General features: G+C 42.4%; 1 protein-coding gene and 6 long non-coding RNA genes across 18 annotated transcripts; 2 read left to right on the top strand and 5 right to left on the bottom strand.

The window, feature by feature from the left end:
• Positions 1 to 9,700: 9,700 nt before the first annotated feature.
• LOC120102344 (uncharacterized) lies at positions 9,701 to 56,420 on the top strand. Its single transcript, XR_010065878.1, has 5 exons — positions 9,701 to 9,836; positions 12,756 to 34,888; positions 53,595 to 53,723; positions 55,250 to 55,447; positions 56,297 to 56,420. It is a non-coding gene; the product is annotated as an uncharacterized LOC120102344 (long non-coding RNA).
• LOC102555978 (uncharacterized) lies at positions 24,362 to 254,851 on the bottom strand. 3 transcript variants are annotated; one of them, XR_005503755.2, is made up of 6 exons: positions 254,351 to 254,851; positions 146,072 to 146,136; positions 82,140 to 82,247; positions 59,064 to 59,179; positions 38,411 to 44,514; positions 24,362 to 27,436 (listed from the first exon to the last, which is right to left on the bottom strand). It is a non-coding gene; the product is annotated as an uncharacterized LOC102555978 (long non-coding RNA). The 3 variants fall into 3 exon arrangements; XR_005503757.2 differs by having other exon boundaries at positions 44,360 to 44,514; positions 254,351 to 254,846; XR_005503749.2 differs by having other exon boundaries at positions 24,362 to 44,514; positions 254,351 to 254,843.
• Positions 122,165 to 146,061, bottom strand: LOC134486615 (uncharacterized). Its single transcript, XR_010065879.1, has 2 exons — positions 125,096 to 146,061; positions 122,165 to 122,305 (listed from the first exon to the last, which is right to left on the bottom strand). It is a non-coding gene; the product is annotated as an uncharacterized LOC134486615 (long non-coding RNA).
• Adamts9 (ADAM metallopeptidase with thrombospondin type 1 motif, 9) lies at positions 251,646 to 423,844 on the top strand. 6 transcript variants are annotated; one of them, XM_063286077.1, is made up of 40 exons: positions 251,646 to 252,145; positions 252,729 to 253,132; positions 257,992 to 258,154; positions 283,120 to 283,409; positions 286,064 to 286,147; positions 286,251 to 286,366; positions 287,404 to 287,444; positions 287,628 to 287,733; positions 290,848 to 290,994; positions 292,421 to 292,562; positions 294,620 to 294,724; positions 302,828 to 302,973; positions 306,617 to 306,798; positions 306,890 to 307,026; positions 309,369 to 309,486; positions 309,731 to 309,826; positions 315,599 to 315,765; positions 315,852 to 315,981; positions 316,630 to 316,756; positions 323,948 to 324,158; positions 324,619 to 324,783; positions 326,932 to 327,096; positions 333,464 to 333,583; positions 336,653 to 336,757; positions 336,924 to 337,091; positions 338,757 to 339,014; positions 343,045 to 343,206; positions 349,349 to 349,525; positions 373,714 to 373,881; positions 380,513 to 380,686; positions 389,583 to 389,753; positions 398,218 to 398,412; positions 399,364 to 399,496; positions 400,115 to 400,209; positions 400,311 to 400,405; positions 400,498 to 400,631; positions 402,771 to 402,862; positions 408,805 to 408,909; positions 418,742 to 418,836; positions 421,995 to 423,844. In XM_063286077.1, exons 1-39 carry the CDS (start codon positions 252,031 to 252,033, stop codon positions 418,829 to 418,831), a joined length of 5,799 nt encoding a protein of 1,932 aa, XP_063142147.1. In that variant the 5' UTR covers positions 251,646 to 252,030; the 3' UTR covers positions 418,832 to 418,836; positions 421,995 to 423,844. The 6 variants fall into 6 exon arrangements, 5 of the variants coding, with proteins under 5 accessions (XP_063142147.1, XP_063142151.1, XP_063142148.1 ...); XM_063286081.1 differs by lacking the exon at positions 380,513 to 380,686; XM_063286078.1 differs by lacking the exons at positions 418,742 to 418,836; positions 421,995 to 423,844 and adding an exon at positions 413,912 to 418,727.
• Positions 294,885 to 327,745, bottom strand: LOC120102343 (uncharacterized). 2 transcript variants are annotated; one of them, XR_005503764.2, is made up of 5 exons: positions 327,521 to 327,745; positions 316,679 to 316,816; positions 313,222 to 313,277; positions 309,338 to 309,500; positions 294,885 to 296,115 (listed from the first exon to the last, which is right to left on the bottom strand). It is a non-coding gene; the product is annotated as an uncharacterized LOC120102343 (long non-coding RNA). The 2 variants fall into 2 exon arrangements; XR_005503763.2 differs by lacking the exons at positions 294,885 to 296,115; positions 309,338 to 309,500 and having other exon boundaries at positions 312,153 to 313,277.
• LOC102554570 (uncharacterized) lies at positions 355,256 to 380,630 on the bottom strand. Of its 4 annotated transcripts, XR_010065876.1 has the most exons (5): positions 380,496 to 380,630; positions 369,456 to 369,816; positions 369,049 to 369,164; positions 365,724 to 365,843; positions 355,256 to 360,158 (listed from the first exon to the last, which is right to left on the bottom strand). It is a non-coding gene; the product is annotated as an uncharacterized LOC102554570 (long non-coding RNA). The 4 variants fall into 4 exon arrangements; XR_005503761.2 differs by lacking the exon at positions 380,496 to 380,630 and having other exon boundaries at positions 364,081 to 365,843; positions 369,456 to 373,719; XR_005503762.2 differs by lacking the exon at positions 380,496 to 380,630 and having other exon boundaries at positions 369,456 to 373,719.
• Positions 423,845 to 437,333: 13,489 nt separating the features above from the next.
• On the bottom strand, positions 437,334 to 439,231 carry LOC134486616 (uncharacterized). Its single transcript, XR_010065880.1, has 2 exons — positions 438,982 to 439,231; positions 437,334 to 437,850 (listed from the first exon to the last, which is right to left on the bottom strand). It is a non-coding gene; the product is annotated as an uncharacterized LOC134486616 (long non-coding RNA).
• Between the last annotated feature and the right edge of the window lie 25,769 nt (positions 439,232 to 465,000).

Here is a 465,000-nt window from a genome sequence, read left to right as displayed (position 1 = left end):
GGTAGTATTAATCTAGGCGTACTATGAAATTGCAAGTATATTTTATGAATCTTTTTCCTTTGCTTTTCTATTTATTTATTAATATCATTCATATTTTCTATTTATTCATTATTAGGAGCAGGGACACATACATGTGAAGGTCAGGGAAAAACTTCGGACTACATTTTTTTCCTTTTGGGAGGAAGATTGCTTGGCTTCAAGGCTCTTTTTACAAAAGCTCGCTCTTTTGGAAAGAGAGTGAATTTTCTTGCCAGCTTCTTACATGCATTTTTATGAACAACCATTGTAGTGGTTCAAAGTTTAGTTTCATGGGTCAGAATAGTTGGGTTGGGTCCTGTGACCTTGTCCACATAATTTGTGCTGCCCCCAAGTTTCAACATCATCACTATAAATTGGGGATATCTTTTATCTCATGAAACTTAGTATTTTGGCTAAATCACAGTAAGCAAACTGCCTAGCTTAGCACATGGCACAGAGATAGCTCTCAATGAATATTGCCTATTTTTATTATCAAGAAACAGTCTGTGTTTCATTTGGGATTTAAATGAAAATACATAGTTTTGTTCAATTCAACAAAACTTCTCACTGGTGCTCATTGTGTTGGTGTCTTAGGGTTTTAACACTGTGAACAGACACTATGACCAAGACAACTCTTATAAAGGACAACATTTAATTAGGACTTACTTACAGGTTCAGAGGTTCAGTCCAGTATCGTCAAGGTAGGAGGCATGGCAGTGTCTAGGCAGACATAGTGCAGGAGGAGCTGAGAGTTCTACATCTTCATCTAAAGGTAGACAGAGACAAGAAATGAGTAGCTTCCAGGCAGGAAGGAAGAGGGTCTCCAAGACCACCCCTACAGTGATACAATAAGACCAAACCTACTCCACCAAGACCACACCTCCTAATAGTGCCACTCTCTGGGCCAAGCATATTCAAACCACCACAGTTGTGTAGTGTGCCTTGCACAGGATGCTCAACTTATGTTGATACATGGTCTTCTCATTAAAGTCTCAAAATTTATCATGAAAACCAAAGCAGAGACAAGTAATTAAAACATGGTATCCATGCCCTCTTTGTAAGGCCATAAACAAGGTATTGCAACAGACATGTCAAACATATCTTGTTAATTATGTTGAGACTGGCTGCTTTGACATGCTGTTGTGAAGAAAGCTATGATCATTTAATAATTTCTGTTGGATATAAAAGTCAGGAAACTTAAGGGGTCTGGTATCATACATAGATCAGTTAAGAAAGGGAAAACAGGAAAGACATCTGAGAGGGATGGGCATTTCCACTCTATGCTAGTTTATACTCTTGGGGTGAATCAAAGAATGGTAAAGAGATAATTAAGGCACAATGAAGTTAATTGGAGCAGTGATTCTTGAATTGGACAGCTCCAAACCAGAAGTGGCTCAGGAGTTCCTAGAAGGGAATAGCAAGTGAGTCTTCAGTAGGACAAACACAGAAGAAAAACAGAGAAAATCTTTGGTTACAGTCATATAGCTGTTGTCATTGGTCTACCTCATTGGGAAGTCCCCACTTATATAATTTTGAGTTTGGTTGTCACTTCAGATTGGTTGAGCCTAAACTTTGTTTCTGTTTTTCTTATAAGCGTTTGTAAGAAATAGATCATGTTAAGTTTTACTTCTTCTTGCACAAGTAAGCAAGTTCGTTGCCGGGAGTGTAACTCCATGGTAGAGCTCATGCTTAGAATGTTCAAAGCTCTAGGATCACTCCAACAAAAACAGCAATAGAGCCAACACCAAAGTTAAGCAAGTTTGAACCTAACGTGCTTTGTCTGCCCAAAACAGTCTTCAGGCCTTGTTTACATTTGAATTTACTTTAACAGGGATCAGATTAAAAACTATTCAAGGTTTGATTGCTTGTTTGTTTTCTTGATTGAGCCAGCTAAGTAGAGCTAGGTAGGTAGGCCCTGCTATGTTATCTGTACATATTTTAAACTCATGGGACTCAAGAAAATTCCCCTGCATCAGCCTTCTGATTAACTGGAGATATAGGAGTGTGTTATTATGCTCATTTGTGGGTTCAAATTGGTCCTTGCTGCCTTTGCTTTGTACAAGTTACTAAGTATTTCTGAACCTCATTGGTCACCAAGGTAAGTATTTCTGAACCTCATTGGTCACCAAGGTAACACAGATGATTATTGTGTGGATTACATGCAAATACTTGGCAATGGCCTTGGCACTCAAAAGGTGCTTAAGAAACTATTAATCATTGTTACGGTGATCTACGACTTCCTAAACCACTTTGGAATCATGATGTCGCCCCTTAATTTTCTGCTTGCTTGAGTCAAAGACTCAACCCTATTTGAAATTCAAAAAAGGGCTCAATTTTTGTCTCATCAAAACCACAGCTCCCTCTTTTGTCATGGTCCTCAGTTGCCTCCCAGAAATTGAAAACATTATTGCTGAAGACACCACACGCATTGGAAGGAGAACTTGAAGACGGAACTGATGGTTGTTCCACTGGGGATTAGCAGAAGGAGCTGTATAAGCTGCCAAGGGAGAAAAGTCTTACTCCGCTGTGACTTCCACGAAACCTAATGATCAGAATGACAAGATACCACCAAGATGTGATAGTGCCACTTACATCCTCAGGTAACATCATCTAATGCCTGTTCAGTAGGATGGAATCCCTATCTAGCACTATAAATCTAGCCACTACCCTTGGCTGGTGAGGATATGAACCCTGGAGGAGAACCACTACTACCACTTTCTAAGAAACTATAATTTATAACTCTATTCTAAATACTTATATCCAGAGAGTAGTGCAGCATCAAAGAGATGTAGCAGACAGAAACCATTACAGAAAGACACAACTGGTTAAAATACAAGAGAAGAACTGACTACAGTAAGAGTGTTACAATTATTTCTTTGAGGTTACAAGAGACATGAGAAGTCAAACTTCAAATAGCTAGCACTGCCTTGTTCCTCACAAGCTTTCTGTCACATGGCTATTCCTTCTAAACATGGTAGGTAAGAGAACCAACTCATGCATTTGGCATACCTGTCAATCAGTTAGAAATAATTCATTTTCTGTGTCAAGCGAGAACCTTATGTTATATAGCTGCACAAATAGCTCCCAACTTAGGATGATCTGAGTAACTCCTTTTTTCAGCTTTATGTTGGTGTCCAAGCTTTGCACGCTCAGTAAAATCCTTACTTTGATGTACTCTTTTTGATCACATATAGGACTGTTGTCTTTTTCTTTGAGTCTGGACAGTGACAGCGAGTCGTGACTCCCAGGCAGTCCCATGATACAACTGAGATTTTGGACATTGTGTTTGATGTTTTTGTGTCCCATAATTTCTGAAAGATGCTGACGTGCATGAAAGTGAACTGTTTATTATTAAGTAGGTTTTGGGTTAAGTGGTGTTGGCAAGTGTGCAAGACACAGCTTATTTAAGACATAGCGGACTAACCATTGACAGTCAGTAATTTAGAAGTATCAAATTAGTTTTCCCTTTATGGAATGTGCAGCTTCTGATGGGCTTACTGTAGGGTGCAGTCCTTTTGAAAATCAAGAGTATTTGTCTGTCAAGAAAAATCAAGAGTGTAGATCCTGCTCCCTTACCGCATGCTTAATTCTAGGAAGGTTTGAGATGATTAAATCTTACACACTTGGATACAATTCCTCAACACACTTTTGTTGTCTTCTAAAAGTTAAATATGACAGCTATAGAGATGGCTCAGCCTATGAAGTACTTGCACTCAACCCTCAGGACATGAGTCCAATCTTTACCCAGGTATGGTGACACGTGGTACTTGTAATCCAGGCACCAAGGAAGTAAAAAAACAAGCAAATTCTTGACAAACAGCCTATCTTACTCAGTGAGCTCTAAGTTAACTAGAAATCATATCTCGACAAAACGGGCTGTGACTCTGGAAGAGCACCTGAGGTTGTCCTCTGCCCTTTACATGCATAGGCATACACATATGCACCCATACCCCAAACACACCACACACACACACACACACACACACACACACACACACACACACACACACACACACACGACACCCATGCTCCGTGGATGCTCCACAAGGTGCATGTGTAGTTTTAACATTTCGAAAATCCAAACATTCTCAAAGTTTTGTCATTTTAAGGGCTCAACAGTGTGTTTGTGCAGCTCTCACTATATTTGCTAAGTACATTCAGATTTTCATAACTGAAATTTCATAACTGAAATTGATTGGTTCAGAGCATACCTAAGATGACGTCCATATTCTGAACATGTGAGTATCTAGCAAAATTCTGATAAGTAGTCACCTTGTCAGTCATGGCTATAAAAGCAAACAATCAGCTGACTGAAATCATTCAGGGCAGCACATCCCACTAGGCAAATGTCTACTTTACCAGTGCCAGTAAGTCTTACATTTAGATTTTTTTTTTAGCTGTTAAATTATTGTGCAACTGTTTGGGGAATTTACTCTATCCTTATCAGGACATTATCAGCTCTCTGTCTGTGAACATACTATTTCCTAAATCATGACTGGCACTATGATTTAGATGTGTATATCATTTCCTTTTTGGTAAAATGGACAATAGGAACTTAATTAGGAAATTAGTTTACCCACTGGGAATAGACATACTTCTCTGTAATACACTCTTCGTCCCTTAAAAGCTTTTGTCTGTCATAAAAGGAAGCTTGGGACATTGTATGATCATTAGAGTTTCTATGCAAATATAAACCTCAGATGCCTTGTCGTGTTCTTTATAGAACAAAAAATGAAACTAAAATAAAATAAAAGTCTGAAAATAGATCTATACCATTAATATATCCATCCAAGAGCTGTCTATACCATTCTTGGGTATATACCCCAACACAAAGAACTTATATCTTACTGCACGATATCTTGTCATCTATGTTCATTGCTTATATATCTGTAATAGGCAGAAATTGGAAACAGACTAGATTTCCATTAACTGATGAATGAAAAATGGAAATGTGGTACATTTACACAATAGAATATTGTTTAACTGTTAAGAAAAATGAAATTTTCAGGTAAATGGATGGATCTGGAAACAATCATCCTGAGTGAGGACCCAGACCCAGGAAGACAAATGTTGCGTGTTTTCTTTCATATGTGGATGGTAGCTTTTGTGCTTTTTATGTTTTACTGAGAACACCCACAGTATTTAGCTAGTAAAGGACCAAGGGAGAGGAGGGATCTTCCAAGGAGGAGGAAATAAAATCTAGTGTTATAAAGAGAGAAGAGAGAAGTTAGAGTAGGAGAATGGAATGGGGGGGAGGAAAAATGAAACTCTAAAAACCTTCTTAAAAAGGCACAGGAAAAACTACTATTGTAGGAACTTCCTAAAATCCATACATATACAAAAAGAGTTTAAATGGAATAATCATATAACAAGAAGTCAATACCCCAACTAAATACTATTTGCTACCAATTAAATTCCTCAGTTCCAGGAATGGCCATTTTTTTAACATATTGGCCAATGGGTTTCCAAAGGCATCCTGCCACCAAGTATCACAGGCTGTGGCCAGTGCTATTGGTTGCCTTCCCAAACTTGACACTAAGATCTTATTGCTAAAGACACCATGTGCTTATGGCAGAGAACATGAAGAAATATAATTGGTGCTCAACTGGGAGGTTCATTCTTATTGGTTCATAGTGCTTGAAGATACGCATGCTTCCAAAGGAGAAAGGTAAACAGCTATGAACCCTGTGCACTACAACACAACCTGCCTGCATGATAAGCCTGCTAGGGCTAGAGCGGCATTCATGTGTGAGAGCAACCAATCACTTTTTGAAAATCAGATTTAAGGCCCATTCCATGAGAGAGGAGCCCGTGTTGACACTATCAGTGAAGTCAATAGATAAATAGGTCAGAGGTCATAAGGGAAAATCTACTACTAGGTATTCTGGTATATGAACATAGACTAAAAAGACTCCTAAGGACATATTGCTCATCCTACGGATCAGTGTATCAAACAGCCCTCATCAGAAACTTCTTGCAGTAAACAGTAATTAACACAGACAAACTCACAGCTGTTCGATATGCAGAAAGTAAGAGATTTTGGAATGCTCAACCCTAAATGGGGTATCCATGTCATACTCCTCTATTCAAGGCTCAGGCAGAAAAATTGTGAGCCTGAGGTGGCAGATTTCCAAGGAAAGAGCATTTCATATACACAGAGCAGATGAACTCAGAACACTTGTGACAGCATACACAAGACCTGTGTATGCGAGCCAGACAAAACCCCAGCCTGGAAGAGAGGAAGTGAGCAGGAACTCCTACCCCTAATAAAGGAGCTATTGGACATTGATAGCTGCCAGGAGAGGGAAAGTAAGTTTTCTTCAATGGAGTAACATTGTATCAACTATACTCCAGATCAAAGCTCAGGAAATACAGACCACGGGAGAGGAGACTGTGGCTCAAAATGGACTCAATGGTTTTATCTTTTCAGAGAGAGAGAGAGAGAGAGAGAGAGAGAGAGAGAGAGAGAGAGAGAGAGAGAGAGAGAGAGAGAAATGTTAGGTAAGTAGAAAAGTAGTAGAGATTCATGGAGAAATTGGGGGAGAGGAATGAATATAATAAAAATTATTTGCATGAAATTCTCAAAGACTAAGTGAAAACATTAAAATAAAAAATAATCTTAGTTTTTTAAATTTCTTATTACTCTGTATGCATCTGGTGTGTGTGTGTATGTGGTGTGTGTGTGTGTGTGTGTGTGTGTGTGTGTGTGTCTGTGTGTGTGATGTGTGAATGACACATGTGTGGGAGTTATGGGACAATTTTCAACAATCAGTTCTCTCTTTCCACTATATGGGCTTTGGGGATAGAACATGGCCATGAAATTTCATGGCAACTTTTTCTGGCTGAGCTACCTCTTTGGTCCTTAAAATTTGTTCATTTAAGAACTCAATAATGTGTCTCTGATAGAGTTCACTTTATCTATTCGGTTCTTTCATATAATTGGAAAACACAGAGACAATGTACACTACCTAATTAAACACATGTACAACCAAGTCTGTGATGTGGATTAATAGGTATTTAAACTTCTTTCTCTCTCTTTCTCACTTACACACACACACACACACACACACACACACACACACACACACACACACCACAAGTAAGATCTGTTTTTTTCCACTGAGTGTAACTGAAAAACCCCGAACAGAAGACAGGTAGCATGCAGAAGAAGGCAGTATGCCATGTATCATCTAGACATGGAGTTTCCATGGCTCCACTCATCTGGACCCAGCAGCAACACGAGTCCTAACGAGTGCATGGAGCACAGAGGCAGTGAACCCAGCAGATGCTTCTCCAGTCTGAGCTATGGGAAGGAGGGAGCTCTACGAGACAGAGACAACAGTGGGATGTGATGTGAGTTCTTTTTCTTCTATTCCCATTGTGGTCCAGAAACTATAATCCCAGAGAGTGGTGAGCACGATGGAGTTCAGTCAGGCATCCAGAACTGCAGAAGGAAGAGTATGTGTTCTCTAAGCAGAGCAAGTGGGCTCTGGAGAGAGGAGAAAGGGAAGGTTCCTGGGGATCTTCTTTTTATCCCTCTCTGTATTTGCTTGTCACCCTGGTAGCAGCTCCAGCTGTGAGTAGAGGGAACACTGAAGCCTTTGTTTTCTAGTAAAAGAACCAGGACAACAGTCCCTGTCCATCAAAGAACATCTAGTAGGGTTAATATACTTCATGTAGTCCATTGGACCTAAAATATTCCAATAACAAAATATTACTTTGATGTATCCAATTTATACATAAACTATATTTATATATAATCTCTTGTGTACATCCCTATACATACATATGTGTACATATATGTATGTCTAAGTCTGTGTGTGTCTATGTGTGTGTGTCTGTCTGTCTGTCTGTGTGTATACTAAGGCCACTGATACTCTATCTCTGTGACCTTTGAACTTATACAATGTGGCAAGTCAAAATTGAGATGTGCTCTAAAGATAATTAGATGTCAAAACGCCTGTTGAAATAAATTTTTCAAAGTCAGAGTCACTAATTACTTTTCCTTTCTTTAGTCACACCACTCAGAGATGTACAATGAGTTCTAATCACTTCTAATCACACGACATTACTGAACTGCTACAGAAGTATTTCACTGTAAGACCTTTAGGGAGAAGTCGATGCAGGGCCTGGAGGTCAATGCCACTGAGTGCCAGAGATCCTGGAGAACAGAGTACAGCTGGGATTATTAGTGGTCTGCAGGGAGCTGCTTTCCCATGGAGCAGGTTGGAGCTGACACGGGAAACCCTAAAGCTGGGGTTCTCAACTTCCTGATGCTGCGATCCTTTAATACAGTTCCTAATGTCCTGGTCACCCGCAACCATAACATTATTTCATTGCTACCTAGTAACTATATGTTTGCTACTGTTATCAATAGTAATGTAAATATTTGGTATTCGACCCACAGGTTGATAAACAGATGCCTTAGAAAGAGGAAAGGTGTGTGAATTCCTAAGGCCTCTGCTGCCAACGGTTTGTGGCTAAGGATAAATAAAAAGGAGACAGGCTGGAAGGTTCCCGTGGAGTTGACAGCTGATCTTGCTCTTCAGAGCCAGGAGCCAGCTTACAAGGTTTGCAGAGCTAGGAGGCGACCCCCACGGCTAAGGAGTGTCTGTCTAAACATTAGCGTAACACAAAGCCAGGAGGATAAAAATCAGACAAAGCCAGGAGGATAAAAATCAGAGACTGGTCTAGAAGTTGTCAGGCCCCAATTTTCTAACTTCTTTTTCCCTCTAGGAACTGGGTCTTCAGCTTGTTGGAGAAAAAGCTGTTTTAGGTATCTGCCTCCTCACCCCAACTCCCAACTATGCGAATTGAATGTCAAAAATAATAACCTTGGCTCATATTTATCTAACAGCTTATAATGTTCCCGGGACTGTACTGGGTGTTCTTTCATTCATATTGTCAGGGAGTCCTGGTCTGTAGGAATTAATAATTTCCTTTTGTAGTATCAGAAGAAAAGCTCAGAGCAATGAAGAGACAACATTCATAGTCAATCAGCCGCTACACAGCTACATACAGTCTAATCAGAGTATGACAGTGTGGCTCTAACAAGCTGCCCCACTGTGACATCACCTGTGGGCTGGCTTCTCAGCTATTGCAGTCCTCAGTACTCTGGGGAACCCCAAACAGCCTAGCAGAAACAGGATAGATGTCTGCTGTTTTGAGCCTGCAAGAATTCAGTACCTGCCTCTCTCCACTGGTACTTGGATACATGTCATAGGCCAGAGTGTACTTTGAGTCAGGTATGCTACTTCAGAGAGGTGAGTGAGGGGATCTGCTCCTGCCTACCTTTGGGCAAATAGTCTCATTCTATCACTAAGAAAGTTTCTTTTGATGAGGACAAAGGCTGGGCCCTGTTAAGTCAAAATTCAGAGGCATGGAGCCTCCACACCGAGGAATGGGTGCAACGCCCACACACTCTGAGTTTCTGCTCAGCCTCCATGTCTGAACGTGGTCTCTTTACCTCAAGCTTTGTGGAGTACAAGGCACAAAGCAGCCACCCAACCAACACCGATTAATTTAGAGAGATGCTAATGTTCATCTCCACCTGTCTCTACCCTCGTGCTATATCAAATATAAAAGCATATCTGCTTCTTAAATCAAGTCCCTGGGAAGCAAAACAATAAATGAGGCTCGGAAGCTGAGAAGGAAGAAGACATCTGAGTCTGAGGAGGAAAGGGGAGGGGTGAGGCAGGGCCTGAAGCCATCAGGAGCCAAGGAAACTGAAGTGTGGGAACGGCCTCCAGACGTGAGGGTGCTGCCCGGCTTCCCCAAGGACTTGCATGAGAACTGTTGAACCTTGTGTTTTTCAAACGGTAGGTTATGATCCTGAGGTGAGGAAATCCTTTCCATGAACCATGGCCAGAAATATGTTTTAGCATAGTAGAATGTGAAATAAGATTTATATTACTGCTTCACAGCATAAAGTTGATCTCTCTACGATGCTGTAATGCAAGATTCCTGGGAGGTTGTTGCTACTCCTTCGTCTAAACTCACCACACCCTCCTGAAAATGATCTTTTCGACTGCTGGTAACAGGAATTACGGTGCAATATTCTCATCCTGAAGCACCTTTCACCTTCCTCCTGTCTCTTCCTACAGAGACCAAACCGCTGCAGAGTATTTTATTAATGAAGAGTTGGTACATGCATCCCCTTAACTCTTGGCAACTTATAGACGTGACTCTCATTTAATCTTCCCCCCATTGTATTCTAAACTGACAGCTACCTCCACAAGTCAATTCAGCTTCCCTCTACACCCGTGTAAAGACTTTGGGTCAGCCTTGATGTCATTATTGATGTCACTTTCTGAGAAGATGGTTAGAACAAGATTTGAACCCTCTCTTCTTCTTGTGTACTTGTGTGTAATGTGTGCATCTATGTATATTCCTGTGTGTGGTGTGCAGGTGTTTAGATGGTATGTGTGATATGGTGGGGGTTACATATATGTGTGTTTTACATGTATATATACTCGAATGTGGAGACCTGAAGTTGGCAAGAGCTGTTTTCCTTGGTCGCTTTCACTTGGTTTATTGAGGCATGGTCTCTTGGTGTTCCCAAACTCTGAGACTCTAGCTAGATTAGCTCCAGCTTGCCCCAGGGGGCCTTGTCTCTGTTTCCTTAGCTCTGGTATTACAGTGGCCACTGCCTCCCTTTTGCTCTTGATGTTAGTGAAAAGTGCCAAGTGCCATCACAAATCCTTGCTGAGCAAAGTTCAAAACATGACAACACAGATAAGTAAACGTTATTAGTGTTGTCCAGTCAGCCTGCGCAGCCTGACTTCTCTTTGGAGCTCGGTCAACTCCTATTTCAGAAGAATGGAGTCTTGCATTTCCTAGTTCCAGATCAAGCGTTTGCTCTCTTGTCTGGGATCTACAAGGGATCCTCAGCAGGGTGTGGTCACTTTCACAGCTTATCACACTGGAACATCCCAGCTCCACATCTTGCCAGACCACCTACACTGTCTTTTCACATTCTCTCTACTGTCTGGTCTCTTCTGGTCTTTCTCAAATGCAAGCTGCATCACCACCGTGTTCCTGTGTATCTCTTTGCTAATACATAAAGACAGTCAGTGACATCCGGCAGCTTCATGTCACCAGGGTCTAACAACCTTCCTCCTCTCCCCTCTTATCTCTTTCATACATAACCATGTCTTTATTCTGTCACTTTGGGCATCATTGTAGCAAAAATTACTAATGAGTACCATAAAGGTTTTTAGGACTTTTACAGTTTAAAATCAAACTTTTTGGTTGGCAAAGAAATGAGTTTCATTATGTTAATGAAACTTTTTCTCTCTTGTTTTTATTTGATCTTTGATAATTTCATACAATGCATTTTGATCTTAGTGATCCGCTTTATCCAACCCTTCCCATATCTACCCCCTCTCTACCCACCTTTGTCCTCTCTCTCTCTCTCTCTCTCTCTCTCTCTCTCTCTCTCTCTCTCTCTCTCTCTCTCTCTCTCTCTAGACCCATGCAATGCTATTTGGTCATCCATATATTCTTGGATGTGTGGCCTTCCACCAGAGTGTGGGCCCCTTACCACGGCCTACACTGTAAACACTGACATCCTTCTCCCCATAGCTGCCAATTCTCAATTCTCACTGTGGGGGCTGGACTTGTATTATACTATTCCCTCAGGACGTCTTTCCTGTGATGTTCCTTGTTCCTTCTTGCCACACGATCATAAACTAGGCTGTGCTTTCTCCTACAATCATTAGCTTTATTGACTCCACTAGAAGTGACCCCTGTCTTTCTAGGCAGGTGACTTACAATGCTATCTCAGAACACCCTGGGGCTTTTCTTCATAGTATTGTACTGCTTAATTTTACACATCATTTAGTTCTTTGACTCATGTCAGTCTCTCTCATTGGACTATGAGCTCTACTAGGATAAGTATACTGTGTGTGTGTGTGTGTGTGTGTGTGTGTGTGTGTGTGTGTGTGTGTGTGTGTGTGTGTACTTTTGTCCCAGGGCCTAGAACTGTGCTCAGTTCAGAGTATAGATCAGGACATTTTACCTTCAACTTCTTGGGCCTCTTTTAAAGCAGGCATGTGAACCAGGTGCTCATATTTGGCCTGGACTCTCAAAGCAGTGGAGAATACCCAAAGGCAAGTCTCCAAGGGATTAAAGAGCCAGGTTTAGGGGCAGGAAGAACCTTTTCAGTATCAGTGTTGATGTCTCGAAGCCTTGGTATTTATGGTTTCTCCTTTGTTTGGTTTGGACGCAGGCATTCCTCTATCTCCTTTGGAGTCTGCCCTTTCCTTGTTTAGAGATTTAATTAAGTCTGCTCCCAACATGCTACAAAGTGAGAGAGAGAGAGAGAGAGAGAGAGAGAGAGAGAGAGAGAGAGAGAGAGAGAGAGGTGTGAGCTGTCTACACTGGGGAGATACGTTAGTTGTGCACAGTTCGGTGAAGCTGAGGGTTTTACTGTGAGCCTAACTCCATGGTGGATCTGCATGTGTTCTTAGTCTAATCCCAAATTTTGAGCTGTTCCCTTGGCTTTCTGTTTCCTAAGGGATCTAAGGGTAAGTAGTAGTAGGAAAAACAGAAATCAAACTTCTCCGTAAACGAAGAGAAGTATTTTCTTCAGGCCCCCTTTCCCAGCAATGGACAGACCACGCTGTGAGAATACTAACAATTAGCAGTGGTGGTGAAATAGCCTTGATAGAACTTCTTTTTTAAAGTGTCAAGTGCTTTGCCTACAGCATCTTCTTTAATATCTGCAACCATCCTAGGAGGGGCTCCATATGACCAGAGAGAAAACTGCAGCAGAAAGGAGGAAGCCGGCTCTTTCCTGGAGACCACACAGGAAGTAACAGGTGGTAAAAGAATTCAGAGAGAGAGATGCAGATGATCTTTCTGTCTCATTGCCCTTGACCACTGTTTTATCTCCCCACTTTGGTCTTTCATTATTCCTTCCATAAATCTTTTATTTTCAGGACTTTATTGTATAATGGTCACCAGGGAAATCAAAGGATGATAACTTCCAAGCCTCTTTCTCTGGAAAAGTTGACCACCCCGTGGGTTATAGAGTCACTAATTTCCTTGCTGATATCTTTTCTCTTTCCTCTCCCTTTGGCCCCTTTTAATTAATTAATTTTAATTTGTTTAAGCAGAATCTTATTCATACCCCAAGCTGGCCTGGAATTTACTATGTATCCCAAATTGGCCTTGAACTAGAAGGCAATTTTCTTTTCTCAGCCTCCCAGGTGCTGGGATTACAGGCATGTGCCGCCATATCGGTTCCTTACTAACCTGACCGAGCACTTCTGGGACCCAGGTTTTCAATGTCTTATATGTGATAATTTATTATGCCTAAGTTGATGCTCTTACCACTTTCCGTAGACGAAAAAATGCAAGCCTGAGGTGAAATAACTTCCCCTAAGTATTCAGGGAGTCACCTAAAAGTTCATTACTTAGGAAGGATAATTTACTCAGGCTGGATGAAAGAGAGCCTCAGACTTACCTGACTTAGTGAAATGTCTATACATAGCACTAAACTATATCAACATGAAGAATGCACAGATAAAGGGACCTCCAAGGCACTTTAAGAGCTTTGGGTTAGATGCTTGTAACTTTTCCCAGAGAGGGCTTCTTGAAGAATTCTAGGACTAAGAAAACTTAAACGTGTCAAGTTTTTGTGGTAACTTAGTCCTTTGCGTTACACTAACTGGACCCATAACTGGGCAGGTGCTTCTGCCAAACACAAGCTCCTTGGCTATTCCACTGAATATCCTAATGGTCCTAAGAATCAAGTCACAGGCCTTGCACATCCTAGAGATGTACTCTACCACTGAACTACCCCCAGCCCTTCCAATGGCCATCCTGATTCAACAGATCAGAAACAGGTTTCAGACACATTTGCATGTGTGACAAACTCTAAATGTAGTTCTCGAGTTCCTGACATCACAGAATCTCAAGTGCATCGATAAGCTCTAAATTTTTTTCCAACATGGAGGTTCTGCAAGCTAATGTTTCCTAGTGGATACGCCATAAACCACTCAACCAGAAATAGGATCAGCCGTCTTGATCTTTGGAAAACTAAACAGTGGAGAATTTACATTTTCAAGATTGTCTTGTCTCTACCCCAATGACTCAACTTAAAGCCATAGCTGGTGCATAAATGGGTGAGCTGGTGGTGTTTCAATAACATTTTGTTTGCAGAGTGGGTGGTAAACCAGATCTGGCCTGTAGATTATAGCTTGCTGACCTTAAACTGTAAAAACCCAGGTTACAAAAATAAGATTATGAAAGCTGCAAACCATATGACTTCATAAATATTGATGATATATTAGCATTGTGAGGATTCTAAGGCATGAGAAGTAAAAAAAAAAAAGAAAAAGAGGAAAAAAAGAAAAGTAATTGGTTTAATTTTGAACAAACTTAATTTCTCAAATTTACTTAACCATACAACTCTATTAGGAAATATTAACATTCTCTAGAACTGTAATTACACTCTTTACATTCCAGAGAACATACTTTAGAAACCATCTTTCATGTCTTATACGTAGGCAGTTTTTAAGAACAATTTGTATTTGGTGCTTCAACTTTGCCCACTGGAGGCATGACCTCAGATTAAAATGAAAACACCCTTGGTATAAATTCCTTTGTCTAGTTTTCTCATCAGAGGTACTACTGGCTTTGTTTTAATGCTTTTTTGTTTTTGTTTGTTTGTTTGTGATGATTCTTGTTCTGTTTCTAGAGAAGGTCTCTGATTCCTGGGCTCACATGATTGTTCTGCCTCAGTCTGCCAAGGGTCTTGTGTTACAGGTACAGGTATGCATCTGACCAGGAATGTTTTTCAAAATGATGAAACAGAGGAAACTGGATTATTTTGAAAGGGACAAAAGACGTATGAAAAGGAAAACTAGAAAATGGGCTAAACAATAATAGACTTATTAAGCACTTGCTGTGCTCACTGCCATAGTAAAAGCTTTGATCTAGATTTGCAGTTCCCAACTAGAAGAGTTTTACTACCTGAGGGACATTCATCAAGGAGTCATTTCAAATTGCTGTGACTGGGCATGGCACAGAGCATGAAGACCTAGTGGCAGAAGCCAGCGATGCTGCTGGTACCTACAGGACAGTGTCAACTGTCCCTAGTGCCAGTGACAAGAAGTTTCTCTGATTTCTGCCATGCTGTGAAGCTGTAAGGTGAAACATATTTGTACGTTTGAGACATTTAAATGGCAAAACAGAAACAGGTGGGCAGCCAGACTTAATCCTGTTGCCTTAAGGCATCTCATAGAGAGTAACAGTGTGAGCATAATTCGTAAGAATGCAAGTGCAAAGGCAAACGACCTCAGTGGCTGTGCACTGCCTAGGACTCCATAAGTTCCTGCCTTGTTCTTTCACATTACTCCTCCCTCCTGCCACTTCCTCTCTTTGCTCTTCACCCCCATTTTTTCTACTGCTGATGCATCAGGCAACTGTCCTAGAATGCTGACCAGCACACAGTGTGTCTACAATGACCACTGAAACACTCCTTATTAGAACCCTGCATTCCATCTGATGACAGCCCGACCACTTACAGTGAATTACCTTTGTGACATTAGGCCAGTGATTTTAATCTACAGGTCTTGGTTTCACCTTCTGGAATGGGAACAATGCTTAATTCAGTCAGCTCCACTCAGACATAAGCCTTAGGCTCAATACTGTGCCTGGAGAGTTGGGGAGATCCCAGGAATGCAAAACCTCCCAGGGATACTATGTCCCTGGTGACAGGATCTTGTGGGAGGAGACTTTTTTTTTATAGGCCAGCCCAGCTCCAGTTTCTCCAGCAGCTAGAAGAATGCTGCAGAGTGTGGGCTTAAGGGGGTCTGGACAGCATCACCAAATGACAGTCATTAGCTCTGATGCATGGCCAGGGGATAAAACGAGCCAAAAGTACAGGAATGGCAGCACATTAGGAAGTGAAAAGGTCCTAGATTCACCTCCGGGAAGACACTGAGGAAGACTATGATCAAGATGCCTTAGAGGTATCATCAGGGCCTTGGCTCTCAGAACAACTAGTCACTCTCCTGTCTGTTAATGAGGAAACGTGAAGCCCTCATGCTTCATTTTTATCATGTCTAAGTTGAGCGATCCATTTGAGACAGTTTGTGAATAAAAAGGCTGTTTCTGGAAACACGATGCCTCATGGATTCTCACAAAACTCTGAAAGCAGTACTCAGAAAATAAAAGCAACAGAATAGCAGGAGTCTTTCAAATGGCACTTCCTGGCTGCAGCGTCTGGGGTATGGCTGGGAGTCTTGAAGCTCCCAGCCACAAGAGGTTAGGCGGTCCTCTCTGCCTTTCATCTTTTGCTCCTTTTGGTGACATCAGCTCCTTTGTTCTCTTTCCATCTATACCGCTCTGGCAGTTCAATTATTTCACAGAGAGAGGAGAGATGCTCCAGGAATTGGAAATGACAAAAGAGAAGCTACAATCATGGTGAAACTTTCTTTTCAGAATCTCCGAGTCTCTCGGAAATGAGCAATTGCTGAGTACTGCGCGCTTGCTACTCACAAACACCAGGAACTGAAGAGTAAAGAAAAAATCATGGAAGAAAGACTCTGAAGTCACTGGTTCCTATTCCTAACATTAACAAAGGAACAAGAAATAGTGCGATGTGAGTGTGGGTAAAAGCTGGAAGACACTAGGTAGGGTGCTAAGTAGGGAACTTTAGGCACATCCCCAGGGAGATGCATAGTGATTGCCCAACTCATGAATGGCTGAACCACATGAGTTCGTTCAGTTATTTCATAGCGAGAGCTATGTCCCATGTGATGGATATTTGTGGCAAGTCCTAAGTTATTTGTGCCAGATTCTCCCTTTGCTTTCTACTGTGTTTCCAGAAGGAGAATAGAGTGAAAAGGCATACTTGGAATAGAGAGAAAACCTGATGTTCTTGGCTCCACCCGTGATTAACTGGATGCTTGTGGACCCATGGTCTCACCTCTCTAGGATTTAGTTGTCTTAATCTTCCAGTGAGGAGATTTTATTTATCTTACAGGCTTCTTGGGAGAAATGAAGGAAATGGTGCATGCGAGGTATTTAGATTATATCGGGCACTTAAAAGTAGCAACTTTGTTCTCCAGTCAAATGAAAATGAAATTATTTCGATACCCCAGTAAACTATGTTTACTGGAGATACCTGAACTGGGGAAATGGTTCATGATTAAGGCACTTCCTGTATGAGTAGAAAGCGCATCGGAGGGAAAGGGAATAACACTCGAAATGTATATAAGAAATACTCAAGTTAATAAAAAATAAAAAAAAAAAAGAAAGCGCATCGGGCAGTCTCCACAGAACATATCTACTTGTGGGATAGATGTGGTGGCCTGTTTACAATCCAGCCTCTAAAGGCAAAGACAAGATTCCTAGAGTAAGATGTCTAGCAAGACTAACCTTTCAGCTAGCTGTGGGTTTGACCTAGAAACCTGCCTGTAATAGAATACTGTGTTTAAGTTCATGACCAAGGCAGGTTACAGACGGAAGAGTTTGAGTTTGTGGTTTTAGAGGAATAAGAGCTCATGATGGTGGGACACAGGCATGGCAGCAAGTTTAGAGGCTGAGAGCTCACCTCTTGAACCCCCAGCACAAAATAGAGAACGAAGACTGAAAATGCCATGGAGTTTTTAAACTCCCAAAGCTCTTTCCAAAGAGTCACCAAACGAGGACCAAGTATTCAAATATTTGAGCCTATGGGGGACATTCTCATTCAAATCACCACTACATTAATAAATAAGATGAGAGAGAAATTAAATAAGAATCATATATCGCTCTGGTTTTTCACGAGTACAGACCCAAGAAGGAGAAACAGAAAGATACATGACTTGCCTCCTAAAGACAGTGAGCTTATCTTTGGTGGACCTGGTCATCAGTGGGAAACCAGATTGATCATCGTTTTCACTTGCTGCTTGACTCAGGTGGGTGTTCAAAGTAGGAAGTCACAGTGCAAAGCAAGCAGCTGGAGTGAGCAGTGCACTTACAGGAATCCAGATTTGATTGCAGATGAATGACTTTTAAGAAATTCTTGTAAACACAGGGTTAATCTCCCATAGGAGCACAGTCTGATCTGGTTCATGTTATCATTTCTGGGTTTCCTAAAACCAGTGACTCAAAACCAGGCTGCCCTTTTAGCCTGGGAACTCTGTAAAGCGGAAACTGGTGGGGGAAAGAGGTCCTTTGTGATTCGTCTCCAAATGAATCACTAGCGATTAGAGCCAAATTCAATTTTGGATTCATTCAGCTAAGTTACCTTGAACAGTGGAAGGACCCTGCCTTTCCCTTTTCCTCTCTTTGTTCCCCTCCCAGCCAGGGCTCCCTCCCTCCACAACACCCTTCACCTTTCACACAAAGACCTTCAGAATTCTGAAATTTCAGTGGCTCCCCCGGGACAATGCAGGTGGACGCCCACTCCAGCACTACCCGCTACTCTTTCCTCACAGGTGCTTGTTGACTAAGTTTCCCCTCTGCACAGCTGTGATACTCTGTTTTTCCTCTCTTTCAGTAACCTCCATGAGTCAGGTACTCACCATTGTCGAGGAGAGTTAGCAAACACTTGGGGACTAGTTAGTCCTCATTGGTTAGTCCTCATTAGTCATTGAGAGTTGCTGGTTAACAGTGTTAAGGGCATGGAAAGCCCTGCACATCACCAAGCAGGCATTCCTAATGCCTAGAAAACCTAGGCAGAAGATGTAACCAACAGAGGTATCTGACAATTACCTGAGGACAGGCTCCTCTGGGACTCTATGTGACCTCTTGGGGATGTGCTGGGCAATTCTTTCCTATCTTCCTGCTTTCCTTTTGTCCTAAGACAAGACACTTAGTGCTTTGAGAATGGCAAGGGTAATTCTGAGGCAGGCTTCTATGGTTTGTTCTCTATTCCAATTCAGTCAACTGTCCCTGAATATGGGACAGTTCTGAGACCTACGGGGCTTATTTTGGCCCCATCCTTGCCCTCTGAGAACTGCCATCCATGGGGGAATGGATTTGAGGATATCTGCATTAAATCATATCTGCCTTCTTCAATGCTGGCTGGCTGATTGCACCCTACCTTCGCATGCTTTGCCGTAAAATCAATAGACAGACTAGCATTTTCCCACCAGTTTTCTTCAGCTATCCCCTCTTTATTAAGTATAGTTTAATCCTAACCAGTATGCACTGGGAAATTATAGGTAGCTGCATGTCTGCACTATTATATGTACACATTAAAAGATATATACAGTAAAACACATACAAATAAATATAAAGACCTATTCATCTGTGTACCTTATACCTAGAATACTTCCATCTCCCCCATGGTGTGTGTTGCCCATAGGAGAACTTGGTCATACTGTGTGCCTTGTGAAGTTATGTGTTAGATGTCTTACAGAGGCTGAGGCAGTAGGTCCAGGGAGGAGGGAGAGGAGAAGAGGTGTAGCAGACTTCCCTAAGAGCCTTAAACTGAGAGTCACAACATGAACAGGAGATTGCTAGAGATTCCCAGTTGGAAAGTTGCTCCAAATGAAAGGAACACAGACTTTTAGCTTTAAAATACTAGAGGAGGGAGTATGGACGGTATATTTAAGCAGTCAACATTTTTTGAGTGCTTAGTTTAAAGTCACATGTCTATCAGTTTTCTCTGTGAGGCTGAGATCATGTACTAGGAAATTCGATAAGTCCCTGTCACGTAGTTTACACTTTGGTTAAATAGTCACCACACACACACACACACACACACACACACACACACACACACACACACACACACGGATACAGTGCTCACTATTTGTGGGCTCATAGCCTTAGATTCAGCCAATCAAAAAAGAAAGTTACATCTGTACTGAACACAAGGGGACTTTGTTATTATTGGGTTGTCATTTCTTCTAACTGAAACAGTGTAACTCTGTCCGTTTATATTATACTGGGTATGAGAAGTAATCTGGAGATGTTGGAAGTGGACGGGTAGATGTGCACAGGTTATAAGCTTGAGTATCTGCAAACTGTCATATCCGTGGGGGTTGCGAGAGTAAATTCCCTGCAGACACAGAAGGAAAAGTGTACAGGCATCAGAGATAAGCAATTCAAAGAGAGGCCACACTTAAGGACCAGAATAGCACTACTGATAAGAGTTAGTGTGAGCTCAGACGGGGAGCTCCCATAGAAGCCCCAGACTGTGAAAGGCATCCTGGAAGCTGGAGACCATGAGGAGTGGGGTGGAATTTGGAGAGCAGAGTAAACAATACTTCAGGCTGGAGGAACGGATGAGAAGAAACAGAGGACAGACAGCAGAACTGAGATGACAGAACTATAGACCCTGCCTCCATCCCTCACAGCCAGTCAGATGCAGATGGTGGGAACAGTTTCTATCCTAAGCACTTAACCCTGGGTTCTGGCTTGCTGTTAGGGTATCTGTGAATTTTGTGAATTCTTATGTTCATTGTGGGAGGGGGACAGTGAGCCTCTCTACTTTTTTGTCATGGCCTCCAAAATTCTCAAGAGTTTTTCGGTGTCTTTGGTTTCATTATCCCAGCCTCCTATTTTGTTTCTTTCGATATCTGATTTCTTTTTCTTTCCTTTCATTACAAAAAGAATTCAATTTTCACAATCTGGAAAGAAAACAAAATTTCTCAGAATGATTAGATTAACTTGCCCAAGGATGCTCGGTAAAATCAGGCCTCTGAGGTCAAGGTTTAACGCCCACCCGAGCTCTTTGCCAAACTCTGTGCTTCCTCACATGGTTTCCATGTCCTCCTTGGCTCAGAGTGTTGTGTCCCCCACCAGGACTTTATCATCTCAGTTCAGTAAAACACTAGTTGGGTATTTCTCCCGGTCACTGACCATGACTTGTATGCACATTTTTTCCCTTTGACACTTGGCCCCGTTACCCGTGTGCTGTCCTCAAGAGTCACTGGAACTTGTGGAAAGTGAGATGGCTTTCCAGGCCTTCAGTGCAACCCTTGCTTATAGCAGAGTATTTCCTTGCACTAGTAAGGTATAAAGCGATGTTCAAAAGCAGCACCACCCTTTAAAAACTGAGCCTACTGGCGAGTCCTCTGCTGCTTCACAATTATTTACCGACCACCTTTCCTTCTTTCTTCATTGTGCAACGGCATGATGAAGACGATAAGCAAAGCTTATCTCCTCCCCTCCTCCTGTCATTGAACAACTCATGGCTAGCCTGGCTTCCTCTTAGCCCCTTTCTTCCACAGCCCCTACTCAGATTGTTTTGTAACCAATGGTATACATCATACAATTTTGCCTTTAAACATTTCAGCATTGTTCAGGGTTTTAAATAGGCTTTGATATATATAAATAGCCCGGGGCACTTGCCAGGTCACAGAAAAGTTTGATGTTCTAGAATACCACATGGGGCAGTTGGATCGGAGCAGCCCGGAGGTTTTCCTCTGAAACATGTCTTTGTTCCGTTGCGTTCGTTAAAGTCTCTTGGATTGTGTGAACTACCGTTTGAGTCAGCTCTGTGGAATTAACTGTACAAGCTCAGTTCTGTTATCCAGCTTGTTCTGTAAGTAAGTCCGTGTGGGCTCCAGCACTGACAGCATGGTAAGGAATCCTTTGAACATAAACTGAATTTCACGTTCACTTACTCACAATTTCACCCCTGAGAGGCTCAGATGGACGCAGAAAGTAGTGCCCAAAGACTTGAACTTCGTGGGAACATGCCCAACACACACTGGGACACCCACCATCCATCTCAGCTCCACAGGTAGAGTAGACCACACCCACACACATCTGTACTACAGCTAGGGTTTGGAGAAGCCCCTTCCACCACTTTCCAGTAACTAACAGGCAGCTCCTTGCCCACACTCACGTCCACAGGCAAATGCCAGGTCATTTGCAGAGCTGACTACAGTGTGTGTTAATGTACTCACATATCTACAAAACATTTAACGTGAGCTACATTGTACTAGTATTTAATCAGATTTTTATCATCTTGCTTTCCTTTCTGTAATGTAACTCTAACACATTTTTGAGTGTTGTTCATAAATCCTGGGTTTCTCAGCCTTAGCCCTACTGAGTTGCCGGCGGGGTAAATCTTTGCTAGGGATCAGTGGAGAGCCTGTGTATCACAGGACATTTAGTAGCAGTCTGTCTTGGCCTTTATCCACCACGAATGCTAAATTCTGATCTCCCCTACCACACCTTAGCAACCAAAAAAAATTATTATAGATATTGTAAATATCCCCTAGGAATATGGGTAAAAACCACAGATTTTTCTGAGTACCTGGAAATGGTTGCCTTAATTCTGATTCCTATAATCTTTGTGGTGTTTATCACATTGCTCTGCATAGTATGATGAGTTTTAGGACTATGTGTGCACTGTAGAAGAGCTGATTCAAAGCTTTGCACAAGTATCTTTGCATAGGTCCTCAAGCTAACACAACTTATGGCTTGCTATAGTAGTCATCTACAAGCTGTACATCAAGCTTGAAATGCAGACTCTCAACTTAAGATCATTGATTGATCCTTATTTTCAAAGTCTGTAGACCTTGAACCATACCAATGTTGGCATTTAGACTAGGCTGTGCCTCACAGTTACCTGACAACAGCCAGGTACGCCTGACTCACTATAAAAGGGGCTGCTTGCCCCTCCCTCTCTTGCTCTCTTGTTCTTGCTCTGTCCTCTCCACTACTGATCTCCCTCCCCCTCCCGCTCACTCTCTATGTGCTCGTGGCTCCTCTCTCTCTCTCTCTCTCTCTCTCTCTCTCTCTCTCTCTCTCTGCTTTTCTCTCAACTCCCCTCCCCATGCCCTGAATAAACTTTATACTATACTGTCTTATGGCTGGTCCCTCAGTTGGGGGAAGGGATGCCTCACCATAGGCCTCATACGCATCCCCTTCCCCCACACCTTACCTCACCTCCACCAAACATATTCCTTCTCTATTTTTATAAAACAAACACCAAGTTTCTGACAGCAATAGCTTCCTACCATTTACTGAGACAACTCACTATGCTCTACCCCTCACAACCTATGTCACATTTAACCCTCCCAAGAGCTGCTTCTGGGAGTCATTGTCCATCACTCCTAATCCCCAGGTCTTTAATAGACAAAAACTCTAAGGAAGAATACGAGACCCTGAAAATGGAGCTATCTGCTTGATGTCCACCCTCGACCTAAAAAAAACAGAGGCATCAAGCCAGGGTCCTAAACTATCTTTTCTGTCCTAGGAACCTCTTCCCTTAAGGATACAAGCAGCTACTTCTTAAGTACCTGTGAACATTTCCAAGGTAGCACATATTCAGAAGAGTCAGAAGTTCTTACCCAAAGCAGCTAAGTGAGACAAAAATCATCTCATAGGGTTATATAGAAACTGTATGCTACTGCTACAAATAAGACAACAGTAAGGGGACGAATTATATAGAAATGTGCTCATATGTTAAGGGTTTTTTATGTTTATTATTATTGTATCTGTGTGTGCTGACCGTGTCAGTGAGGTTGTATGCATATCACAGCATTCACATGGAGGTCAGAGGGCAACTGTCAAGGGCTGGCTCTCTTTCCACATCCAGGTAACCAGGTTCGCATGGCAAGAACTTTAAGACATTGAGCCAGCTTGCCGCTATTATTATTATTATTATTATTATTATTATTATTATTATTACAAACAAACCCAACAAAAAACAAACCAAACCGACAACAGAAACCTTGTTTGTTGACATAGGATTACACACGTCCCAGGTTGGACTTGAACTTACCATGTGTGACATCACCAGGTGTTCTCATGCTTCCTTCATCCATCGGCACACGTACCTGCCTCCACATTAAAAAAGAAACACACACACACACACACACACACACACACACACACAAAGGCTATCTCAAATGAAGAAGCAAGAAGAACAGGTTTTTAAAACAACTTTATTTGATCTAACTATAGCTTTTGTATAAGTCCAGCCATCATACATTACATATATGTTGGTGGATTTTTTTTGGTTAAGAAGCATTTTAGAGAGGAGGTTTATAGACAAAAAATTTGCACAAGAGATAATAGCAGAGGAACTGGATACTTAATGAGTTCAAGTTGGATTAAATTCTAGAATACAGAAAAGACTTGCAGATGTGATTACAAAACCACTGTCAGTGTGCTTAAAGAAATCAGAGACTGGGATGGAAGCCAGGCTATTGGAGACAAGAATATGCTACTCCAGTTTTCAAAAATGAGAAAAATGTGGATTCTAAAGACTAGGGGGAGATGATCGTAGGATACGGCATCCAATTACCCACTCGTATTTTAGGAGACTGTAGGAAGGGGGTTTGGCAGGGATGGCCAGGAGCCTGCAGGGCTCCAGTCGCTCCTCTGCCCTAAGCTGCTTCCTCTTTCAGTGGTTTACTTTTGATAGATCAATAAAATATTCCAGACAGTATGCACTTTTATTTTAGCAAGCTCATTTGATACACAGATGTGTGTTTTTTCCTTATGAGAGCAAGGCTGAAATGGTGACTCAGTGAAGGGATCCACAGCTCACTGAACAATGAAGAATCACTCAAAGGCTCCAAACTGCCTCTCCTGGTCACTCTTCTATGCTAAATACCTGGGACACACAACCCAAACAGATGTCCACCCACTCCGGTTAGTCTTACCTCCAAAAGGAGAGCTCTGTGGGCTTCCGGAGGAAGAGTCATATTCTTGAAGACACACAGCATCTCAGTGGCTGAGTTGGGGTTTGTCTATTTGACCCCCTGGGCTCTCTATTGCCTTCTTAATAAACAATGGGATTGAATTGAAAATTTTAATTAAGGCTGTGGTTTTCCGTCCCAGGCAGTATGTGGATAAAGTCTCCTCAGAATTAGCCACCCTGTGCTGGGCTCCAATTCCTCTCCTTTGCTTGGAAATGGGCGGACTTTACAACTGGTGTAGCTGGGTCAGACTCCCTGAGGAACCCCAATCCTTTCTTTCCAAAAACAGCATCTCTAAGACCAGTGTGAGGTTCATGTTTTGCCCGAATGAGAAAGATTAATCCCATTTATTTTACTAACAGATCTTTGGGGATAAAAATTCTCCCGGCTCTAAAAATAAAGGACTTCTGTCTGTCTTAAGCATCCTCCCATAGCACTTTGTTTTGGAAGTAAAGAAAAGAGGGGAAAGTTGAAAAAGGAAGAGCAGAGGGGTAATAAAGAGACAGGGGGAGGAAAATTTTAAGACAGGAAAGGGGGGAAAGGAAGAGACACACAAAGTGAGGAATGAGCTGAGGAAGCCTCTCCCTTGTGTGGTGTAACCAAATTCCTTCTCAAGTCAGCAGGGCAGAATTAAATGGTTGCCGTCCCCCAGCTGTTTGGTCTGAGATGCTGTGTAAACAAGCCCGCCCCTCATCTGGCCCCCAGGAGGCTGGAACCTCGGGAGGGAATCCTGCTCTGCCAAAACCACCATGAACTCTGCAGTGGGGTCCCTCGCCTGCTTAGTCAGCAGGAGCCGCCAGAGGAATTCAACTGTTTCCAATTTTGTTTCTTCTCCATGTCAAGAGCAGAGTGCTCAGGTGAGGGTGACGTCCTGGGACAATCAAGGTCAGCTCCGGCTTGGAAATCAATCGGGACGAGGTTCTTAGATCCTTCCTGACATTGTAGAGTCCAAGTTTGTGGCAAGATTATTCCACACTGGTGTCGTCCAACGCGCACAGGGAGGATTTGACTGGGCAGAAGCCCGAGGCTTTGTGTTCTACAGTGCCTTCTGTGATTTTCTTTTCTTTCACAAGAGAATCCTGGCATATTTGTATCAGTGGAACTTTCTGTGGTCATTAGCATATTTGACATACTTTTGAGCAATATACATTTTTTGTCAGGAGAAGGTACCTGCCATCTATTGGTTACAGAAACACAAATGTGTCCTTACAATTAACATGTTATCTCTAGAAGGTAGGTTTGAAGGTTTTATTTTTCTTTAGCTAGGCTTTTATATATAATATGTACAGAGAATTTCCTGTGCATGAAGGGCCACATGGACCACCCAAAGGCATCCTTTCAAAAGACCCATGAATTAGCTATTGCTCTTATTTGATGACGCGGCCTTATAAAATCACTGGCCTAGGCTTACGTCCCCAAAACAATGACCGAAGTCAGACTTCAAACCCACACTAGAGTCCATGCTCTAAGCACCTGGGATAATACTTTTTCCACAATTAATTAATTAATTAATTAGAAAAACAAGAGAATTAAACATAAAAGTAGTCTGACAACTTTGTTATTGTATTTTGCTTTTTGTTGCCATTGTTTTGCTTTGTTGCTTTTGTTTTGTTTTGTTTCGATATGGAGTTTCTCAGTGCAACCAACCCTGGCTGTCCTGGACTCACTTTGTAGACCAGGCTGGCCTTGAACTCACAGAGATCCACCTGCCTTTGCCTTCTGAGTGCTGGGATTAAAGGGTTATGCCACCCCCATGCCCAGCTCTGACAACTTTTTAAATCTGTTTCCAAACCAAATGCAGGTACTTGAAGTGAACTGGCAAGCAATCTCCCACTAACACGTAAGATGTTTCTAGAGCTTAATTATGTGGCTAGGCTGGTCTCAAAGATCATTCGTGAGCATGCGTGCATGCACGAGTGTGTGGGTGTGTGCTTTCTTTATCCCCCAAAACACAAAACCTTAGGTCTGATATGCTAACGGTTACTCTTTTAATGACAGGAGGGGATAATTTTAGACTCTTCTTCTGACGCATGGTATTTTCAAATTCTCTGTCATGGCAAGTACAACTTTGGTAGGAGGCAGAGGCAAAGGACGGGGGTTACTTTACCCTGCTTTTTAGCTTCTTAGGGTGCCACCCCAGTACAGTTTCCTAAGGTGCTTCTCGAACAATTGCTTATCTTCTCCTTCTTTCTCTCCTGGGACGACCTAAGGCCGCATGAATTTGAGCTTCCTTTAGGGAAAACCTATGTTGGTGCCTCCAGGCAAGGGACACAATCCAGGACCTCCACAGAGTTGGCAAAATACCAAGAGATAAGGCTGACTTAAAAGTTTTACTTCTCTGGCCTGTCTACACTTTGGCAGCTCAGAGGCCAAAGACTGCTTATCGGGTGGGGCTCATTAGTGGTAAAGTCCCTTGACTCCTGGGGACTTCGGCTGATCATTAAAAACTCATGTTAAGGTTCCCAAAAAGACCTCCATGAAGGCAACTTCATAATTTTTCTTGCTCCCAAAGGAGAGGGGTTGTACCACAGAGGGACTAAAGAAGAACAGGCTTCCTGCCCTCATGCATGCTATGCTCTTGTTTTATAATGCAGTGATGATACATTCAGTGAATGCCTGCTGGAGTCAAGAGAATGTTCTAGTTGATGGGAAGGTTCTATGGTTTGAATCTGAAATGTCCCCATCAGGTTAAACTTACCAAGTGTGGGAGAAATCCTCCAGGTGCTTTTCAAAACAGGTCTTTGTGGACATTTTAACGCCCAGCCATCTAGCAGCTAGAATTAAAGGTACGATTCTCAGTATATGATATTCTGAAAAAGGCAGCATATAAGAGAGAGCAAAGTTACAAAGGTTGAAATGAATGGAGGTCAAAGTTTACTACAAATAAGCAGAAGGGAAACTTGGAAACGACAGCCTGTCCCTCGTTTGATCGCTGTGTCATCACACAATGGTACACAGTGGCCCAAACTTGTAGGACTATATTCTCCATCACCATGTTTGGGGGTGAAGAAAAAAGCAAACGAGATGTACCACACAAAGCATCTTAGGCGCAGTGCCTGTGGACATTTTACAATTAGAAAACGGGAATCGGTGGTAAAAATCCTCTCCAATACTTTTCCTGGCATCTCAAAGGCCGATACACAAGAACTGCTCACATCAATACCAAGAGTCGGCCCCACCCACTCAATCACATAACCAATCTCTCTTGCCCCTTTTCCAGCCACACTTACTTTTACTTACTTCTGCCTCTTGGTGTTAAGTCCATAACAAAACAACATCAAAGGTTGCTTTGAAAGGACTTAGAAAGAAGACATGAGGTATGTCTCTGTAGTAGGCTTGTCAATAGAAATGGGGGCTAATACACGTCCTCGCCTGGTAGCACGTTCTTCCCCAAACTTCTTTCCCCGCTCATTTGAGCTAAACCAAAACTGTAAACTAGACTAGAGTGGGCTGACAAGAGGCCTTGAGGATGTATGTGAACATGCTGACCCACCTCCAAACTGCAAAAGGAAACACAAAACCCACAGAGATGAATCCAGTCATCCAAAAAGATGGAGGAACGTGCTATGGAAGGACTTTGCTTAGTAGCAATGACAGAAATCTGGACATTGGAATGTAGCTTAGTTCATGGAGGGCTCACCTAGCACAAGGGTCACTCTACATTTGACCCCCAGCACTACATCAATTAGGAGTGGTGGGAGTCCCTGTAATCCCTGCACCGAGAGGACAGTGTCAAGTCCAGAGGCATCGTTAGTTAAGTATTGAGTTCAAGGCTATGCAGAGAGATATGAAAGCCTGTCTCATAACAAAAACAAAAGATACTGAGATCATCCCATATGGAAAGCTACTAAATTTTAAGGTCTTTTTGTTAAAGCAATATAATTCTTAATCCTGTATTTTATCGCTAAATTTACAACAACCTTAAGGGTACTTGACCCGGAATAAAGGACTAAAATTCTTTTTAATTAATTATTTTATTTATTTACATCCCAAATGTTGCTCCCTCCTGATGCCCCCTTACAGAGTTCTTCCATGCATCCCCTCATTTGCCTCTGAGACTGTGTCCCTGACCCTGGGCATCCCCTTTCCTTGGGGTATCAAGTCTCTACTGGATTAGGTGCATCCTCTCCCACTGAGGCAGACAAGGCAGTCCTCTACTACACATGAGCCCAGGCCTCGAACAAGTTCATGTATGCTCTTTGGTTGGCAGCTTAATCTCTGGGAGTTCCCAGGGGTTCAGGTTAGTTGACACTGCTGGTCTTCCTATGGGGTTGCTATCCCCATCAGTTAAAGAACTAAAATGAACTCTCTTGGGTAGACAAATTCTAGGAAAATGTTGCACTCAGTTTTGTAATTACATGATCTTGAGTGGGAGGAAAGATAGAAAGTTTTACTAACTTAAAAGCAGGAGATAAGACAAGAGCTGTTGACTGGAAAGTTGCTGGGTTTTGGACATACAGAGCATGTGGGAGCTAGAGAGGTAGAGGCTGATCTTGCCATGGAGAGACTTTGTAGGACTAGACAAGCCTGAAAGGACTTCTACAGTATTTGAGAAAAATCTAATAGGTAAGAAGGGGATAGGAACTGCACTGGGTTGGGAGGGGTTTCTGATGGATCCTATTTGCTTGATAGTTACACTTCAGTATTTTTATTTACTGAGGGTGGAGCCTGTGTGTGAATATCTGGAGGCTCAGAAATTGTGTCTATTATGTTTCATCTTACTCTTTGAGAAAGGGTCTCTCAGTGAATCTGGAGCTCACAAATTGGCTTAGCCGGGAGCCGCTCCCCCCACACCATGCAAGGGAATGATAGACGCTTAGCTTTTTAGGTAAGTTCTGCGGATCCCAAATCAGGTCACCATACTCTCACATGCTAAGCACTTTATCGCTAGTCTTGAAGGTAGATCTTAAAAGAGCTTTGCCAAGAATTTGGTAAGAGGTAGATGACCACTTTGTCTCCCTTCTCAGAGCTGAAGCATGTAAACTGTGTGCACGTGAGCATGTGAGTGTGTGTGTGTGTGTGTGTGCATGTGAGAGACTGTGTGTGTGTTTATGCATGTGTATGTGCACTTGTATGCTTAGGGGTGCATTTGGAGGCTAAGTATTCCTTCATATGTCTTCCCTCAAAAGCCATCCACCTTCACTTTCTATATTTTTGAGTCAAGGTCTCTCACTGTCCTGGAACTCACCATGAAGGTTAGGATGACTGAACGGTGAATTGCATGGATCTGTCTACCTGCTTCTGCCTGCACTAGTCATGGTATTACTGGCACAGGCTTCTCTACCAAGCTTTTTCATGTTGCTTCAGGTATGTGTGCATGGTGGCAGGGGCTGGGGGTTGTCACGCTCAAGTTCTCATGCTTACAAAGCACTTTTCTGACCGAGCTATTTCTAAACTCCTTTTCAGACAAAGTCCAACTAGAGGAGGCAGCCACAGAGTGCTGAGCTGGAGCCCAGGCAACATGGTCTTCTCTGAGATTGGAAGAGTATGGTTTCTAATAGCTGCTGGCAACCACATTTCTCCACTTATTCCTCCTCTCTCCTTGACCTCAGGGTAGCCTATGATCAACAGGGATGGCTTAGGGAATGAAATCACTACAGAAAATCAGGTCATGAGGTGGATCTAAAAATACATTGTTCCTCTGAGATGAATTTAATAACTTAAACACACACACACACATACACACACACACACACACACACACACACACACACACACACACACCTTGTTTCTTTCCCTGCAAACCATTGGCTCCAAATAAGGAATGGAATTGTACGTCACTGTACGAAAACTCACACCCATCGCCCCCACCCCCAGTCCACCACTCTTTTGTTCTCTCTCAAACTCTCTTCCATTCCTATTGTCTCATCTCATCATTACATGATGTGATATAGCATTGTGTGAGACAAGCCCTGCTCAGGTTAAATTTTAGTCATGTGAGAAGCCCCAGCCAGTACTGTCTATAAGGCTGTGTGATTAGTTACAAAGCAGTTAGCTGGAGAAAGGAAGTGTCAGCATTCAGATGCACAAAAAATTCAGATGCATGAAAAGAGTCAGAATCTGCCAAACAAAATGCTTTCCTTAGAGCCGAGTCAATATTCTCTCAGGGACAGACCTGAGGAACCAGGCAGCTGCATCTGTTTAGAGTTTCCCATGTATCTCTCACCTCTTCCTTCATCAGCCAGCTCTAACCCAAAAGCTGAAGCTCTCTTCACCCAGCCTCCCTCTTCTCAGCATGGGACACAAGTAGGGAAAGAGAGAGAGCCAGCTGTCACTGAACAGTTATATCATCTGCCCTTTCCTTATCTTTCCCTCCTTTGCACACATTCAGATGCTCTTTCCTGTTTATCTGTCTGCAAGAAGTTCGAGTTGTCCTTACCATCCTCATGCTCCACTTACTGAATACCTACTACATCTGAAGCACCATGTTTGTAGGTATAAATATATGTATGTGTGTGTATGGAGTAACTGCTGTAGGTAAAACACAGCAAAGTTAATGGAATAGTAAGGCTCATTTGACCTGATGCTACAACTGAGGATGAGCATTGCCAAAAGCCGCACAGCTTCAGTGGCGTTTCTAGGAATTTAAACTTGTCTCCTCCAAAAGAAGCTTTAGGCTATACTGATAATCCTTTAGAAAATCAAGTGTGTTTGAATAGTTTTGTCACCCTTCCTTCCTTCCCTCCTTCCTTCCTTCTTTCCTTCCTTTCTTCCTTTCTTTTCCTTTCTTTCTCTCTCCCTTCCTTCCTCCCTCCCTCCCTCCCTCCCTCCCTCTCTCTCTCTCTTTCTTTCTTTCCTTTCTATTTACTTTACATCCCTCTCACTTCCTCCTAGGCATCTCCTCCCATAATCCATCCCCTGTTCTCCCTTCCCTTCTCCTATGAGAGGGTGGAGGACCCCCTTGGGTCCCTGCCCCCCCAAGGCACAGTCCAGCTAGAAGAACGTATCCTATGCACAGGTAACAGCTTTTGGGACAGTTCCCACTCCAGTTGTTCGGGACCCACGTGAAGACCAAGTTGCACATCTGCTACATATGTTGGCACCCTTCCAACAATGGCGTTTTAAAGTTTTTTAAACTACTTTTAGTAAGTGCATGAAGTATGAGTTTCTTGATGGCATTCCCTTGTGGGTGTTTCAGTGCATTTCGCTCTGTTTAGTGCACTTTGCTCTTGTTTGTCTCCAGAACAATCCTTTCTACCTCTCCGCTTCTGCCTAGTCCCTTTCCTCCACTCGAATAGTATCCCCATTGCTTTCATGTCATGTACACACATAAACACACACATATAGAAATATGCATTGTAACTCAGGGTTCTGCATATGAGAGATCACGTAATATTGTTTTCCTTTCTGTTATCAGTGCTCTCTCTTCATTTCCCTCCCGTATCCCCAAAGTCTTCTTTCTACCACTGTGTGCATCACCTTTTTTTTTTTTTTTAAAAAATCTACTCATATGCTGATAGGCATCTAGACTGATTCTACATCTTGGCTGTTATGACTAGGGCTTCCCTAAACATTTCTGTGTGAGCATCTTTGTGATGCTTTATTAGATTTCATTGTATATATGCCCTTGAACAAAAGAGCTGGATCATATGGTAGCTGTATTTTTAGTTTTTTTGTTTTTTTGTTTTTTGTTTTTTGTTTTTTGGTTTTTTTTGGTGGAACCACTGTACTGATTCACATAGTGTTCGAAACAGCTTACAATATGCTCTTTTCAAGCTATAGAAATGCCCTTGCAACTTCTACTGTCTCGTGAACTTCTAAGGGTTTTAAGAATTCTAAGATTATCTTTTCTCAAAGACATGTATACTTGATAGCTAAGTCTTAGAGAACAAAGGAGCTTAGGGACCTCATGGACCTGTGGCTGAGTCTCAGAGCTTGGGAACCAGGCAGGGAAGAGCTGTCCTGCTCAGCTTTAGTGAAGGAGTCTTCCCAAGGACTTGAGACTACTCAATGTCTTAGCAGAACCCCACCCTCTCAAAACAGCTACACAGAAATCCTCCAATTTATTCACACCAAAAAGACAATGCTTCAAGGCCACTGCTCTAAATCCACAGAGCCTGAGGAAGTGTGAGGACAGTTTTATAAATATAGCAATTCAAATCCCTGGTGTGGCTTGTATCAGATGGCCCAGGTGGTGGTTTTCTAGCAAATAAAAACATGCTCTTTGGACATTCATCCCCTTGGGTCCCCAGGATATGTCTTTCTCTCTCTGCTCTTTACAATCCAAAACATTCCAGTTGGCAAAACAATAGACTTTACCCCTGGTAGACCACTGTGAGTTGACTTTAGACAATGATTGTTCTATTTCCAGAAAGTTACTGGGGATGGAAGAAGGAGGCCTCAGAAAGCCAGTCCCAGTTAGATACCACCTCAGGGGCTCCTGCTCCACAGACCTTCCAACCCAGACCATTTCCAGTGTTTGCACTTCCTTAAAGAGCTAGAGGATGTTTTTTGTTCTGCTCTAGAATGGTGTATATGAATTTCTGGTCCCGCAGCCCTCATGTGTGCTGACCTGTAAGCTAGGAGATACAGTTCAACAATAGAGCGGTTGCTTTCTTTTCTTCCCACAGTGTTCTGCTGTGTACAGGAAGAAAGGTTGAGTAAGCGCTGCTCTGGGCATTCGATTGGCCCTTTGCTGTAGGTTTGTGGAAACAAATGTTTCCCTGGGGGTTTTCTATGGTAGCTACATTTTTCTTCTTCACTAAATGAGTCATTAATATTTTAATATGGAGCTGGGCCTCATGTCGACAATTTATATGCAGGAAAACACCCTCCTTTTTCCTCAAAGCAATGAGATCCCCCACTCCCCACCCCTAAAACCCACTAGGAGGACAACTTAAAAATAAGTAAACATTTGGGTGGTCTGTTGATATTCACAAAGCACATTTGAAATTAACTAATTTGCCTTCTATGAGAAACAGATTTTAACGCTGTTCAAAGAGTTGCTTCTTTGAAATTAAGTAGCACAAGTTGTCTCTGCATGTCCTCTAACTTGTTTAGACTGTAGTCCTAAGGGCAGCATTTGCTATTGAGGGGAAACAGGTCGCCAAATCTAGGGACAGAAGGCTACAAGGATTTCAACCATCAACAGCAAAGAGGCAAAAGAAGTCTTAGTATTTATGATTTTGTATTTTAAAAATTTGTTTCTTTCTTATCCTCTTCCTCTGGAAAACTCTCTCTGCCCTAGGGGAACCACCCTTGTAAACTGCATTCTTGATGCTCTGGGATTAACTAACTTCAAGTTGGGTTTAAAGAGCTAGACATTAGCCAGAAAGCCATAGGGAAGGGAGAGGTTGCAGGCTTTTCTGGTCCCACAAGTCCTGTAATCCTTTACCAATACACCCTTCTGTGGATCTTCAGCCCAAGGGGCCGTCAGGAATTCTGAGCTTGTTAGTCTCTGGGCATCTTCCTAATTCTCCTGTTTCCTAAACCACTCCCACACCTCCCTTAATGAACAACTTTCAATATAATCACTTAACTGCCAGGATTCCAAAAAGTGAGTCTGCTGGCTTTTCCCGAGAGAGCCTTAAGAGTAGTAGGAATGGTGTCTTCATGATGACTCAAGAGCAAATGGATCGATTACAATCCCTGTGTGCTTTTTCCTAAGTTTTCTGATATCCTATACTAAGCCTTGCAAGGTACAATCTCAGAACTGGAGGCTGGAAAAGTCCACTAAAGTCATGAACCGTGAGGCAGGAACCACTGACAGAGTACTTAGAGCCAAAGCTTGGGAATCTCCAAAGGAAAGAATTCTTAAATAGAAATATTAAACTTTCTTTTTGTAGATATTTTTAATAGTGTATATTAGCTATCCAAAACGGTGGGCTTCTGTACGATAATTTCATATGGGCCTATTCACCTTGCTCATTACTCTACCTTTATAAAATATTTTCTATGAATGGCCCTGGGTAAATGTGGACACTTTCTTTGTTTACTAATAGCTATGAACTTGTCATTAACTACTGCTGTTTCTAGTGGCAGTGACAGCCAAGTAGCATTTGGCCTTGCAAACATGTCAGTATTGAAGTGATGATGAGCTTTCCTTTTACAGACATATAGCATGGCATAAGCTTCACCCCTTTTCGTTACAGATTCTGCACATTTTTGGGATGTTTGAAATTAGCAAGCATTGCCACTATGGGATTCCAGATTGCTGTCATCGCTCCCAATTGAAAGCCCATGACTGCTAGAGCCCTCCCCTCTCATCCCCTGGGAACTACTAACATCTGGGCCCTATGGCTTTGCCTACTGTAGAATTTCATGTAAGTGGGGTTATGCAAACTTTCACAACTGGCTTCTTTCACATAGCATGTTATCTTTAGGATGTATTTGTGTTATAAATATAGTCTTTCACTCTTTCTGGGCAAACAGCCTCTTGTAGTGTGATTTCAGTCTGCTTACTTTTTCATTGGGTGATAGATTCAGAATTTTGGGCACCTTTGAGATACGGTGCTTAATATTACTGTCAACATTTGGGTCCAAGATTTTACGTGGGCATGCATATCGATTACCTTGGGAACTATGTGCATTTGCCTCCCTACCTAGTACCTTCTTCATTCTTGCAATTAGTCCTTGTGTTTCATATGTGTTTGATTAATTCCAAGGATGGCCACTTGATCAAAATTAACCATCAAAAGAATTTTGTACTCCTGGCATGGTTAGCAGTTCATTCATTAAGGATCATTCAAGGTAAGTCAGTGTCCTTTGATAGACTAATATGATCACCCAGACATACATGGAAGAAGTGATTTCCCAGGAGAATACCTTATCATATAGATATTAGAGTCCCCCCTCACACACACACCCATAGGGAGAAATTACTCAAATGATGGAGAGAAACACAACTAGATTTATTTGAGTGCCTGTATCCTCTTGGCTTTCATTAGGCTACTGAGTTCATACTTGTTTCAAAAGAGTCACAGTATCCTTCTCCTCTCCTAATTCTTTGCTTAGAGTCCAGAGACATATACATAACAATATTCTCATATAGCCTCCTGCTATGTGCTGCTCATCAGAAAGATGTTGGTTTCTGGGGGCCAGTGTCCCGGGGGACTAGTTCCTGGCTCCTAGAGGCACTCTCCAGGCTGCTTCAGGTTTTGACACTCTTGTTTATGTGGAAGTGATAGAGCTCGGGAAAGAAAAGAACTCCTCCTCACACCTGCCCCCAACATCTTGCATTTTCTCTTGAAATTTGTGTTTTTCTCTGACCTTTACCCAAGCTTAGGGGGATAGTAATTTGAGTATGTTTGCAGTCCTGGTGCTGGGACAGTGGCTTGCATATGCTTCCTGTGTCACATGGATTTTATCTGATCTACTTCTGTCCTATGCCAAGCTAGTTTGAAAAGCTTTTGATGTTCTGTTAGTTTTCAGGGACACCGAACTCATGCTGTGACACCTGTCACAGACAATGAGCATTTCTGATGACACACTGAGCTTATCAAGAACAAACAAAGTCAGGATGAAGATGGCACTTCTCTGTAAGGAGAATTCAAAGGAAAAGGTGTTCAAATCAGAATGAGATAAACAAACATGAAAAAAGTCATGGCTTGCAAGATCAGATTGGAGGCAATAAATATCACCTTCTTCCATGGTCTTGGTGGCTCTCTAATGTGACAAGTGACACAGTTAGCATTCACTGCCATGATCTAATTTCATCACTGTAACATCCCTACATATAACTGTTCTCACTATCATTACATAGATGGGAAATCTGATGTTCAAGGATATTGGATAGATGGCCTAAGACTGCACAGCTTGTATGTGGTAGAATATTGACTTTAACCTCCGCCCATATGCTACCAAAGTCTTCAAAACAATGACATAAAAATTCCTATGGATATATGCAGCTTTGGTTTTAGTTTCAGTTGTGTAGGTCTTTATGTCTTAAAAAAATCAAGCTGCAAATATGCAAATGAAATGAGAAAACTTCCCATCACTCTCACTTTTTTATGTGTCATCTCTAACTTCTTGCATTGTCCGGCTATAGCTTTATGGACTCTGACCCAGTCTTCAAGGTTTATTGCTAATGCTGACTTGGTAGGAAAGCTGAGTATTTGGCTGGTAGAGTAATCTGCCCAGAGTTTCAATGCTAACTCTGTTTAAATCTTGTCCCTACTGAGTATAACTATTTAATTTCTTTGTCAGAGTATACTTTGACACACACAATACCCTCCATAGATAGTAAACACACATCTAATATTAACTCCATAGCAAGGAACACAGGAGGATGATCAACACGGTTTAAAGGTGAATTATACATAGTTCATTAAAATGCTAGACATGGTAAAGGGGTGGGCTCACAAAGCCCCATCCCTGGTTGAGGAACTATTAGCCATTGATACCTTTTACAGGAAGGAGAATCCTTTTTCTTCACTGATTTTATCTACAGGTTAGCTGTCCATTTCCTAGTAACGCTATAACCATGCACATCCATACACAATACACAACCCTAATCAAACCTAATAGGTTATTTAAAAATAAAAAGGGGCACCTATTGGGAAAAAAGAGATGTATATGAAAAAGATATGTGTGTATGTACATATATATATATATGTGTATATATATGAAATTATCACAGAGTGAATAAATGAAATTTTCCTAAAATTTCAGAACAAAATTGTGAATTTTGATCCAAAGTTGATTGATTTCAGGACAATTAACTGGCATCTTAAAGACTTGTCCTTTTCCTGAATAAAAATTATTTTCAAGGTAAGATCAGACAACCATCCAACTTTATGGTCTGGGCTCTGGGTAGCAGTCAAGTTTAGGGCAACTTTACTTCCCCTTAGAGAAACCGTCTGAACACATTTTATGCAATGAAGGAAATATTCAGTCTCATCTGGCTATTAGGATAGCCACTGACCAGCTTCATACAGCCCCTGAGCTTTGTGTGTGAGTGACCAGGGGACTAAAGTTTTAATTTCATTTAATTCTGTTTGATTAGTATTTAATTTTGAAGAGCCATGTGGGATTAGTGACCACTCTACTGTATGGTCAAATCCTCGACTGAACATCAAATGACCTTTGTGTGAACTAGCCAGAACACTTCGTGTGACTTTGAAAGGGCTCAGGGTAATATGTTTGCTTTATTTCCCAGCTTGGGGATTGTCATAATTAGTTTTGTCAACTTGACACAAACCTAAACACATCTGGGTAGAGGGAACCTAGATGAGGAACTGCCTCCCCAGGACTGGCCTGAGGGCATGTCTGTGGGGGGGTTTCTTGATTGCTAATTGACGTAGGGGGGGCCCAGCCCAGTGTGGGCCCTTGCCACCCGTGGGCAAATAGGCCGGGATTGTATAAGAATGTCGGCTGAGCATGAGCCAAGGAAAGCAAGCCAGAAAGCAACATTTGTCTATGGTCTCTGCTTCTATTCCTACTTCCGGGTTCCTTCCACGGCTTCCTCAGATCATAGACTCTAAGCTGTAAGCCAAACAAGCCCTTTCCTCCCCAAATCAGTTCTAGTCAGTCATTCATAACCACAGCAGAGAAACAGAGTTGGTCAGGGGTATTTTTTTTAAATAGGCTTATTTTTTTTCTCCTATATTTCCTTCTATCAATCTACATTTTTTTTGATGAAAAAAATTGGGAAGAGACTGGTCTATTTATAGATGGCTGCTAGTGGGGCTCGTGCCCAGCGTTCAGATCACACTGAGGCCTCTCTGGGGAAAGAGTATGCAGTGCTGGGGCACCACTGCAGGCAGGGTGGGTGCAGGCCCGGCTGGGGACAGAGGGAACTAACATGCTGTCCTTAGGAGGTGAGGAGTAAATGTCACAGGAAAGACCTTGAATATGGTGGTACTCATCCCGTTCCTCCATCAAGGACATTAGGAGATGAACTGTTCTTCAAGGCTGGACTTGTAGTGTTATTCACCCTCCGAGTAAGTTTCAGCTAAGGTGATCCCAGGATAGGAAGGTTCTTGGATTTAATTGTTTACCAGCGAAATTCCTAAAAGTCTCTTCATACAGAGAATAAGCTCATCTAATAAGAAAAAGAGGGAAGGAAAAAAGAAAAATGTATATTCTTTGTGGTAAAGGGGCTGTGGGTGGTACAGCACTATTTGTCTAGTGGGGTTGTTTCAGAAAGAGAAGAGGGGAGAGAGTGGGGTCATGGAAAGAACACCCCTTTAGAGGCCCTGGCATACCTCATTTAGAGTAGACCTGTCCCTGGTCTGTGTTCCCAGTTCTTACAGGGGCTTTGCCCTTATTGAATGCAGGGCTCCTCCTTGCTGACTCCTCGGCCTCCGCACTCTTCCCTGCACAGAGCTGTCCCTGTCTCTTTTCAATGCGTCTTCAGCATGGACTCCCAACGATTATGTTTGCCCTGGCTTGCCTCAACGTTTATCTGCTTGTTGTTCTGCCCCAGATTTGCTGTCTCTGGATGGGACCTAAAGCTTAAGGATTCCAAGTTTGAAATCCATTTTCCAGGCCTGGCAACCTGTGATGCTGGTTTCTTTAATCCTCCTCTTTCACATGGCTCTAATATGTCGAGGACTTTCCTGAAAGGTTAAGTAAACTTTGGTGGAAGTCACAAGAAGTCCCAGAGAAGGAAAGAAAGTTAAAGCAGGAATCGTGACTGCATTCAAACAGCCTTGAAATTTTTTCTCTTCAATATTTTTAAGCCCCACTCACTTTAAATGGAAGACTCCTGGAGATATGTATCAACGATACCATAAAACCACAATGGCTGTCATTCCCCCCAACCAAGACAATGGAACTAAATGATTCGTTTATTGCTCTTGTTCAGGAACATGGCTCTTGGGTTATAATGAACAGTTTATTGAGTAATTACTATGACCCAGCCAACATGTTAGAACTGTCAACAAAAGCACGCTTTAATGCTCATCACACAGAGTTAGTCCTGTGTTCGTTCCCCTGAGAAAAGTTTAGATGCTTCACCCAAGATCACTCATCTAGCAAGAACAAGATCGACCCATAGATTAAACTCTAGGTGTGTTAATCCCATTGTTCAAATCAACAGTCTTGAGTTCCAGTGTAAGCTTTGAGTTTTAGAGAGTAAAGAAATTATTTGTAAAATGAAGATGACAATATTCTGTCTTTAAGGTTAAGGAGTTGAGACGAGTGAGAGTTCATTTCTAGACTTTAAAATGATGGGCATATGTACCGTGTTATTATTTTATGCATCCATTAGTTAGTGGGATACCATGCTAATAGGATTCTAATTAATTGGCAAAGAATGCTCAGACTGTAGCTGAGAAGCCTCACTATCCATAAAAGGAAGACATTGGCTTTGGACTTGCTCCAGCTTGACTTAGTTACTGAGCGACATTGAGCAGCTCAATTAAAGCTGGCCTGGCTAATGAAGTAGCCAGCTCGAAGCTCCCTGGTTCTGCCCTGGGTTTTGACACTCTCATTTGTTTTACACAGTATGCAAATATACAGGAGTCCAAATACGAGACTATTACACTGTTGGTTTTTTACGTGTTTGAGGTCTAGGTTAGAAAACTTGACATGAATTTGAAGAGCCTCATGGTATTCTCTTTGCCTTATTCGAAGTTTCGGGTGATTTTTCTACTTTTCTGGTCCTACCTTCTTATTTCTATTCTAATGACTCAGATGGTCTTCCTAATTCTGAACGAGTCTTCTCATGACTTAAGAGTCTTTTTCTCTGCCCCAGGCAAAGAAAAGCAAACTGGACTTAATTGAGATACCTCTTTAATATCCAAGTCCAGTGCTTCTCCAGAAAGGTTAATGTCACATGCCAATGATCAGAGACACGCCCTTCCAAAACCAGCCCTGTCGAGAATGGCATGTTTGTGAAGGGACATAAAACTCAGCATGTTGTAGAATTCTCTCACATAGTATTGAAACTTGACTTTTAATTTTTTCAACTTTAGGAGAAAAATGCTATCTCAGTTTAAACAATGCTTCCTTAAGGGACACTGCAGAGAAATGACCGAGTCCCTGGAAACTGACTGGGCAATACTGTTGGTATTCAGGAACTTCAAGTCGTAAATTAATCTCAAGTCAAATTTTTGTGAAATGTCAGATTTTAGCAACCAAAAAACAAATCAGTCAAACATATCCACAGATATTATCACAGAATATGATCTGTACTTCATGCCTTTCCGAGTGAGCCACTTCTGAAGACATTGTGAGAGAATCTACATTTTCCCATAATTTGCAATTAGCAAGGTGGTGCTGAAATGTTTGTTAAGGCAAGATGGTGATGATGATGATGATGATGGTGGTGATGATGATGGTGGTGATGATGATGATGGTGGTGGTGGTGGTGGTGGTGGTGGTGGTGGTGGTGGTGGTGGTGGTGGTGATGATGATGACAAATAAAAGAAAAAATGCTTAGCCCTGGTTTGGATTGAGTGAGACCATGGCAAGCAATGTTACATTCTTTTCTTTCTCAATAGCTTTGACTCTTCTTTTCTTTGAGTATTGGTAATGCTCAGAAGACATTTTCAAATATCTGACTTCCAACTCTAAGGCCAACTAAGAAAAAATGACCTGGAATAGGGATTTAGCAGAAAGACAAACAAAAAACAAAACAACTTCAGAACATTTAGCTTGGGCTTCACATCAGAGAGAGGTTAAATAATATATATGGCCAAAGAAATATTTATCCAATAAATTCTACCTGTCAACATTGTAAACGTGGTATTAAAAGCCCCAGTCCTGTTTTTAGGAAGCAACGACAGAGGCAAGGGACTATGAACAAGCTCTGCCATCCGCTCCTACTTGAAAAAGACACCCAGCCTTCCACAGTAGATCCTCCAGGTCTGCTTAGAATGATTGACAAGGGCTCTTTAGGAAAGAAAAGACAGGGGAGAAAACTCAAACCCTTTGAGTTGGTGCACATCATGCAAAGAAGATAAAGCATTAGAAATTTGGTAAGTTGACCCTTGGTTTTCTCTTCTGAATGAAAAAGACTATCTCCATTGTTCTTGCTGACTAGCATCGAGGCAGGCCCACCTCTAATCATGTTTCTTACTGAGGAAGCCTCAGAAGGTATGGGAAAAGATCAATCTTAGCATGATATGGCTTCCTTTTTTAATTTGATTGATGCCAAAAAACCTGCTTTGAGTGGAAGGCTTCAAAAAGCCTTCAAAATGCAGTAAATCCATTTCCTTGGCCTCTGCAGGGCTCCTGAGTCATGGCCCTTAGGTTTTGCTTCTTTTTTTTCTTTTTCTTTTTCTTTCGTTTTTTTTTAAATCCTCCCTCTCTGGATTCTGCATATGAATCAGAACACTTTGTACCATGGAGAAACAATATAAATAAATCATGTGATAAAATGACCTTTTTGAAATCACGTTTTGGCTGGACGATGCTTTTCACAGCTGTCTCTCTGCTCTGACTGCAGATGCCAGGGCGAATGCAGCTTTTACAAGTCCCTCACTGAAGTCTGACATCCAGTTGAATCCAATTCTGAGGAAGCTAAATTCAACACACTTCCTTTTCACATTTTTTTTGGCGGTTTGAAAACACAAACTGCCAGTGATCTGGCATGTGTGCAAGTAATATCCTTATCTTTGGCCTTCAACATTGCTTCTGGAGGGAAGACAGTGGTTCTACGAGAAGGGGCCTGATAACAAGATCTGGAGACAGGATTGCTTGCTTATTTATTGTTTTTGTTTACTGGAATCATTACAGAAGCTCACTGTCCTGGGAATTGTTTACTGCAGTGTCATGTAAAGAAGGAAGTGGCCTGAGAAGTGACATGGGAGTCCTCTCTTTCTGTTGTCCTTTTACTAAAAAGTGTGACAGGTCTACATATGCCAGGAGCTGAGACACAGATACAGGGGTGAGACCAGGGGCAGGATGTGAGATGACTGGGGGTGGGGGGCATTTCTCCAGGTGGCCCAGTTTTGAGGAAGTATCTGACAGACTGCTCTAGTTGTCAACATTGCCTAATCCACATGTCAAACAACATTTCCAGGAAATGTCCTGTTTGTGTTCCTTTCCAGAAGGATTAGAATTAACAGATGCACGAGTCCCCAGAATGACTGGAGAAGCTGTGAGGGAGAAAAACATGGCTAGCTGGCCTCCCTTCCTCCCTTCCTTCCTTGCTTCCTGCCTGCCTGCCTTTCTGCTTTCCTCCCCTCCTTCCATTTTGTTTTCAAATTAAAATTTATCTGAGTTGTTATGTATCACTGGGGGCAGAATAAAAAGTAGAAATTAAACATTTTCTCTGAAAGCAGTTCTGGAATGTTCCTGCCCCTTTCTTTCCTAGTCGCGCTAAGTTCTTCTGGAGGGATAGAAAGAATAAATCATAATTTAAAAACAAGAAGCATCTACTCTCCTCCTATCCAAGTGACCTGTGTGTGACTCTTGCCTGGAAGCTAGGCCCTCCCTTCTCCCTTACTCTCCTTGTGACTTCTCTCTGGTGCCCTCCTTTGGATGGCTCAGCTCTTCACTTCTCAGAGTTTATCTTCTTTCACTTCCATCCACTCCTCCTCCTTTACACTCCCATCCCCCTGCCTCTCTCTCTCTCATCAAGACAGCTTCTGTACCTACTTTACTCACTTTCTAACGATAGAAATTGGGTTTGTAGTTTTCCTTGGAATCCTAGCCCAGATACATTGCCCTGAGGTGGACATAGAAGAGGGAAAGAGCCCACTCCTCCCACTCCTGCCCCTGTGCCCTTTTTTGATCATTAAGACAGATACTTAGCTTCTCATGGGCCAGCTCCACCAGGGATGGTTGTAAACTCTACAGGGAAATTAAAAAGGTAAAATAAAGCGATATTTTAAAAACTGTGTTAGCCACATCTCAGCGCTCAAACTTTGCTTTGAAAAACCCGAACAAGAAAATATTGTTGTGTTTTTGAGGACTTCATACAAAATAAATGTTCATCATTTTGTTTATAGTTTAAAATTTGTTTAAGGTTCAGATGGCAAAAAAGATGGTGAAAAATCATTAATGCCAATCATTTAATGCATGTAATAAATAAAGATACTTCCTTTCCATTAAAGGCAGCTGACATGCTAGCTAAGCATTAGTATGGATCCTATAATGGTGCCACCAGTCAACCATTTTGACCTACAAAAATCAGACTTTCATGTGGTTCCATGTAACAGACTGACTTTATGTTGTTTTGCTTTGGACTAAGTATGTCTATAGTTTCTAGTCCTGGAGAACACACAGGGGCTTCATCCCTCACTCCCACTGCCAATCCTTTAGGAGCTAAAGAGGTTGGGTCTTCTTTCCTGACAATCTGATGGTACAACTCACCTAGAGGTGCCAATCACAGGTCAACAGCTTAACTCTTACCAATCTAGTGGAGATTAGAAATACATCAGGAGCCCTGATCAAAACTATGCATTTCTTACAGGTGTAGTGATGTACTTGATGAAGACGTGATTGGTGGATTAGAGATGGTATGCTATACATTGTTTTGGATGAGCTCAGCCTAAAGTATTCATTTGTTTTTCTTTTTCTTTCTTTTTTTTTTTTTTTACCAATCCTTTATTTTGAAAATGGGAAAACGAGGGCTAGGGCTATAACTCAGTTGGTAGAATGCTAGCCTAACATGCACAAAACCCTGAGTTCAGTTCCAAGTAATGAGTAAGTTAGGCTGATGACGAATGCCTGGAATCCTAGCATTCTGAAGTCGGGGGTGGGGGGGGTTGGAAGTCACTCTCAGCTTTGTACTGAGTTAGAAAGTAGCTTGAGCTAAAGGAGAACCAGACTCTAAAGATTAAAATAAAATAATAAATCAAAATAAGCAAAAAGGAAACCAAAACAAACTGTAAATGCCTTACTTTGGGTTTTATTGCTGTGAAGAGACACCATGACCACGGTAACTCTTATAAGGGAAAACATTTCATTGGGGCTGGCTTACAGGTTGAGAGGGTTGGTTCATTGTCATGGTGGTAGCATGTAGCCAGACATGATGCTGGAGCCAAGAGTTCTACATCTGGATTGAGAGCAACAGGAAGACAGACAGAGAGAGAGAGAGAGAGAGAGAGAGAGAGAGAGAGAGAGAGAGAGAGAGAGAGAGAGAGATTGTCACCAGTGACATATTTTTCCAACAAGGCTACACTTCCTCAAACAAGGAGACACCTCCTAATAGTGCCCCTCCCTATGAGCCATTTTCATTCAAACCATCTAATTAAGCATCACAACCATCCCCCTCACATGGCACCTTAGAGTGCAAGTGTCAGTGCTTCTGTGCTTAGTTTTACCTGCTGCATACACCTCCCATTGATTTTCTGGTTCTTTGTCTTCTTCTCAGGCTGTACCTCTTTTTCAAAGGGAGTAGGAAGGACCTGTGTCTACATGAACACTTTTCACTTCCAAATGGTAACATAAACTTCAGCCTCCCCCAAGCAGCTACAAATAAATGAGAGCGCTTCAAATAAATGGATTTAAAATGAATATGCAAAACCAGGAAGGAGCTTTCCATGAGCCAATTACTTGTGAGAAGACTCCAGAAAGTAGAAAAGAAAGTAAAAACTAGCATTAGACAAAGGTAAAACTCCAGCCCTGCATGTGTTGAGAAGATTAATTTGCAGTTACCAATTTCCATGCTTCCTCCCCATCCCAGGCTGAGTGACAGTCTTTGCCCCTCCCTTGACCAAACATTCCTTCATCGTTTGATCCTACATTAGTTTTTATCAATTCACAAGGAACTTGTGAAGCCATTCTTCCCTACTAGATTCACCCCAGTGAGATTTTAATACTATGATATACATCTGTGTATACAATGTAGTCTGTGCCTTGTATGTAAAACGAGTAAGAGAATTTGCAATAAAGAATAGCTATCTGATACATTTGAATTTCTAAGGCACTTTTCCTTTCTACAAGATTATTTACAGTTTATTTAAGCTTTTGCTTGACAGATGTTATTTTGGCTGATCTAGAAACATATTGGACACAGCACTAAGTGCTTTACTAAACCCAAAATAAGTAAATGCCACATTTCACATTATAATTATTTTAGGTCCCATATTTTGAAGTCTGAGTTTGAAGTGAGACATAAATGAGTCTAAACAAATGTGATTTGCTTGCATAGAAGTAGCCATACTCAGCTGACCTCCCTTTAGTCACTGCTCGATTCTGACTACTGCATTAGTCCATTTATGCTGCACCAATACACGATCCCGACTATTTCCCAAGGAAGGAGATTCATTTTGCTCACAGTTTTGTGAGTTGACAATCCAAGATTAGGTGGCCCCACATGTTCAACTTCTAAAAGGGAGTCCACTGGAGTCCATGGCTGAAGCCAGACATGCAGCTGCTTTGTAACAGCCCACACTGTTGAGAACTAACTCTTCAAAAGTAGCATCCAGCCTTCCCAAGGGTAGAGCCCCTAGTAATCCACCTCACACTGTGCCTTGCATTCAGGATTTCATTACCTCAGTACTGACACACTGAGGACAAGTTCCCTTACGCATCTAAGCTATAGCAACTATCTAATATGACTTCAGGCCTTCTATTCCCAGTAATTCAGTAGCTGTAAGCAGTAAAGTGTTCATTATCTCTGTGCAATTTATAAAGACTTAGCCCCAAATATATGGCAACAAGAGATTGACAAGGAGTGTTCAGCAGTTCATAGTAACAGTTCCTTTCCAAAGCACAGTAACACCCTGACCCACATGTCAATGGATAATTAATGGCCTTGTCTATTTGCTGGAATAGAGCCAATGGCTCTACTATGTGGTTCTATTTTTGCCCAGTTCAAGTCATTATATCCTCCGCATGTTGGAGTTTGATTAATCAATGCATCAAATATCAAAAAAGATAATGACTTTCTCTTTTTAACTCATATTTTAATTAAGGTATTTTATTAATTCCCAGTTGTCTTTCCCCCCGTCCCCCGGCACTAATTTAGTGAGCTCTTCCTTTGAGACATTTTTAACATCATTATTAGCTTGGGTTTGTGGGTTTTAAAATGGTTTGATTGATTCAGACAGCAGCCTCCCTTTTCAAAATAATCAAGATTTTCTTTGATGAACAATAAACCTAGAAAAATGATGTTTGTCTAAAAGTTTTTGATTAATTAAATTGCCTTCTACCAAAAACCTATGTAGATTAGTGTAAAGAATGACGCAGTCATGGCTGAGCTGATGAATAGAAGAGAGGAGGTTCTGAGGTAGCAGCTGAGGGTCCCACACTGTGCTCATATAGTAAGTAAGCAGGCCCTGGACCTGGAGTGGCAGAAAGGTAGTTCCAGATTTGCAGGTCAGGTGTGTGTGTGTGTGTGTGTGTGTGTGTGTGTGTGTGTGTGTGTGTGTGTACGTGTGTGTGTATACATATATATAATATATATGCATATATATGTATATGTGTGTGTATGAATGTTGTATGTTTTTATGTATGTATGCATGCATGCATATGTAAGTATATTTTTAGGAAGCTTCTCTAGCACTGGGTTTCCATGTGACTTTTTTATGTAGAATCTTCTAAGGATTCCAAATCCCCAGAGTTTGATATCTAAACAACTAAGCAACTTGTCATTTTCTCAGCCCTTGAGTTGTTTAAACATGGAGGCCTAAAGTCACAGAGAAGGTGAGGAGACAACAGAGCTTGTTGCCTCAAAGTTTCCTCTTGCATATCATCCAATCCAGAATTCTTCAGTTGGTGACAAGGTCTGGATTCACACCTCCCTGCTGCTGGGGAGTAGACTCAGTCTTTCAACCTCACGGGGTCTGTGTGTCAGAGAAAGGAGTCCGTCGATGAAAAGCCTTGCAGAACCAATATTGGAATAAGACCAGCTAGATTCCTTTTGTATTTATGTTCTCATGAGTTGAGTTCCCATTGGAACAGTGTCTCAACTCAAAAGAAAAGAGCACAGGACTGACGAAGGAGGTCTTCCTTCCCCCTTTTGCTTCTGCATTTCATATCCCTTGTCAACTATATAGTAAAGCCCATTTCAACCAGCATGTATGTAACATTCCAACCAGCATGTATGTAACATTCAACTACCATGTATGTAAACCAGGCTTCTCTTAACACTGGTCTGCCTTATTTTTTTCCCCAGTAATTTTCTTCATAAACTCCAGGAATCATTATGATGTGTGTGTATAGTTACTGTTTAGTGTCTCTATGTCTAACCCTTGCCATAACATACCCGAAGCGGAAGACAGTGCTAACTTCTTCATTGGGTCATCTTCATAAGCCAGCACGGTACATGATGCATTTATACAACATTACTTGATGAAGGAATAAATGTAAACCAAATTGACTTTCACTGAAACACTTCCTGTTCCATTTCTTGCTGTTGTTAAGTTATGAACCAAGAGACAACTTTCCACATTCTAGGAATGAATATTCCTAACTTCTATTTCTCCCTAGATCTGAGATAAGTTTGATCTAGAAGCAGTTGTTTGGAATCATAATTGTCTCTAACTTCAAGATCCAGGGATAGGTCCCCTAAGGATGAGTCCCTTCAAGGGAAAGTTATTCAAGCAGTTATGTGAAGCATGCAAATGTCATGTCTAAAGCCCACTTAGACATAAGTTTGGGGTATTCTACTTCTGGAAAGAGGGTGCATCAGTTTCATGTTGTTCAACAAAGCCCCTCTTTGGGACCTTTGGATATATAGCTGCTGAGATAGCATTTTGAGAAGCATTTAGCACTTATAAGGATTTCACTGTTTCTATTGGACCAGAGGGCAGGGCTAAGTTACAAAGAATACCAAGGTGATGTGGCTTCAGTTTAAGGCTACAAATCTTACAAACTTGATTTTACTTCCCAGCTTGGTCACTTCTTGGTGGTCTTGGACAAGTTACATATCCTTCATAAACCTTTCGTTCCTCATCTAATTGTGATAACAGACTACACACTGTACTGTTGCAAAACAATTTAAACATTTTCCCTTAAAAATTACAGGGCCCAGCACATAGGAAGCATTTTATGAATGCCAACCATATAGGAAAATTTAAAACTGGGCTACAAATTCTTAGGTACTTTTCCATAGAAAGCAAAGGTATGTCCCTGTTTTTAGAATGCAGAGGAATTTGTGGTGACTCTAATGGTAAACTTTGGTAGCACTGGCATTTGGTTCCCTTCCAAGCAAGAAGTAGTAAGCAGACAGTATCCCCAATCTTTTGTATTGGCATACTGATTGACTCATGGAGTCCCACTTCCATGAGGCCACTATGCTGCAGAAGACATGATACTCTATGCTAGTTGGTAGGTGAGCTTCTGGGATTCTCCTGTCTGCACCTTCCAGCTTCCTGTAGGCATGCTGAATTTTTAGACACACTGTGTGTCCAGCTCTTAGGTGTGTTCTGTAGATGCAAACTCAGTTCCTCGGGATCTGTGCCACAAGTATTTTACCCACTGAATCATCATCCTGGCCTCACTATGAAGCTCCGTGGAGGCAGCCTCTGTAGCTGGCCTATGCCAGCATCTTCTTATCTAGTTTTCTAGGGGGAGAGGGGTGTCCCATACATACAATTTTTCCTTCAGACAACAAACTGAAATCTGTTTAAAACCAACATCTAAGGGCCATCTCAGCTGTTTCTTTTGTCCCCTTCAGGAGTATAGACCTGGTCTACTGATGGAATAACACTATCTTGTCAGTGGGTAGAGAAATGACTTTTCCCCCCAGTAAGTATGCAAGTAAAGATGTTAAAGCCAGCTGCTGAGGTAGTTCTTGCCTTTGAAACATTCTGTGTCCACCCCTCTGAGGAGGGAGCTACTGAGGCTTATTCATAAGGAAATGAATGGCCGGTCAGAGTCACCCAGAGACAGATCCTCCTTGGCAGCTGCAGAATGCTTTTTCCTGTTTCATGTCTGTTTGTAAGCACCCTCATGAATATATCCCTATGACACTTGGCAGAGAAAGTCTTTAATTGTGAAATAATTATAAGACCTAGTTGCCTTACATCAGCATAAATTTTAGAAAGAAGGAAAATGGAAACATCTTTGGAACATACCCATGAGTCTGTCTGACCAGGGCTCTGTGACTGATTGACCCTCTCGCTATCTCTTTCTCTTGGTGATGTGCTCACGGCTCAACTGGCATCGGCACAGCTGTTCACAGCTGCACACAAGATGTGAGCAAGCGATGACTCAGCCATTTCTCCTCATGTGGTGCAGCTTCATTCAGAGAATGGACTGTGTTCTAGCTGGGATCTAGTCAGGAAATCTGAAAGGCATTCAGATTTCCTGAAATGAGGTGTGTTCTCTGTATGACTCTTCTCTGAGTACCCCTCTGAACACAGGGAGTCCTCAGTACTCACCCCCACCCTCATAATACAGTGAGAAGGAGTCTCTCCACAGTGAGTGTGTTTTTAATAGACCCTGAGCAGGAAGTGAACTGAGGTGGAACAATTGTCCTCATTATCTGAGGGAGAACCACAGCTGCCCTAAACTGCTTGGCCATATTAACTGACACCAGAATGCTCGTCACCAAATAGTTCCATATAATATGACAGTGTGTGTGTGTGTGTGTGTGTGTGTGTGTGTACATATATATGTATGTGTTTCATATATTCATAAATATAAAATATGTAATTTAAATATATAAATATATAATATAAATTGAGCATTTACTATGTACAGGGCCAAAAGGAACCATTTTATTAGAGTGCAACGTTCATGTGTTGCTCCTGAATGACTTCAACATGGTCAGCACAGTTTCATGCTTAATAAATGATAAATGAGTGAATAATAATAATAGGGACAGAAATGAGTCAACGTTGATAGAGTGTTAGCAGCCCCCCCAGTGAGCTGTACCCAAAAAGATCAGAAAGCCATATCTAGGTACGGTGGGAACTGTGATCTTCGAGGCAGTGTCTCTCAGGGGAGGGAAAAGGTAAGATCCAGTGTGCTGTACACCTACCTGCCTTCATGTGCTAAGCATAACCAGCACAGCTCTTCCAACACCCCTCTCACCTGTTAGTTTGGGTTTTGAGTTTGATTTTTAACCCTTTGCTCTCAGTTTCTGAAAAGAGTGGCTGTCCGGGTCCAATCACAGTAAAACTCTCTGCCTTCATAGCTCTTGCCCCTCTCAATCCATTCACTTCTGCTTTTATACCCAAAAGCTTTGTGGTTTTGTCTGTTTTTCTAAGTTTCACAGTGTATGCTGTTCAATAGAAAAACATTAAACACATACTTTTGATCAGGTGTTGGGGTCCACGCCTACTCTCCTAGCATAGAAGATGGTGGCAGGAGCATTAGGAGTTCAAGGTTGGGCTGAGCTATATGAATCTCTGTTTCAAAAATAGTGGAGATAACATGGCAGAGGGAGATGGCCTGAGAATCAAAGCATTTATCACACAAGTCTGGAGACCAGAGTTCAGATCCCAATACCCAAGTAAGTGCCAGCTGCAATCCCAACACATAGAATGCAGGAGACCCCCCCCCCACCAGAGCAAGATGGCTAGCTAGATTAGACAAATCCAAGGGCCCTAGGTTCAAGTGAGAGATCCTGTCTCAATACACAAGGTAAAGAGGCCAAAAAGACAGCTGACATCCAACTCTGGCCTTGAACGTGTCCACACTATGTGAAATGCACACCCGAAAATACATATGTCCACACAAGTAAGCATGTGTGCACATACCCCATACATAATAAATCTACACACATAAAACACAAATATTTAAATCTCATACTCAATTAACAAAACCACCTTCTTACATTTAACTCTTTTAGAGCCAAAAGAATAAGTATTACTTATGAGAAGAAACTGTGAAACAATGATATTTTCTGACTATTAACTAGAGTTTCTCTCTAAGTGTTTAAGGAAACTCACCCAAAAGCTCTTGGAGAACAACCGTTGTGCCAGTAATTGAGGCCAAAACCCACCAACCATAGCTTCTGGTTGCAGAAGCCAATCTAATTGATCTCTGAACAATTAGGTCCAAAAGTTTCCCAACAAGGCATAGTCAACATTTCCCTTCACTCATTTAATAAGTGAGTATTAATTCATAAATTGGAGAAAAGCAATTATGTGAATATAAGTAAAAATAAGTGTGAATATATAATCAGAAGCTCTTGTTTCTAACAGTACCCTTTTGATAGTAAAAAAAAAAAATGAACTAAAAGATTCACAACTAAGACCTAATGTGAGGAGAAAGTTGAACTTGAAATACTGAAGGAGAGTGAAGAATAGATTTCACATCCAAATTGTATAGTGAGTTATCCCTATAAAGCAAACATGGCACTATCTGACTTTGTACAATTTCTCATTTCCTAATATTTTCTTGGAAATGTTTTTGAGAAGTAAATAAGGATATATCTTTAATTTAAAACATATCTTCTTAAAATTAAAAAGATTTGTGTGTGTGTGTGTGTGTGTGTGTTGTACATGCATTTGTGTGTGTCTGAGTGTTTTGTATGTATACTGTGTGTCTTAGTCAGGGTTCCTCTTTCTCACAAACATCATGACCAAGAAGCAAGTTGGGGAGGAAATGGTTTATTCAGCTGATTTCCATGCTGTTCATCACCAAAGGAAGACAGGACTGGAACTCAAGCAGGACAGGAAGCAGGAGCTGATGCAGAGGCCATGGAGGGATGTTACTTACTGGCTTGCTTCCCCTGGCTTGCTCAGCTTGCTTTCTTATGGAACCCAAGACTACCAGACCAGGGACAGCACCACCCACAATGGGCTGGGTCCTTCCCCTTGATCACTAGTTGAGAAAATGCCTCATAGCTGGGTCTCATAGAGGCATTTCTTCAAGGGAGGCTCCTTTCTCTGTGATAACTCCAGCGTGTGTCAAGTTGACACACAAAACCAGCCAGTACACTGTGTGTGCAGCGGCCTCTGGAGGTCAGAAGGGGGCATCAAATCTCATCTAGAACCGGAGTCATAGGCTGTTATGAGTTGCCATGCGGGTGCTGGGAACTAAACCCAGGTCCTTGGCAAGAGTTTCAAGTGTCTTAACTGCTGAGCCATCTCTTCTGCTCCCTGGGATTTTTCATTCTGATACAAAGGTTTAAATTCATGGACCATACTGATAGCCAAGAACATGAATGATAATCAATCCATCTTGACCCCTGAGCATAACCACTTTGATAACTCCACAGTCAAATAAAAATGCACGGTAAAATAAATACAGAGTTAAGTCACTAAACACGAGTGGCAGGATTCATTAACTAGTGTGGTGGGTGTTAGAGGACATATCATAATTTCTTCAAGTTGCCTGCATCAGTACTTACAGTTTAAAGCAGCATGGTGCTGCTAAGACAGCAAGAGAATCCCTTAGCCAAGGAAACAGATGATCACAATGAAGCCTACAGAAATATGGCAGATAGGAATACGCACAAGCATCCATCTCAAGTCTAATTAATGTTGGAGCATTTATTGAAATGCTCCACGATTTAATTCCATGCTAACGGCATCAGAATTAATTTGTAAATGTGCTTCCTAACGCCAAAGAAAACAAAACTTATGACACGAAAGGCTTCCTGATCCATCCATGGAGATAAGGAAGAAATAATCCTAAACCATGAACAGAATTTGAAAGACACCAAAAGAAAAAAAATCTGAGATTAGGTGATGGATAACTACTTAATATGCAAACAACTACCGTGCTAAGGGACTGAGAGTAGGTCAAGAGCATTGGCCTGTGTTTTAGTTATTTTTTGATTGCTGTAGCAAAGTATCTGACAAAGCGAACTAAATGGGGAAGGGTTTGTTTCGTGTAGTCTTCCCGGAGTTACTGTCTATTGTTGGCTAGAAAATGGAGCTTCAGCCACCAGGTCACATTGTGCCCTCAGTCAGGAGGAGCAGAGACGGCTGCTGCTGCTCGGCTCACTGCGTTCGTCCATCCTCGCCTCGTCTAAGACCCAGGTCATGTAATGGTGGCACCCACATTAAGGGTGGGTCTCCCAACCTCTGTTAATCCAATCCAAAAGCATTCCCCAGGGAGCTGTCTAGAAGCCTCTCTCCTGGTTGACTAAAGATCCTGTCAAGAGGACAAGCCATGTTATTAACCACAGACCAGCTCTAGGCTTATGGCTATGGATGGCTGTCATTGGCTCATGCGTTGAGATCTGGCTCTGGACTCCTTGACCCACCTTTGTTTTCTTTTTCTTTATAGGATTGTGCTTCAGGAAAGGAAGAGAGATTCAACCAGGACACCGTCAGCTTCTGCTGTCTCAAGTCTGCCTAGGGGGCAGCCCTCTATAACTGAACACTGGTGAACCTGATCTTACGAGGACTGTGACAGGTACCCACTGAGCAGACTTGATTTTAGAGGCGAGGTAGTATCTTCTCTCCCTGACCCAGGGCTGGAGTGTGCTGCTTACTGAATTTAGAAGTTGAGACACTATCCTAGAGACCGTATAAATACTTCTGAAATGTTAATGTTTGTAAGAGTAGCCTGGGCCTGGAGAGATGGCTCAGTGGTTAGGAGCACTGACTGCTCTTCTAGAGATCCAGAGTTCAATTCCCAGTAACCACACGGTGACTCACAACCATCTGTAATGGGATCCGATGCCTTTCTCTGGTGTGTCCGAAGACAGCTATAATGTACTCATATACATAAATAACTAAATCTTAAAAAAAAGATAGCCTAAAGGTCTTTTTGAAATATGCTGGCCCTTACCTCAGAATCCATAGTACCCTGAGTCTGGAGCCCAAATAATTATTTTTTTGAGCAAGTTCCTAGGTAACACTGGTGTCTAGGAACAAACTTCTGAGACTCATCTTTTGAGAAATTAAATTAAAATGAGATTATATTTTATTTTGTCTTAAAACTCCTTTGTCCTGAACTGTTTCTATCAAGTACAATGAAATAAGCTGCCAGAAAAGAGAAACAACAGAGACTTATGCCTGCAAACTCCACTGACAATCTGGATCCCACAAGCAACATTTACTGTTCAAATTTCTATAAATATTTCCAAAGAGTATCTCATCTCTTCTTGGTGTTGGGCCTTGGCTGTGGGTCTGCCGTGGCTCCTTGCCTGATGGGTGAGCACTGTTTAGACATCCTCGAAATGATTAATTGCCTCAGCAATTTCTGGAGTAATATCCAAATTCCCCAAACCTAAACCATAATTCCTCCAGGCTGGCAGCAAAAAACCAGCAGCATTCTTTTAAAAACCATTCTGATAGTTTCATAACACACAATGTGTGTGACTGTATTCGACACCCCCTACCCCTTTCCTCCTTCTTCTCAACTAGGCCCCCAGTGGCTATACCATCCAAGAAGATGCCACTCCCTTCTGTAGCAACCATCAACATGTAATAGTCAATAGCTCCTCAGGGAGGGGTGAGTCCTTTGGGTGACCCTCTGTGTAAGAGGCAGTGCAGAGGGCCCACTCTTGTGTCTGTGTCCACAAGTGTTTGGGGTTGCAATGGCCATGCCACAGGTGGATGGTTGAATTCCATGCACACCTCTCCACCCCCCTCTTCTTAGTCTTTCTACCTTTCTTCCTTGTGGGCCTTGGAGGGATGATGTACCATTTATGGTTGAATGCCCATCAGTCACTTGCCCTCAGCACTGTGACCAGGTCTGTCTTCATAGTTTCCTTATTAAAGAGGAATGTGGTGACTTACTTTCAGGCTGAAGTCATATTAACAAAAGAAACTACATAGTACTGCTCATTGTACAGCATTCTCAAGATGGTTCTGTTGACAACGTAAACATTAACACATACATATTTATGAAATATCAAGATGTTTGATTCAGGTGTACCTTACATGATGCTTCAGTCATTCCTCGATTGAAAGCATCATGGCTCACACTTTCAGATCCTTTTCTGGCGGGTAGCTCGTGCTGTGTGAAACGAGCCATTATCTGCGGTCACCTCACCGCGCAGCAGCAGCAGAACTTCATGCTACTGCCGAGAAGTGGCTCAGTACTGCATCACCAGTCCACATCCCCTTCAGTCTCTCGCAGCTACCCTTCTGCTCTGCACTGCTATGAGATCAACGCTATCTGGATTCCAAGTGAGTGAGGCAGTCACATGCTCTTTGTCTCTCTGTGCCTGGAGTGTTTCATTTACTACATACGGTCATCTCCAGTTACAGCTATGGAACAAATATCACTATTTCTTCCTTTTTTACGGATGAATGGCATCTCTCTGTGTGCGTGCATGGTATTTTTGTATCCATTGGGGTTGGCGAGAGCAGTTGAGTTTCTCTGCCTTTCTCGGCTTCTGTGTCTAGTGCTCACTGTGAATGGAAGTGTAGCCGTCTCACTACACCGCCTTCATTTTCTTTGACTGCATCTGCAGAGTAGGGCTACTGGGTTCCCAAACAGTTCTGTTTTTGTTTTGTTTTGAAGAAGCTCCATATACTTTCCCACCACCACTAGTGTACTAATTTACATTCTCACTGGCATTGGATGGGGTCCCATTTTCCCCATATCTCACAGCACTTGTTATAGCTGATAATAACCATCCTTTGTGAGCCTGAGTTGCCATTCTGAGTTTGATTTGCATTACCCTGTTGATTTTTTTTAAAGGAGCCTCTTTTCCTATACTGTTGGCTATTTAATGTCTTTTGAAAAGTATGTTAGGGTTTATTGCCCCATTCCTGACAGGTTTTTTTTGGGGGGGTTGGGGTGTTGTTTTGTTTGTTTTTATTTTGTTTGTTAAAGAAAAAATTTTAAAGTCCTTAAAGATGAAAGTCCTAGCAAACAAGCAGCTGTCGCATGATCTCCTTTATTATCTATAACATCTGCTACCCCTTGAAACACTGACAATGACTGGTGGTGTTTTCTGAACCCTTGCTGTTGCTGATAATGCTGTTATTGATAACTAATGCATGTTCCTTTCCTACATTCTTCACTTACAGTCTGAGCAGCTCACAAGGCAAGTACAACCATCCTCGGCATAGAGGAGGAAGGTGAGCCTCTCGAAGTGAGACCCCGTGGTTCCCAGGCATCTTGCATCCTGAATACATGACACCATTCAGAGAAGACAAGTGCCCTGGTGGGTTTGTACACCTGTGTCCTCACACATCCGTGTGTTACTCCAGGTCTTTTCCTTCAGAAACCCAGGCCCGGGGAAAGTTGTGGGCTTTATGCAAAGCCTCCTGAGAAGGCACTGGGACAGTCAGACCACAGCTAGGGCTCTGGCCTGACTAATTAATAGGCTTATAAAGCCCCACTTTCCTCCTTGAACATCCTCAAGTGAGTCCTCAGCCAGGTTTAAAGAACCAGCATTCCTGAGAGATTAGGAGACATCCTACCACAGATGGGTCCTGTAGTCAGATCACTTGGAAGTGTTTGATGTCTGGGATCACCACCAAATTGTGAGCTGCTATCACGAGCTAGGAACAATGACAAATCATTTATAGATTGTTAGAGTTTTTATGTTTTCATCTCTGACCCGAATACCTGAAAACAACAGTTTAAGGGGAGAAAGTTTTAGTTTGGCACGAAATGTCAATGTATAATCCACCGTGGTGAAGGCATGGCTCGGCTCTGTGGTGGTGGGAGCCTGCGGGTGAGCCTTGTTCACGTTCTGGCTATGGACCAGGAAGCAGAAGAGAAGTCTAGAGCCAGAAGAGAGTGTGACCTTTCTATCCACCCTACATACCCTGCCATTCAGGCCTTGATTACTATAGTATTCATGGCTTTCAACATGTTGCCCAGGGATCAAGGTTTAAGCCAGGGAGAGAGACCCTGTCTCAAAAAACAAAACAAAATAACAACCAAAACCCAAACCAAACCAAACCAAAAATAAGAACATGTGGGGAAGGGTTCAGATCCAAGCATCACAGAGAGACTGACTAGAATATTCCCCCTTTGAGATGGGTGCAGCCAGGTGCCACCTTAAAAGGTTGATTTTATTTAGCTTAACATTTCTCCAAATTTAGAGGTAAAGGAATCCCTTTCTTATATAACAAATATCTTGGGGTTTTTTGGTTTGTTTTTGGTTTTGGTTTTGGGGGTGTGTGTTGTGTTTTGTTTTGTTTTGTTTTGTTTTGTTTGCTTGTCTGTTTTTGGTTTTGTTTCTTTGAGACAGGGTTTCACTGTCCTGGCTGTCCTAGAGCCCATTCTGTAGATGGGGCTGACCTTGAATTCAGAGATCACCATGCCTCTGTCTCCAGAGATTAAAAGTATGCACCACCACAGTGGGGCACAACCAAGATCTTAAACAATGCAGACACACACAGCAACAGACTGAAAACAATTTCCCAGCTTCCACAGTCTATGGCCATATGAGTGTTTTCTTGTTCAACAGAGTAGAAAAGCCAAAAAATAATCACAAAAATAATAATAGCTACACCTTATAGTAAGAGCTGTCATTAACCCTCCACTAGACCAGACACCCAAATGCTGCTGGGATTGCTTCATCCTGACTGACTCACTTAACACCTAAAACCACTGCACTATGACAAGTAGAGTAGCTAATGTCTATAATTGGCATAGAAACTACTATCCCATTTTACAGCTGGGGGAAGCTGAGGACTTAAAGAACAGCTGTTCTCTGAAAGTGAACCCTCTCTGAGATGGAGGTTTTCATGATGCCCCAAAGGCAGGGTTAAGCAACACTCAAAGCACAAGCCCATCCTACTTGTATTTGATTGTCCTGGGGCTCGTTAGCATATCAAAGCCCCTACTGTGGCTGTAATCTGTCCTGTTGAACATTTCTGACTTTCTCTACTGTCCCTCTGCTTAAAAACCTGACTCACATTCATTACCCTCTTGATCAAGTTACAGACAAAAGCAGCCTTCAAATTAGGTCTATTAAGATTTATTTTTAATGAGGAGATAATTCCTCTAACAACACAAGCCAGACTCGTGTGGGTACGATTACACAAGCAGGCTGTCTTCAAAAAAGGGTAAAGAAAAACAGGTTTGTGCCTCCCTCTACTTGCAAGGGGTTCGGCCTGCCTTGATTAACTCCATGCTACTTAAAAGCACAAAGTACATGGGAGGGCTTTGGGAGCCATCACACACACACACACACACACACACACACACACACACACACACACACACACACGCAAACACACACTCCCATGATTAAACCATCACTATGACGGAGGGGAGTTCCTGATGCAGGAATGTGGACATCATAAGAGGGCAAGTGTCTTGAGCTGTGGTGCTGGACATTACAGAAGAAAAGTTGTTCAGAAATTGGGCAGTCTGCTTGTTCTCCCATGTGCACAGTCCTGTATCCCCTGAGCTCCCCTGCCAACCTTCTGTTGGGTTTTCCTGAGTCCCTCCAGAGAATTTGATAGTTAACCCCAACATTTTCGAGTTCCTCTGAATGACTTTTATGTTTTAGTAGTAGAAAATAATACAAAAACTTCTTCATACTCACTTTCTAAAATATCTCCCCCCAGGTCATCTTTAGACATCTATATCCTATGGCCATTCCTCCTTTTTAACCCCAGCTAAACAAATTATTTTATTTTAATGAATAATTTATCCAGTAATCTTTTTGTGTTTAATAACTACCACAAAGAGTCACTGATATAAAATGATCTTTTCATACAGTTCATAACAAGCAGAATTCAGGCCATCATAGGCTTTGTGGTCCCCAACGTTAGTCCCTGGTCCTTTTGCTCTCTCTCTGCAGCACCGCTGGGAGGGAGTGGATCAGCTTACCCAAAGAGTAGAAGAGACTGAGCAACAGCACGTTGTTGAAGAGGTTTGTGTAGAATTAGCAGGAACAGCAAGGCACAACTCCTAAGCACAGGCAGGACAGACAGATAAAGGAAGCCCTAGGGGAAAACAAGAGGTATCAGCAAACGTATGATACTACCACATGTAATCCTAGACTCTGCCAAATGATTCTCCTGTTTGTGTAAACGTGGCAGGAAGTGCTGCGCAGCACTGGGGATAAGGGATGGATATCATGGGCAGTGGGCTGCTCCGAACCAGAACAATGAGTCTAACTAACCCTAGGGTACTGTGGCCCCTGTTCCCGCCAGATGTACATACACATTTGCACACTCACATGTGACTCATTGTGGATTTCTGCACACTTCTTCTGTGCAGTAGATCTGTCCTCCTCCTCGTCTGACAGCACCCAATCCACAAACCCTGTTGTGATCTTTTTTACATACTCATTCAAACATTACATGGACTCTCTCTCTCTCTCTCTCTCTCACACACACACACACACACACACACACACACACACACACACACAGTTAGCTCAAGTAAATCATAAACAGCCACTCTAGGCACTATTTCTAAAGCCATCTTTTCCAACATTGATCCCATTGGTTATCCTTAGATGTGATATTATAACAGTGAGTTATTGGAGACATTTTTCCATTCTTTTCAGGCTTCTTCTTATAATGCTTCTTATTATAACACTCTTTAATGGCAAAGAATATATCCATCCTGCCCTTTCCTGTCTCTTACCCACAAGGAGTACGACAAAATAGGTGTCTTATGTTTAGCTTGCAGGGCAAAAGATACCCACTTGACCAAATTTCAGCAGCCATTTTGGTCTTCATTTCCTGGCATTAATTCCCGTCACTGGAGGCAAAAGTTGAGTTTTTAATGTGGATCCCAGCCTGTTTTTAAGAAATGCCTCTCACCTTCATTCATGTGTTTCCAAGTGTGGTTTAATCCACTATCACTCAGTGAGTGTTATAGGTAAAAATGCTGGAGAACTCCATCCTTTGAAACTTTACTTAATATTTCTCCCAGATGAATGAATTACCTTATAAAAGGACTCTTTGTCTCTCACAGTTAACAGGCTCTTTGTCTAGGCTGGTACCCAGCATCCCAGAGTAAAATGTCAGATCTCTGTTTCATCAGTGTTTGAGTCTTGGCTTGTATTTCAATAAGGGGGACAAAATGGTAATTCAAATGTCATAGAAGATACGTTTTTGCGCCTTTTCCTGGTATATGTATATGAATCCCAACAACACAGAATTTACTTTCAGCCCATACTAATCTCTTGGAGAAATGTGCTATTTATTTGCCAAAGGACTAAACAGCTGCACTGACCTGTCAGACACCTGGCATATGCCATACCTCTCCCCACCAACAAGAGGTCATTTGATTGTACTCAGCTTCTCTTCCTCCTCTTCCTCCTCCTCCTCCTCCTTCTCCTCCTCCTCCTCCTCCTCCTCCTCCTCCTCCTCCTCCTCCTCCTCCTCCTTTTCCTAATTCAAAAATAGCAGTCTACTATTTAAAGACTATTGGTTCCCATAGTTCATTTTTTGGAAAACTTATCTATAAGAAAACTTTTCTAAAGTATGGTTTGTGTCAATTAAAGAGCTTGAATATCCAATTACATTAGCATTAATAATTAATTAGTTACACATTAACAATAACATTAGCATCTTCAAGATGGAGAAAATATATCAGAAAATCATCCTGCTTCATTTAACTGACTAGTTCCTCAATGTTTTTGGCTGTAGCAGTGGCTCACAAACTGAGGGTCCCAGGCCACCAGATAACTTGTTAGAAATGCAAAGTATTGGGTCCCAAGATGAAATTACAGAATCCAAAACCTTAGTGGGGAGGAGAAGCCTTGCAGTCTCTATTTCATCAGCTCTCCTGGAGATTTAGGGATGTGTTTAGTTTTAAGCGCGATGCAGGAGCTGGAGAAATGGCTCAGCGGTTAAGAGCAGTTGTTCTTGCAGTGAACCCAGGTTCAGTTCCTCACATTACATCGTGGTTCACAGCTATCTGTAATTGTATCCCCAGTTCCAGGGGGAAGCCAATGCTCTTTTCTGACTTCTGTGGGCACCAGACATATGTGTACTATGTAGGCATACATGAAGGGAAAATGCTCATAAACTACAAATAAATAAATTTAAAAAGATTAGTAGAAAAAAGCCACTGGAATATGAAATTCTTAGGTGAGGACCCACTTCCAATGTCTTGGGGTTCATCATGTTTTAATCATCTGGGAAAGCACCTAGTAGATATGGCCCAAGATTCATTATGTGATACTAGTTCCTAATACTGATACTTAGAGTATGCATTGACTAGTGGGACCTTTAAACATTTACAGCCTAGAAAGACATGGCTGCTGTGGATAAGGAAGACTCTTTAGACAGGTTCTTCTAATAAAAAATTGCAGGCAGAGTGTTTCCAGTGGTCCATTGGGCCAGCCATCCTCCAGTTTTCCACACATATTCGTTGAAAGATGAGTGGAAATGGTAACCAGATGTTCCCTTATCAGACCACACCAGGCAGCAAATGAGGAGGTGGGGCCAGGAATTCTTGAACAGAGGGATTTTTCTTGCCATTGCAAATAGGAAAGTATCACCTGTATGATGTTGACAACTTACATAACTCCCTAGAGACTCAATTTCTCTCAACTAGTCAAGCAGTACCTATTGTCTTATCTGTAGTGAGAGCAAATGTCACATTCTCATAGGATGCTGACACCATGGCACAAAAGTGATGACGATGTCATTAAAATAAAGTAGCTAGAAGTCACCTCATGAGTCAATAGGAAAAGCGGATGTGAAAGCCTTAGGTCATGTTGTTTCCTTTATCCCTGGGAAATTAAAGTTTGCCTTTTCACCCTGAATCTCTGCACAGTACCTGGTGCATGAGAATCTACCTAAATTTTTACAAACATTCTAATTGGCCTTTGCTCCTTTGTAAAACACAATGTGCATGCACTCGTGCACACACACAGGTACTCATGCACACACACACTTGCAAATACAATAACTGAACAAAAGAATAGTCTCTCCTAAGGGTTGATATCTTCTCTCATCTTTAAACATTTCAAGATTTCCTATTTACTTGGGCTTCGTGCCTGTTGCTGTGTGGGCTAGGTGATGGGCAAGCTTTCTCAATGGGAAGAAGCTGGATACAAACTAGAAAGACAAGAGAGCCACATGGGAAAGAACCAAGTCTGTGGATACTAAGGTTTGGTCAAGGAGAGGAGGCTGGGAAGTCAGTAGAGGTCAGTGGCTGGGGTCAAGTTTAGAGTTGAAGGCAGAATGATGTATGAGGAACTGCTTTGAGGAGAGACTCTAATGGAGGGACGGAGAGCTCATCCTGTTTCCTATACCTACCTCTCCTAGGGAAGACTTCTAGAAGAATGCAAAGTTTATTTTTAGTGATTTGAGGATGTCGGAACTCTGCTTTTGTTTACTGAAACAACATTCAGACACTAACTGGGAGGTGATATTGTATTACCTAGGTAGCATGTTCCCATATTTTGTCAATAAAAGATTGACTAGCATGTACTTCATGCTTTAATAAAGGAAATTTCTCCTTAAAATTTAAACATACAGATTTGTCCAAATTAGTGTTTGTCAGTTGGGGCCTGCTTCACCACCCTCACCAAAAGATCTATGGCAAAAGCTAGCTATCATTTAGCTGTTGTTATTTTTAATGATGTATTTATTCATTTTATGTATATGTGTGTGCCTAAGTGTATATGTGTGTATCATGTACATGCAGACATCTGCAGAGGCCAGAAGAAGGTGTTGGGTCCCCTGGAATTGGGGTTACAGGGGCTCATGAGTCTCCTAACTTGAATGCTGAGAACTTAGCCTGAGTCCTCTGCAGGAGTGGCCAGTGCTCGCAATCTCTAAGCCATCTCTCCAGCTTCTTTTCTTGCTATGTTTGAGACAGGATCTCATATACGTCAGCATGGCCTTGAATTGCTGATCTTCCTGTCACCACTTCCTGAGAGCTAGGATTACAGGTGTATTCTTTATGCTTGACTTCTGTGTACTGGAGATAGAAACGGAAACTTTATACATGCAGTACGAACAGTATGCGGGTATAGTACAGACTGATCTATAGTCAAAGTTCCAACATATTGCCCAGGTTAACCTTGAATTCTCTGTTGTTTTTGCTGTTGTTGTTGTTGTTTGAGATATGGTTTCTCTGAGTGGACCTGGCTGTCCTGGAACTCACTCTATGGACCAGGCTGGCCTTGAACTCAGATATATGCCTGCCTCTGCCTCCCAAGTACTGGAATCACAGGCACGGGCCACCATGCCCAATTTGTTCAGTCTTTATAATTGAGCCCAGAGCTTTATGCTATAAGAAATATACTACCAGCCAACTGACCTATATTTAAAGCTCTAGGCACCATTTTGGTTATCACACTTGGGGGTAGTTGTGGCAAATGGTAGGGAGAAGTCAAGGAAGCTAAAAATGTAAATCATAATTAATCCATTCAGACAATTCCAAACAGGCAATTGTCTGGTTCAAAATTTCAGTGGTGCTGTAGATTCGAACTGGAGTGTGCTTATTTTGGAAAAAAAAAAAAAAACCTCTCGATATAATTTACATACTTTCAGTAATTAAAACTGTAAGGGAAGTTTTCTACATGTATCAGATTAGGAGATGTTCTCTCCCTTTTACTATAGTCATGTCGAAGTCCTAATAATGACCAGTTTTGGGGGGCCATCCTTGTTATAATATACTCAATTAACAAAGAAATTGTCTAATTCTATGCTATCATATTTTAAAGTTTTCTTGCAAGTAACAAAATGTAGGCTGCCGGACGTGACTGCTGTGGTCAGTGCAGTCACTGAGGGAGCTGCCATCTTGGCAGCATTACTGCCAAACAGTAGAGGGGTGGTATTGCCTAATGGTAAGAGCATCACGGAGTTCATGTGCAGGCTCAGTCCCGCCACCCTTAAGTTCTGTTCCTTTTGGTCTGCTCTGAGGCTCCCTCTGAACTCTGAACTCTGGCTGAGAGCCTTCTCCACGAGGAATGATGCCTTTCAGTTCATCTCTGAAAGAACATTAAATAAAGATCAGGTCAGCCTCAAGTTCAAGAAAGTATTTGTGCTGCTCCTGAAAAATGGAAAGAAAAGAAAAAAGGAGCTGCCAATGTTAAATTATGTCTAAATGGAAAGGCAGTGTTTTCCCTAGTATGAGAAATTTGTATCCAAATAGAATTCGAAAAATAACAAAGTGTAGATTCTTCCCACAACACAACCGTGAATCAACACTAACATCTGTTGGATGTTTTTTCATCAGCCAAGCCAACATCATATTAGGAGTCACAGCCAGTCCTCACCCACCCTCCTTACTATCCCCCTCTGAAACGAAGCTAAATAGTTTTAAACACACACGAAACAATTTGCATTGACTTCATTGTAACAGAATGTAAAGACAAACACATCTTTGAAGTTCCCCACACAGATGGCTTGTCCCAACTCTCCCATGGTAAATGCTAAGCATAAAATGTGACTGAACCACAGGAAGCTGAGGAGACCACAAATACCTCACATCACAGCGAGGGCCCCAGAATGCCACTGACCAACATTGAACCCAAGCATAGTTCTGAAGCAGTCTGTCACTGCATCTTTTGGAGCTCTCCTTCACTTAATGTGCACTGCTGGTAGGTTTTTACATCGGAGCCATGGGGTCTGCTCACTTGAGTCTTATTTCTTAGAAGGAGAAAGGGACCTATGTGCTTCCTTGGTGAGGTCTACTACTTGGTTCCCATGGTAACACGCAGCTGGTATTTGTCAGGCTTCCTCAGATTTGGAGTCATATTGGACAAGTGATTTTTTTACTTCAGCACTTAGAAATATATGTCACAGTGCTATCCAGTAGACGAAGCTGCACAGACTCTCAAGTTTACATTTGCTTCATGACTCTTTATCTGCATATGTGTAGTATATGTTAAAGTTCTTATTCTCTTCTGTTTCTGGCTTCCCTTTTGCTTACATGCTGATCTTGAACCCTTATGTTGACTTCATGGTCCAGTCCAAGAAAAAAATATATATATATAATCTTGACAACTTTTAGTCCTAGCAGCCCCTCACTGGCATAAGCCATAATCTCACACAGTCATAATCTTTGCTCAGCAGTCCAGCCATTCTATTCTCTCCCTCTGGAGTGATATTTTCTCGGTGCAGAATGGATCTTGTTCTTAACTACTTCATAGTCTTCCATGGGGACAAGGAGGATTTGATCACTCAGTAGAGCGCTTGCTACAGAAGCAGGAGGATCTACGTTTGGATTCCAAGTCCTCATTCAAATAGCTGGGTGCTGTGTTACATGCCTGTAGCTCCAGCACTGGGCAGACAGAGGCAGACAGCTCCCTGGGCCAAATCACTGAACTCCAGCTTCAGTGAGAGATCCTCTCTCAAAAAAATGAAGGAGCAAGCAATAGATAAAGATACCCAGCATAAACTTTTGGTCTCCTGACCTATACATGTGTGAATACTTGCATAATCTCACATAATCATGAACACACACACACACACACACACACACACACACACACACACACACACACATATATATATATATATATATATATATATATATATATATACACACACACGCATGCACGCATAAGCACATGCATTCACATTTTCCAACATTTATCCTTTGGATAAATGCCTTCAAACAAAGCTTGTTGATATATGATTACCATTCAACTCTCCTATCTTTAGCTCTCGATAAGAAGTCCTGTCTCTACCATCTAATTCTCTGTACCTGTGTGCACAGAGCTGCCAGTGTCATAAGCACTTGTTGATTTCTCCTACTAGGTCTAGTGTAACCAGCATCTTCTGACAGATCCCAATTCCCAAAACATGCACTACGCACATCAAAGAAAAGCATACAGTTTTTATTTTATTTTTTTAAAAGAAGTCAATCCGACAACGTTCTATAATCTAAGTCTTGAGGAGTAACAATCCTACGTCTGGAGACTCTAAACATTTTTATGGTGGTAATTTTTTACACATATTTTGTTTTTCATTGAGACAGGCTATTCTAGGCTTTCTATGAATAAAGATGCCACTGTGTTCCTGATCCCCGTGCCAACACCTGCCAAGTGCTAGGTTTGCAAGCAACGCCATACCCCGTGTGCATGGTGCTGAGGATCAACCTGGGCCTTGTGCTGAGCTCTGTGACAGGACTGTGGTAGGGATGGTTAGCTACAGAGAGGACCCCAGGGAACTCATCTGACCACACTCTTTAAAAAAGAATCTTAAGAAGGACACAAGAAGAGAGGGGGCAAGAAGTTCAGGGAGACCCCAAAGCTTTCATCAGTGGGGATAACAGGAAGCTCAGTCTCAAAAGAGGAAACTCAATGAAATCCCATTCCATGGTTGTGGTAAGAATCTTGGTGAGAAGTAATGGTGACCACAACACGATTCTCAAAATGGAAATGGTTATTCTAAAATCAATGTGTGCTATACAAAATTATACCTGTAAGACAATTGAAGAATACGAGGCAGACATTAGTTTTTTTTAAATGTAACTATATAAAATCTGATGCTATCCTATTACTATGGTTAGTGATTTTTTTGCATGTGTGTGTGTGTGTGTGTGTGTGTGTGTGTGTATGTGTGTGTGTTTGCATGCATGTGTGCAGGTTCACATATGGCTAAGTGCATGCATGCAAATGCATGAAAGACCAGAAGATGTCTTCCTTGGTCACTTTCTACTTTATATATTGTACTGGCTGGTTTTGTGTGTCAGCTTGACACAAGCTGGAGTTATCACAGAGAAAGGAGCCTCAGTTAAAGAAATGCCTCCATGAGACCCAGTTATAAGGTATTCATTCTCTCAACTAGTGATCAAGAGGGGAGGAACCAGCCCATTGTGGGTGGTGCTGTCCCTGGGATTGTAGTTTTGGGCTCCATAAGAGAGCAAGCTGAGCAAGCCAGAGGAAGCAAGTAACATTTCTCCATGGCCTCTGCATCAGCTCCTGCTTCCTGACCGGCTTGAGTTCCAGTCCTGACTTCCTTTGGTGATGAACAGCAATGTGGAAGTGTAAGCTGAATAAACTCTTTCCTCCCCAGCTTGTTTCTTGGTCATGAAGTTTTTGCAGGAGTATAAACGCCAACTAAGACATTTACTAATGCAGTGTCTCAGTTGAATCCAGAGATCACCAATTTAGCTATTCTAGCTAGTGGGCTTATTTTAGAAATGCTCTGTGTCTGACTTCTGATTTACTTAACTGGTTGGAATCCAGCCTCCAGTCCTCGTGTATTCAGGGCAACAACTTGACCTCCAGATCTTTGCTAGATAAACTGCAATATTTACTCCTGAAATTGCATTAAAAGAACATACTTTAGGAAATCGATAAAAATTAAAATGCCAACATGCCAATAAGTCTAAGGAGTTCTTTTCTTGGCTTTTGTATGGCTTGTGCATAACTATTATGAAAAAAAAGTCAAAGGTAAAAGAGTTGTGAGGTAAAGTAAGAAGGAAGACGCTTGACATCTTAGATTGGATGTCTCAGGAAATGGAGGTAGAGATGTGCATAGGAGCTGCTTCAGTATTCTCTTGAGGCAGTTACAAGAAGTAGAAACAGGCAGAAAGTGATGTTAAACTGTGATACAGTTACAGGAAGGACCACAGCTCCTTCCAATGGGAGCTTTGGAGCTGCCTTGGGGGCGGGGGGAACCAGGTTCTTGTGCACCTCTTCTCCTCACCCCCACTCATACACGTATGCTGGCCAAACTCCCATGGGATATGGCCTAGGATAAGGACATCTGGCTGAGAAGAAGTACACAGAGTGACTCTTCTAACCAGGAGTCTAAAGTTTCAGTATCAGGGCTCATGGGAACAGGAAGAAATCCCCGAAGAGGACTCTGGGCAAAATACCATGGCATGCAGTTTACTCATCATTTCCTCACTCTTTCTTTCTCTTTGATGTGTGTGTGTGTGTGTGTGTGTCTGTCTGTCTGTCTGTCTGTCTGGGTTATATTTACATGTATCTGTGCTTGTGTGCACACAGAGGCCAGAGGGAAAACATTGAATGTCTTCCTATATTACTCTCTGTTTCTTTTCCATAAGAGAGGGGGGGGTCTCTAAGAATCTGGAGCTCCTGTTTTTGGCCAGCCTGGAGCCAGTGAGCGCCAGAAATATTGTCTCTGTCCCACTACCTGCAAGCAGTTGGATTAGAGGCACAAACGGCCATGCCTGGCCTTATTATGTTAGTACTGGGATGGTAACTCAGATCCTTACGCTTGCGGAGTATGTGTTCTTACCCACTGGATCATCTTCCCGTGTCTTCATCCTTATTCTGTTAGCATGATGATGGTCTTCCCATTTCACATGGAGTCAATGGTTATATTTGTGCATCCTTGGCTATTATAAGGAGGGGTGTATTTGCATAAAGAGGGCATGTTTTGACAAGACAGAGATCTACTGCTTTAAATTCTTCTTGCAAGTGGTTTTCATTGAAATAGCAGGAAACTAATGTTCTTTTAAAACTTTATTAAAATCATCTGGCTATACTCAGCCTAATAAAAGCACAGTGCAAGGCTGCTGTACTTCCTGTAGCTGTAGATATGGAGAAAAGGGGCTTAAACAGCAACCTACATTTGCAGTCATGTAGACAGATATGTTGTAGGCATGAGGAAATATGTCTTTAATGAAGTGGACACACAAATAGCATCCTGCTCCATTTCTGGGGCAGAACATTTGGTGTCTTTTGGTATTCTAGCTCTCCTGGTCATTTTGTTGCTTGTGTGCTTATGAACATCAGCGCGGTCTTATTGGGGCTGTCATCTCATCTTCTTCAGTCCAAGATCTTTCACCTCTCTACTCGGGAAAGGCTGGTTACCAAGTGCATCTTTACACAGAGCTGTACAATAACCCTCGGCTTCAGGACCAAGTTTGTTTTTTCAATCCAAGAGGCCAGTCCCATCATCATAACTCAAGGCTACCTAACCTAGCCATGTTAATTAGTTAAAACTATTAATCAGAAAGATGAGGCGGCCATATTTAAGGAACTCATTCACACGGATATAGCCAGGCTTTCTTCTCTCCCTCCCCTACCCCTGAACTTCTCCTTTATCCCCTGTCTCATACTTGTTCTCTCTCTCTCTCTCTCTCTCTCTCCTCTTCTTTTTCCTTCTATTTCTTTTAAATCAATTTCAGGCAAAAGAAGAAGGAAGAGGAGGGGGGAAGGAAAAGAAGGAGGAGGAGGAAGAGGAGGAGGAGGAAGAAGAGGAAGAGGAGGAGGAAGAAGAGGAAGAAGAGGAGGAGGAAGAAGAGGAAGAGGAGGAGGAGGAAGAGGAAGAGGAGGAAGAGGAGGAGGAGGAAGAGGAGGAGGAGGAGGAGGAGGAGGAGCACTTCTTTGGGCTGTTTTAGAAAAATGGCACCACTAGTCATTAAGGATACAAATGTAAATCACAAACATGTCCTCCAACTCCAACGAGATACCTTAATTGCATTTGATTCCGGAACTTTGAAATGCAAAGAGAAATATGGAACACAGTAGGGGGAAAAGTCCTTTGCAGCCAAGACCTAGGAGGAAGTCTTGAATAACATTGCTGTAGCCAATGTACACAAGCTGAACACTGCTTTTTAACCTATGGCCATGTGCATTAAAGATGAATATCTTGCCTGTGAAAAATTAATATCCCAGACCTCTTACAACTATTGTTTGTGTAGCGAAGTATCCAAGATGTCTTTGAAAAACACAGCCTTCTAGGGGATTAGATTGTTTCTTTCCCCTGGCCTGCACCACGAGTTGGGAGGTGACGTGGAGCAAGTGAGCAGATAGCAGGTAGAGATTATCCAACGGCTTCACAACAGCATGGAGGCAGTGGATCTGGTGAGTGAGATATTTCACCTCCATGTAAAACAAATAAAACATCTCTTCTGTTTTCTTTTGATCTTGTAAAAGCATACAGGCTTCCTTGCTCTTTGCTTGGCTAATAGACTGAGTTTTCAAACAAAGAAATCTCATTTGGAAAGTTAGCGTCAGAAGAGCTCTGCTGAGGAGAACAGGGCTGGCCTGGAGACTGTACGAGTTATCAGATTTATGCTGTGTCTGGCGTAGAGACTTTGATAACCAAGTCTCCCGGGGCCTTATACAATTTAATTTTGATGAACGACCAGTTTGGTAAATATTATTTACATTACTGCAGTTTGCTGCCTGCTGTTTCATTCATGTGCGAGCAACCCATGTTGTCGTCGAAATAAGTTTCTCAAGTTAATTTGCACAGGCCGCCTCTCTCCACTGTTAGTTCACAATTAAGAAGATGATTGGTAATGAATGAGCTGTGCTTTGAACTAAAAATGAAAACATGAGCTCATCACTCAGTAATCTAGAATTGTACCTTTTTTTTTTGCCTCAAAAACTTCAGAAGTATATTTTTGAGGATGTACAGAAATGGAACTATTGTTTTTAATTTGTTTCTGCTTTTAAAATATAATGTGTACATGCATATGTGTATACATGTGTGCACATGTGTGTGTATGTGTGTCATGCACATGTGAAGCATGTGAGGTGTATGTTTGATCATGGGTACACTTGTCCCTGCATGGGTGTATGGAGGCCAGAGTTCAGCCTCTGGCATTTTTTTCTGTCACTCTCCACATTATTTTTCAAGAAATGGTCTCACACTGAACCTGATGATCCCCTGTTTGGCTAGGTTGGAAACCCCTGGAATCTTCTTGTCTCTGATTCACCAGTACTGGGGTCATAAACACTTTCACATCTGGCTTTCACTTAGGTGGTGGTGATTTGAATTCAGGTTCTCACAGGCCCACAAGCACTTTACCCACTGAGCCAGATCCCTAGTCCTAAAATCAATGTTAGGAAAAAATGTCAGGGTTTAGGCAAGATATTCCAAGTACAGTCTCATCCTCTTAATACATTATGTCCTCCACTCTTTATCCTTGTGTGTTCATGCATCTATTCTCTTTGTAAAGCATTCCATGTGTGTCAGCCCATCATGGGCCAAGTGGTATTAGGTTTTGAGGGCCCCATGGTGTCTGATCAGGTAACACAGAAGCAAAGGGCCTGGCAATGTTCTAATAAAACTTTATTCATAAAAACAATGGGTCAGAATTAGCCTAGTGCTTCCACAGACTATAAGCCTATACACACACACACACACACACACACACACACACACACACACACCCCAGTGGGTACTTCAAATGGAGGAAGTAGATAACCAATTAAAAAGAGATTGGGCAGCATATGGAATTAAACACATTTCTCATATTAAATACATTCAGTTAAAGTTCAGTGTGATGCTTTACTCAGGTATTTTGTGTGTGTTTTCTCTATATCTATCCATCCGTCATTTTCCCTGCTTCCTAAGAGCCTGCCTATAGGAGATGCTATACCAGATCTCATTCAGTACCTAATACATCTACTTAAACCTAATTTATGGAACTATCAATGAGAGAACAAGGGGATCAGCATGTTCATCTTATCATCAATTCATTCTCTCTATTCTTCCATTCTGCTTTGGACAAAGAAACCCAGAAATTCTGATTCAAAAAAAAGAAAGAAAAAAAGAAAAAGAAAGAAAGAAAGGAAGAAAGAAAGAAAGAGAGAGAGAGAGAGAGAAAGAAAGAAAGAAAGAAAGAAAGAAAGAAAGAAAGAAAGAAAGAGTGCATGTGGAAGGGGTTGACTGTTGACTGGGGAGTTAGTTAGTGTTACTTTCTGCTGCTTTCCTGCAGCTTTGGGGGACCCTGAAAACCAGATCCCAAGAGCTAGAAGATCAGAAAAACATAAGAAAAAGATACATGTGACCTCCTGCTTCCCAGTCAGAGTTTGGATACTGCTGCCACACACCAGCCCCTGCCATCCATTTAGCTAGGAGCGATATCTCTTAAAAAACAAGAGTTCTTAAAACTCAGAAGATTCGTTGACTGCCAACTGGATGTAGAATACAGTGAGCAGACTCCTGTCAGGAAAGGGTATCTGATAGTATGACCCATTCCCTCTGTCTAGGATTTAGAGACTGAGGGTAGGGACAGAGCTGAGGTAGACGGCAGATGACAACAGGACATGTGGGGCAAGCTTCCTTCCCCTCTGCTTGCATTTGGTGCAAACTCTATCCCAGGCAGTGTAAAGCATCAGAGAGCTGCTCTATCCATCCCTCATGCTCGCTTTGGGGAGAAGCTTTACTGGAACACTCTAATAGGGCGACAGGATTTTCCAAATAATGGCCAACCTCTCTGAGTCTATGCACCAGTCACGAATGTTACCATTTACCCAATCCTCATATCCAACCTAATAAGTAGTGCCATTATCATCCCTACATGGGATTTTATACATGGGAAGACCGAGTCACAGCAGTACAGGGAGACTTGTCCAGCATACCTTCTCACACACCTAGCCTTGGGATTTGTGCTCTCCATGTCACTACTCCATAACTCCCATGAGGAATGAGAATATTCTACTAAATTCTTCCATACCCAACTCAATTCCAGTACACAGGCCCTGCTCAAAGCTTCACTGTCTCTGACAACGGCATTGGAAAAAATTACATCTGGAGATACCCAAGGTTGCTGTGCTATGAGCACGAAAACTAAACCGTGTCAATAAATTCAGCCATTTTGGTAAGAGAAGTAGAAATTTTCATCTCTATTGCTTTGGATCGTGGGTCTATTTTCTGAAATTATGGTACCCAATATTGAGGAACAAGGATGTAATTAATTCTCACTCTATGACCCCAACATAATAGAAGTACGGCTAGTAGCAAGAGTAAAAAGTAGCTAAAATCACTATGTCCTAGCAGGCATTGTCCAGGGTGGATCACATGCAGTGTTATTATCCCATTAAGGGAGGCACTGCACGTTATAGAAGGCAAATGAGGAATTAAATTTGAGGTTGTCAAGTGGGCTTTTGGTATATAAAAGGGCAATGACTATTTTATTGGCTATACTGTGTCTTAATAAGCAAGTCTAAGATTTGACTACAATAGCCTTTGATGTTAACATCAAATAGTTTTGCCTTTCATGGGGCCACTCACAATAGATGGCAATTAGTATTGTCTGAGAGCATTCAAAGGTAGAAATAGCTCAGAGGTGCTGACTGCAAAGTAGCAATGTGAGATTAGGTTAGGCCATTGCACTTGAAGACCACTTTGATCTGTTCAGCTCTTCGGCATGTGGACATGCCCGATAGCAAGTCATTAATGCCTGTCACTTACACACAGCCCACACAGCTCACACAGCCCCTACACTCTCAGCCTCATATACTGTAGTCTATTCATAAGCTGCTTTCACAATACAAATTGTGGGACCTTGCTAAAAAGTCATGCTCTCCTAGATAAGACATCCAATGTCAGCCTTTGTTTTAGGGTAAGAAACAAATCTGCGGTGTGCACTGGAAAGTCTGAGCCCCGCTATCTTTGTATCCCTATGCCTCCAGGTTTCCTTCATTTTTGTACCATGCTTTTTTTTTTTTTTTTTTTTGGTTCTTTTTTTTTCAGAGCTGGGGACCGAACCCAGGGCCTTGCGCTTCCTAGGTAAGCGCTCTACCACTGAGCTAAATCCCCAGCCCCTGTACCATGCTTTCTTACTCGGGCCTTGTGTTCCTTCATGACTTGGATTGCGTTCTCCTGAACAGTCCTCTCCTATGCTGGATGTCTCATTTATGAACATACTTATTCTTCAGGCTACAGCCTGAATGCTCCCTGTCTTCCTTCCCTGTCTGCTTAGCACCACAGTTCCACACCCAGTTCTTTTCCAGCCTTTCTCAGCATGTTTCTCCGTCTGTAGTTATTCGTTTTTCTGTGGCTACTGATTCTTCTGTCTGACTTCAAGAGAGACATCATGCCTGGAACATGCTTGGTACTGCCTGTGGATATCAAATCTTGTCGATGCTGTGAGCCTCGGTGAGTTTTGCCAGTGACCTTCTGTTTCTGACTCTAGGCTTCTGTGCACAACCTTGAAGTGTGGTCAGTACTGACACCATTGGTGAATACATTTAAATGGTATTGATTTAGGTCTAGTGGATATGGTTGCATGGTCTGTGCACTCTCCAGCTGCAGGGGTACCGGGCACTTAGTCAGTACTGTTAATGGTGTTGATTAGAAACATAAAGCACAATGGCTCTTCATTGGGTAAATAAATGAATAAATGAGTGGAGGAATAAAAGAAACCATTGATTGATGGGTCATTGACACAAAGGTATCTAGTATGGTAAGTCATATTTGACAGATAGTATTTCTTAAAACCTGCAAAATTCCATATGGATATAAATGCCTTCATATGTCAGAGCCCCAATTATTTTGATACTACATGTATTACAATTGAAAACCTTTTCCCCCTTCATTTGCATTCCCAGAAATCCTTTTCAGAATCTTGAACTTCACCCTCAAGGTGACAAGATGACATTCCATTTTGACTTTTTCAGCGTACAGAGACCTCACTTTTGATTTGCAGGGAGGGGCTAAAAGCTGCACTTCTTTGGGAAACAGAATGCACTTTCAATATAGCATCTTCTCCGGTGGGACCTCTTGAATGACAGCTGAAGTATTACAGTATGATAGTGAATTAAATGCAATCACCAGGGGAGGGGAAATGTGACAACCAGAGGAAAGGTCTAACTTGTGGGGTTGAGAGCTGGATTAGCAACGTGAGATAACTCCCTGTCCATTTGGCTATGGTGACATTCTCTAGGTCCTCCCACATGAGAACTCTGTTTCTGACCACAGACTTCAGCCCATCAGAAATTGATCCATGCTTGTTAGAAAAGCTGTTTATTGAAAAGGGAAATGACTCAAGAATAAAACAAGGGCTTAAAAATAAGATGATATAGCTCAGAGGTGAAGAATTTGCCTGCCATGAATGGGGCTATGGTTTTGATTACCAGCAGGGCAAAACCCAATCCTGCCTCCTACTCTCAGCCTTGTTTCTATTTATCTGGGCAGGGCAGGATTGTTTTGAGTCTCAGGTTTCACATACTGAAGATGATGTTGAACTTCTGACCCTCCAAACTCTATTTCCTGCGTGCTGAGACTATGAGTACGAATATCATGACTTCTTTCTGCACTGATAGAGAAGGATACCTGATTGTTCTCTAACCTTTTGACATGTACACACACACACACACACACACACACACACACACGCGCGTACACACATGAACACGTATAAACACATGTAGCACACTATTGATGACACTAATGTAAAGGCATTTAATAATATTTTAGCAATAGTATATGGAAAGAATCTCCTGTGTATTGTATGGTTGCATCACTTGTCAATAAAAAACCTATGGCCTATAGGAAAGGGTAGAATAGAAGGTGGGACATCCGGTATGCAGAAAGGATTCTGGGATAGACACCAGAATTTGGAGGCGGTCAGAAGGATGGGAGCTGAACAAAGGTAACCAGCCACAAGGCAGAACTTAGCATAGAATAACAGGATGGTTAATACATGAGCTAGTCGGAGAACAGCCTAAGCTTACAGCCAATGTATCTGTAAATATAATCTGAATCATTATTTCAGGGGGCTGGAGGTGGAAGGGGAAAAAGTCCTCTATTACAGTAGTGCTCTTTTAGTAGGAATCAGCAAACTAGAGGTACAAGAAGAAAAGGAGGCCACCAACAGGAGAACCAGGTTAGACCTCCATGATTACTCACTGTTGGTAGTTGATGTCATGGTACCATGAAAGAATGACTCAGAACAAACTAGTTATAACAGACATTACACAGCCTGCAAAGTCTAATGTGCAGTTTGTCCCATCACAAAAGAAGTTTGCTGAGCCCAGTCTACAATGACAACAGGCCATACTAAGACAATGTTCAGTGGGGTGAGCACACCCGGGAGGCAAGCAACTCTCTCTGTGTAGGGAGCAAAGAAAGTGCTCATCGATGGCTGTTGAAGATAGAGACATAATTTGTATTTCACTTTTTGTTCTGTAGTCTCTACAAGAACATGAATAATTGCTGTGGGATGTTTTTAAAATCACTCTTTTGAAATTTTACCCTGTTTCTCTAGTATATTTCACCATTAAGGATTTTGTGATGAGCTGGCTGTGGTGAAAGCTGCTGGGAGTGGAAGGGGGGTGAGAACCAAGGAATTTGTTTCCTAACACTCCTCCTCCCCCACTCTGAGTCAAAGGAAAATATGTAAACAATGCAGTGTAGATAGTGAAGCCTTACTAGCTTTGGGAGTGAGTGGCCAACTGGCCATGAGAAGGCCTTTTGGTGGTTATCCTGTGTCTCATCTCTTTTTGTTTTCCCTCAAACAACAGGAATCCTGATGATGTTTCCACAATAGCTTGCTGTATACGGTTATACCATCTATGCTGAGAAGAACTGGTTTTATTTAGCTTGTGGGTGTCGGTGCTTTTTAAATTCCCAAGTGAATGTAGAATGCCAGCCCATTCTGCCTATAAAAATAACATAGCCATCCCTACAATAATATAACTAACAATTGTGGAAGAATTCTCCCAAGAAATACCATGCTTACAATCAGTGCATTTTATACACTTAGTAAATTTTCAAGAATGATCTTGCCTGCCAATTCTTACCTGAGGCAGTAATGTGCTAGAAAGGTGGCCAGGTGGCCAGGTGGCCAAGGAATGCCCCCAACACACATAAACACACAGATACACACGCATACATACACACATACAGAGAAGTTTGTTCTTACCAATTGAAAGCTTTGTTTTTCTTTCGCTGTTTAAGTTAAAGTGAGTATTATTAGATTTCTGACCAAGTCTGCTGAAATGTCTGTGTCGATAATTGATCACTTCATAGTACTACGCAGAAACAGAATTATCTTTAGCATTTTGAAATTCTTATTACTTAGTCATGCCAAACAAACACCTAGTTCTAGTAAATGCTTCTATTTCATCGGTAGAACTGAAAGTCACTACCATCTACAAATACAGTAAAAGAAAAAAATTAACATGGGCTTTGAAACCAAAATATAAATGCTTGGGACATCTTATTCTTGCTAGTGTGACACTTAAGAAATGCTGTTAAGAATCTGGACAAAGGGGATGTTTGTGCACTGTTGTTGGAAATGTAGGTTAGTTTAGCCAATGTGTGAAATGGTACAGAGGCTCCTCAAAGAATTAAGGTCAGAACAACCATACACTCAGCTTGCACACCAATGTGCTCAGCATACCCCTGACATATCTGCACTTGTGATATCCACAATAACCAAGACATATCTACCAGGGCGTCCACTGACAGATGAATAAAGAGAATTCCCTGCCTCCCTTCTCCTCCCACACATGTCCACGCACACCACAATGAGGTAATAGTCACAGATAGGAATGAATTTTTGTCATCTGTGTCAAAGTGCATAAAATTACAAGAGACTTTCTTCAATGAACTCTCCAGGCACAGAAAGATAAATATGGCATGTTATCCATTATCATGGAGGTCTAAAACAATTGACTTCATAAAATAGAGGAGACTACAGCTCATTAAGGACTTAGGGGGAGGAGTTAGGAAATAGCCAGCATACATAGAAATTTATCAATAGTCAATAAACAGGAAGATTTTTTTACTATGTTTCATGCAGAAATGGCCTAATTGTTGCCTACAGTAAGTAATGATATACTTTGAAATAACTAAAAGACTTTGATGCTCCCCAGAGCAGAGAATGATAAATGAAGAAATGGAAAAACTAAATCCTCCAAACCGATCACTCACTATCATATGTTAACTTGCGACTGAGCTCTATAAACATGGACACGTTAAGCTGACAGTTTGCCCTCAAATCTTGGAAACTTCTCCTTGAAACACAGTAGGAAATAAATAAAAATAGAACATACATTTAAACGTTTACAACTTCCTTGATTAAACATTAATGAAATTAGGTATCTTACTGTTATCTTCATTTTGTAGAAATAAAACTTGAAATTCAGAGGATCAAGAAGCATGCCAAGAACTCTGGGTGTGTTCAATCCTAGTGCTAAGGAGGCAGAGATAGGCGCACTGGAGACCACTGGCCGGCTAGCCTAGCCTGCTTGCTAGCCTAGCCTGCTTGCTGTGTTCTATGCCAAGGAGAGGCTGAGAGGCTGAGAGGCTGTCCCTCAAAAAAAAATAATAACAACAAAACCCTAAATAGCACTTGACTCCCCATCCCTTGGCTTCTGCATTCATATGTGCTTAAGCACCCAAACATGTATACATACAAAGAAATAAACATACCATGGCTGTACAACCACAAAGAGGCATTATAAAACACAACTTCTGGTATGGAGAGATGAACGGCTCAGTGGTTAAGAGCACTGATTATTCTTCCAGAGGCCCTGAGTTCAATTCCCAGAAACTGCATGGTGGCTCACAACCATCTGTAATGAGATCCGATGCCTTCTTCTGGTGTGTCTGAAGAGAGCCCTACTGTACTTGTATACAATAAACAAACAAACAAACAAACAAATAAATAACCAACACACACACACACACACACACACACACACACACACACACTCACTCACAAACTCTCTAGACTGCAGGGCTGGATTTCTCAGTTTGGGACCTATTGACATGGAGTCATGGTGGTCCTTTGTATCTTGGGAGGTGATGTGTTCTTCCCCAAGCTCTAACAATCAAATGTCTCTGAACAACTCGTTCCCAGGGGTCAGATGTGCCCGGTTTAGAACCCCTGCTTTGAGTCCCTATCTTACACACTGTGTTTTTTGCCTTTTCAAGAAAGGTCATGGTCACTGCTGTTCAGTGTCCGCCAGAAAACTGTTCTCCACCTGTGCAGATCTGGACCACAGCAAGTTCAATTTTCTCTCATTTACCTTAAAAGGAAATGCCAGGCGTCCCCAATCTGAGGTGACTTGGGGTATGGATCCAAAGCTAAATTAATAAAAATTAATGAATTGCCCTGCTCTCATTACAGAAATCTGAACTAGAACTGCATCCATGTGCAACACAGGGACTTCTAAAGGGAAGGCTGGGTGGGAAGACTTCAAGTTCAGAGCACTCACCATTGCTCTTAGAGTTAATTTGATGAAGAAATAGAATAAGAATTGCAAAGTCATCAAAAATGATGGGTTTTCCTTTATGACCCTTGGCACCAGAACAGAGAGTCTATTTTTGTGGGTTTTTGAATTTCCAGAATAAAGGGAATAAGAATGTTTAGGTAATGTTTGGATGGCTTGGAGACTGTTCTTCCATTAGTGATAGGTCAATTAATATCAGAACAGTTCAAAGAAGCAATTATTTTAATTTATAAATCACATCAGAGGTAGGAAGCTGCCATCCATTAATGTGGTTTTTACAAATCAGAGAGCTCATGGTTGTGTGTGTTCCTGTGTGTGCTTTCCCTCCATGTCATCCTATCTGGCCCGAGTTTCAGACCAGATTACATACCTTCATGATTATGTATTTGTCTCTAGGGCCATGCCAAAAGCATAAAGCACTGAATCTTGCAATTTGAGCCCTGCCTGAGACCTCCTTCCTTTTTGAGATTTTGCTCTGCTGAGAGGTACTACCACAGACGATGTGGCTTCTAAAAGTCAGCTTCTAACTTTACACTGTACATGGCAGGGTCTCTGAGTGGAGACCCCTCAGCAGGTTATGCTGTTTATTGGTGATTAGGGGACACAGAAAGCCAAAGTAACTGATGGGTAGAGGGAACACAGTAGACAATTAGCTGGTGAGTTACCTCCAAATATTTTTGAAAGCCATGCAAATCAAGATTTCCTTTCTTAAAAAAAGTCCTTTTATGGATATTTAAAATCACTAATTACTGAAGCTGGAGATGGCTCAGTAGTTGAGAGCACTTGCGCTTTGCTGAGGACCAGGGTTCAGTTCCCAGCACTCACGTCAGGTGGTTCACAACCACCAGGAACTCCCGTTCCAAAGATCCAAAACATCCTTCGGACTTCTGGGGCATGCACATACACATTAAAATGGATACTCTGAGTGACAACCAAGCACCAAGCACCACAGCCAATAGTAGAGCTATGAGAGTACTTAAAACAAATGCAAACTTAATGGAGAAGCAAACTAAGAAGCTGGACATTGTGGGAACCCTGCTGGCTGTCAGAGGCACCATACCTCTTCTGGAAGCTTTCAGAAGGAAAGCATTACCACTTCAAAGCTGAAATAAATGTATGTTAATCCAGTGACTTGGAGAATAGGGGGGAGCTAGAGAGGAATGGGGGGTCATCATAAGGAACAGGTGCCAAGATCCAGAAACAAAAATTTCTGACAATCCCAGAGGGCAGAGTTCAAGAGAAGGAAGTTTAAGAAAACGGAGGGGGAAAGGATGGAGCTAGCAATGTGGGTAGGCACAAAGACATTAAATAGTTCCTAAATTGTGGTAGAGTTGCAGTGAGAACATTGGTGCATGATCTCAGGATATGGCATATTAGCACCTCCTTTGTGCTGAGGACTACTAGGGCAAGATTAGTGAAAAACATTGGGAACCAAAAAAAAGCTGTTGGGAAAGGGGTGCAGGAGTGGGGGTGGGGGGAGGTGGTACTACACCCATGCCTGTTAAGTGTGAGACCAGAAAGAGGATCTTCTGATGGTTAATGGAAATTTCAGAATTTGGTTGTGACTCAATCCAGTCAATAATAAATCCCCCAGTAAACCTTTCCATTACTTGTTTTTCACCCTTATAAATTTAGGCTATAATTATGTTGCCAGAGACCCACATAAACAGAGTGGTGGGAGCAGGGAAAAGAGAGGGAGCTTTCACTGATTGACTGCACTAATAAAAATGTTCAGGCATTCATTGAGTTTGTTGAGTCCCCAGCCCATGCCTGGCACTGTTCTAGAGTTGGCCATTGACTGTCTTACTTTCCGAGAGCACCCCTTTTAGTGATGGGGCTGGTTCCAGGAGAGACAAGCAGGTATTCACCCAACAATCAGTTCTAAAGATGAGAAACCGCAAGGTTACATAGCAGATCATTCTTTACAGAGAGGAAGTTTCCTCAAAGGTGACACTTTAGCTGTGACAGTAGCAATAAAGACCCCACCAAGGTAATTCCTACACACAACCAAGGCCTTGGGACGGGTTGACGGTGATGTTTCAGGGGGCTGAAGACCCAGAGAAGCACTTTATGGGGGTCTTCTGAACCACAGCAAGGCAGCTAGAGACCACCCTTAAGTCATTTCCTTAATGATTAGACATTGGCAGACTCATTCCAAAGGCTGAAATAAACCACCTGCTTTGAGCTATGACATATCTGTATTATTGCAGAAAATTGTTTATTATGAGATTCCTACTTCCTAGCACCAGCTGATGAAGCCTTGGCTGCAATACATTTCAGTGGGGAAACAAAGCCGATGGCCTGAGTCAGGAGCCTTAATTAGAGCAATGATTATTCACACCCCAAGTCTAGGCGGCTAGGTGTGTCAACAGTCCAGACCCTTTCTGGTAAGAAGAACAAAATGGGTCAGCTGAGCCCACTCAACCATCCACTTAGCCAGAGGGACACGTCCAACACAAGTAGGATCTGTGTGAACTCTGGGCCAGGTGCCTCGTTAGTAATTAACTCAATTCTCTAATTATGAAAAGTGTCTAGGAAACTGAAGTAATGAGTAGAAGATCAGCCTTGGGGTTGTGTATGCTCTAAGGACCATTCTGCCACTGCCAAGTCTCCTGTGCCAGCTGGGAAGGAATTTATGGGAAGAAGCTGGGGAGACGGTTTGGTGTGTAAATCACTTGCCACACAGGTGTGTGGACCTCCGTTTATATCTTCAGACACCACACAAAAGCTAAACACAGTCATACATGTGTGTGTAATCCATGTGCTCTCATGGGAATGGGAGAGATGGGAAATTTGAAGTGTGGCATACTGTAAGCAGCAGTGAAACCTGTTGCAAATAAAGTACAAATGGAAGACCAAAACCCAACATTATCCTCTTACTCCCAGGTCTCACACCCATATCCCCCCACCCACAGGAATTTACAAGCAGAGAGTTGTGGGTGTGAGACTGGGTTCTGCTTCCTGCTATGGCTTCAGGGACAAAACACTGCAACGTCAGTTTCAAGTATAGAAACTTTGATTGTGCTCGGCTTAAGTGACTGATGATAGAAACGTGGGCACACTGGGTGGACAAAGTCACTTACATTTTCTTGGCTTCCCATCTCCATGAGCCTCTCCTTTTCAGTAGAATCTCAAGTTTCACAGACTCCAAATAAAAAACCGGTTACTTCTTCAGCAGCCATCACCTTCCCCTGGAAGACAGAGCAGACTGCTGTGTTAACTTGGTTTCATTTTATCACCACCAAAGGATAGCAGTTAATCAAGGCATGGCATAAAGAAAGTCGTGATGTTCTCTCCATGATGAAAGATTTACCTAAAGGCTATTGTTTGTTATTGAAGTACTGTCGGTGTCTAGTGAAATTTAAAAACACAAAACAAGATGTGGGCTAAGTACGTGGTTACAGATAGGAGAATTCTTAGAGAAGTTAATTTATGTGCGGCTCAGCCAACACATTACATCACACTGTTTTGAAAACATTATCATAGTACCATTAAATTTAATCTTGTGGTCCCACGACATTATCACATTCAAGTCAAGAATACTTGTTACCATGAAAGGTATACTAATAACTAGAAACTTAAATAATCATTTTATTTGGATAAATTTCAACCTTAATACTCTCTACGTTGTCCACGTTTCATGGCATCTTAATATCCAAAGACAGCAGGAAGCTGAGTGATCTTGAAAGAAATGTAGGTATGGACCCCCTTTGTGATTAACCTACTAACCTGCTAACCTATTAACCTGCTGACCCTACACATGTCGAGGACCCAGTTTGTAACCTTGGAATGGTGAAGACTGGCATTTGAGTCCCAAATCTACCTCTCACCAGATGTTTGATCTTAGCACAAATTGTGTTGTCTTAAAACCTCAGTTTCCTTCTCTGCAAAGTGGGAAACAACAACAACATTTGCCTTATAAACTGTCATTAGACTTGAGCCTCATGACAGTACTTGGGATAAAGCCTATTGCGTAGTAAGAGGTCAGAGAAAAAAGCCATCATTCGCTGTTAGCTGTGCTGCCTTTAGCTGATCACTTTAAGCAACTTGGACACTAAATACTTAATTTGTAAAATGCAGGTCTTCCTCCTGCTTCTCATGTACCCCCCATCTGCTTTCTTGGAGTTTTGTGTTAAAGCCTGGGATAGCTTTGAACTCACAATCCTTCTGCCTCAGCCTCTATGATACCAGCAAAACACAGGTTCCGGATTACAATCAGTTTCCTAAATGTAATTATTCTTCTATGACCTTCAAGTCATTTGTCGTTTTTGTGGAAACTATAACAGAGTTCTGAAAAAGTATGAAATCACCCTCAATATATCCATGTAAATCTATGAATTGAAAATCGATATTTCACTCTGTGTAGGTGAAGTGACCATTTGATGTAGGGATCAGAAGCCCTGAGTGACTGAAGTCTGTAATGACAATGTCCTGTTGACATAACCATGTCAAGGATCTCAAAGCCTCAGTCCCAAGGGAAATGGCAAAGCTTTCAATGGGCTAGGCTCCAGAAAATGACAAAGCCTAACTTCCTGGTTCAGATGTGGGTGTTAATAATGTGTGGAGAAAATGTCCAACATAGCTTTATTTCTGCAACAGATATTTATGTCCTAAAGACTGCTTCCCTACAAAGACTGCTCCTACAGTGTTAGCTATTGAACCTGCCTCATTGGTTGAGATGTATGTCATAGCCCTGACTCCTTAAATCATCTCATGCAGTAACCCCCTTCCCTGTCCAGATATATATAATAAACACACTGTGCAGTGTCTCTCTCAGAGAGCCCAGTCCACCCAATCCCCAATCCGAGTGTGTGGCTGTCCTTTATTTCCTCACTATAGCAATAAGCTCAAGTCCCTGGATACCTGCAAGGAGGTGGGCATTTGGTTTTTTTTTCATTTTGTTATTTTAAGGCAAGTTCTTCCTATATTTCTAAGCCAAGCTCTCCCCAAACTCACCATGCAACCTACGACGGCCTTGATCTGTTGCAGTTTTTCTTTCCATCTACAGCGTTGGAATCGCAGGTGAGTACTGTCATACCCGACTAATGGAGCTGACTGTGAGAGCACAGAAGATCGCTCCACATACCTCTCCAATGTGTGGTTGTGGAAGACTCCATCACTGGGAGATAGGCCCAACCATAGACTTCATGTTTGTAACAAATGAGTTACCAAAACTCTGCACTCCTGAGGTACCTCTGAAGCCACTGTGTCTAGTTATCTTTTTTTTTTCATAATGAAAAGTCTTTCATTTATTTGGTTGCACTTTGCATAATGTTATCAGTGTAAATAATAGATGGGTCATACATGTTATAAAAGCCAGGCAATAGTGATGCATGCTTTGGCTCCAGCACTCAGGAGGTCCATGACACATATTTTAAATTTTTCATATCAATTCTAAAACAAACAAACAAATCCAAAGGAACAAAAAAAGAGGCCATAAATTTGAAGGGAACAAAAAGTGATGAACAGGGGTATTTGGAAATAGGAAAGGGAAGCTAGAAATGTAATTAAAATTATTTCAAACACATCCCAATAAAACACATATGAAAGTAATGTTTTCTATAGAAGGGTAGAAGACAGACTTCAAGCTAGACAGCTTGCTACCAAGTGACACTTTTGGTTTCATGACAAAGTGAGTGTTTAACAACTGTGTGCCTTCATCTCCCTATCTACAAAATCAGGATGAGAAAGCAATAAGTATGGTTTTGAGATCTTTAGATGAGTTAACAGACAAAGCAGTGAGAATACTCGACACAAGCAACAATATCAGTTGTTCTCAACTGTGGGTCTCGACCCTCGGAGGATTGAATGATCCTTTCACAGCTGTTCCCTAAAACCATTGAAAAAATCTACATTACAATTCATACCAGTAGCAAAATTACAGTTATGAGGCAGCAATGGAAATAATTTTATGGTTGGGGGTCACTGTATTAAAGGTTTGTAGCATTAAGGAGGTTGACAACCACTGAACTATACCATACTTTATCAAACAGGGGAGTGTATCATCTCAGAATTCGATTTTGTCCCTGAAATCTCTAACCAGTTAGTTGAGGATATGTGGGTCCCAAATCTGTAACAGACAGGTGATGTACCTTGTTGAGATTTTTTCTTCCTATAAAATTGTAGAATATTGTCTCCTAAGTACAGTAAAAAGCTACAATTGGCAAAGGCCTGTATTTGAGCAGCTATAAGCATCCCATCGCTCCACAAACGTTCCTGCTGTAGCCGTGCATCTAGTGAGCCTAAGCAGGGCATTGATGTGAGGACCAAATGTTGATTGGTAATTCTCCCCTGCGTAAGCAAAACCATAAGGGAATAGAAAAATCATTTCTCTTGCTACAGTTTTCCCACCAAGAATACTGAAGAAAACTAGACATAATGTGAATCCCATATGTCCAAATATATCACTAATTCATTTGGTTATAAAAAGTAAGTCTCTCTGGCCTATCATATTTGAATCCATTTTTATCTCATATTCAGACTCTGCCTCTAAATCTCCACACACCTGCATCACGTTGACATCCAAAGCAAGCATGATTCCTTGAAGCCTGGGGTATTTCTGCCCCAGAAGAAGCTCCACAAGAAGAGAAACACTGGACTGAGATTGGAAATGGAATACACAGATGAGTCTGTGTGGCTAACTCGCACAGCCTTCATACTGGGAGAAGCTCAGGGGGACAAATCAACTGTTCCGGCTACTCAAGCAGAATTACCAGATGCTTAATTGCTATGCCTCACTTGAGAAGGTTTTTGAAAATTACAATGAACTCAAAGTCATGCTTTAAGACTTACTATGGCAAATTTTTATGGCTTTTAACTTGAATGGGATCGGGTTTTGCTCTGTAGTTAAGTTCTTGTGTCAAAGCTAGGTGGACGGACAAATCCTAACTAAAGTAACACTGTGGGGTGATGAGGGCAAAGCCAAGTGCACTGTGCTTTGTTCTGTTTGAGAAGAAGGCTTTGAAGCTGCCTGTGTGTTTTGGTTTCTGCCTACTATCAGGGGACTACCCGTAAGGTAACAATTTTCTTTTTCTTTTTCTTTTTTTTTTTTTCTCGGAGCTGGGGACCGAACCCAGGGCCTTGCGCTTGCTAGGCAAGCGCTCTACCACTGAGCTAAATCCCCAACCAAGGTAACAATTTTCTACTGAGATTACCTACTGTCTTAGAGTCTACTTACATGTTTCTCATAGAGATTTTTACCATTTTTATGTGTGCCTTTCAAACAAATTAGTAATTTGTTAGAGAAAGCACAATGGAGACAAGAATTATTTGCTAACGGACAAATTCTGAGAGATGCGTGCATAGGCAATGGTGCTGTGTGACCACCGTTGAATGTGCTCACACAGCTCTGTGTGGTACGGTTCATGACACAGCCTCTAAACAGTGTGCACCCTGTGTTTGTGATCCATCTCTTGCAAACACCATGTGTGGTTCCGAGTTGTGTATATGAGATGTTAATTCAGAATCCACTCAGTCAACCCTGTCATTCTACTGGGTTATGGCTGGCCATGGAGATCTGTAACAACCTTTCTCTAATGACTTCTTCCTAAACCAAATCCATCCTGCTGACCTAGCTCAGATTATTAATTCGGATGCATTGCTCTTTCCACCCTTTGCATTATCTTACCATTTTTTTTCTTTCTGAAGTTTTATTCCTCCCACCCTGCCTAGACCTGGGTAGATAAGACTAGGGGTGAGAGTGTTCTTGACTGAATATGATTCTTCAAAGAGCACTCTGCTGAATCCTATGTTGCCCAAGTCGAGCAAAGCCTATCTGCATCTATTATACCCAAACAACCCCACTGAATACAAGGGACTAAGACAAATGTCATATGTATTGTAACTTTGTATTATATACATTATTTATGAAAAATATCAAGGAAGGCCCCATTCTAAGATCTTAGCATGTAGAAAGCACCCATGCTTATACATTTATGGAAACACCTGACTTGGCATATGCTGCTATTTTTTTAATGAAACAATATCTTATTCTTTGACATTTGCATAGACATATACAACCAATCTTGGTCACATCTGCCCTCTCTATCCCCCTCCGTCTGGTCTTCTCTTCAGTTAATCACCCTTCCTGACTTAAATACTTTTAAAAAAATCTATTTATCTATGTATCTATCTATGTATCTATCTATCTATCTATCTATATCTATTTTTACACACATATAACATACGGAATCCATTATTCATTCCCAATCCAATGTTTCCATTTTTAGTGAATTTTTTGATATCCACAAAACCCTTCAACTATCTTACTATATATTCTTCCCTTTACTCACTGGAATATAAATTGACAGATATGTCTCTAACAACTGGGATAGTCTTTGATACATAAAAGGGCTTTAATAAATAAGCATTTAATTATAAAATTGTTTAATGACTGAGACCGAAGAGATGTGTCAGAGGTTTGAAGCTCTGGCTATTCTTTCAGAGGATTCAGGTTCAATTCCCAGCACCCACACCACAGCTAACCGTCAATTCCAGTTCCAGGGTTCTGATGCCCTCTGCTGGCTTCAGTAAGTGCCAGGCATGCACAGACAAACATGAAGTCAAGACACCCACATTAAAAAAAATCTTTAAAGACTGATTAATGAATTATATTGCAGTGTTTTACTGAATGTCCCTTGAATCCCACAAGGTCTTCTAGTCCATCTTGCAAGACGGATTGGTGCCTCCGTAAAATGTTTGCTTCTCACTCTAAGGCCTTTAAAACGAAAGCTTGATTTTCACATCTGTGCTCTTACCCAGCAACAGAAGACTAGATCATCTGACCTCCTGAGAGCTCTCTGGCCCTTGACATCCTAATTCAATTCCACTTAAAAGTCCTCAAAGTAATTTGTGGAGAAATTCTTTTCCTCCTCATCTCTGGATTGGAGTTTGCATTTATCTAATTATTTCCTTGGTACATTGACCCAGCTTGAAAGGAGCACCATGTCATCTCCCCTGGAAATGCTCTAAGCCCTCACTTTATAAAAAAAAAAAAAACCAAACCAAACCAAAAAAAAAAAAAAAAAAAAAAAAAAAAAGGAGAGGGCTAAAGACTCAGATCTCTAGGGAATTAAATTGCATTCAAATACAATTAAGGCTTTTTGACTCACAAAAGCAAGGACAATCAGAGGCTAACTGAGCCAAAGCAATTGTTCAGCAAACTAATCCCCGGACCTGTTATTCACAAAAGGACTCTCACAACTGAAAAGAGGGAAAAAATACCCAGAAAGGAATGCTGAACTGGACTGAGTTAGGGGAGAGTTCTTGAAACCTTGCCCCTCCCCTCCTAGGTACTAAATGGGTCCTTCCTCAGTTCTGTTGACTCTGGTTCAATACCTCCCAATGACCTCAATGAGAATCTTTAATGCGGATGGAGGAGGTTCATCCTCTGCAGACATGTTGAATAAGTGCAGAGAGCGAAGGTGCAAGACAATGTCACCGGGAATCAAAGGATGAATGCATGTCATTCCTCGATTTGAAGGGTGATATTTTGATCTCTTAAAGGATATAGATTCCTTCTTTAATAAAAAATAGTATTTTGGTATAATAAAACAAGGAGCACAAAATTGCTAAGAAAACCAATTACATTAAAATCCATGTTAGCAAAAAATATTTTCTCCTCCAAACAGGTGAGTAGCGCATGCATTTCATTAATACATTCAGCTGAGGACCAGCATTAGTCTGATAATTACAGTAATTTTATAGTGGTGACACATTTAAATGACAGTTTGAAGTGTTTCAGCAAACAGTGCTATGCTATAAATATCTATAATTTATAAATTTTGTATGAAAAGGACAGATGTCACAGGTAAAGCTAATGCTGCTGCAGCTTATCCTCTGCATTCATAATGGAAAGACGTGTAATTTCGGGTAAATATGAGTATAAGTAATGATGGATGTAATCATCCCATTCGAGTTCATGGATGTCCCTCACACTCTATCCCAGGTTGGAAAACCTGATGTAGACATTACAGAGTTCTCTGAAGAGTTCCGGAACTAATATACACTATCCGCACCTTCCCTTGTACTTAATTGTGTTCACTCTGACCGTTCGTGGCCAACAAGTATAATTGTTGGCCAGGTCAGTAAGAAGGCTTGAAAAACTGGAAGGTGACCAGCCCTGTCATGTGTGCTTTTTGCTTAGAGAATAGACCTCTTCAGACTGATGGGGGAAGGGTTCCCAGTTGCCATAGAATTCTGGCTCTGGGTGCTCAACTTGCCCCTAATGTGGCTTGAAAAATACAAGCCCTGTACCCTAGAAACAGCTCAGTTCTTGACAAAGCTGGATGATTAGTGGGTGCTTTAGAGTTGGAACCCTGTGCTCTCCATCAGTGCATTAGTGCTCAGAAGCTGGGCGTTTTAATTTCAATATGGGGAGAGCAACATCATCAAGGCTGTAATAAGAATGAAGCAAGGACGTATGCGGAACGCAGTGCCTGTCACACCCTACACCCTTAAGAAGCCCTGGCATCCGTGATCATTGCTGCTGCTGTTGGGACAGCTCCTTCTTTCTACTGATCTCACCTTCCTGTGTGCCAATGCAGAGTTCAAGACCGTCCACAGAGTCTGTCTTTTCATGAAGACTTCAATACTTTCAGATATGCTAATAAAATAGCATGCTACGCTAAACCCAGAAGAGTGACAGTTTTGTAGCACAACGGTTCACAATTGATATTGTTGCACAGTCCAGCGTAGCACATGACATTGATAGCAGGGACTGGTGTATAGGAGACTGTCTCTCTAAAGAGTCTTCCTTCCTTCCTTCCTTCCTTCCTTCCTTCCTTCCTTCCTTCCTTCCTTCTTTCCTTCCTTCCTTCCTTCCTTCCTTCCTTCTTTCCTTCTTTCCTTCCTTCCTTTCTTCCTTCTTTCCTTCTTTCCTTCCTTCCTTCGTGATTCTGCCCATCCTTCCACAGTCACCCCTGAGGTTCACTGAGGTTTCTGGTGTTCTGTTAGAAAACTCTTTTCTATTAAGCAATTACTTGGACGCTTAATAAAATTCTTTTAACATGATATAAGCTACATGAAAATAAAACATAATAAATCAAACTGAATTTGGAGGTGCATGCCTGTCACCCTGGCACTCAGGAGGCTGAGGCAGGATACTTAGTAAAACTCGGTTGTCAAGAAGGAGGAGGAGGAGGAGGTGGGGGAAGGAAGGAAGACAGAGGGGGGGGGGAGGGAGACAGAGACAGACAGACAGACAGACAGACAGACAGAAAGAAAGAAAGAAAGAAAGAAAGAAAGAAAGAAAGAAAGAGAGAGAGAGAGAAAACAACAAAAGAGAGATTACTTGGAATTGGGTGTCAGCTCTCTACAGCAGCCACTAAGCCATCTTCACTCGGAGCTGAGGAGAGGGTAGCACCTTGTATCATCCCTTGTCTCTTTTATAATTGTGATTAAGTAACACCTTCCTAATAGTCTTTGTTCAAAGAAGCTCGGTAATTGTGAATGATTGAAAAGGAGGATTTAAATACCATTTGAAGTAAATGGAAAAGTTATATAGCTAAGGTTGGGAACTCAAAATAACATCATGAAGGCAAGATCATTTATTTAACTCTTATAGGGAACAGCATTCTCCTGTGTGGAATGCCCAGCCTCCTGTGCCTGCGAATTCCCTGAAAGGCAGTTAGGCAGAAGTGAAATGTGGCCATGCACTAAAATGCTTCAGGAATGAAATACACACTGGATTTTAAAGACTAGGTAGTAAATAAAAGATATGAAATGCATCATTAATCATCTGTATTGTGATCACATAGCGAGAGCACAGCAATTTGGACATATCAGGTTAAACATGTCTCGTATTATCATAAATCCAAAGTTTAGCCAATAGCTCAAAGACAGTAGTAAAACGAACTTCTCTCTTTCAACTGGCTTTTTCCAATGTGTCCACTGACACACTTAGCACTCCGTCCCTGACACAGCCAAATGTTCCTTGACAGATGGGTTAGTAACTGAAATGAAGACGCGTGCAGCAGAACACAAGCCTTAAGGCGGAATGAATTCCCTCTGCTACAACGTGGATGACCTTTGAAAACACACCACGGGGAAGAGAGCAAGTCAAATACAACCGAGTAAATACCGTTGGATTCGGCTTGTGTGCAGCACCGACCGCAGGTAAACCCACGCAGAGAGAAAATGGTAACTGAGGGGAAAGGGCAAATGGAAGCCTACTGTTGAATGACGACAGAAATGAATGGTCTCTGGAAATGTTGGGTGGCAAGGGCTACCTGACAAGAACATACTGAATGACCGGTATCAGATTGGGCCAAAATGGATACAGTGGTAAATTTTTGTTATATGTATTATATGTATTGTTATGTGTACAATTAAAAACTTCCATAAATGGCTCTCTCATGTGGCTCACATTTCCGTGGGTGACACTGCTCTAGAGTTTGAAATGGGGGCTAAGAAGCAAGTGCCACGCTACTGTGGTCACTGAGGCTTTGCTATGGAAAACTCAGGCCTTGAGTGCTGACTAGCTAGCTTCTCCATCTGAGAAATAGGCAAAGTGTGGCCCATTGGGTTATTTTAGGTCTAAAAGAGTTCGTCTATTTAGTGAGTAGCACAAGCTAAGTGGTGCCAAATAAAGGTCCTCGCTGCCCATGCAAGGAAAACCGGGCATCTTGCTGCTGCTGAGACATCACTAATGCGGAAATGACTAAGAAATACCTCAAAGGTTCTGTCAGCATCACCCAGTTTTGTTGTGGGTTTGGTCTAATGCTTCTTATATTATGTTAATTTGGTCCCCAAAATTACATGAGAATCTGCACGTCTGCACATAAGATGCTGAAGGACTCTGCCCCCTTAGTTTTGATTGGTAAATAAAGTTGCCAGTGGCCAAATGGCTGGGCAGGGAGACAGAGGTGGGACTTTAGGATTCCCAGGCAAGGATCTGAGAAAGGAAGAGAAAGGATATAGCTGTCATGCCGGGAAAGAAAAGGAGTAGAAGTGTGTGTGTGTGTGTGTGTGTGTGTGTGTGTGTGTGTGTGTGTCTGAGTGTGTGCCTGACAGAGAACATAGCCGTCTTGTAGGTACTGGGGAACTCAGCTGGAGAGGCCTGCAGGTCTGGGTCTGAGGCAGTAAAGATGAAATATAGGTTGTAGTAAGCGATTATCAGACAGTACATTTGCCACATGGAGGTTAGGAAGTATCCCAACCATCGAGCTGTTTAAAGCATATTAAAATATAAAGGCTGGGGCTGGAGAGATGGCTCTGCTCTTCCAGAGGTCCTGAGTTCAATTCCCAGCAGCCACATGGTAGCTTACAACCATCTGTAATAGGAGCTGATGCCCTCTTCTGGTGTGTCTAAAGAGAGTGACAATGTACTCACATATATAAATATTAATGTATTTATTAACATATTTATGCTTAGCCAATAATTATAAAAATATTTAAAGGCTGTGTGGGTGTGTCTTTCATTCAGGAACCCAGAACATTGCAATGGGTAGTGAGGAGTGCTGCCATCACTCCATCAGGGTCCATTTGAGTAGGATGAATTGGGAACTGCTATGTGGTTTTCCTGGGCAAAGCTTATTCTGTAAGTGTAACTTACTGGGGACTGGGAGGGAAGGGTTGGGCTCTATTTTATAGGAAATAGGCACTCTGGGGCTGTGGAGATAGTTCAGTATATCAAGTGTTTGCTCACAAGCACTTGAACCTGAGTCAGGTCCCCTGAAACCAGGCGCTATGGCATGTGCTGATAATTCTTCTCCTGAGGAGAACACAGAATGATTCCTGCGATCTTTGAGGAGTCCTGGCTAGCCAGCCTAACTGAATTGGCAAGGCCCAGGCCAGTAAGCTACCCCATCTCAAAACATAAGGTGAGATGTTTCTGGAAATATCCCTGGAGGTTGTCCTTTAGCCTCCCCATTCATATATCCATATGTGTGCATGTGCCCTCACATATATGTGTACACCATTGACAGCTGTGCTCTCCTTAACTCCCTCGTCCACTGTGCTCAGGTGTAGCAGCTCATACTGTGACATAGACTTCCCTAAACCAATTCCCTCCTGTCCCCAAATATACACTAACGACAGTCAAGCTGCAGAGGTGCCCATCCCTCCAGCAGTCCTACTTCTCACTAACAAAAGCCACTCAGCATGGCTAAAATCTGCTCTGGTGGGTTTTGAAAAAGTAAGCCCACACATACGCAGACAGTGGCAAGCGTGGGTAAGCTAGGCAGTTCAGCAGCCTCACCAGGGCAGGCCTGAAGAAGGCTGAGAGAACAGAAGCAGAAGCAGAGCTCTGAGCTATAGGACCGCCATGGAGCTGGACACCCACAGGCAGTCAACCTACCAGAAGCTAAGAACCAAGCTGATCTCTGGGTGCCTGTTTCTGAAGATGCCCTAGTTGTGGATACTTGTACTAGTGTATTCTTTTAACACAATTTAACTGTCTCCCAATGTCAATATCACTGCAAGCCAAGCTGAAGCTATTCCTTTAGGATTCTCACTGCCCCAGTGCACCTCATCTGTGGAAAAGAAGCATCACCAATGAGATCCTTCTGCACACACTGCACAGTCAGCATTCTTCTTATACAGAAGGTTGACCGATTTGGAGCCCAGAACCATGAGTTCTGTATTTGCTTCATTCTAACGAGCATGCCATATGGCCGAATCATCCTACTTGAGATTTACAAAACTTGTACAGAAATGACATCATCATGTGCAGTTTATTGTTGAATACTTTGCTCAACAGCCCCAAAGTAATCAAGTTGCTTTAGGATTCACATCCAGTCAGCTAAGCTCTGAAACAGTTCTCTTAGGCACCATCCTGCACCGTGCTCATTTTAGGCTATTAGAGTTATAAGACATGTGACCAGAACTTTGTGTTTGCTCACTCCACAGCCTTTTCTGAATTTCCTGTTAACTACAGTACTGATGAAAATAATTTAAATGACCCATGCCTTGTTCATTTATGTTGCTAATGTTGTTTGAGACAAAGGATCTCACAGAGGCGCTGCTGGCCTCTAACTCATAGCAATACACCTGGCTCGGCTTTGCAATTGCTGGGATTAAAAGCTGTTCTATGTAGCTGTTCATGGACTGATCTAAAATGAACAGTGGAAGCAGAAAGCAAGATATCTCATCATCACCTTTGTAGGTCTCCATTTCTGGGGCTATTTTTGTTCGTTTATCACCTGTCAAGTAAGCAGGAGAGGATCCCTGGCCAATTGCAAATGGCCAGAAGCTTGTGTAAGCAGGATGGTCCCTATCTAGCCCCACAGCAGTTACTGAGGAGCAGGAGTTACTGAGGAGCTCCATAGCAAGCAATCGAATCTTCAAAGCTAGAAGAAAGTCTAAGGAAGAAAGTACTTGGTTGAAATTTAAAACGTGCTGCTCTTTCCAGGGCGTTCAGTTAATGGAGCTATGCTAGCCATTAAGACACTAAATAGTTTGAATGCAGTAGACAAGTACCCATCTCTTGAGCTTTCCAAATGCTCCTTTTATGACAGTAGTTCTCAACCTGTAGGTCAAGACCCCTCTGGCAAACCTTGATCTCCAAAACTATTTACGCTACTACACATTAACAGTAGAAAATTATAGTTAGGAAGTAGCAACAAAAATAATTTTATGGTTAGGGGTCACCATAGCGTGAGTATTAAAAGGTTCAGCATTAGGAAGGTTGAGAACTACTGCTCTAGCTAAACTCTTGAGATTACAGTAGCCCATTTGTATTCATGGCGCAAGGGGTAGAGAGGGAAAGGGCACATTGGAAAACAACCTGATTCTGCTACTTAAATGTTTAACTACTGTGTGTGTGTGTGTGTGTGTGTGTGTGTGTGTGTGTGTGTGTGTGTGTGTGTGTGTGTGTATACAGGTAGTCATGAAAAATTCTCAGTGCTTGAGGTCCTGTGGAGTGGTTAAATTTGATTTGGAGATGTGTTTTTTAATATTCAAGAGTATATATAAATATTAATTCAGAGCTGGAGTGTACCTCACTTGTAAGCATGCATGAAGCTCTGAGTTTGATTTTTAGCATCTCGAACCTTTTTTCAGCTCAATGATTGAGCCAAAGAAATAAGGGAAGAAGGGAAAAAAGGAGGAAGGAAGAAAGTTTGTTGATTGTGGCTCCCCTCCATCCCTGTATCTTCATCTACAGCTCTCCCTCAGAATCCTAGATTATCCACCAAAGGTGATTAGCATTCTCTCTATTCTATGCCCACGTGATACTCTCTTTCTCCTAGTAGTACCTTCACATCAGTTGGGCCGACCCCAGCAAATTGTTCACACTGAGCTATGTTGGTTCTACTTGGTATTGAGAAATGGGTATGAAAATCTCGTGAGCCTATTTGTGTTGAGCAATGCCTTTGAGAATCACTCTGGGGAGGTAGCCAATTCAACTTAATTTAACTGTTTTATAGGACTTGGGCAGGTCTATTTAGATTTGATTCATCACTAATTTAGCACTAAGGAACATATTTTCATGATTCCAGAAGTCTTCTGAGCTTTGCAGCAGACACGCACTCATCTCATTTCCTTGGGCTCTTTTCCTCCCTGTCTTAAAGGATGGTATGGCGGGTCATTATAAAGTCTGTGTTCTCCCTGTCTTCCCAAGAGCTGAGGATGGGATCTGGGGCACTGGGGTAGCTTCTGGCTGTGGGCCACCTCCCTAGATTATTCATGTGGAGCCAAGATTGGTGTGTGTCCAGCCACAAAGAACCAGGACCAAGGCCCAGGGGGAGACTCTGGTCAGAAATAATTGCAGACAGCTCTACTGGCGCCTTTGACTTGGAAGCTTCAAGGAGAACCACATGACTTCAGCTCAAGTCCAAGTAGCCTTTGACCCTCTACCCAACTCTTATGCTCTCCAGAAGAGGTGCTCCAAGGAGCCAAGGTGTCTCTCTGGCCTGGCTTAAGCTTGAGTTTTGATTCATCATGTTTTATTTTTAAGCCACCCTGCAAGAGGTTTTAGAAGGTCCTGAGAATTTAGAATAAACACTAATCTCTAGTCTCTAATTTTCTCCTTCTGAACTCTTGTAATTATCTGATTGGTGTGAAGCTGATTGTATGGTGTTAGTGTAACCACTGAGTGCCTATCACACACACAGTGCTGTGAGAGTTACGATGGGGCCATAGAGGTGGAGAAGACACATTAATGGTAACTTTACATTGGAGCCACGTTGATAGCTGACGTTAAGGGCAATGTCTTGAGGTAAAGCCTTTAGAAGAATTCTGCAGTGCCACAAAGCATCATGGGATAGAATAGTGGGATCTAGTCTTACTCCCTGTGGCAGAAACTCCTTTCTGACTAGCAGTCTAATAAGAGAGAAGATGTGCCTCCAGTCAGCCACACAACTTTAATAACATATTGGCCAGAGAAAACTAGTTGTTACTATTTTCTGGGTACCAGATCTATTCATGATGTTAGGTAGGCATTTAATAAACAGTTCCTCTTGCATTTTAAGAATACTGAGCATTGTCCCAAAAGGGTCACTAGTAAATGTTATTGTGCCTGAAGTTTGATCTGTGGAGTCTTCATTCACGCTCTAGTTGCAGACTCACAGTTGTATATTTATCCAGTGTGTGATAAAAGAAGTAGCCGACGTTCTCGGAAGCCATCCCATATTCTAGCCCATTCTCAGAGTGTAAACTGTCAGTCACACCTTGATGTCTTAAGTCCATCCCAACTCCACAAGCCACAGCTCATTTCTCTCATGAGTAGATGGGTTGACCCATAGTAACTGACAGAGAGTGATTAAAACCATGTATGGGTCCTGTCTGGAAATAGCTCAGGGGCTTACTGGCTGTCATCCTGAAAAAAGAAAGATATGCTACTAAAGTGCCCACACGCAGCCCATCTGAGTGGATTTTGGACTCTCCTAGGTTTGAGGAAGACATAGTCAGGGAAGTTGCCCAGAGTGCAGTAACTTAAGTACACAGGGTGATATATGAGATTTGTTAATCTCTCATAGTCATGACCAGGTCACTGAAGACATGTGGAGAGAATATGCTCTGATAAAGAATACAAAATGAACTCTTTTAATTATGTCCGAGACACACGGCATTGTGGCTGAGCTGTGTGGACATTATTGAAAACCTTGTCAGCTGCCATTCAGTTGCGCAGCCAGCCAAGGGAGCCCTTGGGAATCTTGGCTCTGTCCTTTATCCAGGCTGTTTGTCTATCTGTGTAACTTTAGGAATGCTCTTTTGAATAGGCCAGCTGGACAGCTGCTGACCCTAACACACAGTAGCCTTTTAATCCTAAAGTATCCTTTATCACATCACGGGAAGAGCAAAAGAAAGAAAGGAATCTCCTGCTCTATTTTTCCTGGAGGAACACAGAACCAGTTAATAAATGAGAATGAAGACAGATTCTCTCTCTCTGTCTCTCTGTCTCTCTCTCTCTGTCTCTCTCTCTCTCTCTCTCTCTCTCTCTCTCTCTCTCTCTCTCTCTCTCAGCATTCTAGATATGTTTCTTAACTTACATTGGAAAACACATCGGAACTTAAAAAGCCGGAAGAAGCTGGTCGTTATTTTATTTTATTTTTTTGCCATGCATTCATACTTGAGTTGAAGCAATGTTTTTTGCATTTTTTTTACAAAGGGCTGGCTGTGATGGTAGTCCCCCATATTTGGGGAGGCTGAGTAAAGTGCCTCATGTGGAGCAGGCTAGCCTAGGCCATGTAACAAGCCTATATAAAAACAAACAAAAGGAGGAAAAGCCAGATAAGACAGAAATGTGAACCACTGCAAAGATCATATTAAAATTTGAAATCCAGCTGGGTGGTGATGGCACATGCCTTTAATCCCAGCGTCCAGGAGGCAGAGGCAGCTGGATCTCTGCTTTTAAGGCCAGCCTGGTCTATAGACAATGAATTCCAAGACAGCCAGGATACACAGAGAAACAAAAACAAAACAAACAAAAAAATCCGAACAAATGAAAATTGAACTCCAGAGGAAAGGATTTGCATCGCATAAGGAAAACTGTTTACATTTGTGCTCCAGCTGGAATGGGTACCCTGAAACTTGGGGCAAAAAGTCACTCTTTGATGTTTGTTCTGGGACAGCAGTTAGTGTTACACCCCGTATAAGGAGGGCTGCCTGTGATAGCATTTAAGGGTGTACCCCAAAGACCTGGAGGCTCTCTTTCCTAGCAATCCTTTTGGTGTCAAGTGAGTGAACCGAAAAAAGATTTGATCCCTCAAACAGTCTCTGGAGGAAAAGAGGAAATGGGTTCTATTTCCAGACTTTTTCATATTTTTCTCAGCACCTCACTCAGTCCAGTATAAACTCCCAAAGAAGAGCTAAGCAGTGTCTAGAAAGAACAAAGTGAGGCAGAAGACACTCTGTGTCTCTCAGACTGTATCACTACTTCCTCTCTCCATCCATGTCTTTAAACCTCAGTGGGAGGGAGCAACTACAGGAACATTACCTGGGCACCCAGGAGTCTCTGGATTTGCCTTCTTTCTCATTAGACTTTTGATTGCTGCTGTATCTAATGCTTTGAGCACCTGCTTTAAGGCATCATTCTCGTGTTGGGTCAGCTGGGTGGCTCTTCTGTAGATGTCATGTAACATTGTGGCGCTACAGAGCCAGGTGCTAGCCTGATGATCTCTCTAGAAAGATGTTCTGGGTCTTTACCTGGGTAATGCCATATTGAGAGGCAATAGCGATTCATGATCTGTGGATAGAGTCTACATAACTCTAACAGCCTGACCCAGTTGGCAGGAATGGGTAGCAGCAAAGACGAAATTGACTTTTAGTGTTGGTCAAAGACCAGAGGACAAGGCTCCAGTACTTGGAATTCCCGCCTTCAAGCTGAGGCAAGGAAGGATGACAAAGACATTTTGTTCACATTCAGGGAAGTCCTCATTTCTGCTTTGAAAAGTGGCCAGCTGAAAATGAATTGGATACTTCAAAAAAATATTTTCCCTCCATTGGTCTAATGTCAGAATGAGTACTAGCTTTATATATTCCCCAATTATTTATTTCCATAGTCTGAGTCTGAATTAGTACCCAGCTTTTCTCACGAGTACCTGTTACACATAATATATAATATAAATAATGCATAAATTATATATATATATATTACTGAGATATGGAATGCTAGCTGTGTGAGCAGAAAGTTAGACATTAGAGATTTAGATTTTCAGAAGCACCAGTCAGCCAGCCACTCTTGGGTCTTCACCATTGAGAAACAGCCTTAGCACAGCCAACCTGAGCACAACAGCTAGAGAAATGGACATGCTCACACACAATTACGTTTGAGCTATTTGCCCGGAGGACTATGTGTAAGATCAGAGACTCTCCAAGTGGGAAGGAATCTCAGCTCTTTCCTCTTCTCTACTCTACTGTGGTCTAAATTATTCAAGACAGATGGACTCAGCTTAACTGATGCTCCCCTCATGCCAAGTTCCTCCCCACCATCGCGTAGTCATTTTCCCCCTGCCTTATGGTATAAAAGGAGTTAACCTCTTGATTACAACTACAAATATAATTACAAATATATAAGATAAATGGGACCTGGAAGTGTTTAGAACTGACAAATGAGGTAGAGGGAAAGGAGAGAGAGGGAGAGAGAGAGGTGACATGTTGAAAGACTACAAAGGGACAGATAGAAAACAGTATGCACGGTTTGGGCAGTCTTCCAAAGAAAGCCTTACTTTACTTTCCCCATGTTCCAGGTAACTTCAGGCACTTAAGCATTGTTGCAGTGTGAGAACACTGTCTTCCAGATGCATTTGAATTCCTCCATGAGGCATATGAACAGGAAAAGATATCAATAAACATGACAGCATTGACCCCTATGTCACGTAAGTCTTTGCTTAAATTTAGGCCACACTAATTCACACCTTGATTTTCCCATCATTTTGAAATAGTGGTGCCTTATCCTTTCACCAAGAAGTTGGGTGCCTCTCCTGCACCCATGAAGTTTTGAAACCAGGAGAACCAGAAGCCCAGCACCCATTTGGGGACATATTTATGAATGTGGTCACTTCATAAAAAGATGTCTCCTGTGTTTCCTTTCTGGGGCCAGAGGAAGCGAAAATGCAAAACATGCAGACAGTGAAGAGACCTCAATCAGTAGAGCCTTGCAAGCATGAGGAGTGGACTTCTCTCTCCAAGACACATGCAAAAAAGCTGGGGGTAAGAAAGTGTACGTGTAAGCCCTGATGTTGGGGATGATGAGAAAGAAACAGATCCCTTACGCTCCCTGCCCTTCACTCCAGCCGAAGTGGTGAGTTCGGGGTCAATGAGAGGCCCCGCCTCAACATAAATGTGTGCAGTGCCTGAAGAATGACACCTGAGATTGGCCCTCAAATATCACTCTCATGCTCATGTGCAGGCATGTGCATCCCCCACACAAGAACACACACACACACACACACACACACACACACACACACACACACAGGGACTGAACTTTCCCAGCAGAGCCCATTAAAAATAGTCATCCTGGAGAGGATTTACAATGGATGGCTTTCAGCTTCTAGGGAAATATTCAAAGTGTATACATTTGTTTCCCTAATTGCCACAAATACTCAAATTGTTATCAGTGACTTGTAGCATATATTTATTTAAGACTATCATTATAGTCCTTCCCCTAAATTGGAAAAAAAGCAGCTGTTTTGCCCTTCAAAGAACAAGACTTGTCCCTTTGACTGATCACTTAAAGAGGACAGGGATTACAAGTATTTACTTAGGATTTTTAAAAATAGGGCTGGGGTCAGTTCGTTGCAAAATGGAAATAATTCCTTGGGAATCTTCCATTGTGACTGATTACTGCAGTAAATGGATAAACAGGAATTTGAGATCAAACGGCATTCCTCTGGTACAAATACTATGTAGATGTCGTTGCCACCTGAATGTGCCACTTACTGGGTCATGGTCTTTGCTGTCAGTGGCCGATAGTGAGCACATGAATCCATGATGTTGCTGATTTGTTAACTAGTCTGCTAGCTAGCCACATGAGAAAATGTTCTCTGAGATGGACTGCTCATTCAAAAAAGGAAAAAAATAAATATGTCTTTTACAATTTTGCCATTAATTCAAACAATAAAAATGTAAAAAATTAAATGTCTAGATTTTTAATGGATGATTTGCATTATGTTGCACTGCATACAACGAGAAAAGGACTTAAAGTCAAGCTTTGTTTTTAAAATTTAAAATGGATGGAAAGCCAACATTCTCGCTTGTGTTTATGTACAGGAACTATAAAATGTATGATGAATTTGGCTTTTCCCACATAAAACATATTGTTTATATATGAAAAACTGCTGTACTTTTAGGGGAAGAACTTAAAAGTAAGTTCACTCTCAGTGTAACTATATTAACGTAAGAGGAAATAGCTGTGTTTACTAATGCCATAGTTAACAGTGTGTGAAGTTTAATTTAAAAATCATATACAAGTAGTTTATTGTTTACAAATTGCCCAGTTGAAAAAAAATTAGAAGCAGAGATTTAAATAGATTTCTATCAGCACAGCATTCCAGTACACTTTTACCATCCAATTATTTCAGACTATCTTCAAGGGAAATGGTTTCTTATCCAGTAAGAAGCACAGTACAGCAGTCTACTTTTGAGGGAGGAAGAGTGTTAGGAATGAGCATGGACATTGCTGTACTTTGGTTCATGACTGTAGACGTTTTTGAATGTAGCTAAAGGTTCTTGCCTATTTCAGAAAGTTACTGAGTTCAGAAGTGGGCCTGGAATAAAACTCTTAATGCAATAGAGTGACAAGTCTGTGTCCTAGACTCCAGGAATGGCCTGAGGTCTCTTTACAGAATTCCCACACGGTGGAAACACCCAAAGAGACAGTAAAACTAAACATTAGACCCAAATAGACATGGTACAAAAATAAGCCCTTGAAGATTGTCGTCTGAAAAGACAGGCATGGGAAGCTTGAATAGTGATGGTGAAAGCAGATCTGGAGGTTGGCCTCTTTATGGTCACCAGCTGGTCTTCAATGTCAACTGTCCCTGATCAAAGCCAGATGCCAGGTTTTACATCATCTGTGTTCTGGGACTCCTCTTGTACTTTCTCTTCAGGTGATTTTTCTTTCTTGTCTTTGCAACAACTATAACAGTATCATGCCCTCCCTTGGGTAGGGTAAATTTAATATAATTCTCTTTTTCCTTCCCTTTCCTTCCCTTTCCTTTCCTTTCCTTTCCTTTCCTTTCCTTTCCTCTCCTCTTCTTTTCCTTCCTTCCTTCCTTCCTTCCTTCCTTCCTTCCTTCCTTTCTTTCTTTCTTTCCTTCTTTCTGCAGATGCTCATGTAGTTGGGAATGGACTTAATGTTTCATTTTTCTGCCTCCAGCTTTCAAGTGTAGGTATTATAGGTATAGCCACACCCAGTGTAGGCGGCGCTAAGGGACTGAACTACATGTGGACAGTACCAAGTGAGCTGATATCATTCTGACCGACTGATTGCTCAATGTAAGGCTCTTCTTTGAGTCAATCTTTGAATCCTCAGCGCAATCACATACCTGATACTAAACAGACATTCAGTGAAGAAATATTAAATATGGAGTCGTTTCAAGGGTTAGAGAAGTAGCTCAGTGATAGAGCACTTGCCTAGAGTGTGCAATTGGTTGGTTTTTGGGTGTGTGTGTGTGTGTGTGTGTGTGTGTGTGTGTGTGTGTGTGTGTGTGAAAAGAGTAAAGTATACAGTTAATCTTGTGTCTTTGCAGAGCATATATTCAATATATAAGACATATCATTCTTTTTTTTTTTTTGGTTCTTTTTTTCGGAGCTAGGGACCGAACCCAGGGCCTTGCGCTTCCTAGGTAAGCGCTCTACCACTGAGCTAAATCCCCAGCCCCAAGACATATCATTCTTATTATTAGCCTTAGATCAGTATCTGCCACATAGATTCATAAATGCTGACTCTTCAGACTCCCTTATGGCAAAGTTTACCAAGCAATTCAAGCTTGGAGACCTGAAGAACTATATACTCTAGTTATTTTGTGGTGGTCAGGACTGAGGAAACCACAGACTTCTCAGTCAGAATGGCCATCTGTCAATGTACAACAGAAGATATAATTCTCTTAGATTCAAGGCTCATGGAACCAAGTCCTGAATTTGTAGAATTTGCAGTCAAAAGGTTTCTGTGTGTCTCTGACTCAGAAAAAAGAACATTATTGTCTTAGCTAGGGTTTTATTGCTGTGAAGAGACACCAAGGCAATTCTTAAAAAGGAAAGTATTTGATTGGGGCTGACTTATAGTTTCAGAGGTTCAGTCCATTGTTATCATGGCTGGAAGCATATCAGGATACAGACAGACGTGGTGTTCTAGGTGGGGCTGAGAGTCTACATCTTGATCTGAAAGCAACCCAGAGAAAACTATCTTCTGCACTGGATGTAGTGTGAGCTTATGTATGAGACCTCAAAGCTCACCTCCACAGCAGCACACTTTCTCCAATAAGGCCACACCTACTCCAACAAGGTCACACCTACTTCAACAAGGCCATACCCCCTAATAGTGGTATAATGGTACACCACTCCATATGGGCCAAGCATTATATGGGGGCCAAAGCTATTCAAACCACCACAATTACCTAGATGGTCATAGGTTGCAAGTCAAAGGCCATTCTGTTTGTTTCATTACATGTCATTTTCTGGGTGTTGTAAAGTTCATATCCAGAACCCTTCTCTACTGTTAAGAGAAGGAGAAATAAGTTGATTTGCCCCAACTATGCCTTTGTAATTTCCAAAATGGAAGGAAACTTAGGGATCTACTTCCTTAGACAATAACACTTTTGCTATAGATGTGAGGATGAGGCTAAAGCTTGTTTTCTCTGAGAGAGCTGGATAGACAGTGGCACAGCAAAGACTTGACTCTGTTCTCTCCATTTGAGTCCTTCAGGTTCATTCTTCTCTGTCAATCAACAGTCCCCACAATAGAAAAGTCCCAGCAGCATTACCAGTCTAATTCCTGGGATCAATAAACATACCTTGAATGAGAAAAGTATTTTGAAGACATGAAGAAACGAAGTAACCTGATGTTCAGAGGTCAAGACTGGGTCAGAAATGATTGATCAGGAGCACATGGGAGAAAAGATAGGTTTGCTGGTACAAGCCTTGGAGTCTGGCATGATGTGGCCCCATATCCAAGAATAGCAGCCTAGAGAAGCAGAGGGGCAAAGAAATAAGTATTCTCTGTAAAGCAGCAGAGAAGGCAGGTCCCTACTAGCACCTTGATTTTGGCTGGGGACACTGATTCGAGGCTTTTTGACTCCAACACTGTGAATGAATCAGTTTCTAGTGCTATGAGCCACAGGGTGACAGTGCTTTGTTACAATACTCACAGGGAACTACCCCTATGGAATGGAGAAACTGTATTTTTTTTATCTTAAAAAAATGGGCACATAATATAACTACTATGCAAAATATTTAATAGACAAACTACCCCGGGAACTTCATATAACTTTTCATCCAAACTCAGCTTTTCTAGCACAAGTGTTTCAAGGTTGACCAGAGTATATTTATTTTATATTTGTATGTATTTAGAAAGGATTCTTCAAGAATACCCTTGTGAGGGAATAGGGAGGCAAAGTTTAGAACAGAGGCTGAAGGAACACCCATTCAGAGCCTGCCCCACATGTGGCCCATACATATACAGCCACCAAACTAGATAAGATGGATGAAACAAAGAAGTGCAGGCTGACAGGAACCGGATGTAGATCTCTCCTGAGAGACACAGCCAGAATACAGCAAATACATAGGCGAATGCCAGCAGCAAACCACTGAACTGAGAACAGGACCCCCATTGAAGGAATCAGAGAAAGGACTAAAAGAGCTTGAAGGGGCTCAAGACCCCATATGAACAACAATGCTAAGCAACCAGAGCTTCCAGGGACTAAGCCACTACCCAAAGACTATACATGGACTGACCCTGGACTCTGACCTCATAGGTAGCAATGAATAGCCTAGTAAGGGCACCAGTGGAAGGGGAAGCAATCGGTCCTGCCAAGACTGAACTCTCAGTAAACGGGATTGTTGCGGAGAGGGCAGTAATGGGAGGAGGATGGAGGACAGGGAGGGAAACACCCTTATAAAAGCGGAGGGGAAGCGGTTAGGGGAATGTTTGCCTGGAAACCGGGAAAGGTAATAACAATTTAAATGTAAATAAGAAATACCCAATTTAATAAAGATGGAGAAAAGGAAGAAAGAAAGAAAGGGTTCTTACTCAAAAAAAATTGTAGATGTTTTTAGAAACTCCCTTATCTTGTAAGCAATGTGTGTAAGGAGTATCGTTTGTTATATATCTTTTTGCAAAGAAATTTATATGATAGATGGCACTGTTACTAGCTTTTTTTCCAGAGGATGGTTTGTTTGTTTGTTTGTTTATAATTCATTATGAACTATAATTATACCATTTCCTCTTCCCCTTCTCACACCAATCCCTCACAAGTTCCCAGCTTCCTTTAAAATTCATGGTTTCTTTTTCCTTATTATTGTTACATGTGCGTGTGTGTGTGTGTGTGTGTGTGTGTGTGTGTGTATGAATAAATATATAAATGTAACCTGCTGGGTCTGTTTAGTGTACTTGTATGTATATGTTTAAAGGGATTAGATAACCCTTTGGGGATTCATCTCTAGGGAAGACTAATTCTCCCTCTTCTAGCAGTTTTTAACTCTTCAATACAAGTAGGTCCCCATGTGATTTTCTGCTCCAAGCTAAGATACACTCCCTCTGGAGGAGTTATGGTATAGATAGTTCATATAGCGGTAGACTTCCATCATTCCTCCCAAGGGTGGATTCAGATCCACTGCATCATCTTGGCTTGGCTGTATCAGCTGTTTCTTTAATCTTTCACAAAACACATCTATATACATTTAATCTTAAACATGTATGCACCAGTAGTGCAAAGGAGGTGGCCATACATGTTGCTAAGACAAAAGAATAATTATTACTGAATGTTTATCTAAATAAATTATGACTAAGAGTAGAACTCTTAGCGCACATTGACCTTTGCGGTCACTTAGGGTACCACATTAGGCATTAGATTTCAGTAGCAGTGGAGTTCTGTCGCCTGAGAGTGACCTGACTTTAATGTTTTATCAGCAGTTCTCATATGGCGAACACAGAAAACAAACTTTCTAAAACTTACCCAATTAACTTATTTATTAATTTATTTATTTTCAGTAAATAATTACTGAAAAGTACAGGTTATGAGGAACTTTCTGTACTCATCTGCTAGCTATCTCCAGCACAGAATGGAAAAGACAACATGGCATCTAGCACTGAGGTAAGAAGACATCCCAAAGGGATAGAGACACAATGAAGATCACATTCTCCTTGAGAACCAGAGTCACATTGTTTATTGCTGATGATTATTAAGAGTGCTAGAGAACCCACATCAAATAAGAGAAATATGGGTGCCACCATTCCATCAGTTGGGACCCCAGAAGCCTTGTTAAAAAATAATTATTAGAGGAGAGATTAAGGAAAGCGTGATTAACAGAGGTGTGGGCCAGGTAAAAAGAGGCCACACAGGACAACATCCTTTGCAGGGCTGGTAACAATCACGAAACTTCTCAATCCGAAGGAATAAGAGGAAGGCATGGTTATTAGGATGGAGAGAAAGCAAGAGAAGGATAAGCCAGGAGGGGCTGGAGCAATATCTCTGACAGGAAGTGTGACAACTCTGCAGAGAAGGATCTTTAGGCTAAAACTCCAAAGTCTCTTTTCTTGGGATCATTTCTCTTAGGCAAAGGACATGAGCGTCAAGCATTGCCACCCATACAATTTAGCCTTCTGAATCCCCAGCACTGGAAAAGGATGGAAAATGGATCTAGGGAACTAAGAAAGACATTCAGGACACCAGCTACTCGGAGCTAGCTTTGAATGTCAGAGCAACAGTGTAACGCCTGCATTACAACAAATACATCTCATGCTCTTTTGTCAGGAACAGAGGAGGAGACGGAAGCGGAAGTAGTGAGATAATGATGGAGTGCCTCCTACATCCTAGATGATGTAACCACACTCCAGGTGACTGGAACATGTAATCTAAATGCAACACCTTCTAGCTAGATCACCATAAAGTCACGGAGGCTAGAAAGCTCCATTTAAATGACTAAGATCATAAAGTGGCTGACCTGTGATTCACTCCTGAGACAGAGTTGCACATAATATGTTCCCACACATATAATAAACCTATTACATATTAATTAGAGAGTTGGGGGCTCATGTATGTGGATATTCAGAAGACCACAGCAGGGAAACAGCTCAAGGAAATGTCATTCTACATGTCAATCTACATGTCTTTAGTGCATGATGGCCCAACAGCTTCCAAAATGTAATCATTTAGACCCTTTCCTTCCTTGGCCTATCATGTCATACTTCAATCTCCTTCCTTCCATATTTATCATTTAAAATATTCATGTCCATCAAGATACAATACACAGCTTTTTCTAAAAACATAAAAAAAAGAAAACCCCACTTGTTGATTCCTAAATATCTCCAAACCAATGACTTTTCTTTTTTCTCAAATGGCTCGTATGGAACAGCTATGATGCTCAGGCTTTTGTGATAGCAAGTGTTGAGTGTGCCCTTCTTTTTCAGCATATGATACCTGAAGAATTTACCTTCCATGAAGTTGATTGTCAGCTTGGAAGGATCTAAAATCATGAGAAATAGTTCTGCCAGAGAAAGTTAAAGGCCAAGGTACCTACATTAAAAACTGAGAGAAAGCACAAATAGATAATTTAATAATACGATTCAGAGATTTGGAGAAACAAGAACAAGTTAAACTCAAATTCATTACCAGTAAGAAATAATAAGAATCAGAGCCAAAATTAATGAAATAAAAACAAAGAAAGCAACACAAAGAATCAAAAAGTCTAAGAGCTGGTTCTTTGAGAAGAAAAACAAGATCAACAGACCTCAGCTTCAACTAATTAAAAGAAAGAAAGCAAGGACCCAAATTCACAGAATCAGAAATGAATTGAGAAACATTACAACAAGTCCCGAAGAAATTCAGAATACTAAGACGGAGTAATTTTAAAACCTGCACTCTGTTATTCTGGAAAACTTAGAAGAAATGCACAAATTTCTAGATTCAGCCAAACAACCAAAATTAAACCAAGAAAAAAACCAACAACCTGAACAGACTCATAAGGAATGAGGGTATTGGATCAATAACAAAAAAGGCTTCCAAATAAAAAACTCCAGTCCTACACAAATTCACAGAGGAATTCTATCAGACTTAAGGAGTATTTATAACCAATTCTTCTTGAACTGCAAAACAAACAAACCAAAACAGAAGGTGCACTCCCAAACCCAAAACCCTTCTTTGAAACCAGGATTATGTTAATACCCAAACAGCAGGGTATAGACACAACAACAACAACAGAAAAGTGCAGACCAATATCACCATTGAATATACACTCAAATGTGCTCAATAAAATTCTTGTGAACTAATTACAGACACACATCAAAATGACTGTCCACCATGACCAAGTTTCGTTTATCTCAGTGATGCAAGTATGCTTCAGCATACATGGACTTACAGACAAAAATCACATGATTATCTCAAAAGACTCAGGAAAGGCCTTTGACAGATTCCAATATGCCTTGATGATAAAAAGTCCTAGAGAACTAGAGGGAACATACCTCCACATAATAAAAGCTATATCTGAGGAATCTATTCCCATCATGATCATAAATGGAAAAAATTAGACCAATCTCACTGAAGTCAAGAAATAAATGAAGCTAGTCACTATCCCAGGAGCAGAAGTAATTAAAAATTCTACTCAGCTATGAACCATAATGACCAGCATGACATAATAATCATAAGTGTGCAATACTGCCTTAGTGATAACCAATACCTCTCTAATTGGTCTTATGGCCTATTCAACAACAAGGAGACAATGCCTAGTATTGGAAACCTAACAACCAACTGTGGTTAATGAAGTCATGGATCTTGGAGAAGCTACAACTACCACTTTGCCAAACTAACATACCCTAACTGTATAATGAATATTTATCGTTATGCCTACAGATAAGTATAGCTCTCATCCCTCATCAAAGCGGTTTCACTTTGTAACAGATAAGGAGGCCATTACAAAAAACCACAATGGATCAAAGTGCAGAGAACAAATCGATGCCCAGTCTCAACTGATATATCAAAAAATGATTCCTGTACCTAATCAGGAATCATTATGGAAGAGGGGGCAGAAAGATTTTAAGAGGCAGGCCAACAGGAAGCTTGCCTTGAGATTGTGTCTACTAGAAATGTCAGAAAGGCTACAACCCTGAAGTCTACCATATGTACCACATGCATGGTTGCATAATCAAGACCTGAATAACAATGGGCATGCTAACATGGAAGGGGGAATGGTTTTAATCATAGAAATATATCTAGAGGCAACTATATTTTCAGTGGTATTGATGACTGTACAGTTGAGAAAAGGGACACAGAAGGCTTCTGTGACAACCTTACCCTCACCATCCCCCAAAAAAGTAAGAGCCTAGACAGAAAGACATCACAGAAAAGTCTTTAAAATTGTGATAAACATGATAAAGTGTATCTCTCAACAACTGATGACTTCTGGCAGGAATATGGGTGGGAAAGCATTCAGTTTTCTTTAAGGAGCTCGCCACTGGGAGTTTCACCACACTCCAGTGAGTTTATGGGCAAATTGGAAAACTGAACCTGTTTCTTCCCCTTCCTCTTCCTCTTCCTCTTTTCTTCTTCTTCTTCTTCTTCTTCTTCTTCTTCTTCTTCTTCTTCTTCTTCTTCTTCTTCTTCTTCTTCTTCTTCCTCTTCTCCTTCTCCCTTCCTCCACCCCTCCTCCTCCTTCTTCACACTGTCCTCCTCCTCCTCCTTCTTTTTTTGGGGGAAGGTCAAAGGGTGGAGAACAGACCTGGGGGGGACTGGGAAGTGATTGTGACCAGAGTCCATGATGTAAAAATAACCAAGTAATCAATAAAAGTATTATACATACAGACTGAGAATGTTGTATTTATGTATTTAAGAATACACAAATATACATGTACGTATGTAACAAGAACTAAAGAAAAAGGGGTCATAAGTATGAGAAAGGGCAAGGAGGATGGATAGGAGTGAGGAAACAAAAGGGGAATGATGCAATTTCAGAGAATAAAAAATATTATAAATAAAGCCATAGAAGACAAATCTCCTGGTAAATCTTTGACAGACATTCAAGACTAGGTTAAGTAAGGTAAGAAAATTGACCCTAAATGTGGTAACACCATTCTAAGGGACTGGAGTCCTAGACTGCATGAAAAGGAAAATGCTAGTTAACACTAACTAAGCATTATCTGTGGACTTTTGCTGGAATGTGCAATAGAAATAGTTGAGGCAGAGTCAACTAACCTGGAACCTGGGGACTGCCAGAAACTGAACCACCAACCGAAGAGTGAGCATGGGCTGGATATAGTCCTCTCTCACATGCGCAGCTTGGTCTTCATGGAGGACCCCCAACAACTGCAGGGGGGCCGTCCCTGAATCTGTTTGCTGCCTGTGGATCCTGTTCCCCTTCCTGGGCTGGCTTGTCTGGCCTCAGCAGTAAGAAAGGATGTACCTAGTCCTACAGTGACTTGATGTGCTGGAGGGAGGACACACAGGGGAGCAACCCCTTCTCAGAGGAGAAGGTGAGAGGTGAGGAGGAGGATCTAGAAGAAGGGACTGGGAGGGGGCTGATATTGGGATGTAAAATGAAAAATAAATAAATAAAGGAGTGAGCGAGTGAGTGTGTGAATGAATGAATGAATGAATGAATGAATGAATGAATGTAGTTGGGGCATGAAAGTCTGTTTTTTCACATGCTGTAAACTGTACAATATAAAGTCTGGAGCCACTCCCTAGCTAAAGGCTTTACAGAAGTGAAGCAGATGCAGAAAGAATTGAAGTGAAAAGATCTGAAAAGACCAAATCCTGGTGACAGCTCACTTGAATCTCTCATGTTAGCCAGTGGGACCTCTACTTCTTCAAGCCCATGAGCCAGCGCATCTCAGTTTTCAGATACTTCCAAGAAAACATTTCTAACTCCAGCTACCCAGAAGAGCACCTGACTATTGCAAATCCTTAGAAAGCATTCCTGTAGCGAACGGAATGGCATCCTTTCACACTCACCTGCCCGCACAAGAAGGTCCGAAAACCAAAGTCAAGTCGTAACTGTATCTTCCCAGGGTCCAAGTAGCACTTAACATGTGTCTATTGAAGCCTCACAGAACTCTATGTTCTCCCTTAGTGCGTGACACAATTGCAGGGAGACACAGTGTGGTTAAAGAAATGCATGTGGCAGCCAGAACCACGCCTGGTGTTTTTGAGGCGTTGAAAGCTGGTGATAAACCTACTGATGGTGTCCAAACCATCTGCTAAGTGGCTCCCATGGACAGTTTGTCGTGTGTGTGGGATAAAGATGGTTGAGATGCTAATTGCGTAGGAATAATACAATTGGGATTCTCCCTTCTACTGTCGTGTCATTGACTCTTACATACATATTTTTGTTCTTAGACTACTCTTCTGATTAGAGTATGTGACACATTTAGATTTATATGGACAGTCTACAGTGAAATATTTGCTAGTTCTCACCCAATCCATAGCAGAAGACCAACAGAGGCGAAGCATTTGGATTTTACAACCTATTAGAATTGGGATGAGTGTCTGAAGTGGGCCAGGTCACGGTTTCCTAGATAAAGACCATTTCTGACTCCGTCATTCCCTGTGAGTGGAACCCCCACATGTGGCCTTGGGAGCGGCGGGAGGGCATCTCTTCTCACCATGTGAAATAAGCAGAGAAAAGCAGCCGATGAATAATAGTAGAGTTAGACTCCGTGGCTTCAAACCTGGCCATCTCTTTCCAGGCCAATTCTAGTCTTGCTTGAACACTCACTGCTCTCTTCACACCATTACAGAGCGGAATCCTTATGCCTTTATACTACATAATGATTTTATGTTGACGTTGCCCAGGCTGATCTCAAACTGCCTTGGACCACCCTGAATTAATCACCCCAGTTACCAGGACAATGTGTGCACACCTGGGTAGCTTTCTCATCTAGTGATTGAGTTAACCCAAAGTAATATCTGGCTCATTCCCTCTCTCTCCCTCCACCTACGCAAAACCTCCTACAGTAGTCAAAACTTTCTTAAGATGGGAAATTACCCAGGTGAGAAGGTCAATAGTCAATTCCCAAACCACCAAAGACATTCCCCTCAGTACCAAGAAGAGAAAAATAAAGCTGGCCGGTGCAGAGCTGAGATAAGGTGCGTGGACTGCTCCATGGTTCGCAGAGCTCCAGAACATGAATTCCTTCTCTCTCTTCAGCCTGCTGCTGAGCTGGGCGTTTTATTCTTAAGTACCATCCCATGACTTCATAACAGCGTTTACACACCATAAAGACTGCCAAGTCAGATAGCATGTTTGCCGCATCCCTGACACAGAGATAAGTGTTCAGATGATCAATAAAGCCAGTGTCCGGTACAAGGTACGAGCACAGCAGGCGGTTTGACAAGCCTGTGTCTTCATGGCCTCCGTGGAGTTGGAATTCCCCAGCTTGGCTCAGTAAGAAGAAACAGGCATGGTGGTTGTGTCAAAACACACTTGCAGATTTTTCTTCTTCCGTTACTGTTGCTCATTGGCATTTGTGGAAGATAACAGATTTTAGGTTATGAAATCTACATTTCCTGCCTGTTGTTTCAAAATTATGCATGGTGCAAGGGAATATCATCACCTCTAACACACAAATGAATTGACATCGCCATAAAAAAAAATCTATCTTTGGTCCTCTGCAGCTGAGCAGATAAACCATATAAAACAATAGGAATTGTTTTTTTGTCCTTAAAAAAAAAATGACCTTTCACTCGCTTGAATTGTAAGATGATCCACATATTATTCAATGTCCTTTTTTTAAGGGCCTAGATAAAGTTACAGATGTCATGTTAACGACATCTGCAGGTGACACTAAATTGGGAAGGGTTGCCTTTATTCTGAAGGATAATGGCGTGTAAGACAACAGCATCACCGAGAGAGAAGGATCAAATAGAGAGAGTTATGTTCTAAAGGAAGAGAGCAGGAGCTATGGAAGATGAAAATAAATCCGTGGTGTGAGAGCAGAGTGAGCTTAGACAGATGAGCTCTAAGAACTTCTCACATCTACACGGACACACAGTGGACAGCAATTAGAAGTTTGAATACCTTGGGGAATGAGAACTGAGCTATTTTTAGTTCCACAAGCCCAGGCATTGTGTCTTAGAACAGATAGTCTTTTCTTCTGAAACTTTAATAAGGCAGCACCTGGCATGGGGCGTTCAGTTCTGGAACGGTACCAGAATGACATTAAAAAAAAAAATTCTGAAATGGAAATGTTCAGGTTTTTTTGTTCTTCTAAGAATGCAGCCATCTTTATTTTTCCCCCCGCTCTCTCTGACAACGTATTACCTGCATTTGTCGATTGGCTCCTTACTGAGTGTATCCAAAAGAAATGTGAATGCCTAGTAAGTAGATTATCCCCAAATTATCATTTCCAAGCCTAAGGCTGGCCCGCTTCCCGTGTGCCTGTTGAAGCCTGCCCACCCCTCACTGTTCCCGTCTCAATTTCTGAACTCAACGCCTCCACTTAGTCCAACTGCAGAGCATTCTGCAACTCCACTCTTTAAACAACACATCATATTCACAACCAATCACTATTAGCTTTACCTGCAAATAGACCCAGAATATAACCGCACGCCATGCCCTCCGGTGCTACTCCACTGATGCAGATCACTTGAGCTGCCTTCTCAGAAAAGCCCACTGAGCCAATAAGACCCTAGATGGTCCGCTATCGTGTGCTTCATTGCTTACATTTTCCACTCCCACTTCGCGTTCTTTGCCACACTCTGGCCTCCTCCCTGTTCCCAAAACACCAAAGTCAATCTCTACTTGTATCTTTGCCTTTGAGATTCCCCGTGCCTGGAATTGCCTTGTCTGAACGCTCACATGTCTTTCTTCCCTCAGACTTTACTTCAAAATTGCCTTTCTCTTGGAGGTATGGGGTGGATGAATTTCACAGCCATCCTAGGATTCATACAACATATTCTCTCCTCTTCTCTGTACATTACCTTTCCCAATCAATCCTTCCTTTGTCTACAGTGTAAGTGACCAGTGTAAGAGGATAAGTAGCACTTTCTAGCCTGGTCTTGTCTAGGTAGAATGCTGCTCTGTGAAATTTTTAATTCCCCGGAAGATATTTACAGAAGTGGGCAATGGCTACAGTAAAAGTCCACTTTAAAGTCTCAGAAATAAATTCCTGAGAGTGAATCTAGGGAAAAGAATGTTCATTGAAGAATTGGACAAGAGCCCACGTGGTATTCACAAGCACCATTGGGATAGAAGTACTATTGCTATTCCCTCCACACAGAAAGACAGCCAAGCCAGAGAATGTGGGAACACTACTCAGTGTCCAAAAATCTCTTAACAGATAATTGTGTAGGTCTCCCAGGAAGAAGTGGTTCCAGACTCCACGTTCTCACATAAAGATTTTCACATGATTGGGCTCAGGACCCCCTAAGAACCAATGCAGACCCAAAATCATTTCGATTCTGTATATGATTCTTATTTGTTGAATTCAAAATTAGAGCTTTTATAGAATGTCTTTATTAAATTATTTTAAATAATAAAAGCTCACTAACATATTTTGAAAAGAAATAATATTTTCCAAAAAATCAAAAACTTGGTGTGATAGATGATAAACCTGGTTATCAACTTGAAAACATCTGGATCAATCAAAACCCAAGCAGCTGGGCACACCCGTGAGTGTTTTTCTTGATGGGATCGTTTGAGGTTGGAAGATCCGCCTTAAATTGGGATCACTTGGAGTCAAAAGAGCCATCTAAATCTGAACCATACCTCTTGGTGGCGGCCCACCTAAGGTGATATGAAACAGGGAAGCTTTGGCGTTTTGCCTGTTGCTCTCACTCTGCCAGGTTCTCCTATCCTGCTGCTGAGACATTCCTTCAGTATTAGAACCCACTTCTCCAGGATGCCAATGGAGACCGAAGACCAGCAGCTGTCTAGGCATTCCCCAGAACACCAGAAGTAGATCAGGACTGATGAGACAGCCAGTCTCATGGACTAACCCACTACCAGATCAGTTATCAGAAAGCCAAAGGGCTTTTCTGATGGGAGACAGCCATTGCAGGATACCCAGACCACAGCCTGTCAGCCACTCTAATAGATTACATGTATTCTTCCTATCAGTTCTGTTCCTTTATAGCACCCTGACTAACGTGCTTGGTAAAGCGAGTAGTGTCCATTCGCCTGCAATGTCTGCTTTAATAGAAAGCAGCTGGATGGTCCATCCCACCGGTTTCTGCTTTCAATCTGCTGTGATGGCTTGTTTTGACTGAAGTCTATGAAGAAAATCCAACTCTGTAGATGCATAATTGGAAAGGGCCATTAGTTTAATAGCTTTCGAAGTCATCATAGCCGTACTTTTTAACAGCACGCAGTACCTGGCGAGTGATATTTCCATAAAGGTTAGTTGCAATGTGGAATCTGAAACTGGAGCAGTGAACTTTTCATGGTCTGTTACAAGAGAAGCTATGTATTTCCTGCATGTTCACCCGCTCTTCTGGGGAGGGAGGCTCCTTTAATGTTAGGTCGCGGACATTTGGAAGACACTGGTTCACTGAGTCTCACCAGTCTCCTCAAAATTGTTTTTGGAAGTCACTCTCTTAATGTCACCATAGCTCTTGCTTTTGCCTTGAGAGGTAAAAAGCAGACGAGATCATTCCTGGAGTCACAGACTTTCTAAAATCTGATTTTTTTATGTAAGAATTCAATCACATTACTGATGGCCGCATGCCGTTGTCCCAAAGGCCTTTACCTTGTTGGTATTATTTCTAGACATTAGCTTCCAGGTGCAGTCTTGTTTTCATCTCCTGACACTTTTTTTTGATGACTGTGTTTATACAAAGTCCACGTCTATCTAGGGAAAAACCTAATTCTTGTCTATGATTAAGATTGCTAATAAAAAAGTTAAACATGTTGCTGAGGTACAGACAGCTTTATTCACCCTTGCTCCTGACTCATGGCTGCAAATGCCAACGCCATAAAAAAGATAAATAACGTCTCGGCGCTACTTCGACAGTTGTTGGAGTTGTTGACCACTTGCCCCTTGCAAAGGCCTCAGGCATCACAGAGCATGCACCAGGGAGAGACTAACTGTGCTAAAGAAGCTTAGAAGCTCGCACTTACCTTACACAAATTGCACCACTTACTGTCTCTAGGCTGCAGTCCTCCATCATAAAACAAAGATGTGTGTGTGTGTGTGTGTGTGTGTGTGTGTGTGTGTGTGTGTGTGTGCATATGATACATATCACTTCTGGTTTTGCAAACCATGTCAACTTGATACATGTTACATTCTTGGGAAAGCATGTGTCACACAGAATGTTCTAGAAAAGTGGTACCTATCACTCATGATAATGTCTAAGCCGTTTGCTCTGCTGCACCATACCAAGTGAGTATAGCAGACCTCGGTGTGGCAACAATGGCTGCAAGGAGCAAAGCGGCTGATTATTTTAGTTGATCAAGGATCTCACTGGTGAATATACTGGGTGATTATGGCCACAGTCAAGTGAAGCTGTGAAGACTGTGTATGCTCTGTTCTTGGATTCTAAAGGTGCCGTGTACCAGCCATACGGCTTTGTACAAATTCTCTGAGCTGCCGATATGTAATTTCACACTTGGATAATAATAGCATCCTGGGAGGATGCTATGAGAATTAAATGAGATAATACACAGGTATAGACTTAGGAATATATGTGCCCCAAATAAGTGTTCAACTAATGGTTAGCTACCTGTTCTTATAGTGATAGAACTTAGTGGGTAAAGGTATTGACTGCCAAGCTGACCTCAGTTCAATCTCAGGGACCCACACACGGAAGTAGAACACCAGTTCCTGAAAGTTGTCATCTAACTTCCACATGGGAACCTTGACGTGAGTGCCTCTAAACACACACACACACACACACACACACACACACACACAATCAATCAATCAATCAATATGACAAAAAATAACAAAGAAGACCTTTTGTTAGGCTCCTACCTCAGCTCAATATCTCTTCTTCTCCAGGGACACTTTTATGGCCATCCAGTGAAGTTGGCCCATTTTCAGACCTCATTAATCCCTATACCCATCATCAGACATACAGTAGCAGCAGTGCCGCATCTTGTTATACATGTGATAAGTTTGCCATGCACACGAGGCCACGCTCAATGAAGACAGACATAGAGTCTCTTTTGCTCTCTATTAAATGCCCACTCCTGGCTCTGGGCCCAGCACAAAGCAGGTTTCAATAAGTACTTATTGAAAGAATGAATGAAATAACCAATTTACTGGCTTGGCAAACCATCGCCTCACTCCATTATAATTTTATCTGAACTTCCTCTAGCACTTGTGACTCAAGTGTGGTCTTTGTGTGGATGGGGACTAGCAACCCACCAGGGCAGGTTGAAATACAGATTTCGGCCAGGACTTCAGACCTACAGAGTTGAAAGCTTTTGTTTTAACAAAATCCAGAGGTAATTTTTATGTTTGAAGAGCTGACGCCTGCCTCTCTTCTTCCTCACCAATTTGGTAGAGAGAGAAAAGAAGACTCCAGGGAGAAGAGAGGGAAAAAGATGGACAATAGATGTGAGGAAGAAAATAGAAGAAGAGAGCAGAAGGTGACTCCCTGATCCCCTCATGCAGTAGCCCTCCCTCCTGCAATTCCAGGTCCATCCCACACCAAATACTAACATTACCACCAACATGGCCAATTCCCACATTACCCAGTCCCAGCCAATTCTATGTACTGTTTCCACTCTTCTCTCTTCACGTGTGTGTGTCTGTGTGTGTGTGTATACAAATATATATATATACATACATATACATACATATATATATATATGTCATTTGTTCCAGAAGACTTGGTCCAAAATATTTTCTGGAGACTGAAGTCATACCATAAGTTCCCACTCCTGAATAAACATCACCAAACCATGCTCTCCTGTTGCCAAATCTGAATGTCTGCTTGTCTATTGCAACTTCAGAGAGAAGAGAGAAAACACAGCAAAACCTCTTCCTTACTACCACCAAAGCAGACCTTGAGCAACACAAAGAAATATTTAAACAAACAAACAAGCAAACAACTTCCTGCTGCCTGTGTGGCTCCCGAGGACACCTAGGTCTCTCTGTAATAAGAAGGTCATTGGCTTTAGAACTTAGCCTCACACATACACGCTAAAGCTCAGTCAGAGACTTTATAAAGACTCCATTTTCCCATGCTCAACCTCCCCACATTGTGGGGTCCTGGCTTCGGCACTCTCCTTGCTGCAGTGCTCCCTGCTCCCCCAGGAAGGCACAGGCCTAGTCAGTTGTCAAGCTGTATTTCAGCCCTGGGGTCCTCTCAAAGTACATTGGCCTGGCTGAAGCCAATGCGCCAGGACTGACTGGCAACCCAACAGGACTGTTGGCTCTTCAAGAGCTGTTATTTGCTGGGTCCCCCTCCCCCTCCCCTCCCCCTCCCCTTCCCCTTCCCCCGCCCTCTCTCCCTCTCTCCCTCTCTCCCTCTCTCCCTCTCTCTCCCTCTCTCAATCTGGCTTTCTCCTTCTTCCCTCCTACAGACACATATGAGAGTTGCCAGCTCTAAGAGCTGCTGGGATTTTGGAATCAGCCTTTACGTGGTTCATAGTCTCATCACCAAGTCTTCTAACTCTTCATTTAGGTTCCCCTGGCATCTCGGGTATGAACAGAGTGAGAAGAAAATGCCCGGGTTACACTAAAAGATGGAGATCCTAAGTGAAATCCAAGCTATTCTGACGGTGTTTTCTAACCAGATGAGCCGAGGGATTTCTCCTTTATTGCTATACACACCAAACAGCACAATTTCAAACCTTAATCTTGGCTTTAATATTACTAGCTCTGGTTGCAAGATTGTATTTTATTATCAGTACTTGGTTTCTGTGTCATAAAAATACATGTACTATATCCCTTCATTATATTTTGAAAGATTAAAGGGTGTGCGAGACAGAAGGAAATCTTGAGATGTGTTGATTGGCAGCTCTCTCTTTTCTGGTTTTATTGCATTCTCTTTGAACCTAGAATGATGACTGGCAGTAAGGCAGAGACGATTCAGATATATCTTATATCTTACATAGTTATGTATGTATATTTAGTTAAGCATATTCACACTATACGCTTATGCTATGTAAGTATAATGACTAAGGACTTGGGGCCAACTCATAAACCCCACATACAGAACTGAGAATGTCAGGGCACACTTTTAATAACAGAAGACAGATCCCTAGAGCTTGCTGGCCAGGCAGTGGAGCTAAATCAGTGAGCTCCAAGTTAAGTGAGAGACGCCCCCCCACCTCCAAAAGAAAAAAAAACCCATGAAACGAGAGAGATTGAGGAGGACAGCCATTGTTGACTTGTGTCCACATGATGTCACACCCTGGCAGACTTATACACCCAGAAAGACAGATCAGTGCTGATGCAAAGTGGAAGGAAGTGAGAGTGCATCAGGGAGCGAAAAGGCAGAGACTCTGAGCTGGAACTTACCTGCAAAGGTGACTTACAGGGATCCTGGTCATCCATCTCAGCGCATTCCCAAGGTTGTAAGGTTAAACTGGGGTATTCTTTAAATCATAAAACCTGTATCGGGTTTGTCTGTTTTTCCGATCTTAAGCTATTTAAGGCTTCCTCTACTGAAATATGTTTCCTACCACCCCAATGCTTCATCTTAGTCCTCAGGACTTCAACAAGAAGACGACTCTGACTCATTGTTGAAGTGTTGATCCTGACAGCACAGTGAACACTGCTAACTGTGTGCTAGCGAGGAAGAATAACATTACCGGTAGCGACCAACTTCCACATGTCTGCACTGGTCAGCTACTGTGCTCGATTGGGCAGCGCTCTTTCAGTCATCCAGGGACACTGGGGTAAACAGGACTAACCTGTCCTCATTACACAGGACAATTAAAGTGCTCAAACCCCTACCTAAGGCCGCACAGGGCCAACACATGTCAGAGGTGAGGTTGTAAGCCTGGGGTATGATCTCAAAATCTTAGTCTGCCATCACCAGAAATAAAATGACAGTCCCACAATAGTCTACCCAAAGCATTTGCTGATGTAAGCATGTTCTTATTTCTGAGCCTGGAACAGAAGAGAGGAACTGGATAGTTTTAATAAAATATATTAGTAAGATGCCCCAAATGTCACACATTAGAGAACATTTTATTCCCTTAGGTTGGGAGGATGATGGAGACTTACATAGAGAGGGTATTTTCAGAAGGACTTAAAGACTGACTAGGAGCCTGCCAGACAGAAACTAAAGGAAGTACGCCAAAGACCACACAGACAACAATAAAAGTCTGCAGTATTCTGACAAAATAAATGCCTAGCCTAGATCGCTAATCCTCATGATTTAGTTCAACTGAACTCACAGGATTTTTTTTTTCTTCAACAAACTAAGGAGGCAGCCAAGTCCTTGGGGCTTCTGATGAACTAAAAATTTGCATTTCTAGTGAATTTTCATGTGCAGCTTTTGACTACTCTGCTGAGAGAGCCTGTGCCCCAAACCAAAGACCTATCTGGAACCCCCACCACTTGTGTGTGTACAGGAGAGAGATGCCAGGGTCAGCAAGCCCTGTTCTGAAATTCTCAGAAGACCTGAGGGTTTCTCTGCCTGCAAGGAGCAGTAGTGAAATTTTACTGTTGGTTTGGGGAGCAATTAATACTGAAGCTGTCCAGTGGGAGGAAATAGGAAACCACAGCTTGAGGCTGAGCTAGGGAACCTAGGATTTTATGGCGTTTCTGTCCCCTCAGTGCCCCTATTCACAGGCGGGTGAGGGCCTGAGGCAAGAGTATTTTGAAACACAAGTTCTTTTGTTGTGGGAGTGAGGAGGGAAACGATGTTTTCACAATTCCTCCTCCAATTTTGAGGCTGGGTCTGCTGACTACAGCTTAGTTTGTGTGCTTGTCTCAAGGTACTTCTGCTGACCTCAGCACCCAGCCAGGAGTGAGGAGGGACAGGCAGGAATCCTAGCTGAGAATGACAGGAGTAAGGCCACGGCCAGCTCTGTGGATGCAGCTGGGACAGATGAGAGCCTTGGGAAATCCTTCCACTTCTAATTCAATTTCTATGCTTAGCTCTTGTTTTCCAGGATGGAAAAAATCTAGACTCTGAAAGGTCAGCTTCCAATTGTAGACTCCCTCTCAGACCACACCCACCGGCTCCCACAAGCCCCTGCAGCTCTGAAGGTCACAGCTGCCCAAGAATTGAGGAACAGGAAGCCGCGGAGTCCCTGTCTTCTTTTCACCAGATTGCTTTGCTAGCTGACAGCCATCAGCTGTGCTAGCATTCCCGGCCTGTCCCCTCTGCACCCGCCATACTTGGCATGGAGGATAGGGAAAGAAGGGCAAGCGGTGGCTCCTAGAGATCAGGAAAGGAGATGAAAGCAAGAAGTTCAGGTTCTGCATTTCATTTCGGTGTTCGTTTGTGACGTAGCTGTCTTGCGGCTCTGCAGGAGTCTTGTGGGAATTTCTAGCCATCTAGTTGGCAGTCCTAGGTTACTACACCATTATGTCCCAGAGCCACTTAGTTCAGGACAATCATTAGCCTACTGTTGACCAATAAGGAAGAGACTGACGATTATCTACATGAGAAATACTACCAGAGGCAGCGCGGTCTTGGCTCATCTTCCCCTGGCACCCAGACTGTTATTCCCCAGGTTATGTGATCCACACTTTCTTTGTAGAGATGGAGTATTTTTGTCATTGTGTCTGTTTCACGCAACAACACAATTAGGGGAGGTTGCCTCAACAGAAGAAGCTGATTAAGGTCACAGAGTTATTGTGAAACCATTTGGGAGTTGTGGAAAATGAGTCTCACTGCTAAGCTTTCTTGCTTTAAGAAAAAGAAAAGCCAAGCTGCACCTTGAGTTATCCATCTATAACAGATCATAAAATACCCATAACCTCCCATGTAATTTACTCATCTCAAGAGAGATACTAAATGCTTCTTCCAGGCTCTCAGTACCTTCCCAAGAGTTCGGCGATTTTACGGGATGGGAGGGGGTAGGACTCTGATTCTGCAGCGGGGTAGGGCAGACAGTGGCGAACTGCCAGGATACGTGTCACAATAGAAGACTGTACTTTGCACAGCTCGCAAGCCAGTGGGCGGGAGAGCCTTGTTTTATTTGAGTCCCAGGAAAGCTGCTGTAAATAGGACTGATGGAAACTAAATCCATTTTCAGTAGCAACGAAGACCGCGTTGATGATGCACCTTTGACCCGGATGCCCAATGTCCTGGAGACAGAATCACAAGCCATACTTCAAAAACCGTGCTTTCATGGAGGTATCAACACACAGCTTCGGCTTTCACTTACCTAACACATATCTAATGCAGGTTTCTGCAGAATATGGGTTTCTGCAGAATTATGTGATAAAGGTCAATGGTGTTCCACTCCCTTCATTCAGAATCCGTAACAATTGGATAGAAGACCATTCGTAAAACTCCTCTTGAATTGGCCAAGGTTTGTTTATTTTATCAAATCAATATTTCAAGAATATCAAAATGAGCATTATCTCCTTTGCTACACAGTCTGCTGAGGGTTGGATTGGTTTGTTGAAATGGACAGTTTAAAGGGCCAAGTCAGCTTTAAATCCACTCTTCTTCTTGTGTCTATGATCTTAACCACTGAGCTTATCTCCTTCCTGACACTCTATCACATGACTGCTAATGTACCTTAATTCACCATTGCTTTTTTTTTTTTTAATACAATTGAGTCTATTTCCAGTCCTCAAAGTTGGTCACCTGTTGCCTGTATCTATACTTTTTTAGTCATAGAGCCTGCCTGGTGTCACATTATATGATATGTCCCCCACACATCAGATTGTTGTTTTCCCATCTTCCTGGCCCTCTCCTCCCATAATCATTTCAAGCATGCGTTCTAGGAGCCCCACCCATATTTTTGGTGGGTACACAAAGATGTAAGGGAACTGGCTGTTTCTAGGTTTGTAGTCTACTTTGGGCAAAGGAAATTTATTCTGCAAAATTAAAGCCCATGAAGATCCTGATAAAATGGTGTTGAAAGTATCCTGAGTTTTATGAGATTTAGATTTCCTCTTCCCCCATTTTTTTAAAGTGCAAAACTATAATCCAGAAATACGAGTAGTGCTCTAACACAAGAGCAGAGAGTAATGAGTCTAGCTGCCTCCGGAGCATCCCTCTGTATGAGCTGCCAAGGTCAGCCCAGCACCGAGGCAGAGGCAGAGAGCGGTAACACAAGGAGCACGATCTACAGCTGAAACCCAAAGCATCGAAAGCTCGCTGACAAACACACAGACTCAGCAACTCCTGATGCACTTTCCATAGTACAGAATCTGAGACTTGGATTTCTTCTATCATCACTATCTTATGGCAAAATCATGTAAGAGGAGAAAGAGGCATAGGAGGAGGCTAGGAGTTATCCTAAATCCTTCTTCTGTACCTCAAGTTAACTGTTGATAAAACTGGGTATCATCACACTCACACACATACACACACACATACACACACATACATACACATACACACACATACACACATACATATACACACAGACACACATATACACACACACACATACACACATTCACACACATACACATACACACATACACACATACATATACACACAGACACACACATATACACACACACACATACACACATTCACACACATACACATACACACACATACACACATATATAAATACATACACACAACACACACATACACACAACACAAACAGCTACTTGGGAATCATGTTGTCTACTGATGACCTCTTCAGTGCAGATAGCTCGGGAAATGGAACTTTTGAGGCAGGCAGAGTAGTGATTGAAACTTATTATCACTGACCCTGTCATAGCAGAGGTAGAGCCAAAATAAAGGGGGGTAGTGTGCTCAGTTCTGTAACATTTCACCTGAACCCTGGCCTCTCCAGTTCCCTTCACCTCAGTGAAGCTGGCTTCTTGGACAGACTTAGCTGTGGCTAGGAATACATCTGTGACAGGATTAACCCTGCTTTGGCACCCATGGACAGACTAATTTAATGAGCACCTAAATGAACTCAGCCCTTCCTTTCTCCACGGGCCAAAGGCGCTGGATGGCTTAGCGCTGTTTGCAAGGAGTTTTTGTTGTTGCTCGGCTCCATAGTTGATGCGCTCAGTGGGTTTTCCTCCTTTGTTCTCCAGAACAGTCTTAGAAGGTGGAACTGTCATTAGTTGTGGTTTATGGATGGCTACACTGAGTCTTGGGGAGAAACGGATGTTTAAGAAGGCATCTCTCTCCAGGTCGTGCAAGGGCATTCAGCTCAGACCCTGGCGTTCTATGGCCTATTCTCTCCACAGTGAACTCCCATCCCAGCCTTCATGTTATAGGATAGCTGAGTGGGAGCATCTCTTACATATTACTTTCCTGGACAGATTAGGTATGTTCTGTTCCAGAATGTAAGTAAAGAGAAAAATGTTTGATCTATGTATTGATAGTGAATTTGTGACTGTTATGAGGAACTGTAAGTAGGACCTCCAATGTTGCTGGGGGTGGGGGCAGGAGATCATTTATTTCAATAGAAACACTAATTATAAGGCTATAAATTTGTTGGATACAATTGTCATGAATACCAAAGCTGCCTGCAGCCCACACCAACTTAATCTAGTCGGATCACAGTTGACATATTACAGTTTGTTCTCTGTTTCTCTACCTTACAAAAGAATCACTTAAAATTTGCCTCTAGTTATTTTAGTTTTTGAAATAACACACACAATAAAACCTTTCTAAAATTTAGGTTATCTCACAGGAAATAATGGAAAAGGGGTCGGGGGAGTGGGAACAGGGCCAAGAATCTTACTTGTTACATGAAGAGCTTTTAAAGTAAGGTAGAAGCTATTTGACAATAAGGTCTGGATATTGTTTCATGGTGTAGCACTTGGCCATTGTAAGAAAGCCGCTGTGTTCAATCCCCAGCACCTCAAGAAACTATCGAGTAGTAAAAAAGGAAATGAGATATCGAGGCACCCAAACAGGAAAAAAATTTATCCCAACTCAGACTTACCCCAAAGCTCCGTGAAAGATGCTTGTCTGAATGACTGTAGGGATGCTGTCAACCCTACGGCATTCTAGAGAGGGTGAAAGTGTGAGAGCTTGCCCAGGAGAGTGGGGAATAGGAGTGAGGTGTGAGCTGTTAGAACACACACGAACTTTAGGGTAGTGAAAGTCCTTTATTGTACACTAGACAGTGGTAGGTACGTGTCACAATGCTGACCAAGCCCACAACATGAACAATGCAGAATGGACCAATGTAAGCTGTGCGCTTGTGATATGACCTAACATAATTATTGTAATAAAACAAAGCATCAGCACCTGGCTCATCACTGGCTTTACAAACATACCATCAATGCAGATGGCATCACCAGGGAAAACTGGAAGAAGCTGTTGGGGAAAAGAACACAGCTCTTTGTACTTGCTTTTTATCTTTCATGTAAATATGAATTTGCTCAAGACAGCACTTTCCTACTTTTAAAAACTAAAAGCAAAGACCAAAGAGAAGCGCACCACTCCTCAGCCCCACAGCATCTCTATAGATGGTGTGCCCCTTGTGGGAAGAAAGGAGAATATTCTTAAGGACCCCCAACACTTTGGCACTTGGATTGTGACAATCACAGAGTATATGAAAGGTCAACTTACTTGTCTCAGTGGGTTGGAAAAGACAAAGCAGACTTTGTCCTCAGTAGAATTCACCCCTTGAAACCCTAGCGATGGCAAGAGATAAAACAATACTCTTTATCAAGGCAGATTAACCAGCAAAGACACGTTCCTTCTCCATTTATCCTATGGGCTTCTAAGGACAATGGGCCTTTTGTCCTTACACCTGTTGGGGGGGTGGGTGGCAAGAGCCCAGGACGCAGGCTGATGAGGGTTAGATGAGGTCATTTGCTTCAGATTTCTTACCTGCATCTCCAATGATACATCTCATTTCATAACATGCCTTCCAATGGAGAGCCTGCTCTCAGAATGCAGAGGGATACCAACAGGTCCCAGGCTTCTTGGAGGAGAACGATAAAATGAAAATCCCAATTGGAGGGAACTAGAACATGGCTATGTCACCACAGTTCAGCTTTTTGAGTGACTTCAGGCCCAGGTAGGTACCTTGAAGGTCTTGCTGCTGCCTTGAGCTCAGCTTCTAGTGTCACACCAGGCAGAGAGGGCAGGACACTCACTAGAGGCTGAGCAGGTAAATGAATTCTGAGGTCTTGGCTGTAAGAAAACACACACACACACACACACACACACACACACACACACACAGGGAGAGAGAGAGAGAGAGAGAGAGAGAGAGAGAGAGAGAGAGAGAGAGAGAGATCTTCCACATCAACATCAGGTTTACCCAGCTGCTGCATTAACATTTCTTGGCTCACAATTTTACAGGCATGTGTGTGCTAATGTCCTTCTTTCTGAACCCTTGCTTGGAATGGGATCTGTCAGCTTTGACTTTTTTCCTTTGTCTTCTTTGGGGAACAATGCTCCAATTTTACTTTGAAGCCACCAACCTTTCCCCTCCTCTTAAAATGTGAAGGTTGAATTTAATACTTCTATTTCACCTAAGGGGATTATGTTTGGCCAACCAATCAGGATGCTGTTCCCATTCTTCAGAGAACAACACATAATTCATGCTGGACCCATGAAAATCCCCTCCTGGAAACTCGCTGCATAGTTTGTAGTGTCCTTTCTGCCAGTGGCATGGTAAGGCTAATGTAGTGGCTAGGAGATGGCTCCATGGGTAAAGCGCTCAAAAAGGAGGCTAGGAGTCCAGATCTCCAGCATCCACTTAAATACTAGGTAGGTGTGGCAGCCAGCCTGTAATCCTACTGCTTGGGAGACACAGACAAGAAATCCCAGGGTCCACAGGCTAGCTGGACTAGCTGAAACAGCAAGCTCTGGGTACAATGGAGAGGATCTCCCTCAATGAATAAAATAGAGACTGATTAGGGTTGGGGATTTAGCTCAGTGGTAGAGCGCTTGCCTAGCAAGCGAAAGGCCCTGGGTTCGGTCCCCAGCTCCAAAAAAAAAAGAAAGAAAGAAAGAAAGAAAGAAAGAAAGAAAGAAAGAAGGAAAGAAAGAAAGAAAGAAAGAAAGAAATAGAGACTGATTAAGCACACACACACACACACACACACACACACACACACACACACACACGTACAAGTAGACTTACTTTCCATTGCAGCTGGGGTATGGAGACGGAGTAACTCTTTCAAAATAAAAACCAAAAACAGAAGAAAAGTGAGATAGAATTTGAAAGAATAGCTTTTGTGGAAATGGTTGAACAATAGGAAGCAATCAAGTCAGAAGTCAACATATTCACTGGATCTTCTATGAAAAAGACCATTAAGTTTCCAGAAATTCCGTAGCCCATTATAATAAGAACGTCTACTCTTCTCCCTTATATTTAAGTCTACATCATTATTCCATATAACCCTGTCATTCTGGTTAGAAATCAACAGAAAAATCTGGAATTAGACTGGTTCAATCCAAAGCCTCATTCACTTTCCTTGGTCCCTGTCGCCCCTCTAGATAAACAAAGAACATATGAAACGGAGCACTGGCGTAGTGCTACCAAGTTCCAACAGAAGGCACATACCACACCTCCATCACCGAACACTCAACTGCAGACACCATGAATGTGAAATGTCTGTGACTGAGAAGAAGCTTGCATTCAACATAGCCCTGGGAAGTACCTGGCTCACTTCACGAGGACATGGCCCAGTGCCACTGCCCCTTCTAACCTTCCATGCTCGATTTAAGAATAGGAGTGAAACTCGAGAGTGAGGAAAACTTGGATTCAGAAATAACCTTAATTTGTGGGTGAGTGAAATAAAGGGAGAAACACAGGCCTTACTACACATTCATCACTTAACCTTAGAGAAAGTAGCACATACCAAATACTGCTGCTCTCCTGGGACTTTTTTTTAACCGTCCTTCACAATGTTTTGTGGTAGGCCCTGCTATCATCTGGTTCTACAGTACAAGGAATACACCTAGAAAATTTAGAAAATCCGATCCCTGATTCCTGAGCAAGACTCCAACCAAGTAGCATGAGCCAGGCTTTCGACTGAAACATAGCCTTGTCCTTTTGGTAGCAACATCTGAAACTGTGCATCTATCATTAGCTTAAAAATTGTGACAATTCAGGTTGTACCTGAGCGTTAGTCTCAACAGCATCATGTTAACCTGACGAAAGAACTGGGATGGAGGGAGAGAGATGATTTCCACCACATTAGAGAATTATGCTCTGAGTATCTTTTCCGGTTCACACCTCTTGCCTTGGGGTCTACACATCTTGCTCCACACACCCACCATTTCATTGAGCATCCTCAGTATAGATCCAACAGGAATTGTATCTTTAAAGCAGTTCCCTGATCACTTAGCATACCTCCACTGTCCTCAAAGTGCCTCCCTCTCTCAAGGGTCACAGATGATCCCACCATTCAGAAATCAGAAAGCAAGTATGCAGGCTTGCAGGACCTCTCTGCATCCCAAAAGCCAACATCCACTTTCATGAGTCAAGCTCTGCACTTTGACCTAAGTATTTTAATGGGAACTCTTCATTAACATGATGCCCAGCACGGATATTGAGGACATTCGGGTGGATTAGTAGGTCCTATCTTGGTTTTTAAACTGGTTATCCCAAAGTAAGAAGTATGCTGTGCCCAGGATGATGTGGGAGATGCCAGGTGGGAGGAAAACCAGTTTTAGTGTTCAGAGTCCAAGGACTTATCTAAGAAGGCAGTTTTATCTCCTTCCAAAAGATACCCTCAGCACAGAGAGAAAGGTGTCTGGCCATCTGATTGTAGGGGGATGCCAGGGTGTTGAGGTGGGAGTAGGTGGGGGGGAGCATCTTCATGGAAGCAGGGGGAGGGGGAGGAGCATGGGAGAGAGGGAAAAGGGGATAACATATTAAATGTAAATACATAAAATATCCAATAAAAATAAATAAAATAAATAAAATTTTTAAAACGAAGGCGAATTGAAGATAAATAGAGAAAATTTCAATAAACTAACTCCAGATGTACAAATCCCAACACATAAATAAAAACATTATTAAAAGAAATAAATGACATCTCCAAAAAATATCATCCTATAGTCATGAGCAATAATAAAAATAACATGGGAAATTTTACAGAAAAAATAATTCAAAAGAGTAATTATAAATATGGCCAAAAAATGTGAATGGTTTGAATGGAAAACATCACCCATAGTATCAGGTATTTAAATCTTGGTCCCCAGGTATTGGGGATGTTTAAGACTGTTCAGAAGGTGTCCTGAAGGAAGTATGTCGCTAGGGGTAAGCTTTGAGCCTTTGAAGACCCAAGTTATTCTCAGGTTGCTCTTCCTGGACGGTGCTTGTGATTCAGGATATGAACTCTAGCTTCCTATTCCCGCTGTCATGGCTGAGGCCTCCCCTCCAGGATTGAATCTGGCTTGTCTGAAACCATTAAGTCCAAATAAACTTCTCTGTATATAAGTTGCTCTTACCATGGTGTTCTATCATAGCAACAGAAAAGTAACAAGTACACAACTCAAAAGAGACAAAGTCACACAGACAAATGGTTGAAATAACAATCTGCATTCAGTCTTTGAAGGGATAAAGATGAATAGCAAAAGCAATAGAAATGGCAGAAAATACACAAACTCATGGGAAGTAAACAACACACTACTGGGTCATTGGAGAAATCAAAAAAGAAATTAAAATCTATAGGACACAATGAGGACAATTCTAAGATGACCATTTATAGCTCTAAGGAGCCTACATTACTTCCACTTAAATAAATAAATTATACATATGTATATATATTTGTATATATGTTATATATGTGTATATATGTATATGTGTATGTGTGTATGTATATATATATATACACACATATATATATGTATGTGTATATATATATTCTCATCTTAATTTCCAGAGAGGTTGTACCAGCTTGCAAACCCACCAACAATGGAGAAGTATTCCTCTTTCTCCACATCCTTGCCAGCATCTGCTGTTACCTGAGTTTTTTATCTTAGCCATTCTGACTGCTATGAGGTGGAATCTCAGGGTTATTTTTATTTGCATTTCCCTGATGACTAAGGATGTTGAGCATTTCTTAAGGTACTTCTCAGCCATTCGATATTCCTCAGCTGTGAATCTTTGTTTGGTTCTGTACTGTATTTTTTAATAGGATTACTTGGTTTTCTGGAGTCTAACTTCTTGAATTCTTTGTATATACTGGATATTAGCCCTCTATTTGATATAGGATTGGTAAAGATCTTTTCCCAATCTGTTGGTTGCAGTTTTGTCCTAACAACAGTGTCCTTTGCCTTACAAAAACTTTGCAATTTTATGAGGTCTCATTTGTCGATTCTTGATCTTAGAACAAAAGCTATTGGTGTCCCTGTTCAGGAAAATTTCCCCTGTGCCTATGTGTTCGAGGCTATTCACCATTTTCTCTTCAGTTAGTTTCAATGTATCTGGTTTTATGTGGAGGTCTTTGATCTACTTGGACTTGAACTTTGTACAAGGAGATAAGAATGGATTGATTTGCATTCTTCTACATGCTGACCACCAGTTGAACCAGCACCATTTGTTGAAAATGCTATCTTTTTTCCACTGGATGTTTTTAGCTCCTTTGTCAAAGATCAAGAGACCATGGGTGTGTGGGTTCATTTCTGGGTCTTTAATTCTATGCCACTGATCTATCTGCCTGTCTCTGTACCAATACCATTCAGTTTTAAATCACAATTACTCTGTAATACTGCTTTAGGTCAGGGATTGTGATTCCCCCAGAAGTTCTTTTATTGTTGAGAATAGTTTTTGCTATCCTGGGTTTTTTGTTATTCCAAATGAATTTGCAAATTGTTCTTTCTGACTCTAGGAAGAATTGAGTTGGAATTTTGATGGGGATTGCGTTGAATCTGTAGGTTGCTTTTGGCAAGATGATCATTTTTACAATATTAATCCTTTCTATCCATGAGCATGGGAGATCTTTCCATTTTCTGAGATCCTCTTTCTTTAACTTCTTCAGAGACTTGAAGTTCTTATACAGATCTTTCACTTGTTTGGTTAGAGTCACACCAAGGTATTTTATATTATTTGTGATTATTGTGAAGGGTGTTGTTTCTGTAATTTCTTTCGAGGCCTGTTTATCCTTTGAGTAGAGAAAGGCTACTGATTTGTTTGATTTAATTTTATATCCAGCCACTTTGCTGAAGTTGTTTATCAGGTTTTAGGAGTTCTCTGGTGGAATTTTTCGTGTCATTAAAGTATACTATCACATCATTTGCCAGTAGTGATATTTTGACTTCTTCCTTTCCAATTTATATCCCGTTAACATCTTTTTGTCATCTAATTGCTCTGGCTAGGACTTTGAGTACTATATTGAATAAGTAGGAAGATAGTGGGCAGCCTTTGTCTAGTCCCTGATTTTAGTGGGATTACTTCAAGTTTATCTCCATTTAGTTTGATGTTGGCTACTGGTTTGCTGTATATTGCTTTTACTGTGTTTAGGTATAGGCCATGAATTCCTGATCTTTCCAAGACTTTTAACATGAAGAAGTGTTAAACTTTGTCAAATGTTTTCTCAGCATCTAATGAGGTGATCATATGGTTGTGGGTTTTTTTTTTTGAGTTTGTTTATATAGTGGATTTCGTTGATGGATTTCTGTATATTGAACCATCCCTGCATCCCTGGGAAGAAGCCTACTTGATCATGGTGAATGATCATTTTGATGTGTTCTTGGATTTAATTTGCAAGAATTTTATTGAATCTTTTGCATCAATATTCATGAGGCAAATTGGTCTGAAGTTCTCTTTCTTTGTAACATCTTTTCATGGTTTAGGTATAAGCATAATTGTGGCTTCATAGACGGAATTGGGTAGTGTTCCTTCTGTTTCTACTTTGTGGAATAGTTTGAAGAGTATTGGTATTAGGTCTTCTTTGAAGGTCTGATAGAATTCTGCACTAAACCCATCTGGACCTGTGCTGTTTTTGATTGGGAGACTTTTAATGACTGCTTTTATTTCTTTAGGGGTTATGGGACTGTTTAGATGGTTTATCTGATCCTGATTTAACTTTGGTACCTGGTATCTGTCTAGAAAATTGTCTATTTTATGAAGATTTTCCAGTTTTATTTAATATAGACTTTTGCAGTAGGATCTGATTTTTGTTTTAATTTCATTAGAATCTGTTGTTATGTCTCCCTTTTCATTTCTGATTTTGTTAATTTGGATACTGTCTCTCTGCCCTCTAATTAGTCTGGCTAAGGGTTTATGTATCTTGTTGATTTTCTCAAAGAATCAGCTTCTGGTTCTGCTGAGTCTTTCCATAGTTCTTTTTGTTTCTAGTTGATTGATTTCAGCTCTGAGTTTGGTTATTTCCTGCCATCTACTCCTCTTGGGTGTGTTTGCTTTCTTTTGTCCTAGAGCTTTCAGGTGTGCTCTCAAGCTGTTAGAGTATGCTGTATTCAGTTTCCTTTTGGAGGCACTCAGAGCTATGAGTTTTCCTCTTAGCACTGCTTTCATTGTATCCCATAAGTTTTGGTATGTTGTGCCTTCATTTTCATTAAATTCTATCTTAATCATCTAGTGATATACTTGAAAGCTTTAGAAAAGCATGACTCTCTGATAGAAAGTTACTATCTAGAATATATAAAGAGATAAAGCAACTGAACATCATGAAAATGAAACAATTAAAAATGAGGCAAGGAACTAAGCAGAAAGTTCTCAAAAGATGAAATGCACAAAGACATAAAACAAATTTAAAGAAAAGTTTAAGGTCATAGGGAATTTAAATTTAAACTACTTTGTGATTTATTTTATTCCAGTCAGAAAAGCCAACATCAATAAAACAAATGACAGTATATGCTTAAGTTGGTTAAGTATTCAGAGAAAAAGAAACATTTGTTCTTGCTGGTGGGAGTGCAACCTGGCACAACGACTGCGGAAATCAGTGTGGCAGTCTCTTCAGGAAGTTGGTAATGGATCTATCGCAAGATCTAGCTATACCACTCTTGGGCAAAGAACTCTACATCTTACTATAGAAACTCTTGCTCAACCATGTTCACACTCAATTCATAACAGCCAGAAATTGAAAAAGGCTTAAATGTCCACTAACTGAATAGATAATGAAAATTTGACATATTTACAAAATAGAATATTATTGAATGTTAAGAAAAGTGAAGGTATGAAATTAGAAGGTAAATGAATGGAGTTAGAATCAATCATTCTGAGATAACCCTGAAAGACAAGTATCATGTTTATTTCTCACTTGGGATGTTAGCCTTAACTCTTCAGATATGTTCTTCATTTGTAATACCCTTAGAGTTCAGGAAATTAGGAAAAGGATATGGATTGTTTCAAGGGAGGAGAGATAAAACAAAGAGGTAGAAAGGATACTAATGGAACATGGGTAGTTAAATGGAGAGTGGAATGAGAGGGCAAGTAGAGTACAGACTCTAGGGAGGGGTAAGGAACACTGAAGACATTTTGAGGAAGTTATATGGGAACTTACTCCTGAAAAAACTCCTTAAAATATATACTTACACATTTATAAAAAGAATTTTAATGGAGTTTCCCTATAATGGATCAGCTAACAGCCCTAGTAGACAGAATAACAAATAAAAGTCCAGTGTCAGAGGCACAAAAAAACTTTTGTAGCTGTGGGCAAGTGAGCTCACATGGGCCTCCAAAGTTTACAAGATACTGTCGGTGCTCTTGGTTGCCCTCCAGAATTTGAGAGTAAGACTTCACATACTGAGTCATAGAACAAGAGGAAACAATCTGGTATTCACCTGAAAGCTTTATTCCTACTGACAATCTTTTACAGTGTTATAAGGTGTCATGCATGTAACCAGTAGAGAAAAGTAATAATCTCATCCAGCTGTGATTCCTAAATGCTCAAAATGACCAGTGGATCAAGACAGCCCTACTGGTGCAATGGTAGCACAAATGTTACTGGAGCAACCAACCACTTTCTGATTGCATTTAAGGCCCACTTACACAAAGTGGAACCTATAGCTGGCATAGTAATTGGGACCAAGAATATGTGGTGACATAGGTCAAAGGCTCTAAGGGAAAACCTACTACTATCACTTTACTAAGTAGACATAGTGTTACATTGACTTGTAATGACTTGTTAGCCACATAGAGTAGTGTATCTGTTAACCTTCATCAGAGAAGCTTCTTTTTTCAGTGTGTGGTACTCATTAACTCAAATTAACTCAAATGCCCACAAATGGTCAGGGTGCAGAGAATAAGAGACTTAAGCATTATTAACCCTAAATGAGATGTCTATTTTACTCCTCCTTTCACCAAGGTTCAGAAATCATTGAGAAAGAGGAGGCTGAATGATTATAAGAACAAGAGGTGCTGAATAACTACAAAGAAACAGTGTTTTCCTGACACAGCAGTATATTTGCACAATGAGAACTCACGGTAGTTGTAACATCATGTACAAAATCTGCATAAGGTTAAACCAGACAAAAATCTCAGCATGGTGTTAGGAGAGGTGGTAATGAAGTCTCCTTGGCTAAGAAGCTGTTGACAATTATAATTGTTGGGAAAGAGTCAGTATTTTTAAAGATCCAGCTCCTGGTGGACTGACAAAGGGAGAGAAGGCCACATATACAAGAGTAAATGAGCAGTAAAAATTGTATTTGATGATGATGATGATGGTGGTGGTGGTGGTGATGATGATGTGTGTGTATGTTTTGTTTTGTTTAGATACAAGGCTGGATATGTAAAGAAGAGACATAGATGTGGTAGAAGTGTGGGAGTGGTGAATATCATCAAATGCATTGTATGAAATTCTTAAATAACTATTTTAAAAAGAGGGAGGGAAAATAAATTTACCGTATTAATTTGACAATTTAATTGAAGGTCACAATTAAAGTATACTTTATTAATATAAAAATAAATTTAGTTATGTTTTATGCTAGGATTTATGATATAAAATACGAAAGACATTTAGATTGAAATGGTTCTTTGTGTGTGTATGTAAATAGTCATTATGAAGATAGTGTAAGTCTTATCATTGAGTACTCGGGACTATTCTAAACCACTGTAATTCACAGAACGAACTTTGTATTAAACACCTAGAAAATATTGTGTTCTTTCTTGAACACATTTATAAAGCATACTCTGAATTCTTTGATTAAAAACACGATCATATTACAAAAAAGTAAATTGAAATTAGCTTAAAATCAGCAGTTTTGGCTACAAGATGGTCTATGTAAGCATTAGGATAACTCTGCAGCAGATACCCAAAGGAAGACACGGGAATCTAAGACAAATGGCTGGCTGTGTTGCTCACTATTAGCAAGTGGAAAAAACTTACTGATACTAGCCCTTAAGTGTTCTTCCCTGACTCCCCTGCATATAAGGCCATCTGCTGTGTGTCATTGAGCTAGTCTAATTGCTTCGAAGCCTTATGCTTCTTGTTATGTTTGTAAAATTGTTGGTGAGAGTGGTGTCTTCTGTGATTGTTAGTACTGTAGTCTAATTTCCTTGATCCATCATTCATTGATTCACTGTTTATAAAGTTGTGCTAGAAGATACCCATTTGCTTTATCAGTTCCCCAGGCTTTACACTATATATTTCTAAATGGGGCACTTAGGTTATCCTTAAGTCAGACCACTATCAAATCAGTGACTATTAGTATTTTTATATTTCAAATCAACAATATACATCCTTGATCTATGTCTTAGGTACTTTATGTACATGTTTTTAATTGAAAATAAGTTTTAAAATTTTAATCAAAGTAAACTCTATCATTTCCTCCCTACCTTTTTCTCCCTCCAAGCCCTCTCATAAGTCACACTCAAATTCATAGCCTTTTACCTTTTAATTATTAATATTAAACAAACATACATATGTAAATACATAAATGTATAAATACAATCTGCTCAATCCAAGAAACACACCTTAATATCAAGAATAGACAGCAACTCAGAATAAAAGAATGGAAAAAGATATTACAAGTAAATGAATCAAAAATCCAGCCAATATGGCCTTTTTTTCTTGAGACCTGATTTCTCTGGGTAGCCCTGACTATCCAGAATTCATTTTGTAGACCAGGGTGGACTTGAACTCAGAGATTCGCCTGTTCCTGCCTCCTAAGTGCTAGGATTAGAGGTGTGTGCTGCTATCCCCCAGTAGCATACTTAAATGTAATCATTTAAATATCTGACAAAATGGATTTCAAACCAAAACTAAGGAAAGTCACTTCATACTATCAAATGGAAAAAAATCTACCAAGATGATATTGAAATTCTTAACATCTGTTTACCAAATGTAAGGGCACCCAGGTTCACAAAAGAAACAATACTGTTGCTTAAGCCACATATTGACTCCTACCCACTAATCGTGGATGACTTCCACACCTTACTCTTACCAACAAAAAACTAAACAGAGACATCCTGAAGCTAACTTATAAGACAAATAGTCCTAACAGATATTTACAGTCCATTTTACCCAAATATGATAGAATATACCCAATTTTGAATTGTACTACAAAACTATAGTAAAAAAAAAAAACCCCAGCATGATATTGGCACAAAACCAGAAACATTGATTGAACTGAAGACCCATGAAAAAGTTTACAAACCTATGGACACCTGTTTTTTTTTAAAGTAGCCAGAAAGGTGCACTGGAGAAAAGATGGATCTGCAACAAATGGTGCAAGCTAAATTGGATGGCTGCAGGTAGAAGGATCCAAATTGATCTATACTCATCACCCTGCACAAAACTCTGCTCCAGATAGGTCAAAGACCTCAACATAAGTCCAGATACACTGACTCAGATAGAGTAGAAAGTGAGCAATGTTCTTGAATTCATTGGCACAGAAAAAGACTTTCTGACCGGAACACTGATAATACAGACACTACAAACAATTAATAAATAGGGCCTTACAAAACTGAAAACCTTCTTCGTGGCAAAGGACACCATCACTTAAAGAAAGCAGCAGCCTATAGAATGGAAAAAGGTTTTTACAGACTACATTTTTCAGCAAAGGGTTACATATCTAAAAGATATAAAGACCTCAAAAGGAAACTGGACATCAAGAAAACAGTCCCATTAAAACATGGGGCACAGATCTAAACAGAGAATTCTCAAAAGGGAAACTCAAATGGCTGCGACGCATTTAAAGAATTGTTCAACATTCTCATTTATCAGGGAGCTGCAAATCAAAACTACTTTGAGATTTCATTTTATATCAATTATAATGGCCAAGATCAATAAAATAAAAGACAGATCATTCTGGTTAGAATGTGGAGTAAGGGGTACACTCATCCATTTCTGGTGGAAATACAAACTTGTACAGCCACTGTGGAAATCAGCATGACTCTTCCTCAGGAAGACTGAAATTAATCTACTTCAAGATCAAGCTGTATCACTTCTGTGCATATACCCAAAGGACACTCCAACCTACTACAGAGATGTTTGCTGAACATATGCTCAGTGCTGTTCTATTCATAATAGCTAGAAATTGGAAACATCCCAAATGTCTGTGAACAGATAAATGGATAAAGAAATGGTGGAACATTTATATAAGAGAATATTATTCAGCTATTGAAACAATGAACTTTGTAGGTAGTTCCAGAACTAGGAAAAATCACACTGAATGAGGTAACTCAGGCCCAGAAGGACAAATATCACATGTATTCATTTATAAGTGCCAGCTGTCAAGCCATTGATAACCAAGCTACAACCCATATAACCATAGAGGTTAGGTAAAGAGCAAAAACTAGTGGGAAGAATGAATCTTCCTAGGCCAAGGAAATCAAGCTGAATAGATTCCAGGGGGACTGGGATGGGAGGGTCAAACCAGAAATGAGTAGGGAAAAGGAACTCCAGGGAGGGAATATGGTGAGGACAGCTAAAACCAAAAGCCTTTTGAGGTATAGTGTGAAAATCTAACAGTGGCAGCTTCCTTTATAATATACATATATGAAGGCCATCTAAATAAAATCTCAAATAATGAGGGTGACCCAACTTTTGTCACCAAATGAAGCTTCCAGTACTGGAAATTGGTTACATCTAATTGAATTGTTAGCCAAAGGCCACCTATGGGAAACTCCAAACAACACAAGCTATTGCCAAAACTCTTGGTGGCTCCCCATAAACTGACAGTAAGGTCCTATTGCATACACCCTCATAACTCATTAAATGCAGAGAAGTCTAAATAATGCCTAACTAGAACCTTCACCACTACAGACTAATATTCATGGTACTAGAAGGCACTCTATGTGCTACTAAAGGGAAAATATAAACACTATGCCAGGTACAAATCCTTCAGTCTTCAATGGTGTCCTACTTGGAAGATATACTGGTGCAGTAGTGGGACAGAGTTTATGGGAGTAACTAAACAATATCTGATTAGAGTTATTTATTGCCCAGGCCATGAGATGAAACTCATGCTCAGTGTTGCTTGGAGTCTGAGACTAGAAAGGCCAAGGACCTAAGGGAAAAGCAAATATTTCTGTTCTGTTAAAGGAACATAGCAATAATATGAGACCTAATGGCATTCTGCTATAGTCATATTATCTGTGTCCTGCTCAGTCATCATCAGAGAAGCTTCCCCCGGTAGCAGATGGGAACAAATACAGAAACCCACAGCTAGACAATAGGTAGAGAGTGAGAGATCTTGGAATATGCAGCCCTCAAAAGGATGTCTCCATCAAATCCCTCCCATTAGGGTTCAAGGAACTCTGAGGAAGACTCAGGGAATGGAGGACACCAAGAATCAAGGTCTTCTAGATACAACAGTGCTGGTGCACATATGAACTCACAGAGACTGAGGCAGCATGCACAGGACCTGCATGGGTTTGTACCACATAGGGTCCTAGAGACCTAGAGAGACACAGGTCCACATCCCTAAGGATAGCTTCTTGCAAATGAAAACTCAGTTTTCTCCAAGAGAGTCTCACTAGGGAAACGCCACTGTTAAGAGTAGTTTCTGTGTCCAGCGGTAGATGGCCAAGTAACTCAACAGCATCTTTGTAAGTGCTTTTCCTCCTTATCTTAAGTCAGTGGTATTTTTGTATTGTTTTGTTCTTCCTACCTGTTGGGTCCTTTGCATATATATACTACAGCTTCCAGTTCGGGGTTCATACGGGATTTCCTGAGCATGTGCAAGTGTGAGTCTCTGTGTCTGTACATTTCTTCTACTTTTTCTTTGGCTCTTTTTCTTGTTTGTTCTTTCATGTCCTGACGTTATTTTATTTTAATTCCTTAGATACCCATTTATTTTCTAATGAGAGCCAACACACACACACACACATGTATGTGTAAAACAACAATAATTAATGAGAAGTTCTTGGAGGAGCACAGGAGGAATGGAGGGGAGAAAGGGAAGGGTGGAAATTATATAAATATAGTATTTGTGTATGTGCTTCACAAAAAAATAGATAAACTAAGTAAAAATACAGTTAGAATTGGTAAAATACATGGTATTATGCCATTTCTTATAAGATATGTTAAGAACCAATAAATGAAAGAAGTTACAATGTTTGGTAATATCGGGCACTCAGACCTAATATCAAACTTAAGACGGTACCTGCTCTCCTTTATTGATACTACATTTCCTTGCTGACTGCTTATGATAACAGATTTACACTGCTTAAAGGAGTTGAGGTTTTCAGTGTTTAGAAAAGTTTTCAATGTCACTTTGATTCTGAAGTAGCAAAGCCAAGATCTGACTTTAATATTTCTAATAGGAAACTGCATTCTGCTGTCTTTTGTGTGACACTACCATCCACACGAACACACTCATGAGACTCAGCAAATATTATTAACGCTCCTTAGCATGTGCTGTGTAATAAAACACTCAGGAAGTAATAAAACACTTCCGGTAGCCTGCCCCCTCCCCCTGCAAGTCTGTAAAGTGCCACCAACATGGGCTTTCACTCCTCTCCCCAAGACCAAGTATTAATAACAATGCTAGACCCTAATATGAAGGTGAGGGGTCAGTATGCCTTGCAGCTTGGCACAGATCATTCAGACGGCCATTCTGATTTTTACATTTCTGGGAGATATTCTATAAAGTGGCCATAAGAAGTGTTGTCTTAGACAACATATAAAGGGTAGATTCATACATTCTTTCTTTCTGGTTTATTTTTTGTCTTGTTTTTGTTTTGTTGTTGTTGTATTTTCTTATGTGTTTTGTTTTGTCCAACAATCAGAACATTGTCTCTTGGCAGTCTGCAGGAAATTAACGTTACTCCCTTCACACGCTTATGACTCACAGTGTGAAAGAAAAGAGTATATGCATTATGCATTTTCCTATTTTATCAAATGCAAAAGATTGCATTATTCAGCTGCTGCCCTATGAAGCCATGCTCGAGTAATTACTTTGCTTTAAGAATAAGAAACCATAGACATCTCTCAATATTTTACAGGAATTAGTTTCACCTGTATGAATACCGAAATCCTAGGGTGTTTGAGTTCATTAGGTAAAATGGGATGATGTTTGTATAACCTACACAAACCTTTCTGTACACTTTCAGAACAACACTTTATACAATTCAAACACTAGAATTTTTTTAACTTATTATTTGTGGAATGAAGACAGCATGGGCGGAAGTCAGCACATAGTGCAGTAACAATTCGATTTTTAGGATTTTTTTTGTTATTTTATTTATTTACATTCCAAATGTTGTCCTCCTTCCTGGTCCCTCCTCCACGAGTTCTTCATCCTGTTCCCATGTCAGTTTATTGAATTTGATATGGAGAGCCAACTGAAATTGCTGGGGAACTGTGAACTTACTTTCTAATCAGGAGGCCCCATAGCAAAATGCTTGTAATGTTAGCAGTGCTGCTTGTAAACTTTATGCCATATGGGTAAGGAATCTGAAAGGTTTTTATAACATAAAGCTAGGTAGCAGCATGTATGTGTATCCATGTGTGCGTGAGCTTATGCACGCATACACACATGCATGCACACATGAATGCAATAGACATTGTTTTATCTGGCCGGAAATACCCCAGGGATGAGATAAAAAATGCACACCACCTTACCTAGGTTGTTGATGTGAGCTCTGGGGATTGGCAAGCACTTTCCCAACTCAGGTGTCTGTCTCTTCAGCCCTGAAAGGATCTTTTATTGTTGGGATGTAGGTTTGGAACTTTAAATACATCTCACACATGAAGTGGGTATTTTGTCTCATTTAACAATTTGTAAACAAGAAGGGGACCTATGGCATTTTCCAAGCTCAAGAGCCTTGACTTAGCTGAAAAAAAAAATAGTCTAAGATTGCAAACCACTGTCTAAGCAAATGGGTTACACTAATAAGAATATACATCTGGATACATCTGAAAAACAGCTTCCACTCCTAAGGCTCAGGGAACATTGGCAGAGGGGATGGACAGATTGTAAAAGTCAGAGGATCCGTGGCTTGGAAGTGAGACTGTGTCTCCCAGAAATGACAGGATTTACACCCATGAAGTCTCACCAACATGACTGCCTAAACATGAGTTGAACAAGGACATCACCAATAGACATTCCCACGTGGATTTGGACTGGGAAAGCCCAGGAGTTCTCAATCCTACACAAAAAACTGTAGTCAACTAAGAAACACTGAGAGTGAGAGACATAGGTTTCTCCTGGGAAGAGAAAACATTTGGTTAATCCAATACCAAATGCTCATCTCTGAAAATATGCACACAAGGAACATCATACAGACTGAGCAGGTTGTATTTAGGAATACACATGCATGTGTATATACATATATGTATATGTATATAGCAATTAATGAAAAATGAGGCCATGAATTTGGAAGAGAGCACAAAGGAATATATGGGAGGATCTTGATGGAGGAAAGGAGTAATTGATGTAATTACATTATAATTCCAATAATAAAAGGGAGGGGGGAAAGAATATTCATCTGCACTTTGTCCCATCAACCCAAGTCTTGGTGTCTGACACCACCCTCTCCACCCCCTACACAGGAAATCCTGCTGCATTTGTGTTCCTTCAGTCCTTCTACCCAATTAACCTTCAAGTGTTACTAATTCTACTTGATTGCCAGCTCTGCAATCTGTCTGCCGTCGCACCCCAACTGCCTGCACTTCCAGTCAGCACCATGGCCCACCTAAACAATTGCCTGGGTCTCTACGTGAGCTACCTGATCCTTTCTGCCTTTAGCCCCGCCGCTTGTTAAGTGAAAAGTCTAATCATATCACTCTCTGGCTTAATCTCTTCAATGGTTTCCTGTAGCTCTTCAGATAAAGCCCCAAGTCCATTGTACAGCTAACTGGCCCTGCAGGAGGGGCCTCGTTAATTGTCTGAGCCCCCATGTCCCTTTCCCCTTCTTCAGTCAAGTAAAACTAATTTCAACAATTCCACCGGCCCACTCTCCGACTCGTATACATGTGTAAAATACCCTCCCTTTTCAAGTTCATAACTAGGTTTTGCATCCTGATGATGGCTTGCTCTTGCTAGTTTCCTGTCTCCTACCCCAGGACGGCTTTCTTCTTTAGGATTATCCGATACAGACATCCATTTCTCAAGAGCAAGAACAGGCTCTTAGTCTCTGTTGTAGACCAGGGAAGGCGTTTCCACACTAGACACAGCCTCCATGTCTGAAAGGCTGACAGGAAGCGGGGCACAGACATTCACTGTAATACTTTTAGAATGGTAATACATGTTTAATGAAAAATATGTTCATTTCCTTTTAGTAGAATCCCAGATAAGTAGAATTAATTAGATGGATAGTCTTTGTTCCCAAGTAGGGTTGGGGTTGCTTTTTGAGTGGGCTATTTTGAATCATTTTTACTATAGTCGGTATCCTCAAATCGTCTGTGCTAAATGAAAGCTAGGATCTCACAGCAATGGCTGGGATGCAGCTCAGTGGTAGAGAACACTTGAATACTCAGTGTGCTGGGCAAATTCCCGGCGCCACAAAGCCAAACCAAACATAAAACAGACAACGTCTTCTGAAGAGCTAGCCATGCATATAATCTATCTGATCTGGTTTTTGTTTTTTTGTTTTCTTTTGTTTTTTTATGCACAAAGTACATTCCTACTATAACCAGCATTCTCTTCCTTTTTGTATGTGTTAATTATCTTTTTGTTTCTAAAATTTTATTCATACTATGGTTGTTTCATGATGTTATAAAATAGCATTGTGCTGGTGTGATATAGTGGAGACATTCTCATGTAACTTCTTGTTGAGAGTCAGTCATATTGCTGGATGTTGCTGTTGGTTATCTGGTCTGACTATATCTTCTCTCTTTGTTTGTTTGTTTGTTTGTTTGTTTGTTTGTTTTGTTTTGTTTTCAAGACAAGCTTTCTCTGTATAATTGTCCTGGTTGTCCTGGATCTCAGTTTGTTGTCCAGGCTGTCTTTGAACTCAGAGATTCACTATGTTTTTCACTGTGAAAGTTCAAAGGTGAGCTTTAAACCTTTAAATGTCCTATATTCTGTAATCCATTAGACTATAATATTTCATATACACAGTGTAAAGGAAGGCATTACACACACCATGTGTGCAATCATGACTGGTAACTGAACAACAGCAATCCTACTGCAACTATCTATGTCAACCCCCTTCTCCTTTCGCTTAATTTGCTCAAATATTTTGGAGATTTACCAGGTGTTGGTCACTGTCTGCGACAGTTATGTTGGAATAGTGAACAGAAAAACAATTGATGTATGGATCTTCTCATGGTACAGAACTGCTTGTGAGCTCAGGATAGAAGTCTGTTACAGAACACTCCCTTTGTTATGCTGTACCCTAGCTCTAATCGCTAGCATGGGAAGACAGACTGTATTTTAAAGTTACTCTTCTGAATTTAGGTCCATCCTTCTCCTTAACCTTACAGTTTTATTATGTAACTATGACTCTCCAAACTGTTTATTGGTGAGCTTATGCTAACACCACATGTGTTCTTGTAAGCTTCTTTAGCACTTAATGTTCTTATACTGGAAATAGTAGTCTATTTATCTTTAGTCCCTGAGGTTTTCTACTGTGTGTCTATGTCAGAGTTTATCCATCTCCTTGCTTCTGAAGGTTTCAGTGTCTTTAGATTTTCACTCTTGCGAACAACGCTTCTATAAAATGTGCTGCATAAATATATTCAATTTTTACTGTGTGCAATTTATCCTTGGATTTATCTCAGCATACCTTTCATGCAATGTTTTTGATCTGACACACAAATATGGACGGCACACTTGTGTTGGATAAAGCTGGGCCTTAAGTAGGGATATATGCCTGTTTTAATAGCTGCTGTTGGAAGATTGTCAGAAGTGCTTATGTGCTTTGTGCTTCTACCACAGTGCTTTTGCAGAAGATGTTCTAGTCCGGTCAGCCTGAAGATGAATGCTAGTGGTGATAATGACTTAAGCAGACATGCACAGATTATTTGATGGTGTCTTTCATGATACAAAGTTCAACACTTTTGCCTGCTTTGTTAATTGCTACATATTATGTACTCATTTCTTGTTGATATAGGTCTTCTGCACTGACTATTCTAATGCTTACTGAGGAGAGATAGCACAGTGATTTAGATTTGTGTTGTCCTGATGTTTCATAACATTGGACATCACTCCATGTGCATTTGGGCCATCTGCATCTCTTCTTAGAGGTGAAGTGTCCAGTTCAGTTCTTTGCCCACTTTTATGTTTACTTAGTTTGCCACTGTGCTAGAGTGCGTGCCGCAGTTATGGGGTATACATGAAGGTCATAGAACGACTTATGAGAGTTGGTTCTCTCCTTTGACCATGTTAGGCTTGGAGATTGAACAACTGGCTTGGAAGCATGTGTCTCTACCTGTTGAGCTATCTTGCCAACCCCAATTTCACAAGTTTTGAATAAGGACTTCTGTTGTTGCTGTGGCATTTTGGGAATACTCTTTTCAGAATACCCTTTCCAAATATATGATGTAAAACATATAAATATTTTCTCACATGCTGTGGGTGGTACTTCTTATTCGGTGGATAATACCTTTGATGCACAAAATTTTTAATGTAGTCCAGTTTCTCAAACTTCTATACCATTGACTGTATATTTTGTACCTAGAAACCAAATTCAACCACATGAAGCTTTAGTTTTCTTCTCAGAGTTGCATTGATTCTATATTTAGAAATTCGATCCATTTTCAGTTCAGTTTTTGTACAGAAAAATATCAAATTTCATATGGACAACCAGTTTTTCTCTATCTTTTTTTAAAGGACAGTCTTAGTGCATTTGTCAAAATCATTTATAAAAGGTCTTTTGTGTGTGTGTGTGTGTGTGTGTGTGTATGTGTGTGTGTGTGTGTGTGTGTGTGTGTGTGTGTGTGTGTAAACATATTAAGGCCAGAGGATAACCTTATGTGTACTTACACAGGTACAATCCACCTCTTTCTATTTTTTTAGACAGTGTCTCTCACTGGCCTTGAGATTACCAAGTAGCTAGCTGACTAGCTAGTGAACCTGGGAGATATTCCTGTCTCTACCCTCTCAGTACTAGGATTGCAAACATGGCCATTACTTCTCATCTTTGTTCAGAGAGTTTGGGGTAACTGAACTCAGTTCTTTATGCTTCCAAGGCAAATGATTACAAACTGAGCAGTCTCTCTAGTTCCTGCACAGGTTATTTCTGAATACTCTGAATCTATTTGGTCTATGTTATATTGATAATTTTATGCCTATATTGGTTAATTTACATTGGTCATAAGTTTTGACATCAGAAGATGGACTTCCTCCAGATTTGTTCTTTTTTCGAGATCATGTTGAGCATTCAGTAATGGTCAACATTTCAAGGGTCCATAAATGTTTTAAGGTTGCTTTTCTATTCTTAAGGGAAATTTCAAGGGGATTTTGATAAGAGTTGTAGAGACTGTTAATAAACATTGGTTAGTGTGGACATTCTAACAATATTAAGTTTTCTAATCCAGGAATATGGATACACTTCAATTTTCAATCTTCATTTATTGGTTTCAGTAATTTTCATTATTAGTCCTTCATTATTAGTCCTTGTGGTTGAGTTATTATTAAATATTTTACTTACAAAATGGCAGCTTACAGAATTGGAAAAGCTCTTCACCAACCCTACATCCAACAGAGGCTTGATATCTAAAATATATAAAATACATAAAAGCGTCAAGAAATTAAACACCAACAAACCAAATAACCCAATTTAAAAATGGGATACAGAGAATTCTCAACAAAGGAGTTTCTAATGGGTGAGAAGCAATTAAAGAAATGCTCGATGTCCTTAGTAAAAAGGGAGATGCAAACCAACACTACTCTGGTATTCCATCTCACGTCTACCAGAATGGCTGTGATTAAATACTCAAGCGATAGCACATGCTGGCAAGGATGTGGAGCAAGGAGAAGACTCCGCTATTGCTGGCAAGAATGCAAACTTGGACAACCACTTTGGAAGTCAATCTGGCTGTTTCTCATAAAACTGGAAGTAGCTCCACCTCAAGACCCAGGTAAGCCACTCCTGAGCGTATGTACAAAACATGCTCCACCGTACCAGAAGGACACCTGCTCAGCTATCTTCAAAACAGCGTTATTTGTAATTGTCAGAAACTGGAAACAATCCAGATGTCCCTCAACTGAAGAATGGATAAAGAATATGTGATACATTTACACAATGGAATAGTACACCTAATGACTCTTTGCCAAACTCCTTTGAACTAATCTACTAGTTCTAATAAATGTGTTGTTTTTATTTTTCATAGATCCCTTAAGAGTGTCTAGAAAATCATGTCATCTACAAACAGGTATAAGCTTACTTCTCCCTCCTTACTCGGGATATGTGTTTTTCCCTTAAGTTGTAAGGCATTGGCCACTAGACATTATGTTGCCCATAAAGTTTTCATGCATAGCATCCATTATGGGAACATGCATTCCCTGTATCCTCACAGCTGAGTGGTATCATGACATGGTGCCAAGTTTAAAGGATTCAAATGCCTTTCTCCATCAACTGAGATGACCATGGTGTATTTTCCTTCCCTCTGCCAATGTGATGATTCATATATTAACACACCTTTGCATTCTAGAAATTAACCCCACTCGGCCATAGTCTGTAGACATTTAATATGTTGCTGACCTCACTTAGCTAGTATTTTCCTAGGAATTTCTGAATTCAAGTCTTAAAGGAATATTGAACTATACTTTTATCTTGGGGCATCTTTCTCTGGCTTTGATGTCAAGGTAACGGCCTCATAGGGCATATCTAGACATACTGCTCCTTTTCAGTTTTGTTTGTCTTATAAAGTTTAGGAAGGACTTGTATAAGTTCTTCCTTCACAGTTTTGTGTCATCCACAAAGACAGCCTTTTGATCTAGTTTCTTTGGGGGGGGGGGTTGTAGTACTCATTCAATCTCCTATCTAGTAAAAAGATCTGTTCAGTTTTAGATTCTGTTCTTTATATTTCCCCACGATTTGGTAGGTCTTCTATTTCTAAGAATTTTTCCTTTTGATGTGGGTTATCTGGTTTATGGGTAGCCCTTTGTTTCCCCCATGGAATGACCAGCAGTGTCCTCGGTTTCTAACTAGTGTAATTTGAGTCTTCTCTTACTCCATGGAGCTAAATGCTTACCAGGCTTCTTGATCTTCTCAAATAATCACCTTCAGCTTTGACGATTTTTTTTCTGTTGTTCTTTTAGTTCTCTGTTTTCTCTTTGCTCTAATCTTTATTATTTCCTTCCTTCTGATAGCTTTGAGTCTGTTATTTTCCTAGTTCCTAAAGTTGGTAAATTAGATCATTGATTTGAGGTCTTCTTTATCTGTTAATAGCACACATTCACAGGCAGTATATCCATAGCAGCATACTAACCAGGACTGACCCTACTTAGCTTGCAAAATCCAGGCAAGATTGCACACCTTCAGAGTGATGTGGCCATCCATGTTCGTTAATTTCTAAGTGTTTTTTTTTCTTGTGGTTCTTCCTTTAGTCCTTGGTCATTTAAGAGTGTATAGTTTAATTGCCACATATTGTTTAATGTTTCTGCTGTTTCTTCCATAAGTAGTTTCTAATATTGTTCTGTCATAGTTAGAGAAAATACTTTGTGTTCTATCTATTTTCAAAACTCTATTAAAGAGTGATGCACATCCAAAACCCCACCTCTTGATAGCCTGAAGAAGGAGTCTGCAGTAAGCATGAACTGAATAAATATAAAGATCTTATTGCTGAAAAAAATGTTAACATTCAATTTGGAGCATAGCATACAGTCTGTCTTGTGAAAGGATCATGTGCATTTAAAGTAGTTAACCAATGAGGGGAGAGACTTCTCTCATTTTGCTGTCATGTGCCTCATAGATTTTTGCCTGCCTTTTTTCTGCCTTTCAGGCTTTAGTTGATTTCTCATAGTGAATGTTGGGATTTCTTTCTCATTTTCTTAATTCCTTCCACCACTGGGTCTGTTTCCTGGCTTTGTTCTACCTTCCAATACACTGATGAAGTCTTCCATCTGACCAAATCTTCTCCTGAAACTCTATAATGGATTTTTCATTTCAGCCATACTTAACTTTTAGATTTTTATCTTAATGTGCTCTGTTTACTGATTTCTATTTTTCTTGACTTCTTCCACATCTCTGAGCTCTTAAAGACATTTTAAGCATCTCTAGCTAGATGCTGAATTCTTAAGTCTTCTTCATGGTCAATTTTTAAATTTTTTGTGCGCATGTTTTGGTTTTTTTGTTTTGTTTGTTCATATATTTTTTGATTTATGGCTGAAAACTGGACTTTTGAGCCTAAAAAACCAGTGATGGTAGAAATCAGATTCTCTTCCTCCTTGAGGCCTGATAGCTTTTATTACTAAATTTGATGTAGTTTTAATTTACTATGGGTTCACTATATGCCTAGGACCAGCTGAGGACTAACCTTAAGGTCTCCTCTCATCCTTTATTACTCTGCACTTCCTGCAAGCATGCAAGCCACTTTCCAATGTTGCCCATGGATTTCGATACTGTAGGTTTTTTCTTTTTAGTATGTATCTCAATTTTATTATCATTATTAGTTTGTAGTTGATATTCAGTCTAATGAGTTTCAGTAAGACATTTTCACGTGTATGTAACACTGTAATTCACTCATTTTCTCCTCCACTTTATTTGTTCTATCCTACCTCCTTCTCCCATTAATTCCCTTTCTCATCCTGTGCTTGTTAGTTTTTGTCAACATGATACAAACTGGAGTGACCCAAGAAGACAGAACCTCAACTGAGGAGTTGCCTCCGTCAGATTGGCTTGTAGGCAAGTCTGTGGTGTATTGATTAGGGTGATCCATGGGGGAAGGCCCAGACCTCTTTGGGCAGTGCTGCCCTTTGAGATGGTGGTTCTGGGAGGTATAAGAAAACAGGCTGAACTGGGAAGGTTGGCACATTCCTTTACACTCAGACACTTGGGAGGCTGAGGCAGTCAGATCTCAGAGTTCAAGACCAGCCTGGTATACATAACAAGTTTCCAGATAGCCAGGGCTTCATTGACCTTGTAGAAGAGAAGGAGAAGAAGGAGGAGGAGGAGGAGGAGGAGGGAGAGGAAGAGAAGGAAAGGAAGGAGAAGAAGAAGGAGAAGGAAAAGAAGGAAAAGAGGAGGAGGAGAAGAAATGGAGGAGGAGGAGGAAGGAGAAGAAGGAGGAGGAGGAGAAAGAGTCGGAGGAGAAGAAAAGAAGGAGAAGAGGAGCAGAAGGAGAAGGAAAAGGGGGAGAAGGGAAAGGAGAGGAAAAGAAGGAGAAGGAGAAGAAGAAGGAATAAACTGTATGAAGTAAGCTAACAAGAGGCATCCCTCCATGGCTTCTGCTCAGGTTTTGCATTCAGGGTTTTGTTGTGAGTCCCTGCCCTAACTTACCTTGATAATTGACTTTAACCTATAAGATACAATAAATCCTTTCCTCCCCAAGTTGGTTTTGGTCTTTGTTTGATCACAGCAACAGAGAAGCAAAGTAGAATACATTCTAATGTTCATCAGAGTCACAAGGTCTTCCCTCTTAGCTCCTTTGTATTGTTTGCTCTTGAAAACATCCCCTTCTAATTATATATCATAAGTATAAACAATTAAATCTAAGATATCTGTATGAGAGAAAACACATGTGTCTTTTAGAGTATAATTTATTTCTCTTAACATCATTGTGTCTTATTTAATATACTTTCTATATATCTTTTGATTCCATTCATTTTAAAGATTAAATAAAATCCCACTGTGGATACCTATCACTTGTTTTGTCCATTCATGTAGTGATGGACAACTAGACTGATTCCATATCTTCGCTATTCTGAGTAATGTAGCAGTGTTCTTTTAGACATCATTCATGTGTAGAGATGTGTCATATGGCATTCTACTTTACATTTTAAATGTTCCTTATTCTTTATTGTTTTGTGTAGTTATACAATGAAATGTGATCATATCTACTCTTTCCCAGTTTCCTCTCAACTTCCCAGATATACTTTAGCATGTCCCCCTCCCAACATCATATTTCTATCTTTTTGCTTCCTGGCCTGTTTTTGAATAGTACACTAAGTCCAGTTAATGTTAGCCATAAGTACATGAGTATGGAGCCAGTCACTAGAATCTAGGAGGTCTACACATGTCCACATCATCAAAAAGAATGATTTTGCCTCCCGCAACATCTATCCACTGCCAGTAGCCCCTCAGTAATGGGTAGGACTTGGAAATCATCTACCCCATCTAGGTTGGGATTTTGTCCGCTTAATCTTGTCCAGATCATTTGCAGGCAATCCCTGCTGCTTGAGTACAATACCCATGTCAGGTCGAGGAGACAGAATCCTACAGTACTCCTCCCCCACATCTTCGAACTTGTATGTTTCCCATCTTCTGTTTCAGAGTGTTCCCCAAACCTAGGTTATGGGTGGGTGATAAGAGTACTTGGCCTCTGATTCTTAGCACTTTGGCCAGTTAGGCATCTCTACATTGACTTCTTCCCACTTTAACCAAGAAAAAGGAGAAGGAGAAGGAGAAAAAGGAGAAGGAGAAGCTTCTCTGGGCCATGATTAGAAGCAGCTAGATCTCTGAGTATAAATACAAATATTTAGTAGAGATTTTAACAAAATGAGTATTTGGCAAATTTCTACCATGGGGCTCTTGTCCATGTAACTAAGATTACAAAGTATGAAATTCCCCACTGTGGAGCTGGCCTCAAATCCAATCAGAAAGTAGTTAGCTACCCCATACCCCAGAACAGCGATGCCATTATAGACCATGCCACTATTGCATCAGTGGACATATCTGAATAGTCTGTCACTATTTTAGGACACAGAGTCTAGTGCTAATGCCTTTTCTCCACTAGCAATCTACATACCACTTTCCAAAACTATGAAAACTAGCCAGCAAGGAGGAAGATTCTTAGTGGATTTGAGATTAATTTCTCAATGTTTTACCATGCAGCTATGGTGGATAATCAAGGGCAATGGCAGTAGCCAGTATAATTTTGGAGACCTCCAGAGCCTCCTTGACTTGTAATTTATAAGGAGATAGCTCATGCTTTGTGTGCAACTTTCACTTAATGACCCATGTCTTCTAAGAGGGACACTATCCACCATGAAGGGTAATGCTACTTTAACTTTTTTTAATGCATTGCACTTGGAAATTAGCTAAATAACTAATGGGTATCGTAGGACGTTTTCCTAGATACTTACTTTTGGTCAAGCCACCAACTCCTCCTTTCTCATATATTCCTCTCCCTATCCCTGCTTAATCCTTTTAACCTCAGAAACTCCTCCTCTTATTTTATTTTATTGTCCACCCAATTATTACTTTAATTGGAATGTGAAACAAATGCATCCGTAGAGCTTTTCACAACTTCTCCTTGGCTCTGCCCTCCACCCCCAACTTGTACACTCCTCCCTGCTTAAGCCTTTCTAGCCTAGTACTCTGCTCTCAACTTTTATTTTACCCACACAACCCCCTCCCATTGCTTGCCTTTCTCTGAAAAGTATACTTTCTATTTCCCTGGCTTCCACTTATGCTTTAAGTTAAACACAGAACAAAAGATTTGAAGTTGGGCCTGCTTATGAAAGAGCGTGTGGTATGTGTGGTTTGTCTTTCTGGATCTGAGGGTTACTTCACTTGGCATAATCTTTTTACCAGTTTCATCCATTTGCCTGCAAACTTCATTGTTACGATTTTTTTATTCCTGAGTAATGCTCCTTTGTGCATGTGTACAACATTTTTCTTATTCATTTATCTACTGATGGATATTTAGGTTGATCCTGTTTTCTAGATATTGTGAGTAGAGCAGATATGAACATGGATGTGCAAGTGTCCCTTTGTAGTATAGAAAGTCTGTTGGGTACATGCCCTTGAGTGGTGTAGTTGGATCACATAGGAGTTCCATTTCTATTTTGTTAAGAATCCTCCAGATTGATTCCCAAAATGGCTCTACTGGTTTTCCATACAGCAAGCAGTGCTCAAGTTTGCCACATTCAACCTAGCATTTACCATGACGTGTATTCTTGATCTTGTCCATTCTGACTGGTGTGAGGTAGATTCTTAAAGTAATTTTAATTTTAATTTCCCTGATGGCCAAGGATATTGCCTTAGTTTTCTTTCCATTGCTGTTATTAAAAACACGGATCAAAACAAACTTCGGACAAACAGGGTCTACTTTTTGTTACACATGCAGGGTCACATTCCATTGAGGGAAACCGTGACAGTAACTCAAAACAGGAACCTGGAGATAGCAACTGAAGCAGAGACCATGGAGGAAAGTTTCTCCCGGCTTTCTCAGTTACTTTCTTATACACTCCAGGAAAATTTCCCCAGGGATGGTCCCACATACAGTGGATTGGATCCTTCCACATCCATCATCAACCAAGGAAATGCCCCTGCAGATCTGCCTACAGGCCAAACTGATGAAGAAATTTTCTCAACTGAGGTTCATTCTTCTCAGATGACTCTATCTTGCATCAACTTGACAAATAATTAACCAACATAGATGTTAAGCACTTAAAAAAATTGTTCCCTGGTTATATTTATTTCTTCTTTTGAAAGTTTTCCTTTTAGTTCTATAGTCCATTTTTAAATTATGGTATTTAACAGAGGTGAATGCCAGCAGCAAACCACTGAACTGAGAACAGGACCCCCGTTGAAGGAATCAGAGAAAGAACTGGAAGAACTTGAAGGGGCTCGAGACCCCATATGAACAACAATGCCAAGCAACCAGAGCTTCCAGGGACTAAGCCACTACCTAAGGACTATACATGGACTGACCCTGGACTCTGACCTCATAGGTAGCAATGAATATCCTAGTAAGAGCACCAGTGGAAGGGGAAGCCCTGGGTCCTGCTAAGACTGAACCCCCAGTGAACTAGACTGTTGGGGGGAGGGCGGCAATGGGGGGAGGATGGGGAGGGGAACAACCATAAAGAAGGGGAGGGGGAGGGGTTAGGGGGATGTTGGCCCAGAAACCGGGAAAGGGAATAACACTCGAAATGTGTATAAGAAATACTCAAGTTAAAAAATAAATAAATAAATAAATAAATAAATAAATAAATAAATAAACAAACAATTCAAAGGAAAAAAATTATGGTATTTGTTTTCTTAATGTTTAGTTGCTTTAGTTCTTTGTATAATCTGAACTCAAATCCCCTGTTAGATAAACTCTGGCAAAGGTGTTTCCTCATTCTGGGGCCGCCTCTTCACTCAATTGACAGTTTCCTTTGCAATCCAGAAGACTTCAAGTTTCACGAGACCCTGTTTGTCAGTTGCTGGTCTTGTTTTATGTGCTTTTCTATCAGAGCCTGATTTAGAAAGCATTTACCCATGCCTATAAGTTGAAATATACTCTCCCACGTTTTCCTTCTATGTTAGGGTCTTTAATCCATTTGGAGTTGGGTTCTGTACAGGGTGAGGCGTAAGATCTAGTTTCATTTTTCTGCATTTTGAAATCCAGAATTTCCAGTATCATTTGTTGAAGATGGTGTTTTTTCTCCAATGCAAATTTCTAGCATCAAAATGAGGTAACTGTAGTTGCATGGACTTATATCTGAGTAGTCAATTCTATTCCATTTATCTGTGTCTGGTTTTGCACTAGTGCCATGCTGTTTTTCTTATGATGGCTCTGTAGTACAATCTAAAATCAGGTTGGTAATATCGTCTACCTTCTTTTTGTTAAGGATTTCTTTGACTCTCCTTGGTCTTTGTGCTTTCATATAAAATTTTGGATTGTGTTTTCTATGTCTGTGAAGGATGGAATTGAAATTCTGATTGGGATTGCATTTAATCTATATAGATTGCTTTTGGTAGGATGCTTGTTTCACAGTACTCTATCTTCCAATCCATGAAATACCTTTCATCTTCCTTGGTTTCTTTTTTTGATGTCTCAAAAATCTCAATTTAGAGGTATTTGATTTTCTTCATTTCCTAGTTATATTTATTCCCATATGCATGTGTATGAGTGTGTGTGTGTGTGTGTGTGTGTGTGTGTGTGTGTGTGTGTGTGTTATAAATGGGATTGTTTCCCTAATTTTTTTTCTCAGTTGAAGGCATACAATTTTTGCAACCTACTTTTAATAAATGTCCAACTGCTCCTCTTGCCCACCACCCACCAGAGGTAGTGAAAGAGACAAGTTATTAAAATATAGGGGAAGTAGACATGTTTAGCATTGCATTGTAAAAGTCAACTTGTGGTAACTCTGCCATAAGAGAGAAACACCAAAGAACTGCTAATGAGGTTCCTGTAGTGGCGGCTTTCCATTTCAGTAAGGTTTCTTCAGAATTGAACTACAGCTTCTAGTTCATGTATGTCTGTATGCCTACAGGACTAGACTGAAGCTGCTGGTTCAGGTGTGGTATCTGTCTGCCTAGAGAACTGGTTTGCAGCTGCTGAGTCATATTTGGTGTTTGCTACAGGACTGAACTGCTGCCCCAAAAGAACTATTGCTAAACAGATTTCAATCACTGTATAAAAAAGAAGTACAGAGAGTGGTTACAGTTGTCTTTTCCTTATTTCCGTGGAAATCCTTTGAAGGTTTTCTCCATTTATTACTATGTTGGTTATAGTTTTGTCATAAATAGCTTTTGTTATATTGAGGTATATTCCCTTTTCTCCTAGACTATGACTTTTATCATGGAAGAACGTTTGATTTTGTCAAAGACTTTTTCTCTGTCTATTGAGATGACTGTAACATTTATTGATTTATAAGTTTTGTACCATCAAGTTGATAAAGTAAATTTGAACATGGTGAATGAGCTATGTAATGTGATTGTTAAGTGTTTTATTAAGAACTTTTGTGGGACTGGAGAGATGGCTCAGTGGTTAAGAGCACCCGACTGCTCTTCCAGAGGTCCTGAGTTCAATTCCCAGCAACCACATGGTGGCTCACAACCATCTGTAAAGAGATCTGATGCCCTCTTCCGGTGTATCTGAAAACAGCTACAGTGTACTTATATATAATAAATGAATAAATAAATCTTTTTTAAAAAAGAATTTTTGTACCTTTTTTCATCAGAATGATTATTCTGTAATTTTCCCTATTTTGTAATATCTTAGGGTAATATTGGCTCCAGAAAAGAAAAATATGAAAGGTTTCCCTGGTTTTTTTTATTTTACAGATTAATTTGGTGTTCATTATTCTTCAAAGGACTGGTAGAATTCTTCGATGACTCTATTTGGTCTTGGGCATATTTTTAGTCATGAGATTTTTGCTACTGCCTCAATCTCATTGCTGGTTGTAGATCTGTTTAAATTATTTCATCTTGATTTAATTTTGGTATATCATGTATATTTAAAAAAGTTCAACCATTTCTTTTAAATTTTTCAGTTTAATGGCGTATATATACATTTTTAAGGTACATAGTCATGATTTTTTTAAAATGTCATGGTGTCTGTTGTAATATCTCCCTTTCATCTCTAATTTTATTGATCTGGGCCTTCTCTTTCTTACTTTCAGTTGATTGACTAAACATTTGGTAATCTTGTTTGTGTTTTCAAAGACAGGCACATTATTTCATTACTTGTTTGCATTGTTTTGTTGGTTTGTTTCTGTTTCATTAATTTCTGTGCTAATTTTGCTTATTTCTTCTCATCCACTGTTTTTAGGTTGTGTTTGGTCTTGTTTATCTAAGGCTCTAAGCCTTAGGCTTTATCATTGTTTTATTTATCTGTGACCTTTAAAGTTTTTTGATGTAGGCCTTTAGTCAAATAAACTTTCCTCTTAGGATTGCCTTCATTAGGTCCCACAGAGTTTGTGGTAAGTTGTGTTTCCATTGTCATTTAACTCTGTGAGGTTTGTAATTTCCTACCTGATTTCTTCTGTGATCCACACACTGTTCAGTAAAGTGTAGTTTAATCTATGTGAGTTTGTATACTTTTTACAGTTTCTATTATTATTGCTATCTACCTTTATTTTAGTGGTCAGACAGAATACAGTATTTTACTTTTATTCTCCTATATTTGTTAAGACTCACTTTGTATCCTAATGTGCCATTAATTTTGGAGAAAATTTGGTGATCAGCTGAAAATGGAATGTAGTCATAGTGTTTGGGTAGAATGTTCCGTAGATGTGTGAAGTCAATTCAGTTTATTGTGTCTTTTAGCTCCAGTGTTTTTCTGATTCTTTTCAGAGTAGACTATGTAATCACCCACTGTCACTGCACTGGGATTATTCTGTAGGTTTCTATATAGTAGTATTCATTTGGTCAAACTGAATGTGCCTATACTTAGTATGTACGTTTAGAGTTGTAAGTCCTCTTGATGAATTATTACATTGACAACTACGAAGTGACTGTCTTACCTACTTCTTTATGATGTTGTTTCTTCACAGCAATAGAAAAGTACCTAATACAGTGGTCTTTTTATTTCTCCTATTTTGGGTTTAGAGTATACTTTTCAGGTTATCAAAATGCCTGGGCCTACTTGTTTCTTAGTTTTATTATTTAGAATCAATTTCTTCTGTCCTTTTACTCTAAGATGGTGTCTACTTTTGGTCATGAGGAGTGTTTCTTGAATATATGATAGATCCTATTTTCTAATCCTATCTTGAAGGCATGATGAATCCTGTTTTTATTTGAGTAATTAAAACCACCAACATTCAGAATTATTCTTGAGAGATATTCACTGATTCCTGTGGTTTCATTGATTTAGTAGCATTTTCTTAAACATCTTTGAGTAGTTGTGCTATCATTGTTATTTACGCCTAGGCACCTAATATCCAGTTCTTTATCCACTGAATGAGGAATACACAAAGAGAGAAAAGAATGTTGGCCACTGATTTTTAAAAGGTGTTGTAAATGACTTCTGCTGGAGGAGAAAAAAATACAATGCTGGGGGTAGGGACAACTCAACACGAATTAATTTCTCATGGTTCTGAACTCTAGGAAGTCCAAAATCAAGGGCTGATTTAATGCTCAGTTAAGCATGTTCCTGTTTTGCATGTGGTTTCCTTCTCAATATGCCTTCATATGTCAGGAATTAGAAATATAGGCAAGCTCTTAATGTCCCTTCCTTCAAGGGCACTGCTCCCATGGTGATGTCTTACCTTTATAACCTCATCCAAACCTAATTTTTTTCCAAGGATGAATCTTAACACCATCACATTGGGGATTAATCCATCAACAAACACTTTTTGAAAATGTTGTGATATACTGTAGTACACGAATCCCAGCTGCAGCACAAGACATTAGGAACATATGGATTTACTTTGACAAACGTTACACTAACAAAATACAGAGCAAGTAGTTATTCAAAATGCATGGAGTCAAATAAAATTGGAATCTTATTTAATCAATTAAATTAATCAATTAAATAAGTAATCAAGCAATTTGGTGCTGCTGGGAGTCAAACCAGGGGCTCCTTAGAATGCTAAGTGAGCCACCTACCGCTGAGCTGCAGCCCTAGCCTTCTCCCCTTTTTCTCCCCTTAAAGCATCTATGATCTAGCATGTACTCACTTTTAATATATAACTTATTCATTCCTATATTTCTTCTTTGAAATGAGTAAACTAAGGTAGGTAATCTGGGGTCACACAGGAAAAGGCGAAGCAAAATTTGACTTTAGATTCTCTCTCTTTTTTTTTTTTTTTTTGTTCTTTTTTTCGGAGCTGGGGACCGAACCCAGGGCCTTGCACTTCCTAGGCAAGCGCTCAACCCCTTGACTTTAGATTCTTAACCCAAGTGTTAATATATCCCATTTTTGTGTGGTTTTTCACAAAGTAGAGTTCACAAGAGTTAGCGTTGTTTTTCTACTTTCGGAACCTCAATCTGAATGAAAGACTTCATGTCAACCCTTAGGTGAGGGTCTGATTGGACTAGCACTAGTCACATGCCAACAGGCCAAAGGTCAGAATGCTGTGACTGGATACTGTTATTTTCCAAAACAGAAAATATATTTTGAAAATCAAATCTCTTAAATGAAAGCTTTACACAATCCCATGTAAGATTAATGCCATAGTTTAAAGTATACATGGAAGGTGATACAGTCCAGTCAAAAGATAATAAGCAAAAGGAACAAATTGCTTTCTTAGTCAATCCAGCCTGTTGGTCAGCCCCACTTGATTGGCATACAGCGTGCAGAGCAGAAAGAAAGCCAAGGCATGCCCACTGAGCCACAGTGTTTGTTCGTATCCTGTGCTATGCCCCATTTGAGATTAAATGGTCTACTCATAAATGTAGCAGTTGTCGTAAGTAGTTCCCAATGCCCTCCCAGCCTGCAGGTAGCTCTAATTTTCTATATTTAGTCATAAATTTTGGATACAGATTCCTAGATAGCCAAATATGGGGATAAAAGAGAAGCATTTTATTCTGACTCAGTCTAAGTGCCTCTTTTTAAATTGGTGCTTGGTCTTGCAGTGCTTGTAGGACCATAGACATTTTAGTTTCCCATAGGCATCACAGAGAGTGCACAGATTCTGAATCAGAATCTCATATGAAGAAAATGTAAACAACAACGAACCCCGTCAAGTCATTGTTCAATGAATATAATCTACATAAAGGAAACTAAAGTAAAAGTCCAATCTGTAGCTTTTACTGGCCCAATGTATCTTTAAAGCAGCAAATTGCACTGTTACCAGCTCATTCATTAAGAGTAGATACAGAGTTTTCTAGCCTTTTGCAATCCACGTCTTTTGATAAACTTACACGCATTACCCCAACTCTCAGAATTTTTGAAATTTTCTATCTCTGTGATCGAAAAGCCAACTTCTCTACTTTCTCCATTAATAGTCAATAAAGCAGCCAATCTTCACATACAGCGCCTTGGCAAGAGTCATTAAATTTTGCTTGTCCCAAGTATACAATTTTAAATGTTTTTTTATTTCACCAATTAAATCAAAACATTAACTATGCATTTATAACTCCCTATAAAGGAGGGGAAGTGTGCCTCCATGAGACTCCTACGAATGGTCCTCATTTACTACAGACCTTCCTTTTCTCTCGACATTTGTTGAACATTAACTAACTTCTCCATGATGGTTTCTGAACCCGAGTCCTTCACGCATAGGCAACACACAGTAAGGTTTCATAAAAATGGTCATGAAATTCCTGGGGTCATTATTTGTGGACTATAATACAAGGTCAGTGAATGTTAGATTCTGATGATCCATGTTGCTACGAACGGGCTGCTCACTGCGCAGCTCCGAGGGCTGCAAACCCAACTGCAGTGTGAAAGCTGGCTCCAGTGGTGCATAAGCAGTAATACATATGTGGACAGACGAATGAATGGCGATGTGGGGAGAAGATAGATGCGAAGCAATATTATTTTACATTCTTAATGAATTATGAAAATTGCCCAAGACCAGGATGACTGAATTACCCAGCTTCACTTTCTGCTCCTGCTGCATGGTATCACCAGAAGAGCAGGAAGTCCAAGCCAGCCAAGTATGCAGTATCAGGCCATCGGGATCCTATCCAAGTGATTTCCCAGGCCAGCTTTTGAAAAGGAATAGCATTTCTGACCCACAACGAATGGGAGTGAAGAACTAGAAACATCCAGAAGGGGCCATGTGAGGTCTTCTGAAACTTCCAGGCTCCGGAGGAAAGGGTTTGTACCATTTTAAATGTTGGCTGTTTTTATAGGGATCGCCCCAGAGCAGTTGCTGGACTGTTCTGAGTGTGCACAGATGAGGGGAGCTCTCTGTGTTTGGACCAGCAGCAAATGTCTGCCCTGCAGCCTGTGGGATGGAAGTGTTTCATAACTGAGGGATGCTTCAGTTCGTGCTAGAGATGTGTGACCACAGAACAACTGGAGAGGAGAGGATAGTCAGAGCAAAGGGAGACTGGAGGACATTCAATTCACCACAAGCTCCTGGACCATGTGTCTTATGGCATGAAACACTCCAAGAAGAATGTGACATTAAAGGAAATAGAGGGATCTGTGACCAAATAATATTAGTGTGGGGAATTCTAATTGGGCTTTCTACTCAGAGAAGTTCAAATACTTCCAAGTAGTGGGAGGTTTATCTCCCAGACACGTAAAATGGTACTGCTAACTTCTCTCCCTTTCCATTGATTTCTATTTAACCCCAACACTGCCAAAGCTGGACTTTCATAGCAGGAAATGTGTAAGCATTTGGTTCAATCCAAAGGCATTCTTTGCCTACCTACTATATGCTGGGTAAAAGGGTGCAGGGTAGGATTAGAATAAAAAAGATGTACACTCTCTACTGAAAGGCAGATAGAGTGGCCAGGGAGCTGAACAGAAAGGGAAATGCCTGCAGAGGGGTAAGCGTGCAATCACCCAGTGACATGCACAGTCCTTTGAGAATGATGGACAACCAGAGAAAACAAGACACAGATTGCCAATTTATTCTCACAGGAAATTTACAAAGAACCTGATGACACAAAGAAATGTTGAATTTAGAACAGAATCCAATTTGCTGAGGGAAAGGCACCCACAGCCTCTCCAGGGAGAGGCTCGTCTGTAGCTTTTCAAAGTTGTGTTTTCACCTGCTACACTGCTGTTTTCTGTTTGCTTTCACCTCAGACATTGAATCCATGATTAATTAATTGATGTGGGAAATTTTTCATGATTAGTTGGACCTAATTTATTTGCTGAACTCAATGTATCTGGGAGCGAATGTGGTGACAGAGCCTTTCAAAAGGCTGTCCTCAATCTCAGTTCCTAACCATGCAGACCCTTCATCCTGCAGGAGGAAGAAGCACTTCCAAGTCTGAAGAGCAAAATCTGCCTAAATGTGGACTTGGACAAATGAAAGTTCATTTATGCACATTTAGTATTTTGATATTTTTAAAAAATGGCGCATGGCTTCACTCTTGAATTTGGCAGGCCTTTCAGTACCAGCCATAATCCCCCTCCTGTTCAGTAACCTTAAGTCCAATTAGAGAGCTGCTGGCTAGCAGCAATGTCTGAGGGCCACTATTACCCCTTTGGAGTTACCATTCTATGCAAGTCATAGGTATCAGAGATGAGAGGAGGCTCTGGGTCAGATACAGCTCTATTTTTTGGAGTTCTATGTGTGAAGCCAGTGGTGTCTTTATCAATAAGAACTTAACTTCAGTCTTTGGAGGCAAACTAAGGACAACAAAAATAGCCTATAATGTTTGGTGGTGGTTTCTTCAGTTGGAATTTTTAAAATAAATCTACAAATTCTAGGTTGAAAATAGAAATCAAAATGTAGCTCTTGTAGGTCTCCAGGTTTTTACTGATTTAGGTCATTTCTTGAGTTAGTTGTCTGTTGTATTCAATAATGGGTCCCCAATCATTTAAGAGGTCTGCATATAATCTGAGTCAGTCTTCTGTTCATCTGAACAGAACAATAGAACACAGTTCTTTCCCTGTAAACTAAATGTCCTACTAAATGTCACTTCAAGAAATCACAGTGAACCAAAAAAATCAAACCATCACTTTAAACAAAATGATGACAAGTCCTCAAATATCTCTTCTAGATGAGGTGGGGGATTTGGATCTACTTAAGCTCTTGTTAGTGCTTTAAGTGAGATGGTAGTTTTAATTGGCCATTTTAGAACAAAGACAATGCCTTATCCAAAGCCACGTGACCAATATAAGCCACAGAGGGGATGGAAACAGTCTTCACAGAAACCCAGGGAAAGCAGTAGATTTTGATCTCCATGTTTTTACTGCAATACTGCTCACAAAGTAAAAAAAAAAAGTCTCAACTACACTTAGTTCTTCTGTCACAGAATAGCGAAAAATTCTACTAATATCTACACACCTCCATTATCCATGAGGTAATGAATTAGACATTACATTGAGAAATAGCAAGAACAGAGATGGAGGTGCCAAGGCCATTAATCTCATCACATAATGAAAGCAATATCAGTAGTATCTTCTGCTCTTCATGTAGGGGCTCAGTCATTCATTCAGCAAACACTCTTTGAATGCTACTGCCTGTACAGACTTTTCTTAGTGTTTTCTTCGTTTCTAGAAGCTGCATATAAGGATCCTGTTAAATGGTGTAGTATGTATAAATTGTTTGAACCACTCCAAATTTCCCCAATGCTCTGTCTCACTACTGTAAGGTTAACAATACAGTATCTGCATGTATGTGTTTACATGTGTGTGTATACATGGGGTCTTCACACATGTGGATACACTGGGTATGTACATTTTATGCATGTACATATGTGTATGTGAATAAAAAGTATGTAGAGGCCAGAGGTCTTAAATTTATTTTCCACACAGTATCTCTAACTAAGCCTGAGTTTGTCAGTTTGACCTGGCTGAGTGGCCAGATGTTTCTAGGGACTGATCTCTTTCCGTGCTGCCCCAAAACAGAATCACAGTTGAGAATTGCCACACCTAGTTTTTCAAGTGGGTCCAAAAAGTCTGGACTCCTTCTCTCAAGCTCACAAGTCAAGTACTTTCCAAAGTGAGCCATCTCCCCATCCCTACGACTTCAGATATAGTTTGAATACCCTCCTGGTAGACTTCGTGGCGGTATGTATTTCTCCTGTAAACCCTCATTGCCTAAGGTCTCGTGCAGATGAATGACACTTGGCGAACACTCTGTCATGTGTTGGTTCCAGACATAAATACAGTGTTAAGATATCCCTCCCATGATGAAACAGCCACAAAGATACACAGAGTCACAGATTTGGAAACAGAGTCAACTATATTCTTGCTTGAAAACTATGGCCTCTGCTTTAGCAGCCTATATGGTTTGGTTTGGTTTGGTTTGGTTTCCTGCAAAATGGGAATATTCACACCAGTCTCATAGAAGGGTGGAGATACAGAATTAACTATACGGATGTATTCTCTAGAAAGGAAAGCCACTTAACAAGGAGTGTTCATGCTATATTGGGTAGGCAGGGCTCCTTTTCTCACTATTTGTACAAATGTATGTGCATGAAGAAAATTTGCAGACAACCAGGGGACATGGATACAGCACACTGCCTTCCCCACTGCTCATCCTCATCCTTCATCCCTATGTTTAGTGCTCCACCACCAGCCTTGTGGTAGACCAGGGTTAGTGAATGTCTTCTCTCAGCTCCAAATTATAAGAATTGCAGGTTTTGTGAGTCACTCGGTGTCCACCATAGCTTGTATGCTCTGCCTCTGTAGATCTGGAATAGGCACAGAGGACGCATGCACACTGTGGTCAGTAATATTGAAGAGAAGGACACTGTAGCTACAATCCAAGTACTTTTTGCATATTATAAAATATATTTTTGGTTCCCCGTGTCCCTGTCTGAACTACTTAAAAATAGTCAAACTGTTTTGATCTCACAGTAAAAAACAATCGGTCAGCTAGAGTTCAACTGAATTGGTTGGAACTTGCTAACCCTAAGTGAGAAGGGAGAGCCTACCCCTTTCCCTCCAGTAGCATCCGTTTCTATATCTATTTGCCAATCTGGCCATATAATCCCACTCTCCCTCTCTGTAATTTCCCCACTTTTGATCCTCTCAAATTATGGTTTGAGGGTGGGAGTAGGGATGCTAGGCAATCTGCCAAGAACAATGCTGGTTAGCAGTAATGAGAGGGAAGGACAGGAGGATTAGGAGCCTAAGGTCAGCCTGGATTACATTGTGATACAAAATAAAAGATTAATGGATCAGTTTATTCCTAACTTTATCTGAAACATCTCTGAATATTAATCCCTTGGTATTCAAGGTTTCAGGGCAGCAACAGAGAACAAACTCTTATGAATATCACATTTCTTACACAAAATGCTATAGCGTCTGCATATGCCATATGCACATATTTTTCTATACATCTCCTCATCAGTACATTACTTACAATAGTGAGTGCAATACAAATTTTATACAAAGGTATTGCAGAGGGAATAATGGCAAATGCCTTAACATGTTGACAACAGGTACAACTATTTCTTGGGACTCTTTTTGATCTGCAGTCAGTTGGATATGAAGATGAGGAAACCAGGCTTATGGAGGGCTGATTACCATACAAGTTTATCCTACCCTACCCCAACCCAGTGCTGTGCTCTCACTGCTGCTACACGAACTATTACTATTATTATACCCAACTATTCTTTCTGCTGTTTTGTTAACATCATATGTAAGAGTTGGGGGAGGCAGAGAACAACTTAGTGTAGTTGGTTCTCTACCCTGCTTTTACGTCAGATGTGAGGATTGAACTCAGGTCTCCAGGCTTGCACAGCAAGCTGCTTTACCACTAAGCCATTCACTAGCCTCCTCTTATTTAATCTGTCATACCCCTGAGTATGTTAGCTACAGGACAGTTCCCGTGTGTGGATGGAGTCGCTGTTTCTATTAGTAAGTGCATTAATGTTCCAAACTTGTGAAACAGTGAGCGGGACTTCTCAGATAAAAATTCAGATCTCCATATTTAAAGAGACTTTAGCCATCATAAAATTTTTCTTATTTATTTAATGTTGGGGAAAAAATAGGGACTGTTCTCAAGGTGTCTAGCTCATAGGCGGCAGAGAAATCTAGTCACCTCAAACTAAGAGACCTTTCTACTTGGATTGTTTTGGCACACTCTGTATTCCCTTTCAGCAGTGGACATCAGTATTCAACCCTGCTGTTCTTCCTCGTCTAGACCAGTCAGTCTTAACTGACAGCCATTGTCGACACTCCAGCTATAACCCATTACTGACTTGTCACTGGGAATATAAAACCCATTTTGCCACGTGTGAGCATAAAACATTTAATATGATTTGGAAGCTATTGCTTAGTGATGGGTACCTAGTACACAGCAGCGGGCAGAGGACAGGCAGTGCTCAGTGGTAACATCACAGCAGCCCTACGAGCTTGACTGTTACCAGTGCAGAAACTGAAGTTAATAGACGTCATATACTTTAGCCAAGGCCACACAGCCAGACGGTATAGACTGAAGATTTGAGTCTAGGCCTTAAAAAAAAAAATGTGTCCATACATACATGCATGTGTACTTACATGTACGTGTATATATGTGCTTGTGTTTCACCTCAGCTTTCTCAGTTTCAATACAGTTCTAAAACCATCTTGATCAGGTTCTGTTTTTCTTTCATTTATCCTGATTCTGGAAAGGCGTCTTTCTTTTTCCTTTCCAAATTCAGCAGTGAGATCAGATGTTCCAGGTTCCCTGGCTTTGAAACGCAAAGCACGTCTCTATCTTTGCCATCTCACCTCTGTTGTAACTTGCAGGTCAGAAGAGATCTTTCCCTGAAAGTCATATTTGGCAAAATATAGACTGCCTTTTGTTCATGCTGTGTTGGGGCTATGCTTACTGTACCCCCTGTCTTATGCACACCCCCTCCCACTCCTGGCTTCACACAGCTTCCTGACCATCTTTGTCCTGGGACAAAAATGAACCAATTCAGCCCTGCCCAGACTAGCATCTTCCATAAAGCTAGAGCTGGGCCGGAATCAAACACTCTAGCATTTTCTAGCAGTTTGCCAGCGAGAAAAATCCAACAGATCTATGGCAGTTTCAGTGACGAGTAGATGCCACCCATAGATAATGAGGCCTGATATATTCTAGAACCTCAATTCTGATCAATCAAAAGAGGAAAAAGAAAAAGAAAAACTGAGGAGTGGTTCACTAGGCATAACTTTGTTAGTGGCTTGCCCCAGTCTGGAGGACAAAGGTCAAGGAAGAACACCACAGGCTGTCCCTTTCTGAACATGCAAAGGATCCATGGGATAGACCATTCCTCAACCAGTATTCCCAGCTGTGGATGACCCAGCTTTGTTCCTACACTACAAACTGGAATTCTAACTCACACCTTCAGTATTAGAGTGGCCCACGGGGCCTGCTTCCAAGCCATGGATCCCACTTTATAACACCAACCCTTCTCTAAGCTTCTACTTGATACAGAAGTTATATATCAGTCATACCGAATGATCATCTGGAAACAGCAAATTTCATTTATCTACCTACTAAAGAAGTTGGAAAAAAATAACATTGGTGTTTGAATACTGGGAACAAAGAATCAAACTTCTCTACAGGAAGCCGTACCCTCAGCTTGTTTCTGCACCAGATTCTAATGAAATTCTGATGCTCATGTCCCCTTAGAAAGATGAACAGGTCACAGATCCCAGACATGTTGGCTGGGATTGCTTGCCCTGCTGGCATACAACATGAGTCGCCAAAAAGTGGTTATCCTATCTGCAGACTCAGGCGTCATCGGTAAACAGTTTATTCTGTACTTTGTTAATACTCAGAGGTACTTAATGTAAACTCTGAATTATTCAAGTGCTGTGCAGCACTTGGAAACACAGCTGCACCTCCTGGCGTTTTGTTGAAATCCCTCTGTTTGGTCTCCATCAAAATCGTGTAGCGGTCATGTGCTGGGAAGCAGAGGTAAATAGCTGTTGATTTCATCCTTTCTCTACATCTGTGTTTGTAAGCACAGGGCTGCTTGGTGCCGTATGCAAATGCCATTTGAGGTTCTTTGGTTGAGTCGTGAGCTAAAGAAGTGCAGTGTCCACACACACTGCAAGCGAAATCAAATCAGCACACGTGTCCAAACTAAACAATGAAAGCAGTTTCTAGCATGTATAGACAATACTGCAATTCTTAAGAAAGAATGATTCAGAGGCCCAGGAAAAGATGGCTGACTTGGTGGGTGAATTGCTTGCTGTACACATGTGAGGACTTAAGTTCAAGCATCCAGAACCCACTTAAAGCTGGCCGCTTCTGTAATACCAGCACTCTCACAGGAGAATCCCTGGAAGCTGCTAGTTTAGTTAGCTAGCTTGGCAAACTCAACAGCGAATGAAAAGCCCCTGTCTCATACCAGGAGGAAGGCAAGGACTCACACCCACTGTTGCGCTTCACTGACCTCACACAGTGGCGTGCATGCCTCCTCCCACATCCATTTCCTCCTCCTCCTCCTCCTCCTCTTCCTCCTCCTCCTCCTCCTTCTCTCTCTCTCTCTCTCTCTCTCTCTCTCTCTCTCTCTCTCACACACACACACACTCACACACACACACACAGAGTGAAGGTTAAAAAGAGAGTGTGCACTCATCTCGTGCATACTCAGTGATGGCAAAGACTTTAGTGTCAGCCACAGACACCGATTAGTGTTTAACTAGACATGGACATGCCCAATGCACATACACACCCACAATACAACTTTGAAAGCAAAGGCTTGAATGACAATTTGTACGTCACTTATATGCCTATGCGTCTCCGTGCAACTTCCTAGCTTTATTTTTCTTACACTTTAACACTTACAATTTTCCTCATTCTCCTTCCTAAGAGTTTTGTTCTTATAAGTACTACACATATGTATCTTCCACTGGCCCCTACCATTGTGCCTGTGGTATGTGGTTGACATTTAGCAAACATTTATTCAATGAAAATCTCATCCACAATCTACTTCTCAGTTTCTTTTCCAATCTCATCCTATGAATTATTTGATTTTTGTCCCTTTCTGCTCTGTGTGCCTCTTACTTACCTCAATTGTAAGATTAAGTGTTATTGTTACCATGGGCAAGATATACAGTTTGCAGGATACAATTCTAATACTGAAGCATCGTGAGGCCAGACTCATTCTGGAGGTGATCTGACTGATTCCAGTGAACAGCACTCTGAAGCTAGGAACATTCACTCTCATGATATTGCAGATGACAGAAGTAGAACGGAAAAGGAAAATCATTGGTTCAAGGTTCACCCAGAACAGTGCTTCCTAATACCCATATAATAATAATACGTTGTGGTGACCCCAGCCACAGTTGCTACTTCAGAACTGTAATTTTGATAATGTTATGAATTATAATGAAGATATCTGATGTGAGGGATGTCTGATATGCAACTCCTGTGAAAGTGTCATTCAACCTCCCGAAAGGGGTCATAAACTTTATAGGTTGAGAGACACTGAACTAGATGGTATGTGGGGGATATAGCTCAGTCCTGCCCACTTCACCTCAGCTCTCAGATCTGGAGTCTGTTCAACAATTAAGCCATTATTTCAAGATTCCATACAACAGGGTAAGGCTTTGACACCTCCTTCAAGACACCTCTGACCTCTATGTGGTATAGAAAAATACCAAAAGAAAAAAGGCTGGACTAGTGTAACAAAAATATCACAAACCAGGTAACTCATAAATGCCAGAAAGCTATCATTTACAGCTGTGGACACTGAGAAATCAGAATCAAAGGGTCAGCAGATTTGGTGTGTGAAAACACTAGTCCCTCACAAGCAGTCCTTACACTAGTCCTTTCTCTGTGTCCTTGCATAGCAGAAGGATTAGAGGATCCTGGCTTCCTAAGAGGCCCCAATTCTTATACTATCACATTGGAGATTAGCTTTCAAGAAAGGAATTTTGAAAGGATGTAGACAGTCTATAACAAAATCAGAAGAGGCAGGAAGGGTGGGGTTTGGGCTTCGATCCACCACTAAAGCCAGCTCACGTGTGCATATGGTTTCTCAGGCAGGTTTGCTATACTCCTTGAATTTTTTACTATTACTTCCAGCTACTGAGTGAGAAAACAGTTCATGAAGCACAGTTTTGTCACATAAAGTCTACACGGGGAGGCAAGAGGTCCTGGGGATGTGTTACCTCTGAAGGGCTTTACTGTGGGCATAATTGTCCTTTCACTTGCTTGCAGATGTCAGAGAGAGCATCACTGGGCATTGTTCAGGAATTCCTTACTTCTCTCCACTTTCCAAGCTACTGTCTCCCACCAGAGCTTCGAATATAGGTTTAGTGCCTACCAGAGTTTGACGTCGACTGTCCACCAGTTTGTAGCTATGGAAAGACTTGACTAGTGGAGAAAAATCTTTGCTTCCCTCACAATTCTGAATGTCCATTTTCTTGGGATTCAAACTGTCTTCTGTCTTTGGGACAGGGTTCAAATCCATTTTGTCCAACAGTTCAATTATTACTGAACATTTCCCAGGGCTTATCAGAAGCACATAGTTAGGTAGAAGGCTTTCCTACAAGAAGCAGGAGGGAGCGAACCGTGGAAAGAGGGTTCTGCCTACCTATGTGCACAGAGTGGGGCTTCACTGCTATGGCCCATGTGGACTTATCCCGAGTATAAGACTTCTCTTCAGGAAGCTGAGAAAATTGAAAGACTCCAAGAATCAATTTTCATGAATTTTAAGTTTGGAAGTAGTTTTAGCAATTTTTCAAGCCAGTAATTTTATGAGTAAAGAAACCAAAAATATCCCTGGAACAAGATTGTTTTGTTCCTTTAAGACTAGGTGACAATCCCCAAATACATTTAAGAATTTTCTAAGCCTAAATTGAAGATATGGGAGAGCTATTAAACAGTGTGGCAAAGCATACCTCACCCTCAAATAAATACAAGGTACTCAGTTTCTTCTCATTGTCTTTCCCGTGATGCCCTCTTCCCCAGATTTGATATCTCTATACTTTTCCATGTGCCTTTCATAACATGATTATTAAAATTTCTTCTGACAGCCTGACCCTCTTTCCAGGCAAAATCAATCCTTTCTATTCTGCTGCATCCCCAGTGGCCTTGCTATATCAGAATGCATAGAAAGGAAAGTCACTTTGAGAAAAGGGCAATACGATTCTGTGTGCTAGACTCAGTTCTTCTGTTACCAATAAATTAAACTGTTTATCCAATTACTGCCACTCAAATTCCTGTCTGGAGGATGAGGGGGCTGTAAGTGCCAAGTGGAGAGATCACCTCCTGAGCCTTCTCCTTCCCAGCTCCCACACTAGGCTCTAGGAGCAGGTAGGAGACATTCCTGCCTCAGGAAGTCAGACAGCCTACACGTCAGTATCAGGACAGTTGAGTGCAGGAGGTCACAGGTAATGACATGGAAGAGAATCTGTCACTCAGTGCGTCAGTCTCCTATGAGTGACTTCCCTCTTCCACAGCCAGGCCAACGCTGCATAGAGGAACCATGAGGTCACATGGGTGACCCCAGGCCACCAGGGCCATGCTCCATCACTGGATGTTTATGTTGGCCTGCTTCCAAGAGACTAAATATTTTCAGAAGTGGAAGAGGAGAGAGCTAAAGGAAAAGAAAGTGCTTCTAGTTAGAGCTGTCTAGCACTTTACTACAGAGCGAACTTGCAAAGAAACAAAAACTGGAACAGCCTCAGCCTATATGGAATGCTGAAGCATCCTCGAGACTTGTGGGCATGCTGAAGTGACTCTGGCCTCTTTGTAGCATGTCCTACAGTCTTCCCAACTCTTCATGTTACCAACTCGTTCCCTGTTTGGGCACAAGGAGACCTTCTGCCTTGGTTTCTCCCACTCTATGCCTTACTTAGCTAATGCCTATGAATCCCTTGTGTTTTGGCCTTAATTTTGCCTCCTTTGGGGATGTGTTCCCCACTATCATCAGCATCTGTGTGTTCTGGAGTGGATGCTAGGGCCAGCATCAGGCATTGGGAATCTTTCATGAAAGGTTTAGATATGGTGAGGTTTGCCTTGAAAGAAAGGGAGAAGGAGGGCTTTGCCTTGCAGCACCTCAGTGGTGACTGGAGGCAGAGTGATCTATGGTTCAGTGAAATTTTACTAACAGATATAAGTGATAAGCTGGATTTTGCCAACAAAAACTTATGTTTCCCTAGTCCCTTTACCTGTCTGTCAACACCCTAATAAGACCCAATAAACATAAGTCTTTAATATTGATACTCTCAAGAAGCTCACATCATGCATGTTGTCAGCTATATAGCTGACAATGATCGTGAATTCCTGATCCTCCTGCCTCCACTTCCTTATACTGGGATTATAGGCATGTACCAAGTCTGCTGTAAGATGTTTTGTAAAACACTACAGTTGTATTTGGATTGGGATGGCAGATGGAGTTAGCAAAAACTTTACCCTAGTCAGCTCTCTGAGAGATTAAAAAAAGGATGGAAAATTTCTTCCTTTTTAAAAAAATATATACACATATATACATATATATACATATATATATATATGCATGAATGTTCTGTCTGCGTGTTTGCATGTGGTCTGTGTCAGAAGAGATACCTGATGCCCTGGATGTAGGCTTGAGCATGGTTGTCAGCTATGATGTGGGTGCTGGCAACACACCTCAGGTCTTCTGCAATAACAGGGAGTGTTCTTGGCCACAGAGCCACCTCTTCATACCCCCAAAATTTGTCCTTTACAAAGTTTCAGGCCCCAAGTCTCCATTTGTTCTTACTAGCTATTCCTCCTTCTATCCCCAAGTGCTTAGTGTATCTGGTCAAAGCAAATCATTCCTTGAGCTTCTACACTGGGGCAGACAACAGTCTGCACACTCTAGGAGATGTCTATGTGCTGCCTTCTACTCAGCACTCAGCTAGCCTGGCTGTTCCTATGTAAGCCTCCCTGACTGTCTCTCCAAAGCCATGACAGCTAGCTACAATGCCTGAGCAGACCTGCATATCCCTCTGGACCCTTCATGGACTGAGGACATTCTCTCCTGTTCCCTCTGTAGTTTAAAACCAAGTGTACTTTAGGATGTCCTAATTCACCATAACACCTTCAAAACAAAACAAACGAAAATCTATATCCTGCCACTGTTCAGGGAGGCAGAAGGAAGGGAAAGTGAGGTTGGCAAAGACACAGGTAACTGTTGTTCTTTCTTTCTTCCTTCCTTTTTTTTTTTTAATTGTTACTCAGTTTCCATCTCCTTTGAACTTTTGTAAAATTACCCCCTCCTTCAGGCCATGCGTTCTACATGAGCTATGTCCCAGAGGAGAATGCATGATCAGTATCCACCTCCCTGGCCGGAGAGACTGCCTTAGAGCACTGCCAACTTAACTCACTCGTCTCTGGGGAAATTGTGTGGCAGTGGGAAGATAGCATGTGCAATCGTGTGTAAGAATCAACAGGCAGTCGCCCAGTCAATGGATACAGGGCGAGAGCTGGTCACGGTGGTGGTTGTTGCTTTCCTTTGTTTTGCGTGTTTGTTTTTGCCTTTTGGAGACAAGGATCCACATAGCTCAGGCTTTCTTGAAGCCAAGTCGGCCTTGAACTCATTCTGTAGCCAGAGATGATCATGAATTTGCGATCCTCCTCCTCCAGCGCTAGGATTAAAGGCAGGTGTGTGGCAAAGCCAGGGTTCTAATGGAATTGTTTGGGCCTCTGAGATTCCTGACATGACACAGCATCCTCTCTGAAACTTCCTGGGTTTAAGGGGTCAATAAACAATGATTTTTTTACTTAAGTTTGAGTCTGCTTTTGGACATTGTGACTCAAGGAATTCAGGATAACACAATGCATAAACACTTCCCCCAACTACTGGAGAAAGCTGGGGAATGTGGGGTTCCCCATTCTGGTAAATGCACATGGGGCTAACAACCAATTTTCTCGTAGTTACCACTTTCAAATCAGTCGCACACGACAGACTCTCCATATTGTCTTCTAACCACACAAGTTCCCTGGCATACATATGCATCCACGTATCCACCACACAGAGAGAGGGGAGAGAGGAGAAGGGGGACGGGAGATGGAGACCAGAGACAGACAGGACAGTATAGGTTTTAACTTGTTTGAGACAGGTTCTTTTGTTGTCTGCATTATCCTGGTTAGTTTTTCTCAGATTAGAGTCACTTGGGAAGAGAGAGCCTTAACTGGGGAACTGCATCTACCAGACTGGCCTGTCAGTATATCAGCTGGGCACTTTCTTGCTGCATGATTGATGTGGGAGGGGCCAGAACGCTGAGAGCAGTATCATTCCTGGGTAGGTGGTCCAACGTTGAATGTATAAGAAAGCTAGCTTTGAGCCAGTGAGCAGCTTCCTCCATGGGTCCTGCCTCTGCTCCTGCTTGAGTTCCTGTCCTGAGTTCTCTCAGTGATGTGGAAGTGTAAGCCAAATACATCCTTTCCTACCCTAACCCCAAGCGACTTTTGGTCAGTGTTTTATCATAGCAGCAGGGAAACAAACTAGGACACATGGATAGAAGCCTGGCTGGCTAGCAAGGTTCCAAGGATTCTTCGGCTCTGTCTCCGACCTCAGTGCAGAAGCTCTGGGACTCCAGATGTGCATTACCGTGTAGGTAAAGCACCATTGTGGGGATCCAAGCTAAGGTCTTCATGATTGTGCAGTCAACGCTTTACCAACTGAACCATCTTCTCAGCCCTGCCATACGCTTTCTTCAGAAAAGAATTTTGCTGTAAATCACTTATGACCTTCTACTCTGAATTTGTATTTCTGGGTTCTTGTGGTAAGGAAATGCTACAATTAGAATGCATGTGTGGACTTGGCTTTTTAAAATCTCCCCTTATTTCAGCACTATTTGTACCAGTTCAATGTTGGCAACATTCTAAACATTCGTCTCCTGGAAGTGGCGACTGTGTATGGAATTTCAGGAATGGTTTGGTTAGGGCTCGCTTGGCTCAGAAACCCATTCTTAGGAAGTCAGAAACCACTGTTCAGTAAGGCTTGGTGCTGTGAGGTCCCTAACCACTAGGGAGGGTGCATCAAAGCATGTGCACTTGAAATAGATGCCTTTTTGTTTGTAAAGCTTATTTTACTAAAGATGGGTAGGCTTCATTTACTCTGTGCATTTATGGTTAGTAAAATTTATCAAACAAAGTAAATTAATGAAAGTGTGCTTATTTGTGTGAGATTCTTTTTGTTTGAAAAATAGTCATGAAATGATGATTATATAGCATTGTATATTATGTGACATATAAAGTAAAAAACAAAAAAAATCTAGAAGGTTATACTCCAAAATGGTCTTTAAATAGTCTAAGAAGTGGGGACAGAGATCATTTTTGTTTGATCTTTTGTCGTTGTCTACATGTTTCTGTGAGTGCTCTGTTTATTTGTGTTATGCAAGCATCTCCCCACGTTGCCTTAGCTGTCCACAAGTCACTATGTACGGCAGGTTTGACTTAACCTTGTGATGACTCTCTTGCCTCTGGCTCTAAACTGCTGCCGTTTCATTTATTGTTCTTTAAAAGTAATTTTACTAGACAAATTAAAATGTGCTCCCCATTTGAAAAAAAATCACAGTGCAAATAAAACACAAGATAAAGACATCTCCAGGTCCTTCTGATAATTGCCTTTTTGTGACTTCTTGACGAGCTTTCTAAAGCACACATAAGCATATAGGAGAATAGCTGAGATTTTTGAGGTATAAATAAGTCTTCTGAATACAGAAATAAAAGCAAGTCAACTGTACTACCTGGAGTTGTCTCTCCTTCACGGTTTATCTTGAGGAGATTTGAGGACCAGTGTGTGTAAATAAATCCATGCTGTTATCATCTTGTTGTAGATTATTCCACTATCAGGATGCCAAACCACTTGTAATGCATTTGCCAATCTCAAATCCTATTACTATTTTTCTTCAATAGATTTGCAAATATTCTAGACAAATGACTGAAAAGTGGATTTGGAAGGACAAAGGATATAAGTGTGATTATCTTTGTTTTGTATGCCTGTATGTAATATTATCTGATTCTATGGTGCATGCTTTAAAATTAAACAAATAAATAAAGTAAAATTAAAAACAAAAGATGAGTTACATTTAAATGGCATTGGTGAGCCACGGTTCCTTAGAGGTCCTTGTTACATTCAACTGTTGCTCATTTGACCTGGGTATTAAGCTGACTGCGGTGCCATGCCCAAAGGGCACAGTCTCAATGAGAGGATGGCTAGAATCCAAAGGAACATGCTTAATATACAGTCCGTGTTATTGTCCAGAAGCATCTCAGGCCTATTTCCCAACACTGTAAACCTGTTTAACAAAGAACCAGCCAAGAAAAGTGTTGGCTGGAGGAACTGGGACTCTACTACTGATGCCTTTGGCATCAAAATGCCACGGAGACGAGCTTGAGATATGGCTCAGAGGTTAAAAAGCACATATTCCTGTCCCAGGGGGCATAGCTTCAGTTCCCAGTACCTACAGGATGTCTATAACTCCAAGGTCAGGGAATCTAACATCTTCTGACCCCTGTGGGAACAAGGTACGCCATGATGCACATGTCTGCACATACATGCAGACAAAATATTCACGTATATAAAATAAAAATCATTTTTGAATGATATTGCGAGGGTAAATGGTGAAAACCCTCTAAGACTCCCATAGTTATTACAAGTATCATGGCAGGCTCTATAGAAACTAGGAGCAAAATGGTTTCATTTTCATAAAATGGGAAAAAATAGAATCAGTGTTCAGACAAAACAGCTCTAAGTTATTGTAGAATATTATTAAGAATATTATTAAGGAGCAATGTTAGTGAGCTAGGACTGGGACAACACTCAAGTGACAGACAATAATTTTCTTCGCAACTGGGATCATAGCAGAAATCTGTTAACCGTGAGTTTGGAGATTAGATCAGGAAAGAGCATTAGAGCAACTGTCTACATGGGATGATACAAACATATATTGCCATGGTTCCTCAAAGGGGAGGAAGGGTAACGTTGCCAGCATTCCTCAAACGGCAGAAAATGTGTTTGCTTGGATCACCCAGACACGGGATTAAAACAACATCATCCAATGAATTACCTCCCACCCCTTAGGCTTCCTGCTAACCTTACTCAGCTTGCTTTAAAATTCTTTACAGAGACAGAGAGATGGTCCAGTGCTTAGGATCACACATTGCTCTTGCAGAGGGCCAGAGTGTGGATCCCAACACCCACAGCAGGGGGATCACCACTGTCCATCTCCAGGAAATCCAACACCATCTTCTGATCTCTACAGACACTTATACCTACGCTTGCACAAAGCCACACATGTACGCATAATCAAAAATAAAAATATAAACATTATATAGGCATATTTGTTTGTGGTTCTTGTATTTCTATACAATAATAAATTTTATGTAGTTTTGCTTTTTGCATCTACCTCTAAAAACTCTTTGGCTTGCATTATCTTAATGTTGATGCTAGAAATTAATCAGAGAGAATTAAGTTACATGAGAAGGTGATTCAGATGTTAGATTTAAACACCTTTCGAAGCTGAAGAACAGAAGATCATGGAGGAATTAAAAGTAACCAACAGAATGAACAATGGGAAGGCTGGAGGGGGGTGGATGGCCCAGTCAGCTGAGAGCCTGCTATGCAAACTTTCAGATCTGAATTCAATCCCCAGAACCTACTTAAATAAGCCAGGTAGGGCAGTGCCTCTCTATAACCCCTTTCCTGGGGAGATGGCAGAGACACTGGAGTCTTCTGACAGCCAGATCAGCCAAACTGGTGAGCTCAAGGCTCAGCAATCAAAAACCAAGATGGAGAATGAATGATGCATGTAATTGACATGGACCTGCCCCCCCCATTCCCATGCACATGTAAACACACATGCAGGAACACATACACACACATTGAAAAAAATGAATGAATGGTTCCAGAGTATGTATTTTCTGAGCTGTATAATACAGGGGTTGCACGTAGCAGTTAATATTTAAAATTAAAATTAAGTAAAATGTAATCCAATCTGCCTCCCACTGGTCAGTCCCATTCAATAGCTACACGTGGGCCTGGCTTCTCGATTGGACAGTGTGGATTTACACATGTCCTCATAGAACATTCTAGTGGAAACACCTGGGGAATGAAAGTCTCTCCTTTGGCCACAGCTACCACTGAGGTTTCTGAATGTCACCGCTAGTCATTCCCACCTCATTTTCGGTCCTCCTTTTAAGTCATCTGGTGAAAGGACAGGAGTATCTACAGCTAGAGGCTCTCAGAGGACAGATATGATGTTTTATACCTAATTCAGGGCCTGGAGTAAAACTGACTCTTACTAAACGTTTATGGACTTAGTGATTTGTTAAAGGAGGAACAAATCTGCCAGAACTATGCCGATCTTTCCAGACAAACAGCAGTCTTCTTAAAGGACAGCAAACAATACACTGAGGTTGACGTGAGAATGGTTGGACAGAGGAAACGGGCCCTTCTCAATCTGCAACACAGCCTCTTCAGTTAGGCTTCTGGATGCCATTTTGTCTGGATACCCGTCAAGCCTGCAAGGCTTCCTGTAACAGATGATGCCATGTGTGGTCTGCAGGCTTGCCCGCCAAGAAAGCGCACAAGGCTACGGAAAGAGTACTGCTCACGCACCGGCTTAAATCTTGTCTCTGCCCCTCCCGTCTTCTCAAATCCACCCATCTTCTACAAACAGAGGAGCTGCTCAGGCCAGCTGATTGTTTAACCATTGTTTCCCTTTAAGCCGAGGAGCAGGGTACAAGAAGCAAATTCGAAGATGGCCCCTTCGGCTTTGCCTTCCGGCGTTACTTCCAAGGATCTGTGGTATATCAGACTGTGTAGGTGAAATTAAGGTCACTGATTTGTAGACTTCACGGCAGACTATCTGGAGGCCCAGCTCAGTCACAGGCACTGGAGGTGGTGCGGGACGAGGAAATACGTGAGACTACAGTGTGAGGTAGAGGCCGCACGCTGGTGGGCCCACCTACATGGCTGAAGCAGGAGGATGCTACAATTGAGACCAATCTCAAACCGGAGAGTGAGACAGACCCCTGCAACACCACAAAAATACAAAGCGGTTCAGTGCAAAGGGACGGACACTCCATCGCTGGCTTTGAAATGACATTGCAGGGACTCCCATGGGACGCGCATAAGCAGCAATCTTTTCTAGGGACAAATAGATGAAGACAAGATGGCTTGGTGAGGAAAGGCATCAAAAACATATCGGAAAAAAATCCACCAAGTACAAGGAAGCTCCATTCCAGACTTGCAAGAACGGAAATTTGTCAGCAACCAGAGTGGACTCAAAGCAGACTTGTCCAGAATGCCCAGGCAGGCTGAAACCTTGTTTCAGTCACTAAAGCCCTAAGTAGAGAAGCTTACTGAGGCTGCCCAGACTTTTGACTTCTAGAACTCTAAGGTATTGGATGGTACTCTAAAAGTCTGTTTCTGGGCTGGGGAGATGACTCCTGAGTAAAAATGTTTGTTGTGCAAGTATGGAGTATTGTCCAGAATACTCCAGAATTTTAAGGTACTTTGGTATACAAGTTGTGTGTGTTGTGTTGTGTGTGTGTGTTGAGGGGTGTGTGTGTGTGCATGTTGTGGGGTGTGTGTGTGAGTGTATGTGTGTTGTGGGGTATGTTTTTGTGTATTATGGGGTGTGTATATATGAGTGTGTGTGTTGTGGTGTGTATGTTGTGTTGTTTGTGTGTGTGTTGTGCTGTGTGTGTGTGAGTCTGTGTGTGTGGTGTAGTGTGTGTGTTTGTGTGTGTGTGTTGTGGTGTATGTGTGTGTATTATGGGTGTGTGTGTTGTGGTGTGTATGTTGTGTTGTTTGTGTGTGTGGTGTAGTGTGTGTGTTTTTGTGTGTGTGTGGTGTGGTGTGTGTGTGTTTGTGTATATGTGTGTGTGTGTTGAGGTGTGTCCTTCTGTGAATGTCATGCAGAGGCCAGAGGGGCAGCACATCCAGTGTCTTCCCTGTTGCTCTCTGCTTGTAACAAGATCCCTAAAATCAATGGAAGCTCATCTTTGTGCTAGGCTGGCAAGTCGGGGCACACTGCCAGAGTAACAGGCGCGCACATCCAATTTTAGCTTATGTGGATGCTGGGGTTTCCAACCCAGGCACTGCTCCATGCTCTTATCCACAACACAGCATTTCGTTTTTGATGTTTTATCTAGGTGTGCTGGAACCATTTGTATAAGCAACGTCTCTGGGAATCGCTTTGAAAACTCCGCTCATGAAAAGAAGCGCTATGAGCAACATGTGTCATGGAAGCAATTGAAGCTTTGCCGTCTGAATCAGAGTTTAATGGGGGGTTTGCCGGGTGGATAAAGTAACTGTTGGAAAAGCTCAAGATCAGATTTAGAGCTGAAAGGGCTTGACTCTGCCTTACTGATGTCTAATGGCTGCTGAACAGAAGACAAGGGATCTGTGCCTTGCTTACAGACTTGGAAGTAAATTGGCCCCATTAAAAAGAGTTTGGAGAATCATATTGATGATGATAATGCTAATGCGACGACAACAGCATCCCACTCTGACCTTGACTGGGCTTTGGTTCTGGGCCAGCTTCCTTGGAGCCCAGCTACTTAGCTCACACTGGCTTTCACTGCTGATTATCATAAACCTCTGGGACAAAGGGCAGTCTCCTACCTCCGAAGTAAGCAAGCAAATAAACATGACAGTCATGACCTTCTGTGGATGCCCTCCCATGTGAGGCCTTGGCCACTCTGAACTAAGACTGCAGACAGGTTTAAGGGCTTTTGCCATTTACTGGAAATCTATGTAACAGGAAGACTTACTGAGGCCAGTGATTCTAAAACAATAAATATAAAAGACATGGACTCAAATCCAAAGCCACACAAAACTGCCAGGCAAGCTGTAGAAATAAAAATCTTAACGCTGAAAGAGAAACCAGATTACAAACCTGTGGGTTCCTGTCAGCCCGTCCCTGCTTTTCATAAACACTTCAGCCAAACTACAGTTTTAGCTCATTTTCAAGCAAAGCTCTTCCCCCTAGTTATCTGGAAATAAACACAAAATTTACCTCTTATCAAGGTAAGCAGAAAAATGGGGGTGGGGAGTCTTTCACCGCCTAAGAACAATCCTGGGGTCAGAAGATTGGGCATGACTCCCAGGGCCATCAGCACAGGAACCGGAAATGGGATGAGACGGTGAATTTCTCGGACGTAAGGACGAGCGCAACACTCATCTTTCATTATCTCTTCTCTCATTCCTGGTTTTCCTCCTTCTCTCCCCTTTGTAAGGTTCTATTTGGAGTTACACTTTTAAACAGATAGCTGCTTAGTCCACAAATGCCATTATCCTTAGTGGGGCTAAAAAAGAGCACAGCACACACCCCCACTGTGGCCCTTGCCAACAAACTGCATGTGTTTGGAGCTGATCTCAGCCTTAACCTCCCTCTAGGACCCATCAGAATAATGGATAGTGTAACTTCTCCCTGATAATGCGTGTATGGAGTTGGGATTTTTTTCTTCTCTGATTAATAGGTACTCAGACCTTGCAATCCTTTCGGTGTTTTCTTTAGATTAGAAGTAAGCTCGGTTTAGAGTCCAAAGGGCAGAAAAAAGTGCTTTTCAAATCCCGGCAGAAGGGATTGCTGTCATTTCCTTTCTGTTTTGCTTTTCACCTAGTGGTACAACTAGCCGTTGGGAGCCTGGAGGAGGGCCACATTGGACAGACCGAGTTATTGCCCCTTCAGGACTTCTCAGCACCCCGCCTCTCTAGGGTAAAGGAATAAGTTTCCATCTCTCAGGGCTTGTGGGAGTCGACTATCATAAAAGATGGAAAGGCCATTTGCAATGTGTGTGTGTGTGTGTGTGTGTGTGTGTGTGTGTATACAGATGTGTGCACATGAGCATACCTACATGTGAAAGCTAAAGATCAGATTCAGATAGTGTTCCTCGGGTACTATCCACTTGTGTTTTGAGATGCCCTCTCTCGTTGGCCAATGACTCACATGGTAGGGGATATTGAAAATCCAGTGAACTCTGGGAACTCTTGTGTCTACCGCTCCACCACTGCAATGGCCAGTGAGAGCTGCTCTGCTAGACATTACACAGCTTCCTGAGCTCACACTGGGGTCTTTATGCTAATAAAGCAAACATTTTACCAATTAAGCTATCTTCCTAATCCCATTAGAAATTATCTTGCCAGAAGGCGATCTAATGTTGCCAGAACGTTTCTTAAATTCTCCAGAGATTCTGATCAGGCCTCAAAAAGATCTTTGACATTGGATAACTGGTTAACTATCCAAGAAAGGATGAGGCCTTATCAGATACTAATGCCCATGTGACCAGGGACATCGGTGTTCCCAGAGTAGAATTCTTAGTTACATTGATTTAAAAAAAAATTTAAGAACAGATTTGAAAGGAAGCTGGAGGGAATTTTATTCTAATTCAAAAGAAAAATCTCTAAGCAGGCAAACTATAAATCTAGGCAGCTGCTCAGAGGGATGAGATTGACCGGAGGACAAGAAAAAGCCATGCCGTTTACATTAGGTCTGTGGTTAACCATGCGGTGGACAAGCAGATGACTGGTAATAAAGCTGGGGGTGGGAAGGTAGAGAAAATGCCAGAAAAATCATACTTACACCCTGGCCAGCACCCAAAAGACAGAAGAGGAGGGTGGTTAGGACGCAGGGTTAGAAAGGAGCAATCTCATGGTTATTGTACTGACTGCACTGTGGGGTGGGGATTCTGAGAAAGAAAGTACATTATCTCATAAAACAGGTAATTGTTCCTCCTATCTCTTAAGCATGACTTAAGGTGGATTTGCCTTGTTGAGGGGTGGTGCCTTAGCTAACTGATTATCCACCTTAACTGGATTCTTAGGTCTCCACCCAGGCCAGAGATACCATTGTCTTGACCAAAATGAAATATGATAGTTTTTCCTCAATAGGCCTTTACTGATACTTAATACCAGTACACATAAGGGAAGGACCTCTTCGGGTCGTAGACAGCAAATATAGTGTGAAAAAACAAACCCTGTGTTGAATTGATACTGGCTGTTTACAAACTTACAGAAAGGATCGTCCATTGTGGGCAAAGAAGACATTGGTCAGACGAGCTCCTACTCACGGCAGTGGACATATGTCACATAATAACACAAAAGACTTGGGCAGGAAGTAGGGTCAGGTTTTAGCTTTAAGGCATGTCCTCCTGACCCACTAATGGCCTACTTCCTCTAACTAAATTCTACTTCCTAAAAGTTCACAACCTCCCCCAAATCACTCCATCAGTTGAGGATCAAGTGTTTACACATTGAGCCCGTGGAGGACATCTCACTGGTAAACCATAACAAACTGATCTTGTTACCACATCAAGGCCATGACAGCTCAGAGCCTAGGGACTTCTCAGAAATGCAAATTCCTAGACCCACTTTCTGACCCACTATTTAAAAATGATGAGGTGACTCTCCCAATATGTACATATTAAGTAGTCACCCAGGTAAATGTGATTGATGCACGTTAGAGAGAAACATCCAGGGCCTCGCTTTGCTAATCTGTCCAGGGTGTGGGATGAAATTGGCTGACTCTGGAGGGAAGTGTCAGAGGAAGCAAACTAATGTCCAGGTCTCCATGATGGAAATGGCTTGGTCCCTTGAAAAGCACATGAAGCTAAACAGTCAGTCATCCTGATATGATAGTCCTTCTAGATATGGGTGCTAAGCCCAGTTCAACCAAACAGCTGAACGCTACTTGTATTCACTCTGTGGAATCAGGGACAGGCACTAGGAATTAGTCCAGTGAGGGCCTTTTTGCCCTGTGTGCACTGAAGCTAAGGAGGAAGTAAAAGGCACTAATGTGTTTACTCGAAGAACAATATTTCAAAGCTAGGCAGAGTGCGGAGCAAACATAGCTGTTAGGTTTAATTGCATGAAAATGTGACTGTGTTGGGCATGGTTCTTTTGTTCTTAATGGAATCAGATTGGCTCCATGTTGATTTCACAGATAGACTGAAGCTGAACTTCATGTGGGCCAGAGTTCTTTTTCTTACCATGATGACTGGTCAGGAAACCCAGGCTGGCCAGTGAGAATAGGTGCTTCCCTACTGAAGAGATCACAATGGTCAAAGCTGGAGATCTTCATTGGTCTGAATGAAGCTCCTGGAGATCAGAGATGGCTTACTTCCATGAATGACGCTTACTTTGGACAAGGCTAACACACAGCACCATAAATATCAGGTGCTAGCGTTATCAGCTTCATTCTTAAGCATGTTGTCTCAAGTCTTAGACAGTATGCTATTTACAAGAACATCTGAACAAGGCTAAAGGGAGGAAGGAAGGAAAGAAGGGAGGAGGAAGGAACTTGCTGAAGAGACCAGAGATAAAGGCATACTGAAGAATTTTCCAAACAAAACAAGAAATAAATCAAGAAAGGAACATGGCAGGAATCACTGCGTTCTGGTCTAGTGGTAGAATACTCAACAGTGGAGACCTTAGTGTGTTAAAAGTCACTCTCGCCACTTGGGCCAGAACTCAGAAAGCTGTGACACTTGTGATGTAGAACAGAACTAAGGCAAAGAGTGGGAGTAACGATCCTTTAAGGCACGACAGAGAACTCAAACAGCAAACAGAAGTATAGCACATCTAATAAGTGGATGAAAAGGCCAGCGGTTGGAACATAAAGAGCAAGAAGCTTGGTTCACAGGTATTCAAATAGCAGCAGGTGTGCCCCGCTGGCTTGAGGAGCTGGTTGTTCTTCAATGGTGACTGGCTCACACGGACATGTTTGGCTATGGTGGGCTTTCTTCTGTGGGCCACAAGAGCTACAAACTGAACTGGAGCGGCATGACTCATTTTAGAGAAAGACAAATACATGCCTTGCTCTCCTCACTGGTCTCTGCCCATGCAAAGGCATTTGGGGGTCACACCATTTCCATCACCTCAGCAGAATCCAGAGGGTTTCCTCAATGACCATGACAACTCTGCACACTGACAGGAGCTTTGGGAAAGGTGAAAGAGGAGCCCATACAATCCTTTGCATGGAAAGGAAGCCCCCAAAAAGAGCCCCAAGCTAAAACTCTGACACTCCTCATCTTCCCTCTGGTACTCAGTCACCTGCTGCAGCTGGTTTCAGTGCTGTCACCTGCCAAGAACCGAGAGTTTTGCTTCCTGTGTTGACCATTCCTCTCAGTTGGAAGACGCTTCCAGTGTTCTTTACACACATGCATTTCTGACACTAAAATAGGAATTAAAATACACATTTAATGTAAGATTTCTTTTCTCTTTACCCTCCAAGATTATACTAATTTAAAGGTATGTCTTATAATTCATGTGTTCAGGAACTATCACAGACATGATACTCTTGATAACTATCTCCTTCCATTGATCTCTCTCTCTCTCTCTCTCTCTCTCTCTCTCTCTGTCCCTGTCTTTGTCTCTAAACCGCCCCCCACCGTGTGTGTGTGTGTGTGTGTGTGTGTGTGTGTGTGTGTGTGTGTGTGTCTGCATGGATAGCACATATGTGTGTATTCGTGACACATGTACACTGCTGTGTGCCAGTAAGTATACATGGGTCTGCCATGTGAAGGCCAGAAGTAGATGTTTATTGTCTCCTCAATTGCTCTCCACTTAAGACAGGGTCTCTCCCTGAGGCTTGAACTTACTGATGCTGATAATTTGGCTGGCCAGTGTACACCAGATACCCTCCTGTCTCCTCCCACAGTGCTGGGATTACAGGTGTTCACCACCCCAACCAGATTTCTACATGCTGGGGATCTAAACTTAGCCCTTCATGTTTTTGTGAAAAGCACTTCAGTGTCAGAGCCATGACCCCAAGCCCACCCCAACTCCTCTTAGGTTAATAAAACATCATATTTTGCATTATTTTTCTCTCTGGCATACAATTGCCTGTTCAAGTCTTTTCCCGTGTGCAGTAAACTCCCCTAGGTCAGTGGGTACTTTCCTGTCTCCTCCTCAACTACCACTAAAAAGGCCCATGCACATGCTAGGTGTGAAACACTTCTTGAATCAATGGAAAACTAATAGGCTGTTATATAAGTGATGACCCCTAAGCAGGGTTCAAGAATATCTTTTAAAGCACTTTAAACTATATGGTAAATGACATAGAGTTCTTTTTTCTTCTATAATCTGAGCAGAATCTATAATCTCAATCATTCTAAAGGAGCCACGATTGGACCAAACTCTGTGCTAAAAGCTTTACATGGTACAGCTCATTAAGCTGCAAATAAGCCTCAGTCACTATAGCGTCATCCTCTCCACTTTCTACGATAGACTGATGTGAGAGAGTCTGTGTCCTGAAGTCGCTAGCTCAAAAGTAGCAATGACATAACTGTGTCCCAGCTTGACCCGCAGATTGCCCTCCTATGGCCACAGTGAAAATGGGAAGCATCCCAACTCCAGATTTCAGTAAAGAAATTAAGGACCAGGCTCTTTGAACCTGTGGTCTCTGCATCCCTTTCCACCCCTTCCGTAGTAATAATAGAACCTGGCTGCTGAGTCGGGAACACTATGCAATGAAATGGGCCTCACCCCACCCCCAATTCCTTTGTTATATGAAAGCCCAGCTCAGGAGAGATGCACATATTAATAGAACTATTTGAAGATTTCTCTCTATGTAGGAAATTTTCTCTTACCCCATTTCAACTGGGTGAGGTTTATCTGCTTGTATTCAACTTTGAATGTAAAAAATCATTCTCACTAAATCAGACATCTCTTATTAAAAAAAAAGAAAGAAAGAAGTGGAAAGAATTACAAGACATCATGATAGGATGATGGTACAGATGAGTCAGCTGAGATAAAATGGAGTGGGAGGTATTATCCCATTTAGAAGAGTGTCAAATCATGTTCCCTTGACCTGAATATATTAGGAACTGTGTGTGATTCTACTGCGCCCCCCCCCCATAGGAAGAAAGATCCTGTTTTAAGTGGTTACCAGGACAACAGAAACAAAGACTGTACCCTCAGAGTTGGGAGGAAACAGATAGTAGGGGCTGTGTGTGTAAATTCTTCCCAACAACCTATAAGTGAAAGGTTCACATGGTGACCTACAAACATGGCTTGAATGTCTGATGCCTCAGCTCCTTTGTGCTGTGTTTTTTATCTCTTCTTTTCTGATGCTTGAAATTTCCAAGGAGTGGCTGAAGTCACCTTCTTGGGCCATGGTGATTTGGGAAATGAAAATCTGTGCACTGAAAGGAGACACAACAAGTTCACAAGGTCCCTGCAGCTCTAAACTGACCACATCTAGATGTTGTTGTTAATGATGATAATGTGTATCTGTGTGTGTGTGTGTGTGTGTGTGTGTGTGTGCGTTTGTGTGTGTGTGAGAGAGGGGGGGGAAGGAGAGAGAGGGAGGGAGGGAGGGAGGGAGAGAGAGAGAGAGAGAGAGAGAGAGAGAGAGAGAGAGAGAGACCTTTGCTATGACACAAAGCTGGAGGTCAGAGAATGACTTTTAGAAGTTGCTTCTGTCCTTCCACCATGGGTTCCAGGGATCAACCTCAAATCACCGGGCCTGAGTTGAAAGCACATTCACTTGTTTAGATATCTTGTCATTCCCTAATTTGGCATGAGGGAAAAATAAAGCTATATATTTTTATAAGCCATTGTCAGCAGTTTGATAAATAGTTCAATCAGATATTCTTATAACAGAGGAACATGCCAATAGCATTCAGTGAGCTCTGACAGTACTGCCTAGGCCACAGATATGAATGTCAAATTTATACCAGCCTTACAATGGGATCAAATAGATTCCCTTTAAGATACAGGTCATTCATGCATATGCTATCTGGAAATAATATACAAATAGTGATTATTTCTTGACAGTTAAGGAGTCCTATAATAATTAGAAAAATAGTAAGTAGAACACATACACATAACTCTACCTCCCTCGGCCCCCACACAAAATATAATACAATAGACAGTTCAGCTGCAAAATGTAAGGAAGTTATCCACCTAGGAACTAGAAAAGTAAGGGTAGGAAAGAGGAGGGGTGGGGGATAACTAACACCAAGGATCTTTGAAAAAGCTGTACAGAAACCTATTCTTTTATAAGCTTCATATAAAAGACTTGGAGTTTTGCTACACGTGGGGATTTTGTTCATCCCAGAAGCCATGGTTGTCAAATAAAAATCCCATTGCTAGAAGTAGGAATGTTCCTCTCAAGTTGTTGGTCAGAGGTGTCCTAGAGAACGTGCTCCAAACAATACAGACTATTGACACTGCTTATGATTGCCCACAAGAACTTGATGGTAAGATTCTATTGCTGAAGACACCATACACAGTAGTCTCAACTCATAGAGAAATCAAATTGATCCTGACCCGAAAGTATCTCTCTTTTTCTCTGATGCATAGCTCTCATAGTACCAGAAGGTGCTATGTTTCTGGGAACAGGGGGCATCATCAATATCTTACCCAGATACGAATCCTGTTACTTACAATAATTACTGACATGACAAGATATGTCCATGGTGCAAAGTTATAGGTGACAACCAATGCTTTCTAATTGAATTTGAGGCCTCCTCCACAGGAAGAAACATGTGTCTGATATTACAAATCATGGTTGGGTGCCTACAGGCTGTAGGAGTGAACTTACTACTGCTAAATAAGCATAGTATCAAACTGCCCTCTAAATTAACATCTCTGTACCCATTGATACAGCACAGATATCAGATATCATGAGAGAAGTGTCTTTGTATAATAGACAATGACAACACAAAAAAAATCATAACTGTTCTGTGCTATACTTATATCAACTTGACACACAAACTAGAGGCATCTGAAAGGAGGGAAACTTAATTGAGAAAATGCCTCCATATGATCTGGCTGTAGCACATTTTCTTAATTAGTTATTGATGGAGGAAGGCCTGGTCCATTGTGGGTGGTGCCATACCTAGGCTGGTGGTTCAGGGTTCTATAAGAAAGCAAGCTGAGCAAGCCACGGGGAGCAAGCCAGTAAGTAGCACTCCTTTGTGGCCTCTGCATCAGCTCCTGCCTCCAGGCTCCTGGCCTGTTTGAGTTCCTGTCCTGACTTCCTTCAGTGATGAGCAGTGCAAGTGTAAACCAGATAAACTCTTTCCTCATTAACTTGCCTTTTGATCCTGGTGATTTATCCCAACAATAGCAACCTCAACTAAGACATGGTCGAAGTTCAAATAACCGAGTGTAGAGTGTTAAACCAAATGGGATGTCGAGGTCACATCTACTCCCCAAGGCTCACAGACTGGAAAGAATGGAGATTGAAAGATTGTAAGGGTTAGAGGTCAGGAGGACAAGAGTGTCTACTGGACATGACAAAATCACTGCACTCTGAACTCAAGCTGTGGTCACCCACAAAAGATCAATCCAGTTACATTCTAGTGTGGAGTGGAAAGAGGTTCATGATGCCCCAGCCCTAACTGAGGAGCTACGAACAATTGATAGATTCCCGGGAAGGGAGAGTCCATTTTTTACTTTTTGTTTTTGTTTTTGTTTTTAAAATCTGATTTCTGATACTCAACTCCACTCCAGGGCATTGCCCCAAACCCAGAAATACACAGCACAAATGGGAGTCATTGGGTTATTAAATAAAAATAAGTATAAAATGAAGAATTGCATTAAATAATCCAGTGAGAAGTAGGATATGGAAACAAATTTGAGTTGGCCCTGTAAAATCTGCTAGTCCGATTCACTACCTACCCCCATGAAGAGCGAGAGTGGGGAACTTATCTCGTGAGCCTCTATCTCACCTTAACACATCTACTCTATTAAAACGGCTCTCGACCTGGCCACACTGAAAAGGCAGATACTGCTTCAGGTAGCCTGGGAAGACCTCCAAACAGTCTTTTAAAGCCATTCATTGACACTTTAATACTTGTGTATGCCTACAAGGGAGAGGGTAAAAATTCAGTATACATACAAAATAGGTAATGAGCCAACTTCCAATTTTGTCATTTCCACTTCCTTAAGCATTTGTTTCTTTCTTTTTGCAGCCTAGGAAATCTTTCCTCAGTCTTTGGAAATTATGTGGTAAGTTATAGGCAATATTCACCATGTTGTATATAGAAACATCTCATTTATTTCTCTCTCATTGAATTTTAGTAGTCACTCTCTAACCTTCCTTAATCCACCTCTTCTTCCTCCTCACCCCTCTTAAATCTCCTAGTGACATCTCTCTTCTTTGATATCAACTTTCTTTGCTTCTTTGTACGGTTGAGAACACGCAGAATTTGGTGTCACTGCCTATAATAGTCTACAGTTCTGTCACTTTTGCCACCAATAATGGGGCTTCACTCTGTTTTAGTGACTAAATGATAATCCATGGTACATCTACACCAGGTTTTCCGCATTCTTTTGCTGATTGTGTTTATTAGATTTTAGGAGTGTTGCAATAAATACTGGATGCATACATCTCGTTGGTATCCCCGTTTCCTCTCCCCTAAATGTCCACCAAGAAGTGAGAGAGCTGGATTGCTTGTGTCTTCTTCTTTTTTTTTTTTTTTTTTGTTCTTTTTTTTCGGAGCTAGGGACCGAACCCAGGGCCTTGTGCTTCCTAGGCAAGCGCTCAAACCACTGAGCTAAATCCCCAACCCCTATTGTGTCTTCTTTAATGGGTACACGGATGTACATTTTCATCAGCAGGCTTCTTGACTTCCATTTGAGCTCAGCGACGGTGGTATGTTGCCAGTTCACATGCAGGCCATGTTCAAGGACAAAGTATCCACAGAGTGCCAACCAGATCTCTGAATTCCCAACCAGAACACATCTATCCTTGACTTAAAGCTCCCCAATAGCTTCTTGTGAGACCCACCATAACCTGGCCCTGGCCACATAGCTGTCCCAACACTCCTCTTCATACCCTTGTCAACACTGCTGCTTCCACAAGAAGATTTATTTCTTCCTCTAAACCCACTGTGCTCATCCCCTTGCCATTGTTCGAATTTGTTTCTATGATTCTTGCTAGCATGAGTGTAAGTGTCTGAAGCAAAAATATTCTCAACATCTAGAATGGTGCCCTACAAAATAAGAATTCAGTACAAATGAGTAGTAAAATCCAAAAGTTTGGAATCTGAGGAGATAGTTCAGTCAATAAAATACTTGCTATGAAAGCATGCACAAAGACCTGAGTTCAATCCCACCCTCCAGGTGGATCCCTAGAGCTCAATGACCAGACAGTGACTAGGTAATCAGCAAGCCCTACTGAGAGACCTTGTTACACAAAAACAACACATCAAAAAATAAAAATAAAAACAGAGCAGATGGCTCCTGAGACAAAATAACCTCTGGCCTTCACATATGTGCATGCACATGCATGTGTACACACACACACACACAAACACACACAGTCAACAAAAGTAAAAGGTAGACTACAAAAGTAAAACTAGTAAAAACAACACATTCTTAGGAACACAAATCTGATGAACAAGAGGAACTTAAAGACAGAGTAACAATGCCATTATCTACAACACACACACACACACACACACACACACACACACACACACACACCCTACTCTCCTGGAGGAACCGACTCTAATGTACAACCATCACCACAGCAAACAGTTTTTGATCTGTACTCTCAGTTTAACAGGAGATGGTGCATCTTCAGCAATGTCAGAGATAGCAAAAACACAAGACAACACATGCACTCAGGCACAGGCTTGGTATTTGGTGTAAAATCCAGCCTTAGGTTTCCTTTGGTGAGACTGATCATTTTGGTAACAAAGAAGCCTGGAGGCAGGGCCTCACCGATTGAGAGTCCCTTTCCTACTGCTGAGCTCCTGAAGAGAGTGCACCTCACCCATTTTATCCTCTTGCCCCTTTACTTATGACGCTATAAACTACAAACATGCATAGTTCAGAAGGCTGGCCAGTTCATGCCATTGGAAACTGGCCTTCATGTGTTTTCTTTCAGCTCACCCCTGATTCCCTCCACAAGGATGGAAATAAAACATTTTGAAGGTCTGAGAACATTCAAAGCAAGCCATCATTTAGAAGTAACTGCTGCTTGTGCTATGCACATAAATAAAAATCCATTCTAAGCTTAAACACATTTACAAGGTCTATGTAAAGACTTTGCCTTTTCTCTATAAATGTCTGAAAAGATTAATGAAGAGAAGGATGACTCATCCATCTAGATTGATTTAATGTATACTTAAGGGTCAGACTGGAAACAATGCTTAGACACATTACCATACAATTTGCCCACAGTCATTAGTCTATTTATTTTTACTTGCTGACAATATTTCTAGAATTAAGTCATTGTTAATCTATGTCTGAAAGGAGAGACAGGACCACCCAACTCCTCATCCAAGAAGACACATCTTCTCTCACTTCCCAATATGAGCATACACATTCCAGTCTTCTGGGTTTGTGACAGGATCAAGTTATCACAATACACTGGAGATGTTACTAAAGGCACCATCTTACTCTCAGACCTCTGCCTCCCACCAGCCTTCTGAACAATACTTCTGAACTTCTTTCTTTCTTCCTTTCTGTAAGAGTGTCCACTTGCACTGAGATAAAACTGTTTTGGGAACTCTTCTGTTGCTTTGATAACACACCATGGCTGAAATCAACTAGTGAAAAGAAGAGTTTATTCTGTCTTATGGTTCTAGATGGAGAGTCCATCGCAGCAGGTGGCCAGAGCAAGAAGCTGAGTGATCATATTCTCAACCACAAGCACAAAGCAAGAAGATCAAGCTGGAAATGCGTCCAGGCTATGAACTCTCCAAGGCCACCCTCCGTGATATTACTTTTTCCAGCAAGACTGAACCATGGGCCACAACAATGGCACTAAACGAGGGCTAAGTGTTCAAGTACCCACATCTATGGGGGATAATTTTTACTCAACTAACCATAGAAACTTATGCCCTCTTCCCAGAAAAGTGACTAAAGAATAATGTCTAACTATTTGTAACTTATTTTTACATGTCTTATGCCCCCTTTATTTTAATTAATATGCATAAGTCTGTAAAAAGTCCAAAATGTATTCATAGATGAGGGAAACTTTTGACTTTCATGTAACTTTAAGAGCTGTAATTAAACATCTATATACAGGTAGTTTGGTGTATCACACCTATACTCCATGATTTGGGGGTTGGTTTTGATCAGTTTTGCTTCTTTAAAGTAAACCCATCACTGTTCATATACCTAATGGCAAAGCAGAGTCAGCCTCAGCCCCCGAAAACATTTGCCCGGGTTGTTGGAATGCATGGTATGTTGTTAATTTTTATTTGACTGTTATTTGGTTATGGTGGCCAATTCTCAATGCCATGTTTATTGATATAACTCCTAGGAGGATTTTTTTTAAAGCTTGTCATACTTCTAGGCTGACCACACAGTTCTAAAATGAGACTACCAACACAGGTCTAAAGAAAGCAAAGTCAATGAACAACAATGCCAAGCAACCAGAGCTTCCAGGGACTAAGCCACTACCCAAAGACTATACATGGACTGACCCTGGACTCCAACCTCATAGGTAGCAATGAATAGCCTAGTAAGAGCATCAGTGGAAGGGGAAGCCCTTGGTCTTGCCAAGACTGAACCCCCAGTGAACATGATTGTTGGGGGGAGGGCGGTAATAGGGGAGGATGGGGAGGGGAACATCCATATAGAAGGGGAGGGGGAGGGGCTGGGGGATGTTGGCCCAGAAACCGGGAAAGGGAATAACAATCTAAATGTAAATAAGAAATACTCAAGTTAATAAAGATGAAGAAGAAGAAGAAGAAGAAGAAGAAGAAGAAGAAGAAGAAGAAGAAGAAGAAGAAGAAGAAGAAGAAGAAGAAGAAGAAGAAGAAAGCAAAGTCAAAGGGACCAGAGCGCAGTTCTGCTCGTGTGTAGGGTTGGGGATAAGAAAACTCAGGGTTTGCATCTGCTTACCACCATCATTATTGGACAGGAGAGTTACGTCACTTGAATGTCAGACTCTGGGTTAGTTGACCTGTAGGCAGTTGAAAGTATTAAATGAGGTGCTGAAGGTAAAGTACATTGTGTCTGTCACATACCAGCATCTCAAGCACTCAAAGTCTTAGGATCCCTACCACTGCACTTGAGAAATATTTAGATATCTCAGCACCTGTGCACTAAAGGGAACCTTTGACAACCTCAAAGCACAATGCTTCCTCTGAGGTTCAGAACCAGGGAGTAAAATCCCTAAAGATCAAGGTTTTTATTATCCTAAAAAGAGACAGACAGTTGTAAGAAAGTAGCAGCCAATCTGGTTCCTCGGGTTGTCACAACAATAGAGTAAAACATGAAAAATATTTAGTAGTCCTTGTTTCCCCTCAAAGATCACAAATCCTCCTTTATACAATTTTATATAGCTTCTTGTTAAGAAAACACTCAGGGGTTTGATGGTAATTACAGCATTTTTCTTTAGTTTTGTCACTTTAGATTTAATAATCCCGCCTTCTTTGGCTTTCCCTCTCATGTTTATTAATAATTTTTATTGCTTTATCATTTCTCTGTATCATTTATATCTTAAATCTTATGTTAAGTCTCAACAAGGAAATAACTCTTAAAAACAAATTTGAAATATTCTATCCTTTGGCCACTGAAGGCTTAAAGACAAAAGAAAAACAAAACAGAGACCCAAAACTTCATCTGTTAGATCTCCAAAAGAAAATAAGAATTTAGTTTATGATGATTTGGTCGCATGACACTCTGTCTCTCTGTCTCTGTCTCTCTCTGTCTCTTTCTGTCTGTCTGTCTGTCTGTCTGTCTGTCTCTCTCTCTCTCTCTCTCTCTCTCTCTCTCTCATCTTTTAGACTCGTGCATGGGCTAGGGAGGAGGTTTCAGTGGGACAGATCTGCTCCATAGGAACAAGAGAAGGAAAACAAAAAGGATGAAGGACAATGAAGTATCCTTTAAAATGCCCAAATTTCCACAGAACTGTTTACGAGAGAAATCATATGAAGTCCATGGCTTAGTATAAACATATATGTAAGGATATTAGAAATAACTCTATTTTCCAAATGGTCTGTGCACTGTAGTTAAGGATGTGGAAGTGTTGATTTGGGGCTGCTGTTGTTGTTGTTGTTGTTGTTGTTGTTGTTGTTGTTGTTGTTGTTGTTCACAAACTAGTAGGAAGCAGTAGTTGCTTAGCAATTATATGGCTTTGACACAGGAAGCAGAGGGATTTCTACTTAGCTGGGGACCAAGTACAAGCATAAAATGAACCATCCTTTTTGGAGACTACATTGGTAGTATTAAAGAATGTTGGAGAATTATGAATGCATGAGTCCTAGCCCCGGTTCCCTAAGCAGAATAACAACTGTAACCGATTGGCTGAGCCAAGCCTCCTCTGGGCCTCCTACCTTCTGGAAAATTCCTGAAATTGGCTATTTACTTACTTTAAAGTACCCTGTGAAGTATAAGGTAGGTGATGTGCAAACTGGTGGGTCTTACTGTTTTTTTTTAAACCGTTACCTCCAGACAAGAAGGCTTCGGGAGTGCTGAATTTTCCCAGTGCTCTGAAGAATGGGAAGAATGAGGAGACTTGGCTGGAGAAGGTCAGATGTTGTAAACTTAATGGTGTCCTATGAAACCTTAATGTGACCATATTGGGACAGACCTTTAAGGAATTAGATATAATTAGAGGAGGTAGTAAGGATGAAGCCCTAACCCAATGGGAGCAGTAACCTTGCAAGAAGGGTCAAAGATACAAGAGTAAACATACAGAGAGGGAAAAGAAGGCCACCCACAAGGCAAGCAGAGGGAACTCAGGAGAAGACAAACATAACTGTTGAAGCCAGCCCTCAATAGGATTGGATTAGAGCCGTTCTAGCATGGCCACATGGGGTATATCAAGGCCTCAGTGAGGGATGTTAATCTTCAATGAGTGAGGAATAGTTCATCAGCAAAAAGCATAGGGAAAAGAAGGCACTTTTGGTGTTCATGCATCCAATTAAGTTGTTACCTCCAGAAATAATATGTGTCTCAGATGCCTTTTAAATGTCTTACCGGTTTATAAGTTATCAGATTTCAGAATGGGTTGTCTTTCAGCAAGAGGAACTCAGGGAGCGTCTGACTTGTCTCTACTTATAAGTGTGCAAAGCACAGCGCTCCCAGCTTAACTTTTAAGGATTCAGGGATTCAGTGCAGCCTAGTATTTTAACAACCAGGCGTTCCCCCCCCTCTCTTCCTCCCGCCCCCTTCTTCTCTCCCTCTCTCCCTCTCCTCCCTCTCCCCCCTCTCTCCCCACTTCTTTGCCTCCCTCCTTCTCACTCTCTCTCCCTCCCTTTGTACCTTCTTGAAGGTTGTTTTGAAGCTCTTGTAAAAGCTTTATCCAAGCTATGAAAAATTCAACACACTCTCCCACCCATCCACTCTTAGCTAGTGCCTGGCAGAAAGTGGCATGAAAATGCATTGCACATAGTAGTAGTGAGAACTCTGAGATCTATGTCCCCTACTGTTCTTCAGTTCCCCTACAGGCTGTCAGTTCTCCCACGGGCTTGCAATCACACCCTTGCTGGAATCCTGGTCTTGAAATCTGCTTTAAGGAAGAATATAAACCAAAATGTTGGAAATCTTAGGTAGATTTTTCCCATCTTTCTGTTTCTAGTTTCCTTATCAGTAAAACAGAGCCTATGTGACCACTTATAGGAAGTCAAATACGAGGACATATTTGAGGTGATGCTAATCTAATACGCAGTGCTGCTCTTGGCAATGATGATCCTTTGAACTGACCCACTTCCTCTGTACAAAATCTCTGATGGTTGAACAATCGCACATAGTGTTCATGTGACAGGTCAAGCTCTTCCTGAAGACACAGGTTACCATCCAATAAAAGGCAGCAATACCATTAAACTCAGAGCCACAGTGCGGATGGATTTATTGTGTCCACTCTCTCCCCTACCGTCACGTCCCAAATCAGAAGACTCCATCCTGAGCCACAAGTCCCGTCTGAAGGACGCCATGGCTCCTGAGTTCCTGGTTAACACACTGGACTGGAGCCTGCTGCGTGCCTGACCCCAGGAAACTGCCCCTGATCTAAAGGAGGAAAAGTGTCAAGGAAGTGAGGCAGACAATTAGAAAAGCATCACTTCCCCGCAGCGCAGCGGTGTAGAGCGAGCATGACTTCATATGGGGAGGAGGCTTGCCTTTTCGCCTGTCATAGAGAAATCTGTTCGCTCTGAGCCCTGCCCTCCCTGTGACAATCAATGAATACAACATACAGCATGGTTAGAAAGAAAACCTTAAAAACAAGCTTCCTCCTCGGGGCGTACGTTCTGTTCTTATTTAAAGGTTCTCCATAGTTCTCCTTTAGTCATCATGACTTACCCTCGAAACATTCAGGGGTCTCTGCGGGAAAAACTGGATACCACAAAGTACTCCAGGAACTCAACAACCTCCCCGTGTCCGCGCAGAAGGACACCCTCAGCCCCAAAGAGAAGCAGCCTAAGATGTTAAGGGCTGTACTCTGGATCGGGGCCAGGCCAGGAATAACAACAAAGCTGAAATGAACTCAGAGGACTGTGAGTGGATGTGACTATTTTAGAAGCCAGGAACATCTCTACAGCTACATGAGACACTATTGGGGAAACCCCCTTTTTACTAGTGTCGTCTTCTTGTCCTGCAGTAGGATGTCAGTGTCGGGGACATTTCCTATTCGAAAATCACAGTACTCCATGTGGCACTTGGAGAAGCTTGAAAGACTGCCCTGGTTAAAATGCTAGCATTTCTCTTTCCAGGGGAAAATAGTTTCATTCTCATGTTTTATTGGGTCAACACAATTAAAACAGTTTGTGCCACAGTCTTTCTGGTCATGAAGCATAAATTCTTAGCAATTTATCCTTGCATGCGAGGGTTTCTAGAGATTCTGAAAATGTGTATGGTAGGAATAGAATGAGCTGGTTTTAGGTCCTCCGATCTCGCTTTCTCACAGCCTCGGTTTCTCCTATATTCCCATGCAAGCTCCCTCCACCTTCTGGCAATGTTAGACATGTCTGAGGAACAAGCACTCACATTCCTATCACAGAGCATGCAATCAAGCCAGGGGGGTTCTGGGATTAAAAGGAGTCTCGTGGCTCTTCCGTTTCTATGAAAAAGAACATAAGGAACAGTACTGGAGGCAGGTACAGTCTACATGCCATGGAATCAAAAGGGAAAAGACAGTGACCTTTGCCTTACAGAAGCTTTGCAGTTTTATGAGGACACATTTGTTAATTCTTGATCTTAGAGCATGAGCCATTGGTATTTTGTTCAGAAAAATTTCCCCAGTGCCCATGTGATCGAGACTCTTCCCCACTTTTTCTTCTATTAGTTTGAGTGTATCTGGTTTGATGTGGAGGTCCTTGATCCACTTGGACTTAAGCTTTATACAGGATGATAACAATGTATTGATCTGCATTCTTCTACATGCCAACCTCCAGTTGAACCAGCACCATTTGTTGAAAATGCTATCTTTTTTCCATTGGATAGTTTTAGCTCCTTTGTCAAAGATCAAGCGACCACGGGTGTGTGAGTTCATTTCTGAGTCTTCAATTCTGTTCCACTGGTCTATCTGCCTGTCTCTGTACCAATACCATACAGTTTTTATCACTATTGCTCTAATACTGCTTGAAGTCAGGGATGGTGATTCCCCCAGAATTTCTTTTATTGTTGAGTATAGTTTTTGCTATCCTGGTCTTTTTGTTATTCCAAATGAATTTGCAAATTGATCTTTCTAACTTTGTGAAGAATTGGATTGCAATTTTGATGGGGATTGCATTGAATCTGTAGATTGCTTTTGGCAAAATGGCCATTTCTACTATATTAATCCTGCCAATCCATGAGCATAGAAAATCTTTCCATCTTCTGAGATCTTCTTCAATTTCTTTCTTCAGAGACTTGAAGTTCTTTTCATACAGATCTTTCACTTGCTTGGTTAGAGTCACACAAAGGTATTTTATATTATTTGGGACTATTATGAAGGGTGTTATTTCCCTAATTTCTTTCTCAGCCTGTTTATCCTTTGAGTAGAGGAAGGTTACTAATTTGTTTGAGTTAATTTTATATCCAGGCACTTTGCTGAAGTTGTTTATCAGGCTTAGTATTTCTCTGGTAGAACTTTGGGGTCTCTTAAGTATACTATCATATCATCTGTAAATAGTGATATTTTGACTTCTTCCTTTCCAATTTGTATCCCTTTGACCTCCTTTCATTATCTGATTGCTTGAGCTAGGACTTTGAGTACTATATTGAATAAGTAAGGAGAGAGTGGGCAACCTTGTCTAGTCTCTGATATTAGTGGGATTGCTTCAAGTTTCAGGACACTGTTATTAGGACAAAATGGCAACCAACAGATTGGGAAAAGATCTTTACCAATCCTACATCTGATAGAGGGTTAATATCCAAAATATACAAAGAACTCAAGAAGTTAGACTCCAGAAAGTCAAATAACCCTATTAAAAATAGGGTACAGAACTAAAACAAAGAATTCTCAGCTGAGGAATATCGAATGGCTGAGAAGTACCTAAAGAAATGCTCAACATCCTTAGTCATCAGGGAAATGCAAATAAAAACGATCCTGAGATTCCACCTCACACCAGTCAGAATGGCCAAGATCAAAAACTCAGGTGACAACAGATGCTGGTGAGGATGTGGAGAATAAGGAACACTCCTCCATTGTTGGTAGGATTGCAATCTTCTACAACCACTCTGGAAATCAGTCTGGAGGTTCCTCAGAAAATTGGACATTGCATCACCTGAGGACCCAGCTATACCTCTCCTGGGCATATTCCCAAAAGATGCTCCAACATACAACAAAGACACATCCTCCACCATGTTCATAGCAGCCTTATTTATAATAGCCAGAAGCTGGGAAGAACACAGATGCCCTTCAACAGAGTTATGGATACAGAAAATGTGGTACATCTACACAATGGAGTACTACTCAGCTGTCAAAAACAATGACTTCATGAAATTCATAGGCAAATGGATGGAACTAGAAAATATCATCCTGAGTAAGGTAATCCAATCACAGAAAAACACACATAGTATGCACTCACTGATAAATGGATATTAGCCCAAAAGCTCAAATTACCCAAGATGCAATCCATGGACCACATGAAGCTCAAGAAGAAGGATGACCACAGTATGGATGTTTCAGTCCTTCTTAAAGGCGGGAACAAAAATATTCATAAGAATGGGTATGGAGGCAAAGTTTGGAGCAGAGACTGAAGGAATGGCCATTCAGAGCCTGACCCACATTTAGCCCATATATATACAGCCACCAAACTAGATAAGATTGATGAAGCTAAAAAGTATATGCTGACAGGAACTGGATATAGATGTCTGCTGAGAGACACAACCAGAGTATGTCAAATACAGAGGCAAATACTAGCAGCAAAACATTGAATTGAGAACAGGACCCCCATTGGTGGAATTAGAGAAAGGATTGAAAGAGTTGAAGGGGCTTGTAACCCCATAAGAACAACAATGCCAACCAACCAGAGCTCTCAGGGACTAAACCATGGATTGACCCATGACTCCAGCTGCATATGTTGGACACTAGTGGCCTCTTTGGACACCAATGGAAGGAGAAGCCCTTGGTCCTGCCAAGGTTGGACCCCAGTGTAGGGGAATGTCAGGGGGTGGGAAGGAGGAGGTAGATGGGGAGGGGAACACCCTTATAGAAAAAGGGGAGAGGGATGGTATAGGGGGCTTATGTCCGGGAAATCAGGAAAGGGAATGACATTTGAAATGTAAATTAAAAATATTCAATAAAAGAAAAAATGCAAAAAAAGAGAGAAAAGAATGGGCTTCAGATATAAGGCTTGCCACATCCTAAAGGCATGACTATGAATGGTGCTCTTCTCACATCAAGCAGTTCAAGGATCCACTCTATAAGACTCCTAAGGATTGAGTGATAGAATTCACACAAATACGACCCAAAGTCTGGGACCTGGTCACTCTTAAAGTGGATATTTGCTTTCATTAGTACCATAATACATATTTTAAATCAATAAAAATTTTATTTCTTTGGTTTTTTTGTTTTGTTTTGTTTTTTTGTTTTGTTGTTTGTTTGTTTTTCATGCCTGAAGTCTCAAGCTGTAACACCAGGCACAGGTTTCTTTTTTTTAAAAAACTCTCTCTCTCTCTCTCTCCCTCTCTCTCTCTCTCTCTCTCTCTCTCTCTCTCTCTCTCTCTGTGTGTGTGTGTGTGTGTGTGTGTGTGTGTGTGTGTGTGTGTGACATGTTCATAAGTAGGTGAATATGTATGAGTATTAGTGTGGGTATTACTGTGTCTATGTATGTGTGCCAATTCCAGGGACAATCACAAGTCTTTCTCCTCACCTTTCACCTTGTTTGAGACAGACTATATTGTTTGTCACTGTATTGTATTGTTGACCAGGCAAGCTAGCCTTCAAGCTTCTCTGCCTCCCAGCTTGCCATGGGAGCTCTGGGATTACTGGTATGCACTATTTCAGTTGGGATTCTATGGGTGTAGGAGAATCATAAGAGAATCTGAACCCAGATCTTCACACTTCCACCACAAGTACTTTATCCCTGGAGCCATCCCTCCAGTTCTGGCTGCTGACTGGGAGAAGCCCATTATGTGGCCACCTCTGAGCTGATAGTTCTGGATTCTATAAGAGAGTGGGCTAAACAAGTCACAGGGAACAAGCCAGTAAGCAGCATCCCACCATGGCCTCTGCATCAGCTCCTGCCTCCTGATTCCTGGCCTGTTTGAGTTCCTGCCCTGACTTCCTTCAGTGATGAACTGCTATGTGGAAACCAAATAAATCCTCCCATTCCCAACTTGTTTTAATCATGGTGTTTCATCCCAGCAGTTGTAACCCTAAGACAGCCATTCAGAAGGACGCAAAGTTCTTGACAGCATTATCATGATTGGTGGAGGGTATTTTTCCAGACTGCAGATTCCACCCAAGATAAAGCTAGCCACTCCTCTTATCACAGAATGAGTTCAGATCCTCAGATGTTACAAAATACACCTGTCTATCCATCTGTACTAGGCCAACACAGTCTGGATGGGTCTCCAGCATGACAGCTTGCGTGAGGCTTGATAAAAGAAAGCTGTTATGAATTTTATTTATAGCATTTGTGTCTGTGAACATTTCTGTTCCAAATAACAAACTGGGCAGAAATAAGGTTCCCCAGATCAAGCACACTTCTATTTCCTTGCAATGTTAGCTTTGTTATTGTTAAGTGAGAGACCATGGAAAAGATTTGCAGTTTGCTACTCTGAAAATGTTTGAACCTATACTGATTATAGTGAATGTTCCCTGTCAACCTATACCTTATGTATCCCAGCCACTTAGACATTTGCTTTTCCATTTGGTGTTTATTGACTTCTTCTATTTAACTCACTTGGCACAACAGAGAATTATTATTATTATTGTTATTATTGTTGTTGTTGTTGTTAATTTAGTTACTTTGTTTTTTGAGACAGGGTTTCTCTATGTTGTCCTGGCCATCCTGGAACTCACTCTGTAGACCAGGCTAGCCTCGAACTCAGAGATTCCCCTGCCTCTGCCTCCTGAGCACTGGGATTAAAGGCATGCACCACTACTGCCCAGTGAAGTTTAATCATTTTATTTTCATTTTACATAAGCTATGTCTAAAGCTCACTGACAATTAAACAGCATGATCTTTGTCAGTTGATATGTGATATCCGGGAATTTCTCACTATCCTAGATATGAGTCTCCAGTTCTATATATATTCATACCTATAGTTAGAGCAATCGCTGACTAGCGGGGCTAGAGATAGACTTGTGGAGAATAGACCTCATTCATGGTTTCCTTTTTGTCACAAGAAAATTTTAAAGAATCTGAGAAGTGCTAAGAAGCCAATAGGTGAGTTAATTAGCTTTTCACTGTTGTGATAAAATACCTGGGGTAAAGAATTCTCTTGGCCTGTGTCTTAGAGACTTTAATTTAGGGTTACTTGTCCTTGTTCCTTTAGGTTTGCAATGAAGTAGAACATCATGACAGGGAATAGGTAGAGGAGGCTGCTCATCTTCTTGTCAGGAAGTGGAGAAAAAGATCGGGAGAATTTCAATAGCTCCTTCAAGGTCACACTTCCTGTTACCTAGCTTCCTTCCAATAAGCTACACCCCCTGAAGCTATGTCAGGCTAGTAATAGGCCTTAAGCATAGGGCTTTGGTGGGATACTGAAGACCCACACCACAGCAGTAAATGAACCACAAGACAATGGCAAGATTGATCACAACCCAGAAGCAATTAACAGGCAGCAGGATACAGTATATCCAGCAAGGAATTAACACTTAAAGCCTTCCTATTTGCATGGAAACAGTCACTTTGCACATAGCTTTATCCCTGCTCAATCCCTGTTCCCTTCAGACCATCCTGTAGATGCAAAATAAACACAAGCACCACCAGACAAACAAGAATCAGAGGGGCTGGGCAGGAAGAAAAGGGTTTAGAAACCCTTGCCTGCAATAGACAAAGGTTAGTGACTGGCAAACCCCAGGCTTTGCAGATGCTATTTGTACACACAGAAGCCCCTCAAAAAGTCACGTTTTCCATATTCTATTTTTAAAGTAAAAATTGTTAAAGGACCTATATCATTTTTAACTGTAATATTCCTCTCCAAGAAGTTACTGCACGAAGAGCTAAGCACTTGTTGTTGCTCCCCTTGATATATGGTAGGAACGTCCACATGAACATTAATGACAACCAAGGGATCCTCTGATTGAAATGCTCATTTCAATGAAAAATAATATTGGTGACCTGGGGTGAAAGCTCAGTTAGTAAGGTGCTTGCCTTTACAAACATGGAGGCTTGTATTAAGACACTCAAAGTCTACATAAAGAAAAAGGGAGTGTGGTGGTAATTCCAGTGCTGGGCAGCAGAGACAAAAGGATCTCTAGGTGTCTATGGCCAACCAGCCTAGCTGGCTTGGTAAGTTCCAAGCCCAAGAGAGACTCTATCTCCAAAAACAAGGTGTCAGAAACTGAGGTGCCCAAGGTACCTCTGCATGCGTACATATCTACACACATGTCTATGTGCACACATATAGTCATGCACACACACAAACATACACTAAAGAAGAAAATAAATATTGTTATCAAACTGGACTTTATTTGCCACCATTTTCAGTGAGCCCTCTGTACACACTGGTGTCTCATCTACATAGAAAAGACTTTAAAAAGAAAAGAAAAAAGTGGCATTGTTGCTGCTACAAGTAATGTAGTTGGCTTTGCAATGTGGTCAGATGCAGATTTTTTATCATTGTTTAAATAATGTAGCATAAAAGCTATGTACATAATACACATATTGCATTAGCTATGCAGAATTTAGGCCTGAATTATTAAGAATTCAGAAAATGTGCTTAAATGCTATAAATTTTACACAGATTTTGATATCCACAAAGGTCTTGGATACCCAGGGACAACCATGCTCTTTCTCCTAATACATAGTTTTAACCATGGCAGGATCAGCAGGAAGAAGAGTTACAAGAGACAGAAACAGGAACCTGAGGCCATTTATGCTGAACTAGACTGGTAAACTCTGGCCAAGGAGCAAGAACTATCCTGATAAAAAGCCTGAGTTCTGCAAGGCTCTGTTCTTGGGTTGTGAAGGTGGCCGTGTATTCTAGAGGATAAAAAGAATTTCCTTCATTATGCTGGCTTTCCCTCTCAGTACTCAAGAGTCTCTTAAGAAATTTCAGAACAGAAGTGACAAGATCGAGATCTGTCTTCAAAATACTGTCCTGACAGTGGTGTGGTTGTCAAAGGGAGGGGAAACTGGCATACAGCAGTGTGCAAAGCTCATGGCCCAGGCACTTCGGCTGGCTACAAAGAACTCCTCAGAACTGAAGCCTTTCCAGGTTGAGTGCAGCCCAGGGATGACTGTGTTCAGCATTATCCTGACTCTTCAAGGCATCAAACAACTCAGGGAGGTGAGCAAAGAATTATCTTACATTCATAGAGGAGGAGGTGTCACCCGGTAACAAGACCACAGCACACTCTCCTGTTAGTGTAACCGTGTTAGCTGAAGCCCACTAAGGTTGAAATCTTTTTCAAGATTCATTTATTTTTATTTCATGTGTGTGTTTTATCTGTGTGTCTGTGCACACTGTGTACAAGACTGGTGCCTACAAAGGCCAGAAGAGAACACCGGACCCCCTCACATTGGTGTTAAGGACAGCTGTGTGTGTAGGTGCTGTGAAAAGAACCCAGGTTCTCCGAAAGATAGCAAGTTCTCTTAACTGCTCAGCTGTCTCTCCGGCCCTGGAACTGGGATTTAGTATATGTAGCTAGGAAGAAGAAAATGCTTAAAATGCTGGGGAAACTACTTGATGCCCATAAGCAAGAATCAATGACAACCAATGATCCAGAAGCATTCTGGGGTTTTTTTTTTCTTATAAAAACATTTAATTGGGGCTGCCTTACAGGGTCAGAGATTCAGCCCATTATCATCAAGGCAGGAATGTGGAGGCATCCAGGCTGGCATGGTGCAGGAGGAGCTGAGAGTTCCACATCTTCCTCTGAAGGCTGCTAGCGGAATATTTACTTCCAGGCAGCTAGGGTGAGGGTCTTAAAGCCCACTCCAACAGTGGCACATCTACTCCAACAAGGCTACACCTCCTAAAAGTGCCATTCCTCTAATCAAAGTCAGCGGTAACAGTAAAGAGCTCTGAAACTCTTGATGTTCACATGGGCAGCTTTGACTGAAGATCAACAGGAAGGCCTGAACAAGGAAAGCCTCCACAGACTTGGGAAAAGATTAGTAGTTTTCCCCACTATAGTGGGGTGTGTGTGTGTGTGCAGGGGACAAGTAGCTGCAAGAATCAGTTTTAAAGACATTCAGTTGAGAAAGAATAATTTAATTCACTAAGCCCCATGCTCTAGACAGCCCATGGGACAGTCTGACTGCAACAAACACACATCTGAGTGCAAAATTGAAAAGTAACACTTGTCACTGTGCAGCCACACTCTTCAGGTGACACTGACTCCTTAATATCCCGATTGTCTGTCTGTTCCCAGCTCACCAAGTTTTTCCCAATGGGTCAACAGCTTGATGCGTCTAGAGACACTGCCCTGATGAGCAGAGCCCACCTTCGCAATGGCAAAAGCAGGAAACGCACTTCTTTTTGTTTCAGATATTGAGTGGTCTCAACAAAAGGCTAAGTAATTAATACAAAGTCATGTACAGCATGCCTGAAAGCCTAGAAGCTGCTGTCTGGGATCTGAGAAATATTAAAAACACTTGACAGGACTGGGGAGATGGCTCAGACAACAGTGTCTGCCATGTAAACATAGGGCCTGAATTTGAATTCCCAGAACCCACACAAACAGCTGGTCACACCACCCATAGCCCCAGGACTGGGAGAGACAGAGGCTGGCAAACCCCTGAATCTCATTGGCTAGCCAGCCTAGCTGAATCAACGAGATTCTGTTTTTTAGTGGGAGTCCCTCAATCAAAACCATTCACAATAGAAAAAGGTCAAGGAAAGAGACCAGCATCTATCTCTGGCTTTCAGAAGTACCATCTGCACATACCTACATTAACGTATACACATTACACACACAACATATTATATACACGCAAAAGCACTTCATAGAAAATATTATCATCTCTTGCATCTAACATTATAACCTTTAAAAAGATGTTTTAATGTGGAATGTTAGGCTTGCTCGATTGTGCAGATTACAACTCTTAGCAGACTATGCTAAGATTAGCTTTAGAAAAGCATTTGGAACAGCCTGCAGAGCACACATACTCTGAATTGTAAGGGAAAGCCAGTGGCATGATTCAGTGTGAAGGCTGGAGCAACCTGGGCCTTCACCAAAAGCTAAAGACCTGAAGAGACAGGTGGCAAGGTAGAAGTTGGGCTACAGTCTCACAAAAACCCTTATTTCAGCTCTTCCCATCAGCCTTTCAAAGCACTACACGAGCCCTGTCTGTTTTTGTGAAACTGCTATTTACTCAATCTGTTGACCCACACAGAAACATCCAAAAGTAATAATTGACCCACGCTATGGGCATCCTCTGGCCCAGTGAAGTTGACACACATAATTAATCATCATGATATTTTTTTCCCCTGACAATTTTTTGGACGTTCTGCTGAGCCTACAGATAATATTCCCAAAGTAGGGAGAGAGATAATAAAGTGCTCTTTAGTGCAGAGGACGACACGTATCATCAACTTTGTGTTTCAACAGAACACGCCAAAATAAAATTGGGTCAGCTTCGTTTTCACTCACCCAGAGCTCTACATGATCAAGAGAGATTTCAGGTGATTAGAAGGACAGGAGGACTACACCGCCCTTAAATGAAATTTTCTAGACCTTCATGGCATCAGTGTCAAATGACCCATGGGCTCTAAGTTCCCTGGCGTCCAGCTGCATCTCCTCTATGGACATATTTCCTCAATTTGCTCTTCCTGTTCCTCCAGGGAGGCCCACACACGTCTTCCGGATGCATCAAGCACACCGATCTGAAGCCTTCCCACTTACAATCTGTACTTCCCAGAAGCAGCTGCTTCTGAGGATGTTTTCAGGCTCACTTCCTTCCTTCTTTCACCCTCCTCTTGAACAGCCATTCTGCAAGGTGGCTTCTTTTAGCCTCTTAGTCTGGTTTCTTCGTTGCTATAACAGAACGCATGAGTCTTGGCACTTTGCGAAGAACAAATCTATGTACCTCATAAGTATGGAAGTCCAAGAGCCTGGTTGGAATCTGGGTACCTTCTGATAAGCCCCTAAGTCATTGTAAAAGGCAGAAGGATGATCACTCAATAGCAAAGGGACAAATCACACCGTGACCTTGTTTAGAAAACCACACTCTGCAAAACTGACTCACTCTCCTGGGAGCTAGAAGGGCAAATCCCTCATGAACCTAAGCGCCTCTTCAAGCTTTCAACAAGATCACACTGGGAATCTAATTTCAACATGAGTTGTGCAGGGAATGACAGACATGTTATCCATTGTCTATATCAACAGATTGCTCTATCAGGCTATACCAATAGATGGCTGTAAACCATAGCAACCAGGAAGTGGTTCTCACCGCTCTTTGACATTTCTTTCTGATGCCCTGATTGCACCCAGCATTCTTATCTACCTGTGGGTGGTTTTCTTTTTATTATCCACTCCTACCTCATAGGAAAACGTAAAATCCATGAGCATCAGAACTCAGTTCTTTCTCTCCACACCACCAAAGACCTTCAACTAGTGTTGGCAGATAAAGTCAATTAATATTTATAGAAAAGAAGAAATAGATGAGAGGAAAGAAATGCCAATTCACTAAAAGTGGCACAAAGTTATTTCTATCAATAGTACAATTTTCATTAAAATGAGATCTAATCATCATCATATCATCATCTTTAAACTTTTATTTGTAACAAACTATACACAGCATGAACATGGACCTTACACATTCTTAAGTAACAGTTCAGTACAGTCCTCTGTGGTCATTCCTATCATCCATAAACCACCTAGCACATTAAGCTACAAATCTTCATTGCTTTCTCTCCGTGCCCTGGTAAAGTATCTTATGTCTCATGAATCTGATTGCTTAAGAGACTTTTAAAAATATGTATTTTTCCCTGCCTCATAAAACAAAAAATATATTTATCTTCTTTTACATGTGTGAGTATCTTGACTTCATATGTGTACATCCTGTGCATACCTGCTACCCAAGGATTCTTGGAAGCCCTCCCAAATAAATCATATGCACGAAGAGGGAATTTGTATGTAAACTTTGTCTTAAACGGAGCCCTGGACTTAGCTCTCCATTGTACGCTTCTAAACTTATTAAAGACTCTACAGAGATGTTTCAGTTAAAAAATGTATGCTCCATTCCTAAATATTTTCATTAACTAGGTCAATTAATTTTCTTAATATCTGAAACAATGCAATGTAACTTTCTTCTGCCAAAGCAAGGGAACGGAACTTAACTCTCAAGCTCAAACCAACAAAACCCATTAACTTTTAATACACTATGAACAGTATGGTTCAATGATAAAACAAGAACATAAGAATGTAAAGCAATATAATTAACTTCCTGTTTTGTCAATGATCTAAGGTACATTAAGCAAAACCTTGCACAGTAAGAATGCCAGACACTTCCATTCGGAGCTCTTTGGGAACAAGGAATGGGTCAAATGACCCTTGAAACACAATTATTTTACATCACAAGATTGGCCAGGTGGCGGCTGAGCCTAGGGAGAGGCTGCTGCTCACCCAGGCAAAGCTAGTACTCCATCCGGGTCTTCTGACAGCAGGTTCTGAGGGTTCCACTACACAGGGCTACAAAGTGATATCCCTGGATGGGATAGGCACATTTCGTCTTTTTTCTATTTCTTGCTCAGCTTTTGAGGGTAACTCTAGGTGCAAATCTCTTCCTCCAAAACTCACAAAGTGTTTGTTTGTTTGTTTGTTTGTTTGTTTGTTTGTTTGTTTGAAGAGAAAGTTAAGCCATGAGTTCTCTAGACTAACATAGCACGTGGCACCTCAGACCTTGCTTTAGGAAATACAACTTAGTTGAGTGGGATGCTGAGAAGCGAGCTTGGGATGGATGTAACAGCTTAATAATAGTCGCTGGCCAGATGGTATTCACTTGCTCCTAAACTTCCCCTTGTATTAAAATATGGCTTTTTTTAGATTACCATAGCAATGACTAAATAGGTTGAGATCACAGTTTTGATCCTAAAGGGGTCAGTTCCTCTGTTTGGAGCTTTAAGGTGTACTAGATGGCTAGCCTCCATTTCACGGTCACCATCTTTACAGAGTGAAGCGGGATGAAGACTCAGAACACACCCATTGCCAGGAATCCTAGCGGCAAGTGGTCAAGTCACTCAACCAAATGCAACTATGAAATTCTTGAATACATTTGCGTGTATTTATACATCTAATACAGTGGAGAAGATTCGGAGGTAGCACCCACAAACAAGAGAGAACAGTGGCCTTTGTCTTTCCGAGTCTGAGTTGCCCTAGCACTTGCTACAAAATTCTCTCCGTCCATCCACTTATCTACAAACTTCATTTTTCTTTACAGCTGAGATGGGTGTGTGTGAACATGTTCACTACCCATCCACTGGGTGAATGGCATTTCAATTGCTTCTGTTCCCTAACTATTGTGACTACAGTGACAAGGAAGTGACCGAGCAACTCTCTGTGAGCTAGGGTGTGGAGCCCTCTGTGCACATGTCAAGGAGAGGAATAGCAAATAGTAAAGATCTATTTGCTAGATCTACTTTTAGCTTTGTGAGAATTATCTATACTCATTTTAATTCACCAATTCCCATAAAAAGTTAGCGACATGTGGCAAGTTCTTATTATGTAAAAACAAAACACGAAGAAAAGGAAAAACTGTATGGATTGAAGGTTGGAATACCACAAACCTCGGACCCAATGAGATGTGGCAGACGCTTGCAGTCCCACTATTAAAAAATGTAACGAAGAGGATCAGAATTGCTGCATTAGGCTCTGCCACATAGCAAATTCAAAGCATACCCTGGCTAGATGAAGCCATATCAAACTAATACATTGTTATTATAAAATTTAATATAGTGACTACTGCAATAAGCTGCAAAAGCCATAGAGAATTTACATACATGTGAATAAAGTAACTATTTTGTGTTGTCTAGCACTTTTTAAGTGAATGAACACTCACCATTATCAAATGCTGCTAATATTGAGAAGTGTTCACTTGTCCCTAAAATAAAACTCTCTCCCCTTTTTATGTTTAAAACCAGAGAGGGGTCAAGAGATGGCTCAAAGAGAAAAGATGCTTGCCACCAAGTCTGTCAAGATGAGTTGTATTTCTGCACTCACATAGTGGAAGAAGAGAACTGACTCCTTCCAATGGTCCTCTGACCTCCACATGTGTACGAGTGCTCTGGCATATACATGCTTATGGGGAGAGGAAGAGAGAGAGAGAGAGAGAGAGAGAGAGAGAGAGGAATATAATGAGAATAAACAACAACAACAACATGCACATTCTCAGAAAGCTCTTTTTTTTATTAACTTGAGTATTTCTTATTTACATTTCTTTTTTTTTTATTAACTTGAGTATTTCTTATATACATTTCAAGTGTTATTCCCTTTCCCGGTTTCCGGGCAAACATCCCCCTCCCCCCTCCCCCCTCCCCTTCCTTATGGGTGTTCCCCTCCCAACCCTCCCCCCATTGCCGCCCTCCCCCCATAGTCTATCTAGTTCACTGGGGGTTCAGTCTTAGCAGGACCCAGGGCTTCCCCTTCCACTGGTGCTCTTACTAGGATATTCATTGCTACCTATGCGGTTAGAGTCCAGGGTCAGTCCATGTATAGTCTTTAGGTAGTGGCTTAGTCCCTGGAAGCTCTGGTTGCTTGGCATTGTTGTACTTATGGGGTCTCGAGCCCCTTCAAGCTCTTCCAGTTCTTTCTCTGATTCCTTCAATAGGGGACCTATTCTCAGTTCAGTGGTTTGCTGCTGGCATTCGCCTCTGTATTTGCTGTATTCTGGCTGTGTCTCTCAGGAGCGATCTACATCCGGCTCCTGTCGGTCTGCACTTCTTTGCTTCATCCATCTTGTCTAATTGGGTGGCTGTATATGTATGGGCCACATGTGGGGCAGGCTCTGAATGGGTGTTCCTTCAGTCTCTGTTTTAATCTTTGCCTCTCCCTTCCCTGCCAAGGGTATTCTTTTTCCTCATTTAAAGAAGGAGTGAAGCATTCACATTTTGATCATCCGTTTTGAGTTTCGTTTGTTCTAGGGATCTAGGGTAATTCAAGCATTTGGGCTAATAGCCACTTATCAATGAGTGCATACCATGTATGTCTTTCTGTGATTGGGTTAGCTCACTCAGGATGATATTTTCCAGTTCCAACCATTTGCCTACGAATTTCATAAAGCCGTTGTTTTTGATAGCTGAGTAATATTCCATTGTGTAGATGTACCACATTTTCTGTATCCATTCCTCTGTTGAAGGGCATCTGGGTTCTTTCCAGTTTCTGGCTATTATAAATAAGGCTGCGATGAACATAGTGGAGCACGTGTCTCTTTTATATGTTGAGGCATCTTTTGGGTATATGCCCAAGAGAGGTATAGCTGGATCCTCAGGCAGTTCAATGTCCAATTTTCTGAGGAACCTCCAGACTGATTTCCAGAATGGTTTTACCAGTCTGCAATCCCACCAACAATGGAGGAGTGTTCCTCTTTCTCCACATCCTCGCCAGCATCTGCTGTCACCTGAGTTTTTGATCTTAGCCATTCTCACTGGTGTGAGGTGAAATCTCAGGGTTGTTTTGATTTGCATTTCCCTTATGACTAAAGATGTTGAACATTTCTTTAGGTGTTTCTCAGCCATTCGGCATTCCTCAGCTGTGAATTCTTTGTTTAGCTCTGAACCCCATTTTTTAATAGGGTTATTTGTTTCCCTGCGGTCTAACTTCTTGAGTTCTTTGTATATTTTGGATATAAGGCCTCTATCTGTTGTAGGATTGGTTACATTTCGAGTGTTATTCCCTTTCCCGGTTTCCGGGCAAACATCCCCCTAACCCCTCCGCCTCCCCTTCTTTATGGGTGTTCCCCTCCCCATCCTCCCCCCATTGCCACCCTCCCCCCAACAATCTAGTTCACTGGGGGTTCAGTCTTAGCAGAACCCAGGGCTTCCCCTTCCACTGGTGCTCTTACTAGAATATTCATTGTTTCCTATGAGGTCAGAGTCCAGGGTCAGTCCATGTATAGTCTTTAGGTAGTGGCTTAGTCCTGGAAGCTCTGGTTGCTTGGCATTGTTGTTCATAAGGGGTCTCGAGCCCCTTCAAGCTCTTCCAGTTAGAAATCTCTTTTAAAATGTCTGTTTTAAGTCTTTTTCCTTCCGTCTAGCTTCCATGGTTCCAGAAAATACTGTGCAATCTGCCAAGGGAGGGACTCCATTAAAGAATCCTATCCAGCTGTGACATCTGTGAATTATGACAATTACCAGAACAGAAGGAGGATCCTACCATTGCTCTTCTAGAGAAGCATAACTTCATACTGTATTTGAAATCTTGTCCTTATACCCATAGATAAGGAGCCTCTCTCTACAGCAAATTGAGACCATCAGAGAAAACAACAGCTGAGATGTGCAGCAGACCATGGAAACCAGTCCCCATGCAACAGCTCCTGTACCTACCTACATTCAGGGAACATCTTGGAAGACGAGGTAGAAAGATTATAAGAGGCAGAATATCAGAAAGTCTGCTATGAAACAGTCTATCCCAGAAATGGCTGTATAAGCAAGACATGAACAGTGTCACTATCAATGGGCATGTCAATTTGGAAAGGGAAAGTATCAGGGGGCCCCACCCCTAGACAAAGATCTTCAGGCAACTATTGACAGCTTGAAGAAGAATTAGCTCTCCCAGTGATGAGCCTTCGTACTGGTTTTTCAGTGCAAAGTGGTCAGCTTTAAAACCATATACATACAAACAACAAAAACAGATTCAGTAAGCAGTATTTATATATTGGTATAGACACATACACACATACACGCAAGATCAAAGAAAAAGAAGCTATTATCTTGACAGTTGGGGAGGGATTCAAGGAAAAGTAGCTAGGAAAAACTGGAGGGAGGAAAGGGTGTGATTCTATTTCAATTAAAAACATATTTAAAATAAAATTTTACAATAAAAACTTCCTGTTTGGTTTTTTTCTTTTAAGAGTTCAAAATTCATCCACACTCCTATAACATGGTAAGTGTCTAAGAAGTGGCCTTCATTTCTTTTGTACCTGGGCACAGACTGAACACTGTGTTCTCTTTGGGGACCCTAAGCATATGAATGTTTTATTAAGTAATCACTGAGAGAGTATGTGTCAGCTGTCAGCTGCCTGAAAAGGCCTACTTCAAAAGAATCGCGTCACCAAAAGCTTTCCCTCAGGTGAGCTGTATGCTTTCCAACAATAAATTTCTTGTTCGAAAAAGATAACCCAGCTTTTGGACAGGTTATCAGAGTGTAGAAGCTGATGTTGACATTTGCATGTCTTTTGGTGAGATCATGAGTTTGGGAGCCAGCGAGACCAACCTTTGAAACTTGTCCCTAGACTCTCCTAAACTGTAGTTGGACACTAGCTCCTTTTTTTTTAGCTATGACAAAATGCATTCAGTAATAACTCAAGAAGAGATATATTTTGATTAATGATTTCAAAGCAGTTTACTCTATCACTGTAGAGAAAGCATACGAAGGCCGCTCCAGTCATGGCGGTGGGAATGTGTGGCAGAAGCTGCTCACATCGTGGTGAACCAGGAATTGGAGAGTGAGTGAGAGTAGCTATGAGAAACCTAACAGTATCTCAGACCCATCAATTTGTTAACCCTAAGATAGGGTAAAGTAATCTCTCTTCAAGAAATGGTTGGGAAGACAACTGATTTGTGCAATAATGAAGCCAATGCCTGTCCTATAATATGAACAGGAAAGCAGTAATACTAATGATGTCATTGGGAACAGTGAAGGTAGGGATGGGACAGCACCAGAGCAGCCGGTATCCAAGAGGGATGCTGATGAGGATGATGTTCATCTGTTCAGTGTGTCTTTCTCTCACACCCAACTCATACTTCCAATTGTGTGATGTCACGCAAATGAATTACATTGAAATTTAATAATCCCAAACACCAAACAATGTGCGATTATTCCTCCAGATTTCCTAAGCCATCCTAGGAAACAAAAATTAATTCATCTGAGATGGCTAACTTGCTTTCACAAAGCTAACTGGCCTAGACAGAGATAAGATCTTGGCCTCACCAATGTCATCTCATACCCAACTAAGCTAACATGAGTCCAGTATGAAGAATGAACACAGTCCCAAAACAGTCCCTGGGTTATTTTCATTGGCTCCATTATAGAACTGGCTACAAGAGATATTTTTATTATTCTAGCCCTTTCTAAAAGTCCCCAGTGGATGTTCATTTGAAATAGTTTCCTTTGAATTGCAATGGTTCTCTTAGCAAGAATCGTAAGAAGTTGGAAAGCAACTCCCATTCCTGGGACTTAAGAATAAATACTCCATTTCATTGTGACCATCTAATGAGCTCCCAAAATGCAAGCGCCATAGTGAAAAGTCAAGTCAATTTGAAATTCTAAAGTTAAGACAGCAAATAGTAAGTTACTTTCCTTTGTAACTCTAGTTTCTTTACAGAGCAGAAAATATCCATTACTCTATACATAGGAAATAGATACTTTCACAACACTATTTTTTTTTACATAGTTTGGTTTTTAATGTCGTTAGCTGGAAGAATTTCAGTGTACTCAATAAAGTAAAAGCTTTGAATAATGCACAGTTCGAAATAGACTGAGAACTGAAGCAACATCTTAGCATTTGACACTACTGTCCAAGAGTTGGCTTCTGCTTTGGCAAGGCCAGGCACTCACGTTGTAGCTGTTCCAACCTGGTGAAATGTGTCACACAATACTTAGCTGTAGCATTTTCAAAATTAGTAAATTTAGATGGAACTAAGCCTGAATTTTTAGACACGTATCTTATCTTCTTACACTGTTACTTGGGAGTTAGAATGCTAAAGGTTGATAAAGTAAAGTTCATCTAATATTTTTAATTGAGTTATTTAATTCGACTTTGTTTTGAACATGATCAAGTTTCACTAAGGGTTGGAAGCTAGTGTTTCAGTGTGAATAATGAGGGTCCTGGAGGATGCAGAAAGAGTCACTTAAGGAAAAGGTGGTTCTCTAAAAGAACAGAACCGATAGAATTAATATACATGTATTTTACATTTTATTGCATATATACGGGCCTACATAAATAATTAAAGGAGGATTTACTACAGCAATTGGCAGGCTGTGGTTCTTATAGTTCCACGATGGGTCTGTCAAAGAAATGGCCAAGAAACCAATGGCTTAGTCCATGAGACTGAATATCTCAGCAGCCCCAATCTGGTGCTGGCCTCCCAGACGATTCCTAGAGAGCTGTTGGTACTCTAGGATAGCAGAACTTAAGGTTCCAGAAACAGGAAGCAGAAATTGTTTCCATGAGTGATAGTGAATGAAACTATCTCTAATTTTACCCCTGATTTCTTGATCCATTAATCCTGCATAGGAGAGAAGCTACATTGGATGCTGTTTCAAAGCATATACCACCTTCAGGAGAAACCTGCCCCAGCCCTCTAGGCTACTGTCACCTAATTGGTGCTGTAACTGTGTTTTCAAAAGAAAACAATGTTCTAGTAAGCCAGCCATGTCTAGATGGTGAGGGACATGGTAAGACCAGTGGATTGCATAAACATGGGCCTGCTGATGCACTTCTATGGCTATGATAAGTTCCTTGATCAGAAGCACCATGTAGAATACCATGATGTTAGATAAAGCATTCTCTAAGTTCACAGATGGTAGTTTTAGTAGAAGCATTACATGCAGGAAAAGCAAATCCATAGCAGAATGAGTATACACTCCTGTGAGAACAAAACATTGCCCTTGCCATGAAAGAAGTGGGCAACCTGCTGCCAGGTTGCTGGCTGGTCTCCGAGGAATGGTAGCATATCAGACCTCATGTTTGCTCTCTGATGCTGGTAGATCTGACCCTCAGTTGCAGATATAACCATGTCAGCCTTGGGTGAATAGAAGTCCATGTATTGTTGAATCCATGCATCTCTGCCACTGCGGCCACTTTGTTCAGGGGCCTATTAGGCAATAACAGGGATGACTGGGGAAAGAGGCTGACAGTCCACAGAGCAAGTTATCTTAGCCACTCAATTGCTGAATTTCTCCTCTGCTGAAGTCACCTTTCAATGAGCATTTGCATGAGACACAAATATCTTTGAATCCTTCACATATTTGCAGAGGACCATCTACACTCTACTTCCCTAAATGTCTTCCTTACCAATTTTCCAATTGAGTTCTTTCCAGTTCTGACCATCCAGCTAATTCATTGCCATACCACATACCAGTCCACAAATCAGGGAACAATCGTCTTCATAAGACACAGAGCCATCACTAAACCAGGCCCTAGTCTTCTTCAGTCAGTTAATCATCGGGCATACCCTATGAGGCTGGTATGTGCATGCTCAGGGAAGGCATTGCAATGGGAGCAGAAACTATAGGCATTTGAGCAACTTCTTCATGTAACTTGCTTGTGCCTTCGGGACCTGTTCAGCCCAATCACATATGCACCACTTCCATTTGATGTTGGAGTGCTGCTGTGCATGTCCTACTTTATGGCTTGATAAATGAGTCAGATAATATCTAACTCATGGTGGGAAACTCAGGCTGAGTGATAACTTGGTGACCTATTGTCTAGTGTTAAGCTTCCACTAAGGTCCAATTGTAGGCAAAGAGTCCCACAAAGGAAAAATAGTCAAGATAATGATAATGTATTGCTCCAAAATCTCAAAGGTCTTTACTTTGATTCATATAGCACTAGTTATGATAAGCACTCCCTGAATATCTATCATATCTCATGTACATATCACAGCTCTCTGAATAGGAAAGCTTCTATGAAGTAAAACGAAGGATGTGTTGTGCTACAATGTTTGAATGACATCAGAGGAAAAGAATACCAAAGCCTCTAGATACTGTTTTTAAAAAGGTACAGATATAAACATATATACATATTTAGATAGTTTGTTTCACTTGGCACCCCCTAGTGTGAAGAACAGAGAAAGCAATTTCCTGCTAAGGCTACCTTTGCATTTCTCCTAGTCATCATTTGCCCCTTGAATGTGAGACAGAGTAGAGAGTGAAACAGACTTGCTTCTATCTTCGAGGGGTTCAGTGTGCAATATGAGACTCATAGCAAACGATTAAAAGTTCTCAGCTCCTCTTGGTGGTGATCCCGTTCTCTAGCAGCAACCTAGGTCCTGAGGTGGAAATAATTGGGAAGCCCTAGCAGGTAATCATTCTGCTAAAATGAGGAGCGCTCTGAGTGGGGAACAGAATGCTCAGACGTGCAAATGTGCATCTGTCCTTAGACACCATGGAAAGCAACTCGTTGTAGCTGAAGCCTTGTAAGGGAAGAGTGAGCCTAGGCATGTGAGGCAGCTATGCCTTAATGAAGATGAACCCAGTTTCAAGATGTTTATCCTGTGTGTGAAGGGAAAAGGCAAGGAATTTAAGCTGGTCCCTAATTGTGGGCTGCTGTACTATGAAGACCATCCTGTCTGCTCTGGGCAGAAAGAAGAAAGGTCTTACTGCTACTGGAGAGACTATCAAGAAGTCTCTGTAGGAGTGGGAGAAGAGGTTCATTCTTTGGATTGGACTAGAGGTTTTCTAGCTCCGTGAGATTTCCTCCAGGGCAACGCTGGTGATGTCTAAAGGGATGTTTGTGTTATAGGACACCAGTGATAGCAAAAGCAGAGAGAACAGGGAGCTACTAATGGCGCTACAGTGCCAAGGAAAGCATCCACAACAATGACAGGAACACATCTGCCCAAATGTCACTAGTACAGCTGGAAAACCCCATGCTATAGGCTTGAGGTCCTGACAACAACACGCTGATAGTCGTTTTATTTGAACTGGGGAAGAAAAGTGTTGAGTGTTTGTGGAGTGACTAGGGAGATAGAGGTACTCAGCAGGACTGTCTTAGGGGTACTATTGCTGTGAGTAAACACCATGATAAGCAAGTTGAGGAGGAAGGGGTTTATTTGACTCACGCTTCCACACTGAAGGAAATCAGAGCAGGAACCTGGAGGTAGGAGCGGACGCAGAGTCCATGGAAGAGTGCTGCTTACTGATTTGCTCTTCATAGCATGCCCAGCCTGCTTTCTTACAGAACCCAGGATAGCCATCCCGGAGGTGGCACTATCCATAATGAGTTGGGCCCACTCCCATCTATTGCCAATTAAGAAAATGACCTACTGCTGGATCTTATGGAGGTATTTTCTCAATCAAGGTTCCCCCCTCTCAGGTGACTATAGCTTGTGTCAAGTGCACTTAAAATTAGCCAGTGCAACAACTCTGTAACTCTCTGACTTAAACAATGGTGGGGTGCCCTTCACTGCGACAGAGAAGACTGAGAGACGCTAGATTAACAACACAGAATTAACTCAACGCATAGAATTAATTCAACAGATTTTGAATATGTCAAATTTGAACTGTCTGCCAGAGAGCCAAGTGGAGAGAGCAGATCTTCCAGAGTTCAGAGCTCACGCATATTTGTTAACATTGATTACGTCTGTTGGGCAACTACGGTGCAGTAGGCCTCATTTGGGGATTTTTCCACATCATTTTTATCAATTCTATCAAGAGAACATCAACATCCTTTCGTTGAATCCTTTTGATGTGTGGTTAAGTTTCCGTATCAGGACCAAAGAATTTCGCTCTAATATTCCAAAAAAGCTTTCAAGTAAGAAAACACTCCTCAAAGCTAACAGTAAACACATGTTTCCTAATAACACATAGTGTCAGTGAGGTGGCTACCCTAACCACTCTGCCGTAAAAATCATCTACATTGTATTATTGTTCAAATGGCCTCCATTGTTTTCTAACAATGAAACGTTCTGAAATTATCTGCCTTCTTTCACTTCTCTAGTTTGCATAGTAGCAACACTTTGCCTCACACAGAATACAACCTAAGAAATGTCTGCACACTTTCTAGAAACAATGAAGGCATCTTAGGCTGCTTTTGGCCATTTAATATTTGTATAAAGCCATCTGGCCCTCTATTTTCTCAGCCAAATGATACAGTGTCTTTAAAATCAGCAGATGGTCACCAGCTCAAGTCAGAGATCCTGGAGAAAGCCAACAGCCAGGTTCTGAGTTATATGATACAGACGTCAGTCCTCAGGGTTCTTGATGGATGTCTGGGAACAAGTTCTGCTTATTTGGTCTGGGGTGGGGGGGGAGAATCTTAAATAGCATGACTATGAAAGCTCATATTGTCACTGCTCGAGTCCTCTTGTGGTTTTGAGAGTCAGCTAGACCTTAGGAAAATGGGACTTCAGTTAGGAATTCATCAACACAGCCAATTCTTGGTTGAGTCCATTTGTAATTTGGCCTGAACCCAGAGTTTCAGGTCAACTCACAGTAAAAGAAAATGAAGTATTTAGTTCAGGTAGGGAAGGAGCTGCTCAGCTCAGACCAGGGATGCAAATCACTCCTGGTCCTCACACAGCTTGGATGGTCTATGGGAGATCTTTTCAGGTACTTGTCCCCACCACTTTACCAAGATCCTGGCAGGATTGTACCAGGTGAGAAAGATTGCTGAAAAATCAGGCCCTTCCTTAACACAACAGAAGGTGGTCAGCCTCAGACTGTGTCCTGCAATTCATATTTTGTTTGTTAAATGCAAGGCCTTTTGGTGTCTACAGAGAAAAAAAAAGAATTTCTAAATTCTGCAGTTGGCTAGTCTGTATTGAAAATCCCTTCCTTAGAGTCAACAGCTTTTCCTGCCCTTCATTACACAATTTCCTTAGCTGTTCTAAAAGTGGCTTCAGGATTTTTTTTCCCTCCAGGGAAGGAGAAGGGTCAGGGAGTTGAGTACTGAGCAAAGCTTCAGTGGTATTTCCAGGCGCAGCCAAGGTTGACAAGCTGCTGTGGGCGGGCAGTGTGGAGCACCTGTCTGCCACCTTGCATGAGTGGCCTGAACAGGAAAAAGACTTTTTTACCTCACTAGTTCCAAATACTGTTTCAACCAAAGGCTGTTAAAGATGGCAGAAGACTTTTTACTACACATTTCAAGGCAGCGACTTCTCTAACTTGCTTTTCAATCTCTCCCTCTCCCTCTCCCTCTCCCTCTCCCTCTCCCTCTCCCTCTCCCTCTCCCTCTCCCTCTCCCTCTCCCTCTCCCTCTCCCTCTCCCTCTCCCTCTCCCTCTCTGTTTCTCTTTCTCTCTCTATCGATCTATCTAGCTAGCTATCTGGAGGAGAGTATCTCTTGTTTGGGAGGAAATTCGGAAAGTCATCTAAAATTCCACCAAACATACAACTGATAATGTGCTAATAAACAAATATATAAATCTTCCACTGTGTTAACCTTTCTCCTAGTCCAGGATCCACATCTTAAAATTCTGTGACTCTAGCTTTGTGTCTCTGATGCTTTCAATTCAAAATTATTGGCAGTTTTTGGGACACGTGTACCCTGTTGGATCAGTAGACATAAATATGACCCACGTATAAGGAATGAATTAACCTCATATTGTGGACACAGATCTCTGCTGGGGGTTTACCTGCAGTGGTGAATTCATTAGGCCAGTACCATACAGGGAACTCATAGGCATGTTCACACTAAGTATACAACCTTCTTTAATTCTGAAAGCAATAAATGCATATTCTTTACTCATAAAATTACACATGAATATTAAATGGATATTAGCAAAATAAATATGTTTGGGAAGAAGTGATAATCACATGCCCAAGAAATAGTTACAGTTCAGTATTTTCTTTTTTTAAAGAGTTATTTATTTATTTATTTATTTATTTATTTATTATTAGTACACTGTAGCTAGCTATCTTCAGACACATCAGAAAAGGGCATCAGATCCCATTACAGATGGCTGTGAGTCACCATGTGGTTGCTGGGAATTGAACTCAGGACCTCTGGAAGAGCAGTCAGTGTTCTTAACCTCTGAGCCATCTCTCCAGCCTTCAGTATTTTTTTACATTCATTTTTTTCTAGGTTAAAATTTTTGAGATCTTATTTTACATATGAATATTTTGGCTACATGTATATGTATGTGTTTATAAGTATACACACACATACATACATATATATGCTGAGGGTATCTATATATATGAGTGTGTGTATACAAACATATATACATATTGCATATGTGTATACATATACATATACATATACATATACATATACATATACATATACATATACATATACATATACATATACATATACATATACATATACATATACATATACATATATATATATGCCCTGTGTGCTAAGGCTTTCTAAAAAATCTACTTGCAATAATATTAAATTATAGGTGTCGACCCACACCCGCGGATCCCGGCCCACAGCAGCTCTCTGCTCCCAGACCCGGTGAGAGAGAGACCCAACCGCCTGGTCAGGTGGGCACTCCTGAGGCTGCAGAGCGGAAGAGACCACCAACACTGCTCACCCCTGCCCACATCCCTGGCCCAAGAGGAAACTGTATAAGGCCTCTGGGCTCCCGTGGGGGAGGGCCCAGGAGCGGCAGGACCCCTGCCACAGACACCACCGGACCCTGAAGGAAACAGACCGGATAAACAGTTCTCTGCACCCAAATCCCGTGGGAGGGAGAGCTAAACCTTCAGAGAGGCAGACAGGCCTGGGAAACCAGAAGAGACTGCTCCCTGCACACACATCTCGGACGCCAGAGGAAAAAGCCAAAGACCATCTGGAACCCTGGTGCACTGAAGCTCCCGGAAGGGGCGGCACAGGTCTTCCTGGTTGCTGCCGCTGCAGAGAGCCCCTGGACAGCACCCCACGAGCAAACCTGAGCCTCGGGACCACAGGTAAGACCAAATTTTCTGCTGCAAGAAAGCTGCCTGGTGAACTCAAGACACAGGCCCACAGGAACAGCTGAAGACCTGTAGAGAGGAAAAACTACACGCCCGAAAGCAGAACACTCTGTCCCCATAACTGACTGAAAGAGAGGAAAACAGGTCTACAGCACTCCTGACACACAGGCTTATAGGACAGTCTAGCCACTGTCAGAAATAGCAGAACAAAGTAACACTAGAGATAATCTGATGGCGAGAGGCAAGCGCAGGAACCCAAGCAACAGAAACCAAGACTACATGCCATCATCGGAGCCCAATTCTCCCACCAAAACAAACATGGAATATCCAAACACACCAGAAAAGCAAGATCTAGTTTCAAAATCATATTTGATCATGATGCTGGAGGACTTCAGGAAAGACCTGAACACACTTAGGGAAGCACAGGAAAACATTAATAAACAAGTAAAAGCCTACAGAGAGGAATCGCAAAAATCCCTGAAAGAATTCCAGGAAAACACAATCAAACAGTTGAAGGAATTAAAAATGGAAATAGAAGCAATCAAGAAAGAACACATGGAAACAACCCTGGATATAGAAAACCAAAAGAAGAGACAAGGAGCTGTAGATACAAGCTTCACCAACAGAATACAAGAGATGGAAGAGAGAATCTCAGGAGCAGAAGATTCCATAGAAATCATTGACTCAACTGTCAAAGATAATGTAAAGCGGAAAAAGCTACTGGTCCAAAACATACAGGAAATCCAGGACTCAATGAGAAGATCAAACCTAAGGATAATAGGTATAGAAGAGAGTGAAGACTCCCAGCTCAAAGGACCAGTAAATATCTTCAACAAAATCATAGAAGAAAACTTCCCTAACCTAAAAAAAGAGATACCCATAGACATACAGGAAGCCTACAGAACTCCAAATAGATTGGACCAGAAAAGAAACACCTCCCGTCACATAATTGTCAAAACACCAAACGCACAAAATAAAGAAAGAATATTAAAAGCAGTAAGGGAAAAAGGTCAAGTAACATATAAAGGGAGACCTATCAGAATCACACCAGACTTCTCGCCAGAAACTATGAAGGCCAGAAGATCCTGGACTGATGTTATACAGACCCTAAGAGAACACAAATGCCAGCCCAGATTACTGTATCCAGCAAAACTCTCAATTAACACTGATGGAGAAACCAAGATATTCCATGACAAAACCAAATTTACACAATATCTTTCTACAAATCCAGCACTACAAAGGATAATAAATGGTAAAGCCCAACATAAGGAGGCAAGCTATACCCTAGAAGAAGCAAGAAACTAATCGTCTTGGCAACAAAACAAAGAGAATGAAAGCACACAAACATAACCTCACATCAAATATGAATATAACGGGAAGCAATAATCACTATTCCTTAATATCTCTCAATATCAATGGCCTCAACTCCCCAATAAAAAGACATAGATTAACAAACTGGATACGCAACGAGGACCCTGCATTCTGCTGCCTACAGGAAACACACCTCAGAGACAAAGACAGACACTACCTCAGAGTGAAAGGCTGGAAAACAACTTTCCAAGCAAATGGTCAGAAGAAGCAAGCTGGAGTAGCCATTCTAATATCAAATAAAATCAATTTCCAACTAAAAGTCATCAAAAAAGATAAGGAAGGACACTTCATATTCATCAAAGGAAAAATCAACCAAGATGAACTCTCAATCCTAAATATCTATGCCCCAAATACAAGGGCACCTACATATGTAAAAGAAACCTTACTAAAGCTCAAAACACACATTGCACCTCACACAATAAGAGTGGGAGATTTCAACACCCCACTCTCATCAATGGACAGATCATGGAAACAGAAATTAAACAGTGATGTAGACAGACTAAGAGAAGTCATGAGCCAAATGGACTTAACGGATATTTATAGAACATTCTATCCTAAAGCAAAAGGATATACCTTCTTCTCAGCTCCTCATGGTACTTTCTCCAAAATTGACCATATAATTGGTCAAAAAACGGGCCTCAACAGGTACAGAAAGATAGAAATAATCCCATGCGTGCTATCGGACCACCACGGCCTAAAACTGGTCTTCAATAACAATAAGGGAAGAATGCCCACATATACGTGGAAATTGAACAATGCTCTACTCAATGATAACCTGGTCAAGGAAGAAATAAAGAAAGAAATTAAAAACTTTTTAGAATTTAATGAAAATGAAGATACAACATACTCAAACTTATGGGACACAATGAAAGCTGTGCTAAGAGGAAAACTCATAGCGCTGAGTGCCTGCAGAAAGAAACAGGAAAGAGCATATGTCAGCAGCTTGACAGCACACCTAAAAGCTCTAGAACAAAAAGAAGCAAATACACCCAGGAGGAGTAGAAGGCAGGAAATAATCAAACTCAGAGCTGAAATCAACCAAGTAGAAACAAAAAGGACCATAGAAAGAATCAACAGAACCAAAAGTTGGTTCTTTGAGAAAATCAACAAGATAGATAAACCCTTAGCCAGACTAACGAGAGGACACAGAGAGTGTGTCCAAATTAACAAAATCAGAAATGAAAAGGGAGACATAACTACAGATTCGGAGGAAATTCAAAAAATCATCAGATCTTACTATAAAAACCTATATTCAACAAAATTTGAAAATCTTCAGGAAATGGACAATTTCCTAGACAGATACCAGGTATCGAAGTTAAATCAGGAACAGATAAACCAGTTAAACAACCCCATAACTCCTAAGGAAATAGAAGCAGTCATTAAAGGTCTCCCAACCAAAAAGAGCCCAGGTCCAGACGGGTTTAGTGCAGAATTCTATCAAACCTTCATAGAAGACCTCATACCAATATTATCCAAACTATTCCACAAAATTGAAACAGATGGAGCCCTACCGAATTCCTTCTATGAAGCCACAATTACTCTTATACCTAAACCACACAAAGACACAACAAAGAAAGAGAACTTCAGACCAATTTCCCTTATGAATATCGACGCAAAAATACTCAATAAAATTCTGGCAAACCGAATTCAAGAGCACATCAAAACAATCATCCACCATGATCAAGTAGGCTTCATCCCAGGCATGCAGGGATGGTTTAATATACGGAAAACCATCAACGTGATCCATTATATAAACAAACTGAAAGAACAGAACCACATGATCATTTCATTAGATGCTGAGAAAGCATTTGACAAAATTCAACACCCCTTCATGATAAAAGTCCTGGAAAGAATAGGAATTCAAGGCCCATACCTAAACATAGTAAAAGCCATATACAGCAAACCAGTTGCTAACATTAAACTAAATGGAGAGAAACTTGAAGCAATCCCACTAAAATCAGGGACTAGACAAGGCTGCCCACTCTCTCCCTACTTATTCAATATAGTTCTTGAAGTTCTAGCCAGAGCAATCAGACAACAAAAGGAGATCAAAGGGATACAGATCGGAAAAGAAGAGGTCAAAATATCACTATTTGCAGATGACATGATAGTATATTTAAGTGATCCCAAAAGTTCCACCAGAGAACTACTAAAGCTGATAAACAACTTCAGCAAAGTGGCTGGGTATAAAATTAACTCAAATAAATCAGTTGCCTTCCTCTATACAAAAGAGAAACAAGCCGAGAAAGAAATTAGGGAAACGACACCCTTCATAATAGACCCAAATAATATAAAGTACCTCGGTGTGACTTTAACCAAGCAAGTAAAAGATCTGTACAATAAGAACTTCAAGACACTGAGGAAAGAAATTGAAGAAGACCTCAGAAGATGGAAAGATCTCCCATGCTCATGGATTGGCAGGATTAATATAGTAAAAATGGCCATTTTACCAAAAGCAATCTACAGATTCAATGCAATCCCCATCAAAATACCAATCCAATTCTTCAAAGAGTTAGACAGAACAATTTGCAAATTCATCTGGAATAACAAAAAACCCAGGATAGCTAAAGCTATCCTCAACAATAAAAGGACTTCAGGGGGAATCACTATCCCTGAACTCAAGCAGTATTACAGAGCAATAGTGATAAAAACTGCATGGTATTGGTACAGAGACAGACAGATAGACCAATGGAATAGAATTGAAGACCCAGAAATGAACCCACACACCTATGGTCACTTGATTTTTGACAAAGGAGCCAAAACCATCCAATGGAAAAAAGATAGCATTTTCAGCAAATGGTGCTGGTTTAACTGGAGGGCAACATGTAGAAGAATGCAGATCGATCCATCCTTATCACCCTGTACAAAGCTTAAGTCCAAGTGGATCAAGGACCTCCACATCAAACCAGACACACTCAAACTAATAGAAGAAAAACTAGGGAAGCATCTGGAACACATGGGCACTGGAAAAAATTTCCTGAACAAAACACCAATGGCTTATGCTCTAAGATCAAGAATCGACAAATGGGATCTCATAAAACTGCAAAGCTTCTGTAAGGCAAAGGACACTGTGGTTAGGACAAAACGGCAACCAACAGATTGGGAAAAGATCTTTACCAATCCTACAACAGATAGAGGCCTTATTTCCAAAATATACAAAGAACTCAAGAAGTTAGACCGCAGGGAAACAAATAACCCTATTAAAAAATGGGGTTCAGAGCTAAACAAAGAATTCACAGCTGAGGAATGCCGAATGGCTGAGAAACACCTAAAGAAATGTTCAACATCTTTAGTCATAAGGGAAATGCAAATCAAAACAACCCTGAGATTTCACCTCACACCAGTGAGAATGGCTAAGATCAAAAACTCAGGTGACAGCAGATGCTGGCGAGGATGTGGAGAAAGAGGAACACTCCTCCATTGTTGGTGGGATTGCAGACTGGTAAAACCATTCTGGAAATCAGTCTGGAGGTTCCTCAGAAAATTGGACATTGAACTGCCTGAGGATCCAGCTATACCTCTCTTGGGCATATACCCAAAAGATGCCTCAACATATAAAAGAGACACGTGCTCCACTATGTTCATCGCAGCCTTATTTATAATAGCCAGAAAATGGAAAGAACCCAGATGCCCTTCAACAGAGGAATGGATACAGAAAATGTGGTACATCTACACAATGGAATATTACTCAGCTATCAAAAACAACGAGTTTATGAAATTCGTAGGCAAATGGTTGGAACTGGAAAATATCATCCTGAGTGAGCTAACCCAATCACAGAAAGACATACATGGTATGCACTCATTGATAAGTGGCTATTAGCCCAAATGCTTGAATTACCCTAGATCCCTAGAACAAACGAAACTCAAGACGGATGATCAAAATGTGAATGCTTCACTCCTTCTTTAAATGAGGAAAAAGAATACCCTTGGCAGGGAAGGGAGAGGCAAAGATTAAAACAGAGACTGAAGGAACACCCATTCAGAGCCTGCCCCACATGTGGCCCATACATATACAGCCACCCAATTAGACAAGATGGATGAAGCAAAGAAGTGCAGACCGACAGGAGCCGGATGTAGATCGCTCCTGAGAGACACAGCCAGAATACAGCAAATATAGAGGCGAATGCCAGCAGCAAACCACTGAACTGAGAATAGGTCCCCTATTGAAGGAATCAGAGAAAGAACTGGAAGAGCTTGAAGGGGCTCGAGACCCCAAAAGTACAACAATGCCAAGCAACCAGAGCTTCCAGGGACTAAGCCACTACCTAAAGACTATACATGGACTGACCCTGGACTCTGACCCCATAGGTAGCAATGAATATCCTAGTAAGAGCACCAGTGGAAGGGGAAGCCCTGGGTCCTGCTAAGACTGAACCCACAGTGAACTAGTCTATGGGGGGAGGGCGGCAATGGGGGGAGGGTTGGGAGGGGAACACCCATAAGGAAGGGGAGGGGGAGGGGGATGTTTGCCCGGAAACCGGGAAAGGGAATAACACTCGAAATGTATATAAGAAATACTCAAGTTAATAAAAAAAAAAAAAAAGAAATCCCAGTATTTTTTATTAAGTACATAGCTACAAAAATGCCCATGCTGTATGTAGGAAATATATATGTGCTCTTAACTTCATTCTGACTCTTTCATAAATAGTATTTAAAGGTTAGATGAAGTTTAGCCTGCCAGAGGTTTAAATGCCCATTCAAGACTTATGTACTTCTTATATACATTTCTAAACTTTTAATGTAAATATCTTAAGATATTTACAGATAATCAAACTAAATATTGTCAATGAAATAAAAATAAAAGTGTTTAATGTAAAAAAAAAATAAATTATAGGTGTCATGCATTACATGTAATAATGCATAATGGTTTATTTTTTCAGTCAACACCAAAAGTGCTTTTTTATAAAGTGTTGTCACCTTGTTTTATTCGTTCTTTGTAAGTTTTTTACAGCATTTTTTGATCATATTAACTCTCCATCCCCCAGCTCTTGCAAGGTCTACCTCATCTTCCCTACCCACCCACCAACTTTGTGACCCTTTATTTCTTTCGTTTTAAACCCTTTGAAATCGATTTATGCTTTCCAAATATTCTTGGATGAGTGTTCTTCCACTGAAGCATGATCAGCTTCCCAGGAGCTACACTCTTTGAAAAATCTCTCTCCTCTCCCATCAGCTAACAATTGCCAATAGCATCTCAGCTAGGGGTGGAGTTGTGTGTCCAACGCCCTTCTCTGCTCTGGCATTTGTCTGTCGTGGGCTTGACAGATGCTGCTATGCTATCACAGTCACGAAGTTTACATGAACACCGCCCTGATGCATCCAGAAGACGCTGCTTCCGTTTAGTCATTCATCACCTCTAGCTCGTACCCTTTAACGTCTCTGAGCCATGGTGGGGGATTTGGAGTGAGGAGCTGCTCTAGGCACCACAGTCAGTTGTGGGCCCTGTATTCATCAGCATCTGCTGACAACAGACATCTCGTAGGTGAAGGTTGAGAGATGCACTGATCTATGACTAAAACATGTTGGTTACGAGTTGGCTTGATGATGTGTATATTTTTACCAGCACAGTAGTGTTTGTTTCTTGCCTCTACGAGCTTGTCTAGACACAGGTTCACGATTCAATAACAGTACTAGCTATCGGTTTCAGTTTGTGGTCGTAGCCAGCAGGGTTCACCGCTGGGTGTGACAGTAGCTGCTTCTCTCCTCCAGGAGCTTCTAGAACCAGGAAAGCTAGCCAGAGGGAATAAAGATTTCAGCTCTGCACCAGATTGATTTCTTCATATTTTATGACTCAAGTATGTTGTCTTTAAAGCAATATGTCTTACCATCAGGTTCTGGAGGGTAACTGAGAGCCACAGTAATAGCACATAGGAGTCTGTGAGACCTTGTTGTTCAACAACTACAAAACAGGTCACCCATTCCTGGGATTGGGCTTCAGGCTTTTTATTTGTTATTATCTGGAGTATAGTAAGGCCATTGTCCACCTTGGACCCTCTATACCAGAGCATTCTGTTCCCCTCCCTTGCAGGTCCCTAGTCAGGGCCCTTTACTAGCTTCCTGACCTCTGCAAGTATTTTTTCATTAACTTATTTATTTATTCACTTTACATCCCAACATCAGCCCCTCCCCCTTGACTATTTCAAAGGAAACGTACATAAATGAACATTCAAAACCATCGTCCACAGATGAAAGAGAATGTGATTTTTCTTCTTTTGGTTTGGGTTGCCTCACTTAGAATGACTGTTTCCAGAACCATACATTTACCTACAGGTTTTGTTTTTCTTAAGAGCTAAATAATATTCTACTGAGTAAATATACCACTTTTTTTTTTGGTTGATGGAATCTACCTGGCTATTGTGAGTAGAGCAGCAATGAACATGGGTGAGTGAGGATCTCTAGAGTAGGAGATGTGATGCTTTGGACGTCCTACCAAATGCCTGAGAGTGGGATGGTGGGTAGACCAAGGGCGGTAGATCAGCTTGAAGGTTTTTGAGCAACTTTCACACTGATTGGCAGAGCGCTTGTGCCTATTTGCATTCTCATCAGCAGTAGATGAGCGTCCCCCTTTCCCCACATTCATGCCAGCATTTATGGCCATTTGTTCTATTGGACCTTAGCCATCCTAATTAGAGGAAACTACATATAAAAGAAGTTCTAATTTGCACTTCCTCGATGGCTACAGGTGTTGAGCATTTTTAAGTATTTGTCAGTCATTTGTGTTTCATCTTTCGAGAACTCTCAGTTTAGTTCTGTCCCCTATGATTTTGATCCTCTTCTGGTGTGGTTGGTCAGAGGAGTCCAAGAGGCCCCCCCCAAACAATATAGACTGTTGCTGCTGCCATTGACTGCCTTTCAAAACTTGAAAATAAATCTCTATTACCAAAGGCACAACTTATTTTGGATAAAGGACTTGGAGAAATCGAGCTGAATCTGACTCAAAAGCCTCTTCTCTGAAGATGAGCTTTCATAATTCTAGAAGGTGCTATTTAAGCTGCCAAGGGAGGAAAGCAGTCAACGGCCCTGCCAAGGTGTGGCATCTGTGATCCATAACAGTGATTGGTATGGGAAGATTTCCCCAAAGTGTAACAGTGGTATTGGCATCTCGGTGGTAACCAACAGCTATCTAATTGGACCTAAGGCTCACTGAACAGGAAAGAATTCATGCCTGATACTGATAACCTAGCCAACAAGCTGTGCTTAGTGAGGTCACAGATCTCAGAGGAGAACCTACTAACACCACTTTCCTAAACCAGTCCAGTTCCTAGTGGCATTCTAAATACCAAGCTCTCACCTTCATCAAAGCAGTTTCCTTCAGAACAGACGGAAATCATTACAGAAACTACAAATGCAGAGAACAACTAACTTTGGGTGCCCAGCCCAACTGATACATCTACAGTAACTCATTTGTTTGTTTGTTTGTTCGTTTTTCAAGATAGAGTTTCTCTTCGTGGCCCTAGCTGTAATGGAACTTGCTCTGTAGCTCAGTCTGGCTCCAAGCTCAGAGATCCACCTGCCTCTGCCTCCAGAATTCTGGGATTAAAGACATGTACCAGCAAGTCTGGCTGTTCAATAACTCTTTTTTAAAACATTTTTATTTTAATTAATTAATCTATTTACTTTGTATCTCAACCTCAGTTTCCCCTTTCTCCTCTCCTTCCAGTTCTTCCTTGCCCTCTATCCACTCCTCCTTCCTTTCTCTTCAGAAAAGGGAAGGCCTTCCATGGATATCAACCAGCCTTGGCATATCAAGTTGCAGTAAGACTCGTGGCACACCACATCTTGTATCCTGTCCTATTGAGTCTAGATGAGGTAGTCCAGTAGGAGGAAAGGGCTCCAGAGGCAGGCAATAGCGTCAGAGACAGCCCCTGTTCCCACTGTTAGGAGACCCACTGTATGACAACTCTTCTAAGGCTCAGGAAATATTGTGGAAGTAGGAGTTAAAGATTGTGAGGACCAGAGGACCAGAAAGTCTGTTCCAAGGTTGAGTCTTCTAGATATGACAAGGAAACTATGCCCATGAAATCTCTACAATTTAGCTGCTTCAACCAGAGCAATGTCAACACTTGTTGACTTGACATGCCAGCATGGATGAAGGAATCACATGGGACACCGCCCTGCCACCCAGACGAAGAACTACAGGCAATCAACAGCTACTGAGAAAGGAAGAATTAGCCTTTTCTAGAGATGAGCACCCTGAAGAATTACTCGATCCCAAATGGTATCATAGACAAACAAACAATAACAACAAAACCATACATGTGACAGAAAATGAACTCATCAGGTTGTATTTTATATGTGTATGCGTATGTCTTACATATATGTGTATGTATGTGTATATTTACATATGTTAAGATAGATGAATAAAAGCATAAATTTTAAAGGGAATGGAAGGAATAATGGAAGAGTTTGGAAGATGGAGAGGGAAGGACAAAAAGATAATTAAATAAATAAAAGGAAGACACTCAGAACAAACTGCGGTTCCCCTCCCCTGTCTGCAGTGATCATACATCCATGGTGGAAATTGTCACTTAACTTGGCAAACACACTGTCACAGAATGGAAGGTCTAATTCGGAAGATGTCTGTTCCCTCCCAGTCCAGAACCAGGGTGTCAGCGTGGTTGGTTTTGTGTCTTGGAATTGTAGACAGCTGCCTCATGACCCATAAAGTCTGGCCTCACTGTGTTTGTTTCTAAACGATCTCTTCCTATGAACGTGGGTGATCATGGAGGAGGCCTAGTTTCGTGTCCTTACTTTACCTTAATCACTTCTTAGAAGGCTGTGGCTCCAAATACTGTCACACCCCATGACCTCAGAGGTCAATTCAGTATGTGACTATTGAACGGATACATCAAGCCCTTCATACATATTCGTGGTTCTCAATGAGGAGACACTCTCCCTCCCCTTCTCCCTCCCCCTCCCTCTTCCCCTCCCCTTCCCGCCCTCCCCCTCCCATCAGCAGTCCAAGTCTACTTTCCCTCTCCTGCTAGGATGACTAGCAGGCAAACCCCAGTTCAGAAGGAAAAGAAAGCAAAGGAAAACAGATGTGCCATCTCTCTGACACTCCCCAGCCTCCAATGCTAAGGAAAAAACAATTGAGGTTATTTTCCCCATTTGAATTATCAGATCACTACTGCTTTGCTTGGGCAGGTTTTCAAATCTTGGGCAACATTTTAGGCGAGCAAGACCCATAACTTTTGCACTACATTCCTTTAAGAAATAGCCTAGCTTAAACTACAGTGTCAAAAAAGAAGAGAAAGGGAAGGCTGGGGTGAAAAGAATCTGCTCCTGGAAGCCAGCTCTAACATAGCCTTGGGCTGTTCTTGTCAACCAACCTTCTGACACCTGAGCCCCGGGGACATTGTCCAGGGCTGGCCACAGACAGGTCTGTCCCACTTGGGGCTCAGACCAAAAATAAACCCTCCTTTCTTCTTTGTACGTGATTACAGTCTTTCCTACTAAATCTAAACAGCTCTAAATACGCCCTGAAAGGTATCCTCAAGAAAAAAGGCACATATGTGAAATAAAGAACCTAACTCTGTAAAGATTTTGTTTAAAATGAGCCACCCAAACTTCTCCATCGGAAAGAAGTTGAAGCCCGGCGGAGACTCTTCTCGGAGGGCTCTTCTTTGAAGACATGGCCGCCGCTGGCTCCTTTGTTCTTTGAGTTTTGCGGGAGACCCAGAGGAGAGGTTTTGTATCCCTTCCCATATCTTTTTGTGAAATCTAATCCTGTTTTCCTAAAGGTTGCCTCTTGTTCAGTTTGCTGCGCAGGTGGGGGTGGAAGGCTGCCATTTAGCCCAGCATGGAGCTCTCTTGAGCTTATAACATGGGGGCTGCTGAAGAAAAATCTGTCTCCCTGCGAGGGCCCTGGCTCCCAGACGAAATATCCGCTTTCTCTAGGACATGTTATGATAAATAAAATACTAGATGATTATTGTATTTGAGATGAAGTGACTGATTCTGAACTTTCTTTCTCTGCCAAAATGAAAACAAAAGATGACTCAAAAATCCTAGTGGGAACACGGAAAGATTTTTTTTTTTTACCTTTGTTTTGGATGGTGATTAGTATAACTAGAAATCAACTACTCTGAGTCTTTTTGTATGTTGTGGCATAGGGCAAGCCACCTGCTTGGTCAGGAGACCACCTGTTGTGGACTAGTCCTTGGGACTGAGGAAAGGGAAAATACCCTATTAATTTCATCTTCGTAAGGTTATTTCATTGTTAGAGAAGAAAAGCCCACTGATTAGACCAGACTTGGTTATTTTAGCTACCCGCCCTCCTCTATTGCTGGAAACTATACTGACCCCACGGTGTGCACCTTGCAAGAAAACATCAATGTCGTTTATGAATGGATGGTTTCATGTAAATCTCTGGAAAATCAACTCATGGACCTGACAGTATGAGTCAGTAAGACCAGCTTTCACGATTTGAAATGTAGGACTCACCCATGTTTTCCTCTAAACTGTAAATCTATGACGTTGGCTTGATTGACTAAAGAATTGAAGGAAAGGCTGGAAAAAAAACCCACATCACGTGACTGCAGGGGCCTTGTGAATAAATCTTATACCTTAACTCTATGACCATGAGGGGTTTTTCCAAATGATGCCTGTGCTCCTCACGTCGTGTCAAGTATTTTATTCTCCATTTTTCATCTTCCAAATAGGATTACCCACTGTACTCTGAGAGAATGTTCTGAGTTCCTGACTCTTAGGTTACCATCCATCCTGGCTTGTCTAGAACTCGCAAGGCTGGGATATAGGCTGGGAAGGTGGGCTAAGAGGGCTAGCCTGGGAAAACTTTAGGAAAATCAGATTGAACTCTTTACGCTGTGGCAGGGACCTCACCATCTCGTACTGGTTTTTATCCCACCCAGTCTCACCGGCCCTCCTGGATAAATGGATACCTCTAGTCTTCCCATCTATCGGTGAGACTCATAAATGTCAACTAATAAAAACTCAGGACTTTATCAAAGCCTGAAGATTGGTCACATACGAATTAGATGGGATGACCATGGAGCTCTCCTATTACCTAGGATGACCGTAATGGATTCCCATGTATCATTTTATCATCCACAATTACCACTATCTCGACACTTATCCGGGTTTAAACCATCTACCCCATCATAAGTCTCTCAGGGCACGGAGGATAGGGACAGTGCCCTATACCAGTGTTCACATCTATCTGTAGACTCAACGAGATAAAAATCCATAAAAAGAAAATCCAAGGATCACCATAGAGTGGAGTTTTTATATCTACTTGTTCACAGGTCAGAAAACATTGAGTTAGGAAAGGAAGAAAAGACATAACTATGGAGAAGGAAGGCAAGACATCTTCGCTAATGTGTGTAGTGTGGTTTATAGCATGAGTGAAACCTTATCATATATTTGGCAAGATGGAGATTGGAAAATGAGATGCTTACATAGGTTTGGTGAGAGAATATGTGTATTTGGGCGTTGCCACCTGTTCCTGGCACACAGTACCTGACCCTTTGGAGTTTCCTGTGTGATGGGTGATCAAATCCTGCCATGCAGGAGAGCTCCAGGGCTCCTCACTTCTGCTCTTAATGTCTGGGTGGTAAATGAGATTGAACTGGCTTAAATAATCCAAATAGCCTTAAGTAAACTGTCACAGGCAGTGAATTAGTATTAAAATGAGAGAACAGGACAACGACGTGAATGAACAGAAAAACAAGTCCAATATACGATAATTAGAACACAAAATAGCACTTTTCTATATAGTATTAGTAAGCAAAATAGCAGGGACACCAAAAACCATTGTCAAAAATGTTCAAATGGACAGAAAGAAAATATTTACAAATGAGTTCAGTATGCAGAGGATAGGTAGAGTTTCTACAGTTCAACAGCAAAAGACAATTGTGTTTTAAAATAAGAACTTGGATAGATATTTCTCCAAAAGTACACAGAGGCAAGCAAGCAGGCACTAGCAGACACACTCACACACACTAACACATACACATGCATGCGCACGTGCGTGCGCGCACGCACACACACACACACACATGCTAACACATACGCACTCACACACACATACACACACACACATGGATTGCAGTTTTTTTTTAAAAAAATAGACAACAGCAAGTGTTAGAGGGGATGTAGAAAAATTGAAACTTTTGTATATTTCTCATTTGAATGGAAAATGTTTAGTACATTGGCAATTCATTAAAAGTTAAAAGCAGAGGTGCCATATTACCCGGCAGTTCAGTGCCTGGACACAGAGGAAAATAAATCTGAGTCAACCGAGACACTAGTGCTATGGTTTACTAAAGTGCCGGCTGCATAAGAATGAAGACCTGAGTTTGGTTCCTTAGGACCATGTCATAAAACTGGGTGTGGTAGCATGGACTTGTAACCCAGTACTGAGAGGTAAAGCATCCCTGGAGCCCATGGCCAGTCAACCTTGCAGAATGCCAAGTCTTAAGTCCCAGCAAGAGACTGTCTTGGAAAGAATGGTAGTCAGCCTATTAGTAGCCTATAGCATCCACACCCACGTGTACCTACACACACACACACACACACACACACACACACACACACACACACACGAGCCCTTGTGCCCACACACCCTGCCCTCCCTCACTCATAAGAATGATACTGATATGTGCTACAGTTTAGATGAACATGGTGCCTCAAATGAGCTGGAGACCAATGGTCACGTGTGAGTCCATGTCTGGAAAATATCTCGAATAAGTGCTATAGAGACAGAGTGAAGACTGGTAGTTGCCAGGGCCCGAGGAAAGGGAGGTGGGGTGGAGAAAACAATCACTTAATGGACACAGTGTCATTTCTGGGGTGATGAAAATATTCTGGAATCAGACGTGATAACTGTACATTATGAATGTATTAAAGATTACTGAAACATTTACTTTAAAACAGCTAATGTAGTGTGCGAAATTCACCTCAACAACAGAAAAATAGAGGTGGAATGTGAAACCATTGGGATAATTTTATTAGGAAAAGTTTTGTTTCAAATGTATATAAATAGGTTTGCTTATGAGACAAATCTTAGTGTGCTGCCCTGAGCTCAAGCAATTCCCTTGCTTCAACCTCCCAAGTAGCTGGGCCTAGTTACCAGGCCTGGTTCTAGATGTGATTTTTAACAGTTTCTATTTATTTTTATGTCATGTACATTGATGCTTCTCCTGAATTTCCATCTGTGTGAGGGTGTCAGATCCTCTGGAACTGAAGTGAAAGACGACGGTTGTGAGCTGCCATGTGGGTCCTGGGAATTGAACCAGAAGACCAGCCAGTGCTCTTAACTGCTGAACCATCTCTTTGGCCCTCTTGACGTAACTTTAAAGTGATGCATTAAATGTAGGCGTGTGTGCTTTTTCATTGGACAAAGATGTACTTGTTTTTATTTCTTCACAGTTAGACAGTCCACTTGAGAGACATTCATAATGATTGGTGTGACTGGTAAACAAGGGGATGGTGCCATGGAAACACATCTCGGGATCACCTAGTGACAGCATTCCCCGGCTGGGCGCTGCCCTGCTCAGAAATCTCCACTCTGTCATGTCCTCAAGATCAGCATAGGCAGCCTTAGGTAGCTTATATTTGGGTTTCCTGGATTCCATTTACATTCTGTTGGCAAGGTTTACTCGTGGCCCATGTAAAATTTCTTCTCATTAACTATTTCTGTCAAACATTTGCTAATACCTGACACAAGCTTGATTCAGCTTCTTCTGAAAATCCACATGAAGATGCGAATCGTAACGTATCATTCGATCACTTCATATAAACCTATGACATGTTGGATCTAGGCATGCATACACACACTTGTATCAAATAGCATCCTACTATACACGCCAAGAATAGACTCTTTTGTCACTAGCTGTGTCTGTTTCTTATGTCCAGCTTCTTCCCGATGTCTGTAATGGCCTTATTGCCATTCTCTCATGAAGAGGGCATAATGAGGGCATGATGGCATAAACCCCATGGATCTGTGACTTTTCCTTCACTCTGGCACTAAATTTCCAAGCTTTCCCTCCTCCTTTATCTCTCTCACTTCTCTTTCTGTTAAGATGATATTAGCATCCTGACAGATAGTAAAATCCTTACAAATAGTAAGCCAATGATTTAACTTAGACACATGTGCTCATCTGTGGATTAAGAAATCTAGAAGATTCTGACACCAATAGATTTCCTTCCTTTTAGATTTACAGCCTTTGGCCTTCGAATGACCATTGTCCTGCATTCACAGCAAAATGGCAGTTCATAACCAAAGCATCGCTTTGCTTTTTTTACACTTATTTGTAGTTAGACAATATGTAATAGGGTTTAAATATCCAAAGAATTATCGAGCACACAGGGAAACAGCCCTCTTCTGTTCACAAATGTCATGTTCTTTTGGGAGTGACCAATATTTTCATATCCTTCTGCATTTCCTTGTTTTAAAAAAAAGATACATTCATAAATACTAGTAACCCAAACACACATTCTGTATCTTGTACTTTGAGCATGTACAGTTTGCTCTTCCTTTACAAATGTATATTCTACATTGTTGGGTGTCAATGTACCAAACCAAACATTTTTTTGATGAATTTTCAAAGTCTCCTCTAACCTTTGACCCCTGTGAGCCATCCTGTAAATAGACTGCTTTGTCCAAGGACAAATATATGTGTCTAACTCAAAACTGGCTTGCTAATTTAAGGATCTCAACATTATTTCAACCGAAGAAAGAAAGGTTCAAGAAGGAAGAAAAGCTGATGAATGTAATGGTTTTGAGAGAGTAAGAAATGATGCAGTTTCTCAGGGCTGCGCACTTGGGAAGTCCCTAACCAGAAACTTCTTCCTTCTCTCTTCTTCCTTCCGTCAGGGTCCGAGATTTTCAGAGGATTGAGAGCAGCAGAAAGGGGCTAAGTGCTAAATCCCCAAAGGCAGCAGAGTCCTTTCCACCCCACATCTGCTGTCTTACAAGGAACCAAATGACCTTCCAGAGAGGTATCTGAATTCAGGAAGGGCTAAGGGGCAAGCCCGGCAGGAGGACTCAAAACTCCCTGTTCACAAAGTCAGAATGAAAACACTTACTTGAAACATGGTTTCATATTTATGTTAGAAATTGATTGCATTTACTTAAAGGGAAGCTTTTGAAGAACCTTCAGGTAGCAAGGACATTGATCACAGTGGTATCACTTAATGAATTTTTCACAAAGTAAGTGAATTTAAGATATTTTCACACAGATCAACCAACAAGATGTGATCAGGCCCCCCCCCAGAACCCAGATGAACCCCTCCCTCCACACACTAACCCTCAACACCCCACATCTCTCAGTTTCCACTGCCTGTACTCATCTTTACGTAAACAGAGGTGCACGATGTGCCTTCTCTGTCCTATTTCTCAACATGATGGTAGAATTTATCTATGATTTCTCTTCTATCTCTGTTCTGTGTGGCTTTGCTCATTCCACAAATATTTATGGTTACTCTGTGCTAGGCATGAGGCTAGTGCCGGACCACGATGGCAATCACACTGATAAGGTCTCCACTCTTCTAGGACACACACGTAGAGAGATTGTTTTCTTCTAATCCCCAAAAAGGGGCCTCCGCGGACTGAAAATGTAATTCTTTCCTGGGAATCTAAGGAGGTTTGTCAGCATAGGTCACTTCATGGAGTGCATTTGTTAACAAAATCTAGGAGATCGTTCGGTTGAAGTGGACTGAAGTGATTTTTTACATTTGGACCCGCAGACTCTCCCAGCACCATTACCTGTTATATAAGACCGGAAATCTGAAAAAAAAAGTCTTGGCTATATCTCACGGTTGCATTCCAGCATAACATTGAATAGCTCTAACATATCCACCAGGTAAGACTCTAGGGGGAGGCAGCTGAATCTATGTAATTCTGCCTCAAACAAGCTTCAAAGAAAAGTAAAGGCCCAAGAAGGTTTGTCATCCATCCATCCATCCAATCAACCATCCATCCATCCATCCATCCATCCATTCTTCAGCATCTGATATTTTCTTGAATAAGAAAATAAACTGGGAAATGTTTCATACAGTTCGTGAGGATTCTGAACTAATCCAGGAAAGAGAAGAGACTATGGATATCCCTGCTTGGGTCTCTCACACAAGTCAGAAATTCTAGTAGTGTGTGTACATATTAGGAAATGTTGTCATTTTCAACAGATTTTTTAAAGTTTAAATTAACACAACACTAAAATTATAGAATACATGAATTTATCCAAATACTTTAAAACTTAAGGGCATTGCAAATAAATTTGAGGTGCCTTTAAACAAGCATCATCTACAGCCTTGTTCTTTCCCCTTCCTCCAAATGAGAATTTGGAGTGATTTCTTCTAGATCTTTTTATGTGTTGTTCTACATAAGCTTCTAGTGACCTATTTTTTAATATAAATGATCATACCTTTTTTCTTTCTGGCCAGTTGAAAAGTATATGGTTCACTCTTTTGAGCTAAAGAATAGTATCCCACCATTTGAGCACTGTTTAATAGAAAATTGTCATTTCTCAGCTGAAAACATGTAGCTTCCTGCTGTTCACCTTATAAGTCATGTTGCTACACACATCTTTGATGTGAGTCCTGAATTTGAACACATATCTCCCTATAGAAGTGAATAGAGGGACTACAGAGATGGCTTAGTGGGTAAGTATGGGTGGCTCAAAGTGTGAGAACTAGTATGCAAATCCTAGAATCCACAAGAAAATATAGTAGCGGATAGATCCAGGAGGATCTCTGGGGCATGGTGACTGCCAGCCTCGCTCTAGGTTCACTGGGACGTTGTCTGAAAGGAGGAGGTGGAGAGGGATAAAAACAGGGCACTCAACATCTGTCTCCAACACACACAGACACACACACAGTCATACACACACAGGCAGGCATACACTCACAGACACAGACACACAGGCATAGACATACAGGCACACATTAGCACATACATGCAGGCATACACTCACAGACACAGACACACAGGCATAGACATACAGGCACACATTAGCACATACATACAGGCACACACAGACAAACACAACACACAGACACACAGAGAGAGACACACACAGAGACACACAGACGCACACAGGCACACACACACAGGCATACACTCACAAGTTCAGACACACAGACACACCACAGGTACACACAGGCACAGGCACACAGGCACACAGGCACACACACACACACACAAGCACAAGCACACATAGGTAGTGTACATATAACCCACACATATATGTCACATTCACACAGACACACAAAGAGATGCAGAGAAATAAAGTATCTCTGTATTTTACCCTAGAGTTTGGGCCGTATGCTGTCTTCACACTTCTTAAATTACTCAGTCTTCATGTCTTCATATTTTCTCTGAATTTTTTGTCCTTAGAAAAGATCTGCTTATCCCACCCCAGCCTTTTTGATCAAGTTGAGAAATTTTTCTGCTCTGAAGAACTTGCACATGGCATTTTCTGCACATAAACATGTGACGTGCGTGAAATGGAAAGTCTGGGTCAAAGAGTGTAAGACTTTCCAGCTCTGATGAGTGTTATCAAGTTGCCTTCTAAGGAATTAGGACAATTCTCATACAAACAAGGGTGTCTAGGAGTACCCACATCTTATCAAACTGTAGGATTTATATGCCTGGTAACTAAAAGGCTGCAAATGAGAGCTTTTCAATTTGAAAAAAAAATGTTATGAGCAAAATCAAGTATATTTTGTATCCTTTGTACTTTTGTATTCAAGTATCAATGTATCTTTTTGTATCTGCACTTGTATCTCCTTTCTTCACTTGATCTTAGCCAAAAGGCAGAGAAGCAATTGTATCTCCTTTCTTTTGAGACTTTTTTATGCTGTGATAAGTTTTTCATATAAAATTGAAGAAAACCTTCTTGTGTTATGAGCAGAAATCCTTCTTTTCTTTTTACATTTTGCCATTTGATTGTTTCCTGATTGTTTGTTCTTGAATGTGTTTGCTCCAAAAGCATTCGTTGGAAGTTTAATCTTCTAGGAAGTAGGACCCAGGGAGAAAGCGATCAGGTCTTCAGTGTAGAATAAATGAATTAATGCCATTATTGCTGGAACAGATTCCTGCTGAAAAGGGACTTTGGCTTCTCTCTGTCTCCATCTGTCCTTTCCTCACCCTTCCACCACCTGAGTAATGAGTAAGATGTCACAGGTTCTATGATGACACCTTGACATAGGACTTCTTATCTCTGGGAACTGTCAGCTGCTCCATCCATTCACATTGCCTGCTCTGAGTGAAGACTTGTGAGGCAAAATTTGTGTTTGTCTCCTTCTCAATGAAGTTGAGAATTGAATGGTTTTCTTTTATGGCTTCTGGATTTTGAGTCATAATCCTGAGGGCTTTTTGGTACTTCAGGTACAAGAACAATATTTCTTCCTGTTTCTTTTTAAAGCAGTGCTGATCTAGGTTTTATGTTTCATTCCTGGTGCATTTGTTGCAGATGAAGTATATATTTTAAGTATCAAATACAGTTGTTGCTTTGTGAAGCATGTGTGTGTTCATGTGTGTATGTGTGTGCATGTGTGTGCATGTGTGTATTCATGTGTGTATGCATATGCATGTGTGTATATACGTGTTGTGTATATGTATATATGTGTATGTGTTCATTTGTATGATAGAGGTGGGGGTGTATATGTGTGTATGTGTGCATGTGTGTATGCATGTGTGTATGTATTCATTTGTATGATAGAGGTGGAAGAGTATATGTTTGGGGGTGTGGATATGTACATGTGTGTTGTATGTGAGGTATGGAGTGTGTTTATGCATTGGTTCTGTCTCCAGCACCACATAAATTTGCATAACGGTCCATTCCTATCATCCTAGCATTCCAGAGATGAATACAGGACGATCACCCTTGAATAGGATGACAAAAAAAAAATAACTTAATGCTATTTTGTGGGAATAATACAGAAATGAACAGAATAGAAACTATATGAGATTTTAATAGAACTGCTCAGGAAGAACAACTGGTTCCATTTGGATGTGTATTTATAATTTGGGACATTCGACTGCGTGTTTTAGCCTCTCTGACATAGATGGAGTTAGTTATTATTTTTCTTCCTTTTTATGATGGGAGGACCCAGTTAAATAAATGCCGCTGTGATTCAGTTGCTGGGTCAAGCATTTTGGGCATGTTTAAATTCTGAACATCTAACTTTTCCATGTCCTTTAAACAACTACCTAATATTTCATTTATTGAAGGTCTCTAGACAGCTCCTTTCCATTCACAGCAGGACAGCCATGCTGAACCCTTACCACAACCTTCATTTGGTTCAAAATCGTACCACAGAAGTACTACAAGTACCCAAGTCTAGGTTTAAGTTCAGGAATAAGAAACTAAACAATCTGAGAAATACTGACTTCGAATGTTTACAGAGGTAAATTTGTGCTCTGTACTGTGACGAGGAATGCCCCACTGCCCCAGTGGGGTGTCCCAAAGAAAGCCATCCCCCTGAGCTCCTATCTGCCATAGCTGTGCCTCTTGCAACAGCAGCTGCAGCTTGGACGGTTACATTACTGTGAATGCCGCTGATGTACACAAGTCACGCCCATTTCAAGTAGGAGGAAAATCTGCAAAACTAGGGGTTTTTTTTCAGCATCTGATGGGTCTTGACAAGGCACTAATTGCTAGGCTTACATTTCAGGAAGCAACTTATCCTGTTATTGGTACCTGTTAATACAGAGGCCATTTGTGGTGAATACACCATGGACAACTGGCATTGATCCGACACCACCTAAGCTCATTGCCAGGTCTCGTTGTAACATGTGACGCTGGACATTTCAAATATCTGCACACTCCTATGAAGATTCTTCCAAAGCCCCACCCAATCCCCACTGTCCATGGTAAGGAGGTAACTTGAAGAGTTGTTTGAGAGGCTCTTTCAAGAGGCCCCAACTTAATTTACTGCAAAGAACACTGCAAGAGGCCCCTCTTTCACAACCCCAGGTAGGAGCTATTTATCCAGAAGAATCACAGCATAGCCCAGACACTATAGAGACCCTGGATAGAACTGAAGACAACCAGAGCTTATAGAAATGGTTGTGACAGTGAAGTTGCTAAAGACCAGTGCTCCCAAAGGCTGGTCTTCTAAAGCGGGGCAAGCCAGCACCCTAACCCTCAGGGAAGGCAGTCCACCCATCCCTCATCCAGTTGGCCTGATGCCCTGCATCACAGCCCAGACTGACTCCCTGAGACATTCCCGGTAATTCCCTTGATTCCTATTGCCTTCCATTTGAATTCTGCTAACATTCACACTTCCATTCCTTGGAACAGAATCCCTAAGCTTTGCCATTTATCCTGAACTAAGCTTGATAAAATATAAACACATGTGAGAGACGCTGCGGTTCGATAGTGGGGGAACATGGGCCTTGAAATCAGACTGCGTGGCCTTGAATCTTTGTTCAGTTACACTAGCAGTGCATTTGAGGCAAGTTGCCTAACTTCTCCGTGGCTTCATTGCTTCCTGCGCAAAGTTCCCCGGGTTGTCAGAAAGATTACATGTGGTATTATTCATTAGTTCTGGAAGTAAGCTTTATCCTAAATGTAATTAGGACAGAAAAACCTGTAAATACCATCTGACTCCATTACTTATTTAAAAAAAAACTGAAAAAGAAAAACAAAAAAAAAACATTATTGTGCAAGTATAAAAATTGATTTACCATATAAAAACAGGAATTTCTTTCAATGCTCATAGGGAAATAAAATTTTGGCTGTTTCAAGAACTGTGGGGCCAGCAAGATGGCACATCTGGTAAAGGGCCCTCCCATCAAGCCTATCAACTGGGTTCCACGCCCCCAGAGTTCATATGGAAGGAAAGAACCAACTTCACCACAATAATCAAAAGAGGAAACCCAAAAGAGCACTTGAATGTTCAACATCCTTGGTCATCAGGAAGATGCAAATCAAAACAACCCTGAGATTCCACTTCACACCAGTCAGAACGGCCAAATAAACAAGACAAATCATATTCATATTGGCAAAGGTGTTGAGTAAGGGTACTCCAAAGTTCATCCATTGCTGGTGGGAACAAACTTGTGCAGGATAGAAGTCTGTGGTAGCTTCTCAAAGACTGGAGTCAATCTACCCTGAGATCCAGCTATACCACTCTTGGACATACACCCAAAGGACACTTCACCCTACCACACCAGAGATGTTTGTTCAACCATGTTCATTGCTGGACTTCATAAGAGCCAGAAACTGGAAACAACCTAGATGCCCCTCAACAGAGGAACTGGTCAAGAAAATGGAATATTACTCAGCCATTAAAAAGTTAAATCTTAAAATTCATAGGTAAATGGATAGAACTAAAAATCAATCAGTCAGTCAATCAAACAAACAAACAACAACAACAATAACAACAACAACAAAAAGCCCCTCAAGTGAAGTAACCCAGACCCAGAAAGACAAATCTGACATACATTACTTATATGTGGATACTAGCTGCTAAGTCAATGCAAGCTACAATTCATAGAACCACAGAGGTTAGGTATTAAGGGACTAGGGAGGATGGATAGATCTCCTAGGGAAGGAAATTACAGTAGATAGTTATAGATGGATGAAGTGGGGGAGGGGACAGGAGGGTAAGTCAGGGAGTGGGGAAGAAGGACACAAGGTAGGACATATGGGTAGAGACAACTAAAATTAAGGATCATTATGGGGTAGTATGGAACCCCAATAAGTAGAAGCTTCCTCAAATATATACGTATATAAAAGCAGTCCTAATGAAATTGCCTGATAAGGGGAAAGACAGAGGCCCAACTGGACCTCTCTTACTACTAAATGAAGCTTTCAGTACAAGGAAGAGGTTACATCTAGTTGAGTTGTTCCCCAGTAAATTCCTATAGGTTGCTCTCCAGTGAAGGCAACACCTACAAAACTCATCGAACACGATGATGATGCCGAGCTGGTGCCTACACAGAGCCTTTATGCCTGTGGGCTGGTGTTCTCAGTACTGGAAGGTATTCTGCATACCACCAAAGGATAAAGGTAAGCACCAGCCCAGCTACAAACCCTTCAGGCTACAACGTGTCCTGCCTACAAGATAAGCTAGGGCAACGGTGGCACTAAGCTTGTGGGAGTAACCAACCAACATCTGATTTGGGTTAAGGCCACTCCACACAATGGAACCCATAGGCAACAGTGCTTGGTGGCCAAGAACGTGAGACTAGACAGGCCAGGGATCTATGGGAAAATCCATTGTTCTACTAGAGTAATGTAACAATGAAATGACTCCCAATGGCATTCTGCTATGCTCATAGATCAGTGCCTTGTTCAGCCATCGTCAGAGAAGTTTCATCCTGCAGCTTTACTGCTGGGAACAAATATAAATTAAAAAAATAGTCCCTTTTTTTCTTTTTCCTCCTTTTTAACCCTACAGGTCCTCTACATATATACTATGGCATTCAATTTTATGTTTTTTATAGGATTCTTGACTGTGAAAATGAGTGGTCTCTGCATTTATTTCTGTTCTTGGTGCACTGTTCCTTCTGTTTCTTTGTTTAGTCCTACTCTGCTGTATTAGAAATGTTTATATTATATATCATTATAATCCTTTAGGCGACTTTTTTTAAAAAATGAGAAACAGTAAGAGGGTGGACCCCAATAGGAGGAGAGGTAGAAAGGAACTGGAAAAAGAGGGAGTGGAAATTGCAATCAAGATATATTGTATGAGACAAATCAATCTTCAATAAAAAGAAAAATAACAACAACGACAACAAAGAAAAGAATTATTACTATGACCTTCCTGCATATGCTGTGACCTACAGTGGATGAGAGCACACGCATGCACGCACGCACACACGCACGCACGTACGCACGTGCACTCACACGCGAATAAATAAACAAAAAAGCAAAGAAGCAAAGAGAAAAATGTTCTGGTTAAAAAAGTAAAATAAAAAATAAAATGCCTGAGAGAGAAAGAAGTGTTCAATTTATATGCATTGGCTGTATACGAAAACTCTGAGATAAAAAATAAACTCTTGTCTTTTTTTTTTTTAAATTCAAGTGAAGGAATAACTAGGTCAGTAAATTACTTACATCACAAGCACAAGGACCTGAGTCCAATCCCTAAGGCCCATGTCAAAGAATGATCAGGGCTGTGATTGTGCAACCCTGGAACTGGAGAAGTGAAGACAGGTGGATGCCTGGGGCTCAGGGGCCAGTCAGTCTAGTCAAATCTGTAAATTCAGGCCAGTAAGGAGGCTTTTGTCTCACAGAACAAGATGGATACACACACATACACACACACACACACACACACACACACACACACACACACATATATATATACACACACACACACATATATATATATATATATATATATATATATATATATATATATATATATATATATATATGAGAGAGAGAGAGGGAGAGAGAGAGAGAGAGAAAGACGCACATACACACAATGCCAAAGGATAATGGGACTAACAGCAAGTGTATGTATGAGAACTATTCACATAATGGACACATAAGTGCACAGATAGAAAGTGAAGAAGACTCCTAAATGATGGCCCTGATGATCAGGTTACTTGACAAAGACATACTGAGCCTCTCGCTCTTTCTCGTTCTGAATTCAAGACTGGCACCTCCTGAACAGCAGGTCTGTTCCAGGGGCACTACTGATTAGAAAGTGTAGAGTCCTTGGCTTGGAGTCAGCACATTGGAGTCATTTCTTGACACCCTCTGGGTCTGGTGGCCTTCATTCCTCCACCTTCAGGTTAGGTAAAAGCTATATAAAGACGAGGCCTAACTCTAGTGCGCTGCACTGAGCAGACAAGGAATGCTGAGTCACGTACTAGAAACAGCCAATAGGGAAGAATAGCCCTGAAAGCTTCTGTTTCCAAATAAATAAATAAATATTCAAACTTGAAATTCTGATGAATTTTTGTTAAACCAGTACTTGCTTTCCCCAGAATGGTGACATCATGAAGAACAGAAATTTACTCAATTGTATGAAATTATATAAAACCTGTAAGAGTACATATTTATAACTGAGTGATTTTCATAAATTAAGTGAAACGGTCCCTTTTAAAACAATAACCAAATTGGTGGCAGTGGTTAACACATTTGACAAATACAGAAGAACCTACGCTGCCTGTATCGTGGCAATACATTGAAGCAGATACAGTTGCCTTTTATGTTGGTTCCCACAGCAACAACCACTTACATCTCAACTGGGCCAGGAGAAGTTCTGGACTCGGACCATACACATGTATAGCTATAAATACTCTGACCCTTGCCAGCTTCTAGGAAGCCATATTTCCAGTAGCCGTCACTGTCCAATATGCACTTTTAGGACATAGAGGACTCAAACAGAGGGCGCAAATCCCGTTGTCTTCTAATCTTGCTTCACTTGCATGGTTTTGATCTAATCTAGAAGTCTAGTATTTCTGAATGTCATTTGTGGTTAAATCCCCGGGCCTCAGGACAGCAGAGGAAGCAGAGGAAGAACGTGAGCGCCTGTGTACAGCAAAGGAAACCGCTGTAGAATTCATATAAGGAATTATCGACCTGAGGTTAGAATGACGAGGAGACGAGGAGCACCTGGTGATTAAGCAGGCTAAAGGTGGAAGCTATGCTGTGACCTGATGGGTGTTTTAAAGAGCCACCTCACAAGCCAGACCAATAACTTTATGAGGCGGTCTCAGTGGAAGCTTTTCAAAACTCAGTAGAAGAATAGACAGGGTTCTGTCCCATCATGTTTACCAGGTCAGATATAAAGGCTGAAAGACGGTGAACAATCAGACGAGGCAGCACTGAATCATGGAGATCACAGGTTTGGGAGCTGAGCCGAGCTCAGTGCGCACACATGCTCTGTACTCTTACTTCAGTGAGGCTCAGCAGGGCACTGCCCTTTGCTGTCTGACTCTCTTCATAAGTAAGGTGAGGATACTAAAAACTCAACAGTCAGGTTGCTCTGAGGACCAAATAAGCAGCACAAAGGAAGAAGTGCCCACTTATAAATCCCACGACTCAGGAAGCAGAGTCAACTTCAACTTCCAGGCCAGCCTGATCTCCAGAGTGAGTTCCAGGGTACACAGAACCTAATGTCCTTCATTTCACAGGAAGATACATTCTTAGCGTGGCAGTTTTCTTGGAGTCAGTAGCTGTGACACTAAAAGGTCAGTTAACCACGGGGCAAGCAAAGATGATGTAGTTTCTTTCCACTTCCATCCTGTAAATAAGTGGTTCCTGGGGCTAGAGAGATGGCTCATTGATTAAGAGCAACAGCTGCTCTTGCAGTGGACCCAGGTTCCGTTCTTAGCACCAACATGGCGGCTCACAACCTCTGTCATTCCAGTCTCAGGGATCTAATGCCCTCTTCCGGCCACCACAAATATTGCATACAAAGGCATCTACATGCATAGGCATAAAAATGAGGGAATCTTATCTTTAAAGAAGCTGACTCCCAGATAATGCACGGGATTGTAGAGTTCAGCTACCATCCGTTCCTCATTGGGAACCTTGTTTACCAGAATCCAATGAAGTACAATTCCTGAGGTTTATCTTTCTCATATCTCCTGCTGCTGGCCCTTCAGGAGACATGTCCCTGTGGTTTCTGGTTCCTTTATATCTTTTGGGTGCGGGCATTCTCCTTCAGTGAGATCTTTGCTCCCTCTCTCTTTCCTGTTCCTTCATTGTCATTTATTTCAGCAAATGGAATAATTTATAGTATGATCTCTCTTACTTCCATCTTCTAGGCTATCCACTGCCAGGAGCACTCCTTCGGGACCCAATTTTCATGCAGAGTCGGCCAAAGAAGGCCTCCACTTTAACCCACAGTAACAGTCAATTCCAGTAAAGACTCCGAGAAAAACTGGCTAGCAACTCTCTCTCTCTATGAACTCAAAATGACTTCAGAAAGCACTGAATCTTTCAGAGGACACTTCTGTGGACATTGGGGTAGTGGGGAGGGCAGTGCTCAAAATCTACATTTCTCTCTCAGACTTGGGCAATCTTAATACCACTTTATAGAGTCAACCTCCAATACTCTTTCCCCAGTGTGTGTGTGTGTGTGTGTGTGTGTGTGTGTGTGTGTGTGTGTGTGTGTGTGTGTTGAAGGTGAAGAGTGTGTTCGATTATTTGTTTGTTCAGATCTTTCAAGCACACTATGTGCAGGGACTGGTCTGCGTCCGATGGAGAAGCTATGAAAATAGGAGATGGTAATTGTTACTCAGCATCAGAAAAAAGAGCCAAAGTGGCGTCTCATGCCTCTAACTCCAGCTACTCTTGAAGATGACAGGAGACAATGACAAGTTCAAAACCTGAGACCTGCCTGGGGTACAGTGAGAGTTCAAGATGAGCCTGAACAATTTAGCTGAGCCCCTTTCGGGACCAGGGATGTAAGTCAGTGGTATAGGGTAACAAAGAATATACTAGACTTGAATTTAATGGTTTAATCCCCAGCCCTGGGGAGAAGAGGAAGGAATAAGACATTGAAAAACAATTTTCTGGACAATATTAATCACCTCCAAACCTAGCTACATTTCTACTTAGTCATTTACACATTATATAACTATGGGTTTATTGTTTGATTTTTGAGACAGGGTCGCACTCTATAGATAGCTCTAACTGGCCTGGAACTTATATAGATCTACATAGAGATCTGCCTGCCTCTGCCTCCCTAGTACTAGGTAGGATGTGAGGCACAAACACCACGGCATCAGTTTACGCACAATTGCAACGTTAGAATAAACTTCCGAAGCAATTTGAATCAGTTCACTTACTAGCCAAGTATTTTTGTTAAAGTACTTCATTTTTTTTTCACCTTGGTATTTTAATCTGCAAAATAGTTAACACCACCTGCCTTGTAAGGCTATTTTAAAAATTAAGTTAGATGTAGTACATTAGCACAAGGTCTGGTACGCGGCCAATCCGCAATGAAGGAATTATTATTTAAGATTAACGCCTGGAATAGCAAGCTCATTTCTGCTTTTCTCAGGATTTGAAGCAGGGCTCTCTAAGATTTCCTTTACAGGTGTGCCTTCTGAGGCTGGCCAAAACATTTGCTCACTGATAATCACTTTCCTGGTGGCGAGAAAGTCATAAGCCCATGGTCCCCAACACCTCAGGAGGTCAAGGCAGGTGCTTTGGTTCTCTTTGTCCCATCAGCTGCAAGCAGAATCTGGTATTAAGGTTTGAGACATAAAGCAAAAGTGTGAAGGTACACCGGAGAAAATGTGTCCCTTTCTGTGGTAATTTTTAAGACCTTTTTTATTTTTAATTACACATATGTGCATATGCGTGCAGAGTGTAATTTAGGGGAGTGGCCAGAAGAGAGTGTGGGACCTCCTGAAACAAGTTACAAACAGTTGTAAACATCCAAATATGGGTAGTGGAAACCAAACCCAGGATCTCTGTAAGGGCAGCAAGTGTTTCTTACCAAAAAGCTATCTCTTCAGCCCCTCACATGGTAAGGTCTGTGAGGTTAGCATCTCTTGATCAGGAGGTGTTTGAATTAAAATTGAGGAATTGTCTGGTAGAAGATACTATCGGAAGCGCTAGGCTTATGAGCTACTGTGGTAGTGCTATAAAGTCCTCACTGCAGTTGGTTCCTGTGGACTGATTTCCATGCTCAACTCCCAGCAACTCCCAAGCACCAGATTAAAAGTGGTCTTTACCACCTAATGCAAAGGAAGGTGGCACGCGAGAAGGAATTCACTTTCATGAGTTATTTTGAAGATTCAAGGTTGAAAGGACACCTTTTAAATTCTCTGCTTCTTTTGTTTGCTATTTTATTTTACATCGTGACAGGGTCTCTTGTATAGTTTAGGCTGGCCTAGATCTCTCCAACCTCCTGTCTCAGCCTCCTGAATAGCGAGGTTTCAAGTGCACACCAGCACAGGGATACCGGATGCCTGGCCCTTTCGCTGTGGCAGTGCTGCCTAGCCAATTGGATCAGCAACATCTTTAGGAAATGGCAGCCAAGTCATTTTTCCGCTATCATCAGAACTGTACACATCATTGTTTCCAGGATGGGTGGCACTCGCAGCACACTGCTTTCTGGTCTCTATCAGCACTAATATTCTCAGCTCTGAGTAGCGGGCCAAGCAGCAGAGAACTCCGGTTCTAGGAAACGTGGACAATTATAAATTTGTTAGTCATATCAGTTACTGAAAATGCCTTTTTCCTTTCCCTTTGAATTAGTGCATCCTCTCTTCCCGAGAGCTAAGGGGGAAAGGTGCTTTTGAATAATCCATGGTTTTAACCATTTTCCCTCTTCACTTCCTCCCCCTTCTCCCTGTTGCTCTTTTCTCCTTTTCTAGAGTTCTGGATTCCAAATGTTCATCTTCAACCGGAGGGGGATGATAGATTACTTGAAGTATCTGTTTGGAGCCACTTCCATGCTCGCATCCTCTCTAACCGCTGAAAGCAAGCGGAAGTGACTGCGAACTCCCTGGGGGTTTGAGTGCCTTCCCCAGGACCTACAGCTTCACAGTCCTTCCCTACTCCCTTCCCTTCAGATGTCGGGAAGAGTTGGGGGCTTCCAAGACCCCAAACCCCACTAACTGCACAGTAAGCACCTTAACCTTTTTGGGAAAAAGACCTACAGAAACCTGTAGACGCTCTAGCCACAGAGACAGAAGTCCCGGGAAGACCCGGGTTTAAACTGTTGCGAAACTTTCAGGCAACTACGGATCTGAAACACTACTGGAACTACAGGACTGAGCTAGATCCCTGACTTTTAAACTCTCGACTTGGGGCAATTAAGTAGAGTGGAGCTCAGGTGACAAATCTGGTTTCTAGTGATCAAGTGTAGGATCTAGACCGAGCAAGGCTACTTTCTCTTGTAAGGAATGCCAAGTGGGGTGATGGAAAGAGACCAGGGCAGAATGAAGAGAACAGGCAGAAACGGTGAAATGGAGAAAGCGCAGTAGAAAGTGGAGAAGGGAGAGACCATCGGAGAAGAGGGACAGGGGCCCAAAGAGACCTTCACCAAGACCTGGCTAGGGAGAGATTCCAAATGGGAGACCTAAGTCGTAAAGGAGAGTCGGAGTGGGTGGCTGAGCGCCACCGAGAACTTTCTCTGCTCTCCGTCCTCAGTCTCTGAAAACCCCACCTCGGGGAGGTGACGCGGACGGCCGCCAATTGCTCCGGCGCTGCCGGCGTCTCTGGCCTCCGCCTCCGGCAGCTGGAGGGGCCTAAAGCGGTGAGTCCTGGCACCCGCGGCCGGCCGAGGAGGGGACAGGATCTGCAAGGAGGCGGGACGCCTGCCCCGCTTTCTCCTCCCCTCTCCTCCTCCTGGAGGCGTGCACCTAGGGTATTTGAGCGCCCGCGGGGGCCCCCGCCCCCTGGCCCCCCATTCAAGAAGCGGCTCGGCTAACTCAGCCAGCAAAGGGCGCCCGGCGCGCCTCGGAGCGCACGTTCCGCGCCTTCTCCTGCCCGCAGGCTGGACATTATGCGGCGGAGCCGCCGAGCCCTAGTCCTCCGCCTCCTTCTCCTCCTCCTGCGGCCCGAGCGCCTCAGCTCACGGCAGGCGGCAGCGTTGCTCAGCGGAGCGCAGACGGGACCCTCTCTGCAGGACCTCAGCGACTCCTAAAGTCAAAAAGTTGGCGGCAGGGCGCCGGGGTTCCGCGCGCTCTCCACGGCCGCTGCCTCGCGTCGCCGCCAGCCACCAAAGCGGGCAGGAGGGAGGGGGTGGGAGAAGCGGGGGGAGGGGTGAGGAGCACCATGCAGTTAGTATCCTGGGCCACACTGCTAACGCTCCTGGTGCCGGACCTGGTTGAGATGAGGAGCCCCGACTCCGCGGCGGCCGTGCGCAAGGACAGGCTGCACCCGAGGCAAGGTAACATGGCTCTGGACCCTCAAGCCCCCCCCCACGCCCCCACACACTCCATCTCCACCTCCTTGAACACGCTCTGGGGCGGGCACCCCGCAGTAGAGGCCTCTCTCCTTTTCCTAGAAAGAATTACCTCCCGTTTTGGAACCTCTCCCTTCTCTGGGTCATCCTTAGTCAACTATTAGGGAGGGAAGCACTGCAAGAATTTTAGGGTCACCCCCCAGTTCTTTTTACCTGACTTTTTACCATCTTATCCCCTGTCCCAAATCAACTCTATTTAATAACTTGGATCACCAGAGAGCGCACATTTTATTGTATTCAGGATATTTATCAGAATATGTAATTATTTTGTTTTTAATATTTGTTCATTGTCTGACTTCTAATGCTCTAATCTCAGCCCCTCACCTAGTTCTCGGCTGTTACTATTACAGTAGGCGCTCAACAAATATTTATCCAGTGGTGGAGCCTGAAAGAATTGACTTAAAGTGGCTGCAAAATAAATTAGGACAAAGCCCCCCATCTTCTTTTTAAATTAAAACTTTCGGGGGAAATGAATGATTAGCTCATTTGCCTCTGTTTCTCCCTGCAGTGAAATTATTAGAGAGTCTGAGCGAATATGAGATCGCGTCTCCCATCCGAGTGAACCCCCTCGGGGAACCCTTTCCCACGAACGTGCACTTCAAAAGAAGGCGACGAAGCATTAACTCTGCCTCTGACCCCTGGCCTGCCTTCGCCTCCTCCTCCTCGTCTTCCTCTACCTCTTCCCAGGAGCATTACCGCCTCAAAGCCTTCGGCCAGCAGTTTCTATTTAATCTCACCGCCCATACCGGATTTATCGCTCCACTGTTCACTGTCACCCTCCTTGGAGAGCCAGGGGTGAACCAGTCCAAACTGTATTCCGAGGAAGAAATGGAACTTAGGCACTGTTTCTACAAAGGCCATGTCAATACCAAGTCTGAGCACACTGCGGTCATCAGCCTGTGCTCCGGAATGGTAAGTGGGCGCGTGCCCCTTCCCTCCTCCCCGCCTCCTCGTCTGCTTCTTTAAGACTTAATTGCACCCTAGTCTGAACCTACCGAGTCTATGCTCTGGCGTTAAATATCAACATTGGCTTAGGTCTCGGAACTGGGGTCTACCGGTGTAGTGCGTGCTCTTCCACTCAAGAAGGGTGTACACATCTATCCCGAGAGGGTCGTGTATGGTTTGGAGCTGTCTTAGATTGGATGAATTGGGTTTGCTGTACGCAGCCCAGCTCTGCAGAGTAGCTTGCATGTAGGTTTACAAACTCGGAGAAAGTTGCTGGGGTTGTGGTTTCTTGTAGCAAACTTGGCTGCTCTGGAGCCCTGCAGCTGAGCGCAGGGCGGACTCAACTCCTCATTGGCGCGTCCAGAGTCAGGGATGTAAACTGACAATCCCTGGACACCCTTACTGGCGCGCTGGGACATCTCTCTGGTTGTGGACGCTGCTACACAACCGAGTGTCCCCGCGTTCTTTCCTCTCGGAGCTTTTTATCACGTCAAGGAATTTTGAAACCGAACCAGATTGACAGGGAAGCCGATCCTGTCCCGGGAAAGGAAGGGTGGGCCAAATACTCTGAGAGCCGGGAGTGAGGGCGGAGCCTGTCTCTAAGGCGGTGTTTAGGGTTAGAAGGTGGGGGGAGGGGTGGTGCACTGCAGTCCGACTCTGCACCCTGCTGGCGTGGTGGCTGGAGGCGCTAGAGTAGTGGGAGAGCCTGGAGAGATAACCTTAAGACGAACCCTATTCTAGAACCTGTGGCTGTTTCAAAATGTAGGAATGAAAATGTATAGCGCACGTTTCTCTAGGAAAGTTGGGTGCGACGGATACCGCCGGGAGCTGTCTAGTAGGCGTTTAGTGCGAGATCCAAGTTGGTATCTCCACCCTCTTTTTCCTGACCCCTCTGTTACCCTCCATTGGGATTAACAAGGCATCAGTCCCCAATCCCTCTGACAGTTGAGAGTCTTGTACAATTCTGGACCCAACTAGAGTAGCCCTTCGCTTTCCCAAGCGACATGCGTTTCTACCACGCGCGTATGACGCAGAAACTTTCCCGCGGCTGTCTCTCCCAGCTCACTGCACCGCGCATTACGCACAATTGGTTATTAAAAGTCTGTGCCCCTGGCGCATTTACTCTCTCCCCTTGACACACACACCCTCCCTCTCGTCTTTCTAAATGGGGGCTTGGGTACTCACTCGCATGCTCGGCTGCCACATTTGCTGGCTGGTTCTTGCGTCTTAAATTCCGGGTCTGGAGGTTATATCCTTCTTCGACTACCAAGAGCCTGCTCTTGGATCCCGGCAGGAGTTCCGCACTCCGGAAGACTGGGAGGAGGGAAGGTGGGATATGGGGAAGAGGGTGAACCCCTTCACCCACCAGCTAAGTGCTGAGAATCCTGGCGCCCAAAGTACTTCCTTGAGATTGATTGAGGGTAGGCGGAGACCACAGTTTAGCAAGGGGAGGCGATGCCGCGTTGAGTCATCACAGCCTCAAACCTGGGCTTAGACACTAGAATGGCTCCAGTCTTTGAGAGGTTATTGCCTAGGTAGACCTAGGCTGAAGTCTTGGGGCCGATCCCAGAGAATCAGTACACCTCACGATTTAAAACTAGGGACCCCCAATTCCTGGATCTTCGACTGGACTGCTTGTGTACTTCGTTGGTAAACAGTCTTTACTCCTCCTCTTTCCCCGCCTACACACCGGTGGAATCTGAGTGGCCCCAGCAGTTGTATAAATATTTTTCTGCGTAGGTCCTTAATTTCCATTGGTGGTTTGACATGGTAACACAGTGCACGTGGTCTCCTTAAGAACTGAGAACCCGGGCTCCTGAAAAGACTCTCTGGGGTATACCATCCCCATTATCATGACATGTAACTTGCAGCATGTCTGGGGTCCCCCCAAGTCCCGCATATATTTTTAAAATAAGCGAGCTAGATTTTTATGTCTTTAGCCACTAATCTAGCTCAGAGCTTCCTGCCTCCTTTGTCTCCTGGAATTTTTATTTCCTCCCAAGACCCCTCTTCATCGGTTCTGCTGCCGTCAGTCCCTGTATAATGGTGTTCCTCACTTCGTCCAGAGAGGCCTGTAGGTGATCTGCCCTCATCAGAGTGATCCCACACGGTGCACCGCACACCCATACCATCATACCCCACTGCTCCCCTTGGCAATTTCTTTGAATCCCACCTCACACATTGCTCTTCTCTGCCGAGAAAATGTCTGTACCACAGTTTTGTTTTGTTTCTTCCTTTCTTTTTAGGACCACTGTCTGAGAAAGACCTCCACCTCCCTGCTTCTCTCCCAGCTTCTTTTTTCTTTCTCAACTCCTGCCACACACCAGTAACAGATCAATCAGTGGGCTTCGAAACCTCCCTGACAGCCACCCTTGATCACATAGCCTACACCACGTCTCCTTATATCCTAGTGAATGATATCAAACTCGTCAGCTGACAATAAGATCCTGACATTACATCTTGTCACACATAGCCTGGGGTCCGATTTCACCTTCGTTTTCTCTTCTGAAATTCTGTATTTCAAGTAATTGGCTTTATACTTTCTTTAAATTCTGTCTTAATTTCCTGTGAGATACACACACACACACACACACACACACATATATATGTATATATATATATATATATACATATATATTCTCCCACTGTGTGTGTTCATGTGTGCGTATGTTGGTATGTTGCTGATAATTGGATTCTGAGTCTTGTGTTTGCAGGCAAGAGCTTTACCACTGAGCTACATGGCCACATTTCTTTTTCTTTGAAAGGGTTTGCATCATTTCTACTTCCCCACAAGACTCCATGTAATAGTTGTTCCAAAATCATAGACACTGTCTTCTCGGGGTGTGTGTTCTCTTCTGTCCCAGGCGTTGGCACCAGAATCTCTCTCTCTCTCTCTCTCTCTCTCTCTCTCTCTCTCTCTCTCTCTCTCTCTCTCTCTCCATACTACAGTTTAGATGATACATGGTGTCTATATGTATATAATACATGTATTTAAAGGAATGGTCACCTCAGCCAGCATAAGACAAGTTAGGCTCCATTGATTATTTCTGAACCAACAACAAAACTGATTTCGTCTCCATGTTGTCAGCATTCATTGAGCTTTTGCTGAAGGCTCTTAGATATAATGGCCCAGTCCTCAAGCTACCTATTTTGTTTGTAAGAATATCTGGGCCTTGAGAACTACCATCCTCTCCCAGCCTCATAATGATAGGTGACCGAGTTGGAATTATATTACTCAAGAGAATGACTGGATCTGTTTTTTTCATACACTGAACTAAAAATCATGATCCTGGGTCCAAGAACTCTGGGTCCAAGAATCGGCACTAACACCAGCCTGCTCTATACCACTGAAAAGCAAATCATTTCCTGTCTGTGCCTCTGGGGCTCCTTTTACTCTCTCCCTAGGCCTTGCAAGCCCTGTGTTTATGAGATACCAGAGTTGCAGACTGACTGCCAACAGAGGTGAGCATGGATGTACTAACCTGCTGCTTCTCTGGTGACCCGTCAATCTGTCACAGACTCTACTAAAACTGACTTCTGCCTGAGTCTATGTTCTTGAGTCATGAGGGGAGCTGTGTTAAAATGTCAGGTTCTAGACATCACGCCTAGAAATTCTGAATCTGGAAATACAGTGCGTCACTCGGAATCTCATCAGAAAAAAAGTTTTTCTCCCAGGCTGCTTTGATCTTCCTTGCTTTGGGAAAGCAAAGCCTGCCTTGGCCTGGCATTTCTAATGCATTTTCTCGAATAAGACACCTGGGAGGAAAGCACACTGAAATTCTGATTCTTGAGTTGACTCCAGAGATTTTGGTGCAGTTCAGCAGAGAGGAGGCATGGGTCAGTGATCTGATTCTCTAATCAGCTCTGGAGGACGCTGGTGTAGGTACCCACACTTGTATTCAGGGGTGATGGCTTCTCTTGTGCATCGGAAATGAGAGAAGGCTTCTGCTTATTTTCTGTGTGTGAAGAGAGAACAGTTTTGTGTCTCCTCTGAGACCAGGCACTTTGAATGTTCATATAACATTAAATGGTTCGAGCTTGAGGCCTTGTGAATCATTTGCAAACTTTGTACAGATGCGGAGAGGGGACCAGGAGAATGGCCTTTTGCAAGGTGTTCATTCATAGTGCTTGGTAAGAGCAAATTGGCCCGAGACCAGTGAGCTACAACAGAACCCACTGGTCAGTTCAGTGCCTGAGAAGGTTCTCGAACTTCGCTAATCGAATGACTGGTATCCCATTTAACCTTCACAACTGCCCTTTAGGAACTTCACCTCCAACTGACCAGTAAGGAAGTTGATTGATGAGGATAGGTGTGGTTCTGGGCGTGCAAGTAGCAGCCTGTGACGACACTGGTTTTCAGGATATTGCTCTGCCTTAAGGGAACAGGAAGAGCCCATGTTACAGGCCTTCCTACCTTTAGGGCATTGTGGCCTACGTACGTGTACCTGGTGAATGTGAAGGGAAGGTTTCGGCTTGTTCCTCAGCTATACACTGGTGTCTATGACTTTCCAGGCAGCCTGAACACTCCACAGGATCTCTTTTAGCTGCCTGTTTGCATTAAGAGATTAAGCACCAAGGAAAAGCTAGCTATGAAAAGCAGGTGAGATGAAGTTGAGAACTAGCTCCCACTAAGGCAGAAAGTGGAGATGAGCCAAGACTGCCCCAGGCTACCTCAGAAGAGTTTCAGCAGCCCCTTCCCCCCCCCCCCCCAGGGAGGAGCCAACAAACTGCTCTGCTCCTCCCTGGAATTACTTCAGTCTTTGGGTTGTTTTTGTCCCTTCTGTTGGCTGAGTTGTGTTAAATCAACCACTCTTCTTTCTTCACAGATGGGCACGTTCCGGTCTCACGATGGAGATTATTTTATTGAACCACTGCTGTCCGTGGATGAGCAAGAGGATGAGGAGGAACAGAACAAACCCCACGTCATTTATAGGCGCAACAACCCTCAGAGGGAACCCTCCACAGGAAAGCATGCCTGTGACACCTCAGGTATTTGCATCTTGCTTAAATATAGATACAGTGAGTGTTGACATGGGTTCATTGCCACGCTGCAGCTTTCTCGCTGTTTGCAGGACCACTACCCCGTACAATATGGCTTAGTCATTCCCCCAGTAAGGTATGTTTAGCCCCTTGTATAGATGGAAACAACAGAGAGGTTTACTGACTTGCTCAAGATTGCACAGCTCAGAAATTCCAGTCAGGATTCGAGCTCAGAAAGCAATGACTCCAGTCCATCCGTGAGCAAAGCCTCCACTTCTGTTGAAGTTATTGATACTTAGAACAGGGCTGGAGTCTGAACCTGTGACTCAGTGAGCAATGGTTTGGTTTTCTTCATCTCTTCTGTTCATTTGGTTCCACTTTTAGTTTCATGCCACGTTTGTAACTTATGCATGCTTGCATAGGTTTTTCCATTTGTTTGTTTGTTTTTTATCTTGTAATGGAGCTCACAACACCTGCTATGTATTTCTCAGTTTGACTAATGCCCTGAAACCAGGAAATCCAAGAATGGATCTGCGAGCTTCTTAGTAGGTTTCAGTCCCATCCTTATACTACAAGTCTAGGGCTAAACTTCACTCCATTCTGGGCAGATCGTCATGGATTTGGGGCTGATGTGTGGGTCCATCAATTAGGGGTGTATTTTCCTGAGCTCCTGAGGAAGCAGGTACTTGTCTGTGAGCTTCAGTCTGTAGGGTTGCAGCATTTCCTACTGACTCCAAAGTCTGGCTGTTTTCACCCGCTTGTAGCTTACCACTGAGTAGCATCCTTACCGTGTTCTCGAGTATTAAGGTGTTTCTTACAATGTTTTTAAAAGTCCATTGACTTCTTGGCTGTGGAACCATTTCTTTCTTTCTGTCTTCATAAAAACTGCGTCAACAAAGTGACCGTCTATTCAAAGTTTTCTGGTATCTCCATACAAGACCAAGACTGCCTTGGAGTGGCTTTAAATGCTAGCCCAAGGAGTTGCCGGCCTCAGCTTCCATCTATAGCAGAGTTGCTCAGAGTGAAGCTGTCTCCTGCCCTCATCTCCACTACAGGTGTTATTTCTAAAGTGAATCCTAAAAGATGAGGACAGCTGCTTATAGTCTGAGAGTAGTCAGTGGCAATGGTAGAATTATCGTTCTCCAGACTCATTGCATCCACTGCGGTGGTCTTACCTGAGAGGAAGGCGGGATATGACTGAAGTCACTTTATTCAATCTCTCTAAAGGACTGAAGAAGCCATATGGCACACACCTGGAGGATCATGAGTTCAAGGCTAGCCAGGGCTACTTTGTGACCTCCAGAACTGCCTGGTCTATGTATTGAAATGTTGTCTAAAAACAAAGGAAACAAAATAAAAAAGCCAAATGTTGATGTTGGTTTGATGTACTGAGAAATAATGCTCTCAGATGCTTAGTTGAGACAAGCCTGCCAGCCATTGGCTAGTTTAATAGTTAAGATTTGTCAACTTTTATTTTGTAGACCATGGTAAGCCAGGCTTATTTTAATTTCTCAAATCTGTATTAGCGAGCACATATTTTAAACATGTGTTATATGTGTTTATATGTGTTGTAAACATGTTTATACATGTTTAATCTGTGTTATTAACGTATTTTATGTGTTTATATATTATAAACATATTTTATGCATAGGATAGAAGGAAATACATGATTTCTCCCTTTCTGTCTAATTAATGTGTTAAAAAGACATGGATATGATACTTGTGTTTAATGTCCTGAACACGTGATCCATGCGCTGATGTGCTTTTCCATGCTCTAAGGTTCTTTTCCCTAACATGGCTGCAGAATAGCTTTTAAAAGGTAGCTAGGATGTCCAACACAGAGGTCAATGCTAGCAGCAAACCACCGAACTGAGAACAGGATCCCCTTGGGGGAATTAGATGAAGGATTTAAAGAGCTGAAGGAGCTTACAACCCCATAAAAACAATTCCAACCAACCAGAGCTTCCAGGGACTAAACCACTACTGAAAGACTATACATGGACTGACCCAGGGCTCCAACTGCATAGGTAGCAGAGAATAGCCTTGTTGGGGCACCAGTGGAAGGGGAATATGGGGGGCAGTAAGGGGGATGTATAGGGGGAATACCCACATGGGGGAGGGGGAGGGGAGGAAATGGGGACTTATGGACAGGAAACTGGGAAGGGAATAACGTTTGAAATGTAAGTAAAGAAATATATCTAATTTAAAAAAAGGTAGCTAGGAAATCCTTGCCTTTTTTTTTTTCCTTTTTGGATAGTCACTGTACAAAGCACAGGCTCTACACTCTTCCCCTCCATCTCTACTACAGACACAGCAAGGCAGAACACATTCTCTTCTGCCTCCTATCTGGTAAGGAAACTGATGCTCATGTGGGTGAAGCAGCCTGCCCAAGACCTCACTGACAGCCCAAAGTAGAGCCCTGCAAGGGTCTGCCTTCTCTTCCACTCATCTTCACTCTGCAGAAATGCATGTAGGAAAGTGAAGCAGGAGAAAGTCTTAACCATATCATTCAAGAAAATTTTCAAGGTTTTTGTTTGTTTGCTTTTGCTTTAATGAATTACATGACACAAGTTAATAGACTTTTGATTTTTCTGGGCTAGAGGACATATTTTTCAGATCTTGTTTTAAAAGAAAGAAAGAAAGAAAGAAAGAGAAAGGAAGGAAGGAAGGAAGAGAGAAAGAAACAAACAAACTTAAATGCAGGAAATTGAAGATGATCACTGGAGGATAGCTCATCTGTCACTTAGCCTCTAGTTGTTGCATTATTGGGGTCAGAGGATGCAGCCTTCCAAATCACCAAGACCAAATGTTTGTTTACTTTCTGACATTAATTTGCCAGTGACCGCTGATCTGCTGAATACTTCCTTCACCCTATGGGATGAATCAGAAGCCTGACAATTTTGGGTTCTTTAAGACAGTGGCTCCTGCACAGCCCAGGCTAACTTGGAATTCACTTATGTGGATCAGGCTGACCTTGAACTCACAGAGGTTCACCTATCTCTCTACCTGCAGAGTACTGAGATTAAGGATGTGTATCAACACCCCTAGGGAGCCTGGAGTTTTGATTGCCTCTACCAAAAGGTTGCTGTTGGACTTCGCCCCTTAGGCTTTTCTGTCCCAGTTGCTTCTGTATCTCTTTGAGTTCAGATGCAGTAGTCTCAGAAGAGTCTTTAAAAAATTTCAGAACGTGGTACAATTCACCAACACCCTTAGCAGCACTGACAGGCAGGTCTTGGATAACAGGTAGCCTGGGCCTAGGGAGTGAACATAGCATGCTGGTGGGAAGCAATAGCTCTTGGCAGAGAGGAAAGGATATGCCTAGTAATGTCTGTCCACTCAGCCACAGTGAATTCTCCTTCTAGTCCTTAGCAGGGATTGGTCACTTCCCCTCTGGAGAATACGGATGCAGACTCCCTTAAAACAAAGAAACCGACTAGTCTGCGTCTCTCAGGCAAGTGAGATGGGGTCAGGTTAGCACTTTTAATTATTGTCCAGGTGATTGGGATCTTTAAGTAAATTCAAGCCTCACTGCTAAAGCTGAATGGAAGGCATATGTCTCTCTCTCTCTAACTCGTGCAGTTTGGACCACCAGGACTTCATTTTCTTATATCAATTCCTTCTGGTCTTTGCTGGTAGAGCAATAGACTATTTGAACGGGTATCTTCGGTAGTAAAGTCTAGTTCAATACTCTAGTTGTAGATGGGAAGGGAAGTTAGAGCTGGGCTGTGGACTTCGGTGCTTATTTTAAGGAGCAATCACCCTGCACTGTCAATAACTGATGGAACTTTCTCTTGCCCAAGTCTGGGAGTGGCCTCTGGGAGCCCTAGACAGAGCTGGGTGTCACCTTTTAGTTGCCAGATAATGGGATTCTCAGCAGGGCAGGCTACTCTGCCTCTTGTACTGCTGCACACAGATGGGGTGTCAGCCTCGCTCGTTTCTGATTCTTGATGTAGGTCTCGTTCTCAGAACAGAGTCTGAGACGGTGTGTGAGAAATGTGTGAAGGAGCCTAACGCACTGGGAACCGGGGACTTACAAGGGAAGGTGTAGCTTTGTATGCGTTTATTCATCGAGCCATCAAGCACTTGTTGAGCAACCTTTCTACGTCCTGATGAGAGAACTAGAAGCCACCTATTTTATATGACCTGAATCATATTATAGGATACCAAAGAGAAATCGTGAATCCTCCAAGGCATGTTCAGACTGAGCATGAAATAATGAAGGTCCCAGGAAAGGGTTTTGCAGATAGTATGTATTCATAGGATGGAAGATGAGAGAGAAAAAAAGAGGAAAGTTCATGAAAATAGGGAAGATAACATTGTGGTCAGGGAAGGGAAAATAGAAACACCAAACCCAGATGTAATCACCTGGAGTTTTTCCGTAAGCACATTGTTAATGGAATATGCAGCTTGCCCAAAGCTGTTGTGACCACCATTGGTAAGACTGAGTGCCCTTCCTGTCTCTTAGTTCCTCTTCAGCCTGTGTAGCATTTTGTTGATGGAAAGCTCTTGGCCTAGTGTCTACCCTTGCTGACTTGGCTCTGTTTGGAGGCCATCGGATGTATACTTTGATTCCTTGGATATATCTATATGTTTTGTCTTTTCATTCTGTTTGTGAATCCACTGAGATTCACAATGGAGAGGAGGGTGTCAACTTCTGGTTGCCGTCCCTTTGAGAGAACAGAGACAGGTTCACTGATCTCTCTGTCTACCTGTTCTTCGCCCGAGGGACCACCAGCGGCAGGTTGGGGCAGCCCTCAGAAGGACCATTCTCATTTCCACTGTTTGCTTCCAGGTAAAAACACAAGCCCTGTTTCTCTGTCTTTGTCTCTCTCTTCATCTGTTTATGTGTAGGTTTGGGGTGTGTGCAATTGTGTGCAAGTGGATGAGATGGCTGGCAGTTGACATCAGGTGCTGTCCTCCACTGCTCTTCTTACTTCTTCAAGATGGGATCTCTCAGTAAACCTGGAGCTTGTCAACTTGGCTAGACTGGCTGACAAGGAGCCTCCAGAATCCTGCATCTCCATCTATCCTCCCAGCGCTGGAATTAGAGGATGGCACACGAGTGGGCTTCTTATCATAGGTGCAGGAACAGAACTCATGCCCTCATGCTTGCAACATAACATTTGCCAACTCCCCATCCCCAAGTTCTGCTTTTGTTTGACCCGGAACCTTTCACAGGAAAATTAGTCTGATCAATGAACTGACAGGCTCGCTGGTAACTGTTACTATAGTTTCTCCTTTAGTCTGCATTGCACCAAGACCAGCTTCCCCCACCGCCATTAGGACCTTGAGCATTACGTTGCTCCTTGGCTCGTCAATGCCACACTTAAACAATTGGACAGTTGTGTTCAAGCAGTTCTGAACTGTTTCGGTGCTGCTTATTGTAGGAAAGAACTAGAAACAAGTACTACCTCCCCCCCCCCCAAGAAAGACAGGTGAATACGGTACTGTGCTAATGCAAGAAAGATTCCCATGGAGTCATTACAAATGAGGGTGCAGATTTAACACTAGGAAGTACAGAGCAGATGCAGATTATGAATTAGATGCACGTAAAGTCCCAGCTTTTAAAAATGACCAAGATGATCTGTGCTTATGGTTTTTTGTGCTGTATCCTAGGGCACAGGACAGTGGGCTATATTAATAGTTGTTTACCAATAACTGTATATTTATAATTAACAAGATTTTTTAATAATATAATTGTAACATAATATAACAGTATATGCAGAGGCACAAAAGTATGGGAAAGTGATTATTTCTTGTTTTTTTTTTTTTTTGGTTCTTTTTTTCGGAGCTGGGGACCGAACCCAGGGCCTTGCGCTTCCTAGGTAAGCGCTCTACCACTGAGCCAAATCCCCAGCCTGATTATTTCTTGTTTTAAAGAGCATAGGCAATCTTTGCTTTTCAAGTTTATACTCTTTTGCTTTGTTTTATTCTTTTGCTATTATTCTGTAGTACTTTTCACAGAATTTGGCAAGTGTGTCCAACCTGTAGTCTACTGGCCACATGAATATAAGGGTACATTGACCAAAACATAAAGCTTACCCAAAGTTTTTGAGGTGTGTGTATGTGTGTGTTTGTGTGTGTGTGTGTATGTGTGTGTGTATGTGTGTATGTGTGTGTGTATATGTGTGTGTGTGTAGGTGTGTGTGTATGTGTGCAGGTATATGTGTGTGTGAGTAGGTATGTGTGTGTATGTGTGTGTGTATGTATGTGTGTGTATGTATACGTGTGTGTATGTGCGTGTGTGTGTATGTGCGTGTGTGTGTATGTGTGTGTATGTGTGTATGTGTGTGTGTGTGTGTGTGTGTGTGTGTGTGTGTGTGTGTAGCTACATTGCACAGTTCCTGAGCATGAGCTTTGTAGATGACAACATCATGTCACAGGGTCAAAAAATCATACCCACTTGATTCTTATCCCTTAGGACTAGAGACTGCAGTTACTTTTAAGTGGACTTGTCACAGTGAGATAGATGAAGGTCCTTCTCTGTATTTATTTCTTTACTCTGTATTTACATGGTCAAGGTTGAGTCTCTATCTCAGCTCAGCAGCCTCCTAGACTGACCGCTGGGTACTGCAGTTAGTGTGTATCCTGACTACTTAATGGGCCCTCAAGGGTGCATACTTAAAGACTGGGGATCAACACAGTTCAGGCCATCATATGGGACTCTCCTCGTGTGCATCTGAGATTGCTTTACCACATATTATCATATCATTACGTTCTTCATCATCATAGGAAGTCATATCATTCCTATTCAACAACTGAGAAAAAAACACAGCTTTCCAAAGTCACACTCATGGCCGGAAGTGGGCGTACACCTCCACCCCAAACAAACAAGTTTAGTTTGTTCTATACTAGGAGCCAGACTTCACTGAAAACACAAATAAAAGCTGCCTTCTAGAGAATTCTATTTTGTCCCCATGTTGGTGAGATACATACTATATAGTCTGGCTTCACCTTGAGCTTCTGGTCCTCCTGCCTCTCCTGGCTGACACCGCAAATGGATGCCATCATACCCAGATTGTAAATTCTTTCAGACTTAAATTTTCAGAGCATCGCTTTTGATTTGCATCTAATGTCCAATTTTTGAGCAAATTTCCTATGGCTTGTGTTGAGCATGCATCCTGTATGGTTATGAGTCTTTATATAAATCACATGAGGGTTTTTTCCTTTTTTTTTAATTGTTATATGTTAATTATATACAGTAGGAACTGGTATGGCCTGTAATACAATTCATCCCCCTCTTTCACGAATTTGTCCCCTCCCTCTCTCACTGATCCCTTTCCCTTTCCCATCCTTTGCTTGCATGCCCCCAACTCCATTTTGAAATGACCCAGTGAGTTTTATTACTGTTGCTTACAGAGGGTAAGTGAAGAGTGGTTTACAGAAGAACGAGCACCTTATCAGTGGCTCCTCCATTGAAGTAAATGTTTCTCCCTCAACTCTACCAACCATTAACTGAGTAGCAACCCCCAGGTGGGAGTGGGGCCTTGGGAGCTACTCCTCTGGGTCATATGATGTAATTCTTCAAACACCTTCCACTTGTTGGTGAGAAAACTGAAGCACAGAGCTCATAAAGCAGAGTGATGTAAGGTCTAAATAACTCATAAGTGTAGATTTCCCCCAAGCCTTAGATCTGGTCTAGTTAGAAGACTTTCCCAGGCCTGCTCCTTTGTGGATTCAACTGCAATCATAGGAACTACCGTTCCTGGACAGATAACCCACTGGCCTTCCTGGAGTCTGGTTTGATTATGAGGAACTCCATGTCCCAACTTTTTACCCTGTGGCTTTGTGACTCTAGCATGCCCCTGTTGGAGTGTCTGCTTGTTACAGATTACCTTCTGGGATCCCCGTAACAATTTAGCATCAACCAACTGATTCCATCAGCACCTGCAGAGCAGGGAAATGCTCAGGAATCCCTCTGGGGAATTTTATGAACAACCCCGAGGCAGCTGGCCAGTGCCTGGGTTAATGGTGCTCCACAGTGGACTGATCAGTTTTTAGGCTGAAGCCAACCCTATTCTCCTTTGTACACATTTCCTGCATTTCCCTCTCATCTCCATCTCTCACCCTGTGAAATAAGAACAGGCAACTTCTAATTCAGGGGGACTCTCGGATTATTGTGCAGGACTCCAGATAAGTGCCCTGCTGACAACAGAGTGAGGACTTCGGATGTAGGAATGAACGATGTCTTCCTTCGTTTGTTCTCTCAGTATCACTATCTCACCTAGGCCTGGCCTCCAACTTGACCCTTCACTCTTAGTCTTCACAGTGCTAAGATTATAGGTATGTCCTGACACATCTGGTGCCATCTTGTTTGGTTTTTTTGTTTTTGTTTTTATTAAAAACCACATTTTATTATGAATGTATTCAAGTGTGCATAAAATAGAGGTGATAGCAAAAGGAAAACGCCATCTATATTTAATAGAGACTAAGGATTTCCCACTTACCTCTCGTTGGTTTGCTTTTTCCTGGAATGTTTTGAGCTCAAGATTCATGACTTTACATCTCTAAATATCTCAGTCTGGACACCTAAGGGAATTTCTCTACAAAACTGAAATCCATTTTCTGTGGTAAGCAAAATTAGCACCAGTTCCTCCACAGCACCCGAACAGCAGCTCCGTTAAAACAATTCCTACTTGTCTCGCAGTTCCTTCCTATTTGTTCAGATTGGGCTCTCCACACAGTCTGGGAATTGGGTGGAGCAGTTGCATCTTCAATAGTGTTTGTGTCGTTATCGTTGCTGATGTTAAAATCGCCGTGTGGTTTTAGATTTGCTCAAGCTGGCCCAGTTTGTTTGTCTGTCTGTCTGTCTGCTTGTCTGTTTGTTTTCTGTCTGCTTGTTCTAGTCTGTGCTTCATCCTGGTCAATTTGCTGCTACAATAATTTGAAGATCGAGCTAGCCCTCAACCATAGGGTGGGTATCACATGAAGTCTTTGGTAGTTTTGGAGGGATTCAGAGAAGCGCAAAAGGCAGTGTGGTTGGGCACTTTTGTTGTTGTTGTTGTTGGTGGTGGTGGTGGTGGTGGTGGTCATGTGTGTGTTTCACATGCATGTATGTATATGTGTTTACCTATGAGGGCTCCTATGTGTATGTGTGTTCTTGTGTAGACAGCCCAATGGTTTCTGTCAGGTATCTTCTTCAGTCACTCGCCACCTAATTTATAAAGGCAGGATTGCTTACTAGATCTGAAGCTCACCAACTCTGTTCATTTAATCTAGCTAACAAGCTTGCCCTGTATCTCTGCCTCCCAAATATTGGGATTACAGAGAGGCCTCCATGCCAATCCAGCATCTATATGGGTGTTAGGGATCTGAACTATGTCTTCACATTTGCATGGTAAGATCTTTACCTACTGAGCCATCTGCCTAGCATTGGGCTGGACTGTTTTATTGTTGTTGTTTTGCTTTGCTTTGTTTTTGTGTGTGTGTGTGTGTGTGTGTGTGTGTGTGTGTGTGTGTGTGTGTGACTCTATGCTTTGCTTTGCTGTCTCTTGGACTTTTCCTACCAATAGAAACAGTCTCTATTCATAGCACTTCTTCCCACTGTCTTCTATGACGCTCAGGGTGGTCCCTTACCTGGGAGTTGCCAGAAGAACTAGTTTGAAGATAGAAATGTAAAGTGGCAAGATAGCCTTGGACCTGAGGACATGTTGTGAGAAGGACTCTCCTGTGCCTTACTTCGAGCATTTTGAGTTTCTGAACCAGAGAGAGCCTGGAGGTGCATTTCCCTTACTGCTGCCAGGGTCAGGTATTTCCTGTCTCTTGCCCATCAGGATCTTGGGAGTTCCTGCTGTACTTTGGAAATCTCTTTCTGCTGCTAAGCGCTGCTTGCTAATGTGTTCATGTTCCCAGAAGCCACTTGAAGTGGGTGTGGATGCACATCGTTCTGTAAAGGGACCGTGAGAATTGTCAGAGGGCTTCTGCTGGTGGGAGCAGGAGCTCTTAGAGTTAGTATGAGGATCCTTCCTTCAACCCTTATCCAGGATTGGCTATTTCCAAGGTTTCTTTGTATGAGGGGACAATTGGCCTAATAATCATAGACTATTTATCATACAATGGTGATTTAGATTCCATAACTCTGTTTCCTCCAAGTTTTGATTCTTTGGGATAATCAGACCATTGCCGAGTTGATATTATGGTCTTTCTGGGTAAACTTTTGCAGATAAACTTTCTCATGCCACTTTTTGTAATGTTTGGACCAGATGTCTGGGTGAGCATTCTGTATGAATGCAAATCTTAAATAAATAGGAAGTACCACTGAGAGGAAGACAGGTAGATGCTGCTGGGTCAGGCTTATAGTGGGGCTGGTGGCTTTCAGGAGAGAAGAGACCCCAGTGAAGGCTGATCTGGGGTGTGCCTTCCGTTTTCATCCATTCTTTGTGATGTTAGAATGTTGAGAAATGCAGCTTGTGTCTGGAGAGGGTTCAACCTGATTTCAGCATAGCCTTAGAATGTTTTCTTCTCTGACTTTTAAAGATCTTTTTATTTTCCTCTTGGGTTTCCCAGTATTCCTGTTCCCATTTTATTTTAAGGTACAACTTACCTGCTGGAAGAGTCTTAGCATACAGTTGTGCAAGTTTGGGCAAATATTATGATATCAAAATAGTAGTCTCTCTTTTCCCACCAATACTCTATAAACAGGATCAGCAAGTTCATTGCATTTGAGATTCACCCACACCCCTGTCTTTGCTAGTCATCTACCCAGCCAGTTGTAGCCAGTTGTCCTTTTTACTACGAAGCACTACTCCATTCTATGGATGTAATGCTCATCCACTGTACAATTGGTGAGCACTGATTTTTCTGTTGCACATAGAGCCATTCTAAACACTGGAGTACAAATCTCTCTATGAATACACTTTTCATTTCAGCTGTATGTCCACCTTAGAGAGACTGGCTAATATAAAAAATGTGTATATAATTTTAAAAAGCAACAATTTACTAAGCTCTGTGTCATTCTGCAGTAGGGTATGAAAGTCTGTTTTCTGGGTCCTTACAAGGTCTTGCTACTTTGTGTATTTTGTTTGTTTGTTTGTTTGCTTATTTATTTATTTATTTACTTAGCAAGTCAAGGATGGATCAGAGTCTCTGTGCAGTTTTGATTTGCATTCCCTCGTGACTGCTGGTACTGAGCATCTGTACTCAGGGTTGTTCGCCATTCGTGTATCTTTGATGAAATAACTATTTATATATTTTGTCCATTTTTTAAAGAACAGGAATGCTTTTTTCCCCTCACTATTAAAGTTTGAGAGTTCGTTATCCATTCTGGATATAGGACCCTTATCAGACACAGTCTCTGTGAATATCGTCTCCTGGGCTAAGGCTTGTCTCTTCCGGAAGCTCCATCGTTTGCAGACACGAGCTTCCCAGGCAGCTTCTTCCCTTCTCTGGCAGCACTTAATGCACTTCAGTGTTCCACACTGTCATGGACCTCCACGGCAGCAAAAGCCAAGGGCTTGTCAAGAATAAGTGGAGAAAAGCGGAACAGGAGAGGCGTATTTAGTGCTTGTTAGTCAGAAGCAGTTTCTCCTACAGGATGGGTACGCTGATGTTTTTATTTCTGGCTGGCATCCAGCAGCGTGGTTCCAGTGTTCATCCACCGAGCTGTGTGTTAGGAATGTGGGTGATGTCAGGGCAGACCCGAGGATGCTGTTCTGTACCTGTGAACAGGTGTGCACATAGGAGGATCAAAGGAGCCAGGGGAGCAACAGGGCAGACCTGGGCAGAGGACTTGGCAGTGGAAGTAAGCCCCACCCAGCCATGGGCTGTTTGGGGAGGAGGAAAAACAAACACATAACTCCATTATTCTTGAAATTTCCTATTCTGGGCTCTGCAGGTTCTCCCCCGTACATCACTTTCGCTCATTCAAGCCAATGGCTAATCCTCACGTCTGATGTCATATTAGATACAAATGGAAGTAATTATATTCAGACTATCATATGTGTTAGAAGGTCAAAAACAAAAGCAAAATAACTCACTGTATCTTCTTCAGCATAATTTAACATTAGCTAAAAACCATCTTTTTCATATTGGTCTCTCCTTGGCAATTATTCCATTCTACCCTGCTGAGGGTTGTTTCCATCCATATTGCCTCTGTGAGTCTAGTTTTCGTTACTATTACAAAATGGCTGAGTGTGGGTAGCATGTACAGGAAATAGGTTATAACTTGGGAAGCCACTAATTAGACCTGTGGTGAGGGCCCAACAGAAATTGGCATCACGACAGGAGAGAAAGTGGGAGACAGAGATCAGATCGCTAGACCAGCAGCTGTAGGATAATTTAGGATTTAAAATCACTCTTGTGAGAACGGGCTTAGGTCTTACAAAAGGGGCAGGACAAAATTCCTATTGAATGGCTTAAGAATCTTGAAGATCCAACCACCTTACTGCCAAACCAGACAAGACTCTAACACATGATGTCAAACTTCATCTAACTCCTAATACAGTCTTTGATTGACCATAGCCAAGAAAAAGCCTTGGATTTTACTGATTTTGAGGCTAAGGACTCTGTTTATCTCTGTCCATTTTTATCTAATACAAATGTTCTGCTTCTTTTTTCTGTATTGAGAGGATCAAGGTCAGGACACCAGAGGTGGGATGAATGTCAGCCTTAGGTCCCCAAGATAGGCCTCGGTTTTCAGGCCCGTGTCTTTTCTGGGATGTGACACAAGGGAAAGCTGCCTCTGGGTGGTGCAAACTGGAGTTTGGCTGTAAGCGTGAGGATAATTAAAAATAAACGTGTGAGATTGTTCAAGAAGCTGCTTCAAACCCACAGAGGAATTTTTCACCCTCTAGTTCATTTAAAAGATTAAATTGTCCCAGTGAGAGCTGAATTTACATGAAATATTATTCAAGAATAATAAGATAGGGAGTGGTTGTTGGAGAGATGGCTTGGTCAGTGAGTGCTGGGCACACAAGTGTCCCCAGCACTCAGACTAAAATGCCAGACTCAGGAGCCTGTGTCTGAAACCCCAGAATTGGGAGATAGAGACAAATTGGTGAGCTCCAGATTCAGTGAGAAAACAAGATTGAAGATGGCCTCTTCAGGATAGTATTCAAGAAGAGGGATGCTGTCCCAATGTCCTTAACATATAATACAAACATATGTATATGTGCAGCACACGCACACACACACACACACACACACACACACACACACACACACACACACGAGAAAAAGAAAAACAGAACTTTTTAGAACCAGGCCAGGACACTGGAGGAAGTGCCCTATGGTTATACAGTTCTCATTGTCATCAAAATATAGGAAGCCACTTCCAAACTACTCCCTTCTGTGCCCAGTGGTACAGGCACCCTGGGATGGGAAAGAGTTACTGTTGCAAGCCCTGGTATAAGAAGGCATCCCTGGGAGGCTCCTGCTGTATCAATCGCATTCACAAGGAATGCTCTCTGGGAAGTGGTCCTAATTTTTAAAGCACTCCAGCCCTACAAGCTCTTTAATCTCAGTTCTGGGAAGGGAACCTGGTTCCCCCACAGGCATCCCAAGGCCACCCACGAGCTGCACTGAAGTGTCAGACAGCACCAAGCTCTGGAGCCGCCTGGTTTCTGCAGCCCCGAGGCAGCCCTCTTCTATGGACAGTGATGGCAGCTCTTACCCCTAGAGCCCAGGTCAGGTATAGATCCTGGTTCAGCATCCAGTACCTCTGTAGTCCTTAAGACTGGCCAGCGAGCATCCCAGGTCAGAGTGGCTGGAGTTTCTGTTTCATAGGTAAGGAGAAAGTGGTGCGGGTGCAAGGTCACACAGAGCAAATGAGGAGAAGCTGGCTTTTGAACATAGTCCCTCTGAATGCTGACCCCACCTCTAAACCCCCCAATCCCACTGCCTCCTGCATTTACTTTGCAAACTGCCTAGAAGTCTCTGTCCTCTGTGATCTCCAACTGATCTTAGACATGACTAAGGCTTCATGTTAAAATGGTAATACTCTGGATATGCTCAGTTTGTGGTGTGTTAAGTAGACTATATTAAGATTGATTTCTTTTTTAAATATGTATTTATGGTATGTGTGTGAATATGTGGTGGGGTACACACCACCACCAACTGGGGACCAAGCATTCAAATACCCGAGCTGCAGAGAATAAAGGACATTGCTCATTTAAACCACCACACAGTGGTCCAGTTTCATGTCTTAGTCCTCTCTCCTTGTCTCTGTGTGTGTCTCTCTCTCCTCTTTCTCTCCCTTTTTCCCTCTGTCACTCCCGTGCGTGCATGTCTGTGTGTGTGTGTGTGTGTGTGTGTGTGTGTGTGTGTGTGCATGCATGCTCTCTTAACTGTCTCTTCTCTCTGCTGTGTTCTCTGCTGTGCAGACATGTTTAAATTTCATGTGATTCCATTTGTCAGTTCTTGGGGTTATACCCTGAATTATTGGAACCCTTCTCAGAAAGTTCTTGCCTCTGCCTATACTGTCAAGTATCTTCCCTATGTTTTCCAAGTAGATTTCCTGGAAATATCTTTTTTAATTATTTCAAGCACCCTTCATTTTTCTGTCTATGAACTGAAATCAATAGTCCCTATCATATGTGTTCTCTGTGAGGAATAATGGGGCTCATCGCTGTAAAGTGCCTAGGACAGTAACTCACAGAGAAAACTCACACAGAGCAGCCAGTAGCATCCTAGCCCAGAGCCGCCATTGCTAATTCTCTGAGCTTTTTTAACCCCAGGACACAGACTTCTCTCGCCTTGTAAAGAAAACTCGTGTGCAGTCCCTCTGCCCTGTTGTATTTCCTGGGGATATTTAGTCCCCACCCCTTCTCTTAAATGGGCACAGATCCCATAACCACACACACACACACACACACACACACACACACACACACACACACACACACACACAAAGTGATTAAACTTTGTAAACTTTGTAAACAGATGTAAACTGTTTTCCTTCATGAAAGATGTCTCTGAGCTTTCAAAATGCTTATGTGTGTGGAGAAAGTTCCAGATGTGAATATCGTACATCATGTTTAACCTAATTAACTTGTTTTTTGAAATATCTTATGACAGAAATGTCCAGAAACCACTCTCACAGAAACATCATTCATAAAAGTCCAGGCAGCCAAAAATAAGTCTTCTGCCCCAAACTCTCTCATGCCCTTGTGTTTGCACCCATCGCTTGCCTGTACCATGCATGTGTCACTGGACAGTGGGGAACTTGGTGCTTTTTGTTCTTGTTCCTGCTTTTTTATTTTGTTTTCTAACACAGCCTATAGTTGGTTGCAGACACTCATGTTGGGAACATAACCCTGGGAGTATCTCAGAGCCCATTATCATTTTTGAAGTCAGGACGCCGAAGGCCTTTAAAGAATGATTAAACCCTGTTGGTTTCCACTCACGCCAACTGGAGCTTTATGCACCTGTAACATCCTGACCCTCACTTAACTCTTCCTGCACCTGCATTGAAGCTCGGGGCAACTTTACTGAACTATCCGGGGGGGTTTGGGGGCTTTTTCTCTTCCCTTTTTCCCTTGCCCCGTTGCTTTGTCCTTTGTTGCTTCTTACTCCTCTGACCCAATGGGACTTTCTTGCATTTTTCAGTCTCTGTCTGAAGGCTTCATTACGTATCTATGAACATGACCCCAGCAGTGGGAATCCTAGCTCCAACTAGAACTACAATGGCAGAGGCCGATCAGCTCTGTGCTGTGTCCTCAGCTCTCCGGTCAGTTAAGACATGGTGGTGTTTGTTGCAGCGACTCAGGGTGGTGCATTCGTGGCTTTTCTCGTTGCAAGGAGAAAGGGGGAGGCTGTGATCAGGATGTAAAGTGAATAAATGAATTGAATTAATGAAAAAACAGAAGGGGTCTCTTTGATACCGTCAGTATAACAGCACCCACTATGTTACAGTGTTAAGTGGGGGTATTTAATGCTTTCCAGGCTCCTGCTCTAAAAGAATCCGATGTGCCGTCCCCTTTAATAGCCACAATTCTCCTTTTGTAGGTTTACTATTATTATCTTTATTTTACTAAGGAGGAAAGTGAGGTTCCATGGCAGGAAATTGTTCAAGGAAGGGCAGCTGGTGAGTTAGAGCAGGAATGGGAGCCGAGACCTGACTCCCCTAACTAAGTGGGGAACAGTAATGGTGGCTGCTGGCTTTCCTTCCCTCGGCCAAGTTCCAGCACAACAGAAAGGAGTAGGGGCTTTGTTCTTGAGGCCTCCCTTTGGTCCTCGCCATGTGATTCCTCAGCCCACCAAGACCATGAAGTCACAAGGTCACCCTGTGCCTTAAGAACACTCGGTTAAACTTTGATAAGTTTGCGAAAGTGCACAGCAGTAATTAACCTCCTGACTGTTAACATTAACATTTGGATCGGCTCCACTCAGCCCCAGCTGGCAGAAACAGTTTGGTGAGTAGCCACTAAGTAACAAGAGTGTGTGTGTGTGGTTCTCTAAAATAACCCAGACTCTTTAGTAGTGCGGTGAGCATTTCCATACATTATAAAATGAGACTTACTTAAAATGTTTTCAACAATGTATGAGCAAACATCCCCAAAATTTGGTTGTAAATTTTTTTCCCTAGTGAGGCATGCTAAATGTTTACGATATTAGATTTTTAAGAGTTGAACTCAGTTTTAAAATTGCTCTGTGGTTACTTTTGTCCCTTTCAACTTACTTGGGCATGAAATAGGTGCTCAAGACGATGTCTTAAACTTCCAATTTATAAGGAATGTTTCCTATAAGTACTTTCTTATTTAATTCCCAGACACGCTTGAAATGGAAGCAGGAGTTTTGTTTTGTTTTGTTTTCCTGCTCCACTGGGAGATGGAAGGCCACCCTCAGTTCCTCTGGCTGTACCCATCTTACTCCTTTCACCCTAAGGTGCAGTGATGTCAGCACCGAAGTGTGGTGTGCTGTGCTCATCGGCCCTACCCATGAGGATAAAGATCGTTGAAGTCATTATCCTGAGCCAAAACATTATTTTTAAGTGCACTTAATCACTCTACCCTAAATGGTTCCTTTTAAAATCTAACTCATATTATACTTTTAGGACTGGTTTAAAAATAGCAAGCAAGAATAATGACAGGATTTATTTACTCCTTCCTGTGCACCAGGCAAGAGTTAGCATGTTGCATTCATAAACGCCCATTATCCAAAGGAGCTGTAAACAGACACTGTTTTCCCTTGGTCTGGAAGTGGGAGAACAGAGAGATAGACAGGGATGTGCCCAGTGTCAAGTGGGGCTTCTGTGATGTCTCCTCTCACTGTGTGAGTTCTTAGTGCTCAGGGTGTTTGGTGGAAGAGAAGCATTAGTACTTTTGATGACATCAAAGTCAAAATGATTGCAAAAGCCAACACTAACTTAGTTTTAGTAATTGCCCATAGGAACTGTAGTGCCTAAGCTCTAGTCACAGGAGAGACGACTGCCTGGCCGAAAGTCTCTCTGGGTCTGTCTCTCTCTGTCACATGAGCACATGCATGTGCACACGCATGTGCACACACACACACACACAAGCACACACATGTTCCATTTCATTTCATTTTGTTTTGTAAAACATAGTCATATGTAGCCCAATCTGGCTTCAAACTCCAAATCCTCCTTTCTCTACTTCCAAAGTACTGGGGTTACAGGTGTGCACCTCCCCGCCCAGCAAAGAATCTGTTTACATGCACAGATGAGATTCATATTGCTTAAATATTACATTTTCTCAGACATGCCCTTGATTCTCAGAAGAATCAACACACTATTGTAGTGTTTGAATGAGGTCAGTTTTCTTATAAGCGATTGGACAAAGTAAATGAGCTTAATTTTCCAAGACTGATTAAAGAAGAAGAGATATGAAAAAGGATTCCTTGTTTCTAAGGTTTTTATTCAATCCCCAGGAAGCAATGTGGCATTTGGGAAAAAAATGTTATAGCTGCTAAAAATGTAAAATGCAGACTTATCATGTGGCCTTGAAGTTCTACTCCTGCATATATATACATCTATGTACATATATATATATATCCACATTTAGAACAATGATACAATTTTTAAAAATTTTTAGCATTAGAGAACACTAGGCACTTTGAAAGCAATTTTATTGCTGTTTGAAATGCAAAATGTAGCATTGTTGTGTGATCTAGAATTCTACTCCTACATATATATTTATATATATATGAATATATGTATGCATATGTGTATATTCATATATATATATGCAAAATGAAAACACACCCATCCATATATCAGCTTCCTTCTGTCAGTTTGCTGACTATCCACCCAGATATCAAATAGAGAAGCGTGTTGGTATATCCTTTACAGTGGGTTATTTGGCAATAAAAAGCAATAGAACACAGACGTATGCTACAACATGGAAACTTTAAATGAGGTAAAAGAATCTAGGCACAAAATGCTACACAATGTATGAATCAGTTCATATGCTCTGCATAAAGAGGCAAACCCACAGATGTCAAAATGTAGATTCGTAATTGGTAGGGCTGGGAAAAGGGAGCAGTGGGGGAGTGAGTGCTGATAGGTGTAGGGTTTGTCTTGGAGACGATGAAACTATTCTAAAAGTAGACAATGGCCGTATGGTTCAATTCTATGACTAGATTAAAACCCACTGAGTTGGGCTAGAGGTGGGGAAAACTCGGTGGTAGAGTATTTATGCGGTATCATGAGAGAATGGGCACCTGTAAGAGCACATACACGCCTACACAGAGGGCGAGGATACACTTCAAAGGGACATGTTCAGGGTGTGTAAATCTAAACGGAATTGCTGTTGAAAGGTGATGATGAATATGAAGCTATGTATGAAGAATTGCACCAAGACTTAGCCATTTGTAACAAGAGAATAAAATTAATCAGTCCATTTTTATAAAAGTCTAAACCAAGTGACACTGTAAATTCCTGAAACACACCCCTTGATTCTTTTATGCTGGAAGACCACTGAAGAGAATGTTCTCCAGGACTGAGAACTACCCTTCTGTTTTGAGGCTAGAGAATGAGTAAGTGTATTGGCTCAGTATCTCGTGCTGTTGTTGCTGTTGTTGCTGCTGCTGTTGTTGTTGTTGTTGTTGTTGTTGTTGTTGTTGTTGTTGTTGTTGTTGAGATGGGGTCTCTCTATGTAATCCCGACTGTCCTGAAGCTCACCTTTTAGATCAGGCTGGACAAGAACTCACAGAGACTCTCCTGCCTCTGCCTCTTGAGTTCTGGAATTAAAGGCATGTACCACCATGCTTGGCTCTAATGCAACATTTTAAATAACTTGCTAAAATGACCAGTGTGCTAGACACTAGTTGGGCCGATTAAATCAATAGATAACTCATGAGGAGGAAAAGTGAAGTAGGTGAAAGGCTGAGGAGTATCACACACGAGAATGTCTTCATTTTGTTATGAAGAAGTGATTTGATTTCTGCAGTTTGGTTTAATATTTATTTCACTCTTCGTTTATTTGTGTTTGGGAGGGTTGGGCTAGTGCGTGCCTGTGGAGTCAGAGCACACATTTCCAAAGTCCGTTCTCCCCTCCCACTGTGGAGCCTGAAGATCAGGCTTTCCCATTCCTAAGTTTCTTCTGACAAGAGTAAACCTTTTTTTCCTTAATGCCTAAAGTAGTGTGCTACAATTTGGTTGTGGCTTGTCCTTCCAAGGTGGGTGTGTTCTGGCTTCAACCCAGTGAGGCAGTGTGAAAAGGGAAGGCTTTACTAGGTGAGACCTAATGGGAAGGTTTCCTGGCTGCTGGGGACAGGTCCCTAGAAGAGGTGTACGTAGTTCTCTTGAGTCCCTGGTTAACGACCCCCCCACCCCTGTGTCTCTCACAATGGCTTCCTCTGTGATGTTATCCTGAGAACCTTACCCAAAGACAAACAAACTGGCTGCCTGAACTAAGGTTTCCAACCTCCAAAACTGGGAGCTAAATGAACAAGTTTACTCACACATTTTCTTTGCTAGATACAGCTACTTATGTATTGAGAATTCCGTGTGTTCTGTATTTACATTACTCTGCTTCCTCTCCGTCCTCCAATTCCAAGTCCCTCCTACCCCTCAACTTGTGATCTCTGTTCACTAATGATAATTACTACTACTACTACTACTACTACTACTACTACTACTACTACTACTACTACTCACACACACACACACACACACACACACACACACACACACACACGCATACTCCCAGGTAATTTTCACTCCCTGCCATTTTCCCATTCCCCTCTCCATGGCACCTACATGTAGCTATTCCCTTTTCTGTATCTCCTTCAACCCCTGCTTCTCCACTTCTGGTAGTTTCTTTTTACTTTCCTGGTGTCTGCAGTTATTCCAAGCATGCATTTATATTTAAAGATTTGGAACTGAGATCTCTGTGAAAAGAAAACATCACATTTGTCCTTCTGGGTCCGGGACGCCTCATTCAGTATAGTATTTCGTTTGTTTGGTTGCTTGGTTAGTTTTGGTTTTTAAGACAGAGTTTCTCTGTGTCTTTCTGACTATTCTGGAGCTGGTTCTGTAGGTCAGCCTGGCCTTGAACTCAAAGATTTGCCTGCCTCTATCTCCTGAGTGCTCAAGATTAAAAATGTGTGCCACCACGCCCAGCTTTTATTTGGTATAATATTTTCTAATTCTATTCACCTGCAAATTTCATGATTCCACTTTTCTTTGCAGCTGAACATGTTACACGTTCTGATCATCTGTTCCTCAGGTGAAGGACGTTTGTCTGTTTACATTTCCTGACAACTGTCGAGTAGACTCGCCATGACCTTGGCTAAGCGAGTATCTGTGGCATAGACTCTGGAGTCCTTTGGGCATCTGCCAATTAGTGGTCTAGCTGGCCCATACGTTAGGTCTATTTCTAGCTTTTTGAGAATTGTCAACACTGATGCCCGTAGTGACTGGACAGTTTGCAGTTCCTCTGACTGTGAATGCCTCCTGTCCCCACTGCCTTTCCAGCATTTGTGGTTGAGCTTAGCACTTTCTCCCTGATGTAAAATGAAGTTTCAGAATAGTTTTAATATCAGTCTCCTAATTGGCAATAATGAGATATTTCGTAGCCCTCGTCATTTCTTCTTTTGAAAGAAATCTGTTCAGATCTCTAGCCCACTTTTTTTTCATTGGCTCATTTATTTTCTTGACCCTATTTTTTTTTAGTTCTTTCCATATTCTGGATATTAATCATCTATTAGATGCATAGTGGGCATGGATACTTGACCTTTCTCTTCATTCACTTGATTATTTCCGTACAGAACTGTTTTAGATTTATAAGGTCCCATCTATCGATGATTGGTCTTAATTCCTGGGGAAATAAATCCTATTCTGAATGCCTTTCTGAAAACTCCAGTCAAGTGGCAGGATGTGAAATGAACTTAGAAAATCACTAGGCTTTCTATACATCAGCAAGAAACACCCTGAAAAGGAGATTGTGAAAACAGTCCCATTCGTAACACCTTCAAAAACTGTGAAATAAATCTAAGAGGCGAAAACTCCAAGTCTCTGCAGGAGGAGACTGAGAAAGATATTGGGGAAGGGAAAGGGAGCCCATGCTCCCAGATTGGCAGAATTAATCATGGAAGAGTGATCATTCTACTAAAAGCCATTTGCAAATGTAATGTAATCTTTATAAAAATCCCTACAACATTCTTTATAGAAGTAGAAAAAAATTCAACTTCAAATGGAACCCCCAAACCCTAATAGCCAAAGTAATCTTGAGCAAAAACGAACAATTCTTGGGAGTTTATAGCTCCAGATTTCAAGATATGTTACAGAGCTACAGTCATCAAAACAGAGTGGTACTGGCAAAAAAAAAAAAAAAAAGCCACGTAGATCAATGAAACCAAAGTCCTGCAGATAAGTGCATGTAGCTACAGGTATCTGATATTTGGCAAAAGTGCCAGAATATACACTGTGGAAAAGGCAGCATCTTCAACAAATGGTTTTAGGAAAACCAGATGTCCACATGTAGAAGAATGAAATCAGACCCCGTATCTATCACCTTGCCCAGAAAATTGACTCTAAATTAATCAAAGACTCAAGTGTGAAACCTGAACTCTGAAGCACAGAAGAAAGCATAGGCTTTTCCTACTAGCGTTTGGAAACAATGTTACTGAGTCACAGTTCTCTAACCATATGAATCACTCCCTCAATGTGTTAATGAGTGTGATCATCATCGGTGTCTCGGGGGCACACACAAGTGAAAACCCTACTGTTTAGCATACTTTGAGATTAAAACGCTCTCCTCCTTCCGCTGCCACTTCCCTCCTCCTGTCCTCACTACATGCCCAGCCTGAAGCAGCTGCTCCTTTTTCTTCTGGCTCTGCCTGTGGCTCTGCCTGTGCTCATTTTCTGAGCATTTCATGTGCCTAACATCATGTCACCTGTGGCCTTTTGTGACAGACATCTATCATCTGACTGATACAGTGAAGTTCAGCACAGTGTCTTCTAATGACCCAAAGGTCAAGTTGTTTCCATTCAAATTAGAAGTCCGGCCCTTTCGCTATACACCAGGACCTGAGTTAAATGCCTAGAAACCACACAAGTGTAGGGGTGTACACTTGTGATCCCAGCAGTGAAGAGATGGAGAAAAGCGATCATTGGCCAGCCAGTGCAACCTTTTCGGTGAGCACAGGTACCAGGGAAACACTATGTTTCAAAACTAGGGTGGAAAGATTTTAGGAAATATATACATACATATACATACATATATATATATATATATATATATATATATATATATATGGTCCTTTGCTGTCCTCTACATTCATGTGCATATATGTCCCATCCTTACACCCTCCTCAAAAGAACATTCGCAGATGTCATCAAGCACAGAGTATTTCCTACGCAATGGATGAATTGTATGGAAATGTGTGGACTAATTTTACATTTCAACATGCCTCATTCACCTAATGCAAAAAGCAAACTCCCTTGGAAAATGTCCATGGCTAACTGTTTTGTTACCGGTTCAGCTTCCCTTTGGTAATGGTTAATCTCCAGCTGTTGAAAAATGTCGCCAAATGACCGACACAGTTAGGGTGCTGGTAGGATATGTGCCTGGGACCTTCTACCAATATCCACTGCTGTGTAACTGTGGCCAGCTGCTCGGCTTCTTGATATTAACTTCTTTATCTGTAAAAGGAGAGGTCATTTTCTGAGTTTGAAAAGTAGTTTAGTCTATGAGATAATAGACAAGCCTAAGAGTCGCAAAAGCACAGTGCCTGGCCTGTGTGAGATGCTAATCAGTATCTGTTCTGCGTTCATCTGGGGATGTGAAACTTGAATGACAGCCTAACCCCTGTGGCATTGGTAGACTGAGATTATACTTGAAAGAGAAGCTAGGACGACACGTCTAACGTTGCAGGCTCTCATGTCCCAGGTTTTGAGTTAGCTGTGTTCTTTGTAGTTGTATTGCACAGGACTTGTTCAACAGTTCGAAATTTTTCACCATTTTAATGATCAGAATATTCAGTTGGGCCCAATGCACACCCCAGGCTTAATTCTTTAAGCAAGTGGTTATAATTGTCAAGTACTCAGGCCCATCAAGTATGAAAACACTTAAAGTCTATCCTCTCAATTTGTATCTTTGGCATTGATGGAAGGAATCATTTCTCAGGTCCTAGGCACTGAGGAATACTTCTTAATCATGCAATTCTGCTCCATTATTATAACATGAATTGAATGCATATTTATGAACAATAAGCAAGATAACTGATGAAATCAAGTTTTTTTTTTCAAAATGTGTTTTGACAGGCCCTTTCATATGTATTTTTTTTTGTTCTGTGGTTGGTGATATGAAAATTGAATGTTGCATTTCAACATTTGAGCTTTTTATTAAATTCCTCAGAAACAGTCTGGCTTCCACAGGTGTACGCACACACATGCACACACCTAGGCCTGGGTAGGACAGAGGAGTCCCTTTCCCAACAAGACTACAGGTCCTTACAGGGTTGCTGCACCATGGACCACGCTTTGCAGAAAACCTGGAAGCCAGGAGGCTTGGAGATGCATCAAGCTACCCTGGCAGAAGCCGGAGTCTCAACTCCTGGCCCACACTCTGCCCTGAATCTGTTTCCTTTCCTGATCGCTGAAATGAATTAATTGCAAGTTCAGAGATATCAAATAGCAGTGACTCTTCTGTCTCACTGCCATGATGACCTGAGGAAGGAATAGGACGTTTTACTCTGTTCTCTAGTGTCTTTTACATTGTTAGCCGGTTACCTCTCAGACATCTCTCTGCTGTCTACCATTGGATTTCAAACAAACAAACAAAAACCATTTATAACTTTCCTTCCTTGGCCTTTACTATATCCATGATAAAGATCAACGGGCAAGAACCATTTAAATCCTAATGGAAGGAGCCTTATGCTGTCATTTTCCTTAACCCAGGCCTGATAGTCTAGGCTAGTCAGTATGAATCTATTGAAGCTTCCCAGGGAAACTACTTCCAGATGTAGTCATTTCAGTCAGACACACAGTGAGAGTGTGGCTTGGGTTCTATTTATACACCTCATAGTCTGTAGTTTATTTTGTATGTCATTTGAGTATAGAGGCATTTATTTATTTAGTGTATGTGTATGTGTATGTGTGTGTGTAGTGTGTGTGTATATGTGTGTGTTGTGTGTGTGTGTGCAGTGTTCGTATGTGCATGTGGGTGCTTGTATATGTGCATCCAGGTGTACATGCACATGTATGTATGTGTTTGTGTATACTTGTGGAAGCTAGAGGTCAATGTTAGGTGTCTTCCATAGTTGCATATATTATTTTTTTGAGATAGCATCTCTCATTGGACCTGATGCTCACTAATTTGGCTATACTGGCTTACCAGTGAATTCCATGGATCTAACTGTGTCTGTCTTCCCAGCCATGGTATTTCAGTTCTCAGAACCAACCTGGTTTTCTATATGGGTGCTAGAGATCCAAAGTCAGGTCCTGGTATTTAGACAGCAAACACTTTACTAACTGAGCCATCTCCCTAGCACCTAAAGGCATCATTTTAACGCATGTACAATGTTTAGCATAAGTAGAGACTGATGTGTAATGAGTGCCCTCTGATATCTTACAGAACTCAAAAATAGCTACAGTAAAGACAAGAGGAAAACCAGACTTCGAAAACGGAGAAAGAGGAATAGCCTGGCTGACGACGTGGCAGCGTTAAAGAGAGGCATGGCAACTAAGGCGTTCTCTGGTTATAACAACAGGACAAATGGCACGAGGGACAGAAGGAACCACAAAAGAACCAAACGCTTTCTGTCCTATCCACGGTTTGTAGAAGTGATGGTAGTGGCTGACCACAGGATGGTTTTATACCATGGATCAAACCTTCAGCATTATATTTTAACCTTAATGTCAATTGTAAGTATACCAGAGACAAGGCTGTTCATGAGCTGACTCAATGTGCTGCTGGAGGGCGGGCTTGCTTTTCCATTCTGCTTGTAGTATCAATTGGAGACGGCATTTCAGCCATTCAAGTAAATGACCAAAGAGAGTATGTGGTTATTCACGGGCTGCCTTTTTATAATAAAGGTAGTAGTAGACACCAGCACTGAGTGTTGGTTCTCCTATGGCTATTGCACTTATTACTGGGAAAGCATTGCTTGGCTTAGGTCGAACTATCATCCTCTTTTGGTAGATAGGAACACTGACTCTGGAGTTAGGCCATTTGCTCATGATCAGGCACAGCTAGTAAGTGCCTTAGAGGCTATGCGTGACCTTCAGTTTACTGTTTCTTTGTTTCTTTGTTTGTTTTCTGGAGACTCGTGTTATTTAAGGAGCTTCACACAGTCTGGTGATACTATGCAGTGCTGGTTTAGAGTCTCAGTCATCCATGATGCTTTGAAAAAACCTATCTGCCCAGTCTAGCATCGTACTAGGGGTTATAATCAGGTAGGCCAGGGGAGAAGTTAGGGATCTCTGTATTTTTCTGCTCCTGTATTATATTGGAAACACAGTAAGTCTGCATGATCAGAAAACCAAGTAGAACCTAACACTAAGCGTCCATTTTTGTGCATACATGTTCCCTGCACCTCCCAGGAGCAAACACTGGGAAGGTTCCTGCTGCTTCTAACGAGCATGGTCCAACAAAAATATAATCTAATTCACATCTTGAATTTTGAGTATTCTAGTAGTACATTTTAGACAGTAACAAAACAGATAAAATTAATTTTAATCTATTTTTTGTGTCCATATACTATCATATCAATAATTATGGTGAAAGAGTTTCCATAAGTTTTCGACACCAAGCTTTCAAAATCCAGTTTCTGCTGGTTCAGCCAACCATGTATCCAAAATATTTGGAAAAGCCAGAGTGATAACTCAGCAGGCAAAGTGCTTCTCTCTCAAACATAAGGACCTGAACTCAATCCTTAGCTTACATGTCAAAAGCATACATGTTGTGGGCACATGTAATCCCAGTACTGGGGAAGCAGAGACTGCTAGAGCTCGCTATCCAGTCAACCTAGTCTACTTGACAGGCTCCCAGCCAGAGAGAGATTCTGTATCAAAAAACAAGGTAGACAGCTCCCAAGAAAAAAATACTCCACGTGCACATACAGCTGTGCACTCAAATGCACACGCACATACATATGTGCACACGCACGTGCATACATACACACATCAGACAAAAATCTTGCAACTATGCTAAACACACAAAGAATTTCTTTTCACTCTATAATCAAGACAATATAACAACTGCTTACATTTTTTTTTTTTTTGGCTCTCGTATGTAACCTAGAGATGACTGACAGGCTATGGTTGTCCATAGGCTCTGTGCGGGTAACGCACCATTTCACAGAGACAACTTGAACGTGTGCATGTTCCCCATCCTCAGCAGTCCTGGAGCCAGGCTCTCAGAGATACAGGAAAATTACTTCACAACTTCCACTGAAGCAGAAAGGAAGCATTCTCATGCACTCCCTATACCTTGTTTTTGTTTTTGTTTGTTTGTTTAATTAATTTTACTTGGTGGTGCACAGAGATCCAATGTCACTCATTTTCCTCTGATGGGTTAACCCTTCTTTACCTGAACAAAAGTCTACTTAGTAGGAATTTCTAGGTGTGTGAGAAAAGCCACCAACTATGCTTGGAGATGCCTATTGCTCTAGGCTGTCCTCTTCCCTCCCCACACCCTGTCCTGCTTCTTGCTCATTGTTGTGGACCATCTTTCCCTCCTCCTGCCTTTCCTCAGTTCTAACCCTCCATGTCTCATAGGCCCCAGCCCTCTAATACCCAGGGGATAGAGGGAAAACCTAAGCAGACCTCACAAGCCCCAGTTCCACATCCATAACACTGTTTCCGGATGTCAGAGGATTTTGACTACAGACCTGGCTTTTGGGTCAGATGACCTAGATTGGGATTTCTGGTTCTGCTATTTGCTGCTGTATAGCCTTTGTCTAGTTACTTTATCTGTCTGAGCCTCCTCCGTGACCTCTCTTGTTTCAAAGGGATGGTTGTAGTACCTAGCCCAGGGTTTCGCTGTGGGAACTAAGTGTAAATCCAGTTTTCTGCCAGAATCTAGTCTATGGTAAGCGCCAGCCAACATAGCTGACATAAATAAATAATTAATAGCAACAACAATAACAATAATAATATAATAACAGTGCAGAAACAGTTTGCATTGCAGTTGAGCATATAAATGGGCAATGAGCATGAGGAACGTGTATCAGTATTTATGTGGGAACTCAGGAATTCAAATGGCAGCGAAGTGCTTGATGGAAAATTAATATGCAATGCCTTGGGACAAATAAGTCATACAATGATGCAGCATCAAGGGAAAATGCCTCAGAATTTAAATTTGCTAGAGTTCATTTTTATCTTAAAAAAAAATCCTGCCATCTATGAATTTTACGACAATGCCGTAAGTCAATATTTGTACCGTGAACATTCAGAACCGTAGACCACGTGTGTTGCACGAAACGTAGGAAGCGATGAAAGCCAACCTAAGAAGTGAATTGCTTGTTGCTTACCCAGAGAGCCCACCATTAACTTTGAAAAATTTATCTCGGTTGCAGGTAGCTTCTATCTATAAAGACTCAAGTATTGGAAATTTAATTAATATTGTTATTGTGAACTTAGTTGTGATTCATAATGAACAGGTAATAAAGTTTATTTTTCTCTTTTCTTTTCTATCTGTATCCGAAATGGCATATCTAATTGGTGTTGTTGCATAGACCAAGAGCACTTCTTCTCTGTGTTTAGGAAGGACCTTCCATAAATTTCAATGCCCAGACAACATTAAAGAACTTTTGCCAGTGGCAGCATTCCAAGAACCACTTGGGTGGGATTCAGCATGACACAGCTGTTCTAGTCACAAGGTAAATGTATCATTGGTTCCTTGGACCCTTGATGTCAGCAATGGGAGGGGCCCTAGATTGCTGGTAGGCAGTCCTACCAGGAGAGGTTCTTAGCATAGTCACTATGGGCTAATTATAGCAGCTAACTCTGTTGCTCTGGCTGCCCTGAGCACTGCAGTGCTTTTGACAGAATCCCTGCCTCTGTTCTCCACACACCAGTAGCACTGTCTCAACCCTGACAACCAGCAGGGTCACCAAACACTGCTACATGTGCCCTGGGGGTGAGGGGGTGTTACCACTCTGGCTGAGAATCTCTCTCACATACAAGCCACAGGAGGACTCAGTCTGTAAGGCAGGCCCAAAAGCAAATGCCCTTCTCCAGCAAGGGAAGCTGCTAATAACACCCAGCTTGTAGCCGCCGTGTAGGACCTGAGGCTAGTGTTGCCAACTGATAGGATTTTTTTCATTTTTGCAAGAAGCCAGAAAGAAGGAATTTTTAACAATACAAAAACCTCTCCATGTTTATATGATAAGCTAATCATGAAGGATGTGTTTGAAATGTACAAGGCAAACAGAGAGGTGCTGGCTTATTGGTTTCTCTTATCATAGTTTCTCTTACCACCTCTGACATAGTTATAAATACTCCCATTGCCCCACAGCCCATTATCAGGGATTGAACCCAGGGTTTGCCCAGCCCCTTTTCATGTACTTTACATCTAAGCCACAGCTCTCAGCCCATCGTTCCTTTTAAATGGTCTTAAGTGCAAATCAGTGAGTGCTCTGTAGTCTCAAGGATATTGAGGAAAGCATTTCTGGGGACAGGTGGAGGACATCTAACTGTGCTGTGGCTACCCTGGAGACAACAGTAGACTTCTCCATGTAACCTTTAACCCTTAAATCCATGCTTCACAAAGTTTGGGGGGGGGTGCAAAACCCTGACCTTGCTAGCTAGCCTTTTGCTAACCCCCTCCCTAATAGGAACCAGAAGTCTCTGGGGGATTCTCTCTTGTCGCCCTTTACTCTGATGTTGTCAAAGCCTAAGTCTGTTTTGCTCCTAGGGAGGATATCTGCAGAGCTCAGGACAAATGCGACACCTTAGGTGAGTCCTCGTACATGTCCCCATGGCTAAAGCTAAACTGGTTTCCTCGATGTTTCTCTTCTGAATCATAATTGCTTTTTTTTTGGTTGTGAGCCTAGCCTTTAACAGCTGAGCCATCTCTCCAGCCCCATAATTGCTTTTTTAAAGTAAACCCACATTGGTTTCTCCCCTGCCTCCTAACAGGTCTTGCCGAATTGGGAACCATCTGCGACCCCTACAGAAGCTGTTCCATTAGTGAAGACAGTGGCTTGAGCACAGCGTTCACCATAGCCCACGAGCTGGGCCATGTGTAAGTCATTCTATTTACAGTCTCCTAAAACTTGTTTGATTTTTACCAGTCAGTATTTCCTCAACTTCAGCGGAGCCCAGAGTTCAGAGTAGATTTGACAGGATGGAAAGAGTCAAGGCAATCCACCCTCCTCAGGCCCAGTTCTGGGTGCCTTTGGTTGAACTGTTTATGTCTGATGTTCAAAGTCTCCATGATTCCTCTCCTACTATCGAGGACTCAAAGAAAGATGCATTTTGATTCCTTCTAATACAGTAAAGAATGGGTTAACTTGGAGAACTTTCTTGACTCAACATATAAGTCTGGAAGGTTGCCTCAACATGGCTCTGGTCCACAGATTTTTGACAAATCCGTATCATTCCCGATGCTGGTTATACATAGCTCTAACCCAGACAGGTATTATCTGGAAAAGCAATGTCACTCCTTCAGAGGAGAAAATGAACCGCGAAACAGAGAAAGGTTCATTTCCAGATTATGATCAGAATGCGGCCATTATGAGATGACTTCTCCTGTTTGTTTTTCAGAGAGAAAGAGAGAGAGCACAGAGAGAAGACAGGGAAATCAGTGTAAATGTACCTGAAATTGTTCTGATTTGGGACCACGTTAGTGTATTTCTAAAATAATTGAAGTATATATCATTGGTGTCTTCTTAACGGCTTCCTCAAGAGAATCCTAGTGTAGTCTGACTGTATGGCCTTCTGTGTCAGATGTCAGCTTGAATGGAGCTAACATCATCCTAGTATAGTCTGGCTGTATGGCCTTCTGGGTCAGATTTCAGCTTCGTATGGAGCTAACATCTTCAGTGAGGAAAGCTTTTCAGCTCCATTGCTTTGCAAAGGCCTCTTGTACATGCTATGCTAGGGGTGGAGTACAACATACCCTCACACTTACACACGAACAGGCACAGACTCACAAGTTTAATTCATTCAGTGCCTTTCAACCCGATGTAAGAACACATCTTTGCCATTCTCTCCCAAGGAAACGCTGTGAGAGATGTAATGTTTAGAATGTACTGAAAGCTTTCAGGGTAGGCAGGCCACACAGATTTTTAGTCAGCATCTCCTTAGTCCGTCTGATTCCCAAGACAGTCAGTCATGAAATGCAAAGAATCCTCAAGATGACTTATATTTCCAGGTTCCCCCTGTGAGTAACAATAGCATGACCTGAACGGACCAGGCAGGGAAAGTTCTCTATCCCTTACTTGTTCATCTACAAAGAGTAGGGAATTCTACACTTATCCTTAGGTGTCTGTGGGAAGCTGCTTTTCAGGTCTGTCATAAATACCAAACTCCACAGGTACTCAAACCCTTTCAATGAAGAGGCATTGATTTTGGCATCACCTGTGCATATTTGCTATATACTTTAAATAGTATTCAGGTGACTCATAATACCTAGTACAGCACAGATAGCTGCTATATTACACTGATTAGGGGAAGAAAAGTCCTTGCCCATTCAGTACAGAAGCAAGTTTGTTTTTTCCCCTAAATACCTTCCATCCACAATGAATGGAACCTGCGGGCGTGTGATCCATGGATGCAGTGGGTCAATGGTACTGTTCGCTGCATCCACTGAGTGCTGTAATGGAGCATCCAAAACACTGAATACATGTTCTCTTGTGAAGTCTCAGTTATCATTGGTCAGGAAATGTTCAAAAAATAATTATTACATCTCCAGCAGTGAATAAATGTGCTAGTTTAAGTGAAAATAAGTTTCTGCTTATTTGTCCGAGGAAATAAATAAATTCCATTTTACCAAGTTATGGGGAGTTGGGAGTAGAGGGCAGCTCCTGTCCACCACAGAGGAGCAAGGTAGGGTCGTGTGCCATCCTTGCCTGAAGTGTGCTTGAATCAGTGTTGTGACTACATAGCTGGCACCTACAAGCCACGTAGCTTCTTTGAAGAAGAGGGCTCTGCAATGTTTAAAATCTTTTAGTAAATTTATCTAATACAGATCACATTTTTTTCCATCTCTACTGGCAAACTGAAGAACCCACATGTTTTAAAGAAAAAAGAAACAGAACACAAAAGAATTAGTGGAACAGACGCACGGGCTTTAGTCCAGGATTTTCTTTTATACGAAACAGGTCTACACTCCTGTATCTCACTCACACTTCCTGATGAACTCAGGAAGGGAATTCCTCTCTGGGTGCTAAATTAACCACATGCTCCATGTTCTGATTGACAGCAGCCTTTCCCAGAGAGAAAAGATGACCCCCTGACCTTGTCAACTGGTGGATAATTGCCTGGGCTGGAAGGCCATGTGGGTCATGGAGGGGGTGTACGTTGAGGAAATGCTATCGTTTTTTCCCCCACTTCCTCTGGTGAAGCCAAGAATGGAAAGTATGTGTGAAGGACGCTGCCACAGCCCGAGAGGACACTGGCGTGCTCTGTAGGCTCCCCTCAGGCAGAACGAGAAAGAGTTTAAGAACCTTTTTATGCCTGGCTTTTCAGGAAGCCAGTTCCTGTGAGCCGACATTGGTGTGGGAATCCCTTTGCTATCTCTGCCTTCAGCTGGCTGGGCATATATGCCTGTGCACTGTGTGTCACTCCCTAGGAGTTCATGTGCACATTTTATGTAGCTTCATAATGAGACTTTATTTGATAACACAGGTATATCACTTGTCACTCTGTCCCAAAAAACGGGAGATGCAAGCCCCACAGGGATCCTCCTATTACAAAGTGCTTGGTTTCCATTTATGACACCGATTTATTCTTTATATCTATCGACGACAGTATAACATCCTGCCAAAACCTTGTTCTACGGATTGCCCTTTGGCTGTCTACTAGCATTCCCAACTACTGTAGTCTAGCACCAACTACTGCACGTTCAGAGCCTCTGCAGTTCCAAAATACACACTTACACCCAACGAGTGGCCTGTGCATACCTTTCTGCATTCAGTAAAGGCATTTATAGCAATCAAATTGGATTTAAAAAAAAATCCTCTGATGTTCTATGCTCCATCTAGAATTGTCTTGTAATTCATTCTGCTCATTCAGAGTCTTAGCCCCTGGCACAGTAGGTCAATGGTTGTACTTTCTTCTTAGATTTGTTAGGCAATGATGCCATCGTGAACCACTGTGTGTTCTGACATTCTCGCCGTCGCTTCGTTGACTTTAGGTTTAATATGCCTCATGATGACAGCAATAAATGCAAAGAAGAAGGCGTTAAGAGCCCCCAGCATGTCATGGCGCCAACACTGAACTTCTACACCAACCCCTGGATGTGGTCCAAGTGCAGTCGGAAGTACATCACCGAGTTCTTAGAGTAAGACAAGTTCCCTTTTAGCGGCAGCTCTAGGGTGTCCATTCTCAGCCCGTGGATAGCAATCCTTTGGGGTCGCATATCAGAAGCTTTGCGTATCAGACACTTATATTATGATTCATAACAGTAGCAACATTGCAGTTATAAAGTAGCAACAAAATAATTTTCTGGTTGGGGGTCACCACTATGTGAGGAGCTGTGTTTAAGGGTCAAAGCATTGGGAAGGTTGAGAACTATTGCTCTAGTATCTGCTCTAAATGAGGTAACTCCTGAAGGGAAAGAAAATCCAGAGTTCGGCATTGTTTTTGTCTTGTTTTTCTTGATAACATTCCTTGGAGGAGGAAAAAAATTACTCTATAACATCTGCTAGTTCCTAGCCTTGCCAATGTTTGCAAGATTACAAACTCATCTGAGCACGGAGCAGGGTTTGTAAAGGGACTATGCAAATATTTCTATGTTTGTGTAAATGCTTTGAAATTTATTCAGGCCTTTGGAAAGTGCCATGATGATGAAAGGCCCAAATATTTATGTACTGCTGACCTAGTAATCGAGGCTTGGGAAGGAATAGGGTAATGAGAGGTTGCCAGAAGAGAGTATGTGGTAGAAATAGGGGCATTGTTTCTATCTCTATCTCTATCTCTCGCTATCTCTATCTCTATCTCTCTCTATCTCTATCTCTCTCTATCTCTTTCTTTATCTCTGTCTTTATCTCTATCTCTATCTCTTCTGCCCTCCTCCTTATGTCCTTTCTTTTCTTTAAGGTACTTCAAAGATCCAGTTATGTTATGCAATGGCCACACATCACAGACTCAGGGGTCTCCTTTCCCAGAAGTGCAGAAGGTTAAGCAATTACCTCGTCACTGCTTTATATTTCTGCAATTCCAGATGGGGTAGGGGAGCTTTGTTAATCAGAACTTCACTGGTACAGATTTTCCAGGAAAGATGTTCGCAGAAACCTGATTGAACTGGAGGGCCGATGCTTTCCCTCTAAGCAGGTGGCTTGAAATGCTATCTTGCTATGAGTCATCGAGCCCTTACTCATTGTTCAGCAAACACTTACTGAATATCTTGTGCTACAGACCAGGCCCAGTGCAAAGATAATCAGACAGAGTTGTGGCCCTAAGATGCTTACTGTCTATTGGGAAGGATTGAAAAAAGAAGAAAGCAGATAATGACCTCTCCAGGAGATTAGTGCTCCTTCAGATACTATGTGCCCTGGCTGTGTCGTATGTGTAAAATATCTTTCTACAGAGTATGTGTCAAAAATACAGCTTTCAATTCTAGAATTACCATTGACCTAACCGTGGATGAAGGGAATAAAGGCTAAAAGAACCAGTCCTTGATGCCTTTAGGTGTACGTGTAGCCTTTGCCTGTCTCTGCAACCCTCAAGAGCCTATCTCACCATCCATATGTTTCTGTTTCCGATAGCACTGGGTATGGAGAGTGCTTGTTAAATGAACCTCAATCCAGGACCTATCCTTTGCCTTCCCAACTGCCCGGCCTTCTCTACAACGTGAATAAACAATGTGAACTGATTTTTGGACCAGGCTCTCAAGTGTGCCCATATATGGTAAGTGTTCGGGGTAGTCTCTGCCCTCAACTGGTAATTGATTCTGGACTTGTTTATGGTCACCTTTTCCCATTGATTCTCACTCTGAATCAATTACCCAAGTGAAGGGTCAGAATGAACTTGCTGTCAGCGGCGCTGTCCGTGGAGACTGTGGTGGGCTTGGTAGTTTAACTTGGGTTTTTCATTGCATTCCTAAGACATCTCAAAGATGACATTGTCACTTGCAGAGAGTAGGAATGAGAGCCCGGGGTTGAGGAGGTCAGCTCATTGCTCTCTTTCTATGCCATTCAGCTTGTAAAAGTAACCTGAACTATTGGGAGTTCTCCACATCTGTACAGGGAATTCATGAACCAATCCTAGCTCGCTGACATAACTTGTCAAGAATGTGTTCTGTGACCAGCTGGGTCACTTCTGATCACTTCTGATCATTGTCTAGTTGGCTGGGTGTCTGGGTAGTATTTTGATGCGTTAAGGATCTGTGTAGATAAGAGGACATATGGTTTGTCCTGGGGTGCCTCGGGCTCATCTTTGGGAATGTGTGTTAGTTTTACTGAAGAGGGCCTTCAATAATGGTGGGAAGGTTGGGAAATATAGGGATTCTGTGGAGATGATTTAAAAGTTTAAATAGCTCCATCTAAAATGATGTCTACTTCTCTGTCACTCATACGGGAATGAAGCCCTTGGGTTGGGCATGATAGTGCTGAGGCGGAATTATAGAAAACCCTCCTGAGGGCAGCATGAGCTGAGTAGCTCTATATCAGAATGCATAGGGCGAGGGGAGAGAGGTCAAACACACTTTAGTGTCACCTTTTAATAAACTGTTACATGGCAGTGAGGCTCAGTACTTGGGAATATACACCAGAGTAGACTATTTGAGAGCATATGTCTTCAACATCAATGAGAAGGAAGATTCTTCATCAGGAGAAGGAAAACTACTAAAAATCCAAGTGGTTAAAGGCTTCTTTTTATGCTTTTTTAAAAAAAATGCATCTCATCTCTGGTAACTTTTAAACATTTCTCCTGTAAGTCTGGTTTGCTTTAATAATTAGGATAACGTTAAGGACTTAGGACCATCTTTTAAAGTATACCTTGAGAGACTGGAGGTTTGGTTCCGTAGATAAAATGCTTCTCTGGAAAACTGGAAGAGCCGAGTTTGATGCTGTGTGGTACCCCTGACTTAATCCCAATGCTAGGGACACAGAGACAGGAAAACCCAGTGTCTTGCCAGCCAGCCAGTCTAGCCTAAACGGTAAGCTCTGTGCCACTGAGAGACCCTGCCTCAATGACTATAGATGACACCGGATCGGGCAGTCCTCTGGTACCCTCATACACATGTGCGAGCACACCTGAACATATACCAGCACACAAGGAATATACCTTGGATATAACTTTAAATACAAATATACTTAAAGTATATTCATGGGCTAAGTGTTAAAAGCAGTACTCAGTAGAAGAAAAAGGATACAAAATGTGTCCATGGGTTTCCATTGATAGGAAGCTTAAATGCTGTGCTAAAGAGAGTCACCACTGAGGTAAAAGGACAAGGAATTGGAACTCAGGGGGAATATACAAGACCTTAGCTTCCCTGTGAATTGTTCTTTTCCTTAATTTGGTAATAATGGTAACACATTAGCTATTATATTTTGTGTGTGTGTGTGTGTGTGTGTGTGAGAAATATATTTTAGTATTTTTTTCTGTATTTCCTCCCACAACCTCCAGATCTTAAAAATGGCTCATTACATGATCATGGTATTATGTGCATACTTATGCAAATGCATGTACATGGGGGAGAGGACTGACAAAGGACCCTGTGATGTCATGTATGTCTCAGAGGCTCCTTCAGGCAGTCCCCCTTTTACAGCACCATCTCTCTTGCTGGGACAGGAATGTGTCTTGGGTGGCTACATTTTGGAATATGTAATAACGATAAGTATGTCATACCAAGAAAGAAAAAAATCCCTTGGCAAGCCAACTTTTACCACCTGCAAAGCGTGAGTTGAAAGGGATTCTTGCCCTGCATGCTTACACTGTGTCTCCCCTTCCCCCGAATGGAACAGATGCAGTGCAGACGGCTCTGGTGCAATAACGTGGATGGAGCACACAAAGGCTGCAGGACTCAGCACACGCCCTGGGCAGATGGAACCGAGTGTGAGCCTGGAAAGGCAAGTAACACGCTGTGTTGCCTGTTCTCCTGAGACAGAAACGCTCCTGACGTGGATGGAGGCAGTGTGGTATGGTGTCGTGTACTATGTTATGGTGTGTTCCAGCACACGTATTCTTTTGAGGATGAAGGTGTGGCTTACAATTGAGTGGTGTGAAACAATTTTTTTTTTGGTTCTTTTTTTTCGGAGCTGGGGATCGAACCCAGGGCCTTGCGCTTCCTAGGCAAGCGCTCTACCACTGAGCTAAATCCCCAACCCGGTGTGAAACAATTTTAACATATAAGCCACTTAATCTCTCTTCTGAGAAGGGCTCTGGAAAGCTATTACAGTTGAGCCTATTAGAATCAAAGAAACACCATGACCCTGCTAGCCTGGTGTCTTCATTGCTATTTTCCCAGGCTTCTTACCGAGTATGTTGTTTTCTTTTATATAGTTCCATGATGCTACCTGGGACATATCTTAACCCAGGTTCTCATGAGCTGGTTTTAGTTTTAATGATTCCAACAAGTTCGTTAATATCTCAACAAAAACACACTGTTTGGGCCAGTCATAACAGGGCTCCGTGCCCTTAGGAGTATGATTGATCTGACCTTCAGCACCTGGCATGTGCCTATGAACAATGACAGTGGTCCCTCCATTTCCTCATCACACCCAACTGTCTGCTGAAGGAAAAGTCTTAGTGCTAGGTCCACGTGGGCTTGTGTCACTCAGCCTGGATGCAATCTGTGGGCACTATTTCCAAAACTCTTATCCTTCCTTTCATTTCTTGCCTTTTCTCTGTCTTCCCATTTATTTTATTTTATTTTACTATTCCCTTTGAACAGTTTTGAACATCTGAGTTCCTATGCCTCTACTTTACCTTGTAGATTTAATGATATCCAGGCTGTTTTCTTGGAAGGAGAACTAAGAAATCAATGACAGAATTTTATTCTCCCTTAACTGATTTTATACATAGGGAACTAAAAACAAAGCAAAACAAAACAAGTGTTTCCCCTGAGATCAGTCAAGTCATCTGGGGAAAACTGCCCCAAACCCTTCCAGGGTAAAGCCTGGAAGCCTCTTGCTTCTGAGAGACAGTGGGTTGCTTGATGGACCCTGAATTCAGCCCTCTGAGTGACTCCACTTTCCAACGCCAAACTTGAGGTCATGACCCAAACAGATTTTCATGACTCATCTCTCAAGGTGGCTACGATGAAAGGAAACAGAGGATGTGAAAAGTACCTGTCAAATTTTATTTATGAAGTTGGTTTTGAATTAAGTTGAGGATAAAGTCAGCTCATCTTCTCTCTTCCCCAGGGCTGGGTCCTAAAAAATTAATTCAAAGTACAGCTTTCCAGAGTAATAGCTTAGCAGGGAACAATAGACATCCTAGCTTCTGGAACTTTCATCATCTGAAAAGATAGAAAGAAAGAAAGAAAGAAAGAAAGAAAGAAAGAAAGAAAGAAAGAAAGAAAGAAAGAAAGGAAGGAAGGAAGAAAGAAAGAAAGAGGGAAAGAGTATATTCTTTGTTTGAAATTTGAATTTCTTTTTTATATATTTTTAAAATTTATTCTTATTTTTATTTTATTTTTTCACTTTACATCCCATTTATTGCCCCTCTGCCTAGTTACCCCCCCCACAATCTTTCCCCCCTCCCCTTATCCTCTGGAGGGTATCCCCTCCCCTGTGTACTCCCACCATTGCACATCAAATTTCTTCAGGGCTAGGCACATCCTCCACCCACTGAGACCTGACAAGGCAGCCCAGCTAGAAGCATATATCCAACATGAAGGCAACAGCTTTTGGGACAGTTCCTGCTCCAGTTCAGGAGCCACCTGAAGACCACGCTTCACATCTGCTACATATGGGGGGTGGGGCTTGGGGGGAATTGGCTAGGTCTATCCCTTGTATGCTCTTTAGTTGGTGGTTCAGTCTCTAAGAGCCCCAAGGGTCCAGTTTAGTTGATTCTCTTGGTCTTCCCGTTGAGTTCCTATCTCCTTTGGGGCCCCTCAATCCTTCCCCCAACTCTTCCATAAGAATTCCCAAGCTCCAGCCACTGTTTGGCTGTGGGTGTCTGAATCCCTTAGAGTCAGCTTCTGGGTGGAGCCTTTCAGAGGACAACAATGCTAGACTCCTGTCTGCAAGCATGACAGAGTATCATTAATAGTGTTGGGCATTGCTGCTTGACAATGGGATGGGTTTCAAGTTGGGCCAGTTATTGGTCGGCCATTCCCTCAGTCTCTGCTCTGTGCTCTGTCCCTGCATTTCTTGTAGACTGAATACATTTTGGGTCAAAAACTTTGTGAGTAGGTTGGTGTCCCCATTGCTCCACTGGGGTTCCTTTCTGGCTACAGGAGGTGGCCTCTTCAGGTTCCATATCCCCCAATGCTGTGAATCACAGCTAAGATCATCCCCATTGATTCTTGTGAGCTTCCCTTATCCCAAGTCTCTGTCACTCCTTAAAATGCCCCCCACATCGTCAGATGCAGATTTCCATTCATTCTCGTGGCCATCTGACCATCTCTTTTGTCTCTCCCCACACCCAATCCTGGGACCTGCCCAAACCCATTCCTCTTCCCATCCCCCTCTTATGACTATTTTATTCCCCCTTCTAGAGGAGATTCACGCATCCTCACTTGGGCCTTACTTCTTGTTTAGCTTCTTTGGGTCTGTGGAGATAGCATGGGTATCCTGTATTTTATGGCTAATATTCACTTATAAGTGAGTACATACCATGCATGTCCTTTTGGGACTCATTCACACATTCTCAAGTTCCATCCCTGTGCCTGCAAAATTCATGGTGTCTTTGTTTTTAATAGCTGAATAGTATTCCATTGTATAGATATACCACATTTTCTTTATCTATTCTTCAGTTGAGGAACATCTAGGTTGTTTCCAATTTCTGACTATTACCAATGAAGCTGCTATGAACATAGTCAGGCAAGTGTCTTTGTGGGATGGTAGAGCATGTTTGGATACATGCTCAGGAGTGGTATAACTGGGTCTTGAGGTAAAGCTATTCTCAGTTTTCTGAGAAAACACCAAATTAATTTCCAAAGTGTTTCTTGTGTTCAGCAGAATGATAGATCCTGGTTTTGCAGCAGAATGATGGGTCCTGTTTTGACATCCATTCTGTTACCCTGTGTCTTTTTATTGGGGAATTAAGTCCATTGATGTTGAGAGATATTAATGAACAGTGATTGCTTATTCTTGTTATTTTGATGTTGGTGGTGTTGGGAGACACACACACACACACACAGAGAGAGAGAGAGAGAGAGAGAGAGAGAGAGAGAGAGAGAGAGAGAAATTCCCTTGGTTTTGCTGGTATGGAGTCACTTATTGTGTTTCTTATATGTAGTTGTCTTCCTTAGGTTGAAGTTTTCCTTCTAGTATTTTCTGTGGAGCTGGATTTGTGGATAGATATTGTTCACATTTAGATTTGTCTTGAAATATCTTGTTTTCTTCATCTATTCAGTGTTCAGTGTTTTACTGGGTATAGTAGCCTAGGTTGGCGTCTGTGGTTATTTTAGAAGTTGCAAGATATCTGTCCAGATCCTTCTAGCTTTTAGAATCTCTGTTGAGAAGTCGGTTGTAATTCTGATAGGTCTGTCTTTGTATGTTACCTGGTCTTTTTCCCACAAAGCTTTTAATAGTCTTTCTTTGGTCTGTAGATTTGGTGTTTTGATAATTATGTGGTGGGAGGATTTATTTTTTCTGGTCCCATCTGATTTTTGTTCTGTAAGCTTCTTGTATGTTTGTAGTTATCTCTTTCTTAGTCTAGAAAAGTTTTCTTCTATGATTTTGTTGAAAATATTTTCTGGCCTTTGGAGCTGGGACTCTTCACCTTCTTCTTCCTTTTATTCTTAGGTTAGGTCTTTTCATGTATCCCAGATTTCCTGGTTGACTTGTGTCAGGAATTCTTTTAGTTTTAACATTTTCTTTGGCTGATGTATCAATTTCTTCTATGGTATCTTCTTCGCCTGAGATTCTTTCTCTCAACTCCTGTAGTCTATTAATGATACTTGCATCTGTTGTTCCTATTCTCTCCCCTGGGTTTTCCATCTCCAGGATTCCCTCCCTTGGTGGGTTTTTTCCTTTTTCCTGTTTCTTTTTCCTTCTATTTTCATTTTCAGGTCTTGAACAGTTTGATTTATTTCCTTCACCTGTTTCATTTCATTTTCTTGTATTTCTTGAAGGGATTTATTAGTTTCCTCTTTAAAGACCTCTACTTGTTTGATTGTATTTTCCAGTATTTCTTTAAGGGATTTATTTATTTCCTCTTTAAAGGCCTCTATCATCTTTATAAGATTGGATTTAAGGTCATTTTCTTGTGCTTTGGTTGTGTTGGGATATCCAGGGCTTGCTATAGTAGGATAGCTGTGCTCAAAAGGTGTCCGATTGCCCTGGCTATCTGGATGACTTTGGTCTTGGATGTGTCCTGTTGTAGTAAGTATTGGGAGGGGGGTTAACCTTGATGGCCTGGTGTGGCAGGCCTCTGATGGGTATCCTTGGGCTGTAAGGCTCCAGATGCACAAGTCTGATGAAGGTGGGCAGAGAGGTTGTGGGAGAATGGAGGTCCACCGAGGACAACAGACTACTCAGGGCCAGTTTTGAATTTCTTGTGGAACATTTACCTTAGTATGTCTGGGTGGAGAGATGGCTAAGTTGTTGAGAGTACTGACTGCTCTTCCAGAAAACACAGGTTCAATTTCCAGCACCCACATGGCAGCTCACTACTGTCTATAACTCTTATGCATGTGGTATATAGACATATGCAGACAAATCACCAGTACATATAAAATAAAAAACATGAATAAAATAAAACTTGGTTTTGTCTGTGGGTGCAGAGTCACAGGCTTTTGTAGGAATGTACTTCTCGGGTTTCCACAGCAATCCTTGAAAGTCGAATATGACACTCATTCTTACACAATCAAGCATGATTTCTAAGTCCTTCTAAACACAGTAGCCCAGGGGCTGCTACCAGTTGACAGTAGATAACAGTAAGCATGATTGATCCCTGACAACTTGCTTCCTTAATTAGAGTAGAGTCAACCCAGATCACTCAGATTGACTGATCTCAACAAAATCATGGGTCATTATATGGTGGTTCTTCACCTGTCTTCTGATCCACCCACCCACTGTCTGTTTCTGACATGGGTTACTGCTGGGAAAGTCACACTAAAGGAGCACAGTATGATGAACTGACTTGTATTTAGTAAAATCATCGTGAAGGGACTCCCGAGCTCCATGCAGTTTCAGGGTTTCCGACAAATTCCGGACCACAGAAAGCCTTAGAGGAGGTCTACTGTGCCAGGTTCTCAGATTCTAGGTTTTGCAGCCAACCAGAAGAGAAAGCAGTTCAGGACACTCTCATAGCTTCTGATAGAGAGAGTGTGTGCATGTGTGTGTGGGGGTGTTCTTGGGCAACCTTCCAGAAGACCCTTCCTCAATGGTTAATGAATTCATCTTAGAGAATGGAGTTGAGGCCTGCCACAGAATAAGATACAGACCGGTGTCAAGCAGTTTTAGAAAAATATCTGTACAAAAAAATATATATATATAAGCTTGATTTTACACTCTTGATTGTGTTTTAGAACTTTGGTCAAGCCTAATTAAAGAGAGATAGAGGGAGAGATACAGATATAGATAGAGAGATAGACACATATTCTTCATATTGTGAGGAATCTGTATACGTTTTGCAGATGCCAAAGGAGATGTTTACGCTGGCATAGGAGTTGTGATTATTGTGTTTGTTTGTTTTGTGTTGAGTGCTCAGATTTGACAGTGTAGTCCTTTTCTCCAGCTCATTCTCATTCTCTTTGTCCAAGCCCTTCCCCCACACCCCTTCCTTTCTTTCTGCCCTGCTGACTCAGCAGTAATCTATTTTGAACTAGACTTCTACTACAATGTTATTTTTGATGAATGACTCACTTCTAATGTCTCCTTATTTTCTCTGTTCTCTTGTTAAGCCCACGGACATTTTCATTTCAATCCTGTTAGTGAGCCTGAAGTTTGGAATTCTCTTGTTTCAATACTTCTTAGAGCAAACCTGACCTCCACGTCCCCCTCTCTGACCTCTTAGAAAGGTGCATGTATAGAAAATATGGTGTGAATCTAAGAAAGATTGGAGCAGAAGATAACTCATTGGTAGGAGTGCTTGCTGTGCTAGCTTGAGAACCTGGGATCATGTTCCAGAACACAACTATGCATGGCCTTCCACAGGCCTGTGACCCCAGTATTACAGGAAAAGACGAGGCTTGCTAGGAATCAGCCTGGCTCCAGGTTGAATGAGAGACACTGTCTCAAAAAGAATACGGTAGAGAGTGACACAGGAGGACACCCACTTCCTCTTTTGGCCTCTGTCCATGCAAACATGAGCTCATATACATACGACTCCGTGCTCACACAGAGACACATACTAGCACATGTGTGTGCACAGGCATACATCAAAGTCTGGTCTGCTCTAACTCAATCCACTAGCCACTTAAACCTTGATTGTTGTCTTAGTTTTCTGTTGTCATGATAAAACACCATGGCAAAAGTGACTTGGAGAAAGAAGGGTTTATTTGGCTGATCATACTCCTTCACTGAGATAAGCCAAAGAAGGCTGGAGGCAGAATTGTAGCAGAGACCATGGACGATTGCTGCTTATTGGCTTGCTCCCTAGAGCTTACTTAACCATCTTTCTCATGCAACCCAGGACAGCCACAAACCACATGTGGCCTCTTGAGCATTTGAAGGGTCATTGTGGTCTGTGATGCTACTTATGCACACAGCAGGATCTAGAGACAAGTTATGGAAAAAGAGGATCAAAACAATTTTACAGTCTGGACTTTATAGTGCATATTTTTAATATTAGAACTCAGGAAGCAGTGGCAAGTGGATCTCTGTGAGTTCAAGGGCAGCCTGATCAACATAGAGCATTTCAGGCTAGTAATGACTGTCTTCAAAACAACAGACAAAAAAATCACTTCATGGCTGGAGAAATGGCTCAACGGCATAGAGGACATATTGTTTTTACTAAAGATCTGAGTCAGGTTCCTAGCACCTTGTCAGATAATCCTTCCTCAGATGCCTTGAGAAGAAAGTTAAAGAGGAAGAGGCTGGGATAGTCCAAGATTGTACTCCTCCATTCCCCACCATGTCTTCCTTTCCTAGCAGGGATCATCCCTCTGTGTCCTTCCCCTGTCTCCTGTTTGCCTCTGCAAACTACCCAGGCTTCCTCCTTCCTCCTCCCCTCCCCTCTCCCTTCCCCTCCCCCACAGAGACATCACCACAGTCCAACTCTAGCCTTCCACTTCAGAGGTTCAAGAGAGCCACAGGAGTCACCCCCCTGTAGCTGTAGCTACTGCCACTTCTTTTGTCCCCAGCTCAATTGCCTGGGCTTTATGTCACACATGAACAAAAGCAGGGATTTGAAGTAGGCTCCTCCACTCCTTGTCTTGCTGGGGAGTTTTATTGTGTTTTTATTATTATCATTATTTTTTAACATCACAGGCCTCTTCCTGCTCCAGGCTGGAGAGTCTGAAACCATCAGGACAAGGAAAAAAAAAATGTAATAAAGTTTAGGACTCTCTGTAATCTGCCCCTTTGCCTTAGTCTGATCCTAAGGGCTTTTGTGGGAGTGGGTTTAGAAGAATTAAGTAGCTAACCCCCCTCCCTCACTGTAATCAAAATTGGGGTTTTCAAATCAGGGCTATTAATGAAGCTTTCGATTTTAGCGAGATTGTAGGGTCTCGAAGCCTTGCTAGTAGAGTCTGCAAATTCTCGAATTCATTATCAGCAACTCTCTGCTGTCCGTGCCCCATTTCCACTCCTTGTTTTTCCAAGTACACAGAATAATTGAGCTGTTTAAAGCTGGCCGTTAGAGCTACCCATTCAGCATGGAGCCAGCCACTCACTGGCTTGTATTTTATTTTAGAGCATACTGTAAATGCAAACGCCACCTAAAAAATCGATGAGCATGATATGAAAATGCCTGCAGTATCAGTTACTCATGCTGGTTTCAATCCAGCACATGAGGGTGAGAGGGACTTAGAAATGTGTTGTATTTCCATGGACAGCTGGTCCTATGATGGCTCCCAGCTCCAAGCTCTCCCTCACTGTTCCTTTTATTAAATGCAGCACTGCAAGTTTGGATTCTGTGTTCCCAAAGAAATGGAGGGCCCTGCAATTGATGGATCCTGGGGAAGTTGGAGTCACTTTGGGGCCTGCTCAAGAACATGTGGAGGAGGCATCAGAACAGCCATCAGAGAGTGCAACAGACCAGAGTAAGTTCCAGAAGGGACTGCTGTCGCCCCTCTTGTGCAGAGAGATGGAAAAGTACTCAAAAGGAATTCTTAAGATGGGTGCTGAGGAGAGAGAGCTGGTGGACTTCCAGGGCTGGGAGACCTAAGGTACCCAAGGCACTTTAATTCCATGGTATTCTTCTCCTTTCCAGAACTGTTGCTATTCATTAAGTTTGTCCACCAAACAACTGATGCTTTTGCATTGGCTGCTCTCCATGATCCGGCAGTGTCCTTGTACCCTAGAGTTTGGGATAGCAGGCTCAGAGAGAGCAGAGAGATTACAAGTTGGCGTGTACAGCACTAACTGGGGCAAGGAGAGACACCATCAGACTTAAGGGTTCAGCACTAACTGGAGCTAGAAAGGGCACCATCAGACTTGTGCGTCCTTCTCTTGTTATTTTGCTTGCAAATTTGGCTCAGAGGTTCCTGATGGCAGGAAAAAGAACCTATCTAGAATCTGTTGATAGGAAACAAGAAAACTGGAAATAGGAAAAGAGGAATCAGAACAAAAGCCTAGTTAAGAAAGTCAGACAGTTATTCCTTCTTGGTGCTTCTAGTTTGCTTTTAAATTAAAAATAGGTCAAATTTCAAAATTACGATGAAATTTCAAATTTGTCAATTTGGAAAAAAAAAAAAAAGATCATGAACTTGATTATTTCCCACTCGAGCTCTTACCATAGTAACTTCTTATAAAAATCTTACTTTAAAAAAATTAGCACATGTATGTTTCATTAAAAAAAATAAATTCTAAATGTTATTTTGTCAGTACAGATGTAACAGAAAGGCTTAAATTCCTTTACATATGTATCCCTTTATGCTTGTGCACAGCACATGTGCAGGGGTCAGAGAATGACCTGAGGATGTCCATTCTAGTCTTACATGAGGGATCAAATTCAGATGGTCAGACTTGGTGGCAAGAACCCCCAAAAGTTGAGTAATTGTCAGCGCACCAGGTTTTGAGGCATTGATTAAAATGAACCATTTTCAAAATGTTGAGAACCGGTGATTATGAAAGATCCAGTAACTAATGAAGAATGCAGACATCAGTCCCATAGCGTACCCTTTTAGAAAGAATCATTAAAGGTCGACGGAAACCCCTAACTTCTCGTCTAACTCTAGAATAGAAATCCTGCCCTATACTTCCCTGGAAGTATAGGGACCAGCCCACCGTCGTTATCTCAGGAGAGAATTTTTTGGGCTAACCCAAATCTGATTCATCTAAATACATCAAACGGTTGGTACTTCTGCTCCAGCCAATGGGTAGACAAAAACGCGGCTATCTCGAAGAGGAGGATGCACCTGCGGTCGCCTTTGCACAAACTCCTTCCTAACCTTGAGGACAGTGTAAGATCCAAAGTTAACAGCTTGGGTTGTGTAACATTGAAGGGATGACCTAAGCTGCCTATACAGAGTGATAATTAATGTCCCGGTCTCCTGAAGTCCTTTCAATGTCTATTTGGCACAAAGTATCCTTAAAAGACCTTTTATCTAGAAGATACAACTAACAAAAGAAAAAAAAAAAAAGCTGAGTTTCCTCTAGTTTCAGTATTTGCCTACATGGAAAAAAAATATAGTAGCAGCCAAACAAATTTCTTAATTATGAGATTAATTTTTTTCCATTCTGAAAGGTTTATGGTTATAGATTTCCATATTATACGCTACACACAGATCTGATAGGAATCACATTGTCTAGGAGACATACAGTTCAAAAGGGCACATTTACATTCATTAAAGCCATATGCAGAGGGAAGGAGGAAATTATAATCTGCCTTTACACAAAAAACAAAGTCATAGACGGAGTTTGATATGCAGAGTGCTGGGATTGAAGACATGTGTTAGAGAAGGGGAAACTGGAGCTCAGGGCACAGTAAAGAGTGGGCAAGACTGGTAGCCAGAACCAAACTTACCACCTACAGCCTGCCCCTGTCTCTTTGGGATTGACATATCTCCCAGTCCCTAAGATATCTTCTTGAAAAACAGAACAAAACCTGTTTGGTTTTCCCCCTTCAAAATCCACTTCTTGTTTATGATTACTCTGAAAAATTCACTGAGACAAAAAAAATTGTAAACTTCCTCTTGGAGCTCCATGGTGTTCTGAGATAGTTGTGTGTTCTGAGCTGTTCAAGCATTTGTGGCTGGGTTCTGAGGCCTTCCCTACCTTCGTGATGAATTTGGCCAGCTGCTGATAGCCGGGGGCAGGGGAGTTGTGTAACTTATACTCTGGGGTCACATCTGGAAAAGACATGTGCAACGTTTCATGCCGAGAATAAATTTGCACTATGGCGTATCACCAGAGTGTACCTACTTGAGCGACACAGAGAGAGGTAAGGAAGCTGGGGTGTTTTCTCCTCCTCCTCTGAAGGGGGTCAAAGGTGAACATATGGTGTGTATGCTGTTCTAGTTTATAAATCAAAACAAAAGAAGGCTGTTGGAAAGAAGACAGGGAAGGGCAAAGTGCCAAGCAGTGGAAGAGGGTGTGTTCCTGTGGTCTCCTGTGTGGAGGTCAAGGTGGAGAAGACTGACAGGAAGCAATCTAGTGGCAGTGCTGCTTTTCCTACAAAATTCTCACAGTTGAAGGACTACAGTCACTTGGGAGAAGGGAACAAAGCTTTTTGTTTCATACTTGACATACTCTCCTCAGAGCAGGTTTACCAAATCTAGGTCTGGTGATGCTTGCTTGTAACTCCGACATTCCGGACCCAGGGGTGGGAGAATTAGGAGCTCAAGGTCATCCTCAGCTCCATGGGGAGTTGTAGGACAGCCTGGAATACATGACACCTAGTCTCAAGGAAAACAACACAGAACCCAGACATAAAGTAGCCACATCCCGTTTCACAGTTGTAAGTGCCAAGGCAAACGTTAAACTGATTTACTTAGGTTGACAGGTAAGCAAAACTGGGCCCAGAGGAGTTGAAGGGCAAGAGAATGCAAACCTGAATCTGGAGCCATGTTCTTACTAGGAAGGTGCGGGGACCTCCTTCAGGGTACTGAGGTGGGGAGGCCAATCAGTTTCATGGACAAGGGACCCGGGACATACAAGGTTGTCACAGCAGCTGTTCTGCAGAGATAAACCAGTAGATCTTTTTCACAGAATTAGTAGTCAGTATCTTTTTTAAAATGAGCTGAATCAAGCTGAAAGACTTGAAGACTCTGAGCCCTGAGTAGATGAAGGTTGCAGAGTTGTTCAAGAAGTCTCTGTAGATGATCACTGTGGTGATCCAGTCCCAACACAGTAAGGATGCAGAAGCCTTCAGGGGCAGCCTAGAGACTTGAGGTAGAGTCACCCAGGAGAGTGTTTTGAGTCCACAGACAAGTGCTCAGTGTTAAAGATAGGATGGAACCGTAATAGGATGGACATGGTGGGGAACCTTCCATGGGATGGGATGCAAGGGACGGGGGGAGCCTTGTATCTCCATGGGCAGGGACACAGGACACAAATGTTACAAACTAAGAATACTGGCCCAACAGCTTCAGGTAAGTTCTTGCTTTAAAGTGCTCAAGTGATTTCTTCTTTTGTCATTCGCTAACTCAGAGTTGCTTCCTTAAGACCCAGCAAGTCATAAGTGAGGTCATGATAGAGACATAATTTCCAATCCATTATGTCTGTCGTTCTCCATTTTCTCAGGCCAAAAAATGGTGGGAGGTACTGTGTAGGGAGGAGAATGAAGTTCAAATCCTGCAACACCGAGCCCTGCCCGAAGCACAAGCGAGACTTCCGTGAGGAGCAGTGTGCTTACTTTGACGGCAAGCACTTCAACATCAATGGTCTGCTGCCCAGTGTACGCTGGGTCCCTAAGTACAGTGGAAGTAAGTGTACTAGGGGTTGGAGCATGTGGCTGACAGGCCGGCATTCAGTCCAGGCATGGAAGTCACATTGCATCACGATCTTCCTCTCTAGTTTTGATGAAGGACCGATGCAAGTTGTTCTGCAGAGTGGCAGGAAACACAGCCTACTACCAGCTTCGAGACAGAGTGATTGACGGAACCCCCTGTGGCCAGGACACAAATGACATCTGTGTCCAAGGCCTTTGCCGGGTGAGTCCAGGTGACATTTTCTTCATCGAACCATCCTGTTACCAAAATGATTTGTGGCTTCCTTAATAGAATGACAGCTGCTTTTATCTGTGACTAACTCTTGGGCAGAGTATCTCAAGGTGTAGTCCATGGATGCAGTTAGTTTCTGTCTTCATATGATTCTGATGCATGTTATGCCAAAATTTGAGGAACAATATTCTGGATTTTTCTTGGTGGTTTCAATCTCCATGAGGATCTATGCAAAAGTTCTCCCCATAACTGTGTAATGCTTAAGGTTAAACCCAAGCACCTCCTTACACACACACACACACACACACACACACACACACACACACACACACACACTTATCATAATTGAGTGCTCAAGGTTAAACACCAAGAACTTCCTAACAGAAGTGTTTCCTGATTGAATTGCTTGTATTCTAGAACAATGGAAGGAGGAGACCCTAGCCTCTCCCAGATGTCTCTGTCATTTTAACTACAATTGCCTCACCCAAACCCCTGACTGTTAGTACTAGAAAAAGAGAGCTAAGAAACGCCTGGCAATGTGCAGAATCCGACTGATCTCTCAGGGCCTTGACACTATTTTGTGTTTTCATTAATCGGAAATCATTGCTAGCTCAGCCAAGCTCTAAACTGATGAAAATGGTCACTGTAGGTGGCCCCTGAGCCAATTATGGTTACTAGAGGATCAGATTTGATTGAAAGATCACCTAAGGGGCCTGAGAGATGGTTCCTTGGTTAAGAACACTAGCTGCTCTTGTAGAGGACTTGGGTAGGGTTCCCAGCACCTGCATGACACTTGACAGCCATCCCCTAAATCCAGTTCAAAGAGGATCTGATGTTTTCTTCTGACCTCTGACAACAGGCATGTGTGCGGTTGACGTACATATTCAGGCAAAACATTCACATACATAAAATTAAATAAATATTTAAAAAGAGAGCGTAACCTAGGAGGCTTACCTACCCCTCACCTTGCACTGAGAGTATGGACTCTCTTGTCATTCCACTCAATGACAACACATTGAGCTTCTCAAAGACAAGTTCTCACTAAGAAACAAGAGATGAGAAGGCTCACTTCTCCTGAGGACTTGGCTGTTGCCAGGGTCCTCCTAGGATTGGCCAGAGTTCTCCCTGGACCTCAGTGCTCGCTTTGCTAGGTAACGGATTGTCCTGTCATACTTTCCAAGGTATGCAGAGAAAACATTTCAACCTTGCAGATTGCACTGCGAAACAGACTCCCAGTCTCTCCTGATAATTTGGAACATTTCTTCCCCCCCCCATCTTTATTAATTTGGGTATTTCTTATTTACATTTCAATTGTTATTCCCTTTCCCAGTTTCCGGGCCAACATCCCCCTCCCCCCTCCCCTTCTTTATGGGTGTTCCCCTCCTCATCCTCCCCCCCTTGCCGCCCTCCCCCCAACAATCTAGTTCACTGGGGGTTCAGTCTTAGCAGGACCCAGGGCTTCCCCTTCCACTGGTGCTCTTACTAGGATATTCATTGCTACCTATGAGGTCAGAGTCCAGGGTCAGTCCATGTATAGTCTTTAGGTAGTGGCTTAGTCCCTGGAAGCTCTGGTTGCTTGTCATTGTTGTATATATGGGGTCTCGAGCCCCTTCAAGCTCTTCCAGTTCTTTCAATTTGGAACATTTCAACACTGGAATTCTGGTTCTAAACATCAGCAGTAGCCAGGAGTGACGTGACTTGTCCCTTAGGATGTGCAGGAGTTCCCTGGTGCGACACCAGCCTCACTGCTCTCTTTTAGCTTTCGTTGCCAGGCAGTTTTTCTCATTGACTCTACTTATTCACAGAGCGTTATGTCTCAGACTTTAATTTGTGCATGAAGCACCTGGGAAACTGGCTAAAATGCTGGTTCTGATTCACTGGAGAGGAGGGTCTAGTACAGTGCTTCTCACCCATCCTAATGATGCAACTTTATAATACAAGTTCCTCATGCAGTGGTGACCCCCAATATTAATTTATTTTTGTTGCTTCTTCATAACTGTATTTAACTACTGTTAAGAACCATAATGTAAATGTCTGTGTTTTCCAATGGTCTTGGGCTATCTCTATGAAAGATTGTGTAAACCCCAAAGGTTGAGAACCATTGATCTAGAGGTTCACTCTATCAACAGAATCCAGGCTGTCAGGTGGCTGCGGGTCCAGTGACCACATCTTAAATGGCCAACTGTGGACAATTTGAGTTCCCGACCTTTGCAAGTTTTAAAACTGATGGCTGCTTTGTCACCTTTGGACTCATGTGACAGGAATGCACGACTTGCCATTTTATTATCTCTGTAGTACTTACCACTTATTTCAATTGTTTTTCTTTTAAAAAGCAAGCTGGATGTGATCATATTTTAAACTCAAAGGCCCGGAAAGATAAATGTGGGATTTGTGGTGGCGATAATTCTTCATGCAAAACAGTGGCGGGAACATTTAACACGGTCCATTATGGTAAGGCTCTGCTCCTGAAAATCAGGGGGAAGGGAATGTTTAAACATAAATTGTTAACTTCATGTCATACAGAAAAGTATTACTGTGAAGGGCAAAATCAGCCTGGCTGTAGTATATTATTAATCTGGCTATACGGCATCTCGTGGCCGTAATTGTCTTTCTTTTTCGTTGCCTGCTTTTACTCCGTCCTTGGAGACTGCGTGATGTTCAGCCGAATACTGATTTTCTGCCAAATTCTTTGCAGGTTACAATACTGTTGTCCGAATTCCAGCCGGTGCTACCAGCCTTGATGTGCGACAGCACAGCTTCTCAGGGAAGTCCGAGGATGACAACTACCTAGGTAAGAACCCAGCCTGGAGATTTACAGGAATTCCGACTCTCTTTCTGGAGCGGCGGGCATTCACTCCTCCCTTCCTCTGTCTCCCAAGGCGAGCTTCCTTCCGTAAAGAAGATGATCATGAAATCCACTCTTTTATTTTTTTCTCCTGCATACCCCCTCAGAATATTGACCCAGGGGTTATGTTGTTGAGGCATTCAATAGCAAGGGATTTGCTTCAGATCTTAGAAATGCCCTCTGACTTTAGCACAGATCTGGAGGAGCCCTTTAAGAATGTGTGGCTCCTGTGTAAACTGACTTGCAAATGTTTTCTTAGAAGCATTATTTGACTTCATTTTTATGTTATCAGCTCTAACCAGGAGCAGACTCTTTTTAGGCCTATTCCATTTTTTTATTAATCCTGATTCCTATCTCCATTTCTCCTTTCCAAAAGAGTCTATCATGGCATTCGTTATTTAAGTCATCATTACAGAAGTCAGCCTGTTATAGGTTTTTCAATTATTTTTCCTCTCACATATATTCCTTACATCTAACCACACAACTATTTTATATCTTTTCTTATACTTAACCACATAAGTAGTCCGTATATATTTCTCACTTTTTAAAAGCACAATACACCAAAGACCTCCACTGATTTTTTTTTTAGTTGCCTTCCGACCAAGACTAACTTCAACTTCTTGCTCTTCAAATCACCTTAAATAATTATAAAATTTGCCCTCGGCCCTGTGAAAGAAGGATATGGGGAAAAGAGGAGTGACAGAAAGGGATTTGGCAGGTCACCTTGTACAACTAGGCTCCTCCTCAGGCCTCGGGGCTTGACCATAGCTGGTACTTGGCTGTAGAAACAATCAAAGCTGTCATGCTGAGTGGTCATTGTTTTTAAAAAAAGAAATTGATTTACTGTTTCTCTAGAATGTGCTGGCAGGAATTCCATTTATCCGAGTGAAGCCTAGAGAGTTCTACTCAAGCATTGGACCCGCAGAACTGGTTAACCAATAAGTGTTGAATCAAATGAGAACTTACGTGTGTGTTTTGTAATGTCTGTAAGAGCTCACGCATTTATAGCCAGGCATGCTGGTCATGCTAACTTATATGTGGCTCTGCTGCAGTCTCCTCTACTCTGTCACCGTCCCCTAGCCACTTGCTATTGTGCACCAGCATTACTTTCAACACAAGAAGACAGACTCTAATCAGGAAAATCTATCTTTGTGAAGCCTTCTTTTCATGGGACGGGAAAGACAATAAGCAGAAACCGAACAGGCAGGGTCTGTATTGGAAGATGGTGATAAGTGGTATTGGAAATCCAAACAGCACACAGAAAGCAGGTTTCAAGGCTAAGGTGGAGACGAAACATTTACATCATAGGGACAGACCATGAAGAAAGTTGTTGTAGGGGAGGGAGTCTTTGTAAAGTCTTTGGGTATGTGTGTGTGTGTGTGTGTGTGTGTGTGTGTGTGTGTGTGTGTGTAGCTGGTGGTGGAATGTGTGTGTGTGTGCACACACAGATCCTATCACCTACCCTGTTCTATCTCTCCTATTATTCTTATCAGGCCTCTTAATGAAGCCGAGGCTAGCCTGAGGGCCAGCAAATGATCTCTCTGCATCTGGCAACACCTGGGCTACAAGCCTGTAGAAACACACACACCCCTACTTATTTCAGTGGGGCTGGGAGTGGGGGTGGTTGTTTTCCTGCCCTTAATGGTTGTGTGCAGCCATTGTTCTGACTCATCCTTCCCAGCCCCTCTTTGTAAAGTCTTTGAAGTCGAACTATATAAAGAGCAAAGACAGAGAGGTCCATGTGCCTGGTGCCAAATGCAGGGGTAGAATCTTAGGACTAAACAGTTTTACGAAGCGAGATCATGTTGAACCATGAAACTACTGTAAGGACCTCGTTCTAAACTCTGAAGGGCACAGGAAGCTATTGATGGTTTTGAGCTGCTGCTAGCTGCCGCTGGACATTTCGAAAGGAATGCTGGGCTGTCATCTTGAGCATCTCTGGTCAGGAAGTTATATCAAGAGTCCAAGAGAAGTTTAACATGGTTAACTCCAGCACAGAGGAGGCTGAGGCAGGAGGGTGTGAATTTGAGGCCACTCTGGGCTACATAGGAAGGTGTTGTCTCAAAAATTAAAAAGGAAAAACAATACAGAATAAAGAGGAAGATGCTATGAAGAGGAATGCTGGTGGCTGGGTCTCAGTGAGGGGTGTGGAGGTGATTCTGAGTGGTAGGGGCTCGTATCTACAGTTTGTCTTCAATTTGGAGCTCTCTTGATTCGTTGATGGATGAGTGTGGTATAGGAGGGAGAAGAAGGGTCAAGGGCTGTTATCCCTGGGATTAACCCTTGCAGTCTGTGAACAGAACATGATAGCAGACACTGTAATCCCAGCACTCCAGAGATACACTCAGGGGGATCAGAAGTTCAAGGTTATTTCGATTACATAGTAAGTTTAAGGCTAGCCTGGGCTACATGAGACCCACTCAGAAAAAGAAAGGAGAAGGAGGAGTGGGGAGGGAAGAAGAGGGAGAAGGACAAAGGTCAGAGCCAGGTTAGAGTCAAAGGAGTGGAGAATCCTCAGGTTTGGACCTAAGCAATGGGAGGCAGTCACTACCATGGAGATAGGACTTGTTACTTACTCATCCACACAATCCCAGCAGTTCAAGGTCAGGGCCATTGCTACATCTTCAGCTCCTGATGCAGTGTGCATATGAAAAGCCCTGAGTAAACACTTGCTGGATTGCTCAACCACCATGGCTAGTGCTTCACAGAGAATGAAATTCTCTGGGAGATAAAGGTTCACCTTTTTCAAAAGGCTATAAAGCCTTATGTGTAATTAATTACGGAACAGCTGCATCCGCCTTTAACACTGAGTATTAAATGGAGCGGCAGCTTTACAGGAAAATGATACAGGGAGTGGGCTGTAGCTCAATTAGGAACTGTGTGTTTACAACTGAACATCTATTGGGCCCTAGGTTCTGCGACACAGACACACAGATTAATACATGTATGCTCAGGAACACACACACACACACACACACACACACACACACACTCACACATGCATGAACTAAAATAAGATAATTAACAGGCTTAAGTTACTTTTGGGGAATCTCACATTTCCCATTCCATGACTGCTCGAAATATGTCAGGCATCTTCTCCCCACCCTCATACTTAGAGTTTGTAGTGGTTTTAATGTTCTAAGTTCATCCTAATTAAGTTAAAGAGCGTGGCATGATGCGTCCCTTATAAATTAATCTCTTGAGAGCCAAAAACACCACATTGAATCATCCGTCCCTCTGCTCCAAAGGTTCCCTTCTATTTTCCTTGGGAAATAACCTCTGTCCGAGTACTGTCCGCCTCGCTTCTGTTGATGGGTAATCAGCACGTGTGAGGGGCTGACCTCAAGCAGAGTCTGCTGACAATCTTTTCTTCTTTCCTGGGCATTTCTTAATCTCCCTGTGAAAGAATGAGAAGAAAGTTAAAGGGGACCGGTCATCAGGAACGGGCAAGTATGGGGAAGTCACTGCTCCGCCCAAGGGAAGCCTCTCTGAAAGCAGATGTGGAGTGTGCAAGCACGGATGGCGGGTCACAGCCCATTGAGTGTGAAAACGGGCCTCTGAGGGAGCCTCACAATGGTTCTTTAAGAAGATCTGGTTCGCAAGGAGGATCTGGTGTCACCCTGGCTGGAGTGTGTGCATATTTACCCTTGGCTTGAAGCAAGGTGCTGTTAGTGGAACCTTTTAGGTCCTTTACAGTACCTAAAACCACCCTGTTTTGCTGAGCCCAGTCATTGCATTCTGTTGCTAAGCAACCTTCATCCTTATTCTCAAAAGCTATGTGAAGATTGGTCAAGTCTCACACTCTCCCTGTGTGTTTTGAGGAGGAATGCTTTTCTAGTGGAACGTCTGCAGCACTCTAGTTCTGATGGCTGCAGCAGGAGGGACAGCAGCTCAGGAAATTAGCTTCCCTAATCTCATTAGCAGGAAGTGGAGCAGGGGACTCTGGATTTGGGGAAATGGTTTGTTTCTCGAGGTACTGAAGCAGAAAGCCTGCCAGTCAAAGGTCAACTTCCAAGGGGATCCCTCTTGTTGGGTTAAAGCCATGTTGTACTGCCCCTGCCTTGTTCCTCTCTCTTCTGGAGGTGTAAGCATTTTTGTGATACTTACTTGCCTCTTGGATGCTTAGCCCTGGGTTGATTCTGGCTAGGGGAAATCTCATGCGGTGCAAGAGAAAGCCAGCATTTCAGTTCACTGATACCTTTACCGAAGTCTGTGGGCATATCATTATAGGAACAAATCTTAAGAAGGGTTTTACATCATATGAGGTCTTGTCTCATTGTGCACTCACCACTAACTGGCACAAGAAACAGGCAGTGATGAGTGGCCTTCTCCCCAGTTCGGTTAGAAGCAAGAGAGGCAGCTGAAGCCATGGGAAGAGACTGGGGATTAACACAGAAGAGACCATGTTCTTTGCAAACAAAGCCAGACTGATGTTCAATTTATAACTCTGACATGTGGCACTTCATTCCCTGGTTTGGGGTAGCTGGTGTGTGACTTGTGATGGTGTTGACAGCTCATCATGCGATCATGTGCAAGTGACCTGCCTTGGAACCACCCTGGGTTGCCAAGGGAACAATCGAATTTCTTTGTAACCCATTGGAAACCCCGCCTCTCACTCAGCTGGCGGGTCTCCAGGTTCAGGAGCTAAGAGGAGTGAGATGTGATTTTCTGAGGTTCATACCAGCTAGGGAAATAGGCTTCAGGATAGAAGTGTTCTGTTCTCCTCACGGGGCTGTCAGCTTCAACCACCCTTTCATCGTAACAGCATCTTCACTGGCCTATTATTGGTTGGGATCCTGGGCTTTGCAGAGGTGAGCTGTGAAGTGATTTTCACTGTATGAAAAGGTTCCTGGGGTTTAACAAAACATGCCAAGCTGTTAAAGAGCTTAGCCTATCTCGCTTCTATTTGCAAACAAGAGAAAGAATGAATGAGTGGATTTGCCAACTTGACAAATGTTTGCTGGCTCTCTTCTTGGACCATTTGATTGCCCTCGGTAAATGAAGTTACTGATTGGTAACTCATACTTTTCTCATTTGGACATCCTTATCTGCAAATGTGTGACGCGTATAACACAGCAGCCTCATAGAGGTGTGATAAGTAGTACACTGCAAGCTACTAAGGGTGGAATGGCTGGCCAATGGGATGCAGGTGTAGAAAACAGGCTTAACCTGTGGCCAGAATTGTATGGTAAGTGCTAAAGAAAAAAATGATCCCATCAGGTTTAAAAACGCATATGTTTTTAACATTTTATTTATTTGATTGAAGTGACATGCATGTGCCACTGTGTGTAATATGAAGGTCAGAGGACAACTTGAAGGAACAAGTTCATTCCTTCCATGGGGATCCTGGGGGTTGAACTCAGTTTGTCAGGCTTGGCAGCAGGCGTCTTTACCTGCAACTGTCGCTGGTATATGATTCACTTCAGGCTACTGAGGACTTCTATATCATACATAAAAACCACAGTACATAGGCGGTTTTCTTTATCTCCATTTATAAATAAAGGAACTGAGGACATGAAGGATTGATTGTCCAAGGCCACATAGCTAGCACATGGAAACCAAGACTGTGGAATCATGGCCTGGCTGACAAGCCTCAGGTCTTCTCTTCTGCCAGCCCTTGCCAGTCAGAGTGTTCTTGGTTGTTTGTTTGTTTATTATTTATTTAGAACACAGCTGGTCACTGGCGTCACCTCACCCAATTCTCTTTTCCGTCTACAGCTTTATCAAACAGTAGAGGTGAATTCCTGCTCAATGGAGACTTTGTTGTCTCCATGTCCAAAAGGGAGGTCCGCGTGGGGAGTGCCATGATTGAGTACAGTGGATCCGACAATGTGGTGGAAAGACTGAACTGTTCAGACCGTATCGAGGAAGAACTTCTCCTACAGGTAAACGCTCGGCTGCTGGCTAGTGGCCCTCTCCTCTTGGCACTGCAGGCCAGCAGACTTCTCCCCAATCTCTCTGCACGTTGCAGGTATTGTCAGTGGGGAAGTTGTACAACCCAGATGTGCGGTATTCATTCAATATTCCAATTGAGGACAGATCTCAACAGTTTTACTGGAACAGTCATGGGCCGTGGCAAGCATGCAGCAAACCCTGCCAAGGTACCTGCTCAAGTTTCCGCTTCTGCGGGTTTGAGGATGGGGTGGGAGTGGGGGCGAGGGGCTCTGTTTCATTTATTTACTGATTTACTGGTTTTTTGGTTTTTTTCTTTTTTAAGAACAGCTATGTATATACAATCTGCAAACCTTTCTCTAACTCTATGCATCCTCTCACCTCTTTTACTCCGACCTTTCTGGTTGTCAAGTTGAACTTTATAAAATTCAGGTCATATCAGGTCATTTTTGCCTAAGAAATTTGAATATATGTGTAAAGCCATGCAGAATCAATACTGCCACTTTAATTTTCTATAATGTGACTTTACTGGCAATAATTTATATTAGTTTTGTTTCCTTTTGTTAAATTAGGGTCAGCAAACTATAGCAACAGGATCAAATTCAGCCAGCCCTCACCCTCTTTTTATTAATAAAGTTTTATTAGAGCCTGGACACACCAATTAGTTAACAATCTGTCTATGGGCAGCTGGTTTTGTCCTGTCCTGGTAGAGTTAAGGAGTGTGGCAGAGATCATATGACCACCAAAACTGAAAATACTTATTATCTAGCCTTTGATAGTAAGTGTCGGAGAGTCCTTGATCTCAGTAATTTAGAGCAGATTATGTCCTCAGTATAATGTTCCCACTCTTTGCTTAGGGGAGCGGAGACGAAAACTTGTTTGCACCAGGGAGTCTGATCAACTTACCGTTTCTGATCAAAGATGTGACCGGCTGCCCCAGCCAGGACCTGTCACTGAAGCGTGTGGTACAGACTGTGATTTGAGGTGAGGCCTCTGTTTTCCTTGTCTCTTTCTTCCGGAGTCAAGTGGGCTTGAGGGCGGTTTCTGTGGGGAATGCAAACGAGACAAGAGTTGCCAATCTTTTCCTAGCCTTCCAGTGTTTTCCTCACACAAGCTCCAGCCAGTTCTGAAACCATTCAGCCGAGTTCTATAACTCTGGATTTCTTGTTCTCCTAAGAATTAAAAATAGTTGATAGGGCAGAGCACTTGTCAGAAAACAACTCGATCTTCACAACCCACTGAATCAGATCTTATGTGAGATTCCTCATGGTGTTTCCTTTCCATCCAGAGCAGACACAGTGCAAAATTCTAATGTGCATAAAAGTCTCAGCGTCCACATATATCAAAACATACACAAACCAGACAGAGAGAGGAGACACACACACACACACACACACACACACACGAGAGAGAGAGAGAGAGAGAGAGAGAGAGAGAGAGAGAGAGAGAGAGAGAGAGAGAGAATGCTATGCATTATTGTAGAGGCATAGAGGGAATAAGAAGAAAATCCAAATATGGCTATGTAGGTATTCACGCAATTCTGTGTTTAAGAAAGGTATGGCATCTGATGGAAGAAATATTGAGGGGGTGGAAAATTCTAAAGTATTTCTATTGCCTGAGAGAGTAACTGTGTATAAATATTCAGCAGCAGGAGGGCCGTTTTGTACAACCTGCATGCCAAGTCTGCAACTGTTCTGGGAGATAGACTAGTACAGGAATGCGCTAAGGTCTCTCCATTCACTAGGAGCCGAGTGAAGAAGTTCCACTTTACCATGCCCGATCTTCACAGTGTTAGCTACCTGGTACAGGAGTACAGATCATAAGGCCCCTTTGCGTGTCTGAGAGAAGAAGTGTCACGATCAATTACTAGTGTTCTGTTCTAGGAGTCAGAGAAGCAGTAGTGATGTGCGCATCATGGATCTTCTGGTCCTGACCTGAGGCTCTGACTTCAACACCAGGCCCTTTCCACCCTGTCACACCTTTTCTTTTTTTTTTTTTATAGACTTTGACAATACTTTTTATTGTTTATTTAGCCCTTCACAGCTCACCCCACACAGAGAAAGGTTCTTATTTGTAGTGGGTAGCTCATTTTGTAGCTTATGTGGGGAATATGGTTCAAGCAGAACTCATGTCTGGCTGCTGGTACTGCAGAGCAAAGGGGAATCTAGGCACACCCATAAAGTGGGTTGATTGGTAGGCTGGAAGACAAAGCTCCCAAAAAAGGCACTTTAACAGGGATGTAGCTCAGTAGAGAGTGCTTGCCCAGGAGGCACACAGCTCTAGGTTCAATCTCTTGTACCATAAGCAGTTTCCATGGGGTCAGAGAATGGCTGGAGAGTTGTAGAAACCAGAAGAGGTATTGTTTTGGAGACAGGACCTCACTGTGTAGCCCTGGCCTCAAACTCAGAGATCCACCTGCCTCTGCCTCCTGAGTGCTTGGATTAAAGGCATGCACCACCACCGCCGCCTGACAGGAGGAAGTTTCTGATGGAGGAGCTATTGACAGGTAGCAGAGACAGCCGAAAGACGATCATGGGCCATCTGTGGGGTCACACCTTTTCTGAGGCTATTGTCACTGACTAGGTTGCTCAGTGGCTTGTCAAAAAGTATGGACAGAAGTCACTGTAAAAGCACGACGTTAAAAAGTTAAAACAAAACAAAAAGGAAAGGAATGGAAACATTAGGCAGTGCTTTATTTTAGGTAGTGTCTGTCATTCATGTAAACCTATTTGCTTCAGTCAGCTGAGTCTAACTAGATAAGTTAGGACTTAGTAGCCCTTTGATGGGAAGTTAAGATGACAAGTCACTGAATTCTTGCACAACTTCCTTGACAAGCATTGTTAACAAGCTGAGGAAGATTGTGCTTTCATAGTGCCTTAAGTCTAGCCACGCTACATCTTCCGCCATTCTCCAAGTAATTATGGTAGAGTAAGCCATTCCCTAAGACCTGGGTTTGTGTCCATTGCATTTGCTGTTGCTATTGTTTTCACAGAAGTGGACATGGAACCGAGAGAATTATACATTTCAGGCTGTTGAGTTAACCCCAGCTTTCTCTCTACGTTTTAAGATAGGGTCTCACTATTTTTTACAGCTTTATGTAATATCGCCGCAGTCAGAGGATGGGTTTTATGATTCTATTACCACAATTAGTAGTCTATAAATTTTTCAGGTACTGCTTCTGTCTCAGTCACTGTGCTATTGCTGTGAAGAGACACCATGACCAAGACAACTCTTAGAGAAGAAAGCATTTCATTGGGGCTGGCTTGCAGTTTTCAGAGGTTTAGTCCATTATCATCACAGCAGGGAGCATGGCTGCAGGCAGGCAGGGTGCTGGAGAAGTAGCTGAGAGCTATATTCTGATCCTTAAGTATATGTGTGTGGTGGGAGGGCTGGCATGACATTTGAACATCCCAGTGACACACTTCTTCCAAAAAACGCCACACTCGGTCCACCAAGGTCACACCTCCTAATCCTTCTACAATAGTGCTGCTCCCTCGTGACATTCAAACAGATGAGACTATAAAGACCATTCCTGTTCAAACCACTACAACCGCGGCATAGATTTTTATCATTATTTTACATATAAAAAAATATTAAACCTGACTGCTGCTATACAGATTGCTTCGGTTCACAGTGGCTAGCACAGCAGCCATGGCTTAAATGTGGCCCACCCATTGGGGGAGTCTGTGTAGTTCAGCCCTGGAAGAAAGCTGCTTCCATTATCACTTTGTTAACTCTGTAGAATGGTAGTTATGCACCCCATTCTGCCATCCCGTATACAAAGAAGTAACCTCTGCCAGTGTTTGTCCTGCGTCATCCATTCTGGGACGCCATTGTCTGACTCAGACTGGGGCTAGTCACATCCTGAATGATACATGCAGTGTCTGTAGGCCTGCTACCTCGAACATTAAACCTCCTACTCTAATGGTGGCAAAGAAAATGTGTCTGTGCAAAGCATTTCAAGAAACCAAACGTGTGAAACCAAACAAATGCTATTCAATAATCCTATTCCAGGCTTATCCAGTAAATACCCTTCTCAAAGAGGAGTTAATGTTTATTGTTACTTTAAGAACCAAGTACTTTTCTCTTTGGGCAATCTCAAGATGAGTCACAATTCAGGATGTGATAGTTCTGGATTACCCTGCAGTAGACACCATTAAGCATAATGTTCACACAGATCTTAAAAGGCAGTGTAGGACAAGGCAGACTCACTCAGAAGAGTGTCACCTTTGGTTGCATGGACTATCACAAGGGTGCTGCTTCCTCATTGGCTGACTTTTAAATTGAGCTGAAACTAGGCACAGTGGCCTAACATCGGTGAGGGAAGTAGGGAAATAGGGGCAGAAAGATTGAGAGTTTGAAGCCAGCCTAAACTACACTCTAAGACCTTGTCTCTCAAAAACCAAAGGCCTAGGATGCAGCATGGACAAATATGGACGAGGCCTGGGGTCTGCTCCCCGGCACTGCAGAAAAATTAAAAGAAGGAGGCAAAAAATAGAAGCTGCTTGGAGACTCAAATGCCAAGGATGGCAATAGTCATAATGATAATGATAATAATAATAATAATGATAATAATAATGGGTAATTTATTGTGTGTCCTCCACGGGTGTTACATGCTACTCTCCACCTTCTCCCACTTAATCGCCCCCCCCAAATGGTCAACTCAGGCTCTCTCTGCTAATAAGCGTGAGAGCTTCCATTCCTTCCCAACATTTGCTGATTAAATAGCACATACTGATTTTTGTTGATATTCTCATCATAATGCCAAATGATGCTTCAGCCTGAATGTTCTATTCTGATCAATAGTGAGGTCAATGTGTTATTATTTTCTAAATTCCCCCTTTAGAGTCAACTTTTAAAAGCTTTTTTTTTTTTTTTTTTGGAACTCTGCAGAGGCCAAGTAGGGACAAGAGCCGGAAGCACAGAGCTGAGTGACAAAGGCAGTTCTGATTGCAGATAAGAGGGGACTGCATTTCTGTCTTCTCACAGAGGTAGCAGATCAGAGTGTGGAGGAAGTCAAAAGCGGAGGGCTAGCTTTTAGAGCCACACAAAGGGGCAAGCTTATGCTGGTGCTTAGAAGTCAGCTAAAGACTGTAGCTTTCAGTCAGTGCTCAGACGCATCTCTCACTACCGGCTTTTTACTGACCGTTGGGAAAATTAAAGGTCTCTGCTAAAATATGCAGAGACGCAAACCAAGTCTCAGAAAGATGCGCTGTCCCTTTTTACCCATCTGACAGTCCATCTAATCAAAACTCCTGCTGAAATCTGGCCAATCGGCTGTGAGCACAACTGAGAGAACAGAGAGTCCGGTTGGTCAGACTCCAAAGTGGTTTCTCCCATTCATGTTCATGGGATCGCTAGTCAGAGGAAGCAACTCTCAGCCTGTGTGTTTGAGAAGCCCTCCGAAAGATCGGCTTCCTCGTGGGGAGATTCTCGATGCTGACAAGCAGATCTACATTGTAGCAACCCATTTCTTCTAGTAATTCTCAGAATCATTTAATCCAGCCCCCATATCTACCCCTACACATGTGTAACACATTTTTCTCGATTCTCACTTATTAACATATTGGACTGCATTTTATTTTGCTTTTTCAGTGTTGGTAGCCAAACACAGCCCTTTTTGCCTACTGGGCAAGAGCTCTACCATTGAAGTACATCCCCAGTCCTTGGATTTCCGAGGCAGGAACTCTCTATGCAGCTCAAGTTGGCTTTAAGCCCACAGCCCTCCAGCTCCTACCTCCCAAGATACACATACACGTAACTAGAAAATACTTTCCTGAAATATATATAGCTAAATATAATCATAGCATTTTATTTCCCATAAAATGAACCAGCACCACACCATACTGAAGAACAGATAACTGTCTAGAAAGAATATAGAGCAAATTAGGTATCATTTAGAGTTTGATTGTTTATATAGATTCTTCTTGGGGATCTCTGCTTGGCCTCTAGGCATTAAGGGGTGACAGGGAAGTGACTCTGGCAGCTGAACTGCAAAGTGCTTTCTTGTCAGGACATCTCCCTCCTTTCCCCAGATGGTAAATAACCTTCCCACAGGGAAGTGACCATGCAAGCATGAGGAGGTAGCCAACAAAGTGCAGATGAAAGTTCCAGATGCCTCTGTTGAATGAGTTCGCTATTTTTTTCCTTACTTCCTGTAGGAAGTGACAGTTTGCCCCAACTGGCCTGTGACAGGATGAGATAAAGCGTGGGTTTATAAGCCCTCATTTACTGTGTTAGAACAAAATCTCCCTGACGTTACTTCAGTGTAATGGAAAATCACAGCCCACTTTCATTGCCCATGGTCAACTCTGACCTACTTTTGGACATTACTTAGAAATTCCTTGATAAGCATGTTGGCCTGAGTTCCTCTACTTTCCCAATCCCTCCCCTAGACAGGTGTGTATGAGTGAAGTGTTAGAACATTGAGGAGTGCCACACTACCCAATCACTGAGGAGATGTAGAGACTTAACAATGGAAAATAAAATTCCCTGCAGGTTAAAAGGAAATTAGTTATCTTTTTCTAGATTTCCAAATACATTTCAAAATCACTGACTTAAAACTTTGAATTAAGCATTTTTTTATTTATGTTTTAAATTCAAGCACTTTGGATTCTGTTCCTGCTGCATTATAAAAAAGAGTCATCATTAGTATATTCTGTGTACCTGCTGTGTCAGAAGGCTTCGTTGTGAATATCAGGGATATAAAGGTGGCAAAGTCTTGTGGATTCAAATCTCATTTTAAAAGTGTAAAATGAGTATTTGGGAGACAGCAGTTATAAACTGCTTCTGCAAGCACAAGGCACTGAGTTCAGTCTCCATAGCCCACATTTAAAATTTTGAGTGCAGTGGTGTGGCTGTGCAACCTCAAAGATGGGGTTATAGTGGAACCCATGAGGTGGAAGAAGGTTTTTGGCCAACTGGCCTAGCAAAATCTGAGATTCCCAGGTCTCTGTGACAGAGCCTGTCTCAGAAAATAAGGTAAGGCTAGGAAAATAGTTCAGAGGGTTCATGACCTGAATTGAATCCCTGAAACCACATGATAGAAGGTGAGAACTGTACTCTGAGCTCTACACCTGGTATATACACACAGACACAGACACAGACACAGACACACACACAGACACACACACACAGACATACACACAGACACACACACAGACACACACACACACACACACACACACACACACACCACAGTGATTAAAACAACAAGGTAGAAGGCACCGGAGAAACAATACCTTTAGTAGCTTCCACATGTACCCATGCACATCTACACACATGCACACACACACATGCACACAGAAATTTACACATATAAACACAAGCACACACACTGACACACAGTCACATATACACTGAAACACACAATAACACACACACACACACACACACACACAATCTGCCGTCTTTAAGAAGTTTCTAGCATTGTGTGTGTCTATGTAGTGTATACACATATGTGCAAGGGTGTGTGCACCTGCTTCCCAGAACCTGGAAGAGGTCAGGTGTCCTGTTCCATCACTCTGTCCTGTTCCATCACTCTCTGCTTTATTCCTTTGAGACAGGGTCTCTTATTGATCCTAACATTGAGCTGATAGCCACCCCCCAAAAAATTTAATCTTTATTCCAAAATAATAACAACAACAATAATGTGTGTAAGAAGTACACTTGAAATTTTAATTTTACTCCATATTACTCATCCCTGTGTTATTATCAGAGTAGTCCCTGAGCACTTGCAAACACAGACAAATAAAAAAGGAGCATTCCACCGGTGAGTTTCCCAAGAGCAGGAGTAAGGAGCCAAGCGAAATGCCACATATAAAAATTGCTGCCCCTGCTTTGCTGAGTTCCCGGTTTTGATGGTTTTGTTGTTTTGGGGTTTTTTGCTTGTTTGTTTTGTTTTGTTTCTTTCTGCTGCTTGAATTTCAGACTAACTGTACTGAGAGACTCTTCACAGAGGTAGCATTTCTGTCTATGGTTGTGTGACTTCCATGTACATTGGCAGCCCATGAAAAATACATAGACACACTGGCTTGAAGTTGGCTTGTAACGGGCTGTGACTTTGAGCTTTCGCCATATTTGAATTAAGAAAGAAAGAACTCAGCCATCCTACGAGTTGGATGTGACAGTCGCATTTAACACAAATGTTGGTTTTCCACCATTATTTACATTTAGGTGGCACATCGCCAGCAAGAGCGAATGCAGTGCCCAGTGTGGTCTGGGTTATCGTACTTTAGATATCCACTGTGCCAAATACAGCAGGGTGGATGGGAAGACGGAGAAGGTAGATGACAGTTTTTGTGGCAGTCAACCCAGACCAAGCAACCAGGAGAAATGCTCAGGAGAGTGCAGCACAGGCGGATGGCGCTATTCTGCCTGGACAGAAGTAAGTTGGTTCTCATCTGAGTCTCGGACACCAAGTCTGCTGAGCTAGCTGATCATGTCTCCTTCTGGGATGGTGTTAAGAAACCCATGGAAAAGAGATCTGCAATTGACTTACAATGCCTAGCTAAGTCAAACCCTGCAAGGACGACTCCCAACGTTAATTTGTAATGTCTGATTTGAGTATAACATGCAGAAGACTGTTAACGGCACAACTAATCAGCCAACCATCTTTTTGTTTTAGATCCCAACTTTAGTCTCAATTTGCCAGTGAGATAATATTGACTTCAGTATAAACCTAATAATTAGCATTGAAAAATGCTCATAAATAAAAACTAAAGTTGGCTATGGTGGGGCATTTATTTCTTAAGGGTTGAAAGAAAGAGCATGGCCGTGATTTTAAGCATTCTTTATAAGGAACTCAGAAATGCCCTATTTTCTTTTATTTTTTTAAATGATCATAGTGTTCTAAAAGCTGTGATGGTGGTACCCAGAGAAGAAGAGCAATTTGCGTCAACACCCGCAATGATGTCCTGGATGACAGCAAATGCGCACAGCAGGAGAAAGTCATCGTACAGAGATGCAATGAGTTCTCCTGTCCTCATTGGAAAACAGGAGAGTGGTCAGAGGTGAGAAAGGGGAGCTCTGGTTTCTAGCTCAGCTCAGATGCTTCTGGATTCCCCAGCCTCTGGTGGAGGTGTAGACTGCTGTATCGTTCTTTCGTCCCACACCCCAAGCCTGAGGAAACAATGACTCTGATCCTCCATTCACGTTATGATTGAAATCCTTTAGTCTGCCTGGGACCTCAGAGTCACTAGGGCTCTGGCTGGATCTCATAGCTCAGTAGCTTCTGCTGCTGACTGTGACCAGTGGCTCTCCCCTTCCCCCACTTTGAACTATAAATCATTGGCTAGAAATTGAAGCTTAATTAAGAGTGAGGTTAAAATAGTTTGGACATGAATCCAACAAAGAGGATGTCCATGTCTTCCTTGTCTTTGAAATAAGAGATTAGACCACCTGGCTTACACTTCCAGTCGCATGGGAGCACTTGGGTAGGGGGAAGCCCAATCTGAGTGTCCCAAACAATGACTTCTCATCTCTTGCTTTATGATGCCCAAGGCGATCCCGTTTGTGCCCTGTCTATGGATCTTTGGATACAGTTTCATCTTCACTATTAATGCACGAATTAATTAACTCAACATTGTTATAGCCCAGTGAGATCCTCAGCAAGAGGGATCCTCACTTCGCCTCCTTCAAGTAGTTGAAGAAGAGAAGTCCCTTATTAACTGGACAAGACAGAAATGTGGGGAAGCAAAGTTGCTACAACCATAGCTTCTTACACACACACACACTTATCCCCCTGCATGTGAGTGCAATGTTAACTGTTTATTTCAGGCATCAAATCTGAACAGAGTACCCCTAATGGGGCTGGAATGGTCAAGTAGCAACATGCATCCTTACCTGTGTCTGATTTGTGGACACATGATCAACAAACTTGGTGCTTTCCCAGTAGGTTAAACACTAAATCCTTTATTTTTAAAAAATTGTTATTGAAGATAGCGGTTTCACACTTTATGCAGATAGCGAATATTTTAATGTCCGGTTATTCGAGAAGCCAGAAGTGGTGGTGCATGTCTCTATTCTTACTCTTGGGAGATCAGGAATTCAGGAGCACCCTTGGCTGTGTGTAGTGTAGTGAATTTAAGGCTCGGCCGGAGATACATGAGACCCTTGTCTTAAAAATAAAAAAATAAAGGAGAGGAAACTTTATAGCAAGCCCTGACTAACCAAGTGTTTGAATAAATACTGAGCATACAGCTCAATTGTCCCAACGCTTAGTTAACACTTAGTACCCTTGGATAAAAAGACTGGAAAGGGAAGAGTAAAGAGCTGAAGAAAAAAAAACATTTGATTATTTTACTTTGTCTTTTGTGTTCTTTAGGCATTTTTAAAATGTTTCCAAAGTGAGCCCAAATAATAATAATGATTATTTTTAACATTTTTTTCTTTTTTGAGAATGTCATATATACATAATGTATGTGCTAGACACTTTAGCTTCTCTAGGTCAGAATTATTGTCATCCCCATTTTATAGATGTAAATATTGAGGCACAGAGACACTGTGATTGGAAAACCCTGACTACTGATTGTTCCTTAGAGCATGGTACTCTGCTTTTCTGTGTTCAAATCTGGCCATAAGACCTCAACTACGAAGGGAATAAGAGAAAATGATTCAGGAAAAAGGGAAGAAGAAGGTGGGAGAAAGAGTGGAAGGAATGGGGGGTGCACAAATATGGGTGAAACATAATGATAAGTATGCATGAGAATTCCATCCTGAAATCGAGTAAGAGGCCAGAAGGAGGGTGCTGAGGATGTAGCTCAGTTGGAGAAAGCACTTACCTCACATGCACAAAGCCCTAGGTTGGATCCCCAACAGCATATAGCCCAGACTTAGTGGGCAAGCCTACAATGGCAGGAGTTGGGCAGTAGAGACGAGAGGATCAGAATGCCCAGTGACCCTCAGCTACATGGTGAATTGGAGGCCAGCCTGGGCCTCAGGAGGCCGTGCCAGGATAAAAAGAAAGAGGGAAAGGAGAAAGAAGAAAGAGAACGGGATGAAAGGAAGTGAAGCTCACTGGATGTGTTTGCTCATTGCTGCCAGCAGTGGGGAGGGGCTGGGTGTGGGAAGAGGCCACCTGCTCTCATTAGAGAACAGCCCCCATGGGCCCCAGCACATTGATCAGAAGCAACCCTGATGGCCTCTGCTTCTCATTCCAGTGCTTGGTCACCTGTGGAAAAGGACATAAGCACCGCCAGGTCTGGTGTCAGTTTGGTGAAGATCGATTAAGCGATAGAATGTGTGACCCCGAGGCCAAGCCGGAGCCCATGCAGATGTGTCAGCAGCCAGAGTGCGCAGCCTGGCAGGCGGGTCCCTGGGGACAGGTATTTTGAATGATAAGATTCTTAACTGCATTCTTTCCCCCCTTATCTGGAGAGGGGCATTCCAGTGGTGAGGTTTTACGGCCTTGCACTGTGTGACTTGGCCTGGGCCGTACTTCAGTGGCTCCAGGTCCAGCACATGGCACTCAGCAACTTGCTGTCCTGCAGCCCTTCCAGGGTTACCTTGCCCTGCTGGAACTAATTACTCCAGTTACAACTCCACGTGCAGGTTTTCACCCTGTTCTAAACTGCACACAAGTATTTAAACAAATTCACAACAGACGTGGCATCTGGCAGATGTGATCTTCCCTGGAGTGAGCCTCTGTGGGTATGTGATCCTGCCAGCCAGCTGATTTGGACCAGAGGGGTCTGGGCTGGGCTTTGGAAGGGATCTTTTGGCTGCCAGTGAGAGGAATCCAAAACTCACCTCTCTCGTAAATAAGTGAGAGTCTTCAAATGTAGTCAGATCAAAGGGGTCCAGCATCATAACCATCAGGTTGAGAATCTTTTCCCAGTCTTCTAGTGTGTAATGGGTTCCATGTCTACCATTTCAAAAGGAGAGAGTGCACGTCCCCCGGGCCCAGTTTGCTCTTGGAATCTAGTCTTTCCTAATATAGAAGCAAGAGAGTGCTGTGTACTATTTAAGCAGCACTCCAAGTTCCCAGTAGAAGTGGAACAGCTGTCTGCTGTCACTTATGCAATCTGTTGAAGAATGACTCTCTCTGCCCTGGCCAGCCACAGTTACTCCCACTCCTTAGCCTCTGTCTCCATTTTCAAACGTGCATGCAATACATAGGCAGCTTTACAACCGTGCCTCCAGCTTCCTCAGCCTTACTGACAGTGTTTTCGAAATTTGTCTTGCTACATTTTTTAAAACTTAGTGTGTGTGTGTGTGTGTGTGTGTGTGTGTGTGTGTGTGTGTGTGAGAGAGAGAGAGAGAGAGAGAGAGAGAGAGAGAGAGAGAGAGAGAGATCTGTCCTGTACATTTGGAGGCTAGAGGACAGCTTACAGAGCTGGTTCCTCCCTCCATCATGTAGGTCCTAAGGACTCAACTTAGAAGCAAGCACTTGAACCATTTTCAGACCCCCATACTGTCACCTTTCTGCTAGAATCTTCTGCTACAGAGGACACCCCAGTCCAGTGGCAAATCATTTCTAAACAAAGAAAAGGAGCCCTTTCATCCTCTCAAATAGTGCTTCTTATTGGTCCAGATATCTATAGCACTTCTTGACTAATGAGAGAGTGCTAACATACCTTGTGCTCACTGTCAAGAAGGGACTGTCATATCTACTACAACTGACAGGCCAGTTTCTCATCCATCCTTTCCCTATCTCTCTCACAAGGGACCTGCCTTTCTCCAACTGATCGTGCAACCTAGGCAAACACTTATTTTTAAGATGTTATTAAAGAGTCAAAAATACTCGTAAGAAAAAATTTCCAAAATATGTGTTAGCAAAGAGAAAAAAATCAAACACGTTGCTGACTGAGCACAGCATTTAAAAAAAATTTTTTTTGGAATGTATTAGAATTATATTCTGCCTGTATTTTTGATTGGATAGAAACACACAGGACATGAAATTGACTATCTTAAAGAAATTGGTGTTATTCAGTGTGTTCATGGTTTTGACCTTGATCTACTTGCAAACTATTTCCAGCACCCCAAAAGAAGCCCTATACGCACTTAGCAATTATTTCCCACCCCACTCTGCGATAGCCTCTGGCAACGCCCCAATTTGCATTCAGGGGTCTGTGGATTTGCGTAAGCTGGACTTTTCATAAGCATGGGCGTCTGTATATAACAGGCTTCATTCACACTACACAAAGCTTCTCATACTCATCTGCATAGCAACATGTGTCAACTTCTGAATCCTATCCCATTGTGTGGATGAGTATCTAAAATAGAGATTCAGTTCTCCCCACACTTTGACAACTATGAATTTTGCTGACATAAATGAACAAGTATTTATTTCACTGCCCAATGACACTTTTTTGGAATCTGTTCCCCAGGGATATAATTGCTGGATCCTATAATTCTGTGCTTAGGTTTTAACTTCCAAGTGGCTCTCCCAGGAGGCTGCACCATTTTCCAGCCCTCCCAGCACTATGTAAGCACTAAACAATTTCTTTCTTATCATTGTCAACAGTTGCTATTTTCTCTTTGAAATCGTAGCCCTCCTCCTGAGTGTAAAGTGCTGTCTCGCTATGGCTTCTGCTCACATTTCCCTAATAGAAAAAGATGTTGGTCAATCTGTCATGTGTTTGTCACCATTTGAATATCTTCTTTGGAGAAATGGCTAGTCAAACTTCTTGTCCATTTAAAAAGATTAGAATGTGCCCCATCTGATCTGGGCTGAGGCTCTGTAGGCAGAGTGTTCTTGTAGCACGGACCAAGTCCTCAGTGCACCCCTTGCACCAGACATGGCACATACACTAGGAAGGCTGGCATATCCTATCAGTAACCGGGAGATGGAGGCAGGAGGGTCAGAAGTTCAGTCGACCCTGATGACATAGACAGCATAGGGGCAGCCTGAGCTACATAGAACTCTGTCCAAATGAAAGGGAATCAAACAGACCTGTCAACCACTTTAAAGCGTACCCCTTTCCCCACTTCTCACATGATCTACCCAGTACCATTCCTTTTCCTAGTCCCATCCAGTCTAGGTCAGAGGTCAGGAGGCTGCTGACGTTATTTGAGTTCTGTACATGTCCTGGGTACCGATCCTTAAAAATCAGATACATCATTTACAAATACTTCCTTCTCTCTCATTTGCTGCTTTATTTTTTTTTTTAACTCTGCTGATGATGTCCTTTGATGGACAGATGTTTTTCATTCAGGCACAGTGTAATCTATCTGTTCGTTTGTTGTCTTTGCTTATGGTATCATAGTGAACAGACCATTGGCAAATCCAATAGCACGAATGCCCTTTTTGTTTTTAGAGTTAAAAATAGTTGGAGATGCTGGTTTTAGGCAGCCGATGCAGATATGAGATGGGAGTCTGACTTCACGTGTGTGGGTCAACAGCTGTCCCTGTACCATCTGTTGAAGAGACTTTCTTTCTCCGTTAAGAGTATTGGCACACCTGTCAAAAACCACTAGAGCATAGTAGACATAGAAGTCTGTTCCTGACTCGGAGCTCTGCCCCACTAGTCTGACTACCTGTCCCGATGCCAGCATGAAACCATTTCAACTCCTTTCAAATATGAGTCCTCCAACTATATTCTCCTTTTTCTATATTTGTTGGTGCTTGGACTCTCTTCCTATTTTATATAAACTCTTTCTGTATGAAACAGTTGGTATTCATGCTTCACAAAGGCCATGTGATTCTTTGACTGGGTGTGAGTGGACTCTAGATCTGTTTGGGGAATATTGACATTTTTACCCTTATTATACAGTAGATAAGTACCTTTCCATTTATTTAAGCCTTTTAATTTCTTCACTCTTCTACAGATTTTAATCGTAGAAGTCTTTCACATTTATGGCTACATTTTTTCCTGATGTTTTTATTCTTTCATATAATATTATAAATGCACTTATTTTCTTAATTTCCCTTTTGGTTGTTTTTGATGATTTGTGGAAACATATAATTAATCATCATCATCTTTTTTAATTATTATTATTATTATTATTATTATTATTATTATTATTATTATTATTATTTCATTTGGTGTCCAGAGAGTGCTGGATTTGAGTGTTAGCTACAGTGGTTTCTCTGCAGATTCTTTGGGATGTCTGTGTTTGTTGTGATAACGCCTGCAGACAGGCTAGGCTTGGCTTCTCTTTCCACCTCTCCCTGCTTTATCTCCAGGTACACTCCAGTGTGCTCAGAATAGTGACCTCAGAGGAGAAAGCCTCCCTCCCTGCCCTGTGTAGGAAGGAAGCATGTGGAGGGAGGGGCATTTCACCACATTGAGGAAGGGCCCCCTCACTTGTTCTCTGGGTGCATTTGCATGAAAAGGGTTTTTTCTTTTTTAATTTTGCCAAGTGACTTTTTTTCAGTTGACATGATCGTAGACAGTTTTAAGCATTTTTTTTTCTGTTTTATATACTTATATGATACATTTCATTAGTTTTTTTTTAATCGCAAGCCAGCCTTGCCTTCCTAGGCTAAATCCCGCATGACTACAACCCATACTGTATTACAGGGTTTAATTGCCAGTATTTCCTTGAAAGGTTTTGTATCTTTATTTACAAGAGATATTTGTCCATATCCCCTCAAAACACATACACTTTTGATATTAATATCCCTGGCCCTTTGGGATAAATTTTCAAAAAAATAACTGAAAGTTGTATCAATATTCTTGCCTAGAATGCTCTTTGCAGTATTTTTAATAAGAGACAAGATGTTTGGTTCTTCCATATTTAGGTGCTGACCCTGTGGAAAATGATCCTTCCTCAATATTTTGGGAGTGTTTGAAAAGAATTGATGTTAACATTTCTTTAAATATTTAGTAGCATTCGCTCCGACTTTATTGAAAATGTTTTGTTATTGAGTCAATCTCTTTGTGTAGATATATTCATATGCTTATTTCTTCTCTTTCGTGTGGTGATGGGGATTGAACCTAGGCCCTCATGTATGCCAGACATGTGCTTTCCTACCAAGCCACGCCTCCTGTCCTCTGGGTTTTTGTTTCACTCTATAACTCATTCAAGCCCACTGTGGTGGTATTTATTACTCTCTTCTTCTTTTGGATTTAGCTTGCTCTTCCTTTTGTCCCCTGAGATAAAAATTTAGGTTATTTTTTATTTCTTTGGGAATTTTCTATAGTACATTTTTCTCATGTTTTTTCCTGTCCCTCAACTCCTCACAAATCTCCCCCATTTTCCTAACCACCCAAGTTTGTGTTCTTTCTTTCAGTGGCCACAGAGCCACCAAAAACCATGGAGTCTGATTCGTGTTGGTTATCTACTTCTGAGTACAGAGAGTGACTCAGAGTGTGATTAATATACCCAGGGTCACTTCACTGAAGACAACTGAACTTAAAACAAAGTCACTGCATAATAGAGGACGGTACCCTAACTAGCCACTAAATGCTACCAAATTAAAAACCCTAGTACCAAGGATTGGTTACATCTTTTTGTGTCATTGGCCAAAGGGTCCCGTAGGCATCACCATCATCACCATTACCATCACCATCACCATCATCATCACCATCACCACAGAACATTGCCAATGCTATAGGTTCCCTTCCACAACTTGAGGGTAAGCTCCTATTGTTAGTAAGGCTGCTGTTTTGAAGTCTTTCTTCTTATGTAGCCATTTGCTGAGATCCATTTCCCTGCATGCCTTGCTTTCGCCTTGTCTCTCCAGTTCTCTTCTGCTTTTTTCATCTTTCTCCCCGGAGTATTTTTTCATGTCTCCACCATTTGTTCTCTGGCATATTGCTTGCTTCATCAATCCAGGGAATTTATCAGTTCCCACGCATTGGTAAACTTTCCAGGTTTGCTTTTGTTACTGCCCCGTTTCACTGTGGCCAGAGAAGATACATCCCGTGTTATCTCATCGCTGTACTGATACTGGCTGTGTGGCCTCACTGGTAGCCTGTCTCGAAACAATGTTTCATATACATTGAGATGAATGCAAAGTGAGCTTGGAAGAGTAAAAACTGCCGTGATCCTTTGTTACTCAATCTGGTGGCTTCTTACTTCATTAAGTACGTGTCTACTTACTGCTAAGTCATAAGGTTTTAAAGTTATTACCAGTAAAACTCCAATTAACAGTTGGCTTGTATCCATTGTTGCTTGATTAGTGACGTTTTCAGTGTAGGGATGGGTTCTTTCAACATCTTCTGCTGTCTTACTCATAGCATCCTCTTCCCCATCCCCATCCCTTTCCTTGGCCTGTAACTCTGACAGAGTGCCTTACAGCCACTGTATTGATCTCTGTATTTCTTGTATGCTATGATATGTTTAACTAACTTTTGACTATAGTATATGTAGGTGCTTTCCAATATCTTGTCTACTTCTTACTAATAACTCTGCGAAAATATTGATAACTTTCAATGATTTTTCTGGAAATTATTTCCCAGAAGTTAATGATCACAGAAGTCTACAAAACCCCTGTGTTAACCAGGAAACTCTAGCTGGTGGAGTGTCAAAGGCCTGACAGTTATGGAGACATGTTCCTCTTCTCCCTGGAGCTGAACCCTTACAAGTGTAACTCCAATAGCAGACAGAAAGAGTTCTAAATATCATTATAATAACTGACCAGTGTAAATTGTGTGGGGCAAGATTGCATAGTTTTACCGATTCTGTGTTGGTGTCAGTCCTGAGGTCCACTGTGACAAACGGGCTTTTCTCTTGGAGAATATTATGAAGTGCGTATGTGAAAGAAAGGTTTTGGTGACATTTTGCTTTATTTCATTCCCCCAGTGCAGTGTCACTTGTGGACAGGGATACCAGCTAAGAGCAGTGAAGTGCATCATGGGGACTTACATGTCAGTGGTCGATGACAATGACTGTAATGCAGCCACTAGGCCAACCGATACCCAGGTGAGTCTCCTGTTTTAACACAGGTATTGGCTTTGGGCCGTAAAGGGCCAAAATCTCACTGGTTCAGACAAAACTGAAGCATTTCTACAGAGAAATCCATAGACTGAACAGCTGGGTTATTAAATTATCTGGGAATTACTTATTTTCTGCATTTGTAATCTAACTTCCTTTTGTAAGTTGTTTTAAGTATCTGTGGATTAGTGTTTCATTCTTCTCGAATAGCAAATATTAGCTGGCTTTTTCTTGAACTTGGAAATCTTACATACTTTATTTGAAGATTCCTCCCGGAGTTCACGCTTAAGTGCAAGGAGTGTGCGATGTTCAAGCTTGTCTGGAGCAACTCTTAAGACCCAACAACAAACTTCACAGGGCCCTGTGAGCTGCAGGCTGTTCTTGGGACTGCAAAATACTGGGGAGGAAGGACAGCGGATAAATCCTCACAACTCACCACTTAGAAAGTTACACTCTTTATCGAAGTCACCTGTGCTCGTGAGGTCACTGACCCCTGCATGCGTCTGTGTGGGCTCCTCAGCTCTGTTAACAAGGTCAAGTGCACAGCTTGGCATCTGGCCTGGTGAGAGAGCACACAGCACACAGGTTGCTATAGCTTGCAGCTTCATTTACTGTTTTGTCCATTGTTTCTGACTTCAGAAAGTGACAGAGACACTTTAACAACTTGTAGTTGGTTCACTACAAATAACGCCTGCAGGTGAATATTTGAAAATTATTATCTGATTCTGTAATGAATTTCATTTCAGTAGGGTAAGTTCTCAGGCAGCCCAGGCTGGCTTCACTCTTTGTAGCTAAGAACAATTTTGAATTGCTGATCCTTCTTGAGTTGTGAACCTCCCGACATGTGTCCTTGCCTTGGTTTAAGCAGTCCTGAGCATTGAGCCTCGGGTTCCATGCATGCTAGCAAGGATTCTACCCACTCAGCTACGTCCCCACCCGCCCCTCACCCAAACACTGTATGAAATTCAGCAATACACATCAACTATCATTTTCAGCAATTATAGTCATCCTTTGGCAGTAGGTTCAAAAGTTGAACAAAAAGATCAATAGAAGTCTCTTATTAGAACCAATTGGCTATATGAAATCTGAGATGATTGTCGGTTTTAATGTCATTGGTAAATTTTTCACTATACATCATGTAACTCAATAAAATGTCCAAGTGTGCACAGAAATACAAATATCTGTATGTAATGCCTGCTTAAATGTACAAACACACACAAACACACATACACACACATACTCACACATAAAACACACACACATACACACACATGCACACATATACACGTGCACACACACATACACACACACATACACACATGCACGCATACACATGCACATATACACATGTACACACATACACACACACAGTTTTTCCCCTCATGAAAATATGGTGCTTCACAAGCTTACTGTTCTGTGAGTGATCTTGCTATCATTTACATCAAGAGAAAGAAGGTTTGAGTTTGTGTAACAGATTTGATTACTACTAAAGATAGATTTAAGCCAGCCAAGTCTGTCCTCAGAACTCAGATTTAAAAAAAAAAAAAAAAAAAAAAAAAAAAAAAAAAAAAAGGCCGGTGCAGCAATGGACTGTCTCCAGGTAGGTCCATTCACTACATTCATTGATGGGTAAAGACTCACGGAGGGTGAATGTAAGGACATTCGTCATATTATGGCTGCTTATCAGTTAACCTGATAAATGGTATACCCCTATAAACTTTGTTTGTACGATTCTATTAAAATGTTCAAAATGACATACATGGAGTGGGTTGCAGGGGTGGGGAACTTTCTCTGTCCAGAAAATATTTTTCTGTCCAAGCGTGAGGACTTGAGTTCAGTTCCCCAGGGCCCGTGTAAACGCTGGGCACAGGGGTATGTCTGTAACCCTGAGGTAGGAGGGAGAAGAAATAGGTGTATCCCTGGAACTCCTGGGCCCGTAAGATTCACATTGTTCGAGATATCCTGTCTCTAAAACTAAGGTACCAAGTGATTAAGAAAGACATCCAATATCAACCTCTGGCCTACACACACACACACACACACACACGCACACATAGTAGTTCATCGCAAGAAAATGCCAGTCTTCACATCAGGAGAAATGTTAGTAATTCCCTTAGTAATTTCAGTGGGATTTTTCTCATTCTATAGTGTTCATTTATCCATAGGCTCCCACAATCCATGGACAAATTGTTTACTTTTTGCGAAAGTCCCCTGGGACTCTCTTTGGAGCACAGGCAAAGGAGAAGGCCAGGCCTGGAGCCAGGTCGTACGGAACGTTATGCCATACTAAAGTTTGTAGGAGACCAAGCATTGGTGACCTTCAGTCTCAGGCCCCAGCAGCTGCACCGAGTCAGCTGACTCCGGGGCCTTTGAGAACTATGTATCAAACCGAGGAGCTGCGGGCAGTCCTGAGGTTGGGAGTAATTTTAAACAGGTGTGCTCTTTTGTTTTCCACTCTGTAAATAAGAGAAGTGTATCCACCCACAGATGATGGAGTTCACTACTGCAATGTTCTCAGAGTGACTGAGGGGCATTATGCAAATTCCTGCCACTGGCCTGCAGAAAATTCCTTTTTTTATCAATGGTTGACCTTCAGGGCCCCGGGTGTTATCTCTAGGTGCCCCCTGGGAAAACAAGTTTAGGATTAGCAAATTTTGATTAGGAAACTACCTGAAATGTGGGAACACAATTTAGCCTTGAGAATATTTAAACATTAACAGTTAATAAATTTTTAATGTAATTCCTGTTCTTTCCAGACACATACACCCCTCACAGTGTTTCCTCTCCTTTCCTATAAGCCGGTGACTAAGGAGGACTTTCTTGATCATTCAGGAGACCCTGCCCTGTGTTAAAAGCATCCAGAAAAGAATTCAGGTCATATCCCTCTTTGAAACTGAAGCAACTTGGACTAAGAGAAGTCAGGGGCTAAGTGAGACATGGGTTTGTAGAAACAGGCAGAAATAAGAGAATTTAGACTTCTTGGTGTGGCGTGCTCTCTTCCTGTAACTGTCTCTATGTGCTGCCTTGGAGGTAAATGTTTTCTCCTTTCATATCTAGGACTGTGAACTATCGTCCTGTCACCCTTCCATACTCACCCTGGAACCAAGGAGACATGTACACGGTGTACCCAGAACCCAGTGGCGATTTGGGTCTTGGACTCCAGTAAGAAACGGACCGGGGTGGGAAAAGTGGGGAGGTGCACAGAGGAGACAAAAATTCTCTGATCTGACTATAGAAAGGTGGCTAAGAACGGAGAAGAAACTGGGCTAAGTGAAAAGCACTAGGAAGCCATTTCAAATATGTCTGTTTCACTCACTCCAACACCCAGTGCTCAGCCACTTGTGGAAAAGGTACCCGGATGAGATATGTTAGCTGCCGGGACGAGGACGGTTCTGTGGCTGATGAGAGTGCCTGTGCTACCTTGCCTAAACCAGTAGCCAAAGAAGAGTGTTCCGTGACACCCTGTGGACAGTGGAAGGCTCTAGACTGGAGCTCTGTAAGCATGGATTTTGTGGGGTTGGATGGGATTGGAAGATGGGGCGTGGGGGTAAGGACTGGGGGGTCCATATTATGAACATGATATTTCAGAATTGGGCATGAGACTTAAATTACCCTATTTCACACATATATATCTAGCTAAGTGTGAAATAAATATTAGTCAAATGTCCAAGGAGTGCACATTTAAAAATAGCATGTGAATCAGTACCTGTCCTGCTGGGTGAATTGCAGATGTCAGTCTGAAGAGGTGTATCAGTACGTGACTGACTTACAGAGCCCAAATAGTGGCAAGGAGTGGAAGCAGGATGGGGCTTCTCTGACTGAGTCTGATAGCTCACGCATCCTGTGATCTCTCAAAGGCAGGTGTGTCCCTTGGTTCCCTTCCAGGAGTGCCATGGGACCTTCTCACAGTGCTGTGAGCCCTGTCTTCTAGGGACACGAGCACCATTTGTATGGACTTTTATAAAAGCGGATGAACCTTTCTTTCTTCAGGCAACTTCCGATGTCAGCCCTTCAACCCTCCCAAAATCCAGGAAGTAGCTTAGGTTAGGCAAACAGGGAAGCTGTGGAAAAATAAGATTAGTATTACAGGACATTTCAAAATATATGTGTGAGATAGGGAGTCACAGAGCTACGGGAAAAGTCAGACCTAGTCATTTATTGATTGCCTGATTCAGAGCAATGTAAACTCTTTGAGCCACATTTTCCCTCTGCTCTTAAAAAAAGAATGGGCCTAGGATATGGTTCAGTGGGTAAGAGCTCTCTCTCTATGTGTGCCAGCAGGACCTGAGTTTACATTCCTGGCACCCACATAAAGGCTGGGCATGGCGGGCACGCTGGTAACTCAGTGCTGGGGAGCAGAGATAAACAGATTCCAAAGGATCCCCAGAGCTTGCTGGCTTGTCAGCCTAGCTAAAAACCAAGAGTCTATGGTTTAGTGAGACACTGTCCCAAGGGAATGAGACAAGGAATTATAGAAGGACAACGCTGGTCATTCTCAGGCCTGCATGCATTCGCGCGCGCACACACACACACACACACACACACACACACACACACACACACACACAGGCACACATTGTTGGTGTGACTGAGATTATATACCTTAGATGCTTATCAGAAAATAGGGGCTCAACAAATGACAAACAGTCTCACTTTAATCCATGAAGTGGGGGGAGAAGAAAGTGAAGCTGTCTGTGGTTCCACAGCAACTGCATTCACAGAAGGGCCCTGAGATGAGTGCTTCTCGGCTCGTTCGAGAATCTTTAAATACACTATATCAAGAGTGAAAGAGCAGCCAAGGCAGTAGCCAGAGGCTTCGTAGTCGAAGGCCTAGCAAATCGACCAGGAGTTTGGCTATTGTTTTAAGTGAGCTGGGAAGTCACCAGATGGGTGCCTGAGTTAGGCTGTAATTTTGTCACTGCTAAACAATACATATGTGGGGTGTATCAAGTCCTAAGCAGAAGAGCCCAGCTGATAGCTACGACATTAATTCTGGCAAGAGACATCAGATGGAAACGGAAGAGAGCATCAAGGCTGAGCCTAACACTTTTAGCTGGGCACCTGGGAAAACCATTCAGCCACCCGAAGAAACATATACTCAAACACATAACTCTGACTCCCAAATGACGGCCCCCTCTTTCTTTCTAAATATTCAACATAGTGTTCCATGACTTGTGGGCAAGGTAAGGCGACCCGACAAGTGGTGTGTGTCAACTACAGTGACCACGTGATCGATCAGAGTGAGTGTGACCCAGATTATATCCCAGAGACTGACCAGGACTGCTCTATGTCACCATGCCCTCAATGGACTGGCTCGGCTTACCCATTTCAAAACGAGGATTTCCGTCCCAGGAGTGACAGCCCTAGCCGTACACACGTGCTTGGAGGAAACCAGTGGAGAACTGGCCCCTGGGGAGCCGTGAGTACCCACTCTGCTTACTTCTCTCTCAGACTTGAGTAGTGTCTGGTGGGAAGCGGACTAGAATTGCTTCTGAGGCCGTTTTCCTTGGAAAGATTATTTGCACACATTTGCAGTCAAGTGGGGTGAATACCGATGGGTTCATTTCAGTCCCAGGGAATAGCCCCTTTGGAGGAGGGGGTTTCACTCCTGGGTGAGGAGTCATCATGATTGCACCATGAAGGCCAGGCACAGTATACCTGGAGGAGAGAGAGCAGAGAGACTTTCCTAAAGAGGCGTTCTTTTTTTCTTTACTTCTTAAATGTTTATTTGTACGTGTGTGTGTGTGTGTGTGTGTGTGTGTGTGTGTGTGTGTGTGTGCCGGCAACTGCATGATTGTGCAAATCAGACAATGGCTAGCTAGCTGCAGTGGATTCTCTCCTTCCACTGTGTGGGCCCGAGGATTGAAGTCAGGATAGCAGGCTTGGCAGCAGGCCTGTTCCCCTGAGGAGCTATCCCCCAGGCTGAACGGAGGCAGGTGTCCCTTCCTAGGTAAACCTCAATTTCCTCATCTACAAGAGGATGACAACATTAAGTCCTTTCTGTAATCTCACGGGTTAAATGAAAGGGCTGCGTGCTTCACCTGCTTCGGGATGAAGCCAGGCAACCGCTGAGTTATTTTTATCATGCTCATTATTACTGGCCTCCCAGCCACCAAGGCCTTGAAAAATATTTAATGTCAAAAGGAAAGAAATTGCATTCGGATGGTTTTAAACTGTTACACTGGATGATTTTTCAAAACTGTGTTGTAGAATGCTGAAACATGTCATGGCATTCTGAAGGGAAGGATGAGAAGAGATTCTGCAGACTGAGTAATTAGAGTGGGCATGCAGGTCCCTGGGAGTCTTGTTGGTTTTTTATGTCTAGTTTCCCTCCAGTACCGCTAATTGTGTTAAGTTATTTCTGGGCTGAAAGGAATTAGAAGTCTGCCGCTCCCCCACAGTGAGTGTAAATGAGGTGGAAATACTGGCCTGTGAATGCTGATTGGAGTCTGTGTAGACTCCTGAGTGTGACTGTTGGCTTTCTAACCCAGCACTTTCACCTGCGCTCCTCCTCCTCCTCCTCCTCCTCTTCCTCCTCCTCCTCTTCCTCCTCTTCCTCCTCTTCTTCCTCTTCCTCTTCTTCTTCCTCTTCCTCTTCCTTTTCTTCTTCCTCTTCCTCTTCCTTTTCTTCTTCCTCTTCCTTTTCCTCTCTTCCTCTTCCTCCTCTTCTTCCTCCTCTTCCTCTTCTTCTTCCTCTTCCTCTTCCTTTTCTTCTTCCTCTTCCTCTTCCTTTTCTTCTTCCTCTTCCTCTTCCTTTTCTTCTTCCTCTTCCTTTTCCTCTCTTCCTCTTCCTCCTCTTCTTCCTCCTCTTCCTCTTCTTCTTCCTCTTCCTCTTCCTTTTCTTCTTCCTCTTCCTCTTCCTTTTCTTCTTCCTCTTCCTCTTCCTTTTCTTCTTCCTCTTCCTCTTCCTTTTCTTCTTCCTCTTCCTTTTCCTCTCTTCCTCTTCCTCCTCTTCTTCCTCCTCTTCCTCCTCCTCCTTTTCCTCTCTTATTTCCTGTAAGTCTCCCTCCCCTACTTAGGAGAAAGTTTTCAGTTCTAAAAAACTGACCTGTGATCAGAGTCAGTGATTACTTGGGTTTTCCTGGTTTGAAACAAAACAAAACAAAACAAAACGAAACAAAACAAAACAAAATGTGTAATTCAGAAGTCACATGTGTATATTTCGATGATGTTATGAAAAGTTTTTTGTTGTTGTTTTTGTTTTTGTTGTTGTTTTGCTGTTGACAATGTTTGGTGTGGGGAGGGGTTTCGTTTTGTCATTTAGTACTATTTTTATTTAAATCCATTTATAGGGAAGATGTGTTTGTTTCCAGTTGAATGATTCTGCCCTGAGGCAGAGTCCCCAATCTAGAAGGATTAGATCAGAGAAGAATATTATTTTCCTTATGATGCTTTTGGTTTTCTCTTGTGTTTATTTTTTTTTTCTTTTTCTAAGTGAGGCTTCAACTGGGCAGTGTAATTTTAATCTTTATTTTTGTATTTTTTGCCTCATGTTGTCTATTTTTTTGCCTCATGTTGTCATGTATCCCTCCTCGGGGAGTGAAATTTGCCCGTGAATCTTTGCATTTAAGATGGCAACTGGGTGGGCACAGCTTGTAACACTGAGTGCTCCTTATGGTAGGGTGACAAAACTCATAGGTGACAACATAAAAGAGCGATACAAAATGGTAGAAAGCTCAAGGGATGTTGCAAGTCCATTTGCAGCATGCAGGCCTAATGTTTTAAATTCTGCTCCTCAAAGCTATTAAGATAATTGTTCTCTGTGTCTTTATTATATATTAGCTTGAAACTAAAACAAACAAGCAAAAAACAAAGTAGGCTGAGAGTAAATATCCATAACCTTCAGAGAAAAAAGAATTTGTAAGACAAAAAGCACGTAAATAGTTCTCGGACAATACCAATCGATCTATGGTCCTGCCCTATGATTGAAAGTGGCGGTTCTGTATAGGGTGTGTTTTTACCTCTTTTTCTTTTTCCTTTGTGCACACATGAGAGAAGATCAAAGGGCAACTCCCCAGAGTCAATTTTCTCTTTCCACCACATTAGTCCTGGGAATCAAACTGAGACCATCGGCTTTAGAGGCAAGAGCCTTTACCCACGGCTGCACCATATAGCCCCAGGATACTATGAGAGGTTTTTAGCTTTTTAAATCACTTATAAATTGACCAAGATAGGTGAGCAACTGTTATTTCTCAGCACAGAAACTGAGCTGTAATCAAATGCCCTCAGCGACATATTTTTCCTTCACCTCTTGATATGGCTCAGGCTGGCGGAAGCACAGTTGGAGGATGGTTTTAAATGACACTGGCTTTGAGAACCAGTGAGTGGTGGGATGGATTTGGTGGCCCCCATACCTGCAATCCCAGAACCCTAGAGGCCACAGAGAATCTAGAGGCAGGAGAATCACACATGGGTTTGAGATTAGCCTAGGCTGCACAGTAAGACACTTTCTCTGAAAATTAGAACCTACGACTAAAACCAAACCACTCAGCTTGTTAGTTAGAGAAAATTCCATAGCTTCAAAGACTCATTGAGTATAAGTGTTCCAGTCTTTCCTGGTCATCATAGTGGAGGGTGCCGAATTTCTGGAAAGAGAAACACTCCAACTGTAAGTTCATAGGCGAGCTATGAGAAGTGTGTGTGTGAAAGCACTGAAATGCAAACAGCAATGGCCATTCAAGAACATTCCACTGAAATGGATTGAGAGATTTGTCAAGATGGAATTCAACTGAGTTCATTGAGGAAGCAGAAAGCACAAAGCACGCCTTACTAGCACCAGCTACTGAAGGAGACAGGTTCTTGTGAAAAAGCAAGGGTGGGGACTAGGAGGACAGTCACCCACTGTCTAATGTCTAAATGACATTCAATGGTACCATTCTGGAGTCACTGAAGGAGTTCACATGCAAGATCGATTATTTCCATAATTGGCAGTTTATCAAGTACGAGCGAACCTCTCATGTGAAAGAGAAAATCCCATTGCTTCAAAGACTCACTGAGTGTAAGCGGTCCAGTCTTTCCTGGTCATCATAGTGGAAGGTGCTAGAAAGCACACTAGGTGTTGAAAGAGACTCAAACATTGGTTCTAGACGCTCTTGACATTTTGAAAAATGTCCACAAACTGTGACACTTCTGTCCCTCTCAGAAATGAGAACGGACATGGGGTGGACAATGAGCAGGAGGGCTGCGCAGAGAACACTACACGTGATCGCTAACAGCAGCGGAGCCCCTAGTGACAGCCTGGAGAGTGTGAAAGGAGGCCCCCTCTATCATCCAGGCATCTGCATGTGTGTACAGAGTGAACAGCCCCAGCTTGGGGAGGTACCCAACCTCTTTACGAACTCTCTCTGCTGTCTGTGAGGACTGGAATGCTGTCTCTGTCTGGCTGACTGAGGGGTGGGTAGGGGGAGGCAGGTGACGCTGAGGATAAATCCGCTGCTACGTGTGCTTAGTGTTCTAGTACCTGTGCCGGAGGCTCCCAGAGGCGAGTTGTGGTGTGTCAGGACGAAAACGGATACACAGCCACCGACTGCGTAGAGAGAATCAAGCCTGATGAGCAAAGAGCCTGTGAATCTGGCCCGTGTCCCCAGTGGGCTTACGGCAGCTGGGGAGAGGTAAGAGCGAACCATTCGTCTGTCCGTCCTTTGTTGCCTGCCTACTGTTGTTTAAGATTTCATTGTTCAGAACCAGATCTAGGAGAAGCTTCTGGATCTGAGATTCCCTAGGAGATCTCTGTTGGCTCCATACTGCCTTTTAAATGCACTTACTACTAATGAGAAAGCTTGACTATATAAGGGGTGATGAGGAAAGGCTGTGCATAAATCTGGGTTCTTGATTAGTTAGCTGGTAATAGTTAAAAAAGAAAATGAAGGCCTATGAGGGGTGGAAACCACGTGTTAAAGTAGCTATGGGAGTCTTGCCATTATTCTTATAGTTTTGAGTGCACTCGTTCCCATAGCAGAGTGCCCTCCAAGGTTTCAAATTCTTTACAAAACCAGAATGAGTGTTACTCTTATCACAGATGACACTAAGTGAATGTTGAGGTGTATGTTCTTCATTCTCCAATAAAGATCTCTTTGGCCATTAGCTTTGCAGAATTGCCCACTTTTCCTGATAAAGGCTAACATGGTATTTGGAGTGTGTGAAAACAGGTCCACTTCCTGACTGCAGTTCTCTTTTTTTTTCTAGGATATAATTGAGTATAATTATATCTTAGAATATAATTCTAAGATTATATTTTCCTCTTCTCTCCAGCCCTTCCTGTGCACTCCTTTGTTCTTTCTCAAATTCATGGTCTTTGTTTAATTGCTGTTTTATATACATTCTCTATACATATATAAATAAACCTAAATAGGAACCAAGCCGTGGCAGCACATGCCTTTTACCCCAGCGCTTGGGAGGCAGAAGCAGGTAGACATCTGAATTCAAAGCCAGAGCGAGTTCTAGGGCAGCCAGGGTTATACAGAGAGACCCTGCCTCAGAAAACAAAACAAAACAACAACAGCAATAATAATCTTAAATACATACATAAAACTTGTCTGTTCCATATACTGTTACTTCTGTGTTATGATTCCAAGGATGACCACTTGTTATTGGATAACCGATCTGGGTGCTCTTCCCTGGGGAAGACATCCTCTCACTTTCAATCTTCATTAGTTGCCTATAGTTCTTGGTCTAGGGTTGGAGTCTGAGGATATTTCCCTTACATGGTAGCATCTATCTGTTGATGCCATCTTTGTTTAGGGCTTGTTAAGGCAGCTATGTTAATGAAACTTCCTAATTGTAGCTTCCTGGCATTTCTAAGACATGAAATCTCACAGCAAACATCCTGTTCTGGCTGCAACAATCTTTTCACAGCACTCAACTCTGATCCCTTAGCTTTAGGTGCATGAGTTGTGTTAATAGCTGGGTTTACATATATATATATATATATATGTGTGTGTGTGTGTGTGTGTGTGTGTGTGTGTGTGTGTGTGTGTGTGTATGTGCACGAGTTGTATTATAGTCCATTTGAGGCTAGGTACCATATGGCCACTTGTTCTCTGCATTTTGAACAGTTGTGGTTTTCTGTAGTGGTTGCAAAGAGATATTTGTTTGATGGTGGTTATAAGGATAAATATTTAGAATGAATTTGGCAAATATGGAGTTTTAGTAAAGTGATGGCTGCAGGTTCTCCTCCAAGACCACAAATTCATTAGCCTCAGGTAGCTGGCTATGTTTCCAATACCATGCGTGATTTCCCTGTTGTTGAGTCCAAGTAGATAGCTGTTGGTTACCACCAGGGTATGCATGCCACTGTGCACCCTTAGGGATATTGTCATGCTGGATGTTGTTTTAACACCTAAGCATTATAGCTGGGAAGTTTGTATGGCACGTTATGGAAAGACAGTCCTCATGAAGGAGGCAGGAGCTCAGGTCCTCTGGATCCCAGTTCTGATGAAGACGTGGTGTCTTCAGCAATGGGAGCTTAGCTTCCATCTCAGGGAGGCATCAAGTATAACAGCAATCACCTATGTTTTGGAGTCTCCTGGATAAGTCTGACCAACAAGTCAAAAGAAAGCTCACACCTTTAATCCCAGCACTCAGGTGGCAGAGACAGGTAGTTCTCTGTGAATTTGAGGTCAGCCCGATCTACAAAGTGAGTACAGGACAGCCAGGGCTATTACACAGAGAAACTGTGTCCCTCCCAACCCTACAAAAAAAGGCTTCTCAGCCCAGACAATATATGTAACTCTATATTTATATGTATACACAGACTTGTCAGTATTATATGTAAAGTTAGGTAGATAGAGAAGGAGTCCTATGACTTTTCCACACATCTTAACTATCTAATCCTCCTCTCCACTTCTTGTTTATTTCCCTCTCCCCTCCCTAAAGAGCCCCCCTTTCCCAATCTCTCCTTTGAAATCATTTGTACACTGCTACTCCTCTCTCTACTGCTCCCCACACCCTACCGTCTCTTTTAGGAAACTCAGATTAGGGGCTGGAGAGATGGCTCAGCCGTTAAAGGCTAGGCTCACAACCAAATATATAGGAAACTCAGATTAGACAGAAAACAAGTGACATTTGTCTCTCTGGGTTTGGGTTTGCTCATTCAATATGTTCTCTTCTAGTTCTGTCCTATCTTCCTGAAAGTTTCATAATTTCATTTTCCTCTGCAGCTGGATGATATTTCATGATGTATGTGTGCCACATTTTCATTTCAGCTATTGTCAGTTAAAGGACACTCGGGTTGTTTCCAATTCCTAACTGTCATGAACAGAGAGACCCACAGTGTCCCCGGCTGAGCAGGTATCTGCAGGGTAGGAAGTCCAATCCTTTGGGATCTGCCAAGGAGTAGCGTAGCTGTGTCATGGAGCAGACTTATGTTTAGCTTTTTGAGAATTTCCCATACTGATCTCCATAGTGACTGGACCCCTTTGCAGTCCCATCAATGGTGAATGAGGGTTTCCTTTCCCTCCAACATCTGTTTTTAAGAACGCTCTTTTCAGATCCCAGGCCCAGTTGCTGTTTTTGTTTTTCATGAGAAATTGTAGTTTAGCAATTCTTCGAACTTAGAGTTCTTTATGTACTATGGATATTAATTCTCTGTCATATTGTATAACTGGCAAGGATTCTTTCCCACTCTGTGAGATTCCTCTTCACTTTACTGCTTGGTCCCTTTGCTGTACAGAAGGCTTTTAGTTTTGTGACGTCTAACTTGCCAGTTGTTGCCCTCAATACCCGGGCAAATTGGGTCCTATTTGGAAAGTCCCTCCCTGCTCCTATGTCCCGTCCTATTGCCCACGTTTCTTCTAGCCAGTTCCATGCTTTAGGTTTTGCAATGAGCTCTTTGATCCATTTGGACTTAGTTATTGTGCCAGGTGATAAATATAGGTCTAATTTCATTTTTCTTCATATGGACATCTAGTTTCCCCAGCTCAATTTGTTGAGGATGCTTTCTTTTCTCCAGTATATGTGTTTGGAATCCTTGTCAGATATTAGATGGCTGTAATTAAGTGTGCCCATACTTGGGTATTCAATTTTGTTCCATTGGTCTATATGTCTGTTATTGCACTAGCACTTTGGTCCTCACTGTTTTAGTTTTTTGGGGTTCTTTTGTTTTGTTTTTGTTTGTTTGTTTGTTTTTTCTTACCAGTTTGACACAAGCTAGAGTTATCTGTGAAAAGAGAACCACAATTGAGAACATGCCTTTAAAAAACCTGGCTGATAGGCAAGTGTGTGAGGCATTTTCTTTTTCAGTAATTGATGTTGGCGGGCCCAGACCATTGTAAGTGGTACCATTCCTGGGCTATATAAGAAAGCAAGTTGAGTAAGCCATTGAGAGCAAGCCATGGCTTGTGCCTCAGTTCCTGCCTCCAGGTTCTTGCCTTTCTTGAGTTCCTGCCCTGACTTTCCCCAGTGATGAGCTATTACCTGGAAGCATAAGATGAAATTAACCCTTGTTGCTTTATGTCATGGTGTTTTATATCACAGCGATAGAAAAACCTAAGGCAGGTATTGTTTTGATTACAACTATGGCTCTGGAATATATCTTGAGGTCTAGAATGATAATCTCTCCTGCACTGTTCTTTTTGCTCAGGACTTTTTTTTTTGGTAACATATTTTTGTTGATTTTAATTTCTGTGATTTTGATTGGGATTGTACTCAAATTGTAAATAACTTTTGACAAAATGATTATTTTGACAATACTAATTCTATCGATCCATGAACATGACAATGGTATGTCTTTCCATTTTCCAGTGTTTTTTCTCTAGCTTTTCCTTCAGAGGCTTAAAGTTTTCATTGTAGAGGTCTTTTACTTCCTTGATTAAGTTATGCCTAGATACTTTATTTTCTTCGAGGCTATTGTGAATGAGAGTGTGTGCATGATTTCCTTCTCTGTATGCCTGGAGGTTGAAGGCCACACAAGCTGGGATGCCAGCTTTTTCTAGGGCACTGGTTGTGGAACTTTGGCTAGAGCTGGGGAATTGAGGAGGGAAGGATCAGTCTCATCCCACTAGACTCTGGTTCGAGATGTGCAGAATCTGACTGGACCTAGCTATGATCTTTATCCGTTTTGTGATATTTGCAAGTAATAATTTAACCTAATTTTCACATCATTATCTATAAACTGGAATAGTTATAGTACCACCTGCATAATGCTTATGACTATTACATGAGACAGCGTCTATTAAATGCTTAACATGTAGTCCTTGATCAATCAAGTGATACTGTAGTAATTTATTAATAGTAAGAATGATATGCATTAGTAGTAGTATGGTTGGGAGTGCTGAGTTCCTGTTATATTTTAAAGTGGGACTTATATACATATTTATGTTAATCAAAATCCTTCTCTATTGTTGAATCTGTAAGAAAGGCACATACTTAAAGTTTGTTGAGTTGTTCTGTTGTGACTGTTTACCAATTAAAGCCTGAAAATTAACACCTGGGAGACCCCAGCACTAGGAGAAAGAAAAAAAGACATAAGAGACGACGGGGCCACTTGTCCAGTCTTGCGTCTCATCAGATCATACGCATAACCTAGAAGTCACAGGAAGTTGTCCTGGGGGACTTTTGTTGCCTCTCACTGATGTCATTCTGGGTAGTGCTGCTGAAGGGAGGGAGGGAGGGAGGGAGGGAGGGAGGGAGGGAGGGAGGGAGGGAGGGAGGGAGGGAGGGAGGGAAAGTTTGATGTGAGTCTTCCCAACGCTCTGGGCAGTTTTGTCCTGTGGGATCCATAATTAGGCTTCTGTAATTGGATCCAAGCCAGGTGAGCCTACGCCTTTGCTGTAATGCTTTCGTTATCATGGTCCGACTCTTCCAAATTCTGTGGGAGAGCTGGCCTTGACGCAACAGGGAAACTGAATGTCTGTGTTCCTGGATTTGAGCACAGCAGCGCTGTCCAAGAACTACAACTTGTTCCTGTCTCACAACAGTGAATTCTGCCAGGAGTGGGAACCTCAGCTAGCAGTCACTGCTCCCATGCTGACTGTTTAGCCCAGGGGAAAACTATACTTGTCCTGGGCTTTGAAATAGACTTAAACAGCTGAGCATCGTTAGAGTAAGAGAATCAGCAAAGGCTCATCCATGACAACTTCATAGAAGTTGCTGGAACCTGTGGGTTTGTGTAAAACTCAGTCCTTGGATTAAATCCCCAGCAACGTTTAAAAATAAAATTTGAACGTGGACCTGGTTGCTCATGTCTGTAATTTCAGCACAAAGGAGGCTGAGGCAAGAAGCCAGTCTGGATTACAGCGAGTTCCTCCAGACCAGCCTGGACTGAACAGTGAAACTATGTCTCAAAACAAAAACCAAAGAAAGAAATTATCAACTGCCATCAAATAAAATATAACTGGCCAAGCCTTTTTCCCTTTATTTGATATTGAGTAGTTTCTAGTTATTTATTTACTGGGTTTTGTATACCTTGAAGAATTTTATCTTGGCTACTGGTTAATAGATTGAGATTAACTTCTCAACCTTCAGTTTATTATGTATGAGCAAGTAACCGCGTTCTCAACCTGATGAGGTAAACTATATAAAAGTCCTTAGTACAGATGGAAAGGAAGCCCTCACTGAGGGATACCTAATGTTCACAGGAGGAATCATGGTCCATTGGCTGTATCATTGTTGTTAATTTGCCTTGGCTCTGCCTGTCAGTTAGGCTACCCCAATGCTATAATAAAGTATAGCCAAGAAAAGCTTCCTGTGGGGAAACAGAATTTGTCGTGTGCTGTTCACACAAAATAACAGTAGCATTCTTTGTCCCTCTTCCAGTGTACCAAGCTGTGTGGTGGAGGCATGCGGACAAGACTGGTGGTCTGTCAGCGGGCCAATGGTGACCGCTTCCCAGATTTGAGTTGTGAAGTCCTCGACAAACCTCCTGACCGTGAACAGTGCAACACACACGCTTGCCCACAAGATGCTGCGTGGAGTACTGGCCCGTGGAGCTCGGTACGGCCCTAATGCTTCATGTTTGTTCCCCAAGCTCTGAGACGATTGTTAGGAGTATTCTGGTGCATGCCTTCATAGCCGAGAACTGTCACGCCCATGAAGGCACACTAGATACTGTGCTATGAGCGACTCATTGCGCTCTCCCTTGTATAGCACAGTCAATTGACACTGGATTACACTGCCAAAGTGACTTTATAGAAAACATATACCTCATGCAGGAATGGCACCAAGAAGTAGCTTCCTTGGCTTAGAAGAACAATGTGTGTATATATTGCTAATGACTTAGAGAAACAGCTGGTAGTAGCTAATCTTTGCTTTCTAAATTGTAGTAGCTGTGACTATTGGAGTAAGGTTCCGGCTTGTTGAAGGCCAGGCAATTTTTTTCTTCAGCGACTATTATTTACTTTTGTGAAACTTGGATATACCTTAGCACAATCAACAGGAAGTTTATACCCACCAATAGACTAGTCATTTTTGAAATCCAGGAGATTAATTATTATTAGAATTATTATTTTCCAGTGTAATAACCAGTGACCCAATATCTTCTAAGGTATCTGGAGTCTCTTCCCTACCCCCAGACAGAAAGTCCGTCTCGACCATTTCTTACTTTGCTCCTATTTTTCTGTAGCCAGTAGCTGACACGGTGAGGCAGGTTTGCCACTGTAAATGCTATACAAACTTCTGGGGCAGTGCTCAGCAAACAGAAGGATTAACCGTGTCAACACAATACCTTGGCTAAGCTGTGGCAAAAATTATGGAGCCAGTAGGTCTGATGTATGCAAGTACAGTAAATGTCCTACAAGCACATTAATTGCAGTGAAGCTGAAGTCAGCCATTATGTAAAGTCATTTCCAGAAACCCTTTTGATTTGGTCCGGTCCTGGGAAACTCCTTCTCATTCCTAGTGTCAGGTGAAGAGCGAATTAACAGAAGTAGTGTGATTGACGCCCACTGATGCTTTTCTAATTCAAGGGTTTCAGCATTTGTGGCTGCATCGGTGGGGATTGGCCCTATAACCTAGTTGCAAGGCTCTATATTCGACCGAGCTGGAAGTCGAAGCAGTAGCTAGGCCATGGGATTTTATTCCAGAGTTTAAGAAAAGTTACGGTGTCCCATCTACGGTTCTCCAGGGATATTCTGTCTATAACACTGGCAGCTTTTCCAGGCGTATGCTTTGAAAGAGGCTTTAGGTAACCTTAGGACAGGCAGGATGTCCTCTGAACGCTCCAACTTCCCTCTGTCACTTCCACATACATGAAATGTTCCTTCTCAAGCCCGTGGCATGTTCACTTGGCCTGAGCTAATTCTTCCACAGCTATTCAGACTCTCGAATGTAGTGTGTCACTAGTTCCAAAGTCACTGGGTAGGCAGGTCCCTGTGAGATCCTTAGAAGCCTCCTTATTACATAGTCTTGTGGTTTGATGAAGAAAAGAAATCTGTGTTTTCCTTCTCCAGATTTTAACCCTTACATCATCCCATATTTTTCTAAAATAAATTGTTTAGAAAAGTGGGGGAAATATATTTATAGTGAGTTATAAAATATAGTGTTAGGGATATATTGACTTGTATATATGTATGTGTGTATATATATGTATGAATATACGCACGCACACATATATGGATGTGTATATGTGTGTATGCACATACATATATATATGCTGGTTTCTCTTCTCTTCTTTGAACATTCTCTTACTATATCCCCTATTGGTAATTTAAAAGCTTAAATATGTAAGCACAAGCTGCCTATTGTTTGAACTGAACAGCATTGCTAGTCTTCTTGGGGCTGCATACAGTCATCTAAACTATAAGAGAGGAAGAAAGGAGATTAAATTTTCCGTGCTCTGGCATGCAGATTATGGGTTTTAAAGCTAGTCTCACTGCCTATGTAATCTCATAAAGCTTTTGTTTGTTTGGCTTAGATTCCAATTCTACTGTCTTAAGAGAAAGGTCACTTTTACTAGGTTTTTAAGCTGTGACTTTTTTTTTTGAAGAATTAAATCAAAAGCGCTTTGTTTAATTAGATAATTTAAATATATTAATTTTATGTACATGTGAGAATGCAATCATTCAAACTCTTACTGTAGGATTTTGATTTTATGTTTATTTACATGAATGCTCTTAGGAATTTACGTTTTGGCATACCTCAGTGACACCTGTTTCTAGCCATAAAGTCTTTTTTATGGTGCTTCACCATGGTAACTACAGCGAAGTTAACAAGACTACAAAAGAAAGAATAATGCTTTTGAGGTGCTAACGCCTTGCTTCCAACAGAAAGCAACGTAGACTGACAAGAGGCCAGAGTGATAGTGACTCCTCCAGCAGGTTGCTTTTGCTCCCAGGGACTCCCACACGTAGACACTGCCATATCAGAAAGTAATTACTGCTCTGTGACACAGCCAAGGTCAAGTGGAGACAACTTATGTCTGCGCTGCCCGTGAAGGAGCAGTATTTGAGGAAGAAACCCCAGGTCATTGTTACTTCAAGCTTCAGAGTCTTTACCATGAAGCTTCTTTGAATTTAAGATTCAAACGTCCCTTTTAGAGAGACTACAGGTTCTGGCTCAAGTCACTGCAGATCTCTTGTGGGTATAACATTGGTTGCAGTGTCTCAGTCAGGGGTGTCACTTCTAGCTCGAGACCATAGTAAGTTCCCAGCCAGCCAGAGCTACAAATACCCCTGTCTCAAAAACAAAAACAAACAAAAAGGGGGCAAAAAAATGATTGAGAAAAATATCCTGCAAAAAATGTCTTTTCTAGCGGTTTAAAAATGTCCTTGGATTCTTGATATTGTTTTATTTGGGAAATAGTGTTCTTTGGCTCTGTCGAGCCCGTCCTAGAGCACATTGGGTAGCAAATAGACTGTCCCATGACAAATGGGACAAACTGGAAAGAGAACCCTCTATTGTCAAGGTGAAGTAAGAGCATTCTAGACCGAGCTAATCCATCTAGAAGTGGCGTCGGTATCAATGCCACATTCGCAGGACAGTTAGGTGACATTTCTTTTTTTGCAACGCCCCGTATTTCTGTTTGCTGATCATCCTGGAGATGGTGCTTCTTTGCAGAAGCTGCTTGTTCAGGTGTTTCCATGACAACTCTATAACAAGCATTCTCTGAGCCTCTGAGGCCTGTGCTTACCAACAAGGGTGATGGTAAGCTTTTGTGAGCTTGCAAGGGAGCTATGCTTTTGTTTCAGCCTGGCAAACTTAAGTATTTGTGTCTACCTCATTTTCATATCACAATGTGCAGTTTCTATAGGTAGAAAGAGAAGATGTTTGACATCAGTGTTTCACAACCTCATTATATCACTAGAAAGAAAAAAAACTATAAATATCACAACCATATTGCTAAAAATAGTTTTAAGCTGCCACATCTACATATTTCTGAGTATTTTGAGTGGTACAGATTTCTACGTGTTTATATAATAAAGTATATTTATTTTTTCATGTTATTTAACTTCATAAGCAATGTTTAAAAACTAGTATGTGTGAGCTGACTATGAAGGCCAATAGGCTATGTGAATTAGAAATGAATGTATGTTTCTTTTGATTAAAAATATACATATATATATTAATTTTGTAAACTCTGTCCTGTCGCCCTCCCCCAAACTCTGAGCAGCCATGTATTAAACTTCCTGTCCTTGGCTAGGCTAAGGTGTACATTTTGAAAGGTTACTTTGAAAGAATTCTGAATCAAACGTGATGATGGGTTCCATGAACAAAAATCTGTGAGGCTTAGCACTGTGTTGGCTAGCTCACTCTTTTCTAATAATGAGGTCTTGATTTATTGAGTTTCAACTACGAAATTGGAATGCTCTGTTTATTGAACTTGAAGATAATGGTATACCACACCAAGAAGACAAAAGCCAAAAAGATGACTAGAAGAGGTGATTCTGAGACAAACCACTAATGTACGCACACAGGATTACACCTGGGTCTCTGCCCAGACAGCTGCAGAAGGCTTCTGTTTGCCACTTCTTTTGTTTGCTTACCTTCAGTCAGCTTCAGAAAGCATTTATTACTAAAGAAAACTAAATGTAATAGCAACGAAGGTGGAAGTTCCAAGACAACCTTCCCTTTGCAAAAATGTAAATCCATGCCTCAGCCCGTCCTCCATTTCCTCCTTTCGTTTACAGTGGTCCCTACACACAACACATCCATAATAAGGGAGAGGAGATTCTTGTGTGAGTTAGAGGTTTATAAAGATGGGACATGAAATAGCCCTGCAAAGTAGTGATAAAAACCATAGCTAACCTTACTGAGCAGTCTCTGTCCTTTTGCTGTCCTCTGAGGGGGACCACCGTTATGCCACAGTGCATGCTGCTAAAGTCTGCTTTAGTGACAAGACCTCTCAAGTCATGTGCCTACTCTATTAATACCACTTTGAGAGACATAAATCAGTTTATGTTTAATGAATTATAAGACTTTTGGTAGGAGATTCCTAAAATTTAAATATCACTCAACCTGGACATTGTGCCTTTCAGCTGAACACCAGAATATCCTAAATATTGGTGCTATTGGCAATTTCCTATACCCAGCAGTTACAGAAATGTCATGTGACTGCCTTAAGGTAGGCATTGCCAAAACAACCCTCTCTTTCATGTTAAAGATACATTTTTGGCCACAGTTGGGTGATCACATAAGATTCTGACTTTGAGAAAAAAACTATAATTAAGTATAAAAATTTAAGTGATACTTTTACTAAAATAAGCATATTGATAACACTTTTAAAAATGAAATACTCACACGACCTATTTTGTTTTGAGGCAAACATCTTGCTATAGCCTTGGTTGGCCTTGGACTTCTGATTGTCTCGCTCAACCTGAGCTGGATACATTGTTTTGGATTTTGTTTTTTATCAAAATACCATGACATATGAAATCACATATTCACTAAATTCAATATAGATTAAGACTATTTATGAAACACCCCTGTCTGGGGTGTTCAGAGCCATCAGAATGCATGTCTACATCTGCTTATTGAAGGGAAAACAACTGACAAAATTTGTTTTGTGTTTATGGTGACTGTACACCTAAGTCACTTCTTTTGTGAGCTATTTCAGCACATCTTTTGTTAGCTAGTTCAGGGTGGCTTAGTAGATTTCACTTCTGTGGATTTAGGTCTGAGGATGGGAGGCTGGGATGGGAGGCTGAGCACAACTAGAAGTGTTCTGCACTCAAGGGAGTCTACTTCCTCCCCACTCAGCAGTTGTTGCTCTATTGAGGAAAGGGATGAAAACCCTGGAATGTGGTGGGGGCAGCAGGGGTTGCACCCAAGAGTGATTGGTTGGGAGGGGATCCCCAACATTAGCAAGGGCTTATCCAGAAAGTTTGTCTTGGGGGGAATGTAAAGGAATAAATGACTTGACCTTGTTCCCTTCCAAATAAAAGCCATCCATTTCCCAGCCAATCCTTCCAAGGCGCCTACTGCGGGTGGTCCTGTTATAGGTACAGTAGATACAGTGGGGAGCAAGTCAGAGCTGGGCTCTGCAAATGACCAAGGGAAATTTTAACAGGAAATGGAGACATCCAGACTCATGTAATCAAAGACCAGTCACACCTTTTGCTGGCAGCTCCACCAGTTCCAACTAAAAGGACAGATGGCTGCTAGAACCCATGGCCTCACCGATCCTGATGATGTTCACTCAATAAATAAAAATTAGCCATCCAAGTACATGTGACGTTGTCCAATCATTTTTAAATAGACACCAACGCTGTGGGAAAAGAGACCTTAAAATGTGTTTTTTGTTCGTTTATTTGTTTTTAAAGCCCTGCCCTACAAACTACACATAGTTTATCCCAAATGTGGTTGATTGGTCTGAGGCCCACAATCAATGGAGGACCGGCTTTCTGCCTCCTCCTTGCTGGGACCCAGAGGCTTCTCCTGGGGAAATTGTGATCCAAGAGCACATTCCCCCTTTGTTATTTAATAGAGGCCAATAAAAAGACCTGTGATGTGGGGATGATCACTGCCTTCCCTGTGTCTTCTCCATTTCCCTTGAAGTGGGATTGTTAAAACAGCTTTAAAACCAAAACTTCTAGAAGTTTATAAAATAGAAAACTGGCAGCTAAATAAACGTGTGCAGTTGGTAGTAAGCAAGATTAACGCACATCAGGTTAGTCCACACTCCATCATCTGTCTTCGTCTGCATCCCACGGCTCTTCTGTGAAACACTTTATGCCTTGATCCAGAGGCTGACAACATCCTACACTGAGGGAAATATTTTGTACTCCTGTCTTCCGATATGGAAGTCGCTAGTAGCATGCTACCAACACTAGACACATAAAGTGGACCTGGTGGCACAGACCTATAATGCCAGCAACGAGGCCGCCTGAGGAGGTAGAATCCCAAGCCTTGGCCTAGGCGACCAAATAAATCAGCTTGGGCAGCTTAGCCACACCCTGTCCCAAAAGTCCTTTCAAAGGGTTAGAAAGCAGTTAGGGGTATATACAGCTCAGTGGTAAGGCATTTACTAGCAAGTACCAGACCGGAAACTCTATCCCCATACCACCCGAAACAAAACACAGTATAAATAAGAGGCAAGAAGTTACATCTTCGAAGGTATTAATTTAACACTTTTAACCATAGTTACCCCAAACTTTTCTAAACTTCCTGTTGCTGGTGACTACCAAATGGACTATTTGGATTCTAGTAACAAATACAGCTATAAACTAGTCAAAAACCAAGTTTAACAAAGTAAACGCCCAGACTACTTTTGTTTCAGCGCTGAGAGGTCCCTGTGTAGTAGAGTATGGCCCCAATAATTAGCATTCTCTTGCCCTTCTGGTGGTTTGTGCTTTGTTTTACAAAATGTCAGCTGGCCACAGCTGGGCATGAGAGAAAAGCAGGATGGTGGAAAGACAGACTCTCAGAACCAGCTGTCCCCGGGAGGACTAACCCCAGCCTTTCTTCGCAAACGCAGCTGTTACAACAAACTCCTCTCCTTCCGCTCAGAGTTCAAGTTCATAGTGGCAGGAAGTTCGTGTAAGGAGAGAGATGTTTACGTGTGCAGTGGCTTGGAAGTGCAAGACCTGACTAGTGCCTTTAGGGAAAGGGCGAAAACGAAGAGCACCAGGTATCCACCTTGTAGATTCTGGAATTCCAAGAGATCATTGTCTCTTTGAAGCGGAAGCTTTAAGGAGACAGCTTTTCATAGTCACTGAACACCGTGGGTGAGTGACACTGAGCAGATTAGCTTTGCCGACTCCATTTCAAAGACACTTTAGAAGACTCCAGAAGCTGTGGTGGCCTCTTTTTCTTCATCTCCATTGTTGGCCTTGGTCTTGGCAAACCTCATCATCCTTTGCAGAGTTAAGAAAACCTGGATGGGTCCATTCACAGTCATGCCTCAAACTGAAAACAATCCCCCCAACACACACACACACACACACACACACACACACACACACACAGTTGAAATACATGCAAAAGCATTCCACGAAGCTACCAATTCTCTTTCTGAAGGTGGGCTGTGATCAAGAAGTACTTACCAGTCTTATACTCCTTCTCAGAGCACCTAAGCTTTAGAACAAGACTAAAGTAATCCTCCCCAAGCCCCCAGCCACTTCCAAGCATCTCAGACCTAAATAAATAAGTCAAATAAAAAAAGTCAAGACTCCCAGTCATTCAGAAGTGACCTGATATCTTCATTGATCAGGAAAAGAGGAAATAATGCTGGCCTGTCTCCAGGCAAGGAGAAGCTAACACATAGTTGGAAGGTTGTAAATGAAGAGATGGATGTGTGTGTGTGTGTGTGTGTGTGTGTGTGTGTGTGTGTGTTTTGTGTGTGTGTGTGTTTTGTGTGTGTGTGTGTGCGTGTGTTAATATTGTTGGTTCGAGCACTCTAGAGAGAACGTAATAAGGATTATAATTTTTATGTATATTTGCAATTTTACAAAACATGTTATTCTTAAACACTTATTTAAGTAAATATGTTCAGACTGCATGTTCCTTCACAGGGAAGAAAAGAGTAGATCTGGGTTTATTTCAAGCCTTTGAAATTTTGGATAAGCTTTAGGGAGCTGTTTGTAATCCCACTTTGGCCCTGTAATGACAGAAATAAGGGATGTTACTCCCTCCCTACCACCCGGGATAGAATCTGCTCACCTTCTTAGTTTTCTCTTTCCTGGTCTCTCTCTTCCTGCATGGTTCCCCCCGGCCCGTGTAATTGAAATAAAAAGCTTCTGGGTATCTGAAAATTGTGCCTTTTATGCCTCCCTTCCCCAAGGAAATCCCAGCTTTCTTTCAATACAGTCCCTGCTCTCAAATTCTAATAAATAGCAACACCCTGCCTTTAACCTGCCCCTGCCCAAAGTCTAAACTTGGAAAGCCAGAGACTTTTTCCAAAACCGTGTGCTGTTTGTTTTCTTTGAACTTAGTCAAACCCCCTCACCCAGCCAGCTTACCTGTTTCTGCAGTTCTGCATGCAGGACACTGATGAAGCCATGTTCCCTTCTTCCTTTGAATCAGCTCTGACCTATCTAAGAACCCCTTAGGTGGCCAGTGACCTGCTGGTGTCAGGGAGGAGCTCTGTCCCCTAGAGCTTGTTGGCTGTAATTGAAATCCTGTGAAATGTGGTGTAAGGGATTTCACGACCCACATGACACACTCTCTATAGAGCAAGGCTCCCCAACTTATCAGCCCAAACCCTAACTTTGCAGAAATGAAATCCGCATGAGTCCACAACTTCCATTTATCAGGAAGATTATGTGCCCTGCCCCCTCAACATGCATTCAAATCAAGTCACTTCCGAAACTTGAAGGACTTTCCTGGAGCCTAAGGATGAATTGGTGATTCTCACTTGTGGGCAATTTTATCCCTTAATGAACCTTTAATCAGTCTGGAGACACTTCTGGTAGTGACTTCCGTGAGTGGAGGTGGGAGTGGAGGTTCTCCAGGCATCAGACAGTTGAAAGGAGGAAAGAGGATGCATCAAAGACAGGGTAGCCCAACCTGAGAATTTTACCTCACCCAGTGTCTCAAAAGATGCTAAAGTTAGAAGGTCTGGTTAAAATGGAGTCATTCCCGTTGAGAGGGTGTGACGTTGTTGTTAAATACAATTCTGAGATCCTAGGATACCTTCCATATCTGTCAACTCCCAACAAGGTCGGCAAAGATAAGCCGGGAGCAGAAGGCTCCAGAAAGTAGATTGTCTAGCCAGAATGTGAATTCGCAAACCAACAAGGAGTGTCACTTATCCCAGAGGTGGGGTGCACTGGGTGGAGGTGGGGTAGTGTAAATGTACTAACGTGGCCCAGTATGGTGAGCTGAATTTCACATGGAAATTCTGGCTTGAGTGATGGCCTTCATAAACAAAATAGTGATGGTGTAGATAGGAATATTCCTCAGCATTTCAGGACATTGGATATAGTTCCTATTTGATTCTTATTCATCAGATGTTTCATCAATAGTAAAACTCTGCCCCTGGGTACGAGTCCAACACCCCCTAGCAACTGGTGGGTCTGTGTGTCATGTTTGAATATGTTGGTTGTAGTTTGGGAAACTTGTTCAAAAGTATAATTCATTCTGTTGAGCATTTGTCTGGGAAATGGGGAGCACAATTCTGATTAGGAACTAAGACAGCAGTACAATCTCTATACTGTAAATAAGTATGAATCAGACTTTCTGAAACATGACACTTGCGACCCCAGAACTCCATTCTGTGTAGCATCATCCTGGACATTGTAGAGTGCTTCTTAGCTTCCTTGGCCCCTACCTACCTGGTGCCTATAGCATACCCTTATATCGTGATAATGGAAAATGTCTTCAGACATCACCAAATGATGATCTGGGTGAGGATGACAAAGTAAGATGCCCTTTAAGCTTATTGATTTCTCCTTGCAGAATTTGGCTTTTCATATTTTTATGAGCATTGGGTCAGTGATGCTCAGCATTTCCAAAAATATATTTGATACCAAATCTTTACTTTTAGGTCAATAAAGTCTTTGAAGTTATACAGTTATTCTCTTTCTCTTCTCTGGGAAAAGAGGGGTTGTTTTGCATAGTTCTCACTGATTTATGACCTTGGGACATTGGTTGTTTCTCTGCTATTTTTTAACCCATTGGAAGAAACTATTCATGGAGCCAGCTCTTCCAGATGTGTTGATTTGGCTCTCCTGAACAGGAATTTCTGAGGGTTTCTGAGTTCCACTCCTCCAAACCAACATTGTTTTTTCTCTTTGCAAATCATTACTGCTTTAGCAGCCGACAAATTATATCTCTACCTACCAGTCCAATCCCATGCCACAAATATGACAAATATACTCAGAATGGAAAGGTCTGAGATCATATGCGCAGAGAACATTGTAGATGACATACATCTTGGATCCAAAAGAAAAAATGAATCTTGTTTCTTCTCTTTCAATAAACTCATAAACATGACCGACGCTCTAGACTCTCAGATGCCTACAGTTTGACACTGTATCTTGGCATTGATAACTGCATAGTTCATACTTAATAATTGTACAAATGCAATTACAAAAATATCAAAGGAGATGAGAAGATGTCTCTGTGGTTAAGAGCACTTGCTGCTTTTTAGAGGCCCCAAGTTTGATTTCTGAGCACCCAAGTCAAGCAGCTCACAACTTCCTGTAACTCCAGCTTTGGGGGGCTCCAACACCCATGTAGTCTCCATGGTAACCTGAAAACAGGTGGCACACATTTACATAAACATACATACACATAGCAAAAAAACTAAAAATAAGTTCATAAAAATAATCTCTCTCTCTCACCACACACACACACACACACACACACACACACACGCACACACGCACACACACACACAAATTCCCCTATGTTTTAAGTTAATTTGTACTTTTCTGTTGGGCCATATTTTGCCTCTGTTCTCAGCCAAGTTCTGTGTATGAAAACCCTGCCCAAGTGGTGCTGAAGTTGTGATGCTAGAGTGCTCTGTTGGTAGGGATGAAAAAGCAAATGAAATAATCCCAAGAGACTACCATTAGCCTAAGAAATAGCATAGCAGGACTTACCGTGGAACACTGCACCTCCCACTCCAAATTTAAACTAGGTGCTGGAAGATTGCAGAAAACCTGACTGAAAGCAGGTCATTTGCACTTGGCTCTCCATGAGATAATGGGTGCCATTTTCTATAATTAAATTGAACCTAAAGTTATTAATGGACTACCTATCTCAAAGGCTCTTTAAATTAAAGCTACAAGGCCTGGGGAAACAGCTCAGTGCGTAGTGCCTAGCATGTATAGAGGGAGCCCCGTGCTCCAATCCTGATATACATGAACTGGCCAGAGTGGCACATTCCTACAATCTCAACAGTCATCAGGTAGACACAGGAGGGTCAAGAACTTAAGGTTATCCTCAGCTACATAGTAAGTTAAAGGCAGGTCTAGGGGATGCATGTGATCATGTCTCAAATAAATAAATGAATGAATGAATGAATAATAAATAAATAAATAAATTGAATTTGTTTCAAATATTAGAATTTTGACCTCTGAATACATATATAACCTTGCCAGTAATTCTAGGTTAAGGATTTAACATGTCCAGATTTTCCCTAAAACCCACAAGCCACTTCTTAAAAAAAAAATCATACCTGCTTGACTCAGTGTAGTCCTGAACAGTCTCCAGTTGGTATCTCATTGGCTGTCTTACTTCTAAACTCGGTACCCATCTATAGTTGGCCAGATGGTTTTGACTGGGATGGAGAAATAATAGCCAAGACTCCCAACATTTTTGGCTCTGTGCTATGGGCCATGGTCCAGATCATGTGTACTATACCCACAACTGATAGTCCTCATATAATCCCGCAGAATATATTTTGTCTTGTCCATTGTGCAGGTAGGAAAACTGAGGCATCAGAAAGTTAAGGAACTTTTTTCAATTTCATGTGTCAGAAAGCTGTGGATGCAGATATGATAGAGTCCAAAGTTTTGAGCTGACTCTAATCATCTGAAAGCTCCATTAAAAGAACACCACCATTTGCTCAGGTGAAATGGTTTAGCCCTACCCCTGCTTTTGAAAATTCCTTAAGGCTAAATCCTTGAGATCTGAATGTTCCCCAAGAGTGTTTTAGCTAGGACCTGCTTTTTGTCATACTTCTCACTAGTTGTGGGGGCTGAGCGTTTGCATTGTTTGAAGTGGATTTTTTTTTACACTGTACTGTATTTGATAAAGCTATCTAGGTACCTTGGAAATTGGATTTGATCACCCAGCGCTCTCTGAGCACTGAGTTTGAAATGGCTTGGTTTTCACCTGGCTGCACCTACAGGATGGGGCTTCCAATGTCTGTGAGGAAGGCCTTTCTGACATGGCCTGATCCTAACATCAGGGGGTAGGACCTTGCCAAATAGATAGGCACACTAGTGGCAGCTTATCAGGATCTCGTAAACACAAACCTCAGATTCACACCACACAATTCAGTTACAAAATCCTGGGCTCCCCGTTTGCTTCTTAGTCTCACATAAGCCTATATCTGTTCACAATGAAAAGGTACTTTTTAAAGGGTCAGTGTTAAACAGGGACATACTGTCTCAGGAGCCATGTGTGAGTTTGCAGGTGTTTTTCACATAGGTTTTTAGTCAGAATGGAAATAGAAATTACCTGGCCCTGATAGACTTCCTTGCCTGATAGACGTGCTTCCTTCCTTCTCTTCCTCCTTATCCTCCTCTCCCTTCTTTCCCTCCTCCTCCTCCTCATGGATCCCAGACAGGCCTTGAGCACTCTGTACCAAAAGTTTCAGTACCACAGTGCTCTTAAGTGGTGGTGTGAATCAAGCACAGGATTTCATACACACTAGGAGAACTCTCTGCCAATGAAACTCTACGCATAGTCTCTCACTCATTACGTATCATACATTATATATATTTCTATCTGGAAAAATTCTATCTAAAGTGGCACTTCTGGGTAGAAGTAGCATTCTGGACCACTGAAGATCCATGGTGATCATCCATCAGCAATTAGAGAGGAGCTCTTTCTTAGTTCTTCCTCCTTCCTTCCTTTCTTCCTTTCTGTCTTCCCGTTTTTCTGACTTTCTGTCTTCTTGACTATCCTCACTGTTGCTTGATACAGGGTCTCATTATGTAGCCCAGACTGACCTTGAACTCACCATGATCATCCTGTCTGGGCTTCCTAAATGCTGGGATCATAGGCATGTGCCTCCATGTCCAGCTGGAGCGGAACTTTCTGTGTCTGTCTAGCATATGGGGGTAGCATAGATTTCTGAGTTTCTAGTTTCTGCCTTTTGCTGTTTGTTTGATATTACGATCTCAGATAAGCTTCCTCTTAGTTGTTTCTTACACAGTAACCAGCTTTATAGTTGTGAATTAGCATTAAAGTACAAGGGTGATTAGTCAGGTAGGGTTAAGGTACACAGGAGATTGGAGAGAAGATTGTTATTTATTTGTCCTTAAAATAAGCTGAGCATTGTGGGAAAGGTGGACTTGTTACTTCACTGTTCTTGTAGGGTAAATGGCAATAACAGTGCTATGGCAGCACTCATTGGTGTGTTTTATAATTACTTGTATGTTTTCCACATACCAGACTTGTTTTTAGTCTCTAGGGATTGAACAGAACACACATGCATGTACAGTCTCTCTCTCTCTCTCTCTCTCTCTCTCTCTCTCTCTCTCTCTCTCTCTCTCCATATGAAGTATGTATTTTGGGGAGTAAGGGAAGCCTATCAATAACAGTAAAGAAAGGAAATAGAGATTTCGAAAGAAGGTGATAAAAATGTATAGATTCAGGGGGAGAAGTAGGGCTTCCCACGGAAGAGTGAATGGAGACATGGGTTTAAAGGAGATTGGAGGAAGGTATCCGACAATCTTTATTTGAAGATAAGGGGAAATACAAAAGAAAACCAAGCAGCATCCAGAAACAGGATGTTTCTGGAGGCAGGAGTGTGCTGCATTTAGTGATCCTGAAAGGCAGGGGAGCTGAAATGGAAGAGGAAGACATAGGATATAGGAGTTACAGAGGGAACGGGAGGCATGGAGACAAGTTGTGGTGTGGGTAGAGAGGGGCAAGGACTAGATCACAGAGGGAGAGAGAGAGAGAGAGAGAGAGAGAGAGAGAGAGAGAGAGAGAGAGAGAGAGAGAGAGAAGAAGCCTCTAGGGTGGAGTGGGATGGGTTGAACAGGAACACGAGTTATTTTACAAGGGTGACTCTGGCTTCTGAATTTGGGGAAGGAAGCAGGGGAAATCCCTTTCTAGGAAGACACTGCGATAACTAAAATGAACTGTGGCTTGGAGAACTGTGCTTGGAGATGATGAGGCATTGAAAAATCTTTGAGGTAGAACTAAAGGATTAGCTGAGAGTTGGGATATAGAATAAAAAGGAAATAATGGAGTCAGATGACTGCAGGTTTTATGGACTAGGAAAACGGAAGGACAGCATTCCTGTTGTTTAAAATAGAACTGCCTATAGGAGGAACAGACATGTGGAGAGAAAAGAGAACTTCTGTTGGAAACCTAGTCATGTGATACGCACAGTGGCTTTGACTTCACATCTCTGCTGAACACCAATGCAAGCAGATGTTGGCAGTGTTGAATGTCTTTAGGTAGGCAACAGAGGGAAATATGGCACTTACCTAACCATACTCTTCTTCCTTAGTCTTTGGACACCCTCTTCAATAAATCTTAGAGCAGTACAGGAATGATTTAAATTTGTAAAACAAAACAAAAAATTAAATATAATCCTAGTCCTTCCCTTAGTCAAGTTGTTTATTTTTGTATATGTCTGTTTTCTTCTCCTCTCATCTCATTCGCTGTGGCATTTTTTTAACCTTGTTTTTTTTTTTAACTGAAATGTGGGCAGAAGGAGAAGAGATGAAGGATTTGAATGGAGCATTAAGAGGGAAGGAGTGTGGTTTGATCTCTCAGTAGAGTAGTGTGAAATTGGAGGACCATCTGACTCAATGACCTTTGCCCATCTGTTCAGACATGGATCTCTGCAAACAGGCTCAATTATGTATGCATACTGCATTAGTGTTAGAACCCGGATGCCACTTGGTTACCCAGACTGCTTCCTAAAACACAGGGGAGATTTCAGTTCTCCCTTAGTATCTTGGAGTTGTGTGAGGGTTCCAGGACCCCTTGCAGGAACCTCCAGGTTCTGTAGATGGAGAAGTGCAAGTCTTTTGTAAGAAATAGCGTAGCACTTTTTAATACAATCTGTGCGTGTCTTTCCTAATACTATAAATCAATATAAATTCTCTACAAATATGTCTGCACTGCTTAGAGAATAATAAGAAAAAGGTCTCTACATGTTATGTGCAGGTGTGATTTTTCCCCCAGATATTTTTGATCCAAGGTTAGTTGCTTCTGTGGACTCAGAGTCCAGGGACATTGGGGGGCCACCTATATGCTTTATTTTATAGCTTCTAAGTATAAAGATGCTCCCATTACACCAAGCAGTGTATTCCCAATATGGAAAAAGTGCCAGATAGACTGAGAAAGCAGTGTGGAATGAAGGAGACCAGAAAAGACACACCGTTTCTATGTCTTTTAGCTGACCGACTGGTACTTGGCCTGAGAGAGATGCAGTTCAGCAGGAAACACTAGAGTCTAGAGATAAATTGATGAATTGCTTTTCCTACAAAAGCATTCAGTTGTAACTGAAGCTTCCCAGATCTTGGATGCTAACATAGGCCACACCACGCTGGACTGCCAAGACCTGACAGCTGCTAATTGACGAACATCTCCAGATCGCCTTGATGGCTCCAGCCCAAGACCTTTGCTCACACTCCGCTTTCAAGTTTCAGGAAAGTTTGGTTACCACTCCCACCAGTCATAGCTTGCCCATCATAGCTGAGCTACTAATTCAGACCCTTATGTTTCCTCCTTCCTTCCAGGCATATGCGTGTGGTGCACAGGAGCATGGGTGTACATATCCAAATATGTGTGGGTACATGTGCATGGGTTTGTTCCTGCACAGATATGGACATGTGCAGAGCCCCAAGTCTTCTACTGTTGCTCTCCACCTTCTTCATTGAGTCAGGTTCTCTCAATTGAACCCAGAATTCTCCAATACATCAAATATTGGCTAGCCAGCTTGCCCTAGAGATCCTCTGTCTCCTCTTTCTGAGCCCTAGAATCACTGGTGAGCTACCATGCCCAAGTAACATTTACATTCATGTTGGAGATTCAAATACAAGTTCTCATGTTTGTAACGCAAGTGTTTTAATCATTGAGCCATTCCCCTAGCCCATTTCTCAGATACGTTTCTACTTACCTTTGGAACAAGGAGATTAAGGTTTTTGAGTCTGTATCTCACCCACTACTTCTTCCAGCTGCTTTCATAAACACTTTTATTGCAGGCAGAGTGGGTCCTTACACCATCCTCATTCCCTTCCTGAAAAACACCAACGGTTTATGGATAGCCTAATGGGTAACCTCTAGAAGGATAGAAGAGCTACAGAACTGGGCAGTGGCCTAGGGCAGTCACAAGGTACATTAAGAAGAATCAGATCTGGTGATAGGATATGCCTCAGACTGCCCAAGCATTATTTAGCCAGCATGAAATTCACCAGATACCAAATTTGCAGATTTTCCTGGTTTTTGTCTCTCTTGATGAGGAGAAAAATTCTAACAATCACATTTTTGCAGAATCAAATGTACAGCGGTTTGGGTTTTCACAGATTGTCTGAGTTCATGGACTGGTGTTATTAGTGCTAAAATACATTACTCCCTCTAGGATGAACTATTTACACTGTGAGTGAAGGTGAAAGAGGGGAAGCTAGAGAGCCCTGTGCCTCCTCATTCTTGGGGGGCTTGTTGGGTTAAAGGCACTAGCACTTGACTTCAATACTGACAGATGTTTTGAAGGATAGCCCAATAGATGACATATGAATCATAGTTTCTTTTCTTAGATCTTTTAGCATTTAGCATGCCCAGAGCAACGGGGTGGGATGAGGCCAAGAACCGAATGATGGCCTCATGCCCCATCCAGCTGGGATGATTGTGACCACCATATCACCTTTCTTCTGTGCTGTTGCCTGGCAACCTCATGCTTTCTGGGGTCCTTTTCATACTAATAAGTGCCAGGGTGGTCCTGGACAGAAATAGTCATCAAGCAAGGCCATTAACACTGGCTTTACACCCTGAAATCACAGCCCTTATTTCCTATTGAAATTCTCCCTTTTCCTGTTCTGTAGTTTGGCTCTTGACCAAGAGAAGTAACTACTTACACATGAGCAGAGCACAGAAGGGGGGAATATGTATTTAGTGATAGTTGTTTCTGGTGCTAACTCTGTTCCTAGGATACTTGAAGTAGCCATATCCCAAAGTCCAGGGAAGAACAGCTGTGTTGATGGAAGTGAGAAGGATAAGCAAGAGTGGTGAGCAGAAAAGATGCATGGCACTCAAGTATGGTGCCAATTTTTCCTTACTTTGGTGAATAGAGTCCATATTAAATAGGGAATAGTCTAGAGAAGAGCAAAGAGTGTTAGCAAAGGTGTCTTCAGCACGCGTATCTGCTCTGCAGATTTTTCCGCACTCTTTAGAAAAGAAAGCACTTCACTGATATACACTGTCACCCAACTGGAACTTTGCTAAAGTCCCATCTTCACAAGTCAGCATCTCACAGAGTGTTCGGCTTAGGGTATATAAGCTGACAAGTATTTTCTTTAAAAATGCTACCTCTTTGGTGGCATATTTGGAGACATGCTAGAAATGGATAGAAAAACCATTGTGGTAATAGAAAATCCATGTTATTTTTATGTCATCTGTTCAAAATATGAAGTTTTGTATGCATTATCTCCTTTAGTTGCCACAAAACTGCATTGCTCAGATTGACTCGTCTTAACAGAGAACAAACCCAAGGCAAGAGAAGTTGTGTTCCCAAGCAGCACAGTGTTATGATAGCAGTTGTGATTCAAACCCTTGGTTGCACGTTGGAGCAAGGTGGACCCCTTGCAAAAAGCTGTTCTTTTTTTAACCTCCGGTGAACAGCCAACTCTTGGACTTTCTTCTTTACTGGCTTCATGGGATCACTCTTACTAGAAGTCCTTAAAAGTCCGAAGGGCATAGTATCTGCTTGAATTCACTCTTTTCTGCTCTTTATGCTAGCTGTAGATGACACGCCCAATTGGTAAAGCCAAGAGTGGGTGCCTGGTTAGCCATGGTTCTGGGCAGCATGCAGAACCATTAAAACCTCCGGTGGGACTGGCACCAAATGATTTCCTCTTCTGTTGATCAAAACGCTATGTGTGGCTTTCTTTCTGCCTGACCTATGTGTGTCATCTAATGTCTTCTCAATCCTTGAGCCTGAAATTAGTAGGTGGATAATCTTTGTGATGGCTCACAATTCAAATATTTGAGAAATTGACCTTCTGTGAATTGACAGCCCATAACTTAGAGCCTGCACCCTTCCATCCATAACTGTACTAAGATCCATTCATCAATCAACAGAATTGATAATTCACTGCAGGATATTAGGCAGTTAACAAAGGGTTAGTTAATATACTTCAAAAATGACAAAGAGAGAAGCAGGGCGTGTTTTTAGCTAAGGGGCAGGCCACTGTAAAAAAGTGTTGATATCAGAACTATTAGCACTGCCTAGCCACTCTTCCTTTTAGGAAGCTGAATGATCAGAGGACTCTGGAAGAGTCTTACAAGGCATTTCTCTGTGGCCCTTGCTTCTAGGTATTCCCATAGGGAGGTAGACATGAACATTACCCTGCTTACCCAGCTCCTTATCTAATCTAAGGACTAACATGCTGCTCATGGAGATGTACTTAAATCCTAACTCTGCTGCTTCCCGGTTTTGTGACCCTGGGTAAGTGATGTCACTCTTAGGCCCTCGGCTACTTCCTTTATATAAAGGACCCCTAAGAATACCTGATCCACATGTTTCTTTGTGATTAAAGGAGGGAAGCTAATGCATTTTAGCCCAGTATCCTGTTCGAATTAACAATTAAGTAAGAGATGCCTAATCTAGTGGTTAGTATTTATGGTCAACCTTTATCTTTGGGTAGCCTTTTTTTGATCTTCGCTTATATCAGATTAGTTCTGCACTAGAACTGAGAGATTCTGAGGGGCTCTTTCTTTATCAATATAGTACGTAGTTTATGGTTCTATTCTACAACTTAATGTGTGTTCATTTCATAAATATGTTCTGACTAGCTATAGTATACAGAGAAGAGAATAAATGTATGTTAACTGGAGCCACATCTACCGTCTTTTTCCATCTTCTGCATGGTTCTCTAGGCTTACCATTCATTAGTGTTTGAAACTATGACCCCTGAGTCTGTGGAACAAAAGCTGTAGGCAGTTGTTCTTTTGTTTTCCCCAATGTTGTGACACTGGTGCCCTATTCGTTTCATTTGTCCCTGTATTGGCAATACAGCCTGGCAAATGGCCTTGCATCCTCCCTGATGGCATACTTCTGGGTGGCATTTAACTTTATTTTGTTAAAGGCAAAATGAAAGGAGAATCAAGAAAAACCACTTCTTTTAAATGTAACAATTTAGGTATTATCTGCAAATTCCATAGAATCAGAAGAGAAAGACTTTGAGAAGTAATAAATACAGTGTCTAAATAGAACTCTATTCACCTACCTCAGTATGATGTTAGCCATCTGACTGCCAGAACCACTTAGAAGATTCGCACTCTTTTGCTAATTGGCTCCAGCACATGACATCCTCTTGGTCTCCCAATCCTTGTTATTCTCTACCTGCAAGTAATCAATCCTGGGCTTAGAAGTATCTGCTAGTTGATCAGGATCCCTCACTGCACATTTCACATAGGCAAAACCTCATCTGTCGAGATTAGAAATCATCTAGGCAGACACTAGACAAGGGCTGTCTTCTTGGACCACCCACTAACTGACATCTTTCAGACATCTGGTACAGTTTGACCAGTCCTGGCCCACAGTCTACCAGAGCTAGAAAAGTCAAGCCCCACCCAAATGCTTCCTACTAGCCATATTCCATGAGCACACCTGGCCCCACCCTCCTCTCCTTACCTCCGCTAGTCCCCTCTTCTTTCTTCTGAGTTTTTTGTGATGAACTTGCCAAGTCCATCAGGAACTCCATCATCATAGGGATGTCCATTTCCTCCTCAGTGTCACAGCTCATCCGCGTTCACCGTTGAATCCCTCTCCATCAGACGTGTACACCAGCGTGGCTTGCAGACTTCTTGATAGTTAAGGAAGCTTGACCCTTAGCCCAAGTTCAAACTAAAAAATGCCTGGATCCTCCAAGACCAGGACCAGTGACCCACATCCATCCTCACGTTTAGAACTACGTCCCTAGAGAGCTTTAAGCCTTTGGGGAGAAACGAAGAACACTCTGCCTTCATCTTGAGTTTCCTTCCCACCAGCTGAGCTGAAATGCAGAGATTTCACATTTTCAGACAGTAGTGAGTGGAAAACGTCAGCACTTCTGACCACAGCCCAGCTTCCAGCATGCCCTTTGAATGGCCTCACAGAAACAAAAGCTTGAAATCTCAGGCATTCAGACTGGCTGACCTCAGTGCTTCTAAGTATCAAGCAGTGATAATGATGTTTGGACTCTTGCTCAAATTTGGGGTGGGGGTTGGGACAAGGAAGAATCAGTCTCGTAACTATGTTGAGTCATTTCCCAAGAGAAAAAAGTCAGTATTCCAGGCAAACTAGGAGGCTATTTCGGCTACAAATGTAAGGAATTAAATGTTCCCAGGAGCAAGAACTTTGAGATATGTAGCCACTAAATAACGAGTACTGGTTGACGTACTAGATGTAACTACTGTGTGTTGGTGACGCTGGCTGATGTAAATGTCATCTTTTCCCCGGGAAAAGACAAAATGATCAGATGGCATTTTCCCTTGGAATGTAAGAGCTGGAACCTGTGTTTATTTGATTATCAGGGTGACAGCTCCTTTATGAAGTCATAATAGACCCATTAGTGAGCCTGGTATTTGAGTATTTCTGTGAACAGCTGATTTTCTTCCATGGTAATTTAGAAAACATGGAATGAAGAGTGTTTGCTGTCAGAGGAGATTCCGTGAGGATTTCCAAATCACTTTGAGATCTTAGTAATTGCAGGCGACTAACATGTGTGGTGCATCATGCTAAAGTAACATTTTTTCTTTCTTTCATCACTTCTATTCAAGTCTCATCCAAAGCAAATGTGTATGGAGGTGGATGGGGGTAGTTAATCTATATATCGAAGGTTTCATGTTTAGAACTTAGTCTCTTCATCACTGGCTCCTTGGCAATGACGTTAATAGCAGGCCTCGCATGCGTCATTGACAGTAAAATACTTTTTTTTTTATTGTTGCACCGTCATTGTTCCCAGTAGAAATCTATCTACTTGTACTGGAGCAGTGTGCGTGAAACAGAATTCAAGGCATTGTGGTTGCACCGTTTTGTAGATAGCACTTGACTTATCTCGAGTGACAGGACCTGTTTCTGTTATCACAGTGTATTGGGAGGTTGGGATAGCGAAACTATACAAGGTTTAGGGATGATAACCTCTTAGGGCAGTGTCTGGCACATAGTGAATGTGAGAATGTTGAGGCTCTTCTAATTCCAATGTTTAGACCCTGTTTTCTAATGACCCTGGCAGATTATTAACTCTCTCGTGAACTCTCTTTCCCTACTTCACATTGAGGGATGGCTTGTTTGTACAGTTTGCACACTGAGATGACTATTCCTAAGGATGTATTTGCACTAATTTCACCCATGTTTATTTGATGAACATTTAAAAAACTAATCCTTTTTTACTCTAGTCAAGCAAATGTTACCACCTACTATTCCATATGCTTTGTATCAGACCCATTTCTTACAAATAAAAACACTCTTGATGCTCAGTGTTTTTTTTTCCTACCAGGGTGTACCACCTTTAAAGTGGTAGCAAATATTACCATCTGTTTAGCTGCCCAAACCAGAAATCTGAATGTCATCTTTTGCCCTCTTCCTTTCATGCTACTGCTGACCCATAAGGCACTATCACTTTTATTTTAAAAAAAAAGGCACAACCTTAACCTACCAACTATCCCCACCCAAGTATATACCAGCGGCTCACAACCTCCCTAATGGCATTCAGTTCCTTGTGTTGAGATGACCCCAATGTAAAATTATTTTGGTTTTGCTACTGTTGTTAATCATAATGTAAATATATGATATGTGACAACCCACAGGTTAAGAACCTCTGTTCTTATATTCATCCAAGCCCCCACCACCACAGTGGCTCTTGCCAACACAAATATGGTGGCTTCATTTCCACTGACCTTGTATTCATGTCTAGTACTTGCCTCTTTAGTCAAGGTAGAATTTTCAAAACAAAAGTTAGAATATTCCTTATCATGAATTAAGTCTCCACTAAGATTTCCCATCATGTGCCATATATATAATTCAGCCTCATATTTATGACCTTCAGGCTCCCCTGGTGTAGCTCTGCAGAAGACCTCAGGGAGCTCTCTGTGACTTACTCCAACTATTTGTTTCTTAGAAGGCAACTCAGTGAAGAGTCACACTACGCAATAATGAGTCATAGTTTGGACAATGTTCATTTCCATGACTTGTCTCAATGCTCCCTGAGGTCAAGGGCTTTGTCAATTTTGTTATTACCTTATCTCTAGTGTGTCATATGATTTCTATCACAGGACATGTACACAATAGATGTTCTGTTCATTAAGCCAATGAACTTACCCCAAATTGTAGTTATAACTTCATGTTTTCCTATTGAAAATGATCAGTTGATTGCTTACAGTAGAGATTATCTTTATGCAAGTCATTAGCCATTCTCAGACACTGAACTTCTAAGAACTTTATTACAAGCAGCCTATAAGAATGATACCCAGTACTCTTCATGTACCCAAACACTATGGGTTAACTGTTGTAGTTTTTGTTTGGATACAGACATTCCAACTAGGCTTGCTCCTTCCAACTTGTAAAATATTAAGATTTCCATAATGGCTACTCCAAATCATATTTTCATGAATATTTTAATCTTAAAGTAAAAAGTTAAAGCCAAATGCACTAATATACATATTTTAAGTTCTCTACCAGCTCCAGTGGAAAATTTTATAATGGTTTGTTTTTTAACAGAAAAACATTTTTGGCACATTTATGAATGGTATAACTTTGAGGATGTCTGGTAATAATGATAAAATTAGTACTTGGCTCCTTAGTTTACATGGAGCTGTTTGTCTATTAGGCATAAAAGGGCACTTTGGTAATTTAAGCCAAAAAATAACAAAGTTATTGCAGGGGGTGGGGATAAGAAATGTGAAATCAAGAGAAATATAATGTGAAATCTATTTTCATTGAGACTTTGCTTTTTTTCCCCTCCATTCTTAAATTTACTCCTCTCTAGAAAACAAGACAATTATATTGGGAAATAAAATGTCTGTAAAGATCTGAGCCATCGGTTTATGATGGCTGAGTAAAGACTCATAATTGCTAATGAAGCCTTGGATGTTGAATGTCTCAGTGCACCCATTGGGGCCAGCCACTTGCCTGTTCTACAAGAAGCTGTCACGTCAAATTCTTGTCCAGACTCCATGGGCACTTTGATTCTTAAACCTTTCTAAGAAACCTAATCTGAAATCAAAGTCAAGTTCCCTAGATGTGGTCAGACAGGGTCACATTTAAAACAGTCCAGTGAACCCACAGATCAAAGTTGAAAGGTAATGCCTCCCTCCTGAGGTCGGCACAGACTCACCCACCAGCTAACCTTTTCAGGGGTTTTTTCCTTGCCTCTTTCACCTCTTTCCAATGGGCTGGAAAAATGAGAGCTTTTTCCCTTAAAGAAATAGATGGAGAGTTTCCTTAAATAGGATCTTGAAAAAGTTGGGCGCGGCCATCTTGAAAATGTAGTTTATACCAGTCAGTGAATTGGGAGATATTTCATTGAAGATGTGTTTTTAAGCTTTCGTAGCTGAACTTCCCTCAGTAAAATGGTCATAGTAATTTCAGAATCAGTTTTCAGGTTAAATTGTCAGGATCTTCCCATGCTCCTGTACGAAGCAACACACCACACAGGGCTCCTGCCAGAATGTTACACTGCATGGGCTTTTGTTTGTTTGTTTGTTTGTTTGTTTGTTTGTTTTTCTATTGCTACCTTTCTTCCCTGTAAGACTTTGAGTTATTCTCCAGAATGGCCCTGGAAATAAGTGGGTAACTCTCATTAGACTTGATCTTATCGGCATATGACACGATTTCTTTTTTTTTTAAATCAAAGTCACTGTGATTAAAAAAAAAAAAACAACAACAACCTTGCCATTGCTTTATATTGCAGTGTTCTGTCTCTTGTGGTCGAGGGCATAAACATCGAAATGTTTACTGCTTGGCAAAAGATGGAAGCCATTTAGAGAGTGATTACTGTAAGCACCTTCCTAAGCCACATGGGCACAGAAGGTGCCGAGGAGGACGGTGTCCCCGATGGAAGGCTGGCGCATGGAGTCAGGTGAGCGATGCTTCTCTACTGCTTCTTACTGTCCAGCCCCGGGCCTGACACCAGCATATTCTCTTGTGTCTCTCTGCCCTGCTCTCACTTTACAAACTGGGAGGAATCTTCACCAGGCAGGCTGGGTGGCCTTAGACAAGTGACCTCAGCCAACAGTGCTTTGGGCCACTTGTGGGGCTATCTCAGATGATGATAGGCAGCAGACGTCTAATACAGAGTAGCCCTTCCGTTTGTGGCTGGTGGCCATGAGCCATCATTTGCCACTTACAAAGGTTTCACTTAGAGTGCACTGAGATGAGCTATTGTCACCTGGCTGGAATGGACACTCAGTTTACCTCAGAGATTCTTTCCTATCATATAGAGTATCTAACAGAGATGACTTTGGGGAAAAGGAGTATATTTTGAATTTCCATTTCAGAGGATACTGATCTGGCATAGCAGGGAAGGCATAGCACCTGGTGCAGCACAGTCTGTGGACCAGTGGTTTGGGGCACAGCTGTTCAAATCTTGCAGGTCAGGAAGGAGAAAGACAGAGCTGAAAGCAAGCAGGACCAATCTGTAACCCTCAAGGGCAACCCCCAAGGACCTGTCTCCACTAGTGATAACTCCCACCCCACAGTGCTACCATCTGCGAATGAGGATGGACATGTGGGACACTTCACCTTCAATCCTAACAATTGTCAGTATGAAATGCTGGCTAACATCTCTCTGCCAGTTTGCTTGTTCACAACTGAAATGGGGAACATGAAGGAGAGCTCTCTGTCATTTTGTAGCTGTGGAACATTGGGTGGCTTGTTTGACCTTCCCGGGCCTATCCCATGTGGTTCTTAGGGGGGTTTAAAGTAGCAATGAATGCCAAGCGCTTTGCTGGTGGGAGAGAGTCGGGGGAGTTGAATCCAGTAGAGTCTCAAGTCATTTTGTTTGGATAAGGGTGATGTATGCTTTAGATGGGGAAGAGAAGAGGGACCCAGGACTCCAAGTACCTGCAAAAGCAACTTTAGAAGCTTGACAAACTCAAGTCATTCTTATGTCCTTAGAGTCAGTCTCCTAGAACCCCACTGCTTGTATATTCTCCCACTATGGTTCACAGTGCTCGCTTGAAAGTAGTGAGGTTCAATTTCTTTTTAAAACATTCTACTCTTAATGCTGAGCTGATCAGATTCAGCAGGAGGTACCCAGTCTTCTCATTCTCCCAAGCTGTGGTAAGTCACGCTAATGACTCCCAAGGATCAGTGAAAACTAGGCTTAGGGTTCATGGTTTCCAGAAAAATTCTTCCAGCTCTGGATGTAGCCATATTAGCACCAGGAGAGCTGTGGATTTTCCACTTTAATATTCCAGAGGAAAATCCCTCTAGAATCTGAATGCTGCTTAAACGTCCTCCACTGATATTGCTGTTCTCTCTACCCGAGTTCTACTTTACAGAAGAGTACAATGCAGGGCACCATTCCCCAGCACAATGGCCTGGCCCTCTTGAGGCTTGTGTCATAAAGAAACATCTGGGATTTGCTTGTTGGCTTTAATTTGGCAATCAAAGAATGTGTGCTCTGCCTTCCCCTGGCTTCCGTCAGGGATCCTGTTCAAGGCACTATGTCACACTTGTCATCTTCTCTAATGGTTTCTAAGTGACCATTATCATCTCTTAACTTCCAGCCCTTTTGTTTTTGGAGCTATTCAGTTCATGCAAAGCCTGCAGCTAACATTATTTAAGATGCCACACTAATTAGGTTGTCCTCTCGTAGGCTTTCATGCTCTGTTACTCTTTGCTATGTTCCTTGGCCTTTTCTTATCTATTTATCTAATGCACTCCCCCACCCCAGAATATTAAGTTTAGAGCATGTAACCATCATACATCTTAAAAACCAATTTATTCACTGAAGAGATGCATAAAAGAGTCATTTGCTCTTTACTAGGAAACAAGAACTGAGTTTTATTTCAATATCCAGGAGACGCCTAAAATTGCTTACAAAGTAGGATGTTAGGTCTAAAACCTGTTTTGTTTGTATCTTTGTTTTTTTAAACATAGATTATTATCAAAATGTCTCTTTTGAAAAAAAAGCACACCTGTTCAAAACAGTCACTCAGAATTGATTTGCAGGGATATATTATGAAAAGAGGCAAGACCTGAAAATTACTTGGACTTCCAGTTGATGGAGAAAAACTGCATGCTTAAGGATTATGGACTCCCTAATTAGCTAGTGGTAAACAAGGCTATCCCTAAGGCTATGATGTTGAGCAAAAGAAATGAATGCTCACTTGTATAATATTCAAATTTTTTATCTGACCCTTCTGTTGTCTGGTAGTCTATGTTCCAGTCATCTTGTCTTCCAGATATAAAGAATTATTAGTACGACTGTTCATCTTGTCAACAGGTCTGATGTTTCTAGGATGTATTGAATGTTGCCATAGAGCTCTACCATCCTTAATAATCTCCCAAAATGGAGTGTTTTGTGAGGTAAAGTGGATGTTCCATTTCCGGATCCTTTGAAATCCTAAAGCTGTAAAGGAAATTCACTTAAAAAAAATCCTCAGTAAAGTCTTAAAGGGTTTCTTTTTCCCTCAAACATTCATGTTCAATTTGTTTGGAAGATTTTGATCAAGGGCTAAGGGATGTTGATGAAATTCTAAGACAAAATCACCATTGGGTTCTTGATTCAGCCTGATGATGTGAAGGCTCAATGGTGTCCCCTGGGGCCAATGCCCTGTGAGGTACAGTTAGCTAGGATTATGCTGATCTTCTAGAAGATCACCCCCTAAAATGATCAGAAAAAAAGCATATTGGGTCAAAAGGAATACTTCTTTACTCATTGGTCCTGATCCTGAGGCGCTGCCCCTTTTCTGATGGGTGGGGTCAGGATGGGCCTTACAAACCATGGAACTCCATCCACTTCACTTCCTTACTGATGCAACATGTAATGGAATTCTCCAAGCCATGATGTCTCAGATTCATAAGATTTCACTACCAAGTGATCTCTGCTGCAGACGTAACAATGAAACTGTCAGGTTGCCCTCTCAATCACTGCCCTTCTTGGTGTTGAAGGGAAGCAACCTGATTGTGGCACTTGCTGCAGGAGGCTCGTCAAGTGTGTTCTGGAGACAGCGGTAAATACGCTGCTTGTGCCCTTTGGGACATTAAGGGGACAGTCCTGTGAATGGTGACTAGAAACAGTTGCTTTAGTGCTTTCTGGTACTAATTACTTGATTATTTGGGTTTTATTTGAGCCATGATCATTGATGGTGCACAGTATAAAACGTTGCCTTATGGTAGTACCGAGTTTGAAAACTGAGAGCCAAGCTTTAATCTAATCTACAATGGCTTTGCCACATTGCGGTGCCAAATTTGATTTTGATTCAATTTTTTTTTTTTTTTTGCTTTTTTTCCCCCTTGAGCTATGGTAATTGTCTCTGTTCTTCACTGTGTTTGTGGGATGTCTATTGGAAAAGCTTATTAGGAAATAGAAATTTAGTTTATAGAAGATGCTTAGCACACTGCTAATCACTTAACTGGAGGTTATCTTGTACCCCATGAGACAATTAGCAGCGAAGTCTGGAGATGGAGTCTTCACAGCTTGTACTGAGGGATCCCTAACTGGGTTTAGTAGAGACAAAGGAAGAACACATCCGAACTTCTATGGTGCCCAGAACATCCCAACAACAGAGAAGTACTTGGCTGAGACCCCTGTATAGAACTCAGCACATGGGTTGCACTTAGTGAAAGCCTAGCAAGTGATATTATTATTTATAGAAGTTATTATCATTATTATTATTATTTCTAAAAGATTTATACATCCATTTTCAAGTTAATTCCCATTTTTAAAATAATGTTACCACAAAAAAGCACAGCATAAGTCTAGAATAAATTGTGTGACAAAAATCCTTTCTAATTTTTCAGGTTATACATCGATTCCCCCAAACATGAGAAATTTCACAGATTTTATATTTTTTTTTAAATCTATATAAGTGACAGGTTCCACTTAAGCCAGTGAGTTCTATATTCTAGCACTGCACAGCAGGGAGCTAAAAGAGATGAAGCCGGGCTCCCAGCTCAGCTCACCGTGAAAAACACCCCCTTTCAGAACCTTTCAAACAGACAGGCCCTACCAAGATGATGGGAGGGGCGCCTTAATAAAGGGAGTGCAGACATCCTCTGCCTTGGAACTAAAAAATTCACTGAGCATAGCTAGATCCGGGATCGTGCTGGGGGACTTTCTGATGCTGGGTTTTTCTAAGGGATTCAGCAAAAGTCCCTCAGAGTTCATCAAGCAAAGCTGGATGCGACTGCACATAAATTGTTGTCTTCCGGGAACCAGTGCAGGAGAATGAAATACAGTTGGAGCATACCTCGTTCTGTGAGGAGATTACCACAAATGCACTATCCAGAAAGGCAGGCTTTGCACGTCACTCTTCATTTAAGTCATAGGAATTGCTTCTAACTAATAAAAGTATTAGTTCAAAGTCGCCCTCAGTATTATGATAATCAGAAGCCAGAACAACGTATTGTGTGATAAAGGTCTCCTGTGTCTTCAATTTGTCTCATGCAGAATTGTGAAGCATCTAAGAAGTGATTGTTAAAGCTGTAGACACTTAACAACTCTCAGCTCCTTACTTTCACTGCCCGTTAGGTGCTTCGTTTTTTAGTAGTGATAGCCTCGAAAAGAGGTTTGGGGGTCTAGGGAAATAGCTTGGCAGAATAGTCCATGTTCTGTCAGCATGAGAATGAAGATTTGATTCTGGGCCACCCAGGTCAAAATCTGACAGCACACTCTTGTCGTCCCACTTCTAAAGGAGGCAAAGCCTGGAAGATCTCTGTTGCTTGTTGGCTAGCCAGTGTAGTTGAATCTGTGAGGGAGCCTTTCTCAAAAAAGAGTGATTGGGGAAGAAACCCACCATTGAATACTGGCCACCATATGTACTTCACCACCCGCTACATACACAAAGGAGTTTCATTTACTTAACAGGCTAATTAGTACTAGATATTCTAAAGGTCTTGTCCACTTTTATTTGTTGTGAAAACATCATGTGATTTTTTTTTAACTTACCAACTTTATATCAAATCCCTGTGTGTTTGCCTCATTCTTCTCTTTATATTTCTATTGCATACTGTTCTAGAAGTATATTCTTGGATTTAAGGATCCAAATCCAAATAGCCAGAACTCTTTGGTTGTTGTTAACGACATTTGAATATTTCTATCATTTGCTGGGCAACTCTACTCTGGTCCTTTTTCCAGTGCAGCCAGTGTAAAATATTATAACTCACGTAGTCCCTGTCAGCCTTAAGTGGCTGTTGTTTGAAGACAAAGCCATTCGAGGTATTTAAGAGTCCTCCCCTTATCCTTCCCGGAACATAATGACTTTAAAGTCTGGTTCCTTGTGGGTCACAAACTCATTCAATTCAATTAATCCAATTAAACCCAGACAATGGCAGCCATGTTGGGACGAAGCATTGTCTTCCACTCCCTTTGATGTGAGCCATGAACCTCTTCCCCTGCATAGATTTCTCTGAAACAATAGGATTTCCAAAGCCGCCTTCTCGGAAGAAGCCTAAGCTGCAGAATCATCCCCTTGGCCTTACAGACATCTTGACAGAATTTCCATCTTTCACAGAGCACCTTGAATTTTCCTACGAGTAAATTGGACAAGCGTGCAATTGTAACATAAAGAACCTGGTTCTGATTCAGAAGAAGACCTCTCTCTTCCTCACTACATGGCATGAATGTCTGATAACTTGGTTTCTCGACACCAGGCAAATTAATAGAGACTGATTATACCCACCCCCAAATTGCTAATAAACTCTAATAACCAAGTGCAGTGTTATGCAGCTCTTTCTAATCAAAGGTTGCCTTTGGTTTCTGACTGCCAAAACCTTAATAAAGACAATAATTCTTGGCTTGCCCATAAGTGAGATTATGCAACCAGCAAGGAGGAAACCATTAAAAAATTAATTTAGGGGAAAGTTAATTGGTGTTTTGCAACTTGGTCAACAAAATGTTTCTTCGTGATTAATGGGATTTTTCAAGGACTGAAAAACAGTAAGCCTGAGGAAATTACTTTCCCTTCCTAGCTTTTATTCTTCATCTATCCATTTGAGATTATAAGGAGGCAGAGATAGTTAAGGAATTCCATGATTTGAACAAACAAACAACAAGCGAAGCAATGTTCTGCCTCCAGGAATAGAAACTAGAAAAATAAAGAATCAGGAGAAAGTCATTCTGCTTATGTGGTCTTAATTGTCAGTGGTTGGCTCTCTGTGGGTTAGACTATAGAACTGTATCTCCCAATTTTCACAACCCATCCATCTTCCAGCAAGGAAGTCATGCACAGTTTTTCATTTGTCTGTTTCAATGTGGCAGCAACACTTCTGGATTGTGCTATTTCCCCACAGTCTCTCCACCCTCTGTCATCCACTGAGAGCTTTGCTTCCTCCCCGCTTGTGGCTCCTGCTCCTTGCCCAGCACTGGCAGCAAGTTTCCAGCTTTTAGACCTTGCCTTGGTGTCCCCCTCCTTGGAAATGAGAAAGCATTTTGACTGCTGTGAAAATCATTGGATTAAGAAAGCATTGGCCTCCCCGTGACCCACCCCTTCCCGCCCTCCAGAAGGAGCCCAAGTGCCTACTTACATCCTGTGTCTTCTCAGTGCTCTGTGTCCTGTGGCCAAGGAGTGCAGCAGAGGCATGTGGGCTGTCAGATCGGGACACACAAAACAGCCAGAGAGAGTGAGTGCAGTTCATACAGCAGACCAGAGTCGGAGCGTGTCTGCCAAGCCTCACCATGTCCTCTCTACACTTGGAGGGCAGAGCAATGGCAACAAGTAAGTAGAGCCATGAAGTAAGTGCACACCAGTCTGCATGTCGCTCCACCCCCTTGTCAGCATCAGATCCGCACCCTATGGAGCCGGCAAAGCCATTGAGCACAGTGGTATTGCTGGCTCCTTCCCAAAAAAAAAAAAAAGTTTGCTGTCAGGCTCTAGACAATTCCTGTTTGTGTCTCTCCTTGTGTTCTTGGATATTCCAGAGCTGGGTTCACTGAAATGGGAAGGGGGAGAAAAAGCTTTGGTATGCCTCTGGTCAAGAGTATAGGGATAGAGGAGGAAACTGCCCTTCACTGGAGGGCAGATGACGATGACGGGAGGAATAGTTTAGTATGTGTTTGGACTGGGTTATTCTGTGTTCATTTGAATAGCCTTAACCTGCTAGTACTTGTGGTAAAGCTTAGTCTCTTATTTTCCCTTTTCCTGTGCCATTGACTGTCAGGGAGAGAAAATGAGCTCTCGAGTGAAACACTCACCAATTAGGGTAGAATTTCCAGTGGTTTCCACAATTGGTAGAATCCACAGGAACTGTTAAGTTCGTGCAGAAATGGGCTGGACTTATTCTCCTACTCCTCAAGTTAATGCTTGACTTTAGCAGACATTTAGGTGTCTGTGCTGGAAAGTCTAGTTGCTGAGGGGAGGAGGGTAGAGGTGGTATAAGACATTAGAGGGAGATAACCCCAGTTTCCAGAACAGAATGCTGGGTTATAGAACGAATAGGACAGAATTAGAAAGTAAAATCAGATCTGCTGACCCTGGAATTACATAAAATATGCACACTGCTGAAGAGGGAAGATGAAGGTCCCACCTGCACTGAGACTGGCTGGCAACCCAAGGCAGCATACTTTGAGGGTGATTGTTCTGCACTTGGCGCTGTGCTGGGAGCTTTCTGTCTATCGTCTCAATTTATCTTTTGGACAACTAGATGAGGTGAGAATTATTATCATCCCCTTTCTCAGGTGGTAAAAGTAAGGTTCAGACAGACTTTGCCAGGTGTCCAAGGATCCCACATCTAGCAGCTTGAGGAAGTCACACGTGGCCCTGTTTGATTTCTCTCATCTTTATGATTTTCTACTGTATTCTGCACCCCTGGGATTGGCTTCCCAGCCCTGCTCACCTCTGTCCGCTCCTGGTGATGGATCCATTCCTTACCACAGTGGTTCATCTCTTTAGGGACGCTTCCTTCTCCATCTGCTTGGTCATGTTGCTTGTTTTCGTTCTAGACCTTTCTTGCTTCTGTCAGATAGTATCGGGAACAACACGTAAGACAGTTAGGTTTAAGATTATTTGAACTTGAGCCAGATATAGTATCAGGAACTTGTATGCTTAGAATAATACCACCGTGGTCTCTATCTCAGCCACATGACTTGGAGCAAGAATTCTTATATCTCCGAGTCTGGGCTTGCCATTTGTAGGATGGCAATGGTAGTAGCTGTTGTGAGAAAGTTGGAAAGGATACTAATCGGTCATCCGTTGCAGTCTCAGGACTGGCTGTGTCAGATAAAGAAGAGGTTACCTCATCTCCCTGACTCACTGAGACTTGCAACTGTCTTTGGGATTCCTACTTCAGACTTACCCCTGTCGATTTTCTCCAACTCACTCTTCACACCCTACTCAACTCTGTCTCTGTCCCAAAGATCAAGAAGTGAGAATGTACTCATAGATGAGGCAAAGCTAACTGCTTATGCTGTAGCCAGCGTTTGAGAGATCAAGAGCCAATCATGAGCATCTAAGCTCCATTCCCAATTCCTTCTGAATCCCATAATGTAGAAAACCACACAAGAAATGTGGCCCGAAGCTTCTGTCTTTGCATGAGCTATGCAGGTGGGTCTTTTGAAATCCTTCCTTAAATATTGCTATCAAGCTCCATGTAAAAAGACTTAAGCTTGATGACACGTCTTTAGTCCCAGCACTCAGAAAGAAGGAGCAGTAGATCTGTATAAGTTCCAGGCCAGCCAAGGGTACAAATGAGACTCTGTCTCAAAGGAGGAGGAAGAAGAGGAAGAAGAAGACAATGACGTGAGGAGGAGATGGCCTGATGGGGCTTGTCTGTAGTAAATTCAGCAGAGTTTAACCGTAGTCATGGAGAGAATGGACTCTGTAAATGATTAAACAAAAACAAAAACAGAAACAGGTTCTAGCTTTACCCTACTGCTAATGTGCTTTTTCCCAAGGAGGAGAGTTTGAAGAGGAACCACATTGGTGAGGGAGAGTAAAGTTCAAGGTAGCAGAGGAGAAATAGGCCCCATCAAACCCTTGTGCACGGCACAGTGTGAGCCTACTAGAGCACCAAGGCTTAGAGGGGAGGTTGAAAACCACAAGGCAGCCATCTTAAGTAGCCACAGCAGAAAGCTATGTCTCAGTCACACTCCCCTGCAGTGGGATGATATTACCAAAGATGTTCTCATCAAACAGTAAGTGGTGCTGACTGCACAATGCAGCACCTCCCACCCTCCCCTGCATCACCTTCTCTCTTCCTGTCTGCCTCTGGTCTCCCCTCACATCCTCTCAGCTGCCATTTCACCTGATCTCATCCCCGAACAGGCTTATGTTCTAGAGACACATCATTTAAGGTTGGTGACACCTTAAGTGTTAGTTAGTTAGTTAGTTAGTTAGTTAGTTAGTTAGTTAGTTAGTTGTTGAGTTTGTTGGTGAGTTAGTTAGTTAGTTAGTTAGTTAGCTAGCTAGCTAGTTAGTTATCAAGGTGCATTTTCTACTAGGCCCATGAGCAAATGACACCGTTCTCCTGTTAAGAAACAACTAGGGAATCTGTGTGAAGCAGAACTTTCACATGCTCGCCCTGAGATGATTATCGGGGATATTTCCTACAGCTGCAAGGATTGTGAACTGCACAATCCCAGGGAGAGCTTTTCCTATGAGGTACAGTGTGAGGGGCTTCCCTTAGAATTGCCCAGTTCAGAGGCTCCACACTGATGATACCAATCATAATAGAATATAGCATTTACTAAGCAATGCACAAGGCATTCGATGAGTATTTTTACATGAAGTGACCTATTGAACTACTTCCTTAACTCTTCAATGTAATCTTATCTTATCCCATTTATTGTGAAGAAACAGGCAGATAAGATAGGCTAATCCATCACAGTCCTCACATGCAAGGTGAGAATTTGAGGCCCAGGGTCCTGGACTCTAGAACACAAGCAATGAAAGTTTGTACCCTTGGTCCCATCAGAGTGACTCTTGCCTGAATTATTTCAATTCCTTCATGGTGGTGCCACAAGCCTCCTCTTGAAGAGTTGGTTTCAATGTATTGCTCACTTTCCTGGGTTGCAATGCCCACCTGCTACTAAAACCAAGATCCTCTGTGCCATTGGGTAACTCTGACGTAAGGATGGTAGGAAGGCCCTGGTGTTAGCACCAGTCTGCTCACAGGGATGCCTGTGACTGTGCCAGTGAGTATGACTGGCAGCTGTTTAAGGCAGGGACTTCATTTCCAGATTTTCCCCAGCATCTAGCACAGTACCTACAGCACGTAAGCTAACTTTGAATAGTTGAATTTATGAATGGAGGAGAGAAAATGGTGGGGGTGCAGGGGTTGGGGAGTGGGCAATACCTGCTTCTTGAACTAAAGAATAAAGACATTCCATTGTCTTCTGGATCAGTTAGCAAATGTTCTTTCTGGAAGAGCAGCTGCTGTGTTTTCTTGTCACAGGGCCATGAACATGCTGTGACTTTGTAGAACTGCCCGATCTGTTGCTGTTTGGCCCAGAACAGGAACTGGGGCCCCTTTAGAGCATATTTCAAGTTTAAGAGCATTTCTTGTACTCGCTGTAGAGTGATTCTTGAGTTCATCTCCTTAGAACAGAACAATTGGAATGAGGAGCAATTCCTTGGTCAGTTGAGTGATAAGATTTTCATGATGTTTACAGCAGGAAGTGGAGAGGACTTGGTGTGTTCAGAGTTAGACCTTAACCCTTTATTACCCATTCTCTCCTTCAACAGCATGTGTCAGTCACCTGATGAGTACCAGGTGCTGGATGTTAGACCCGTTTGGAGTTTGGGGGTTTTATTGCTTTTGTTGTGTTTTGTCTTTAAATCTCCAAACCTCAAATCCTATCATCTAAAAGCCTTTACCTGAGTCTAAGTGTCATGATGGCATGTGCCCACAATCCCAGCAATGAGAAGGCAGGAGGGTGGCAAGAGTGAAGCCAGCTAGAGCTACATGGGGAAGCCCTGTCCAAAAAGAGAGCTGAGCCTGTAATAACTCAGTGGCAGAGGTTAGAGTGCTTGGTTACCATAGAAGACCTTGGTTTCAGGCCCCTCCATCCTGAGAAAGGATAAAGGCGAGACGAACTGAGATACAACCGCTACCCGCTGTAATCCTCACCTCGCCATCGGCTGTAGCTGCTCACCTCCATCCTTACTAAATCTTGAGGTGGTCCCTCCCCTTCTGGTAACTCACTTGCTCCTGCATTTCTTTTCACCAGCTGCCGGGTACACTTTCAATATCAGAAGGACTCCAACTCCCTCCTCTTTCCTAATGCATGGCTCCCATCTCGGTAACATTATCTATTCTGGAATCCACGATGACTTGCATGATTACACAGGGGACCCTTAGGATTAAGCCTCAGTGGTTACCTAAAGGACATGTGAGACCCCAAGCTGAGAGTGGCTGGCTCCCTGGCTGTCAAGCAAGTACAGAAACAGTTAGAAATCATTAAGCTGACTTCTAATTCACAGCACAGACCTGTGCCCACTGCAGATGTGAGTCAGGTGAATGACTTAAGAGTTACGAATACCTCCACAGTAGTGTCTCTGCCTCCCTTTTCCATACAAATGGCTGCTTTTTCTTTCTTTTAGACAACAGTAGATGAATCCCTTTATCCTTCTCTTCCCTTGGGACATAAAAACCCAGCAAAAGCAACTCAGTGTTATCAACTTCCCCAGTTGGGTCTGACCTTCATCTGTCCATGTGCTTCCCAACAAAAGTGATCTGATACCAGAAGTGACAAATCCTGTCATCCCTGGGGCAAAGAGCCTTCAAATAGTACAACCTGTGAATGTCCAATGGTTTTCCTTTTCCCTGTGGTTGGGAAATTGTGACACGATATATGCTTCAAGATGAAAAACAACTTTATTATAATTCTTAAGGATTGCATTGAATGACCCTACTTAGACCACCAACCTAAAGCCAATCAACATGTTGAAAGAAATTTAGGAATTTATTTTAGGTCCTCCTCACCCTCCAATTTTGAAAGTTATTTCTGGTTAGTTTCAGCACCCGGGAAGGCATGCACCCTGCAGGACAACGGATGTGCTAGCCTGTTTAACTTGGCACTGCGACTATTTCCTTTCTGCATCTAACACATGCTGAGATACACAGAGGCCAATGCTGTCACCCAGCCATTTATCTGGTTGTTGCTTTATTAATTCAGAAAGCCTTAATGAAAACCCAGAAAACTTTCTGCAAATTGAAATGAGGTAGCTGGAACGTTCTATTTCCTTAGAACAGTCTAGATAATATCCCAGGATAAGAGATGCTGTAGATTACTGAGGACAGGGGAAGTAGCATTTACCAAAGCTGAAACACCCCAGTAGCATGGGCTGGATTTACTTCCCCCATGACTTTGCTAAAACTTAAGTTTCCAGGAGAAAAACCTTGGTCACATGATTTCCAGAGCATGAAAGAAGTCAATTATTTACCTGGTTTAAAATTTAATTTCCCAGAAAGTTTTATTCTAGCTAAGTTTTCTCAGTGCAATTCCCTGCCCCTGTCAAAACAGTTTTTTATAAGAGTTAACTATTCTTCAAGATGGGAAGAAAATACTTAACAAACAGAAACTGTTGACAAACCCTGATATTTCTGCTGGGAGCTGTTACTTATTGACACTGATTCAAGCCTCGCGGATTAGTGAGAATGTACTTGGACATGGCAGCGTTTAGTTGAGGTTCAGCTGTGATTGATGTTCCTCAGTCCTAATTTTCCAAGAAATTATTATTTTGTGCGTAAAGTTTCCTTCGAAGGTCCATGTGGTTTTTAACGTTCAGCAAAGCATTATAACTCCCTAATAGTTGCCGGTTTACTTCAAGGAAAGCCAGAAACTCCAGACTCCTAAAGCTTGAACCAGGGAGCAAGGCTCAGCAGCTTCCCACCAGTTTAAAGTGGTTTAGAGTCTTCTCATCATCCCGTGACTTCGGCTCATATCTGTGCCTCTAGAAACATGCCAGCTATGAAAGTTTGCTTCCAAACAGCTAAACATTTTAAGAATCCAATGATAAAGCTACTGGAATGACCGATCATGTGTCCTTTGCTTCCTAAAAGAACAATGACTCGTGAAACACAGAGGACTCCATCATATGCTCTAACAACTTCACTGCTAGGAACAGACTCACTTGAATTGAAATCAAGAGTTAAAATTGTTGTCTGAACGTCCATAATAGACTCATTCACAGTAGCTCAAAGGGAAACCACAACACGCTCATTTTCAGATGGGTGAATGAATGAAGTGTGGCATATCCACACATTGGACTACCACCCAGCCGTGAGAGCGATGACGCACAGAGACATGCTCCAACTTGGAAGAACTTAGGGAAAACTATGCTAAGTGAGAGAAGCCTAGCAGAAAAGGACACTGGGTGGGTCTCTGAATGTGAAGTCCCCAAAATAAGCAAATTCATGGATACAGCAAGCATGGTCATAATTGCTAGGGTCTAGGAGAGGGAGGCAAGATGAATGAATGACTGCTTCATGGAGTCAGATTGGAGTGATGAAAATGGACTGTAGTGATGGCTGCACAGCCTGGCATTTGGGGTCATTGAAATGACATTTTAAGATGGTGAAATGGTGGGTTTAAGAAAGGGTTCTTTCTTTTTCCATTATTGATGTATGTGCACATGTGTACATACATGTGTGCATTCATGTGTATGAATGGGAGTATTTGGGAGGCACATACATATGAGGTTGGTCAGAGGACAAACATTATCTTTTGTGAAAGAACCCTGAGTTATTCTCTGCTGTGTATGTTCAGTTAGAAGACCCTCTAGCTCCCAGGATCTTCCTGTCCCATTTCCCATTTCCCCCGCAGGGGTGCTGGAATTACAGATACTCACACAATTCCTCCAGCTTTTACCTAGATTATGGGAACTCAAATTCAGGTCTTCAAACTTGCATGCCAAATGTGTTTAACACTGAGCCATCTCATAGCCCTTGTATTATTGTGCCCCCCCTTTATAAATCATGTAATAGATGTAGGATACATTGGGGAAGACATTTCAGAGTGAAGCTGTGTCTCAAACTCAAAAACCTTCCAGGCAAAGCAGATAAGAGAGAATTTCTGCCTGTGGTGACTACTTTTATGTCAACTTAACCTGGCTAGAGTCATTTGAGAGGAAGAAACCTCAGTTGAGAAAACATATCTGTCATATTAGGCTGTGGGCAATTTCTTAGATAGTGATGGATGGGAGAGGGCCCAGCCCGCTGTGGGTGATGCCAATTCTGAGCTGGTGGTCCCGGATTCTATAAGAGAGCAAGCTGAGCAAGCCATGAGATGTAAGCCAGTAAAGCAGCTCCCCTCCATGGCCTCTGCATCAGCTCCTGCCTCCAGGTTCCCACTTTCAACGATGAACAGTGATATGGAAGTGTTAGCAAGAGAAACCCTTTCCTCTGTAAGAAAGGAAATGGTTTGGGAAATGGGGTTTCATCACAGCAATCGAAAGAGTAAATAAGACACTGCCATTATGCATAAAAAGAGAGGTGTCTGGGCTCTCCCTGAAGAACTTAAAATGAGGAATTCTGAAGGGAAGAGTGTGACAACACACCCAAAGCTTGCTGATGTTCTATGAGCCAGGGCAACAGACACCCAATCTCCATGCAAAAGACTCAGCAACTCTCCCCTGCAGCTTTCTGAAGTAATCCAGACTTACAATGCCAAGTAACAGTAAAGCTCTGAACAGGCTTTGGTGACCAAGCAGATGACAGAAGTCTACCTTCCAAGTGGAGTTTGCTGTTGGAAGGAAGCATTCCACATGTTCTGATTCCCTTTGCGAATCATGGAAGTAAGCGGGTGTGGCAGGGAAAGTGGCTTAGGCTCTAACAGTTCCAGGTTCTGCAGCTAAGGCTTGGAGATGATAGTCTCTGCCCCTTCACACTGCCCACGTGTCCCTCTTTACTGTCCATCCTTCCTGCTCAAACAGCTCCTTCCTGAGAACAAGGGAAGTCCCGATTATGGTCACCCTTGTCCATCAGGACCTACTTTCAATTTTAACTGGGTGAATATTTGCTAAGAAACTAGAGCTGAGAGCAGATCACCTGCAAGAGGTCATGCTTCCCTCCCCCCTCCCCCCTTCCCTCCCCTTCCCTTCCTTCATCTTCCTCCTCTTTCTCCTCTTCATCCTCCCCCTGCCCCTCTTTTTTCAGACAGAGTTTCCTTGGCTGTCCTGGAACTTGCTACATAGAGCTAGCTTCAAACTCAGCAATCTGCCTATCTCAGCCTCCAAAGTGCTTTTCTTCTTTTCTTTTCCTCCCTTTCTCAATTTCTTTCTCCCTTCCCTCCTTTACTTCCTATTTTTCTCTTCAGCAATAGAGGGTGAGCCCAGAGTCTTACACAGGCTAAGCAAGTGTTCTACCGCTATACATCCCTGACCATGGATTTAGTGTTTAAGTGAGTGTTGAATTTTAAAAAAAAAATACCTTGAGAGCCTCATCCAACCTGGTGTTCATTCATTCACCCTTTTGTTTCCTCATTCAGACAGACATGCATGGGAAAACGATCCCTATGTTAGGGACAAAGTTGTCAGGTGCCTAGATAGGAACAGTCAACACCTAGAGCGCTCACATTTTAACAGCTGTGTAGCTAAGTCATAGAACAACTGCAAGCATAAGAGCTTGAAGCTTTGTGAGTCGTCATCTCACCCCACCCCCATCTGTCTCTTGCAGTGCACCAAGACGTGTGGAGAAGGTTCCCGGTACCGGCAGGTGGTATGTGTGGCAGAGGACCAAAGTGAAGTGCACAGTGCACATTGTGACTCAGACCAACGGCCTCCAGACCGTGAGAGCTGCAGCCTACAGCCCTGCGAGTACGTGTGGATCACAGGAGAATGGTCTGAGGTACTGTCCTGGGGAATCTGTGATGCCTTCAGTGTAGGAGCAACAGAGTAAAGGGGACAGGAAACCTACCTTCCAGGTCTGCTTCTGAAAATCACGGGTTCTCACCCAATGCCAAGTTCCCTGAGTTCTGCATTCTGTGAGTCACCTTGATTTCCTTTTACTAGAGATAAAAAGGGACTTATGACAGGGGCTAATAATTCATAGGATGCCTTTAAGTGCTAGCAGAAGATTGTATCTTGAGGCTAGGGAGAAAGCTAAGTGAATAAGAGTGTTTGCAGAACAAGCATGAGGACCCAAGTTCCAATCCCCAGAGCCTATATAGAAACTGGACATCATGACTTGAGCATTTGTGACCTCAGCACCCCTACTGGGAGATGGGAAGTAAAGGAAAGAGAATGCTTAGAAATATATGATCCGCATATCCTCTTGTACACAGAGGAAGGAAAGATAGAAACCCTGTCTCTAAACAAGGTGGAAAGTGAAAACCAGCACCTAAGGTTGTCCCCTGATCAACATACACCCTGTGACATGTGCACACAGATGAACTTCAATACACACACTAAAAAAATAATATTTCAGTGTAGGGAGATGCTAGGTAGAGGTAAGGGGCTGGCCCATGTGACCAGACACTCTTTTATGGTGATAATAGTTGTACATGAACATGCATTCACCATTACCCCACTGGAATTCTCAAAAAAAGGACAAAAGTCTGGACATGTGGTCTCTTAACTTGAAAAGGGGGCCTAATATTTTTATTTGAAAATATTTTTAGGCAAAACCAAATGCTTTCTGCCATCCAAGTGTGGGTTGACCATTTAAGCACCTTGGTCCCAGCGAAACCAAAGAATGTTCTGTGATATCTAGTGACTCTCAAGCCTTATTTTTCCCCATGGGCTCTTGAGGACAATGCCTACATAGATACCTTTAGTTAGTAATAAAACAATACCAATAACAGCATGGTTATCTGATCTTCAAACTTCATGGTGTTTTCAAAGCACTAAAACATCTAAACTTCAAAAACATTGCAATTGCCCAAAAGAACACAGTCATTCAAAGTAGAAGCACCTTGGTTCACAGTAGAGGGGATAGCAATGGTAGATAACATACACATTCACCTGGGGTCTCTCCACATAGACCAGAAAGTTCCCCCCCAAATGACATATTTGCCTCTAGTGATATATTTGCTGCCTGTTGAACTGTGTCTGTACTCAAATTGGTCCAAAAAGTCTTTCCCAACCATGACCCCCGACCCTGTACTCTATGGCACTGATTTTTGTCCTCTCAGAAGATGTCAACATTAGGAGGTATGTCTGGTTGTCACAACTCTGACAGGGATATGTCTGGTATCTGATAGGTAGAGTCCAGGGTCATTACAAAGTGATGGACATTGCACTGGACCTGACCACAACACACACTTATATATCTGAGGTCTAGAGTTCAGAGTAAAAAGCCCTACTTTGATATGTCTCATGTGTCTCCAGACAGCAAGAAGAGCCCTTAAACAGTGAAGGGAGATGGCTTAGTGGATACTGTTCAAGCATGAGAACCTAAGTTCAGATCCCCAAGGCCCATGTAAAAAGCCAGGCATGCCAGCACATATTTGCAATTGCAGACCTTGTAGGCAGCAGCAGAGAGTCCTCCCTGGATCCCCCTGGCCATCCAGACTAGCCAATCAGTGAGGTCAAGGTTTAGTAAGAAACCTTTCAAAATAGAAAAAGCATCCAGCATTGAACTTTAGCTGCTACATTTGTGCCTGTGATCATGTGTGTGTGTGTGTATGTGTGTGTGTGTGCGCACGTGCGCGTGTGCACGCACACACACACACACACACACACACACACACACACACACACACACACACACAAAGATAGAACATTAGGATATACATTTATACAATTGCCACCCAGGAACAGGTGAGTCCAGATGAGCATTCAGAAAATTCATTGACTGGCTCAAGGCATAGCTTCCAAACATTTGGATCCCAGCAAGGGAAGTTTGGGGAGGGTGTCTGGATACACTTCCTCTCTTCTCATTCTTTTGTTCTTCTGCTCCTTGTCAGACATGGGCTTCTGGCTATTTCAAGAGACTCACCTCCCCTGGCTCTCAGAAGCAGAGAGCTCTCCCTCACACTTCTCCTTCTGTCCATCCACAGGTCTTTCTGTCTCTGTGCCTTCCCAGCCTTCTGCCTCCTAGCAGACTCTTCTTGGCTCTGGTTCCTTCTGGCTGTAGTTGCTACGCCTCCCACTCAGTCAATACTGGTATCTTCCTCTCAGTTAGCCTCTTATATGGGGCTTTATTATGCCGAGAGACTTGTGGTCTCTTTCTGAGAGTCATGATGTACCTGTCTGTAGTTTTAATGCAGCCTCAATCATCAACAAACGAGAGAAAGAATGGCTTTGTGTACATGTACATGTGTGAGCATAGTCATGTATACATGTGTTTAAGCATATGTGGAGACCAGAGGGCAGCCTCAAAGGTTATTTCTCTCTTCCATGGTTTTGGACCCTGAGTGTCTTATTACACTAGAAGTCACCAAGTAGGCTAGGCTGGCTGGTCAGGAAACCTCAAGGATCCATGAATCTCTGCCTCCACAGTGCTGGGATTTCATGTGCATGCCACCACTTCTGGCTTCTTCTGCCTGGGTTCTGGGGACCAAACGTAACTCCTTTGAACTGCACAGCAAACTCACCAAGTTGTCTCCTCAGGCCCAGAAGAACACCTTTTGGGACATAGCTTTCTACAGAGTTTCAAGTATGCTATGGATTGAAAGCTAACCTGCATATTTTATAGCAAACAATTGGAAACAGATTTGGGGACAAACACAAGGACAACAGCACAGGGCCAGGGGCTGCAGGGTCAGGGACTGCAAGGATGTAGGCAGGGAAAGGCTGGCCCCAGAACACCTTCTAGAAACTGTGCTTGAAGATGCTAGAGCCACTGGAAGCCATTCCCTGACTCTGGGCCCTTTGCTTTGGTAGAGTTCTCTGTGTTTTGCTCAACGTTCACCCCACCTGAGTGTGTGGGGCCTAAAACAGACATGTGAAGAGGGCTGAAAGGAACTTGTGTAACTCCTCAACAGGAGGTCTGAAATGCAGTCCTGGAGAACACAGCAAGTTTGCATTCCTTTGTTGGTGCAGTCAAGTTAGACAATGAAGTTACCCATGATGAGCTTTATACATAAGGCCACAGCATGTGGAGTCTACTTACCACACAGCTTCAGAATCCAGCATGGGAGAAGTTGGAAGCCGTCAACTGTTCCCTATCATGGCTGTCAACCGACCCATAGTGTCGAGTTGTTCCGGATGCTTTTCAGGGGTTCCGAGGCCTCTGACCGTAGTTGCGGACCAGGTTTGTCAGCAAATGTGTGTCTCCTTAGGAAGCACAGCTCTTGGGCATGCTGCTTTTGCTTTTGATTTATAGGGGTTGGGGTCTCAGCATCTGCCTTCTCTGGTATACAGCCTTGGGGAAGTCAGTACAGACTGAGACCGCAAAGGCATGAGGTCATACCCTCTAGAACACCCACAGCTCAGTTAGGCAGAGCTTGTCAACATTGCTCTGCACTGAGACACTGGGGTAGCCTGAAGTGCCCTGGCCAGGAGTCAGCTGGGTCTTTCCAGCATGTGAGCGGCAGCCAAAGAAGGAAGAAATAAGGATGGCCCATTTCCAGGTCTCCAGCCAGCTGGGAGGGAGGGCTCAGGGACGCTCAGCGTGTCTCTGGTTCACTGCCTTCCAGCTTGTTGCTAGGATTTCTTCAAGGCCCACCCAGAAAGGTTAAAGGAAAAGAAAATGGAGTGGCTTAAAGGGACAGGGCAAGAGGTGCCAGGCAGACATGATGACTTTTAAATATCCTTAGGGATTAATGATAATGGGTCCCTCACCCCCAAAAAACATGACGTGCATGTGACATGCTATTCAGGAGCTCCTCTCATGTCCTACAGAGCCCAAGGTCTGGGGAAGAGGTATACAGATTGACCCCACTCTGCATTTCTGCTGTGCCTTTACAAAGAATGGCCCTTACTCAATGACACTACCTAGAGGTGTCCTCTGAGTGACATGGCTGTAACTTAGTTTTATTTTATTATTTCTATTAGCGCATGTTAATTATAAACTAAAATGGGCTTCATTATGAAAATTTCATCCAATTACCCTCTCTTTCCCCCTCCTATTCCCCACTGATCCCCTCCCTTCCCTGCTAGTCCTTCTTTTACCGTGTGTGTGTTTGTGTGTGTGTGTGTGTGTGTGTGTGTGTGTATGTGTGTGTGTGTGTGTGTGTGTGCATACATGTGATATGTGGTTGAGTTTCATTAGTGTTGCTTAAAGGAGCATGGGTAAGACGTTATTTACTGAAGTAAACTACACCACCATAGAAAATGTTTCTCTCTCTCTCACCAACCATTAATTTTGTACAGCTCCTCAGAGAGGGGTGGGGCTTGTGAGCTCTTCTGTCCATCATCAGAGGCTGACTGGCACAATCTTGTGCAACTCTAATACAGGTTGTCATAGCTTCTGTGCACTCAAGAGTGCCACAGCCATACCATGCCCAGAAGGTTCCAGAATTCCAAGAAACTCTTCATCCTCTGGCTCTCAAATTCCTTCCCTTCTGCCCTTTCTTCCACAATCTTCCCTGAGCCGCGCACATGTGCAGAAGGGGGTCATAGGATGTCTCATTTGTGGCTGAGCACCCAACAGTCTTATTTTCAGCTTCGCCCAGTCATGTGTCTCTGTAATTACTGCAAAAAAGAAGCATCTCTCACCAGAGCTGACAGCAGCACTAAACCAGGGACATAAATGTAATTATTTAGGAGGCAATTGACAGAGTGTCACGTCCACCACTGCCCAAGTGGCAAACTGGAAGTGTGCGAGTAAAACTGTTGCTGACAATTCTCTCACCTGCAGAGCACATTCTGTCATGGTGGAAATGGGGAGGGAACTTCCAGTGCAATCCCAGCTCGGTTTCCCTAGGTCCTACAGTCAAAGCATCCGGTGCCTTTAGTCGATATGTGGCAATCAGCCACAATTGCTTGTACTGTTTGGGGTGGGGGTGAGCGGTGTTTTGGAAATCTCCCTGACCAAAATTCACAGGGAGGTAGCCCACCCCATCACTGAGATTTCATCTTGTTATCTGTGGTGTGTGAGGTCAGCTTTACCCACCTTTTCAGGATACCATTTTTAGACTTTGTATTTTTAGTTTTACTTTTTAACCGGCTCACCAAGTATCACACTTCCTTGCACCTTTTTCATATGCCCTTGGCTTACCCCTCAAACCATCCTCTCTCCCATCTCCCTGCTCTGCCCACCTTCTCCGCTTAAGCCATGCAACCCCAGTATCCCTCCTGATGTTTTCACAAGTTCTAGTACCCCCTCCCCTGTTCCACTCTCAATCACCCTACCCCACCCCCGTGATGGTCCCTTTCTAGGTTCCTGGCTTCTACACATACTCACTCCCACATAAACATGCATATGTAAAAATTAGCAGCTGGGACCTGCAAATGAAAGAGAGTCTGGGTTATCTCACTTAACAGATTGTTTTCCACTCCACCCATTTTCCTGCAATTTAATAACTTCATGTTTAGGAATGGCTGGATTAAGTTTCATTGTATATTGCACTGTATTTTCTTAAAGATTTTATTTTTAATTATGTAGATATGTATGCATCTGTGTGAGGCTGGGCACCTTAGTGTAGCGCTCAATGAGACCAAAAGAGAACGTCAGGCACGACAGAACTGCGGTTCCAGTGATGATTGTGGGTGTTGGGAATCAAACTCAGTCCCTCAGTGATTAAGACAAGTACAGACTGTTCTTCCAGAGGTCCTGAGTTCAGGTCCCAGTAACCACATGGTGGCTCACCAACCATCTGTAATGGGATCCAGTGCTCTTTTCTGGTGTGTCTGAAGACAGCTACAGTGTACTCACATACATAAAATAAACAAACAAATATTGCTCCACATCTTCCTTATCCATTCTTCAGTTTATGAACGCCTAAGCTGACCCCATTCCTCTCTGTTGTACACAGAGCTGCAGTAAGTATGCAAGTGTCTGGGTACTGGAGTATAGGGTCTTTTGGGTACATTTCCAGAACAGCATATCTGGGTCACGTGGTTGTTCTAGATTTTGGTTTTAGGGGAAACTTCTGCATTGATTTCCATAGTAGGCACATCAGTTTACCTCCCACAGTGAATAAGCTATCTCTATTTCTATAAACTTGCCAGGATTTGTTTATATTATAGTAGGAATTCTGACAGGAAGAGATGAAATCTCAAAAACTTATAATATGCATTTCCCTGGTAGCAAATGATGCTGAACACTTTCTAAACATTTTACTTGCTGTTATCTTGGTTAGTTGATTGGTTGGTTGGTTGATTGGTTGGTTGGTAGGTGAGTGGGTGGGTGTGTGGTTGGATTGGTTGGTGGTTGGTTGGTTGGTTGGTAGGTAGGTGGATTGGTTAGTTGGTTGGTTAGTTGGTTGGTTGGTTGGTTGGTTGGTTGGTTGGTTGGTTGGTTTTTCAAGACAGGATTTCTCTGCAAAGTTGCTGTGCTGCAACTCACTTTGTAGACCAGGCTGGTCTTGAACGCAGAGATCCACCTACCTCTGCCTCTTGATTGCTGGGATTAAAGGTGTGTGCCACCACTGCCCAGACAATACTTCTAAAAATTATTTGTTCAGATCCAGAGGCCATTTTTAATTGGGTTGCTTGAGTCTTTTTAATTTTTAAAACTTTTATATCTTTAGTAATCCTTGGTCAAATGTATAGCTGACAAACATGTTCTCCTACCTTATAGGCTGTCCCTTAATGCAATTAAGTCTTTCCTTTGCTGTGCAATGTTTTAATTCTATGGGGTCTGATTGTTGGAGTTATTTTCTGAATGACTGGACTGGTCAGAAAATCTTTACCTATGTCTAAAGTTTGGAGTGTTTTTTTCCTTATTTTTTCCTATATTAGTTGTGGAGTTTAGAGTCTTACATTAAGGTCATTGAGATATTTGGGTTTGATTTTGTGCAAAGGAAGTGATGAGGTCCAGTTTCAGTTACCTAACCTATAGAAATCCAGTTTTCTCAGCACTGTCTTCTGTGCAGGCTGCTCTCTCAACTAATGTGTACTTTTGACATCTTTGTCAAAGATCTTGAGGTTATAGCTGGGTAGTTTATATGTAGATATTCTATCCCAGTGGTTTTCAACCTATGGGTTGTGACCCCTTGGGGGAGGTCACATATCAGATATCCTGCATATCAGATTCATAACAGCAGCAAAATTACAGTTATGAAGTAGCAACGAAAATAATTTTGTGGTTGGGGGTCACCACAACGTGAGGAGCTGTGTTAAAAGGTTGCAGTGTTAGGAAGGTTGAGAACCACTGCTCTGTTCTACTCCATTGATCTACCTGTCTGTTTTCATGCCAGTACCATGTTGATTTTATTACTGTGTCTCTCTAGTATGACTTGAAGTCAGAGGTGATGGTTCCTCCAGTATTATTCTTTTCTCTAAGGATTTCTTTGGCTCATTGGTGCTTTCATGAATTTTTATTTTTATTTTCCTAAAAGAATGACATTGGAATTTTGATGGGGACTGTACTGGTTCTGTAGATTGCTTTTGGTAGGATGGCTATTTTCATACTATAAATCCAATCCATGAGAGGTCTTTTCGTCTTCTGACATCCTCCTCTGTTTGTTTCTTCAGTAATTTAAAGTTCCACAGTAGAGGTCTTTTACTGCCTTGTTAGTTTTATTTCAGGGTTTCCGTCTTTGAGTCCATTTATGTGACGAATTGCATCTATGGATTTGCATATGTCAAACCACCTCAGTGTCTCTGGAATAAAGCCAGTTTGGTCATGATATCTTTGATATGTTCAAGAATTTAGTTTGCAAGTATTTTACTAATAATTTTGTGTCTGTTTTTATCTGGGATATTAGCCTGTCCTTTGCATTTTTGCCATATACTTACAATCAATAAGAGTCACATGATGACATGACTTAGAAGAAAAGAAAGGAGAGAGGTGGCTTGGTGGCCAAATACTAATTGGTAGCTAAAGAGAAAAGAGAAACTGGGGGAAGATGGATGTGCAAAGCAGAGCCCCACAGAGAACGGGGGACTAAATGGAGGGCCTCTGAGAATGTGACTCACAGGTCAACTGCAGGCTCCTTTCCCCCTCCACTTTTGGTGGGTTTCCAACATGGTCTTAGAGGTCCAGGAAGGGGGAGTCTGGTGGCAGATGGATATCTTTTTCTTCTCCGGGAGTCCCAGAGAAAGAAAGGTTTTGAAATGCCTGCCGAGTGAAGCCCTAGTTTGGAAAGTGTCCTGGGGAACTTGCTGTGGCTGGAGGTGAAGGGTGAAGGGTTGAGAAGATAGGTAAGAGAGAGCATTCTGCAGTTTCCACAGGAGGGCAAACTCGATGTGGAGGATGGAGGCCTTCTGTGACTGTCATAGGAAATCTTTGAAATGTCCCCTCTTGACCCCTTTCTTTTCAGTGCTCAGTGACCTGTGGAAAGGGCTACAGGCAAAGGCTGGTCTCCTGCAGTGAGATTTATACGGGCAAGGAGAATTACGAATACAGCTACCAAACCACAGTGAACTGCCCAGGCACACAGCCTCCCAGCGTCCATCCCTGCTACCTGAGGGACTGTCCTGTCTCGGCCACCTGGAGAGTTGGTAACTGGGGCAGTGTAAGTAGGGGGCTTGGGTTGTCAACTCTAAAACCTCAAATCTTCTCTGAACCCTCCTGCCTGCTTACAACTTGGCATGGCTGATAGGAAGAGAACTGGTTATCTAAATCCAAGCTAAAAGTTCATCTTGCTTCATCCAAGGAAACTGCAATTCACCAAGGTTTGTCCTCCATTTTTTTCATTTATATAGTGGACGGCTATGAAGATGAAGTGAGTTAATATATCAAAAGCACTTAGATTTCTGTGGCTGGTTTCACATTACATTTTTTCCTTTTTTTTTTTTTTCTACATTTTTACTACACTTTTTTTCCGACAACCCTTTAAAATCTGACATCTTGCAAGAGATGCACAGGATACATTTTGCTTGCTTCCATTGTTAAAGACTCTATGTTCCAGTCTGTTTCTGTAAAGAGGACTTGGTTTACTCGGGGCACAAAACAGAAGTCTAATGAGCATATTTGGAAAACCCGTTGCCACAGTTTTCTGGCTTTGGGCTATGAAGCTCTCAGGCAAAAGTGTGTGATGTGATGAAAGTTGTTGGGATTTGAATCCCAAGTTAATGAGGACCTTGAACAGATTCCTTAATCTGAGCCCAGGTCTTCCTTCTGTAAAAACAAGTAGTGGCAGTTCTATCTCATGGGGTTACTATGCAGTTTAATGGGGGAGAGTGTATGTATAACTACAGTATGACCCATGTGTATAAATGCTTCATGTAGAAATGGGTATTATATATAGAGAGGTAGAGTATATATGTTTCATATATATGGAAATATATATGGATATAAAATGCTTAAGTGTATATATGTGAAGCTTAACACAACAGCTGCTCTTAGTAAGAAATCAGTAAATGCCAGTTGCTGTTGCACAGCCTGGGACTCCGAGCTTCCTGTCATCGGATGCTCAGATCTCTCAGGCTCCAGAGCCACCCCCTGACTCTCCTTTTCCCTCCAGTGCTCAGTGTCCTGCGGCATGGGAGTGATGCATAGATCTGTGCAGTGTTTAACTAACGAAGATCAACCCAGCCACTTATGTCCCACTGATATAAAGCCAGAAGAAAGAAAAACCTGTCACAATGTTTATAACTGTAAGTCACTCAGCTGAAGCCTTCTTTGTCACGGAGGACAAAGTGACTTTTCATCTGTCAGTCCATCCGTTTTAGAGATGTAGTAATCCTCTGTGTGTTTGTGTGATGTGCTCATGTGGGGGTGCGGGGTGAGTGCCCATACTTGTATGCTCAAGGTTTTGGAAGACAAGGATTGATCTCAAGTATCTTCCTCAACTGCTCTCCACCTTCCTGTTGAGACAAAGTTGCTCATTGTACCTAGAGCTGACTGATTCATTAAACTGACTTCCAGTAGACTTTCATTCTGTCTCCACCCCCAAGTCCCGAAATTACACAGTGCACATTCACACCCAGCTTTTCTATGTGGGTCCTGGGGTACCAAGCCCAAGCCTTCATGTTGGCCTGGCAAACACTTTACTGACTGAGCTATCTCCCTCTCCTTGTCTCTCTTCTCCCCACCAAGAGCGCTCTCTCTCTCTCTCTCTCTCTCTCTCTCTCTCTCTCTCTCTCTCTCTCTCTCTGTCTCTCTCTCACTCATCTACCTCTTGGACAGTTAGTGCAGACTGTGTGATGTACTCTGTTGGTAGATACTGAACGTCTAAGACTACTGCCTCCATTTTTATGACTTGTGTCTCCTAGGTGAGTTACCCCAGAACTGCAAGGAGGTAAAAAAACTCAATAGCGCCAGCGTTGATGGGGAATATTTCCTGGCTGTCAGGGGAAAGCCACTAAAGGTGAGTATTGAAGTCATTGTTTGCAGAATGTTTTCATAGTAAGGTAACTTTATCACTCCTTCTGAGTGCCTCTGCTGGGTCCTTCCTTGTGTATCTTGCAGGTATTCTGTGCAGGGATGCATTCTGACTATCCCAAGGAGTACGTGACGCTGGCCCATGGTGACTCGGAGAACTTCTCCGAAGTTTACGGGCACAGGTAAGAGGCTCGGTGTCAGAAGAGCTCAGATGCCTGAAGGTTCCTAGAGAAAACCATCCCATTCTTACCAGAATGCTATCTCCACGGCTTAGGTTGCACAACCCAACAGAATGTCCCTATAACGGGAGCCGACGGGATGACTGCCATTGCCGGAAGGATTACACAGCTGCTGGCTTCTCCAGTTTCCAGAAAATCCGAATTGACCTGACCAGCATGCAGATCATAAGTAAGTTCAGGGAGGTATCCCACAGTCTTGAACACCTCCTAGACACTCAGGGGACACAGGTCCTTTGAGTAGGTAGGTACAGAAGGAAAGTCACAGAAGGTGATCCAGGAGTGACAACCCTACCATATGCTTAACAGGCCAAAACTTCGTTCTTTGTGTTCAGTAGGGAGCTCCAGGGCCTATCGGATGGCTGCCTGTCTTCGTCAGGTTTCCGTTGAATGAGGAAATGAAATAGATAAATATTTGGAAGTTTCACCAATCAGGGTGGCATCCTAGTAAGCATGGCCTTGGGATCAGGACCTTAAGGTTATGAAAGGGTTAGGCACCAGGTGTCTATACAGAGAAAGCAATAAAGCAGAAAGAAGTTTCTAGAGCACCAGAAACAGCAGCCAGGAAACCCTGTAGCAAAGTCATTTGTAAGACACATTCGCCTCCAGATGGATCTTCCCAGCACAAAGCACACACGCACTTAGGCAGAAAACTAATTTGATCTGATTGTTGATTTATGGAAGAAAAATGGATCCAGAATTACCTTTCCTAACAAGCCCGTGCACAGTCTGACTTCATACTCTGGCCAGCACTCTGGTTCTGCTGGCCACATTAATCATTGCTACCGGTAAAGATAACTAAAATATCTAAACACATTCTCTTGAATAGTGAAAGAACAGAAACAATGAAGGATTAATTTTTTTCTCATTAACATTGCACCCATAATATTACCCTGGTTCCCTCTTAAGTTAGATTAAATGTGATTTATATGGAGGGTTTTTTTTTTTTAATTTGCTGTCAGCTATACAAATTAGACCTAGATGCAGTGTGGGTCTGCAGTTTCTTTGTTAAGAAAAATCAGCAGAGGTTGGGTGTGGAGGGGTGGCTCATGAGTCTGTCCCCGTAGCAAGCATTGCCTTTAATCCTACCCAACTGAGAGGCATTTCCTTAGTGGTGTAGTCATGGATAAGTTTCCCTTTAAATAACTCCTCACCCATGTAACTATAAATGACTGTAATGAAACTTATTGGGTCCCACACATAGACAGTGAAGTTCTTGGGAAGAAAAGAAGTTGAGTGGGCATAGGAAGGGGAGAAGAGAGGGTAATGGGGTGAATATGTTCCAAAGATATCATGTGTGTGCACCGATGTGTGTGCATAAGTGTGGGTGAAGAGGCCATAACCCACCACCATATATAATTAATATTTACTAATGACAACTTTAAAAAGAGAAGGACCCCAACGAAGAGCTACTAAAGTGACTGAAGATGTCTTTGCTTGAGAATGGGAATCCCAGATCTTTCTCCCTCAGAAGCAGGACTTGCTGTGGGAAGTGTTGGGCCTGGAGCTGTTTCTGAAAGGGCAGAAAGATAAAAACAAACGAACAAACAAAAACCCTACCCATCCCCCAGAGCCACCATCTGCAGACCTTCTGCTTGCTTGCTGCTGATTCTCCTGTGTGTGTGTGGAGCAGTAACGGGGTTACAGACAACTGTGGGTCCCCATTGTTTTGTGGCTTTTTCCCCCTTTTAAACTTTAAGCTAGCCCCGAACTTGAGAAATTGCCATTAATAATTTCAAGATGTGCCTTCTAATTGTTCTACATTCTGGCAAGAATAGGCCTTGGGCCACAGGAGGACAGGAGACACGTTGGGGATGGCCCCTGAGTGGCTGGAAATACTTCCCTGGCTTCTTGCCCTGCCCTTAAGCTGGGGACGCCGGGGAACAGGAGGTTCACCCGTGCTCAATCACACTGTGCTTAAGTATTCCTGTTTATGTAGGAATCAATTCTAAGGTCATGTTAAACCTCTTGTTGGCTTCCATACTCTGCCGAGACAGACAGTCAGTGCTGATAAAGCCCAGGGAAAGCTCTCAGAACCGCAAATGCAATCGGGAAACACCACAGCACATCTGGATCCATTTGCTCACTAATAATTCAAGTTATTTCTTTCTCTCCCATTCCTCCTCCTCCTCTTTCTCTCCTTCTCCTCCTCCTCCTCCTTTTCCTCCCCCTCCTCCTCCCCCTCCTCTTCTTTTCTCTTTTTCTTTCTTCCTCTTCCTCTTCCTCATCTCTCCATCAATACCCTATCCCTTCCCTACTTCTCTCCCCCTTCATTTCTTCCTCTCCCTTTAACCCATCCCCCACCCCACAGCCACTGACTTAGAGTTTGCAAGGACAAGTGAAGGGCATCCTGTTCCTTTTGCCACCGCTGGGGACTGCTACAGTGCTGCCAAATGCCCACAGGTATGTCCTCAAGCCTTACCCTTACCAGGAACCCTCTACTCGTGCTGCTTCTCAGGCCACTCTGCCCATTGCCCCTATAGATAGAACTAGAACAGTCGATCAGGGGACAGTTTAGCTGCATTGTTCCATCCAGGGCCTCACTAATACTTTTGGAGTGTGACCAGGAACTTGACACCTAAGAAACGCTCAGAGCTGCGGGCATAACTCTGTATTCGGCAAGATGCATCAGGTATAGTGGTCAAGACTTGTAAACGAATCAGATGTTGGAGGCAATGACTTGATTCAATAAATTATGGCTCCTCGAGCAAATGCTGTGGTCAGTAGAATGTTGGATAATGCTTAAAGATGGGCTTTTCATCCACAAAATTCATTTCTCTGGTATAAATATTCTCCCCATAACTGATTTAAACTGTCACCAACAGTATGTCACTAAATGAGAAGACGTGGATAGAACTGACTCTTAAAAAAAATCAGCATAGAACCAAGGTTGGTGATATAGGTCGGAAATCTCAGGTATTTGGGAAGATGAGGCAAAGGGTTAGAAGTTTGAAGCCTACCTAGGCTGAAAGGAATTCCAAACGAGCTTGGCAGCCTACTGAGTTAGACTTTACCCCAAAAGAGCTTACCCAGCATCTGTACACAAGAGCACAGATTCAACCCCAACACCGGCCCAAACAAACAAAGAAACAGGAACAAAAAATATTTCAAGTGATCCTCAGCATAGCCATTTGTCATTATAAATTCTGAATATTATAAAATATAGAAAAACACACATGGGGCTATGAATGAGAAACCAATATCAGAAATAGAGTATGTAGCATGATACCATCTATGTGTTTTAGGTTGCTTTTCAGTGTGTGTGTGTGTGTGTGTGTGTGTGTGTGTGTGTGTGTGTGTGAGAGAGAGAGAGAGAGAGAGAGAGAGAGAGAGAGAGAGAGAGAGAGAGAGAGAGAGAGAGAGTGGGGGGGGTTGTAGTGCTTGGGATTGAACCCAAGGCCTCACGCATGCTAAATACCTGTTGAACAGTTGAGCTACTCTACCTGACCGTTTTTCTTAATTTAAGTTTTGAGAATTTCATATGAGTAGTGAGTTTACATTATTCCAACCCCTCCCTCTCGGTATGCTTTTGAAAATGTGTATTGATAGAGAAAAACTTCAGAAGGAGTATTTTTTAAAAAAAATCAGTGGGTGTTTTATGGTTTCAAATAAATAAATATTGGAACTGGTTCGTCTCAAATTTTGTAAGGCGTTCATGAGTTTCCTTTGACTCTGTTAACGTTGGGCTTCTAGAACAGCTTCAGCAAGTTTACACATACTCTGAGCCAAGTCACATCTCTGTTGCTGGAGATTCACGCCTGAGCCCAAGGAACCCATCACCCACGAGGAGAATAAAACAAACAACTATGATATTCTAGAAGTCCCCTTCGACTGAGGCTTGGGTCTCTGTAGGTGTCTTGATTCCAATTGCTAGCTCCATTGCAGATGTATACAGTTCGGGTTGTGTGCACCACAAATGTAAGTTCGGCGTCTTCAGCCCTTTCTGCCCACTCTACAGTCATTGGCTTTCTTGCCTCTTCCACGGTTCAGCCTTGGGAAAATGCTGTGTTAGGAGACCTGGGCTAATTTTGGAATATGGCCAGTGGTCTTTGCAAGAATCTTTAACACTTGGAGCAAAGGACAAACTTCAAGAACCTTCTTCTAGACAGAAAACCCAGTCCACTGCTTCCATTGGTTCCTCCGAGGTCTTTGCAAAACTGTTGTTAGGCTGTGCTGGGAATTCTCCACTTGGGAGCATTCAGAAGCCTGGGCATTGGGATTGGAGGCTGCATTCTAAACCCCAGGCCTGTCTCTGAAGGATGAATGGATTTGTCCCCAACCACAGATTCATCCAAACTCATGTGAACTTTCTTCTACGGAAGAAGTGTTCTCAAAGTGTTTTGTGAGCCTGGAGCTTTAGGACAACATCGGTAAGCATTTTAGAGGCATGCACAGGTGCTCCATGGGAGAGAGACAGGCAGCAAAGGACTTAATGCTTGGAGGGTGTTTTCTCCATCACCGGGGTCTAAATGCTTGCACTGCAGGTTCTTCAGAGGGTGCCTAGCTCCAAGCATCCTGTCAGTGTGGCTTGCATTTCAGTGGCTAAGAGGCTGGCCCTGCCCTGCCTTTTTCAACCGTCTCAGGATTTCCTCATTTCTATGTGCATATCCTTTGGGAAGTTAATTCTTCAATAAATGGAGGGTAATTTGTTTTCATTTATTTTAATAACTCAGAGACACGAACTCATTTACTAAGTTCTGATAAGAAGCAATGGCTAAGTAGGAAAAGTCTACGCCAGGGAGAGGATTTATATTTTCCCCTCAGACAATACTTCAGACTCTATTGGGCTCCTTAAAAATTTATTGAGCACTAACTGTACTTACGAAAACCATGAGGTTCTTTTTTTATTCCAACTCGATTTTCCAGGGAACAGTTTATAGGTCGTCTGCTTGTGTGCAGTAGTCTGCAACTTCATGGTTGCATCAGCATCAAAGCAGAGGGATGCTCCATTTGAGCCTCTGTTTCCTCCTCTTCATCCTTGGTCTTTGTTTTAAAAACATATTTTTCAGTACGAGTAAATTTCCCCACCCGTCACCTCAGCAGATGCTAGGATGTGGGTTTATTTTTACTCTGACTGTGGTAGACTCAGCATTGCTTCCATTGCCCCTGAAATCAATCACTCGCTGTTCTTGAGAGTTTTCCGTATTTCAGACGCTGTGCTTAACACCCTTAAGATATTAGCACTGAATCTCACTTTCCCATCCCCTTGAGATGAAGTTCTAACTTTTCCAAACCACACAGATGTCTAAGGACAGGATGGACTTGATTTCAAGATGTCTGACTCCATCTCCACTATGGTAGATGTCTTTCTCACTCTGTTAACAGGCTGAGTTCTGACTCATTTACTCCCTCCTGTTGGTCACAAATAGGATCCCTGTTGGTCTAAGTACCTTTTTCTGCAGACCCTCAGTATATATCCTCATTCCCCCCTGCCTCCCACCCAACCAAGAGGCAGCAGTTACAAGTCATATGCCTCTTAAATGCCAACGACAAGACTATTGATGCAAATATGTTCCACAAGAGAGATAGAAGGAGCATCAGGGTTTCTTCCCCTCTCAGGTACTTAGCTCTTAGAGTGACTGGATTGGAATTTCCATGCCAGCCCCTTCACAGCATCTACATTCTGGGGACTTCAATAACAAAGCAGACCAGGTGTGGCTTCTGCAATGCAGTGAGGTGGAGTGGACAGCAAGTGGGAGGGAGAAAGCAAGCAGCCCTGGGTCACCTGTGATGTGGGACACTCCGCATGGTGGCTCCTGCTCCTCTGAGTAACAGTGACCAGGAGCTCAGGGAGTGACCGGTGGAATCTGGGCACAGTCCTGTGCACTCTCAACACTGCAGAGGCTAAAGCAGGAAGACACCAAGCTCCAGACAGCCTAGGCCAATAATGAGACTTTCTCTCAAAACTCTTTCATTAGGAAGGAGGCAGGGCATGGGGGAGGGACTCTGTGAGGGGAGTACCAGAAGGGGAACAGCAATTGGGATATAAAATGAATGAATAAATGATAATAGGGGAAAATAGTAAGGAAAAATGCCAGCAACAGAAAACTCTGAGAGGAACCTGGCTTGGAAGTCCCAAGCAAGCCATACTTGCAAACACCTTGTTATAAAGCCACTCTATATAAGGAGCACTAACATCTACACAGTATGGTCATTTAAATTATCTAATAATACCTCTCTTTTTCTGCCAGGTAAAAAGCTAGGTACAGTATAGGGAGGCCTTCCATCCCATAGCCTCCTTTGGAAAACAAAGTTTGGTCTCACCTACTTTATGGGTAGGCTGGAGAAGTGAGCCACTTGTCTACCCTCCCTGACACAGATGCAGGAGAGGCCGTTGTGGAATGGATCCACCTTTTGCACCTGCTCCAACATTTCTCAGTGCAGCAGCTTGGACCTGGAGAAGCAGGCCGGATAGCTCTGAGGGGAAAGGGGAACTCTTCTGTTACTTACAGCAATCCCATGGAGTTCTTGGTGTCCAGCTGTTGCATACATCCCTGCCATTGACTGGAGTGTCTCGAACTGTCTGTAGACATTGCCACATTTCTTCGGAAGATGCATCACCCCTACTGGTATCAGTGATTGGTCACTCTGGAAGCAGAAATCTTCTTTCCCATGTCATATTTGTAGTGCCTTAGCTCCAGAAGGATTTGGAAGTCATTATTTCCTATTTATGAAACTTGCAGGGAGAAGAAACTCTGAGGCACTCCTCTTAGAAATTTCACCCAAAGACCTAAGATGTGCTATTTACTGGAAAAAACGGTCAACTTCCAGGGACATGTTACTACCAATAGCTAATATATATACATAGACCAAGTAATACTGAGCCCCTCCCCTAAGTAATTACCATTAAACCAGGGCAAAGAAAACAAGAATTTGTTAGGAAACAGTTAGGAAATTCAGGAGCATTTAGAAATTTAGAAAACACAGAAGTTATACTTGTATTTTTGTTACAGATGCCAGTGTTTCTACTAAGTATCAACAACATGAGAGCTTATTTACTTTCATATTTCTCCCAAGTTTTGTTTAAGGCAAGGTTTCCCTAGGTAATGCAGGTGGCCTGGATCTGACTGCCATCCTCCTCCTCAGTCCTCTGAGCAGTGATATCATAGGCAGGGCCTACCACAGCCAGCTTCTACACTTCTAACTTTATTTACTTCTCATTACTACAGTAAATGAGGGAAGTATGTACATTAACTTCCATTTTAAAGATGGACCAACTGAAGTTTGGAAAGGGCTGAACTAACCCCTCCTTCCCCCCTCCCCTCTTCCCCTCCCTCCCTCCCTCCCTCCCTCCGTCACCCCCTCCCTTGCCTCTCCTCCTCTCTCTCTCCTCCTCCTCCTCCTCCTCCTCCTCCTCCTCCTCCTTTCTCTCTCTCTCTCTCTCTCTCTCTCTCTCTCTCTCTCTCTCTCTCTCTCTTATCTAATCATTGCTGAAGGAGTTAACTCTGACATACTAGGTTTGGTTCTGAGTAACAGCTCTCCGTTATCTCTTTGTTTTAACTTTTTTCAAAGTCGTGGGTTCTCAGTTCTGGGAGAAAGTAATCCTGAGAACATGTTCAGGGTCACAGAACATTCTCAGCTTGGAAACCGCCAGTGTTGGATCTGGTTTTGAGAGAGGGGAGACCGGTTTAGTACTACGGCACTGGCTCCTTAGAGATAAATATCAATATTAAAGGCCCAGACCACACACCCTTGTGGCCTTTGGGAATTCTGTTCCGGAACTAAGTCTGTGTGTGCCCGCGGGCGCGCGCGCGGGCGCTTGGGTGGGGGGGTGTTCAGAAGATGGACTGGGAGTGTGCGCTATCTTCAGCAGGCCAAGAGCGTCCTCTTCTGGCTACCTTTGGAAACGCGCCACTGCTTTGAACTCACACCCAGCGGTGCTTGGTACAGAGTGTGCTTGCTCTTCGCCCCAGGGAACTGGAAGCCCAGGAAACTTTGGCAGCTAGATCTTGTTAGAAAAATTACACTGTGGCATTTTGGTCGTGAAGGAATCCGATAATTGCGAGCAACATCGGGGTTACTGTGCTACGGAGGCTGGCAGGAGGAAGCTTTGAGAGAGGATTTAGAAGTCAGTAAAGACGACCTGAGAGCTTTCTGTGTTCAGGAGGGAGTTAATCGACTGTGATCCAGGGTTTCACCATCTGTAAACAAAATCCCTACCTAGAAATCATGAATGTAACACACCTGGTTCTGACAATGGAACAACAAAATACCTTCAATGATTAGCGGCCATCAAAATTAATTAACACCCTTCTACTTACCAAAGTCCCTTTGAATGTGTCAGCTCTGCCTTGGTTGGTATGTCACACGGGCTGAAAGTCTTTTGTGTTGGCTTTGTGTTCCAGGGCCGTTTTAGCATCAACCTTTATGGGACCGGGCTGTCCTTAACCGAGTCTGCCAGATGGACATCACAAGGGAATTATGCCGTTTCAGACATCAAGAAGTCTCCGGTAAGGCTCTGTATTGCTTGGGGGATGGTTCTTGTTTAACATCTTATGAAGACGGTGGCTCTGTACTGAAGGAGCAGAGCCGGCATGCTTTTCCCATTCACCAAACTTTTGTTCCCCAAAGTGCCAGAGAGAAAATTTAGGACACAAATACGGGAAGGAATTTAGAGGTGGGTGAAACAGGAGAGACTCACTGGTTGAAGCTTTTCCCACCTACTAAATTCGAAGCCATCCAAGCGCCTGGAAAGACTACTGGATCAAAAGGGGTCGGGGCAGGGCTCTAGCATACACACAGCTCAAATATCTTAACTAATCAAATGCAACTTGCCTATTCAAACCTCGAAAAAATTGATGTTTTGGTTTGGTTTGCTCTGCCCAGAAACAGTTGCAGTTCCAGTAGGAAGAGGTTATGGGGTGATATTTTCTGGAAAGTTAGGAATACAATAATCCACTTTTGGGGGGTGGAGGTTGAACCCAGTACACTTAGCATGTCAGCAACCCCAAAGCATTTGGAAGGCAGGAGCTAGGACCCTGGTCTTCTGGGTCCAATTCTGTAGCTGAACAAGCCCCCAAGTGGTTGACAAGCATAGCCCGAGAATCACCCACCCTGTGGAGCCACCTGTTTAATTGTACCCTCTGGTCCCTCTGACTAGGCTGAGGGGATCCAAACCTCTGGGGCTGTGTCTCCATGGTGATCCTAAAGGACAGTGGGGCAGAAACTCCTCCTTAAAGCCCTTCCACTGAGTTCTCAGGCCAGTGCAGCATCCAGCCTCCTGGAGATATGGGATGTTTCCCAGTACCTATTCAGGAACTGCACCCGTGACCTGAGAAGAGAAAGGGGGAAGAAAGGAGATCTGAGTCCAGAATAACCCGGCCAGATGAGTGCAGCTACCTCGTTAGAACTGCAAGTTAGAATGCCAGGTCAACCATGACACTTTTTTTGGTTTTTTGGGTTTTTTTTTTTTATTTCTTTAAGCTTGCGTAGGGGATTTACATCTTTTTAAACAGTCTGTTCCCAGGACACAGCTATTACCTCAGCACTGGGGAAGCAGAATAGGAGAGCCTTCAGTTTAAGACAAACTTGGCCCACATAGCTAGACCCTGTCTCCTAATGACTAGTACTACAAATAATGACACGTAATGCTAATATGTTGTTTACCTGAAATCCATATTTGATGAGCATTTGGACTTTCACTGGCTGAGTTTGGCAACCCTCCAAGTGTGTTGCCTCGGGTTGGAGCCAAAGGATGAAGCAGCCACTCAGTCTGCACTGCCCTGAACCCCCGGCACAGGGGAGATCCCGCAGGGCGCCTCAGGACGATGTGTTTCCTGACTCCTTTTTAAACTTCTGGAATCCTGCCTGTATCTCAGGTCCTGGTCTTGCCACAAAGCTAAGCAGGGGTCCCAAATCTGATTCAATTCAACGTGATTGCTATGACTTAATCATAAGTATTGCCCTCCCACCAAATGGAATAGAGACAGTTGTGATCTTTGCCTGAGCCCTGACATCACGATACCTTCCCCTACTACTCCCCACCCCACCCCTGATCCTGTAGACTTTTTTATAGGAAATAAAATTAGTATTTTTTATTGTGTTCATGTTTTGACAAGTGCATTATGTCTCTATGACAATATTTGAAATGTTTAACTATTTTAGATGTGGTTGAATGAAATCATCTTTGTAAGATATGTATGCTTCATTCATACATACGTACATGCATGCATACATACATACATAAATACATACATACATATGTTAGAATTTTGCTAGACTGTGTCAATCTATTGAAATTTCAGCCAGAGGCTAAAAGTAACTCGAGTGCCATCTTATGGACATGTCAAGTAGTGCAAGGCTGTTCCACCCTTAGAATAAGTCTGCCTGAGAGAGTAGCATGGATCTCTCTCTCTCTCTCTCTCTCTCTCTCTCTCTCTCTCTCTCTCTCTCTCTCTCTCTCTCTCTCTCTCTCCTGAAGGTGTTAAGTAAGTAGAAGCTAGGACTGCAGTCTTCCTAACTCCTGCCAGACCAGAGGACTTCCAGAACTGTTATGGTTGGGGGAACATACAGATGGTGTTCTCTCTCCCTGAAGAACACCTCCTACCTCCAAGACTCAGGGATCATCTCCTAGAAGGTGTGGGAACATTGTGAGAGTCGCATGCTGTGGACACCTGCAGCAAAAGTGTCGGAGTTGCACCCTGTGAACTCACAGTGTCTACCGTGCACAGGACCTGCACAAAACCAGACCAACCCCAAGTCCAGCATGGAGAGAGGAGGGGCTATTGGCAGCTGATAGTTGCTTGGGGAGAGGGTCAGTTTCCTGCAGAGATACGGTCTATGTTCCACATATCATCTCCTATCCACACACATACAGCTAGCTTCCCATGGACTCAATGGACTTTAGAAACTAGAAGGAGAAAATATGAGGCAGGTGGGCAATGTGAAAACATTACCTTGCTAGTGACAACAGTAAAATCCATTGGCCATGTGACTTTGTTTGGAGCAGAATCCTCAGAAGAGGGGCGTGTTGCAGTGTCACCTGCAAAGCTTATTAAACCATTGTCAGCCTCTTATTCAGCCCCCTCCACTTCTGTTCTTGGCACTGAGAACACATGCAGGGCTCGGCACCTGCTGTGTCACTACGGGCCGAGTCCTCAAATGTCCATAACCTGTATAAGAAACCAGAACTAAACATCTCTAATGCCTTCCAGGCTGATATCCTAATCCTAGTCAATAACTACGGTTTGAAAGCTTCTGTCCTAAGTTAAGCAACCTGGGTCTCACATTTACGCCTATAGTATATCCACACGAGCAGTTCTACCTGGGGCACTCTGGGAATTGTGTGATACTCCACTCCCAGGCAGTCCCACCCCTCAGTGAAAACCTCCCTTCTCCAAGCCTGCTTAATAATAACACATTCTCCATGAACAAAACTGCACGATCTCAGTGATGTAGGCTCAACCTGGATTTGTAGTGCAACCAGAAGCCAGAGATGCCACCTCACTCCTGGGGACATTTTCAATGCACTCCCTAGGATGAAGTGCAAAGAACCCTAACACCTGTCTTCCCCTAAAACAAATTAAGATTCCCATTCAAAGGCAGAGGTTCTCTCTTGTACTTCTAAGGCCCTCAGGCGAGGCCTGAGATCTCAGGTGATACCAAACTCTGACTACTGCCTTTCTTCTGTCTGCCTGTTCCTATGATGGCTTGATTTATGAATAAGTCACAGTGAGAGGTTAATCACAACTTTTGATAAAATCAAAGCAATTATAGTGATATACTGTAAACAAGGATGTGTGAGTATGTGCTGTCGAAACGCCCACAACAAACATGCGTGTTTGCACGTGTGTGTACACAGTATAGTAGAATCTCATGTATGTGCCTGGACTGCTCTCCAGCAAGTACCCAGACCTATAAAGTGGAATTCCATAGGTTCACATGATGTACATTTTATTCTGCACATTTCTTTCTTTTTTTTTCCCGGAGCTGAGCACCGAACCCAGGGCCTTGCACTTGCTAGGCAAGCGTTCTACCACTGAGCTAAATCCCCAACCCCGAGTCTGCACATTTCTATGGAAAGTGTACAGTGTTTATACATACATAGATGTATGTCCATAGTTGTCTGAGGACCGTATTGGGAAAAATTATATGTTACATGTTTTATACAAAGTTTCAGAAAAAGTCAATTTTACGTGTCCTCTTAACCCTAGCATTTCATTTTAGGTCCTAAAACTATGTCTCTGTTAATATCTTTATGGATTTTCTTACCAAAATCTTGCCTCTTACTCTTCCACTAAAGACAGGTGAATGAACAAGCTTCCACCAAAGATAGGCCCCTCCCTAAATCACAGGCATCAGCTTCCCTGAATCCTGTCCACCGGGAAAAATTTAAGATTTGGTGAAAACTGGGAATACAAACTATGTCTAATAGGGCAGTGAGTCATTCAGTTAATTTATATGCAATAGTTGGGGCTATTATTAACAAACTATTTTTTAAAGCGAATTCGCCTGTAATAAAGAAATAAAAGCCAGTTTCGTTGCATGCCAGTGAGGGTTTCTGGGTCCCTTTCCTTCTGAAAGAAGCTGTCTCCATGGCAGCCATGTTTTTCTCACTGTGAAGTTTTTTGCTTTTCAATCTGGAGGCTGTCGGGGTGCCGACATGCTAGGACCATCTTCAACGTCATTTGAGGACAGTGCTATCACAGGCAGTAAAAGGTTAGCCGCACTTTTTCTGTTTTGCCTAAATTAGCAGAGTTTCGGTGGAGGACGTAGTACAACTACTGTAAAGCCAATATCAACTTTATCTTGTTTTCAACTTATGACTACCAAGGCCTTTTCTCATTTGATGAGAAGAGGCCACTATGGATGTCCTCAGAGAGTGGCTTTGTAAGGACAGAGAAATATAGTCACCACAGTGCAGAGTTCAATTCCCAGAATTCACATAAAATGGCTGGCTAGACATAGCAGCACATACGTGCAACCCCAGTGCTGAGATGGGCAGATCCCTCAGCCTCACTGGTATGCCAGTCTAGCCTATATGGCGAGTGGTAGTTCAGTAAAAGGCCCTGTTTCAGCAAGTATAGAACGACACCACGCCGTGGTCCCAGGTCCCACACATACACACAAACCAAGTGTGCTTACCAACACACACAGATACACGCACAAATGCCTTCATGATGATGACAGCTAACACTTGTGAAGTCCGCAGGTTAGGCTGAGTCCTATGCCAGGTGGCTAATGGGTGTTCTTTCACTACAGCAAAATATGAGGAGAGACTTGTTTGCCCATTTTACAGGTGCTTCAGAAAACCGAGGCCTCCTGGACTTAATTAAAGCCAACTCCAACCTTAGCAACCAAACCAAACTAAAACGTCTGTAAAGAGGCTGCGTCTGCTGCAGACCTGTGCACCAGAGCCTCTCCCCTGCTGGATGAGGAAAGTTTGAGCTTAGATTAGCTTTGATGATGCTGAAGATGGTCCTAGCATGTCAGCATCCTGTGTTCTGCTTACAGATCCCGACTGGAGAACCAGACGGTCCAACATCTGCCTCCAGGCCGAGCTCAGCACTCAGGAGATGATGTTGGGACTCATTCTCATACCAGTCACTCCCACAATCAAATGCATGAAAAATGTTAAAGTGGAGAAGACATTTTGTTCTCTCCTTTTATTGTTAAATTAGCACTGCTTTTCTTTCTCATTCTCTCTTCTGGGTGGGGGGAAAAACCCTGAGGTTACCCAGTGCCATTGTTTGCAAGAGACATCACAAGTGGGCTGTAGGAACCATTTTCTCATGACCCTTGACCAGTTCTGGGGATGAAGCCCAAAGATATGAGGGATACGTGTGTTCAACTCATTCACAATTGTGGAGAAAGTACAGTTTTGTCCAAGGAGGCTTCGGGGCAGGGCTTAGTTAGCACGGTCCATACAGAGAACAGAGTATAGCGCTACATTGCAGAAGGGGATATTTTCAAAGTGTGAAAAAGCATCAGGGAAACGAATTAGCAAGACATTTACAGCTCAAAAGGAAATCCAGCTTTGTTTCTCCAACTATTCATCTCATCCATTTAATAAATGTGTGGTTAGGATCACTATTGGCCTTGCACAGTCCTTGGTCCTAGATGCTTCCAAATTAGCAAGATAGCACTTGTACACCATGGGGCTTACATCCTAGCATGAAACAGGATGCTAAAGAACACGATCCAGTTGTGGGGAGCCAGCTGCAGATAACAGCCAGTTATGTCCCAGTGGAGGCTGCCCTTGAACTGAGTTACGGCACATTTCCCAGGCGTTACCAGGCTGGGCAGCACATACAGGAAAGAACAAACGAGCATTTCAGCCGAGGCAGAATGGCATATGCAAAGGTCCTGTGGAGGAAGGCTCATGTCATGTCAGAGGTGCAATCCAAAGAAATGCAGGTGTGGAAAAGACTGGCCGGAGACAAGTGTGCCAGGGTGGCCCAGTATGGACGGTGTGGGGCTAGACTAGGGATCAGCAACCCTATTCAGGGAAAGGGCCAGATAGAAAAGATTTGGGGTTTTTGTTGTTGTTGCTGTTGTTGTTGCTGTTGATGATGATGATGATGATGATGATGATGATGATGATGGATTTGGGGTTTTTCGATTGGCTTTGCTTTTTTGCCAAATGACAGGATTAGTTATATATATGTAATATGTGTGTGTACATATCAAGAGACTACAGGCATCCTCAAAAATGTTATCATGTGGGCTGAAGAGATGGCTCAAGGATTAAAAGCACTTAATTGTTCTTCCAGTGTAACCAGGTTCATTCCTAGAATCCCCATTCCAGTCCCAGGATGATCTAATGCCCTCTTCTGGCCTGCGCGCACGCACACGCGCACACACACACACACACACACACACACACACACACAAGTAAACCTTTTTTTTTTCCCTTAAATGTTACTGTTGAATTCTAAAGATAACTGGGTAACATTTCAACCCAAATCTACCAAAGCTATAATGGAATATTGGAGAAGGAAAATATTTTGTCTCACTGATAGTTTCTCTTATCAAAATTTATGGTAACCATTTGTCTGTTAATGCTGATGGGAAGGAGATCTTACGTTTCGTGTTGGTAAATGCCTTTTTACGTAGACAGCCATTGCCAAACTCTGCTATCTCTTCACAACTATACAACTTTAATCAAGCGTGCTCATGTCTGCCAGGCATTTGTAAAATTTTACTAGAGTTTTCTTCTGGTGCTTGCTTGTTTACAAAGTTTATTGTTTTGCTTGTGAGTGCCTGCCTGACTGCATGAGCTTGACTTTCCAGATGTGTGCGTGCAGGAGCTCAAGGAGGCTAGAACGCCTGACTCCTTGAGGCTGGAGTTAGAGCCAGTGTAAGCTGCCTGCTGTGGGTGCCAGAGAGCACTGAGCACTCGTAACTGCTGAGCCATCTCTCCTGCACCCCAATACCTGTTCTTCCATTAATCATTTGCAACCGAAGGTGATATGGAAGCGTCTTGTTAAATGGCCTGGTTAAGTGGCTTTTGAAATATGAAAATGCTGTCCTCCACACACCACAGTGCAAGTCACACTATTGCCTTTGCAGTTTGTGCTCAGGATACATAATCACTGCCAGTGTGCACGGAATAGAGATGCATCTCCTTGTTTTAACTTGTGATGTCCCAGGTAGAGCATTTAAAACACAACGTTGCTCGTTATTCAAACAATATTACTTTGACATAGTGTAAGGTTGTCTATAAGGATCATCTCCCTCAGTTATGGGCTAATTTTCTTTGGATAGCAAAGTTAACTTTCAAAGCCACTGAGGGTTCAGTTGTAGTGACCCGGAACAGATTTTATTCTCATCTATGACCTCAAAAATGTATTCAAAATATTGGCTGCTGTTCAGCTCTTACTACTTACAATAGGACAAGTCAAGGGTTTGGACTCTAGGTCTCACCACAACTAATCCTAAAACTGTGGGTGGCTGAAGGGAAGGGTACCACTGTTCATCTCTCTCCCTGCTTTCTGACTGGGCCACCCAGTGTCTGTCTCGCTCTTTCGGGTAGCCTGCCACACTGCAAACTCACACTAGGCTGGACTGGAGGGAGGGAGCTTAGCTGGGATGGTTGGGTGCAGACAGGATCCATGAGCAGCTTCGGAGAACTAGTTCAGTTTATTGAGGGAAACAAAGACTATTTAAAACTTTGGGGGTGCGTAGGGGATATCATATCGGGATGAGTGCATGTCATTGGCTGGAGCTAGTCGCTGGGGATGCCTCATTTGCATAAGAAAGAATTCCGGGTGCTGCCAGACCGGACTTTATAAGGGAAAAGGAAGTTTAGCCTGGCTACTGGCTATGTGACCTCCTCTGGTAAGGCAAGGGTAGGAGCACAGGGCTGTGTCCTTCAGGACGTGCTGGCCCACTGGAGGGGTGAGGAGGTGGTGCAGGAGGTGAGGGTGCAGAGGTGGGGAAGCGATCCTACTGCGGATCTCAGGATAGGATTTTCGGGCTTTGGACGTGCCTCAGCCTCACTCCTGCCCCAGGTCTTCTCCTGGTCCCCGGGTTCCCTGGTCCCACACTCCCCGCCCTGCTGCCTCACTCCCCTCCTGCGGTATGTTTTCCCACATGTACTCTCAAACGGAGTCCTCAATAAACCCTGCCTTCTCTCTTGAGCTGCTTCGATTGGGTTCGTGTGGATGAGAAAAGTTACCGAAATCTCCAGGGAGTCTCTCGGTCCCTCTGCTCTGGTTCTTTCTCCACATCTTGGAGATCCCTGAATCCAAGTCTGCTCCTCAGAGACAGTGCACACACATTTATCCTAGTCATTGTACAGTGAGTATTGTCTCCTTGAATAAACAGCAAGGTCTTTTGACTCATCAGAAGTCAAAAAATACCTACACAAAGCGACCTCCCTTGCTCCTCACTAACTAATGGTCTGACTCCTGTTCTCAGGCACTTTAGAGAACCCCTTCTTCTTGCCAAGAGCCGATTTTCTTAAGCTGGTTTGCTTCCCCTGCATATGCTAATTCAGTTCTTGCTGTTAAGTAAAATATAATTAACTCAGCCGGCAAATTATTTTTCTTATTTTGCTAAGAATTGAGGCACACGGAATGCACCTATTCCCACTTTTTGGTTTTGTGAGCAAACTACATTGTGTTGATATTCTATCTTAAATTTTCCACACTTTGATGGCAGCTTTCTCATAAGTTGGAAATACTGTGACAAGTGCTTAGGGTGGGGATGTCGGTGTCTGGTTTTTTTTCCCCCTTTAAGCATACTTGTAATGCTGTTGTGCAATAACACAATAATTCGTTGCCTAAAATTAATTAATCACAGAACACTCCACATCCCCCTGTATCTTAAAAGCAGGACATTTAAAACCCACTGCCCTCATCTTTTTATTTTCTTGATGTATCGTGGTCTGATGGGCTTGTTCGTGTATTAGTGATTCGTCCCAATGATGTGACAAAATGTCTAATAAAAACAATTGAAAAAAAGAAGGATTTATCCTGGCTGTCTGAGGGTACACTGTCCATCTTTGTGAGGAAGGATGGCGATAGGAGCAGGAAGCGATACAGCGATCACATTTAATCCACAGCCAGAAAACGAAAGATGAATAGGAAAACGCATGCTTTCGTGATTCTTCCCCACAACTGACTCAGCCTGAGCTCTGAGCCCGTATTTTAGACTGCTGTTCCCTCCTCTGAGACATATCCAGACGTGCATTTCTAGGTGATTCTAAATCCAGACAAGGCGACAATGAAGATTTACCATCGCCACTGTAGTAAGAAACTAATGAAAACACTGTGATCTAGCAATGCACCTCACACCTGTCACATAGTCGAGTTGGGGCTGCGCTGCTGGATTCATGGTGTATTGAGCAGTAGCTTGGAACTACAAACTACCCATTCCTCTTAGTACACCATGAAAGCAGCTACAGGCTTTAGAGACATGAGTGATGCTGGCTGTGCCAAAATTTGAATCGTGTACAATTTTTAGGTGTCAAGATAAACTTATCATAGTTTTTCTCAACTCTGTAGAAAGGCAAAACTAAACAGGCATCGAGGCGCATACCTATAATTCCATACCCAGGAGGCTGAAGCAAGCCTGGATATATAGCAAGACCCTTGCTTCGTATCAGACAAACTAAAAGGCAAATGCCACTCTAGCTTTTAGGACATTCGGAAACAGGCGATGGCCTGGATTTGACCCTGTGAGCCTAGTCTGCTGACCTATGCAATTAGATCATTATGGGTGTGTTGAGTTTCATTTCAGTACTTACTATGGGTACAAGAATTACTTTCCATCAAAACCACCACAAGTCCCAGAAACAATAACCTCGCACGCTGTCTAAGATGATACATGTTTTTGCAGGACGGTACCCGGGTCATAGGGAAATGCGGCGGTTACTGTGGGAAGTGTACACCATCCTCCGGCACTGGCCTGGAGGTGCGAGTTTCATAACTAAGGTAAGATCTCCCTCCCCTCCTGACTTCTTTCATTTTAATCTATAGCCTAGTGATAAACAGATGTGGGTAAGCAACCTTTCCCCCAAACAGAGCTACCGCCAAGCTGACCCAGTAAGGCATTCTTGCTTGTCTGTCTTTCTGTGTCTGAGGCCATGTGTCCCTCACCCCTGAACCCAAGGTCCCCAGGCCTCGTACACTAAGTTTCTCTTCATTGCCTGCTGAAAATGATTCTTTCTGTGCATCTCACCTCCAGGAGTCTTACTTCCTAAGGTCTCTGGTAGATCCAGGAATCTATATTTTAAATATTGGAAATTGTGAAGTAGGGGCTGAGATATAGAATATCTCTGGATATAATATATATCCTGGAATATGTATAATATATAGTAATTTTTACTTTTATGAAAATAAAATATATATAGTATGTTATATATAATAATATCAGGGATATAAAATAATCACAGTGGTGCTGATGTTTGTTGAGCTTTCACTGCACCAGCAATTTACGGGAATCGTTTTCAGTGACTCCTCACAGGCGGTCATGAGGTAGAGAGCCCTTGTCCTTATTTTGCAGTAGAGGAAGCAGAGGCCACAACCATTAAGTAGCTTTCTAAGGTCACAGTGAATTCCCTTGCAGACTCCAGTGATTCCTCACACCATGAACTGTGCTCTCAATCACTGAAGTGTCACAGATGTGCCGCTCACAGCAGGGCCAGTGTCATCTGAGATCGTATTGTCCATGCAGATCTTAGACCCTCTCTGCACACAGTGAAAACTGAGTCTTTATTCTATCCAAGTCCATAGGAGACGAATTCGTATGCCAGCAAGTGCTCCCTCTGCTGGACAGAGATGAAACAGGTCACTTTTCATTATCCTGGTGCCTTCAACTGCAAGACACGGAAGTTCAACCGACTTGTGTGGCCTTCTAACACCTTCCCTATGCTGTCCAGTGGTCCCTTCAGTTCCTCAGATAGCCCATTCATGCTCTGACACATGAGTTACTATTGGACAAGTGCTTCAGTAAACATCAGTGTTAAAAAGTATTCTTTTAATTTTTTTTTCTTTTAATTTTTTTAAAACAGGCTCTTGCTTATTAGCCCAACCTAGGCTCACACTTGGGACTCTGATGCCTCTGTCTCCCAAGTGCCGGGATTTCGTTTGCACACAGTTGCACGCCACCACACGTAGGCAAAATTGCCATCTAAAATTAGTACTGTTTGTGTTGCAAAAGGCAAAGATGAATTGTTAAATAACTGGGACGCTCACATGGTGTGCTCCCTTCAGTATCGTTCTCCATTGGTCAGCAGTGAGCCCTCGTGGTGCTTCTCCCTCAACATGCTACCTTTCCCATACCTAGGTCTCGCTATGATTACATCATCGTTAGAGCTCCTGATTAAACCAAATGCCTTCCACAACCATTCTGAAAAGTAACTCTCCCAGGGCCGAAGAAATGGCTCAGTAGTTAAGAGTACCTACCACTGGCTGTTTTTCCAGAGGATCTAGGTTCAATTCCCACCACCCATATGGCAGATCATCTGTAACTCTAGTTCCAAGGACTTGATACTTTCTTCTGGCTACCCAGGGCACCAGGCAAACACATGGCACATACATATACCATCAGGCAAAGCACCCATATTCAAAATAAATATTAAAACAAACAAGCAAGCAAAAGACCTCTCCTTATGTCTGGTTGGATCACTGGGTCAGTTCTGAAGCAATTAGCATCTGGTGGCCTGAGATCTCATGCATACAGAGACAAGTGACTGACAGCTGCATTTGGAAGAGAGTCAGTTCTAAAAGAGCAAGGGGAGGTTTGACTTGGGACTATAGCTTAGTGGTAAGGCTCTTTACCAACATGAACAAGGCACTGGGTTTGACCCTTAGAATCAGAACAATGAACAAAACAATAGTGAGTAAGTTCCAGGACAGCCTGGGCTAAAGAATAAAACACATACATACAACACACACCACAAACACACCATATCATACACACACACACACACACACACACACACAACACATACACACCACATCACACACCACATACACACATCATACACACACACAACACATACACACCACATCATACACACACACAACACATACACACCACATCACACACCACATACACACCACATCATACACACACCACATACACACCACATCATACACACACACATACACACACACCACATACACACCAATCATACACATACACACACACATACACACACACCACACACATATACATCACACATATACGCACCACACACACACACCACATATATACCACATCATACACACACATACCACATACACACCACATCATACACACACACATACACACACACCACACACATATACATCACACATATGCACACCATATACACACCACACACACACACACACCACATATATACCACATCATACACACATACACACACTCACAATCACAATGGTTGAGGGAAGACTTGACATCTAAAAAGAGAAGATGGGGTGCAGTATGCAAAACTCAGCAGATATACTCCAGAGACCCCATTTTTGTATGCATTCTATATCTTCTTGTGTCTGTCATGTGTCATAAAATATGAGTGCATACATACAAAAGTTACATGTATGTAAGAAGGCTAGAAGGAGATGTACTAGCTAGCATTCAAATGTTATCCTAGATGAGATTTCTAGGCATGGACTCTTCTCTTTCATTGTTTTGTAATTACTCTTGTTAAATTACATTCATATATTTATGTGTGTATGGATTGGGGTATGGATCTGAGACCAACTCACTGGAGTCAGTTCTCACCTTCCGGCAGGTATCTCTCCTCGATCTCCATGTGCCTGTTCTCTCTCTCTCTCTCTCTCTCTCTCTCTCTCTCTCTCTCTCTCTCTCTCTCTCTCTCTTCCCTGTGGTACTGGAGGTCAAAACCAGGACTTCACAGCACTGGACAGGCACTCTGCCACTGAGCTACATCCCCAACCCACTTCTGTAGTGCTTATAGTTGATAGACAGACAGACAGACAGACAGACAGACAGACGAGTCCACTTTCCAACCTAGAGAATATTCTAAGCGACTACTTGTGCACATGGAAGTGCAGGGTTTCCCTATTCTTGACTCTCAGCTTTTGATGCGGACGGTTTGTAACTTCTGGTTTGTTTGTTTCAGGGGCTCTGAAGAGGAAGCCATATGAGACGGATGAAGGATGAATTCAATACCTCCACCTTAAATTTGGGTGCATCTGTGTGAGTGTGTGTGGATCTAGCTGCGTGTGTGTGTGAATGTGTGTGTATGTGTGTGTACATATGCATATATATAAATATATATTATATATATATATATACAGGTTGAGCATCCCTCATCTAAAAATTTAAGCTCTGAAATGCTCCAAATTCCGAAACCCATTGAGGGCCAGCGTGAGATCTCAGACTTCATGCCATGAAACTTGGTTTCATACACAGAATTATATTTCTGTCACGCATGTAAAGGCGTATAGGGAACACAAACAAGACGCAGAACCCACATTCTTAGGCATGTATTGCTCTCTTCCTGGGTACCTTATTTCTTAAAACCTTTGCTAAAATCTCCAAGTAGACTACAGCTCATTTAAAAGAAAGAAGCATAAATTAATACCATGTTTAGACGAGCCCCACCTCCAAGAGATCTCATTTTAAATAGGAAAAACATCGCCAAGTCTTCAAAACTTCTGAAACACACACTGATGGTCTCAAGCATTTCAACGAGGGATACTCAACCTGCGGAATCCCCTAATGATGTAAAGTTTAATATTTATGTTTGAAATTATTTATTGCGATGTAATATTTTTGTACGTAAAATGATTTTATTGTGACTGCCCACGCATGATGCTCCCCCTTGCAGTCAGACCGCTGCATTTTACGTACTCTACGTTATATGTAGTATATGACAAAGTGACTCTTCGTTATCACGGTACACTGTTGTTTACCTTTTACCTGGAAATGTGTTTTACTGTTACATTTTGAAAATTGTAATTATTTTTTTAACAACCTAGCTGACATCAAGGTGCTACGTGAGTTGAATAAGGGTATTTTTGGCAATTGTGGGAACGTTTCATTAGCCAATGTGTAAGTTAAGCAACATCACAGGTTCTACCACTTTTAATCATAGCCTCTGTTCCGTTTCATGTGATCTCTGGGAAGAACTATGCTGCCTTGGTGCTAATATATTATGTTTTTAAAGTAATTGTCAAGAGGAAAAACTGTAAACACTTAACAAAAGGGAGCAAGAGCTAGACAATTCCCAATGGATAAAATCGTTTGCCACAGTAAGACCCCCTATTTACGCTTCTTTTTAGACCTGTCTCTTTTTTTATAATAGCTGGACTCTTTTCTTACTTACCGTTGTTGTTGGGAATATGTTCTACTCTGGTCCATGGTGCCTTGGACTCCTTTCAATCACTGGAAGGGTCCACCAATAGCTTCATTACAGAGTAACACTGGGAAAGGAGGCTTTCCTGCTGATTTGTCACGATATCCTCCAAGTTTATGAGCAGCAAGACAAAGGATATACCAGAGGAGTATGGCCGGGCCTTAACACGCCTCTGCATACTCATGGCCTTCAGCACCCTCCGGCATACTTGGAGAATGACAGGAGATCGACCACCTTTTACCTGAAAACTTTGGCCAATGATATGACGTCCCTTGAGGCTGGTAGCCTAATACCCTGCCGGGTTTCCTGTGGTCTTCAGCGTTTGTGTGAAAAACAAACTGGTGTATAGGATGCCCAGGTCTTTCTGATCTTCCAGGAATCCACCTTTTGTTACTCCTTTCAGGAATGAACATGCTGGAGGCAGTGGTCACAGACGTTTTACTTGAGAAAGTCTGCCCAAGCTTTCCAAGACCAAAGAAATTAGGAAAACCCTGACAGTATTCTCCAACTCCACAGAAATGCCAGAGCACTTGGTGTATGAACAAGTGTCATTTTTCTATTGTTAATACATGTGAAACATATTATGAATAAATATTGTGACCACATCCAAACCATAGTTGCTTCTCTTGGCTTCTGGACTCTTGATTAAAGTTCAAATATGAATCTCTAGGGGTATATATATCTCAATATACATTATATAGGTATACATATATAAGATTGTATCTAAGTATCTAATATTATATATTATAACCCCAATATACATATATACATATGTACATATACATATATTGCATGTATATTACACATATTATGTGTACATATATGTATAAAATATTATATACATATACTTATAACCTCAATGTGTATAAAATATGTATATTGAGGTTACAATATAATTACATTATTTTTTCCATCGCTTTCCAGCCTCCAAGCCTTTCCATATACCCCTCCTTGCTCTCTCAAGTTCATGGCCTCTTTTTTTTTTAATTGATTGTTACATATATAAATGTAACTTGCTCAGTCTGTGTAATGTTACTTGTATGTTTGTCTTCCGGACTGATCTTCTGGCCATGGATAACCACCTAAGGCTAAGGTTCTGTGGTCTTTCCCCATCCACTTAGCCATGTCTGTCTTGTCCTTCTGCTCATGTTTAGGTCGTCATGCTAATGAGATTCTTAGGAGTGTAGCTTTTGATACTCCTAGGACACAGCTGATAAGCTCTCTGGTTCTCTGGTTCTCTGGCTCCTACAATCGTTCGTCCCTCTTCTATAATGTCCCCTGAGCCTTACCTGTGGGAATTGTTTTGTGGAAGTGTACGCTGGGACTGGGATCCACAACTGTACATTTTTGGTTGCCTGTGATTATCTGTAAAGGCATCAATCTGTTGCAAAGAAGAGTTTGCTTGATGAATGAGGACTATACTCATCTTTGGGTATAAGGACAGATATTTAGAATATGATTAAGGATTATGTTGAATTAGTGAAGTGATGGCTGTGGCTTCTCCTCCAGAATTCATGACTTCCCTAGCTGTGGGTTCTAGGTATGGTTCTCCCTTGTTGAACAGGTCTCAAGCTCACTTAGAGAGCTCTTGCTAACCACCAAGGTATGCACTCCACTGCTGCATCCTTAGGGTTATGGCGCCATGCTGGTCATTGTTAAGGTTTACAGGCACTGTCGCTGGATAGGACTGCTGATTGCTTCCCTCCTTTGGAAGCTTGCGCAGTGCCTTCTGGTACCTGAGTTAGTGCTCAGGAAGGAGGCATTCGGGTCAGCTCCAGCCAAGGAGCTACTGAGCCTCGTGCCTGAAGACACCTGTGCATGGTGACTTCAGCTATCACCTTCTGCTTCTATGGGGCAACCATGGGCAATAGCAATAGTTTATAATGTTTGGAGAGTCTCTTGGACAACCCTTTTCAATGATTCAAAAGAGGGTTTCTCATGTAAACTATATGTGCATGTTTATACATAAGGCTTTGTGAGGTATAGTGGTTATTTGGGTAGATAGCTAATAATATGATTCCTTATGGCCTTTCAGACAGCCTTACTGTCTTACCTTCCTTCTTCTGTAGTTATCTTCCTCCCTTCCCCATTGGATCCCCCATTTCTCTCTCTCTCTCTCTCTCTCTCTCTCTCTCTCTCTCTCTCTCTCTCTCTCTCTCTCTTTCTCCTGCTGTTTCTGCTGTTACCACAGGATATGTACTCACAGCTGAAATTTTGGAGCTAGGAACCTCTGATGAGAGAGAACATGTGATATTTCTCTGGGTTACTTCATTCAACAAGATATTTTCTAGTTCTTTCCAATTACTTGCAAAGTTTGTGATTTCACTTCTCTTTACAGCTGAATGGTACCATGTTCTCATCATTTGTTGGTTGAAGGCATGTAAGTAGTTTCCATTTCTAGCTACTGTGACTAGAACAGCAATGAACAGGGCTAAGCAAGTATACATCGAGTAGAGTATTGAGTCCTTTGGGCATATACCAAGGAGTGGAATAGACTAGGTCATGTTGTAAATTTATATTTAGTTTTTTTCCCAGAAGTCTACACACTGATTTCCATAGTAGTTGTACCAGTTTGCAACCCCAACAATAGTGAATAAGAGTTCCCCTTTCCCCATATCCATGTTGTTGTAAAATTATTTTAAAAAAAGGGGGGGTTGTCTTCTATCCCACACTAGATCTGGCACCATAATGCCCCCAAGATATCTGATAGATATCTTCATCTCAGTCAGCAAAGCCTCTCACCCACTTTGTTCCATCCCATATCACACTGCCAACGGCCCCTCCCTGGCCCTGGCAGCAATCCCTCCACCCATTCAGTTCCCAAGGCAGGCTGCTACCATGCCAGAAACACATATCCCAATTCTGTGGTGGCCCAGTGTCCCCTGCAGCCACATACTTTCTTAAACTCAAATCACCAAATGAAAGAAAACACAACACAATAACCTCTGATCCAATTGATAAGATATAATTGCCCACTGAAACATGCAAAGCCCTATACACATCCACCCCTTAAGAATATTCATAATATCCTGTAAATACACAAAGTGGAATCTTAACATCAGCTTTCATGTTCTCCCCGGGGCTTCCTCTGCCTCCCTTTCAGTCTCCTCCTCTCTCTAAAACTTTTCTCCCACCCATCCTTCCTTCTTGTCCAATGGCAGGCCTCGTTCTATCTTGTCCTGCCTTCACCTGTGTAATAACATCATCCCACATATCCACACCAGTGTTTGTTGCTAGTTGCCATTCTGATAGGGATAATATAAAAACCTCAAGGTTATTTTAATTTTCATTTTCCAAATTACTAAGAACAAAGAATTTTTTTTCTGTTCTTTTGAGAACTCTGTTCAGGTTCTAGGCCCATTTTTTAAATGGGTCATCATTGGTTTTGAAAGACCACCTGGGTGGGGAAGACCCCCACTCAAATCTCAAGACGACGCAACCCCCCAAGAACTCACGAGAAACCGGTCTTGATGTAATAAACAAGAGTTGTATTTAAGGAACCAGAGCTCTGGGGACGACACGTATGTCACACAGGAGACAGAGGAGTTGACCCTGAGCCCAATTAGGGGAAGGGATTTATAGGGAAAATTACATAGGTAGTTGGCAACAGTTACACAAAGCAATTTCATTGGTTTGTAACTTGGGTTCAGTTCAACTCTTGCCCCACCCTGCTTCTGGGGCAAGCTGACCCTAATTCTCGTTTTTCTCAGGACATGTTATGTTATTCTTTGCTGTGAGGTGCACTTGTCCTCACAGCAGGGTCAGTGGGGGATAATTTAAAATCTTTATTCTTCCAGTTTGAGTTTCTGTTTTGTCTTGAGTTTTGTTTTTTGATGTTTCTTATTATTATTGGGGAGGTGAGGTTCTTTATATAGTCTGGATATTAATCCTTTGTAATGCATATCTGGCAGGTGCTCTTCCCTTCTGTGGGCTTCCTCTTCACCCAGTTAATTATTTCTTTTGTGGCCTGTGACCAGTGTGCTATGGTGTCTTCAGCAATAGCCCCTTACCATCAAGTTCTGGTGGGCAATCATAAACTATAAAATGCCTGTGTTGTTTTAAGGGTATCTGTGACACCTCTGAGAAAGTGGAAGCATCCCACGCCTGGCAGTGGGCTTTTATTTAGCAACGTGTAGATTGAACATAACTCCCAATTAAATGTTTGTATATGAATATATGTGTGGATTAGATTTCCATGTGGCTTTTAAAATACCCTTAGAGTTAGCTTATGGTGACCCCCAACCCACTTCTCTGCTCTACCCTGCCATCCCTCTTCCCAGGTAAGCCTCCCTCCTCACCATTCCACAGTTCCCTTCAACTCTCTCAGCTCCCTTGAGAGCTTTCTTCTACGTCCCTGCTAACTGTCCCTTTCGAGTTTCCGTGATTCTGTCAGTACCTCAAATTAAATGCATGATTCTAAAGATTCAATGAGCTGCACGTGAAGGAGAATACATGACAATAGTCTTCCAGGTCTGGGTGCTTCACTCAATATAATGGTGTCTACCTTCGTCTATAATTTTGTTTTCCTTTACAGCTGAATAAAATGCCATCGTACCACATTTTCATCAGGGGATGGGCATCTGGGCTGTTTCTATGTCCTACCTGTTGTGAATAGAGCAGCTATGAACATGGATGATCACGTCTTCATGATAAGCAGCCCTTTGGGTATATGCCCAGGATAGGTAGAATCATGTCAATGGGTAGATCTAGTTTTAGTTTTCTGAGGAACCACCACACTGATTTCCACCAGCCGGTAACTGCACCAATTTTCGGTACTACAGTGCACAGGGGTCTCCATGACTACCTATCGTCAGTACTTAGAGCCTTTTGTTTTTTTAACTCGGCCATTCTGACAGGGGGTGGGTAGATGAAATATCGAAGTAGTTTAAATGTGGATTTTCCCGATGGCCAAAAAATGGTGAATACCTTTAAAAATGTTTCCTAGTCATCTGTACTTTTTCTGAAAATTTTCTCTTGTTACATATACCACTTTTCTTTTTTTTTTAAAAAAAAAATGAGTTTCACTACATACCCCTAGCAAGCCAGGAAGTCAATTTGCAGCTCAGGCTGACCTCAAACTCATGTAGATACCCCTACCTCTGCCACCTGAGCGCTGAGGTTAAAGGCTTTTTCCCTGATGCCTACCCCCATAGCCCGCTGTTTCATTGGGCTGTTTTTTAGTTTCTTGTGTATCAGAGACACTAACAGCCAGATGAACACATGCAGATCCCCACTCTGCAGACTGCGCCCTCAGTTGACTAAAAGTTCCCTTTGCAGGAAGGAAGCAGTTTTAATTTTAGGAAGCTCTGCTTAGTGATCGTTGTCGTATTTCCCAAGCAACTAGAGTCTCATTCAGACAGTATATATCCTGAAGTGTGCCCAACCTGTTCTGTCATATATGCATAGGTACAGGGCCTTCCATTAGAACATGGCCAACCTACCACAAACCATAACCTAAAGAAAACTGACTTACCTCCCCGCCTCAAAAAAAAAAAAAAAAAAAAAAAAACTGTTAATGGATCCTGAGCTACTGTGTTGGGAAACCATGAGTCCCCGCCCCTCCACAAACAAACACCAAACAAAAACATGGAGTTAAATGTCAGCCTAAATCAAATGGACCTAATAGATACCTACAGCACATCCCACCCCAAAACTAAAATATATACGTTCTTCTCAGCAACTTACGGAATGTCCTCCAAAATTGACCACCCATTAAGACACAAAGTAAGTCTCCACATTGAAGTGTTAACTGTGTTAATCTTATGCAGGTCTTGTGCAGGCAACCACAGGCACTATGAATTCATCAGTGTTGTAGTCCTGCCGTGTGCAGAAGACACTGTTCCACTCCGATCCGTCCCAAGTTCTGACTCAATTTTTCTTTTTTTTTTTACATTGTATTTATTTTAGTTATATTATTACACTGTAACTATCTTCAGAGGGCATCAGATCCCACTATAGATGGTTGTGAGCCGCCCTGTGGTGGCTGGGAATTGAATTCAAGACCTCTGGAAGAGCAGTCAGTGCTTTTAACCACTGAGCCATCTTAATGGCTGAGCCAGGCTGACTCCATGACAAGTTGCAAACTAGCAGTTTAGGAGACCAGGCCTGAGTTCATATTTCCCAGAACTGGGCGAGTCAGTTACTGGAACAACTGCAGGCTTATGTCAAGAGGTACTGGTCCCCAGCTTGCAAAAGGACAGTTAGCTAAGGTTGTGGCCAAGAGGTCAAGAGCTACCTTTCCTTGTCATAAAGCAAGAATAATTAGTCTGAATCATAGCATTACCCAGACTCCCAGAGATAGAGCCCACCAATCAAGATATAGATCACCTACCCAACATTCCTCTAGTTGGCTTTATAACTAAATCTGTGAGTTCAGTTGGGGTCCTTCCATCCAGATGGAATTGGGCCGCTGCATGCAGGAATAAAAGTTCCTTGCTTTTGCATGCTATTTGAGTCTGAGGTATCATTCTGAAGGGGGGTGGTTCTGATGATTTGATTTAATCAGGAATCTGGGAGTACTGACACTGAACGTCCTTGTCCTCAATTGGTTCTTGATCAATTAATAAAAATGCCTGTGGTCAATGACTGGTCAGAAAAAAAAAAAAAAGAGGTGGGACTTCCAGGTTCCTGTAAGCCAAGAGAGAAGAGATCAAAATATTTGGGAGATATAGGACAGACTCGTAGCTACAGGGGAGATCTTCCAAAATGTAAGTGGGAAGAGAAAGTGCCCCGAAAATGTCTTGTGCAGCAAGGCCAATGGGCTTCACAGAACGTAACTGGGCAACTAAGCTGAAGGAAGATGGAGAGTGTTGAGTTAGGAGTGAAGGTAAGGGCAAGCTAGTTGCGGAGGGCTTAGAAGAGCCCAGCTACAGAGCCAGTAAGCCGGTTTTAAAAAGAGCTAAGGTGGGTGTGTCTTTTATCTGCAGATCTGAGATAGCTCCTGGGTGGGTGTGTACGTGTGATCATGGAGAACACAAAGCGCTGTAGACAAAACTACATGCTACATCATTCTTTAGCAATTCACAGACCCTAACACCCATAAAACATGGATTTCCTCTGTGAAGCAGGCCTTAAATATAATCATCAAATGGTCGGCTACTTCAATAACACCCATGCCACTAATGCACCCACAGGCATAGCTTACCAAGCCAGTTGCTACTGCAGCTCAAGAAAGACACAGCTGGATACAAATGTTGATGACGTTTTCCCCAAGAAACCTGCATAGCACCTTCTAGTACTGTGAAAACTAGCCAATTAGGAAGACAGGCAAGAAAAGGTGGAGATAATAGGAAGGGGCTTCAGTGAGGAGAAGGATGGAAGGTTAGGGAAGGGGCCTAAGAATCACCTAACTGACAGGCTCACCCAGAAGCCTCATGCACACCCCAGAGGACTACCTTTCAAGGCACAGGGGCAGTGTGAGAGATAACTAGCAGTAAAGATATTTAAGGAGACTCTATGGAAATATACTATTTTATAGGACACACACACACGATTTAATTAGAGTTAACTTACAATGAGAATGATTTTCCCTTCAACCATAGGTCGCCAAACAAACAAACCAAGCAGGATGCTTCCCTTTGACTCATGGCTGTGCTGCAGCTGCCCCCCAACTAATACAGGCTATTGCCATTGATCTCAGTTGCCCACCAGTACTTGATAGTAAGGTTCTAGTGCTAGAGACACCACAATCTTTGGGTACAGGACAGGAAAAAATAAAATAATACTGGGTCCAGAGACCTTTGAACTTTATAGAATTCTACATTCGTTAATATACTTTCCAGGGCACAGAATTCTTAGAGCTATCAAGGGGTGGTTGAGTGTATGCTAGATGTCTTTTGTTGTTTTATCTGACCAAGGCTTGGAGAGCCTCTTCTGACAGGGCAGACTTTTGGGACATGGGCAGTTATTAACTACAGAAACTCTCATGGGTATGTGGAGGAAGCAGAGCTTTCATTATTCTGGGTGACCTGTAAGATAACCGTCACTTATTTCTTAGCCTCATAACAGCAGCTACACAACTTGGAGTCTCCTGGGTCCCATCATATGCAAAGCAAACCACAAGACCTCAGAAGGATCTTTGGGGTTTCCTGAACATACCCAGGCCTACTTGAGAAGGGGCTTGAGAATTGCCCTAACTGACAGACTTCCCCAGAAGCCTTATGCACACTCCAGACGACCACCTTTCAAGGCGCTTTACACACACTGTGGTGAGCTGTACAATATGAGATCTTTCATCCTGTCATTCTGTCCTTTTATCTCTGTTTACAGTTTCGTGTGCAGATGATATAACTTGTGATATTTTCTTTACTCTTTACCTGTGGAGCCTGGGATATGACTCTTTCGCTTCTTCAGAGAGAAAGAACATGCATGCACCTATGTCTATCTTATATGTCTATAGATGGTAGGTATAGATAGAGTGGGATAGAGATATAATATATATAATATATTTTTAGCTCAGGCTATAAGGTTGCTACAAAGGTCAATATACTAATACATTTAAAGCATTTAGAAGATAGCATGGCATGTAATAACTTCTCAGTATGACTTTAATTCCTTGATTATTAGAAGAGATATGAATGAGCAAATGATGTCCACATATCATCCCTTATTTGATTAGGAGAAGATTATCATGTGGACACTCTTGGCTGCAATTTTAACTTCACCACAGGGCCCAGTGTTGAAAAAGAAAACTGGATTTTCCTGAACATATACCTCTTAGATTCCATTTGTACATAGTATAGTAGCGTTCTTTCTGGATGCTTTCCAAGAATATGAATGAAGGTTGTAAATCAGAGGCTCTTGGGACCAGAAAGATCCTAATAAGGCATATAAAGCAGGGAAGATGGTAACTGTACCACAGGAATAACTAAAACTATGTTTATGGATCATGTCTCAGCCTGTGTGAAATATAACAAGACAAACACCATAGACTTGGTGGCTATAAATTACAGAAATGTATTCCTTAGTTCTGGAGACTAGGAATTTGGAGATTAAGATGCCAGGAGATTCTCTTCATTCTAATCCCAGACAACAGAATGGCGAGGGGGGGGGGTCTCTCTTCCTTTTACAGGGTCATTAATAGTATTCATAAAGGCTCTGCCCCCAAGACCTAATTACTTTCCAAGAGTCCCAGCTGCGGAGAGCGTCTCTTTGGTGTTGAAGATCTCTATATACAAATTTGCCAGCAGCAGAACAAACATTTTTAAGTGCAGCTGTCCTGGTTAATCTTAACTGTCAACTAGACACAGCCTAGTCACCTGAGAGAAGAAGCTTCATTTTAGGGATTGCCTAAAATGGTTGCTGTGTGGACACGTCTGTAATAATTATCTTGATTATTAGTTGGTGTAGAAGGTCACCCACTGTGGGTGGCACCATTCCTTAGGCAGGAATTAAGCAAAGTCTGTACTAGGAAGAGAGCCAGGGAGGAAACCAGCAAGTAGTGTTCCTTCATGGTTTCAGGTCCAGGTTCCTGCTCCGACTTCCCTCAGTAATGGATTATGACCCAAAGTGTAGGGTGCAGTGAAACTTTTCTTCTCTTGAGTTGCTTTTGATTGTGGTATTTGTCAGAGGAACACAAAGAAAGAAGAGCAGTGTCGCGCGCCTAACGTCTTGCCAGCAAGAACGACGCGCGGACACCAGGATCCTTCTGCAGCAAAGTGTTTATTGCATCTTAAAGAGGAAGAGACCGAGCCCCAGAATGGCGCTGCTTATATACACCCTAATGTGGCATGTCCACGCCTGATTGGTCGCTTACCCATGATCTCATTGGCATGCCCCGGGGTGGGCAAAGACTTGGCGCGAACACACTCTTGCACATGCGCACACAGCTAGTTTCCTGAATGGAAGTCGGGCTGGCGCAGTGGAAGCCAGCGCCATCTTGTAATGGCGAATGTTATCGCGGCTTTCCACGTGGGGCACAGCGGAAGCCAGCGCCATCTTGTTACGGCGAATGTTATCACGGCTTTCCACATCTCCCCCTTTTTGTTTTACTAGAATGAGGCTGGTCTAGGCCTCTGCAGTTATGTCCATCTGCTGTGGCTCCTGTCTTAGGTCGTTCCTCTATTGTCACAGCCTTATCCGTCATAGGGTAACCCTATCGCCACCGGGCCCCGTGTCTTAGATTGGACTGTGCATGAGGAAAGTTGCCTGTCTCTGGATACCACAATGCTGTGTGACAGTAACTGCTAAACGACCTAGGGCGAACTCTACAAAAGAGGCCAGCCAGAAAATGAGTTAGTGGGGAAATCATGATCACCCTATCTCATGCAATGAGGAAACCTCAGTGATGTAGAAGGGCTGATCAAAGAATCATTGAGTCTCTCTAATCCCAGTGCAATGGATCCACAAATCCATGGGGTGCAAGAGCAGAGAACTCAGATGCCGACTAATTCCTGAGCATAGATAACCAAATTCCAGGGGAGGCCCCTTGTTCAATGGTCACAAGTGCTTGAGTGACAACGACCTTGTCACGTTTCTGTTGAGATCTGAGTTTTCAAACCAACCACAGCATGAACACTAATCCACAGCATAGGGCTGCACCAAACAGAGCCACTCCCGATAAGTAGTGGGCACCTCATCTGGTTCTCCTCAGCTGCTACCACCAAGGGCCATAGTCAAGCCGCTCCTATAATAAAATTTAGAATTCCCAATTGTTAGCAACTACTCCAGAAAGTTCACCCACTGTGCTTGCCTAACAATAGATTGGGGGAGGGTAACTCTAGACACTGCAGACACAATGGCTGCAGCAGTAATGGCTGCTACAATAGCAGCAAAAGTAACAAGGTCTTTCCCAGGACAGTTTAGGATCGGTCATTCTTCTCTGGAACAACCAGCAGGCAATAGAACCATGTCTGAGATCTGCACAACCAGGGCAGAGTTCCCCAGTCCACAGCAGCTTCACACAGATGGCATTCCTGTGAAGCTACAGACTGCAAGATGACAACACCAGTTAAGGCAGCAAGAGTCACCAGGGGAATGAGGGGGGCAGGGGTAACAGCTGGAGTCCAGATTCTCCAGAAAGCAGCAGTGCACAGAGGGTCTGAGCGTAGGACACAGTGGGACAGGAACACGCAGTGGTAACGCTGACTATAGCAACACCAGAATTTCTGTGATGACAAAAGATGAGGGGGGATCTTCCATCTTCCTCTCAGGGCAGAGGAATGACTCCAGGGACCCGAACCATGAGAGCTGAATCTTCATGTAACCAGGATCAGCACGTCTCACCAACCACCTCTGGCAGCTGGCATACTCTTGTAGCATCCTGTAGAAAAAACACAAACATTCCGTCTTCCCCAAATAAAATATCTGAACAGGATCATGTCAATATGTGAATCTTTCTATTTCACCTAGGTAGAAGTATGCCTAGTTGTAGGGTGTCATAAACACTCAAGGGTTCATTGGCATCCAAATTTTAAAATTGAAATAAAAGGAGCATTATTTAGCATACAGGGATAACTCCCCCTTTTTGTTTATTAAGATATAAACTGTCTAGTATCATTGTCCTCCCTCGTTAAGGGGTCTAGGCAATCCAGTTTGAGTTCTTAAATGGCCTCTAAAGAAACAGTATTTAGTGTTCTTAACCACTAAGCCATCTCTCTAGCACCTCACAAACTTTATTTCCAATGAGGATAACAAAGACCTAAGTCCTCTGGTAAGGTGAGGTACTTAGCCAACTAACATATCCTTAGAAGTTTAAAATTAGTTTCAAATATTCTTTTCTGGAGTAGTGTAACAGCTACTCCCCAAATATTAAAGCTCATTTTGAGAGCAAAGGTTTGTAGTAAAAATTTCCATATACACTTAGATTTAAGTTCTAACTTCTTACATTGAAGAAGCAACAAAATTACATAATACAAGGCTGTTAGCCATTCTTAATGATATCACTTTATGGGCTCTCTAAAATTATAAGCAAGCTCACAAAATGAAAACTCACAATCGCCAGGACGTAAATAAATTGCATAAAAACAATCCTCTAAATCTATCTTGAAATGGCAGTTGGAGTAAGCAAACAGGCTCTCACAAGTTCCAAAACCTCATCAATCCTTAACGATCTCTACCTGTTTGATTTTTTTCTTAATTACAAATAAGTTTGAGTTAGTCAATGTAACACTGGCAATCCTTAATCACAATCCTTAAGTTCTCCTTGTAACACCAGAGCACAGCCACAACTTTGGAAAGTCACCTGAGTTCTGAGTACTGTCCTTGGGGCAGTAGAATTAGCATTAAAATACAGATAACTTCAGGGCAAACCACAATTTTGGAAAGTAAAACTCAACCTCTAACAACCTAGTCTCTAAAATCCAGTCTGTCCTTCATGCTACAAAGTTTGACTGTCAATTCCTACATATGAAAACACGATGGTGCGCTCTCCAATACCTCAACAAAGAGACATTGCCCTAAAATCTTTTAGAAGCCTGGTTTCTAGAATAAGAGTTCCATAAAAATATTACCTCAATTTAGACCTGTTTCCCTAGGTTGGCTCATGCCACATGTTGTCTAGAATGACTCCATACAAATTACCAGCTTTATGTCAACTCTCTGTTACTAATATTATACTTTTTTAACCATATCCAATAACTTAAAAGCCAATAGTCCATAACCAAGGCATGTAGAGCATATTTATACATTTATAACCAATGAGAAACAAAAGCACCATTTTTACTTTTTCTAGCTGTAATATTAAGAGAAGCACCTTGTCACCTGCTAAGTAACATAGAAGCTGAGGAGCTGTTGGTGCCTTTAAGATCAGCTCATGTAGACGCTCACCCCCGGGCAGCTTCTCCAGCTGACCTATGCTCCTAGCTACAGGTGTAGGGCTCTAAAGGCCGATTGAAACTGCTTTTTATTCATTTGTTCCTTTTTGAAACGAGTTAAAGCCAAATCAAGATGTGAACGATTGACAGATAAAGTTTTTACCATTTTTTCTTTTGAACATAAAACATAAAACATTTAAACAACGAGAAACAAAAACCACAGACATGGGGTTGGGGATTTAGCTCAGTGGTAGAGTGCTTGCCTAGGAAGCACAAGGCCCTGGGTTCAGTCCCCAGCTCCGAAAAAAAAGAACAAAAAAAAAAAAAAACAACCACAGACATAAACTGACATACATGGACAGCTTGATGCACCAAGGACAGACAATAGACATAGAGGGAAAAAACTAGATGGTGTCCCACCAAAGGGACCCAGATTCCAATAGGAGTCAGCAGAGAGGTAAGATTTCCCCTTTCCCACCACTTCCATGGTGACCATCCACTCGAGTGGAGTTGATATAGACGATGGATTGTCTCAATTCCTGGACTAGTCCATCAACGTGTTGAAACCAAATTCCTGTAAGATACTGAGATATATTACGGGATATCTGAGCAGCACGACTGACATTCACAAATGGTATGGAAGTGAAACACAGTCCTGAATAAAATACAACTCTGAAGACAAAAGTTTAGAATTGAGATATCTTTTTGTTTGATTCTCCTGAATAAATGTTTCAGGCGGTCTACCTCTATCAAATCTGATCAGTATGACTCTGTGAAGTTTCCAGAGCCTAATCACACCTTTTACAAGCACAAAGACAAAATTTTTCTCCCAAAATACTGTGTTCCTTTTATCTCCTTCCTGTTTCTCTCCCAGGGCGTACTTTCCCTTATCTCTCGCTTCCTCGGATCCAAGGTCCTTGGAAGGGCCTTTTTTCTTAGATGCACCTTTTCTCTTTGAGCTCTTTAATCTTTCATTCCGCTCTGTTTCTGACATGCTGTCCTGTAACTCTCCTAGCACTCCCTGTCCTGCTCTTACTGTTGGGCGGCATTTCCCATCTTCTAGGCACGACTTCTGACTGTGCCTAGCGGCAGCCGCAAAATCAAAAACCAAAAGAGAAAGAATGAGCGCTGCCAAAACGATAACAAAAGCTTCCACCACAACCGGGGAGAGAGACGAGAGAGATCAAGACCAAACATGCCTCTCAGAGCCTACCTGCAGTTCTGGACCCTCTCCGCGAACAGAGGCTCTCCTCGGCGCCGGCGATGGTGTGGCGTTTTCCCCGGGTTTCGGCACCAAATATTGAGCGCCTAACATCTTGCCAGCAAGAACGACGCACGGACACCAGGATCCTTCTGCAGCAAAGCGTTTATTGCATCTTAAAGAGGAAGAGACCGAGCCCCAGAACGGCGCTGCTTATATACACCCTAATGTGGCGTGTCCACGCCTGATTGGTCGCTTACCCATGATCTCATTGGCACGCCCCTGGGTGGGCAAAGACTTGGCTCGAACACACTCTTGCACATGCGCACACAGCTAGTTTCCTGAAAGGAAGTCGGGCTGGTGCAGCGGAAGCCAGCGCCATCTTGTAATGGCGAATGTTATCGCCGCTTTCCACATGGGGCACAGCGGAAGCCAGCGCAATCTTGTGACGGTGAATGCTATCGCGGCTTTCCACATGGGGCACAGCGGAAGCCAGCGCCATCTTGTTACGGCGAATGTTATCACGGCTTTCCACAGAGCAGGAGCCATCCTTTGTTTGGCTGACCAAACAACTGACCAAAGCCAGCTTGAGGAGAGCACTTTTTTGGCCTGTAGGTTACACTCCATCATGAAGGGAAGCCAGGGCAGGAAGTCAAGGCAGGGACTGAAACAGAGACCGTAAAAGTGTGTTGTTTACTGGCTTGCTCAGCTCTCACTTTTAGACTGACCAGGAGTTACAAGTCCTCTCGCATCATTGATAAAGAAAATGGCCCACAGACATGTCCAAAATGCTAGTTGGATTGACAGAGGCAATTTCCAAAATTAAGACTCCCTCTTCCCAGGTGACTCTGGCTTGTGTCAAGTCGACAAACCCAACACGACAGTAGATTTTATGGTAGTTAATTTTTGTGTTAATTTTGAATAGGCTATGGGATCCAGTTTGGGGGTCAAACAGCAGTCTCATCGATGTTGCTCTTGATTACGTGGATTAACATTTAAATCAAAACAGAGTAAAACAGGTGACCCTCCATTGGGCTTTATCTAATCAGCTGAAGACCTTAAAAAAAAAAAAAGACTGTGCATAGCTCAACGTAAAATTACAGAGTCGGCCTCCATATTTAAGGTTCAACATTGTTGGCTCTTCATACCAACTGGAGCAGCAGGGAGGCTTTTCCTGTCCTGGACTCCCTTTGTAAACCATGTAGGCATTGTAAAGGCAGGGTTTACAAAGAGGTCAGCACCCCAATCAGCAGCGCCAGTGGCCAGGATGTGCCCCTAGACTTTCCTAAAAGCACCAAGGGTCCTTTTCTAATATTCTCTAAGGAGGCTGAGGCTGAAGAGTGGCCAGGACCCAGGCTACAAGAAAAAAAAATCACAACAATTCCTGAGCTTGCTCCAAAGATCAGGTCCTTCAATCCCAGGCCACCCTGGAAAGCCCCACCCCAACACCCTCAAGGAACACTATGTAAACCCTGCATTCTGCTCAGCTCTCTGCTGTTTCCCTTCTGAGAAGAGGCAGCCATCCTCCTGGATTTTCTCTCCCAATAAATCTCATGTGTGAGGTTTGTTGTGTGGTGCGATTTTTATGGTATTCCTTGGCTCCCGACTTCCTCCATCCCTCTCAGAACAGAGCTGTAACACCTTCCTCAGGGAAACATCTCCCTACCAGAGCAGTTTTGCTGGGAAAAATTCCCTCCCACCCCTCCACCGGGCTCCCCAGAACAGAGCTGTAACACTTGCATTTGGGAAACTTTCCCAGCAGCTACAGTGCAACTTCTGTAGGGGAAGCTTTTACCTTCAGAGCTGCAGCAGTTATAGACATCGCCTTCACACTGTGGCTCCAGCTGAACATCCTCTTGCAGATTCCCAACTGCCCCGTCCAACTGTCATGTGATTCCTTCCCTTCCCATCAGTCATTGCTGTACAGAGCAGTACAGAAGTGTGTGTGTGTGTATGTGTGTGTGTGTGTGTGTGTGTGTGTGTGTGTAATCAACAACAACAAAATACAACTTTCACCTCAAAGGGAAATAAGAGTTTATTCTGGAGTTGATTATTAGTGACTGCAGCCTAGGAACACAGATTTAGATTACCTCAGATTCCATGTTACAAGTTGGAAGCTGTTTGGTGAAATTTTTCTAGTAACAAAACAAGGAAAGTCACAAATCAACGTGCTTCTCACATGCCCTGGTGGATAGCTTAGGGAGGCAGTTACAAAAAAAATCTAAGGAATCTCACCAGTAGGCCTCAGAGGCTACCTGATGAATCTTAGTATTCTGGTTTATAACTATAAGCTATGGTTTTATTAAGCCATTCCAAAAGGTTTTTTTTTTATCTGTTAGTCATAGGATGTCAGTTAGGACACTGAGGTGGGCAAGGGGTGGCTATTTAAAAGCCTAAAGATAGCTCAAGGTAAATTGTACGTCGGCTCTGGACCTGAATATTCCTACCTTTACGTCACAGAAACTCTAAAAAATTCTTCAGCATTTGCAGATACAGCTCCTTTCCAGGAGAGAGACAGACATGGCTCTAGGTGTGGATGACACTGTGTGTCTGTATATTGTTGGTTCTCCCTCTATGGATATCCTGCCAATGACCCATACAACCTATGAGAGACCAGGGTTTATTCTGCTTCCCGAGGGTGCCATGGACTCCAAATCTCAAGCCCTAAAAGCTATGCTAAACACTGGGCTCCCATTCCCCTTATGAAATCCTTATGACACCTCTCAACTAGATATGGTGTTTTTTTTTCCCATTTTAAAGATGGGGGATTGAGCTGACTCAAGCCTGCTGTCTGAATCCATCGAATGAACTGAGCTCCAAAGTCACAGAGCCTAAAGCAAAGCTTTCTTCAGCACAAGGCTGGAGTCAGAGCCCCTGACAGCCCTGACATGCTGGCCTGCACACCTTCTCATAGGAAGCAGAGCAAATGAAGAACCTTGTGCTTCACGCGATCCCATGGAGGCTCCCGTTGGTCCTCGAAGAACATTTCTTGTGCCTCCAGACTGCTCTGCAGTAGAAACGAACAGGTAAAAACTCCAGGTTCCTCTGAGACTAAAGATCAAATAATTTTCCAGTTAGTTAGCTAGATCTGCTGCCTTTAAAAACCTGCACTGTTTGAATCTACTTTTAATACAGTTTAGAAGTCATTAGGAAGGCATTCCAGTCCTTCCAGACTGCTTTTTGGTACAGAAAGGTCCAGCAAAAAGTGTGGGCTAATTTGCGCCCCTCAGTGATGGGAGGGGAATAAACACTTCTTGTCCAAGGAAAGCTCCCAGCTCTTCACTCAGCAGCTCACTGCTGTGAAGAACCCTGTGGCTGTTAACTAGCCCCTCGATGTCCTTCTGAGGTAAGGGCTGTTTTCTGACTCCTCGTAGGTATTATTCAACTTGGAAAGTACAGTGTTAAAGCAATTGCTTGGCTGGTTTAGGCTAACCCAGGGGTTAGCAAATCCATGCTTCTTGTACAATTTACAAAATATTTTCTTTGTAGTTGTCCTGGAAGCCCAAGTGGGACTAATGGCTTTAACTACCACCCAACACTTTCAAAGTGATTTCCCACACCAGGAAGCCATTGTCGGCTTCCCCAGACACTTAATTGGTACAGGATGTGAGCCATTCTAAAGGACACACTTCTGGGCTTGGCTCAGTCATGGCTCCAAGAGAAGCTAGTTCCTGGTAAGCATTTCCATTTCTGCCTTTTTGTATGCGTTAATCATTTTGTGGCTCCATTTTTTCTGTGGACTCAACAGTTTCCTTGGTAATAAAAACACATTATGGACCCTTGGTGTCCAAGAAATGGAATTGGCTTTGTTGCCACAAGGCAAAGGTGCTCTGTGTTGCCATAAAATCTTAGCGGGCCTACTGTCAAGCACAGTCTTTGTCAGTGAGGAAGGGAGTACGGAGATAAGGGGGTATGGTGTATAGGAGGGGTGATGGTGTATATGGATAGGTGAGAGGGGTTGGGTCTGTGAGAGGGAGTGTGGGTGGATGTGGGTATGGGTGGGTATTTAGGAAGAGGTGTGCTTGTATAGGCAGGGGTGGCATTCAAGGGTGCAAGCCTTGAACAGCTGAGCAAGTCTCCTTCTCAGTTTCCTTATCTGTCAGAACAGTCCAGCATAGACAAGGGTGAGTCGGGGATTAACAGAATAATACACACTTCCTTGGAACAGAGATGGGCACACAGGACAGAAAGAAATCCTCTTGACTTTGCTTTTCTCTTACTTCTATTTGCCATCTGCTTCATCCTCGTCTTTGGGGAAAGGCCCCTTTTAAGAGATGGTGGGAAATGCAATCAGTAAGAGAACATGAAAAAAGCTTAAAATCACACAGGGAAAAAAGAAAACATCCAGAACTGAATTCAAAAATAGATGATAGGGAGAGGGAAAAATGCTTTTCCACACATCTGCCAGACAAAGAAGAGCTACCTAGTTCTGTCCTTTTGTTTGTTGCTTAATGTTGATCTGAAGAGAAAGTTCAGTCCCTGAAGTGTTTGCCTTGCAAGCCGAGGATGAGCTCAACCTCTAGAACACCTGGGGAAAGAAGCCAGATAGGACGGGTACATCCTTGTAAGCTGGATGTTGGGGAGGTGGAGTTAGGAGATTTCCTGGTGTTCACTGGATAGCTATCCTTGCCTACATGAGGTTTTGGATGGGATGGACTATTCCAGAGGACACTAGGCCAGTGACTAGCACCATGGACAGACAGATAGACAAGGGGACAACAGTATGGCAAAGGCTCCAAATAGTTTGGTCCTCAGAAGACATGAGTGTCTCTGAAGAGAATCCAAGCCCATACAACAGATGAGGGAAGTTTCATATTGAGAGCCTGCAGCCCGACCCTCTGGTTCCCTGACAGAAGATAGGAAAAGAGGTGGGGGAAAGGATACGGCCCACCCAGGTGAGATGCTACTGTGCCAGCTAGGTGGGCGATCACAGAGTGTTCGAATAGGCTGCCTCTTGGTATCTATAAGAGGAGGTTCAAGCAGAAGCTGCACCCTAGCATTACATTTTATAGCCTTTGCAGTTAGTGGCAGAGGACTAGGGTGACTGCTTTGAAATGTTTGAAACATCTTCTGGACATGACCAAGATGCTGCTCCCATGAACTCGTATCTCTCAGTGGTGATGGCTGTTTACACAGGATCAGCCAACAATCCAGCATGGGGGTGGAGAAGGGCTCGTGAGGACTCCCCTAGCAGAGGAGCCTCAGGGATGGCTGCTGAGGGAGGGTTAGCTTTCATCGGGAGTCTTGTGTGTGAGAGGGTGGAAGTAATAGACATAGGAAAAGTCACCCGTGCCAGGAAAGTGGATGACAGGAGGGGAGAGTGGGGAGCACAGATGTGGGGGGCCACCAGGTGACAGTCACAGAACAGACAGACACACAAACTTTATGAGAATGAAGAGCTCCATCTGGGATTATGGGAGTGGTCCCAGAAGCGGGAGTCCACCAGGGGAGTTCTGGGTCAAAGGTTTCACAGGACCCAGGGACTCTTCCTTTTCCACCTGATTCCCAGTCTCTCATTGGTCCTATCCCCTCCCACCCCAGCCTTTAGTTCCTCAGGAGCAAGGAGCAGGCAGGCCCCCTTAAAGAGTCTAGTTCCTATTTTCCAGCTAGACCCAAGCCCCCCGACCCTCCTTCAAGTTGTCCATGCCCCAGTGGTCAGCCCTACACTCATATGTTTTGACCAACACTAACAGGTTGTGTGCGTGTGTGTGTGTGTGTGTGTGTGTGTGTGTACACATATGTATATCTAGGCCCACATAGATATGCATATATATGTTTGTGTATGTATATGTATATCTTTATGCAGACATTTATATACATGTATGCATGTGTAATGCATGTATATGTGCATATTCACACATGTATATGCATGAATGTTTGGGCATGTATACAAATGTATGTATATATGTGTGTATATGTGTATATGTATACATATGTTTGTGTGTGAAGAGGACATGAATTCAAAAAGAGGCTTGGGGACACAGAAGTAAAACAAGTACACCTTATCAAGTGCATATACTTGTATATGAAATTCTCAAAAAGTATTTAAAAGAAATGTTACCATCTAGAAGTCTAGATCAGGTTCATTTTTCTCTGCCAGTTAAAGAATTAAAAGGCAGAAAAAAATCTGTAGGGTAACAGGTAGCAGCAGGGAAAACCATAGTTACAGTGGACAGAATAAACTGGAGTAAAAGACTTAGATTACAAGTAAAGAAACACGCTTGTACACACACAATCAGCAAGACACACAGAAAGACCCACTGTGAAACAGAGAGGGGAGTCAGAATTCTATCTCTTCTAGAGAGAGGACTTGGGCCTTGTAAAGGTCCTGGAGGGTCCTCTTTCCCCAATTTAGAGTTGAACAGTTTGTACAAAGAGAAGGAATCTGATTGGCTCACAACTGTGGGTAAATACAGCCATCCACATTGGTCTTGAACTTGACAGGTGGGTCTGCTGGCAGGAGAAGAAGCTTGACTAGGTTTGTGTCAAGTCAGAAGCATAAAGAAGAAGCCAGAAAGTCACCATCTTTATTCTGTGACCCCCTCTCCCGTCTCTCTGCCTACCAGGGATCTGTCTAACTCTTATCCCTCAGGAAGAGGAAAAGAGAAACCAGGAGAAAAGGGAGAACCTCTATCAATAAATAAGGAAGGACCTGCACCTGAGGAATGACATCCAGAGTTGTCACCTTGTGTCCACATGCACACAAACATACATGTACAGGCGCCATGCCCGCATATGTATTGTCATTCACACAAACACGTAAAACTAAGTGCTCACTGAAGGAAAGCAAAGTAGCTAAAATACAGGATAAGGATAGAGAAAGGACAAGGAGGAGAAGAAATAGAAAATCAATGATGAAAAGACACAAGTGGGCAGCCCCCAGAACGTTTAAAATAAATAACAAATAAGTGAGAACGACCCTGTTTCTTTCCCAGTGAAAGATAAAGTGTCAGCAATCAACAGAGGGACAGCTGTTACTGCTCAGTAGCTGACAGAGCGTCCTTTGCAATACATTTGTGTTTACTTTTCATAGCTGATTACAGCCCTTTCAAGAAAGCAGCATTGACGGAGGTGCAAGCTGGTGAATAGTCTGGAGTCAGTTTGGGAAATCTTACAACCCCAAAGGTTTAAGTCCACCGTAAAAACGCCTCCTTAAAGCAGGCATACGGAGCATCATTGTCCATGCAGAACAGTAACTTGGATGTTCCTGAACAGTGGATTAGTTGTATAAGGTGCTGTAAGCTATGCAATGCTATACTCGTTGCTTATAGCTGCCTAACAAACTAGGCCAAGACACGGCAGCTTCAGTCTGTCCAATTATGTACCAGTTTAAAGCAATCATAAGAAACCCAAACACCACATCTATTTTCTCACAGTATCTGTGGATTGGCACCCAGGGGTGGCTCAGCCGAGTCTAAGGTAGATGGTGATGGGACTTGTAGTGAAGTCTGGGATGGTTGGAGAAGGGCTGCTTCCAGGCACATGCCTACAGGCTTGGGTATGATTTGTTTCCTTGCGGACAGTTGGCTATCTGGGCTCCTTATCCTAAGGATCCGACTGATCTCATCATTAGCCCAGAGGGCAGTGCCAGACATAGTACTTGTTATATATCAGAGTAGGTCCTGGGAAGCCAAAAAAGGACTCTCTCTCTCTCTCTCTCTCTCTCTCTCTCTCTCTCTCTCTCTCTGTCTCTCTCTCTCTGTTTCTCTCTCTCTCTCTCTCTCTCTCTCTCTCTCTCTCTCTCTCTCTCTCCCTCTCCCTCTCTCTCTCTCCCTCTCTCTCTGTGTGTGTGTGTTTAAAATACACTAATCTTGGAGGTGACCTCCCAGCCTCCTTGCTGAATTCTAGATGTTAGAAGCAACTCATTAGAATTTCTAGCATCGTGAGCTTTCAATCCCAAACTGTTCAGCATTCATCTTCCAAGAGTAAGAACCTTGACCTCATCAACCACAATGCAATCATGACATCTTGTGTGATTAAAACAATTCCCTATTGTCACCTTAGACCACATTTTCATCTTCAGGCATTTCTGGTTGTCCCCCAAACATCGATTTGTAGTGGGTTTGTCCTAAAGTTGCTTGTATTCTAATGTTAATTTGGGTCCCCCAAACTGCTTACCCAAGTGTTTGTACACAGCTTCTGGGAATCTGCTCCCAGTTGATTGTGATTGGTAAGTAAAGATGCCAACAGCCAATAGCTGGGAAAGACAAACAGAGATGGGACTTTTAGGATTCCTGACCTAGGATTCCTGAGAAGGAGATCCACCCCAGTGGGGGAGGGGGATTGGGGGAATGGTGCGTGGGGGGGATGGAAGGGTGGGTCCTGGGAAGCCAAAAAAAAAAAGGACTCTGTCTGTCTCTCTGTCTCTGTGTGTGTGTGTGTGTGTGTGTATGTTTAAAATAAATACACTAATCTTGGAGGTGACCTCCCAGCCTCCTTGCTGAATTGGGGGGATGGTGGGGTGGGGGGATGGAAGGGTGGGAGGACAGGGGGGTTGGGGGATGGGGGGATGGGGGATGGAAGGGTGGGGATGGAAGGGTGGGGGTTCAGGGAAGGAAGTGTGGAGGAGAGGAGAGACATATCATGTCTGAGAAAAGTGCAGGACAGGGAGGCATGGCTGCCATGTGAAGGAGCCTGGAGAGTGCAGCCCAGAGCAGCCTAGATGAGTACAGACTTTAGTAAGTAATAACTCAGGATTATCAAACTCATGGAGGTTAGGAAGTGGCCCAGCTATTGGGCTACACGAGGCATATTAAAATATTAAATATTAAAATATAAAGGCTGAGTGTGTGTCTTTCATTCAAAATTTTATGAAGGAATTAATTAAAGATCTCTTAGAGATGTTTCCTTACATCCATGATCCAACTGAAATCCACATCTTGAATAAAGTTGTTTCCGGTGTTTCTTGACTCTTTTAACCCAGTCCACCAAACTGCCTTCATACACACACACACACACACACACACACACACACACACACACACTATTTATCGACTTATTGGAAAGAAGAGTGCAGCCCTGACATCTTGTGGATTGGTCTGAGTACTTCCACAGACACTCTTACACTTGTTCCTCTAACTCCTGAATTATTACACAGATACTAAATCTCAGCGTTCAGCAGAACTACTTCCTAAGTGCTCTCATTTCCCTCCAGTTCTCGGAGATGCAGAATGACTGTCCTCATTACTACTTGAAGCTTTAAAATGGACCAGATGATCCTTATAAATGCTCCAGTCCCAGGCTGGGTCAATAGCTCAATGAGTAAAGTGCTTGCTCTGAAAGTATGAAGACCCAGGGTAGTGGGGTGGGGAGAGAGTTTGAAGACCTAAGTTTGTTCCCACAGAAACTGTGTAATTCCTGTAAACCCCCCCCCCCGCCCCCATCCTGCTTGTAGTTCTAGCCTGAGGAGGTGGATCACTGGGGCCCCCTAGCCAGCTAAGCCAGCCTACCTGGATATTTTAGTACACAAGATGCAGAGTGGAAAACATCTACTAAAGAACAAAATGAAGCACTGGCCAGTTCTTCTGGGGAATTTTTAATTTGATTCTACTTCTCCTTATCTTTTGAAGGGCTCTGTAATGGTTTGACACCAGAGAAGGCATCTTCTCAGTGTCCAGCTGGCCCTTGTGAGACACCAGAATCTGAGGCACCTGGCCAGACTTACCAAACAGGAGCTGCAGTTACAAACCCCCAGGGGGTCACATGCATTTTATTTGAATTATAGCTTATTATGGTCTTTTTATTAACTTTTACCATAGATTCAAATTAGCATAAAAAGTAATGGATTTCTTTATGCGTTGTCATACATAGTCTGCGTCCATTATACCCCCTTGCATTTTGCCATCTCCCTGTTGCCCACACTCTCACCTCCCACCCACTGGCCCTCACCCCCACTCACCTCTGCCACTGTACCCCTTCATCCTCATTATTACACTTTTAATTTTGTATCACATGTTTTATTGCTCAATCCTCCTCCCCACTTTAACCCTCTTTTTTCCCAACTCCCAGGCCCCCTTCTAGTTTCCCCGGCCTTGCCCATATTTGATTGGCCCTGAAGATACACATATGTAAATAAAAGCTAAGGTGAGAGAGAGAGAGAGAGAGAGAGAGAGAGAGAGAGAGAGAGAGAGAGAGAGAGAACATGCATTATTTATCTTTTTGAGACTAGGTTACCTCAGGGTCCTCCACCACCACTACCACCCGGTTCTATCCATTTTCCTAAAAAATTAATAATTGTGTTTTTACAGCTGAATAAAATGCTATTGTGTGATTGTGCCACGTTTTCATAATTTATCCACCAGCAGATGGATATCTAGTACGATTCCATTTCCTTTGCGTGCATCTTAAAGTCAGAGAGATTACCTGATCACTTCTGAACCCTTCTCTCCTTTCCGCTCCACTTTCCAGTTCTGATCCAGCCACTGCCATTGTTAAACTTCAGAGCCCAACCCAGGAAGCAGCTTCCGGTGCCTCCTGAAGTATTTATCTAAGGCGCGCCTGTTCAGTTCCTTCCCTCCAGACTTGAGCTGTTTGTAAACATTGAAATTGTCCTGCAAACTGTGCGGGAGCTCTTGGTCCAGAGGCCTCGCGTTTCCTGGCCAGTCCGCCCCCTTCCACTTCAGTTCTCTGGGGACGAGTAAACAAAATGATTTATTTCCCCTTGGAGGGCGTGCCTTCTCCCTTCTTCCCTCTTGTTGATCTGCTTTAGTTCTGCTTAGGAAGCTCCGAGTGCTGGGACTGAGGACCAGAGAGGGCTAAGGGCAACCTTTTGCCTTCACTCAGCAGAATTTTCCTGAGCAGCTACCATGTGCCATTGTGTGTGTGTCAGAACACAAGGTCAGGAGCTGGTGAAAGCTCCGAGCTTGGTCTAAGGTAAATGAGAAGAAGCACGTGCTTTACCAGTGGATTTCAGAAAAGACAACACTGACTTGTGTTTTATTGTTTTGAAATTGATTGCTAACTTATTTAAATGTCTCCTGTTTAAGAAACAGCAAGGTTAAGCCGGGTGTGGTGTCTTTAATCCGAGCAGTGGAGGATAGATAGAGGCCAGCCTGGTCTACAAAGTGAGTTCTACACAGAAAAAAAGAAAAAAAGGAAAAGAAAAGAGGAGCAGCAAGGTTTAAATTCAACTCATGTATCTTTTAAGTCTTATAGTCTTTCAAACTCTTTGGAATAATGTTTGATTTCATTTTCAACCTTAATTCTAACACTAGCAAGCAGGTTTAAAAACTTCAGACGGTGCAGGCCTCTACTGGAGGATGGGTGCAGTCCAGAGAGGACCTTGTAAGAATCAGAGCTTCACCTACCTGTCACTGCTCACAAGAGGCCTTGTGGGGTGGATGGAAGTTAATGGAATACAGAAGAGGGAATGGGCGGTGGGTGGGGGGATATATGTCAAGTGACTGGTGAACATTTCTCGTGGGCAGCCATCATTAGAACTCCACAGGTGCGTGGCCAGGAAGTTAGGCTTTATCTACTATGGCCGGACATGACATGTGGGGTTGATGTGTGTGCATGTGTGTGTGTATGCATGTGTGTGTGTGTGTGTGTGTGTGTGTGTGTGTGTGTGTTTAGGGGATGGCTTTACTTTTGGAAAATTAATTACTGTGGTTTGGGGAGATTTCTCAACATTGGAAGAACCAGAGCATATGTTTTTATTAAATATATTTCTTTATTTACATTTCAAATGTTATTCCCTTTCCCGGTTTCCTGTCCATAAGGCCTCCCTCCCCTCCCCCTCCCCCATACTGGTGTCCCCCCCCACCATCTACCTCACCTTACCACCCCCCAACATTCCCCCTGCACGGGGGGGTCCAACCTTGGCAGGACCAAAGGCTTCCCCTTCCACCGGTGCCCCAATAAGGCTATTCTCTGCTACATATGAGAGCAGACATTTTAAAGCCACATTTAAAAACCCTCTTTTTGGTTTCATTTTTAGTAGCTCATTTGTGTTATTGATAAACCTTCCTAGGTGTTTAATCTTTATAAATCTACTAAATTAAGCTAATTGACACAGTTAGTGTCCTTAAAGTGTCTTGAATACTCTAACATATCAGCTTAATTAGATTTCAAATTAAAATCTTGAGTCAAGATCAGTTATTGCTCAATTACACAGCTTAAGTGGGTTCTATTGGGCCACATTCTAATACATTCTAATAGAATTATTAAATATAAGCATATAAAGTATATTCTCACATAAAATATGTAACATGTTGCAATGAATTTGGCCATATATATGTGTGTATATATACACATATATATTATGATGGATATATATATATATATATATATATATATATATATATATATATGTTCCCAGGTTGCAATGATGGCATGTGGCAGCAGCCCCTTCCAGCGTGAGAGAGCACCTTTCAGGTTTGCTGAGCTTCATCTTTGTCTTTGTACTTCGAACTCTCCAGTTCTCACAAGATGCCTAAGAAGGGGTTGGGGACAGTCTTAGTCCTGTCCCATAAAATCACCAAGTTTTGAGGATGAGACTCATGATGTGGTGGTCCATGCCTAAAACCCACGAGCAAGAAACAGGAAAAAAAAATCTCCCATGTTTTGAAAGTAAACACCTCCTTACTCTGTTAGCCATGCATTAACACAGTTAAGTCCATCCTATCCTATTTGCCTAACGGGTACATGAACTTAAGCAGAATCTGGCATGTTAAAACTAAGTCCACAGCTCCAGGACAATTACAGATGTATGACTGAATCATGACCGTCTTTCTGGAAGAGGTGGAATTTTAAAACCTGATGTCCAAGATGATCTTCCTGATAAGATGTACAGCATGAACTGAAAATAAATGAGAGCAGGGGGATTGTGGGTAATGAGAGGCTGCCATTTTATAGGTGACCAGGGGTAGCCATGGGATCACAGACTGAGGATGGATGGACACAGACAGGCCCATGGACATCCTTGCCTGAGAGAGTAGTGTTCAAGGCAGAGGACTGTGCTTGGCATTTTTGAAGGAACATAAAGAGGGATGTGAGGGAAGAGTAGGAGGGGTGAAATTAGAACAGAGGGCCATTTAAGCATGGCTTTAGCAATCAGGTCTTTTCTAATCAAGAAGACATTTATTTGACTTCAGCTGTAAGAAACCTTCTGTGCCTGTTAGAGAGCAGGAGGCCAGGGCCAAGGTAGAAGCAGAAAAATGGTTGAATGAACTTCCTAGAAAAAGCCAGTCCAGAAAGCAGGTGGTCTGTGATTACCATGGAAACGGTGCAGTGTCTAGCTCTTAGACATGTTTTCATAGCAACACAGTGATTAGCGAGTGGAGGGAACAGAGAGAACTACCACACCTGGAAGCTTGAAGTGGGTCATTTATGCGCCTAAGACTTGTCAGGTGGGAGGCACTTGGGAGACACCATGGACACATAAAGGTGGAATCCACGGTTAGCATCCGCTCTCATCCACGCTGAGCTTCAGGATGGTGCCCAGCTGTACCTTGATGCCCCCTCTGGGTGTCCAAGAGTCATCTGTGACCTGGAGCAGGAGGTAGTGACTGCCCATGAGCACCGTCTGCCTTGGGTGTCCGGTGGGAAAGGGCTCTAGAGGAAGGACCTGGTCCATTCTATTAAGACAACTAGACGGTGCCTTCCGAGTAGGTTTCTAGGATGCTTAACTACTTCTTGTAGTGGGATTTCAAAGGCTAACCTGTCCAGATGTCCAGTTCAGTCAAAGCATGTGACAGGCTAAGGACTCAGCATAGAGTCCTGATGTGAGTCCTTCCACCTGCCAACTTCTGGCCTCATGGTGGTTCCTCTCACATGCTGGTGTATTCTTTTACCCGGATGCTGAGTAAGTGCCAACACTTTCTCTCCTGGGCCCAGAGGCTCCAAGCCAAGGTGCAAGCAGAGGAATTGCAGTGGCTGCCAGCACTCCTGCTGCTTCAGCGCCTCAGTTTTGACCTCTTGAGTTCACAAGCCTTTTTCTCTTCCTGGATTCTACGCCATCTCTCATGGGGACACTTCTCATTGGATTCAGGTGACAGAGGATGGTTGCAGCTCCAGATCTGTAAATTAATTAGCTGTATCTCCACAGACCCCCTTTCCAAGTAAAGCCTTACTAACAAGGCCTGAGAGACGGAACCCATGATATCTTTGGGGGATGCTCAACTAACGAACCCATTATGTCCAGTTGGTGCTTACACAGAAGAAAAGATACCACCATTTCCGTATTCCTTTAGCTGTGAAGTATTTAAAGAGCCATTGCTTGAGCGTACACATTACTGGTGACTGGATATTGACTGCTACTGACTAATCATTGGTGAAAGATCATTGGTGAAGCTTAGCATGTGTCCCAGCTTTAGGGAGCAGCATAAAGAGGAGGGGGCCCTCTCATGGTTTTCCCTGTCTATTATTCTATTTAACCCTCTCAGTTCGGGGCAGTAACTATCGAGGCTCCCATCAGTGTAAAGCAACCTGCACGCAGTGGCGATCAGTAATTCGGTCAGGGTTGGAACTCAGGTTGTCTCGGCCACAGCACAGCTTTCTCTGGTCCCCTCAGCTCTGCTGTCCTCTAAGACACTGTGTTTGTGTCAGGCCCGGCTGACTTCTGTGGCCCAAAGCTCAAATTGGTAGGAAGGAGTTTTAAAGTTAATTTCTATGTAACTAAACAGAGTGAAATATTCCTGGAGTTTTCAGGTCAATTCTTCAGGCAAAGTACGTATGTTTATTTTTTTTATTTTATTAAATTGGGTATTTCTTTTTTTTTTTTTTTTTGGTATTTCTTATTTACATTTCGATTGTTATTCCCTTTCCCGGTTTCCAGGCCAACATCCCCCAACCCCTCCCCCTCCCCTTCTCTATGGGTGTTCCCCTCCCTATCCTCCCGCCATTACCATCCTCCCCCCAACAATCACGTTCACTGGGGGTTCTGTCTTGGCAGGACCAAGGGCTTCCCCTTCCACTGGTGCTCTTACTAGGCTATTCATTGCTACCTATGAGGTCAGAGTCCAGGGTCAGTCCATGTATAGTCTTTGGGTAGTGGCTTAGTCCCTGGAAGCTCTGGTTGCTTGGCATTGTTGTTCATATGGGGTCTCAAGCCCCTTCAAGCTCTTTCAGTCCTTTCTATGATTCCTTCAACGGGGGTCCTGTTCTCAGTTCAGTGGTTTGCTGCTGGCATTCGCCTCTGTGTTTGCTGTATTCTGGCTGTGTCTCTCAGGAGAGATCTACATCCGGCTCCTGTTGGCCTGCACTTCTTTGCTTCATCCATCTTATCTAGTTTGGTGGCTGTATATGTATGGGCCACATGTGAGGCAGGCTCTGAATGAGTGTTCCTTCTGCCTCTGTTCTAAACTTTGCCTCCCTATTCCCTCCCAAGGGTATTCTTGTTCCCCTTTTAAAGAAGGAGTGAAGCATTCACATTTTGATCATCCGTCTTGAGTTTCATTTGTTCTAGGCATCTAGGGTAATTCAAGCATTTGGGCTAATAGCCACTTATCAGTGAGTGCATACCATGTGTGTTTTTCTGTGATTGGGTTACCTCACTCAGGATGATATTTTCCAGTTCCATCCATTTGCCTATGAATTTCATAAAATCATTGTTTTTGACAGCTGAGTAATATTCCATTGTGTAGATGTACCACATTTTTTGTATCCATTCCTCTGTTGAAGGGCATCTGGGTTCTTTCCAGCTTCTGGCTATTATAAATAAGGCTGCTATGAACATAGTGGAGCACGTGTCTTTGTTATATGTTGGGGCATCTTTTGAGTATATGCCCAAGAGAGGTATAGCTGGATCCTCAGGTAGTTCAATGTCCAATTTTCTGAGGAAACTCCAGACTGATTTCCAGAATGGTTGTACCAGTCTGCAATCCCATCAACAATGGAGGAGTGTTCCTCCTTCTCCACATCCTCGCCAGCATTTGTTGTCACCTGAGTTTTTGATCTTAGCCATTCTCACTGGTGTGAGGTGAAATCTCAGGGTTCTTTTGATTTGCATTTCTCTTATGACTAAAGATGTTGAACATTTCTTTAGGTGTTTCTCAGCCATTAGGCATTCCTCAGCTGTGAATTCTTTGTTTAGCTCTGAACCCCATTTTTTAATAGGGTTATTTGTCTCCCTGCGGTCTAACTTCTTGAGTTCTTTTTACATTTTGTATATAAGCTCTCTATCTGTTGTAGGATTGGTAAAGATCTTTTCTCAATCTGTTGGTTGCCGTTTTGTCCTAACCACAGTGTCCTTTGCCTTACAGAAGCTTTGCAGTTTTATGAGATCCCATTTGTCGATTCTTGATCTTAGAGCATAAGCCATTGGTATTTTGTTCAGGAAATTTTCTCCAGTGCCCATGCGTTCGAGATTCTTCCCCACTTTTTCTTCTACTAGTTTGAGTGTATCTGGTTTGCTGTGGAAGTCCTTGATCCACTTGGACTTAAGCTCTGTATAGGGTGATAAGAATGGATCTATCTGCATTCTTCTACATGCTGACCTCCAGTTGAACCACCACCATTTGCTGAAAATACTCTTTTTTCCATTGGATGGTTTTGGCTCCTTTGTCAAAAAATCAAGTGACATAGGTATGTGGGTTCATTTCTGGGTCTTCAATTCTATTCCACTGGTCTATCTGTCTGTCTCTGTACCAATACCATGCAGTTTTTATTACTATTACTCTGTAATACTACTTGAGTTCAGGGATAGTGATTCCCCTAGAAGTCCTTTTATTGTTGAGGATAGTTTTAGCTATCCTGGGTTTTTTGTTATTCCAGATGAATTTTCAAATTGTTCTATCTAACTCTCTGAAGAATTGGATTGATATTTTGATGGGGATTGCATTGAATCTGTAGATCACTTTTGGTAGAATGGCCATTTTTACTATATTAGTCCTGCCAATCCATGAATATGGGAGATCTTTCCATCTTCTGAGGTCTTCTTCAATTTCTTTCTTCAGAGGCTTGAAGTTCTTATCATACAGATCTTTCACATGCTTGGTTAAAGTCACACCAAGGTATTTTATATTATTTGGGACTATTATGAAGGGTGTTTCCCTAATTTTTTTCTCGGCTTTATTTTTATATTCTGAAAACATACAGGTCTCAGGTTAGCTTACATTGTGAAGTTCCAGAGGCCTTGATCCTATTAAATAACCCAAGAATGACAGAAAGGTGTCTTTGCCGTAGCAGCTGAGGACCAGGATTGTATCTAAAAGGGATATCCCCCAAGTCTACTACATCCAAAGCCCAGTACTGCTCATACTGATTAGAATTAGAGTTTATGCAGAGTCTCCACCTGGGGAGGCATGCCTGTATGCAGAACAGGGTTTGGAAAGATTACCTTTGTTTATCTTCACAACCTAGGAAGAAGTAAGAGAGTAGGGAAAACACACACACACACACACACACACACACACACACACACCACATGTTGCTTGCAATGCTCGGCCTAGTCCCAAGAGCTCTAGAGTCCTCTTAGAGATGCTGTTCTTGACCCCTGGGTGACATGGGTTGTACAGGCTGTTCCAACCTGAGCCTTAGATTCCTGTTGCGAAGGTGAATATTTCTACAGTCACTGGCCCCTCTGACTCTGAAATGCTATAACCACTAGCGCTAATTCCGTTGGCTAGGATGTGTTCTTACGGCCAGGCATAGTTCACTTTTATTTTAAATGAATGGATACATGAAGTAAATAAGAATAGTTCATTTTAAAAGATAATGAATTCTGTGTATGCATCCATTAAAAATTAATTTATGTGGGTGATAATTGTGTCACTCCAGGATTTAAAATTTGTCCGCTCACTGGATGCACTAAGTGAAGGACCATTTCTTTAAGGTCAGCTCTACAGCAGTACTATCCTGGGGGCGAGGATCAGCCACTCCCTATGTGTACAAAGGAGGCAAATGGAGGAGCATGTTCATGCAGCATTATGGGTCTCTTGTCTTTGTCAGTTTCCTACCTCTGCCAGAGGTAAGGAATGTACATCACAAAAAGGTGTCCTTACTATTCTTCCCCTACTATGTGCTCTCCACGGTTGCCCTTACACTATACAGTGTCTTCCTGTAACCTGGCAACTATACCCATTCAGGAAACACCACTCTGCAAACAGCTTAGGGGACAGAGGCTCTGAAGTAGGCTGTGGCTGGACAATAGAGCTAGGGATTGTTACAGTACTTAGTTGTCCCCTTGGCAATGAACATTCTATCCCATCAAACAGAGCAAGTCTGTCTGTCTCAACCATTTAAGTTGCCGCTCTGTCACGGATGTGGTTTGTCTTTATTTTGAAAAAGCCCGTGAAGTAGCTTTGTTGGAGGTTGCCCACAGAGGCTCTTAGGGGTAGGGAAGAGAATGGTGTCTCGGAGGAAATGGAGGAAAAAGATCCATCCTATAGCTGAAACAAGATGACCGCAAAAAAAAAAAATATTCGTTAGTTTGCTCTGTGTAGTGAAGTGACCATGGCTTTTCCTACTTTGTTGAGTGAACTGTAGGCCCCAAGAAATTGAGGAACTTGGATGATGTTGCATAGCAGAGGTAAGATGTGAACCACACAATCAGGGAAATAAATCCTTGCTGTATTCCAGAGATCTTCAGTTACAGATGGGGATCAGCTCCTGGGGACAGTTGACAGTGTTTGGAGACATTTGGGCCTGAGCAGCTAGGGCTAGGGCTCTGCTCTGCTGGTATGTCATGGGTAGAGGTCAGAGATACTAATAAAGCATCTCCTAATCCTCCAAGTCACAGGCAGGCCTAGAGTCAGGATATTCTCAGAGGATGGGGCTGCAGGCTTCAGGCTGCAGGCTGTTGGGACACTTTCTTGGCACTGCTAGGAGTGGGTTTCTATTCCTGGCAAGTGGATCATATGTCATCTTGGCTTCTTTTAGTTACTGATACCTCACCCTCTTCTAGAAAGGCTGTGAAGCTGCTAACAAGGAAAAGCAAAAAGCCCTAGGTGCGTGTCGATTACCCCAAGTGGGAGTTGGCTCAGTGAGCCAGTACTCTACTCTTGTGCCACTCAAGCTCAAGCAACTGAGTTTGGTCCCCAGCACTGGCACCAAAGCCAAGAAAGGTGGCAGAAGCTTACAACCCCAGTGCTGGGGGGGGCAGACGCAGGAAGACCCATGAAGTTCTCTAGACAGCCAGACTAGCCTAAGCTAGTCCCAGTGAAAGCCTGTCTTTAAAAGGTGTTCCTGAGGAAGACCACCCAAGGTTGTCCTCTAGCCTCCACCTGTATGAGTAAACATATGTACAAACACACCAGTCACACACACAGTCACACACACACAGTCACACACACACACAGTCACACACACAGTCACACACACACAGTCACACACACACACAGTCACACACACACAGTCACACACACAGTCACACACACACAGTCACACACACACAGTCACACACACAGTCACACACACACAGTCACACACACACAGTCACACACACACAGTCACACACACACAGTCATACACACACAGTCACACACACAGTCACACACACATTCACACACACAGTCACACACACACACATATATATACAGTCACACACACTCATGAACGCAGTCTCTTACACACATACACACATAGTCACACACTCATGAACACAGAGAGAGAGAGAGAGAGAGAGAGCACATAGCACAGGGCAAAGAGATACAGGACGGAGGCAGACATGAGGCTTAAAATGGCCCTGAACACATTTCTGGCTACTGTAGATCTGCTGTGAGGCTGTGAACACTGTGTCCCACCTCTGCTGGGCCCATGAGTCTTCATGTCTCAGCACGTGAACCTCAATATTCATCTGTCAGACACTCTGCACCCTCAAAGCAAACAAACTTTTTTTTACTGAATATGTTTAACTAAGACTCCCTGATACAGTGGAGGAATGGTGTTTGTGAAGAGACACTCTGGTGAGAAGTCTTTTAATGTTGTTGGTGGCGGTGGTGGTAGTGGTGGTGGTGGTGGTGGTGGTGGTGGTGGTGTGTGTGTGTGTGTGTGTGTGTGTGTGTGTGTGATGTATGTATATGAGTGTGCAAGTTGCAATGCCCATGTGAAAGTCAGAAGACAACTTTTAGGAATCAGTTCTCTTCTTTCACCTTTACTTTGGTTCCAGGAATTGAACTCAGGTTCCCAGGCTTACAAGACAAGTGCCCTTAGTCACTGGGCTATCTCACAAACATCTAGTGACACAGCATTGACAGAAGGATAAGTCCCTGCCCCCCATAGAGTTTCTTTTCCAGTGAGAGACACAAAGCACAGAAAAGCACAGAAGCCAGCAGGTACCAGAGTCCACACCTGTAGTACATTTGTTGTATCGGATCATTAAATGAAACTCTCAAGGTGTCATTTATGCTATAATGGAGCAAACAAGAAAAAGACTCAAGAAACAAGGAAGAGGAGAGAGTTGTTGGATGTGAGGTTAGGGGGTTATTATGTTAATTTGGAAATGTGTAACCTGAAGGAGTAGGTGACAGTTATTACAGACTGGAGGTCAAGGTCTCTCATCAAAGAGACAGATGGACAAAACACCTTGGGGTGATATTTGAAGAACCCAAAGGAAGCCAATGCCCCAAAGGGAATTGAGGTTATAAAACAATAATCCAGACCCTGTGAGACATGCAGAATTCAGTCTTTTCCCTGTGCAGTAGGGGACTGTGGAGTAGGGGACCATAGAGAACTGTGGAGTGTGGGACTATGGAGGACTGTGGAGTAGGGACCATGGAAGACTGTGTTGTGGGGGCTATGGAGGACTGTGGAGTGGGGACCATGGAGGACTGTGTAGTCACTGAAGGTCACTGTGTCCACTTCCCCTTTTCTTTTCTGAATAAAATCCTCAAAGAATCTGGTGATGAGTTTAGATGTCTAGTATACACAAAACCCTGATTCAGTCCTAGCTTGTTGCAGTTCTATAATTCCAGCACATAAGATGTAGACTTAGGAAGGTTAGGAGTTCAAGGTCATCCTTGGCTAGGTGGTGAGTTTACAGGATACTGAGACCCTGCCTCAAATAAATAGATACTTTAGAAAATCAAATAACAGCAGCTCCAAACCAACAAAACACTACCAACAACAACAAAAAACAGCCAACAGACAAACAAAAAACTCCGCAAGATAAGAATAGGAGCAGTATTATGCAGTCAAGAATCATGCCTGTCTCTTGGAAACAAGAGTTTGGAGACAATCATTTCATCTTTTAAGGTCTCAGTCTTTGCCTCTGTAAAATGGAGCCAGTAGCTCTGTCATATGATTATTGTGAAAATTAAATGAGAATTTGTGTGTTGAAAGACAGTCTGGATATTATATTTAAAATTTGTAATAATGAGTATTATCTTATCTATGATATATAATTTATAATTGAGCCTTCTATTACAACTGTCTCTAAAGGCTCTATCAAAGAAAGAGTAGAGCTGATGTTATGTTCATTTATTGACTGGGTCATTTTCCTAGCATTCCTGTAAGCTAGGACAATTCCTGTAAGACATTGAATGCTCGATAAGGGTTCACTTGGGCAATGAAATTTTGAAAGACCTGGAATTGAACTCAAGGTCAAAAATTGAAGACCACACTTGTCTTCTTCTTAGCTAGAATTGAACTTAGAAAAAGAAACTTTCTTGCTCATCTTCCTCCCCAACTTTTCTCCTTCCTCCAGTCTCCTCTCAGACTACACCTGACAACTGAATTTTTCTGTAATATGAACAAGAGATCAAGGACACCTCTCCTATGGCCAGTAGCCTTTGAAGTCATCTCTATAATTTTGGAAACTGCAATTCAAGAGACCCTGCACCATGGTAGAGAAATCATCACAGACTCAGGAAATAAGGTAGAAACTGCTGGCTGTTCAGTAACCTTGACCAGGAGACTACATATCCCAGCTTCCCTTGCAACTAAGTATAGCCATGTGTTGTCTCTCTGACACAGCATATTGGAGAGAAGCTGTACTCTGTTTCTAGGTTTGATCCATTACAACTTCCTTATCTTTACCTTTCCCCTTCCCTTACAGGAGGCCACCTGTTCCAGACAGAGGAATCCCAAGAAAGAAGGTGGTTGTGTCTTTGAAGTGATACTCAGAAGAGACACCCCAGTGTGAAGATCATTTGTTGAAGTGGAAGTTAGTTATATTTTGTGTTAAGTCTTTGAGTTTGAGGAGGTAGATATTTACCACTGACATCACATCCAGTGCTACCTCAGCTGTAACAGCAACGAGGTGGCTGTACGAAAGAAAGCTGAATGATATGCCATCAGTCTTCTGTATCTACAGGTTCCCTTACTGTTGATTTAATCAGCCATCAATCAAAAGCAGAGTTTGGCTTCTGTCTGTGTCAGTGCTGAACATTACACTTTCTCTTTGTGACATCATTTTCTGAGAACACAGTACAGGAGCTGTTTGAACATCATTGATTTTGAATTAGGCACTCTGGGTAATCCAGAGATAAGTCAAAATATCTGGGAGGATATACAGAAAGCATGTGCAAACACTCCCGCTTGGATTTTAGTTTCTACAGCAGGGTCTAGATTAATCCCCATGTGGGTGCCAACAGCTTGCTGAGGAAGAGCACTGTATGCTGATGCTGCACTATGACTCCAGGAAGTGTTCCTGTCCTGCCCCCACTACTTCCTGTCAGTGCTGTGCTTCCAAAGGCTCTGAACAAGTTTTTTAAAAATGGGAAGTGTTCTGCCACCCTTCACTGAATCATCAGTCTCTTCAGAGGTGATTCTGGGAGAACCAAAGAGCCAGAGGGAAAGGCAAGAAGTTTTGTATCTCGGCTCCTTTTGACATTTCTGTTTTGGCTAAGAATGTAGAGTTTAAAATCTCCACAGGAAGAGTTCTCATCTTTTTGTTCTGCTTCTTTCTCTGTGTGGTGGCAAGTGTGGAAGCAGCTATCCAGGGTTCATGACCAATTCTGCCTCTCCAGGAGTGTGGCCTCAGCCAGGCTTCTTTGCTTTTCTTGATCTCTGTTGAAGATACCATCACCACTCTTTCCGAGTCCTTCTGTGGACACAATGGGACATGATGTCAAAAGATGACAGCACACTAACAAGCCTTTGAGTCTAAATGTCACACTTTCTGGTCAGGGGCTCTATTAACTCTTTTGTCCTGCAGTCATTTACTGAGCACCCATGGGGTTATCAAGATGAAGCCCCTGCATTTAGGAGCCTTGAAATCTAGCCACTGTGTTCTATGTGAACAGACTTGAAAAATAATTGCAGTAAAGGAAATAAGTCTGGTAAGGAAAAGAATGGGAAAGTGTAAGGGGAGGCACATATAGAATAGGGCAGTCAGGGAAGGCATCCCAGAGGATGTGACCTTTTATCACTCTCACAAACCAAGGGGTATCTAGTCAGCAAAACTATAGGTAGATTCATCTGGCCAAGATGGCGTCAAAATCTCTAGGTGAACAAGGGCAGGCAGGAGACGAGGGTGGAGCTGGAGCAGAGGAAGTGAAAATCTACAAGACCAGCTGGGCCATCTACTGCCTGGCAGACCACATGGCACAGCATGTGAATTTTTAAGGTTTTGTTTTTATTTTTGTTTATCGTGGTGTTGGGGATAGGACCCAGAACTTTCTTTGTGAGTCCTAGGCAGGTGCTATACCACTGAACCATAGGTTTGGCTACCCCTGCAGGCTTTTGGTGTGGTCCTCAGGCCAAAGTAGCCCTTGGGGGTTTGTGAAGAGTGGGAATTCTCAGGTACACTAAATCAGAAACTATAGGTGAGCCTCAGTGGTCTGTGGGGCTTCCGGAACTTCTGGTCTGGTCTAGAAGTTGAGTGATTATCTAGTCATCCACAGAAGAATCATCTAAAAGCTTAAGGAACCATGAATATTGGACTCTTCCCTCTGCTCGGTGTCTTTAAGACATCTTTAATCAAGGATTAGCTCCGTTAGTTCTTGGACAGTCCGTAGGGTAATCCAAGGGCTACAGAAGCTGGATCCATTGCTTTACTGCCTTCTGAAGACAACAGACCAGGGAATGAGGCGACGCCCCAGTCTGGGGAGCGGTGATGGAAGCTTGTCCTAAGCTGGTGTCAGACAACAGGAAGTGCGCGGACCACTGTAAACATATTCAAGCTGCTTTCCTGTTGACGGGGCAGGAAGTGGCACTTGGGTTCAGCATCAGATGGAAGATTAAGTAATCTCGTGTTTGTGGGTAAGACAGCCCCTAGACACTCTGGGATCGTGGCTATTAGGACCATACAAAAAATAGGGACCAAACCAATTCCCTTTCTTCCTCTGCAGAAAAGGCTGTGACGACTTTAAGGAGGTTAGAACAATCTAAGTTTCTCCTGAGGCTTCAAGGTCTCTCTTCCTCCACCCGGTTCTTTGACCTCTGTGCTATCAAAGGACTCAAGTGGGGAAATGACCAGCAGGGGGCGAGCAAGACTCAGAAATGTGTTTTGCCAAGCGCAAGGCAGGTCTTGCAGTGTGGGGTTTACCAGGTAGAAAAGAATTCGCAGGGAAATCAGAATCACGTGCACTTCACTGAGGCAGCTTCTGCACGTTAGATTCTGCGTAAGTGCGTTGGATGTTTTCTCTTTTACTCCTCATTAGGTGCCCCCGTGTTACACACACTCGGAGTTAGAAGTGACACTGCCTGTGTCACCTAGGCAGAGATGCAAAAGGACTTGTGCTCCAGCCTATTTGATTCTAAACGCGTGTCAGCAACAAATGCCCGCTCCCCTGTAGCTCCTTGCCCATGGTAGTGTTTTCTATGTCTTAAGGAGATGGCCGTGGAAGGCAGCATCACCACCTTACGTAAGGAAAGGCTGTGGAGTCTGGCTCCTTAGCTTTACATCACACATCTGCTGTGTGATGGTGAGTTACTTAGCCCTTATAAAGTTTCCACACGTCTAAAATGAGGTCATGTATGAGGTAATGTGCTGTGGTGAAACGAACCTGTGGATTTGATGGGGAACCTTTCCTGTCTCAGGAGACAGCCTCAGTGAAAAGTCACTTTTCAGAGCTAAATGATTTCACAGGAGGCAGATCCCATTTGTGGACCCTAACACTGTGTTTTCTGTAAGCACCTTCCATAATGTAGAGTGTTCTCTGCATGCTGTCCACTAGACAAGTCCTGGCCCTGGGTGGCATTAGAGCACTAGGTTGGGAAACTGAAGAACTGAATTTAAAATTTCAGCTACAATGAATTTAAATCGAAATAATCATGTTTGACTAGTGGCCATGCTGTTAACAGTGCAGCTCTACAATGTATCTAACTAAGTTTAAAAAAAAATCTACATCTCTCCCGAAACCCTTTGGATGTAAAATAAAATAGACAGCGCTCACCATTTATAGCCTGGTTTACAGCAAGGGTTTGGTGCGTTTGAGTTTGGAGGAAATATAAGAGAAAGGAAAATCTATAAGCATTGTTAGGTTTTGTGCTTGGCAGGTTTTGTGAATTGGGGGGTGGGGCTAGACTTTCCTAAGGGACACCCTCACCCTGCCCCCCACCCCTAGCAGAGCTTAGCACATGCAAGGAAGATGGATGTGATGGGCAGTCTTATTTGACTCCCCACCCGCCCCCCCTGCCCCGGCTGCCTCAAGCAGAGTTCTTTAAATATTTCTTCACCTTGTGTTTGTAAGGCAGAACAAAGCCACAATGTGTGTGTGGTGTTCAACACAAATTCTCCTCACCCATTTGTTGCCTAAAGAAAGTCTCCCCCATCTGAAGCCTCTCACACTTCAGCTTGCTTTTACAATTTTATAGACAGACGGTGTCACAGAAAATTCTTAAAGGTTCAAAGTGTGAATAATAAAATAATTGCTCCCCCGAACAGTGTTCCACAGTGTAGTTCTCAGTTTCAGCGTTGTCCTTATAGGTATTTGAACTTTGCCTTTAATTGGTGGCTATTGGTGGGATCCAGAGTCCACTGGCAGAAAAGCTGCCCTGCAAAGGTCAGTTTGCATTGGGGACATTGTTGTTCATGTCTCCCCGAGGGGCAGTCCTCTGACACTCTTAGGTTCAGTTTGCCTCCAGTTATATAAGGAAACCTGAATTAGCAGGCACATTATTCCCAGAACATTCTAAACCATGAGCAGTGTTCCTTGCAGACTGATACCTTGAACTGCTAGCTTGCCCCTCATCTGACCCTGGCCCAATTACTACCCAGCCACTGTCTTCCAGAGACACTCTTACTGCTGGCTCACCATGTCCTGCTTCTCTGGGTGGTCAGTTAGATCCTGGTGTCATTTCTCACCTCCCCAGGACTTGCATTCTCTGTGGGTGCCCTGACTACTGCCCTCATGTAGACCTAATCACAGTAATTGGAGAAAGATTGATGACTCTGGTGGTGAACAGCTCAAGTAAAAGAGCTGGTTTTGCTTCCTGTGTTTTGTTTCTTTTAGTTTCTTTCTCCCTTGTTGCAGAAAGGTAGAGAACCTTCTGCCCAAATGTCCTTCTGTCATTTAAGACTCTTTTCCTTGACACAGCACTTTGCCAATTGTGCCACTAAAGTTCATTTGAACTAATAGGGTCCAGATGAAAATAAAAAGCACTTCTCTGACTCCATCTTGTGCTAGAAGCAAAGACGGCTACAGACTGACGAGTAAGAAGTCCCCTCACCTTAATGTCCTCATCATCCCCAAATTGTTGTGACCTTTTCCCTAGAATTGTAGCAACCAAGCAGCCATGAAGATATGTCTATAAGGTGTGTGTAACTGCGGTCAGTGAGATAAACATCATAGTCTGTTTCGGTTTGAATGAAAATGGTCCCATTAGGTTCATAGGGAGTGGCACGATTAGGAGGCGTGGCCACTGGAGTGGGTGTGGTCTCCTTGGAGGAAGTGTGTCACTGGGTATGGGCTTTGAGGTTTCAAATGCTCAAGCCAGGCTCAGTATCTCCCTCTCCCTGCTTCTAGATGACTCTGAGCCACCTCTCCAGTGCCATGTCTAACTGAGTGCCACCATGCTTCTTGCTATGAGGATAATGAAGTAAACCTCTGACCCTGTAAGTCAGCTGCAGTTAAGTGCTTTCCTTTGTAAGTGTGGCCAGGATCACAGTGTCTCTTCACAGCCATGGAACACTAAGACACAGTTTGAGGCTCTGCAGGACACAGGAACCTTCTGCCAGGCTTAGCTGGCTCCTTCTTAAAATTGACTTAGTGGCTGGCTGGGTTTTCACAATATATTATTGCTTGTTAACATAGGATCGTCCTGCAACCTTGTCCCCTGCCTCCCCTCTCTAGCCCTTCTGAACTACTTCAACCTTGTCTCAGGGGAAGGCGTTCGCATCTTAAAATATTCCACTCCAGACCCCCTATCGGCCCATGATGACTGATTATTGGTCATAGACCTTTGGCGTTGATGGGCTCAGCCAATGCAGAGTAGGGGACTTGGAAGAACAGCAAGTAGATGGGATTCCTTGACCCTTGCTTTTGAGATCCTGCTTAGCCAGGCAGTGTCCCCAGACTAAGGTCTCTGCTGCTTCAGACTTCGAATGTCATACTTCTCTCCTAGGTGCTGACCACAGTTTTCTTCTCTTGCCCCTTGTCCTTTGAGCATGCTAAGCCTTTTGCTGCCTCTACCCTTGAATTCTTGCTTCTCTTGGTATCTAAGTTTGCCTGGACATGACCCCTCTAAATGCATATTTTATCTATACCTAGTTAGCCTAGCTTGAGTGGCTCATCCGGCTTTCTCAGGTCCCTCACTGGTTTGTCTTGCATTGGCATGGTGATATATTTGGCCGTTACTTTCTTTCTGGTTTTGGTTTTTCCGTGAACCTTCCTAGCAACATTTTCTTTTGTGTTTTGGGTTGATATGTTTGCTAAATCTCCCACCTTTCAAGTGTCTCAGGTCTCGTCTTTTTATGTAAAACATTGATTCGTTGTCCTTCTGCTTTTTTTTCTCATGTTTTGCCCTCCCTCCTGTCTCTTTGTCTGCCCTT

This window comes from Rattus norvegicus, chromosome 4 (assembly GCF_036323735.1).
Source record: "Rattus norvegicus strain BN/NHsdMcwi chromosome 4, GRCr8, whole genome shotgun sequence".
Taxonomy (NCBI): domain Eukaryota; kingdom Metazoa; phylum Chordata; class Mammalia; order Rodentia; family Muridae; genus Rattus; species Rattus norvegicus.
The sequence above is the reverse complement of the archived record's forward strand: the minus strand, read 5'-3'. Positions and strand labels throughout refer to the sequence as shown.

Bases quoted from the DNA above. Each gene is read 5' to 3' on its own strand.
- Adamts9 (XM_063286077.1), top strand. From the start codon at position 252,031: ATGCAGTTAGTATCCTGGGCCACACTGCTAACGCTCCTGGTGCCGGAC. The intron at 290,995-292,420 runs GTAAGACAAGTT...TGTTTCCGATAG, and splicing joins TACATCACCGAGTTCTTAGA to CACTGGGTATGGAGAGTGCT. The intron at 324,784-326,931 runs GTGAGAAAGGGG...TTCTCATTCCAG, and splicing joins AAACAGGAGAGTGGTCAGAG to TGCTTGGTCACCTGTGGAAA.